The following is a 464,280-nucleotide window of genomic DNA, read 5'->3' as shown; positions in this document are numbered from 1 at the left end:
ATTGTCAAGAAGGTCCATCCATCCTACTTTCTGAATATTTGTTATTTCTCCTTCCATTTCTCCTGATGCCATAGAATCAGGTCCATTAGTTCTGACCTTGTCTATTTAAATTTTCTGCCTGCTCTCATTGGGTTAAGCCTGGGTTCCTGAACCGTCCCCCAAACTGCTACCTGAAAGATCTTTCTAAAGTCAAATTTCTGATACTGATGTTTTCATGTATATATTAGAAAATCATGTAGATATGAGAAAATCCAACTAACAGGTTTCAGAAATATAGAACAGAAAATGTGGAGGCATGGAGAGGGGATATTGTCAAGGAAATCATATAAGAAAATTTCCTGGAAATGAAGAATATGAATTCTTCCTTCTTCCTTCCTTCCTTCTTACACTGAGAGGGCCTAGCACAGGTCTGGAGAAAACTAGGTAAAAGCCACGTGTGCCAGCTCACCATTGCTGAATATGAGTCCCATGTCTCCAGATACACTGATTTTTTAAAAGAAGAAGAGGGGTGACTGGGTGGCTCACTTGGTTAAGCGTCTGATTTCAGCTCAGGACATGATCTTGTGGTCTAGGAGTTCAAGCCCCGCGTCGGGCTCTGTGCTGACAGCTCAGAGCCTGGAGCCTGCTTCGGATTCTGTGTCTCCCTCTCTCTCTGCCCCTCCCCCACCTGTGCTCTGTCTCTGTCTCTCAAAAATAAATTTAAAAAATTTAATAAAAAAAAAAGAAGAAAAATCACAGTGTTAATGGAAACTCTCCTAATTTTTAAATTATGGCTAAAATAAAAAAAAATACATGCATAACACTCAGAAACATGAAAGTAAGGAAGCACAGGGGCATTCACAGGTTAGTCTATAGTATATACGAAAAGCACTTGGGAGTGTGGAATCTGGAAGAGCAAGGTGGACCCAGCATGAAAAGTCTTGAAAGCCAGCAGAAGTATGAGCTTTATTTTCAAGGGGGAGGGAGATGTTGATGATTGGTGAACAGAGGGTAAGGCTGTTAGAGAACTTAATGTTTTGAAAATTAACTGGCTATGGTATAGAGATAGATGGGCAATGGGAAGGGGGATGGAAGGTAGAAACCTGGGCCTGAGGAGGCCACAGTAATAGGAAATGACCAAGGTCATGGTTATAAAACATTTTAAGTTTTTTGAATGCCTGGAAGCCACCATGCTCTTCATGAAATTAAAATAATAATAATAAAACAAGGAAGAGAGGAAACAAAAAGTATTCATATGTAATTCTTATGTGAACTATGATTTACTAAATACAATTCCTATTTCACACTATGAAAATAATATATGAACACTATAATCAAGAGAACAGGGGCACCTGGGTGTGGCTCAGTTAGTTAAGCATCCAACTCTTGATTTTGGCTGAGGCCATGATCAGTTTGTGAGTTCAAGCCCCACAGTGTGGATCAAGCCTGCTTGGGATTCTCTCTCTCCCAATCTCTCTGCTCCTCCCCTGTTCTTGCTCAATAAATAAATAAATAAATAAATAAATAAATAAAGTATGGTGTCTATGAAAGCAGTATCAATTTTACTATGGTTGGTTCTTTTGAAGTTTAACTGTTCACTTACCTGTGAAAAGAGTTTTTCTTTTTTCTTTGTTACCAGGTGAATGAACAAGCTTCAAACAGTTAAGAAAAATGTGTAGAAAAGAATTTTTTTTACTTTATAAAAATGTATCTAACATGCTTTAAAAATATGAATTAATAAAAACTATCATTCTGTTTTAAGAGAGGAACTGAGGCCCACCTTCCTGCCAGAATAGCAAAATCGGATATCATGTATTAATCAATAATAAAACTAATGACTTACATACAAATAATAATTTGCTATAAGCAATAACTAATAAATAACATTAACAAAAGGCTGCCATTTATTAAATACCACCTGCTTGTCATACATGTTAGAATGTAGGTATTATTGGGGCGCCTGGGTGGCTCAGTCGGTTGAGCGCCGACTTCGGCTCAGGTCACGATCTCGCGGTCCGTGAGTTCGAGCCCCGCATCGGGCCCCTGTGCTGACAGCTCAGAGCCCGGAGCCTGTTTCAGATTCTGTGTCTCCCTCTCTCTGACCCTCCCCCATTCATGCTCTGTCTCTCTCTGTCTCAAAATTAAATAAACGTTAAAAAAAAAAAAAAAAAGAATGTAGGTATTATTATCTTCTTTTTACAGATAAGGAAGTTGGAATGAGAGAAATTAAATGAACTGCTCTAGGTCAAAAGCTAGTGGGAACTGGGTTGAGATTTCACGCGAGGCTGGTCTGATATAAATATCAGCATTCTTCTTACACTAAGCTGCTTCCAGTTAATAGAGCACCTGCAATGGTTGATTCTCTTCCAATTCATACATCTCATCAGGCAACCGTCTTCATACCCAGCATTTTTCTCCACCATAGTCCTTACACGTTCAGGTGTATTAAAAAAAAGGTCAGTGAAGAAGTAGGTCATAGGAACCAACTTTCTACCACCAACTAAAGCACCACCCAATGCCCCTGGGATGCCCTACTCTGTAGTTTCCTATAATTTCACCCAGAAGTTGAAAGAAAATGCCTGCTCATTTCCTTTGAATTCAACCTCTCACTCACCTGCCCATCTACTCACCCACCCACCTCTTTTACTTTGACCAAGTGGGATGTTCCTTCCAGGCAGACTCCGCTCTCATGGGCAGCAAGAATCCCAGACAGACTGCAGGGTCCCTGGGAGAGTTCACATCAGGCTCTTAGAAGCTATTAATGCACGGACGTATACGGATGAGCCTCTCTCTTGAAACTTTGTATTCATTCAGGCCACTGTAAAATTTGGCCCAGAAGACACCTTAGAGAAAGCTGAGTGAGCAGTTTGCACATCCTGCCGTGGCGAGTTTGTCGGTCTCCCCAGGAGACTGAAGTCTCTTTCCACCCTAGGAAAGTTGCTCTGCTCTGGACACGGGCCTCGGCCCCTCTCCTGACACCCAGCTCACACTAGGCACTCAATGAAGGGACGGATCTAGTCCAAGCCACTGTCTCCCAGATATGACGGTCCCCAGGCCCCCAGGAGAGAGATTCCTTTTCCAATTCTACCAGGGCCTCGCTCCTGCTCCAAAGTGTTTGCATAAAACCCGGCTGCTTATTTTTAGAGACAGAGCAGACCGCGCTGGAATCAGACTTTACTACCTCCTGCTGTGCCACCGCGGGCAAGGAGCTTGCCTCATTTGCAAAATGGGGCGAAAAAGGGACCACCTTCTTTAAGGTGGTTGGAGTGAAGGATTTGGAAAATTATGCATGTAGAGTGCTTATCACAAGGTCCGGCCCTGGCGGAAAACTGGACAGTTTCGCCCGCGAGGAAGTGGGGGTTGCTGACGGGAAACCGGCGGAGGAGCAGCGGAAGGGGTGGGGGAGGGCTCCGCGTGGCGCCCCGCGGGGTGGCAGCGCAGCTCCCGCGAGGTCCCGCCGAAGCCGCCCCGCGGAAGCCGGGCTTTCCTCCCGCCGCCCGAGTTCTGCCTCCGGTGAGCGGCCGCGGCGGAGATCACGCAGCGACGGCCTTTGGACCCTCCGAAGGCACGCTCCGCCCCGGAAACACGCCCCCTGCCGCCTTGGCGCGCTTTTGAAAGTCTCTTCCCTCGCCCTGGTACGTTTCGCCGGCTCCCGGCTGCTCGCCGAGCGGGTGCTCTCGAGCGCGCCCACAGGGCCCTCCGGGACGCGGTGGGAGCCCCGAGGCCGCACAGCGATGAGGACCCGCGAGGAGGTGGACGCGACGCTCCAGATCGCCAAGCTGAATGCGGCCGAGCTGCTGCCGGCCGTGCACTGCCTGGGCTTCGGCCCCGGGGCCGGCGCCGCCGCGGGTGACTTCTGCCTGCTGGAGCTGGAGCCCGCGCTGTGCCAGCAGCTGGAAGCCGGGCACAGGTGAGCCGCCAGCCGCCGTCCCTTTGCCCCGCGGGGAAGCGCGGGACCGGGAAACCGGGCCGCAAGGTGCATTGATTTGATCAGGGGGCTGGCCGCTGCCGGGATGCCTGGTCCCCAGCGCGCTGCCTTTTTCTGAGGAGTCCGCACCACCACTGGCGGTACACTTAGCTGGACTGGGGTGATGCTACAGGACTGTTCCATCTGATCTGGGAGGCCTGCGTCCGCGGAAACCAATCAGGAAACATAACCTCAGTGACGTTTTGCAGACCTTCACGGTGATGCCGGGAAGTGCACTGAACCCTTCGCCACTCTAGCTTAAAATCCAGGGCTACTGTCTAATATTTATAGAGTTCTCCTTGCCTTCTACTTATACTCATTTCGAGACAATCGGTAGGACTGTAGAGAGTAAGCTGAAAAACGTTTTACCGAGTTGCTAATTGTGAGAGGCCCTCCAAAAACAGACCTGCTTGGGGTCGTTTAGTGGGAATCTGAAGCTGTTTCTGATTTTGGGTCAGCTACACACTTGCTGCAAAACCGTGGATTAAAAAACACAGTCCGGGAAGGAGTCTAGAGAATCATTCTCTCAAATGTGTGCCCTCCCAGCTCCTGGAAATTAGGAGTTAGGGCTCTGGTTTGTTTCTTTTCTACACCACCCTTCTCCCAACACCTGTATTTCATTAGGTAGTTTGTTCTCTTGTAGATTCCTTTAAATTGAACTCAAGATTTCAGTTTTCATATTTACTCATCTGGCAGTATTATAGTTAACTGGCCAGCCTCCAGCTGCTAGCCACAAAGTATCTTTAAGGGAACGGGAGCCTCACTGCTTGCTTTTCATCCCCACTGAGTTCTTGGCGAGCTAAGAAGGAACTTCGGGTGTGTGGACCTTCTTTTTATCCAGTTATTGTTCATCCACCTGGCAATCCAGAATGACCCGGAAATGTGTGCTGTGAAAACATTTTTGCCAAGGACGGATAGTTGTTTTAAACAAAATATTGAGGCCTGGATAGTGCAATGTAGAAGTAGATGTTGAAAAGTGGGTACTTGGGACTCTTAAGTGTTATTAGCACTGGGAAGCTAAAAATAAAAAAACAACATGCATTCTTTTCACTTAAACTGAGTCTTTGTTTTTTTTGGTTTTTTTTGTTTTTGTTTTTTTAATTTTTTTAACGTTTATTTATTTTTGAGACAGAGAGAGACAGAGCATGAACAGGGGAGGGGCAGAGAGAGAGGGAGTCACAGAATCTGAAACAGGCTTCAGGTTCTGAGCGGTCAGCACAGAGCCCGACGCGGGGCTCGAACTCACAGACCGTGAGATCGTGACCTGAGCCGAAGTCGGACCCTTAACCGACCGAGCCACCCAGGCGCCCCAAACTGAGTCTTTGTTTTAAGAAGTGCTTACACATTCTTCTATTTCAGGTTTTATTTTTGTTATTTCTTTAAAAGAAGTGAATAGTGTACAGGAGGGTTAAATGTTTTATAGACAAAACTGCTAGGAACTGCTCCCTTGCTGTCAATCCCATCATCTTTTTTTTTTTTAAGATTTTAAAAAATGTTTATTTATTTTGAGAGAGAAAAAGGAGAGAGGGAATCTCAAGCAATTTATCCTGACGTGATAGACTGAGCCGAAATCAAGAATCCGATGCTGAGCCACTGAGCCACCCAGGTGCCCCCCCCCCCCCCCCCCCCCCCCCCCCCCCCCCCCCCCCCCCCCCGCCCATCTCCATCTTCAGTGTTTCCTCTTCTTCCTCACCTCTGTCCTTCCTCTCTTCTTTCTTCTTGCTCCTTTCCCCCTGTGAGCCTTTGTCAGAGCTTTACTGAAGTTTGTAAACCTATCTGTTTTATATTTTTTCATTCAGCGTTGCATCTCTTTTCATAAAGTCCCAATATCTTTGCAACAAGAGCTGATGGGTAGGCTAGGATGTGTCCTTTGATTGTTAAGGGATACTCAGAACAAAACAAGAACCACTCCTAGGTGGATACCCAGACCACCAGGTGATGGTGATCATCTGGGAGCTTGTTAGAAATGCAGAATCCTGGGTCCTGTCCCAGGCCTGCAGATTGGGATTGTTTTTTTAAGAAGATTTTCTAAGATGCCGGTGCATAGGTTTGAGAAGTACTGCTTTAAGGTGGTTTAGGAAATTGACGTTGTGACTGAAGCTACTGGGTGCTTTGTCTTGTGCTTTTCCAAGCAGTTTGCGTGCAGATGTCATGTGGTAACATTTGGACTCTTGGCCTCTTTGGATCTTTCTTGCAGGTTGAATTATTTTTCCTTGGTGAGGCCACCTGGTGCCCCTCTGTCTCTCAACTGGTTCTGCCATTGCTCTGTGGAGCCCAGCATTATGTGAGGGTGGTGAGAACAGGGGCCAGACACAGCCTCAAGACTTAATTTTAAATTCTACAGGCCTAGAGGCCTTCTTTATAATGAAGATGTCCATTGGTGACTCAACAAACCATGTATTTTCTCTTCCCGTTTTCCTGCAGTCTTGTGATTCGTGGTGATAAAGATGAGCAGGCTGTGCTGTGCAGTAAAGACAAAACATATGACTTGAAAATAGCAGACACTTCCAATATGTTGCTTTTCATTCCTGGTTGTAAAACTCCTGACCAGCTGAAGGCGGAAGAAACACATTGTAACATTATTCATACTGAGGTACTGTTATTTGTGTTCTAATTTATATTTGAATCACAACACATGTGCTAATATTGCCTTTAATTAAAATCTTTAGGTGTGAAATGCATAATCACAGGGAGCCTGAAAGGCTCTCTAATGAGATTTAAAATTTCTTGGCATCATTTGCTTGTTTGGAGTCTCGTGAGGTTGTCTTTATTTTCCCTATTTGGTGTTTAAGTCCTAGACAAGTTGACCATGTCTGTCTGTGACACAGAAAGTTTGTTATGAGGTGATGTATTCCAAGTGTTTTTACCTACTTTTAGTAACCCTTGCTGTATGTATGTTTTGAAAGAAGACTCCCTCAAACCACAACTAGCACCTTAAGTAATATGTATGAGGCAGAGAAATGAAGAAATTGGAGTTTTTGAGGCAAGTGTGCGTGTCTCTCACCTTTGAAGTCCATTTAGTTCATTACTACCTCTAGCCATGTATGACAAAGTCTTAATTATTATGGAGGCTACTTGTGGCAGATGCCAAATAGAAGTCTCCGTCCCGGTTAGCTTATTACAAATGTCGTGATCAAAACACAGCCCTTAATTCTCTCAGAATGATTTTAGGCCAACTACTGCCTTAGAAATAGAATTGGAATCGAAATAAGGGAAAATATTGGGAAATCTCTGACCCACGATGTTGCTAGAACAAGAGAAATTCAGGTAAATTTTGTATTTTGTTTTTTTTCCGGGAGGGGGAGGGCCTTTTAATGGTAATTAACTAGAAACATGGGCAGTTTAATCTTTTTTAGACCACGTTACTTTCTCATCGGTTACCTGTTCTGTTGGTGTTTTTGCGGGCTGTAACAATACGGGAGTACCTTTGAGCTCTCCTTATGGGAATTGTGTGCACTGAGACTGGGCAAAGCTTAACAAAGTTCTACCAACTAAAGTGTTTTGTTTTTTTTTTTTTAATTTTTAATTTAATTTAATTTATTTTTTGAGAGAAAGAGAGAGACAGAGCATGATCGGGGGAGGGACAGAGAGAGGGAGACACAGAATCCGAGGCGGGCTCCAGGCTCTGAGCTGTCAGCACAGAGCCCGATTCGGGGCTCGAACTCATGAACTGTGAGATCATGACCTGGGCCGAAGTCAGATACTCAACTGACTGACCCACCCAGGCACCCCTCTACCAACTAAAGTTGTATTTATTTATTTATTTATTTATTTTCTATTTAAAAAAAAATTTTTTAATGTTTATTTATTTTTGAGACAGAGAGAGACAGAGCATGAACGGGGGAGGGTCAGAGAGAGAGGGAGACACAGAATCCGAAGCAGCCTCCAGGCTCTGAGCTGTCAGCACAGAGCCCGATGCGGGGCTCGAACTCGTCAACCGTGAGATCATGACCTGAGCCGAAGTTGGACGCTCAACCGACCGAGCCTCCCAGGTGCCCCACCAACTAAAGTTTTAATCTGACGTTGCACTTCAGATGTCTGAAAGGGCTAGATAAGGAACGCGCATACGCAAAGCAGGCTGTTGTTGCTACATAGGGACCCCAGTCTCAGCAGGTAATAGAGGGTGGTGGAGCCTGTGGCAAATTGAAGAGCACAGGCCCCACGTAGGTGGGCAGCCGCAGCTTGGCCTTGTGGGAAAGCAAGCCCAGAACTGCCAAGTCTTCTGATTTCGTGTTTTCAAGTAAACCTTGACATTTAGATCTTGGGGCAAAATCTAATTTGTCCACACTGGCAACTAATTTAAAATCTGTACTAATCCTCACTTCCCCACAACACAAAGCACACGCCAACAGCTGTGCTTTGGACAGAGCCTGAAGGCTGTGAGTTTGTGGACACGGATGAAATCAGTCTTTTTGGTTTGGTCCTCACCCTCCTCTTTTGGAGTCCTCAGATTTATCAGCATCATCAGCTGGTCTGGGCCGTGTCTTTTGTCAGTCAAGCCTTGTACGAGCTTGAAGGTAGAAGCATTCCCTGACCTTCCATTTCCGAGTCAGAAGGCACTCCATATGTAATCCAGTTCAGCATTTTTTCCTTATTTTGTGTGAACCATTTACTGGGCACCTACTAAGTGCCAGACACTGGCAAGTCCCGGAGGTAGAGAGGGATAACAGATAACGTATCATTTAGCCGCTGTCAGCTGGGTTTCTCAGAGTCATAAGCCTCTCAGTAATTTCAACAGTCAAATAAGGAATTAGCTGCAATTCTAAATAGTAAGAAGTTCTTGCAGTGAAAAGATGTGTCTCATCCTTAACTTTCTGCCACATTTTGACACCATGAACAACATAGAACAAGGATGCTCTCGCCTTTCACATCCCTTCATTATCTGAACACTGTGATCATGTCTCTTCCTTGTTCTCCGTTTTCCTGCCTAAAAAGACTCGTTTTCTGTTGTTTCCATCAGGTTTGCAGAACAGTCACCATCCTGGTCATTCTTTTCTGGGCACACCCTAGTTCCCAGAACACGCTAGAGATATGGAGCTCAGTGATTGGTTCTATGTTGGCAGTTTTTAAATTTTTTTTTTAATGTTCATTTATTTTTGAGAGAGACAGAGAGAGACACAGTGTGAGCAGGGAAGGGACAGAGAGAGAGGGAGACACAGAATCTGAAGCAGGCTCCAGGCTCTGAGCTGTCAGCACAGAGCCCCATGTGGGGCTTGAACTCACGACCTGTGAGATCATGACCTGAGCCGAAGTCAGACACTTAACCAACTGAGCCACCCAGGCACCCTGGTGGTGTCTTCTTAATTGGGGTTTGGAAAGATGTTTCCTGAAGATACCCATCCGTTTGCAAAGATGGCTGGAGGGTACCTTCTCAACAGAAACTAGAATGCTCGGCTCTCTTGTTTTCTTAGAGAGCAGATGAGTTGGTTGAGATTTTGTGTGAAATTTTCGTTTACAATAGCCCCTGAAAGGCTACAATATATTTATACTTTCTAGATCTTTGGTTTTTCTAATAACTATTGGGAATTAAGAAGATGCAGACCTAAATTAAAGAAGCTGAAGAAACTTTTGATGGAAGATGCCTACGAAGGACCTGACAGTCAAAAAGAGAAGGATTCAAATCATTCAAAAGTAAGACTTATTTTCATTCTTTTTTAATTGAAAAATTGAACTGTAATTAGGGGTACTTAATGGTGACATTCTTATTTTTAATGTTTGTATTATGAAAATTTCAAATACACGCCAAAGCAGAAAGACCTCATATATTTATCACTCAGTTGAACATTTATCAGCATTTTGTCAATCTTGTTTCTCCTGTCCCCCTGCTGCTTCCTACCTTTTTTTTTTACTTCTTTTTCTGGAGTATTTAGAAAAAAAATTTTTTTTAATGTTAAATTTGAGAGAGAGAGAGAAGGGAAGGGGAAGAGAGAGAGGGAGACACAGAATCTGAAGCAGGCTCCAGGCTCCGAGCTGTCAGCCCAGAGCCCGACATGGGGCACGAACTCATGAGCCGCAAGATCGTGACCTGAACTGAAATCGGATGTTTAACCAACTGAGCCATCCAGTCACCCCTTTCTGGAGTATTTTAAAGCAAATCCTAGATATCATGGTGGCTACATAGCTAAAAGCTCTGCGTGTTCCTAACTATGAAATACGTTTTTTAGAAGTTAAATTAATTTTTATTTAATTAAAAATTATAATTAGGAGCTCTTCAGAAAAAGAGGCATTATGAAAATGGAAAGTATTCTTATTCTATTATGAGAATTAACTAATTCCTAGAAGTATGGAAAAATATTTATAAGCCAAGTAAAGAAATGTTCAAGTTTTTGATGTAGTTCAATATCATAACTGTACTGGCATTCTGAAGGCTGTATTTACGTTACTTCTCTTTTTCTCCATTGACTTTTTTTTTTTGGTAACCACTTTATTGAGATACAATTTGTATACCAGACAGTTCATTCATTCAGTGGTTTTAGTACATTCACAGAGTTGTATGGTCATCACCATGATGAAGTTTAGGACATTTTTATCACCCCAAGGAAACCCTGTATTCCTTAACTGTTGTCTTCTAAACTTTTCTTTCCCTGCTTCCCTCTCCCACCCAGCCCCTAGCAACCACTAATCTTTCAGTCTCTTGATTTACCTCTTTTGGGCATTTCATATGAATAGAATCATATAATATATGACCTTTTCTGACTGGCTTTCTTTTCTTTCTTTCTTTCTTTTTTTTTCCTGACTTGGCATATTTTCAAGGTTCATTCATGTTGTAGCATATCTTAGTAGTTTATTTCTCTTTATACTCCATTTTATGGATATACCACATTTTGTTTAGTCATTCCTCAGCTGATGGACATTTGGGTAGTTTCCATATTTTATTATGAATGATACTTTTGTGAACATTCATATACAAGTTTCTAGGGGACCTGTGTTTTCCTTTATCTTGGTTATATACATAAGAGTGGAATTAATGGGTCATATTGTAACTCTTTGTAACTTTTTGAGGACTTGTCAGACTGTTTTCCAAAGTGGCTGCACCATTTTGCATTCCCATTGTATGGGGGCTCCAATTTCTCCGCATCCTTGACAACACTTGTTATTATTTGTCTTTTTTGTATCAATACCAGTGGCTTTGAATTGGTATCATTGTGGGGTTTTTTTTTTTAATTTTTTTAAACGTTTTTTTAATTTTGTTTTTGAGATAGACAGAGACAGAGTGTGAGCTGGGGCAGGGCAGAGAGAGAGGGAGAGACAGAATCCGAACCAGGCTCCAGGCTCTGAGCTGTCAGCACAGAACCCGACATGGGGCTCGAACCCACGAACCGTGAGATCATGACCTGAGCTGAAGTCGGCCGCTTAACAGACTGAGCCACCCAGGCACCCCTGTATCATTGTGGTTTTGATGTACCTTTCCCTAATAACTGGTGATGTTGACCATCTTTTTATGTACTTCTTGACTATTTGTATTTCATTGAAAAATGTCTATTCAGGAACTCCTTTGCCCAATTTTTAATTGGATTATTTGCCTTTTTATTACTGAGTTGTAGGAGACTTCTTTATATAATCTAATTACAAAGTTCCTTATCAGAAATATAATTTGCTTAGGGACACCTGGGTGGCTTAGTCAGTTAAACCTTCGACTCTTGATTTTGGCTCAGGAGCCCAGGAGCCCTGGAGCCCCACATCAGGTTCCCTGCTGACAGCACAGAGCCTTCTTGGGATTCTCTCTCTCCCTCTCTCTCTTTGCCCCTCCCTGGTTCATGCATACACACGCAAGCACCCTCTCTCTCTCTCTCTCTCTCTCTCAAAATAAATAAACATTAAAAAAAATATATGTTTATCTTTTCTCCCATTTTGTGGGTTATTTTCTTACTTTTGATTTTTTAAAAAAAATTGTGATAGATATACGTAGGATAAAATTTACAGTTTTAAACGTTTTTATGTGTATAGTTTTGTGGCGTTAAGTACATTCACATTGTTCTGTAACCATGACCACCATGCATGCATCATCCATAGAAACCTTTCACGTTCCCAGTATGGGACGTTCCCAATATGCCCATCAAACGCTAACTCCCCAGTATTCCCTGCCTCCCAGCCTCTGGCAACTACTACCCTACTTTTCATCTCTATGAATTTGACTATTCTAAATATCCCATACAGGTGGAATCCTGTAATATTTGTCCTTTTGTGTTGATGATATTTTGAAGTACAGTTTTGCATTTTGATGAAGTCCAATTTATGTTTTTTTATTTTGTCGCTTGTGTTTTTGGTATTGTATGTAAGCAACGTATTACTAAATCCAACATCATGAAGATTTTCTTCTAAGATTTCATGTAGTAATCACTATACATTAAAAAGAGAAATTAAGGCTAAATTTTGCCTTAATCTGTTCTGTGTATTTATTCCCCCAAATTTCGTAAGTCTTAAAAAAATATTCTTCAAAGCCTTTAAAATGTTTTTTTGTTTTTTTATTTTCTTGTTTCAGTACACAACTGAAGATTTGCTTAATCAAATTCAGGCAAGTGAGGAAGAAATAATGGCCCAATTACAAGTTCTAAATGCCTGTGAGATTGAAGGTAACATTACTTACTGTGATTATTCATAAGAATGGAATTGGGCATCATGTGTGAGAGAGATTTATGGCCATCTTGATCCTATTGCACACTATTTACTTTTATTTTGGGCTTAAAGATGATGATATTTATATTTTTGGGGGTGGGGTCGAGACTGTGTGACCTTTACCTGAGGAGGTCAACCGTGACCAGTGACTCCAACCATTCCTTACAGGGCTTTTCCTTGAAGCACATTTGGTCCTAAGCATTGGAAATAAAGTTTTTAATGATGAATGCCTGCTGTTAACTACCATGGTATATGGGTACCAGGAGTGTTGAGGTTAGAAACCAATGGATTTTAATGCAGCCTTGTGTATTAGTCATTTCTTGCCTGGGGATGGGTAAGATTTTGGTATGTGTCAAGGGGTGCATAGATTATTCCTAGCATTGTTTCTGAGATTGACATCACACATTCCCTTTTCTAATGTTGCCTTGATTCTTTGGAATAGCAATAGTAACATTCTTTCTTGGAAATTGTGGATTTGTGCTTGATTTGTTTCTCCAGGGATCGTGGTAGAGCCTTCGATTATAAGATAGGATTTCATGATCTTTTACCAGAATAGGGAGAGGTATCTTGATGCCCTGATTTTATCTTGCCACTGGTTCACATTGTACCTCTGCGTCTATTGACTCTTGAGTGACCTAGGCTTCTTTATGAGCACGAGAACACTTCTGCAAGACGGCTGGGATGAGAATTAGAACCATGGCAGTGCCCCACAGCGGAGTTCAGTGTGTGGGATATCAAACCTACAGTCTTCACCTCCTGTGTATGACGTTCTAATGAAATCACTATTCCAGCTACAGGTTTCCACATTTCCATTTAGATTGACAAGATTATTCTGAGATAATTGAGTGTTAAAGTACATGAAAAAAATCAGTGTTAGTCCTATGTAAGGTACTTTTTAAAAACTGCTTGCTTTCTCTCAAGACACAATTCATAATAATTAGGAGAAAAGCAAAAAAGGAAGCATTGCTTATAAAGAAAGCTAAGACTTTGGTGTCTCTTCTTTTGTACCGGGCAAGAGCATGCTGCTTCTTTATCGATCATTTAGCCAATTAATTTGCTTAAGATGTTCTTTGGTAAAGATTACATTTGGAATTTGTAGGTTATTGGAGGATTCTTGACTTTGATTATGAGATGAAACTTCTGAATCACATAACTCAGCTTGTGGATTCTGAATCTTGGTCTTTTGGTAAAGTTCCTTTGAATATGTGCCTTCAGGAACTTGGGCCATTGGAGCCAGAGTAAGTATTTTAATCGCTGTCCCTCCACATTTCCTTTAAGGAAAGAAAATTATTTTTCAGGGTGGCACTAAACCCAGGGCATAGGCTATTTATAACTGGATATCATATAGACATTTAAAAAATATATAACCAGGAAGAGCTTAGGAATTTTGGTCGCTAGGCTGAGTAAATGTGCATCATCTCTGGTTTTTTTTCCTGCCATAAAAAATGTAAAGAAATAATTCTATTTAAGCTATCTTATGATAATAAGTGTAGGCTCACATAATTCATGTAAGAATGTTTAGCGTGGGCCTGGCACATAATGGCTTCCTGTTATTTCTTAGTTAGTTCCTAGTGTAAAATTTTACGTGGCAATCAAAATCACTTAGAATTTCAGATCTCAAATTTATATATTAAGATTTTAGTTAGGAAAGGTGTTTAAGATATAATGCATAAAAATGTGATAACTTTCCAAATGAGTATTTTTAAATTTTTCAGGGAAATGATTGAACACTGTCTTAAATGTTATGGAAAGAAATATATAGAGGAAGGTAAGATTTGGAAAGTATCTTAATTTGTGTGTGTTTAAAGTTGGTGTAGGTTCACCTGGGTGGCTCAGTTGGTTAAGCATCCAACTTCGGCTCAGGTCATGATCTTGTAGCTCGTGGGTTCGAGCCCTGCGTCGGGCTCTGTGCTGACAGCTTGGAGCCTGGAGCCTGCTTCGGATTCTGTGTCTCCTTCTCTCTCTGCCCCTCCCCACTCACGCTCTGTCTCTGTCTCTCTCAAAAATAAATAAACATTAAAAAAAAATGTTTAAAGTTGGTATGCCTTTCTGAAGCGTGTGCCTGTTAAAAAGAACAACTCCGTGGGCTTGTGAGTTGTATATAATGTTTTCTGAGAAATTGCATTGAGGAAAAGGAAATGTTAGTAGTGCTTTGAATTGTCAGCATGAAACCATCTGATCCCTTATCCTTAGGTGAAGTTTATTTTGAACTAAGCGCTGATAAAATATGCAGAGCAACAGCACAGATGCTACTTCAGAATGCAGTGAAATTTAATCTGGCTGAGTTTCAAGAAGTGTGGCAACAGAGTGTTCCTGAAGGAATGATAACCACGCTTGATCAACTTAAGGTAAGGTAGCAGTCGTGCTTGCTTCCATAACTCACCAGCTTATCGTTAACTGTTGGGTGAAATGAAATTTGTATTGCAGCTGAGTTTGGAGCCACTTCATCCTCCCAGTCACCATTTCCGCTAGGAGCACGCCGTGCATTCAGTCCGTCACTGGCTTTAGAACACTTCTGTCGCCTCAGCGAGATCCCTCAAGCCCGTGTATGGTTAAGCCTGCTTCCCACCCGGTGTATCTCATCTTGTTGCATCATCTTCATAATCTTCCCCGTAGCTTCATCTCTTCCCGCTTCTCTCCTGCTCGCTGCATAGCAGCAACCTTCTTGCAGGTTTTCAAGATCACCAAGCTGTCCTACCTTAGAACCTTTACATAAGGCTTTTTGTTCTAGAATGGCCTTCTTTGTCATTTCGCCTTGCCACCTCCTATTTATCTTTGAGTCACTTCATCAAGGAGGCTTCCCTTTATTCTAAAAAAAATGCCTCCTATTTTACTCGGCCATAGCACCCTGTGTTTTTCCTTCATGGTACTTACTGCTTAGCCCTGGGAAAATGTTTAATTGTGCGGGTTTCCTACTCTCTACTTAGATAGGATTTTGTTCACTGTTGCTTATCAGTACATAGCATACTGCCTGGTATGTAGCATATGCTCAGTAAATTAAAAAAATTTTTTTTTTTTTTTTTTTTAATTTTTTTTTTTTTTTTTTTTTTTTAACGTTTATTTATTTTTGAGACAGAGAGAGACAGAGCATGAACAGGGGAGGGTCAGAGAGAGAGGGAGACACAGAATCTGAAACAGGCTCCAGGCTCTGAGCTGTCAGCACAGAGCCCGACGCGGGGCTTGAACTCACGAACCGCGAGATCATGACCTGAGCCGAAGTCGGACGCTTAACCGACTGAGCCACCCAGGCGCCCCAAAAAATTTTTTTTTTTTAACGTTTATTTATTTTTGAGACAGAGACAGAGCATGAATGGGGGAGGGTCAGAGAGAGAGGGAGACACAGAATCCGAAACAGGCTCCAGGCTCTGAGCTGTCAGCACAGAGCCCGACGTGGGGCTCGAACTCACAGACCGCAAGATCGTGACCTGAGCCGAAGTCGGACGCTTAACCGACTGAGCCACCCAGGCTCCCCAATAAATATTTGTTAAATCGTGAAAGGATTTGCTCAGTATTTACAGAGTTCCTTTTATGTCTAGGCACCATGCTAGATGCTGAGGGGAAAACATCACACAACGTGCCATCAAGGTTCTAAGCCTGGGGTCTGGGAATGGGGGGGTGCATATCTCATGTATAAATCTCCTCTAATAATGTAGAGTGATCTGTGTCATGGGAAGGACGTGTACACGATGTTACGGGAGCAAAGGAAAGGGACTTATTCACCTGCCTGGTCAATCAGAGATGATTTTCTGAAGGAATGGCTGTTTTAGCCGCTGGGTTTGAAAGAATGAACTGTTAACTCTCAAGATGGAAGGGCAGAGATGAGGATCCAGGATAGCATGTTCCAAGGCGTGGAGGGACACAAATTGGGGCACTGTTAGTATGAAGAAGAGTTAGAGTAGAAGTTGCTGGTGAGTCAGTGAGGGACACTATGGTCTGTGCTAAGGAATTTCAGCCCTATTTAGAAAGCTCTTCTGGGACCCTTTAGTGACATCAAAAGAGCTACCTGATGAATTTTGCCTTTTGGGAAGAACACTGACCTTGAAGATGGTTGGATGGAAGGTTGGCTAGATTGTGAAAAAGGAGAACTATCCAGGCTCTCTATACTTAAGTACTCCTGAGAAAGTACTGACTAAAGAACTAGGTGATGGAGCATCGATAGAGAAATGTTGAGGCCTTAAAATCTATAGGATTAAGTGACCACTTAGGTATGGGTTTGAATAATGGAATCTAGGATAATGCCCAGGTCTCCTCATGTCCTAGGATAATGGGACTAGAGCAGGTTTGGGTGACAAACACAATGAGTTCATAGATAGGTTTGGATAGAGTTCTTGTGCCTGGAAGGGAGATTTGGGTTGAAGATATATATATATACACACACATACCATCTAGCAAGTAAGTGGTGCTTATAGTTATGGGTTTAGTTGAGGTTGGTTGAGCCACCCAGGACAGTGACAGTGAGACAAGTCGAGGGGTCGGGGTAAAGGCCCAAGGAACTACAACATTGAGGTAGGAGGAAAATGAGATGGTGATGTCAGAGATAGAGATTCAAAGAGGTAGGGATCAACATGAATAAAGAAAACAGGGCTAGCAAGACGAATCCAAGAAAGGGCCCACTGGATTTGTCAAGGACACATTGGTAACCTCGAACTAGAGCTATCCTGATAAATTGTGCAGTAGGAGCCAGTAAATTGCAGAAGGGGAAAGGAGAATTCACTGTTTGATGGAGGTGGTTTTGTGAAAAAGGCTATTGAAGGTCTCTCTGTAGTTTGTGTGTGTTTCACATAACTGACATTTTAAATGGCTTGGGCTCCGGTGAACCTAAAGGTAAAAATGAGTTATATTTAAACATTAGACCATCATTTTTACTGCCCTTTTTCGTTTCATTTTTTCATAGGGTTTAGCCTTGGTGGATAGACAGTCAAGACCAGAAATCATATTTTTGCTAAAAGTAGATGATCTACCTGAGGATAATCAAGAGCGTTTTAATAGTCTGTTCTCTCTAAGGGAAAAGTGGACAGAAGAAGATATTGCTCCATATATTCAGTAAGTCGTTTGCTAAAATGGATTGTCTTCTCTGTCGTTCTCGACAACTTCCAATCCTGGGGTTGGAGAACGTGTTGTCTTTCATCCTCATCCTGCCTCTGAAACCACTTCTCTGCCCTCCTCCCTGCAAAACTGCAGCTCTTAGAGGAATAGTAAGGCTACATACCCCACTATGACTCTCTGACTGGCACCTCCTATCTTTCCTGCTGCTTTGCTTTAACATCTTGGTAGATGCCAGATTGCAGGGAGAATGATTAGCTCTTTAGTCACTGTTTACAGAACCTCAAGTGCACTAACGTTACCACCTCTTTACTTCTTACCTCTCATGTCCTCTCCTCTCTTTCCCCAGGTTGGATTTCCTGGTCTGGATCTCTAGCTTCTACTGTGTGTGCTTTTCTCCTATTGCCCTCTCTCTCCCTCTTGTCATACCTCTCTGGCAAAAATCTGCAAAGATTAAACCCAACTTTCTGCTTCCTCTATGCCTCTACCTGGGCAAGTGGAATTTCCTGGAGAAAAAGACACAATGGAAGTTGCCAGTCTTACTTAAGAGCTTACTTGGTACTTGGCAGAGTTCTTGGCAAGGCACCGTTTCCTTATGAGACTTTTCTACCCTTGGAGCTCACTTTTCATACTTTTGCTTTTTGCATCATCAATACCTCCTTTTTCCTCTTCACCCTCAGCTTGTGACCTCATTTCTTGAGAAAATAGAAACAGATGAGAAAAGACAAGGACAACCTCTTTCCTACTGCCAAACCTGCCAGCCTCTGTGTGTGTTGTGTCTGCATACACTTCCTTTGCAGTCCCTTGTCTACAATGCATGAACCGTCCCAGCTCCTAAGGCCAATCCTCCTTCTGCACTAGATCCATCCCTCTGGCCTCATTAAAGACGTATATCCTCTACTTATTCTTTTCCCCCTTGTGTTATTCATGTCTCCCTACCTGCTGGATTATTCCCACCAATATATGGTATGCTGTAGTATTGCTCATCTTAAAAAACAACAACAACCTACCGGACCCCATGCCCTCTGTTCTCCTTCACAAGAAACTCCTTTTAAAAGTACTCATTTATATTACTTCGTTTCTGGGGCGCCTGGGTGGCTCAGTTGGTTAAGCATCTGACTTCGGCTGAGGTCACGATCTCGCAGTTCACGAGTTCAAGCCCCGCCTCAGGCTCTGTGCTGACAGCTCAGAGCCTGGAGCCTGCTTTGGATTCTGCGTCTCCCTCTCTCTCTGGCCCTCCCCCACTTGTGCTCTGTCTCTCTGTCTCTGTCTGTCTCATAAATAAAAACACTAAAAAAACCTTTATATTACTTTGGCTCCCATTCTTTCCTTAAGCTGATGGCATCCATTTGTCTACATTCAGTGGTCAGTTGTCTTGTTTCTTGGCCTCTTAGCACTGTTTGACACTGTGCAACTGCTTTCTACTTGAAACACACTGGTTTTTTCCCTTCTCTCCCAAGGTAGCTCTTTTTCTGTCTCTTTTGCTGATGTCTCCCTGTTCTTCCCAATCTTTAAATGGAGTGTTCTAGGACTCCATTCTTGGCCATCTTTTCTTCTATGTTTTTTCCTTGGTGCCCTCATCTAGGCTTGAATTTAAATTTAAAGACTTCCTAATTTTATCTTCACACTTGATCTTTTCCCTGCGCTCTAGTTTCTCTTATCTAGCTGCCTAATGAGCATTTCCACTTGGATATCTAAGAGGAATTTTAACTTGCCATGCTCACAACAGAGCTGTCCTGACCCCATCTTCCACATCTCAGTTAACAGCACTACCATTAATCCAGTTACTCAAGTGAGAAGCCCGGCTGTCATTTTCTTCCCTCACCCCCTGGTTCAAACTATGAGCAAATCCTAATGGAGCATCTAGTACCTGCCTCTGAATTGGTCTCCCTACTTGCACTTTTCCTCTTCCCCTCTCCTCCTTTTCAGACTTTTTATTTTAGAAAACTTTAAACATTCAAAAGTGACAATATAACATAATGAACCCTCCCTCTACTCATCACTCAGCTTCCATAATCCACTCATTGCCTCCATTATTTACAACTCAGATCACATTCTGTTTTTCCATTCATTAAAACCCTCCTAGGGACTTCCCTTTATACTTAGAATGAAATCACAGTTGCTTTCCATGTTCTTTAAGGCCCTGTATGATCTTGCCCTTGCTTCCTTCTCCAGCTCCTGTTCTTTTGTTCTTCCTTCCCTTCATGTGTTCCAGTCATAGCCTTCTCCTCTTTGGGGTACAGGAAAGGAAGCTCAAGTTGAGGGAGGGTAGGTAACTCAGGCAAGCACACATAGGTAGCCTATAATGCAGGGTCTCTGTGTCTAGATCTCCCTGTATTACATGGCTTATATTTCTAATGTGGAGGCCATGTGATAGAATTGGGGGGGAAAAAAAAGGACTCAGAAGCCATGCAGACCTGGCAGCAAAATTTGGCTCCATCCTTGGCTGCCTGAGCTAGTTTCCTCATATCTAAATTTTTTTTTTTTTACATTTATTTATTTTTGAGAGAGAGAGCACGCGCGCGCACACAAGTGGGGGAGGGGCAGAGAGAGAAGGAGACACTATCCGAAGCAGGCTCCAAGCTGTCAACACAGAGCCTGAGGCAGGGTTCAAACTCACAAACCGCAAGATCATGACCTGAGCCGAAGTCAGACGCTTAACTGACTGAACCACCCAGGGGCCCTAGTTTCCTCATATCTAATGTGGGGTTAAATAATAAATTACTTTTACTCTTTCTGTGAAGGTTAAATGAGATAATACATGTAATGTACCTAGTTCAATTAAGGCTTAGTAACCACTCCCTACCCTGTCTCTCCCACAAACACACATTCTTTCTTTCTTTTTTTTAAATTTTTTTAACATTTTATTTTCTTTTTTTGAGAGGGAGAGAGAGAGACAGAGCATGAGCAGGGTGGGGCAGAGAGATAGGGAGACAGAATCCAAAGCAGGCTCCAGGATCTGAGCTGTCAGCACAGAACCCGATGTGGGGCTTGAACCCATGAACGTGAGATCATGACCTGAGTCGAAGTTAGACTCTCAACCAACTGAGCCACCCACGTACTCCTCACATACACACATTCTTATGCTTGTTGGAAAGATGGATTTAGATGAGAGAGAAATAACTAGCACTGTGAATATTATGTTATGTTCCCTAATATTTTCATGCTATTAATTTATTTTTTCATTGTTCCCACAGAGATTTGTGTGGAGAGAAGCAAACCATAGGTACATTACTCACGAAATATTCTCGCTCTTCAATACAAAATGGTGTTAAAGTTTATAACTCAAGAAGACCCATTTCTTAAAAGAACAACAGTCTTTCTTTGGGACTAAAGTTGCTTCATAAAGTTGATGGATATAAGAAAAAGATTCTTTCATGTATTTGTATTCCAGACTTTAAAGAACATACTGCCTTGAGGCATTTTTCTCCTCATTCCTAAGCATGTTGCAACTACTGCTCTTTTTGCCCTTAAATGTAATAGGAAATTTCTGTATCTTTCAAGTTATGTTTGCATTATGCATATAGTGTAAAGGACAAAAGAGAGTGGGGTTTACTATATTTAGAATACCTAAGGAGTCTACACATTTTTCCTTATAGAAAAAGAGTTTTGTCTTTTTTTATATTTGAAATTGCATTTAATTAGGATCTGATATTCTAATCATTAACAAATTTAAAGGCTTTTTCAAAGAACTAAATAGTAATAGTTTCCTGGAAGAGAAATTTATTCAGTTAAATGTCATTTCTCAAGGGATTTCTCCTCTACTTTCAACATTCCACCAGAACAGGGAGTCGCTGGATGTTCTGTTATCTAAATTACTTGTTTTCATTGATGAAATTGGCTTGGTAATAGCTCCTGTGTTGCCTGGCTGGTATAGACATATACTTTGGGATGAAACGGATTTGATATTCAATCTTTTGTGAAGAATGCTAATAGAGCAGTTTATAATCCTATAATGGGTAAAACTGACACAGCTAATACTAGAAAACATCAAGTAATTTCTAGTTGGTTTTGGAATGCTTGATAAAGTTTGTTTATAGCTTTATTTTCCTAATTTGTATTCATTTAGACCAAAGTTCAAATTAACTTTTCCTTAGCTAATAAACTTGTCACCAGGACAGTTTGAGGGGTTAGGCCAAAGTTAAATCTGATCCAAGGTTAAAAAAAATGTTAATCTACAATTACCTGAGATTTAACTGTTACTGAAATTTACAATTGTTCTATTCTCTTGTACATGAACTGCAAGTTACTGATGGCTTCAAAATATTTGTCTTTCCAATAAATGTTTTATTATCAGTGTGCATTATTATTTTTTAAAGTACTGAGGCAACAGTACCTAGTAAGGACTGTGGAGTTTGAGTTAGACTACCTGGGGTCTAATTACACGTTTTCCAGCCCAAATAAGCTGGGCCCAGTGAGTTCATGGTGTCTGTTCACACAGCAAACCAGCAGGACCCCCCCACTCCTGGTTTCGTGTATCCCTGGCTACTAACACCCCCACCAACCTCCTGTCCCGTTCTTCGCAAGCCACTATATATTTGTGTCGTATTTCCTAAATTTTAACAGTTCCCTCCCACAGAATATATATGGTCAAAGAGGCGAAACCCTCTAGCGCTATCGTGCAAGCCCCGCCCTCTGACCCAAAGCTTCCGGCTTCCGCCCGCGCCGCCGTTCCACTTCCGCTGACTCCAGAGGTTAGAGGTGACAGGCAAGATGTCGGCTGACGGTGGCTTTGAGCGGTTGTTGAGAGGAGCATCTTCGTGACAAGCTCGGCGGAGGGGGCTGAAAGGAGCCGGATCGAGGGAGCGAGTTCGAGGCGGCGGCAGATTGGACGGGGCCGGGTGTGGGCGCCGAGGGAGCCCTGGCCGCTGGGCATGACTGTCGGGAGCGAGGGGGAGCGAGGTGTGGGAGGTGCCGGAGGCCGGTAATACCCCGCAGCCCCCGGGAAACCGGGAAGCCAAGCTCGGTGGGAGCGCTTCATGCCGCCAACTGGTTTAGAGCCCGCCAGAATGAACAGGAAGAAAGGAGACAAGGGCTTTGAAAGCCCAAGGCCGTATAAATTATAAGTATTTTTTCATCTTCCTTTTCTCTTCTAACTTTTGTTTTTATTAATTATACTTGGTGATTGCTTGAAACTGCCTTTGTGAGCCTGGGAAATCTAGTAGGAAACTAAAACCCATTTACAGTGATGGAAATGGTGTTTGTTGGATATCGTGTATGGTTTTGAATGACAGGGTTATTCAACAGATTTAATGTCCTTTGCTGGTTAATAGGTGTTTTTTTGTTTTTTTTTTTTTTGTCATATATATATGTGTGTGTGTGTGTGTGTGTGTGTGTGTATCTATATACACACACACATTTTTTTTATCTGTTTATTTTGAGGGAGAGAGAACACGAGCAGGGGTAGGGGCAGGGAGAGAGGGGGGAGAGAGAGAGAGAGAGAAAGAGAAAGAGAAAGAATCCCAAGCAGGCTCAGCGCTGCCCCACGGTGGGACTCAATGTCAGGAACCGTGAGATCATGACCTGAGCTGAAATTAGGAGTATGACGATTAACCGATTGAGCCACCCAGGGGCCCTGATTGTGTTTTTCTTAAAGTACCTTAATGTCTTTTTTTTTCCAGAGAAATCTTTTTCCATTTGTTTTGCTCAGTTTAAAACATGCAATTACCTTAATTTGGAGGATTTAAAAAAAAATTTTTTTTTTTTAACGTTTATTTTATTTTTGAGACAGAGAGAGACAGAGCATGAACGGGGGAGGGTCAGAGAGAGGGAGACACAGAATCGGAAACAGGCTCCAGGCTCTGAGCGGTCAGCACAGAGCCCGACGCGGGGCTCGAACTGACGGACCGCGAGATCATGACCTGAGCCGAAGTCGGCCGCTTAACCGACTGAGCCACCCAGGCGCCCCTAATTTGCAGGATTTTAAATGGAAAAATTAAGTATTGTGAGCTGGTTATTCCTTGTTTATACTTGAATAGGCTTATGCTTTCGTTTACTAAAAGTACTTTTTTTTTTTTTTTTTTTTAATATACAACCCATCAGGTCGTCTGCATCAACAACATAAACTTTCAGAGAAAATCTGTTGTGGTGAGTATGTTCTCAACAATTATAAGCAGTAACAAGTCCCCTTTACAATATTTAGAAACTTTCACTTCCAGATAACTGTGTTTCAAGAGTAGGTGAGATTTGGGATTCAGATATGTATGACTCCAAGGTGAATAGCCTTGCTGCTATACTGGCTGCCTTCTCAATTCTTCTTTCTTTCTTCTTTCCTTTCTTTTTTTTTTTTTTGTTTCCGGGTTAATATTTTATTCCATTTAATCAGTTGTGGAATGTGAAAGTCTGTATCACCAAGCATTTTAGAATTGTGAAAGAAACAAGAATAAGCCCATAGTGAAATTTCTTCTGTGAAAAAAAAATTAAGGTTAGGGCTCTCATTGACTTGACTTGGCTGCTAGGAGGCCAGTTTTCTTTTCTAATTCTTGGCTGACCTGGTTTAGGTAGATTGCTTTGTAAAGTTTTAGATAAGGTGTTTGAAATCTAGTAAACACCACCCCTTCCCTTTAATACATATGGATTGCATAAATATCCTTGGAATATAGAAGTCTTTGGCTACCTAAGTGCTTAATTTGGGGGGACTTGTATTAAATAGAATCTTAGCTGTTTTTATTTATTGTTTGGAGGTGTGTGTGATGGCATGAAATTCCCCCCAGATGTTATCCATGTATTCATATGTTTACTTAAGATGAGCTATATAGTTAAAACAATGGAACCTCTTCATAGGAATCTTAGAATCCTTAAAGGTTTATTAAGTCCCATGTCCTCAAAGAAATTTCTCAATCAATATTCCTTACATATGATAACAGCTGACCCTTGCACAATGTAGGGGTTGGCGTCCCAACCCTCCGCACATTAAAAAATACGGGTGTACCTTTTGACTTTTCAAAAACTTAGCTACTAATAGCCTGCTGTTGACCAGAAGTGTTACCAATAACATGAAGTCCATTACTGCATAATTGGTATGCTTATTATATACTGTGTTTTTATAATAAATATTGAGAAAGAACATGTTATTAAGAAAATCATAAGGAAGAAAAAATACGTTTACAGCACTGCACTGTATTTAACAGGACAAAATCCATATATAGGTGGGCCTGTACAGTTCAAACCTGTGTTCAAGGGTCAATTGTATTTACCTTGTACTTCACAGAAGGATACTTTAGGTGTGTTGTGTTGTATGAATTGGGTAGGGAAGATAGGAGAATTGGGGAGTTTAGTTAAGAAGTTATTGTCATATTCTTACAATGAAGCCCTGAAAGAAAATAACAATAGTGAAAGTGGTATAGAAATAGAGTTGATATGGTTGACTGAATTATAGTGAACATTTATTGAGTATATACTATGTATGAGACTGTTGTAAGGTTTTATGTGTATGACCTCACTTAATCTTCACAATAACCCCATGAAATAGATAACTATTTTACCTTTATAGTTCAAGCAGCTGAAAAATTTCAGACTAAGTAACTTTCTTCAGGGTGTAAAGTTAGCAAGTGATTGAGCCATTTAAAAAATTTTTCTTTTTTTAAAATATTTATTTGGTTTTGAGAGACACAGAGTGAACGGGGGAGGGGTAGAGAGGAAGGGAGACACGGAATCCGAAGCAGACTCCAGGCTCTGAGCTGTCAGCGCAGAACCCAACTTGGGGCTCAGACTCATGAGCCGTGAGATCATGACCTGAGCTGAAGTGGATGCTTGACTGACTGAGTCACCCAGGCACCCCCATTTTTTAATTATAGATGATCTAAGAGCCACCTGCAGCTCCTTTCTGTCATTGTTTCCCCTTTCAACCTCCTCTGCCCCTGCCAAATTGAGAGATGGAAAGGAATTGCAGGTAACGTTTACTGAGAATGTTAGGAAGGAGTTGTGAATGATTTTGGGGTTTCCCACTAGAAAAATTGGTTGGATGGTGTATGGATTAGGGTCCCAGAAGGAAATAAGCAGCATATTCATGTAGGTTGAGGGAAAGTAGAAGAAGACTATTTAGAAGACACAGGGTTAAGAGAAACCAAGAGATGGTAGGGCACACTAGGTTAGCAACAAGGAATAGTTATTACTTCTAAACCTGAAAGAACAAAGGAAGGAAGAAGTTACTAGAAACTATAGTAGTTGTCAGAGTGACCTTATAGGAGGTGTGGCCTTTGGTAGAAGAATGAAGCTACTGCCTTCCTTAGCTGGATAGGGAGGAACCTGGAGGGATAAATGTAATGGGCTCACTTTCCTTCCCCTCTCCAATTTTCTCCTTGTGCTTCCCATTTGACCACCCCAACCAGAAGCTGAAGGGCTGGTGCCCAGTTAATGCAACTCCTGGGGTGTATAGTGTATTAGGAGGGGCAAAAGGAGAATATCTAGAATAGTCTACCCGTTTTGCCCCCAAGCCATCCTTGTTTTTTGTTGAGAAGAAAAGCTAGTGTTCCCAACACAGGGGACTTAACGAAGTCTTATCCGCTATTGCAGAGGTTGGCAATGGCCAGCTACCTATTTTTGTAACAGATTTTATTTGAGCACAGCCACACCCATTTATTTATATATTGTCTAAAGTGCTTTGGAGCTACACTGGCAGAGTTGAGTACCTGTGACAGAGACTATGTGGCCTACAAAATCTACTTACTATCTGACCCTTTAAGAAAAAGTTTGCCAATCCCTCACCTAATGAATTCACATGAGGATATGGTAACTCATCTCTACTCCCATGTAAGGTATTAGATACCACCAGTAGCTTTCGTACAAACTAGCGGAAAGAAAAGTGGGTAAGAGAATGTGAAACTTAATTGCTAGAGCCACTGTTTTCTTTAGCAGGTGTCAAGGCCAAAGTTGATATAGACCACTGTGTTACTCTTCCACCTATTCCATTTTTCCTTTTTCTTCTGCCAACATTTCTGTTGGTCTGACCTAGACCTTCATTCCTGTAGGATCTACATCCTTGCTTGTCCTGTCTTTTTTGGGTTCTTACAGTTTTCCGTTGATTAGTGCTATTGGCCAAGTGACCCTGACATGCATTCTGTGAATCTCTGTGAACCGCAGATATAATTGTTGTCCTTACTGTATAGCGGAACCTTAGTTCCTGTTTGGTAATTGAGATTAGTCATTCCAGTCAGTATAGTGACCCTCTCTCTGTTGGTTCCATAACATGAGGAACCTAACGTGGCCAAGTGACAGTCTCAGCTTCCAAATGGAACCATGATTATATGCCCTGGTGGATGCATTTTTCTGTTGGCCAAACATACCGAACCGAACACAAGGTTACAAAGATAGCAAAAATTCCTTCCGTGGTTTTTTTGATGCAATAGTGAGAATAGTCACTCCAATTTTTACCTTTTGGTTCGCAGATCTATTTTGGCTTTGGAGAGATGTCTCTATATATATGGTACACTAGTTAAGACAGCATCCTGTTGTAGGTCTCTGAGTTGGTGCTGTAATTAAGCCTACAGCAGTTGATCATGCCAGTGCTTCTGGATAATCGGGTACAAGATAAAACTAGTAAATTTTGTATGTAAGAACCCATAACCACACTTTCCTATACACTAAGTTGGAGGTATGTATGAGATAATACAATGATATATAAGATTTTCTGTAAGTATGTTGTAGTTAGGGAAGGAAAATCTAGAATATGTGTCTGTTCTTGTAAGGGCATATCATGTTCTTGATATGAGCTGTCTGATGTAGTCATTCTACCAAGTGATTAACTGGTCCTTCCAGTACCATATTGGATGCTTAGTATGATCCTCTACTACTGGTAGTGGGCACTCAGCAGTGGTGGTAGTCAGATCATCTTTGGTGTGTATGTCGGCGGGGGGAAGACCATGTTGTTGGGCTCATGCATAGCCTCCATTCTGCCTCCGTGACCACTTTGTATATCGAGCAGGGTGTCTAGGGAAAGAATCTTTGAGATCTATTTCATCTTGCCAGTTGGTTTTTGAGGGTCCTTTCTGCCGTAGATGCCCTCTGATGGCCATTTATGTGATAATAACATGGATATTTTCACATTATACTTGTTCTGAGAAATCCATTAATACACGTCTTCTACCATCTTCTATTTTCAGTCTTTTAAGTTTGTTCTTACCAGGTTCCTAACCATCCTGTTAGCAATTGCCCATGGATCAGTGTAGTTGTGTACTTTAGGTCATCTCTACTACAAAGAGTGTACAGCCAGACATATTTCCCAACGTTCTGTCTGCTGTACGACTTTCTTCCACTGTCTCCCAGGGTCACACTTCAGTGGTATTCTTTTTTTTTTTTTTTTTTTTTTTTTTTAATGTTTATTTATTTTGGAGGGACAGGAGACAGCACAAGAAGGGGAGGAGCAGAGAGAGAGAGACACAGAATCTGAAGCAGGCTCTAGACTCTGAGCTGTCAGCACAGAGCCCAATGTGGGGCTCAAACTCATGGACTGAGAGATCATGACCTGAGCTGAAGTTGGGCACCTAACCGACTGAGCCACCCAGGTGGCCCAACTTCAGTGGCATTCTAATGGCAGCTTCCACCCACTTCCAGCTGGTCCTAGCATCCTGTGAGCTTATTCATAATTCAGGCTTGTGCTTTGTTCTATTCTGTTAACTGAACAAGGGGAACTCTCCTTGAGGCCCGAGGTGGAAATTGAAAGAGAGGTAAAGAAGCAGTGGAAGAAGTATTAATGGATTCCGAGCACCTGCTCATGCTGTTGCCTGTACTTTATGACCCTGCTTGGGTCTGGGTCAGATGTGTTGTCTTTTTAAAAGTGGACAACTGCTGCACATGCCCACTTTTGTTTTTCAGAGCTTTATATTACACTCAATCTCATCACGGTCATTTCAGGTAACATAGTCGTTGGGAGTCCCGTGGTCATGTTTGAGTTTCTACTGAAGGGTCTAGAAGCAAACCAGTAGTTGCTTTGCAAATGGAATATAGTTGGTGACAGGAGAGGTTGTGGTTTTCCTCTCAAACCTCAAGAATTTGCACTGTCATTGTTTTGGAAAAAGCCAGAGTCTGTACAGCATCTCTATCTGCAATGGGCATTTCAAATACCATACGATCTGCTGAGTCATAAAGCCCAAATAGCAGGGCAGCTTGAACCACAATCTGGACCTGCTGCAGGACGTTTTCTTGGTCTGGACCCCTCTCAAAGCTGACAGTGTAATAGGTTGCCTGGTAAGCGGAATGCCCAAATGTATATATTGCCTCCAGAATTCAAAGAAGCCCACCAAGTTTTTTGTCCCTTCCTGAGCAGTTTTTTGTACCTTGCTGAGCAGTACAGAATGAAACAACTTATATTTCATTTGGAAGGAATATTTTTATATGCCTCAGAATACTGGAACCTTAGAAGCTTTGTTAATGTGACAGGCTCCTGAACTTTAATGGGATTTAACTTTCATCCTGTGCCACCCTTGTTTTTATTAAAACATTTGGAGAATTCCTTTCCCTTCCCAACAGGTCATGTTAGCATAATGTTGTCAATATAATATACTAGTATAATGCTTTATGGGCTATCTTGGAAGCAAGGTACTTTTGGACTATGTTTTGATTGAGCAGGAGAGTTGGTATAGTTTTTAGTTATTAGGTGACAGTGAAGGCATTCTGATGTTTTGAAAGGCAATCTGTGATTTTTTTTTTTCCTGATAAAAATTCTTTGGGAAAAAAACATTTGTTTGATAATTAGCTATGATACTAGTTACCAAGAGCTATGCTGATTTGCTGTATAAAAATACTACATCTATAACTGGTTTAGATTGACAGATTTGTGATAATTCACCATCATTCTTTGAAACCTTGACTTTTGCATTGGCCAAATAAGTTAAGATGTAGTAAGCATCTTCCAAATATTAGAGGGCACTAATCTCTGCAGTTCCTCAAGGGATGTCTAGTTGCTTTGATTTACTATAGTTTCTAGGACTGGTGGAGTAAGCATGAGTCCTACTCTGAAATAGCCTTGGACTGTTATCCCCTTTAGTACTTGACCTCCAAAGACTTCCAGTATGACTACCAGACCATGGTAGGGTTTTGGGACTCCAGGGATTGTCAGTTCAGAATCAAGATAAGACAACTCCAGAATAAGGGCAAAAAGTAGTTTATTTGAGTGTGATGTAGATCTCAAGATTTTAAAGTATATGTCAGACTTGAACATGTTTATAGGCACAGGAAAAAATCCTGTACTAATAGGATAGGGTAGTTAATAGAGCGGGATTTTTGAGAATACTGCAGAGTATGGCGCCCAGTGGATGGCTGATTTTTGAACAGTTAGGAAAAGATATATACATGTAGCTGGAAGGCAAGAGAATTGATACTTGGCAGAACAGTGGTTGAAATTAAGGATCTGCAGTAAATGGAAAAGAAGGTGCTGTAAAAATGCCAGGAAGGACTGTAGTAAGAAACTGGAGGAGGTCCAGGAACAGGACTTCATGTGGTTGAACAGGAAGACTGAGAAGTAATAAGAGGGGCAGAAGGATAAGCATTGTGGACACTCAAGTTTAAAATGTCAGCTTGGGAGTAATTCTGGGCAGTGATGATGTATCTTTGGAGTGTAATCTTGATTGCTATCCTGTAATAGAAGTAAAGATTGTAGGAATTAAGGTCAAGGAACTTTGAAGCAGGGTTACTGTATGGATCAGATATATCTACATTCAGATCACTTAGAGTTATGGTAGAGATGGGTTAGAAAAGTTGCATATGAGCCTTCAGTGAATGTTGGGGAATTTGGGAGGTAGTAATGAAGAGGAATAGAGGCTTGTGGATCTGTATGGGATGACTAAAGGAAAAAGAAATACAAAAGAATAATAAGAACATTTCTTAGATGTCCACTATGATTTTAAGTGTTTTCCATGTATTGCTCAGTTGTCTTACCACCAAAAGGTAGGTACTGTCATTATTCTTGTTTTATAGAGGAGGAAATAGACACTGAAAGCTAAAGTAACTCGAGATCATACACTCACTAAGTGGTAGAGCTTGAAATTGAATGCAGACAGTTTACCTCCAGAACACATACTTTTTTTTTTTTTTTTTTTTAGTTTAGGGATAGAGAGTGAGCGAGAGAGAGGGGCAGAGGGAGAAAGAGTGAATCCCAATGCAGGGCTCTAGACCCTAGACTTGGACTCAACCAACTGAGCCATCTAGGCACCCCGTAAACCATGTATTTAATAATGACATACTGCCCTTACTCTTATAGCATATGCTATATAAAATTCTATGAGTGGTCTAGAGTAGCACATGAAACTAAAAGGTTTTCTGTTTTCCCCTCTCCTAATTTACAGCGAATGAAAGAATAAGTAGCTTCTTGTCAAAGGGGTTTCAGGAGACATTTCATCTAAGGCTGAAAGGTAGAGAAGGAATTTTTCAAAAGGTTGAATGGCCCAGGGGAGGTTATTTAGAATAGGATGGGAAGGTGGTCAGCTGTGAAGTGGTTGGGAGGGAACAAGGAGCAAGCAGAAGAGAGTAAGTGAGAGGTTACATGACCAGACAAGCTTGCAGTAATGCCAGTGGCCAAGGACGACAGAGAGTGGAGCCTTGTGGAAGTTAATGGGTCTGAATGTTGCAGGCAGATAGAGGTTAGGGCTCTAGGTGGTGTCAGAGACCAGATGATATGAGGAGACTGGGCTTTCCCTATCTTCATGAAATATACTCCATTCACTGTTTTGTTATTGTTAACCTTAGTCAAGAAAGCCAAATCCTGTTCTTCTATCCCCACCCATGTAAGCTTAAAGCACTTTCCATAATTTTTTCTATTACAGTACACTTTTGCTGTTTTGATTCTGCTTGCTTGCTTTCAGCTGATCCGAGCTTATTTATGTAGATTGGTCAATGGATTGCTGATAGGCTAATTAAAAGAATTTTGGTCTTTTCCCCTCCAGTTGCTGATAGTTTATGCCTTTAAACACAGAGCTTTTCATTAACAGTATTTTGGCCTCTGCTCTTTCTGTTCTCATTTGCTACCGTGCAGCTCTGTGTAGAGAGTCTAATTTATGGATGTATGGCTGTCTTCTTATTTGGGAAGTGGTGGGGAAAAAAGGGCTGCAGAATGTCTGTGCTTTTGAGCAGTTAGGCTAAGTGTTTTATAAAAAAATTCTTGCATGTTATTTAAAGCCTTGTACAAGAAACACGGTATAGTAGGATTCCACTGGAATCGTTTAGATGTAGATTTGAATGTCATTTCTCCACTTATCAATTACATAATTTTCTTAACTTTGTTAACTTATCTGTAAAAAGCATAAAGTAGTACTTTTTTCAGTTCATAGAGAACATATGAAAGTATCTAGTGTAACATCTGGCACACAGTGCTGCTCTCTAAAGCCATTAGAATGGTTATACTTGAGCCCTCTGTGGTTGCTGCCTCCATTTCATCTTAGCTATTTGTGTTGCAGGTTCTGAAATTTTCCTGTTCAGTTTGCAGCCCTTGAAATGCTATTTCATGCCTTCCCATATTTCACACTTGAGTATATCAGTTTTTTAACCCATCATATTAAAAACACTGGACATATGTGTCATGTTCCATTGACCCATCTTTCCCATTTGATTCCCATTTTGGAAGGCCATGTTCTTTTTTTTTTTTTCTTTAAAAATGTTTATTTATTATTATGAGACAGAGAGAGCGACAGAGCATGAGTGTGGGAGGGGCAGAGAGAGGAGGAGACACACAATCCGAAGCGGACTTCAGGCTCTGAGCTGTCAACACAGAGCCTGACGTGGGGCTCGAACCCACAAACCGCGAGATCGTGACCTGAGCTGAAGTCGGACGTCTGACTGACTGAGACACCCAGGCGCCCCTGGAAGGCCATATTCTTTTTACTCACCAAACTGGTTTTGATTCTCTTTCTGCTCTTTTTTTTTTTTTTTTTTCCTTCTTCCCTATTTGAGTTCCAGTCTGTCTAGAAAGCCTTGTATTTGAGAGTGTGAGTCCTTTTACTTTTTTCTGGAAGATGGTCCAGTTTTCACTGATGGTGAATGTGAATCACCAAGAAGATAAAGTCTATATAATTCATACCTGTTCATTCATTAGGACAATAGTGTTTGAAATGAAGATACTCAGAGAACACATATATATGTAGCTATTTGGGATTCTGTCTCTGGAATGTAATAGAAATAGTGGTATAAGTAAGTATAAGTAGTAGAAATAAAAAAAAATATTCTAAAACCTACCAGTCTTAATTATAACAAAGTTATTATTCTTTATCATTGCAGGGATTCGTGGAACTGACTATATTTCCCACAGTTGCAAACTTGAATAGAATCAAGTTGAACAGCAAACAGTGTAGAATATACCGAGTAAGGATCAATGATTTAGAAGCTGCTTTTATTTATAATGACCCAACCTTGGAAGTCTGTCACAATGAATCAAAACAGTAAGTTTTATACCTTAAAGTTGATATTTCTAACAGCTATATATTCCCTATATTATTGGATTAATCTTTTCAAAGTACTTTTCTTAGATTATTACTAGGCTCTGAATCCCAGTTTTTTTCCTAATTATAATTTCTGTTTTTTTTATAATTTCTTTTATAATTTTTTATAATTTCTCTGCATATTTGGTTCAAGAAATTTTACTAGTTCTACCCAACATAGTAAGTTACTGAGTTTCCTTTCTTCAGATTACAGTTTTGAAGAAGTATTATCTGAGAATTAAAAAAAAATTTTAAGCCATTTTTCTACTTTTAATATTTTTTAAAAATACTTTATTAACATTAATCTTCAATGGGTTAGGTGGTTGTTGTAATCCTTAGAGCAGAGACTACTTCAAAATATTTTATAAAATACTTTGACTGCCTTTGAATGTCATATAAAAATACTATGTCTTAGATGTCTCTTCACTTTAAATATTACGTCTACTTCACTTTAAATATTACATTTTTACTGATAAAAAAACTTGTTTTTTTATCAGTAAACATGCTGTTATGAGCAGTTTTGTGTTCTACTCTTTTCATTTAAATACTTTGTCTCCACTTTTCCACGTATGATAGTCTTCACTCTCTATCATTTTTATGGTCAGATAATATTTCATTTATTCAGTATATTATAGTTTGCATGATTGTTTTCCAGTTGTTTGGCATTTGTGTCATTTCCAGCTTTTGAGATCGTAAGTGATGTTGAGTGAATATTTTGGCATAGATAAGGTTTTTTCCTTGAATTATTCCTTTAGGCAAATAGGATTACTTACTATTCTTAAGACTCTTCTTAGTATTTTACTTCATTGTGCCCAGTAATATTTGTATTAATTTAAGTACTGTGAACTATGTTTGAGGGCACTTGCTTTTTCAAAGTTTAGAAACCATTGGATTCAACCATGATTCTCTGTTTTGGAGTAGGGTGCCAAACCTTTATTATAAACTGTTTTTAGTCAAGATATTATTTTAACTAATTGCTGCATTAAGGCAGCAATTCTTAAAGTGTGATTTCCAGACAAGCAATATCAGCATCACCTGGAAACTTGTTAGAAATGCAGACTCCCAGGCATTGCCTTAGATCTACTGAATCAGAAAGTGGGGATTTGGTCCTGCAATTTGTGTTTTATTTGTTTTGGTTTTTTTTTTGGTGGTGTTTTTGTTTTTTTAAGATTTTATTAAGTAATCTCTACACCCAACGTGGGGGTCCAACTTACAACCCCGAGATCAAGAGTTGTGTGTTCTACCAACTGAGCCAGCTAGGTGCCCCCCTGCAATTTGTGTTGTAACTAGTGTGCCAGGTGATTCTGAGAGGCTAATTAATGCCTATGAGCCATTGCCTTAAGGGTTTACAAGGGTTGAGACAGGAGGCTTATTTTTAGACATGTTTTTGGTCCCAGTTATCATTGGTTTAGAATCTTTCAGACTCAGGGAAGAGAAAAGAAAATGCTGTTGGAAAAGTTCGGGGAATCTCTGAATTACTCCTGTAACTTCCCATTTCACAAACTTGAGTTGTTGAAATTACATTGCTTTTTCAGCTACACTTGTAGAACTCATTTAAAAACACTTATTACAAAATCATCTTCATCCTTTTTCCCCCAGAAAAAAAAAAATGACCTGCCCTTAGAGTAGTAAATATATTACCACTGATGTATGGAAAAGGCACTTGTAAAGGAGCAGGTAGGAAAGCAGAGCGGGTAGGGAAGCCATGGCCTTGCTAGAGTCCGGAATAGCTCCGCAGTTGACACTAGAACTCCGCATTTGATGACAGGGCAAGGAGGCTCTCCATCTCCAGTCACAGAACAGTGTTTGCACATTTGCTTTACCTGTTGTTTCTGCTCCGATCTCAGAGAATATACTCTGTGGCAGTACAGTGACAGGAACGATGGTTTCCACATCTGTTGAGGAAACAAGCTTTTACTTTTTGCCTTGTTTGTTTTCAAGTGATCTTATCTCCTAAAGAATTTCTCTAGTGATAGGGAAGATGCTTCATCACTTACAGCATTATAATGGAAGAAAAGAAAGGTAAAAAGGGGAGTCTTTTCAAACATTATGTTAGGAAATTGGGAAAGGTAGAATATATTATAATTTTTCTTTTCAGTTAGAAACAGCTCTTTTAGTCATGGTCACTTAGTAAATATTTGCTCACTACCCCTGCTTTTCTTCCAAGCTCTAGAATCTTGCTTACTTTTATTTTTTTTTTTATTTATTTTTTTTTTTTTCAACGTTTTTTTTTTAATTTTATTTTTGGGACAGAGAGAGACAGAGCATGAACGGGGGAGGGGCAGAGAGAGAGGGAGACACAGAATCGGAAACAGGCTCCAGGCTCCGAGCCATCAGCCCAGAGCCTGACGCGGGGCTCGAACTCACGGACCGCGAGATCGTGACCTGGCTGAAGTCGGACGCTTAACCGACTGCGCCACCCAGGCGCCCCTTGCTTACTTTTAAAGAGGGATGACATTAGTTATTTTTTGCTGGTGTTTATTATTTGATTGGTTTAAAAGAGGATTTGAGGTTGGTTTTAGAATTTTAGTAGACAACAGTTTTAAAAAGTGGCTAATGGAATTAGCATGGAGAGTGAAAAAGCGTAGGATAGTGTGTACACACTGTTAAGTTATTGCACAATTGTTACAGGAAAACTATAGATTTAGTTTTGATGTTTCTGGTTGCCCTACCTAAGAGGAAACACTCGTTTACATGATTGATAAGACACAAGATAGAAGATACCGGGTTATTCAGAAGAAGTACTGCTTTTCTTAGCAGTTAAATGTGAAAAATCTTTCTTCTGGATGACATTATTTTTAGAGAACTTTGGGAAAGGCAGATACTTAAGGTCTTTAGCATGTCCCTAGATACTTCTGTTATCTTTCTTGTTTCTAAAGTAACTTTCTTTAATAAACCAATAAAATTTACACTACAGCTGAAACAAATTAAGTATAGCAGTTTTGAAATTGAAAGTTAAACTTAAAATCTGTGATAAAATTTGATCTTAATACATATAAGAATGTCCTAACATTCAAAGAAGTAATATACTACTTAATCACATCTTATTTGTTTTAAACTTAAGATACCAGGCTATCCTGTTTTTGATGGAAAGAGTGTGCTTACCTTGGTTGAGATTCAGCATCTTTGAACTGCAGAGGGAATGTAAGGAAGAGAAACATTTAGATAAGAGACTGAAAGACATTTCTACCTATTTTATCCAACCAAACGTTAGTGGAGTTGTTAAATTACCTGTGCTAGCAATTAAAAACCCTGTTTTTTATGTAACATCTATTTAAGCGCTTGCTCGGACATTCTCTATCTCTCTTTTTTTTGTCTGCCAGTAAAATAATTTCAACACTTTCTCCAAATATATTTTGTGTGTGCATTCTCTTTTTTTTTCGTCTGCCAATAAAATAATTTCAACACTTTCTCTAAATATATTTTGTATTTGAATCTTATGTATTGTAGATAAATTATAGTTTGCCCTATAGGAGCTTTTTGATTGTTTTTTTTTTTCCTACATTTTTCTCTTCTTAGAATAAAATAAATACGGACTTTGCCAGAGAAGCTGTTTCTATGGATGGATAGGCTACAGTGCTGACATCTCTTTCCTTTGTTTCTTTTCCTTCCCTAGATAGACTTTCCCACTTTGAGAAAATCTTTTCTATTTTGCTTGAAAAGCCTCAGTGTTCCCAAGTTCCAAGAATCAGTTTAATTCCTGTCTTTAGTATTCATTTCCACTAAGGAGTAGCAGTAGGAATGACCAATATTGAGATATAAATGAAGTAGCTATTGAGTGATTAGAATGATTTTTAGAGTAATTGGAGTTGATTTTTTTTAATTGCTATTAAAAAATATTTTGTAAGTCCTGTATTTTTTAATACAGACTTATACTACAGAGGTTTTAAATGTTATTTTGCTAATATTATGTAGTAAAAGTAGTTGATTCCTTTACTAATTATGGTTAAGTAATATGGATATTTATATTTTAACTCAGCCACAATGCCTCGCTGCTACTTATTTTTGGTAGTATTGCTCAGGGTTAATTTGTCGTAGTTGGAGGAATATTAAGGTTCATTTAGTCAAAACTTCAACAAGAATTTTTTCCTATACTGTTTCACCTTTTGCTTGAATGCTTCTAGCTCTGAAGAACTCACTATATATTTTTTTTAACATTTATTTTTGAGAGACAGAGGGAGGCAGAGCATGAGTTGGGGAGGAGAAGAGATGGGGAGGGGAGGGCGGACACAGAATCCAAAGCAGGCTCGAGGCTCCGAGCTGTCAGCACAAGAGCCCGGGGCTCGAACTCACGGACCGCGAGATATGACCTGTGAGTGAGCTCACTGTATTTTAAAGCATCCCTTTGATTTTTCTGAAAGCTAGAAAGTTCTTTATTACATCCAGCTACAGTTTTTGTTATAATATTCACAAACTTATCCAATTTAAATATTGTTTTCCCCCAAGTTTTCTCTTTTCCAGTTTACAGAATCACAATACTTTCAACCCTTCCTTATCTAAAACTCTTCCCAAATTTGTTACCATTCTTGCCCTTTGAATGTTCCCTGGTTTGGCATTGTTTCTTCTTAAACGTGGTAACCCCAGAACTAGATATAATTCTTCCTATTTGGATTAATTTTTACATGCATAGCAGTAGAGCCATTTTATCCTTATCTGCATTCAGTGTTTCTACAGCTTGAAATACAGTAGCCTTTCAGAGATGGCTGCTTTGAGTAGTTCACTCAAGTTTGAGCTTGACTGAAATCCCCTAGACTTTTTCATAGAAAAACCTGTTACGGTAGAGTTTTCTCTAAGAATCCATATTTCATAGTATCATATCAAATGTTGTTTTAATTATTTTTAAAAAGTCATCTTTATTAATTTTGGTATTGGTTTCACTTTTAGAAAATGGGTTTTCCTGCTGGCTGGCTTTTTTTTTTTTTTTTTTCTGTGTGCAAACTATCAGAACCAAAGAGAAGAGAAACCAAGTATTGACATGGATATAGAGTAACTAAATTTTCAAACACTGCTGATAGAAGTGTAAATTGAGTTTGAATATGTGCATACTCTATGATTAGTGTAGGTCTCACTCCTAGTATATACTCAGTAGAAATGTGTTCATATGTTCACCAAAAAATATGTACAAAATTGTTCACAGCAACATTTGTAGTAGTCAGAACTGGAAATTACCTGAAGACTCATCAGTGGTAGAAGATAGATTGTAGTATGTTCTCACACCACTGGAATTCTAAACAGTGACAAGACAAATGACCAATAGCTACATGCACCAATATGTCTGGATCTCGCAGGCTAGACATTGAGTAGAAGAAGTCAGATACAACAGAAAGTATATGAAGTTGTTAATCTATCACATTAGATGTCAGAATAATGGGTAACCTTTGGTGGTGGAAAGTGGGGTTGGTTAGTGATTATAAGAGGGCTTCTGGGAGGCTGGTAAAGTTCTGTTCATGCTCTGCATGCTGGCTCTTTTTGTTCTGTGAGGTGTACATTTAGAGTATATATGCTTTTCTGATGTGTATTATGCTTCCATGAATATTTTTAAAAGAGAGAAAAGGTTTACCAATAATTGAATCTTAAGCGTTCACAAAACCTGCCCCTGAGTTTTAAGAAGTATATGTTATTGACAAAGAATTAAAACATTATTTTAATATGGATGCTTATAATAAATTCTTAGAGAAAATTACTAGTTTTTCAATATCTTCTACAACATTACTTGTCTCTTTGTTTCCTTGAGGAGGGGATGGGGTTGGAGACTGGAGGTTGGAGATGGTGGTGTTATAGGACAAGGACACTATTATTCTGAAAATTGAAAATACTTATTCTAATCTTGTCTTGTAATTTTTGGCTTTTATGAGGTTATTATGAAAAGAAACATATTTGATTCATATTATGAAAGGAAACACTGAACTCCAAACCATGAGAAGATTGTTCCTCATAACTGGCTTTCCAATAGATTCCACTTACAGTGACTCACCATTTTATTTGGACCGCTTTACCTTTTCTCAGGAAATGAGGAGATTAAGTGAGAATAATTTCCCATAAAAAAAAACCTGAGTGGTCTAATATGTAATGTTTCAATTTGGCTTTTTATGTAATGATTGTTTTTTATTTTTGAATTTTACAGGTAACTGGGGGGAAATTATGGTGTCTTCAACTATCTTTCATATTTCATGTTTTTGCATTTTTATTGAAAAGAAACTACAGTTTGTAGATATACAAAGTAGTCTTTAAAATTAGATGGTATGTTGGGGCGCCTGGGTGGCTCAGTTGGTTACGCGTCTGACGTCGGCTCAGGTCATGATCTCATGGTTCACAAGTTCGAGCCCTGCGTCGGGCTCTGTGCTGACAGCTCGTAACCTGGAGCATGCTTCGGATTCTGTGTCTCCCTCTCTCTCTGCTCCTTCTCTGCTTGCACTCTGTCTCTGTCTTTCTCTCTCTAAACTTTTAAAAAAATAAAAAAAAATTAGATAGTACGTTGGCTAAGTGCTGGCAAAAATGCAGAGTGTCTGGCACTTTTATATATTTTTGATGGGAATGTGGAATGGTATAGCCATTGTGGAAAGCAGTTTGGCATATTCTTACAAAGCTAACATATTTTTACCATTTGACTCAGCAGTCCCACTCTTAGGTATTTGTACTACAAAATAAAAATTAAATTCACATAAAAATTAATACATGGTTGTTCATAGTGGTTTTATTTGTGGTAGCCAGAAGCTGGAAGCCACCCATATGTTGTTCTTCAGTGGCTGAATGAATAAACAATAAATAATCTGTGGTCCAGTCTGTACAGTGGAATACTATTCAGTATAAAAAGGAACAAATTATTGATATGTGTAATGCTTGAGATGGATTTCAAAGATTTACTACATGAGACAAACCAGCCTCAAAAGGTCGCATTCCAGGGGCGCCTGGGTGGCTCAGGCAATAAAGTGCACGACTTCGGCTCAGGTCATGATCTCACGGTTTGTGGGTTTGAGCCCCGCATCAGGCTGTGTGCTGACAGCTCAGAGCCTGGAGCCTGCTTGGGATTCTGTATCTCCCGCTCTCTGCCCCTCCCCCGCTCACACTCTGAGTGTTTCTCAAAAGTAACAACAAAAAAAATCATGTTCTGTATGATTCCAAGGCATAGCACAAGGGACTCTTTGGGATGATGGACTTGCTCTATATCCTGATTGTGGCGGTGGTTGTACATGTGTAAGAATTTATGGAATTATATACCAAAGGAAAGAGAGTTCCCGTATGATAATTTAAAAAATATAGATGGTATGTGAAAACCTTCATTTTTATTGTGATCCTGTAGTTCTTGCACATTTTATTTTACATATTTATCTAACAAAGAAATTGTTAAAATTATTGAGAAGTCTGTTTCACTGCTTCCAGAGCCTTATGTTGTGTAGTTGTTAAAAGTTATGGTTAATACATCCTTCCTAATCAGTAGAGACATGGAGATGGGAGAGGAATGGCTTCTGTCAGGTTAAGAGGGCATAACTTTACTGTTTTCTTTAATGGCCTTTTTCCCATTTAATTTTTCCTATAACCTCTCTGTACTGTATATTAAACTTGTTTTTTAACTAGTTAAAAACTTACTGAGCTAGTGAAATGTGACTGACTTTACTTCGTGGATTCGTCTAATGGCAAGATGATCAATATAAAGGTGCTCAGCAAGAATATGGCTCATGGAGTTGTCTTTCATCTTGCTCTTATCATTCCTTGTCTTTTTTCTTTCATCCATCTCTTACATATTCCTTTAAACAGGTTTCAGCGAGGAAATGTAATATGTGTACAGACGGCCCCCAACTTCAGACAGTTCAACTTAACAATTTTTCAACTTTATGATGGTGCAAAGTTGGTGATACACTTTCAGTAGGAACTGTACTTTGAATTTTGAGTTTTGATTTCTTTCCCAGGCTAGAAATATGTGGTACCTATATGGAGCTGTACAGTGGGCCTCAGCTCCCAGTCAGCCACATGATCACGAGGCTATATAATCTGTATACTTAGGACAATTCTGTACCCATGCAACCATTCTGTTTTTCCTTTTGAGTATAGTATTCAATAAATTACCTGAGATGTTCAACACTTTATTGTAAAATAGGCTTTGTGTTAGATGATTTTGCCCAGCAGTAGGCTAATATAAGTGTTCTGAGCAAGTTTATGGTAAGCTAGCCTAAGCTGTGATGTTTGGTAGGTTAAGTGTATTAAATTCATTTCAATTTCCAATATTTTCAACTTATGATGGGATTATCGGGACAAAACACCATTGTTAAGTTGAGGGAGATCTGTATATGTCAATATACATTTAAAGTGTTTTTAATGAAATAAAATTTAAAAATTGGATGGGAACAGTGTTGTAATATCTTCATAAGACTTATGTGTATTGTTTTCATCCAATGGGAAATAAGGCCAAGTAACTATTGAACAGCTGTTTATAGAGTATACCCCCCTGGCATATAGGAGGTACAGCAGTGAAGCAGCCAAAAGTTTCCCTCCTTTAAGCTTACATTGTCAGGCACTGGGGGTAAAGGCAAGCAGTATTACATTTTAAGGACTTGATTCCCATCCTAACTTGTTTTAAACATCTTAATTTCTGTCAGATCATAGTTTGTGGAATCGATTGAAATGTTTGCCATATTGATAAAGAATAGTTCTTCAATTTTGCATATGTTCTTTTCACTTCTATCAGGAATGTATAGTGACATTCCAAAATTAATGAAGGATGTGGTAATTATAATAATCACATGGCATTGGCGAATTTGCTATATATGATATCGTATTTATAATTTAGTAGGTTTTGTCATGGTGAGTAATAGTTACTTGTCCAGAAAGCATTCTCATAAATTACATAAAATGATATAACGCTTAACAAACAAATGCTACCAAATATTGAAGAAAATACTTGGTGAAACGTTTGGCTTATTATTAAAACATCTCTTTTTCTTTTTTTTCCCAGGAGAAATCTAAATTATTTTTCCAATGCTTATGCCGCTGCAGTTAGTGCTGTGGATCCTGATGCAGGAAATGGAGAACTTTGCATTAAGGTTCCCTCAGAGTTATGGAAACATGTTGATGGTAAAACACCAAAAATATATTGACTATACAATAAAATCATGTTAGACTTAGTGACTGAAAACTTTTACATGAAAATTAATGATGTCATAATTGTAAATTAATACTTGAAATATACAGAAGTTGGAAGCTCTTTTTTTTTTTTTTAAAGATCACTGGTTAATAGGAAAATAGCAGTTTAGGGCTATGACAAAAAACAACTCATTCACTATTCTTTTTAAAGTGAAAGTTATAAAAAATATTGGATGGATAGAACAATTTGTCAAGAGTTGAGAATGCACGCACTATCAAATCAATTTAAAATTAGAGCATGTTATAGCGGGGAGAATCCTAAAAAAATCACCTAGTTCACTTCTTTCCTTTTACAGAAGAATAATCTGAAGTCTAGATAGCAAGTGACCTACTGAAGGTCACTAAATAGTAGTAGAATCAGTGCTGGAACATAGGGTTCCTAACACCCACTGTGCACTTTTGAGCACACTCTTATTATTTCTAAATCTTTGTTTTCTCTTGGATAAAGTCACAGCCATTATAATTATGCATAACTTGCCTACTTTTATTTAGCCTTATAAAAATTAACAAAGATGAGGAAGTGAGACATTTTTGTTTTGTTTTTGCTTTTTATTTTTTTCTTTAATAGTGTGTTTGGTGGGGGGTTGAGGGTTGCCCACTTTTGGGGGATAGGCATAGAAGGCTATCATTTCATGTTCAAGGAATGGACATAGTCCATATGGTTGTGATGGTCTGAGGGAAATTAAAAGAAACCTCTTTTTCATAAGATTAAAAATCTTACAAAAGCAACGTGTATTTGTTATGTATAAATTAAAGATAATGTAAATAACATATTACATAAATTCTTGGGTAGCTTTTCCCACTCACTCCCTATTCCTCCTGTTCCCCAAAGTCAACTAGGGATAACAATGTGGGGGACTTTTTAAGTCCTTACTTTTCAAGTTTTGCATTGAATCCTAAGTGTCCTTAAATTTCCTATGTGATAGGTAGTTTTGAACTTTTTTCTTTAGACAGTATAGCATTGTCAGAAAAGTTGGGAGGAGGATATGGCATGACCTGAGTTATATCTTGGGAGAACACAGCTAGCAGTGACTAGAATTGAGTGGAAGTAAGGACATTAGTGGAGGCAGGCTATTGAGTTAATATAGGTGGAGAAAAGGTGAGAGCTGAAAGTAGGGTAAGTGGTGTGATTTTTCATTTAAAGCTGAGCTTTTAATTCTCGTTTTATGTTTAGTGCCTTGCTATATAGACCGTTGTTACCTTATTATATATTTACGTATCAATGTATATGTATATTTATTTGTTGCAGAATTAAAGGTCCTAAAGATACACATCAATTTTTCTTTGGATCAGCCAAAAGGAGGTCTTCATTTTGTGGTACCCAGTGTTGAGGGAAGTATGGCAGAGAGAGGTGCTCATGTTTTCTCTTGTGGGTATCAAAATTCCACAAGGTAGATTATTCTTATATATTTCAGTTAATTTCATTTTTCAGTTGAATTTTTTGTGTGTATATGCAGTACATGTGTTTAGTGTAAATTGAGAAGTATGAGCTTCATCCTCAGATTTACTTCTTCTCAATCTTGTTCCCCTAGTCATTCCTTTCTCAGTCCTGTGTCTTCCCTTTTGTCCTTACTTTTCAAAAAAGAGACTGTTCTAAAATCATCCCAATTCATTATTTTTTTAACTTTATACTGCAGTAAAACGGCATCTAGAAAATTAAATCGTAATTAGGAAAGTTCAGTGAATTTTCACAAGTGAATAAACCTGTGTAATCCACACTCACATCAAGAAAAAGAACATTACCAGCATTGCAGAGTCCCCACCTCCTACTCACTTCTAGTCACTACCTGCTTCCCTCATATCCTTCTGCCCGACAGTGACCACTATTCGGATTTCTAAAGTAATATAGCTTAATTATACCTGCTTTTGAGCTTTATATGAATGGAAGTGTATGCATTATGCTCTTTTTATCTGGCCTTTTTTGTTCAACACCATGGTAGTGAGATTTTCCTTCATTGCTGTGTGTGATTGTAGTTCATTCTCAAAGCTCAGTAGTTCACTATATATTGTTGAAATATTACAGTATGCGTATTCTCTTCAGATTGTTATTAATAATCCTCAGATTATTCACTTCTTCAAGCCAAGGATGATGTCTCATACTTCTTTGTGTTGCAGTATCAGGTATAGACCCTGGCATGTAGTAAAACCTGACCTTGATAGAATATGGAATAGAAATTTTTTGTCCGGCTTTGCTAGCACTGTTGGAATTTATGTGATGCATCCCAATCCCATTCTCCAAAACAGTTTTCTAACTTATGGATTAGATTCTGCATATTGTATTTTTTACAACTTTATTGTAAGCTTTTTTAGTTTCTGGTAATGAATACTATATAAAAACTAATGTGAATATGCAAATGAAAATAGTTTTTAATTTAGAAGTTTGAAGCCAAGAATTGCCTACCTCTTTTTTAAGGATTTGAACTGGCTGTATCACATGATATATTTTCTTAATATTGCCAAAGAATATGTGGAGAAAAGTTTTTTTTTTTTTTTTTTTTAAAAAGCTTATTTATTTTTGAGAGAGAGAGAGAGACAGAGTGTGTGTGGGGAAAGGGCAGAGAGAGAGGGAAACACAGAATCGAAAGCAGGCTCCAGTTTCTGAGCTGGTGGCACAGAACCCAACGCAGGGCTCGAACTCATGAACTGTGAAATCATGACCTGAGCCGAAGTCTGATGCTTAAGTGACTGAGCCACCCAAGCACCCCGAAAAGTTTCTATCTTTAATCAGAGTCTGAAGTTGCACAGTAACAAGCTTCAGCAGGCAGATAGCTTAAATTTCTTTTTACACATACTCTATAAAAGTTAGGCAAACATAAGTGGGGGAAACAATGTAGGTTACGCTCTCACTATATTTTTTACACTTTTGATATTTTTTCTAGATTTTGGTTCCCATGCGTTGATTCATACTCTGAATTATGTACATGGAAATTAGAATTTACGGTAGATGCCGCAATGGTGGCTGTTTCCAATGGAGATTTGGTGGAGACAGTATATACCCATGATATGAGGAAGAAGACCTTCCATTATATGCTCACCATTCCAACAGCTGCGTCAAATATCTCTTTGGCCATTGGACCTTTTGAAATACTTGTAGATCCATATATGCACGAGGTGAGTCATAGCTTCTTGCTCCTTTCTCTCCCAGCTTTTCATTCCTGATAAAAGGAAGCATAGTAATGAAATGCTAAGTTTTTCCTAACTATTCTTTCCATTATCCAGAATATCATTAGACAGAAAAGGATTCTTTATCTGATATATTTAATGATGTGAATTCTTGAATGTATTCCTTTTAAAATGTTATATTAAAGTCTTAGGTTTTTTTCCAGCAGAGAGCTTAGTGTTCTAAAAGAGCTTCAAGTATACCTTTTTTTTTTTTTAATTTTTTTTTTACGTTTATTTATTTTTGAGACAGAGAGAGACAGAGCATGAATGGGGGAGGGGCAGAGAGAGAGGGAGACACAGAATCTGAAACAGGCTCCAGGCTCTGAGCGGTCAACCCAGAGCCTGACGCGGGGCTCGAACTCACGGACCGCGAGATCGTGACCTGAGCTGAAGTCGTACGCTTAACGACTGAGCCACCCAGGCGCCCCAAGTATACCTTGATTAGAGTATGTGGGTTGATTTCTGTAACTAATTTGTATTTATGTCATCTTTTTGTTTGGTTTATGTTTATGAATGTTATAGCCCCATCTCTGGAACCTGAAACACTCCAATTTCAAAATTAAAGAACAAGATTTGTTCTCACTTTAGCCTATACAGAGGAAAAAAGAAAAGGTTGAGGCAGAGTTTAGAATTCTAGTCCACATACTCATGAAAGCTTCTTGCAGTTTTCTTCCATATCTTGCCACAAATTGTATGTTAATTGGTAGACCCATTAGTGCATTCAGGCCTCATGCATAAGCATGAGACTCCTGGAGTTTAGGAAGTGATGTATTGGTTATTGACCCTCTCTACTTCTATATGTGTTTAAAGTAACATTTGAATGAATCTCTCTTTATTTATTCTTAGTCCCATACATTTTCAATATTAGGGGTTTTTTTTCTTAGTATAAAACTTATATTGTGACCATATATATCTCAACAGTATTTCTGTTATGTGAGCAAAAATTGAGGGCAGTTAGGTTTAGACTGTCGGTAAGCTCCTCACTCTGTTCTTAATTTGCTTTCCTGAAACTCACAAGATTTATAAAAGTCACTCATGGAAAATATTCAGGGTATTTTATGAATGGTTTTGCTTTTGCTGGCGTGACGCTGATTCTTAAAAGTATATTCACTGATAAGATTGGCGGTGAATTTTATTATCTTTGGTAAATGATCAACTGTAAAATCAACATTTGATTAGTACCTACTTTGTATTTTGGAAGGATTTTTTTTTCCCACTCCGAGCCATTGGATGGGAGAAAGGTAAATGATAGTTAAGAAATATTTTTCTTGAATACTTAACGAAACCATGACTTAGTCTTTCTCTGTCTCAAATAAAGAGTTTTTGCTGCATTATCAGATTTGCTGTCATGTAGGTTTTTTTAATAGTGAATCTTTTTCTGATGAATAATATTTCGGTTTTTGTTTGTATACCAAGAGGAGTGCTCATTATGATGTAGTTTGGGCCCTTGACCTTAATCATACATAGATGTTCAGTACTCAGGTATGTTAGTGTCTATCTGTTCTAATGCTGTTAGAATAATTTTTATCATACATTAAAAACTTTCCTTGCCTCCACATTCCTACAACAGTCAACTCTTTAGGGGTGCTTGGGTGACTCATTCGGTTAAGTGTCCCAACTCCTGATTTAGGCTGAGGTCATGATCTCGCAGTTTATGAGTTAAGCCCTGTGTTGGGCTCTGCACTGTCGGTGTGGAACCTGTTTGGGATTCTGTCTCTGCCCCTCCCCATGGGCATTTTTTCTCTCAATCCAAATAAATAAATACACATTATAAAAAAGGGTAGCTGGCCTGGGTGACTTAGTTAGTTAAGCAGCCGACTTGGGCTCAGGTCACAATCTCACGGTTCATGAGTTTGAGTCCTGTGTCAGTCCCTGTGCTGAAAGCTTGGAGTCCGGAGCCTGCTTCGGATTCTGTGTCTCCCTTTCTCTCTGCCCCTCCCCAGCTTGCACTCTGTCTCTCTCAAAAATAAACAAATGTTAAAAAAAAATTTTTTTAAGTAAAAAAAAAAAAATCTTTAGTATGACTTTCAGTATCTTCTAGAATTTGACCCTAATTTTCCTTTCTAGCTTTTTTCTCATTACTTTCCTATTTGTTTGTTATATTCAATATAGTTCTGTAGATTTTCCTGACCATACCATATTTCTTTCTTTGACTTTGAGATGTCTACTTGACCTTTTCATTCCTATCAAACTTTTGTCCAATCCAAAAAGATTAGCTCAGATTTAATCTCCAGCATAAAACTTTGCTAAGTCATTCTAATCAGAGTGATCTCTGTCATTGTTGATGCCATTTATTTGGCACAGAATCATAGTATGGGATGAGATGGTATATGATATTCAAGTGGCCATATCCAAGGTGGGATGTGACATAGTAAGGAGATCAGAATTACAATTTCCATTGCTGGTATTTCGCATCTCTTAACTACCAGTAAGCTTCCCTTTAGTTTTCAATATGTGGTTGAGATATTAGGAGTATACTGGAACTGCTCTTTATATGTAATGAAGGTAGTATGATTAATATTAACTATTAATTATTAAAATAGTACTATGATAAGTGCGATATTCACTAGGTTAGATATTTATGAATCAAAGGTGGATTTGCAATAAGCTATGGAAGTTTAAATCTTTCTTGTTTTGTGTGGTTATGCAGAAGAAATTTTAATTTGGAACCAAAGTTGTATTTTCTTTGAATCTAAGCATTTCACAGACTTATAATCCATCATGATTTTAGTTTTCAAGTACAATGAATATTTTGTAAACAGTAAAAGTAATTATTAATTTCATACTAGCATTTTCTCTCATTGCCTTGAATTTGTTAAGATTTATATTAATGTGAAGTTTCCCTTACAATTGGGACATTTGGGAAATTTAAAATATTAAAATTAAACTTTCATTTAATGATCAGTCTTCCCTGCTTTTTATTTTCAGGTTACTCATTTTTGTTTACCTCAACTTCTTCCACTGCTTAAACATACTACGTCATATCTTCATGAAGTTTTTGAGTTTTATGAAGAAATTCTTACATGTCGATACCCATACTCCTGTTTTAAGACAGTATTCATCGATGAGGCTTATGTTGAAGTGGCTGCTTATGCTTCCATGAGTATATTTAGGTTGGTATTTCTTAAGATTTGAAATGCCCAAATGAGGGTAATGATGTGAAGACAGGCTACCCTGTTGACAGATCAACTTTAAGATATGTTTCAAACTTTTTTCTTTTAAATATGGTTGGTTTTATAGAAAATCGAATGGTTTTAAAATTCAAAATGTAGAAAAGCATACAAAGGAAAATTTCAAAATAACCCAAAAGACTTCTATTATTTTCATCCAGATATAGCTGATAGTAATGTTTCATAGATTTTTTTTTAGTCCCTTTGCCTATGCATGTAAAAAAAAAAATCATACAAGTTATATAATGGATGTCTAATGGGGTTATTTTTCCTAGCATCATTTAAAAAATTTACTGATGTTGACAGAAATGTCTTTGCTAATTAAAAAAGAGAGAAAACTTAATTTTGTTCTTATACCCGTCTTCACTTTATCCTTTCTTTTTTTTTTCTTTTTTCTTTTTTTTGGAAGGTTCTAGATTTATAAATATTATATCTTAAATTCAATGATTTTACCCTTTCTGGGCCTAAATTTTCTCTTCTGTAAAATGGCAGTAATAATACGGCCCCTGTATTCTCTGGAGTGTGTTAGAAAGATCTTATAGGTCAGTGTATTTGAAAGTAAACAATGGAGCACAAAAAATTAATAGGAGTGCCTGCCTGGCTCAGTCAGTAGAGCATGTGACTCTTGATCTTGACTTGTGAGTTTAAGCCCCATGTTGGGTGTAGAGCTTACTTAAAAAAAATTAATAGTTATTATTGGGAAAAGGTTTTTGAATTTAGAAGAGCCCTTCATAGGAGAATCAGTTTCTGATGAACATATCCATTTCTGGCTAATGATAATTTCCCCTTCTCCCAGAAAATGGTATTTATATTTTTTCACAGAAATGAATGGGAAACAATGCAGTCCTTGCTTTAGGCAAAAGTTAATTAAGATTATGGATTTCAGCTGAATTTTAAAAAGATGTGATAGCTTTTGGAAGCGTAATCTGTTTTTTTATGTCTAACTTGAATTTTCTTATTTTAAAAGTGTGATTATTTTATTTTGACTGAATCATGTTTCTTTCTTGGTTATAATTAGCTGTCTCTTTTAAATTCCAGCACAAATCTTTTACATAGTGCCATGATTATAGATGAGACACCTTTGACTAGAAGGTGTTTAGCCCAGTCCTTGGCCCAGCAGTTTTTTGGATGTTTCATATCCAGAATGTCTTGGTGAGTAATTTCATAGTTTAACAACTACTGAGAAAAGGAATTGGGAAAGTTTGTTTTCTTTTTCTGCATTTTCTTTTCTATATGTATATATATATATGTATATATATGTATATATATGTACATATATGTATATATACGTATACATACATATATATATATATTCAGGAAAAAATAATTAGTGTAAATTTCATCCTAAATTTTTGGCTATCAATTCAATATAGTTCTACAATTTTTAAAAGAATTTTGAAAACAGTAATTTCTTAGGAAACTGAATGAGTACTGTAGAAAAAAGACCTTGAATGTACACAAAACTATCGTTGGAACTCTAATGTCCATGTTGAGTGTAATTAGTAATGTTAAACATCATGTATAAGGGAAAATAACAGTTCTCTACAATAGTGATAATGATGTAGGGATTTTCCTGTTAGTGTTTAACTTTGTACTAATACACTTGAAAGGAGTAAGAGATAAGAACACTTTATTTTCTTTTTGATTAACTTGAGGTGAATTTGGAGAAATACATGAAACTCCCGTAAGATTATAATTAATTTTTGTGATTGTTCTCTGCTATACGTAGTGCACGAATATACTTGTTGACAGGGAAAGGGCAGAGGGTAAGACCTCTTGATTTGTAATTTTTCTAAAATTACATAGTTTCAATGAATAACACTGCCTGGAACATGGTAGGCAAAATGATTGAATGAATGAATGGATGAATGAATGAATGGATATGAATGAAAGATGAATGGATGGTGTTAATTGCCTTTCCTATTGAGAAACCAAGGAATAAATTAAGTATTAAACTTTAGATCTTGGAATCCTACTGATAATTATGCATAGGGTTAGCAAATGTGGACTTTAAGAGTTGAGCAGTACAGTCCCAGCTTTGGGCAATTACTTCTTTGGAGGCAGAAGTATTGGCCAAGAGGGAAGCAGAGCACAGACATGGGTACATTACTTGAAATAAGACTGTAAAGCAGTCACCTAATTAAAGATGAAGTCAGATGTGAGTAAAGTGTAATGAATGGATAAGTAGAATTCGGTGGGAGGAAGTGGGTAAACCAAATATCTTGTTATTAAATTTTTCTTTTCATTTTTATTTTAATTTTTTTAAAAGGCATAAAAATACACACTATAACTTGTTCTGTTATTTGGCCTTATCTGAGAAATTTTTATGACTAAAAGAATATATTTTGACTTTTTGCTTAGGTCTGATGAATGGGTACTGAAGGGAATTTCTGGCTATATTTATGGACTTTGGATGAAAAAAACTTTTGGTGTTAATGAATACCGCCACTGGATTAAAGAGGTAAAAAAAATGCCTGATCCATTACCCATTTAGAAGTCAACAAGACATGTTAATGTTCTCCTGATTTACAAGTCACTTGTCCTTTACTTTTAATAATTGTAAAGTACTGTCATTGGAAAGTGCCTGATTTTTCCCAGCAAAATGAAAATTACTGTACTAAGAAAGACTAATGGTCTATTTTATCTAGTTCCAGTGTTAGTGTTGACTTCTAAAGAATTTTTTGCTAAACAGGAGAGTATTTAAACTCCTTTACATCAGATTAGTCATTAGATACATCCAAGCTCCTCATAGTAGCCATTTGTAATATAACCCTATGCTTCCTAAATTTATTTAGAGTTAGAGCGCAGATTCTGAGATTGCTTTTCGGTCTGCCTCATACATTTATAAGCTTTGTGACTTTGGTTAATCTAAGTCTCATCCTTATAAGGGGAGTAGATGGGGATTGTGAGATACCATACATGTAATGTACATGGTGTCTTGTACATAGTAAGTGCTTATTATATGCTGGCTGGTCTTTCAGTGCATTTATATTCTCTGTCATTGACACATCTTTTTTCTATTATTTAAAGATTTGGCCAAAAAGAAAAAAAATCAACTGTATTTTGCCTAGCCCATTCTGTTCATATGTATATACATTTTACTCATTTTGTACTTAGCTCCTTTTTTCTCAGGTGGAAAAAATTTCAGCCCTTAATATCTTTATGAAATAGACCCCTCCATCTTTCCCTTTTGTCATTTTATGTATCTCCATCATCCAAACCTAGACTCAAGTAAGCCAAAAGGTAATTGCAAAGGATTTCAAGTATCTGGAACTATAAAAGAATTCATACATCTAAACTGGAAGAGTCCATTCTTCATTTCAAAACCTATTAATGAAGAAAAAAAAATAATGTATAGCATTTACAGTGTTTCAGGAACTATTATAAACGTTTTATATATTAGCTATGTTAATCTTCCAAACTACCCTGTTATTACCTCCATTTTACAGATGTGGAAACTGAGGCACAGACAGGTTAAATTATTTGGCCAAAGTTACACAGCTAGTGAGTAGTAGAGCCAGGATTCATACCTGGCTTTTAACCACTTCACTATGATTTTTACCACCTCTGTAATACTGCTTATATATTATTTACCCTAGTCTTGAGTTCTAACAGTTCTGTTGTCTTTTTTTTTTTCACTTAAACTATTTTTTTTCACTTTGATCTGTGTCATATTAGAGAAGATGGAGAAGTTTTAAAATGGTAGATACCTGACATAAATTTTATCTCCATTTCTTTTTACTTGCCTAAATCCTCACCAGAAACAAAATACAGAGAATATACAAATGAACTTGGAACACAGGTCAGAGAGGTTGGGAAGAGCCATTAGGAAAAAATGCCAGGCTACCGGCCAGCCCTGAAGTCACAAAGTAGAGAAGGCTTTTTGGCTCTCTTATTGAGCCAGCTGTGTAGTCTGCTTTGTTTATAAGAACATAAACTACTTTACAAATACATTTAATTTATTTTAAGAAATTTACATTTTGATTCCAGGAAATGAGAAATCACAGTTCAGTTGTAAAATTTTATATGTAAAGAATTTTTCACTGACTCCTATTTTTATCTTTTTTAGGAGCTAGACAAAATAGTGGCGTATGAATTAAAAACTGGTGGAGTTTTATTACATCCCATATTTGGTGGAGGAAAAGAGAAGGATAAGTATGTTTGTTGTTCAGAGGTGATATTATAAACCTTCTGTTATGGGTTTATAACTTGGGAAGTGTATTAAGGCCCACACAGGCCAAAATAATATCATGTAATAATATCAAAGTCAAAAACACTGGTAATACTCTGATTACTCCTTTCCTTACTTGACTGTTTTCACTGATGTGGTGGCTATATGTGGATTTTAACATTAAAGAAAGACTCTTAAAGTATATAAGACTTCTCTTTTCCATGTTAATTTCCTAATGCTACTATATCGCATTGCTCTCAGAAAAGTTTAAAAATAATGGAAACAAGTATTTTGCTTATAGACCACAGATTATTTTTTTTTTTTATGTCTACGTAGATAATTTTAACATCAGGACATCCTCCTTATTTATCTGAGTGGTCACCTACCTAGACACTTATGTACTCTTTGCTTTTTCTCTCCTTTCCTTTTACTTCCCTCCCTCTTGACCTTCCTTCCCTTCTTTTTCTCCCTTTCTTTCTGTTGTGTAAAAAGTCTCTGTAAAGAAGAGACCCACTTACAGCAAAATAATGGTACTAGCAGGCAATCTTGTTTGTTCTAGTGATTCCCTAAGGGAATGTGGATTGAATTGGATGGAATTTTTTTTTTTTTTGTATTTTCACTAGCCATTAGATGAAATTTTATGTTTTCTTTAATTATGAATGTAGGCAACAGACAATGCTGTGACTGTCAATGGTAGTAATCGTTAAAAAAAAGAAACAGTAGAAATCATAGATCTTTTCCTGTCACATTATAATTGTTAGCAGATATTTTGAAATACTCTGCACTGATTATCACCACCTCAAAATTACTATAATAGACCACTGCTAGATCTTATTTAATGCATTAATAAACTGGCATGTATATATTGGTTTATAATAATGTTTTACTATTTTTATAACTGTATTTCATTATAATTGGTTTTCTTTGTAATACTATATTTTTTTTATTATTATTTTTTAAATTTTTTTTAACGTTTATTTATTTTTGAGACAGAGAGAGACAGAGCATGAATGGGGGAGGGGCAGAGAGAGAGTGAGACACAGAATCGGAAGCAGGCTCCAGGCTCTGAGCCATCAGCCCAGAGCCCGATGCGGGGCTCGACCTCACGGACCGTGAGATCGTGACCTGAGCTGAAGTCGGACGCTTAACCGACTGAGCCACCCAGGCGCCCCTATATGTTTTATTTTGTGCATGTGAAAGCAGTTTCTCGAAAGGGGCCCATAGGATTAACCAGACTGCCCAAGTGTCTAAAAGCACCATAAAGGTTATGAAACCTGAAGTTGTATAACCAGTAGCCTTTTTTTTGTTGTAGATTAAGATTAAGTTCGTGGGAAAGCTTAGACATTTGGTTAGATAAACTTGGATTTTTATCATTATTTTTATGATCACACACCTTTCTGGATGTGTGTTTTAATGTGTAAAATGACAGTGATAGTCCATCTTAACCAGGTTGGCTGTGAGAATTACTTGAGATAAAAGCTTCATAAATGTTAGTGTCTTTCACTTTCTTCTCCTGACTCCCTGCTATATGGCAGTTTCCCAGCACATAATTAGAGCATTACCATTGTGTATAAGTATTATTTACATGAAATGCTTTTGCTTTGGTTCTGCCCATTTACTTAGCTCTTGTATGTTTACTTTTTAAAGGCAAAAAAAAAGTCTGGAAGCAATATACCTCCCGCCCACTCATTCCTCTTTCTGGAGATAACGATGATTATAAATTTGGTATATTGCTTCCAGGCCTTTGTGTGTGTGTGTGTGTGTGTGCCTTTATTTATATGTGACATTACAAAATGTAGTTTGATCATATACATATTATTGAGTAAATATCAAAATGACAAGTATTTTAAATTTCAATATGTCATGTTTTTAAGGAAATGTAATGACTACTCTGACACATTGATCGTGAGAGTGTAATTTGGATTTTGAAGGGTAATTTGTTGGTACCAATCAAATTTTTTAAATAGATAATTTTTAGATTCAATAGTTGTGCTTCTAGCTATGTTGTCATATAGAAATTCTACTTTCTAGGGTGCCTGGGTGGCTCAGTCAGATAAGCATCTGACTTCGGTTCAGGTCATGATCTCACGGTTTGTGAGTTTGAGTCCCTCATCGGGTGAGCTCGAGCCCCACTTTGGGTGAGCATGAGCCCTGCTTCGGGTGAGCCCTCCTTCTGTCTTCCCCACCCCTCACTCACTTGTGCCCTCTCTGTCTCTCTGTCAAAAAAAACCTCTACTTTCTACATTTGCCACTCAGAAATACATGCATATGTATAAAAAGGTATTCACTACAGCATTATTTAAAATAGTGGAAAATTTTAAGCATCTTAAATGTCCATATATGTCATAAATTTTTTTCATTAGACTGTACCTTTTATTTTTATTTCTATTTATTTTGAGAGAGAGAGAGTGAGCACACATGGGAGAGGGTGGGGACGGGCACTGTCAGTGTGGAGCTGGATGCTGGGCTCAAATCTACAAACTGTGAGTTCATGCCCTGAGTGAAAATCAAGATTTGGATGCTTAACTGATGAGCCACCCAGGTGCCCCTAGACTGTACCTTTCTTTTAATTTACTGATGATCTCTTTATCATTTCAGAATGTAAAATTTTTACGTAGTCTGGTCTTTGTCCTCAAGATTTTATATATTTTTAGGAAGATTTTTCCCACTCTAGAAATATGACAAGAATTTTTTTTTTCTTACTCCAGTACTCTTATAATTGTTTTTGATATGTGTAATCCATCTTGAATTTTTTTTTGTGTGTGTGTATGGTTTAACCTTGGGATATTAGAATTACATTGATTATAAGGATGAATTTGGGGAGTGTTGAGATATTTATACTGTTGTGTCTTCCAATCTAGAAGTGTGGCATGTGTTTTTATTCAGATTTTCCTTTATGTTTTTTCATGCAACTTCATAATTTTCTTCCAGTTAAGTTTATTTTTAGAAGTTTCCCAGTTGTGTTGCTGTCATGCTAAGGAAATTACTGAGTCATTCCCATGAGGTTTTTGATTTATTATCTTGATGTGATCATGAAATTTATTGTATATTTAATATTAAAATTTGTTTTATTAAGTAAATCTGTTTATGTTTTTAGTCCAGCATCTCATCTACACTTTTCGATAAAGCATCCACATACACTTTCCTGGGAATACTACACTATGTTTCAGTGTAAAGCTCACCTTGTGATGAGATTGATTGAAAATAGGATCAGTATGGAATTCATGCTACAAGTAAGTGTTAAAGTTAAGGATTTAACTGTAAAGAAAGATGTGTTCTATATGTGATAATCTGAATACTATTCTGTAGAATAGGAATCAGGGCATCTGGGGTTATAGCAAGAATTCTGTTACTAATTAGCTGTCTGCTTACTAAGTAATCTGTGCTTTTTGTTTGCATTTCCTCAGATGTAGAATGAGTATCAGTATTTTAACCACTTAGTGCTGAATTATTGTGGTTATAAAATTAGAATGTGAGGATGGAGGTAAAACCTATTTATGCATAGGATTTTGTTTTCAACATTATTTAAAATATTAAGGATGAAGGGTGCCTGGGTGGCTCAGTCAGTGAAGCGTCGGACTTTTTTTTTTTTTTTTTTAAGTTTACTTATTTATTTTGAGACACAGACAGCACCAGTGGGGGAGGGGCAGAGAAAGAGAGTGAGAGAGAGAATTCCAAGCAGGCTCCACACCGCCAGCACAGAGCCCAATGTGGGGCTCAAACTCACAAAGCCCTGAGATCATGACCTGAGCTGAAACCAAGAGTTGGATGCCCAACCAACTGAGCCACCTAGGTGCCCCCAGTTAAGCATCTGACTCTTGATCTCAGCTCAGGTCTTGATCTCAGGGTTGTAAGTACAAGCCTTGCATTGGGCCCCATGTTGGGCTCTGTGCTGGGCGTGGAGCTTACCAAATGGTTGGTTGGTTGGTTGGTTGGTTGGTTGGTTGGTTGGTTGGATCGATGGATGGATGGATGGATGGATGATTGGATGGATGGATGGATGGATGGATGGATGGATGGGTGTTAGATAGATAGATACATAAATTACTAAGGTTGAAGTGCCATTTAGAATGTTTTCAAGAGAAAAAAGGAAACCTACGTCTAAAAGATAGTGAGTTTTGCTCTTAAGTTCTGCCATATATTTTAAGCAAGTTGTGGTGTAAATACTTGAGATATACTGGTTGACGTAGTAGAAACCAAATGTATTATGAATGTTCAGCAATTTTTCTTCCATTGATAACATTCTTAAAGGTGAGTGAAAAATAACTTTTTAGTAATTTTTTTTAAAAGGCATTTTACGTTTGCCTTAAAATTAAGTTTCTTTAATCTTTTATGTCCTTCACCTTGCCTGTAGAGTGGACAAATATTAATGAGAGGTGGTCCATAAAGAAACTTGTAGAGTTGTATAAATCTTAATGGATGTTCTCAATTTGCTAAATATGATGTTTATAGTCTTTGTAAAGCTCGTGGTACAATAAATTATCGGTAGTACCTATTGTTACTATAATCCTGAAAAATAGTGTTCATTATTTGGCCAGGACGTTGTTAAAATTGAGTTATGTTAAAGAATAGTTTCATAGTCTGGCTGTTTAAATCTTTGCATGCTTTTATTGCTAATAGTCTTTAACTGGAACTTACTTATGTTATAGTAAGATATGAAATTACTCTCTTCTGTAATTGACTATAGTAAAGTCATAATAAAAGTGGGTATTGAAGTACAGAATTGAAGGCAACAGGTATTATGTTATGTAGACTTACTAACCGATGCTTTCATCATTATAGGTTTTCAATAAACTGTTAAGTTTGGCTAGTACTGCTTCATCGCAGAAGTTCCAGTCACATATGTGGAGTCAGATGTTGGTTTCCACATCTGGGTTTTTGAAATCCATCTCAAATGTCTCTGGCAAAGACATCCAGCCTTTAATAAAACAGTGGGTGTATCCTTTTCAGTAGCAGTTCAACAAGGAGGGGAAGGGAATAATACGGTTATGTGTGTCGAGGGAAGGAGGAAAAAGAGATTTGGGAGACCAAAGGAGAACTATTTGAGCTTCTAAATTGTAGTAGAAATAACCAGAAAGAGTAAATCATTTTTGCTGAGGTGCCTGTTGATCACTGAGATACACACACACACACGCGCGCGCGCGCTTATAAAATTTGGCATATTTTGAATTACTTTTTAGTGTGTAAGTGCAACAGTAGGCTTGATGGTGGGGGAGGTAAATAATCCACCAGACAGGCCTGAAGGATTACTTGTAAGATGTAGTGTTTGGTCACTCTTAGATGTGGTTAGAGCTTGGCACAACTTGAGTGGTATCTGGGAACTCTCAATTTTTACATTTTTTCGTATCAAAGCACTATTATATTAATAACCCCAGTAGAGTGGTTTTGCTTCTTTCAAAACACAAATTTGTTAATGTTTCAGACATTTTGTTTAAATCTGGGGAAACATTTTTCACAAAAATTTTGAATACTTTGCCACCTGGTTTACAGTGAAGTGTGCTCTCAAGCTTTGAACTGGTAAGAATGCATTTGAAAATTACTACCTACTGTAACAAGTCATTCATTGTGTTTAGTACATATTCATTTTAATATGCAAAAATTCCTTTACATTTCTTCAGAGACCAAAGTGGAGTGGTAAAATTTTATGGAAGTTTTGCATTTAATAGGAAACGAAATGTCTTGGAATTGGAAATAAAACAGGATTATACATCTCCTGGAACTCAGAAATATGTGGTAAGAGGGGCACCTGGGTGGCTCAGTCGGTTAAGCATCTGACTTTGGCTCAGGTCATGATCTCGCGGTTTGTGAGTTCGAGCCTTGCGTCGGGCTCTGTGCTGACAGCTCGGAGCCTGGAGCCTGCTTTGGATTCTGTGTCTCCTTCTCTCTCTGCCCCTCCCCCACTTGTGCTCCGTCTCTGTCTATCAAAAATAAATAAATGTATAAAAAAATTTATTTAAAAAGTAAGAATTTTTCCAAGATGACCTGCATTACTTTCTTCTCAGTTTCAGTATAGGACGGGCTTATGGGTGGGAAGCTGCTTAGAAGTTTCATAATGAGATTTTGTTCGCAAAGATTGAAGTTGAGAAAATACCAAGTGTTAGTGATGGGTCAGTGAAGAGGTTACAGATGAAAATTTCAGGGAACACAGATTATTCCAGTTCTCCCCTCTTTTGGCACTGACTACCTTTTTGTGTCTCCAGATACACATCTTGTATAGTATTATCTTATATCTTGATAAAAATACCTGTACATATAAGAATACATATTGGTGTTATCCGAGCATTATCTTTGAACAGTGTGTTTCTTTTTAAAGGGACCACTTAAAGTGACAGTGCAGGAATTAGATGGATCCTTCAATCATACGTTGCAAATTGAAGAAAACAGCCTTAAACATGATATACCCTGTCATTCCAAAAGCAGAAGGTAGGCATTGAATCATAACTGTAAACTGAAGTTGATAATTAAACTATAAGTCTCACAGATTAAAATGCCAAAATAGAAATCCTAATGTATACCTAAATTTTGAAGTAGAGAACATGTTATCTGGTATCTTTTTTTCTTCCATTCAAGTTGGTTTTACCAAACATTTTTTATTTGCTCTTTGTTTTTTTGGTTTGTTTTTAAGTTTATTTTTAAGTTTATTTTGAGAGCGGGAGGAGCAGAGAGAGGAGAGAAAGAGAATCCCAAGCAGGTTCCGCACTGTCAGTGCAGAGCCCAAAGCAGGGCTCAGACCCACAAGCTATGAGATCATGAACTGAGTTGAAATCAAGAGCCGGATACCCGAAATCAAGAGCTGGACACTTAACCAACTGAGCCACCTAGGTGCCCCTTATTTGCTTTCTGTTCTTGACAACATTTTTATCCTTAGAATTAAGTAATTTGAAAATTTAAGTTTAAGAATCCTTATTTTGTAGGGACAGGGGGAAGTAGTTTGGTGTTTTGGAGCCAGGAAAAATTCAAGGCAAGTTGCTTAGGTTTATTCTTCTTTCTTTTTTTAGAGAACCAGAGAGTGTAAGCAGGAGAGAGGGGCAGAGGGAGAGAGACAGTATCTTAAGCAGGCTCCACCCTCGGCACGGAGCCCCACACAGGGCTCGATCCTACAACCCTGGATCATCATCTCAGTGTAAATCAAGAGTCAAATGCTCAACTGACTGAGCCAACCCAGGCATCCCACTTAGGTTTATTATTAGTCTCATTGGATTAATATCTATAGTAAATATTGGGGAAATGATTACTGAGTATAAAGGAAAGAGCTGAATACATATGTCACAGAAAGCCCCTGCGTTTTCTTTACTGTGTCTTTCTCCCTTTTCTCTATATCACCATGCCCTTACAGAACATTTCGTTTTGTTTTGTTTTGCTTATTTCAGTAATCTCTGTAACCAATATGGGGCTCAAACTCACAACCCCAAGATCGAGTCGCATGCTCCTCTGACTGAGCCATCCAGGCCCCCCTTTATTTATTTATTTTAAGTAATCCTACACCCAACATGGGGCTCGAACTCACAGCCCTGAGACCCAGAGTCACATGCTTTTCCAACTGAACTAGCCAGGCGTCTCATAGAGAACATTCTTGATGTCTTTTAAAAACGTACATTGTCAGTGAAAATGTTCAACCATTTGTCTTTTATTTAATACGTTTTTTTCTTTACCATTCTTTTTTAACTCAGCCATTAATTAGCATGTATTCTGAATAGTGAAAGATGGGAGCATTTTTGTGCTTTCCTGGAGGAATGTATAGTAATCTCAAAACTTTAGGAACAGAAGTCTTACACTCACGATGACTACATTTAGGTCACCTCAGACAAATGAGGATGTCAGTTGATTCTGAAATCTCCCTGGAACCATTTTTCCTCTGAAAATTCTAGGTTCAGACTGAAATTCCCTTTTCCTTTTGTCTTGTCTTGGAAATTGGGAACATCTGATTGCTACCCTTTTCATAACATTTCCTCAGGTTTTTTTCTCTATAGTAACAGTATGTTTTTTGGGTGTTCTTTGGTATGAGGAACACAGGAAGACTGTTCTCTGTTAATTTGTCTTCACCCAAGTTTTTAGTGTATAACCAGTAGATTTTATGATTCAAGAGTAATCTGAATGGAAGCAGTTGCTTTTGTTTTGACTTACCCTAAATCTTACTCATATTAGTTAGTTGTACATATTAATTAATACTATTAGGATGTTTTATAGTTAATCACATATTTCATTTCTTACAGGACAACACCTTGCACTTAGAGGACATATTCACAATTGTTCATGTCTCATTTCAGGCCTGGTTATTTTTTCACTTTTGTATAAAGTAAATGCTCCAACCAGAAGACATAGGGTATCAGAATGGATTAAAACAGCAACAACAACAAAAAAAACTAGGTCCATCTCTGCTTATGAGAGATTCATTGTAGACCTAAAGACACCTGCAGATTGAAATTGAGGGGATGGAGAACCATCTATCATGCTAATGGTTGTTAAAAGAAAGCCAGAGTAGCCAGACTCCTATCACACAAACTAAATTTTAAAACAGAGATTGTAACAAGAGATGAAGAAGGGCATTATATCATAATTAAGGGATCTATCCATCAAAAAGATCTAACAATTGCAAATATTTGTGCCCTCAACTTGGAAGCACCCAAATACATAAAACAATTAATAACAAACATAAACTCATTGATAATAATACAATAATAGTAGTAGGGGACTTTAGGGGATTTCTTTGTTGATCTGTTTTTCTGTATAAAACAACTTACCAGTTCTTGGAAGTATATATATATATGCTTTAACCTGACATTTAGTTACACATTTTTGCTTTTTGTTAAACTTTGATCGGGAAGACATTTCAGTGTCATTGGCTTCATTCCCTTCAGCTTAAATACTATAGACTTTTTTGTGTGTTTAAATTCCATTACACTCACTATCCTTTCTTCCTCAAGCTATCTTACAACGTTGCTTGCAGTTTTCAATTTGAATTTCAGCTGTTCTGTATCTCCTTTCAATTTGGAAATGTGCATTTGTAAACTTACTTTTCCCTAAATGTAGGAATAAGAAGAAAAAAATTCCACTGATGAATGGAGAAGAAGTTGACATGGATCTTTCTGCGATGGAGTAAGTTACTTGAGTTTAGGGATATATTTTGTGCATTCTCATTTATCTTGTTGTGCACATCTAAAGGTATATAAATGTGTTGAAATCAGTGCTTTCAAAACTTGTGAAAGGCCATAGAAACATTGTTTAAATAAAATCTTACATAAAATCGTCATTAACCAAAGAGTGAGAAGTCAATTTCGCCTGGCCCAGGCGAAACTAAGAGGAACTACAGGATGGTTATGGGGTGGGCAGTTTCCTTGCTCCACTGGTGCCCTCTAGAGCAGTGTTTCTCAAACTCTGATGTGCATGTCAGTCACTTGGGGATCTTCTCACAATGCAGTTTTTGATCCAGTACTTCACTAGTGGGTCCTGATAGTTGGCATTTCTAGTGAGCTGTCAGGTGATAGAGATTCTTTTTGTCTTTAGACAAGGCTTCAGGGCACTTTGAGGCTCCCTGTGATTTCAAAATACAATTTAAATATTGCTGTTCTAAATTTTATGTGGTAATGTTTATTAATTGACAGAAATATAATGTAGCTCAAACCTCATTTTGCTCATCCATATTATGCCTGTGTGTTTTGTATAAAATATCTAATTATTAAAAAAAAATCTAATTATTTACCAACTTTGTTGCCAAGTATTATTGCTGTTTATATATCAGTTATGTGCTTTTTCCATATCAAGTGCCTTGCCTGTAGTAAGCACCCACTGGTATTTGGTGAATTAAAGTAGTATTTCAGGTGCTGTTCTTTTGATGAAATTGTTGGCACAGACTAGATTTTTAAAACTGTGCTTGTTACTTTGAGAGGTACTAGAGTACTAGAGGATAAATTCATGATATGCCTTTGATCTGTGATTTCAGAACATGCTGTTTGAAAATGAAGATCATGAATCTAACATTTAAAAAAAATGTTAAAAATCAGTTAAACAAGTTAATTTGGTTAAATAAGTTCATTTCTTTGTCATAGATTGATTTCCAAGAAAAGGTGGCATTTACAGCCACAGTCTATTAGGCAGTAAAATGAAGAGATTTTTTTTCACATCACATAATCACAAGTCAGAATCCCCAAATTAGCATTTTCAGATGGAATTTCTTTGTGACAGCTATCTTCATATCCTTGAGTATCGTTTAAGCAAGATTGATAAAGGTTAGCCACTGTGAGAAAATTGAAATACATTAAACATAATGAGAATGTTGTCAGTGTGATTTAAAAAAAATGAATAGAGTAAAACTTCAGGCAGTCTTGCATGTTTCATGTATAGAAGAGGATCTGTTTAACAAATGCTTTGTTTTCACTTTATAAATATATAAAATTGAAAAAAAATTAAAAAGAAAATTGTATTTTCTTTCAGTGCTGATTCCCCTTTGCTGTGGATAAGGATAGACCCAGATATGTCAGTGCTGAGGAAAGTTGAGTTTGAGCAAGCTGATTTTATGTGGCAGTATCAGCTCCGCTATGAAAGAGATGTTGTTGCACAGCAAGAGTCCATTCTGGCCTTGGAAAAATTCCCTACGCCAGCATCTCGCCTCGCTCTCACTGACATACTAGAACAAGAGCAGTGTTTCTACCGAGTGAGAATGTCAGCTTGCTTCTGCCTTGCAAAGGTGAGATGACATATGGTGGAAAGAAAACAGGATGACTACTACATATTAAAACAACAACAACAAAAGCTGAAAATAAATTAAAATTTACCATAGTCTTTAATTTTACTTGGTAGCAATTCCCTTGAAAGCTTTTTGCCAAATATGTGTAATAAGACTGATGTGAAGGAAACATGTTTTGACCTGAGCATGGATAATGCATTAAAAGTTCATAATTGCCAAACTGAAAGTAAGATTTTAAAACCAAAGAGAATTTTTTACCATTTTATTGAATTGCCAACCACATCGTTGTAGCGAAGAATGTAATTGGCGAGCAATTCCTTAGTTTGATGTTTTACATTATAGTACAGGAAGTCAGTTCATCTTAACTATCCCGTGGTGGTGACTATTTCATGGTGTGGGCTTAGTAATCAATATTAGTGATACATAATTTAGAATGATAGGTCCTATAATTTCACATGCTAGAAAAGTTAATTTCTTAAGAAAACTAAATATTTTTCCTTAGATGCAAAAAAACTGAAGGTAGAACAAATGAAAACCAGAAAAATGCAGACAACAATTTGGCCACAAATACTGGGTTCCAGGTATTTAAAAAACATCTTGATGATAGGTTCGTTCCCATAAGTGACTCTTCTTCCTCACTGCTGAATCCATTTGTCCAACATCTCAGAAGATTGTAAATGGTTTAGATTCATTTTATTTTTAGTGAGAATTGTTGGGTAGTTGCATTCCTACATTCTACTCAGATATGTGAGGACAAACATGATATTCTTTGATATAATTTCATTGCTTCTATAAAGATCTTTGTGACTCTTCTGTGCTAAATTCTTAGCAGATCCATGAAGTTATAGACTCTTTAAAGTTAATTATAAATCCATTCTTTTCAGACATGATTTTTATATACACTAAAAGTTTCAATAAGATATGGTTTTTGGAAAGCATTCTTGCAGACTTTAAATGTTATCACTGTTATTGGCTTATTTTTCAATTAGGTTAGATTTTAAAACCTTATTTAAAATCCTTGGTGATGATTTTATATGGTAGATTTAAAATGTTAGAATTATATTTGCCTAAGTGGACAAAGACAACTTATTCAGACTAGAAGCCATTTGCAAATGTATTTTCTTAAAACATAAAAGAATGCTCCTTGGCACAAAAACAGACACACAGACCAATGGAATAGAATAGAAACCCCAGAAATAGACCCACAAACGTATGGCCAACTCATCTTTGACAAAGCAGGAAAGAACATCCAATGGAAAAAAGACAGTCTCTTTAACAAATGGTGCTGGGAGAACTGGACAGCAACATGCAGAAGGTTGAAACTAGACCACTTTCTCACACCATTCACAAAAATAAACTCAAAATGGATAAAGGACCTGAATGTGAGACAGGAAACCATCAAAACCTTAGAGGAGAAAGCAGGAAAAGACCTCTCTGACCTCAGCCGTAGCAATCTCTTACTCAACACATCCCCAAAGGCAAGGGAATTAAAAGCAAAAGTGAATTACTGGGACCTTATGAAGATAAAAAGCTTCTGCACAGCAAAGGAAACAACCAACAAAACTAAAAGGCAACCAACGGAATGGGAAACGATATTTGCAAATGACATATCAGACAAAGGGCTAGTATCCAAAATCTATAAAGAGCTCACCAAACTCCACACCCGAAAAACAAATAACCCAGTGAAAGAAATGGGCAGAAAACATGAATAGACACTTCTCTAAAGAAGACATCCGGATGGCCAACAGGCACATGAAAAGGTGTTCAACGTCGCTCCTCATCAGGGAAATACAAATCAAAACCACACTCAGATATCACCTCACGCCAGTCAGAGTGGCCAAAATGAACAAATCAGGAGACTATAGATGCTGGTGAGGATGTGGAGAAACGGGAACCCTCTTGCACTGTTGGTGGGAATGCAAATTGGTGCAGCCGCTCTGGAGAGCAGTGTGGAGGTTCCTCAGAAACTTAAAAATAGACCTACCCTATGACCCAGCAATAGCACTGCTAGGAATTTATCCAAGGGATACAGGAGTACTGATGCATAGGGGCACTTGTACCCCAATGTTTATAGCAGCACTCTCAACAATAGCCAAAGTATGGAAAGAGCCTAAATGTCCATCAACTGATGAATGGATAAAGAAATTGTGGTTTATATACACAATGGAATACTACGTGGCAATGAGAAAAAATGAAATATGGCCTTTTGTAGCAACGTGGATGGAACTGGAGAGTGTGATGCTAAGTGAAATAAGCCATACAGAGAAAGACAGATACCATATGGTTTCACTCTTATGTGGATCCTGAGAAACGTAACAGGAACCCATGGGGGAGGGGAAGGAAAAAAAAAAAAAAGAGGTTAGAGTGGGAGAGAGCCAAAGCATAAGAGACTGTTAAAAACTGAGAACAAACTGAGGGTTGATGGGGGGTGGGAGGGAGGGGAGGGTGGGTGATGGATATTGAGGAGGGCACCTTTTGGGATGAGCACTGGGTGTTGTATGGAAACCAATTTGACAATAAATTTCATATATTAAAAAAAAAATAAAAAATAAAAAATGCAAATGGAAGAAATAAAAGATGATCTAAATTCTTGGAGAGACCTACCACATGAAAGGACCAAAAATCTCAACATAATAAAGATGTCAAATCTCTCTGGAAAAAAAAAAAAAAAAAAAAAGAATGCTCCAATTTAGAAATTGTAGAAAATAACTATAAGTGTACGTAGGAATTTTACGGGGAGGTGAGTTGTTTGTTTTGGAAATGGTAATAAAAGCCTTAAAGATATCAAATTTCTGAGAATTGAAATTGTTGAAAACTAATCCAATTGTATTAATAAATTTTAAAAAGCTGTTTTATTTAAAATATGTTTTCAGTGGTGATGGACATTACTTCGTTTTCTGATTATTTGCAGATTGCAAATTCAATGGTAAGCACATGGACAGGGCCACCAGCCATGAAGTCACTTTTTACCAGAATGTTTTGTTGTAAAACTTGTCCAAACATTGTGAAAACAAACAACTTTATGAGCTTTCAAAGCTATTTTCTACAGAAGGTACAGTTTACTTTCTTACGATTGTTTTATGCCACTATCTGTATATCTCAGCTTAACTTGGGGACTATTTAAGTAACAGGTGTGTTTACTTTTTTATAAAAGGTTCTGCCTTTGTTCTTTTGTTTGTTTTTCTTCTTCCAAAATGTTCCCCAAATTTAATTGATTGTTCGTGGAATTTATGAGCTGTGTGTAAGTAACTCTGTATCCACATTTATACTAAAGTACATAAAAATGGATAATTTGACTTTTTGGTTGGTTACATGGTGGACCGAGGTATGGGTGAGGCCTTCTAATGGCATTCCTTCTAGAATGTGGACAGCCCTTCTGAGACAGACCAGTACAGTATCCATCTCTGGTTTCAGTCCCAGCTCTGCTCTCAGTTTTCATAAGGACAAGTTTCTTAACCCTTTGAGCCTCAGTTTACTCAGTTGTAAAATTTATATTTTTTAGAATTAAATAAATCAAGTATGTAAAGCATTTTATACTATATTTATCGCATAGTAAATTTTTTATAAATAGTAATCTAGAAAGTCAAAGTGGTGTGATGGTGTCACTGTTTTAGGAAGGGATATGGGAATGGAACGGTTGTCAGCATTTGGGCAATTTGCAAATCATTTGTGAAATGTTTTGAGTAATTTAAAGCAATAATGAAGGCAGAGGTGAGATTAAGTAGATCAGACTAGAAGGAAGAGTGAAGTTGAAATAGAAAAAACTAATGAAGCCTATTTAATGATTTTGGTGTTGAAGAGTATGAGAAAGACATGTTGAGGATAAAGCAGTGCTGAGAAAGGGACATTTTGGGTTTGTTTTGTATACAGGGAGAAGAAACTTGAGGCATGTTTGGCACAGAGAAAGGTATCTTTGGAAAGGGAGAGATGAAATATTCAAGTGGAAGCAAGTCAGCATATAAAAGAGCAGGCGCAGTGTAAATTCTGAAGATACGAGCAGAGGGTGGGACATAGTCGGGAGTTCATTTTAGAAGAGATAAGAACATTCCTTTTTCTGAGGCAGGTGGAAAGCAGACTGAGAGGAAGTGAAATGGTAGATGCTGAGGGGGATATTAGGTAAGGTGAGATTTTGTATGATAGAGGCAGAAGTAAAAGATTACCCAGCAACATTGAGACACCTGCTGAGAGTAGAAGTTACGATATAATTATAGTGAATTTCATCAGCAGAACAGATTCAGAATGAGCCAGGTTTGGGGAAAGCCAGTATTGGTGTAATCAAAGTAGTCTGTGACATCCTGTTATTTTACACAACTGAACATTCTGTACTACTTGTTGCTCAGTTCTCTGTTGCCATTTCACGAATCTGTGGTATGAAAACAAGTTAATTTCTGTGTCTTCCCAATATGTCCCCTCCATTGTGCCATTGTGTGTCTGTATACCTTAGTTTGGTGTTTCATATTGAGAGTTGTGTCCCATTAGTGTGGGGAATGAGATCCTTTAGGAAGTTTTGGTTTGTTTGCTTTTTAAATAAAATGGTAGGCAGTATCAGAATGCAGCACATATAATAAACATAAGGGGTTTTTTGGTTTTATTTTTTTAGTTAGTATACATGACATTTATGTGTGTGTAGACTGGGATGTAAATATATTTCTTACTGTAGGTTGCCATCAAAAACATTGGGAAACTAATGCGTTTAGAACAGTTTATCTTTCACATAATACTTTGAGTGGCAGAAAAGAGAGAGAAAAGATTACTGTCTAAACCAAACTTGAGTCCCAAAAAGGCAGAACAGGCATAGGAAAGGTATTTCTTGGAAAATAAATTGTTTTATAGCAGTTGTTGTTCTTATAGCATTAACAGTGTCTTGTTGCACTGTTGTAACACTGACTATCCTGTTGCTTCTGGTCCTTCATGCAAGCAAAGGAGCCACCCTCCTATTTGTCCCTCTGTTTGGAAAATTTGACTGTCTTGAATCAGATGAGAGCATAGTCCAGATCTCCTTGCACACTGAGGACTTGGATGACTATTCATCTGTGGCTCCGTCTTGAGTTTAAATAGTTTTGTTTTACTGGTAAAGGTTACTGCTGTGTGAGTCAGGTTTCACTTCCTTAGAAAAGTTGCCTACAAAAATTTGGAAAGGGGAAACTTAGGCTGGATTTTAGATAATTTACCATTTTTCTTTAGGTTCACAGTGAGGTGGTGCTGCAGAATCAATGTCTCTCGGACTGATGATTGAACTCTACTAACTGTCATAGGCGTTCAGCTGCTGTATCCTTTCATCTTAAAAACAGTTGTGAGGAAAGAAAGCTTTCAAGTCAGCAGTTAGCTAAAATCATCCATCTCGGAAGTAGAGTAGGAGTTGAATAGTAGTCTCTCTGGTGTTAAAACCTCTTCCTTTTCCACTGGATTTATAGGATTTATAGGATTTATATTACCTATAGTTTAACAAATGAAGACAAAGGCGTACAGGTGACAGAGTGCAGTTCCCTTGGTTTGCTTCTGGGCTCTTTGGTTGCAGTGTCCATGTTCTCAGTGGGAGGGGGTGGGAATTAGAAGGGTTGGGTTAGGCTCTATCCAGATGTTTCAGTGAATTGTAGTAATGAAAGTGTTAGGTTATATGCTTAAAAAAGTTTGTTTTTGTTTTTGTTTTGTAGACTATGCCAGTTGCAATGGCTTTATTGAGAGATGTTCACAACCTTTGTCCCAAAGAAGTCTTAACGTTCATTTTAGACTTAATCAAGTACAATGACAACAGAAAAAATAAGGTAAGATACTTTAATGAATATTATAAGACCTACCTAGTGATGTTTGATTTTTAAAGAATATTTAGACTGTGAAATCATTGTTGAGTCCATGGTACTTAAAATTTCTACAGTTAGAAACATACAAACGTGATTTATTACAATGACCAGTGGAAAACAACCCAAGATTAGTTTTTTGGGTTTTTTTTTTGTTGTTGTTTTTTTAATGTTCCTCATACCTGTTATAAGATGGAGATATTAGTGTATCAAATTTAAGGGAGCCTACTAAAACTTGCTTTGGTGAAGTCTGACAACCCAATTTTATTTTTATTCCTTTTTTCTTTTACCATGGGATGCACAGAAAACAGTTTCCTCTTGGAATAACTTGTTCATTGATGAATTTAACTCTTTTGTTTTTTTTACCACAGTATGTGTTTATTAATTTATTTATTTGCAAACAGCTATTGAGTGCTATTCATTTTATCTTGTTATTATAACAATCAGCAAATGTTTTTGAGGCTATATGCTATGCTAGGCAGTGTACTGTGTTTAAATAGAAGGAAGAGATGGTAAGTGCTGTCCAGAATTTCATTTATTCATTAAATATCTAGTGATCAACTGCTGTATATCCCAGTCTGATTCTGGACCCTCACAGATTCCACCTGATGGAGAAATCAGACAAGTAAAACAGCAACAGTCATCCATAATGGAAATACACATACACAGTTTTCTAGGAGAGTTCGGTTTTCTGGTACCTTCCAAGGCTATAGAGAGAATGACTCAGGGAAGTTTTATATGTAAGTGATGACCCTCAAACTGAGTCATAAAGATGAATAGGATTTTTCCCAGTCTGTGAATGGGGACAGTCTTGGAAGGTTATTCTAGGAAGAGGGAACAGGATATATGAACATGTATCTGGTAGGATAAGTCAAATTCATGGGAAGTTTAATGAGACATTACAAGAGTAAAGAAAAAGTGATAAGTATGTTTATTAAAAATGGTGATTATTAACGAAAGTCAAGAAGACCAATTTTTCCTCAGCACAGTAGAATAACAAAGATTTAAGCTAAAAAGAGTCTTTAAAAAAATCAGTGCTTTAAAAGTACATTATAGTTGATAGACTTTTTCTTTCCATTTTTGAATACTGTTAAAAAAATTTTGTAAGATTTGTTCCTAGTCTACTGATTTGTTTTGACTTGTCATTTATAACATTCCTTTCTTCTGCACATGAATTTCTTTTACTGAAGATACAAGGTTAGGATTTTGGATGATATCAAATCAGATTATATTAAGATGGAATGGGGAAATACTTTGTACATTTGTTTATGTCAGTTTTCTTGTTTTGGGGGTGTTTATGTAATTTAAATCATGGTGGCCCCAGTACAGTACTTGTACTTTGTGAAGTGATTTCACTTACCTTAATTCTTTTAAACCTTACTTATTCTGTAGTTGGTAAATGAAAGCAAACCACAGAGGTCGAGAGTCTAAGATTACATAGCAAGTATAATCTGGGAATTGTGCTATGTGCTGCTGCTGCCCATCTGTGTGGTGATCTTTTTAGTATACCGTGCTGTTTTACATGATGCAGTCATATATGTCATTAATGATTTTGTAAGGTGCAGCATAGTGATAGATTACTAAACTTTATACTTCATTATTTTTCGCAGAACAGTGTAAGACTCAATCTGTTTTAATCTTGAGCAGGCTAATCAGGTGTTATGGTTAGTGGCAATAAATTAAGATTAGCATCAGATGTGTGAGATAGATACTATTATCTCAATTTACATGTGAGGAGATAGAAGCTAATAAAGATTTAGTTAGGGTAATAGGTCACGTGTGTGGCAGAACCAGGAGTTGAACCAGGAGTTAAACCCAGATCTGTCTGATATCAAAACTTATTCTGTTAAAAATTGCGGTTGGGAAAAAAAGACTTGGTTGTCATTTAAAGATCTATAGATTAATGGATTAAAATTTTAAGAACAGTTGCGATTAGATGGATCCCTAAGAATATTGCATCAATCGTTTTATCTGTTTTTTAAAGCACCTCACTTCCAACCACAAATGATTTATTACTGAGGCTTTGGTTAAGGATTTGTTTTTTTTTAAGTTTCACTACATAGATATAAAATTTTAAAAAGTGCATGAGAAGAAATGACAGGGTTTCTACAAGTAAAATTAGAGATACAAAACATTAAATGCCAAAAAGAAGTTGAGAGTCGGGGCGGCAGGGGGGAAATATTTTAAAAAATTTTTTAACATCTCATTAATTGGCAGAACATAAAATTCAGCATTCCGGATGAGTTAGTTTTCAAGAAGACTAAAATTTAATCCCTTTGAAGCCTAGTTATTAGCCATTTTATATGATAATCTTTTATGCATATATTCGTATTTCTAATAAACCACATGTTTCTGAAATTTCTGTGTTTTCAAGTGTGGTACACAGAAATGGGTTGAACTATTCCTGATTCCAAAGGGTCATTGTTAACATCCGACAGTCTTTGCTGTAACACACTGATATTGATGCCTTCAGGGTTTTTTGTTTTTTAAGGAATTTTTGCTGTATTTGAATGTCTGCTGCCCCACGTGTGTTCTACATATTACTACTTCTTCCTCATCTCTTAAAACCCTGAGGTGATCAGATTATCTCGCTTGTTCAGTTAAGATTATAGTAGCTGTGAGAATTGGATGTGGTCTGAGGGATAAATGTTAAATCTTGGTTTTCCTACTTCACCCACGCTTCCATGTCATTTTTAATTTGTAAGTTATTTCTGTGATCTGAGTACTTTGGTCAGAAACAGCAGTTAAATAAATGGGCTCCTGCTTTGTTGGCAAAGTAGTTATCAGAGGTAACAACAAAGCGATCAGAATACTTGAAGAAAATGTATAAATATAATTTAAATAATCTTTGAATAGAAATGGTCTTTCGGGGTGGGGGTGCCTGGGTGGCTCAGTCGGTTGAGTGTCATGATCTTGTGGTCTGTGAGTTCAAGCCCCGCTTCAGGCTCTGTGCTGACAGCTCAGAGCCTGGAGCCTGCTTCACATTCTGTCTCCCTCTCTCTCTGCCCCTCCCCCACTCATGTTGTGTCTCTCTCCCTCTTTCTCTGTCAAAAATAAACGTTAAAAAAATTTTTTTTTTAAAAAAAGAAAGAAATCGTCTTTCAGAATTTGAAACAAGGCTTAGAACCTGGAAAATAAAAAGTTGATAAATGCAAAATGTTAAAACAAAATTAGCATGACATAAGTCCATGACTGTTTTCTCTGGCCCTGGAGGAAAGGAATAGGACTTAGAGACTGAAGCTTCAGTGATTAATTTTGCAGTCATTAAAATGATTTGAAAACAAAACTTTGTTCAGAGTGAACAGGTGTGGAGTATTTTTTTTTTATTTGTTGTTTATTTTATTTTTTTGCCCAGTATCTAAACACAGAATGTGTAGGGATTCTGTCATTACATATGTCCCTGTAACCTTCTGGCTCCATGGTGGAAGTCACAGGGGCATTTGTTCCTCTTCTGTCTCCTGGTAGCTTGCGTTGCCACAGCACACTCCCAACACTGATGATACAATTGAATTTGCTTGCTCCGTATTCAAATTCCTAGGCTAAAGTATCTGATTTGCTGAGTGTAAGTCAAGCTACGCCCAGATTGCCTTTCAATACATTGCTTTTCTGGGAATTGACTGGGATATGGATTTAGAAATTAGTATTTTTTGGATGGTTGTCCTGTTTCTCTGCCTTCTCTTGCTAGAACTCGCGTTTGTATGTCTTCTACATCAGCCCTCTACTTTCCTTTTCTCTCTACTTTAGATCTGCCTTTTTGCTTAGAATTTCAGGAGTTTTTTTTCCACAAAGTAAATTCCAATTTACTTTGATTCTGAATCTCTGCATATTTCTTTCTTTTTAAAATATGTTATGCTATTGCAGGGCGCCTGGGTGGCTTAGTCCCTTAAGCGCGTGACTTCGGCTCAGGTCATGATTTCACTGTTCAGGAGTTTGAGACCCGTGTTGGGCTCTGTGCCGACGGCTTGCTTCGGATTCTGTGTCTCCTTCTGCTCCTCCCCAACTCATGCTCTGTCTCTGCCTCTGTGTCTCTCTCAAAAGTAAATAAGCAACAAAAACATTGAAAATATGTTATATGCTATTAGAAGGCATACCATTAGTTATTTCTCAAATGATGTTCATGATAGTTTTGGGATTTTTTTTCCCTTCTTTTCCTTGCAAACTCTTTTTCCACTAAGTTATTTCTTACCTTTTGTTTGTTCTGGTCTTTCTTTTTTATGTTGATGCTTTCCTAATATCTGGTGACCCTTGATTATAAATTTATACGTAAGAGTAGAGTTAATAGCTGATTTCAAGTTCTGTGTTACCAGTAGCATTCGTGGAGCGTTGTCTTCCTTGTACAGGAATCTAGCTAGGTGACTGTAAGAGTGCCTCACGTGGTAAATACTAGTTGAGTAAACTAACGTATTACTAATTAGTGAGTCTCTTTCACTCTTTCTCCCAACGTACAACTACACAAAAGGCATAAATAATTCCCAGAGAACTTGCTTGTCTTTTCAGATAGGTTACGTTCTGAAGTTGTAAATATTTTATTAATTTTTGAACAGAAGTGTGAATTTTGTTTTCTCGTGATCATTTTTGGCTTAGTTTTCAGATAATTATTATCGTGCAGAAATGATTGATGCCCTTGCCAACTCTGTTACGCCTGCAGTCAGTGTGAATAATGAAGTTCGAACTTTGGACAACTTAAATCCAGATGTGCGACTTATTCTTGAAGAAATCACCAGGTTTTTGAATATGGAAAAACTTCTTCCAAGTTATAGACATACTATCACTGTCAGGTATGATGAAAGTTACTTGCTTTTATAACTATAAGAGAAATTTATTCTCATTGTAGGAACTTAGGATATAAAAGAAAATTACAATGCTATATGATTGTACCATCACAGATTATTACTGTTTTGGAGAATAGCCTTCTAAAATTTTCCTCTTGTAACTAAATACATTTTTTAATTATGTGACAGATGTTGTATATGTAGTTTTTGAATTATATCATAAACACTTTGTCATGTCATCAGAAGTTCTTCATAAGCATTATTTTGGATGTCTGCATACTCTTTTTATCCCATTGGATATAGTATAAACATCTCTGTTGTTAAGCTTATTTAGATGCCTTTTCACTTCTGTCAACTTGTTAATAAATGGCTATCAAAAAATTCTATTTTTTTAGGAGTTTGCTAAAAAGTTGATTCACTGGTTCAGACATCACCACCAGTTCTCACTTTCCATATATGTTATCGACTAAATTACTGCAAAAAATTAATACTACAAAATTTAAAAAGATGGTTTCAAATCATATCAGTGTTTCAGTTTACTGTTAAGAGATTAATTCCTAATGCCTGGGAAATAAGTTTGATACAAAATACTTTTATAAAAATATTTAACTGTAAATACTATGTTTCCTAGTTGTTTGAGAGCCATAAGAGTGCTTCAGAAGAATGGACATGTGCCAAGTGATCCCGCTCTTTTTAAGTCTTATGCCGAGTATGGACACTTTGTGGACATTAGGATAGCAGCTTTGGAAGCAGTCGTTGATTATACTAAAGGTAATGCTTTAGAAATATATGCTCAGGGTCCTTGAGTGGCTCTGTCAGTTAAGTGTCTGCCTTCAGCTCGGGACATGGTATCACAGTTCCTGAGTTCAAGCCCTGCATTGGGCTCTCTGCTGGCAGCACAGAACCTGCTTTGGATCCTCTGTCTCCCCCCACCGCCCCCCTTTCTGTCCCTCCCCAGTTCATTCTCTCTCTCTCTCTCTCTCTCTCTTTCTCTCTCTAAATAAATAAATAAATGAGTGTGTGTGTGTGTGTGTGTGTGTGTGTGTGTATATGCTCATATCATTTCAGAAATGTTTACTATTTAAAGCTGTCTTCATTATTGGGGTTGCATATTACAAACAATATGAGATATTTAAATTTTAAATTGAAAGAATTTTTGATAAATGTAGAACTTTTATAAGAATAAGTGATAGAAAATAATAAAATTACAGATATCTTTGGTCTTTTAATAAATCAGTGTATCATTCTATAGGTTTAATTCCATGTTATTAAACTAGAAGAAGATTTTGGGGAAATTCTAATTAAGTACTCAAGAAAACATCTTGTGCCTTTCAAAAGTTTGTATCTGTGAAAGTAGAACAAGATACGTACACAGAAGTCTCCATAGGGGGATCAGGCAAGGCTTTGTGAAGTTGAAGAAAACATAAGACCAAAAAATGAATAAGACGATATTATATATCCAAAACATTTAAAAAGATACAGGGCAGAAAAATAAAGAGATTAAAATATTAAAAATAAGTCATAAAGAATAGAGCGAGTAGAAGAAAAGCAATCATCCAAAAAATAATAGAGTACTAAGAAAGAGTATGAATGAAACTTCCTAAGCCAGAGTCTGATAAAATTTAAAATTTGAAGGTTAGGGAAAGAATGTGTAAGTTCTTAGGAATATCAGAACTCAGTTATTATATAGGATAAAAGAATAATGTAGCCTGTGACTTCTTCACAATATGAAGAGTTCAAAAGACCATAAACAAATAGCTAACATAATGTTTAGGGAAAACTGCAATCCTGCATTCTCTTTTTGCCCAATAGCTAACATAATATTTAGGGAAAACTGCAATCCTGCATTCTCTTTTTGCCCAATTGTTACTCACGTAGACTTAGATTAAAGACTTAGATGTACATCTCCTATGTAACATTCTTAAAATTCCCAGAGAATTCCCAGCTGACCTGGAAGTGAATCACATTATAACTCAAGATTGGTGAAAGTATGAAATGTGACTATGCCTGTAAAATAAAGAACTGAGCCTAGGGGCGCCTGGGTGGCTCAGTCGGTTAAGTGTCCGACTTCAGCTCAGGTCATGATCTCGCGGTCCGTGAGTTCAAGCCCTGCGTCGGGCTCTGTGCTGACTGCTGAGAGCCTGGAGCCTGTTTCAGATTCTGTGTCTCCCTCTCTCTCTGTCCCTCCCCCGTTCATGCTCTGTCTCTCTCTGTCTCAAAAATAAATAAAAGTTAAAAAAAAAAAAAAAATTTAAAAAAAAAAAAAGAACTGAGCCTAAATATTTGTTAACATGGTTGGAAAATTTAATGGAAACTTCAAAAATAATTCCTTAAAAACAACATGCAAATATAAGAAATATGTCATTTTAATTTACATCTAGAATTTCAGATTATTGCACCTAAATATGGGAAGAGTAAAGAAGGTAGAGTGTGTTGTACTTCTCATCTGACTATGGAAAAAGGAGGAGTGGTTAATTTTAACATGTTAATAGAAGAAACATACTCAAATTTTTATAATTTTTTTGTAAATATCAGAAGTATGTGTATAGTCAAATTATAAAAGGATAAGAACAAAGTGTGTATCTTATATATGTTGAGCTAAGTTCAGAAAGGACGGTCATTTGTTCTTTTTATTGAGGGTTAAAATAATTCTTTCTTTTAAGAAGTGGTGAAAACAGTGATCCTCTATCCCTCTATCAATCTTCAGTTTTGATTTGACATTTTACCAATTTGTGAAATCTAGAAGTTCTGAGATTTACCAAATATGCCAGTATTTCCAACCTTCTTTCCTAAGGGACGTGAGTGATGTTTACTGTCAAATAGCTACAAAGATTTCATGCATTAGTACTACCTGAAATGAAATAGAATGCTAATATTGTCATTTCCAAAAGAATGCTAAGTCAATAAGTACTTAATTGAGAAGTGCTTTGGTGTTATCCATGAATCTAGATCATTAGAAAGTAAAAAAATGGACGATATTAGAAATAAAATTCTGATAATAAAGCTTTTCAAATCATAAAATCATAACTTGTTGAAAAGGTGAATGGAAATAGCTAACGAATGACTTTATTGAGGTATATTTATAGCATGATTTTATGTTATATTGAAAAGTTAAGGCTGCTCTTTAGTCTCAAGTGAAAGAAACCACTTGGGTAAAAACAGTTTTTCATATTATATACTGTAATATAGTTGAGGTGCCATTGGGTATCAAGTTTCCCTATAATTTGATTTAAACATCTAGAAACACAGTTTTATTTAAACATATTTTTCCATTTAGAGTTGCTCATCTTTAATTTAGGGTTTTTAATATAATTTGCTTTATCTTGTACTTGTCATTGATTTGAACATTAGTGAAAAATATGCACTTGGTTCTGTTTTACGTTTTGGCTATATGAATGAATAAAATTTACAAAGTGACTTTTCCTACGGAAAATGTAAGAAGTTGCGTACAGCTTTCAACTCTGAAGACGGCTAAGGCATAGCCCTAAATATTAAGTGTAAATTCCCTCCTTGTCCCTTACTATTTCATTTGTTATAATTAGAAACAAATATATTTCTTAAGTTAGAGAAAGACAAAATACATGATTTCACTCATGTAGACTTTAAGAAGCAAAACCGATGAACATAGGGGAGGGAAAGGAAAAATAAGATAAAAACAGGGAGCAAACCATAAGGAGAACAAACTGGGTTGCTGGAGGGGAGGGGTGTGGGGGGATGGGCTAAATAGGTGATGGGCATTAAGGAGGACACTTGTTGGGATGAGTACTGGGCATTGTATGTAAGGGATAAATCACTAAATTCTACTCCTTAAACCATTACTACCCTATATGTTAACTAACTTACTAACTTGGATTTAAATTAAATAAAAATAATAAATAAATGAAATATTTCTTTATTTTTATTTTCAGTGGACCGGAGTTACGAAGAACTGCAATGGCTACTTAATATGATTCAGAATGACCCTGTCCCCTATGTAAGGTTAGTTTTTGTGCTATACTATTTTGATTTTATAAGTCCTAAAGTAAATTGAATAATTTTGGAAGATTATATGTGAACAAAACAAGTTTTTATTATTTTCAAAAATAGAGGAATATGTTATTCATTTATTAATGTCTTTTTTATGTGTTGTTTTTTTTTAATTAGATATGCTTTTGGAAAGACATTTTTAAAAACACGATTTGTTTCCTGTTTTTTTTTTAATGTTTATTTTTTGAGAGAGAGAGAGAGAATGAACATGAGCAGGGGAGGGGCAGAGAGAGAGAGGGAGACACAGAATTCTAAGCAGGCTCCAGTCTCTGAGCTGTCTGTACAGAGCCTGACATGCGGCTTGAACTCACAAACTATGAGATCATGACCTGAGCCGAAGTCAGAGGCTTAACTGACTGAGCCACCCAAGCACCCCCAAAAATATATTGTTAATAAAGTTTATTCCCTGCAATTTTACATACAACTTCTATTATAATTTAAAGAAAAGCTTATATAGCAGTTTGTACTGTACATGGTATATCCCTTATGTGCTGATTGATTCAGTCTGTTTTAAAAGTGAGAAAAGTGTCTTGGTGTATTCCATTTGTTCCTTTCTATCTCATATGAAATCTCAATTTTTATTACACAGACTTAGTATTTAAAAAGTATAATATAATATTTAAAATTTAGAAAATAAGGGAACATAGAAGAAAATCCCAGTCCTGACATAATAGCAGTTTTCATTTTTGTCTTTGTTCTAGTCTTCATTGTCTTTACTTCTGCTGCTTTTGCAAAGTAGGATGTTCACAGTATATTTGAGTAGGATTAAATTTTTGACCATGTCTGTTTTCCTTTCTTTGTACATGTTAGGCCTGTAAATTTTTGTTCATTTGTTTTAAGATTATGACTTCATAAAATAAAATTTGAGTCATTGAGAGTAATTTAGATTATAGTCCTTCCAGTTAAGCTGCTCTTTTTTTTTAAGTTTATTTATTTATTTTGAGAGAGAGGGAGAGAGAATCCCAAGCAGGCTCTGCACCATCAGTGCAGATGCCTGGCATGGGGCTCACCAACCATGAGATCATGACGTGAGCTGAGATCAAGAGTCAGAGGCTAACTGACTGAGCCACCAAGGTGCCCTACAGTCCCTCCAGTTAGAAACAAGAGCATAGACCTAGAGATGTTAATTATCTTCCTCAACTTTACATATAGGTTGGCAGAGAGTTTTCTTTTAAAAAGGCAAACTGCTTTCTAACCTCACTGAATTGCATCTGGGCATGAGGAGTCCATCTAAGAGATTACAGCTCCCTAGCAAAGACATTGTCTTTACCAACAGTTGTTTTTCAAGTTGGTTGTAACAGTGAGTTCTTGGTTAAGTCACCTTATTCAGTGGTTTATGTTTTACGTTTCCCTTCCCACTTCCTTTCTCTCTTCCCTCCCCTCTTTCTTCCCTAACCCCAACCCAACCCTAACTATTTCAGATGCTTATTATATACATATCTTTGTATGAAGTTTTGCTGTTAATTATTTCATAGTTCTTGATTTCTGATGTAAATTCTAATTTAAGTGATTTTTCCTTGTGATTGAGGTGTACTAAAAGGTAAGGTTGGCATGGACAAAGATACTCATCCATTCTAAGGTACATATTTATATAATAAATACAAAAGAGGATAAGCAGGAAACCAGCCTCATCTCTTATCTGACAAAGTTCATGCATTTGAAAATTTATAAGATCCTATTGATAGCAGGTAGGAACAGAACTTATAAATACAGTATAAACAAAGCTCATCATGTATTCATTTCTGTTTTCAGTTCACAACATCAGAACTAACATTAAGGCGTGTATTTCTGAGATCAGGGAATTATGTTTTGAAGACCATTTTTAGCAGATTATAATACTATGTAATATTTAAAGTTGCCCTATTGTTAAATTATATGCTATGTGATTTAAATGATTGCTTTTGAAATACTGTTGTGAAACAGTGAAGAGCACTGTTATTTATAATCTGAACTGAAAATCTGTTTAAAGATGTATTTCATGATTATATTTGACATTTTTCTTCTTAGTTGATGTGATTCATTTATGTCATCAGTAGGGAACCTCTTAGCCTGTACTTAATATCATCTAGTCTGTAGTTACATTCTAGTTAAAAAATTCAGCACTTTGAAAAATCTTTAATGTTAGTGGTCAGAGGATAGAAGTGTTACCATGTGGCAGTTAATGTATGTGTGTATTTTTTGGTATCTTGGGACATCTGTCTATATTTTTTTGTTTTCTTCTGTGTTTTTTATTTTATTTTTTAATTTATTTATTTTGGGAGAGAGAGAGAGAGAGCGCGCACGTGCACGCGAGCAGGGGAGAGGCAGAGAGAGAATCCCAAGCAGGCTGTGCAGTGTGCATTTTAAGAGAGAGGGAGCATTGTCTGAAGTGGGGCTCAAACTCATGAACTGTGACATCATGGCCTGAACCGAAGTCAAGACTCAGCTTAACCAACTGAGCCACCCAGGCAGGCACCCCATCTTCTGTGTGTTTTATACTTTGAATAGGAACTCTATCCTTTTTTCTTTGTTCCCATCATTACTCTTTCTCTCTTTTTCTTTCCTTCTTTCTTTCTTTCTTTCTTTCTTTCTTTCTTTCTTTCTTTCTTTCTTTCTTTCTTTCTTTCTTTCTTTTAGATATAATTGACATAATGTTATGTTGGTTTGGGCATATAACATAATGATTCGATATCAGTAAATATTGGGAAATGATCACCATAATAAGTTAACTGCTGTCACCGTACATAGTTACACATTTTTTTTCTTGTGATGAGAACGTTTAAGATCTACTTTCTTTCAAATATGCAACACAGTATTAACTATTGTCATCATGCTGTATAATACATCTTTATGACTTACAACTGGAGGTTTGTACTCTGATCTGCTTCATCCATTTTACCTCCCTTCACCCTGCAACCACCAATCTGTTGTATTACTTTTTCTTTAACTCGGTAAGTAACCATAATACAGATCCACTATGTTCTGCCATATTTATCGGATAGAATTATTAAAGATAGGTAGGGGCTCCTGGGTGGCTCCATGAGTGAAACGTTCAGCTTTGGCTCAGGTCGTGATCTCATGATTCGTGAGTTCAAGCCTGGCGTCAGGCTCTGCACTGCTTTCTTTCTTCCCTGCTTTCTTCCCCACTTATCCTCTCTCTCTCTCTCTCTCTCTCTCTCTCTCTCTCTCTCTCTTTCAAAATAAATAAAGATTTAAGAAAAATTTTTTAATAGGTAAATTTTTTTTTAATTTAAATTTTTTCTCTGAAAATCAGTGGCATTACTCTCTCCTACCCCAAACACAGCATTTTGTTTTTATGGCCCTTGGTTGATTTTTAAACTCCTAATGATAAAATGGCCTTCAGTGAGAAATTTTAAAAATGTATGTTGATTTTCTCTGTCATTATTATCATATATATCAGAATTACTGGTTTTGGTAGAATTAGATAAAACTCTGAAGAATTCTGGGGTGAAACCTTAAAGTCTGGAGGAAAAAAAACCCAGATTACCTGTAATTACTCCTTGATGCTTTAGAGGTGAACGTGAATATTGTTTCTACAAGGATGCATCTTTGATTCCCTGTACTAGGTAATGTCCCTCAAGTCATGATTGCCCATAAAATCCTACAGTTCTTCCTAACCTTAAGTAAAGAAATACTTGCTATATATGTGTTAATTTTATAGCTGGAAATCTTTGATTACCTTTGCCTCATGGGAATAGAAGTTCCAAAAAAACAGAGACCATGTTTCCTTTGGTCTCTGTTCTAGAACATAAGCATGGTGCCTTATATACATTTGATTCAGTACGTGTTAAACAAGTGATTGGATGCAGTTTTTTACTATTTCCTCTAATCATACAATTGGCTTTTTTTTCTAATCATGTTTGTTTAAATGACGTCATATGTTAAAGAGAAGTGCTTTTATCTCTGTGTTGACAACTGTATATAGAAAAAAGCCTTAAGGTGTTTATTTTGAATTGTGTGGAGAAGTTCTCAGGCTTTCATGTTAGTTTGATGTTTGATGTTTTTATTTTTTTAATTTAAATCCAAGTTAGTTAACATACAGTGTAATAATGATTTCAGGAGTAGAATTTAGTGATTCATCACTTAAATCTAACACCCAGTGCTCATCCCAGCAAGTGTCCTCCTTAATGCCCCTCACCCGTTTAGCCCATTCTCCCACCCAGCACCTCTCCAGCAACCCTGTTTGTTCTCTGTATTTAAGAGTCTCTTATGGTTTGTCTTCCTCTCTGCTTTTGTATTATTTTTGCTTCCCTTCCCGTTCATCTGTTTTGTTTCTTAAATTCCACATATGAGTGAAATTATATACTTGCCTTTCTCTAACTGACTTACTTCATTTCGCTTAGCATAATAATACTCTACTTCCATCCACATTATTACAGATGGCAAGATTTCATTCTTTTTTTTAGCTGAGTAATATTCCATTGTATGTATGTATGTGTATGTACGTATGTATGCTTATACATACACACATACCAAATCTTTATTCATTTATTAGTCAATGGACATTTGGGCTCTGTCCATACTTCGGCTATTGTTGATAGTACTGCTATAAACATTGGGGTTCATGTGCCCCTTCAAATCAGCAGTCCTGTATCCTTTGGATAAATACCTAGCAGTGCAATTGCTGGGTTTTCGGGTAGTTCTATTTTTAATTTTTTGAGGAACCTCCTTACTGTTTGTCAGAGTGGCTGCACCAGTTTGTGTTCCCATCAGCAGTGCAAAAGGGTTCCTCTTTTTCCACATCCTCACCAACATCTGTTGTTGCCTGAGTTGCCCATTTTAGCCATTCTGACAGGTGTCAGGTGGTATCTCATTGTGGTTTTGATTTGGATTTCCCTGATGAGTGATGTTGAGCATTTTTTCATATGTCTTTTAGCCATCTGGATGTCTTCTTTGGGAAAGTGTCTATTCATATCTTCTGCCCATTTCTTCACTGGATTATATGTTTTTGGAGTGTTGAGTTTGATAAGTTCTTTATAGATTTTGGATACTAGCCCTTTATCTGATATGTCATTTGCAAATATCTTCTCCCATTCTGTCGGCTGCCTTTAGTTTTGCTGATTGTTTCCTTCGCTCTGCAAAAGCATTTTATCTTGATGGGGTTCCGATAGTTCATTTTTGCTTTTGTTTCCTTGCCTCTGGAGATATATCAAGTAAGAAGTTGCTGCATCCAAGGTCAGAGAGGTTGTTGCCTGTTTTCTCCTCTAGGATTTTGACGGTTTCCTGTCTTACATTTAGGTCTTTCATCTAAGAACCTAAGAAAGTGGTCCAGCTTCATTCTTCTGCATGTCGCTGTCCAGTTTTCCCAACACCTCTTGCTGAAGAGGCTTTTTTCCATTGGATATTCTTTCCTGCTTTGTCAAAGATTAGTTGGCCATACATTTGTCAGTCAATTTCTGGGTTCCTTATTCTGTTCCATTGATCTGTGGTCTGTTTTTGTGCCAGTACCATACTGTCCTGATACAGCTTTGTAATACAACTTGAAGTCCAGAATTGTGATGCATCCAGCTTTGGTTTTCTTCTTCAGGATTGCTTTGCCTATTCAGAATCTTTTCTACTTCCATATAAATTTTAGGATTATTTGTTCGAGCTCTGTGAAGAATGCTGGTGTTATTTTCATAGGGATTACATTGAATGTGTAGATTGCTTTGGGGTAGTATCCACATTTTAACAATATTCTTCCAATCCATGAGCATGGATAGTTTGATGTTTTAAATGTAGTAATAGGGTTGTCCACTTTAATTGTATAGTTTTCTCTCAGTAAAAGATTTTTAGATTGTAGGTCAGTTCTTCATTAAGATATTTTGAGAACTAAACTAAATAAATGCACTTAAGTTAAGCTAGATATTCACCTGACAAATTACTAATACTTTTTTTCTTCATAAAGTTTGCTGTTCATTTTACAAGTTTGATAAGATAGAGAAATAATCTAGATGCATAATTGTTAAATAAATAAATCTAGGTGTACTATTTTTAAACTAAAATGAAGTTTACGTTTTTTAAAATTACAGTTTCCTTTCAGTGGGCATGACTTTTTAAAATACTCATATAAATTTGGAAAAATATCAAATCACATTAAGAAGAAAACTTTCAAAAAGCCTGTCATTATTTTAACCAGAAACACTTAACATTTTGGAGTTTTGTTTTACAGTTATTTCTGTGCATGTATATACTTTTTACATTGATAGGAAGAACTACTATATTCTCATTATAATGGGTAGGGATTATATTTAAAATAACATGGAATGATATTATGGTTTTGGAATCAAGCATACATATGATTACAGCATATCATTTCCTCAAGAGACACACATATGTCCTGTGCTTTTTCTCTTGAGAGATTTTGAGCATGTTTTTGGTTTTGATTTGACTCCATTTCTTATTGGTAGTGATTGGCAATAGATTGGACTAGCCTACCAGGAAAATTCTCAACTGTTTAAGGAAATAATAGGATGTTTTTGCTGTTATGAACTTGACATGATCCTATGACTTTTTCAAGATTTGCTTTAGATCTGTTCTAGTTGTCTGAAGCATATACTTATTCTGAATTTTTATGTTTAATCTATGTAAAATTAAGAAAAATGCTCATTGTTTTCCCTTAAACCTATCTCCTCTGAGTATTGCTTTGGGTGTTTTGTCATTTATAAATACTTTGTAAAAGCCTTTCTTCTATTATCTAAACTTTAGAGAAAAACAAAACTTTTGATGAAATGTTTAATTTGATAAAAGTAATATATGTACTGATCATTATTGCTCTTTTAGTGATCAAAGACATCCTCAGTGCACTCCTTACAATTCATTGGCACGGCTGTCAAGGGTTTATAATGATCTGAGTAAATACCATAAAGTTCTATCAGTTGGGCCCTCCCACTTTGGTATTTGGGGTAGCTGGGAAAGCAGCCAGATAGAAACTTAAGTTTCCTTCTTAATGCAAATTAAAAGTGTAACAGCATTAACATGCTCTAAAGAACAAACTCATCCATATTTTTAAAGATTATTTACCTGTAATACTGGTCTATTCTTATAGATAGATTTTGAGATCCTTAAGGACAGGAATTGTGTTGGGGCGCCTGGGTGGCTCAGTCGGTTGAGCGGCCGACTTCAGCTCAGGTCATGATCTCACGGTCAGTGAGTTCGAGCCCCGCGTCGGGCTCTGTGCTGACAGCTCAGAGCCTGGAGCCTGTTTCAGATTCTGTGTCTCCCTCTCTCTGACCCTCCCCCGTTCATGCTCTCTCTCTCTCTGTCTCAAAAATAAATAAACGTTAAAAAAAAAATTAAAAAAAAAAAAAAGAACAGGAATTGTGCTTATTTATAAAGGTACAAAAATATGGATATGACATATCCATGAAGATAAATATCCCTTTCATATTACCCATCTGTAAATTACATCTATAATCCCATTTTACTTTTTGTTCTCATAGCTTTTCAATAGTCTTTTATACAGTCTTAAAATTTCAAAGCACTAAAAGATAGTAAAGAGAGTAAAAGATAGTAAAAGAGAGTCCATCTCTTTTAGTTTTATAGACATGAAATTGAAGCCAAAAGGGGTTAAGTGTCTTAAGCTGCAACCTAGTAGTTTCACTTTCTTCCCATTTCTTTTTTAAGTACAAATCCAGTTTGATGCCTTACCACCAACAATTAAATATAAAAACTTCCTGGGTTCACCATTAAGGTTTTGCTAATCTCATTTATAATTATAATCTAAGTTTCTTTCTTCTCCAGTTATATCCAAGCATCCCATTACTCCGTGGTCTTGAATCTCTTGAGCCCAGGCCTGGCTCTTATCCCTGCACTAAATGCTAGACTATGGCCATAGCTTCCTTGCTTCTCCTTTTCTTTATCTTTTTCTTTGGCATCTCCTACTCATAACACTGGACATTTTCTTTTTCCAATTTTGTTTTGGTCACATTTCCCTATTTTTAGAAGACTACAGAAGTGTTCAGGTAGCCTCTCACAAGAGGTAACTCCGAGTAGTGGAATTTCACTGTTACCCTCCATGAGGATACTTTTACTAATGAACTCTTCTAAATTTCAACTCATTTTGAGGAAACCTTTTTGTGTGGTCTCCATATTTTAAATGCTTCTGCACATCTCCATGCTTTACAAAGATACCATAATAATGAAGTTTATATTCGTTTTATTATTTCAGTGTAGACTTCTTGGCCTGTATGTGATCTCCCCCCAACCCCCACCATGTTAAGATTTTTCTATTTACTTACCAGTCTGTCTTTAAAAATTTTTCAAGGGATGGGGACATGGGTGGCTCAGTCAGTTAAGCATCCGACTCTTGATTTCTGCTCAGGTCATGATCTCACAGTTCATGGGATAGAGCCCTGTATTGCACTGGCAGTGTGGAGTCTCCTTGGGATTCTGTCTCCCTCTCTCTCTCTGCCCCTTCCCTTGTTCATGTGCACATGTGTGCTTTCTCTCTCTCTCAAAATTTAAAATAAACACTAAAATATATATATATTAAAAAATTTTCTAGGGAATATAAAATGTTCATTTTAGAAATGAATAGGAAAGGTTGGTTAGGAATACATAGAGTCAGTTTTAAAAGACCTCGTTGTACATAAGGCCGTTTTAGAAAGAACAAACCCACTAGAATTTTTTTAGTGGATTAACAATAGTAAATATTTAAGATGTTTAAGATAATGTCTTTGAAATGAAATTAAACTTAAACACAAAGGTAGATGTAAGAAGAGAGGATAAAATAGGAAGGAGGAACTACAGAAAATTTTTAAATGTGTTTCATGGTCAGCAAAAGTTTGCTGACATAAGATTCTATCTTTATCTTTCAGACATAAGATTCTAAACATGTTGACTAAGAACCCACCATTTACTAAGAACATGGAGTCTCCCTTATGTAATGAAGCCTTGGTAGATCAACTTTGGAAACTTATGAATTCTGGTGAGACAGCAGTAGCTTTTAAAAAATTTTTATTATTAGAATATTTTCATTTTACAACAGGTTTTCGTACTTAAGGAACTATGGTTAATCTTTTGTCTTTTTTTTTTTTTTTTTTTTCTTTAAGAAGGATACTTGTCACATCTTCCTTCACAGTGGTGAGCATGATAATATTTACTAAGGGTATATTCACTCATTTTGCCTCACAAGGTGGTTGAGGAAACAAAAATATTCATTTATGTGGAAGTATCCCAAATGTTCAAAGAGCTGTAAACATGAGTCTGCAAAGTATTATTATTGTTATTTTTATTTCAGAAGATTACACAGTGGAAAAATAGGTCTAGTGACCTTTCCCAGAGGTAACCAATTTCTTGTGTATCCTTTCAGGAACAGCACATGTTGTTATTGTTGTGCATGCTGGAGACCGTGGTATCTCATCACAGTTTTGCTCTATTTGAATGAGGTCAAGGGGCAGGATAGCCTAATAGTGCTCTTCAGTACTAGACTCTGGAACCAGTTTGATGAGGGTCACGTCTCAGCTGAATGATTCACTCAGTGTGACTTGTCTAAGCCTTTGTTTTTCTGTTTATGAAATGGAGATGATGGTACCTACTTCTGCACACTGAAAATTAAATGAGTTAATATTTGTAAAGCACAGCGTATTCATATCAAGTGCCCAAAATGTTGTTAAATTTATGTAGTGATGACATCATTATGCTTCTCAAATATTTGAGCTGTATGTAGTTCCTATTTTGTAAGTCTTTCATATTCTTTGCCAATTGAATTTTTTGGTCTTTTCCAATGACTTGTAAATGTTGTATATATTTAAAGAAAATTTGCCTTATGGCTCTGATGTGTGAAATTGGATTACTGGTTTTGGTTTAAAATTCAGTTAAAAGGTAAATTTAACTGTTCTAGGTAGATGGTGAGAGAGCAGTTGCTATTCTAGTATGTGTGTTACTTCATCTTCTCCTTACAATATTGGAAAATAACATGTCCTACCTGTTTTATTAGTGGCTACTTCACCAAATCACAACTAAATACTAAGTTCTGGTTCTTGAAAAAAAATTACTTACCAGCATTGTGATGTTAAGTAATTGCACGACTTCTGTCCCTCAATTTCATAATCATAGTGCAGTGCCCCAAGTAAAGACACCATAGTAGATATTTTGTTGAAATACAGTTGTATGGAACTTGTCCTCAGAGTATTTGGAAAACAGCACATAAACCAGTTTATATGATAAAGCTAAATTATTTTTCTAATGGTTTCCGTAATCCCTAGGAAAATGTTTACATGGTGTTTTATTTATATTTTGCTACTTGTGGTCACACTGAAGACTGTTATGGTTACTGTCATTTAGATCCAGGGGATGAACACAAGGTCAGGAACTTGTAAAGGATTATTTAACAGTTAATATGTGGCACAAACTATACTGTGTTGAATGTATTCTTTAAAAAAAATTTTTTTAACGTTTATTTATTTTTGAGACAGACATAGAGTGTGAGCGGGGTGGGGCAGAGAGAGGGAGACACAGAATCCGAAGCAGGCTCCAGGCTCTGAGCTGTCAGCACAGAGCCCGATGTGAGCCTCGAACTCACGAACCACAAGATCATGACTGCCGCCGAAGTCGGAGGCTTAACTGACTGAGACACCTAGGCGCCCCAGTGTGTTAAATATATTCTTAACAAGAGTGCTTGATTCCATGACTGAGATGGATTGTAACTTTGAGGAAGGCATAATGAAATACAAAGAATCTTACCACCGTCTAAGGAAGATTTCTTGAACAAAATAAATACACGTTTAAGATTAATGGAACAATTCTTTAAGACATTTGAAGCCCATTGGAAGGTTGTGGTTATACAAATTCAAGCTCTGATTGATGCTTAGTATTTAATTTTGATAGTGTTCACTGTGAAACACAGTTGCTGCTTTGGGTTGGAATTTTCTATGACAGTAATGTAAACAAAACAGATCTGTGAGGTTGTGGTCATAAACAATTTACTGCTCAGCTCTTCAGAGCTATAAATTAGATGGGAGCAGTATGAACAGTGGGAGTGGTGTGAATAGTTGGGAGAGGTTTTTTGTTTTGTTTTTTAGTGTTTTGGGAGAACATTGGATGTTGGGGGACAGTGGTTAGAGGATTGCTCATTTCCCTTCCACACCTGAGCCTCTGAGATACATGAATGAGTCCGATCTAGGAAATCCCCTTTTTTGTTTAATTTTTAAAATTTCTTTTTTAAAAATTATAATGGTAATATAATCATGTTACAGAGTTTTATCTGAACAAAAAGAAGAAACAGTATATTTGGCCTTTAGGGAAAAAACGTTGTGCGTAGTTTTAATGAAGGTTTAAAAATAGCATTCTATCATAATAATTTTTCATATTACTACGTTATCTTCTTACTAGTAATCGTTTTAAGAAATTATAATGAGGGGCGCCTGGGTGGCTCAGTCGGTTGAGCAGCCGACTTCAGCTCAGGTCACGATCTCACGGTCCGTGAGTTCGAGCCCCGCGTCGGGCTCTGTGCTGACAGCTCGGAGCCTGGAGCCTGTTTTGGATTCTGTGTCTCCCTCTCTCTGACCTTCCCCCGTTCATGCTCTGTCTCTCTCTGTCTCAAAAATAAATAAACGTTAAAAAAAAAATTTTTTTTTAAATAAAAAAAAATAAAGAAATTATAATGAGAATTCTTTTGTAACAAGGAGGTAGGCCATCATCTAAGTCCTTAAACCTGCTGAACTCTGTCCCTCACTCCCTATTGGGGCTCCTGGGTTATATGGTCATTTGAGATAAACATTATCTTGATTTACATATGGAGAACAAACTGTAGACAGTAGGGATTTAATTAAATACATTTATTTATTTCTGTCCTATTCCAAACTGGATTTGAGATGTCTTGACTTTGCATAGTTATATAATTTGGTGAACCCATTTGAAGTAGCATAGGGAGACAGTACCATGGCAGTTAAGAAAAGATCATCTTAGAATAGGTGGTCATCAGATGCTTTTGAAGACTCAAAGTTTGCTTGCTTAGCTGGTTTCAGAAATTTCTCAATAAGATAGTAATTGTGGTAGGATACATAGTATTAGAATTTTGAAAATTGTGGGGCACTTGGATGGCTCAGTCAGTTAAGCATCTGACTTCAGCTCAGATTATGATCTTGCGGTTTACAAGTTCGAGCCCCACATTAGACTCTGTGCTGACAGCTCAGAGCCTGGAGCCTGCTTCAGATTCTGTCTCTCTCTCTCTCTCTGTCCCTCCCCTTACCTCACGCTCTGTCTCTCTCTCTCAAAAATAAATAAAAACAGAGCCAAAAAATTTTTTTAGAAAAAATAATTTTTAGAAAAAATATTTTTGAAAATTGAAATTTGAGAATAAGACTGATTATATGAACTTATATTCATGTTCTTTTTTCTTTCGTCTATCACTCAGTGAATATTAGTAATACTCTTTTTAGAAATATACTAGGGAGACTTAGAGCTGAAAGTTACCAAGAGGGACACCTGGTAACTGAGTCATTCTGATGGCCATGTGCTGGAAGCGAGATTCCCAGACTTCTGTTTTTGAGATCCTAGACTGACTGCCTGGTGTCTAAGACTCTCTGCTTGGTGTATGGTAGGTAGCTCCACTTAGCCTTATGTTCTGGGTGCTGCTCTGGTGTCATCCCAACGGTTTTGTTTTAAAACTTCATTTATTTTTTTTTAATAAAAAAAAATTTTTTTTAAGTTTGTTTATTTTGAGAGAGGTAGAGTGTGTGTGTGTGCGTGTGTGTGTGCATGCATGTGTGCGTGCAAGTGGGAGAGGGGCAGAGATAGAATCCCAAGCAGGCTCTGTGCTGCTAGCACAGAGCCATTGGGGGCTCCAACTCACCAACCAGGAGATTATGACCTCAGCTGAGATCAAGAGTCAGCAGCTTAACCTGTTGAGCCACCCAGGTGCCCTCAACAGTTTTTGTTTCAAAGGTACGTGCACACACACACACACACACACACAGCTATCTATGTATGTACACATACGTACAGATATCAAATATCTTACCCCATTTTTTAGTTTAATTTTCCCCTGTAACTTTTTCTCCCCAAACTTTTGTTTTTAAATTTTTCAAAGTTTAGGGGCACCTGGGTGGCTCAGTCGGTTAAGTGTCCAACTTTGGCTCAAGTCATGATCTCATGGTTTGTGAGTTCAAGCCCTACACTGGGCTCTGCACTGACAGTGCGGAGCCTCCTTGGGATTCTCTCTCAGTCTCTCTCTCTGTTCCTCCCAACTCACTTGCACATGTGTGTGCTCTCTCTCAAAATAAACTTTAAAAAAAAATTTACAAAGCTTAGAAAAATCTTAAGAATAGTACAGTGAATGGCTGTGTATTTTCATCTTGGGTTATTAGTTGTTAACTTTTTACCATATTTACTTTGTTTCTTTTCCCTTTCTTTCTTCATACATACCTCTTTTTTTCCTGAATTGTTTGAAAGTAAGTTGTATCATGATGCTATTCCCAAAACACTTTAGTGTATATTCCTATGAATAAGGACAATCCTCAATATCGTTAACACACCCTACTCCAATATATATCTGATATTCAGATTTCTTTGTCTCCCAAAATGTCCTTGTAGTTCCCATGTAGCTTTTACAATAATAATGTTCCTCATAAAGAGTAAACATTTTTAAACAAACATCTTTCACATTATATGATCTTTGTTCCTAGTGGCTTTAAGAATCTTAATTAGGTTTTTTTTTTTTTTTTTTTTTTTAATGTTTGTTTTGAGAGACAGCACATGTACACTTTCAGGGGAGGGGCAGAGAGAGAGGAAGACAGAGAATCCTAAGCAAGTTCCGTGCTGCCAGTGCAGAGCCTGTCACAGGGCTTGATCCCATGAACTATGAGATCATGGTCTGAGTTGAAATCAAGAGTTGGATGCTTAACCGACTGAGCCACCCAGGTGCTCCTAAATACATTTATTTTTAATCAAAAGTATCACATTGTTCACGGGCAGTTCTTTTTAAAGGCTTCAGGTATTCATTTATTTATCATTTCTTGAGCACCAATTTGCCACTATACTGTGTTTTGTGTGCATCAGATACTTTGTGTTAACTTAGTGTACTAGAAAGAGAGGCATAGGAACAGATAAATGATAATACAAATAGATAGTTACTGAAATAAAGCGAAGAGCAAAGTAGTCTAGAAACCTGAAGAACAGAACCATGAGCCCTGCCTGGAATGGCAGAATGTTCATGGGGTAGTGACATTTGAGATATCTCTTGAAGAGCGCAAAAGAGTTTGCCACACGAGAAAGACATTTTAGGTGACATTTTAGGTAAGTCTCAAGTTCTGAAAGGATGTTTGGCAGATGGTATTATCTGGAAAAATAGATTAGGATGCAAAAGTGAAAGGCCTTAGGAGTTGGCATTTTATTTATCCTGTATACAGTGGGGAACAGGTGGAGTTATGACCTGACTGGCTTCTATTAGATGTATATATTTGTTTCCACACAATGATTTTCCTTTCCCCACAAAAAAGGCTTTAAAATTCAGAACATATGAGATCCTACCTTTAATAGCTTTCTGTAACATACTGGGTTATAGACCAACATGACAATAATTTAAAAAAATACATTTAAAAATTAAAAACTTAGGAATTGGAGATTTTTACTGGTGCTTTACATTTCATTTAAAATATAAGTGCTTTCTCAAGTTTTACCTGTTTAACAGTGTTTTTTCATTTCTTAAGATAGAAGCCTGCATTGAAGAGATTGTATATTATTATGAAGGAAATTTTAGCTGTTACTCCCAAGCTGCTCTTTAGTGTTCGTCACATTACTGTAAGAATGACATGAAAACTTTTATGTAATTACTCGGACATTGATGGCTGTTTACATCATACTTTTTAGTGTTTGGAGGTATACAGCTAAACTCAAGGGGTAGAATGAAGGACAACTTCTAATTCAGTTTGGTGGGATTTGCCAAGTTTCAGAGTAAGAAAATAGACAATTTTGATATTAACATCAGAAGATTTCAAAGGTCTCCCCCTCTGTGTTTCTCCCATAGAACACTCCTTGCTAGGAATAGGAATGGTCAAGAAAATGAAAACATATTAATGCATTTTTTTGTAGGAAATTACATATGTATACACACACATGGATATGAATGAAATGTTTTCACTCAGTGTAATATGCATGGAGAGATCAGGACAGAACTAACCTGTGGCAGCTGTATTTGTCGGGCCCAACTCTTTAAAAATGTCCAAGCTTCTTTCATCTGTAAGAAATGCTGGGCTTTTGGAAAACAAAGGTTTCAAAGTGAGCTTTCTTCTTAGCAGCTTTTTATCTTAATTAGCTTTAGTAAGCAATGACTTCAGGAAATGAAGAGATGCTCTTTTTAGGCTCAGATTTGCTGGTTTGGGGGTTGTCTCTAAGATACTTTATGATATGAATAGAGAACGTCAGTACTGGGTCCCTGCTTTCTTCATGAGTGTTGTCCTTCCGTCTCAAGTAAGCACGGTGGGTCCCAAAGTGGAACTACTAGTGAGGACGGAGCAGTCCACGTCTTAACTTGAGACAAGAGAAGAATGTTGTTTTCACACATGTGAGGATTCCTTGCCATTTAAGTGATTGGGACCATTTCAGCTAGAAGAAGAGGTTCTTCAAAATGCTGTCACTGAGGACAGAAATCAGGAGTTATTTCAGGGCCTCTTACTAAGGAATGGAAATGATTGCTTTCAAATCATAGAATTTTGACCTGTGGGGATATTAAACACCATCTCCGTTCAGTGCTCTCATTTTAGGGCCCACCTCCTGACGTGCCCAGGATCACAGAGCTAACATAATTTGGCAGAAGTGTTTTCCTCACTATACCACTGAACTTAATTGCACTGCAAATAATGACAACCATTTTAAGATTTTATTTCATGATTTTAAAATGTGATGGAGCTTTGATCTTTTTTTCTCTTTTGTAATTTTAACAGAAGTACTGCTATTCATTTTTTAGCTCCCTCTTACGAGCCCTAAATTTTCATTTTACAAATCAATTTTTTTTAAATATGAAACTTATTGTCAAATTGGTTTCCATACAACACCCGGTGCTCATTCCAACAGGTGCCCTCCTCAATACCCATCACCCACCCTTCCCTCCCTCCCACCCCCCCTCAACCCTCAGTTTGTTCTCAGTTTTAAGAGTCTCTTATGGTTTGGCTCCCTCCCTCTCTAAGCTTTTTTTTTTTCCCTTCCCCTCCCCCATGGTCTTCTGTTAAGTTTCTCAGGATCCACATAAGAGTGACAACATACGGTATCTTTCTCTCTATGACTTATTTCACTTAGCATAACACTCTCCAGTTCGATCCACGTTGCTACAAAAGGCCATATTTCATTCTTTCTCATGGCCACGTGGTATTCCATTGTGTATATAAACCACGATTTCTTTATCCATTCATCACATCAGTTGATGGACATTTAGGCTCTTTCCATAATTTGGCTATTGTTGAAAGTGCTGCTATAAACGTTGGGATACAATGGGGTACAAGTGTCCCTATGCATCAGCATTCCTGTATCCCTTGGGTAAATTCCTAGCAGTGCTATTGCTGGGTCATAAGGTAGATCTGTTTTTAATTTTTTGAGGAACCTCCACACTGCTTTCCAGAGCGGCTGCACCAGTTTGCATTCCCACCAACAGTGCAAGAAGGTTCCCGTTTCTCCACATCCTCACCAGCATCTATAGTCTCCTGATTTGTTCATTTTAGCCACTCTGACTGGCGTGAGGTGGTATCTGAGTGTGGTTTTGATTTGTATTTCCCTGATGAGGAGCGACGTTGAGCAACTTTTCATGTGCCTGTTGGCCATCCGGATGTCTTCTTTAGAGAAGTGTCTATTCATGTTTTCTGCCCATTTCTTCACTGGATTATTTGTTTTTCGGGTGTGGAGTTTGGTGAGCTCTTTATAGATTTTGGATACTAGCCCTTTGTCTGATAATGTCATTTGCAAATATCTTTTCCCATTCCGTTGGTTGCCTTTTAGTTTTGTTGGTTGTTTCCTTTGCTGTGCAGAAGCTTTTTATCTTCATAAGGTCCCAGTAATTCACTTTTGCTTTTAATTCCCTTGCCTTTGGGGATGTGTCAAGTAAGAAATTGCTGCAGCTGAGGTCAGAGAGGTTTTTTTCTGCTTTCTCCTCTAGGATTTTGATGGTTTCCTGTCTCACATTCAGGCCCTTTATCCATTTTGAGTTTATTTTTGTGAACCGTGTGAGAAAGTGGTCTAGTTTCATCCTTCTGCCTGTTGCTGTCCAGCTCCCAGCACCATTTGTTAAGGAGACTGTCTTTTTGCCATTGGATATTCTTTCCTGCTTTGTCAAAGATTAGTTGGCCATACGTTTGTGAGTCTAATTCTGGGGTTTCTATTCTATCCATTGGTCTATGTGTCTCTTTTTGTGCCAATACCATGGTGTCTTGATGATGACAGCTTTGTAGTAGAGGCTAAAGTCTGGGATTGTGATGCCTCCTGCTTTGGTCTTCTTCAAAATTACTTTGGCTATTTGGGGTCTTTTGTGGTTTCATACAAATTTTAGGATTGCTTGTTCTAGTTTCGAGAAGAATGCTGGTGCAATTTTGATTGGGATTGCATTGAATGTGTAGATAGCTTTGGGTAGTATTGACATTTTAACAATATTTATTCTTCCAGTCCATGAGCATGGAATGTTTTTCCATTTCTTTATATCTTCTTCAATTTCCTTCATGAGCTTTCTATAGTTTTCAGCATACAGATCTTTTAATCTTTGGTTAGATTTATTCCTAGGTATTTTATGCTTCTTGGTGCAATTGTGAATGGGATCAGTTTCTTTATTTGTCTTTCTGTTGCTTCATTATTAGCATATAAGAATGCAGCTGATTTCTGTACATTGATTTTGTATCCTGCAACTTTGCTGAATTCATGTATCAGTTCTAGCAGACGTGGAGTCCATCGGATTTTCCATGTATAATATCATGTCATCTGCAAAAAGTGAAAGCTTGACATCATCTTTGCCAGTTTTGATGCCTTTGATTTCCTTTTGTTGTCTGATTGCTGATGCTAGAACTTCCAACACTATGTTAAACAACAGCGGTGAGAGTGGATATCCCTGTCCTGGATATCCTCCCTGGATATCCTGATCTCAGGGAGAAAGCTCTCAGTTTTTCCCCATTGAGGATGATATTAGCTGTGGGCTTTTCATAAATGGCTTTTATGATGCTTAAGGATGTTCCTTCTATCCTGACTTTCTCGAGGGTTTTTATTAAGAAAGGATGCTGATTTTGTCAAATGCTTTTTCTGCATCAATAGACAGGATCATATGGTTCTTATCTTTTCTTTTATTAATGTGATGTATCACATTGATTGATTTGCAAATGTTGAACAAGCCCTGCAGCCCAGGAATGAATCCCACTTGATCATGGTATATATAATTCTTTTTATATGCTGTTGAATTCAATTTGCTAGTATCTTATTGAGAATTTTTGCATCCATATTCATCAGGGATATTGGCCTGTAGTTCTCTTTTTTTGCTGGGTCTCTGTCTGGTTTAGGAATCAAAGTAATGCTGGCTTCATAGAATGAGTCTGGAAGTTTTCCTTCCCTTTCTATTTTTTGGAACAGCTTGAGAAGGATAGGTATTATCTCTGCTTTAAATGTCTGGTAGAATTCCCCTGGGAAGCCATCTGGTCCTGGACTATTCGTTGGGAGATTTTTGATAACTGATTCAGTTTCTTCGCTGGTTATGGGTCTATTCAAGCTTTCTATTTCTTCCTGTTTGAGTTTTGGAAGTGTGTGGGTGCATAGGAATTTGTCCATTTCTTCCAGGTTGTCCAGTTTGTTGGCATATATTTTTTCATAGTATTCCCTGATAATTGCTTGTATCTCTGAGGGATTGGTTGTAATAATTCCATTTTCATTCATGATTTTATCTATTTGGGTCATCTCCCGTTTCTTTTTGAGAAGCCTGGCCAGAGGTTTAGCAATTTTGTTTATTTTTTCAAAAAACCAACTCTTGGTTTCATTGATCTGCTCTACAGTTTTTTTAGATTCCATATTGTTTATTTCTGCTCTGATCTTTATTATTTGTCTTCTTCTGCTGGGTTTGGGGTGTCTTTGCTGTTCTGCTTCTATTTCTTTAGGTGTGCTGTTAGATTTTGTATTGGGGATTTTTCTTGTTTCTTGAGATAGGCCTGGATTGCAATGTATTTTCCTCTCAGGACTGCCTTCACTGCATCCCAAAGCATTTGTATTTTTGTATTTTCATTTTCACTTGTTTCCATGTATTTTTTAATTTCTTCTCTAATTGCCTGGTTGACCCACTCATTCTTTAGTACGGTGTTCTTTAACCTCCATGCTTTTGGAGGTTTTCCAGACTTTTTCCTGTGGTTGATTTCAAGCTTCATAGCATTGTGGTCTGAAAGTATGCATGGTATGATCTCAATTCTTGTAAACTTATGAAGGGCTGTTTTGTGACCCAGTATGTGATCTATCTTGGAGAATGTTCCATGTGCACTTGAGAAGAAAGTATATTCTGTTGCTTTGGGATGCAGAGTTCTAAATATATCTGTCAAGTCCATCTGGTCCAATGTGTCATTCAGGGCCCTTGTTTCTGTATTGATCCTGTGTCTAGATGATCTATCCATTGCTGTAAGTGGAGATTAAAGTCCCTGGCAATTACCACATTCTTATCAATAAGGTTACTTATGTTTGTGATTAATTGTTTTATATATTTGGTGGCTCCGGTATTCGGCACATAGACATTTATAATTGTTAGCTCTTCCTGATGGATAGACCCTGTAATTATTATATAGTGCCCTTCATCTCTTGTTACAGCCTTTAATTTAAAGTCTAGTTTGTCTGATATAAGTATGGCTACTCTAGCTTTCTTTTGACTTCCAGTAGCATGATAGATAGTTCTCCATCCCCTCACTTTCAGTCTGAAGGTGTCCTGATGTCTAAAATGAGTCTCTTGTAGACAGCATATAGATGGGTCTTGTTTTTTTATCCATTCTGATACCCTATGTCTTTTGGTTGGAGCATTTAGTCCATTTACATTCAGTGTTATTATTGAAAGATATGGGTTTAGAGGCATTGTGATGTCTGTAGGTTTCATGCTTGTAGTGATGTCTCTGGTACTTTGTGGTCCTTGCAACATTTCACTCACAGGATCCCCCTTAGGATCTCTTGTAGGGCTGGTTTAGTGGTGATGAATTCCTTCAGTTTTTGTTTGTTTGGGAAGACCTTTATCCCTTCTTCTATTCTGAGTGACAGACTTGCTGGATAAAGGATTCTCAGCTGCATATTTTTTCTGTTCATCACATTGAAGATTTCCTGCCATTCCTTTTTGGCCCGCCAAGTTTCAGTAGAGAGATCCGTCACTAGTCTTATTGCTCTCTCTTTATATGTTAGAGCATGTTTATCCCTAGCTGCTTTCAGAATTTGCTCTTTATCCTTGTATTTTGCCAGTTTCACTATGATATGTCACGCAGAAGATCGATTCAAGTTACGTCTGAAGGGAGTTCTCTTTGCCTCTTGGATTTCAATGCCTGTTTCCTTCCCCAGATCAGGGAACTTCTCAACTATGATTTGTTCAAGTACACCTTCAGCCCCTTTCTCTCTCTCTCTTCCTCTTCTGGAATTCCTATTATACGGATATTGTTCTGCTTGATTGCATCACTTAGTTCTCTAATTCTCCCCTCATACACCTGGATTTTTTTTATCTTTTTCTCAGCTTCCTCTTTTTCCATAATTTTATCTTCTAGTTCACCTATTCTCTCCTCTGCCTCTTCAATCTGAGCTGTGGTCACCTCCATTTTATTTTGCACGTCATTTATAGCATTTTTTTTAGCTCCTCATGACTATTTCTTAGTCCTTTGATCTCTGTAGTAATAGATTCTCTGCTGTCCTCTATACTTTTTTCAAGCCCAGCAATTAATTTTATGACTATTATTCTAAATTCTTGTTCTGTTAAATTGCTTAAGTCATTTTTGATAAATTCGTTAGCTGTCACTACCTCCTGGATTTTCTTTTGTGGAGAGTTGTTCCATTTTGACATTTTGGGTAGTCCCTGGGATGGCACAGAACTGCAGGGCACTTCCCCTGTGCTGTCTGGAGTAACTTGTGTTGGTGGGCGGGGCCTCAGTCAGACCTGATGTCTGTCCCCAGCCCACCGCTGGGGCCACAGTCAGACTGGTGTGTACCTTATCTTCTCCTCTCCCAGGGGCAGGACTCACTGGAGTGGTGTGGCCCCAGTCCGGGCTACTTGCACACTGCCAGGCTTGTGGTGCTGCTTTGATGGGATCTGGCGTATTAGCCAGGGTGGATCTGCAAGGTGCACAGGGGTGGGAGGGGCAGGCTTAGCTCGCTTTGCCATCGGTGGTCCCCCGAGGGAGGGGCCCTGTAGCACCGGGAAGGAGGCAGACCCGTCGGAGGGATGGATCCACAGAAGCACAGCATTGGGAGTTTGCGCCGTGCAAGCAAGTTCGGTGACGGTAACTGGTTCCCTTTGGGATTTCGGCTGGGGAATGGGAGAGGGAGATGGCGCTGGCCAGCGCCTTTGTTCCCCTCCGAGCTGAGCTCTGTCTTCCGGGGCTCAACACCTCTCCCTCCCGGTGTCCTCTCACCCTCCCGCTCACCGAGCAGAGCTGTTGACTTATAACATTCCAGATGTTAAGTCCTGCTGCCTGTCAGAACTCACGCAGTCCATCCCCTCCACTTTTGCAAGCCAGACTTGGGGATTTTGCCTTGCCGGACAAGCTGCCCCTCCACTGCCCGGCTCCCTCCCGCCAGTCCGTGTAGCGCGCACCGTCTCTCCGCCCTCCCTACCCTCTTCCGTGGGCCTCTTGTCTACGCTTGCCTCCGGAGAGTCCGTTCTGCTAGTCTTCTGGTGGTTTTCTGGGTTATTTAGGCAGATGTGGGTGGAATCTAAGTGATCAGCAGGACACGGTGAGCCCAGTGTCCTCCTACGCCCACAAATCAATTTTTTTAAAGGAAAAAAACACTATCTGTAATTGCCCTCAGGATCAAAACAATGTTCATTCTTCCATGCAAATTGAAGATCAACCAAAATCTTCAGAAAATAAGACCAAAAAGCCCACATAGAAATAAAAAGTAACAAAACTCTTCTCATAGGGGTTTAGTGCATTTGGCAGCCTTCACTGTGCTGCCTAATCATCCTCAAACGGACTTTCAAAAAACAGAACACCTTAGCTCATCAGAGTGTACATTTTCCACTTGCTAATAATTTTTTTTAAACTTTGAGGAATTTTACACTCAATTGCCTGACTGGTTTCAGTGTCATCTACAACATAGTTCAGGATGGTTATTTGCAGTAGACATAATTAGGTGATACTGATCTTCAAGGCTAAATTTTCTTCCAGTATAAATTTACCCTAAGCTGTTCCAGTTTTCTTTACTGATGGAATGCCTATGGTTCACTCCTTTTCTTGCTGTGCCCATGAATAGATAGTGCTGGCTGCTGTGGCCTGATTCCTTCCCTTCCCTCAGAGGTTTGAGCCACCAGCCCTTGTAATAAAATGCCTGGGAATCTGATACCTATCCTCTGTGGAGTCTTTACATGTGTAAACTGTTTTGAGAAGGAGAATAATGAGTGCCTACCAAAATTCAAGCACTGTCAGGTCATTAAAGTGTGCAGATCTGCATATTCTGGAGAAGGAAATGGATTTCCTGTGCAAAATTCTTCTTTTCACTCTGTACTGTTCTTCCCGTTCCTAGTTTCTCTGTAGTTTTTATGGCAAAAACTTCATTCTCCTCAGGAGGTCTTGCCTCTTTCTTTTGCTTCTAACAATGGTGTGTATCTTTGACCTTGTCACATAGAAGCAAAATTGAAGATGGCTCAAATAGGATTGATGATCGCCATTTCATGGCAGGCAAGGTACCTAGCACAGTGTAGTATGTTATACGAACTCTGTGAAGTTATAATTCCTCCTATATGAATTTCCTTTGCATGTAATTAATGTCCTGTTTACTTCTGTTGGAGTAAATCTCATTAGAATCTTTACTTGACTAATTGTATTTTATTTCCTCATGGTAATATTTGTTGTTGAAAACCACAAAGCTTAATATTTATGCTGTCTAAAATTTGCTGCAGCAATTTCTTTCCCTTTTGTCTTTCCTTTTTAAGCATTACAGTCTTTTGAAACTATAGTTCTTGGTCAAAATTAAGAATTTGTAGAGTTTATTTTTCTTATCCAGAAGAATTTACATGTTACTTTTCATTGATTTTAAGTTTTGTGCATCATTTTAAATTCCACCTAGAAATGATAGCAATCGTCTAACCCTAGATGACAAATTTCATCTTATCAGTCAGTTCTATTTGATGGAAGTATCTGCCTGGGATGTTTTATTGGGGAAAAAGGGAAAGTGAGAAAGAACTGTGGTATTGATGTCCTCTCTAATCTGTCATTGATAATGAGATAAGGTATAATCTGAGATCAAAACCCTTATTTTGGAGGTTAAAAAAAAAAAAACCCGAGATTCATCAAAGAAATTGAAAGAACCTGTCTGTAGTCTCTCATCTACTTTAAATTTAATCTCTACACAGTCAGCTTTATTCTGGTCATTATGTGTTTTACCAGCTGTTGCTATCTCTGGGATTTGCTTTTTCCTATAATTTTTATCTTTTAAACATATGCCTTGCAGGGGCACCTGAGTGGCTCAGTTGGTTGAGGGTCCAACTTTGCCTCAGATCATGATCTCGCAGGCTGTGTCAGGCTCTGTGCTGACAGCTCAGAACCTGGAGCCTACTTTGGATACTGTGTCTCCCTCTCTCTGTGCCCCTCCCCTGCTCATGCTCTGTCACCCTCACTCAGAAAATAAATAAACATTAAAAAAAATTCTTTAAAAACAACATACACCTTGCAGAGCAACACAAATATAAAGGTGTTTAGCAAAAACATTTTCCTCCTCCTCAATAAAAATTTAGAATCATGTTATTTTAAGTAGTTGTAGGGTTTATTACCATATTTAAAACCTGAAAGTAATAAATTTGAGAGGAGAATTTGTTTCAAGTGTCAGGGTTCATAAAGGCTCTTAGAGTGCTATCTTCCTAATGGGCTATTCAAGAAGAAAATCAGACAAGATGAACAGAGAATGAATGAATGTGGAGTATTTACCAAAGAGGAGGAATTAATAGGAAGATCTAAAGCCTGAAAAAATACTGCTTTTGAAATATTAAATGTTTAGTGGATGTCTAATATTCATTTGGTAAGAATAGTGTAATGATAACATGCTTTACCAATTGTAAGTTATTTGTTCGTTCACTACCATTACTGCTTTTGGAACAATTTCTGAGTATCTGTGTTAAGATGCATTTTTAGAGTAGAGGGTTTGCCTGTTGTGCCTAGGTCATTAGACGGCCCCTTTTAGCACAGTCCTTTTTCTCTGTATAGGTTCTGGAGCAGTTCATGGATAAGTGTACGTACTGACTTCTTTATTATTTACTTCTTAGGTACTTCACATGACTGGAGGTTACGTTGTGGTGCTGTGGACTTGTACTTCACACTTTTTGGCCTCAGTAGACCTTCCTGCTTGCCCTTGCCAGAGCTTGGGTTGGTTCTTAATCTAAAAGAGAAAAAAGCTGTCTTGAACCCGACCATAATTCCAGAGGCCATAGCAGGCAACCAAGAAGCTGCGATTAATCCAAGTAGTCACGCACAGCTAGTTGGATTTCAGAACCCTGTAAGAGTCACATGCATTACAGAAGATACAGTTTTATTGTGTAGAGCTCCCTAGGGAAGAGAATTTATTTTTTTGAACTGGCAAATTTTAAAGCCACTGAGAGTTTCATGTACCGCTTAAACTGCTGGTTGACAGTAGTTTAGCGCTTTACAAAAGTTTATAAAGCACTACTGACAACTACATAGCTGCACATAACAAATGATGTGCTGCCAGTCCATTTACCCCTTTTGTGATGATGTAATGTTTTTGTACTTGAGTGTCGAATTTCTTAGAGTAGCAGAAAATTGAAGTGAATATTTCATCTTGTCTGTATATCATATTAACAAACTGTTTGAACATAGGGGCTCTGAATTTTTTTGCTATTCTGTGTAATGCCTAGCACAATTCTAAGCATATGATAAATGCCTGGCAAATGCTTGTTGAATTAAATAAGTAACAGTGAATGGTCAGGTAAATGAGTACGCTGCTGATTTGGGAAGAGATTATGCATTACGTGGTTTTGTTTTGTTTTGTTTTAATGTATGCATGCATGTGTTTGCCTTTTAAAAACCTTTTAATTCCAGCTCTGCATTGTGAAATTACCAGGTTTTTTGTAGAAAGACTTTTAGCATACTTAACAATCATTTTATTGTAATTCAGAGAAAGTTTTCCAGAAATGATTTTCATGTTGGTAACAGAATGTCCACAATAATGCAAGCTTCATTTTTCGCCAATATTTAGACCAGATTACTTGCCTGGCAATTCCCTACTGGTGTTTTGACACTTGAAAACTGAGATTCTCTTTGTGCAAGTTAGTAATAATCATTTTAAATTACTTATTCACCTGGATTTTCTGGAATATAATCGTACTTATTTGTTGTAAATTTAAAATGTATCCTAGATTTTGGGTTATGAAGAAGTAAGATAGACCTTTCCATAGGAAAAAAGGGTCTCATTAAAGTGCTTTCTCAGATCGGAGTATTTATAAACCTGTATAAACGAATAGGTTTCTGATTAATGCCCATATATGTTAATTTATTCACATTCATTCTTGGAGTCTTCAGGAAAAGGAAAATGACACCAAAAGATACATTCTTTTGGGAAAGCTCTACAAGTTTGCTTATATACCTCCCATCTCCCCCCAAAAAGACCAGCTGACAGGAAAAGGTGAAGTTTATTTTAAGCCCACTGCTGATAAATTTTAGGCACTGGGCGTGCTCTAATCTGCATGGTTGCTGTAGCTATTAGTGTTCAGCTATAATATGAGCTACTTGTCTTCAGAAATCTAATTTTGATCTTGAATATTGCCGCAGGAAGATGATCACCTTGCCAAGGAAGCATCATGTAATATGTCAGCTCATCAGCAGGGAGTGAAGAGGAAGGCTGATACACCACTGGGGTCCCCACTAGAACCTGGTCAAATACTGGAGAAGAATGAGGATAGCAGTAAAGTCAAACTCAAAATCAGAGTAAGAAATACAGGTTAAACCTGTATTAATAGCGTAGGATATTCACCTTCTTGTAAATCTTTTTGAATGCTTCCAATGGTTTTTCCTTAGCAGGAACAGATGGGGCAGACTGAATCATAAAGAAATCCAAATGTCCGTTTAAGACCTTCCATCTGATCATTTAACTTGTATTATCACATATTTCTTCTCTCTTTGGGGGAGGAACTATGTGTATACGATCTGCCTTGGCTCACTACCTCTTCCCACAACATAGGAGTAGATTTTAGTTGCTATTTCATTTCCAGTAATATCCAGTCAGCTTCTTTAAGAGGCTGGACCATGTAATCTTTTCTTATTCTTAATTCTTTCTGAGAAAAAGACTACTTTTCCTTTTAAGATGTGGGGGTATATTCTGTGGCCTCTCTGCTACCTTTTCCTAAGAGCTAAGATCCAAATGTAAAGTGATGTAACGGTTCTTTTTCTCCTTTGTGTATGTGTTGTAGTTTTCAAATTCTCAAGATGAGGAGGAAATTGATATGGACACTGTTCACGATAGCCAGGCGTTTATTTCCCATCATTTGAACATGCTTGAAAGGCCATCAACTCCAGGTGAGATCAGTGCATAGCATCCGCAGGCTCATGAAGAGAGCTCGTGGGGTACTGCTCTTCTAAGGTGTATTGCTTTATTGACAGGTGAACATTTGAAAGTAGCTAGTACAAAATACTGGATTGTAGCAGATTATAATGCATATCAGCAAAGGAATACATTTTTAAAAAGGGTTTCGTTTTTTTTTAATTCTGTTTTATTTTGGTCCTTAAATTTTGGGCATACTTCTGGATTTGTTTTTTAAAAATCCATTCATCAGATTCCTTCCAGTGGCTTTAATTTTTTTGTGTGTTTCCTTTTTTTCTTTTTTTGTAGTAGGCTTAACCTCAAACTAAAATACTAGATCTATTTTTTATTTATTTATTTATTTATTTATTTATTTATTTATTTATTTATTTATTTTAATGTTTATTTATTTTTGAGAGAGACAGAGACAGGATGCGAGTGGGTTAGGGGCAGAGAGAGAGAGAGAGGGAGACATAGAATCCGAAGCAGGCTCCAGGCTCCGAGCTGTCAGCACAGAGCCCGACACCGGGCTCGAACTCACGAGCTGTGAGATCATGACCTGAGCCGAAGTCGGACGCTCAACTGACTGAGTCACCCAGGCACCCCTCTATTTTCTTTTTAATAACGTAACCATAATTTTAAACTTTGACTGAAGTTAATGCCTCCCATAACACTGCTACTTTCTCTTTTTTTGTGTGCCCATTTCACATAATATTGTAGAAGTCTTAGACTTTTTTTGCATGCATCTCCCAAACATCATAATCTTTTCTTTTGAAAATAGTACCTGAGGGGCGCCTGGGTGGCTCAGTCGGTTAAGCGTCCGACTTCGGCTCAGGTCACGATCTCGCGGTCCGTGGGTTCGAGCCCCGCGTCGCGCTCTGGGCTGATGGCTCAGAGCCTGGAGCCTGCTTTCGACTCTGTGTCTCCCTCTCTCTCTGCCCCTCCCCCGTTCATGCTGTGTCTCTCTCTGTCTCAAAAATAAATAAATGTTAAAAAAAAAAATTAAAAAAAGAAAAAAGAAAAAAAAAGAAAAAAAAAAGAAAATAGTACCTGAGGCGGTATTGAGTTGATGTACTATAATTTATCTTATTTTGGGGGTTGTTTCAGGGTTTTGGTTTTTGTTTTTTTTAATGGGTGATTCTGCACTGAATACCTTCATACAGAACCTTTTGTTTCTTTTTTGTTAAATTATATTCTTTAATTTCCCAAAATATTTTATTGGTGAAAAGAGTAATTTTAACTGTATTATGAGGTACTTCTTCAGAAGGTGTTCACAGCTCTTGATTCATTTTGTTATAATGCTTTTTGAAGAGCTAATACCTAGTTTATGTCAGCATTTTTTAATATTCAGGGATAAAGCATTGATGTAACTTGCATGTAAGTTGCAAAGCATAGTAATAAAACAAATATCTGTGAACCTGCTCTCCACCTTAACCTGTATGATAGACTCCATGCCATGGTCATTCCCTTTGTGCCTCTTCCCTGATTCTGTCCACCTGCCTTTGCACCGCAAGTAAATATGGTCTTGAATTTTCTTTTACTTTTTTTAACCATTCTATTACTTTTCTTTATAGTGTACCACATAGATATAGGATTTCCTTATACTTGTTTTTTTAATTTTATGAAAATGGTATGATATGACTTATGTTTTTTAGTCAGCATTATGCTTCTAAAATGTATCCACGTTGATACATAAGATATAACTTATTAATTTTCACTTATTTCATTTTTTATGCATAATTGTTTTATTATCAATGTAACAACTTAAAAGATATTTATTAATTATAAATGATAAATCAAGTGTACTTTTTTTTAATGTTTATTTTTTTTTTGAGAGAGAGCACAAGTAGAAGAGGAGCAAAGAGAGAGGGAGAGTGAGGGTTCAGAGTGAGCTTTTCGCTGGCAGCAGTGAGCCAGATTCGAGGCTCAGACTCACAAACTGTGTGAGATCATAACCTGAGCCAAAGTTGACTGAGCCACCCAGGCACCCCAATCAAGTACTTTTTAAAATTTTACCTTTTTTCTTAGAGCCCGCACACATGAGAGGGGAGAGGGGCTAAGGGAGAAAGAGGATCTTAAACAGGCTCCACTCTCAGTGTGGAGTCCAACATAGGGCTCGATCCTATGACCCTCGGATCATGACCTGAGCTGAAATCAAGAGTCAGACACTCAACCAAATGAGCCACCCAGGCACCCCTACTTTTTACTTTTTTTAAGTAATCTCTGTGCCCAACATGGAGCTCAAACTCATGATCCCAAGATCAAGTCACATGCTCTACTAACTGAGCCAGCCAGGCACCCCTCAAGTTTACTATATAATGCATTTTTTATTGGGAATGTAACTGCTTTTTTTCTGGGTACTCTTCCTGTTTTCATTGGCAAAAAAAAAAGGGAGTATTTATTTATATCCCATACTGGTTGTCTTTTATGATCTTTACATTTGAGTAATGTTTTTCTTTTTCTTTTTTTTTCTTTTAAGCATGTTACATTTGTGCAAAGTCCTCCTTACCCACCTTGGTCTGCTTTTTATTAAATTTTAGTTTTGAGACCTAAATTATTTTTCACTGTCTAGTAAACTAGTATAAGCTAGTAAAATTTGAGAACTGGCTTCAGATAGAATATGAGCCTAAGATTCATTTGAACACTGACAGGTCATGAATTCTTTGGCTTTTCTAATTCTCAGAGATCTTAACAATTACTCATCTGTTCTATCTATTTTATAGATGAGTGAACTTAAGAGAGAGATATTAAATGACTTGCCCTAAATGACACTCTCCAGTAATAACCAACTCAGGGCTAGACCAGCTGATCTTAGAACTTTGCCATGTGACAAGTGAAGGAATTGAGACACAGTGAGATAAATGTCTCACCTAGATTATGTATCTAATTTGTTGATAATTTGGAATCAGGACCTAGGTATCCTGATAACTGCTACAATGCTGTTCACATTATATATACCATTACAACATTTCCTGTTTAAAATGTCTTCTTACTGTAAGCCCTAAATTATTTTGATGTATTTGTTGAGTAAGTATTACAATGGAATTTATTAGCAAATTTTCAGGGGGAGCAGGGAAAATTTACTATATGTAAAATTCCATATACATACTATAAAATACGGTTTCTGCCTCAAATGTAGAAGCCAGATTATGTATTTAGCAGACCAGTCACACTTTCCTGCCTTTCTTGAACATGTATTGCTCTTAGATTTAAGCATATAGGAACCATGACAAAGGATTAAAATCAAGTGAGATTTTTAGTAGTTGGTAGTATTCTTTTTATTATTACAATTCTATTGTTGAACTGTTTCTGGTTTTAAGGTTAACTTATGAAAAAACGTCAGGCTTTTTTCTTCTTTTGGTAAACCAAGAAATAAATTCCTCTTTTCCCTCTTTGGCATTTTAGGGCTTTCTAAATATCGTCCAGCTAGCTCCCGATCTGCTTTAGTACCCCAACACTCATCAGGCTGTGATGGCACACCTCCCACGAAACCCCAGTGGAGCATGGAACTTACACGGAAGGGAACAGGTGAAATTATTATTAATATTTTATTGTTATTATTTTACTCAAGGACAAATCTACAAACTTTATAAAGTTTTATCAACTTAAAAAAAATACGTGAAAAATACAGATCTAAGGACTTGCTTTTCTTGCAACATGTTGACTTTGTATTATCTAACATAAAGAATATTTTAAATTAGACTTTTTACTATTTGAAAATAATGCACTCCTATTACATAAAATTTGGAAATGAGATGAGTAGGAAGGAGGGGGAAAAAATCATCCCTCATAAGCATTTAAAAATACCCATTGTGGTTCTGCCTTGCGGTACTTTTTCTTAGAATATTATAACATGAAAAATGCCAACTTCAGTAGAAACCATTAAATCTGTGCCTTTTTTACTTTTATAAAATGCAAATGTCAACCACTTATTTCTCTTTTTCCTCTCCCCCTGAAAGTTTTACAATTGGTCATCCATGGTCAGTCATGAAGACTCGATGCTATACTAGAAAACTAAGATACTCTGTCTTTTAAATTATTAAATACAAATTGGACTTAATTTTATGAAAGGTTATTCAGTTCACATGTGTTTGTTACCTATTCTGATTTACATTTTCTTCTGCTTACTCTGGTTCTCTGGTTCTTCTGTTGCTTACAGAAAAAAAAAAAAAAAAGATCGTAATCTAGATAAGGAATAAGCATTCAGGACTGTTGAACAAAGATTCAGTCCTGAAGTTTTGAGGGAACAGGGAGTGAAAATGAGATACATAAGCAAAATCATTTTTAAAGAATAGTTTTTCCAAAACTCATTTGTCAGGCTTTAAGATTCCAACAGATGGATCTTGTTTATATAACCCATGTTTTTATGATATAAACAAAAGAGTAACTGTTTATTGATTTGAGGAGCTTAAGGATCAGCTGTGATTAATTCAAACCAAAGCAACATCTCAGAATATTTTGGTATTGAGACCCCAGACTGTTGGTTGCTTCTGTCTCTTTGTGTGCTTTATGCATTTATTGTAAGATTCATACAAAATTTATTTCAGAAAGAAATCAGCTGGAGACTTTATCATTTACTTTGATAAGTGAATTTTGACATTTCTTGGCCCTTGCCAGTTTTGTATTTTCTTGGTTTTGTTTTTGATTTTGGTGTAATTTTGCTTTTATCGTTATACTTATTAAAACTTTACTGGACATGAAAAATTTCCCACATTTTTAAAAACAATAAAGCTCCGGGCATTTCAAACCCTTTGATATAGTTTAAGAGTGATGGTTCTGCCTGTCCTCCATGCTTTTAAAAAATGAAAAACTTCTGTCTGAATCCTAGCAGCCCAATGTATTGCTTGCTGTTCCAGAAAAGAATCTGAATATTTTTGTTTGTTTTTTCTTAAACTAACCAATGTAGAAGCAAATCTTAGCACCTTTTGTGCTTACTAATGTGCACATTTGTATCATAGTTCCATATTGCTTTAAAAAACATATTTTTACCTTTTTTGGAATCTCTATAGTCTTACAGTTCTCATGACATCATGTGGGAAGATTGGGGAGGAGATCTAGGGCTAATGGTGGGGAATGAGAAAGTATTAAAATTTTAGCTTTGGTTGCTAGGACCCTTTTACGTAATGAGGCAAAATGTATATCAGTATATTATTTGTACTGATCTGTAAAACTTAATTGTGAATATACTTTTTAGTATGCCTTTGTAATTTTCTTTAAATGTATTTATGCTTTTCAACACCCTGTGTCCATTAAGCAAGTCTTAAAAGTCAATAATGATATTACTGGAATTTAGAAAACCTTCATTTTACAAGTGGTGTAGTTTTTAAACAATTCTTTGTACATGTATTTATTTTGTAATTCTAAATATGGTTTTCCCATAGACACATTGTTATATTTGATAGGTAACTTTCCCAAACTAGCCAACATATACCATACAGGAAGGGCAAAAGTATCAACCTAGCCACTGTGTATAACAATGTTTCTGAGAGGGTGCTTAGAGCTCCATCTTTTGGAATGTTAGGAACACAGCTTCAACCTAACCCAAATACAGTTGGCAGTAAAACAGGAACCTCCTCTCCTTCCTCTCTTCCTGCCTCCCCCAGAAGGAGCCGGCGTCTCTTGCTGCAGTAGCTAGCCTGGCGTGACGTTTTGAGTGGAGGGCTCAGGAGAGGAAGCATAGAACCAGTGTAAGGGAAGCTGTGACCTCTCTTAATTCTCTAAGGGATTCTAGATTAGAGTTCATAAATGGGTCTTACTTGGGGCCTTATTCAACACATCCAGCTGAGGCATCTTTTACTTGGTCAGTAGAAGTCTTGCAAAAATGTTTGAAGTAGTTGACTAAAAAGAGATTACACATAAAAATCTGGATTTCCAGCTTCTCTTGAGAAAGAGTTAAGTGAGAGGTCCTCTTAGGGAGTGATGTGCTTTCCATTTTGTTGGTTCCATTTGTGGTGCACTTAGTATTGTACTTTAAATTACATCATTTGTGCTATCTCCTAAAGTCCAAGACTTTTGAGATTGGGACCCCTGCTTCCTTTATTTGAGCTGAGATGAATTCTGAGATGGCTCCCTTAGAGCCAGCAAACAAGATGATAATTGAGAACTGGAATGTGTTTCAGATGTCATCTTAGGGGGTAGGGGGATAGAAAAGGAATGGGAGTGTAGGTAGGATAAAGAAGAGGTGGGAACTAAGGTAGCAGGACAGGTCCTGGTTTCCTTGTCGCTCTTTTTCCCTCCAGTTTTCTCTTTCCATGCATATGATAGAAGAATATTTTAGGGGTGATATATAGGTTAAGCCATTTGCGGGTAAGAAAGCAGAAGTGGCAGAGGAATTTTCCTTCTTCCATCGTGACCTTTCCCTCTGCTGAGGTGAGGAAGGAATATGGAGCAAGGGCTGTGTAATTCCCATGTCCTCTGCTACTCCCGCAGCCCCTGTCCAGCTCTGCAAAGGCTTCATCATGTCTGCCTCCTGACTTGCTCGAGGGCTTCTAGTGATGGAGCACAGAGGAAGAGTGACAGGCATGGAGCAGAGGGAAATCCTTAGTGGTTTTGTGGGGAAGAAAAGGAGTGTTCCTGCTTAGTTGGGGCTGCTGTATTATGTAACACCTTCTTGCAGAAGTCAGAAAAGCACTATTCCAGTGCATGAAGTCTACCCCCTCGCCCCCACAAAAAATCTTGAGAGTCCTAGTTCTTTCTTTTGAAACTCTAATATGAAAAATAGACATTGATATTGTTTTTGCTTAAATTGTAGTGATAAAGTTTTACACTTCATTTTTTACAATGATCTCAAGAATCCAAGACCAGACTGCACTTTTCCTAATAAAAACTGCAAGTTCTGCGTTAAGTTCACGCAGACACGTAATGTGAATGAATTTAAGAGAATTAGCAGATTATTCACTATTATTAGCACTTTAATCAGATGACTGAAAAGCTTCCACATTAAGCTTATATTAAGTACCTCTTTCAGTTTATTTTGCATTTGTTAAATTGACTGCAGCTAAAATCCTTATCCGTAGTGCATTTTACTAGATCTCTAGGAACAATTTTATGTTGGGTAGAACAACAAAACAGAACATCTGTTTTGTTCTTTTCATATAACATGAAATAGGAAGATATAATATTCTGAATTATATATATCTCCTTTTTTTGATATGTGTGCTATCATAGACACATGTATTTCAGGTCACTAAATAAGAGGGCTTTCTTTAGGTTAAAAATGAGTGGCCCTCACCTTGGGTGGGCCTCAAGTTCCCAGGCATCTTGTAAACCCCTGAAATGATATGTGAAACTATGTGTGTAAATGTGTCATGGGGATGGTAATGTGTGCATTTTTCCCCAGGAGCGATTCCATAGGTGATCTCAAGCTAGTGTGAAAGTAAGCTCCTGTGTGTCCCAAATCTGACTGTTAATACAGTTCCACATGGGAAGGAAATTGTACTTTTATATCACCTTGGATTATACCTGGGAAAAATGATCTAGGAAAGACAGAGATTAAGCAAACAAAAAAATATGTATTGTGTATAATAGATGAAAACTTAAGAGCTAAAGTTTATTGATGGTGGTGGTATAGTAACATTAGGTTTTATCAGATGTTCTGTTGTTACTATTCTGGTGAATATTTTTCATACGTGTGTTTGCACATATGCATGACCACATTTGTGCGATAAATTTCTAGAAATGAACATTCTAAATCACAGAATATGGGCATTTAACATTTTCACAGATAGTGCCTAATTGCCTTAACTTCTCCTTTTTAAAAAACACTTTTTTTGTGGAAAACTGTGAAGGAGTCAGACTAGTTTAACAAACCCCCATGTATCCATCACTCAGCTTCTGCAGTGATCAACTCATGGTCGATCTTCTATAATCTGTACTCTTACCCTAATGATTATTTTGAAACAAATCCCACATGTCATCACTTTATTCATAAATAACTTAGTATATATCTCTAAAAGGTAAGGACTTTAAAAAATCATAACCACAGTAATATTCTTATACTTTAAAAAATTAACAGATATTTTTTGTATTATTAAATACCTAGTCAGTATTTAAATTTCAATTGACTTCTGTCATTATTCTGATATTTACTTTTAATACTTTATTTTTTGAATCAGTGTCCACATAAGGTGTACACATTGTAATTGGCTGATAATGTCCTTTACATCTTTTTAAATTTAAAGTTTTAAGTTTATCTTTTTCTCTCTTTTCTCCCCTTTTACAATGTATTTTTGTTAAAGGAACCAGGCTTTTGATCTGTAGTTTTCAATTCTTGTGTTTTGCTAATTGTTTACCCATGGTATAATTAACGTGTTTGATAGAGTCTTTATTTGATGTAAATTTATAGTTGGATATAGAAGCTTAATTGGATTTAGATTTATAGATGGTGGTTTATTCTTCCATGTGGAAGCATACAGTGCCTGGTCGACTTTTTTATGATGTTAGCCACTAAGATGTTTAAGGCCCAGATCCATTATTTCATTAAGGCTTGCATGATGGTGATATTCTAATACATTTTCTTTCTTTCTTTCTCTCTCTTTCCTTTTCTTTCTTTCTTTCTTTCTTTCTTTCTTTCTTCTTTCTTTCTTTCTTTCTCTTTTCCTTCCTTCCTTCCTTCCTTCCTTCCTTCCTTCCTTCCTTCCTTCTTTCCTTCCTTCCTTTTGAAGGAGGGGTGGGGGAGGGAGGGGCAGAGAGAGGGAGAGAGAGAGAATCCTAATCTGTGCTGAGAGCGCAGAGCCCAACACAGGGTTCAAACCCAAGAACTGTGAGATCATGACCTGAGCTGAAATCAAGAGTCAGACACTCAACTGACTGAGCCACCCAGGTACCCCATATCTTTCCATTTTTGTTTATGAACTGGTTTATTTCTATAAAGCAAAAATCCCCCTCATTTATTATTATCCAGTGGTATGGCATACAGATCATATGAGAAGAGAAAGATAATAGCTTCTCTTTTTATTTAATAATTTTCCAAAAAATGAGTTGGCTAACTATATCCTCCAATGGTGATCTGTTAGTTCCAGTTCATTACAATTATTGTCCTTATCAGTATTCAAATTATCCCATCTTTGGACAGTGAGAAACTCTTAAATTGACTCTTGGGTCTGTTGAGAAGAATTTAACTTCCTTGCTGTCATACCAGATGTTTTAGGTTCGTCTTGTAAATATTCTGCCCAGACCTAAGATCAGCCATTTGTCCTAGGAGCCCTTGTTCCTAACACCCTTATCTTTGGATCTAGCTAATCCAGTGTCTTAAGAATAGACTAAATACAAATCAAGAGACATGCAAGATTTATAGTCAGTGTATCTTTAGTGCAAAATATAAGAGATTGGATTTACTTTTGAAGTGGTTGTAAGTATTCCTTGGAAAAGAGTACGCCCAAGTACACTTGGTTGTCCATTTGGCAGTTGCCTCTGCTGAGAAGTACAGTTTCCAATGTAATTATTGGCTTTTCTGCAATCCAAGTAGGTTGGAAGGTATTTAGGATTGGATGATGAAACTTCTCTCAGTGTAGAAGAGGACCTCAGACTCTTAATGCAGACTCTTAGTGCAGACAGCCAATTCGAAGGCTGCAGAGTCTGTTGTTGTAGACTGATTAAATAATGAGGTAGGATCTGAAGGCATTTTTTCTTGAGACTTTTAAAGTCTCTTATCACTTCTCCTTGTCATCTGGCTCTGTGTCCTGTTAGGTATGGACCCATTTTCCCATATTTATAGAATTGGAAACATAGTCATGTACTTCAATTAAAACCTAAATTAAAATCATATAGTGGCATATTTGGCTGATAATCTAAATCAGATCTCCCTCAAAATTTATCATTTTCTGAATACTATCTGGGTAGCTAGCGATTATGGCAAAAGATACAGATCCCTAAACTTGCTTTTGTATATATATAATCTCTATAATTAGTTTATGCGTTATTGTTAGTGTTATCTTTACCAAAAACATTATGAATATAAAAATATGATTTTGTAATAGTTAATACATACATTATTTGAATAATCTGTGAGGACAAGAGCTTTGTCTGACATGTTCATCTATTCTGAAATACTGGAACAGTGCCTGGCACAAAGGAAGTATAGTTTCTGTGCTTTATCCCTCTCCCTTCAAAATTGATGACCTTCAGATTACACTTAGATGGACTAAGCTCACCTGACATCCTATCTAAAAGGAACGCAACAGTTAAATATTTCTGCTATTCATTTACTCATTTGTTTAGCAAGCTTTGGCAGGGGTGGGGAGGTGAGATGTAGGGGATGTTGGACACTGTGTGACACACTGGGATACAAAGATTAAAAAGACAGACAGACTCCTTGTTCTCCAGATGCTCTGAGTCTGATGGAAGAGACCCAGAGGTAAAAAGAGGTGCTACAGTGTCCTGTCTGCGATGTGCCCTCCGGCACAGACTCTGCAGTCACGTTCTTTGGGTTTGTGGCTCAGACCCGCCGATGCCACCTTGGGCAACTCACTTCAGTTCTCTCTGCCTTAACTTGCTTTATGTATTACGTTGTGGGAACGTGAAAGAACCGATTCTGTTTGCACAGTTGGGGGAAAACTTCCTAAAGAAATGACATTTGAGCTAAGTTTTAAATTATTAAGAAGTCTAAATTTTTGTGGTTGTTGTTTTCTTTTGTCTACTTTAGGTTACCATTTAAACATTATTTCCTTGGGGAAGTTTGCCTCTGATCCCCCCACAGCTAATTTAAGTCTCCCGTTTTGCTACTGGTTCACTCTGTGTTTGTCTCTTTATTACTTGGGTGTACTTATTCAGTTACTTTCCTGTTGGCTAGTTTGTAGACTCCAGGAGGACTGAGATCTGTCCAGGTCATCACTGTTTTCCCCAGTTCCCATGCAGTTCCTGATACTTGTTAAATAAATCTGAGAGTCAGGGAAGTGCATTTCACGCGTAGGGGAATAGCATTTACAAATACACCGTTATGAAAGGGCTACCCTAGAGCACATAGAAAGGGATAGTGGAAGATAAGGCTAGAATGGTAAGTTCAAGACAGATTGTAAAACCTGTCAGTAAAATTAGTGCTGGAACTGATTTTTAGAAAGCTTCGGCAGTGATGCCTGTTTTGGTAAGAACTATGGTTTGGGGCTAGTTTGGGTCAAAATTAGTGTGGAGAATTTACTTGAAAAAAAAAAACTTGCTTGGAAGTCCATTTTAGTGAAAATTTGGTTTTTTAGCTACTTTGAATAAAACTTACATATTTTTTAGAAATTGCTGCAGTGGAGCCCAAGGAGTTTTTGCTTTTATTCTGTTGGTAGAACCAACTGAGTTGGAGTTTTTTGGTTATTTTTTGTTTGTTTCTTAACAACCAAGTGAGTTTTAAAGCAGATAATTATGAATAGCTTTGTTTTTAGGAAGATCACTATGCAGCAGGGTTTTCCAACCTGAACACTATTGACATTTTGGTCATGAGAATTTCCTGTCGGAGCTGTCCTGGGCATCCCTCGGCTCTACCAGTGGGATGCTAGTAACACTTCCTCCCCTGACCCTACCTCGGGGTGACAACAAAAGTGTCTCCAGATATTCCCAAATAACCCCCAGGGACAGAATCACCCCTGGATGAGAACCGCTGCTGCGCAGCTGTGTAAAGTGTGGATTTGAGTAGAAGACACGTCAGGCACGAGGAGCAGTTAACAGGAGACTAGTCCTGTAACCCAGATGAGGTGAGGTGGTCTGAATTAATACAGTTGCGGACAGGATGGAGGCAGATGTAGGAGATATTTGTAAGTGAAAACCAATGAGATTTTGTAGCCACCTAGATTTAGAAAGGAGGGTATTGGAGATGATTCTTAGGCTTTTTTTCTTGGCTGGCAGCATATAAAGTAGTACCATTAGTCTCCAGTAATACAGAGAGAACTCTTTCCCAGGGCACGTCGCAGGGATCGCAGCATCTGGAGAAAGCAAGAAATTGTTGTACGCTACAGTCCGAGAACTATTATTGTCGATTCCTAGACTGATAAAATGTTAGAAATGGAAAGAACCTTCCAAAACGTTTGATCTGTTTTTTAGGTGAGATAAAAAAAAAGAAAATGCGAGCTGAGTGTTAATAGCAGAATCTGTTCAAGAGCACAGGTCTCCTCATTCTCATTCACTTTCTCTCTCTCTCTCTCTTTTCTCTCTGTCTGTCTCTCTCTCTCTCTCTGTCTTTCTCTTTGTGACACTTCTCTTTTGTCTTTAAGTAGAGATGTTCCCTTTATAGACTCCTGGCTTTTTCTGGGTTTTGTAAGCTGTGTGTACTGAATCTATTTAAAGAGTGCACTTTTGCCTATCCCCAGAAATTACCATAAGGAACTAGAGAAATTTGATTTTTGCTGAGACATCATTATCCCTAACTAGCATAACACGTTTTTGTGTGTATAAGTGGTTCTTGAGGTGGCAAAAACAAAGTACTGCCATTTCACCCCCAAAACCGTAGGGTTGAACTACAGTTAAAGGAGCTACAGTTGAAGGATGAATGTGGGTCTTAACTTGCAACACGTGTAATCATTATTGTTGCCTAATAATACTTTAACATTAACTTTGAGAGGATGGTTTGGTAACACACTGGTATATATCATAATTTGTATAAACTGTAAGGAATTAATATTCAGTTTCCTGGCCACAGTGCTGAACACTTACCTGCATGTGACTAATTGAATGCCTTATTTATGTACTTCTCCCATTCCTGATGATTCCTGTGGAAGTGATAAACACTTAAGAGTCCCTTTTTAAAAATTTTTTTTTAAACATTTATTTATTATTGAGAGAGAGACAGAGCATGAGCATGGGAAGGGCAGAGAGAGAGGGAGAGACAGAATCCAGAACAGGCTCCAGGCTCTGAGCTGTCAGCACAGAGCCCGACACGGGGCTCGAACTCACAAACTGTAAGATCATGACCTGAGCCGAAGTTGGACACTTAACCAACTGAGCCCCCCAGGCACCCGAGGAGGAGTCCCTCTTTTCTATACTGTCCTCAGCTCCCTCTTACTTTCATTTCACTTTCCTTGTGATCATCAGGAATTCATTTGGATGTTTTTAATTTTGAAGGTAAAGAACAGTCACCTTTGGAGATGAGTATGCATCCAGCTGCAACAGCTCCACTCTCAGTGTTTACTAAGGAATCCGCGTCCTCCAAACACAGTGACCACCATCACCACCATCACCATGAACACAAGAAAAAGAAGAAGAAGCACAAACATAAGCATAAGCACAAGCACAAGCATGATAGTAAAGAGAAGGACAAAGAGCCTTTCACTTTCTCCAGCCCTGCCAGCGGCAGGTCCATTCGTTCTCCTTCTCTTTCAGACTGAGAAGGGGACAGAGGAGACCTTTCCCTCAGTGTCCAGAAGAATATATATAACTAAAGCTTTGTCCTCTGTAAAGAATGATAAAAGGAAGCAGAGAGACAAAAAAAATTGTTGCCTTTCTCATTCAGAATCCATGGAAGTTCTAAACATTTGATTTGTGGTTTTTATGCAATTGAGATCTAATTAGAAAAACGTTTTACACTTCTGAATAAACCATTTTCACCCCATTTCCTCCTGAGAACACACACACACACACACACCTCAGACTTCCTAAAGGCCCTCGTATCCACTGGCAGTTACCATCCACATTATGGTCTTCGTGTGGACTGCCAAAATCAATTATGTTTTGAAGTCTTTGATGGATGCTTTGGGGCAAAGTTATGTTTTAAACAGAAGCTACTGCCAGATCTGTGGTGAAACCACTGTTTCCAGTGAAATACTGTATAACACTATTTGGAACTACTGAAAGAGACTGAGGCTTTTCTATAGGAATCTTCTTTATTACATGGTATTTTTTGTGTTAACCATAGAGGCCAAACATCAGAATTTGTGAACAAGAATACATGGTATTTTCTTTTGCCCTAAAATACTGAAATTTTCAAAAGCAGCTCTTTAAAAAAAAATTTTTTTTAATAGCTTTTTTGATAGTGCATTCGGTGATTATGATGTTGGAATTTAATAGAACTATCAAATCCACGGTTCTCAAATCAAGATATTTAAATTATAAGTTCTTTTTTTCATTAAGTATAAGTGAATATGTTCATATGTAGGATATGTTTGCTAAATGTGGACAGTTTACACACCCAACACATAATCTAAAATTATTTCTATAGAAGACAAAGTCTGATACCTTAAAAAGGTGTTTACATGGTGTTTATTAACTCAGACAAGTCAGCCCTCATGTGAGTATACCAGAAACATTTAGAAATATGAAACATTTTGGTTTCATACTCAAATAGTTTGTACGTTTGTGTGTTTTTATTTCTGAATTTACCATGTGCTTTATTGTTTAAAAATGTTTTTCATACCTGTTCCATTTTTATCATTTCTCTTATCATTAGTTTGACAAAATACTTCTTCCGGAATAAATATTTCAATGGGATCCAATAATGTTGGACTTTTAAATATACTTTTAGTTGCATTTAACTTGTTTAATAAATAACTTTTTAAATTGACCATTCTCCCTTTGTATCTTTTTATCTCTTTTGTTACCTTTCTCCTTGTGTACGTATATAATGTACCTGGCCCCAAAGCTCTCTGCAGGCTTTATAGATAGGCAGGATTTGAGCTGGCCTTGCTAGGAAGAATGATTATAATAGAGATGGAGAAAGTTATCTCAGTGGAAGAAACGGTGTTTTTTCAAAAGGATGGAGGAAAGCAGATACATGTTCAGGAGTTGTAAGGCAGTGCAGTTGACCTGGAGTCTTAAGAGCAAAAGGAGTGTGGTCAGATGTCAAAGGGCCTAAATGGCAGTTATTTAAAGATTCCAATTGAGTGTTGCCCAACTGAAATTATTTTTGGAAAATGGAATATTTTACATCATGGTGTGCAGTGGTACCATATAGAGAATTCCCAGCTTTGAAAATTGTAAGGATATATTTCAAAGTAATTAGTGTTGTAGGAAGAGGTGACAAATACCAGCCACCTTTATAACCTGAGGACCTCTTGTATATCCAGCATTATGTAGGAACTGTATGTTATGTATGTTATTTCTAAACTGGATATTTATAGTGGATGTTTCTTGGGAAGAACATTTTGTCATGGCAGGCTTTCGTTTACTTAAGTTGATGGTTAGAAGCAGACAATACAGGAATCATTCCTAGTTCTGAACTATGTAATGATACACAAACAATGCAGAGTTCTCGTGGAATCTCCCCAGTGTCCCCCAGAAGCGGTCTGTGTTGGCAGTATTACAAGCATCTTTCCAGAGCTAGTCTATACATGTTTCTATACGGTATATACATTGTTTAAAAAAATGATATTTGTAGAAATTTTTAATTTTGGTATAGTTTATCTTTTATGACAACACATTTTGTGTCATACTAACAAAGGTCTTTCTTATTCCATGATTATAAAAGAATTCTCCCAGCTTTTCTCTTGGTTTTAAAGTTTTATGTTTCAGGTTTCTATCCAGCTAGAATCCATCTGGAATTTATTTTGATAGAAAATAGGAGGTAGAGATCCAACTTTTTTTTTTTTTTTCCTTCCAGAATGCTACCCAACACTGTGTATTTAAAACTCTGTCTTTACGGGGTCCCTGGCTGGTTCAGTCAGTAGGACCTGTGACTCTTGATCTTAAGAGTTGTGAATTCAAGTTCCATGTTGGATGTAGAGTTTACTTTAAAAAAAGTTATTAAAAAGAGGGTGCCTGGGTGGCTCATTCGGGTAAGCATCTGACCTTGGCTCAGGTCATGATCTCGTGGTTCATGAGTTTAAGCCCCACGTCGGGCTTTGTGCTGACAGCTCAGAGCCTTGAGCCTGGTTCAGATTCTGTGACTCCCTCTCTTTCTGCTCCTCCCCTGCTCATGCTCTGTCTTTCTCTCCTGCAAAAATAAATATTTGTAAAACAAAAAAAATTTTTTTAAGTTAAAATAAAATTCCTTTTCTCTCTAAATTTTAAGTATTACATACTAGTACTAATTCTCTAATTATTTGGGTCCATTTCTGGACTTTGTAGCTGGTTTCATGGATCTGTCCATTCATCTGCCAGCACCACACTGATTAGATCATTGTAGCACAGTGATGTTTTGATAGGATAGAACTAGTCTCCCTTCATCACTTTTTTTTTTTTTTTTCTGTTCTTGTGGGTTATTTCCTTTTTCTGGTTGACTCACTAATTTATACATAGTAAAACTCAATTCTTGTATACATTTTTATGGGCTTGATAAATGCTTAGACTTTTACATCTAACCACCATAGTTTCATCACTGCAGAATTCCCTTTTGCTGGCCCTGGAACATCAGCTACCCCACCACCCAATTCCTGTCGTCTGCTGATAGATTTTCCATCCCTGTAATTTTACATTTTTGTGGCTTTATTTTTCTATGTGAATATTGAATCAGTTTTTAGTCTCTCCATGAAATTGTTTTTGTACTGGGTATTGGTTGTGTGTTAAATCAAGAGTTAACCTAGAATTGGTATCTTGATGTTGATTATTTCAATTAGTGATGTTGGTGTTACTATCTATTAGTATAGTTTTTTTCTAAATGTTTATTTTTGAGAGAGAGGGAGACAGAGAGTCCAAAGCAGGCTCCGTGCTGGCAGCACACATCTCGATGCTGGGCTTGAACCCATGAACCGAACCGTGAGATCATGATCTGAGCTGAAATCAAGAGTTGGACACTCAACTAACTGACTGAGCCACCCAGGCACCCCAGTGTAATTCTTTTAACTTCATTATAAGGTAGTTTATTTTTTATGTTTGGTATTCTATAAATGAATAGTTATTTTATGCTGATTTTTTGCTTAGCTATTGCATTAATTGGGGTTCTTGATATATATGTACATATGTTTGCTATAAGGTATTGACATAATTTGTTACGAGATACAATTTTGGGGGCTGAGAAGTCCTACAATCTGCTGTCAGCATGCTAGAGACCCAGCAAAGCTAATGGTGTAGTCCAAAGGCCTGAGAGCCAGAGAGCCTACAGTAGATTCCAATGTAGGTCTGAAGTCCTGAGAACTGAGACTGTGAGAGCAGAAGATCTGTGTCCCAACTCTCAGAGTCAGACTCTAGAGGGGGAGTTTAAACTTCCTCTAGTGTTTTGTTGAGCTCAGCCCCAACAGCAGTTTGAAGGAGGCCCATCCACCCTGGGGAGGGCCATAGGCTTTCCTCATTCAACCAATTCAAATGCTGATCTCTTTCTGAACCACCCTTATGGACACACCCAGAAATCATTTAACCGGCTATCTGGGCATCCCTTGGCCCAGTCAAGTTGACACCTAAAATTAACCATCACAACTCCATTACTAAATTCTCATTGTTTGTAACATTTTAAATGTATTCCTTGGGGTTTACTTAAAAGTATCCACATCTTTAAATGATAGTTTTATTACCTCCTTTCTAATGTTTGTAAAGTTAATTTTCTAATTTATTCTTTTTTCTGACTTCTTTCTCTTGCCAAAGTTGTCCGAGAGCTGCAGGGATGGCTATCATCTCTGAGCATTTGCTGTCTGCATTTGGCAGACCTTCCTCAGAGGTTGTGGATTTGTGTTTCAAATTTCTTGAACTTCTTCAAGGTTGAAGTTTACAATATTTGTTTCTTGTCTTATTTCTTTTGGCTGATTATCAAGGAGAGAATTTAGAGAAGCTACCTTACTACCAAAGTCTTAACGAAGTCCTTAAAAAGACATTTGTGATCAAAGTATCAATCATCCTTACGTTGAAATCCTTGCAAACAGTTGGAAAGCTACTTAACTTTCCCATCCTCCTCTCCTAACTCATCTCTTCTGTCTCCAATCTTTTACTGTAAATAAATGAAATTTCTTCATATCAGATATGCTGCTGGCACCCCAACTTTGTCAGCTGGAGTTAGTAACTCACTTCCAAAGGACAGAGTATGGAAAGGGGAAAATAGTCACTTGACGGTTAAGAAAGCTGACCTGGGCACCTAGATGGCCCAGTCATTTAAGGATCCGACTTTTGATTTGATTTCGGCTCAGGTTATGATCTCACAGTTCAAGCGCTTATCGGGCTCCTTGCTAACAGTGGGAAGCCTGCCTGAGATTCTCTCCTCTGTCTGTCCCTCCCCTGCTTGTATGTGTGCATGTGCTCTCGTGCTCTTTCCTCACTCTGTAATAAAATAAATAAACTTAAAAAAAAAAAGCTGACAGACGCTACCTTAACCAAGTGGCCATGGTAAGCATCACTAGTGGTAAGTCATGTTAATAATATGCCCTCTTTCAGATGATGTGAGGAGGGTAGTGCTGTGGGTATAAAACCCCACAGTGCCATCTACCCAGTCTCATGAGAAAAACATGAGACAAACCCAGCTGAGGGTCGCTAGAAAATATCTGACCATTACTCGTCAAAACTATTAAATTTATGAAAAACAAATGACTTAGAGACTATCGCACCAGAGGAGACAAAGGAGATATGACAACAGTGCAGTGAGTTTTCCTGGCTTAGATCCTGCATCAGAACAGAACATGAGTGAAAAAAACGTGAAATCCAAGAACATTCTGGAGTTTCGTTCACGTACCTATGTTGGTTTTTCAGTTTTGACAGATGAACCGTGGTGATGTATGATGTTAATGGGAAATGGGGTGGGGGGGAAGGATATGTGGGAATACTTGCTAAGAAGGAAAATGTACTAATAGAATCCTTCTAAGCTATGCATATACTTTGATCATTTCCAGAACCTAAATTTTTTTTTTTTAATTTCTCAATGTTTGTTTATTTTTGAAGGAGAGAGACCGAGCATAAGCGAGGGGGTTGGGGCAGAGAGAGGGAGACACAGAATCCGAAGCAGGCTCCAGGCTCTGAGCTGTCAGCACAGAGCCCAATGCAGGGCTCGAACTCACGGACTGGACCGCGAGATCATGCCCTGAGCCAGACGCTTAACTGACTGAGCCACCCAGGCACCCCTATAAGTGACATTAAAAGAAAAAAAAGTTCATTTGCTTTTTTTGAGTGGGGTGGGGCAGAGAGAGAGGGAGACACAGAGTCCAAAGCAGGCTCCAGGCTCTGAGATGTCAGCCGTTACTTACTTTTTGAAGAGATAAGAGATAAAGAGATAAAAATTCACTTTCTTCACCTCAGGATTTTAGAAGATAATGTATGCACTTGGAGGAATATTTGGAGAGAGTTCAATGACAAAGATCCAAAGGGTGAAAACTGTAAAGCTTAGGAGCAGAAATATAAAAGGGGTTCTTCTCAAGACGAGAACAGCCCATGGGGCTTGCCTTAAAAAAGAAAAAACTTTTAACTCTCTAATTAGATGCTGTTAAAAAAAAAAAGTCAGGATTTTATGATTGGATATAATTGAGAAACTGCATATTCCCTCTTAGAGTTTTTTTGTGACTGTCAGATGCCTCTCTCTCATAAGCTCCAAGTTCTGTTGTAAAGAAACCTGTTTAACATGGTATTTTCCCAAACTTACTTGACCGTGGAACTTTGTCCTGTCACATCTGTGAAAATCTAAGCCACACCTGCTGTAATTTTGGAAAATTCTATTCTGTGTGAGTGATTTTTACTGTTAACCCTGGTATTTATACTATTTGGACTGTCTTATCACCAAAATAGAGATTTCTCAACCAATTATTCCAGAGAATTTACTGTCACTTAATGATCAGGACTTACTTAAAAATATCCTTACTATTTAATAAAACAAAACATAATTACTGAGAACGTCCTCTGTTCATCATGTTGGAGTATTGTGACTTTTAAAATTTCTTGGTAAACTGATTCTGTAAAAAATTTTTTTAACTCTAATTGTCTACATGACTTAAACATAGTAATGAAATGTTGGTACACCCAGCACTGTTTTTTGGGTTTTTTCCTAAAACAAACTTACTTCTCTTGGGTTAGCCCAGTAATCTCTAAACATTTTTGGATGTTCACCCCATTAGTTAAAAACAAAACAAAAAACCTGTATATATCTAATCGTTGGTATATAAAATATATATTAATATATAACATAGTTTGGGCTTGAGTGGTGTTTTTTAGATTCTACTGATTTAAATACTTTTTATTGGTGTATTTAATACCATGCACATTTAAAGTAATTATATGGCTTATATAGTTGGAATAATACCTACTATTCTCATTATAAAAGTATACAAGAAAGGATAGGATACAGATGAAATAAATTATTTGTCAATATCGTGACATTTGTGATAACATCATACTATTTAATATCTTAAAGGCCAATATAAACTTTGTTCAAAGTTCGTTAGTAACAAGCATTTGTCAATTTGTATTTCAAATTGATAATTTTTTTCTTCTCTTGATCTGATTAGAAGATAATAAATACTTCTATGTATTAGGCAATATTCTAAGTACTTTTTATGCATTAACTAGCTTAATCTTAACAACCACTATATGGGATAGGCAGTATGATTATTATGAAGAAATTGAGGCATGGAAAAGTTAAGACAAAGGTCACACAGCTTGTAAGTGGCAGCATTTGGATTCAAACCTAAGAATTTGGCCCTACTTGTTACCTCTTATGTATAGTAGCCACTAACCACATGTGGCTATTTAAATTTAATTTATGTTTAAAAATTAAACATTTAGCTCCTCAGTTTCACTAGCTGTATTTCGAGTTTAATAACCATATTTGGGGAGTGGCTATCATATTGGACAGCCCCTAGAACATTTTCATCACAGTAGATTCTTTCAGACAGCATTGACTTGGGTAGCTGCTCATCATGTTTCTATCTTGCCATGTGGCTTCGGGAGAGCTCCTGCTATGAAACAAGCATTGGCTTAGCTCTTTTTCAGTTGTTTGCATGTGCTTGCGTGATTCATATTGTCTTCAGTGTTTTTTGTAGAGATTTTTGAAAGACCACTGTCTATTTTGTAGTGTTTGGTTTAGTTAAAACCGGGTAATATAACCCATAACCCGACACACTAACTACGGGATGTCAAAATAGAGGGATGAGTGAGGACACCACTGTCCCCAATCCCTTGATGCTGTGAAATATCTCAGTATAGTCTGACACAGGATTCAGGAGACAATCTGCATGTCAATTTGTGGGCAGATAGAGAAATATAACTAGAGGTTCTAACAGTCATCTTCCATCTACTTGGAAGGTCCCTATTCTAGATCTCTGACCTTACTTTTGAGCTGTTTATCCCTCTTCGTCAGAGCCTTGCTCTTTTATCATTGTTCCTCTGTCTTCCTCTTTGCAAAGAAATAAGCAAAACTTAGGCTGGAGACCAGCAAGACTATTGCTCAGCAGGGGAACTAAAATCTTACTTAACGGGACGCAGATGTTTACTATGTGGAATACAGGGCCAGAAGGAGATAGTACATGAAAAGATGAAAGTGAGTTTTCAAAGTTGCTTTCTTTGATTCTGTTAAGAAAAACCTTGGTTGCTTCTTTGACAAAAACCCTTTCCTAATGTTTTTTGCAAACACATTTTCTGCTTTTAGTGCCACATTTTCTGTTTGATTTACTATTTCACAAGAACTTTTTTCCTCAGTGCAATCATAAAAAATAATTGACATTTTAACTGAATTTATTTTATACTGCAATAGAACTTGATATTTCTTTGTCAACAGGTGTGTGAGACAACAAAATAGGGATAGGTGTAATTTCACTTGCAAATCTTGCAAATACTTTTCAAAGGTTGTATACACAGTATTTTAAAGTGAAAGGTGGCAGGAAATTAGTAGACTCCATTACATCTCAAGACTACACTGTTCTTCTCAATAGGAGCACAGTGGGGTATTTTGTGTAGGACTGTCCCACATGGCACTGGACATTTAACACTCAGGTCCCAGCCCACAAACCAGGCCCAGTCATTGGAACAATCAGATTCCTGGCCTATCTTCAGTGCCCCCCTGGGAGTGGGTACTACTCGGGTTGAGAACTCTTGGGCTAACAGTTTCACTCCAGACTCTCATTACTGCCTCAGCTTACAAGAGAGAAGATTATTAAAATTCTCCAATTACAATTAGACAGCAATTCCCATTCAGGGCACCTGGGTGGCTCAGTCAGTTAAGCGGCCGGCTCTTGGTTTCGGCTCAGGTCACGATCTATGGTTCGTGAGATTGAGCCCTGCGTTGGACTCCCCGCTGACAGCATGGAGCCTGCTTGGGATTCTCTCTCTCCCCCTCTGTCTGCCTCTCCCCACACCTCTCTTTCTCAAAATAAATCAACTTAAAAAAATTCCCATTCAAAACAAAACACAGCCTTATTGTTTCTAATCACAGCTCCTATTCTTTAAGCATCTGTCATGAGCCTGGCACTGCTACATGCTGTATGTGCATTTTCTTGTTCCGTTCTCCTTGTAGTATGTGAAGTGAGGGTCATTATCCTTGTTTTACAGATGAAGAAGCTATTAAGTACGTAGCATACGATTAAAATTCATCATCTAATATTTTGTCGGTATGTTCTACATGCTAGGCACTGAGATAAATTTCATGAACAAGATACACACAATTGTTGCCCTCAGTGAGCTTGCATTTAGTTTATGCAGCCAAGTAAGGGGAAGCATCAAGATTTTAACCCAGATCTATCGTTTCTGGAACTGCCTCCTAATTTCTACCTCTACCTCTATCTTTTTTTTTTTTTTAACATTTATTTATTATTTTTGAGAGACAGAAAGACACAGTCTGAGCAGGGGAGGGGCAGAGAGAGAGGGAGACACAGAATCTGAGGCAGGCTCCGGGCTCCAAGCTGTCAGCACAGAGCCTGACGCAGGGCTTGAACTCACAAACTGTGAGATCATGACCTGAGCCCAAGTTGGATGTTTAACCAACTGAGCCACCTAGGCATCCCCCAGATTATCTCCTTGAAGAAGAATTTAGTCAGCCAAGCTAATCCTAATCAATGAACTGTAAACATAGGTAGCAGATACTCAGCACTATGCAGTTATGGTCTATCCTCCTAGGGATTCTGGACTCCATGTAGACAGCCGTCTGTTGAGCAGTGCAGGGCACAGCCTGCGTGGCTGTAGATGAGCAAAAGCCCAGTGGTCCCTGCCTGGAATACTTTCCCCTGTTCTACAGGATTCTTTCCTGCCTAAGGAAGTTGTACCTTGCATTGAGACTCCACTAAAAAACCTTCTCTGATACTTGGATTTTTCTGGTTCTAATCAACCAACCTCTGTCCCTCTCTCCTTCCCTCCCTTCTTGTCTTTCACTGATGCATACAGTAGTTTTGAATGCCCATTATTTTTTCATGTTCTAGGGCTATGGTAATACAGTCAATGAGACAGCCCTTGTCCTCAAAGACCACACCACAGAGCTACTTCTGTCTTTCCTTTCTCACTGTGTAACTCCTATCGTGCCCACATAGTTTATTGAGTTCAGTTGTGTCTTCCAGTGCTTTTACTATAATGGTATTTGTAGGAACATTGATTAGGGAAACACTGATGTGTGTTCACTTAAGTGACATTCTTTTTTTATTTAAAAAAAAAATTTTTTTTAATGTTTATTTTTGAGACAGAGAGAGACAGAGCATGAACGGGGGAGGGTCAGAGAGAGAGGGAGACACAGAATCTGAAACAAGCTCCAGGCTCTGAGCTGTCAGCACAGAGCCCAATGCGGGGCTCAAACTCACGGACCGCGAGATCATGACCTGAGCCGAAGTCGGCCGCCTAACCGACTGAGCCACCCAGGCGCCCTTAAGTGACATTCTTAATTTGATTGGTGTTGTAAGTTTGCATGCCAGAGTGTAGATTGGTGTGCAGAGTTTTGTACAGAGGAGAATTGCATACAGTATATTATTTCATTCCTACTCATAAACACGGAGAAGCCACCGCTGGAGGACTTTTCTTTTCAGCAGGGATATCTAGTGGCTGATAGCAGATATTCTGTGTAACATGCACATGTTAGACATTAGGAATATAGTAAAAAAAAAAAAAAAAAAAAAAAGAGGAAAGGACTCAGCAAATTGGGTGGGTCGAAAAGTTTGAAAATTTTATTATTTCTCAAGATAAACTTTTACCCCAAAAACATGTTACTTGGGTGTGTGAAGTCCTTCCCGTTTGATTATGACTCACTGAGGGTGGAGGTCATGTCATTATCCTGTTTATGATGCTTATCGTCCCTTAACTATCTAATGCCACTGCGAGTCACTGTTGGGACTAAACATGGGCTCAGTTTTTATTGACTTGAGTATGAAAGCAGAAGGTGTTTTTATCAGCCAGAGAGTAAATAATACTGTGGAGAGATCATGGCTCTGGAAAACAGAAAACCTGGGTTTTATGTCCCAACTTCTTGAGTGTCTCATGTTGTGGCCTCGAATAAATCACCCAACCTCACTGGGGCCAGTTTCCTTGAAAAACGAGAGGACTGAATAAGACTTTCTCAGAGTTTCTTGCCTGCTGCCACACTTCTGTGATTATTCTGTTACCACTGTACAGTAAATACCTAGAGCAGGTCACATGAGTGTAAGAAAATTTAGGTTATAAAGTCCTTATTTCAGTTTTTTGTTTTTTGTTTTTTTTTAATTTTTTTAATGTTTATTTATCTTTGAGACAGAGGGAGACAGAGCATGAATGGGGGAGGGTCAGAGAGAGGGAGACACAGAATCTGAAACAGGCTCCAGGCTCTGAGCTGTCAGCACAGAGCCCGACGCGGGGCTCGAACTCACGGACCGTAAGATCGTGACCTGAGCCGAAGTCGGCCGCTTAACCGACTGAGCCACCCAGGTGCCCCCTTATTTCAGTTTTTAAACATGGATAGCCTTTATTGGTTTTATTTGAATTTTCTAGAGAGAACTTGTATCTCAGCCTCCGACGATCTGCATATGCTCAGCCTAGGCATAAGACATCATCAGTGGTTACATATGTGAGCATGAAAGTTCTCAGTTGACGGTAAACAATTTTCTCTTTTCTCATCTCTTTGGACAGACCCAACTTTCCCCCAAGACCCAAACATCATCACAGTGATTTCTTCAGCCGCTGTGATTGGCTTTTAGAACTTGTACAGACTCCACAATCATCAAGCTCACACCAGGTCAGTAGGTGTCACTGGATGTATGTGAGGCCCCTGCCTTCAAGGTACGTAGGTTCTAGTAATAGAGTTCGAATGAATACATAATTAGCAGTAATTGGTACTTGAACCTAGAGTCTAACTATTGAGGTACTTTAAGGCAGGCCATGAAGGAAGGGCATGGGGGAAGCCTTGCCAAATTCTCTGCTCCAATTACAGATAAACACGATAAAAATTTCCAGTAAAGATTTTTAACTTCATGTGTCCTGAAACTCCTGGGCCCTGTCTGTAATCCTACACTGGAGAGCCCTCTTGTCCTTACAATCCAGCATCCAGAACGTCCATCCAGAACTGAGAAAACAATGCCAGGACTGACTCTGTGGCCTGTTAGTCTGTGCATATCAAATAAGAAAATTTAGGATGAGGCAGTGAGACTTTAATAAAACTCATTCGATTTAAGGTACTGCCTTTTACTTTGGGAATTAGTACGTCCATCCTAGTAGCTTGGTGTTTAAAATGTCCTTTTATGAAATGGTGATGGCCGTGGTAAGTGGTTTGTTGTCGGTGGTTGATTGTTGCTTTGATTGTCAGTTTCATGTTCCTACTTGGCAAGGTCAAAGTTGATGGTGCTTGAATTCCTCAAGAATAACAAGCCATCGGTGCTTTGTGGACATAGTTTGTGTCTTTACGGGGACTTATCTTCTGCTCTTTCACCCTATGGGAAGAAGTCAAGTCAGCAATACTCTGCTCATTTTATGGTTAAGCAAACAGATTTGGAACCATGTGTTCTATATTTTCTATTAATGCAACACAGGCTTGTCCTGGCATTGATTAAAAATCTGCTCTCCAGACACCTCTGTACACAGTAATTATATGTGTGGGGTTATTACATATGAGGTCACCAGACCTCATGTGTTCCTTACACCTTGCAAATATGGAACCAAGTCCTTTCATGCAGTAGGGGAGGCGTCATCTTCAATATTGTGGTTTTAATTAGCAGTGGTAAGTTTTTTAAACTGAAAAATAGAGATGTCTATTTTCCTGGCTAAAGCTTCTAACATCTTTTGAGTATCTTGCTTTGAGGGGACACTTCACACATCAGGTTTTGATTCTCATGCTGTTGTTTTCCATTCTGAGGGGAGCCAACTATTATCCTAAAAGGTCAGTATTTGGCTTCCACGCTTAATCAAACAATCAGGCCTCATGGCTATTTTTCTATTAAATACAAGGGGTTTTTGTTAAATGCAGATGCCTTTCTGCTGCATGTTAGGTAGTTGCCTGGTGATCCAGGAGACTTAACGCAAGAACTGGCCACTTCACTTCCTTTTCCACTAACTAATGCAGGGGCTCCAGCGGAAGCATACCTTAGCATATCTATGGAGGAAAAAACTGAATCATAAGTGGAGCACAAAAAGTAGGAATTCAGGAATTCAGGAATTCAGGAGGAAAAGAACTCTTTAAATGCCTCTACCCGGTTGCCCTAATGACTTTTTTTTTTTAATTGAAGTGTAATTACCGTGCAGTGTTATATGAGTTTCAGGTGTACAATATAACAGTTCAACAATTCTATACATTTCTCAGTGCTCGTCACAATAAGTGCACCCTTGATCCCCTTTATCTGTTACTACATACGCTTTGGAGTCCACAAGCCTGCCTTTAAATCTTGTCTCTCTTGTATAGAAACTATGATTCAAGGTAAACTGTGTAACCTCCTCATTTGCAAAGAAAACAGCTAACCTGTTGTTCCTGGATGAGGACCCCAGACTGTGTGTTAAATTCACAGCACGAATTCTCTCAACTGTCCCACCCCTAAAGTAGTGTGGTGGACACTGCTTTGAGGTGCTTATAGAGCCCCAATTTTGTGTGGGTAAAAGTGTGTCTCCTACATATTTGCTCCTCAAGCCTCATTGTAGCTCAAGTGGCCACATAGATAGAGTTCTCTGGCCGTAGAGACATGGGCAGAGAGCTGCTGGGGTTCTGACTTAGTTTTGCTGATCAAAGAGGACCCTTGTGGCTGGTTCCCTCTTCTGTTCTCTTTCTGCCCCAGATCCTGACATGATGTTGGAACAGCAGCTAGCTGTGCTCCTGAAGAAAAGGCTGAAAGAATCACAGAGAGCAACCCTCACATTGTTGAAATGCTAAACCAACCTCTGCAGTTCCCATTTTTCAGACTGTCAGTTATGTAGAAGAATAAACCCCTATTTGGTTAAGATACTCCTGTACTTGCAGTTACATACGTTCCTATCTGCTATGGGGAGTATCATTATTATCTTCAGTCTCCAGATGAGGAAACTGAAGCCCAGAGATGTTAAATAATGTCTGATTTGCACAGCTAGTCATTGATGGAACTGGAATTCAGACCCCACAGGGCTGACTTACAGCCTGAGCTCTTAACTACTTCTGGTTTTTGGAGGAATGAAATGAAATTACTTACATAAAGCATTTTAGCTTAACATGGTGCCTGGCTTGTATTACGTGCTCATTAAAATCTTAAGACCTTTCCCACAATCACAGCTATTGCTTAACAACGTGACTCCTGGGTTTTGATTCTCATGAAGCTATTTTCCATTCTAAGAGGAGTCAACTTTTATCCTAAAAGGTTGGTATTTAGTTTCCATACTTAATTGAATAATCCAGCTGCATGGCTGTAATAGGTGCTCAGAGAGTTTGTTGAATAAGTGAATGAATAATTCCTTTAGAGAAATTTTCTTAAGTACCACTCTTAGGAGGTTGCTATATGCCTGTTTGGTAATGAAACAAAAATTTTTTTTAATATAAGCATAGTACAAAGTTTGAACAAAGTTCTGCAACGAGTCTGCCTTGGTTCAGATCTAGCCTCCACCACTGATTGATAAGCTGTGTAACATTAGGCAATTAATTTAACCTCTCTGTGCTTTATCTATAAGATAGGGACAATAATATTCCAAATTGCCTCATAGTAATATTGTTAGCATTAATTGAAGTAATACATTTAAAACAGTTTTTAAAAGGCCTGGCATATGTACTCAACAAATGTTAGCTTTTACAACAGTAACTATTAATTATTTTTTTTAATTCACGTGTACCCTGTTAAAAGTGGCTCCAGTTAATGAAGCCACATTGAAAACAAGATCCTCGTGGCATAAATGCTGCAATTCAAATGTGGGTTCATGGTGACTTCTCCACATTCAAATATAGTAGGATCAGAATAAAAATGGTGAGGGGGAAGAGTCTCAGCTTGGCAGTCAGTACCTGCATTCTTGATTTCCTTTGTAAAATATAAATTCACTTTATTCTTGGTGTGTGCCTTTTAAAATTAAAAAGTAAAAACACTGCATACTTTTAGTGACAAATTACAAAATGTGGTTCCCACTTGGTTCCCTTTGCCCGGTTCTGTTTTCAGATTTGCATGTAAGTTAGTTTGTTTGAGAGGAGTCAAATCAACTTGATCAGGAAAAAATAGCATCTCTATCTTACTAGCAACAATCATTGCAACTTAAAAATGAAACAGCAACGATGACAACAAAAACTAGCAATTATAATGTTAGCTTATGGAATTCTCTTTTTCTAATATTTTTTTTTAATGTTTATTTGTTTTTGAGACAGAGACAGAGACAGAGTGCAAGTTAGAGAGGGGCAGAGAGAGAGAGAGGGAGACACAGAATCCGAAGCAGGCTCTAGGCTCTGAGCTGTCAGCACAGAGCCCAATGTAGGGGTCTAACTTGCAAGTGGTAAGATCATGACCTGAGAGGGAAGTCGGATACTTAACTAACTGAGCCACCCAGGCGCCCGTGGAATTCTTTCTTTTTTTTAAAGGGGCTAAAGCTTCGGGAAAGATGTGAAGAGATCTGCAGACCTCTTCTCTAGTGGAACAACCGTAACTGGTGAAAGTGATAAAAACAAAAACACGACTATTTAAAGTCTCTGGAAATTGCCCTAAGAGTGTACAGTAAATGGAGAAATATTTATTCTGCCAAATCTACTACCTACGTAAGACCGGTGAGAGTCAGTGGTGCTTGGATCATCGCCCTTTCCCTCCCTGTCTCTCCTTGCTCACTGTGCATGATAGAAGCGCCACTCCATGCAGGTGTGGCCGGGAAGACCGAGCTGCCATTCCCCCTGTTCCCAGTCAAGGGATACGGTATTCTACCAGGAGCAGCAGGCCAACGACATTTCTAACCACCTACAACTTCATATGCAAAGGCTGAGTTCTTGGTGAGTGCATCCATGAGGTTAGGTACTCCTCTCTTCCAAGAAGTCCCCACTCATAGGGTGGAGGCTTCTCTGAGCATGGTAGTCTCAGCATCATGGGTTGCTGACCATCGTGACTCATAGGGTGAAGATTCCATGCCAGGAGAGACCAGAGGCTACGCCCTCTCCCCAGGTCTCTGTTCATAAAGCATAGGTGTCATTCCAAGAGAAGCAGGCCCCTGTCACTGTCCAGCAGCTAGATCAGTGGCTCAGAGATCTTGCCCAGCGGGCTGTGATGCAGCCAGAAAGAACAGAGAGCTCTGAAGCTCGCCCCCAAAGGAACTGACTTTATTTGAAACAGAAAGTTCAAATCTAAGGACACTCTCTAAAACAATGGAGATTTGGTAGGAAGAAATTAAGAGGGGCTGGTAGTTCTGAGCTTCAAGCTAAACCATAAGCCAGCTAACTTACTAGAGAGAATCAGGAAAAGACATAGCTTCTAAAAGTTCCCTGATGTCAGAAAAAGGCTTCAAAGACTGGCCCCAAACTACCCCTGCCTGCACTTAATCAGATCAACCTGAGGAGCAATTTATGTCCCAGGACAATGTCAAAAAGAAAAGAATAATCACAAGCAATTAACAGAGTTTAACAGTTGAGTGTGATACCAAAAAGACAGACACCTAAACAGGTCAGGGAAAGAAAAGGTCTCTTTGACCTTGACAGTGCTAAAACCACTGTCATTCCAGACTGACTATGTGTGTATGCCAAGGCTTCACACTGCTGGAGGCAGGAAAAAGGAATTAGATTTCACTAAAATAGTATACCCAAATCACTAAACAAATAAATAAGTGTGCATGCTCACACAAAGGCCCAGAAAGGGAGTAGAAAAATCAGCACTGAGAGTTACTGCTCTGTATTACCTAAAATGTCCTATTTAAAAGAGAGAGAGAGAGAGAGAGAGAGAGAGATGGAAAGAAACAGGAAAGTGTGACTCAACAGAAACTATGAGGGGGGGTAGATGTCAAATTTAGTGGACAAAGACTTCAAAGTGGCACTTATAAATATGTTTTAAGAACTAAAGAAACCATACTTAAGGAAGTAAACCTCATGGCTAACAAAGCTATGATGACAATATCACAGCAAACAAAAGAATATCAATAAAGAGAAATTATTTTGCAAAATAGCCAACTGGAAACTCTGGAGTTGATAAGATAACTGAAATGAAAAATTCATGAGAGGAACCAACAGATTTGGAAGAATCAGTGAAGTAGAAGTTAGATTGATAGAAACTGCAAATTAAAGGGCAGAAAACAGAAAGAAAGAAAGAAAGAAAGAAAGAAAGAAAGAAAGAAAGAAAGAAAGAAAGAAAAAGGAAGAAAGAAAGAAAGAAAGAAAGAAAGAAAGAAAGAAAGAAAGAAAGAAAGAAAGAAAAAAAAGAAAGGAACAGAACCTCACAGAACAGAAATGTAGAGTACTATCCTATCAACATACACATGATGGGAGTACTGGAAGGAGAAAAGAGAGGCAGAAAAGAGCAGAAAGTAATGTCCAAAAAAAGAAGGACTGAAAACACCCCAAATTTGATGAAAACCAATCTACGCATCTCAGAAACTCAATGGATTGCATGCCAGATAAACACAAAGAGATCCAATAAGAGACACATCACAATTAAAATATTGAAATACAAAGGCAAAGAGAACATTTTGAAAGCAGCAGGAGAAAAAGGGCTCTTCATAGATAAATGAATCCTGCTAAGACCAAAATCTCACTTCTCAGAAACAGTGGAGGAGAGAAGGCCGTGAAACAACATATTTGGAGTGTTGAAGGGAAAAAAAACTGTCAACCGAGTATCTTATGTCCCGCAAAGCTATCTTTCACAAATGAAGGCCAAATACAGGCAGTTCCAGATAAAAACTGAGAGAATTTGTTGCTAACAGATCCACCTTACTAAAAACAATAAAGGAAATTCTTTAGGCTGAAGGCACAGGACTGCAGATGATAATATGAACCTTTGAGAAAAAACAGCAGGCACTGGGAATGGTAATCACGTAATTATAAAAGACAGTGTAAATGTATATTTCTCTTCCTTTCTTCTCCCTGATTTAAAAATCAATTAGTATAGGGATGCCTGTGTGGCTCAGTCAGTTGAGCATCTGACTTCAGCTCAGGTCATGATTTCACCGCTCGGCTCGTGAGTTCGAGCCCCGTGCTCAGAGCCTGAAGCTTGCTTCAGATTCTGTGTCTCCCGCTCTCTCTCTGCCCCTCTCCCACTCGTGCTGTCTCTCTCAAAAATAAATAAATAACATTTTTTTAAAAATAAAAAAATAAATAAGAATCAATGGTATAAAACAGTCTGTATATAATTATACTGTTGGGCCTAAACATAAGGCAGTGTGATATATCTGATGTAACAACACAATGGAAGTGGGTGGGAACAAAGCTGTATCCAGGTAAGGAAATGGTAAAAGGAGAGTTGAGGAGTAGGAGGGGGGGATAATGGATAGTAGGGATTTGAGGAAATCCTAAGTAGTCCCCTACAGTATTTGCAAACGCTCACACTTGCAGGGCTTTAGATGGCATGTTTTCCTCTTTGTAAACTGGAAAAATTCATTGTTGATTTAATATCTACTTGTGTCCCAAAAGGCACACTTATTTTTTGACGCTGAAATGCAGCCAGTTGGAATAATTGGTTGCTTGGGCTCTGTGATTGCATCAGACCTTGCTTTTCACCTCAAGGAAAGAAACTACTGGAAATTTACTGGCCACAAACCATTTTTATGCAAAAATGAACCCAAATTTTAAAATATCATTGAATGTATTATGAATTTGACAATTATAAATCAACTTTGTCTGTCAAAGTATATTCCTATGATTGGGTCTTTGTTGAGATTTATTTAAAATTAAAGGCATTAGTCTGCTATTTTGGGATGGTTTTGCTTAGAAACCTTTTAGCAATTACAGTTTTGAGAACTTTTTTCTCACTGAGTCAGCTGAACAGCAATCGTGATATGATTTATTACTTCAGTTTTGTAGTTTCCACTTCCGAGGTGACTTGATTTATTTGATTGATACATTTCTGAAGGAAACAGAAAAGTAATTTAGACCCTCTACCACAGGGTCGTGATATGCTGTGGGTACGTGTTTGCAGCATTAGGTTTAATATAAGCACTACTTTATACTCTGTAGCGAGGTAAGTTCTGGGGTTTTGAAGATATGAAGGTAAGTAAGATAGGATAGTCCCTTGTCAGCAGGGAAATTGTCATCTCAAGGGACAGTTTGTGGTGGAAACAAGTAATTTCAATGCAGTGTGGTACCATGTTAGAAGGAAGCCCAGATGCTCTGTGACAAAGAGGTGGGCATCAAGCAGGCAGGGCTGAGCAGGGAGAATTCTAAAGGAAAGCTCAGTCACGGGGGATTTTCAAAGGAGGCTACCAAGTCTTTGAAAATGTGTATTGGAGGCAGAAACATACATACTTTCTCTCTTTTTCACATCATGAATTAATCATTAAATAAATAGTAAATAATGTTTTAGAATAATTTTTAAAGAAATGACATCAACGATACATGTTTTAGTCAGGGATTTCAAATGAAAGGGATAGATACCCGACAAAACCCAACTTAAGCGAAAGAGGGAACTGAGATGTTAGGCTTCAGGCCTACTTGGATCAAAGAACTCAAACGATGCCATCTGCCCTGTGGATCTGCTGGCTTTTGTGTGTTGGCCTCATTGCCTCCTGTTGCAGATAAGAACTTATTATGTGTAGCTGAGGTGAAATGGATGTCAGTAGTCCCAGATTCACTAATTCCCAGTTTAGTAATCCCCAGGCAAAAAAACTTTTCTCTTCTACCATTTATATATAAATCTTAAAGACAGTTCTGTCTCGCCATGCGTGCTCATCCCAGACCTTGCTTGGGTCATGTGCTCATTTCTGGATCAGTCAATGGGTTGAGAAGAAACTATGATGACTCATCCAGCCCGAGTCACATTCCCACATCTGGTAGAGGAAGTACTGTGTAGACCGTATCTCCAGGACCACAAGAAATGGCGTAGGGTGAGGAGGAATTTCTTAATAAAAAAGGAATTCCATTACCAGAAAAAGAGGACAGGCTCAAATGATGGCTACCTATAGCAGATACTGCTAATGGTCCCTCAATGTCTATATTTGTCTTTCTCTTTAACCCCAAATCTCCTAGCTATGTATGTGTCCACCTAGAATAAAGGTATATTTCTTAGACTCACTTGCAACGAGGTGTGGCCATTTGATGCAATCTGGCAAATGATTGTATGTAGGATTGTTGTGTAACAGTTTCTGGAAATATTCCTTTAAAAATAGCTGTTATATACCTTCTGCTTCATTTTCCTAGTTTTTTCCTTCCTTTCTTTTGGAATTAAAATATAGTGGCTGGCTCTCTACCTGCCACATTGGACCAAAAAGAAAGGGCCATGCCATAGAGTCTCTGGGGACTTTGTAAAGCAGAGCTTCCATTCCTTCCCTAGTTCCAAACTTTTATGTGAAAGAGAAATAAATGTCTGCCTTGCTTGAAGCACCATGTTTAATACAAACACATCACAATCCACGTCAGGGCAATTCAGTACTTTTCCCTCATAACTGTGCTTCCTCAAACCTTAATTATGATCTTAATTCTATACAGATACTGTGATGCAGTTATTCACTCAATCAACAAATATTTATTGAGACCTAAACTATGTGTTGGTTCCCGGCACTGGGGATACAACAGGGAACCAAACTCTTTGGTAGTCTAAGTTGACATTTTAGTTGGGAAAGGAGAAATAAAAGAATAGGTATATAATTTATAAATAGTAATGCTTGCTAGGAAAACATGAAGAAGAAGCATGGTTAAAGAGATAGAAGGGATATGGGAGTCTAATATTATTTTACATAGGATGGTAGAGAGGAACTTCTTTCTGATAAAATAATATTTGAACAGTGACCCAAATGAATGGAAGGTGTGGTGGTTAATTTTATGTGTCAACTTGATTGGGCCACTGGGATGCCCAGATGCTTGGTTAAGCATTGTATCAGGGTGTGTCTGTGAGGGTGTTTCTGGATGAGAGTAAGATTTTAATTAAGAGACTGAATAAAGCAGATTGCCCTCGCTAATGTGGGTGGGCCTCATCTAATCTATCGAAGACCTCAATAGAATAAAAGGCCCCATAGGAAAGAATTCTTGCTCTCTACCTGGCTGTCTTCTAGCTGGGGCATCAGTTTTCTCTTGCCTCCAGTCTCACTCAGACTGGAACGTACACCATCAGCTCTCCCAGGTCTCCAGCTTGCTGATGGCAGATCTTGAACTTGGAATTCACATGAGCCAATTCCTTAGAGTAAATCTCTTTTTGGCACAGGAAGGAACAGTGGGAAATCCAATGAGTTTAGAGCAGTGGTTCTCAAACATTTTGGTCTCAGGACCCCTTTGCATTCTTAAAATTATTGAGGATCCCTGAGAAGTTTGGTTACATGGATTCTATCCATACGTGGCATACTAGAAGTTAAAACAGAAAATTTAAAAATATTTATTCATTCATTTAAAATTACAATAATAAACATATCACATGCTAATGTAAATAATATTTTAGGAAAAATAACGATTTCCCAAAACAAAAAATAAATTAATGAGAAGGGTAACATTGTTTTGCATTTTTGCTCATCTCTTCAGTGTCTGACTTGCTAGAGGACAGCTGTATTCTCATAGCTGCTTCTGTATCCAATCTGTTGTAGTATCTTGCTTTGATTTTAGTGTATGAAGAAAATCTGTCCTCACGCAGATACATGGTTGGAAAATGGAAGTATTTTAGTAACCTTTAGGATATTTGCAGTTATTCTCCTTGATGCTGTAATTGACCCTTGAACAGCATGAGTTTGAACTGCATCGGTTCACTTATACATGGATGTTTTTTCCCACTAAACAGCACAGCACTGTAAATGTATTTTCTTCTCCTTGTAGTTTTCTCTTTTTAAAAAATATTTATGTTTGCTTATTTGTTTGTTTGTTTGTTTGTTTATTTATTTATTTATTTATTTATTTAATGTCTACACCCAACATTGGGCTCAGACTCAATACCTTGAGATCAAGAGTCGCATACTCGTCAGATTGAGCCAGCCAGGTGCTTTTTTAAAGTTTATTGGTTTTTTGTTTTTTTTTTTTTTAGTAATTCCTTATATTTTTAAATAACATTTTCTTTTCTCTAGCTGACTTTATTGTAAGAATACAGCGTATAATATGTATAATATAAAAAATATGTGTTAATTGACTTTATTGGTAAGACTTTTAGTCGGGGCACCTGGGTGGCTCAGTCGGTTGGGTGTCCGACTTCAGCTCAGGTCATGATCTCACAGCTTGCGAGTTCGAGTCCTGTGTCGGGCTCTGTGCTGACAGCTCAGAGCCTTGAGCCTTCTTCGGATTCTGTGTGTGTGTGTGTGTCCCTCTCTCTACCCTTCTCCGCTCATGCTCTGTCTCTCTCTGTCTCAAAAATAAATAAACATTTAAAAAATTAAAAAAAAAAAAGACTTTTGGACAACAGTAGGCTAGTTAAGTTTTGGGGGAGTCCAAAGTTACACACAGGGGTCAGTGCCCCTAATCCTGCATTGTTCAGAGGTTAACTGTACATCAAAACTCAACAAGCGGTAGTCTTTTAGAGGGTACTTACAATGTGGAATCTGAAACTATATCAGGAAAGTATTTGCTCTGTGTACCCCTGTGACAAAATAGGCATGAAAATAACACAGTCATTTTAGAATAAAAGTAATTTTGACCTTCAGCCCCCTGGAAGGGTATCAGGAGCCACACTTTGAGAACCATTGCTCTAGAGCAGAGGAAGTGAGGAAAGAGGGGTGAAGATGCCATTGGGGAGTACGTGTAGGAACCTGTTGCTCGGGATGAGCACTTGGAAATCTATTCTCCATCAAAGGTGAAGTCCTTGTGGAGTTTTGAGTGGTGAAGTGAGCTGGTGTAACATTTAAAAGATTCATTCTCTGTGTACATGGAGAATAGACTGTGGGGGGCCCAGAGTGAACAGAGAGGCTGCTTAGGGCACACTAGTCCAGGTGAGAGAGGATGGCATCTTGAACCACAGAAGACAAGATGGGGGTGGTGTGCCTCACCACATAAACATTTGTGGAACAATGTAAATGGGCACCTGTCTTTGCTTGAGGTCATTTTGCCACTCTATTAAGTGTGATTAAATGAATGTATACTACAGCCTCTATTTTTCTTTGTGATGCTTCTGATTCTCTACAAAAGCTCTTGATGTCTCAGGGAATCAAAGTAAGAGCATAAAAGAATCTTGGAGAGCATCTGCATCGATAATTTTTAAATGATTCTCTAAGGAGCCATAGGACCTCTATGAAAGTGGTATGTCAGTCATTCTGGGAATTAAAGGAAACCAGCAACGTAGTGCTTCAGGCTCATCTCTGCTCCAGCCTGAGCAATTCCACTTTTATCTGTTGTAATAATGGAGTCTTTAAAAGCTTTTCTTCAAGGAATGCGTTCTGTGGCTAACTAGCAATTTATGAATACGTCTAGACACTCTTTGCTGAGTCAAGGTGCAGCCTCAGAGTCCTCAAGACAGTATCCCACTCCTATTCTAATAACAGCTCAAAACTGGCACTTCCGATGAATAATATTTGCCATTCCTTGGGGTGCCTGGATGGCTCAGTCGGTCGAGCATCTGACTTTTGATGTCGGCTCAGGTCATCATTCACGGTTTGTGGGATTGAGCTGCGTTGGGCTCTGCACTGACGGTGTAGAGCCTGCTTGGGTTCTTTTGCTCTCTGCCTCTCCCCCACTTGTTCTCTCTCTCTCTCAAAATAAATACATAAACATTGACAAAAATATTTTTTCCCTTCCTCATGTAAGCCCAAACCCCATATCTCATCATATAGCCATCAGTTAATTTCAGTGCTCCTCACACTGACTTTACTAGTTTCTACATTACACCCCACCTGCTTTCATGGCCATATTCGATCAGCCATGTAGAGATCATAGAATGGTCAAGCTAAGGAAATTTTTATAGAATGTTTAGGGTTTGAAAACTCACATGCCCTTCAGAAGACAAGTGGGCAGCAGGCTAAGAGTAGGACCTAAAGCAGGAGATGGGCTCTGGATAAACAGAAGTGTGGATGATCTGAAAATTCTGGCAAACCACGACAAAACAAAGAAACAAATAACACCCTGCAATGCCTCATGGACTCTGTTTGGGCTCTCTAAAATTTCGAATTGGTTTAATTTGCCCATTTTTCATATAAGGCTCATAGAAGAGCCATGACTTGGAGTCTGTAGAGGTTGGGGATTTAGAGCTTGAATTTTAGAGTCAGATTCACCTCAATTGCACTGTGGGACCACCGTTTGCTAGATGCATGATCTTGGAAATAACAACTTCTGTAAGCCTCCATTTCCTCCACAGGAAGCTCTTGGCCCAGGGCCTGGCACATCAAGTGCTCAATAAATTGTAGCTTCTTGTGTTGCTGTCAGACAGGGTCACACATAGCTAACTTGGCGCAAAGCTGGAAGGTTCCCCATTGTCCTGAGATTAGATGTTGAGGAAGTCTGCCACCGGACTTCTGGTCACTGTGGTGCACCTGCGCGGACACTGCTTCTAAGACGTCAAAAAGAAGAGGATTAGAAAAAGAGGGGACCTCAACAAGGGGATGGATGAATCAAGGGATAGTTTGGGCAGGACACGAGCTTCCCTTGAGCCTGATGTTGTTTTTCAGGAGCAGCTGTTTTGCCTTAAGCATGGAGTCCCCTTAGGGAATGTTTTTAAAGGAAACTGATCGCTTCCTCAGGTTTCCCGACTCTGCCACGTGGTTCGGGAAAGGCCAGTGGCAGTCAGAGTTTGTGCACAGACCACTCTGCCTCCTGGGAGCACCAATTTACCGAGAATGAGCATGGACTGCTTGCTGAATGGCTGTCAGGAGGAACAATTTTCTGACGGTTCAAATCTAGAACAGATTTGAACTAATGCCCTGGAATTAAAAAGCCAGCCTGTCTCTGGCTGAATAGAGAACGGTGTTTGCAAATGAAGTTTTAAGCTTGTTGCTTAGATGGGTTTTATGTTGCAGTATTCCCTTCTCTAGTGTGTTAAACACTTTATGAATGTCTGTTAGCTGTTTGGGCACAGTATGGTTTTGATTAAATTATATTCAAAATTCTGGGGGAAATGTGCCTAACATATCCACATAGTGTGCGTTTTCAGTACTGAAAAGGACATGCTTTTATAGAGTATCCAGTCCATTAATTCAGGACATTGGTGCTCGCAAATGAATCATTTCTAATTAAAGAATTTTCAGGGCACCCGGTGTCTCACTTAAGTGTCTGACTCCTGATTTCGCCTCGAGTCATGATCTCACAGTTTGTGAGATAGAGCCCGGCGTGGGGCTCTGCGCTGACAGTGAGGAACCTACTTAGGATTCTCTTCTCTCTCTCTCTCTCTCTCTCTCTCTCTCTCTTTTTCTCTGCCCCCTCCCCCGCTCATGCACCTGTGCTCTCTTTCTCTCTCAAAATAAATAAACTTAAAAAAAAAAAAGAATGTTCAATGTGCTAAGGAGGGAGGCAGCATGGTATGATAGTAAGAGCGGGGGCTTTTGAAGTCAGAAAAGCAAATTCTAGCTGTCTGCTTTCCAGGTGTGAGGCTTCATCCAGTCACTTCAGTCTCTCTGAACTTCTCATTCTTCATCTGTTAAATGGGCATAATAACATCTCCCACGCAGCGCAGGGCAGTTCGGAAATGTAAACTGTACAATGGGTGTTGAGTACTTAGCCCAGTCTCTGGGACTTCATTCGTGGGTGCTCCGAACAGCAGAATCACCACCCCCTACTCCCTTAGTGGCCTTGATTAGCAAAAATAATGAGTCACATTGGGACAGCCTGCATCAGAATGCCTGGGTTAGGTGTCTTCAGTTCAGGAGGAGCAGTCTTCAGTCATTTTCTCACCCAGCGGCAGGTACTGGGAGGCGAGTGCCACAGAGAATTGAGGACATCATCTTTTGCACTTGCCAGGGCTTTCTAATGATCAGTGATATTTTGCATTGGAAAAGTGCAAAATAAAACACAACTGCAAAAGAAATCAATAACTGGCGATTCCCAACCAATCAGGTTTGATTCACAACTCTGGTGGGTAGCATGTGGGACAGGAGCCAGCTTCAGTGTGGGCGTAAGTCTCCTGAGTCACTTAGAGAATTAAGAAAGAGAAATTTGGGGTTTGGGGATAGATAGGTGGAAATGCCAAAGAGCCGGGCACAGTGGCTCCCTGCCCGGTAGGATCACCAGCCCTGGGCTCACCTGACAGACCCAGACGTGGGCTTTTTGTGTTCATCTGTTCTAGCTGGCACTGCACCTGTAGTGATTTGTGAGCAGGTACCTCCCTAACTACTCAGCGCTAAACTGTCCCCTTCCTTCACCTGCTGAAATGCTCTTAATTGCCTTGGGTGTCCACCTTTACGTTTTTGTTTGTTTGTTTGTTTGTTTATTTACTTATTTTGAGAGACAGAGAGCAAGCAGGGGAGGGGCAGAGAGAGAGGAGAGAGATAATTCCAAGCAGGCTCTGTGCTGTCAGCACAGAACCTGATGTGGGTCTCGAACCCACAAACCACGAGATCATGACCTAAGCCAAGATCAAGAGTCAGATGCTCAACCCAGATGACCCACCCAGACACCACCCCCTTTCCTTTATATGAAGGGTTTTTTTTTTTAATTTTTTTTTTTAACGTTTATTGGTTTTTGAGACAGAGACAGAGCATGACCAGGGGTGGGTCAGAGAGAGAGAGGGAGACACAGGATATGAAACAGGCTCCAGGTTCTGAGCTGTCAGCACAGAGCCCGATGCAGGGCTCGAACCCATGAACTGTGAGATCATGACCTGAGCCAAAGTCGGACGCTCAACCGACTGAGCCACCCAGGCGCCCCTTTTTGTTGTTTTTTTAAGCCAACCATTCTATTCCCTCTCTCTCTCTCTCTCTCTCTCTCTCTCTCTCTCTCAATCTCACTCTCTCTCTCTCATTAAAATAGGAAACATTTCTGGGAGAGGAGTTTTCCAGTTATCACCTCCTTTGCTGTGTTAGGTTGCTGGTTTCCAGAGAGAAAGCTAGCTGAGGGTGAGGATGACGACGTGGTGCCTGACAGACTATCCTGGAAAGTCTTTCAGAAAGTACGGTCTGAGCATATGCTCATAGTCCCACCTGGCCTGCTTACTAAAAATTCAGATTTCTTTGCCCCACCAAATCAGTCTCCAGGGGGGCAAGATCTGGGAATCTGCATTTAACACTGAGGGTAATTTGACCACAGTTTTGTTTGAGAGCCCCTGCCCTCGTGGAGAGGGGGGTGAACCATGCTTGGTTTTAAGCAGCCAGATATCTGATAGCTTTGCTTACTTGATAGTTCCTGAAGACGAAATTCATCTACTGGGCCTCACCGTTTTTGCTAGAGCACGTCCTGCTAAGTCTGCACCATGTGGGGGGTGTGTGTGCTGACTGGATGAGGTGGAAAGGTGGGAGCCCCGGGGGAAGATGCCCTTTCTTTTCGCCTCCACAGCCACTCCTTATTCTCTACTAACAAAGGCACTACTCCCAGGTAGAAATACACATGTCCTTTGATCCCAGTTGTGTTCAGCAGATCACCACTGTGAGCACATCTGAATTGTTTTGCTTGGAGTTTCAAGGAGGAGAGAAAAGGTGTTTGGCAGCTTCTTACGAGATCCTCAGGACAAGTCAAAAAGATCTCCAGGGAGCTTTAACACAATCTGCTGTAACTCAGAAACTCACTCAATCCCTTTCCTGGTGTGTGTATTCTGTAAGTTCTGTGGCAACCTTTTGCTTTGCTTTGTTTTGTTTTCTTTTATTTTGTTTTGTTTTGGCAGGGCTGAAGGAAAACTATAATGGGGGTTATTTTCCATATTTTTACCATAAATTTTGACCCATCAGGAAAGAAAAAGAGCAGTAAATTGAATGTTCTGCTCTTAAGAAGGACACATGCCAGAGAGGAAGGAAACTCACAAGGCTCTTAATGACATCATTTACAAGAGGAAGTCCTTAGAAACCTCTAGGGTTGCCAGTTAGACTTGACTGGTTGATGTCTGAAGGAAATTAATTGATTCCTGTTTTTGTATCAAGTGGAAAGGGCATTAGACATAATGAATAATGGCTTTCACCTTCATGCCTGTCCTCCAATCTTGCAAATAGAAACAAACAGAAACAAACACCCTGAAGTATTTTCTCAGAGAACTAGTTTAACGAAGTAAAGGGGCAACTCTAGGGGCCTTCATTTCTGGTTGGAAAGGAAGGATTTTTTGTATCTTTGAAAAAAAAAAAATTTAGGGAACTAGTAATATATGAATGTTGAGGTTTGACTTGTATAGCTGCGTATGAAGAATTTACATGACAACTTTACATATCATGAGCTTTCTTATAATTTTTACCTCTACTTTTCGTGTTCATCACATCAAGATCATATCAAAGGCTCTGCATTTAATTTCATAACCATTGTAATGTCACAAGTGTTTACTTTATCCCAAGCTTAACAACACTTTAGACATCTCATATTGTTAAGAGATCAAGAGGGGCGCCTGGGTGGCTCAGTTGGTTGAGTGTCTGACTTCAGCTCAGGTCATGATCTCACACTCTGTGAGTTCGAGTCCTGTGTTGAGCTCTGTGCTGACAGATCAGAGCCCGGAGCCTGCTTCGGATTCTGTGTCTCCCCCTCTCTGCCCCTCCCCTGCTCATGTTCTGCCTCTCTCTGTCTCAAAAATAAATAAAAACATTAAAAAAAAATTTTTTTTTTTAAAAAAGAGATCAAGAGGTATGTAGGTACTCTACTTAGTAGGTACTCTAATTTTTATTTTATAGAGAGAAACCTGAGACTTGGAGATGTCCAAAGTCAACAACAACAAACAACAACAAGTAGTTGAAAATTTGTGATATGAACCCAGACCATCTGATTCCAAAGCCTGTGGAGTTAACACACTCCTAAAGTTGTAGCTTTCCACAGTACTTGCTATACACTCACACACATATGCACGTAGAGAAGGATGATTATTAGGGACAAAATATTTCTTTATTTCATTTTATAGGGACCAGGTTCAAGAGAGACAGGAATTAGAGGAAAGAAGCAAAAAACCCAGAAATATGTTGGCCCTTGGAAAAAATAAGTCAGAATTGTCAGCCTCCTGATTAATGACTATTTCAAATCATTTTGGCTTTGCATTATAGTTTTGTTCTTTCATTAGCTCTATAAGTTCTTATGGGCAAGTGGCAACGTCCTTGACTCTGGGTTTTCTCACCTGTAAAAGACAGAGTTGGGTCCAATAACCATTAAATTCCTTCACTTCTAACATTCTATGAGTATATACAGTATCTACTTCAGGAAGCTCGAGTCTCTGAGCTGATGTGAAAATACAAGCAATGCATGGTGCAGAATGGAAGTTCAAGTGAATGATTGAAGTATCTCTTCAGGTGGTGTTGGAGCCATTGCTAAATCAATGGTAAAAACTATAAGGGTGGCTCAGTTGGTTAAGCGTCCAACTCTTGCTTTCGTCCCAGGTCATGATCTCACGGTTCGTGAGACCGAGCCCTGTGTTGGGCTCTGTGCTGACAGCGCAGAGCCTGCTTGGGATTCTGTCTCTTCCTCTCTCTTTGCCCCTCCCCCGCTCATGCTCACTCTCTCTCTCTCTTTCTCTCAAAAATAAATAATCTTTAAAAAAAAAAGTAAGGCAGAGAGAGAACATAATCCTGGTGTTATCAAAGATTTCCCAAAGGGGATAAACATAAGCTGGGATTTTTAAAAGTTGAGATGATTGGACTTAGAAAAATGTATAAGATGAATACATGATCTCTGTAACAAGTCAAATACCCTGGAAGTCTTGAAGCTGAAGGCCAGATAGGAGAAGTAGGGAGGAAGATGGGAGCCCTTGCCCTAGTATAGTTCGGTTTTTTTATTCTGCTGTGTTCCCACTAACACTTCACATACATTGCGGCTCACTTCGTATCACGTCAGTGCCTTTCACTAATGGCACTTTCATGTGGTCTGGAGTTCCTTGATGACACTTCTAGATCACCATATCTGGCACAGTGCCAGCACTGACGATGCACTTAAACAATAATTGGTTGAATGAATGTTGATGTATTTTAGAGATGTTCATTCATTTAAACCACACAACAACAGCAACTGTGTTGGTCACTCTGGGGGCCAGGCATTACATGCAAAGATTAAAGTGATGCAGACCCTGCTTTCATACAACTCCATAGTCCTGTAGAGGTGTGTTCATAAAGAGCTGAAATGCAAAGTAGGAAGGCAAGAATGCCTCAAGAGAAACTTTGTAATTGGGGTCCCTTCCATTTGGATGGACCGGAAGGAAGAGTGCAAGTAAATTTTCAACTCAGTAAAATGTAAAGAGAAGACACAGAATGGGCAAGGTGGGGCTTTTTTCCCTATCAGCCTCTCAACTCTTAAAGTGGATCAGTTTCCTTAGGCCTTGGATGCTGACTCTTTAAATTTCCTCCACTATGCCAGCAACTTGTCAGATCAGGAGGCTCAGATCACATCCTGACTTTTGGGTAGAAGTGTATCTAGCTAGCAGAACTCTTGAGCACGTATAAAAACAATATGAGAAGAGTATCAGCTCTCATCACAGACTGAACAAGAATGCAAATGGAAATGCTGGGCAGAGACTGAGGGAAAAGGAGGGGAGAATGAAAGAAGAAACAGCTGGTCTTTTCATTTCCATTTATCACCACCCAGAGAATTAAGCATGGGAGGTCTAGGTGACCTGTGGTCCCAGTTTGGAATTAACTAATTAAGAGGCGCTTGGGTGACTCCGTTGGTTAAGCATCTGACTCTTGATTTCGGCTCAGGTCATGCATGATCTCTCAGATCATGATCTGACTGTTAGATGGAGCCCTATGCTGGGCTCCAAGCCTTAGCTTGAAGCCTGCTTGGGATTCTCTCTGTCCCTCTGTCTCTCTGCAGCCCACTCTGTTTCTCAAAACAAAACAAAAATAAACTTAAAAAATTAACTAATTCGTTTGATAAACAAATGGAGTGTTTATGATGTCCAGGGCAATGTGTCAAGCTCCGAGAGACTTTAGAGACTCACCATTTGTGTAAATCTGAGATTGAATATTCAAGGTGTATTAGTTTGTTAGGGCTGCCGTTGCAAAGTACCACAACTCGGGCGGTGGGGGGAGCGCTTAACCACAGCAATTTATTTTCTCACAGTTCTAGAGGCTAGAAGTCCAAGTTCAAGATGTCAGCAGGGTTGTTTTTCTGAAGCCTCTCTCTTTGACTTGCGATGGCCACCTTCTCCTTCTGTCTTCATAGCTTCCTCTGTGTTGCTGCCTGTGCCCTAATCTCATCAGTCACGGGGCACCTGGGTGGCTCAGTCAGTTAAATGTCCAGCTTTGGCTCAGGTCATGATCTCCCTGCTAGTGGGTTTGAGCCGCACATCGGGCTCTGTGCTGACAGCTCGGAGCCTGGAGCCTGTTTTGGATTCTGTGTGTCTCTCTCTCTTTCTGCTCCTTTCCTGCTTGCGCTCCCTCTCTCTCTCAAAAATAAATAAACATTAAAGGAAAAAAGAACACCAGTCAGATTGGATTAGGGTTCACCCTCATGACCTCATTTTACCTTACTTATCTCTTTAGAAGTCCTATTTCCAAATATAGTCACCTTCTGAGGCCCTGGGGGTTAGGACTTCAGCATATGCGTTTTGAGAAGACACAGTTCAGCCCATAACCTGAAGCTTCAAACTTTCAGCCTCAATACAGGAAAGGGAGAAGCTTAGGACTGTTTATTTTATTAAAGTTTACCTTTAATAGGTAAACAAATATATGTTCTTCTAACAAAATGAAAACCAGCTTGAAAAATCCAAACCATTAAAATTTTCCATTTACTCAGGATTTTATTGTTTGATGAAGATAGTAATTTTTCAATTTTTTTGGCACTCAGCTATGTTAACCAGCCCTGTTTTGTTTACTAAGGCCTTAGTTACAACCCTGGAGTTGACGTAGAATGTCTTGCTCTGGCAATGTGCACACAGTATACAAGCGCTCGAAGAGGAAAAAACATACTCTGCTGGCCTGAGGCTGAAATTTACTATAAAGGAGGATTTCAAGGGTGTTAAAAGAAGGGATAAATGATGCTGCATGATTTTCTTCCAGTGGCCATAGACAATGTGTTTGGACTTGGATAAGAAGAAACATTTTGACCTGGGCTCAAGGGGAACAACGTGCCATTAAGATTGTTGGTTATGCTTATCAACAGGAACCTCTATGCTTGTTAAAGGCACTTCTGTTTCCATAGAGGACGTTTTCATTTCTGACCTTAGTCGTGACCTTGAAGTGCCTGTGTGAAATGGTGAAAGACACTGCAAAATTCCATCCCTGGGCCAATTTTGTTTTTATCACAGCATGGTAACTTAAAAGAAAAAAAATCTTTATTTTGTGTATGTATGGAACACAGTTTGGGATTATTTTGAATGGTGCTACCTATTCATTTTAAGCTTAATAATATTATTAATTTTTTTCCATGAGTAAAACAATTTTGCATTGAGTATTTATAGAATAGTTGAACTGCCGGAGATGTTATAAAGCGTATCTCTTGTTCATCTCCCTTATCTTACAGGGAGGAACCTGAGGTTAGCAAATGCTGCGTGTCTCTCTTAAGGTCACCCTGTGAATCAGTGGATGAATCGGGATTCAGCCCAACTGCATTCAAGGTTCCCCAACTTCCTACTTGAGGCTTGTTCCAGCCATAGTCACAGAGCATTTGTGCTCAATGAGACCTTAGAGACCACTGAGTCCAATCCTCTTGTTATCACTAATTAATTCATTATGAATTAAGGGCCTTGTGGTCCAGAAAGGTGAGACAATCTGTTGAGGTAACAGGAAATTGAAGTCAGAGCCAGGAACTGGAATCTACATCTTTATTCTCTTTATTCTGAGAACTCTCCTCCAGGATTTCTCCCCACACATTCTGAGTGTATATTGTGCACAGAGCTACTGAAAGGGACCCTGAGTCTGTATCTCACAGTAAGAGAAGGAAGCAGGGGACTTGGGGCTCCCCTCCTTATAATCTTTATCTTCCTTTTGTACAGAAGGCTGATGGCACAGGGTTAGAGATTCCAGCAAGAAAATAGACAAAGTTCCAGTTTTATTTTAAGTGCAGTGGATCCACTGAAGAATGTGTTTTTCAATTGGTCAAACTATTGACTACCTGTTAATACGCAAGGATAAAAAACAAAACAAAACAGAAAAGCCATTTTGTGCTCTCCCCTTGTCGGTGTAGGAGAACTAGATATAAACACTTCAAAACATACCTAAAAATACACTATGCATAGAACTGACTCACATACCAGTTATCCATCCCCTTTATCGTAGCCTCATGGACATGTCTTCTCTTTCTGTTTAATTGGAACCTTCTTGAAGCAAGACTGTATCTTAATCGTTTCTATCTACAGTACTTAGCATGCCCAATACCAGTTTAACTTAATGAGCGTATGTTCAACAATACAAGATGTCATCATACACGAGATTTCATAAGATTGCTGTATCAGTTAGAATTAGACCCAACTGTGGTAAACAGGAAATAAAGGCAGTAGCTTAAACAAGTGGAAATGTATTTCTACCTCACATTCAAGATGTCTGTAGGCGGTAGCCAGTGCTCCATGGTGATCAAGACAATTTCTTCTCTTTCTTTCTTTCTTTCTTTCTTTCTTTCTTTCTTTCTTTCTTCCTTTTTTCTTCCTTCCTTCCTTCCTTCCTTCCTTTCTTTCTTTTCTTTCTTTCTTTCTTTCTTTCTTTCTTTCTTTCTTTCTTCCTTTTTCTTTCTTTCTTTCTTTTTTTTTCCTTCTTTCTTTTTTCTTTCTTTCTTTTTTCTTCCTTCCTTCCTTTCTTCTTTCTTTTTTTTCTTCCTTCCTTCCTGTGTTCCTTCTTTCTTTCTTTTTTACTGTCTATTTATTTTTGAGAGAGACAGAGAGAGAGAGAGAACACACAGAGATGAGTCGGGGAGGGGCAGAGAGAGGGGGACAGAGGATCCAAAGTAGGCTCTGTGTGGACAGCAGAGAGCCCAAAGAGGGGCCTGAACTCATGAACTGTGAGATTATGACCTGAGCTGAAGTCAGATGCTTAACCAACTGAGCCACCCAGGCGCCCCATGACACCTTCTTTCTTATAAACTGCTGAGTATGGCTTCCGTTCCACAATAGCTGCTAGAACTATAGTGATTACATGTAAATTCTAGCAAACAGGAAGAAGGGAAGTGATGAAGAATGATGTACCCTCTCCCTTTAAGAGTACTTCCAAGAAATTGCACGTACCACTTCTGCTTATATCGCATTGGCCAAAATTTAGTCATGGCCATAGTCAGCTGCAAAGGAGGCTCAGAAATGTAGTCTTTTTCTTCAGAGGGCCACCTATATAGGCATTTAGTTTGAAGGAGAGGGAAGATCAGGAAGAAAACTGGCAGGATCTGACACAACTCCAAGCTCCTAAAAGAAATGTTTCAGTTTTATGTTTTGGTTTTTTTTAGTTTTTAGTTTTTGTTTTGTTGTCGTTGTTGTTTTAATTTGGGGAGAGGGTCAGTTGTCTTTAGTCTTATGATAAAGATTATAGATTTAGTAATAAGAGATCTGACTTAACCGTGGTTCTGCCGATTACCACATGTGTGTAACTTTGGTTAAGAAACTTAACTTGTAGGATTGTTGGAAGAATTAAGCCAAAGTCCTGGCACACGGGCGATGTGCAAGAAATGATGGTGTTTATTGTCATTTGTTCTTGTTAATTTCCCTGCTGAGAAAATGTATACCCAAAAACACATCTAGTAAAAGATGTGAGGAGCTCATCATCCTCCCATCAGCTGGAAGAGGCATGCATGACAAGCCCAGTCACCGCAGTGCCAAAACAAGGATTTATGCTTTCCTTCTGATTAGGTCGGCATGGGGAGTTGTTCCTGTGAATATTCTGTATATATGGGTCCTGCTCCTGTGGCTCCACGGGAAATGCCGTTACTTGTCAGATTCTCTGTGTGTGGGGGCTAGGTGCTCTGGATAGAAATGGCACAGAGGAATTCCAGAATCCTTAAATATGTTCCCATTATTAAGTATGTCCATAAAACATTAAGTATGTCCTTTTTCCCATCCTGAGGAAAACTATAAAGTTGCCGGTACCCCTTTCAGCCAATTTCATTGGTTGGCTGGTTTTGAATTGGTTTAGCAGTGAAGTTGAGCACCAATTATGTGCCCCTGTCTTGATGTTTTTGGACTTTTTTAAAGACAGGCAAATGCATTATAGAACCACCTGCAGTGGCCTCAGCCTAAAAATAGCAACAACAACAACAATAACAACAACTCAGGAGAACAAACATTCATTGAACACTGCTATGTGTCAAGCACAATATTCAGCAGCAAAGAGCACTGATGTCTTGTAGGAGAGACAGAATCCAGGAGAGGAGATGATACTTCAAGAAAGAGGAATTATAATCTCTCAAGCCAAGAAAGTTTGTGTATTCATCATTCTATGACATAGGCGGAAATTCTACAGAACTCAGGATGGAGACATTTCTGCTAAAAAATGGGCAGGGAAAATATAACGATATTTGCATCGTTGCCTTTCTTTTATTAAAAAAATTTTTTTTAACGTTTATTTATTTTTGAGACAGAAAGAGAGACAGAGCATGAATGGGGGAGGAGCAGAGATAGAGGGAGACACAGAATCGGAAGCAGGCTCCAGGCTCTGAGCCATCAGCCCACAGCCTGACGCGGGGCTCGAACTCACGGACTGCGAGATCGCAAGATCGTGACCTGAGCTGAAGTCGGACACTTAACCGACTGAGCCACCCAGGCGCCCCTGTTGCCTTTCTTTTAACACTAATTTTGTGACCTCCGTGACAGCCAGAATTTATAAAAGGAATCCAGCAACAATTTTCTTTCCTTTTTTTTTTTAACTTTCTTTAATTATTTTGAGAGATATGCTATGAGAGAAAGCAGGGAAGGAGCAGAGAGAGGGAGAGACAGAATCCCAAGCAGCGTGGAGCCCAACTCAGGGCTCGAACTCACAAACCGTGAGATCATGACCTGAGCCAAGATCAAGAGTCAGACGCTGAACCGACTGAGCCACCCAGGCACCCCTCCGGCAACAATTTTTTAATAGAAGTTCACTAGGAAACTATGATCTGAAACACATTACATTTCTCAGGCTGCAGGCGTTTGTTAATTTACTATAGTCTGACTTGAAGGTTAACATAGTAAAGACAGGAAAGTACTTTAACTGCAGGATTTGTGTGTAAATCGAGCTGCCTCCTTGGCTTCCTCATGATGGTGCAAGGGTTACTTAATGTTTGTTAGCTTCAGTTTCCTCTTCTGGGGGATTTTTATGGAGATTAACTGGAATGACATATGCAAAACACCAGTGTATTGCCTGGTATGTATTGGATCCTTAATATGAGTTTAGCATCTTCCCCTCCACTTGCCTTCCTTGCCCTCCAAATTGCTGTCACCAATTACCGACTTCAGTGGGCAACTGTCAGTGCTTGCTGCAGAACCCTCTTCAACAGCTGACATTGCTGACTCTACAAACGTTCTCGGTACGTGCCTTCCTTGCTTTTCACGATGCCACCGTCTCTTGTTTTCTGCAAACCTACAGTTCTGTCCTTTGCCGGTGCAGCTTTCTGCACCAGCCCCTGAAAGACTGATATTCTCCAGCCTCTATCTTCATCCTCCTCTTGTTTCATCCCATCTTTCTTCGCAAGTTAACCTATTTCACGACTCCAGCCACCACAGCGTTCAGTCTGCTGGAGACGTCTAATTTGACACCCGCTGCTCTCTTTTGGTAGTATGTTTCCAACAACCTGGTTTGCATCTTCCTCTGAATGTTCCAGCAACTTCAACATATGAAAGCATGAACTTTTTCCTCTGCTATATTTCCTCCCTCAGCAAACCCATGGCCATCTACCAAGTTACCTTTCTTCTCCGTGTCTTCTCCACATCTTTTCTAACCTTCTTTTTTAATTAGCTACAGAGTCCTGTCGATTGGCCGGCAGGCTTTCTCCCAGACGTTTCTTCCTCCAAATGCCACCCTAATCCACCTTAGCTTCACCTCTTTTCCATTTTCTTTTTTTCAATTTTCTTTATTTTGAGAACAAGAGAGCACAAGCATGAGCTGGGGAGGGGCAGAGAGAGAGGGAGAGAGTGAATCCCAAGCAGGCTCCACACTGCCAGTGCAGACCCCAATGCAGGGCTCCATTTCTCAAACCATGAGATCGTGACCTGAGCTGAAATCAAGAGTTGGACACTTAACTGACTGAGCCACCCAGGCGCCCCCACCATGCTAGCTTTCTAATTGGTTTCCCCGCCTCCCTTCTCTTTCCCCTCCAGTCTGCCTGTCAAAAGCATCATTAGTTTTATATCAATATATTCTCTCCTGCTTAATTATCTTTACTGGAGAAATTCTGGCAAAAACAGGGCGGTAAAGCTGTTCCCAGCCCACCTCTGTCTTTTTAAAACCAACTAGAAAAAGGAAAAGAAAGTTTCTGTCTTCGCATAAGTTAGAAAATACCTACAGCCCCAAGCTCTGAAGAATAATTGCTGAACCCAGTAACATTTGGATCTACATGAGGGAAGACACTTCGAGTAAATCCACTTTTCCATAGTGGTAGCCAAAAACAGGCAGCACATTGTCAAAGAGCCAGTTGTGCCTGAAGCAGCATCGTGTAGGGTTGTGGGTAGGCGAGGACAGGGTGTCCAAGTCCCTGTTGTGCACTGGGAAGTGTCATGAGAAGTGGTGCCAAGAGAGACTCCTGCAGACGGCCATCTTTACCAGAGTTCTCGGAGGAGAGGGGACAGTAGAGACGGTAGGTGTCAACCACATCCTACCAACAACCGGGGGGGGGGGGCAATCGCTATATACAGGCAGACACATATGCATAAAACACTTCTCACATGCGAGGCTTCCTTGTTCTTCCATAACACAGTCTTCCATAAGGAAAAAGAAAAAGAAAGAAAGAACAAGAAAAAGAGGCAGAGATATCGACGAAGATAAAAAACAGACCATGCAGTAAAAGTTGGAAAACAGAGGAAGCATTAAAAACAGAAAAACAGAACTGAGAAGGGAACTCACAACAAACATGTCTTACTCTCAATAAATTTAAATGGGGGTAAGATCATCTATTAAAGGAAAGTCACAAAGAAGGGATAACAATGAAATCCATATCTGATGCCTTATAGCAAAATGAACTCTTTATCAACCAAAATTATAAACATAAAATGGAAGTCATAAAAGTATGAAAGAAAACATGGGTGGACTTTAAAATAATATTGGAGTGGAAGAGACACCTCTAAGAACTGGATAGAGCCCAGAAGCCATAAACAAACTCACGGTCAATTTGCCTATTTTCCTAATATATAAAGAGCTCTTATAAATTGGCAAGGAAAAGACCACAAACTAATAGAAAAACTGGCCAGGACAATTAAAAAAAAAAAAAAGCCATTCCCAGAGAAAGAAGGACAAATGGTTTATGAACATATGAGCAGTTGCTCGCCTTCACTCAAAAAATTGTAAGTCAAAACAGGAAATTAAAAAAGGTTAACTTGCTAGAGTGGCCAAGATTTAAAAGTTTGATAACAGAGTAAGGTCAAGGATATGTAGAAACAGATACAGTCATACTCTGGTGATAGAAGTATAAATAGGTACTTTTTCTAATGACCAAGTTGAAAATAGCTCTCAGATTTTAAAAGCACATACCTTTTGATCCAGCAATTCTGTTTTTAGTGGGTTTTTTTTTTCCCCTACAGGAATATTCTCACATATTTCCAAAGATATGAGGAGGGATTGCAGCCTTGTTTGTAATAATAAACAAGTGGGGACAGCTTAAATATCTACCAACTGAGATTTAGTTAAATAAAAGATATGCAACAGTCTAAAGTGTGGACTACCATACAGCTATTTTAAATAATGAGGTGAAATGATATATGCTGAGTTGTAAAGATACATTGCAAAGCAGGAAATAAACACGTACAATGCAGTGTATAATTACTCATTCACAGGCAGATTTATAAGAGTATTTATGCGGAAAATTTCTGGAAGGAGAGAGAACAAAGATTTAATGCTGAGGAGTAGACACAGTCTGGGATGAAGACAGATTCATTTTTTTTAAGTTTATTTATTTATTTTGAGAGAGAGAAGGGAAGGGGCAGGAAGAGAGGGAGAGAGAGAGAGAATCCCAGGCAGGCTCCATGCTGTCAACACAGAGCCTGACTTGGGGCTCAGACCCATGAACTGTGAGATCATGACCCAAGCCAAAACCAAGAGTCAGATGCTTAACCAACTGAGCCACCCAGGCACCCCTTTTTTAAAAAAAATTACTTTTTAATGTATGTTTGGTTTTCATAATGAGAATAGAAAAATGCTAAAAACAAAATACAATAAGTCGCAAAAGAGAAATTTTCAGATTTCTTTAATGTGCTTGCATTATTAATAGGATTAAGTCCAGAAGCTCCGCCTAGCATGGTAAACACTTGGCAAACTAATCCAGTTGACCTTGCCCATCACTTCCCCCAGCATTTCTTTCCTTTGCCTCTCCTCTAGCCATATCTAACCAGTTATTGTTTCTTGAGCACATCATGACCTCAGTGTCTTTATTCATTTACCCCCTTTGTATGAAATATCTCTGATTCTATCCCAGGAAATGTTGCTCATCCATTTAAGCCCAGTTCAAATGATGCCTCATCTCTGAGGTCTGACCTGACTGTTCAGACCCACAATGAGCTTTTCCCTCCTCCTTGCTCTTACTTGCATCTGAGGAAGAACAGATTCATTGTCACCTCACCTGCTCTGTGAGTCCTGGGAGGACTCGGTGAAATTGAGCTCTCTACAGAGCACCCTGATAAGTTCTCCAGTTGCCTTGTACATTGGAACCATTCCTTTGAGACTTCTGTGAGTGGGGCCTGTGTTAGACAGTTTGGGCTTCACATTTGCTTGGACAGGTCATCATACAGAAGGAAGGGGCAAGAAGGCTCCAAATCCATGTTTGCTAATATCACACACATGTATTGTATGTGTTTTATATAAATTACCTCATTTTGTCTTCACCCTTCAAAGTAGGTCTTATTATCCTTGTTTTGTAAATGAAGAAATCCGTGACTCAAAGAGGTTAGGTAAATCACCCAAAGTAAATGGTGGAGTTTGGTTCAAATTTGGGACTTTCTGGCTCCAAAGTCTGTGCCTCTTCCATTCTGGAATCTGTGTTCTGGGGAGGAGGGGGTTCAAAGATGAAGCAACGGTGTTCTCACTTGAGAGGCTATGTCCCCAGAGTCTCTCTTCCTTTGTAATATAGAGGTGAGCTTGAACTGGGCTGAGGGCCGTGGTGTGGAGGGTAGTACACGGAGCAGCGTTGTGGAAGGTGGGGAAAGTTCTGCATAGCACTTGTTTGCTAATTCTCTGTCTATGGAAGTCCCAGATTTGTGGATTGTCTCCTATCCGAGGTCCTGTCCGTTCAAAAGGCCAGCTGGAGTGATTCTGTTTTCTGGAATAACACAGGGAGGATGATTAATACTTGGCCAACTTCAGAGTAGGAAATGTGAAACACGTGCCTGTTTAGGGTTTCTTCACATGTTTCTAATCAACCAACCAGATTTCAGTTGAATCTTTTATGGCTTCTCTGAAATTTGTAGTGGAATTGCAAGCCAAGTGTAGCCCTGGACCTATTTGTGGTTGCTATAATATCCCCTTTCCTGACTCCTTCCACCACTTAGTGAAAATTATTATTGCAGTAAAATCTCTTAGTCATACTTTCCAGGGGGTTGAAATTTCTTAGCTTGTCATATGGATAAATGTTGTATTATGTTAATACAGAGCAGTATGGTTAGATGGGTCTTTGCTTCGAATTTGACAAAGCACATGGTTGACGTTAGATATTGAGCATTCTGTAAGTAGGATGTATTGCACCTTTGATTCAACTCAAGAAACATTTTGAGAACCTACCATGTATAAGGTATGCTAGAAACTGGGTATACAAATACGGTTTCTACCTTGATTTCTTATGGATTTCTTGGTTTCTAAGTTATGGAAGTTCATAACTTAAACTGAACACATCTTAAAGTGAACTCCCTATCTTCATAGTTCCAGGTTCAGATGATGTCAGATGATGACATGAGGAGCAACCCAGTTGTTGAAGCTCAAAACACTGGAATCATCCCTGATTCTTCTCCTTCATTTGCAACCATATTAAGATTTTCTTTTTCTTAAATATTTCTTGATTTTTGCCCTTATCTCCATGGCCATGATCCCTTCAGGACTTCATTTCTTGCCTTGTGTGGTCTAATAATGGCTTTCTTTCTCTGCTCCCCACTGCCAGGCTCTCACCTTCCTTACCTTTGCTCTAGCAATTACTCAAAACACAAATATGATATACCATTCCCCTGCTTAATATGCTTTGTGAACTCACTATGACCCAAAGGACAGATGTGAATACGTTGCCTTGGGTGGCAAGTTAGGGGAGGGTGGGAAGCCCCATAAGTGAAGACACCATATAAAGACCATTTTTCCATTTGGAAACATTCAACTGTTTGTAAAATGGGGAAGCTGTGGTTTTGGATGAACTAAGATGAGTGAGTTCCCAATTCCTAGAGATCCAACCTTTGAAGTGCATTCTGTGAAGGCAGACAAAAACAGATTTAAGACAAATACGGGATGATAAGTAGTAAAGTTTTGGAGCTCTTTTAGTGAAAACGTGATGTTTATGGGAAATATGAATTCAAGGTTTTTTAAAATATATTTATGCATCCATCCACTTACTCATTCACTTCTTTGATCAACAGATAACTATTGAGTACCTAGACAAGGAGGTTACAGATTACTGTGGTACAGTCTCTGCTCTCAAGGAAAGGCAGATAAATAGGCAATTATAAGACCATAGGATGAGTGTTGTGTTATGAAAAAACACATGGTATTTTGAGAACACATATTAGGAACATCTAACACAGTTCAAGGAGAGTCAGGAAAGATGATGTTTAAGAGGAGAGCAGAAAGAAAATGTGACTTATCCAGGTGATAGGAAGAATGAAGAGAAGCACGAGTGGAGGAGGACATGGGCAAAGGGTCAGAAGCAAGACAAAGGGGAGTTTCGAGATGCTAATATGGTGGAATTATAGTGCTGAGGTTAGGATGGAAACAGTGTAGGGGTGATTAGATATGAATCTCCAGCAGGAACTAATAGGCCCTGCAGGGGACACCTCTCATCCTTCCTGGGTCTTAGGCGGGAGTAGGACAGTGCCAGGGCTCATGGCTTAGCATGTGGAATACGGACTGGGTTTCAGCTCAGTCAGCTCAGCTATGGGCAGCACCTTTGTCTGTCGGCAGCACTCTTGACCAGGTTATTGCTGCATTATATTAAGGAGGTGACCCTTTATCTTCAGGACAAATGGGGAACCCTGCAGGATATTCAGCAGAGGAATTAGGTGGTCAGGTTAGAACTTTCAGATGATCTCTCTGACTGCAGCATGGGAGGTACGTTAGAAGACTTCAAATTGGAGTCAAGGAGACTTTCTCAGCAGTGCAAATGAGAGATGATGGTAGCCTGACCTAACGCAGTGGCATTCGTTGGAATTAGTGCCGTCATGAGTCATTAAGGGAAACTCATCAGCAGCCTTTAAGGAGCTAGGCAGGAATTATAGTCTTGCTCTTTCTTACCCAAAGTTTGCCTTGCTGAGGAACACAGAACACTGGGCTTGCTGGACCATGATTTCAACACAGTGAAGAAACAGATTCTTTAAGAAAAACAAAACAAAACAACAAAACCTCTATTGAGGTATAACTGATATAAAAAACCTGCGAGTATCTAACATATATGATTTGATGAGTTTGGACATATGCCAATCAAAGTAAGAAACCTATCCATCGCCTCCAAAAGGATTCTTAACAATAGAAATTCAACAAAGGGGTAGGAAGAGAAACAGAACAGATTCAATGTGTCTCCGAAGCTGGTCCCCCTGAAACTTTTAGTTGTATAATAACCTCACCAGAGCCTAACAGGGACATTTATGTTTGTGACAGCTTGTTCTGTATTTCTTCCCACTGGAAACATTTTCACGAGGCAATTAAAGAATCATTCATTACCTCAAAAAGCAACTCAGGCTTTCACGGTTGTGCAATCACATCAAGTTAAATTTTTACAGGCCCTTGGTTGGCCTGGCGTGGGTGAGATGTGAGCAAGCAGGGTGGGGGTGTAGAAGTACAGAGAGTCAGACAGTAGTGGCATTAGCAATGTTGCATTTTTGGGTTGGTCTGTGTTAATATCCTCGGTCACCAACTCAGGGGTGCTTTGAGGGCTAGCTCTGGAGTTCAAAAAACCATTAATGAACAGAATAATCATTCATATTTTCTCCAGTTTTCAAAGCACATTTAAAAGAAAACCTTTCATAAAAGAACAGGGTGTCAGGAGAGTTGAATTCTATCTCCAACATTCTCTGTACTCAGCCACTGGGACACTTGATAAGACACAACCTTTTCTGGGCCTCATTTTCTTGTCTCAAAATTCCTTTCAGGGTTAAAATCCCATGCTTCTATGAATGTTTGCATCTTGAAGTGTCAGCACCTAGTAGGCCCTCGATATATATCTGTCAGATTAGAGGAATGACCGTTGTGTGCTTGGCCCAGGACTGTTAATGGGACACACAAAGATAAGTGAAAAGTGTCCTTGTGTTTTAGTTTTTGGCTGTTCACAGTCATCTACACAGGGGATAACTGGAGACTGTCCAGGCGCTGCCCCACAGGCATGTACAGGGAACTATGAGATCCTAGAGGGAAGGAAGTCAAGAGAGATAGTTGAGCAGAATCTGAACAGAGGCTGGCCAGATGTGCCGGAAAAACCATTCAAAGCAGCGGAAGTCAGATGAAGGTCTACCAAGGCCCTTGATACTTACGTGTAAGGACAGCTGCCCTGGAATTGGAAGGATAATGGTCAGACCAGTTGCCACCACTTGGTAGTAAACTCGGCGAGCCTGTGACCGCTTGCTACGGGTGATTGTGTCTGATCACGAGATTGCCTGCCAAGGGTCAGCCACCAAGGGCTGATTTCAGATGTACTTAAGAGACACCCCAGGAGGGCTTAGCAGAGGATGCCACAGGCAGGTCTGTATGCAAGAAGAGTAGAAGGAAAATAAAGAAATTGCTGCAGAGGAGTTTAGTTCCTCAGGTCCATGGAACCTGTAACCTCTGCTTGCTAATGGTACCCATGTACCTTTGGTGGGCAGAACAAGGGTATTTCCATCAGCTTTTTATGCCAGGAATGGACTAACCCACTACCTCCCCACTTTCCACTAATGATTATTCCTCAGCTTCAGCTAAATCTTGCCATTGTCCCCACTCTCATCAAGCAGAACACAGATGACCATCTGGCAGTGGCTATCTGCATGGTGCGTATAGTTTTCCTAGAATAATGGCTTGTGTTATTTTTTAAAAGCACCAGAACCCTCTTTCCACATTAAATTTTACTTAGAATAACAATATATAAACAGCTGTGGCCAAACTTCAACAGCTACAACAGCATAAATATTTATCAGGCATTGATAATGTCCCAGGTGCTGTGCTATGCACTTGATATGTGTCGCCTCATTTACTCTTATAACAGTGTTGTGATGTGGTGCTTATGAGACAAGAACTATTTGTATCCTCTTTTTAGAGATGAAGAAGCAGGGAATCAGGAGTTACAGCTAATATGTGGCAAAGCTAGAGCTTGACCTGTGGACAATTTGCCTTCAGTATGGAGTCGTTATGGCACAGAAGGTCCTGTCCTAATGGTGTAGTTTGGACAGGGCTGGTGAGGCAGAGCTAAGCCATCCTGGAATCTGTCCCCTTTCCCTTTCTTCCATGGTAGCATGTATAGCTAAGCTTCTATATCTTCCTTCTCCCAGCTCAGGAGTTTGGGTAATTTATTAGATTGTTGTGTAATAGGGTCTAAGAAATACTGCCTGTTTGTCCTCCAAGATCTCTTCCAGAGTCTGTATTCTGTCACATCAATTCAATGTGAAAGGGACGCTTGTGGCCAAATAGATCTTCAAAAGTGGAAGTAGATGCCAACCACACACACATAAAACCATGAGTCCATTTATATGAAGTGTCCACAGTAGGCAAATCCATAGACACAGAAAGTAGGTTGGTGGCTACCTAGGTTTGGGAAGCTGGGGAGACAAGGAGGTGGCTGTTAATGGTTATAAGGTTTCATTTTGGAGTGAAGAAAATATTCTAGAAATATCAGTTCTGTGAATATCTGAAAAACCATTAAATTGTACAATTTAAATGGAGGAATTATATGTTATTTGATGTATAGCTCAATAAAGCTCTTAAAAAACAAAAATTAAAAACAAAAAATAGAACATAAATGTACAGTTACCTCTTTAAAAATTCATCAATATGGGGGCATCTGGGTGGCTTGGTCGGTTAAGAGTCTGACTTCAGCTCAGGTCGTGATCTTGCAGTTGGTGAGTTCGAACCCCACGTCAGGCTTTGTGCAGACAGCTTGGAGCCTGGAGCCTGCTTCGGAATCTGTGTCTTTCTCTCTCTGCCTCTCTCCCGCTCATTCTCTGTCTCTCTGTCTCTCTCTCGCTCTCAAAAATAAACAAACCTTAAAAAAATCATCAATATGTTACCCAAAAGATACAAAAATACAGATTCGAAGGGGTACATGCACCCTGATATTTATAGCAGCATTATCAACAATAGCCAAGCTATGGAGAGGGCCCAAATGTCTGTTGACTAACAAATGGATAATGAAGATGTGGTGTGTATATATGTGTGTGTGTGTGTGTGTGTGCGCGCGCATATATATATATATATATATATATATATATATATAGTGTGTGTGTGTGTGTGCATATATATATATATAATGGAATATTACTCAGCTAAAAAAATGAATGAAATTTTGCCATTTGCAATGACATAGATGGAGCTAGAGTGTATTATGGTAAGGAAATAAGTCAGTCAGAGAAAGACAAATACCTTATGATTTCACTCATATATGGAGTTTAAAAAACAAAACAGATGAACATATGGGAGGGGAAAAAGAGAGAGGGAACCAAACCATAAGAGATGCTTGATGGAGGGAGGTGGGTGGGGGGATGGGCTAAATGGGTGATGGGTACTAAGGAGGGCACTTGCGATGAGCGCCCGGTGTTGTATGTAAGTGACGAATCCCTGAATTCTACTCCTGAAACCAGTATTGCACTGTATGTTACCTAACTAGAACTTAAAATAAAAATTTGAAAAGAAAAAAAATTCATCAATATGTTAATCCATTAATTTGTGAATTCATTCCACAATATCTGTGGAGTGGCTGCTGTGGCTGCTACACATGAGGATACAAGGAGAAAAGAACCCCCGGTCAAGAAGGGTCCTGACACAACATCAGGTGGCAGCATGCCTTCTCTGATAGGGATATATGCAAGGGTAGAGGAGGTCCAGAGCCCTGTGGGGACATGGCGATGACCTGGGAGAGGCAGTGGTACCGAGCCCAAAGCCAGACCTTACCAGGGAGGCCAGCCGCAGGTAGCCAAGACGGGGTATGGGGGTTCTAGGTCGAACTAGCAGCATGGGAAAGCTTGGAGACATGAGAGCACAGGTGCGTGTTTGGTGGTTTGCATGCCTGGATAGCAGATCAGGTGTGGAAAGACCAGGGAGAAGAGAATTGCAAGATAAGCAGGAGCTGAGTGACTCCATTCCTTGAATCATTCCTTCAACCATTTATTTCTTTAAAAAAATTTTTTTTAATGTTTATTTATTTTTGAGACAATGCGAGAGACAGAGTGCAAGCAGTGGAGGGGCAGACAGAAGGAGACACAGAATCTGAAGCAGGCTCGGGGCTCTGAGCTGTCAGCCCAGAGCCCAACGCGGGGCTCGAACTCACGAACCGTGAGATCAGACCTGAGCCAAAGTTGGACGCTTAACTGACTTAGCCCCCCAGGCGCCCCCAACCATTCATTTCTTGAGTGAGCATCACCTGTGTGTAAGGCAGAGGTTAGGTCAGTGGTCTTGAGGTTGGCTTTGAGAATTGCCTGGAAAGCTTACAGAAATTGATAGGTACGTCTTACCCCAGAAGTAACTGGTCTTGGGGTGCTTTGGGCATCAGAATTTTTCAAAGCCGCGCAGGAAATTCTATTTGCATCAAATACCAGTAGGCTGTGTAATGGAGATTTAAAAAAAAAAATTAAGAGGGGTGCCTGCGTGGCCCAGTTGGTTAAGCATCTGACTTCGGCTCAGGTCATGATCTCACAGTTTGTGGGTTGGAACTCCGCCATTGGGCTCTGTGCTGACAGCTGGGAGCCTGGAGCCTGCTTCAGATTCTGTGTCTCCCTCTCTCTCTCTGCCCCTCCCTTCCCTCACGCTCTCTCTCTCTCTCTCTCTCTCTCTCAAAAATAAATAAAAACATTAAAAACCTTTAAAAACAAGTTTAGAACAAAGATGGTCCTGGCACTTAAAAGTTGAGGGTCAACAAATGTTTTCTGAGAACGTACTAGGTACACCGTGGGCACTGGGAATACAGCAGCGAATAAAAGAGTCCCAGACCTCATAAAGGTTCACACTAGTGGAAGGTTCACACTATTGTCTGTTGAAGATATGCAAGCAAGCAAATGGAGGAGTCTCTCATTACAATGTGAGATAAATGATATGAAGTAAATAAGAAAGATTAACAGCAACAACCAGGGACAGAATGGTTCCCTAGATTGGCTGGTCAAGGAGGGTCTCTTTGAAGTGACTTGAAGGCAGGTTCTAAAGGAAGAAACTGGCCTCAGAAGACTCATGGGGAGTATATTCCCGACAGTGGGCGTGTGTGTGTATGTGTGTGTTCATTGTTGTTGTCATTATAAGGAACAGGGTCATATTCAAACACGTTAGGAAAAAGAGAGTTCATTGTATGGGAGAAACTTGAATGTGTTTGTAGGTTATGGTGTGTTATTTATCCTCGTATGCCTAGAACCAAAGATGCTGACTGCATGTAATCGTTTTATAAATGTTTACTGATTACACGAACTAATGAAATCAGCAGAGAAGAAATTGAAAGCTAGGGTGATGGTTGATGAAAGAATGTTCCAGAGGAAATGGGAAGAGGGGGATTCCAAAGCACACAGAAGGAGGGGCACCTCTGAGGTGGGAGGGAAGGAGCGGGGCAGGAAATACCATTTCTGGTGCAGAGACAGGAAGTAGCATTCCTTCCCAATGTCTACAGTGTTCTGTGGGGGGAGAGGAGGTTGTTTGCTGAAAGGGAGCCAGGTGGAAGTGAGCTCAGAGTTCTGAGGAGGTGGGAAGAGTGACTTTGTGTAACTGGAGAGGTGGGACGGCCAGGGACCTTTGGAAAGATCACAAGCATGGGTATGGGCGCCCAGCCGAAGCTGCCGACCACATACAAATGGTGGGACCCGTGGCCATGGCTGCGTGGTGACGTGTAGCGCGAGCCGATAGCCACATCTTGGTGGGATTTGCAGATAGAGGGGTGTGGCAGTGGTTTAGAACAAGGAAATGAACAAACTCAGAGTTTGGACGGAGGGGAAGATTGCGACTGATATTAAAGTCTAGACCGGGACCTTAAGGAAGTCGTGTCGAGCTGAAAGATAACAAGTGGAAGGAACAAAGGACAAACCCTCATGAGTCAAAGGCCAAAAGTGCGGTGGAGAGAAAACAAGGGGCTCCTTCCCTTCCAGCTCTCTTACTGAGAGAGAGAGAGAGAGAGAGAGAGAGAGGGCTCCTTGTTTTCTCCTCGGGTCTCCGTGGCAGGCACTGCGCACTCAAAAGTCCTGTGAGACATGACAAGAGCTGCCTGTTTTCAAATGCCACCATATATCCAAAGAAAGGTCAAGAGTGTTACCTACATAACTGCATTTTATCTGCATAGCAGATACCACAATCCTCATTTTACTGGTGAGAAAACTGAGGCACAGTGAGGTTAAATAGATAGCTCACATTTTTGTAGCAAGGAAGAAGAAACCTCGTGTATGAAGTTAAGGCCCATAACTACCAAGCTAGGTGGATGGATATATATATATATATATATATATATATATATATATATATATATATCGATCTATCTTTCGATCTATCGATCTATTTTTTTTCGTGTTGTAGAACAACATATGACTCCTGCATCCTTTTCGTGTGAGCTGATAACCCAGGCCAATTGTATGAACCCATTTGGCCCTGCAGGGTGATGTCCAGATTCCCTAGAGTGGCACAGGAGGCTGGTCAGAGTCCAAACCCACACCCTCCTCTCTAGAATCCGCCTCCCACACCTGGGGCTCCTGCCTGCAGGAACTATTTTCAGTTCGCTCGTGGCAATGGACAGCCTTTGTCGGTGGTGTTGTCTTGCTCCGTGATGTCCTCCTCCCTCTTCTCCTCCTGGCTGACTCCTTACAGTCCTTCCAAAATGAGTGTGAGTATCACCCCCTTTCTCCTTCTATAAGCTGAAAAAAAAAATGAGAATGATACCACCCGACATGTTGCCAGGGGGCTCCAGGGCATTTCTGTAGACCTTCCTCAAGCCCTTCTCAGCACGATAAAATTCTGGGATGCTGACTCCTTGTTCATCATCTGGAAGGACCCAGAAAACAGAGGGGAACAGACTCTGATCATCATTGGTGGTAGACTCTGGCAGCAGCCCAAGGAACCCCTGGTTTGTACCCACACCTGGGAGTGGCCAGGCTGGTTCCCACAGCATCTTTTTAACAGCTGCTGAAGGAAAAATTTAGACAATTGAAAAAAAAAAAGTAGTCAATGAATTTGAGACATCTGTGGACATCAATAACCAAAACAACTACTTTATTAAAACAATTTCCAATGCTTTCATAATTCAAAAATTAAAATAGTTATAGCCATTACTACTTTGCATTACATGTTATAATAATGTGTTAGCGTTTTTGTATAGTGTCTTTGTGTTACACTTTGAGCAGTGGGTCACCCAGCAGGGAGGTCACCCAGCAAGGTGCCTTGTGGAAGTGGAGAGGATGCCAATTTAGAGGACCCAGATTCCACTTTCTGGTTGAGTGATTGGGCAAATACCCAATTTTTCTAGAGCTTCTGTTTCTTTTTGTCTAAAACGTCAGTAATAGGCGAGCCTCCCCGGCATTGTTTGGAGGCCAAATGATAGCATGATTGTGAAAAGCGCTTTTGTAAATTGTAGCATGCTCGAAGGAGAGTGAAAAAAAAAAAAATGGTGATATTATTTCGGAGAATGTTACAGGAACTTATACAGTATACCGCTGCCCACGGTTAACCTGGAAACGCTAATTCAGGGAACTCATCAGCGGCACCGCAGGAAACTTGTGCAGCAAAATCCTTTTGGAAGCAGGGGAGAAAATCCCACGGAATGAAGGAGAAACGCAAATCAAACCTCGCGGAGACTCTCCTTGAAAGATTACGGGATGAAAAATTAACTTGGCACAGTTGGGGGTGGGAATGTGGACGCCTGCACTGGATGCCCCGTCTTCGGCCTCCGGACACTTTCCTTCCCCAAAGCCATTTTAGTCAAAGGTCATGTGTGAGTCTTGTCAAAGGCCAGCTTCCAATGGAATCATTGTCCCCCGGGACAGCGGCCCCCTGACTACATCTGCATTGGAGAAATCCCAAAAGCAAACGGCCCAGTGCAAACAAGAGCAGCCCGGGGCAGCCGTCCCGGGGCAGAGCTCACAGGTCCGCCCGGCCGCAGCAGAGGCCGCGTCCGCAGCGCCCGGGGCCCGACCAGGCGCCCAGACGCCCGCAGCATGACCCGCCGCGCCGATCGGGTACGGTAGGCGCCTCTCTCTTCCCGTCCTCCATTGCTGGGGCTCCCGAGTCCAAGCTGCCGTTCTGTCAGCCGGGAAACCTTGCAAGGGGCCTCCAGATTTGCCGGAAAACGGTCCCTGTTGGGCTGCGTTCCCGTGCACTCAGCTGGAGCATTTGCAGGCGCGCCGGATGCAGAGCTTAACTCGTTCCGAGTTTCCGTTGCCAGGGAATGTTTGGGTTTGCGAACACTGCGCCTCTCGTTTCTGGAAAACGAGCCGGTGGAACTGGCGGAGAGGGGTGGTGGACGAGTCTCCGTTCACCAGAGCTCGAACCCGTGCCAAGCGGGAGCTCCCCGGGGGCACAGCCAGTCTCGGGGTGCTGTGAGTGTGAGTTCTCCCCTCCCGCGGCCGCGAGAGGCTCCGCGTTTTGTTTATTACCTGTCGGACAACGGCTTTTTGCAGGAGGGATGGGGAGTTTTAAAGCCATCTGTTTCGGTAATGTTCTCTGGGAGCCTACACTTGCGTCCAAAGGAAACAGAATCATCTCGCAGATGGAGGGAGCCCCTTCCACAAGGCGGGGTCCCCCTCCCGGGCGCCACAAAGGAAAGATTTGATTGGCGTGCACACAGCCGGGCGGCCGGTCTCTCGGCCCTTTGTACTTAACTATTTGAACAAGTCTTGCAAATGGATCTGGCTAATTTTGGATAAGAGTGGAGGGAGCCTGGGGTCTCGGCGGAGTAGGGGTGCTTTTGATCTGGACTTGGAAACCTCCCAGGGCAAACAGAGCAGGTGGGGAGGATCGGAAGGGGCGGTGGGCACAGCCCGCGCTCGGGCGCTAGCGGCGGGTCAAAGGGTTTCGGCCGCTGCACTGCCACACTCTGGTTTCAGTTTAACAGGTTAAGCCCAGAGCCATTTCTCACTGATAAAGGGAATGAAAACAAAAGGCCTTCTAGCGCTCAGCAGGACGGAGAGGGAAGCCGGCGGGGGTATTTGTTTATGTCGTTTACCGCACGCACGCCCAGCTGCACACAGCACCGCAGCTCTCCACACTGCAGTTCCTGAGATGTTAACTGAGCCGCTGCCCTCCCTCCCCTGCAGCTGCCATCTCCATTTTGTCGTCCACCTTCCCACTGCACTTCTCCCAAGGGTGGGTGACACTGGGCGTCTCCACGCCGTCACCGCCCAGTAACTGCTTCCCTGCTCTTCAGCTGGCGTCCACCCTCGCTTCTGAACGTCCGCCCTCGCTTCTGAACGCCAAGCTCGGTCAGGGCCGCCGGAGACCTCTCTGAACCCGAGAGCAAGTTCAGCTCTCCGCCGGCCTCTCTGTGTCATTTTGAACTGTTGCTCGTCCCCTCCCCCACCCCCGCTCCATGTCATTACTCTCTCTTGGGTTCTGTGATACCACACTTTCCTGGTCTCCTCTTTGTAGTGCCTTTCAGAGGTCCTCTCTGCATGGGCATTGGCGGATCCGACTGTTGAAGATTCTCTTCCCCTGGGAGATCTCATCTATTCCCATGGCTGCAACCATTACGTACAAATCTGGGGCCCACCCTGATCTTTCTTCTAAATACCAGCCTTTAATACAGAACATCTCCATTTTGATGTCCCTAGGAGCACATTGAAATCAGCATACCCAAAACTGAATTTGTCTTCTCCCCCCTCCTCCCAGGCCTGCCCCTCCTCTTCCACTGGCCACTACTCAAATGACCTCCCCAGTGTCCGGGCCAGACACAACAGAATTGTCCTAGGTGACTTCCTCTCTTTCATTCACCACACCTGATCAGTCTCCACTCCACCTGCTCAATATAATTCACATGCACAACCCCCCTCCGTCTTACCTGCCACGGTTTTGGTTGAAATCAGTACCACCCCCAAATGGATTCTGGTCACAACTTCCCATTAGTCTCATTTGAGGCCAGCACTACCCATCTCGTGCCCTCTATCTTGTCACCATACTATGTCCAATGAGCTTTCTAAAACGCAAATATCATCGTACAGATCTGTTCTGAAAAGTTGTCTGTAGATTCCTCTTTTTTTTTTTTTTTTTCCTTTTGAGAGTAGTGTTGGCATACACACGTTCTCCACAACTTGCCTTTTACCGTCCCCTTCTTATCCTTCACTTCCTCTCCACATTTTATGCACGTTTTTTTGAAAATGTAGGCTCATTAAATTATTTATAAAACATGACTTTCCTCCTTGTCCTTCTGTTAGGTCAATGTCTAACTTCTATTTTCTCCTGAAGAATCAGCTGAGAGCTACTTTCTTTTAGAAACCACCCAGACCATCTGCTCTCCATCCTCCAGAATGGGTTAGGTATCCCTCCTATATTTTTCCAGAACTTTCTTTATTCCTTCTTTCAGAGCATTCACCCTTCTTTCTTGCAAATATCTATTTGTCTGCCTCCTACTAGCCTGTAAACTCCTCAATTGCAGGGATCAGCTCTTTTTGTCTTAGCATCAGCCCAGCTGGGATGCTCAACAAATTTGCGTGAATTCTTGCGCAGTTCTTGCCAGTGACTGTTATGTTCAGGCATTGACTAGGATGATAGAGATACAATGCAGTATGATCAAGAACAAAGAGCGAAGGTCAACAATGATTATCAGGAAAAGTCATAGTCTTCATGGTTTTAACAAAGGAAGGGTTTACTTTCTAGGTATTTGAGATAATCCCCCAAGTCTCCAGTTCTACCAACTCACTCTCCAGTCCACATCTCAACTAATGAGTGTCTCAGACTGCTACCTGCATCTATCCTAACCTTATCCAAGACCGGGAAAAGCTGCATGAAAAGTCTTTTCCAATTTTGCTTTGGCTTTGTGAAGGCAAAGGAGTCCTTTTCACTTGGAACCTGGCATGGGAAGAGGGTACTGAAGGCCAAGATAGGTGGGCTTCTGAGCCTTTTGATAAGGTGGTACCTGAGACACAAGCTGGTGTCTTCTGATACCAGAGAAGGTCTGCAAGGCCCGGGAAGGCACCAGCAGGTGAGATCTCTAAGGGCGGCTTGGGCATGGTAGAGGCTCTGGCAGACGAGAGATGAGAAAATGCAGCTTTGGTTTTCCAAAGAGAGAAAGATATGTGTCTGAAACTCTAGACAGAGGTGAGTGACAATTAGGTTCTACAGAGAGTTTTCGAAACTGCAAGCTGTTCTCACTTGGAGCCATGGTCCTTTTGAGATCTGGGTGGACATTACCCTTCTCAGCAAAAATGGACAATATGCAGCACAAGGCACTTTCTGTAAACTTTCAGGAAGTTCATACAAGTCCACTCTTGGATTCCTTTGAGTTGACATGAACCTCAGGTTAAAAATCTCTAGTCAAAGGATTAATTCATTCAACAGACATTTGGGAGGGTAGGTGGTGATTAGCAGGAGCCAGCACATGTCCAATTAAGTGTATTTTCTCTTTTGAGAGGATCCCAGTGTAATGTGTGGTATTGAATCTGGAGTCACAGGACCTGGGCTCACATCCCTGCTCTGGCACTCACTAGGTGTGTGACTTTCTCTCTGAATCAGAGTTGTATTATTTATTAAAAAGGGATAATAGGTATTGGGGGTTTTAACTAAAATAAAGCACCTTGAATATGGTTGTACAGAATTGTCATCAATCAATTAAAAAGCTTGATTTTAGGAAGGGCCCCGATCTTGCAAAATTCTTCTGGATTGGAAGGATGCACGTGGGTTAAATTAATACCCGGTTGAACGCATTTGTTAAAGGAGATTGGATTGGCAGGTGGATGTCTTTGGTGGTATGCTCTGGGCTGTGTCCTTACCCCGCTTTTATTCAATGTCGTTGATGTCCATGAACGCATAACACATTGATCACATTTGCTTAGAAAAGGGCATAAGGATTAGGGGTCCAGAAGCTATCAATCAGTTGTGGTCTATTTTGCCTTTTTAGATTGTAGGGAAGTATGCAGAAATAGATACAGAATGTATTTTGCGTGGATCATAAAAGCCAATTGCAAAATTACTGGGTATATCTGTGTGAGACAGAGAGCGAGAAAGGGATGGGAGAGTGAGAGATAAGAGAGGAAGCGGGATAGAGAGAGGGGAAGAGAGAGGAGGGACAGAGTGGAGGGGCAGGAAGTGACAGAGAGGGAAAGTTCGGGATAGAAGTTGTGGTTTCATATAGTTAAGATTTAGGAGTTTAAACTGACAATAAAACCAATAGTGATCTGTTTCTTCTAAAATAATGTTAGGTTTTATGTAAAAAGATACAGAAAATAGAACATGGAAGGTGACAGTCATTCTCTGTATTGTGCAGACTGTATCAGAACAATTGTATCTAGTTCTGATGGATACATATTAATTCATTAGCATTTATTAATTTTTGTAAGTTTATTTTTTGAGAAGGAGAGAGAGAGAGAGTGGGGAAGGGGCAGAGAGAGAGGGGGACAGAGGATTGGAAGCAGGCTCTGTGCTGACAGCACAGAGCCTGATGTGGAGCTCAAACTCACAAACCATGAGATCATGACCTGAGCCAAAGTTGGACACTTAACCGACTGAGCCACCAGGCACCCCCATTAGCATTTTTTAAAGCATTTATTATGTACCAATCATTGTGCCAGATGCTGATGATTAATGGTGCTGAAAATGGTAGACCTGCTTTCATGGAGCTCACAGTCTGGCAAAGGTGCCAGAAGAATAAGGAGATGATTTCAATTCAATGTCATACTTGCTTTCGTAGGGGAAGCTTAGATCCCTGTGGAACCACCTAGGAAGAGATATTTAATCCAAGCTTAATGGGACCAGGGTAGACTTTTAGAGGAAGTGATGTTTAAACTGAGACCCGAAGGCTGAGTAAGGGTTCTCAAGAGTGCAGGAGGGAGGAGTTCCAGGCAAATGTAACGGTACCCTTCAGTAGGCTGAAGGCAAGAAGCCTGTTCAAGGAACTGAAAGAGGGGGTGCAGAGAGCTGAGGGGATGAGAGAGATGAGATAGAGTGGTGGTAGGAGCTAGAACTAGAGCTGTAATTGATCCTCAGGAGAATAAGGAATCATTGAAGACTGTGAACAGGGCAGGGTCCCAATCAGTTTTGTGTTTTGGAAAGATCATTCTGGCTGCTGAATGGACAGTGGCTTGGAGAGATGGTTGACGAGGGAGGTGTGGTGGTAATATAAACAAGAGAAGATGGTGGCCCCATCCAAAATGGGAGCAGGAAAAGGACAAGCGTGGAACAACTCAAGAGCGAACTAGGACATAGGAAGCAAGTAGTGACCTACTGTGGGAATGCTGTAGGGAGGGCGGCTACAGGACATTTCAGCTGCAAAGGAGAGGATCTAGAAGGCTAGGATGTCTGTCTTTACATCTTTTACTCTCATGTGGAAGAGAGATTAGCATTGTGTTTCTCTCTCTGAGATGGCAGAGCTGGGCCAAATGGGTGGGAGAGTCAGGGAAATAAATTTCAGCTCAATACAAGGAGGAATTTTCTTTCTTTCTTTCTTTCTTTCTTTCTTTCTTTCTTTCTTTCTTTCTTTCTTTCTTTCTGTTTATTTATTTTGAGAGAGAGAGAGAAAGAGAGAGAGGCAGGGGCAGAAAGAGAGAGAGAATCCCAAGCAGGCTCCACACTGTCAGCATAAAGCCCCACGTGGGGCTCAAACCCACGAACTGTGAGATCATGACCTGAACCAAAATCAAGAGTCGAACGCTTAATCGACTGAGCCATCCAGGCGCCCACGAGGAGGAATTTTCTAACAGAGCTGTTCCAAGGCAATAAGCATTTTGTCACAGATATTTGAACAAAAACAAACACTTTGTAACTATTCTTGGCCAAGTTGGAGAGGTAGGAATAGAGGTGGCCTGGCTGGATGGGCACTGACATTTCCTTCCAACACAAAGATTCCAGGATTCTGTGTATGAAATTCCAATATCTCAGCCTGGCTGGTGTGATCCAAGCCTTTGTAGGGCAGCCATGGGTCCTGGTTTCCCTGCATAGTCCTGGTGCCTACTGTCTCCTGGTAGCTACTTAGAGTCCTCACTTTCACTGCTGAAGGGCCTTAGTTTGAACAATAAACTTCCTGACAATTCATGCCCTTGACTTAATATTCCTGCCTGGTCCCCTGGCATCCTGTTAGAAACCCTAGGAACTACTCATACTGAACTATTTGTTACTTTCAGAGGAGACTCAGCGTTTTTGCTGCCTGTTTGTTTACTTATGACCTTTCTAATGTCAGGACCACCCCTCCTCTGTCTAACCTATTACTTCATTGAGAATATACTTTTTCATTAAGGCCTAACCTAAATTAAATGCTGAATTTTTGTCAAGCCTTCCTTTAACGTCATAGGCTGCATTTTAGGGTTGAGTATGTAATTATTTTTTATACCTATTTGATCTTCTTCTATTATCCCCTAGAAACCCAGTACTAAGAACTGTGAAAAATGCAGTAACCCTATGGTATGAATGGTGCTATGTCTAAGGCAAGAACCTTTCAGAAGGGAATTTCTATTTATTAAAAAAAAGTCATATTTTCATTTTGTAAGTGATGCATGCATTTTGTAGAAAAAAGTTAAATAAGGAAAATACCAAGAAGAAACAAAATATTGTCCACATCTTAGTACCTGGAGATAAGCATATTAACACAGGGGTGAATATCTTTCTCTAGGTTTATGCACATGTAGATTTAAAATCAGAATCATGGGCACCTGGGTAGCTCAGTCAGTTAAGTGTCTGACTCTTGGTTTTGGTTCAGGTCATGATCTCATAGTCCATGAGTTCGAGCCCCACAACAGGCTCTGTGCTATCAGTGTGGAGCCTGCTTGGGATTCTCTCTCTCCCTCTCTCTGTGGCCCTCTCCCACTTGTACTCTAAACAAACAAACAAATAAATAAATAACTTAAAAAAGAATAAAATCAGAATCATGCAAATCCTTCTGTAACTGTTTTTCCTTTAACAACATACCAAGAATATTACCCGATGCCATTTATATATTTTTCAAAAACATGATCTTTAATGGGTGTATTGTGTCCCATTCCGTTGCCTCATTATTTGTTTAACAAACTCCTCTTGGTGGACATCAGGCTGTTTCCACTTTTTTGATAGTATAAAAAAATGTTAGGATTACCCCCAGAGACACATGTCCATGTACCCATGTATCTATTCTGTAGGGGACATTTATAGTTTCTAAAATGGTAAGACAGTTTATGACAAAAACAGGATACTGAGTTGCTAAGAAAGGATGAGTTAAAAAAAGTCTAATTTCACTTTTAAAAACTTAATTCCTATTCTATGTTATATAGATGTATTTATAAGATATTTTATTTATATGTGTGGATATACTTATTAGCTTTTTTTTGAAATTTAATGAAGGCATCTGATTTGGAAACGTGTCAACAATAGGTAAGCTTGATGCAGAAGTGAGACGTAGCCAATAAATGTTTTTTTTTTTAAAGAATTGAGTTTGAGGGGCGCCTGGGTGGCGCAGTCGGTTAAGCGTCCGACTTCAGCTCAGGTCATGATCTCGCGGTCCGTGAGTTCGAGCCCCGCGTTGGGCTCTGGGCTAATGGCTCAGAGCCTGGAGCCTGCTTCCGATTCTGTGTCTCCCTCTCTCTCTTCCCCTTCCCCGTTCATGCTCTGTCTCTGTCTCAAAAATAAATAAACGTTAAAAAAAAAAATTAAAAAAAAAAAAAGAATTGAGTTTGAAATCTACAAACTTCAGTATCTCTGTGACTATCAGTATGACAAAATTTTATTCCCAAGCCAAATATAAGGAAAAATGGTGACATGTATGTTATAAGATAAAGATAATTTTCTAAAAAGAAGGACACTGCCTAATGTTTCGGTGTCTAGAGAAGGTATGTGGCCATGGCCTTAGATCCTTACTCTGAAGTAAATAATTTATCATCTTAGACACTCAGCAAGTAGGTAGGTCTCCATTTTAAAGTGAAATGTTTTCATCTGGAAGCAGGCATTGGTTGGGAAACACTGTGAGTGAATTTGGTGACTTTTTAACAAAATAAATAGAAGATGTTGTCACAGGTTGAATTGTGTCTTTCCCTTGTCTCCCCCTACCCCCAACCAGTTGAAGTTCTAACCCCGAATACCTCAGAATGTGACCTTATTTGGAGGTAAGGTTTGTATTAGTCTGGACACAATCAATAAGTCTCACACACAGACACACACACACACACACACACACACACACACACATCTTCTATTGATAAACTCTATCTTTATCTCTCTGTCAGCTAATATAGAAAGAGTTATTATAGGAATTGGCTCATATGATTGTGGAGGCTGAGAAGTCCAATGATCTGTTGTCCACAAGCTGGAGAATCATGCAAACTGGTGTTGTAATTTAATTTGAGTCCAAACAATGAGAGGCTGATGGTGTAAGTCCCAGTCTAAATCTAAAGGTATGAGAACCAGGAATGTAGATATATGAGGGCAGAAAAAGATGGTTGTCGCAGCTCAAGCTAAAAGAGCAAATTTGCTCTTCCTCCTCAGGACCTCAGTGTATTGGATGATGCATTGGTGAGGGTGATCTTTTCTACTCAACTGATTCAAATGCTAATCTCTTCCAGAAACACCCTCACAGACAGACCCAGAAATGTTTTACCAACTATTGGGGCATCCCTTAGCTCAATCAAATTGGCCCATAAAACTAACCATCACAGGGTCTGCACAGAGGTAATCAAAGTAAAGTGAGATCATCAGGGTATGTCCTACTCCAGTATGACTGGTGTCCTTACAAAAAGGGGAAATTTGACACAGAGATATTCATAGAGGGAAGAGGGTGGGAAGAAACACAGGGAGAATATGGCCATCTACAAAGTCAAGAAGAGAGACCTGGAACAGATCCCGCCCTCACAGCCCTCACAGGGATCATAGGGAACTGACCCTGCCGACATCTTGACTTCGGACTTTCAGCCTCCAGCACTGTGAGTCAATACATTTGTGTGGCTTAAGCCATTTGTGATACTTTGTCATGGCTTTCTACAGACTTAGATTAATACAGATTTCATGAGAGCTTAATTCCCCTAGCATGGTTTCAGCTGGTAACACTCAACACATTATTTTGCTCTTCAGTCACCAGAGATTCTGCTGTTATTCATAGGAATGATAGATGACAGAGTCTTGCTGTTTCCAGTTAGCAAAGCATTTCCATATCCATGATCTCCTCTGACCCTGACCAAAGCATAAGAGATGATAATTCTTATATCTCTGTTTTAGGGATAGGAATTGGAAGTTGAGATGAGATCAAGGTTGTACAGCTTGGAAGTGGTCGAGCTGAAACTCAAACATGGACTTTTGATTCTAAATACTATACTATTAATTAAAACAGTGCCTCTCACCTTCATGGACATGCCAAATACCATCTTTTGTCTTTAAAGTTTGAAAAGATATGGGCTGTGGCATGCTAAGCCACATCTCTCTCTCTCTCTCTCTCTCTCTCTCTCTCTCTCTCTCTCTTTTTCTAAATCCCCTGAGAAAGATTTTATAATCTGACTTGTTGGAAGATATCTGATGCCTGAAGGCACCAGCTCCTCCTCCCACATCTTCATTATCAAATATTTATCAGGAATTTAGGCGCCAGTGTTTATGTGCGCAGAATATTTCTTCTCCACTCAGAAGCTTTGTTTACTGCCAAACTGGGCTCTCTTAGTACACAGTTTGATTGCTGACAAATCCAATTGCAAAACTTCGGACGTGTTGGACATAATTGGGTTTTTCCATCATTAATACTGCTCAGATATTAATTCAACATAGTGACATGAGGGGTGCCTCACAGTTTCCAGAAGCTGCTTGACTTTAATCAGCAGGAACAAATGCAAGATTATTGCACTTTTTCCTTGGGTGACCTAAGCTTGTTCTTGGCACCCGTGAGTGCAGAGCACTGGTTGTCTTATAAGTATTTCAGTGGCTTCTACCCAGGGGACTTATTAGTTTTGAACCTTGGGGATAATTCCATAAGAATGTAATTCTTTTCTTCGCCGAAGGAACAAAATGTTGCTTGTGTTGGGTTATTCTTGTTATGCGATAAAACCGGTGATTTCCAAATTGCAGAATCATAGAAGCCTATAGGTAGTTTGTCAGATTTGGGAAAAAAACAGACAAGCAAAACAAGACAGGCAACAACAACAATGGGAAACCTCAGGATTTCCCGGTTAAATTTCTATTTCAAATAAACAATAAATTATTTTTTAGTTTAAATATGTCCAAAATATTGAAAACACTAAAATCTATTGTCTCTGGAAGTCCTTCCTATAAAGTAAAATTAGGAGTAGAGTGTTGGTAATTTCTCAGTATCTCAAAAGAGTTTATGAAAGTTATACATTTACCCATGTAAGGCTTCAGAGGTTCTTGACAATGTTAAATTAACTTAGTTTTGGTTGGGTTTTTTTTGGACCAACTTGAAAGCACTAGTCATCTTATGATGAAACCATAATTATACTATCTTTTTTGATGACTTCTTGTATTCTAGGGATCGTGCAAAGCACATACATTATCTCATGTAATCTTCAAAGCCAGAGATGGGCAAACTATAGCCCTGCTCTGGTGGCTGTTTTGTAATAAAGTTTTATTGGAACACAGTCACCCCCATTTGTTTCTGCAGAGTCCGTGTGTGGTTTTACGCTACAATAGCAACTTGAATAGTTATGATAGTGATCATTGCATGGCCTGCAAGACCTAAAATATTTATCATCTGGCCCTTTGCAGAAAAAGTTTGCCTACACCTGCTCAAAACCCCCCTGGGATGGAGTTCCTGTTATTCTCATTTTTAGAACGAGGAAAAGTAAAGGCCTAAAGAGGTTAAATAACTGGCCAAGGTCTCATAGTTCTTAGGAGGCCAATGCCTTATCCATGAGGCATCTGGGGCTTCTCACAGCTCTTAGAATTCAAACTAAGGTCTGTTAGATTCCAAAACTTCTGCTCTTACTACAGGTGGTCTGGAAGGTTGATTGTAGATTGCATCTGTCCTAAATGGGCTTAGCAGTGGGGAACTGATTTGTAATTTTTTATTTAACACCCTTCATCTCAAAGACAAGGCAGATCTGGTGGGTAGTGTTTAAGTGCTCAGGCTCTGGAGCTGCCACTGTTTAAGCCCCGTGTCTACCACTGAATTTCTCTGTACCTCAGTTTCTGCCCCCATCAATTACAGATGATAACAGTACCTATATGTGTGATTGTTCCTCAAGTTCAATGAGTTGATGTCTACAAAGAAATCAGAAGAAATACATGACATGTAGTCTATTTTTTTTAATTATTATTTTTTAAAAATGTTTATTTATTTTTGAGAGACAGAGAGAGACAGAGCATGAGCAGGGGTGGGGCGGAGAGACAGGGAGACACAGGATCCGAAGCAGGCTCCAGGCTCTGAACTGTCAGCACAGAGCCCGACGCGAGGCATGAACTCACAAACCGCGAGATCATGACCTGAGTGGAATTTGGACGCCTAACCGACTGAGCCACCCAGGGGCCCCTGTTCTTTTTATTTCAAATAACTATCATCTCAAACTCGGGGTTAAAAAAGAGTTTGGCAAAGTTGAGCTTATCTGCTGCGGTTGGTTGACAGGACACCTCAACCAGAAAATCTACAGAGCATGGTGGCCCCTGCTTGTCAGGTAACAGGTAACAGCTAAGGTAGACGCTCTGCCAGCTTCTCTGTGAGAGACGTCTTCGGCCTAACTATGTCTTTTAGTCCTTGTCTAGCCACGTTTGCCTTGGGAAGGCATGTTGTGAGATGTTACAGGGTGTTCATCCAGTGCTCACTGGATCCTAAACCCCTTATTACTATTACCCTAGATTATTTATAGTCTTGACGTCCACTCCCCGCGGCTCTAAATTCACTAAAAATGTAGTCAGGCTGCCAGAGGATGACCTTCCTAAATAACACAAGGCAAGCAATTTTCCTAAGAAACACCTCGATCTATAATTTGATCCTTAGGCAAAAACAAGGGAAAAAAACGTTTTTCCCAGTATTCCTCACCCTCCAAAGCAACTTTTGTGTATGGCATCACTGGGAGTAAAATCTGTATGTAGGACGTAATAAGCATGTTAGAATGGCCTTGATCTTTTGAGGGGATAAAGGATTAAAGTTATTCCCTGAGAGGGATGGGAGCAGAAGGCTTGAAAAATCTAGAAAAATTTCTGACATTGTATACAGACACTTCAGTGGTTAGTCAACATGAAGTAACTAAAGACATGGTCGAGGCTCCTGGAGGCTTGGTTAAAGTGAAGCGACATAAGTGTGTGTGGGCATCAGCAGCAAGGTTCTGCAATTTTCCCAGCATTTCTTGGGTGCCTGAGGACAGGGACAAGAAAGTGGCATTATTTTTCTAGCGTTGAGGCTTAGCACTCCTCTAGGATCCAGAGAGTTCTTGAGAACTCTGGCCTTGGGGGCCGGACTGGGTAGGGACGGAGGGACGGAAGAAGGCCCAAGCCAACTCTGCTGCCATTTCACAGGAAAGTAAAACTGTAAGACACTTGCCTGATCCCTTTCCTCCTCTGTCTGAACCCTCTACACTCTCCTTACAATTTCCTTCCTCTTTCTTCACCGTCCTCTTCCTTTGTTAATATATTCAGCCAGTATTAATTGAATGTCTCTGTGTGCCAGTCACCATGCTAGGCTCTGAACGTAAGAGGAAAGGGGCATAGACTCACTAATATTGTGGAGCTTACAGTCCAGTGGGAGAGGTGTACATGCCAAGAGTTAGGGTAAGTATTCAAAGACAAATAGGTGGGGGGAGAAAGGGAATAACAAGATGACTGGGAAGCAACAGGGTCGAGGGCTCTCTGGGCTGAGAACTGAAGGTTGAAGGAGAGCAGAGAAGTCTGATGAGTTCGTTTCCAAACCCGTCCAGCTAGTGAGTGGCCACACTGAAGTTTGAACCTGGGTTTGCCTGACTCTAAGCTCTATCCACTTTGCCCTAAATCTTAACCCAAAGAGAATTATACTTGCTCTCAAAATGTTTCCACTTAGTTGTGTTGTACTCCTGCGAAGCAACCTGAATAATACGAAGGAAAATCATTCATTCATTCACCCCATCTGATCATCTACGATGGGTTAGCACAATGTGCACTAAGTGCAAAGTGCAGCTGTGAGCACCATTGCTGAGGAGTGCTGAGGAAAGCATTGTTAGGCCGGAGTTGACGTGATACAGCTAGTCGGCAAGCCCTTCAAATTCATCACAATACCCCCTTTACTCCACAGGATCGACCCTCATTAACATGCAGGCCATGTGCATCCTACTTGCTTATTCCTTTGATTCCTAGACAAACACCAGCCTAATAAAGAGGCAAACAAGTCTGTGCAGGACACAAGTCTGCCTGGGAATGCAGGTATTTCTGAGAGATTAGGCTCAGGCTAGCAGGTTGCCACTGGGTGTCTCTTGGCACTCTGGGGGTCAAGGGTAATATTGCTCACAATGCTAATTATACACTGAGACCCACTGCCAAGTGAGGCTGAGAAGGTCTGAAAATTAGAATGGGCGGCCATCTTGCTTTCTGCCTGGGGAGTGTGGCTGGTCCACATGCAGAAAGCTCAACACTTTCTGTGCCAGATGCTGTAGAACTTGCAGGAGATGGTGGAGATGCAGTCCCTGTCCTCAAGAAACTTTGAGTTCAGTGAAAAGAATTTCAGACGGAACAAATACAACAGAAGGGGCAAGGTCAGGTGGAAAGATCAGGGACTTCAAACCATTCAGACTGCATTTCAATTCTATCCCCATCACTTACTGTGTAGCTGTGAGCAGATTATTTAATCTTTCTGGGTCTTGGTTCTTCACTCGTAAAATATGATTCTTTACTTCATGCTATTTTATAACCACCTTCATAGATGGTGTTATATTTATTATTGTCACCATGAGAATATGGCAGATTGTTGTTTTAACACTGGACGACTTTTGGCAAATTATTCAAACTCTTCATCTGTAAAATAGGATAATCCTAATGGCTTTATTTGCGTAGTTCAAGGGCCAACTGCATTCTCTCCTTGTTCCCACCGTCCTGTTTTATTCTTTATTCATAGCTCTTGTCACTAATTGACATATTTGTATAATTTATGACTTTTCCATCCAACAAAATATAAGCTCCATGAGTAGGCACTTGGGTTATTTTGTTAATTGCTGGTGTCTTTTCTGCCTAAAACAGTATTTGCTGCATAAATGGATGAATGAGCAAGTTCATGTTAGATGTTTGGCCAGTGGTTGACTCCCGGTAGGGGTTACTGTGCTCAGTGCCCTTATTATGATTAGATTGTGTTGGGTGCAGTGAGAGGAACCAATACAGAAAGATTGCTCCCAGCTCCGTCAGGCGGCGATCTTTGTCCTTACACTGGCGTCTCAACTGTGTTGTAGTTGAGTAGAACAACTGGGTCATTGTCAATAGGTCACATGAGATTAACTGCAAAAGTAAGAGTGAGAGAATTTTTATCAATTCTCAGGAAGAAGGGGAAACAGCAGCAGGAAGGGAGAGAAGACTAGGAAAAAAAGAGAAAACAGCATCTTTTGCAAACTGCTTTGTTACCAGATACCATAGGCTACAAGGCTGTGACTGAGACTGGCCAGCCACAAACCTAGAAGGCATGTAAGACAGGCTGCATCAGTCAGATGACACAAATAGAATACATTGGTATAATGGCTCCAACCTGTAGTTGGTGTGAAAATGAGAAACTATCCTTTACAGAGTCCTTCTTTATCTGAACTCTTAAAGGCACTAGAGAAAAACCCTTCAAATGCCCTCCAATTGTGAGGTTGGAGGAATTTTTGTAATAAACCAAATGTATGGTAGCATAGTGTACTATGAAAAGAAGTACTTAGAAGCTAGACTTTGGTTAGGCAGAGCTGAGTCTGGATGAATCTACATCACCTTGGGCAGGTTACTTAAGCTCCTTGAGCGTCTGTCAAAAAGAGAAACCAATACGTACCCTGCAAGACTGTGGAGAGGATTTCTGTGCAATGTCTGGCACATTCTATGTGCTCAGTATATGGTAGCTGTAATTATTAACAATCAATACTACAAGGACTATTTTACTTAATCCCCACAACTCAATGAGGGAGGTGCTGGGTTTACTCCCATTTTACATACCTAGAAGCAGAGGTCTGGAGAGATTTCCTAATTCAGGCCACACAGCTAGTGAGCATCTGAGCCATGACTCTAACCAAACCCGACAGCCCAGGATTTTAGTAATTAACAAGTTGTATAACATCTCTCATTAGAGCCACAGAAGTTTAGCGGGACAATATAAGGTCCAGAACTTCTGCATTGTCTTGCATAATACTCTAGTGGCAAGCTGAGGTCATTTGTATTTCAACTTTGCAGTGGCTCTCTGTTTATAAAGGATTATAAGAGACCTGTAAGGCTAGGAGAGGCAGTATAAGGTCAGCTTGTCTTATGCCTGTCTTTTAGACGTACCCAAAGTAGATTGCTTAATCTCTTGCTTAAATCCATCAAATGACTTTGTGGAAGGTGTTTCTCCTTTTCTTAGCCTTATCCTGACCAGTGTTCTCTTTCTTTGGCATATTAAATTCCACATGCCAATCCTATACTGTTTATACCCGCCTATAACTATATGTACATTTCCTTCAGGCGATGAAACAGTAAGAACAAAGTGTGTATAAGGATCCTTCCCTTTCTTTTTGATTTATTAAGAAAAAAATAAAATTGAATTCTGGTTATTTAATTTAATTTGAGTAGCTCTTTGCTGGTCATTACAGAGAGAACTCAGCCTCCAAAGACAGTTTTAAAAAGAGAGGTAACTAATAGGAGCCTAGAGTTGGGAAGGACCTAAAATGTTGTATAGCCAATCTTCTTCTGAATTTCCATACTTTGCCATAATTCTTGACCTCACCTACCCAGCCTTTTCTTCAATAGTAACTGTGAGTTCGTTTTTGATGAGAGAACTCTGGCAGCACTGATTTGCTAGAAAGTTCCTCTTATTGTGAGATGAAGCATGCTTCTCTGTAACTTCTAGTTTTGCCTGAGGAAGTACACAAAATAAAACTCATCTGTCTTGTATTGCCCTTAGAACATTTGAGAAGGACAACCACACCCACCTTCTTCCATTGTCTATGCAAGGCACCCAAGCTGCACAGTCTTCAACCATTGGCCATGGGGGAGTTCATTAAATATCCATTCTCTAAACATCCAGTGAGCCTTTTGAAACAAATCGGATTATGTCACTGCCTGATTGAAATCCCCCCAGTCACTTCTCATCACACCCAAAATGAAACACAAAGGCTCCACTGTGACCTGTGAGGTCCTGCATGGACCAGCACCCGATAGCCTCTTTGAGATCATCTGGGATTATTCCCCTGACTCCACTCTAGCCACACAGGCCTTCCTGAACATAGTCGGCTGCTCCTACAAATTGGGGTTTCATTTGCTGTTCCTTCCCTCACTCTATCCAGATTTTTGTTCAGATGTCATCTCTGCTGAAAGACATTCATTACCACCCAGTTGAAAATAGCTACTGCCATTACTCTTTGTTCTCTTGCTTGGCTTTGTTTCCCTTATCATGTATAAAGTATCTGAAATTATATTACATTTCTTCTCCCACTGGAATGTGGGATCTTGAGGCAGAGGATTTGCTCTGTTCACTTTGCATCCCTAACGCCTGATGGCATACAAGGTGCTCAGTAAAAATTTGTTGAGTAAATAAGCAAGTGAGTGAATGAATGAATGAATGAATGAGTGAATGAATGAATTGGGTAACACGGACTCCTCATCATCCTGGTCATGCCTTTCTCAATGCTGTGTAGTTTAGTGACTTACTAAAACAAGACATCTAAAATAAAGATGGGAGTCCAGATGGGAGTCTAGGCGGTGCCACCTGAACTTTTCTCTCCTGGGTTGGGCAGTCATTGTCTACTAAAGGGACCCAAGATATAATGAGGTCACTTAGAGTTGTGATCAAGCATGGACTTCTATTGGACTTTCAGGTAACAAAAACTCCCAGCTTTCTTTTATAAAAATTGTTACCAGAGAAACAGCTAAAGGGACAGGAGGGTGGACCTTGTCTCAATTCTGCTGTTTATTTTTTTTTAATTTTTTAAATGTTTTATTTATTTCTGAGACAGAGAGAGACAGAGCATGAGCAGGGGAGGAGCAGAGAGAGAGGGTGACACAGAATCCAAAGCAGGCTCCAGGCTCTGAGCTGTCAGCACAGAGCCCGAGGCGGGGCTCGAAATCACGGACTGTGAGCTCATGACCTGGGCCGAAGTCAGACGTTCAACTGACTGAGCCACCCAGGCGCCCCTCAATTCTGCTGTTTAAATAGCATGTGCAGAAAGACCACCTCAGGAGCATAACTGGCAGAATATATGAACTGTATCTATAACACATCCTACAAAAAATCTGTAAGACCAGAAGGTTCCCTGGTACTGGAGTAGAGCAGAGATTGAGTGAGCGTATCCTCAGTAGCCCCCACACATACCCACTGCATCCCCACTGCATACCTCTGTGACTTAACAGAGTGTGTTTAACAGACTTCCACGTCTTCCAGTTAAAACATGCTTCTTATCTCAGTATCCTTGACATCAAGTAGTACTTGGCACAGAGAAAGCTTTCAATAACCATTAGCGTATGTTGTAGGGAGTGCTCACTAAATCTGCCTTGAATCAATATTATATGAATTTGTAAAATTCTGGTTTCTGGAAGTTTAGGTCACTTGTCTGACAATGATCCGTGTTCTCTCTGATCTCCTAGGAACCTTGAAATGATATGGCCATGACGCCCACAGTTCGGGCCAGTCACTTCCTCATTACTACCCGATTCTTTTTTTGGGTGAGAATTAGGTCAGCCTAGGATAGAAGTTAATCTGTGGCTTCTGGTGTGTTCTGATTTAGGAAACATTATCAAGTATTAAAACTTACCAAACATTTATCAGATTCTCTACTTTTTAAAAAAAAATTTTTTTTAATGTTTATTTACTTTTGAGACAGAGAGAGACAGAGCATGAGCAGGGAAGGGGCAGAGAGAGAGGGAGACACAGAATGTGAAGCGGCTCCAGGCTCTGAGCTGTCAGCACAGCTGGGGCTCGGACTCACGAACTGTGAGATCATGACCTGAGCCGAAGTCAGACGCTTAACCGACTGAGCCACCCAGGCGCCCCTGGATTCTCTACTTTTAATAGACTCATGTTTCTTGCAGCAAATAGTTAATATTCCCATTCCTTTTAGATCTTGCCAGTTTATAATCCTCATTAGGAAATCATGGAGAAGAGAAAACTCCTCCATTTAACAGGTGCTTGAACTTGGACAAGGTGTCTGATATATTTGACCTTGTTTTCTCATATATTGACAATGATAATAGTGTGAAAGCTTTTAAGGAGATTAAATAAGGCAATATATGTATATATAAGTGTCTCTAGTGTGTTGTCCAGCAAAGAGCAGGCACTTAGGAAATCCTAGCTACCACCTATGGAGTATATGCTCCAAGCCAGGTATGGTACCATTCATCCACACTTGCTTCCCCTCCCTTCATCCTGTCCTGAACTGTCATGATGTCCCAGTCAGAGGTACGTTAGCTCTGCGACTTTGCCTATGAGCGGGCTTTCAGTTTTACTGATCGCAAAGTAGAAAGAGTGAGTGAGCCTTCATTCTTCTTATAGGGTTTTTTTTTTTTTTTTTTAAGAAGTGTTCTTCAAATGCAAGGCATTAAAAAAATTGTAGTATAATTGACATATAACATTATATAGTTTCAGGTGTCCAATAGAATGATTCTATATTTGTATGTATTACAAAATGATCACCATAATAAGTTTAGTTAACAGCTGTCACCATACATTAACTACAGAATTCATTTTCTTATGATGAGAACTTTTAAAGATCTACCCTTTTAGTGATTTTAAACATGCAATACAGTATTATTCATTATAGTCACCATGACCTGTACATTACATCCCCATGGCTTATTTATTTTATAACTAGAAGTTTGTATCTTCTGACCCCCTTCGCCCATTTTGCCCACTCCTCACCCCCCCGCTTCTGGGTCTATGAGCTTTTTTTTTAGATTCTGCCTATTAAGTGAGTTCATTCCGTGTTTGTCTTTTCTGTCTGACTTATTTCACTGAGCATAATGTCCTCAAGGCCCATCTGTGTCGTTCCAAGACATTGTTCTTAAATTCCCACAATTGTCCCACAAACTCTGATTACAGGTTGTTGCCATTAAGATTCAAGTCCCTTGAGATCCGTAGGCAAGCACTGGGTTTTCATTTTATTTTGAAATAAAATGAAACAGGAAACTTGATTAAAGTCCTATGGCAGAGGCCCCGAAGTACTCTGAAAGAGATCCTCCTATTTTTAGGAATGTAAAAGGTTTCATCACATACAGGGGCTGGTTAAAAAAGGTTCACACCACCACTCAAATGCTTCAGTCCCTGTTAATTGTAAGTTTCGGAGGGTAACTGAGGTGACTCTGCACATAGCTTGGAAGGAACTGACCTGAGAGCTGAAGGTCAGGGTTAATGTTCCTTTCCTGTGGGTCCAGAGACTTGGAATTTGCTTCACTGCAGGGATAATCTCACTAGCTCTCTCTTTCTTTTTAAGCAGCATTTTTGGAAATATAATTCATAAACCATAGAAACTCACCCTTTTAAACTGTACATTTCAGTGGTTTTTATTACTTTCATGGCGATGTGCAAACAACACCGTAACTTTGGAACATTTTCATCACCCCCAAACAAGACTTCATACCCAAAGCAGTCACTTCCACATCACCTGACAACCACTCACCTACCTTCTTTCTCTATGGATTTGCTGTTCTAGATGTTTTATAGAAATTAAATCATACAATATGTAGCCTTCGTGTCTGGCTTTTTTCACTTGATTATTTTCAAGGTCCATTCATGTTATAACATGTGTCAGGACTTCATTCTCTTTTCTTGCTGAATAAAATTTAATTGTATTGATATACTTCATTTTTTTTACCCATTCATCAGTTAATCATTCTGCTGTGAACATTTGTGTACAAGGTTTCATGTAGGCGTATATTTTCAGTTCTTCAGGGTATAGCTAGGAGTAGAATTGCTAGGTCATGTGATAACCCTATGACAAACTATTTTCCAAAGTGTCTGCGCTTTTATGATCCTATCAATAATATATGAGGATTCGCATCCTTTCCAGCACTTGTTATAGTCTGTTTTTAATTTGAGCCATCCTAGTGGGTGTGAAGTGGTATTTCATTGTCATTTTGATTTGCATTTCCCTAATGACTAATGGTGTTGATCATCTTTTCATGTATTTATTGTCCATTTATGTATCTTCTTTCTCAAAATGTCTATTCCCATCCATTGAAAAATGTGGGTTATGTGTCTTTTTACTGCTGAGTTGTAAGAGTTCTTTACATATTCTGTATACTAGGCCCTTATTAGATATTGATTTGCAAATATTTTCTCCCATGCTATGGACCACATTTTTACTTTCTTGCCATCTTGACAATGATGGCATTCAATCTATGAATGTGGGTGTCTTCCCATTTATTTAGGTCTTTCATAATGTAGTTCAATGACATTATCTAGTTTTCAGCGTACGAATCTAATACTTCTTTTGTTAAATTGATTCATAGTAGTTTAGACTTTTTGATATTATTGTAAGTGCAATTGTTTTCTTAATTTCATTTTAGATTTTCCATAGCTAGTGTACAGAAATACAACTGATTTTTAAAAATATTTAGCTTGTATCATGCGACCTTCCTGAATTTCTTTATTTGTATAGTTTTCCTTCAAGTTTTTATTTAAACTCTTGTTAGTTAACATATATGGTAAAATTTGTTTCAGGTGTATAATTTAGTGATTCCTCACTTACATACAATATCCAGTGCTCATCTAATAGTTTTTAAAGGATTCATTAAGATTTCTATATACAAGTTCATGTCTTATATATAGATAGCTATATTTGTTCCTTTCCAATTGGAATGCCTTATATTTGTTTTCTTGCCTAATTGCCCTGCCTAGAAGTGCAGTGTTGAATAGAAGTGGTTAGAGAAGACATCCTTGTCTTGTTCTGGATCTTAGGGGGAAAGCATTTAGTCTTTCACCATGAAGTTAGCTGTTAAGTTTTTCACAGAAGTCTTTTATCAGGCAGAGGAAATTCCCTTCTGTTTCTAGATCGATGAATGTCACTAGCTCCTGTTTGCTTGCAAGGGGAATCACAGAAATAGCAGTTCTGCTTCCTCTCCAAGAGGGCACCATTGTGCTGCTAAGCATGTGATGATGGCATTCTAGTAGCGAGCATAAACTTCCTTTTAGGTTTGTGTTTATATTCAAACAAATTTCTTGAGTTGAAGCTCAAATTCTTGGGGCTTTCCAGTCCGAATAGAGGGTCTTTGTTATTGTAGTTCAAACCTGTGCCTTCAAGGCTGTCCCCAGAGTCACCCCACCCTTTACCATATAAATGCTGCTCATTTTCTCTTGAGGTTAGAGAGAATGTGACAAGAGGTTTGTAACATCTCCAACTTTAATCTATACATAATCTCTCTAAAAGTAAAGGAATTTTCCTAGAATCTATGTCACTGCTAAGCACCTGTTATGTGCTCAGTTCTTTGCTTAATGCTGAGAACATGATAACAGATGTAGTCTTTAGCCTCCTGTATGTAATAGTGTCTAATATTTGCACATTTTCTAAGTTTCAAGCACTGAGCTACTTGCTTAACATGCATTATATCAGTTGGTCTTCATATCAACCCTATGTTATAAGAACTCATGTTATTTTTATTAATAATCCATAGCTTTGGGAAGGCTGTGAATTGACTCAGATTTGGATGAGTGCCATGGAAAGAGGAGGACTTCAGAGCTGAGAAACACCATGAGGAGGCTGGAAATTTGGTTGGACTCCTTAGGGGAGGAGCTTGGCTGGAGTGAAAGATTCTGTCACTTGCCAATGAAAGATCTGGCCTGGGGGTAATTTGGGTCGCATTTTGGCATGTATGTATATATCTGAATACTACAACAAAAGGTTGGATTTAGAAAAGTAGGTAGGGGCACCTGGCTGGCTCAGTTGATCAGGGTCATGAGTTTGAGCCCCACGTAGGACATAGAGATTACTTAAATAAATAAAACTTTTAAAAAAGTGTTTAAATAGTGGAATTAACTTGGTTATTGTCTTTGTTTATTTTCACAAATTGCACTCCTTGAATGTCCGGTCTTCTGACAAAGTACTGTAGGGAGAAGGGGAGGTGGCTGGTCGGATAGGATCTTGGCTCCCCACTCCCTACTTAAAGTAGAGCAGCTCCGCATTTAGATGTTGGTATTCATTTTAAGATTTTCTTTGAAAATAAGGTTTCGCTGCTTCAAAAAGTGTTACAAATCACTGATTAGCCCAATAATCCTGCTTTACAGATGAGGAAACATGGGCTTGAAGTCACACAGCTAGGAGTAAGAGAGTAAGGATTGAAGTTCCAATTTGAATTTCTTGATATCAAGTAATTCCTTCAACAAACATTTATTGCCTACCTATTACATCCCAGGAAAGATGCATAGCTCTGTGAAGCACAAGAATGACTGATCCCTGCATTCAAAAATATCACAAGGGACAGAGAGGCCTTAAAACGGATTTGTAGACAATATGGGAGCAGAGTGGAGGAACCCATTGCTCTGCACAGGAGAGGCAAAATCGGGAGGGAGGGGGCGCTTCACAGAAGAGTGACACCTGACCTGAATCTTCATGAATATGTTGGAGTTTGCCAGGGAGATTAGGTGGAGAAGGGCATTCTAGGCCAAAGCAACAACATATATTAAAGAATGGATGTGTCACAGGGTACAACTTAATCAAGGAACAGCAAATATTTCTCTAATTAAAAAATTTACCATTTGCTAAGCATTCTTCTGTGCCAGGCATTGTGCTAGGCAATTTACATGGATTATTCCATGTAATACTCTTAAGATTCCTATGAGCTGCATACAGATGAGAAAACTGAGTCTTAGGATGGAGAAGTAATTCGCCTAAGGGTCATGTAAGGTCTCACGGTTAAACAGTAGTAGATTTGAATCCAGGCAACTTGATTTCGAATTTTTAAAAAATATTTTATTTTCGAGAGAGAGAGAGAGAGACAGAGTGCAAGCAGGGGAGGAAGAGAGAGAGGGAGACACAGAATCCAAAGCAGGTCCCAGGCTCTGAGCTGTCAGCACAAAGCCCGACGCGGGGCTTGAACTCACGAACCGTGGGATCACGATCTGAGCCAAAGTCGGACGCTTAATTGACTGAGCCACCCAGGTGCCCATAGCCAACTTGATTTTGGATTTAGAATCCTATTTGTGTTGCCAAGGGGTTTGGATTTTATGCTTTAGGTCAGTGGTTCTCAAACTGGCAGCAGAATTTGCCTGGTGGGCTTGTTAACACAGATTCTGGGCTCTACCCACCCTGCCCCCACGTTTCTGATTCCATAGATCTGAGGTAGGACCTAAGGATTTACGTTTGTAACAAGTTTCCAGGTGATTCTGTTCCAGGTAGCCCCCAGGATCACTCCTTGATAACTGCTGTGATAGGGAACCACTGAAGGTTTTGAGACTGGGAGGAGCATCATCAGATTTGCATCTTACTCAGGGACCTCTGGGAATGAATGGGAATGAATTAAGAGAGGCCTGAATGAAAGGGTGTTTGAAGGGGGCAGAGGGTGCAAACAAGAAGGGCAATTTTGAGGCGAACTGCTCATGCATGTCCTGTAGAATGAGGATGAAGGGAGAATCTAAAATATTCACATAGAAAGACAATTTAGAGGGGCGCCTGGGTGGCTCAGTCGGTTGAGCGTCTGACTTTGGCTCAGGTCACGATCTTGCCGTCCGTGAGTTCGAGCCCCGCGTCGGGCTCTGGGCTGATGGCTCGGAGCCTGGAGCCTGCTTCTGATACTGTGTCTCCCTCTCTCTCTGCCCCTCCCCCATTCATGCTCTGTCTCTCTCTGTCTCAAAAATAAATAAACGTTAAAAAATTAAAAAAAAAAAAAAAAAAGAAAGACAATTTAGATACTAAGAACGCTCAGCAAGCCCTGAGAAAGGATGGTAATAACTGTAATCAATAACAAGACCCGGTAGACATGGTGTCTGATGAGAAACAAGAGATGGAAGGATTGCAGAAGGTTTCCAGGAAAAGGAAAGAAGCTGGAAGGTGAACCGGTTGTTTGGGTAGCTGCGTGCTGCATGTGTCAAGTTGAGGCCCCCATGTGGTGTAGTCCAGGGACGTCATGCCATAGCGGGAAGAGGACTAAGCTGGCTTAGGAGATCTGGTTCCTCAGACCTGGCTCAATCGCTTACTGTCCCACTTTGGAGATGTCACATAGTCTTTGAGCCTCCATTTCTTCATCTGCAAGTGGAACTGACAGGAGCTTCTCACCTGCGCATGTGGCGCATGTGAGAGCCTAGAAGGCAAGGGTGGTGAAACTCTTTTCTAATTTTTTTAATGTTTTATTTTATTTTTGAGAGAGAGAGAGAGAGAGAGAGAGAGAGAGAGAGAGAGAGAATGTGAGTGGGGGAGGGGCAGAGAGAGAGGGAGACACAGAATCCAAAGCAGGCTCCAGGCTCTGAGCCCGACGTGGGGCTTGAACCGACGAACCGAGAGATCGTGACCTGAGCTGAGGTCGGACGCTTGACCAACTGAGCCACCCAAGCACCCCTGAAACTCTTCCATATAGTGTCATACCCACCCATCTGTGGCGAATATCACACAGTGCACAGTACAAAGCGGACTCACACATGAAACCAGGAGGCTCTCACACACACCATCTCGCCATCTCGCCATCTCGCCAAACTGTTACAACCTTCTTCCACTTGCCTGGAAATTTAGCGTGCAGCTTGCAGAGTAGCTGAAAAGAAGTAGACAAACCTTGACTTTCAAGTTTTAAAATGTACTGTAAGCTAGAGTTAGCAACAAAGGTGAGTTATTTCCAGGCAGTAATTCCTTTTAAACCTCAATTATGAATAAATGTATTTTCAGTGTTTAAAGTCCAAAGGAACTTTAAAACAACTGCCTTAAGTGGTTTTTAAAACTACTGACATGTTTTAAAGCTATTAGCCGTATCCCTTATTTGAACTAAGTCTAGAATGTTAGCAAGTGGATATCAATCTCCACGTCTTTTTTGCAATCCAGTTAAACCTTTAGGAGTGACTTTACTGAGTACTGTATGTCATCCTAATCCAATTACATATTCATTAGCTCAGGAGTCACACTTCTTACTTTCCTGCCCCTGAACCCGTGTACCCAGTTCATTAATGGATCTTTTCCCCACCTGCCCCAGTTTTCTCCCAATCCACCACCATGGCCCTCTTGGTGCAAGGTGTCACTAGCTTTTTCCTGGATTACTTCATCATCTCCAAACTGATTTTCTGTGTCCATTCTTGACTCCCTGCACTACATGTCCACACCATACAGAGATTCATCCTTCAACATCGGAGTAACTTTCACCTGCTTAAGCTCTTTTAAGGCTATCCATCACTTATAAGGCAAAGACAATAGCAGCCAACATGACGGACGGAGCCCCACACGAACTGGCCCCTGCTAATCCCTTGACTCATTTCACAACACGCCCGCTTTTGCTCTTGCTGCTCTAGTCAAACCAGCTGTCTTTTCATATCATGGGTGTGCTGTGCCTCTACCCCACGTGGAAACTTTGCACACCCTGTTCGCTCTGCCTAGAATCTTCTCCCACTCTTATTTAGTTACTCCCACCTACCCTGCACATTAGAGCTCAACTGCTACTCCACAAAGTCTTCCATGATCCTCCTGACTGGATCAATCCAGAGTTATATGTTCTCATAGCAGTGCTTACCTCTACCTTTCTGCACGTAATCAGTTGAGATCACACATTTATTTCTGTGTCTATTTGATTCATATGGAGGGCAGGGGGCTATGCTTTGGTTCAGCTCCCCATATAGTACTAGTGCCAGATCAGTGCTTGGTACGCAGTAGGAGCTGATGAATATTTGTGCAATGAATGAATATTCTTAGAAGATAGAGATTGTTCTGGTGTGGGGGCTTTACGCTTAGATCCACTGGGAATAAGTGTCATGCATAGAAGTTTACGATGTAAATTGTAGTCATTGAAAGATGTGCCGGTGTTGATTTCAGCTTTCAATTGTGTAATAACTAATAACACAAGTCCTGTTTGCATTTGAACAGATATATGCTATTTCTCCACTGGAGAACCTCCTGGGACCAAAGATTACCCATCAAACTTTGCGTCTGTGGTTCAGAATCTTAAGTGGTGTCTACTTTATACAATCTGCGGTCTTGAATTGTGGAGCAATTGGGCCAGCTTGTTCCTCCATTAGCCATCATAATTTTTTGCTCAATTCAGATTGGTAAACCCCTTTCGCAAAGACTGCTGTCCTGTTTTTATTCTGAATTTTCTAATAGCCAGCAACCACAGCAGAATTAAAAAGCAAGACTTAGCTCAAAGAGTTTTAAAATGAAATAGGGAGAAGACCTATGGGTATTATTTTCTTATTTGCTTAGTGTATGTGCTATATTTACTGCTCAATGATACTACTGAAAAATCAGGCGGTTGGTAATTGTCTAACACTAAAGTTTTAGAGCATTCTGGAAATGGTGTTAAGTCAAGACACCATCATGCAGTTAACTCTGCATAATGAGAAACTGGGTATAGATAAAGTTGGAAGCAGTTTATGAAAATTTCATAATTACTGCAGGCGGCAAAAATGACAACCGTCAATTATCTATCTCTCAAATCTCATTATGAACCTCAAGCCCTCTTACCTTAATCAGCGCTTGGGAACAAGGATCCACAGAACCATTTCATGAAAAGATAGACTGTGCATTCGTATAAATGCAACTACTGTAGTGCAATTAAGCAATACACACACTGCTGCTTTGTGCCACCAGCAAAATAAATAAAATTCTGTTTTGCTGCTTACAGTTTGGAGATGATTCCCATGGAGGAACAGCCATGGAGATCTAGACTTTAATGTCCAATCAATAGTGAATGCTCTTAATAATATATGAAAATTACATTAGCATTAGACCAAGCAACTCAACATCCAGGGCATAAACAAATTGATTCAGAGTAAGTACTTCCAGTGCTCTGTTTCTCTAAATGTGTGCCTTACGTTACTTACGTCAGAATAACCTATCGTGCCAATTCTTGTCTGACTTCTAGAATCCTTGGTTTTTCTACCTTCCCTCCTAGACCTATTGAATCCAAATCTTGGTGAGTAGACCACAAGCACGCACATTTCAGACAAGCTCCTGAGGTGATTCTTATTCTCGAGAAAGCTTGAGAACCTCAGAATGATTTCTAGGGCCTAAGACTGTTGCAAGTTCTGGATTTCCTTCTGCCAGGGGGCAGTGTTCTCTGAAATGTAGCTGGATTAATAAACCATTCTGGAAGTTAATTTTAGTCTTTCTCAAACGCTTTCTTGTTTACTGACCCAACTATAGGTGACATTGTTCCAAAATGTTAAACACCAGATAGATGGACTTTCTCAGTTTGGTTTTGTTTACAGAAGTTTTTGAACGATATTCCAGTCATTTAGCTGAATTTCTAGACCTATGGTATTTATTACCAGACTTTTGGTTTTCTCAGTTTTAGATAAAGAAGGGTAATTGTACTTTGTAGTTGATTTGATGCCCGAGGTAGAGACTTTGGTCATCCTCCTGCCAGTTAATTTATAGGGATGTTTTAGTAGTAAGATTCTGTTTAACTAGGGTTAGAAGGTGTGTGTGTGTGTGTGTGTGTGTGTGTGTGTATGTGTGTGTGTGTATGTGTGTGTGCACGCGTGCACACATGTGTACTTGTGTATGTGTGTTTTTTTTAATGAGTTCCGTGTGCATAATGACCTGAAGACAAAGTTCTTTGACAGAACAGTTGACGGAAATAATGCCTGAGCTCAATCCTCTTAGATAATTGGTAACAAGTGCTGTACAGAAGCCAATTATGGATCGACTATTACACTGAAGACTTTTTTCTCTGCACAGCTATGCTGCATGTCAAAAAAAATTAATGGATGATGTTCAGCTTCTGAGTCTTTTTTTTTTTTTTTTCAAGGAGAGCCTTCATTATCCTCAAGCTGGGTTTCAACACTCAAATGTCAGATAGAATCTAAAGTTGTTGGCAAGGGCCGGGGAGGTTAGAGAGAAGGGGAGGCAGGTTTCGGGGGGAACGTTTGGAACACGTGGCACACAACACAAGGCAGTCGCAGGCCTTTGCCTTGATTTTCCTTTTCGGTTTATAGTTTTCTACTATAAAAGCCAGGGTCCATCTTGAACTTGAACATCAATAGTAGAAAAATCTTACATGCGGTTAACATCTTTCATAAGCCTTGCTAAATACCCAGCTCCAAATCATTTCAGTATGGCACACAAACTAAAGCAAGGGACTTCTCTAGAAAAATCCATAAGCCCGCCATCTCCGCAAGAATACAAGACTAAAAGGATTTTTAGAAAGGCAACTTCAAGTTTGGCAGTGCGTTTTCTTTTTCTCAATTAGCCGTTACTGAATTCTAGAATATATAATGAAAGCCAGGCCTACTGTGTAATCCACAGTGCTTGCTTTCATGCTATCATGTTTTATTTGAGCAGAGCCACTGCTCCGTTAGTAATCTGTTGCATGGTAAGTGCTGTATTTGTTTATGTACGCACATATGCTCAGTGCGAGATTAATGGTGCCCGGGCCTGGTGCGGGGAAAACCAAAGGCAAGCCTTCTTCCCTCATTCTGAATCTTAAAAACGTATAATATTTAAATAACTTTCAGATTTAGAGACCTCAATTTCTTTTAGAAGTCTCCTGGTTGCCAAATGCTTAGTAAAGAAAGTTGAACATTGGCAATAGCCTTAAAGGACACCGTGTTTGGTGACTGGATGACAATATAACTGGGAAATCATCAAGGAAACGATGTTTAAAGCTAAATTCTGGCTGCCATTGAGATTTCCTTCCTAAATTCGATCACTAATAAAGCTGCCCCATCCAACCCCTCCCCCCCTGTCCTCCCCCTCCCCAAAACCAAGCTGACAGTTTTTTTTAGGGAAGAAGAGCCAGGCTCTTCTTATTCTGTCCTTCCTCACAGGGCAGAAGGACTCTCTACTGCTTAGCTGGCAATTCCCAGTATTTTGATAAAAGTTACTTCTCTAAACTCTAACAACAACATGGGGAAAAATAGTGCTATCTCTTGTGTTCGTTACAGTCCTGGGAGATTTTATCGTGAGAAATATTTGAGTAGTCGGGAGTAGCTGAGAATGTGGCAGTAGGGACAGGGTCATTTAAACTGCCAGAAAAAATAAATACATGGGAAAGACAGGGAAAGTTATTAGGTTTATAAATTATAAAACTTTCCTTGTTTAAAAAAAAATAAAGTCGTGAGGTGGACTACATTGAATAACTACATTGTAAACCTTAAAAGCTTAAAGCTGGTGGAAACCCTTTTACGGCTCTGTTTCATTTTTATCGGATCAAATACATTTGGTTTCTTTTTTAAAAACCATGTTTTTGTGAGGGAAGGAAAATGAACATGCACTGTTATTGGCCACAGCAACATAAGAAACCCTCATGTTACCAGAGGAAACCACATGAAAGTGTGTGTGTGTGTGTGTGTGTGTGTGTGTGTGTGTGTGTGTGTGTGTTAGGGGCGGGACCGATAAGGGGGTGGAGAGAAGGAGAGGGGTGTTTCAAGCCTCTTAGGCTCAGAGCTGCCATTTGTGAATCAATCGTGATGAAATCAAGCTCCGGACAAATCAGGGGAGGCTGTCAACCTCCCAGGTGGGATTACTTGTAGTTAATAGACTGAACTCAGAGCCCCAAAAAGCAGTGCATTCAGTGTAGGCAAAAGAGAACACACTGCAAAAGGCTTTCCAAGAACCCTCTGCCATGGCAAGGAGGAGTCCGGTCCAGTCCTACCAGGTAGGAGAAAGATGGCATGGGGGGAAGGACTTGATGTTAAGAATCAGTTCCTGATTTGCAATTTTGCTTTTTGTTTTAAAAATCCAGACAGCGCTTTACAGTGCATTTTGGAAGTTGTAGGACTGGGTGGTGATGTTGAAGTCCTTTCATTTGCCTTCATATAATTTGATTCATTGGTTTGACACCTCAATCTCCCTATTCCCTTAGGTAATATCCCTGTTCACTTTTGCTGTTGGAGTCAATATCTGCTTAGGATTCACAGCAAATCGAATTAAGAGGGCAGAAGGCTGGGATGAAGGGCCTCCTACAGGTAAGTGTAGTGACTATCAGCATTTTCAGTCCTTTTACAATATTATGGACTGGATAATCAATAGAAGCTCATTAAGAAATGCATCTTTAAGATAATCTTGCGGTATAACTAATGTAGTCCTAGTTTTCTTTGGAATAAAACTAGCTGTGTGTATAATTCAGGTGAGAGAATGTGGTTTTAATTAGAGAACATTTATGCTTGCTTCGTGATAGCAGGCTATTTAAATCTTTGCACTCCGATATTTATAAATGTTAAGATAAAATTAAAACTCTTGTGAACAGACAAGGCTAAGATAGAAGTGGTGAGAACAGGTGCTGGTTTAATATTGCAGATACATGAATTTGATTTCTTGGCATGTGATATAGGATGTAGTATTTTTCTCCAGAAACTTCTGACCCAGAAAAAAAAAAAAAAAAAAAAAAGAGGAATGGAAGTTAAAAAAAAGTAGTGAACTGTTTTTCTTTAAAAAATCTTTTTAACACTTATTTATTTTTTTTGAGAGAGAGAGATAGAGTGTGAGTGGGGGAGTTGCAGAGAGAGAGGGAGACACAGAATCTGAAGCAGGCTCTAGGCTCTGAGCTGTCAGCACAGAGCCCGATGCGGGGCTCGAACCCATGAACCGTGAGATCATGACCTTAACTGAAGTCAGATGCTTAACCTAATGAGCCACCTGGGCACCACTAAGAAAAGCAGTGAACTGTCTTTCTGAAACTTCAGAGTTTAGGACTATGAAATCAAGATTTAGCTAAAGTAGGAAAAATATAAAAGAGAAGAGGTGCTTTGAAGAACTTACAAGATTCATTTGCACTCAGTTTTTTCTTTTGGCATAAGGAAAGGTAAGTTTTAATAGTGTACCTTGACTTAACTAATAGAACCAACGTGAAAGAGTTTCCTTTTACAATACACTGTGCCGTAAGCAGTGTGGGAATTCTTATAAAGGAGCTCCTTGTGTGAACCGAGGGGGCTTAGCTGACCAGGTCTTAAGTAATGAGTTGGTTAATTTCCTGGAAATTGGAGCTGCTGATGGTTTTATAAATAAAAATTACATATTAAGTAATGGATACTCTAGGGGGCAATATTTTCTTGACTTTTTCTGACATCTCAGCACGTTTGTCTGCCTTCCTGTGAATTTTGAATTTTTCTGTATTTTTTTTTTGACTTGACTAATCTAAAAGACTATATCACCTGTCTCTGTTTAGCCAGCATGAGCTTTTATTAACCACCCTATGCTACATATATTGATGGAATACTAGGTCTTCCTTACATCAAGTAAGTTGCTTTTAAGTCATGCCAGAAAGTTGAAAGAATGATATTAGAAGGAGTTTAGTGAGTCAAAGTGGGGTGTGGTCAGGGTGAAAAGTAAGAAAATAGATCATAAAAATTGCACCCCCAGGGAGCCAAATGGACAAAATGATTTGTGTTTTCTGTTGGGGAGGGAGAAGAGAGGAGATCACCAGGCTGGAGAATCCTGTTTTTATTGGTAACAAATGCTGTCTTCAAAGACCTCTTTCTCTTGTTCCAGACGAGTGTAACTCCCATTAACACTGACTGTAACTGTGCAGAGTGGAAGGGGATCGGATCCTAAGTATGGTCATGTGGGCAAGCTAGCTGCTTGAGAGCCCACTTCTGGTTCTTTCCAATGCACCTTAAAAGGAACTTTTCTTTCTGTTTCATATTAATGTATTACTTCAGCCAAAACTGATATTAAAAGCTGTTTTCATAATGAATGTGTAAATTCAAGTCACTCATTATTTTCAAAGTTGACTTTTTTGGAAAACAGTCATGAAATCCCTGGACTAGCATCCTGGATCCATGTAACTTGCTGTGTGGCCTTGGGCAAGTCACTTGTGACATCTGTTTCCTTAGCTGTATAATGAGAAGCAGGACTAGATGATTTCTTCTTTTTTTTTTAATTTTTAAAAATGTTTTGTTTATTCTTGAGAGAGAGAGAGAGAGAGAGAGAGCATGAGTGGGAGAGGGGCAAAGAGAGAGAGGAACACAGAATCTGAAGTAGGCTCCAGGCTCTGAGCTGTCTGCACAGAGCCTGACGTGGTGCTTGAACTCAGAAACTGTGAGATCATGACCTGAGCTGAAGTCGAACGCTTAACTGACTGAGCCACCCAGGCACCCCAGGACTAGATGATTTCTAATTTTCCTTATGGATTTAAAAAAAAAAAAAAGCTTATGATTTCCAACCATTCTGTTTCATTGACTCTTGGATTCGTGTGCACTCTACAGGAGAACTTGCAAAGTATAGAACAGATTTATTAATCCTTAAATATATTTTGTGCGTAATTATCTCCCTGTGTTATAAGAAACAGCTGTAAGAGCTAATGAGCCTGTGTTATTTCTGTAAAAATAATATAATCTATATTATAATCTATAAATCTAAGTGATTTTTTTGGATATTTTTTAAGGTTTATTTATTTTTAAGAGAGAGTGAGACAGAATGCGAGTGGGGGAGGAGCAGAAAGAGAGGGAGACACAGAATCCCAAGCAGGATTTAGGCTCTGAAAGTCAGCACACAGCCCAACACGGGGCTCAAACTCACCAACCATGAGATCATGACCTGAACTGAAGTCGGATGCTTAATCGACTGAGCCACCCAGGCGCCCCTAAGTGATCTTAAATATAGTACCAAATATTTGCTTCTCAAATTATTTAGTTAAATCATTGATTATTTTAGCCTTTATGGTTATCTTCTAAAATAATTTTTAGTGAAATTTCTACCTTTGTGAAGCTTTGTTGGGATACAATACCACTTAAGTCTGAGTTTGGGGATTTTTGGTATGCCTGAACACTTCTTATTTTTAATTTTTCTGTTGCTATAGTTTACCGGCTTTTCAGGCACTACTATGGTTGCTTGCTTCTGAATAAAGACCAGAGATGTACTTTGGAAACTGGGTGAGAGCATAGTACAGAGAGTTGAAGCATTTTCATCTTTTTTAAACGTTCTCTGTGCTTAGAAAGGGCCACCATCATATAACACATGTGGTTGGTGATTCTGTCAGCAAGGCCTTCACATCAGAAAACACTGGGTGAACTGTTATATATGTATTAGGACAAGATAGTAAGCAGAAAGGCAGCCATGCCTATTTTCAACAATGCTTTCATGTTCCAAAGAAATCCTGGGAAGTTTAGCAGTTCAAGACTGTTTCACCAAATGGAACACAAAGGGTATTAATATATGGCCAACTTCCCACTGACCAGAGCAAGATCTCCCATTTAAAAGCATGTACCTTCTTGCTTAGTCAGTGTAGTTCCTCAGAGTCCTCAACAATAGGTGAGAATGTTCTACACACAGGCAGACCCTCAGTGCTGTACTATGGACTGGGGTGTTAGTTTCAAGGCTGTGGCAATGCAAACAAACTGTTATAATTAACCAACTAGCACACTTGTTAGCTGGATTTATTGTTAGGACCTAGTGATCTATTGGAAGTAATAGTAGAATAGGATTTCTTCTACCAGATGATAACAGATCTATGAATTTATTACAAGATTGGAAATGAGCGAAGCCAATTACGGTTCTATTGGGTAAATATAATGGGCAATCAAGTACATGGGATGGCTGGAATAAATTTTCAAAGAAAATGTAAATACTAAGTCCAAATCAGTTTGACATCTTTGTCCCATACATCCAGTGTAGCCAGCTTGATTTGCCTTGATGATTGCGAGAGAGTGTATGTATATATATATATGCATGTGCACTCATAACTATGTGCATAGGTGCACGTTTGTGGTGTTACAGTGGAGTCTATTTTCCTGAAGCTTATGATAAATGCCCCTTCAGTCTGTAGATGGAAGTGGGATATTACCTGAAATATAAGCAACATACTTGGAAGACACAGAGAAATTGGTGAACTTGTGAATAGCTAGCAAGTAGAGATTTGAAAGCTCAATTCAACTGTCATTTTTAGTGGCTCCAAAGTTTAAAAGTATGTGGATGGGAATAAAATTCATGAGTAAATGTGAAGTGAAGAATGTCGCTTGATGAGTAGAGTGTTTCTTTGTGAATCACAGAGAAAACACAATGGTAATAGGAACGAGAAGGTGGGTTCATCTGAGAAGTTTGGGGATTTCATTCTACAATGAAGAGCTTTCTTGATGACGGGATAGTAACACATAGGAAACTGCAAAGCTGACAGATAACAACTGTGACCCTGACCCTGCGAGGAGACCTCTGTCATGATGAAGGTCATGTTATGGGGCTTTATGTTCAATCTAACGTAGAGTCAGGGGACATTTTAGAGTAAATGAAATAAAACTATCTGAATTAGAATCTAAGAAGGAGACAGCTTTTTCAGTTTTTTTTGTTTGTTTTTTGTTGTTGTTATTGTTGATGTTAAATGAAGCTCTGGAGTAGGGATTTTTCACTTCCTTAACATTATACAGAATCTTCTGTCTTGTCTGCATAACCAGAAATCTCAGTCCTCAGTGGAGTTCCACAGAGATTCTTGAATGGACAAATCGTCCCAAATCATGTCTTCATCAAATTCATAGCCTACGTACAAAATTTGAAAAATCCTTTGTGAATGAGGACAGTACCATAGTTGTATTCGGATGATCTAAAATTTTAGCCAGGCCCTGGCTGTCTCAAATCAGACTGACAGTTCTGATTTTCCAAGCAGGAAAATGGGGATAATGTTGCCTCTTTATCGGAAAAGTTTTTTGAAAACAAAATGCCATATTAGGGTTGGAGGGAATATAAGTTGTTAAGTATGTGAAGCTAAGTTTAATTTATCTTCACTTCTCTTTGAAGGCCAGTGTCTAAATTTTTACCTTTTCAAGTGGACAATACCTGTGCTTATGACAGCGTTTCATTGTTTGGGAGCAAATTTGCAACCCAATCAGACATATTCTACTGATTACCATCATAAATGCTACTTGAGAGGTTTAAAGTCGAATTAGAGTTTTTAATCTCTTTTATTTACATCACATAGAAATCTCTTTTCTTGTAGTTTATGCGGTCCTTCTACATGAGAATGTTGTGTTTATAAATGCTTTAAAAGTCCTGGTGTCTGAAAACTTCCCAGGTGGACCTATTTACTGAAAAGGTTGTCCATGAAATCTGGTTCGGAAGCTGAGCAGGAGGAGAGAACAGAGAGGCTCCAGGAGTGGGTATTGACAGGAACTGATGTATTTTGGAAGCCGAGGTCCTGACACACAGGCCTGTACATAAGTGCGGCTCACTACGAGATGAGGTCGAAAATATCAAGAACGAATGGCCACTGCAGCACAAGAAAGTATGGCCAGAAAGGATGAATCATATACTCCAGAAGGGGCAGAAGACAGTATGAAATGCTAGAGTTGGTCAGCGTCTTGAATGTCATCCATGTTGACCGCCTCCTTTCCCTATGGTTTGTACTTCAGACGGGCAGGCAGACACAGGAGAACCAGTTCTGTTTCAGTGCCCTTGAACAGGAGGCGGCAGAGCCACGCAAGGCTTTCCCCTCACTTTTAGGAAGCACTCGGGCTGAGGACCACGGAGAACGGGAGGAACAGACGGGGGCCTATCTCAAACCCTGACCGCAGGACCACGCAAAGCTTCGAAGAAACGATCTTCCAGCTTTTAGAAAGCTAAATGTTTTCAAACTTAGGTACCGCTTCCCTCGCTGACGGTCATCCAGATCTGAAAAGTTCCATTTTGCAGAGGGATTTAGAGGAAAACATGATTGGGAGTCCGGGATGGAGTCATGTTTGGGTCACAACTCTTGTCATGAATTAGGTTCTTTCCAATAGTCTATTGAATCATCTGTAGTTTTTCCACATGTAAGTGGCACCAGAACTCTACAACATGCCTCTGTATATGTATGGTAAGATGGAATGTTTTAGATATCTTTTTTAGGCTTATTTATTTTGGGGGAGAGAGAGAGAGAGAGTGTGTGTGTGCACGCACAAGTGGGGGAGGGGCAGAGAGAGAGGGAGGGAGGGAGGAAGAGAGAATCTCAAGCAGGTTCCACACTGTCAGTGCAGAGCCGGATGTGGGGCTCAAACTCAGTAACCCTGAGATCATGAGCTGAGCCGAAATCAAGAGTTGGACACCTAACCGACTGAGCCACCCAGGCGCCTCTAAGATGGAATGTTTTAGAAATAAGATTTTACTTAACTGAGTGAAAATAATTTTACTTGTTTCTATCAGAATTATGAATTTGAATGGAATAAATCATGTTTTTACATTGGTGTTTTTAAATCATGAAAACACCAATGTGAATGGTGTTTCATTCATTTAAAACATTTAAAACTTGTTTTAAAATTTGAAGTCCCTATTTTAAGAAAACATATGTCTGTATAGACTGTAACATTTATTTTTTAAGATTCTGGAAGTGACTTGCATCTTAGAAGTAAAATAACATTATTTAAACATGTAGCAAGGGGCAGCAAGGGATACCTGGGTGGCTCAGTTGGTTAAGCATCCAGCTCTTGATTTCGGCTCAGCTCATGATCTCACGCCCTGTGTCGGGCTCCACGGGGAAGGGTAGAGCCTGCTTAAGATTCTCTTTCTCCCTCTCCCTCTGCCCCTCCCCCACCAAAAAGAAAAAAGAAAGGCAGCAATCAATTTGAATGTCATAAAAGTATTGGCAAGTGTGTCATATGAAATTCTAAACCTCCATACTTATCACACATTTTTGACTGGATCCTTTTGAGGTGTTTTTGTCTTTTGTCTTCCTTGTTGGTTCTGAGATCCTGTGGAAGTCTCAGTATTTGTGAGACACAAGTTCACTGATCCTGCAGTTTTCATCACGCCGTTCAATAAATTATAGAACCTGGGTTCTCAGATTGATATTCTTCTCTTGATTTAGGTCAGGTAAAGGAAAGCTTTACAGATTTTAGAATTTAGACTTTCATAAGTAAGAAAATCTTTCTATATTTAACCATGGATCCAGGTATAGTAAAAAGAGAAATTCTAAAATCTGTCCTTAGCCTGGCATGGGGATGTGAGACCTGGTCATGGAGTGAAAAAGCCAGAGCCTGGAGGATGAACAGTAGAACCACGAAAGCATAGGGACCAGAGCTTGTCATGAAAGATGGCAGGGGTGAGGTAGGCCCTCCCTGGAAAGGTGAAGTGCTGTTATTCTATTCTTTCACCTGATTTTATCAAAAGAGGTACAGAAGTTCAAATTCTGGAGACTATTGGATTGGAAGAACTATGTGGATCAATTCACCTGCCCATTTCTCTTCCTGCTGTTGTCAGCTGAGTCCAAGCCATCCAAGAATGAATTTGGTATATGTGTGCCTCACCCGTACAGACCCGGGAATTTACTCTTGCTTGAGGGCTGTTGGTAAACCTCGAGTCCAGCCCTTTTTATGATCCATATCTTTGCAGGATGAGTATAAGTGCAACTCTTTCTCAACAAAGCTGTCTTCTGTTTAAGGTGTGGCAAAGCAGATTATCATTAGAGGGAAGGCTATTGAGCGAGAGTTGATTATTTTCAAGAGCAAAGTGAGGGATACACTTAGAGAATAATCAATGCTGTAAGCAAATAGTAAAAATCACGTGGCCAGCATGGATGGAGAAAGGTTTAAAAATGGCTAAAAATCCAGACAGATTATTCTGAAAGTAAAGAAAAAAACAGGGAAGAGATGCTGAGGAGGGAGAAAGCAGAGGGCATGATTGGAGAAATATTCCGGGTGCAGGCTGGGACACCATAAAGAGAAGATGGGACAAGGAAACACTTGTAAACATAGTGCCTTTGGATCGCTTCCCCTTATGTTAGCTATCAGCATAGCCAAGCAGATTGATGTAAGCAGCTCACGGGAATGAATGCTGCTCAGAATTTATTAGATGGCTACTGATCCTTAAAAAGGGAATAATTCAATTATAAGCGTTTTTCTTATCTTTATTTTCGCCATAGGGCTTTCTCTGCTTTCACTGTTTCCACGTCTCATCCCCACCTCCCCCCACAGTTTCTTATGGCCAGCATGCACTGTTGATAGGTTGGCCAAAGTCAATAGAAGAGTCTGTTTTTGAACCAGAGGTAAGGAAGGCACTGGAAGCCTGATTATTTCCTAAACAGAGCTGGTGTGGTTTGTATGTATTTCGACATCCCAGAATCAACCATGCAAAAGCGTTTCACATCTCATGGTCTAGTGAATCTGTTTGCTTTCCTTGAACTGATCTGATGCCATAAAGGCCAGGATTGGGCGACTCTGATTTTTAAAAGGACAAAGGACTAAGGGATGAACCGGATATTCAGGTAAATGGCTTCAGTGAACCTGGAAATGTTCTATAAAATCTGTTCTGCCCCTGCTTCTTACATTTGCTTGTTTTTAAAAGTAATGCCTGCTAATTATTTTTAAAAATAAAAAATTTATAAACAGAAGGGAATAAAATTATACATAGCATGTCATAAATAATATTTGTTAGGATATTTATATATAATATATGTTATATAATATATACTTTATCCCCCCCCCGACATGTATATACATACATACACAGGGATATAAACATATATGTATGTATGAGGGAAATAGAAGTAAACAGACGACTGCTCAAATGTAATTCCTGTAAAGAGTTTCTTGTGAGGAGGGTGGGAGGTGCGGGGGAAGGTTATTGACACCTGCATCTTTTCTCAATGCCACTGCCCACCCCCTCTCTTCTCTGGCTCTAGCTCTGTTTTTATTTTTATATTCATCTCTATCCTTATTGCTCTCTTTACCTCTATTTTTCACATAAAATATATAATATTTAATACTATAACACTGTTCTGTGCTTTGCTCTTAAAAAAAAGCAACTTGTACATATATTTTACAGATCTTTCCATATTAGCCTACACAGTTCTGATTCACTGTTTTTAAGGGCTGGGTAGTATTCCATTTATGGATACAGTGATTCTTTCTTGTACAAATATCTCGGTCAACTTTCGCAAACATATACGAGAGATAAATTCCTAGTAATGAAATTTCTGCAGGGAAGATCCATGGGCGTTGTGTCCGTTTTACAGAAATTTTCATTCCTGGCACCAGGTATGATACTGCTTACACTTTCCATTCATCAGAAGTTAACTATTTTGTAAACTAGGATGAGGCTACAGCTTCACTTTTTCCAGTTGGCCAGTAGTTATTCCAGCACGGCTTCCTAATTAAACCTTTCTCCTGCTGATAATTCCTTCTTTCTTTCTCTGACTTATAATGTTGCTTTCCTTATAAATACATTCTCATCTTTGTGGCCCTTTTTCCCATCCCCATCCCCAGCACTCATCTACTTCTTTCCTACCAAGCTGTTTTAATTCTCTAACTTCAGAATATATTTGACTACCTAGTCTTCACCCAATGACTCGTCCTTTTCAGTTTTGTTTCATTTTCATATATTTATTTTTTATAAACCTTTAATATCCTCTCCAGTTTCCAAAAAATCCTCCTTAAATTTTTATTTCAGTTGCATTGAGTCTTTGGGTTTATTTAGGAAGGACTGACATTTTTATAATATAAACTATTTTTTTCCTCCAAGATGGTATATCTTTCCATTTAATTCTATCTTTTGAAATATCTTCTTGTGGCATTTTAATGTGTTCTTCATGTAGGTCGTACACATGTCCTAGGAAATTTATACCTAGATATTGTATCTTTTAGGGACTATGATGCATGGAGCTTCCTTGTAATTTTTGGGCTTAATTGGTTATATCTCTCAAATATGTGGACTTTTCATCTCACTGAATTTGTTTTTTTCAGATTTTTGGCTGATTCTAATCAAATCATAGAAAATAAAGAAGATTTATTTTTGACAAGCTGAGATTTTGGTGTTTGTTTTTGCGTTACTCTAGTTATAGGTATAGATTTAATGGCTGGAAGAAGTCTTACGATTCTTTTATTTTAATCTGGTATGTTCAGACTGTTCTCAGAACATTTACGCCCCGTTCTCCTTACAAAAAGTTATGGATTTTCAAATAGGACAATGAACTCTTGTTTCTAAGCGTATACCTCGATGTTCTCTTCTCTGTTGCCATCATTAGCATCTACAGAGACACTCTCACAGATTTGTAGTAAGAATAACTGTAAACAGTAAAGTAAAACCAATAGCCAACATTTGTTGCACTTCCTGTGTCTGATAGCCTGCTAAGTGTTCTGCTTGGACTGTTTCATTTAATTCTCGTCATAATCTCAAATTACTTTCGTTAATCCCCCCACTTTACCGATGAGGAAACTGGCACCGGAAGTTTAGCCACCTGCCAAGGGTTCAGAGCTAGCAGGTGATGGCACCAGACTGCTCAGCTAGAGTCTGACTGCATCACCACACCGTACTCCTTCCCAGGGCCACCTCTCCACAGTGACGTGACCCATTTCCCAATCTCGTTGCCTTTGCCTCTTGTATCTTGCAGTGTTATCGGACTCCCCCTGGACCAACACCTCTGGATCTTGTAAGGGCAGATGCTTTGAACTTCAAGAGATTGGACCCCCTGATTGTCGTTGCGATAACCTGTGTAAGAGCTACAGCAGTTGCTGCCATGACTTTGATGAGCTTTGTCTGAAGACAGGTAGGTAACTTTTGAGTCCTCTCAAGACGAGGCCCTCTGCTGTTATCCTCCCTGGCCTTGCCACCCTGCTTTGGCCAAACCAAACTGTGGGGTTTAGTTTTGCCTCTTGAATGATTGTCAATTGGATTATAAGTATACCCCGTGTGACTGTTGTTTGCATACGAGACCTACCCAAAGGAGGTTTTTTGCAATTGCAGTCATTATCTACTGGTTTCGGAAGTATTTATGGCCAGGCTTTTTTTTCCCCCCCCTTCATCTTCATCATTTCTATCTTTTGCTGTCAACTCCCACACTCACTGCTAGGGCACCTGGGCTGAAACTGTGAACATTCTTAAGGGTTGGGTTTTTCTGCTTTAATTTTAATTTTTTATTTTTGCTTGCCTGCCCAGTTTATAGCATTTGTTTTATTTCATCTTACTGTATGGTAACTATTGGTCTACCCTGATGTAATTCCCCATTCTCTGTGCAGGTGGAAAGGTGTTATGGAATTCTAACATGCTCGTGGGGTCACATGCTCAGGGTAGTTCTTAAATATTCCTTTACAGTCTTCCTGACCTTTCTTTCCGTGTCTTCTATACTGGAACCATCAATAGACCATATGAGCTTCTGAATGTGCATGAGTTGAGAAGAAGCACCTTTGTAGACTTTTGCCACTACACCTTCCCTGGTTCCACATCCTGACGCTTTACAGGACTCTGGAGAGACCTGGTAGGCTCTCGGCCATGCCTCTGGGGCAACATCGTATTCAAACTCTCTGAGAAAGATGACCATCAACCCCGTTCTTAAGATCACTAGAGGAAGAGATTTAATAGCTTCCTTGACAAGTTGTTACTGGTTTTTGAACTTTTATAGTTTAGATGATTCTTTAAAAAATCTAACTCATATTATCTTTGATATTAGCCTTGTCTTTCTAATAATATCATTAGAAACACAGACATTATTCTCCTTTACTAAAGAAGTAGCCCTTGATTCATATGAAAACCAGCACCAGCTCCCTTACTGGTTCTGGTTTGTTTGTTTTTCCCCCCAAATAAGGAGAGTTTTATTAGACTGTTTTCTGTATAATACATTTTCCAAACATGTAGCCATTTTTTTTTTCTTGTTACTTTCCTTTGGAATTTCTCCCAGGTTCCTTAGTTGTGGGCCTGCAAACTTAAATGCTGAGAACCTTGTAAACTGAACATATGGATGGAACAGATGTTCTAGTTGAGTTCTTTGGCTCTAAAACATTATTTCAAACCAGCAGCCTGTGATTGCTTGGTGCCGGGAAACTAACTGATGTTGTGTTTCCTCTCTACCATGAGCATCTGGCCTCTGACATGTCATTTCAGATGCCCGGGTTCCTGATCTTGGGGCTCCTTGCAAAGTTTCGTGGATGTCCTCACTCCAGCTTAGCTCTCTTGGAGTGTAGTTCATGCCTCTCTTCCGAGGTTCAATAAATATGGACTTTAATAACATTTTTAAAGTAGTTTATTTTCCTTTGTACCAAGATAACATATGCCAAATGTGGAAGAATCAAATATCAAATAATAACAACAGGTTGAAGGAGAAAACAAAAGTCTCTGAGGTTCTACTCCAACAGCACAAGCACTCTCTAGAGATAAGCACAGTGTTTCAGTGCAGACCCTGACTACTCTGTGTGTATGTGTATTTATATGAGTGTGTGTGTGTGTGTGTGTGTGTTTGTATTATATACACCTGTGCGAGGGTGTGTCTGCCTTTTGCATGCCTACACAGTATTCCATTGAACAGATGCAACCTGCTTCATTGATCATCATTCAGATTTTCCCCAATTGTTGTTACGAACAATGTATTAGTGAATATTTTTCATGCGTATTTGTATTTTTTTCTATCTTCTTTAAGATAATTCCCAAGGAGTGGGAGTTTGAATCAAAATTTATTTATTTATTTATTTATTTACTTATTTATTTATTTATTTTAAGTTTATTTATTTATTTTGAGAGAGAGAGTGCATGCACGGGGGGTGGGGGGGGTGGAGGGGGAGGGGGAGGGGGAGAGAGAGAGAGGGAGAGAAAGAATCCCAAGCAGGCTCTGCATTGACAGGGGTGCTTTATCCCACGAACCATGAGATCATGACCTGAGCCCAAATGAAGAGTCAGACGCTTAACCAACTGAGCCACCAGGTGCCCCTCAAAGTGCAAATTTTTATGTATATTACAAAATTATACTTCGCAATGTTTCTATTCCTCTCGAAGGCACAAGAGCCTTCCACCACTCCCTTTTCAACATGTTCTCACTTTTAAAATGTATTTTCTCATTTAAAAAAATCTTTTTTATCTTATCTGATAGGTAACACTCTTATTATTCCATAAGATTAGATGTTTTTTCTCTTTATAGCCATGTTTGCTGTGACAATTATGTAGCTGACTGACTCATACCTTGCTTGTAGTTCACACTGAACCCTGACTTTTTAAAATTCCATTCTTACTCAAAGCCGGTAGTTCCTCAATAATTTTAGCTTGTTAATAGTGATGCTTTTTTGTAAACAAAGGGATTTTCTTATATACCAGGGCAAGAATAAAAGCATATTGATTAAGAGTTATTCTTGAATTGGGAAAAATCAGTCAAAGTAACCTTGGAAAATTGCTAACCATTGGGAATAGCAGTTCCTGGATAAAGGAATTCCAAGCATTTAATCTGTTTGGGAATAGAAGGCAGAGGAAGTAGGGATATCAAAAAACAGAGAATGGAATTTGGATACAAAGGTAATTCTAAAAGAGTGGAAAGTCAACAGTAGTTGCATGGTTTTCTAGCATGGCAACGAATACCTCCGTATCCATTTATTCACTTAGCAGAGTGTCTGTTGGTAGAATATTGTTTTAAAATTTTTTAAATGTTTATTTACTTTTGAGGGACAGAGAGACAGAACATGAGCAGGGGAAGAGCAGAGAGAGAGAGAGAGGGAGACACAGCATCCGAAGCAGGCTCCCTGCTCTGAGCTGTCAGCACAGAGCCTGACGTGGGGCTTGAACTCACCAGCTGTGAGTTGCTTCCTAAAATCATTGCCTTCTACTTATGACAAGTTTTAAGAGATGAAGACCTCAAGCATCCTTAGCTCAAGAGGGCTTTCTTGACCATTCCATGTCAAGTAGCATCCCCTTTCCACCCTATCACTATCAATACCATCCGGTTATTTCCTTCATAGCACTTAGCACAGGCTGAATTTATCTTGTTTTTGCTTATGGTCTGTCTTTCCCAGTTGGAAAGTAAGCTTCTTGAAGATATTGTGTCTTGTCTTTCTGTTCTTCACAACCTCCCCAGCACCTAGAACATGGAGAACATAATAGAAATATTTCTTGAATAAATGAATTAATTATAAAGTTTCTCAATACATCAATCCTGAATTTAAAGAGTCATATTTTATTTTCATGGTAATTTGCAATGAGATTTAATGAATGTTCATGGAACACCTAGCATGGGCCAGGCACAGTCTCAGGCATCGGAGAATCAGTGGTGAAAAGAGAGATGTGATTTTTTTCTTTTCTGCTTTGGAGGTTCCAGTCTAGTGGATGAAAAGTCAAACCAAAAAGTACAGCACTCTCTTTAAGATGAAAACAATTTTCTAAATATTTTCTCTTGATAGAGTTAAGCCATGATGTTCAGACAGAAATCTGTAACTCACCTACTGGTCTCCTTGAGAGTAGGGCCTGTGATCTCTCACTGTATAGGCAGGGACCACATTTTGGTCAATGGTTGGAACTGTGAGTGTTGTTATATCCCTTTATACTCCACATGCCTGTTTCAGACTTTAACCTTGGGTTGCAACTTAAGGCAAGTAGAGGCCATTTGGTTACATTATCATTTGTATTTAAATCCAGCTCATTAAAGTCAAGTAAAGCTACTTTGGGAAATAAAAGAGCCCAGCCAGCTATGTCGTGACTATGCCTGTAAGGATAGAAACTCCTGTCACAAACCTTACATACCATGCATTTTGCTGGGGTTTTCAGTACAGTTCATAAATGGTAAGGGTTCCATTGTGCCAAAGGAGCCCAATTATGTTTGGCTTTGTACTCTGATTTGAAAAATTAGGAATTCAACCTATTTGTAAATCCTCCAAATATCATCTAGGCTTTAGGCCAACTCTAATTTCACAAGCAGATTAAATGACGTGGGATTTTAGCTCTTTTTGTTGGCAACGCCTGTAAGCAACCGAGGCCTCTTTCGTTTGGTTTGTGTGAAGGAGTGAAAGTGTTTTATTGTGCCGATTTCAGCCGGCGGCTGGGAGTGTACGAAGGACAGATGCGGAGAAGTCAGGAACGAAGACAATGCTTGTCACTGCTCGGAAGACTGCTTGGCCAGGGGAGACTGCTGTACTAATTACCAAGTGGTTTGCAAAGGTACATGTTTCCGTGGGTTGGCTGGAGCTTTGAACGAGTAAAAACTGGAGATGCTCCAAGGAATCTTGGATGTTGTGGATATAACACCTTGGATATGGGTTTGGGAGGAAGGAATGAGTTGTGTTTTTTAATTTCTCATGTTTCTTTCTTAGTTTTGCTTCCCTGCCTTTCACTGATCCGACATAATCAGGAAATACCCCCACATTCCATAATTTGGTGGAATCATAATAATGAAGAGATTTCTTTTTTTTTCAATATATGAAATTTATTGTCAACTTGGTTTCCATACAACACCCAGTGCTCATCCCAAAAGGTGCCCTCCTCAATACCCATCACCCACCCTCCCCTCCCTCCCACCCCCCATCAACCCTCAGTTTGTTCTCAGTTTTTAAGAGTCTCTTATGCTTTGGCTCTCTCCCACTAAAGTTGTTGTGTTGGTCTTCCATCAGGTTTTCTAAAAGCGGTGCCTGAGGCAGGACTCCATATTTGGAGTTTATTGAGGGAATGCTCTCTGCAGCAAAACCTTGTGAGGGAACAAGGGAGGCGGGGCAGGGGGGGAGCCAAGCAAGGACTTGGTTTTAGGTGGAGTCTCACCTTGGCCCGTGTTCCTGCAGGCTCTGGAAATTAAATTGCAGAGTCCTTACCCTTGAGGCAAGGGGGCATGGCTTTTGTACCCATTGCACGTGAGCTGTAAACCGAGGCACGAGCAGCAGCCTGAAGGTGGGCGTACTAGCTGGTAAAGAGGATCAGGGTACCGGCAGCTCCCGTTATATCCCAAAGCTATGTATACATATCTGCTGACTTTGTATGGTTGATTGCAGAATGTGATGGTTTTATTCCAGTAATAAATACTAGTCACTGGACTAAAGAAACTATGAAGGATGCAGTTTCTGTCTTTAAGGAGTTTAAGTCGCCCTAGCGTTCACTTAACAGCAATGAATGGCAAGATCCAAGAATCTTTATGTGAGCTTTGTGAGTCCCTTTTTCTTGTGTCCTTCCTCCTAACTGTGACACGGAACATTTAAGAAGAATTTCTGTTAAGAGATTTCAGGGAGAAAGCAAATCTGTTCTGAAATGTGTTTAGTGTTCAGTTTGTGGCAAGAAGGTATTGCGTTAATCCTGAGTTTGGAAAATTTCCCCTACCCAAACAATTATCGTAATTTTGGATAAAGCATAAAATTGATCGGGAATTTTATCCCTTTTTTATTTCCCTATGTAACAAATGAAACAATAAACCACAAAGGCTGTTAAAAGACAGAATAGAGAAAGAGTCCTAAGTGTCACCAGTCATTGAATCATTAAACATCGGCTTTTGCTGGTGTAAAATTCTAGTTGCAGTACTTTTGCGAAGCCCAGTGTGAGCCCTGGATTGCTTCGTATGTGGTAAAGCTCCCCCTGTTTTAAGGAGCCTGTTACTACTTACCCAGTTGTCAGGAGTCAGTCTTGATGACCAGGGACATTTCCAGTGCTCTTTACATGGGACCCATTTCTCCAAAGTCTTGATCACAAATTTTTCTTATAGTCAAAACACATGATTTTTATTTGTCTTAGGACAATTTGAAGCAAATGCTTTGTGATAATTTTCCTTTTCTCCTAAGGAAGCCTCGTTTGTGTGTGTGTTTGATTTTAAACCTGAGCTCTTTTGTGTTCTCCATTCTTGATGGGTTAACTCAGGAAAGCTCTCAGACTTTGGTGGAAGATAAAAGTGAAAGATGGCATTGATTTTTATTCCTAAATTCATGGGCTGTACACAGATTCACTGGCAAGCAATCTCTTTCGTGCAGTTTTCCATCTATCATCCCTGAGTAGTCTAAGCCTTTTCCCGCAGCTAAAGGGAAGTTGTGCCATCCTTTCTATGGCTTTGAGATGTCCGGTGGTGGAGAAAAGAATGTTCCATCTAATGACCAAACAGTTTATTTCTGGAGGGAAACAAACATGGAATTTTGTTCGCTGACGCCACTGGTGTTTTTATCTACAAACCATTTAGACTCAGAAGGCTCTTGTAAACACCACTTGGGGCTATTAAATATTAGCTTTCCCATTATGTATGGGTGTCCTTCAGTGAGCCAAACCAACATTGGACTTCATTTGAGTGTTTCTGTTTCGATGGTATCCCATAAGCAACAAGTATCAAACAGGACACAGGTCCTGCAATTGCAGCCTTTAAGGCTCTGGCTGGCATTTACAATGAGATTCACAAGTGAATTTACCCACTTTTTCTTCTAGGAGAGACACATTGGGTCGATGATGACTGTGAGGAAATAAAGGCCCCGGAATGCCCCGCAGGGTAAGTGCATTTTATAAAGATTATGAAGTTTTATATATTAGTGGACAACCTGTCACAGGTTTGTCAGGGTAAACGGTTACAAGAAATGTAAAGCTGAAATCCTCTTATACAGGCAAACTTATACTCGAGGACCTATAAGTGATTAATCAATCAAAAGCTAAAGTTCACCTCTTTCTCTTATTGCCTCTGCCTGTACTGGAGACTGAGTATCCTCTGTGTTTCACTATAGTTGAAGATTTTACAAAGCGTGTCCAAATATCGCTGAAGATGGAAAGAAACATTTCTGGCATTGATTTGGGTTTTTGGGGTTTTTTTTGTTTTTCTTTTTGTTTTCCAGTGTGTTTTCCTGAAGTGCTGCTTTTGCCTTGTAGGGGGCGGGGGCGGGGGGAGGAGAGGAGGACCATAGAGCTTCTCAGAAATATCCAAGATGGTAACTCCTACCAGATGCTGCAGAAACTTCACAAACTACGGAAGCAGGGTTTTGCTGGGGTGCGGCCAAGCTGGAGTGACACCCCACAGCTCAAGTGCGACCAGCATAAGGCACTTATTACGCCTTCCAGGAAACTGTTGAAAATTCATGGACCCTTAAAATGCCTGGCAGAAAATACATTTTCAACAAGTGTGTTTTCATGAATGTATTTGCTCAAGTGTATTTTTGTCTTAGGCGGCACGGCCTGTGTCACAAAATCCAAGCATTGTCATACTGTCTTTATTTTCGTTTCCTTTTTAGTTTTAATGAGCCACTTGAACTTCTTTGGACTTTTAGAATGGAATGGCGATGGTTTCTGACTGCTTAAAATATGTTCAGTTATTTTTGAGACAAAAGCAGTCTAGTGGTAGAATGAAACGATAATAGTAAGGATTAGAATGAACTCTTTTATAGTATTCTTCTAAGTGCTTTATACGTGACCCATGTGAAATACACCTCATTTATCATGTGGCTTCCAATAAACTCAAGCCGGTGCTTGCTGAGTTATCTTCAAGCTATCAGAAAAAGTTTTGCACCTAGTTTAGTATTCTTAGGTCTGACTCAACAATTACATCCTCAGAATATAACAAAGGACAAAAGAATGTAACGAATGTGAATCTCACATTTCATCAGATTCTGCCCTAGATGGGTATGGATAGTCAGGTCCTTTACTGATGAACTTTTTAAAGATCTTCGACAATTTTAATTATTTTTAAAGTTATTTTAGGATTAAATCTAAAAGAATTCTAAGTTTTAGTTCCAGTGACAGGAGTGCTGTGGCTATTAATTTCATATTCATTTACTTCAGTCATCCATTCATTTATGTGTCTGATAAATATATTTATTGAAGCCCTACTATAGGTCCACAAAATGGAAAGATAAATAAGATACAAAGAATGGCAAAAGAGGTATGAATTAATATTTTAAAGGAATTGAAACATGTGAACAACTAACATTATAGAAGAGGAAGCCTTCAGCTGGATTTCAAGGAATGCATAAGAGTTTTCCAGGCAGCAGATGGGAGAATACATATTCCAGGCAAATATAGCAACTTTATACCCTGTGAACAACCTTGTTCGCAATGCGAGAGGCAACAGAGGAGAAAGTCTATTAGGGGAAATCTGGAGTCCGGTCCCTTGCCTGGCCCTTTTATGATCTTGGTCATTTAACTCTGGACTTTGGTCATCACAAATGTGACGTGGCCAGAAGCCCAGGCTTGTATGGATATCCTCATTTGAAGTTTCATCTTGGAAATTTCCTGGTCCCAATTGTTGAGAATGACTAGGTGTAATGGACACTTTATAGCAGCAAGTTTTCTAAAGTGGAATATGTTACTGTTTAAGGTTTGTTCGCCCTCCATTAATCATCTTTTCTGTGGATGGTTTCCGAGCATCCTACATGAAGAAAGGCAGCAAGGTCATGCCTAACATTGAAAAGCTAAGTAAGTCATTTTCATGCTGTATTCTCGTCAGTATTCGTGGTCTGCACAGTAAATGCTTAGCTGTGGGCTTTGAGAGCTACGGACACGCGGCTTTAGATGTGTTTTATCATACGAGAGTGAAGGTAACACAAGTCTTTGATAGTTTATGAAGCGGATTCCCACACGTGAGGTAGCTCCTGCTGGTCCTCTTGTCCTAACATCTGAAATTCTGTTCCTAGGGTCCTGCGGCACACACTCTCCCTACATGAGGCCCGTGTACCCAACAAAAACTTTCCCTAACTTATACACTTTGGCCACTGTAAGTATTTTTTCAAATAATATAGATTCCGAGGGTGTGGATGTAGACCTCATCCTGAAGTGACTTAAAGGGAGATTCCCAAAAACATGTTTCTTAATGTTTAAAGACAATCTTTTCGTTTTCTATCTTGTCTGAGTGAGTCGTTCCCAGTAAATGTCTTTTACAGTTGTGTGGACGACTGAACTTCACTGCAGGTTCAAAACTGAACACTTTTTTCCAGGCGCAGTTCTGTTGGAGCACGTACATTAAACCTCTCTCAAATACCACAAGATCTATTGTGTATTTTCGGAATTTTTAAATAACAGTGTTGACTTCAAGGCCATTCTGTTTTCGTTTGTAGATACTCCCAATCCTATCTTGCTTTCTTCTTTAAAAACGTAATTTTGTTTATTTTATTATTATGATGATCATTATATTTTGAGAGAGAGGGCACAAGTGAGCAAGGGGAGAGAAAGAGAAGGAGAGAGAGAGAGAGAAAGAGAGAGAGAGAGAAAGAGAGAGAGAAGTGGGGCTCACCCCATGAGGGGCTTGAGCTTGCCCGAAGCGGGACTCAAACTCACACACTGTGAGATCATGACCTGAGCTGAAGTCAGATGCTTAACCAACTGAGCCACCCAGGCAGCTCTATTTATTTTACTATTATGATTGATTTGAGGGGTTCTGGGATAGAAATAGAACTTAAGGAAAAGGAAGAGTGTATTTTAAGTAGAAGCTTCTTTGGAGGCAATAAGTAAATTTCCATCTCAAAGTTAATTTACTGTAATGAAAATTATTGTCATCTTATTAAATTGCAACAGTTAAAAAAAACCCAAATATTAAATTTCTTACAATCATGTTAAGTCTCTCAGATAGCTTATAATTAGTCCATAGATAATACTCATGTTTGCTCAGACATATATAAAGTCTCTATATATCTTATATAAATTTGGAAATTAAATATTGTTATAAAGCCTCCTATGACAAAAAAATTTATGATAGATCAAACAGGTACAGACTATTACATTGTTATTTTAACAATAAATTTGCTTTTACACAAAGGGACTGTATCCGGAATCACATGGAATTGTTGGCAATTCAATGTATGATCCTGTATTTGATGCCACTTTCCATCTGCGAGGGCGAGAGAAATTTAATCATAGATGGTGGGGAGGTCAACCGGTAAGTTTTGCATTTTTTATGTGTGTATTTGTGTGCTGAAACATTTCATCCCCAAATTTGTTACCTGTAAAAAAGATGCCTAAAATTTCCTCATACTTGGCAATGTTTCTGTCTTTTGGTATTTTATATATATGTGTACACACAATATTTATGTGTATATGTGTGTACACAATATGTATATATATCCATATATGTATATACAGTATTTATGTATGTGTGTATACCTATTACACACATGCATAAATAATGTGTGTACATATATATGTTCATATGTCTACGTGTGTGTGTGTGTGTGTGTGTGTGTGTAGGTGAGGTTATGATTATAAAAGTGTGAGGTGATAAGTGTCTTCATTAGGCAGGTGGTGATGGAAATGGTGACGGGGGCTGAATTTCAGAAACATTTTGAGGAAGGAATATATAGTCATATCTTACTGATTTGCCAGATTTATGGGTACAATGAAAAAGAGAAGTGAATGACTATGACTACCCCAAAATTTTAGCTCAGGTGCCATATGAATAGAAACAGGGAAGCTTGCTGAAAAGAAAAAAAAAAAAAAAAAAGAACTCAACAATGAAACCCACAGTAAGTTCATAATTCTTTTGTTTAATCCGTTTTTTGAAATTCTTGGAAGTTACATGTAAGTGGAATTATACCTTAATTTTGGACCAGCAAATTAATACTTTGAAAGAACTCATCCTGTTTACTTCAGCTCCGATGGGTGGGCAGAAAGTAAAAAGGGATGTAGATGGCTTTCTACATAGTATTTTTCCTATGACTGTTTGTATGGTTGGGCAACTTGCTTTGGTCAGACATGAGCAAAATAGCAACATGAGGCCATAGTTGTTGAATGTGCAGAATTGAACCGAGTGCGCACGACCCTGGGTAGAAGGGTCAGAATCTCCACAGGAGCACAGCCCCGTACACGCAGTCATTGAAACGCATGTAGGAGAAAGATGGCAAATGGTTCCACCTCGTGTCGACTCTGATTGGAGGCTCCCGCCTTTGTGCAATCTGCTATGGCAAAGAGAGTGACCAGTGTCTGCATATACCCATGAATCTACTATCCCTAAACGGTCCCACAGCTGGAAATGTTTGCTGCAATCTATGGGCAAAATGGAGAATATAAAGTAAGAGAAAAATGGTAATGCTCTTTGATAAAAGGTCATTTGTGATAAAAAAAGATTCATAACCAAGAAGTATGCAAGGTTAAATATGGGCTTTTCATAAACAAACAAACACTGGAGTACTTCTTGTATGTCTGCAGAAGTATTTCTTTATAGTAGAGGTTTTGATTCTGCTGTCTTCATTCAGGCTGGACTCCCCGAAGTCTGTGATGACCTAAGTTGTGAGCATAGTAAAATTTGTTTACAAGGTGGATTTCATAAAGTTTATGATAGAGGAACATTTTACGTGTAAATGCAATGATTGAAATTAGAGTTCTCTCAAGCTATTATTATTAGTTGGTTTTTTATATTAATTTTGTCGTGGAAGCAAACTTGCCTGAAGAACCACAAAGGATATAGAGACAAATAGTAATTTTATCAAAGTGGATCACCTTACACCAAGTGTTGACCTTAGTTTCCCTCTAGGTTGGCAGGACTCAGAAGATGAGTCCACATCTTCATTAATTTCTGCAGAAGCAGAGCAGAGGCAATGCCGTTAACTTGCCCAATGGAGTGAAGTCTCTGTTTCAATCCTGTTTGCCTGTTTCCCAACTAACTCTCAAAGTTGATAGATTTGACCAAGTTCAGTATTTTCCTAGTGTTGACAGAGATTTAGAGAGAAACTGATTTGTGTTTCTATCTTCTTGAACAAGAGGACACTAAAAGAATTTCAAGGAACATAGTAGCTATCATTTAAAAACATCTTACTGAAATTTGGCATAGAAGAAGAACATATGGATGGAAACTCTAGGAACTACAGAATAAGAGTATAAGAAACTATAAATATTATAAGAAAAGATGAGCCTTAATAAATATTTCTCAAGCATTTATCTCATCCTCTCAGAGGTTTATACATTTCACAAAATCACCAGTGAAAAAAATAATTGAGGTAGAGAAAATATTTATAAAAACCTTAGGTATTTACATTAAACTTAACTTATTTTTACTGAATGATTAAAGCATGAAAGACATTTGGCTAAATAATAAAGGAGCCAGATTAAAAGGTAAACAAGAACCACTCTTATCCTAGTTTGAAATTTAATAGATGGGGTGAGGCACTTGTATAGTGTCCCATCTGACAATTTGAATCTCACCATTAGGTTTCCAAAAAAAATTTCTATAATTTAATTTCACCTTATTTTTAAAGTTTATTTATTTAATTTGAGAGAGAGAGAGAGAGAGAGAGAGAGAGAGAGAGAGAGAGAGAGAATGCATGAGTGCAGTGGTGGGGCAGAGAGAGAGGGAGAGACACAATCCCAGGCAGGCTCCACGCTTACCGTAGAGTGCTATGTGAGGCGTGATCTCACAACTATGAGATCATGACCTGAGCTGAACTAAAGAGTTAGATGCTTAACTGATTGGGCTACACAGGCACCCCTCACATTTTTTTTTTAACACTGATATAGCCATTTTAGCAAACTCAAGTCTGCTTTTAATTTGTTAATCTTCAGAATGTGCTATTAAAAGTTGTTATTCACTTTATGATGCCACATTTCTCATACTTATTTTTATGGGATTCCTCTCATTGTTGTTGCTTTACAGTTGTAGTTACTTTTTTCCAATTACAAAATTATGTTCTGTACTCTTCCTGGAGTTCCTTAAGTGTGTTTGTTTCTTTGAAAAATCTCTCTGCTCTAATCATGCAATTTCTGATAGTAAGGTATCTCAGTGGGAAATTCCCCGTTCAGTTTCAATCTGGACCCAGCAAAGTGGAGAGTGAATGAGACTCCAAGGGGTGCACGAAACATGGAGATTTGAGAAAAAAAAGTCCAACACCCCACCATCATGCAAGTTCTCTAAAGCCACAGTTTCCAGAGCAGGGCATTTCTAAGAGAAACGGAGGCATTCTTATCATTCCTTAAGCTGCTTAGCCTACAGTTGTTTCTGCCAGTGTTGGTGATGCAATGAGTTGGTCCTGAGACCATCCTCATGAATTACAGTAGTGTGAAAATACAAGAACAATGGCATGTTGGAGAAAGAGACGGCAAAGAGAAGAATGACATTAGAACAGAAGTGAATTTCCAGGTCAAAGGGATGCCTTGATGCAAAGCGCAAGTGGTTGCCTCCCCCTCTTCCTGTCTATTTTATTAACCTGCTAGTGGGTGGTTTTGCTTTCTTTTAAGGAAAGTTGTACCCTTTATTCTTTTACCCTTTGTTTCTTTTCCCTAGATTGCTATAAATCTGGTTTTGTTCTTTTTTTTACTGTATTAATGTATTTAAGATGGACTCTGCTCTGTATTTAGAGTGCTGTAAATGCTCACGTGGCCACTTTGCTACTGGACTCATAATTATTTATAAGCCTTTCAAATGTCAGTTGAAGTCTCTGTCCCTAGGTAGTCACTAAATTCCCCCAGCCCTGGCTAAGCTCAGAGACCCTCCTTTGGGTTTTCATATTATTTCTGTCATAAATTCGACCATATATTTTTGAAATTATTCACGTATCTGCTTTAGTCTATGGGTCCCCTGGGGGTAGAATCTCTTTTTTCTCAGTCCCTAACCCACAGCCTGACACAGTTAGGTGTCCCACTACTGTGTCTTGAATTGCACTGCACCCTCTCTGACGCCTGGTTTTTATCCTGTACTGTATCACTCACCTTCTTCTGGCCCTAACCGCCTGCGAAGAGCCACCCACGCCCACAGTCTGTCCTGCTGCAAACCCACTCCTGAATCTCAGTGAATGATTTATTCCAGCATCTGCTATGGCCCCATCCACCCCTCTGGCTTCCCAGAATTCTATGTATCCTGGCTCCATGCTTTTGAATGCAAAGGAATAATTTCCCTGCAAAGAACTGCTAGAAAGACTACGGTTGTAGTTCATGTTTTTGAAAAATGTTTTTTGCTTGTTTTCTTTTTCAAAACTTCTCCCCCTCCTCCCACAGCAGCATACTTTCATTTCAGAAAGTATTGGATTTCACAGTTAAATCCTTCTGATTCCAGTGAGACAGCTTTTATAAAAAAAAAAAAATTCCTGATAACATATCAAGTAGGTATAATGATGTACCCACTTGTCCCCTCTTCAAAATACAGCATGTAAGACACGAATATTGAAAACTGCCTCTAGATAAAGCAGAGCAATGGAGAAACGTTGGCATTAAAGGTGGGAAATCCAAACCCAGGGTCTTGTCAGGTTATTTTAGTTGTGCTGTTTTACCAGTCTGTGAGGAAATTTATTTTACATTCAAATTCAGAGAAATACTGATTTCCCATTTCTCTGAATTAACAAGGAACTAGGAACTTCTCTCTCTCTCTTTTTTAAATAGCCCCAGAGGCTTGCTTTCACTTTTCTGTTTTTAGACCAAAGTTTTGGTGCCTTTTTTTTTTCTGTGTAATTACTAGATTTAACTTCTGAGCTCAGAAATATAATGTATACGCATGACTGCAAGGGAAGTTTTATAGCTACTTATGATCTGATAACCCAAGAACATTATGTTTCAATCTCCTACCATTTGCTAGACCCTGACAGAATGGCTTCATTACTGCTACGGTCCTTTTGTTTGAGGTTTTTAAGTGTTTTTTAGTCTTAAATATTCTCTCATTTGTTCACTTTTTGCACTTTTCTGACCGTGCTCCCATTTTTCTTTTATAAAATATAGTCAACATGACTCGTATCAAAAAGCAGGAAGATGGGGCACCTGGGTGGCTCAGTTGAGTGTCCAACTTCAGCTCAGGTCATGATCTCACAGTTTGTGAGTTCGAGCCCTGCTTCGGGCTTTCTCTGCATCCAGCTCAGAGCCTGGAGCCTGCTTCAGATTCTGTGTCTCCCTCTCTCTCTCTCTCCCTCTTCCCTGCTTGTGCTCTGTCTCTCTCAAAAATAAGCAAACATTAAAAAAAAAAAGCAGGAAGAATGTTTTGCTTCTTTTTTGGAGAAGAAATGAAATTTTTTAAAAAAGTTTATTTTCAGAGACAGAGAGAAAGAAAGAGAGAGAATGCCAAGCAAGCTTTGTGCTATCAGCACAGAACCCAACACAGGGCTCTATCTCAGGAACTGTGAGATCATGACCTGAGTTGGACACTTAACAACTGAGCCACCCAAGCACTCAAATATATATATATATATATATATATATATATATATATTTTTTTTTTTTTTTTTTTTTTTTTTACCTTCTTATTGTCTTTGTGGTCCACTTGCTTTTTACAATTGGCTAATTTTTTTCTGATGACAAAGATTTTAATTGTCATTGTAAAAAGTTTGAGAAGTTCAGAAAAGTATGAAGAACAAATGATCCTGACTTTGCCATTGGGAAAATTTTAGCACACCCACTTCTGCCACCCTCTCTTCCAATGCACTTTTCTTATAGCACCGCAAGGACCCCTTCTGGTGAACTTTTCTCCTAAGCCTTATGGAACTAAAATTTACCCATAGGGCTTCCTGTTGTCCAGATAATGCCAACATCAGCATATATTCCACAGCATAACTTTAGAAAGTGCAGGCTCATCATTTGACAAAAGTGCATTTAAAATTTTCCATTAGAAAACCCCAGATTAATCTTACATTTCATAACTGCCAACTATTGCCTAGTACAACTTCCTTGTGAATATCAAGGCCCTAGGTTTTGTATGAAGTTGTTTGGATGTGAATATGCTAAATTTGAATCTCTGAAATTAAAATAAGTATAGAAATAGATCACTTAATATAAGAAACTGGTCTCTCTGGGATCTGATGTAGTTTTGAGGCACCTGCAGTCTGTCCAGCATTTAGTCTGAGTGCATCTTCTTTACAGTGGAGGTGCTGGATGGAGAGGAATGGCCACGCTCTTTCCTTATAGGCCCAGCCTACTCCCCCGCCCCTTGGAGCTCTGCCCCAACCTCAAATGACCAATGAAAACTGTACAAAGCAAGACCGTGCATAGCAAATTTCTTTTTACTTTCCGGCACATTGCATTCCCTCATTTCCAGAGACCACGGGGCTCGCATTCTCTCGCGAGAGGCGGGAAAGGGTACAGGGTTTGAAACATGGCGGATGACAAGGACCAGCAACAAACTGCCAGACCTGTAGAAGAGCCCCTGGATCTCATCAGGCTCAGCATGGATGAGCGAATTTACGTGAAAATGAGAAACGACAGAGAGCTTTGAGGCAGAGTACATGCTTATGGTCAGCATTTAAATATGACATTGGGAGATGCAGAGGAAACTGTGACTACTATAGAAATTGATGAGGAAACATACGAAGGGATGTTTAAATCAACAAAATATTTTTGAAAATATCAGAATATTCCTATGCTCTTTGGGGAGATGATGGTGTACTAGTTGCCCTCCATTAAGAGTTGGCTGAACCAAAGAATTTGTCGTGTGTGGAATATAGGAGACTTCTTATGATTGCCTTTTTAAATGCAGAGACATTATAAAGAGAACTCTGTGTAAATTTTGATATTAAGAAACGACCAAGGATTCTTCCACTCCTGAAATGATTTGCAGATAACTCAAAAATACTTAAGCTAAAGGACATCCCCCCCCCCCCAGCCATTTAAATAAATGTGATAACCAAGAAAAAAAAAAAGAACAAATGGACACATTTTGAACCCTGGTTGGCCTGTGTGTCCATGGCAGTTTGTCCGCGGGCTGAGATCCTCATATCTCTGACCCATCCCCATGGAAGGAGGAACCACCTCTCCCATGCAGATGACATTCTCTAGCAGTTCACACCTCCTCAAATCTGAGAGGTCACTCTGTGCTCTCCTGCCCATTCCTTACTTGCCAGATGCAGCAGCTGTGATTTTGCGGGGCTCTCAGGGTCTTTAGTCCCTCCAAAGGAGCTTGGGAATCCATGCGGAATCCCCCAGGCCAGGCCACCAGACCTTTCTGAATCCATGGCCAACCTCCTGGAGGCCCCACACCTCCAAATATCCCCTCTCCCCCCAAAACAGAGGTTTTCACTGGAGTCGGTAAGACACTCTGAAAGTCTAGATACAGAGAAATCAGAAAAGGGGCTGGCTGCAATTCCTAGACCATTTTGCTTGGGTCTTACAACAAATGAGCCATATATTTCTTTCTGTTTGCCTCCCAAAGCACAGGGTGGGGGTGGAGGGTTGGTTCTTACAGACTTATGTTCAATGGGACACTGGCCATCTTAAGCTGTTTTTAATGTTCCTAGAATAACTGGATTATATTTATTTCCAATGCATAATAATAAAGATTAAAATAGATCTAGTGTTCACCAAATGCTAAGACACTGCTTTAAGGGCTTTAAATGTATTAACTTATTAAAGCTTAGAATAATCCTATGTGCTAGGTAATATTACCTACCTTTTAAAGGAAACTGAAGCAAGGAGAGCTTAAGTCATTTCCTGGAGGACTGCATACTTGGTAAGTGACAGAGAGGAGGCTTAAAATCCAGCAGCTATCTGGTTGCAGAGCTCAGGTTCTTAACTGCCCTGTCTTCTGACTCGCAACAGCATGTGCTGGAAAGAATATTTCAAAAGCCTCAAAGAAATGCTTGGGTCACCTAACTTGTCCCAGGAATTTATTCTTAAATTTCCATTTATTGAAAAGCTAAATAAAAGACACAAGGGAAAATCCAAAATAAAAAATAGCTTTTTTCCCCTTCTCATTCACCTAGCTTAAAACAAAACAAGACAAAGCTGGGTTCCAGGATTCTGGCATCTGTGTACCAAATTGGGGTTCTCCTCTATAGGCTTTAATAGGACAGGAAACATATGGTCCACTCCTGGGTCCTTTTATGAGCAGAATTCTGTCATATAAGTGAAATGTTCAAAACAATGATCAGAAAAGACAGGTACAGAAGAGACTTCTGAGATGAAATAGGAATTAAAAAATGCCACCAGAATCACAGCAGAGCTTTTGAAAGCTTTTGCAGAGAATGTATTGAATGACATTCATGGAAACAATGCTTCTGACTTCCAGATGTGAAAAGAGAATGATTGCAAATAATGTGAAATTTATGACGGGGTGTGGGTAAAGTACAAGAGATCTGATCTAATATATTTTAAAACTTTTTTCTTCTTTGAGAAGAAAAAAATCTCAGAACGTGTTATAAGCCTCTTATATTTTCCTCATTAGCTATGGATTACAGCCACCAAGCAAGGGGTGAAAGCTGGGACATTCTTCTGGTCTGTGTAAGTTGTCTTTATTTTGTCAGTGTTTGTAAAATTGCAATTATGATCAGTTTATGAAACATTAACTCAATTTGATTTCATTTCAGTTAAATACAAAAAGCACTTGCGCTTTTCTATATTTTCTGATTGAAAATAATCTTCCAATCATTTTTTAGAGGTCTTCCCTCCTTTTTCCTCCATCTTTTCTTAATAGAATATGAAGATTTTCCCTTCTTGTCATCCTTCAGATTTTTCTGTCCATTTATAGGGTTTGGTAACTTACCACCAAGGATCGTATATTTCTCTTGGACTATTTATTGCTGTGGTTTGCATTATCATTTTCTATAAATATATTATAACATACTATGTTTATTTTGGTTCACAACATTAAAAGTCTAGTGTGGTCTCAGACAGCTGATGTAGTAGTCTAGAGATTGGAAATTCCAGACAGGAGACAAGGGGAAGCCTCTGTTTCCACTCCATTTTCCACTGAACTCTAGGATTTCCCTAATAAGAAAAATGGAAATACCACTTGTCTTCCCCACAGAGCTAATGGGGGGATTAGTAGTTAATGTTCATAAAGTAGTCTTTAGGTGAAACTTACCTAATAAAAGTGTCAACATGTTGATTATTTTTAAGGCTCCTTAGTTAGAAAAGGAATCTGTTTCAACTTTCATGGGGATTTTGTTCCCACTGAGATGTTCTTTCCATCTTTTTTTTTTTTTAACCACCTAAAGCTGTTTCCATATTTGCCTCTTATGCCTTAACAAAAATCTGACTATTCTATAATAGTAGTGTGCTGAGAGCAATCACAGGTTCAGATTAATCCAGAATGGGACCATCTATATTCTCCAAATTCAGGAATAAAAGTAGCTTTTTCAGATTTGAAGGGCTGCGTTGAAACTGGGTTTGGTGACTTTAAGACAGTGACCCTTTAAAAGTCTCCCCCGCCCTATTTTTTAAAGAGCTTGTCTGAGTTGAGAAATAAGTGTGGGTATGTTAGAAATGACATGTAGATGACATGTTGATCTACCAATTTAATCATCTGCATTACATTTTTGTAACCCTCGACTGTCATAGATGCTTACAGAAATGATTTCTTCTGTTCCACAACATATTTGCTCAGCAGAACGGAAAGGAGCCAACAACATAATTAATACCTAGGTCCCACCCTTACCCCCCGAAACTGCTGCAAAGCTTCGTTGAAAAGGCCCAGTGTTCTGATTTTGAATGGCAATTTTCTCCACCCATTTCAAACTACTTCCAAGAAGGTAGCTTTTGTGTGCTCTAAAGATGTCCTTAGTTTGGCTTTGCTTCTCAGGCTATTGTTCTTTTATCTCTATATTCCAGGAGTGACTTGGATTTAGGTTTTTTTTGTTTTTTTTTTTTTTCTTTAAAAAAAAAATCTTGTTATAACTCACACACACAGACAGACACACACACACACACACACACACACACACACACACACACACCAGGGTCATACTTTCAGTTTTTTAATGGAATATATGTCAGGGGAATCTACACATGGTACATTCTGAAAAATTTTAAGTTTAAAACCAGATTCAAGGTGCAGAGTTAGACTTGGAAGGCCATCTTTTTAACGTGATTCTGTACTGCAACCTAGAATTATTCTTGCTTTTTAAATGATAGTATTCTATTCCAAAGTACTGATGCTGCTCCATTCCATTTTGTGTGTGTGTGTGTGTCAATTCATGTTCAAAAGCAGTAATTCCTTTTATGTATGAGTGTTTAGATTGCTTCTAATCCTAGCGCTGCCACTTAATAGATTGCTGGCTGTAGACAAGTGATTTAATCCCTCGATAACATAGGGTGTTGTGAAGATGGAATGAGCTAACTTTTTTAAAGGGCCTAGTAGGGTGCTTAGTACACAGAGAGTAACCAATAAGTGGTTTTTGTTTTCTAGTCCACATCATCTCTTCCAACACTGACCATACAATGGCTCTATGTGTTCTAAGGTAATTGGTTCCCTTTAACACTAAATGCCTCATCTGGTCCTTCATTTTCCATCCCTCCTATTTTTTTTTTCTTTTTCTGACCATCTCTGACATACTTGGTCTCAGAACAAATTCTATATCAAACAGTGATGGTAAAGACAGCGACACAAGCACCAATTCCCTTTCCATTTGGACACACACTGTTCCTTTGCCACATTTGTTTGTGCTGTCTCTGGGTTGTGTTTTAAACACTAATGGCTAGGGCCTATGTCTTTTTGGTTCCTGGGCAATTTCATAAAGATAATGTAGAACTCATAGGAAAGTTAGAGACCACTTTGTCCAGCTCCTCATTGGCAAGGTTAGAATAGTGTGGCCGAGAGAGGTGAAATGTCATGCCCGAGGGTCACAGTTTGAATGGATATTCAGGCATCTACAGTTCTCATCTCTGGTTCTTAGGACACACACATACTCAGCTCCTGCCCAGAAAATGGTAATCCCCTGCTTATCTTTCTAAGAAGAGAATGGCGACTCCTCTGTAATGGTCTTTTTAGTAGGAGAATTTTGTATCTTTATTTACATTCATACAAATGCCTTGAACATGTTATACGTTTAACAAATATTTCATGAGTGTGTGTGTCATCTCTGTGGACTTGTGGATCCAGTACATGATGATAAAAGCTAACATTTTTCTAACTTCTGTGTGCCCGGCACTGTTCTAAGTGCTTTTCGTGTATTATCTCTTTTAATCTTTAAAAGAGCCTTATGAGATAAGAGCTATTGTTATCCTCATTTTATGGAGGCACTGAAATGTTAAGTAACTTGGCAAAGTCTAGTCACCAGCACATGTTGGAGTCAGCATTCAAACGCAAGCATTCCAGCCTCAGAGTGGATGCTTTTATTCCTTGCTGGTCAGACGCCCCATCCAACGAAGGTGTTAGAGGATGCGTGTTCTGAGCTCGACACAAAATCTATTAGCTTGTATTTTTCCATTAGCATCAAGGGAGTCCATCAGAGTCCATTTTTGTGACTTAACAGCAATTATGTAAAATAAAGCAGCTGGCAGGTAGGTCGTGAAATAAGGTAAAATGAAAAGGCTACCGCATTTGGCTTTTTTTTTTTTAAGTTAGGAAAGAATTCTAAATATGTAATTATTTCGCTCAGATACAGAGGATTTCTGAGGCTGATGAATTAAATACCTTAAGTGATGATCTTGGCTTTGCTATGCCTATTTCTAATTCAATTATAGGCTATAATACACAGGGTCACATTTATTCAGTAGCCTTGAAATTTGTTTACATTAAGACTCATTTTATGTTAAACATGATTTTCTGGCGCTGTTGGGATAGTTCTAGACTGGGAGGGGGCCAGAGGAAGGACAAAGCTCCGATCTAGGAGAGTTGGTGGGGCTTGGGGGGTGGGGGTTGCCTGGGGAGAGGAACTGCTTGATTAGGCTCCTGCCAGCTCCATCCAGCCTTCCACCATGGCTCTGGAGCTTGGTTTTTCTCCCAGCTTTCTCTTGTTCACCTCCACCAAGAGTAAAAGTGTAAGTGGCTCACCCAACATCCCACAATAAATTTCCAGTAGAGTTTATTTTTTGGAGCAGTTTTAAGTTCACAGCAAATGAAACTGGAAGGTACAGTGACTTACCAAGCCCCCCTTTGCCCCTGCACATGCATAGCCTCCCCCAATATCAATGTCCTCTACCCGAGTGGTGTATCTGTTACAGCTGATGAACCTACACTGACACTATTATCACCCAGGGAACACAGTTCATATGAGGGGTCACTCTTGGTCACAGTAATGTTTACTGACTACAATTAAACTTGGGCTTTAGTTTGAGTTCGTCATAAACAAGCTCTAATGCCTGTTCTTGGATGGGGGGGGGGGGAGGCAGAAAAGCATGTCATGCTACTTGTTAGGGAAGAATAAGCCAATTTCCCCATAAATAAAGACATTGCTCAGCTTGTGAGCATCTCAATGAAACTCAGCCCAGGATACAGTACCGTCATGTTAGCTGAGAGCTCCCAAAGCTGGTGCCAGATTTTGGGTAATTATATTTCAACAGAGGAATGAGACTTAAACACAAAAGTCATTGTGGATGAAGATTATACCCTGTCAGTCTCATAATTATAGGTGCCTATTCTTGATAGATTTTGATAAGCTAGAAGAGAATTTCATGAATACCTTTCCTAACCCCTTATTTTATAGAGGAAGAATGTAAAGTTTCAGATTAAATAATGTTTCCAAAGTCATATAGGTCTTTAGAGATAGAATGATAACTAATTATGATCATTAATAAAAATAAAGGTTTTTTGTTTTTTGGGTTTTTTTTTTTTTTTGGAACTTACTATGTGGTAGGCCCTGTACGTGCCCTTTGCCTGTTTTGTCTCATTTTATCTTTATGACCAAGCTATGTGCCATATGCCTTGCTATTATCTCTCTTTTACTGATGAGTAAACTGAGGCCCAGAGAGATCAAAGTGGGGTAGAGGTTAAGAGAGGTCATACCACCAGCAAGAAGCAGATTGAGGTGTCCTGGTAACCTCGGTGGCCATAGCTAATGGCTTTACTCACTGGATGGCAATGCTTCTGAGCCCAGGGTCCTTTTCTGCCTGTAGCAGAATCTCTGATCAGCCAGACAGGTTGCTCACTTGATTGTGAGTGAGAGTTTCAAGTCTCACCTTCTATGACAGAGGTTGAGCAATATGATATGTTGCAAATGGAAGTGGAAGTTTAAACACTGATTCGAAAGATGGCCTTTTATGACGAGGATGTGAAAGCAAATGGCAGTAAATAGAGAGCCCTTGGTCCTGGTGCCAGCATGAGCAGTCATCAGGCTGAAGTTTGTGGAAATGCAACCTAACATCATGCTTTACTTGTTATCACCCTACAGAGTCATCCCTCATGAGCGGAGAATCTTAACCATACTGCAGTGGCTCACCCTGCCAGACGATGAAAGGTATTTGTTTCCATCTCCCTGACTTAACCTCTCCTTTCTTCAGTCTGTTTCCATTGTAGGTTAGAATTGCGTGAAAACTAGATGGGCTGTGAAATAGAAGCACAGTCAAGGTTTGGTATTATTAAAAGTTTTATGGTTCTCAGTCTTGAACGTTACCTTCCCTAAGAAGGGTATAATGGACGTAGGCTATTGGGGAGCATGTAATTACATGGATGGACTACAGCTGTTAATCCTGGCCACTACAGCAGAGGTTAAGGGAGTTCCTGGCTTTGATAAATGAACCAGCAGCATCCCAATGATGCCGGGGAAGCATTAAGACTGACTTTTCACTTTAATGGAGTTGTTCTTTTAGGCTGCAGACTGCATGGTCCATGTGAATTTTCACTGGCCTCTGTTATCTTGAAGATCAAAGACCTGAGTATGTGTTCAGATAATCCTTTGTGACGTTTGGTCCCTGAGAGTGGTACCAGGCGGTTACTACAGTGCGGGTGGTGTAGGGGGCAGTGGATGTGGAAAAAATAGAATTCCTACCCCCCAAAAAAACAAGAGACATTTTCCATGGTAATACTAACAGTGGTTGGGATATTAATTAACTTGATTTGAGATAATTTTCTCTTAATGTGAAGAGACACTTGATATTCTTTGTTATATGTGGTTTGAGGGAGATTCTGAACCTTCCAATTTTCCCGTAGGCCTTCAGTCTATGCCTTCTATTCGGAACAACCTGATTTCTCTGGACACAAATATGGCCCTTTTGGCCCTGAGGTTAGTAGCTTATCATCTGCTTGAGGAGAACCTGTGCCCCTGGCTACCTGAGCTGCTGACCTTATTTCAGGTCTCGTACAAAGTGTCTTGTATATGTAAGGTTTATATATATACTACAAGACTAAAAACATTTAAAAAAATCTTGAACATACCTGTTTCTCTTATAAGAATTTCATTTCAGATTGATTTGATATTCAAACATATCCTAATCTTGGTGTTCACAGGAGAAGTATATGCCATCCCTGAAGGCATTAGTCAAAAGGTGAAGGATCAGGGAGGGTTGGCATTTGCCATCACTGGGATAGAGTGGAAAGGCATCTGGAGATGAAACGCACAATACAAAACATTACAACTGAATTTTAGCTCTGTTACAATGATTATGCAGTCAGAGAGGATAGGTCAGCTAAGTAGCTCTAATAGCCGGAGCAGGTGCAATCAACCTGGTATATGTTATAGCATTGGACCCTTCTTTATTTGATCAATTTAGGCATAGATATATACCTGTGAAACCATCACCACAATCAAGACTATGAATGTATCCATTATTCCCCCAAATAAAATTAATTCTTTTTTTTAAATTTTTACCGTGTATTTATTTTTTAGAGAGAGAGAGAGAGAGAAGGGGAGCACAAACAGGGGAGGGACAGAGAGAGAGGGAGACACAGAATCCCACGCAGGCTCCAGACTCCGAGCTGTTTGCACAGAGCCCAATGCGGGGCTCGAACTCACAAATGGTTAGATCATGATCTGAACTGAAGTCAGATGCTTAACCAACTGAGCCACCCAGGTGCCTGAAATTAATTTTTAATGGAGAGAGATGCACTATTGAATGAATCTATTTAGCAGAGCAATGTAATGCCCTTTTATCAGTCAGTCAGTAATCTTAGTTGGAAACAATCTGTTATATGATATCCACTATAACTTCAAATTCAGAGGTGGGAAAGAGATAGTTGTGTTTTGTTATGTTCCTCATTTGTCTGGAAATGGAAATCTTCGCAGTGTTGCAGCATAGATCACTTTAAAACATGACAGGATTTGCAAATCTAAAACGTTTTCCATCTCTCTTTCTAACTAGTGTGGTAAGATCTACATTGACACAATAAAACTTGATTTGGGATAAAAAATCATTTCAAAAACTCTGTTAATGGAAGCTGCCTTCCATTCTCTAATAGGCTGTGACAACACTGCTCGTGATAATTAAGTTCATTGTGTTCAGCATAAGATTGAGTAGGAAATACAGAGAAGTGTGTTGGTTTAAATACTTTTGAACAAAACCCAGTATATCTAAACAAAGGCAGTAAATACCAAGAAGCCATAAATATTTTTGAATGTTTCAACATCAATTCTGTCATGATTTTTTTAAACACTGGAAACTAATGGCTATGTGAAACCATTCTTAGTTTGCCTTAAATCATTGAAGTTATATAAGTCTGATGCTCTTTTTCCTGTCCCTTTGATGTTTAACGAGTGTTGCATGATTATGAAACACAAATGATAAAATGAGATAAACATCTGCATGAAACACAAATCTTATTCTTGCCAGAACAAGCATGGCTGTTTTATCTTTAGGATGACTTTCTTTGAGATTAATCTAAAGTGAACAAAAGGAACTACATTTTATGAAAATGTTAAAAAAAAAATCCTAAGTAGTTCCATGTGCCTTATTTAAAAGTTCAGCTTTGCTTGAATAATAATATCCCTTAAAAGATCCCATGGCATAGGCAAGCCAGAGGTTGGTTTAGCCATTCTTTTAAAAGGAAGAAGCTGGACTGGGGCCGCTCGAGTCACCTGGCTGGTAAGTGGACTGAGCGGTAGAATCTCAGAACTCCTGGGCCAGGGTCTTCCCATAGAACCATTTATCTCTCCTTTAGTCCAGGACATAAGCAGAGTGGTCATTAATAACCATGTTCAGTTCATACAGAAGATTTTCTTCATGTCAAAAGTTGGCTTTTGACAATGTAGATGAAGTATAACCCTTACAGTCCTGATTTCCTTAAAAGTCATAAAGCTCAGCAATGTTTTTTATCCATGAACATCTCTGGATTTCTAGAATGTGTAGTTCAGTTGTAATTGCGTACTTGAAAGTGTCTGTGTGCATGTTTTAATCAAGAAATAAACTGAAAGGTTTCTTTTAAAGTACTGAGCAGTGCTAAATGGAATGTAATATAAGATGCTTTCGTTTGTTGTAGTGATGATGCTGTGCTCAGGGTTACTCCTAAATATACAAACAGAGATTTTTTTCTTCTAGAATTTTTGAATTAAGACTTGAAGGTATTAGAGCTATGTTCTTTTTAGTATTAATAATTCCTTTTAACTGGGATATTCTCATGTATCCCCTGAGTAAAACTCTTAATTAGGTCCTTGGAATGTATCTCCAGTTACGATAACTTGGTAACCTGGTCACTTTCTTCTGGTAAGGCAAGAGATATTTTCAGATTTCAACTATTTTTCATTTGGTTCTAGGAATCCTATTTCTACTGAAAAATAAAAACAAAACCATTTATGCTTTAAAAATGCAAAACCAAAACAAGCCAGCAAAACCTCTTTTCTGTAGTAGACGAATTGGTTTATATACCTGTAGATCCGTTATATACATGTGGTGTGCATGTAAAGGCTTTACAAACGGAAATATTATTCATAAAATCAGTAACATGTCTTCACTTACATCTAAGGAGAAAATACCTTGCATTTGAAGTTTAATTGAAAAAAATTAAAAATGCTGTGTGCTACAACGAAGTTGAAATCTGTGCATTATTTGCTTACTGTCTGAGTATACTTTTTCCAGGACGATTCTCAAAGACTATTAAATGAGATGACCAAACTTTGGGCTAATAGCTTCAAGAAATGGTTTATTGCTCCTGGTTTCATAGTGTAAGGGTGAATGTTCAGAAACATGCTTGCTTTTGATTGTTGGCGCAATCTTTTTCTCTTTGACCTGTGCTTTCTCTGTGACTCCTCGTTCGGCTGCTCTTCCAGGCCTAGAGGCAGAGCTTTGGCTGGCTAGTTACTACCTTCAGATGGCAAAGTATTCTTCTGAAAAGCAGGGAAATTTGCCCCTCTCCCTCCGGTCCTCCTAATAACCTCAGGCTAAATCTTCTAAAGTCAGACTAAAGTATGGCTGGTCAGTGAAATCTTAGCTTTTGTCTACCTCTAACATTTGAAGAAGGAAGTACGTGCAATATAATCACTGGATGAAAACTCATTTTGGCTAAATCCTGTTTCTCCCGCTGCTCCTCTAACCTGCTGCAACCAGAAGGGCTCACCTTTGGAGTCTTCTGAATGGTGGGGTCTCTTGCAAATGGCTGGGTGTCTGATGGGCCGACTTGAGCACTAGCTGAAATGTATTCAGTGACCATGAAATGGGAAACTGTCTTTTTCCTTTTGCTTCTCTTCTCGTGGAGAACTGCCTGAAACTAGATGCATTAAAAAAAAAAAAAAAAAACAAACACCACCAAACCAGAGTCCATGGGGCTGTGTCTTTCAATTGCTCTGCCAGGGACAGAGGATGAGGCGGAAACGGAAGTGCCTTTGCAGTGGCTTGCTCTGGAAACGGTGAAATGGCATGGCAGATGGCCTCCCTCTTGGATACACTAACATTGTTCCTCCTTCTGCCCCTTCCTGCATCTGAATGATTCTTGGAGCAGCAGTCCCACCAAGAGAGACTCAGCCAGGGAGACGTCAGGGCTTGCTGCTTTAATTCACCTTTGCACCATCAGCAAATCAGGGGCCTGTTTTTCTCTAGCGTTTGGAAGTCCCAAAGGTTATCTTCCTTACTCAGGTTCTGTGTCAGCCTTCACCACTCTCTCTAGATTTTCACAACGAGATGTATAGAAAGAGTATAAGCACATAGACTCTTTCTTGAGATCTATACCAAGATGAAGAGATCTTGATGAGTTTTACATTTTACCTAATTTTGCAAGATAGTTTTTTAAAAGACAGTTTTATTTATGGTTCTCTCTTGGCTTCAGAGGTCCTCTGTACCGAAAACCTAAATTATCAGTGGGAAGGAAGTTCTCTCTCCTGCTGAAAGTCCTGATTTGTCTAAGTATACATTTATGTCCAAGGAGGATTGCTTATTATTTATGCTCCATTCCATCCTTGGTTTAAACATTTTTCCCTAATCCTTGCAAATGAAGGTGACACTTGCTTTGATATAGTGGTGGTGCGAACAGATATCCATCAGATTCTGAATTGGAGCCACCTACATGAATCCCATGGTTACCTTGAAATGACTAAATGGCTAGTATTTTATTTGGTTTTCTGCTAGTACTTTATAAATGGAGACCTCTTCATAACCAAAGATCAGTCTCTCCCTAATGTGGGATTTAATGGAATGCAGAACTGTATGTCACCTTCAGTATATCCACAAGCAGTCTCCTTAGCCCAAGAGAAACCCGCATGACTAGATTCTCTTAAATTATATTCTTGCTCACAGCCTCAAGATGGGTTTAGGAAGCTTCTCTCTATAGAGTTCCATGAATCATTTCTCCTACCAACTTTTTCTCACTTAAGGAGCCTTAGTCTTTTTAACTAAGGCTCTGCTGACCCAAGATGGCAAAGTGTGAGCTTTATTATCTGACCCAGAGGGACAGACGACTTCTGAGTCCAGACATCTCTATCCGCCAGTACAGGAGAGTAGTTATGGCTCACCTCTTACTCCGGCTAAGAGACCTAAGAGGAAGGTTACCCCTAAGAGGAGACAGGAAAGACCAGTTGCTCCTCCAAAGAAAAGAAGAAGAAAATTACATAGGATGGATCATTATGCTGCGGAAACTCGTCAGGACAAAGTAAGTTTATCTATTGTTCCAAAGCTTTGTGGCGGGTAGGTCTGAGTTGAAGGTTTTCTTTAGTGCCTTGCTTTGAAAATCAGCTGAATATGTTTCAGAAAAACTCTGGTTTTGTCATTCTTGGCTTTGAGTCCAGAAGAATCTGGCACTTCAGAGGTTAACACTAACGTGAAGACCTCCTGAACTTTCTGCAAGATGGGAAAAAAGAACCTTCCACTTTCTTTAGAATCAGTCGCCCTAAACCTAGTATTAACATTTAGGCTTGAACGAATGTTAGGAAGGCTGTTGGTTTTGCTTGCACTTATTCATGGAATTGGTTACAATGGTTTGTAGCCTTGGTTCTTGAGACAGTCCAGCAAGGCAGCGAGGGGATTCCTCAAAGACCATATAAATTCGAACTCAATAGAAAATTGGCTCAGATTAATGGTGCATACCTTCAGAGTCCAGAAAAGGTCTTAGGTTATAGACAAGGGAATAGCTGAGGTGGAAAGCAAAAGAAAACAATGGGTAGTTGGAACTGTGTGTATTTTCTTATAGAGACATGAATAACGTCGACTCTTTTCAGTACATTCAGAAGAGGTTAGAAGTTGTCACTTCTCTCAAAACCTTCAGGTACCTCTGAGGCGCTCTCTTGCTTATGACCATCTGAAATCGTCACTGAGAAGCAGGTCTTGGATTTCACCTGAGTTGTCTGGTGAAAATAAGGCATTGCCAAGCATTGACATATTAATGCTTTTGGTATGTTTTTGTTGAGGCAAAGGTCTTAGAAGAAAGCATGGTTTTCCCAAAAGCAAATACCATTTAGTTCCACATGTGGTAGCCCTTCAGATGATGCTGGCGCATATCATTCTGAGACTTTTCACTTGTGACTTACTCCTTGGGACAGAATTTGAAATACTGACTCCTGCCATGAAGGAAAACAAGTTTACGGCTGATTTTACTGAGGATGTGATTTGAGGAAAGGTCTTGAGTCATCTGAGAAGACACTAATGGAGGATAATATTATATGTCTGAAATAAAAAATGATATGCAGACCCTTCTGTTCTTACCAGTCATCTTGGGTGTATGTGTGTGGTTGCAGCTAAGTTGTAAAATTCACCTGAAGTACAGCCAAGTGTTTGTCTGATGAGGTGTTTCTTGGAAATCTTTCCATCGCATAGAGATGACAGTGAGAGGGAAGTCTGTAGTGTGTGGGAGAATTCATGCTGTTAGAATCTTCCACTGGAGGCAAGAAAATGAGAGATGGATTATATTTCTTAAGATTTGTAAATCTTCAGACAACTGAGTTTTTGTGTTTCCTTAAGCTCAATAAGAATTCTAGAACAAGCTCAGTGGTTCACTTCTTCTGAAGTTAAGACTCTTGTAGATTCTTATTCACTCAAAATCAGCTTGAAAGGGACTAAATTGAGAAGCAATAGCTTGTTTCTTAGAAGAGATTCTTCTAGTAACCTTGTTTCTTGGAAGAGATTCTATTATGGGATCTATTATTCTCAGACATTGACAGTTAAGTTCTTGGAGACATTAGATGGATTCCGTTGTATTAATGATGTTCTAATTTAGCATCAAATGGAAGGGTACCATTTTACCTCACAACTGTTTTTGATTCACTTAGCCTCCATCGTCTTGCCATGGTTCAAAATCTGATGTGATTTCACCTAGCAAACAACAGGCTTAAACTATCCATCTGACTTTCTGCTCACTCTCAAAATTCTTGGATTTAAATAACATTGTTACATTTTAGAAAGGCCAGTTTATCTCTAAAAAAAAAAAAAAAGAATTTACCTTCATCTTTCTGATATTTTTGTATCACAGAATCTTAAAAGGGATTGAATGAGGGGAGATTTTACATTCCTGAAATAATACAAATAAAAGTGATCAGAACAGATTTCCATTAAGAGCAGCAGACAGATCTCCCTAGACAAAGCTCTGCCTCTGGGCCTAAAGTTTTCTTTCCAGAATGTTCTAGGGGTAGAAGATCTATGAGAAACTAAAAGGAAAAAAAAAACCAAAAACCTGCCGGGCCTAATTTGCTCTTTTTTTCCAGATGACGAATCCTCTGAGGGAAATTGACAAAACAGTGGGGCAATTAATGGATGGACTGAAACAGCTGAAGCTGCATCGCTGTGTCAATGTCATCTTTGTTGGAGACCATGGTAAACCTTTGTTTCTTCTTCGCTAATAGGACAACTACATAGATCATGTTTCTGATGGAGAACGCTTGCCCTCAGAGTCCCAGATTGTATTCTTCACCTTCTTCCCTCTTTCTTTAGGGTAGGGAAAGAAGTCAGCCATGACTCAAAAGTGTGAGATGACACGAGATGACCCTGGGTCATTCTGACCCAAACCGGGGACTTCCTGTGTCATCCTTTTCTTTGCAGGAAAGAAAGTCTTTCCACAAAAATCTGTCTCTTGCCAAAGTGTGGCAGACAATTTGCTTGTGGTATTAATAGCTTCCTCTCTGTGACATATCAGGTGATACTACTCATCTCTGCTAGCCACATCCCCAAAAAGAGCCTACAGAGTTTATGTGCCTAAAAAAAAATCAATCTAAATATGATATGGAGGAGGAGACATAGGATTCTTGTCAAAGAAGAGGTATATAAGTAAAACGATTTCCCTGTATTCACTGAGAGAATTCAAAACCAAAACCACAGGACCTTGCTTCAGTACAGAAACTGTTAAAGAGAGGAAGAGGCAGAGTTTTTCTAAATCACTGTATAAAGTAGAAGAATTCATAACCACTTTGTTGAACATCATAAACATTAGATATTATGGAGCTGCAGGGAGTTCCTCAGAGGGCGTTCTTATTCACAGCTGTGTACCCTGAGTTCTATCTAGAGAGTGCCTCCTGCATTCCAGAACTATCAAATTGAAAGAATGACCCTGGAATGTGGGCCTGCTCCCTTCTAGGAAAAGGCTTCAGAGAAAAAACAATTGGTAGACTCTTTGGTAGTTGTGTTAAGAATGGCAGGCAAGGGTCCCTAGTCAAAGGTCTGCTTTGGGCCTGTAGTTTTCTTTCCAGAATGTCCTAGAAAATCTAGGAGAAGTTAAAAAAAGAAGTTGGGGAACTTGCTTGCTCTTTGGCAGGGGCTAAATGTGACCCTCTGCAAAATCATGCTCCATAAGATTGACTTGGGAGAGAGCTACAGATAAGACAGAGATTCTGGAGCATGTGACACGGCTGATTCAATATAAGTTGCCCAGAGGTGTCAAGAGCATTTGGTCACAGGCTGGAGCCTCATGTCTAAGAAGTGGATGGGTGCCAGCGAGTCACATGCTGGAGCATTGTAAAGGTCTTAGTTTAAAACCTTGTCTTACCAGGTGCAGGCTTCTGAGATGAGTAGATTGCTTTAGTTTTGGGAAGCCATTGCATCTCTTTCTTTTTTTTTTTTTTTTAAATTTTTTTTTTTTTCAACGTTTTTTATTTATTTTTGGGACAGAGAGAGACAGAGCATGAACGGGGGAGGGGCAGAGAGAGAGGGAGACACAGAATCGGAAACAGGCTCCAGGCTCCGAGCCATCAGCCCAGAGCCTGACGCGGGGCTCGAACTCACGGACCGCGAGATCGTGACCTGGCTGAAGTCGGACGCTTAACCGACTGCGCCACCCAGGCGCCCCTGCATCTCTTTCTTAAAAGGTAGTATGGTCTAGTATTTCAGAGCCTGGGCTTTGGAGTAAGAAGTAATTTCAGTGGAGTTCAAATTGCACTGTGCCACTAAGGAGCCACCTCGTCATATGCGGCCTCCTTGTCTGCAGAATGAAAACACTAATACTACCTACACAGAGTTAGTCCAGAGGGTGAGAGTGATGACGCTTGAGAAGCTCTTCACATATGGTCTTTGAAAGCAAGAGAGATGGTTCACCGCTACGATGGCAAAACTGACTTCCTAGACGTGTAACAAATGGAAGATCCTTCCAGTCTTCCACCAATATGTGTTTTGAGACTTGCTTTTTCTGAGTTAACAGTGTACTAAAACAGTAGCTGTTCATTGTTTTTTCTTTATGATGGTTTAAATGTTAAAAGACAAGTTGTATCAACTTTGTGCTATGTTGGGATATGTTTTTGTCTTTCTTCATTCCCATTTGTATTGCAAAAGGGATGGGGTGTCTTGATCTGGGATCCCAGAAGGTGATAATTTGGATTTTATCAGGTTTGCGCCACTCTGGGTTGTATTTCTTTATTCCAAAACCTTATGATGTCCTTTACAGAATCACTTATTTTCCCCCTCTTAGAGAATATCTATATATTGGATTGTGCAAAGCGGTATATTAAATCTTCATCGTTATGTGTCATCTCATAAATTCCAAAATGACCATAAATGTGTCTACCAGTCCCCATAGTCTATTATTCTGACATTTGAGTTTATGTTGTTTTTTTATTCATCTATTTTTAATATTGATTAAGATTTTTTTTTTTTTTTTTTTTTTATGGGGGCAGAAAACCAGTCTTGGGTAGGGCAGGAATATTTGTTGGTAAAAAAAATTCCCTACCTACACACTTTTTGTGTTTGAGTTGCTAGCTTTCAGTTTTGACTGATTACATTGTTTACAACTTGTTTTCAGCAATATTTTGTTTTTCAGTTTGGGTGGTCATTGGGGCTGACATTTTTTTCTCATCTCTTGTTGCCAGTATTGTTTTGTCAGTAACGTCCAAGGCCACCAGTGGAGACAGACTGAGGACTGGTGATTATGCACTCAAGTCAGGAGATACATTAGAGAGAATTGGAAAATGACATTTTGTAAAAGAGACACAGAACTATGTATTCCAGTTATTTCCACCACCCCCAGCTGGGAAGAGTTTGAAGCAATCTAGGATTTTTTTTTTTTTAGAGTAGATCTTTTCCATAATGACTGTGTAAATAGCTTTTTAAAAACAAGATCGTAGTCACTTCCTCTGTCTTGCTGTTCCTGCTGAATGACTTAAAATGATCATTGAGATGATGCATTTTCCACCTTCTGGCACTGCAAGATGATGTGGCTATATCAGAATCTGGTGAAATGATTATAGAAAGGAGCATTAAAAAATGTAAAGTCAAGTTAAGAAATCTCAAAAGAGGGGGATCCTCACAGTAAGTTGTTAGAAATGAATTAGGGACATATCTGGGTGTTATTTTTAGTGTCTGTGTTAGGATACTAAGTTTACAATCACCTGAAAATATGTTCTTTGCCCCCTACAGGAATGGAAGATGTCACCTGTGACAGAACGGAGTTCCTGAGCAATTACCTGACTAACGTGGATGACATTACGTTAGTGCCTGGAACTCTAGGAAGAATTCGGTCCAAATTTAGCAATAATGCTAAATGTAAGTTGCTTCTCAAAATGCTAAGTTGTTAGAATGGTAATAGAGTAGAGTAGGTGCAGCCCCGTTCTCTGAAGCTGAAATTGTTGCGTAAAAATCCTCACTTTGCTACTTCGTAGCTGGGCGACCTTGAATAAGTTATGTAAAAACTCGAAGCCTCAACTTTTTCATCTGAAAAATGGGATGTTAATAACAGCTCCTGGATCGAGCTGTTGTGGAAATAAATCTATGTGTATCACTCAGAGAGGGTCCTGGCACATGACAGCCTTATGTAAATATTTGCTCTTGTTTTCTTTATGTGGAAAATACACTTAATTTGAGGCATGCGCATAACCATAAACTTATGTTTACAGCAGAGGAACATTTCAACAAGAGGTTCAAGCTTACTCTTTAGCTGAGGCAGGGGAGTCTGTGACAGGTTTGTCAGAACCACACTCAGACCCTGAATGTCCCTAGGAGCCCAGTTAAAGGGGACTCTTCAGCTTTATGAAAGTGACCAACACAACCCTGGGGTCCTGCCTTTGGGAAGTGGCAGCCATTTTGAAAGATTAGAAATAAACAGGAACCGTCTTATCGCTTATGTTGTACACACTCAGGTTATGATATGCCACTGACAAGAACCTTTATCGATAGAATAGGATGTCTTAGGTGGTGCCTCCCTAGCCTCTGAGAAGTCCACAGTTTTATTGGAGACATGCTGCATTTGGGGGAAAAAATCCTTTAGAGGTTTTAGCCTTGGGAATAAGAAACCATCGGCAAAAGTGTAAAGCTTTGGAAAATTAAGTTTTTCCCAAACTGCGTTCCTGAGTCAACACAAATGGGAACAGTTCCAAGGTCAGCTCCAGGCAACGTTGTAAAATAAACAAATCCTCTGTGTTTCTGCCGTCTCTTTTCCATGCCCTTTCTGTCCTCCGGATCCTCCCTTCTCCTCTGCTCACTTGAGACAGGAAGGCCCTGGCCAAGGACAGGACACGGGTCACTGTGGTATCTCTTGAATCGGTGCTTACATTTTAGGGCTTGTGCAAGAAAGGTTTTGTCTATATTGAAAGGTCTTTTCAGTAAATGAATGGTAAATGGAATGACGAGGTTGTTTTAGGGGAAAAGGAAAACCTTGGGGCCAATGAAGTAATAAGTACCGATAATGAAATATTTCATACTTTACAGACGCTTTCCTATATGTGATTTCATCCCGTGAGAGTCAGTAGAGTGGATGGTTAGCAGCACAGACAAGGGTGGCAGGATGTCTGGGTTCAAATCCCCGCTTGGCCAGGTGGTCACTTTATGATCTTGGGCAAGCTAGTTACATGCTCTGTGCCTCAGTTTCCTCATCTATTAAAAAAGGATTGTTGGAAAGATTGATGAGAGATTATTTACATATCCCCTTGGTCAGTTTAGCACATAGTCAAAGTTGTATAAATGTTAGCTATGATGATGGTGTCTTGGCCATGTCACTATTTCAGCTAGATGTGTATACAGTCTTCTTCAATCCTTCTAATAACCCTGTGGGACGGGTGCTATTATCCCCTTTTGCAAACAGTAGAAATCAAGGCTCAGAGAGAGGTGAAGTTTCTGGTGAGAAACAAGAGAGCTAGGACGTGGCGGAGCTGGAATGTGAACCCACATTCACCAGTTCTTAAGCACCGCCATGTGCTGGGTGACCACTTCCGCTCATGCAAAGCAGGAGCTGCCAGCGTGAGAGGCCTGAGAACTTGAGAACTCGAAGTTGGTGTCTCAAGCGTGGACTCAGGCAGTTGTTATTTTCCAGTAGTTCTCTGGGATTTATCTGAGCACAAGATTGCCCCGTGCTGTTTATTTTTCTTCATCATCAAAGAACGTGACTTACCCTGTTTGGTCCCTTTGAGGATTGTGGTTTATGAGTCCACAGAGTATAGAAGTTCAGAGGATGGCCCGATCAGTCAGATTGCCAGGGTCCCAGTGTAAAAGCACCCTTCTTCTAAATGCCCTTTGGCTTGGTGAGGGTTCTGTTAGCACCTACCTCCCAGAGTAGCTGTGACCAGAGAGAAAGTGCCTGCAAAGTTCTCACAGAGACTGCACATGAAAGGGACACAATTTGGGTTCATATTGTTGCTACCCTTATTACTTTCTTGCTTTCCATTAAAAAATGCAACTAAAATTAAACCCCAATTTAGGTAGGATGGAATCCACATTTTAGCTTCGGATTTCATAGCTTTAGAATTAAGATTCTGAAAATTGTCTCTGAAGTATGTGTACTTACACTGCAAGACAAGCTTACTCATACATTTTTTCCTTCTTTTTTTTTTTTAATTTTACTCATTTATTTTGAGAGAGAGAGAGAAAGAGAGAGCGAGAGCAGGGGAGGAGCAGAGAGAGAGGGAGAGAGAGAGAATCTCAAGCAGGCTCCGCACTGTCAGTGCAGAGCCTGACGTGGGGGTCAAACTCATGAACCATGAGATCACGACCTGAACCAAAACCAAGAGTCAGCCACTTAATGGACTGAACTGTCCAGGCACCCCAGTCATGCATTTTCAAAAAATAACAACAAGTATTTATTTATTTATATTAGCGAATGCTTACTGAATGCCTACCATGAACCAGGCCCCGTGGATACAGCCAGAAATGACATAGACATGACCTACTCCACTGATACTTAAATTTCAGGGAGGGCTGGGGCACCTGGGTGGCTCAGTTGGTTAAGCGTCCAACTTCAGCTCAGGTCATGATCTCGCAGTTTGTGAATTCAGACCCCACATCGGGCTCTGTGCTGACAGCTCAGAGCCTGGAGCCTGCTTCAGATTCTGTGTCTCCCTCTCTCTCTCCCCTCCCCCACTCATGCTGCCCCCCCCCCCGCCGCCAAATAAGTAAACATTCAAAATTTTTTTTAAAAATTTCAGGGAGGGCTGCTTCATGAGCGTTGATATCTCTTCCGTATGCTGCTTTCCTTTTCTGCTGATTCTGTAATGACACACTAAGGCAAATTTTTTGAAAACAAAACAAAATCCAACCAACCTACAATCTGCTCTTTCTCTCTACACCCCCCAAAAGGGGACCTTCAGATAATGTAATCCTGTCCACAGTTTAAACACAGTCATCATTTACATAGTTTTGCTTTTAGCTAGCTCAGGGTACTGACTAAAATACCTTTTGTTTGCTGGTTCGTAAAAATAAAGGAGGTGCATCCCTGTGTGTGTCTGTGGCTGGAGAGGGCAGCTACCTAATTAGACCCATGATGTTACTGGGGAAACAAAACTCCATTTAGAAAAAAAATAACTCAATGGAGTAGAAGATTCATCTTAAAATGGATGATAGCTTATTTCAAAGACCTGCAGATAAATAGGAAGTGTCACTAAAAGCCCCAAGTGCCCGATTTAGTTCCTGATGGCAAATTGCAAATAAACTGAAGCCAAGATCCAGAGGGACCACTGGGGAAACTTCAAGAAGATGTTTACCCAGCATTATCTTTGTGCTCTGGAAGGAGGAATTCCCTTCCAGAAGAGGAGAACCAGACCTTGCCAGGAAATGTGCCATAGAGGTATTTCCACGTACCTAGCTGCGTTCCACTTACCAAAATATTAAATACTCACACACAACTTTACACATATTTTAAATAGAGCCTAACGTGATAGCTCTTCTGGGAGGGGGGAAAAAAAGAGAAATAATTGAGTCCTTTGCTGTAAAAATTATTTCTCTCAGTGATTATTGTCATCTTTTTTTGAAATTGCTCTCCTTCTCTCTTTGAACAGATGACCCTAAAGCCATTATTGCTAATCTCACGGTAAGTATGGCAGGTCACCCGGTCTCTGCCCTTGGAGCGGCTTCCACACACTCACCTCCTAGGTTCACCTACCCTGTGGGGCGGAAGGAACATTTTCCTTACTGCCCGGCAGTCCCATATATTTGTTTCTCTAAGAGTTTTCAAAACTTCAAAACTGGACAGCTGCAGACTCCCTAATGGTCTTGGCAATGACACAAACTGAGAATATTTGATCTTTCCATTAGAACTGAATAGTATTCATTCATGAGTAAACAAATCCTTACTCTCTCTGAAGCAGATCTGCCCATCACCCTGTTCCATCACCCTCCCCACCATGCAGGATGTAATCACACAGGCCTGAGTGCTCATCTCCTCCCTTCCCACCCCGCCTCCCATCCTTGACTCCAAGTAGTTGGAAAAGGCTTTAGTGTTGGAGTTGCTGTTAGTGATAGTCTCACAAGTCAGGAATGTATCTTAAAAATTCCTAACTACCCTCTGATAACCTTCCATGTCATCTACCAAGTTATCAAATCCCCTTTGAACCCATTTGTTTTTAGCTTGTATTATTTGATAGGGGATAACAGATTCCATTTATTCACTAACCAGCCCTTTGTTTGGCTTACAACCTCCTTCAGCTTTCTAGAGAGAGAGTATGTACGACTTTTTCTAGAAAATGCTCCATGTAAAAGTCCAATTTCCATTTATATTTCAGTGTAAAAAACCAGATCAACACTTTAAGCCTTACATGAAACAGCACCTTCCTAAACGCTTACACTATGCCAACAATAGAAGAATTGAGGACATCCATTTATTGGTGGACCGCAGATGGCATGTCGCAAGGTAACTTGGGGATTGGCTGTCCCAGTTTTTGATCTTCATAACCACCTCTTTGGCAACTGGAATGCTATAAGGTCCTTAGCCATGAAAAAAAGAAATCTCAGTTGGAAATCCCACCATTTCCAAATACTTTTTATGCTAGATAAACAATTAGCGCTGAGCCAACACATCTCTATTTTCTGGATCTCAGCCTCTTGGTGTCTCTTTGAAGTCTCTCATTGCATCTCTGTGGTCTCTCTCTCTTTCTCTCTCTTTTCACTTTTTAAATTTACATTCTAACCTCTATCCTTATTGCCTGAGTAGGTCAAAAGTATGCCTGGGACATGGACTTAACCACAACTGGACTGATTTGGTCTCATTTGACAAGACTTACCCTGTAGCAACATTTGTGGAGGAGTTTAGAAAATGTTGTTGCCTTAAATATTTTAAACGTTTACCTTCTTTTGAACTACAAAAGACTCTCCAATATTTAAGACACTGTTTCTTGCTCTTGAATCTGATGTACAATGTGTCTGGAAATTCTAAGCACTTCCAAAGAATTAATCATTAAAAGGGTATCCATTTTCACACAGACCTGGCAGAAGCCCTTTTCCACTCACTCTTACTCTGACTTGCTCCTCAAGAAAAGTTTTGGGAGTTGGTCTGTAGTGATAGTTGAGCAACTACTGTATGTACTCTACTTGGGTAATGAGTTTACAAGGGAGAGAAGATGATGATAAGATTGTGGTCCTCTAGAAACTTCTATCAGTGTATCAGTTTGAACCGCCTTTTGGGACACATGTGACGCATACATAAATATCCTACTGTAATTGTCAAGGGTCTACACAGAGTTAAACATTTAGGATTATGAAGAGAGATGTATGAAGACCAGAAATTATTGAAACCATTTAGAACAGACATAGGGGGTCTTCATGAAGTAGTTACCAAGATATGAACACAATGGGTTTCACTGAGTATGTCTTCAGGACCTTTTATGGATGGCGTAGCTTGGAAGAGAGAGCAAATTTGGTGCAGTTGATAGGTTGATACGCAGAAAAGCTGGTAGTTGAGTAGAAGTGAGAGATGACAGTTGACCAAGTTAGTGGAGACCAAAGCCAGGCATTTTACTAATCACTAAATCTTCTTTTTTTTAAAGTTTATTTATTTATTTGAGAGAGACAAAGGCAGAGTGTGAGTGGGGGAGGGGCAGAGAGAGAAGGAGAGAGAGAGAATCCCAAGCAGACTCTATGCTGCCAGCACAGAGCCTGACGCCGGGATGGAACTCACGAAACCATGAGATCATGACTTGAGCAGAAACCAAGAGTTGGACACTTAACCAACTGAGCCACCTAGACACCCCAACAATCAGTAAACCTTTTTAATTTAACTTTGCACTGTTGAGTTATCCTATGCACATATCTCATCATCCCAAGCTGAAAGTACTTTTCCTAGGAGTGGGGACCCAAATGTTCAGTTTGTTTTCCACCAGGCATGTCAGTGCAGTGCAATAGATTCTGTAGGCACTTACAAGGATCCATAGAAATGGGACCCACGGGAGTATTTATATTACTAAACATGGAAGTATTTTGGAAACGTGCTGCATGACATTTAAGCAAAAGACATCTCCCTGCCATAACAAGAAAGGTCAAGTGGTTTTGATGCCTAGAGAGCAATGTTTTCACTTTCTTATTTGTAAACAGTGATGTTGTCTATGGGAGCCTGGGCTTTTGTTAAATATGTCACTAATACATGTTAAATTTGCCACTCAGTTATACCCTCTAATTGTATTATATTGATAGGTAAATTTGTATGTAAACACTTTTATAAAATACATCTCCATTCATTGATTAAATAACACATATTTTAAAAGTACCTATTATGTGCTTGGCTTTGAGCCTAGTGATAGGGATATAGAAGTGAACCAGACAAACATGGTCCCAGGGTGGAGAATCTTACCCTTGTGGAGCTAGGGAAGCACATTGGCAGACAGAACATTACCTGTGACAAATGCTTTGCTCAGCACAAGCAAGGTACAGGACAGTAGCTGCCTTGTCTTCAGAGGCCCCCATTTGTCCTGTGCCAATTGCCAACATAAAGGCACCTGGGGAAAATGAATAGCATCATCTTTTCATCACTACAAGAACGATGCAATTAAAATAGAGATGAATATGCTTGTAAAATCCACTTCTCGGAGATTTTGTGTGTGTCAAAATTGGCTTCTTAGGAGTGATTTCATGAGAAATCCTGACTAATCCTACAATTGTTTCGATGTAGGAAACCTTTGGATGTGTATAAGAAACCATCAGGAAAATGTTTTTTCCAGGGAGACCATGGATTTGATAACAAAGTTAACAGCATGCAGGTATGACCACAGAACTGTGAATGGAAAATGGATTTTAGTGATTCTCAGAAGAGCTAGAGAATACTGGCATGAGAGAAGTTGAACAGTATTCATAAATGGAAAAAGGGTTGCTACGAGATACCAGCAACGTCTAATTGTTTTTGTTCCCTTTCTTTTGGAAGACTGTTTTTGTAGGTTATGGCCCGACATTTAAGTACAAGACTAAAGTGCCTCCATTTGAAAACATTGAGCTTTACAATGTTATGTGTGGTAAGTCACCTATTTAATCAAAGCCAATGAAGCAATCTGAGTTATCGTATGAACTTCAGCGAGGTCAGAGAAAGAACCGAGGTATCTGTTTTCTAGGACCACTTCACCTCCCTGCAAAACATTGGTGTAACTTGCCCACTGGTTCGAAGGACAGAATATCATCCCCTTCTAAGGCTTCTTTGTCTTCCTTTAACAGTTGACTAATGGGGAGTTTTCCTAGTGTTGTTCTTGGCAGCCTCTGGCTGATCTAACATCACGTGACAGTTTGACACCACTGGTCAGAGACCTGGTGAAGCAAGGAGAGTTCCTCACAGAGCTTTCTCCCACCTCCATCTCTGGTGTTGCAGCCCGGTTAAAATGGTGCCAGCTTGCATCCTGGCCAGCTATTTATGCGCTCCTAATTATTTTTCTTCCTTGAGCTTCTAGTCGCTGAATGAGGACAACTTTTCCTATTTAGTAAGGGAGTGCCGGTCTGGTGGTTAGAGGGGGAGTCTGAAAGTCGGGTCTCCTGGGTTCTTTTCCCATCTTGGCTGCTAGCTCTCCCCTGTCCTGCCTCTCAGCTTAGGCAAGTCACTGTGTGTCTGCTTGGCAACTATTCCCTTGCTATGAAATCAGCCTGTTCATTTCAGAGCAGCCTTTCAAGGCACAGGGCCAAACCCTCCTCTTCTCCCCATACTTCTGTGGAGTGCATTAGAGGGCAGGCTAGGGGTTATGTATTGATTATAAGTCTCATTTCAAAAGGTGGGATAAAAAATCTCAGAGATGCAGGAGGGCATTGACACTGACTCTGGTAGTCCCTATAGCTGTCACAGACATAAGCAATAGCTGGTCAAGGCCCTGTTCATTCACTCTTTCTTTTTGGGAATGCCTCTCTCTATGGGCAGGCAACGAACATGGCTATTTCAGAAAGCTGTGGCAAGACATGTTCAGGCTAGAACGGTTCAGGAGCTAAGAAAGGGGGGCTTACAAACTAATTTTGGCTTTATTCAGTTCTACTTTGTGTTCAGAGTTTTCAGACCCTTGGAAGATGCATGGTTTTGACTCTCACTATAGCTCCTCAAAAAATATTTATCAAGCATCTGACTCCATTTCTTTCTTCTCACCAGATCTCCTGGGCTTGAAGCCAGCTCCAAATAATGGGACCCATGGAAGTTTGAATCATCTCCTGCGCACTAATACCTTCAGGCCAACCATGCCAGAGGAAGTTACCAGACCTAACTATCCTGGGATTATGTACCTTCAGTCTGATTTTGACCTGGGCTGTAACTGTGATGATAAGGTAGAGCCAAAGGTAGAAATAATCTTTATGTTTTATTATCATGGAGGAGATTGTTGGGTATAGAGCAGTGCTGTCCAATAGAATTTTCTGTGAAAATGTAAATGGTCTACATCTGTGCTGGCCACTGACCAGATATGGTTTCTTGAGCACTTGGAACTAAATTTTAAGTCTTGTTCAATTGCTTGAAGTTGAAAGAGCCATATATGGCTTGTGGCTACCATATTGGGCAGCATAGATATAGAGAACAAAGGGCAAAAAACTAGAACTCATGCTGCTATTCTGGAGCGTTATAATTCCTAACCAAAGGCTTTCCTTTTTTTTCAACGTGGATCGTGTGTCTGTCTGTCATGGTCCCAATAGGAAACAGATGGCCTATGCACAAAAGGTTTTTAAAGAGAGTTTAAAGGGATTGGGTAAATCATGTTTAATGAGAGGACTATTTACATGGGCTGGGCAGGGTAGAGGCAAGGCAGTGAGGGACAGTGAGGCACCCTGGCGCTAGAGGGTGCCGGTCCTAGACCCGAGCAATAAAGGGACCAGAACATGGAGAGAGAGCTGTATGGGGAGGAATTCCTGGATTTGGTAGATGGGTGTAGTGAGTACACTGCAACCTGGGAAGAGAAACCTGGGGTTTCTGGGGTATCTACCTGGGGTAGATACCCATTGTTGTCTCTCAGGAGCTGGAGGCAAGCTTGCTCTTCGGAAGAGTCCTTAGAGGTCAGTCTCCCAGGGTGCAGAGCAGGGGAGGGTAGAGCATGGAGGGTAGAGGGGAGGGTGGTGGTGCAAGTAGAATCCGCCCAGTACATTGTGTTTGAAGAATTTTTGAATATCAAACTGTAAGTGTTAAGCAATAATTGACTTACTGAATTTTGTATTGATCAAAGTCCTTTATGGTTACCAATCACTGCTCGGACAGCAAGAAATAATCAGTGTTACCACACTGAGTTGATGTGATTCCAACACAAAGCAAAACAATCTGCTATGTTTGCATGTGTGGTTTTATTATGGGTAAATGTGTGAACCTTCTAGTAGACCTTGGAAAAATGGAACATAGCTCTCCGCCTGCCTGCCCTATCCCCTTCTACTATTTGCTACCTTCCAGGATTCCTGGGGGCCTGGGAGCCACAGGATGAGAAAAGCTCACCACTGGAGGAATTCAGCTTGCTCTTCTCCCCCTGACCCCTTTTACTTCTTCTTCCTACTTTGGCTCCTGACGAGAATGAACAAAGCTAATTACTATCCACTACTATCCGTCAGGTCATTCTGAGACCTCAGCTGGAGGTGTCTTGTTACCAAAGTCAATAGGAAGTGGCCTTTGAGGTGGATTCCAAACATAACCCTACAGTAATCTTTTAGTTGTATCTTGCTTTCTGAATTACCTTTCTTCTGGAAAACAAGAAATATTTTGGATTTGTTATCTTAAACCATTTGAGAGGAATTCTGGATTGTCTTTATTTTGTCTATGGGTTTCTCCAAAAGACTACATTCCTTTTCTTAAAAAAAAGTCCAGACATACCGCAAAGGTATACAGATTAATAAAATAAATGCCACAATACACACATCATGAGAAAGAAGGTGTTATAAATTCAGTGGAAGCTCCCTGTATACACTCCCTGCCAGTCCTGCTTCGTTCCTACCCCAAAGGTAGTTAGTAACCTGAAGATAGTGTACATAATTGCCAGGCAGGTAATTTTTATTCCATGCATATATGTCTCTTAAATAATATATTAATTAATCTTTGATATAATTCCCTAAAATAACTTATGGTATAGTTTTGCATATTATACATTTGTATGTGAACGCTGTTATACTATATGTATTCTGCAGTTATTTTGTTCATTAATACATGAGTTTTAGCTCGTTCATTTTTTACCGCTAATAGTTAATATTTCATTGTGTAAACACACCATAATGATTTTTTTCCTTTTCCTATTTGAGAACGTTTGGTAATTTCCAGTTGTTAGCATCTCCGAACAATGCCGCAGTAGACATTATTGCCAGTCTTCTCGTACACATATGCTAGTGTCCCTAGGGTATATAATGACAGATAGAATTGCTGAGCCATTACTTTCCAACCTTGGAAAAGTGACTTCATAAATCAGTTTGGGAATCACTTTAGTGTACCTAGGATTAATCTGAAATATTGAGGCACTATTCTAATTAATTTACGTGTATAGGTACCCAAATCATTATTCTCCCCAATTTGGGAGCCTGGTTCCATGAGTGTCCACAGTTTGAGGGAAAGGAAACAGAGTCATGGAAAGATTAAAGAAGGTGCTCGTGGCCACAGATCCACTGGGAGGTGAAGCCTGGAATGTCAGCTTGAGATAAAACAGTAATTCCTCTACAGGGCTTATGATACTGATGGAATTTAGGGTCCTGTTTTGAATTTAGCAAGATACTAAGTAGAGAGAAGCATGCAGGAAAGACAGGACATTTCTGATTTGCTTTTTTTTTCTCCTTTCCTTTTCTGGTTTTCACACATGAAGAACAAATTGGATGAACTCAACAAACGCCTTCATATAAAAGGGTCCACAGAAGGTGAGGAGTTGATGGGAAAAACAATCAGATAAGTTTTGTTTTTCAGTTTTCAAAAATTGAAGAGACCTCTTATTTACTTCACAGTGTAAGCACAATATTTTTGAAAATTAAAATTGGAGTTGCAACGTGATTTTAATATCCATCTGGCCAAGGGTATTGGTTTATTCTATGTACACAGGATGCCAGCTTTTAATAGCTAGAAAAATTCCATTAGCTTTTTTTGTTTCCCAGTAGCTTTTAGGCTCTCTGAAAAACAGACATACCATTGTGTATCTGTTGGGTCATAAGTGAAGGTGCCGTTGGGGACTTCTCTGAAGGGACTGGAAGTCACAGTATAAATAATAGCAGCTGGTACTTATGCTGAAGCGTATGTACCTGGAGAAGCAAGGAATGTGTTGTGGTCGGGAGAGATATGCAGAATGAACTGTATCAGAACTCCCTCTTTATATGAGGATCATCTTGAGCCCTCTAATTCTCCTTTTGTTTGTATATTGTACATAAAATGCAGTGTACAATGATAACATGCATGTATTAGTCAACTTTTGCAAGATTGTGACTAAAGAAGAGAGTCTCAGTGGTTTGTACCAAGAAAGCTGCATTTCTTGTTCACATTTCGGTATGCTGACTCTAGGCCAAGTGTGGCTCTGGGAACTCTTTATTCTGGAATCCAAGCTGCAGGAACAGCCCCTAGCTGGAGCATGCCCTTCTCATGGCAGAGGGAAGAGACGAATGGCAGAACCATGCAGTGGGTCTCAAGGCTTCTTCTTTCTATTATTATTATTATTATTATTATTATTTATTTATTTATTTTTTTTAATCTGAGAGAGAGAGAGAAAGAGAGTGTGAATGGGGGAGGGGGCAGAGGGAGAGAGAGAATCTTAAGCAGGCTCCACGCTTAGTGCAGAACCCGACATGGGGCTCAACCCCACGATCATGACCTAAGCCGAAATCAAGAGTCGGAAGCTCAACTGACTGAGCCACCCGGGCGCCCCTCAATGCTTCTGCTTTTATGAGGCATCTGTCATTACCATTCACAGTTGGCTGGTGAAGCCAGAGCACATGAAACCGATGGAGGAGGGAAGTATTCTTTCCACAGGGATGCCGTCCTGCAAGATACAGGCCAATGGGTGGTAGTATATACTCCTTTACGAAAGGGCAGTAAATAATAAGGAACAGTGGTGCCATCTACCTCACAAACTCTTCCTTCTGGTTTTGAAATTCCAGAAAATAAGAAGAAAATAGAAGGGGAGGGAAAGGCTCCAAGGTAGGTTACTGCAGTAGATGGGATAGCAAACAGCAAATGAATGATGAAAAATATGTTAAAAAGCAGATAGAACTCAACACAACAGCTCCAAGTCAGGCAGCGAATGCACGTTGTCAATCCTTCTGAGAGCATTGTTTGAGCTATTAGCTTACATAGGGTCCTGTTTATCATATGTGTTGTTTTCAGTCTGGTTAAGTAAAGAACAAGGAAACCAGTGGATTTTATTTACTTGACTTATTTTCCCTTAAAAAAATTAAAAAAAAATGTTTATTCATTTTTGAGAGGTGGAGAGAGAAAGAGGGCAAGCAGGGGAGGGGCACAGAGAGAGGGGGGGGGACACAGAATCAGAAGCAGGCCCCAAGCTCTGAGCTGTCAGCACAGAGCCTGATGTGGGGCTCGAACCCACAAACTGTGAGATCATGACTTGAGCCGAAGTCGGATGCTTAACCGACTGAGCCACCAAGGCGCCCCTGACTTATTTTCCCTTTTGATAAAGATCCTCATCTTCCTCCTTTTTGCCTTTTTGTCTCACCACCCTCCCTTTTCTCTCTTTGAGCAAAGAACACACAGACTCTTGGGCATGTAGTTGGATAAACAGCTTTGAAAAATAGGACTTAGTAGAAGGTATACAAATCCTCCACAAACTCTAGAAGTGATTTGAAATGTTTGACATCTAGCTGCTGGTGAACCACAGGGTCATTATAATTAGAAAAACTGGAATGTTGACAGGGTAAATGGGTGCAGAGTCTCATGATTTGAGTTTTTCAAATATTCCATCACCAAGTCAGAGAAATAGTAGTAAGATGTTTCTCTTATGGAAGGCACCAATAAGAGGTGCCTCGGTGGCTCAGTCAGTTGATCATCTGACTTTGGCTCAGATCATGATCTCATGGTTCATGGGTTCAAGCCCCACATCAGGCTCTGCACTGTCAGCTCAGAGCCTGGAACCTGCTTCGGATTCTGTGTCTCCCTCTCCCTCTGCCCCTCCCTGGCTTGTTCTCTCATTCTCTCTCTCTCTCTCTCTCTCTCTCTCTCTCTCTCTCTCTCAAAAATAAATAAGCTAAAAAAAAAGAGAGACACCAGTAAAATAGTTAGTTATAATAACTTTTAATGGACTCGTATTTATGCTGGTTCAGGATCTGGCTGTTCATGATACTGAGGCATTTCCATTTTGGGGAAAAAAAATCATGCATTTAACTTGTTGGTGACAGTGTGCTCATGTGACAAAATCAGTCTCACAACTCAGCATAAAGAGTACTCTCAAACGTCTGAGCATGAAAATAAGCATCTTCTAGGTGAATCACTGACTTTCAGGATTGAAGGAGCCCCCTGCCCCAAGCAATACTCAGAGGTGAACAGAAGTGTCTTGTTTCAAGATGATTTTACATCACTGAAGCTTAAACTTGATATGCTTTCGTGGAAAGGGACCTTCACAGGTGTTTGTTGAGCGCCCACCCTGGGCTGGGAACTGATTTCTCTGAGACATCATTTGGTTTTGTCAGCCGTGTCACTGATAGTTTCCTGCATGTGACATCACAATGGTGGCATAAAATGTTAGGGGAGGATCACGGTAGCGTATCTCTTTGGTTTGCTCATGACCTAGTGGGACAGTCTTTAATGATATAAGGGAGACTTTAGAACTATTGCATGGAATAAAAATAATTATATACCATTGACTTATTATGTGCAAAGCATTTCCTTGTTTGGATTTTGGGATATGTAGAAGCCTCAGTATTCTCTCCCCCTGTCCTTTTGTAACTCTGTCTCTTGGTCTTTGTCTCCTTAAGGGTCATAACTTAGTCATTTATTAAGCCGCAAAGTGACATTTTCTTGGTCAGAGTTATCTCAGGTCTTTATGGTGTTTCCTGGGTCATAAATCTCATCTCCCACTTGAAATATCGGATGTCTGCTCCACCAGAGTAAAACTTCATGAATTCGAGTCATTGTGTGTGTAAGTGCATGTGCATGTTATGTTCAGAGTATTACTTCTCCCTTCTGAATATCTTTGAATATATATTGAGACTTCTATACATAAATATAGAAGTTTCGTATTTTGTGAACCTAAAATTCTACACAAATGTAAAGTTGGATTATTTTTATTCCTAGTTCTTTTTAAACACACCTGCGGGTAGCTAATTTTTTTTAAGAAACCACGTGTTGTACATATTCCATTTGTAATATTCATGTGTGGCTATTTTAATGTTATATGCTGCAAACCCTCTCATACTTAACACACATGTGCAAGTTGTACGTTATGGTAGTGAAACAGCCCAGGGGATACTTGAGGCATATTAAATTAATCTTAGGCAATCTTTTGCTCTAAATATTTAAACTGTTATAGGATCAAGTCTTTCACTAAAATAAAGAGGAAAAACAGCAATCTAAACTGCTTGCTAAAGCCTTAATGTTTCTAGATTTGTGGGGAATTCTGGATTTTAGTTGCATGACTGTGGTTTCCAAATCACATGTACATAATGTCTTAGCAAACTTACTGTGCAATGAAAGCTGATTTCTTTGAACCATTGAGTCAATAGACGAATGAATGAGCAAAATGAAAAATTTTAAATCTCTCATAGCAAGCAATTTGGGCATCATAATCAGGTATAATTTTCACTTTAAGAATAATTATACTATTCATTTTCACCTTAGTCTTTATTCTATTTACATTTATATAAAAATGGTTTATATTTTGTTAGATTCATATTCACTATCACCTTTGTGAAAAAAGTAATTAAAAATCATTTTAACACTGTATACATTGGACTCTTTATCACACACACAGTAAGAAGTTAGTTTGGATGGATAAATGACTGAAACACTCATAATTCTTATTAACCTTAAAGCATAAAGAGACTAGGCTAGACAGGCAGTCTTTGTAGCTCTTTCCAATTCTGAGATATTTCTAATTTTTGTTATTTCTGGAGATGTTAGCCGTGCTAGAGAAAGTAGGAGATATGCTTGTGCTTCTCTGTGTGTGTATCCTTGTGTGTGTGTGTGTGTGCGTGTGTGTTGGGGAAGATTTGGAAGAAATCAATACATAGTATAATTCTTTACAATTGACACTGAATTTTAATAACCTTTGCCTACCAGTGTTCCTTGCTGCTACTGAGGTAGAGCATATGTTCTTTACAAAATCACTACAACCACAGCCACTTTGGGTCAAGACTAAGCTGGGCAATTTACACTTTTGCCTCTAAACAATGCAACATCCCAGTGAGATGTGAAGCTTTGGGAGGTTAAGTTACGGAATCACAGAGCTATCAAAAGCTGAGATGAGATTTGATTCCAGGTCTGTGTGATACAACAGCCCTGTGCTTTTCTCTATAAATGCTTCTTATTCCAAGGGTTGGAATGAAGACGAAGTGTCCAGAGAAACTCAGCGCTTATCAGGGTTTGGAAGTTGTTTCTGAAGTACTAGACGCTTTGATACAAATTCCTGCTCTTTTTACATTTTAATTAATTAATTAATTAATTAATTAATGTTTATTTATTTATTTTGTGTGTGAGAGAGAAAGAGCACGCTCAAGTGTGAGCAGGGGAGAGGCAGAGAGAGACAGAGAGAGGGAGAAAGAGAATCCCAGGGAGACTCCATGCTCCCAGTACAGAGCCCCATGTGGAGCTCAAGCCCATGAACCATGAGATCATGACCTGAGCTGAAATCACGAGTTGGACAGTTAACCAACTAAGTCATCCAGGAACCCCTGCTGTTCTCTTTTTTAAGAATTAATTTCTTGGGGCGCCTGGGTGGTTTGGTCGGTTGAGCGTCCGACTTCGGCTCAGGTCATGATCTCACGGTCCGTGAGTTCGAGCCCCACGTCGGGCTCTGTGCTGACAGCTCAGAGCCTGGAGCCTGTTTCGGATTCTGTGTCTCCCTCTCTCTCTGCCCCTCCCCTGTTCATGCTCTCTCTCTGTCTCAAAAATAAATAAACGTTAAAAAAAAATTTTTTTTTAAAAATAAAAGAATTAATTTCTTTAAATTTATTTAAATTCCAGTTAGTTAATGTACGATGTAATCATAATGTTAGTTTCAGGTGTACAATTTAGTGATTCAGCACTTCTGTACAACACCCAGTGCTCATCACAACAAGTACACTCTTTAAGCCCACCCCTCCACCCACCTCTCTCTGGTAACCATCAGTTTGTTCTCTATAGTTAAGAGTCTGTTTCTTGGTTGGCCTCTCTCTTTTTTTCCCCTATGATCATTTATATTGTTTCTTAAATTCTACATAGGAGTGAAATCATATGGCATTTGTTCTTTCTCTGACTTATTTTGCTTAACATAATACTCTCTAGCTCCATCCGAGTCATTGTGGATATCAAGATTTCATTATTTTTTATGGCCGAGTAACATTCCACTATATATATACCACTTCTATGCATTCATCACTTGATACACATTTGGGCTGTGTCCATAATTTGGCTATTATAGATAATGCTGCTATAAAGATTGGAATGCATGTATTCCTTCAAATTAGTGTTTTTGTATTCTTTGGGTAAATACCTAGTAGTGCAATTGCTAGAGAGTAGGGTAGTTCTATTTTTAACTTTTTTGAAGAGCCTCCATATTATTTTCCACAGTGGCTTCACCAGTTTGCATTCCCACCAACAGTGCATGAGGATTCTTTTTCTTCCATATCCTTGCCAACATCTGTTGTTTCTTGTGTTGTGTTGATTTTAGCCATTCTGACAGGTGTAAGGTGATATCTCATTGTAGTTTTGATTTGCATTTTCCTGATGATGATGATGAGCATCTTTTCATGTGTCTGTTGGCCATCTGTATGTTTTCTTTGGAACAATGTCTATTCATGTTTTCTGCTCATTTTTATTTGGATTATTTGTTTTGGGGGGGGTGTTGAATTATAGTTCTTTATATATTTTGGATACTAACCCTTTATCAAATATGTCATTGCAAATATCTTCTCCCATTCCATAGGTCGCCTTTTAGTTTTGGTGATTATTTCATTCATTGCGCAGAAGCTTTTTATTTTGATGAAGTCCCAATAGTTTGTTTTTGCTTTTGTTTCCCTTGCCTCAGGAGACATATCTAGTAAGAAGTTGCTACAGCCGATGTCAAAGAATTTACTGCCTGTTTTCTCTAGGATTTTAATGGTTTCCTGTCTCACATTAGGTCTTTAATCCATTTTGAATTTATTTTGGTGTATGTTGTAAGAAAATGGTCCAGTTTTCATTCTTTTGCCATGTTGCTATCCAGTTTGTTGAAAAGACTCTTTTTTCCATTGGATAGTCTTTCCTGCTTTGTTAAAGATTAATTGACCATATAGTTATGAGTTCATTTCTGGGTTTTCTATCTTTTCCATTTATCTATGTGTCTATTTTTGTGCCAGTACCATACTGTCTTAATCACTACAGCTTGTCCAGAAGTGTGATGCCTCCAACTTTGCTTTTCTTTTTCAAGGCATATTGCTATTCTTATTAGCTTGGCAGCAGTCATGACTCAGGCAGAACTCACGTCTGGGATTAGCTGGATCTTCATCCCAGCATACCCTCCCTTAGATAACCCAGCACTTAGCATCCACTTGGAGACGGCCCAAAATGCTAAGGAAAAATAATGGACCAGGAAGATGGAGGCCTAGATTCTGGGTACTGCTATGTAGCTGAATTGTCTTGTACAAATCATGAACCTCCGGTTCCTTCATTAGTAAAATGGAGATGATATTGATCTGCCTAGTCTGTCTCTCAGGGTTGTATTAGGCAGGTCATATGTGGAAAGTCAGTCCTTGACAGTCATAAAGAACAGTGTTTCAAAAAATAATACAAGCTTCCATTTATTCAACAAGTATTTACCAAGTAGATATTATGCATTTGGTATTGTTAGAGGTAGAGATCTAGTGATAGATAAAATCCCTGTCCTTATGAAATTGTTATTTTATTGTGATATTTAGCCAGTTGATGAATTATAGCATAGTGCTTTAAGAGTTGAGATAAGAAAGAACAGAAGCATCGAATCAAATCTCAGGGGAGGTTGACGTGGCAATAAATGATAGCAGGCACTTGCAAGGGGAAGGAGGAGAAAGGATGCAGGAAAAGGAAAGACCTTGAGTAGAGATTATGTGGTAAAATCCAAGGGCATATTTTGTGGGAGTGAATGTTTTTTAAAAAAAAAAAAAAAGACAAAAAAAAAAAAAAAGATTTTCATGTGGCTCTCAAGTCAGCCAGCTAATCTGTGGGAATATGAATCAGGAAGCTGAGAGGGAAAAAAATACAAACTCCAGTCTGGATGACCAAATTTTGGAAGACAAAAGAATGAGCCCTGGGAAAGTCCACACCACTTAAAAAGATATGCCTCCAAGTATTTTTTCAAATGTGGTGTCTGGAGGAGAACCGTGGATATGCCCAAAATGCCAGAGAAGTGTTGTAAACAGGGAACTTGGGTATGGAATGAAGACTCTGTCTGGAATCTGATGGAGGAGGAACCCAGCTGGGAAAACATGGAATGCATTAGACCCATATCAGGAAATCATGAGGAGCATGTTTCTAAAGTAGAAGGTTGCAGGCTCATCTGCAGGGTGGCTGGTCTCAGGATGAAGATCTTACATGGCCAGAGACTGAGATTCAAGCACACTTTTATGGCTCAAACAGGAGCTTTTTGTTAAACAGAAATGCAGTCGGTGGCTTGCCTACAATGTCACAAAAAGTAACAGAGTCAGGCTGTGACCAAGAATCAGTGGTCCGTTGATACTCTGATAAACTGAAAAAGGAAGATCTAAATTTTGATTCTGGACTATAAATTTGTGTTTCTTACTGCAAAGATTATTTCGTCTCTTGCTTAGATGAAGCAATTATGCTTCAGGAAGACCCAAATAGATTCTTTGGGTTAATTGGGGAAAGTGGTTGAATTTTAGGAAACTATCAAAACCAGTATATTGTTTTTTTCTTCATGCCAAATATGTCCAGTTAACAATTGAGAAGAAATCACATCATGAAATATTTGTGCTTCAGCTATGTGCCCAAAACAGCAAATGTGCTTAGCTTGGGAGCTATGAAGTGCACATTTCTTTAAATATTTTTTTTTAATGTTTATTTAGTTTTGAGAGAGAGACAGAGAGAGAGCGCACAAGCAAGGGAGGGGCAGAGAAAGACAGAGACACAGAATCTGAAGCAAGCTCCAGGCTCTGAACTGTCAGCACAGAACTCAACCTGGGGCTCAAACTCACAAACTGTGAGATCATGACCTGAGCCAAAGTCGGACACTTAACTGAGCCACCCAGGCACCCCTGCAGTGCATCACATCTATCTTTCTTTCTTTCTTTTTCTTTTTCTTTCTTTCTTTCTTTCTTTCTTTCTTTCTTTCTTTCTTTCTTTCTTTCTTTCTATGTTTATTTTTTAGAGAGAGAGAGGGAGAGAGAGAGAGAGAGAGAGAGAGAGAGAGAGAATGAGCACCGGAGGGGCAGAGAGAGGGGGAAACACAGAATCCAAAGCAGGCTCCAGGCTCTGAGCTATCAGCACAGAGCCTGACATGGGGCTCGAACTCACAAACCGGGAGATCATGACCTGAGCTGAGGTCGGACGTGCAGCTGACTGAGCCACCCAGGCGACCCTGCAGTGCACATTTCTATACACGCAGAGCAGAAGAGTGAATAGAGATGAAGAAACAACTGAGGAAATCTTTCAAAAGAAAGTGAATCTTAAGATGTCTCTTTTCCTTTTGTCCCCCCCCCCCCAACCCCCTTCTTCATTTCACTTCCATGGGGTTGGACTATGTGAGCTTGTTGTTTGTCATCCACATTTGAATATGGAAAGGGGCACTATTACCAATTATGACAGGGAAGGCTGGGGTCAACCTGGCTTATCTTTGTGCGTTCCGTAAAGACTGTACTGATGCCACCTCATCCCCATCCACGATATTCATCATGCTCTGTGTTCCCATTGCACTCTGTAGATATCTCTGATATAGTGTGTATCATATTGCATTTGAGTTATTTGTACCATGTTGGTCTCTCCCATTGAACTGTGAGTTTTTTTGAAGGTAAGAGCTGTAACTTAATTATCTTTGCCCAGCATCTCTCTTCTATAGCCAAAGGCCTGGCACAAAGAAGGTACTCAGTAAATGTCTGATGAGGGAGAATACATTAATGATAAATTTGAAGGGAGAGACATGACAGGTCTGTTGGAGAAGCCATTCCCAGTAGAATGAAAAGGAATCACATTGTAATAGCATAGAATTGCTAAGGATGGTTATGACCAGAGTGTTATAAATAAACCAGCCTTCATGGAAGGGGCTGTTATGCGGAGGAATGCCAGTAAATGAGGACTGGAGGGGGAGCCAGGTTTGGTGGAATCTTTAGATTGCCCAAGACTACTGTTGGTGGCTGCTCTTAGGAGGGGTATTGCATGGAAAAACATGGCTGCTGTTTTGTTGTCTCTTAATGGAATAGATTGGATGCTAGGCTTGTATTTGAATTTGGAGGAATGTGTTTGGTAAGCATTAAAACTTGAATGATAAAAAGAGAATAGCTTCTCAAAGAATTTTGATACTTCTGCTTCCAGCTGAAACCAGGAAATTCAGAGGCAACAAAAATGAAAACAAGGAAAACGTTAATGGAAATTTTGAACCTAGAAAAGGTTTGGTTTGAGTTTTGAAGGAAAGTCTGACTTGGTTAACTGCCCCCAAGTACTACTGTTATGATTTGCTGGCTTTTTATTTGTTCATTATATTTTGTTTATATAAGGTTATCATATTATGTTCTAATTTTTAGGGGTGGGTCCCCAAATTTGGCAGCTTAAAAAAGGCTTCTACATTGACTGCTTGCTGAAGAAGCCACATTACCCAGAACAGGCTTTTGCTTTAGTAGGTGTGGGCCCCTTTGCCTCAAGTCAGCAGTTCTACTTGGGAAAGGCTTGCAAAATATTCTCCGGAGAGTTTTCTCTGTTACTTGCATAGAATGGTAATACTTTAATTAAAGCAACATGTATACATAATTTAACAAGTGATTACCAGAACTGATTTTCTCTAATAAAAATAATCATAAACTTTTTTTTTGATGATCACTTAAGGAATTGTGAATTACCTAAGCCTCAATCTCTAAATATTTTGGTCCGTAGGACCCCAATTTCCAAGAATCTATGGAAGTTCTGACTTTAGTCTATCCAAAATGTGCAGATCAAACTCCAGGCACTTATTGTGGGTGTGGAATGAAGGTTTGCACACTAAACTTCCATCTCCTTAAAAGAGTAAGGTTTCAGACCTCTTTCCACCACCCCCCCCCCCACCCCACAAAAGGAGAGCTTTCTCTTGGAGGTCTACATTCTTATGGTCTTAATCGAGCTCTTTGGTAGCTGATGACCTCCCCTCCCTGTATTTAAAGCACCCTCTTGAATGCCCACTTACTTTATCTATACATGTTCCTTTAAGTTCTTACCTAAAGAGTTTTTCTCCATGTGACAAATCTGCTTACTTTAAATGCTCATCACTACTCACTGTTTATGCTGAAATAATGCATTATTTGAGTTGCAGTTTGCAAATAATGATCAAAGAGTGCCTTCCTCTTAATTAAATCATTGGCTAATTTGATGAGCCTTTCCAGGGGTCAAATGAATTAATTGTGTAAAAATCACTCCTATTGACTTCCATTCAGCTGAATCGTTTAAAAATTTCCTATATTGTTTCATTCCTATACAGATTAAAATTCTTTACAACTAAAGACAGTATTAAAATAAATATGGCATTTATATTATACTTTTGATAACTGTAAGATTTGACCCATGCTTAGGTGATCAGATAAACCACAAAGTGTTAGGGGAAACTAACTTGATTAAATTAAGAAGAAGGAACTACACTATTAATAAGTAAGCAAGCAAATTATGGACAACTTGACTCTTCCAATATTTCTTTCATATTTAATGTAAAGTTTAATGTGTGTTTAACACAATTTTTGTTCTCTTTCCTAGAGCGACACCTCCTCTACGGACGGCCTGCAGTGCTTTATCGGACTCGATACGATATCTTGTATCACACTGACTTTGAAAGCGGTTATAGTGAAATATTCCTAATGCCACTCTGGACGTCATACACCGTTTCCAAACAGGTCACTGAAAAAATTGGGGCTTTGGGGCTTATACTCTTCATGCGATTACATTCTTTGCATTAATGTAATGATTGCTTGCTTAACAGAATTTTGTCTTAGAAAAGATTTTAATTTATCTTGAAGAAAGAAATTTTATATCGAATCTATTACTGAGTATTGTTTTTAATCTTTATTTATTTTTGAAGGAGAGAGAGGCAGAGTGTGAGTGGGGGAGGGTCAGAGAGAGAGAGGGAGACACAGAATCCGAGACAAGCTCCCGGCCTTGAGCTGTTAGCACAGAGTCTGACGCGGGGCTCGAACTCATGAGCCACAAGATCATGACCTGAACCAAAGTCAGATGCGTAACCGACTGAGTCACCCAGGTGTCCTGCAAAGTATTTTGAATTAGACTTTATTCAATGTTCTTCTAAGAGCTTCATAGGAATATGTTAAATTATCAACGTATTAAAGGAAGTATATACTAACGCTTGTTGCTTTTCCTCTGTTTGCCATTGCCCGATAGTTGCAGAAGCCACCAAGATTTGACTGTTTGTTTTAATAGTTTATTTTTTTAGAGCAGCTTGAGGTTCACAGCAAAATTGAATAAGGACAGAGAGTTCCCATATACCCGTGGCCCCACACGTGCACAGCCTCCCTATCAACATCCTGTTTTTTAATAAAGATTTTATGTTGGGGTTTCAGTTTTGGTGAAGATGAGATAGGTAAGTTTATATATGGAATTAGAAAAGTTTATTTGGCAGTTGAAGTATGTTTTTAATTTCTGATTACAAAGGAACACTTCTACTGCTGCAAACACAGCTTCTTGTTCGTTTGTACGGTGTGCATGTACATATGCCCTGGTGCACAGATTTCTATGCAGTCTCTCTTTTTATAGAGGGTATTTCTATATTTTTTCTTAGAGTGTTATTTTTTAAGGCTGTCTTCCATGGAATCCCATCCATTATTTCAACAATGCAATTTCTGCTTTATATATCATGGCTTTACTTAAGACTGATAAAAGTGTTCTGCCACTAAGAAAAAATAAGATTTTGCAAATTCCTGGCTTACCATATTTAAAACTGAAGCCTTGCTGGTTTTTGGGGGGGTTGGGTGAGGAGGCCTCGTTTTAAGGAGTCAGCGTCCAAGTATGAGCTACAGTAAAAGCTAGAGGGGTTTGGGTTCTGGCTGTTCGTAACAGAGCAACGTGGTTTTGGTATTTCCTTGTTGGTTTGGCATGGTCTTTGTGATGGCATTGCTAACTACCTCTGACTCAACATGCAGGCTGAGGTCTCTGGCATCCCTGAGCACCTGACCAACTGCGTCCGGCCTGATGTCCGTGTGTCTCCGAGTTTCAGTCAAAGCTGTTTGGCCTACAAAAATGATAAACAGATGTCCTATGGATTCCTCTTCCCTCCTTGTAAGTTTTAGCATATCAGGATCTGACCATTCTAGAGGGATATTATTTCGTAGAATCTGGACTGTTAGGATTTCAGTGGTCTTCTTCAAGAGGAGCACTCAAGAGATTGAAAAATTGAACTTCTATGAGATACTTCCAAAATTGGTCAGAAAACAGACCACCTTTCACAAATCCTGTTCTCCAGAATTCTGAAGTGCAAGGGAATATATAGCGTGCCCCTCACATCATTAGTGGGAATCTGACAGTAAAATGGTATATCATTAGGACATTAATGTTTTAAATACTAGAGAGGTGATCTCTTAAGAATATGGGAAGCCCTGGGGCTCCTGGGTGGCTCAGTCGGTTGAGCGGCCCACTTTGGCTCAGGTCATGATTTCACAGCTTGTGAGTTGGAGCCCCGTGTCGGGCTCTGTGCTGACAGCTTGGAGCCTGGATCCTGCTTCAGATCTGTGTCTCCCTCTCTCTCTGCCCCTAACCCACTCACATTCTGTCTCTGTCTCTCTCAAAAGTAAATAAACATTAAAAAAATATATAAAATAAAAAAAAAAGAATATGGGAAGCACTTTAATTATCTCTCATTACCTTGATGACATTTTTTAAACTCTAAAACCTATATACATAATACTTAGTAGACCCAAGACAAGGTAGGAAGAAAAAGCATTGTAAAAATTTGGGGGAGAAAGCTATTGGTGAAGAAAAGAGATTGAGTGGGAGGGGAACTGGGAAATACTGTTTAAAGTAGGGAATGAGTAGAAATAAAAGAGTAGTTCTATACACAATTCACTTCAAACTGTTCAGACCATTTTAGTAGATTACATTTTTATTTATGTTGATTTGGGGAATTAATGGACACTGTTTGTTTGCCTAACATTTAGATCTGAGCTCTTCACCGGAAGCTAAATATGATGCTTTCCTTGTAACCAATATGGTTCCAATGTATCCTGCTTTCAAACGTAAGTCTGATATTTACCTAGTAAACTATTATTTATGAAAAGAAATATTTCTAAATTTACCACTTACCCTTTCTACCTCTATATTAAGTTTGATAATAATATATTTCATGTGTCTAGCCTTTGTAATTGTAGAAGAACTTTAACGTAAATTCTCTACTATTAATCCAAAATATGAATCTGTGAGGGAGGTTGGTGGGTTGTTTGTCTCTTGTTTACAATTAAAAAATTAAAGTCACAAGACATGACCCAATTCATGAATGATAGAAACTGAACCAAACCCAGTTTGTGTTTTGCTTCTCAACTGGTGCTCCTTCTATTTCAATGCTCATTATATTGGTGGTTAAGAAGGGTCTTCTTTTGTTTTGGAGGCCACCTGATGTTTAACAACACTTATGTTTATTTATTGAATGTTAAAGTAAAAGCCACCAGAACTTTCCCCCTTTAGGGTGGATGGTAATGATGTATTCTGAATGTTGACCTTGAAACCCAGGAAGAACTTTAAAGGATCTTCTGAATCATCAGAGTATTAAATTCAGATGGTCTTAGGGCTTTGTAAATTATTTTAGTTTCTTTGAACACCCATAATGTCTTTGTACGTGACGTAAATATTTGTGGGTGAAAGTGATGCCGTGAATGGTATTGGCACAGTGAGCCCTGGTCCAAACACTGACTTCCCTGGAGTCTGACAACTAGCTATATAATTACAGAAATGATATTTAACCTCTCATTTACAAAATTATGAGATTTTATTGCATGACATCTATGGCTTATATGGATATGATGTAATTGTCCAATGGAATAATCCATTTTCTATTTCTGATAACAGATAATTCACTCATTTGCCCATCCATCCATCCACCCATCCATCCATCCATCCATCCATCCATCCATCCAAAGATAGAGAAAGCATTATGCAATAATTTTTACCTCCTTTTACTGTGATGAGACTTGTATTCTTATAGGAAAGGTAGGAAAAGGAAGCACCTCTACCTACTTCTACTTGGCAGAGGACCACTGGTTGTGTTCCAGGACTCTTGGGCTGAAATGAAGTGTCAGATTCAGAATGCGTGATTGTGGAGTGTCATCTCCAGCGGCAAGCCTCCAGAATTTGACATCAGTGAAATGGCCAACATGGTTTAGAGGAAAAAAATGTTTATTTGATGTCCTAGTTAGTAAGTGGAGGTTAATTCAAAGGTAGAATCCATTGCTTAAGCGTGAAAATTTAAAGAATGCTTTTAAAAGGCAGTTCCCTAGTTTTTTCTTAGTCCCAACTGAGAAACGTTTCAGAAACCGACATAGATAGATTTGTCATAATATTACATGGAATGCATCTTCATAATGTCCACACATCAGGGTTTCCTGAATTTCTTTGTTCTTTGCTGATGCTTTTTTGACCAAGCAGCAATAAAGGAAACACACGGTACCACCCTGAGGCTGGCATGGCTAAAGGCCTTTCACAGAGGGCTCCCTGTTCTTCCCTGGGACTGGTTTTCTCACATGCCACGTTTCTGTGGGTTTGGCCTTTTGACTGTTCTCATTGTTATTTTTCTCCCTTTCTGCCTTTCCAGTTTTTGTGCTCAACATTCGAACTTTTCTCCCATGGTCCTCCTTTCTCTCTTGCAAATAATTATCTGTGGTATTTTGGCTCCGGTGGACGGCTCTTTCTGAGTAGAGTATCAGAGGGTCTAAAGAATGGTAGAAGCACTAGGGAAAAAACAGCCAAGTACTTTTTCACAGGGGGAGATAAGAAGTGATAACAGCCCAAGACTCACAGCCCTCATGTAGAGTAGCACGTAGTTCAGTGAAACCTAACATTTCAGAACCAACTCACTATTCGCATTTCCTGTCCTCTGTCATTCCCTTCTTTTGCCTTTCCTTTCTCCCCACTCTGTTCCTCTCCACTCCTCTCTCTGCTTGACTATAATATTACCTGGACCTAATGTGGACAAGGAAGTCCCCTCCAGAGGTGATCTTGAAAATGAGAAATGAGCGATGGAGAAGAAACCAGAGAAGCACAGATAAGGGAGTTTTCCCGATGAAAGGAAGAGAAAATGCAAAAGCTTAATCTGAAATGAGTTTGGCAAATGGGAAGACGGGAAGAAAGCTATGTACCAGAGAGGGAAGGGGGAAACAGAGTCATGCAGGTAGGCAGGGGCCACGGTGCAAGGTTAGGATTTTATTTTAATTGCAGTGATACATCATCTGGAATGTTAGAAACGGGAAGTTGGGAAGAGTGTGACACATTCTGGGTATGGTGTAAAATGATCCGAGTGGCTATTATATAGTGGGCTGCAGGGAAGAGCGAGGTTCTCACTGGGAGCCTGGGAAGTAGTCTTTTGTGGTAGTTCTTTGCAGAGAGGATAGTAATTGAGACCAGGATGGATGCAGTGAAAATAGTTGAAAAGTGGTCAGATTTGGATGACGAGGGTGTATTTCAGAGGTAGCACTGACAAGGCTTGTTCACGTGTGTAGGAAAGAAGGAGCCAGGTCAGGAATGACTCCTAGGATTTGGACCCGAACATGTGAGTGAGTGAGTGAGTGTCATTACCTGATGGAAAAGCAGGGAGTTAGAGCAGGATTGGGAATGAAGGCCAAGAATTTTGTTTAGATCATTTTTTGCCAGACATGGTCATTAGGTCAAGTGGACCCTGAAATGGGTGGTTGGATAACATGTCTGGAGCTCCTTGGGAGGGTCAGGGCTAGAGACATAAACTTGGGAACAAGTATATCTATGAGATCATGAAGGAAGAAAAAGTAGATTAAGGCCTTTTTTTCAGTTTCTCACAAACACTGTCCTTCCTCTTTTGACCACACGATTCCCCTTGCCTGTTCTGTTTCCGTCTCTTTGCCTGTAAAGCATCCACTTATCCTTTAGATCTCAGCTCAGTAACCACTTCATTGAGGAACCCTCCCCCGACTTATTGGGCTGGGTTAAACTCCCCTACTGGTGTCTCCATGCCTTTCTCTCTGCTCGTTCATAAATGACACACACAGCTGGTACTTCAGGATGAATTCTTTTCAAGAATCGCAGGAGCTCTACTGTCTCTTGGCTTATGACATGTGGCTGATCCCAGAGAGAATTTGACCAAAGCAAGGAGTTTTGATCATGAAGAACAGATTTTTCCCCCCCCCCCGCAGGAGTCTGGAATTATTTCCAAAGGGTATTGGTGAAGAAATATGCTTCAGAAAGAAATGGAGTTAATGTGATAAGTGGACCAATTTTTGACTATGACTATGATGGCTTACATGACACACAGGACAAAATCAAACAGTAAGTTTGTCTTTTCCACTCAGTGTGTGTTTTTAAATTCTAAGATCTCATTCAAGGCTCTTTTTCAAATATTCACGTACTAGAGAAATGCTGATAGCCCTAAAGGCCTTTGCTCTTTGAATCTCCTTGTAATTTCTTCAGTGCTTTTGGACGCTTGATTAAATGTCTTATTGGTGGTTGGAATGGAATGGAGTTTTGTGGTAAATAAATGTACTTTTCCATTCCATGAGAGAAAAGTATCAAAAGATTTTTTTTTAATTTGTCATTTATTCTTTATCAACTCGTCAGTGGAAAGATGATAATTTTCCCTCATCTCCATTATTTGAGGAGACTTTTGGAACCCCTTAGATTTCCGGGTCAGTATATCTTAATAGGAAATTCCATGGAGACTTTTGTAAAATCTAGTTGTTTCTACCCTTCTCCATGATGCTGTTGGGGAGATTAAAAAAAGATAAGGCATACTTGCTCAGAAGGAGCTAACAGTTCAATGGAGAAGGGAAGTAGATACAAATATGACAAATTCATAAGAAGTCATTTAATTTTATACATGTGTGAAACAGAGGGGCACAAATGATGAGAAGGTTTAATTGTGATTTACAGATAATTACGAACAATTTTTTTCATACACATAATTAATAACATAGGAATTATCTTACTCCCTTTCTAGTCATCCATACGAGAAATGTCAACTTAATTGTACATTTATTTTATTGCTGATCATTGCTGTAGTTTTTTTTTTTTTTAATTTTAACGTTTATTTTTATTTTTGAGACAGAGAGAGACAGAGCATGAACAGGGGAGGGGCAGAGAGAGAGGGAGACACAGAATCTGAAACAGGCTCCAGGCTCTGAGCGGTCAGCACAGAGCCCGACGCGGGGCTCGAACTCACGGACCGTGAGATCATGACCTGAGCCGAAGTCGGATGCTTAACCGACCGAGCCACCCAGGCGCCCCTCATTGCTGTAGTTTTTAACCAAAATTATCATTTTAGCCATAATTTCAGTATTTTAAAAATGATTAAAATTAAGATAATAGAGAACCAGGTAAGGAATTGTGAGTTTCTGCACTTCAGTTTACTGGAAAAGATTTTTTTTTTCAATCTCTACGCTCATCACTAGCTCATTAGTCCTTAGTATTTCCTTGAGTGAATGAGTTTTCTCTACCAAGCTCAGCATCTCATTGTAGTTTGAAAGGGCTTATTATTGCCCCAGCTTCGGCGTCTCCTGCCTCAGGTCCACTTTATACAATGTTATGCAAGTTCTCTTCCTGAAACATGGATCTCATGATGACTCTCCCTGCCACAGACACCTTCAGCGAGACCTTACTACCTAAACAATAACACCCAAATTCCACAATGTAGCCCTCAGAACCTCCAAAGTCTGGCTTTTATTGACTCTTCCGGCCTCACATTTCTACTATCTTGAGCCGTTCATTGTGTCCAGCGTCTGGTCCTTGGTTCAAGCTGTTTTCTTTGCCTGGAGTATCGTTTTCACTCTGCCAAGCTAAGAGAAAGGGAATTCCAGGCAATAAAAACATTGGGTTCAAAATACAGAAGTGGGCCACTTTCTTAGAAGTGAAAAATGATTCAGTTGAATGGAAGTTAATTTTCGTGACTTAGGCAATGTTCGTGGGTCAGCATTTAAACAAGAAAGCTATTACATGTGTGGTAACTTTATTTTTCCTTCCTGTTCCAGGTATGTGGAGGGCAGCTCCATTCCCGTACCAACTCATTATTACAGCATCATCACCAGCTGCCTGGATTTCACCCAGCCTGCCGACAAGTGTGATGGCCCCCTCTCTGTCTCCTCATTCATTCTCCCTCACAGACCAGACAATGAGGAGAGCTGCAATGTGAGTTCAAAGACAGAGTCCTTTAAAATGATTCATCTTTGCTTCTTAATTTATATTCCCACCATTAAACTCTTACACACTTATTATAAGACGTTTGGACTATACAGTAAAACCAAGTGGAAAGAAGAAAAGACCTTTGCTTATCACCTCAGAACTTTGTGTTCGAATGGCTTTTGAATTTTCAGTGTAAGGGTGTGGGGAGGCATGGAAGTGTGCATTCATTGTAGTTCCGATTACGTGTTTGATTTTGTCAAATGATAAAATGCCCAAATGTTTTTGGTTTTGCAAAAGACATATGTATTTTGTAAAGGTAGGATAAAAATAGCAACATTTTGATAATTGTTGAAACTAGATAAGAATTCACAGGGGTTCATTATATTATTCTTTCTACTTTTGCGGGCATTTGAAAATTTCTATAGTAAAAACTTTTTATAAAGACACATATAGATGGGAGTATATACTTTATAAATCAGATTTTTCATTTGCTGCTAGTTATGAGGGCACTTGTAACAGGTCACCATTCCCAAACAGCACAGATGACACCCAATACCCTTATTCGTATGTGGAGGCAGGAAGGCATCACGAGAAGGCCCCTGGCAGGGGGGTGGGAGCCATGCAGTGTGCTCCTGGCCCTCTCCTCCTTCTGCTTACACTCAGGGACACATCACATCACTTCCCCAGATCTCTTTGATGTGACAGAAAGACTGTGCTCCAAGATTGATTTTAGAAGCAGTAACCTCTATGATTTTGCTTTATAGAATAGCAGGAGCAGAGATACAATCTACAGAAGAGGATCTTAGTCAGCAAGCACTGCTCAGTTCCTAAACTGTGTGTGGTGCTCTGGGAGAAACAACAGTGTGTCAAACATAGGCACTACTCAAGGCAGCCTGCAGCAGGGGGGAGCAGAAAACAGGTGCAGACTTTGCTACCCTACAAGGCAAAGAGCCACGAGAATAGCTTCAACAGAGGTTATCAGTTTCATGGGCAAGGTCGATTTTGGACTAGGGCTTCAGCTGTGGGAGGAGACTGAGGCTATGGATGTTCAGAGCAAAATAAGGGATGCAGGACACAAATACAAAATTTGAAATATGGCCAAGATAGCTAATTAAGCTTGACCAGAATATTGGAATTGAGGGTAATAGGGGGAGATAAGGTTTTTAAAGCTGCTTGGAGGGTGCCTGGGTGGCTCAGTCATTAAGCGTCTGACTTCGGCTCAGGTCATGATCTCACAGCGCTTGAGTTCGAGTCCCGCTTCAGGTGAGCTTGAGCCCCACTTTAGGTGAACGCGAGCCCCAGGTGATCCCTGGCTTCTCTCTCTCTCTCTCTCTCTCTCTCTCTCTCTCTCTCTCTCTCTCTCCTCTCTCTCTGCTCCTCGCTCACTTGAGCCCTCTTTCTCTCTCAAAACACACACACACACACACACACACACACACACACAAAACAAAAAACAACCCCCCCCCAAACAAAACAAAACAAAAGTTGATTGGAATAAATTTTAAATTGAAGTAGTAGTAATAGAAGCCGTAGTGGCAGAGGTAAGAATCGCTACCATTTGCTGAGTATGTGTTACCACCCAAGTACTGGGCAGGTCCTCTCCATAGATTATTTCTAATCATCTAATTATCCTGCGAGGCAGGTATATGTGTTATTCTCCCCGCTCCCATTGAAAAGTTTGGCACATTGTTACCTGGTTAGTCAGTAGGAGAACAGAACTGTAGATTCAAGTCCTCTGACTTCAAAAGCCCATCCTCCTTAAAATTTATCAGATTTCCACAGTAGAACCTTGGGACCTTAGAAACTTTTCTTATTGCACAAGCGTTAAATAGCCACGGAAAATGCTGGTGCATAAGAGCAACATTTCAGGGCTCTCCTTTAGGGAGATAAATTTAAGTTGGAAAGGGTCAAGCCTGGAGTTCAAAGTGCTTTGGCAAGATTCACGGGATTGAAGGAACAGAACTGGAAGTGAGGTTGTGGTGTTGGAAATGTAACAAAGAGAGTAGAAGGCAGCAATATTATACTGAAGGGTCAATAAGATCGTATAATAATTTGGTAGGAGGTGGAGAAGCAGGGGAACTGCAAGTGAAAGGCAAGCTGTCGTCAGCTTATCGACTTGACCTTCTCCATTTTGATTCTTCGGAAACACGAGGGTGGCTAATGGTGTACCAGGGGGATGTCATGCCTCTGGATAACATGATCTACTTTGTTTGAACTTTAGTTTTCCTAAAAACTTATGGAGAGGTAAAAATTTGTGCAAAAAACTAAACCCATATATTATGGAGTGAAATTCACAATTGCCTTGCACTTTTAAGATAGAGACTGCAAAGACATTTCAGACTGATAGGAGGTCATTTAAGATACAGCTAGATTCCTGGCGAGTATGTGTTCAAGTTTCTCTGTCATCAGGGGAATTTGGTGATGGGACACTGAGTTCAAAGACATTCTTCAGTCACCCCCAAATTGTACATCTGACCAATGAAATCCACAGATGTCCTCACAGCTGTCTCCCTCCACTTTCTGGCTCCTGACTCTGCACAGAGCTTAGAGATATTTCTTGTAGAGTTCAGGGCCAGCATGTTTCTTATTCTGCCCACACAGAAACCTGTCCTTGCTGTGAATGTCACTTTAAAACTGCTGGGGCTTGGGGCGCCTGGGTGGCTCAGTCGGTTGGGCGGCCGACTTCAGCTCAGGTCATGATCTTGCGGTCCGTGAGTTCTAGCCCCGCGTTGGGCTCTGTGCTGACAGCTCAGAGCCTGGAGCCTGTTTCATATTCTGTGTCTCCCTCTCTCTGACCGCCCCCTGTTCATGCTCTGTCTCTCCCTGTCTCAAAAATAAATAAACATTAAAAAAAAATTTTTTTTTAAATAAAACTGCTGGGGCTTGAATTCACAATCTTATGAGAAAGTGAGGAAGAAAAGGCAGGTGAAAAATAAATGTCCATAGCAAGAAAGATAATAAAGAAGTTCATGGGTGGGTGTTTGTTTGTTTGTTTATTTACTTATTTATTTATTTTTAAAATGTTTCCTTCTCTTCTTCCCTTGGTACACATGAACTTTTATTTGAATTTTATTAGTTTTGCATTTCACCCTAGAGTCTCTCCTAGCAAATACTTTTGTGGATTGCCAGCTAGCATCAGGCAGAAGATATTTTCTTCCTGTGTTGCATAGCCAGCATTTCCTAATGACTAGTGACAGGCTAGATTTTAGCATGTGAGAACCAGAAGAAAATGCCCTTCGAATGAAATTGGCAAATACTTCCCAAGGAAAGAACTAGCAAAAGACAATTTTCCCCCTGAATTCTTGTAATCCCAGCTGGACACTATTTATATTAGGAAAAACCTTTTTACCCTTTGTCTTTACATTCAAATGACTGCATTTACAAGAGGAAAAATTAGACCACTGAAAAATCAAATAAAGAGTTGAATATGAAAATTCTCCCAAAATACAGCTTCATGCTTACTCTCCTTACTCTGAGGGGGTCCTGATCCATTTGGAGACCTCCTACTTCGTTAATTATATGGTCACACTGAGGATTGGTCAGTACCGTTGTGGGCAGAGTTATATTTAGGTCTGTCTTTTCCTGTGAATCGCAGAGACCTTGGTTAGCTTGGGTTAGGAGGGTGGGGCATGGAGGGTTAAAATCCTTACTTCCCCAGCCTGCAAAGCAATTTCTTCCTATTTCTTCATTTTGCCTGGGATGGCCAGGCCTCAGTTTCCTGAACCAACACCCTCGTGGTACATATTTAGCACTGGCAAAAGCTGCTGTAGCTCCCTGTCCAGGTCTGTGTGGGTTGGAGCTTTCCGAGAAAACCCATTGCAGGTTCTTGGACTTTGGTGGGGAGTTCATTGAGACCACTGGTGGTGGAAGAGCTGGGCGAGGGCATTTCTGAACATACTCAGCCCTGGACATGCAGCCACCTTTCAACTTGTGGAACAGCTCTTGAGGGCCATTGCAGTTCTGGGGGCATTTGGGAATGAAATTATTTGCAAAGGCCCTCCTGCCTCATGTCTACTAGTGAAGGTAGGCATTTCCCCCACAATTCCCAGAGCTCTCAGATCTCATGCTTTCTCTCAACTTCGCACCAAAGTGAAAGAAGGTATTTTTAAAATATAAAGGATTACTTGTCCTAAAGTACCTTTTAATTTCAACTGAGACACAAATAAATTGTTTGGTGTGGGACATCCGGATGTCTTTCATCTGGAATTTGTGCCAATGAGACAGTCTTGGCAAGTAGCTAAGGCAGAAAGAGATTTCCTTCCTCTTCTCTATGATGTTTCCCTACTTTGTCTTTTGTTCCCCTTCTTCCTTTCTCTTCTTCCTGCTTTCCAGGGAGCTGCTGAAGTCAGCATTATTTTCCTTGTGAGCCAATGAAGAAAGTCTAGAGAGGTCAAGTGGGTTGCCAAGGTCTCATAGCCAGGAAGTGGTAAAGCCACAATTCCAACCCAGGCCTGTTGGGCCCCCAAATACCAGGTGTATCTTGAGCTGCTTTAAGTTGAACTCATTATTTGAATATCAATTCATTGCAATTTAATAGATGATGTACTTGATATTGCGGGTTCTTCTGAAAGACCAGGAACGCACACGCGAAATTCTGTGCATTGAGCGTAAGCTCTTCACTTTCCTTAGGAGCCAGAAGAGCATTCCAAGTTGCTCTGTGCCCAACATTGCAGCTTGACAGCAGCGGGGGAAGAAAGTAATTACTGAATTCTCCAGGGCCTTTGGTTTTTGTAATTTGGATTTATGTTCTGAAAACCTATTGAGTCAAAGGCCCTTTCACACCACATGTCTCATTTATTTGGTACAGCTAATTGCTGTCAAAAATGTTAACAGCCAAGGACAGGTATTTGTGGTGTGTTACCAACAGGAATGTGGTAGAGTGGCCAGGGAGGCCAGGAAGGAATCACAGGCGCTGGCTCTGGGCGCAGGAGTATGGAGGGGTCGTTTGTGGACCTGCACCAAATTGATCATCTGGAGAACCTCCTCTGGAAAATTGTGACTCTGATTGTATTCTGTTTCCATTGCAGAGCTCAGAGGACGAGTCGAAATGGGTCGAAGAACTCATAAAGATGCACACAGCTCGGGTGCGGGACATTGAACATCTCACCAGTCTGGATTTCTTCCGAAAGACCAGTCGCAGCTATCCAGAAATTCTGACGCTAAAGACATACCTGCATACATACGAGAGTGAGATTTAACGATCTGACCATCTGCAGTGCAGTCTTATCAACTGGTGTATATTTTTATATTGTTTTTGTATTTATTAATTTGAAACGAGGACATTAAAAAAAATGTTAGTGTTTTAATCCTGTACCAAATCTGACATATTACGCTTGAATGACTCCACTGTTTTTCTCTCACGCTTGATTTAGGTAGTCTTATGTTCCGAGTAGAGCTTGTAATAAATACTGCAGCTTGCATTTTTAGTGGAAGCTTCTAAATGGTGCTGCAAATTTGATATTTGCATTGAGGAAATATTAATTTTCCAGTGCACAGTTGCCACATTTAGTCCTGTACTGTATTGAAATACTGATTTTGTAAAGTTGCATTCATTTACTGTTAATTATGACAGACATATTTAAGCCTTTTAGACCAATCTTAAATATAATAAATCACACATTCAGTTTTTTCTGGTTTTATTTGGCCTTCATTTCACTTATAAATTAGAGTTTTGCTTCTGGTATATTCATGCATGAAAAGTATACATTTTCTGTATTGGGCCTTCTTCCTTGTTGAATATAATTCATATAGTCAAAGGAACATCCATGCTATTCAGCCATAGTGGCCTGGATAAGATAGTTTAGGTACACATCTCTGGGAAGGGCAGAGGGCAAGAGAACCAGAAGACCTCCAGAATACCCTCTGTCACCAGTCTCTTTTAAAAATATTTTGAATTTTGGAGGAGTAGTTTCTTTTGATAAGTTGATTCAAAGCTCTGAGTATTAAACTCAACTGGTACTATCTGAAGCATATATTCTGTATAAGGTACCAACCTATGAACCATGGAGGATATAAAGAGAAGTAAGAAGATGGGGTGGGTATAGCTGTAAAAGTATAATTAACCAATTCAGGTAGAAAATAATAAATGCCAAGTGAAAAGTGTTAGTAATAATTAATATGCCAAGCATCTAAATGCTAGGTGGGGTGATTATAGATGGCCACAGCTTCAAATAATGAAACAGGATGAGGAAGTCATTCAGAAATTTTTCAATCCTTCTGATTGTGTCTGGGAGAAAGGATCACATTAGTGTCCTCATATCTCTAACAGTTGCTAGTCCTCCTTTTAAAAAAAGAAGAGGACTGGGGGCATCTGGGTGGCTCAGGCAGTTAAGAATCTGACTTTGGCTCAGGCCATGAGCTCACAGTTGGCGAGCTTGAGCCCCGAGTCGGGCTCTGTGCTGATAGCCCAGAGCCTGCCTCAGATTCTGTGTCTCCCGCTCTCTCTGCTCCTTCCCTGCTTGCACTCTGTCTCCGTCTCTCTCAAAAATAAATAAAAACATTTAAAAAATTAAAAAAAAAAAAGAGGACAGCATATTGCTTTGTTTTCATTATGTTAATTCTTATAGTTGCCCCATTTATGGTCAGTGAAGTGTGTTTTTAATTTCTATACAATTTCCTTTAGAAATCAAATTGTGGGTGCCTGGGTGGCTGAGTCAGTTGTGTCCAACTCTTGATTTCGGCTCAGGTCATGATCTCATGGTTTGTGAGTTCGAGTCCTGCATTGAGCTCTGCTCTGACAGTGTGGAGTCTGCTTGGGATTCTCTCTCTCTGCTCATGCTATCTCAAAATAAATAAATAAACACTTAAAAAACAATAAAACAAAAGTAAAATCAACTTGTTTAAGAAGGAAGGCATTGTGTCAAGTAAAAAACACCTTACGACAGAAGTGGGGGAGACTTTACTGGGCATTGGGAAAAACCAGGAAGGTGGTAACAGTAAAAGTACTTACTGGAAAACAGCTGTTGGGATACATGGGAAGAAGTGAACACTCCAATGCTGATGACAGCTGTATTTATTGAGCACCCACTATGTTCCAGGCGTATCTCTGGCACTTCATATACCTTGTCTCTGAACGCGGAGAAACAAGGAGCTCAGGGAAGATTTTTATGGGACAGAGAAAAACGAGATTGGCAACATGGAAGAATGCTTGCATTGGGCTTTGTAGTTTGGGCTGGGGTGAGGGTATGGTGGAAATGAGTTGGAATATGACTTCTTATACATTTAACGGTCAATAATGATTTATTGGTGAGTTGCTACACTCCAGTATTTATACTTGCTATGGGGATGACACTGGAAAAGATAACCACGGTTCCAGATGTCATGCTTGTGACATGTGCTGTGAAAGGATTAAATAGGTGCAGAGAGACACAGGGGTAGAAAGAGAGGAGCGTTGTAGGTGACATTAAAGCTGACACTTGGAGGATGAGAAGAGCTGGGACCAGGAAGAAGGGCATGGCCAAAGACTGGGGGTGGGAAAGATCTTGGAATGGGTGAGGATGTGAAAGGAGACAGGTATACCTGATATAGCAGCGAGGTTGATAGGGACCAGGTGAGTAGATCCTTAGAGGCCCATTGAGGCATTTGGATTAGATTCTAAGTACGGTGGAAAATAAAGAAGCCTCAAGCAGCGATGTGACGGAATCTGATTTACAATTTCAGGATGTTGACATAGATATGCGACAATTATAGTATGCTCTAAATGTAATTCCACACAAAATACACCTAATACCTATTAGGTGCCGTAATTCTGTTTCCCAGCAGCAACATTGCAGGAGAAGGGGCAGTTCTGTTTTTTATTAATAGTGGCAATGGTCGCAAGCTCTTTGCTTAGCCAGATTGCTAGATCACCTCAAATTGAACTCTTCTCAAAATAGGTTATACTCGAGGCTTTTGGGGTGAGGAGTTGCAAATTTAGTTGAGTACTTCTGCTCTATTTTTATCGTTAGGTCAGATCTTTCTTTCTCATGAATAAACTTCATATCCAGAGAGAACATCAACCAGTCTGTATTTCAGGTGAGTGGCTTTGCCGATAAACACATGTCATTAATTGTGGGGTTATTTACAAAAGTCCCTGAATGGACAGGGGCTCTATTAAAATGAGAACCGAAAGACTATTTTAAGTTGGGGTACTTGGTATTTTTTTACATGGAGACCTTAGTCCATTCATGCTTTCATTGAGCAAGTTGCCAACTGCTTGCTAGCATGGTGGTCCTGTTCTAGTGGATGGATTCAGAAACTGCCTCTCTAAAATGAGCTCATTGTAAACAGTGTAAACCAGGAAAGCAGCCACATAGTTTCCCAAGAGCAAAATCATTCTGAATTGTTTTTAGGAGAGTTGACTTAAAAAAAAAAATCTCTGAACGAAAGTAATGGTTGGTGCCAGTTGGGTTTGTACGACTGCCTATGGGCCAGAGACCCCCAGTCCAGTGCCCATTATTCCTTGTGGTGGTTGGGAAGAGGGTGGCTGCAGTGAAGTCCAGATGATTCCTCCTGTTGGTATTTCTCTCACTTCAACTGTCTTTCACTACGTCTTTGCTGAGTCAGGACTGGGCTGCCTTGTGGGTGGGAAGTGGTAAAGGCAAAGGGAATTCTCCCATGGCTTTGAGCAGAGGGATTGTATGGGACAGTGAGGAACCAGATTTAGATGTTTGAGTTTGTAGGCTGGGGTAAATAGAGCAGTGCCGGAGGACCAACCACGTGTGGCAGTAGGTTCCTCTTTGGGCTGCGTTTCTAGGAAGCGCATGTGCTTGACCCCTCTTGGCAAGGATGTTCAGTTTGGGCTGGAATATAAAAATGGAAATGGTGCCCTTGCCCAATGGAATTTTGCACTCTGGTTATTGGGAGCAGGCAAAACTCCATTACTTGTGTGACACTGGGCACTGTTCCTTCCAATCCCTTCGGGTGGCTCTTTCCCTGCCTTTAGGTAGTTCCTCCCCAAAAGCCTCAAGTGCTGATTAGTGTTCGACTGAATACTCGAGACCCTCTGCAGGATTCTGGAAGAAGAAGACCACCAGCATTTCAGGGTGGAGGCAAGGTGACAGGCTATGAGGCCATGGTTAAAAGCTGGAGATTTGCAGTTACATGGCATTGAGTGATGTACACTCTAAATTTTTTCATCTGCAAAATAGTGATAGTAACGTCTACTTCTCAGAGTTGGTGTAAGAATTGTGGCAGGATGTCTCACTGGAATATAATTTGTTAAATTTTTCCCTTCATTTTTATCTCCATTTCCTACCAAGGAAGACATCCCTCTTTAAAGTATTTTCTTGGCTTTGGGTCTTTTTGCAGAGTAGGGGTGGAGAGCAGAAGCAGTCTGCAGTTCATGGCTTTCCTGCCTTTTATGAATCAGAAACCCACTGAAGAGGTGAAAAGACGTAGCCTTTAGAGTGCTGAGAGAGGGACCTTTCCTGAGATTCAGATTGGAGAAGTCTGTGGGTTTGAGCAGGTGGTTACACTTCAGGATGTGCTGTGTGATCCTTTCAGGGAGGTGGGACCCTAGGCCCTGGGGGTCCTGGCCACAACTTGGAAACAACAGATCAGCAAACCTCAGGGGACCTAGACACAGGTACAGTGAAGAAATGCATGCCAACTGCACTTCTCGTCATTTTTCATTTATTAGATTCTGGTATGACCTGGGGGGATGATGGGAGCTTCAAGAAAGACTGAATGAAAACATCATGTAAGCCATGCGCACTGGAAGCATAGATTAGAAGTGAAATTTGGGGTGCCTGGGTGGCTCAGTCAGTTAAGCATCTGACTCTTGATTTCAGCTCAGGTCATGATCTTGTGGTTCGCGAGTTTGAATCCCTGCACCGGGCTCTGCTCTGGTGGTGCAGAGCCTGCTTGGGATTCTCTTTCCCTCTCTCTCGGCCTCTCCCTGCTCTCTCTCTCTCTCTCTCTCTCAAAATAAATAAATAAACTTAAGGACGTGAAATTTATTTTAGGGAGATGAAGCTTTATTTCTTGTGCAGTGAGATATATACCAGCTACATTTGGAAAATGCTTAGCCCTGTGCTTGCTACATGCCAGGTGTTCAATAAATATGAGCTGAATAAAATCAAGCTAGGAAAAAAGAAAAAAAAAAACATGGAAGGAGCAGACTGAGAGGTAGAGAAAGAACCAAGAAACAGTGGGTATTATGAAACCTAAGGATAAGACACTTTCAAAATGGAGGAAGCGGTCAGTGACATCAAATGCCAGAGAGAAATTAGATGGGAATTTGAAAGCATCCATTGAATTTTGCGATAAGGTGGTCACTTCTGACCTTCCTGGGAGCATATTCAATGAAGTAGTCTGAAAAACAGCCAAATTGCACTGGGTTGGGAGGGAATGGGAGAGCAAACTGGAGGCAGTGAGTAGAGACTACTCTTCGAAGAAATTAGAAATAGGATGAACAGACAATAATGAAGGATGGGGGTAGACTTGAGGGAGGATTTGATTCTATTTAGGATGCGAAAAATCTTTTACAGGCTGTTGAGAAGATTTGATAATACTGGAAAGGCACTACTGGATCAAGCAATTGGATTGTAAACAAATTTGAAATTGAAAGCAACTGATAAATATTGAGTCAGCTGTAATAGATTTGCCTTCAAGTTAAGAAACTAATAGAATTCCCTCTTGGGGTCGGTGTTAGTATAGAACACATTATGTACATCACGCTTTGCAAAATGGTAGCCTGAAGGCTGGATACAGACCACCGATTGCTTTGTTATGCTCGTGGGATGTCTAAAAAAAAAATGGGTTAGATGTCAAATTTGAAAATCAACAAATTTCACATAAAAATCCAGCCTTTTGACTTTCCCTAAAATGTTAAACTATTTTAGTTAGTCCTCGTAAGCTATGTTTCTGTCAACAATCAGTGGAAGCCTACTTGACTGCCCTTAGGGCAATCACTCTCTAGAACAGGCGTTGGCAAATATTTTCCATAAAAGGTTCTGCCATACAGTTTCTAATTATTCACTTCTGTCATTGCAGTGCAAAGGGACCATGGGCACTACATAAATGAAAGACCTTTGCTCTTGCTTTGTTCCACTAAATTTTATTTGTGGACACTGAAATTTCCATTTCATTTAATTTTCATGCATCAAGAAATATTTTTCTTTGGATTTTTTAACAACCATTAAAAATTTTAACTACTCTTAGTTTTTTTTTTTTTTTTTTGCCAGAGAGAAACAGGGAACTGGGTGGATTTGGCCGTTAGGCCATAGTTCCTAACTGCTGCTCTGGATCACCACTTGTCCTATTGTTCTTTCCATTCTAGGTGGAGAACAAGTTCCATTTTATATTGTGTTTGTGCGTTTGTTTCTCTTCAAGTTATCCTTCTACATTAATTTACTTTGCTTGTCTTTAGGCATTTGACTCTGACCCCCACGTAGGGCGACCAGATGTCTGGGACTAAAGGACTGTCAATACTAAAACCAGGAAAGTCTTGGGAAAACCATGATGAGCTGGTTTGCATTATTTTACATTTCTGTTAGTACTTTGCCTTTGAAAAGGCATTGCCATTTTAATTCACTAATTTAATAATCTTCAATAATCTTTCATCGTTTTCTCTCCATAGGGCTTTGTTTGCCATCTCAGTAGTAACTTCAACCAGTGTTGTATTTTAATCTCTTTATCTCCTCCATCTTAAAAGTGGTAGATCTTTTCTTGTTCATTATATTCAGAGAACTTTGCATAGTGCCTCACACAGATATGATTATCATCAAGTTATAGATGAGTGATTGACGAACTTTATTCTCTTTTTATCCTCTGAGACAGTTAATGTCCTTACAAGTGAAAAATGGAGATGAGATGAAGACATAATGGCCTACATTTTACTCATGACTTCTGGCTTCCTAAAATGAGAACTGTGTTTTTTCTCTGTGTTGGTGAAATCCACTCTGGGCCATGAAAACACCCCAGCAAGAAACCTGAAGTTTGTTTTGTCTTGTTCCCCCACTTTGCTGAAACTTACTTGCCCACTTGGTCAAATAAGTCTCACCTCTCCGCTGTCCCCTTTCACATAAACAGCTTGAATCTGCAACATAAGGAAAGACCCTAGGGCCCTGAAATCAGAAGTGGGTTCAAGTCTGGGCTCTGCCATGTGCTGATTCTCAGACATGTTTCTTGCATTGTGGCCAGCTCATTTGTAACATAGGGATGGTCATATGTACCTCTTTGGATATTGTGAAAATTAGAGATAATGAACGTACAGCACCTAGTATTGTGTCTGATTCAATGAATATTTGGTATCTCCATGGAAAAGAAAAGCCATGGGTCTGGCAATGGGGATATATACTAATCGTATTGATATTTTGAGAGCTTCTTATGTTCCAGACACTGTGTGCATCACTTCACAGGCATTATTTTATTTAATCTTAACAAAGGATAGAGTCACCCACTGACCTAGGAATGAGGGGGTTCTTGGGACTTCAGTTCTGACACAGGGACAGTACCAGGCACACTGGGATAAACTGGTCCCCAAAAGCCCATAAGTTAAGTATCTTAGTGAGACCATTGAATTAATTCATTTATTTATCTTTCTACACAAAGATATTTTTATTGTTCTCTACTCTTTCTTGCAGTCCTTTTGGGTGGGTTTTTTTTTTTTTGGTATCATTTTTAAAGTTTTTATTTAAATTCCAGTTAGCATACAGTGTAGTATTAGTTTCAAGTATACAATATAATGATTCAACAATTCTGTATATCACCCAGTGCTCATTACAACAAGTGTACTCCTTAATTCCCATAACCTCTTTCCCCCATCCCTTCCCCTCCGGTGACCATCAGTTCTCTATGTTAAGAGTCTGTTTCTTGGAGTGGGACCATTTTACAGATAAGGAAGCCAAAGTTTAGAGATAATAAATGCATAGCATCTAGTATTATGCCTATCTCTCTCATGTTGGTGCATCCCATTGGTAAGCCCAACTGGATGCCAGAGGACAAGAGAGCCTGATAATAAGTCACTGCCCCAGTTGAACAAAATGGAGGGGGGGGGTGGTAGTGAAGAGCGGAGATGCAGGAACAAATAGAGGATATATAGCATAATTTCTGGCAATGAAGATAAACCTTTAATCTCTTCACAGTATCCTTTTGTCCCTTCTTCCTCTGGCTAACTTTCAAAGGAGTATCTCCTCTAGAAAGCATTTGCTGTTTGCTATCCCCTTCTTGTGCTCTCTTCATCCCTACTGTTAGTATTTAGTGATTTTTGTCTGGGGTAGGCTTTACCTCTAGAGATCCTCAGGAGCATAGACTGTGCTTCATTCAACAGTTTTCCACCCTCAGGTCTCAGCACCATGTTTGACCCACAGCACGTACTCAGTGCATGCTGAGTACGACTGGACTAAAGCAGCAAGATAAACCCTTGGTTAAATCATGAATTTGAAAACCAGGGTTTGCATTTTATGTTGCCACTAATTTTGGGAGTTATGTACCTTGATTGTCTCAAATGCAAAATGAAAGCTAGTTGGGTGATCTCTCTAGTCTGATTCAAGGATTAGAATTTTGTAATTTTGAGTTTATAAACTTTCCATCCCACTCTACTCCTAATCTCTGAATCATTCTGTCTACTCAAGTCAAATGTAGAATTCTTTATGTAACCTTTACCAATAATTTGTTCCAAAGTCAAGATTTTTATTCCCATCTTCATGCTCCCATTGTAATCTATCCAAGTAAGAGATAACACTTATCTCATCATTCTTTTTTTTAATGTTTACTTATTTATTGTGAGAGAGACACACACACGCCTCAGCAAGGGAAGGGCAGAGAGAGAGTGTGTGTGTGAGAGAGAGAGAATCCCAAGCAGGCTCCATGCTGTCAGTGCAGAACCCAACATGGGGCTTGATCTCACAAACAATGAGATCATGAGCTGAGCTGAAATCAAGAGTTGGGCGCTTAACCCACTGAGCCACCCAGTTGCCCCTAAGCCAGACTATTTAATTGACTCTAGTTTTGTTGATCTTCTTTGAAGCTATCAGAATCTAGAGATTATCACAAAGACTAAATAAACTACGAGGGACATTTGCAATGTTTTTGGCTGCTGGGACCTACACCTCCCCCTTTGGGTAGCAGCAATCCAATCTTCTTCTAAGATACCACCATTTTTTATCCCTCTCTGAGTTCATGCAATTTGTGTGATACAGATCCACTCCAGTTTTATGAATGTTACTCAGATCTGACCAATTATATATTTGTATTTTCCTGGGCACAGTGAGTTGTTCTGAATGACATGTGACCTGATCAGGACCAATGAGACACAGTAGGACTTTGGCGGGAACATCCAGAAAGGAGAAACTCCTTCCCAGTAGACTTGAACCCAGTAGGATGTAAAGCTGGACCATTATATTCTTCTTTCTTCCTGGAGGAAAGACCACTCCAGATATGGTGTATTATAGTGGACACAGAGAGAGATAAAGAGAAATAACCGGGGTCCCCTGCCTAAATGTGGCATGTTAGGTAGGCACTATCACTAACCTTTTCAGTAACATGGGTCAACAAATGTTTTTTGTTTTTGTTTTTGTTTTGTTTTTGTTTTTGCTTCAGCTAGTTTGGGCTTGAATATGACACAATGGAAAGAATTCTGATTACATAGGAGCTAGTCATTTTGTCCTTCTCTAGATTAAGGTATATGAATCAATCCAAGACTCAGAAAACAGTCATAGCCACACAGCCCCCTTCCACCTCTACCATCGTCAGCTGCTTTGTTTCAAAGCTCTTGCTTCAACTCCTTTTTGCCACACTGCCATCTCCACTAATTTATCTCCTCTATGTCCTGCCTAGTCACAATCATACCCTCCTCACTAGCTCCCTCCCAGTGCCTGGCTCCCTCATCAGCACCCACTGGTCTATGACCGACTCTAACCTGGCCACCAACACCCTTCAAATGCAGCAATGAACAAATACATAATCAATACTAATCTAGCAATTGGTCCTGTCATATTCCTTCTGAGATTTCTGAGTTATAAGGATAAACTTGAGGGTCCAGATGCTGCATGAGGCTAGTGAGAGACCTAGTTCATTTCATTTCACAAACCCACAGGCCATTTCATTCAGCTGAATTAGATGAGAGTAGCTCCAGAGGCTTCCACTGTTAAGCTTGTAGGCTCCTCATATGTAAAGGCTGGAGAAGAAGGGAGGAGCAAAGGAGAGCCAGAGTGTGGTGTGATCACAGTATAATTTTCCTCCCTCTGGGAGCAGTTCAAGCATATTCTACAAATGTCAGGGAACCGATGACTCATCAAATAGTCGAGTGTTGGTTTTGGAAAAGGGAGAGGAAGTCACTGCTTTGGAGCTCAGTGATGGATTTGCACTAAGGTGAGATCTCATCACACCAGTGGAACTGAAATGTTGGCAGTAATCCCTTGCTCTCTTTGAGCCCGGGAGAGGTGCCATGTCCCCTAGATCCAGGAGTGGGGTGACGTGCTTGTAGCCAGAAAATATTGAGCCTAAGCCTTCCAAAGGTAACACCTCCTGTGCCTCCAAGGACCAGGGAGCTGATTGTAAAGTGAAGCCTCAATTTCCTTAAGACAAATAGGGGACAAGCCTCACCTATCCCACAACACTGGCAAAAGTGAAGGTGGGGAGAGCATCTGTTGCTTGGTTAATCTGGGCAAATGTGAGCTGCAGATGAAAAACAGCGATAAGAGAGAATCTTCTAGACATTTCCACTCTTGACCCATATCTCTGCTACACTTGCTGAGTTTGGGAAGTAAGAAAGCACAATTATTGACTCAGAAGCATGAGAGGGGGACACAAACCCAAGAAAGGGAAAAACAACAATGGGTGGGGCTATTCAGAAAAACCACAGTTCCTTATGTAACACTTGCTTCATGTGAACTCATGTTACCTACATATTACAGATCACATGTGTGGCTGATGTAAATGATGTGTTGAAGTGGAGATAGCTCATGGAGAGTGAGACACCTTCTATGACTCTCCTTTTTTTTATGGTCTTGAGCAAAGATCATAACTTCCTGAACACTTCTGCATCCTCCAGAAAGTCTATAACTCTCCTGTTCAGTCTTTTCTTTTTCAAAATTATGAAGAGGTACATGTAGATGCTTGTGTAGGTTTGGTGGCAGTGATTGGGAGTTAGGAATGAAGTCCCATGGTCATAGGGCCTGTTCCATCTCTTAGTAAGTCCTGGTGGTAAAAGTAGGGAAAGGGAGGGAGACAAGAGCCTGGCCCTAGTTGTTGACAGCCAGTGACGGACATTCCAATTGGAATGTAGTTTACAGGTGGCAACTGGGTCATCACTCAGCTTTTGGCCTCTATTGCAACTCTGGAATGCTGGGAAAAGGGCTACTTAGTAGCCTGTAACACCTACATGTAAAAAGAGAAGTTCAGTAGCAGTCCTCAGACTTCCTCTTCTCTCCTTTCTACTTTCTTGACCATTTGTCTTTGTCTCACATTGAAATGGCAAAATCCTAATGTTATTTTCTACTTTTCCAGGTCCATATCTGAGCAGTGTGGTGATGCTGGAGAAAGCCACATGACAGGGACATAGTGGATTCACAACATTCATGATCATCCCTCATATGGGCCCTCCATCTGTCCCATGAGCTCTCTCACGACCTTCTACAGTGACCACTGTCAGTCTGCCCCAACATCTGACCATGTTTCATGCCCCTTTGCTCTGAGCTTTTGATTTCTTCTCTTACTTTCAGTGGCAGTTGAAACCATCAGATGTGAATTTCTTCAAACTCAGATTAGCAAGGCTATACCTGCCTTATAGCAGAACCCATTTTTACTTCAAGTTATATTATTGGGGTGTCCCTCTTCCTGAGATCAGCCCCCCCTTGTTTTTTAGATTCTGTATTCTTCTGTCTTTGCAGAGACCTTACACTAGCAATGAGTCCTCACAATAGGATCTTTTTATAAACAATTAAATATGCTTAACTCTCTTCAATCTGCAAAAAAAAAAAAAAAAAAAATTAAGTTCCTTTTATATTGTACATGTTTTCTTTTACAGCTTCTTCTTATATTTTTCTTCCAATAGTCTTCTAATCCTTTCCAAGTTTCAGAGCTAAACTTCTCAAAAAAAAATCGGTCTACACTTGGGGCCTCCATTTCCTCTGGACCCCGCACCTGGCTTCTGCCCTTACTCCTCCAACATAGCTTGCTAGGTTCACTAATGATCTTGATGCCGCTTAATCCAATGACCGCTTTTTAGTTCACATTTTCACGACCTTTCAGCAGTATTTGACACTATTGACGCCTGCCTCTTCCACCATTACTCCATAATTCTATACCTTCTTGAACTGCTTCCTCCATCTTTGGTTGAGTCTTCTTTCTCTTTGTAGCATCTTGCTTTTGTAACCTGCCATTAAATATGAAAGTTTCTCAAAGCTTGGTCTTAGGCCTGCTTCTCTTCCTTTTTCCTCTTCTTCCCTTTCCTATCAGAAACCTCGCTGATCATGTGGCTGCCTTTAGCATGTAACCAGGGATGACCTCCCACTCAGTCTCCAGTCCAGATCTTATCTCACAGTCTCATACTTGTATATCCAAATTTCTATTCAGTATCACTCCTGTATGTTTCAAAGCCACCTTATGCTCATGATACCCAAGACAATGTATATACTTTCCCTAAACCCACTTTTCCCCCCAGTGTTCACTATTTCAAAGAATGGTAGAAAGTTGAATCCCTTTTGCTATTATCTTTGATCCTACTCCACCGTCACCAAACCTGTCAGGTTTACCCCTCTTTCTTCTTCCTCCTTTCACTTTGCTGCCTTTATCCTATGCTTGTTTTATCCTTGCTGCTCACATGAGCTACAGTAAGAGCTTCCTGTTTGGTCTCCCTGCATGTGTTGTGGTCCTTTTCCAACCCACACTTCATGTGACAACACGAGTGGTCTTCCCAAATGCAAATCTAACTATGGGTACCAATCTTCTCCTTCCTCTTTCCTCTGTAAACTATCTACTTAAAAGTCTTTAATATTCCATTTCTCTTTGCCAAACACACACACACACACACACACACACACCAAAACAAAAAGACAAAAACACACGTGCAAAAAAACCAAAAAAACAGAGACCTTTAATGCGACCAACAGAATCATTTTTTGCACTGGTTCCTGCCTCCCTCTCCAGCTCCATCACCCACCATTTTCTTCCTCACTTTGTGTGCTCCTGTCACACAGGACCTTTCTTGTGTCTCTTGACTAGGTTGGGTTCCACGTGGACACAAGGCTTTTGCATGTGCTATTCCTTTTTCCTGGAATAAACTTCCTTTCCTCTTCTGCCTCATTCAGTTCGAGTTATTCTTAAGCTCTCAAGATAAACATCATGTTCTCAAGCATTAGATTACCTCACAGTACAGATCAGATTCTTTTGGGGTGGCATAGTATCACAGCACACATCTTTGCTTCGGATAGTACATTCATTTAGGCTTCATATCTGTCTGTCTGAGTGGACCATATGGACCATAATGGACCATAATGGACCAAATGTAGTGATTTGCTCAGCATTGTATCCCAGTATCCAGCAAACTGTCTCATATTTGTTAAGCACACAACAAATATTTGTAGAATGAATGAATCAAAAGTCCTATTAGGCCCCATTTTCTTCATTTTGTCTTCACTGTGAGGCTTACACAGTAAGTGATAAGAGTTGCGTGACCAGTATGGGTATATCTGACTCTAGAACCCCAAGAAATACTGGTATACAATAGCTTGTGCAGTTACTAGGGAAACAACCCATTCACAGTGTGTTATGTGTATGTGTGTGTGTTTTATTGTTGTTATTGTTTTAAAATAGGGACCCAGAATACAAGATAACTTTTTAAAGTCTCAAATAGTCTCGTAATTATCACACAGGCTGTTATTAGGAGAAATACCTAGAAAATGTAGAGCTTTCTGTGAAACAAGGACCATGAAATTTTACCATAGTTTAAAGGGGCTTAGATGTAGGTTGATTATAGTTCTGATTTACACTTGTTGCTTAGGTGTAATTATTAATTTAACTACATATAATTACAACAATACATTAATTATGATAATAATTAATAATTTAATTTTACTAATTCTAAGCTGAATTATTAAAGGTAGGTAGGTTTTCAACATGGGTAGAATGGCCTGCTAACCTTAAGGTACGTATGAGCAAGGCCACAGAGACATCAAACATGCATAAATTATTTAGGATCACCAGGAACTTAGTAAGAGAGGGCAGAAATAGGTTGGAGAATGCAAATTAGATCATATCTTTTTACTGTCTAATTAGGAGAGAATATTTAATGAATGAAGAAAGATGGTTGAAACACATACTTTAGATAAATCTGTAGGAACAGACATGGATCTGAGATATGTAAGAGGGATGTAAGAGAAACTTACTTGAAACAGATACAGTAAAAGGTGATGGAGAGTTAAAGTTGGACAATAACAGCAGTAAAGAAAAGGGACTTGGTATGCAGAACCAGTATGAGGTAGAAATGAATGTTTGGTGACTGAGGAATGATTAGATTGGGGAATGATTTATTCAACAAATTCTTTTAACACTTACTTTGTGCCAGATATTAGGAGTGTTGTGGTACAAAGGTGAAAAGACTTGATTATTGATCTCAAGGAAATATACAAAGTAATACTTGTAATGAATACAAAAAATATTGGAATGGGGCTATGTTCAAGGAGCAGTTAAATCATAAAGAAGAAACTTTTAAGTCTTCATGAGTGCATGAGGATAAGCATCATAGAGGAGGTATTGACCTGAGGCTGAAAGAATGAGCACAGGAGGTGGTTGGGATGAGACAGATCAATGCTTATGTCTTTATCACCTTTATGTTCCTAGAACCCATTATAGTGTCTAGAAAATTAGAAGATCCTAAGATGCTTGGGTCTAGCAAGAGGCTGCTACAAAGGGAGGTAGAAGATGATGAAGCAATGAAGGAGAGGAAGGAAATAATGACAATTCAGAGGTTGAACTTAAAGACTGCTTTGGTATCTTCCACATCCTGAATGGTGCTGTACTAGCTTGAAAGAGCTGGTACTGTCTTTGAAGTTTGCTAGCCTGCAATTAGGAGAGCTTAGCCACCAGGGGACTCTGACTCAATAAACAGAATTGCAAATTTCTATTCTAATTACATTCAGAAACCTTAAAAGATTTGATTATATTTTGGTCTAAGGGACAGGCCACAGATTTAAAGGAGTCAGAAGTCTTGATATTTTCTGGAATCTTTCTGCTCATCTTTAATTGAAAGGATACTTACTTTGAAACTCTATTTTCAGGTCAATCCAATTATGCCTCTCCGTAACACATGCTCTCATTTCACCTTGGCAGATTGGTTTCATTAGAAATAATCCATGGTGGGGGTAATGTTAACATAATATTGCTTCTAAACTAGGCACAGTTTGATGAAAGATTTGGATGTACTTGGTGGGTTGCCGTTCCAATTTCAGACGTTTTGCTGGCATTCCCTGAAAGTCTGCCAAGAGCAGGGGATGACAGCTAAATGGGCTTTTCATACTCCTAGTGTGGTGGTGGAGGTTTAGCCTTGTGACTCTCTCTAAAAGCCTTGGGGAACTGATGATCAAGAGGCCCCAAAACTCCTCGGGGAAATGTTATTTCAAATGAGTACTTGCCAATTCCAAATTCACCAGTTAAAATTTGAAGATGAATTAAGTCATCTCTCATATTTATACATTGTTTAATATAATTTGCAATGCAATGCCACATGCATTATCCCATTTGTTCTTCATAGTAACTCTGGGTTGTAGTCAAGAATGGCCTTGCTTTTTCCATTTTATGGGTTTTACGGATGAGGACTAGGTTTAAAGAGAGTAGCTTGTTTGTCCATATTTGCACAGATAATTAAATGTTTATGAGGTCTGGGAATCCACTTGGTCTACTCACTCCCAGTCGAGTGCTTATTATACTTAACCATGAGGACTTTAGATGGTAGAAGTTTAAAATATACTCATTGAATAAATGACATTTCAGTCTTTGCAGCAGATAATGTCCAGACAACAGGTTTAGGCAGGCAGGCATGATGAAGATAGAAAAGGCGTGAAAGACAATGAAATTGCTCTTCAAGGTTTGGACTTTGGTATATCTTCCTGTTAGCACAATGGCAGTCTTACTGATCCACTAATCCAAATTGTGGCACTATATCTTTTTTTTAAAGTTTATTTATTTTGAGAGAGAGTGTGAGCGTGGGGAACGGCAGAGAGAGAGAATTCCAAGCAGCCTCTTCATGTCAGAGCAGAGCCCAATGCGGGGCTTGATCCTGTGAACCTGAGGTCATGACCTGAACTGAAATCAAGAGTCAGGGGCTTAACCAACTGAGCCACCTAGGCGCCCCCTTATTACTTTATCATACATTTGCCAAGACTCTCCTCCCAAGACAGAGAGGGCTCTATTAAGAATAGGGAATGCCTGTAATGGAAATCTTTTATGGGTAGAAATTTCATTTAACAAAGGTGATCTGCCTTACCAGCTTAATGGTATAAATGAAGCTCCTTTTTTGATTCTTTTGATATTCAAATTAATTGCATCTCAAGTTGCTTTAGCAGAATGGCATTGCCAGTCTAGATTCCTGTACCTGCCACAGTGATTTTTCAAGAGAACAATATGACTCCCGTATTGTGTTCTGCTGCTAAAGATAGCTCTTTGGTTTATTCTTGTATGAAGATGTTATTTTCACAATGCTCATAAGTGCTGTTCAATCAGGAAGAACTTCCACATCAGCAAAAATCAGTGCTCTTCCTATGAGCAGCATACCTTGAATTTGAACCTAAATCTTATTATGTCCAGGCTCCATCTTTCTTCATTGTGAGTTCCCTCTTGAAGGTCTTTAGTGGACATCATCATAATCTAATAAAGAGAGTGGAATGTTGAAACATGGAATGGAAGCTGATGAAGCTTCTACCACTCATGTATCTAAAAGTTCTTTAGCCTCTGTGCAAACTTGTCCATCTAATCATGCCAGGGTTTTCTTTTTTTTTTTTAATTTTTTTTTCAACATTTTTTATTTATTTTTGGGACAGAGAGAGACAGAGCATGAACGGGGGAGGGGCAGAGAGAGAGGGAGACACAGAATCGGAAACAGGCTCCAGGCTCCGAGCCATCAGCCCAGAGCCTGACGCGGGGCTCGAACTCACGGACCGCGAGATCGTGACCTGGCTGAAGTCGGACGCTTAACCGACTGCGCCACCCAGGCGCCCCATGCCAGGGTTTTCAATGCAACAGAGTATCAGGAGGGGAATGGTTTGGGAAAATACCCCCAAACAATTCCATTTAATAATGTCCACTCACTTTATCATTACATGTCTAAGAGAGGCATTTTAAATGACTCTTCCTGGAATCAAGAAAGCAAGAAGATATGTCCTCCACATCTTTTGCATAGCAAAAATGAAGAACAAATTAATGTTTGCCTGTCAAGGCAACTTGATATAACAGTGTTGCAGACTGAAAAAGTTGAAAGCCTTAGTGTCACACAGATATTTGAATACCTTTGGTGTGGGAATAGACATTTGTTCTGACATTTGAATATGAATGGATCTAAAAAAGAAATCTAAACAATTATATAGGAATAATGAATTTATGAACATCTGATTTATACCCACATAAGCTAAATTTCACTCTATTGTCAGAAAAAGAGAGCAGAATGAATTTTCTTATGTTAGAATGCTTGAAAGGGAGGGGCACCTGGGTGGCTCAGTCAGTTAAGCATCTGACCCTTGATTTCCACTCAGGTCATGATCTCGTGGTTCGAGAGTTTGAGCCCTTCATCAGTCTCTGTGCTGACAGTGTGAAGCCTGTTTGGGATTCTCTCTCTCCCTCTCACTCTCTGCCCATCACCACCCCCTCTCAAAAGAAATAAATAAACTTAAAAAAATAGAATTTTTGAAAGGGAGAGAAATGGACAAAAATGATTTGACAGGAAAGGCAATGGAGCTGAGTCCAAGAAGGATAAGAAGCCTCAACTACGTGTCGACATTAATATCAACGTTGATCTGTGGCTTGTGTAGAAATGTTGGGGTCAATGGACTAGAGAAAGAACTGCCATGAAGTTACAGGTTACTGGGACAGCTGCAGTGGAGCTGAGTAGCCAATGGCAGAGGGGTTCAAGTCCAGGGGCACTGGTGCCATCTATAATGACAGTGAGTATTTTATGGCAATGACATCAGTGGGAGTGGTGATGATGTTTTGGTTGTTTTGTCTCATTTTATTTTCTTTGGAACATCATTTTCCAGCTTTCCTGTCAATTCTGTGAGCTACCAATTATCTTCCAGTGACTTGCTATTTTTGCCTAAAAAGTAGTTACTTTGTCACTTTTTGTCATTTATAAACAAGAACCCTCACTGATGTAGATACTGGTACCAGGAGTACATGCAGGTGTATCTCGGAAAATGTGAGAAATATGAGGCAACCTGAATCAATTAGAATTGAAGCAGTGGAAGTTCAGCTTGAACTCAGGGATGAGAATCTGAAAGCTCATGGCACACAGTTGGGAATCTGCTAATTAAATTACCATCCATGGTAATCTAGAATGAAGTGTACACCAAAGGCAAGAATTTGGTAGACTGAGTAGTTTAATGCCCTAGAATGGAATCGAGACCCACAGGAATTTGAGAAGTATGGGTTGGGGTGTGTATTATTTGGGATCTCAGCAGGAAAGAGATGGTACACTCAGATGGGATTTTTGAGGCGAGTTTAACAGAGGGCTGCTTATTTAAAATATTGTGGGCAGGGCTAAGAAAAGTCAACAAGGGATGGTGAAGTATCTTAGGGATTTGAACTACAAGATCCCTTGCTGCCCCCTATGCTTAAAAGTGCAAGGTGTAATTATTAGAACCTAGAGAGAACTATCGTTGCAGCTGTAGCTGTAAGGTTTTCCAACAGAAACTGTGGGCTTTGGTAGAAGAATCCAGCCACTGCTAACTCATGGCCTAGAAGGTTGGGGGCCAGGAAACAAATTCCCCCCATCTCCATCTGAATCTCCCCCTCATCCATTCCATTGGCTGGACCCAACTCAAAGCTGGAAGGTTAAGGTCACCTGGTTGATGCAGTACATGGAGATCACTTTTCTGGAGTAAAGAGCAGGAGGAAAGAATGAAGTGTAGATCAGGATGGGCAAGTGGAGACTAAACATCACAGGGCAACTAATTCTAATGACACTAGCTAACTTTGAAAAGATTGACCAATTCAAATTCCTGCATTCTTGGCTCAAGGAACAGACTGAAAGAGAGGTATTTTTTATGACTGTGAATAAAGAATATCTTATTGCTTGGAGGCTTAAGATTGGGATAGTCAACAAGGGATACAGGAGTGCTGAGGCACAGGGGCACTTGTGCCCCAATGTTTATAGCAGCACTTTCAACAATAGCCAAATTATGGAAAGAGCCTAAATGTCCACCAACTGATGAATGGATAAAGAAATTGTGGTTTATATACACAATGGAGTACTATGTGGCAATGAGAAAGAATGAAATATGGCCCTTTGTAGCAACATGGATGGAACTGGAGAGTGTGATGCTAAGTGAAATAAGCCATACAGAGAAAGACAGATACCATATGGTTTCACTCTTATGTGGATCCTGAGAAACTTAACAGAAACCCATGGGGGAGGGGACAAAACAAACAAACTAACTAACAAACAAACAAAAAGAGGTTAGAGTGGGAGAGAGCCAAAGCATAAGAGACTCTTAAAAACTGAGAACAGGGGTGCCTGGGTGGCTCAGTAGGTTAAGCATCTGACTTCGGCTCAGGTCATGATCTCATAGTCTGAGTTCAAGCCTCACGTCGGGCTCTGTGCTGACAGCTTGGAGCCTGGAGCCTGCTTCTGATTCTGTGTCTCCCTCTCTGTGACCCTCCCCCATTCATGCTCTGTCTCTCTCTGTCTCAAAAATAAACATTAAAAAAATTTAAAAAAAACCAAAACCTGAGAACAAACTGAGGGCTGATGGGGGGTGTGAGGGAAGGGAGGGTGGGTGATGGGTATTGAGGAGGGCACCTTTTGGGATGAGCACTGGGTGTTGTATGGAAACCAATTTGACAATAAATTTCAAATAAACAAACAAACAAACAAACAAAAAAGATTGGGATGGTCAAAAACCAGTTTCATTCTATGGTTTAACAATTTACAATATCAATTCAATTCAAAGTTTCATTAGACTTCTCCTAAAGCTGGGACAATGAAATAGGAAGAGACTCCTAGATTAGAATGGGAATATGTGGGAGAATTTAGTGTAACTGAAGTGAGCCTTCATGTTCACTTGAAAGAGCTCCTCCCTTTCCTAGCTTGCTGGAAGGCTTTGTTGCAAGGGAAAGCCAATTCTCCCTTCGTCCTTTCTCCACCAACTGCATTGACTTTCTATGTCTGTAAAGTTTGCTCCTAGAATACATGAGATAAAAAATTGGGGTGCCTGTGTGGCTCAGTCGGTTAAGCATCTGCCTTCATCTCGGGTCATGATCTCATGGTCAGTGAGTTTGAGCCCCGCGTCGGGCTCTGCACTGACAGCTCAGAGCCTGGAGCCTGCTTTGGATTCTGTCTCCTTCTCTCTCTGCCCCTCCCCAGCTCATGCTCTGTTCTCTCTGTCTCTCAAAGGTGAATAAACGTTAAAATTTTTTTTAATAATAAAAAATTAAAAAATTAAATTAAAAAAATTAAATATGAGAAGAGAAATCTTATACTTCAAAAGTATTACAAGAATTTACTAATTTATGTGGACCAATATCTAAGATATATGTGCAGGAATGTATTCTAAGGGTGTCAGATTAAACATAGAAGATGCTCATTTTATTTCAGGCAGAATTTCTTGGTATGGATCCATTTTCTGGTTATTTTGGGCTCAATGTGTAGGACTGAACATCTGGGAGTGGTTCTACTTGTTCACTTTGTTGATTGAAACCCGGGCCTATATGAAAAAGATGCCAGTTTCATTGTAGAGATAGAATTCATAGACTTTCAGAGATAAGAAGGTTGAAATGGATTAATTACGTATGACTCACTCATTCATTGCCTAATCATGGCCTTCCAAATAGCCCACACTGCAGCTTGACTCTTTTGTTTGTCTACTCTGCTTCCCTCCTCACTTTTCCATTGGTGTTGATCCCAAGGGTTCTCCTAAATAAATATCCTGAAAACTAAATGCCATCTCAGAGTCTACTTTCCAAAGAACTCAACTTGTAGCAACAGTTATAGCCTCATCTCAATTACAAACAGGAGAAACGTTTGAAACCATATTACTTTCCTTAGTGTGCATGTGTTTGTGTGTGTGTGTGTGTGTGTGTGTGCATGTGCGCACTTGTTTTCCTTTTTCTTCTCTCTCACTGTAACCCATCTTTACATGTATGAACATATAGTGTATTGTTGGGGGCTGACTTTTAGTTTAGTCAAAGTGGCGGGATAACAAGAAGGAGAATGGACATCATTCTAAGATGCTGGACCTGGAGCTGGTGACAGAACCAGATGAGGCCATATTTTGCATCCCATTAGGAGATGGTGAGAATTGGTTGTCCTTTGGTTGTCATTGTGTTCAGAGCAATATTTTTGGAAATGTTAAAAAGAGAAGAAGGATCTGGGAAGATGTTAGGCAAAGTGGAAGATTGTGATGAACACTCCACTTTGGCTGCCCAGAATCTAAGAATGTCCTTTGTATTTGGGGAAAAGTCCTAAGAGAGGTGGGAGGTGATTCTGTCTACAGAACTGAAAGAAGTGGACCATCTTCTCCTTAGCTCCGCCATCTAGTAGCTGGGGCAGTGACATGTGACTCATGTTTAGCCAGTGAGATTCTTCAGCATCAAAGTTTAAATGTTGAGGGAACGATGCAAGTGGCATGGTCAGGTAACATGAATTCCTGCAGACTGGCAGATTCACAAGTCCATGTCATTAGAGCAAGAATTTGGTGGCTGAGAAACATTCCACCTGGAAGTGTGGCATTCTAGTCAGACAATCTCTAGGCGGGACCTTGGCTGGGTTTCATTTGGTTCCCGCTTCTCTTATCTTCTTGTCACTTCTGTAAGGTCTCCAACGCCTGTTCAGTCAATTCCCTTTCTTCTTGAGTTAGGCAGAATCTGTCTCTATAATTTGCATTCCAAGCTCTAACTAGTCATACAATACTCCAGGGCAACTAAGTCCTAAGAGTACAGGTACCTAATGGGGTTGGGTAGTTCAAGCACTTGAACTTTAAGGTAGATCAGTGCAGGGTAGCTAGAGATAGAGGGGAATGAGCACTCCTGAAAGGAGATCCTGGGATGAAATAACCTCCCTGTTTTTTGCCCTAAAAAGCCTGGGGCATTGCAGTGAGGGAAATGACTCACTGATAGGCCAGCAAATATAACTGACAGGGACCTACTGTTCTGTGGCCCTGTCCCTTGTAGTGTTTATTCCCTGTTTTCCATATTTATATGTGACACTGGGACATTTTGTGTTGGCAGGAATACATCTCAGATACTCCCTCCCTAAAAATGAGAAAAACCTGATTTTATTTACAAGTGATTACCAGTGAATTGAGTAGCAGCTGTATCATAGACTAGGACTGGTCACTTAGTGAAGGGCCCAGGGTTATCTTAAAGGCCCCCTTTCCAGTTCTGCCACAGCTGTAAAACTAGAAGAAACAAAGAAGTCTGTTGGGTCCTCCAGTCAGGAACTTGAGAGCCATGGACCTTCTCTCCATCAGAGTAATTCCCTAATTCATTCACTTAGATGCATTCTCAAATTTATAGGTCAGATTTATGAAAACCATAGCAATGGCAAGCAAAGAGTTTGCTTGGCAAATCCCAATAGGCTGCCAAGGCAACTACCAGCCATTACACATTTCTTCATGACTCTTATGACATCCTCATTGCAACAGGTAATTAACACATCTCCTCTTATATAAATGACAGATGATGTTAGAGAGTGTTACACTTGTTTTAGTAAATCCATAAGAGGGGAAAGTTAAGGGGCACCTGGGTGGCTCAGTTGGTTAAGCATCTATCTCTAGATTTCCACTCAGGTCATGATCTTACAGTTTGTGAGTTTGAGCTTTGCATCGGGCTCTGCACTGACAGCGTAGAACCTGATTGGGATTATGTCTCTCCCTCTCTCTTTGCCCATTCCTGGCTCACTCTCTCTCACTCTCTCTCCCTCTCTGAAAATAAAGAAATAAACTTTTTTTAAAGAAAGGTGGGGGGGGGGGAGTTAATCCCTTAGGATTAAGGAAGGGGTTGAGAAAGGAATTCTGAGCTGTAAAGACCATCCTAGAGACCAAGAATAAACAGAGCAGAGTTTCTCTTGTAGTCTGAATTTGGGACACTGTTAGCAAAACACGAATATTCCCTTCTGCTATGGACTGCCTTTTTGTGTCCCCCCACCCCACCTCCTACACCTTCAAATTCAAATTTCCCAATACGATGGTATTTAGAGGTGGGACCTTTGGGAGGGAACTAGGTCATGAGGGTGAAGTCTTCATGAATGAGATTAGTGCCCTTCTAAGAAGGGACATGAGAGAGCTCTCTCTCTACCATGTGAGACACAGCCAGAGGATGGCCATCTGCAAGCCAGAAAAGGAATCAAACTGGCCAGCACCTTGACCTTGGACTTTCTAGCCTCTAGAGCTATAACAAATAAATAATTATTGATTAAGTTGCCCAGTCTACGATATATTCTATTAGAGCAGCCTGAGCAGAGTAAGACCAAGATAGCTTTCAACTAGGAAGACAGCACGTTTCTCTTGACGAGATGGGAAGTCATTCACTGAAGGACTGTGAATAGAGTAATGGCTTGGATCTCATATACAACTGAACTACAGTACTAATTCACCAGGAATTGAGAAAATATATAACCTTAGGAGAATTATAAATGGAACATCCATCATTTTGCTTGTTAAAATTCATCGAGCCCTTACTATATGCCAGCTACGTGCTCAATGCTGTACATACATTCTCTTATTTCAGTCTCAGCCATGCTCTGTGGTAGGTTTCACTCTGTTCACTTTACGGATGAGGCTCAGAGAAGATAAAGTCACTCGTCAAAGCCTCTTTTTCTGTGTGACAGGGTAAATCGGAACCCAGTTTTGTCTGATTCTGAAGCCCAGGCTGTTTTTACTAGAGATGGAGCAAAACATCCATGAAACTTCTGCCCACAAGATAGGCGTGTTTGTCCGCGCAGAGCTCATCCCTGTCCTTTTGAGGTTAACAACAACCAGTGTTTTTTGTTTTTTTTTTTTTTTACCACATGTCCCTGGGTACCACTGTCAGATTCAGAACCCCAGGCTGCCCTGAAATTCGATCCTACCCAGTGTGGGATCTTTCATATTTTTCTGTTCTTTGGCCTCACGGTTTACATAAAGCACAACATCAATCCAGTTTACCCTGGAATGAGTTCTAAAAGAAAGCACATTACTTTACATGCATGAGGAAGAGAAGATAAGGGAGTTAGGTTTGAAACCAACTTTGTTTGTGAGAGCCTTTGTTTTGTCACAAGGGCCTCTGTCACGTGTACTTTAAAAGAACCCAAACAACCAAACCACTGAGATGAAGAGTGGTTTTAAAGACATACGGTTTGAATCACCCCTGTTCCATGGAGTCACAGAAATAAGAGCTGAAAATGACCTGCTTGGCCATCTTGCCCTTCCGGAGCCAGAACAGATGGCTCCCTGTAGATGAGGCTGCCTTAGTTCTGTGGGGTTCGATGAGCTAAGTGTTGGGGGACTCCTCATTTCCCTCCTCTATGAGTCGGCCACCAAACAGTTCTTATTGCTTGGAAATGTTCCCAACCCCAAGCCCAAGTTTTCCTTTGCTCCATTTCATTTAATTATTCCTCCTTTATGCTGCTGGGCCTCTGACTCATTCTTTTGTCTCTAGCAGTTTCCACTCTCCCCAAAGAGTGGAAGTTTCCCCAGTGCCGGGGCTTTCCCAAACGTTCACCAGTGCTTCACCTTCTCTGAGCTAGGGAACCTCCAGAATGAAGCCCCGAGACTGGCACACAAACCAGATGGTGCTTCCAGAGGTGGTGATGACCCTGAGTTTTCCCCAGGTCTTCTCTTCGTAACTAATATATATATTTTTAATGTTTATTTATTTTTGAGAGATCGCAAGCAGGGGTGGCGCAGAGGGAGGGGGACAGTGGATCTGAAGCAGGTTCTGCACTGACAGCCAGCAAGTTCAATGTGGGGCTTGAGCTCATGAACCTCGAGATCATGACCTGAGCCGAAGTCAGCTCAACCTACTGAGCCACCCAGGCAATCCCATAACTAATATTTTTTAAAAGCTGCTCTCAATATCCCAAACGACAGAGAGGAGTGAACACATATCTCAGAGGGATCTGCAGGTAGTCCGAAGTAGCTTGAAATTTCTTTGACGTCCCCTATTTTTGTCTTGAATATTTAGATCTTAAGTGCACCTGTGTTTTATTTCGTGAGAAAATGTTTTAAACACTAACCAGTTAAAATCCTCAACCCTCCTCCATCCCCCAATCTGCAACCCCGCCCTGCAAAATCCTCAAGTCAAATTGTCATTGCAGGAATGTGCTTCATGCTAAGTCTGTGACCTCAAAAAACCTTAAACATTATAACAAGATTACAAATTCCAGTTTGAGAAGCATGACTCTAAGAAGTACAAAGTGCTATCAGAGTCAGGTGAGGAATGAAGGATCTGGAATAAAGGAAGTGTTGAGAGAGAGTTTAGTTAGTAGGAAATGATTGTGCTCTGTCTTTGGGCAGACTAGAGTTTGAGTCCTGAATCTGTGAGACTCAGGATGGTTATTTAACATTTATGACATTCAGCTTCTGCATTGGGAAAAATGAGGATAACAGACTTCGTAAGGTTTTAAAGGGAGAATATTTGCAAAAACACTTAGTGCAGTCTTAGCAGAGATGGCATTAAATGAACGTTACTTGCTTTTTCTTTTGGGGGAGGGCTCTGGAGGAGATGGAGACGGTCTTGGCCCATATTTTAAGGCCCCCCAGCCCCCTTAGCATTGAAAAGAATTTGTGTTGTGTTGGGGGCAGGGGGCATGGGTGTCTACGCATTCTCTGAGCTTCACTTCTCCTCTCCAATCTCCACCTTTGGCCTTGGTTTCCTGAGTCTTTTCTCAGCACCGCATCTATCCAGCTGGACCTAGGATCTGCACGAATCTCATTAACTCCTTCTCACCAAGAGATGGTCTGGTGTTCAGTGCTTCTTTCCCTGTTTTGTTTTATCAGCCCCTTATCTGTCTCCCTTTCATATGTTGTTAGGCCCTGATATCTTTTTGACTCATTTACCCCTTCTCACAAGTGGGGAGCCAAGTTGATAGGTCTTTGTCCTTTGAGTATTTTTAAAAAACCAGTCCGGTGTCTGATTCCGTTCTGATTTTGATAATACGTTGAGGTAGGAGGCAGGACCTCACCTCCGGCTAAGGAAGCCCAAGGAGCCATATGTTTCCCTATCCTCAGCTCTGACAGCTAGAACATGGGCACCTGCTTATACTTGGTCAAACAGGTCCTTCTGCCTGGATCTCTGAATTTGAAGCCAGTAATTCAGAGCAGCAGGAAACAGGTCAGAATTTATTCCAGAGGCTCAACTGGTGGCCCACACTGCACTGGCATCAGAAGTGGCACCCAATCCAGGCTCCTTCTGTGGCAGAAGCTTGGTTGAGATTTTAGATGTCTACCCTCTCTCTGCTATTTCTGCCCATTATTAAGCTTGTTTCTTGGGGGCATCCCATCAATGTCCTGAATGAATTCGGGCTCTTCCATAAATCCTTTCATGCTTTAGGTAAAAGGCACCCAATTTGGTGGCTTGCATCCAAGAAACATTGACCCAACACAATCTTTTAATCCCAGCTGACCAACCATAATTGTAATACTGCCATCTGCTGGAAGAGTTGTTTCATGTTTGTACCTCAGAGGAGACCATGACCTCCAGGAAGCAGAAACTGTACTGTTCTTGGGGTGATTACTGTGACGTGTCTCCCAATTCTTTGTCAACAAAGGATTTATTCCACTAGATGCTGGCAGTGCTATTGATAGATGGCCTTCAGCTGTCAGCCCCTTCAGTGATGCCTCATCAGTACAGAGCTATCTTGCCAAGCCCACATCCCAGGATGGTTGCCACCTAAGGTCTGGTGGATGTGGCCATCTCAGCCCTGCTGGGGACAAGTATGAAGGGCCATGCCAACTCCAGGGTTCCCTGTGAGGTTTGCTGAGGCTGTCAGTGGCTGTGCCTTGCAGCTTGAGCCCTCCCTCTCTCTGTCCAACCCTACTTTGCCCAACCCACTCCCCTTTATCAGGTGTTGGTCTTCACAAACTCTTTAAAAAGCCTTCTGCATGCTGATCTCCATCTCAGAGTCTGCTTCCTGGGAAGTACAGTCTTTCGATAAGTGAATTGTGGAATCTAGCTCACTTTCTCACAAAGAGTAAGTGCAAATATATATTTGCTGGAAAATGGAGTGATCCTTTTATAAACAGAGAGGCTACCCTTCTCTTCCCTAAGATGGATCACCACTTCTGTTCTGGATCCCATCTCTTCTCACAAACTCTTGCTTATCCACAGACCTCCTTTCACCCTCTTCCTCAAGTTTCTTACATATCTGCAGTCCTTAAATATAGGAGTATCACAGGACTTTGTCCCGGGCCATCTTTTCTAGATGTTATCAACCACCAACATGAATTGCCAGCTCCAAGGTCAGTTGACAAGTCTGTTTTTTATATTTCCAATATCTATAACAGTGCTTGGTACTTAATAGCTACTCAATAAATACTCATTTTATCCACTGCAAGTTCATATCCTTTACATTTCTTTGTTAGGGGACAAAAAAAGCTAACCTATTAGCAGCATGGAAGAAATTTGGAAGAGAAGAAGGTTTATGTTCAGCCTCCTAAGTGACCTGTTTTTGTTTTTTTGCTTTCTTGGTGTAGTCTCACGTTTTTGCTGTTTAGAGCCCTCCTTTGGTCATCTCTTCTCCCTTACTTTAATTCTTCATTCACATCACAGTGCAAATAATCAGTGTGGCTAATGGGCTATTCTCAAAGGGAAAAAACTGTTTTAAAAGATACCAGTGATAGAAATTAGAGGTGTACTGAGCAATAATTATAACCATCTTAATGTTAATCATGTTTATTTTGTTTGGCTTTGCAAAGGAGAATGACCTCCGTTCTCTCATTTGATATGTACAATGCCATGAAGCCATCCAAATGATTTCCATTTTATAGTTGGTGAAACTGACACTCATAGAATGTAACCTTTCCAACCCAAATTACACAGCCAGCAAGCAGAAGATCTGGAATCAAATTCTTCTGTTTCATTCTAAATTGCATGTTCTATTTTTAATATGATGTTTTTGAAGCAAAAACCTAGAATTGCAGGCACATTTGGATTGCCAGGTAGGAGAGGATTGGTCAGGTTCTAGTGTATGCTCCAGCAAGATCTGTCCTGTTGACTAAATCTGAAACCTAGTTCCTTTCTGATGCCTCTTAGAAGAAAGACTAAGGCTCCTTAGTCCCACTGTCTGGCTGTCTAGCCTTTTCTTTAAAAAAAAAAAAAAAGAAAGAAAACAACTCCTAGATGAAATAGAAGCCTATCTTCATGTGGAGAAGACATCCAATTCATAGGATTTAGGGACGACATTTATTGTGGGAATCAAAATATTAACAGGTAGAAAAAACAAAACTAAGTAACAAGGCATAGATGTGCCATCTGTACTGATTAAAATTTGACAATTTTACCCAACTTCCATTGAAGCAAAAGCACAATAATGAAGCTTATTTCTTTAAAATGGAGGAAGGAGAAAAGAGTGAGTGCTTCTTGAGAGAAGAACCAAGGGACATCCTGATAGTGATCTGGCCCCAGGCTCAAAAATCAATTTCTGTCCCCCCAAGGCATGGTCTTACCAGAGCTCTTCATGCCAGAATACCAGCTGTGATTATGCTATACTTTTCATTTGGAAAAAAATCTTCCTTTCCAGTTTTCCAAGCCTTTCTGTCTAACCATGTTCTTGGCACACTATTTCATCACAGCTCAGAGATTTTAACCTGCCTGAAAAATACTGTGGATGGATTTTCCAGGAATGCTAACCTAGACTTGAAAACAATGTTTGATCTTAAGTCATAGTTTCTTTTTTCACTTTATTCACTGTCATGCACAAAATATACCTCAGTAAGCTGCTGTGTGTGTGTGTGTGTGTGTGTGTGTGCATTTGGATGCTGGAAAAGCAATTTCAACTTATTGATGGAGGAAGGAATTGCCTGAAAGGTTGTGCTCTGATCTTTCACATACGTGATAGGCAAATTCATTATTTGAGAATGTGGAAGAATTGTTAAAGGATGAGGCAAGAAAATGTCAGTATAGACTCCCGAGGAGGTCTGGGTAATACTTCTTAAACATCTGCATGACCTGCTCCCTGTGACTCATCTGAAAATCACCCTTACCCGGATTTTTAACCAGAAGTGGAGGTTGCTATTATTATTTCCACTTCCCCTACTTTTTCATAGCTAATATTTCTTGAGTGCTCACTATCTGCTAGGCACTGTGTTAAGTGATTTGTGGAGATCACTTTACCAAAGCTGTACAACCCCAAGAGGTGGGTATTAATTGTCATCTCCATCTACAGATTAGGATGTGAAGTATGTATAGGTTAAGAACTGTGTCTAACGTCACAGAACGAGTGAGAAAACAGACCCAGGAGTGTCTGACTCCAGAGACTCCACTCATCACATTAAGCCAGACTGTCTCCACCTAGAAGCTGCTGAAGGTGCTTGCTTGCCCAGAAATTTCCGAACTGTCTCCAGGTTCCAGCCTTCCAGCTGTGGCCCCCAAGCCTTCTGGGAGAGCTTGGTAGAGTAGGTGTCTGTGTGCTTTTCAGACCAAATGTGGGGGTGAAACTTAGTAACCTGGGAAGCCAAAAAGAAGATGAGTTTAACAAACACAGACTTTCTCTACTGCAGAACTGTGTTGCTGGCTGAGGGCTATGATGTTTATTAGCAGTGGGGACAAGGATCTGCTCAGCTGAGGAGTTTTATGACATACAAAGAACTGTGTCTGTGGCCTTAACTACTTCTGAGAAAAGCAAATGCCAGGAAACAGGATTTGAGTGAGTAAAATATAAAATTGGTGTAGAGCACACCCCAGCTATTCTGATGCCTTCTGAGGACATCAACACTAAGAAAAACCATCACAGTCTTTTTTGGTCCAAGTTTTGGTTCTTTTTCACTTCCTGCTTCAGTTCGAGTTTTGTTTCTTTGTTGCTTCCCCTGAGTGGGGCACTTTCTTTAAGGTGCTTTAGGAAATGCCAGACATCTCAACATTATGGAGGGAAATACAACTTTGATGTTTTTAAAAGATCTGGCCCATACAGATGGTGTGTGTGAAGTAACTTTTAGGATGTTTTTGGTTGCACCTAGTGAAAAAATAAACTCAAGCTCTTGAGCTGTTGTAATCATAAAGAAACTGTGTTAATTTAAATAAGTGTAAAGTCCAGTGTTACTGTGTACTTCAGGCAGGGTTTGATCTAGTGGCTCAATGATGGAACCAAGGCATCAGTTTCTTTTTATTGTTCTTCTTTGCCTTCCAAGGGCTTAACATCATTATAAAGTCCTCTCATGGTTTAAACTGGTTGCTGGCAGAAATTCAGGCCAAATGTCTTCTTGTTTATATCTGGGAAAGAAAGAGGGAATCTTCTCTCCACCATCTAGCTCAAGTTCTTTGCTTAACTATGATCAATTTAGACATAAGTGCATCTGTGAATCAACCATGGTTGCCACGTGAACTGGAAGAGATTCACTCCACCAGCTCCAGGAATGGGTCCAGACTGGCTTAAGTCAGTCAGTATAATCCCATCTCCCTTCCTGTAGTAATTGGTTCAGGATTGGATGTGTAGCTGGCGCCTAAGCCAAGCTGGAAATGGCACTCTTTGGCAATAGTGTTTGTTTCATACTAAGTGGGGGGCAGGACCAATGGATGAGAAGCCTACAGCTACGCCATCCACCTCAGATGGCAAAGCAAAATACAATCAACAAGTCAGGACTATTTAAGTTTTTGGTCATTGAGAGAAATGCTTACATATAAGAAAATTAGTCACACTGTTTTAAACAACTCTAATCTTTTTTGCATGCCAATTCTGCCCCTACTTAACTAAATAGATTAGAAATTCTTAGTTTGCCTCCCATGCAGCATTGAGGTAGATAATATAAGCTGATAGAGTCACTCTTTCTGGTCAGAAGAGTTCAGGAACAGCTCTAGCTTTGGGGAATGTGTCTTGTTTTTCCTCAAAGACTTTCTTATTAAATTTCTCTGTAAAACTACACATACACATAAAATGACAAGAAAATGTTCATACTACATTCACTGTATAAATGCAAAATTACATAAAGCAAATGTTAATCAATTTTTTTTCATCCAAGTTACCCCAGAGATAATTAATGTCAACATTTTAGTATATGTTTTCCATGATTTTCCCACAAAGAGCATAAACACATGTATAGAGTTGGTTTGGCTCTGTTTTTTAAATTAAAAGAAATGAAATTATATCATGAACATTACAAATATCTTTTCTCACTTAACAATATACCACTGATATATTTCCATTTCAGTAGCTGTAGATAGAACTTATTTTTTCAGTAGATCCTGATTTGGAATATGTTCTACAAAATTTATCCAACTATTGTGTTATTCTATTCTATTATTGATGGACATTCAAGTTATTTGCATTTATTTGCTACAGAAAACAATGTGATTTCACTTCATTTAACTCAGAATGGTATGTAAATTATACTTCAATAAAGCTGTTATAAAGTGTGTGTGTGTGTGTGTGTGTGTACGTGTGTGTATGTGCGTGTGTGTATTCTTTATTAATGAATCTATCCTCAGAGCTTAATGATGTGCTTGGCACATGGTATCAACTAAATAAATGTTCACTTAATTTCACTTTGTAACATGGATTTAGAACATTGACCTAAGTAGTGAGTAATTCATGAGAAGTAGATTCCAAGGCATTTATGAAACTTCAAATTCTTAGCACCACTTTTATCAGTCAAGTTTTGACAGGGAACAGATTAAACAGGGCGATAGAGGTGAGTTTAATGAATGGACTAATGATGAGGGTAAGAGTTGATTTAAGGGAAATCAATTCAGAATAGTGAAGTAGCCCAGGGCTAGCAGGGAGCCTTACCTTACCCCCGAGCCTGCAGGTGAAGGAGTGGAGCCAACACTGGAATCCAGAGAAGGGGCTACATCTGGTGGAGAAGGTAACTGCCTGGAACAGTGAAGTGGCTTCAACAGAGGAACATGGCCCCTAACTATCCATGGCTGGCCAAGGAAGAGTTCTAGGGAGATAAATGTCCCAACCTCATTCTTCTCCTGTCCTTTTCTCTCCTGTTGCTGCTTTCCATTGGACAATACTAAGTGGAGAGAAAGGAAACCCAAAGATGTTGTTGACAAAGGTCAGTCTTTTTGGCCCCTGAGTAAGATGGAAAAGTATAGAGAATATTCACTATACCCAGATGGGCTATAAAATAAGTCGTCCCAGAAAAGAACTCCATTCTACCTTGGTGAGACTGATAATGAATGACATTGTATGATTCAATTACCTCAGCAACACACTCTGCAACAGGATTTGTACCAGGTACCAGGAAGAATTTAAAGAGGAATTAGACATAACCCTCAAGAATCTCACCATCTCCTGGAAGACAGAGGCAGGTAAGCAGATGTTTGCAGTGTACTGTGTAAATTGAGTACTGGAGCCATGAATGGACAGTAGAGTGTAGGAGCTATGTGCTTGTTTGAAATATGTTTTTATCGCCTACCACATCTGTGGCCGTTAGCCAGTCATTTAACTTCATATGTAGAATAATAACTGTAGCAGATTATAGTTTCTCAAAATGGCACAAAACAATTCCCATCCCACATGTGACATGATCTTGCCATCTAAGCCCCCCCAGAAAAGGGTGGAATTAACTTTTCTGCCCCCTTGAATCTGACAGTGTCCTGGGACTGCTTTGACCAACAGAATATGGTAGGAGTAACACTGCCAGTTCTAGATATAGCCCACATTCATTTGGTCTGACAAATTTCATGTCTAGCTTTCTTGAATACTGTATGATTGCAGTCAGTGATGAACATGGAGTTCATGTTAACCATCTGGCTAACCTCAGTAGAGCCTAGATCTATAAAAAACCTAAGTTGGACAAGGCTGGTAATAGAATACAAAAATACAAGAGGGTAAGAATGGAAAAATTTAGGAGTCTGATGGTTACAGATAGTCGCTTCTGTCATAACACCTCCCAGAATAGCAGACAAAGGTACTGCCTTCTAAATATTTAGTGGAAAATGCAAAGTAAGTCTACATTTCGGCTCAGACTTTGAGACAGGTAGGCAGTCAAGGTGGTTGCAATCTTTCATGGATTTGTTGTTCCTATTGCTAACTGACATTCCCCCTATTTGTGGCTTTGGAAAATTCAATCTCTCTGGGCTTTAGTTTCTTCACTGATAAAACTGGGATAATGTAAAAACTTACCTCATGGGATGATTGTGAAAATTCTTGAAGCATTGTATGTGGTGGCTTAGCCCAATGCTGGCTGATATAGACCACTCAACAAAGGTTTACCAATTGCTATAGACTCAACATTTGTGTCCCCTCAGTATTCAGATGCTGAAACCTAACCCCCAATGTGATGGTATTTAGAGCGGGACCTTTGGGAGGTGATTAGGTAATGAGGGTGAAGCTCTCATGATATGGGATTAGTTCCCTTATAAAAGAGACCACAGAGAATTTCCTAGGTCATTCTACCATGTGAAGACAGAGCAAGAAGGTTATCTATGAACTAAGAAGCAGGTTCCCACCAGACACTGAATCTGCTGGTGCCTTGATCTTGGGCTTCGCAACTTCCAGAATTGTGAGAAATAAATTTCTGTTGTTTAAGCACCCTCCCACCCCTGCCAATCCATGGTATTTTGCTATGACAGCCTGAATGGACTTAGACATAATTAAGGCTATTAATTATTATTGATAAACATTAAATCAGTGCTCAACTCCAGGGGAAGTTAGGCTAATTTTGTAAACTTCCAATTTAGAGTTTCAGCATCAAAATATACATTCAGGAAAGTTCCCACCTGTTGTTGGGACTGTGGCATTCCCATCTCTTTAATGCAAGAAGTTTCCTCTGAGATGTGAGTTGGGAAAATAATGGCTCGTAAAGGATATTTTTGTCTTTGCCTGCTCAGAGATCTGCCAATGACTGGGTTGGGTCCTGAAATTTAGAGAGGAGATTGATTCTGAAACTCTCTCTAGAAGGTCAGTTCAGCTGCCCCTACCACTTAAATAATCATAGACTATTTACCTAATACTTCTGAGCTTCAGTTTACTTATTTGTAGAATGAAACTATAATAGGTTTATAGGAAGATTACACAAAACTAAATACACAAAGCACCTAGTATAGTGCCTGGAGAAGGTGATCTATATACATTAGTTTCTGCTCTCCTTGTATTCATTCCCAACCACTGTGAATATTCACTGTAAACAGCTCACAACTGCTTGCCCTTTTCCCAGGCAAGAAAAGCCACCTAGCCTAGAAGGGTACATACCACTGGAGCCAATGACTGAGGGATATGGGAGTACAAAAGATTGACCTTGGCTTTAATGTGGGATTACTCTGAGGAGCAATTTATGTTCCAGAGGGCCACCATGGGTAAGGCCAAGACTAGACTTTATGAAATATTCTTGCTTCTTCCCTTGCTTCCTTAGAGGTTCTTCCTGAAGACTAATCCTTCTATACATCACAATTACTGGCCACCCCAATTCCTGCTTCTAAGAGATCCAGACATTAGATACTTAACGAAGGGCCCAAGCTAAAATAATTATCCTCAAAGTCTTTGACAACAATTCCTGTAGAAACTACCTAAATGTCTTTTTCTATTTTGAATCAAAGAATTCCTCCATTCTGACGTGGTCCCAGGAAACTTGCTTGATTACTAGGGACCTTTCACCCAAAGGATGCCAGTCTCCTATTGTTTAAATGATTGACCTCTACAGGGTTGATACCTCTGTGCCCCTCTTTGAATGCCATTTTACTTCTACCCTTCTACAGTTTTTCAGAAAAGTGGAGATTATGTGGAACCCAGAAAGGTTGTGTGAGATTTCTTTATGTTGATGAGCCTGTTTTTGAAATTGGTAGATTTCTAGAGGCAAGTATTTTCAGACTAACCTGGTTGATATATTTGCATGGTTATTTATTTATTTATTTATTTATTTATTTTATTTTTTATTTTTGGTTTCTCATGAAGCAAGTTCTGGAGGCTGGTAACTGGAAGAGGAATAAAGACTTTTGTGAGAAAACATTGGGTTTAAAAACTATTCCATGTGGTTCAAAACACGTTTCAGGCACTCAGTGGGAAAAAAGTGTGGACTTAATCATAATAGTGTGATTTGAAAAAAAGTTCCTATCAGAAGACTCCAGTGTATAGCTGGGGATTGTGAGACATAACCTTGAATGTTGCTGTGCAATGATTGTTCTCACTAGGAAGCTTCAAAAGAGAGCACAGGTTGACTAAAAGAGGGTCGATGATTATGGGGAAATAGCATAGGGTGGAGAGGTATTTAAAAGGGTTGGAAGTGTTGCTCTGGACATTTAATAAGGAAATGGCTATGAATGGGTACAAATATTATCAACAATCAAGTAGCATCTAGTATAACTCTGGTAGTAGGAATTTTAGTAGAGCTAAATACATTGATTCTGTCATACGTGTGTTCAAAACTCTAAAGTGCCTTTTATGTACTGGGTATACAAGGACAAATAAGACTTAGTGAAATTTCTGTACTCAAGGCCAGCTGTAAGAATGGAACCTAGCTTATTCCACTTACCATAATGTCCTCAATGTTCATCCATGTTATTGCATATGGCAGAATCATATTCTTCTTTTTTATGGCTGAATACCACCCCCCCCACACACACATTCACTTTCTTTACCCATTCATCCATCAATGGATTTAGGTTGTTTCAAATTATATGAGGTAGCTAAAATAGTCAAAGTCATAGAAACAGAAAAGAGAATGGTGGTTGCCAGGTGCTAGGGGCAGGGAGAAATGAGCAGTTCTTGTTCAACTGGTACAAATTTTCAGTTATACAAGATGAATAAGTTCTAGAGATCTGCTGTATGACCTTGTGCTTATGGATAATAATATTGTACTGTACACTTAAAGATTTAAGAAGGTAGCCTCAAAAAAGAATTGAACCCAGGAGCATCTTGATCTTGGATTTAACAAGAAAGGGAAATGAAAATTTGAGAGAATAAGGGTTCTATGGTTCTAAGAAAAGGCCAGGTTAGAAGACCAGTGAAGCCAGAAGACGGTTAAATATGAGAAAATAAGAAGAAATGAGTGCCTCTGGTGACACTAAGCACAGAGCAGGAAGATATGTCAAGATAGGACATTAGGGACAGAGAAGGCAATTTCACAGCTTGCTACGATGAACACGAACAATTAAACTTCAGGAAGCCTAACTTTTTGGGCATATGTGTTTTCTAAAAATATTTCTTTCTCTATCTCATATATCCAAAATTTTGTGTGAGCTCATCAGTTTTACCCCCTCTCCTGCCTAGTGAGGACTGTTCCATCCTAGTCAATCTGATTCTTTTTTTAAAGCATATTTATGAAAGTAAGAAGAGAGGGAGACAGGACTGGAGGGTTGGAAAAAACTGGAAAAGAGTAATTCTTCAAGCTCTCCTTTGTTGTGGAGAATCTGAGGGATAGGTCAGGCAGAAAGTGAAACTCCAAAGAAAGTATCAGTGAAGCTAGGCCAACATGCATATTAAAGAGCTAAGAGAGACAGAAGGAGGAGGAAAAAACCCGGCAAAATGACAGGAAGAGAAAGAAAGAAAGAAGAAAGAAAGAAAGAAAGAAAGAAAGAAAGAAAGAAAGAAGAGAGAGACAGTTGGGAACAATTATAGGATGGGAGAATAAAAAAAGGAAAAGGGATTTTAAAAAATTTGCCTTGTGGGGCATCTGGGTTGCTCAGTCCATTAAGCATCTCACTCTTCACATCTTCTCAGGTCATGATATCACGGGTTCCTGAGTCTAAGCCCTGCGTCGGGCTCTGCACTTACAGTGTGGAGCCTGCTTGAGATTCTGTCTCCCTCCAACTCTAGCTCTTTGCCCCTCCCCCACTCATTTGGTCTCTCTCTCTCAAAAAAAATTTGCCTTGCATTATTGACAAAATTTCTCTAGGAGATGAATGTGATTCATGGAATTATAATGTTTTTTATAATGGAACTATTGCTTTGATTGCCACATTTAGCTGAGACTGGACCATATTGAGACTCATTCAAGATGCAGAAGTTCTATAGTTGAATATAACTTCAAATTGATCCATTGAGGATCAAAAATTAATTGTAATCATCTCCCAGTTTGCATGTGCAACCTGGGGATAGCTACCATTAACTGATTTGCCCACGTCACAATACTAGTAAGTGATGGACTCAAGGACTGAACTCCAATTTTTTGGATTCCATAGGCTTTGAGTTTTCTGCTGTTTAAAAATGGAATGACTCCAAAAGAGAATTTATTTCAAGGAATAATAGCCTCGTATGTGTGAGCAGCACACAGCTCACCAAAGTTGGACGAAACGAACAAATGTCAAGCCTGCAGATGTGTGGGTGATGGTATCTTGTCAGATAATAGGCTAATGAAGGAATCAGAAGCCAGATTCACAGAGCATTTATCCAACTCTCATCACATTATCACCACATACTCAAATAAATATTCATCCCTGAATGAAAATGAGTTAAAATCCTGAAGTTGATAGATGCCCCAAAGGAAGAGAATGGTTTGGGGAGATGGCATGAATTCACCAACGGTGGGATTATTAGGCAATGGTGGGGGAATAGGTTTTTCATTCTGTCAAATAAATGGTGTGAGTGGGAGAACAGCAGGAGAAACTGTTTTATAGACTTGTCACAATTTCTCTGAATCTTCCAAACTTTCTGTAGTGATATTACATTATTTCTTTACTTTTAAAACTATCTTTTAGATGAAAGCAATCACTTGGGTTCCAGAAGCCAAGTCTTAATTCTGTTCTGTCTTGAAAATTACTTAACTATTTGCAGTTTGGGTTTCTCGATCTGTAAACTAAAACGTACGATAGTATCATCCTCTTAAGATCATTATGTGGTGTTATTTATTATTTCATTTAGGTAAATTATGTGTAAAGGACTTTGTAAACAAAAAAAAACCCCATTTCTATGAATGCTAGTTTTACTAGTAATGAAAGAAATTTTGTGTTCATAAAATGTTGTAAATATTTTTCATATTTCATAATTCTCATCCTTGTTCTAATGCCTAATATTCTACCAAACTGATGTATCGTAAGTAAGTTAGTATGTGAAATTCAGTGACTTGACCCAGGTAGTGTTGGCACCAGGATTTGAACATGATTCTGCCTGACCTCAAAACTTATGCCGTTAATACAATATTGCCTAGAAATGGAAATAACTGTGCTGCAGTTACCCCAAGTCTCTATCTCTGAACTATAAAGAAAATAAGGACAGAAAGGTAACTCTGCAAGGCTAGGGCTTAAATCTAAAACTGCCAATGTTCTCAGCTAGGAAAAGAGTATTCACATGTGTTGGGTGTGAGAAAGAATAAAAGGTATAAAAATAAGTTTTGCCCGGAACAGCTGACCAAGGGAGAAGGCACAAAGAGTAGTCCTCACTGGGGAGTCAAAGCTTCAGTGCATTTGCAGCTCAAGGTTGAGGGAGCCGCCCTTTAGACAAACACAGGGTTGGGGCGGAGGGATGCTGTCTTGTTCAGGCCAGACCTGCTCTGGAGAGCCACGCGCTCACCTGGGCTCTGTGGTCAGCGATGTGGAACACCTTTGAAATAACATTTGTTCCCCTTCAACTGTTATTCTGTTATTCCTAGGAATTGGTTTTTTTCCCCCTCCCAGAAAGCCACAGCATTGGGTATTACTCTTCAATAATACAGACTAACTTGGCAATGAAATAGGACAGATTGCTGTTACAGATTCAATATGAAAGAGTTATAAAATAACCCTTCAGCTTTTTGAGGAAACTGATCTTCAAACTTGGTCTGCCCTCCAAAGGAAAGAAAAATGTCATGTCCTCGGAAAGTTAGATTTATTTTCCTTCTCCAGATTGTGTTTAGAAGCTGTGGGCCAACCTTTCATTCAGCAAATACCCAATGTTACTGGAGTAGGATGCCCAGAGCCACAGTAACTGGAATGTATTGGCTTGCCACCTTTCTTCCTTACAGTTCTCTGACATGTCCCCGGCTCCACCCTCTTGCCCACGTGGCACCTGTAAGGAGGCCCAGGCACAGCCATCTTGGTCACTTTCATGGAGCTATGGGTCAAATGATCAGCAACGTTTATTTAGTTAGTGCACATTGAATGCAGAGTGCTCTGTTAGGCTCACCGTGGCAAGTGGGAGCAAATCAAGGAAGATTATCAAACTGCACCGAGGATAGAAAAATAAATAAAATACCATCCCTGTTCTTAGGGAGCACACAGTCCATTGATGAATTACATAATCAAATGCTTATACAGAAACCAGGCAGGTAAGGTCAGTGAGGGAAGAAAGCCATGTGGGGACTGTGGGATTTTGGAGAGCAATTTCTTTATATAAAGGGGCATCCACAACTCAACTCCAAAAATGGTTGCTATTTTGGAGGATGAAACAGTGTGGCCTGATGTTTTAAAAGATACTAAAAATCCAATTTTTTTAAAAAAATTATGGAAAATCCCCAGATTTTTAATGTTGTCAACGAACCTAGGGTGTGATTTTAAAGGGTTGTTTGGGTAAAAATAAAATATACATACGGGTTGGATACAGTGTGTGGGAAATCATTTTGTGACCTCCAAGGGAAGACAGATAAGAATAGTGATCCCTTGCTGTCCTGCCCACTGCTCCCTTGCAGTCTCTTCAATAAACTTTTTTCCTTTCTTTTTAAAAAATGTATTTAAATCCAAGTTAGTTAACATATAGTGTAATAATGATTTCGGGAATAGAATTTAGTGATTCATCATTTACATATGACACCCAGTGCTCATCCCAGCAAGTGCCCTCCTTAATGCCCATCACCCACTCAGCCCATCCCCCCACCCCCCTCCCCTCCAGCAACCCTCAGTTTGTTCTATTTGTAAGAGTCTCTAATGATTTGCCTCCCTCTCTGTTTTAAAAACAAAATACATACATACATACATACATACATACATACATACACAAACTTTTATCCCTTTCAGAGGAAAAAAAAAGTGATCCTACACCAATTTGACAGGAGTTATGATAGGGAAGGTCCAGATGCTGTGCGAGCAGAGGCAGGCACTAGTACTGGAACAGAAATTCAAGATGGGCTTTCTGGAGGAGGTGGCATGTGTGTGAACTGTGCCTGCACAGTCCTGGCTGGTGAGAAGAAGGTGTAGTACATTGTGAGTTCTTGGCTAAGGAGACTGCACGTCCAAGGGCAGGGCCATACATGAGGGAGGATTTGCTGGGGTATCTGGACATGATTTAGAGGAAATGAGGCCTGCATACAAGTTAGGAAGCATTGAGAAATGAAGCTTGTGAACCAAGCTGGCACCAGATTACAAAGGACCTTGAACATCCTGCTAAGGATTTTGCACTTTATTCTGCAGCATTAGGATTTTTTTTAAAGTAAGTTTAAGCAGAGGATTAGCATAATCAGATTTGAGGTTTAGAAAGTCTCTGCTGATGGAAAAAAAGGCAAAAGTGGGTAAGTTTGGTGTTTCTTTGGAGGCTCTTTCAGTGATTTGAATGAGACCTGATGAAGTATACCAGTGGCAACAGAAATACAGAAGAGAGATTGAAATGATTGATGTTTAGAAGCTGACTTCAATTGGGGCTTGATGAGAAAGGGGAAGGTGAGAGATGAGTCCAGAAAGACTCCCAGGTGTCTGGCTTGGGGGACTAAGCTGGTTGTGTCCCCAAAGAAGGGAGGAGGTACAAGAGACATAGTTTTGTGTTGGAAACTCAGGAATTCAGTTTCAGACAGGCTGAGTTTGAGGTGAGCAGGCAGAGGCTGGCACTGGGGGTATCACCTAGAGGACCCGGCTTGAGAAGCGAGCTCTAGGCGGAAGGTGTAGATTTGGGTTCCTTGGCTCTATCGGTTAATACAGGAGGGGGAGGAAGGATGTATGATGACTCCGAGGATAGAAGATTGAACCTGGTGAACACAGCACCTGGGGAGGGCAGGTCAAAGTGGAGGCATCTGGAAGAGGCAGCCATTTAGGAAGTCGGAGGAACAGGGGGAGGCAGGGATGCTCTGCTGGCTAACCGACCGGAGAGAGACTTAAGGAGAAAGTGGTACCTGCAGCCAAATGCCATTAAAAGGCCAGTGTGTGGAGAATAAGTATTTGTCTAACGGATTTAACCTCAGGATGGTCATAGTTGATCTTAGCGGTGGCAACTTTAGGGACGGTGGGGGAAGAAGCTGGCTGAACACCGAAGAAAGTGGAAGGAGGTGAGAAAGTGGACCAGGGAGTTCTGAATGCCCTTGTGAAGGTAGTTTGGCTGTAAAGGGGACGAGAGATAAAGGACAATAATGGAAGGACCTTATGTGGTAAAGGGAGGAATATATAAACTGAAGATGCTTAGCAGTGCTGGCGTGTTAACAAAAGAGCTAATACGGATCCAGATCAGGGGCTCAGCTACTGAAGACAGGGGTACTGTGAGTGGCACAAAATGGGTGACCAGATGGCTCTGTAGCAAATTTCATCCACTGTCTCTTGTCTATCCTGCCACCACCACCCCCCACTCCTGGTGCCGTGGTCACCTTGCTTTGCGCTTTTCGCTCAGCTCCTGCTTCTTTGCCCCTTTTGTTTGGGTCGATTTTATGCTGAACATTTCAACTGCTGCCAATGCCCACACCCTTCTCATCCCTCACCCCCAGCTCCCATTTCCAGCCTAACTCAGACTGGATACCGGAATCTTAATGAAATTTTTATCAAAGCATGACCCCGAAAGCCCAGGCACAATGAAGAAGGCACCTATGGAGACTCAGGGTGAGAAGGACACTCACTTGGATGAGGGCAGCTTAGTGCGGGAAGTCAGAATCCAGATGCAATAGGGAGGGTGTCTGCATGGGAGACTGCTGGGGAATGTCAACGCCTCATTGGATGGGAGGGCAACTATCTGAGGGAGGGGTTGCTGAGACTATGGAAGATTTGTTACATAAAATGGGATTAATCATGTCAGTAAATATATTAAAGATAATGAGAGTAAGACTTCTCTGTCAGAAAAAGGAGTTACAAATATGGAAAGAAAGAATACCCAAATTAACTTGATGGTGTTGAACTGGACTTGGAAGTATAATTGTAAACTCATGGTATTCAGTATATAGGTATATAGAAATACAGTGGCTGTACATGTGTGTATACGTGTGTGTGTGTGTGTGTGTGCATGTATCTGTTCCTTGTTTCTGTTCACTGAGAGGGCCTGGGAACAGGGACATCCCTATAGTGGGAGGCATGCCTAGCACTTAGATCTTGGCTTCTTTTTTTTTTCTTAAATGTTTATTTATTTTGAGAGAGAGAGAGGGGGAGAGACAGAGAGAGAGAGAACCCCAAGCAGGCTCTGCTCTATTAGCAAGGAGCCTGAGGTGGGGCTTGATCCCATGAGCATGTGAGATCATGACCTGACCTGAAATCAAGAGTCGAGCATGTAACTGACTGAGCCACCCAGGTGCCCCAAGATCTTGGCTTCTAAATTATGTTCTCCACTAAAAAGAACCAGGGCTCCTCAGAGAAGTGGCTAATTCCAAGTCCAGGGCAGGAAAAATGCAACATGAGCCTAGAACATCTGCAAGGAAGCAAGGGAATGCTTAAACAGGGATGGAGATTTGTCAAAGGAAGTAGCAGCCAGTCTGAAGTGCTTCCTGCCAAGAACACAGAGATGACAGTAATGGGTGATAAATAGGTGGTAAATAAATAGGTGGTAATGGATAAATTTGAGTAAATTAAGAAACTATACTCCATAAATATATAAAAATATATCTATAGATGGATATATATAGATATATAGATTCATTTTTATATATAATTTATATATAGATAGATATAAATAAATACATGAATAAATTGAAAGTTTGCTGAGGAATGCGACATTTACATGGCTTCCAGTCACTTTCTCCCAAAACATTTATTAATTTCAAAGGTAAAAGAATTACTTAGCAGAAAAGTCTGGAAGACATCATTCCAAATAAGGACTAAAGGGAATGCCATCACTAGCAGGACAAATGGAAATCATGTGTCACTTGATTAGATACAATGAAAACAAATTCTCAACATTACATTTGGGGTATCCCTGCCCAAAGTGGGTAACTTGAATCTAATCATGAGGATACTTTAGTAGAAAGACCTAAACTGAGAGCTATTGTACAACGTAACTTGCCTGTAATCTCCAAAAGAAACAAGGTCATGAAAGCCAGAAAAAAAGGAGAGAAGTTGAGATCAGAGAAACTGTTAAGACTGAAGGAGTCTCGAGAGACTTGATAACTAATGTAATAAGGGATTTCTTTCAGTATAGACGATATTATCAGGACAACTGGTGGAGGTTAAGAGAAGCTGGAAGAGTGATGGTGGGAAGGTGTCAGTGTTAATTCCTGATTTTGATGGTTGCACTGTGGTCATGTACATGTCCCTGTTTGTAAGATATGTACCCTGGGGAGGTTAGGACATCATAGTTGCAACTGAATCTAAATAAAGTTTCAACTTAAATCTTAAATCTAAATCTTAAATCATTAAAAAATCTCTTTGCACTGTATTTGCTATTTTTCTGTAAGTTTGTGATTACTTCAAAAGGAAAACAGTATATAGATATAGTGTGTGTGTGTATCTATCTATCTATCTATCTGAATTTATTTTTTAAAAACAGTTTTAAATTCACAGTAAAATTGAGGAGAAGGTACAGAAATTTCCCATATACCCCCTGCCCCACATACAAACAATTTCTCCCATTGTACTCCCTGCCAGAGCACTACATTTGTTACAATAGATCAACCTGGTGCTGTACATTCTATGGGTTTGGACAAATGTGTAATGATATTATCCATCATTATCGTTTCATGCAGAGAACTTTCACTGCCCTAAAAATCCTCTGTGTTCTGTGTAGTCATCTCTCTCCCCATTCCAACCTCTGGCAGCACTAATCATTTTACTGTCTCCATAGTTCTGCCTTTCCCAGAATGTATAGTTGGAATCACACAGTATGTAGCCTTTTCAGACTGACTTCTCCCAGTGATATGCATTTAAATTTCCACCCTGTCATTTCATGGCTTGATAGCGCTCCTCCCCCGCCATTTTTAAGCGCTGAATAATAGCCCCTTGTCTGGATATACCACCTCCATTTACTTTATCCATTGGCGAACTGAAGGACGTCTTGACTGCTTCCAAGTTTTGGCAATTACGAACAAAACTGTCATAAACACCCATGTGCAGGTTTTTGTGTGTCTTTGTGTATATCAATTAGAGGTAGATGTATAGATCAAACCTATTTAAATCCAATCACTGGATTAGGAGGCATGAAATCCTAGCCTTTTCCTTAGTTAGATTCATCGCACTCAATAGGTTTCCAGGCAGGGCTACTAATATAATGTGCATTCACCTCATGACATAAATATGCTCATTTTTGTCAGATGAGGAGACTAATTCCCAGATGGTTTCAACAATGTGTTTTCCAGGTTTCTGGCCCCCTGACACCTAAAGCCAGCATCCTTTCTCCATGTCAGATTCATCTCTTCCCCTTTCGACACCTACAATGCTAATGGCCCAAGTAAAACTCTCAAAGTCAACATTTTCCATGTCTTCTTTTCCTATTTTTTTTCCTCAGCTAGATTTTTCCCTGTCAATGGCTTACTGGACTTGGTGCTCCCTTGGGGATACTTGTTTGAGGTTTTGGAGGTGTGGATGATGGTGTGCTTGGATTAACTCTTTGGATGTACTGCCCAGTCTCATTTCAGGTCAATTTAACAGACTGTTTGGATAACACAGCAGCATTTGGCCTCAGGTACTTCCATGCATAGAGTGCAAATGGCATGAACTTCAAAGTTAGCTCTTTCATGGTGCCAGTGCCATGAGTACTGATCATTTATTTGAGCTTTGACAGTTGTAAATTAATCTCAAATATACCTGGAGGCCAGAACTAGCTGGAGGTGTGGGAACAGAGTGCTTTTACCCTTGCTTCCTGAAAATTTCGAATATTTCCCATTTTCAGTGTTTAGAAGTTTAGGGTCAATTTGAAGGTTATATTTATTTTCACGGCTTTAAACAGACCTGAGCTTCTTCTGGGATCTTTTCCTTGATCAAGATAATGTTATTTTATTTATGTCCCATGTATTTTATCAATATTTCTTTTTGATTCATTTTCCATTCTATAATCTTTTATTTTTATTTTTAAAAATTTTTATTTATTTTAATGTTTATTTATTTATTTATTTATTTATTTATTTATTTATTTTAGAGAGAGTGAAAGAGAGCGGACAAGCAGGGGAGGGTCAGTGAGGGAGGGAGAGAGAGAATCCCAAGCAGGCTCTGTACTGTCAGCTCAGAGCCTGATGTGGGGCTCGAACTCACAAACCATGAGATCATGACCTGAGCCAAAATCAAAAGTTGGATGCTTAACTGACTGAGCCACCCAGTGCCCCTATTATCTTTTTCAGGAGCAAACCTATTTTTGAGGTATAATTTACAGCCAGTAAACACACCTTTGAAAATACAGTTTGATAAGATTTTATAAATGTGAATACCCATATACACATCACTCCAGTTAAGATACAGGCTATTTCCACTAGCCTAGAAAGCTCCCTCATATCCTTTTGCAGCCATTTTCACTCTGTGTAGGGGGTTTCACCACTAAAATTTCTATCACCATTACTTTGGCCTGTTCTTGTAGTCCATATAAATCGAGCCATACAGCAAGTCCTCTTAGGTCTAGCTTCTTTTGCTTAGCATAATTTTTTGGAGATTCATCCATGCTTTTGCATCTATCAGTAGTTCATTATTACTCTTTTTTCTACCTTTAATTTTTTTTCTTAATGTTTGTTTTTTAAAGAGAGAGAGAGAGATTAAAGAGAGAGAGAGAGAGAGAGAGAGAGATTGAGTGTGTGTGTGTGCGTGTGTGTGTGTGTGCATGAGTGGGGCAGCAAGCCCAATGCAGTGCTGGAACTCACAAACCAACCATGAGATCATGACCTGAGCCCAAATGGGATGCTCAACTGACTGTTGAGAGGTGCCTCAGCTAGGCACCTCTGTTTTCTACTTTTAATATAGCATTTAATTGTAAGTTTACATAATTTGTTCTTTAAAATTTTTATTCTGAAACAATTTAGACTTACAGAAAAGTGGCAATAATATTACAAAGAGTTCTTATAAACATCAGGGAAATTTCCTATTAACATCAAGGAAATACATGTGTTTCTACTAAGTCTTGTGTACATAGAGCAGGTAAACACACGGATCCTAATATGAACACACACATCAGAACAAACATGAGGTCACTGTGGTATCTTTAATCTGAATCCAGCAGCATTCCAACAGTGAGAAGCCTGATTCTCATTACCTACAACTTATTCACTAAATCGTTCATTCCTAACATACCTGTAAAGTATGTTCGGAATGGTTATCCATATTCCCCTGAAAAACAAATTGTCCAGCTAGAGTACAATGTCTGTATATAGTTTTTGTCTTTAGTTTTATAGTACACAGTCAAAACACGTTTGCTTGGGTTTTTTTGCTTTTTTTTTTTTTTAATAACAGATGTGTCCTCTCAGCCCCAAATACTTTTTTTTACAAAGATATTTAGGCCAGTTCATTTTTTCCCCATCCGCTTCAGTTGGGTGATATCTTTTATTTGTAATAAAGTTAGATTTACTTGTTACAGTTTGTGTTTAATCTTGGTTTCTCTTCACTATCTTGGTTGAGTTTTTAAATTTTGCATATGGTAACATTCACTCTTTGTGGGGCATAGTTTTAGGGATTTTTAAAAATGCATAAAGAGGTCCCGGGGTGACTCAGTTGGTTAAACGTCTGACTTCAGCTCAGGTCATGATCTCATATGTCTTGAGTTTGAGCCCTGCATGGATCTCTCTGTTGTCAGCACAGAACCTGCTTCAGATCTTCTGTCCCCCTCTCTCTGCCCCTCCCCTGCACTCTCTCTCTTTCTCTCTCTCTCAAAAATAAATAAACATTTAAAAAATGCATAAAGTCATGTACCTACTACCAGTAACATGCAGAACAGTTCCATTACTTTTGGGTAGTGTTCCATTGAATAAATGGTATATTATTTTTAGCAGTATGTATAAAGCGTCTATGAACACGTGTGTGTAGGTTTTCATGTGAATATGTTTTCACATCCCTGGGATAAATGAGCAAGAGTGCAATTACTAGGTTGTGTCATTGTTAATGTGTTTAATTTTTAGAAGAAATTTCCAGATGATTTTCCAGATTGACTGTACCATTTTACACCTCCACCAGCAATGTCTGAGTGACCCAGCTTCTCCACATCCCCAGTACTTGGTGTTATCGCTACTTTTTATGAGTCATTTTGACAGGAGTGTGGCAATATCCCAGTGTAGTTTTAATTTAAATTTCCCTTATGGCTAATGTTGTTGAACATCTGCTTTTGTTTCAACTGTACGCTCTTGTTGCATGCCTTTGGCCCACTTTCAAATTGAGTTGCTTGTTTTTCAATGTTGGGTTTGTAGAATTTCTTTACATATCCTAGATAATAGTTCTTTGTCAGATCTGTGGTTTACTCGTATTTTATCCCACATTATAGCTTGGCTTTTCATCCTCTTGTCAGGATCTTTTGCAAAGTAAATTGTTTTTAATTCTGAGAAAAAAAAATCCAGTTTATCAGTTTCCTTTCATGGGTCATGTTTTTGCATCAAGGCTAGCCTTTGATCCTGAAGTTTTTCTCACACGGTTTTCTAAACGTTTCATAGTTCTACATTTACATCTAAGTTTGTGACCCATTTTGTGGTTTTTGTTTTTTTTTTGTTTTTTTTTTTCTCTTAAGGTATGAGGTTTAGGCTAAGGATTATCTTTTTCTCTGTTGATGTCCACTTGGTCCAGCACCATTGTTAAAAGGCCATCTTTCCTCCACTGAATTGCCTTTCCACTTTTGCCAAAAATTCGTTCTATATACCTACTCCTCTGCTGGTTCACATGGTCTTGATTTCTGTATTTAATATTCTTGGTTTTCTAAATTGTTTTAGCTACTCTGTTTCCATTGCCTTCCTATATAACTTTTTGAGTAATCCTGTTTATATGTACAAAAAAAAAATCTTGCTTAGATGTTGATACCAATTACATTAAAATTTTGCATCAATTTGGTGAGACTTGATATCTTTACTATATTGAGCCTTTCAATTCATGAACATGATATGTCTCTCTGTTACAGCAAATACTTGGTGCCCAGGAAGAGACAAGCGACATGCACTTGGGGAATCAGGGAAGACTGTTTATTTTGCACTGGTGCCTGCCCAGTGGAGTCACCTCTGAAGGCTGAGCCCCGAGTCTTGGCATCAGCCTCTTTTTATGGGTGGGATTGCAGGGGCTCGAGAGAGAAAAAAAGGGGGGCACTTATCAGTTGTACTACAAAGGCAGTTGGCAGATGCAGGAGGCAAGCAAGATTACAGAAGCCAAAAGCATGCGAGGGGAGTATCCGACCTGGGACATCTGGCTGGCCTCTTTTATCTTGCTGTTCCCACTTTTCCTTCTCATTTCAATTTATTTTATAGTTTTCAGAATACAGATCCAGACATGTTTTATTGGATTCACACCAAGCTTTACTTTATGTAAACAGTTTATAGCTATTTTATATTCTGAGCTTGATCATTCTGTGCTCCAAAGTCTTAGGGAATCTAAATTGTCTGTTGCTGGTAGCTTTTACCCATGGTGGCTTATTTTCTGTGCTTGGTGACCTTTGATTATAAGCTCGTATATGGGCTGCTGTGAATTTGTGGGAATTAAGGGTGTTGCCCTCCAGAGATTATTTATATTTGCTTTGGCTCAAAAGCAAAAGCTGATTCCAACTTGGGATCTTCCATGATCCTTGGTAAGTGTAGGGTCTAAAGTTTATCTCCCTCTTTGGAATCCTCCTTCTGTTCCAAAGCTACTTTTCTTATTTACATTGAAAATATAGCTTTAAGGCAACCTTAGCTTTTGTCTTTACTTACTTGCCCGTCAATTATTTTGAGGCTATTCTACATTTCTTTTTTATTCTATAAAGGCAATCTTGGAAGTTTCCTTTTTTTTTTTTTTTAACTTTATTTTTTAATTTTTAAAAATTTACATCCAAATTAGTATATAGTGAAGCAATGATTTCAAGAGTAGATTCCTTAATGCCCCTTACCCATTTAGCCCATCCCCCCTCCCACAACCCCTCCAGCAACCCTCAGTTTGTTCTCTATATTTATGAGTCTCTTTTTGTTTTGTCCCCCTCCCTGTTTTTATATTATTTTTGTTTCCCTTCCTTTATGCTCATCTGTTTTGTCTCTTAAAGTCCTCATATGAGTGAAGTCATATGATTTTTGTCTTTCTCTGACTGACTAATTTCACTGAGCATAATACCCTCCAGTTCCATCCACATAGTTGCAAATGGCAAGATTTCATTCTTTTTGATTGCCGAGTAATACTCCATTGTATGTGTATATATATACCACATCTTCTTTATGCATTCATCCATCGATGGACATTTGGGCTCTTTCCATACTTTGCTATTGTTGATAGTGCTGCTATAAACATGGTGGTGCATGTGTCCCTTCGAAACAGCACACCTGTATCCTTTGGGTAAACGCCTAGAAGTGCAATTGCTGGGTCGTAGGGTAGTTCTATTTTTAGTTTTTTGAGAAACCTCCATACTGTTTTCCAGAGTGGCTGCACCAGCTTGCATTCCCACCAACAATGCAAAAGAGAGCCTCTTTCTCCACATCCTTGCCAACATCTGTTGTTGCCTGAGTTGTTAATGTTAGCCATTCTGACAGGTGTGAGGTGGTATCTCAGTGTGGTTTTGATTTGTATTCCCCTGATGATGAGTGATGTTGAGCATTTTTTCATGTGTCAGTTGGCCATCTGCATGTCTTCTTTGGAGAAGTGTCTCTTCATGTCTTTTGCCCATTTCTTCACTGGATTATTTGTTTTTTGGGTGTCGAGTTTGATAAGTTCTTTGTAGATTTTGGATACTAACCCTTTATCTGATATGTCATTTGCAAATATCTTCTCCCATTCTGTCAGTTGCCTTTTAGTTTTGCTGATTGTTTCCTTCGCTGTGCAGAAGCTTTTTATTTTGATGAGGTCCCAGTAGTTCATTTTTGCTTTTGTTTCCCTTCCCTCCAGAGATGTATTGAGTAAGAAATTGCTGTGGGCAAGATCAAAGAGGTTTTTGCCTGCTTTCTCCTTGAGGATTTTGATGGCTTCCTGTCTTACATTGAGGTCTTTCATCCACTTTGAGTTTATTTTTGTGTATGGTGTAAGAAAGTGGTCCAGGTCCATTCTTCTGCATGTCCCTGTCCAGTTTTCCCAGCACCACTTGCTGAAGAGACTTTCTTTATTCCATTGGATATTCTTTCCTGCTTTGTCAAAGATTAGTTGCCCATATGTTTGTGGGTCCATTTCTGGGTTCTCTATTCTATTCCATTGAGCTTCATGTCTGTTCTTGTGCCAGTACTGTACTGTCTTGATGATTACAGCTTTGTAGTATAGCTTGAAGTCTGGGATTGTGATGTCTCCTGCTTTGGTTTTCTTTTTCAAGATTGCTTTGGCTATTTGGGGTCTTTTCTGGTTCCATACAAATTTTAGGATTATTTGTTCTAGCTCTGTGAAGAATGCTGGTGTTACTTTGATGGGGATCGCGTTGAATATGTAGATTGCTTTGGGTAGTATCGACATTTTAACAATATTTGTTCTTCCTATCCAGGAGCATGGAATCTTTTTCCATTTCTTTGTGTCTTCTTCAATTTCTTTCACAAGCTTTCTATAGTTTTCAGTGTACAGATTTTTCACCTCTTTGGTTAGATTTATTCCTAGGTATTTTATGGTTTTTGGTGCAACTGTAAATGGGATTGATTCCTTGATTTCTCTTTCTGTCGCTTCATTGTTGGTGTATAGGAATGCAAACGATTTCTGTGCATTGATTTTATATCCTGCAACTTTGCTGAATTCATGAATCAGTTCTAGCAGTTTTTTGGTGGAATCTTTTGGGTTTTCCATATAGAGTATCATGTCACCTGAAAAGAGTGAAAGTTTAACCTCCTCCTGGCTGATTTGGATGCCTTTTATTTCTTTGTGTTGTCTGATTGCAGAAGCTAAGACTTCCAATACTATGTTGAATAACAATGGTGAGAGTGGATATCCCTGTCTTGTTCCTGACCTTAAGGGGAAAGCTCTCAGTTTTTCCCCATTGAGGATGATATTAGTGTTGGGTCACTCATATATGGCTTTTATCATCTCGAGGTATGATCCTTCTATCCCTACTCTCTTGAGGGTTTTTATCAAGAATGGATGCTGTCTTTTGTCAAATGCTTTCTCTGCATCTATTGAGAGGATCATATGGTTCTTGTCCTTTCTTTTATTGATGTGATGAATCATATTAATTGTTTTGCGAATATTGAACCAACCCTGCATCCCAGGTATAAATCCCACTTGGTCGTGGTGAATAATTTTTTTAATGTATTGTTGGAGCCAGTTGGCTAATATCTTGTTTAGGATTTTTCATCCATGTTCATCAGGGAAATTGGTCTATAGTTCTCCTTTTTAGTGGGGTCTCTGTCTGGTTTTGGAATTAGGGTAATGCTGGCTTCATAGAAAGAGTTTGGAATTTTCCCTTCCATTTCTATTTTTTGGAACAGTTTCAAGAGAATAGGTGTTAACTCTTCCTTAAATGTTTGGTAGAATTCCCCCTGGAAAGCTATCTGGCTCTGGACTCTTGTCTTTTGGCAGATTTTTGATTAATAATTCGATTTCCTTACTGGTTATGGGTCTGTTCAACTTTTCTATTTCTTCCTGTTTCAGTTTTGGTAGTATATGTTTCTAGGAATTTGTCCACTTCTTCCAGATTGCCCATTTTATTGGCATATAATTGCTCATAATATTCTCTTATTATTGTTTTTATTTCTGTTGTGTTGGTTGTGATTTCTCCTCTTTCATTCTTGATTATACTTATTTGGGTCCTTTCCTTTTTCTTCTTGATCAAACTGGCTAGTGGTTTATCAATTTTGTTAATTCTTTCAAAGAACCAACTTCTGGTTTCACTGATCTGTTCTACTGTTTTTTTGGTTTCGATAGCATTAATTTCTGCTCTAATCTTTATTATTTCCTGTCTTCTGCTGGTTTTGAGTTTTATTTGCTGTTCTTTTTCCAGCTCCTTAAGGTGTAAGGTTAGGTTGTGTATCTGAGATCTTTCTTCCTTCTTAGGAAGGCCTGGATTGCTATATACTTTCCTCTTATGACCACCTTTGCTGCGTCCCAAAGGTTTTGGGTTGTGGTGCTATCATTTTCATTGACTTTCATATACTTTTTAATTTCTTCTTTAACTGCTTGGTTAGCCCATTCATTATTTAGTAGGATGTTCTTCAGTCTCCAAGTATTTGTTAGATTTCCAATTTTTTCTTGTGGTTGATTTCAAGTTTCATAGCATTGTGGTCTGAAAATATGCACGGTATGATCTCGATCTCTTTGTACTTACTTAGGGCTGATTTGTGTCCCAGTATATGGTCTATTCTGGAGAACGTTCCATGTGCACTGGAGAAGAATGTACATTCTGCTGCTTTAGGATGAAATGTTCTGAATATATCTGTTAAGTCCATTTGGTCCAATGAGTCATTCAAAGCCATTGTTTCCTTGTTGGTTTTTTTTATTAGATGATCTGTCCATTGCTGTGAGTGGGGTGTTGAAGTCTCCTACTATTATGGTATTACTATCGATGAGTTTCTTGATGTTTGTGATTAATTGATTTATATATTTGGGTGCTCGCACATTTGGCACATAAATGTTTACAATTGTTAGGTCTTCTTGGTCTGTAGACCCCTTGATTATGATATAATGCCCTTCCACATCTCTTGATACAGTCTTTAAAGTCTAGATTGTCTGATATAAGTATGGCTACTGCGGCTTTCTTTTGTTGACCATTAGCATGATAGATGGTTCTCCATCCTCTTATTTTCAATCTGTAGGTATCTTTAGGTCTAACGTGGGTCTCTTGTAAACAGCATATAGATGGGTCTTATTTTCTTTTTTTTTTTTTTTTTTTTTTTTTTTTTTTTTTTTTTTTTTTTTACCATCTACTATGTAACTTACTTTTTATTGAAAGTATCTTGCATTCATGATGGATACCTTCTAGGTTTTGCCAGACATTTTAATGTTAAAGGTTAAATTATTTTTACATGCAAGTAGTGTGACGTTTCCCCCACATGGGATCACTGATTATAAAAAGATGACATATCACACAGGTTATTTGTCCTTTTTAATTGAAAAGCTAACAGACCATCTAGTTATATTTCCCCCAAAACCACAAACTGAGGAGTAACTGACTCTCTAGCCAACATAGTCAAAGCTGAGGATTAAAAATGCAAAAACAAGTCCTTAGATCCAATTAAAGGAGCCCTGCTACATACAGGCTCATCAATACCAGTGGCACTCTTTGATTCCAGGAAGCTGGAAGACATCCTAATAATCCCACTCAAAACATTTACCTCAAGTAGCCTTTTTCCAGTTTCCAACTCATGAATAAAGATAATACGTTGTTAATTCTAGTTCAGAAAACTTTTTGCAACTTGTTTTATTTACAATGCCAACTTTTAAAAGGTTATTAAACTAACGTTAACTGACAATAAACTAGGTGGAAAACATTTTACAGAGAGGGAAATCCCAAAATGCCACCTTCTATAGCAAACCCACAGTTGAGTTTTATTCAGAGTGAAGAAACAAAAACTTTTGATCATACTGGAAGAAACTCAGCCATAAGTTTGGAATCTGTACTCAAACTACACATGCAAGGAGGACAATATTCTGCTAAAACAACTGATTTGCTGCTGCGTTTGTCTACGGTTCGTCTAATATTAACAATTATAAACAGAGCAGTGCAACTAGTATTTGGAACAATCCTTACAGTGTTACAGTGTCAGGCATAACATTTCACTTCTCTTCACACCACTGGTTCTCTTTGCGTACCTGGGCTTCCTCTTCTTCAGTAAAATCATTTTTGATATTGAAGGTCTTGCGAATCTCCTCAGGAGTTTTCCCCTTGATCATATTGGCAACAGTCTTGCATGTAACATCAAGCAAACCTTTAATGTCTAAGTAGTTCGCAGCCAGAATAAGTTCAAAAAGTGTTCCTTGGTCAACTTTCAGGAATTCTTGGTCCCAAACAGGGATATCATCTGTTCGCTTTTCTTTGTTCTCATCATCCTCAGGAGGAGGGGGGTCATCCTTGTGGTGGGTGCACCATTGAATGACCTTTTTTAATATTGCTGCATTAACATTTGGTAGAGGAACTGGGTCATCATCTCCTTCGTCATCCATTCCCAAATCTTCCAACATGGTCTTGATAGTCACAGACTGTTTGGCAATTTCAACATCAACTTCAAATATCTCTCCATCAGAACTCTGCAACTTAATTGAAGGCATGGTGCTCGGTCTCAAGGAGACTGCGGGCCGGAGGGTGACAAGAACAGGGCAGGGGAGCCTCCGCTACGAGAAGAGAAAGGCAGAGAACAAGGCCACTACCTAGATGGGTCTTATTTTCTTATCCATTCTGTTACCCTATGTTTTTTGATTGGAGCATTGAGTCCATTGACGTTTAGAGTGAGTACTGAAAGATATGAATTTATTGCCATTATGATGCTTGTACAGTTGGAGTTTCTGGTGGTGTTCTCTGGTCTTTTCTAATCTTTTGTTGGTTCTGGTATTTACATATATATATATATATATATATATTTTTTTTTTTTTTTTTTTTTTCATCTTTTCTCCCCTCAGAGAGTCCCCCTTAAAATTTCTTGCAGGGCTGGTTTAGTGGTCACAAACTCCTTTAATTTTTGTTTGCCTGGGAAACTTTTTATCTCTCCTTCTATTTTGAATGATAGCCTTGCTGGATGAAGAATTCTTGGCTGCATATTTTTCTGATTGAGCACACTGAATACATCCCGCCACTCCTTTCTGGCCTGCCAAGTTTCTGTGGATAGGTCTGCTGCAAACCTGATCTGTCTTCCCTTGTAGGTTAGGGACTTTTTTTCCCTTGCTGCTTTCATGATTCTCTCCTTGCCTGAGTACTTTGTGAATTTGACTATGATATGCCTTGTTGATGGTTGGTTTTTGTTGAATCTAATGGGAGGCCTCTGTGCTTCCTGGATTTTGATGTGTCTTTCCCCAGGTTAGGAAAGTTTTCCGCTATGATTTGCTCACATAACCCTTCTATCCCTATTTCTCTCTCTTCCTCCTCTGGGACCCCTATGATTCTGATGTTGTTCCTTTTTAATGAGTCACTGATTTCTCTAATTCTTAAATCGTGCTCTTTTGCCTTAATCTCCCTCTTTTTTCCTGCTTCATTATTCTCTATAAGTTTGTCCTCTATATCGCTGATTCTCTGTTCTGCCTCATCCATCCTTGCCGCTGCTGCATCCATCCATGATTGCAGCTCAGTTATAGCATATTTAATTTCATTCTGGCTATTTTTTACTTCTTTTAGCTCTGCAGAAAGGGATTCTAACCTATTCTCGACTCCAGCTAGTATTCTTATTATCATGATTCTAAATTCTGGTTCAGACATCTTGCTTGTGTCTGTGTTGGTTAAATCCCTGGCTGTCGTTTCTTTGTGCTCTTTCTTTTGAGGTGAATTCCTTCGTTTTGTCTTTTTGAAGGGAGAAAAGGAATTAATGAGGTAGAAAAATTAAAATTAAAAATTAAACACACACACACACACACACACACAAATCGAATAGATGATGCTAGATCCTAGGTGTGTTTTGGTCTGGGTGTAGAAAGTGGTTTGACAGATTAGAGAAACAAAACAAAACAAAACAAAAACAAAAAAAGGGAGGGGAGAGAAAAAAAAGGAAATCGTTTGAGAATTTGAAAAAATGAATACACTAAAGTAGACTAAAATACACAAAAGTAGAGAATATAGTGGAAAAAATTATAGAAAAATATTTTTAATAAAAATTAAGAAGAAAAAAATATGATTTTTAAATTTTCTGTATTTAAGAAAAAAGAAAAGAGAAAACGATAAGAAAAGAAAAAAGAAATCATTTAAAAATTTGAAAAAGTGAATACACTGTAGTAGACTGAAATAAAATGATGGGAGTAAGATAGAATTTGAAAAAATTTACATAAAAGCAAAAAATATAGTAATAAAAAATTAAATAAAAATATTTTTAAAAGAAATTGTAAGTAAAAATGAAGTTTTTCTCTTTATTCATTCAAAAAAAAGAAAAGAGAAAAAAGAGAAAAAAAGAAAAAGAAAGAAAAAAGGAAATTGTTTGAAAATTTGAAAAGGTGAGTACACTGAAGCAGACTAAAATAAAATGATGGAAGTAAAGTAGAATTTGAAAAAATTTACACAAAAGTAAAAAATATAGTAATAAAAATTAAAGACAGATATTTTTTAATAAAAATTGAAAATAAAAATGAGTTTTTTTCCCTTTCGGTATTCAAGAAAAAGAAAAGAATTGTAAAAGAGAAAAAGGAAAAAGAGAGAGGAAAAAAATTGAACAGATGAACCTGCTAACAGATTGAAGTAGGACTGAAATTGCTTCGTTTTCCCCTAGAGGTCAGTCCATATAGCTCTTTATAGTCCATAAATGAAGCCGGAGGTGAGGTTTGTGTTCTTGAAGAGCGAAGTTGGCCCAGTTGGGTAGGGCTCAGTGTAACATCTCCGCTCTCCCCTAGATGGTGCTGCTAGCCTACTGGGGTGGATTGTTGCGGTGCTCGTTGGTGCACATGCGCATGCGCAGGAGTGGTGAAAAATGGCGTCACCCAGCCACCCAGTCTGTTCTCCCGGATCAGCAGTCGCATACCGTTCCTGTGTCTTCAGCTCTCATTCACTCCCCGCTTTTCCACTCTCAGTGACCAGGCCCCAGGCAGTATCTTTCTCCTAAGTTTTGTCTCAGATGCGGCTGTTTTCCTCGGCCCCTTACTTCTGAAGGACTGCAGCTTTGACCTGCTCCGCCCCTCTGCAGGAGGGTCTCACCGAGCAATGGCTGAATGAGCAAATGCTGCTGGACCCTGCTGTTGCCGGTGTCCTGAGACTGCGGCCAGGTGCCAGCCTGCCCCCCACAAAAAAAATTGCAAGACAGTGTGGCCTCAGCGTTTCAAGGACCATGGAAAATTGCAACACACATCTGGCACTAGGCTTCACCCTCAACAACCTTGCCCCAGCACCAGCGAATGTGGCTGCCTTCCGGGGTCTGCTGGGACCAGGTGGCTTCAAGAGTCTCTACCAAATGTTCTTCCAGCAGTGGAACCGCTTTTCCCCGTGTGGCCTGAGAACCTCCCGGACCCCACGCTGTTCCTGGGGATTCACCTTTCCCACCACAGCACCGCCAGGTATGGAGCTGCCGAGTTGCAGCCTTTGCGCTCCCATTGTCTACAGTGTTAATGGAATTGAAACCCTCTCCTTTCTCCTTTCTCCTTTCTCCCTTTTTAGTTTAGTTCCTGCGGCTGTTTCCAATTTTCCACTTTCTCTCCAGCTGCTTTTGGGGAGGGGTGATTTTCCTGTATGCTCCCCCCTCCCCAGTCTCTGTCCTTTCTCCGCCCACAAAAGGGTTTTCTTACCTTTCGGGGCTTCTTGCTCCCCAAGTTCAGCTCTTCGTGTCACGTACCTGCTGAATTCTGTGGTTCAGGTTGTGCAGATTGTTGTGTTAATCTTCCAATCTGTTTTCTAGGTGTGTAGGATGGTTTACTGTTGGTCTGGCTGTATTTCATGGATGTGAGACACACAAAAAGCTTCCATGCTCTTCCACCATCTTGGCTCCTCTCTGGAAGTTTCCTTTTCTTCATTCATTTTGAAAGCACATTTTGTACAGATTTTTTTTTTTTTCTTAGAAAATAGGCCTTAAATAGTTGAAATCCATGCCTCGTTCTTTTAAATTTCTAGATTGGCTTTCCTTTCCCCTAAGTTTGGCCAACTCTAGTGGATTCAACCCATTTGTTTCCAAATTCCTTCTTTGCTGCCTTATTTGCATATATATTCTCTTATATTGCTCACCTCTTGCAAATGTAAGAAGCTATTTGCTTTTTATCTTTTTTTACTAAAGGTAAATATGAACCACCTCTTACTTTTTTTGTATCTTTACACTCCAGTACAGTGCCTTACCTCTGACAAATGTTGGTTGAAATTTTTCTACCCTCCATATTTTCTATTAAAGTAGCTTGCACATAGTTGGAGATTTGGAGATGTTTTTTTCATGAAGAGTTTGCTAGAATTAGAGAAAAGTGGAGAGTTGAATTTTCTTCTTTGAAAATATTTGAAAGAGGACTGTAGAAAGATTTCTGAGTTGTATGAAGAATGGAGATATGGGTTAGGAAGTTTACATGCTAATTTTCTTTGAAAAATCATGAATAAACAAATTGGGCCAGAAAAGAATTTTCATTTTCAAAACTGATTTTTGCCCTAAAGTAAATTACTTGAAAGATACAAACTATATGTAACTATAATGCTCCCTAGTGGCTATTTTCTGCCAAAGCAAAGAACAGAATTTTAGCATTCAACAAATAGATGTGTTGGATATTCTGAAATGCAAAGACTATATATATTTTTTTCAAGTCTTTATTTAAATTCTAGTTAGTTAACAGACAGTTATAATATTTTTAAGTCAAAATTGCCCATGCAGAAATCTAAAAAAGTTTTCCTTTTTCTATCAAATATACCAATTACTCATAAAATAATATAATCTTGGCTGAAGAATAAACACTCCTCCTTTAAAAAAAAAACCATTTTACATACTAAAATCTTTTCCCCCCAGCAACATATGGACATTTGCTCTCTGACAGTCAAAAAGTTGAATTACTCATGACTCCTGCTTCCAAAGAGATTAGAATTTTGTGAGGATACAGATATAAATAAAAACCATTGCTCACTGAGATAAATTCAATAGTATGGGTTTGCACAAAGGGAAGAGAGGGAGTAGATTGAGGATGGTCTAAAGAGAAAGTAATCTTTGATTTATGCTTTGAAGGGTAGGTTTGCATCTATTAGCTAGAGCAGTAGGAGAAGGGCATTCCAGGCAGATGACGGGCGTGGTACAAAAGCTTGGAGAGGAAAACATACCACCTACTCAGGCACTTCCTGGTAGGGGCTTGCACATAGGCTACATGTGGGACTCAAGCAGAAAATACTGGCAGGAGATGAGTACAGGAGTCAAACAATGCAAAAATAGTATAGTATAGTGTAGTGTAGTATAGTATAGTATGAAGGAATTTGGGTTAATGTGTCAGAAATGGAAGATCACAGATTTTAATCTGGACAGTTTTAGTGAAAGATCTCTGGTACTAGTGTGAAGGAAGGATTGGAGAGGAATTAGTACAAATCTATTATAACAATCCAGTAAAAAAAAAATTATGAGGTGCCTATCAAGAATGTTGCAGTAGTGATGGAGAGCAGGAGAAAAATTCCAGAGAGGCTTTGTTAGACAATTGAACAGACTTGGTGACCAACTGAATGCAGGAGGTGGGAATAATGGTAAAAGCTGTTACCTGTCTGCATGGGGGAAATACAATTAATCCAGAGGAAAAAAATATAAAAAGAGAAGCAGACTGGGGCAGAGGTCAATGATAATAAGGATAATGAATTTATTTGGGGGTAAGTTCAGTATGAGACATCGACAACACATGTCGAGAGAGCTTTTACTAGGCATTTGGAGATAGGAATTTGGAGCTCAAGAGAGAGAGGTCTGGAGTGGTTCTACATTTGTGAGGGAATCTCCCACCCTTTGATTTGAGTGTAGTTAACTTAGTGATCACATCTAATGAGTGGAAAAGAATGGAAATGATAGTTTGTGTCTTCAGACCCCCAGGTTATAAAAGCATTGTGGATTTCTGCTTGCTTTCTTCCTTGGATCTCTTGTTCTGGGGGAAGCCAGTTGCCACATTATAAGGACGCTCACCTATAATGAAATCCACATGGCAAAGCAGTAAATTCTCTGGCCATCAGATAGCAAGGAACTGAGGCTTTCTGTCAATAACCTCATTAGTGAGACTGGAAGAGGACCTTTCAGTCCCAATTAAACCTTCAGATGGCTGTAGCCCTGTCCAAAATCTGTGCTGCAAACTCATGAAATACCCTGCAACTAAGCTGCTCCTGAATTCCTGATCCACAAAAACTCTGCAATAATAATAATAAAAAAAATGTGCATTATTTTAAGCCACGAGGTTTGGGGATAATTTGTTATGCCTCATTAGACATCTAACACATAAGGCCACATGCAGGTACAAACAAGGAGGACAGTGTCCCTGGCTGGGGAGCTGCATCTCTGCTACAACTCTTACCAGAGAGGAAGAGAAGAGATTTCAGTAGATGGCAGTGGAGTTGTCTTCCCCAGCCTAGGGCAACTAATTTGGGTTTTATTTAAAATACAATGGGAAGCTGCTAAATAGAGGAGTGAACTATTCCAGTGATTTGTGATGAAAATAATAGAGCCGGGTTAGGGAAGATGTGGGAAGATGAGTCAGAAACGTCTTGAAGTAGTTCAGGCAAGACCTGCTTCTGCTTTGAACCTGGGCGGAGGCAACTGGGAGACAGAAGTAGGTTATTTCAGAAGTAGGAAAGATGAGAGGACTAAAGAAAGGTTTAAAGTTTTCACCATTCCCCAAAAGTGCCTGGGCAAAGAGGAGAGGCCAAAGTCTGAAGCCCCACAAGACGAAGACCTTATGAAGCCAGTGTGTGAGATAAATGTAAAGAACACATGCTAGAGCCCCTCTCAAATTTACCTCTGGACCTCCGTGATTGGTTTTGATCTGGTCTATGAGTGCATGTGCTGCTGTGTTTAAGACAACCCAGTGCAACAGATGTAATACAGGTTTGCATCCCCAGGACCAAACACATCGGGAACCTAAATGAGAATGAGAGCTGCTGTATTTTGATCATGGTGCCAACATTACATACATCATGACATGTAATTCTCATAGCAAACCTGTGAGAGAAGTCCATTAGATTTACATTTTGCAGGAAAAAAAAAAAAAAACAGGCTCAGGGAGAATAAGGAACTTGACCAAGTTCACAAAGCTTGTAAACGCCAGAGTAGGATTTGAATGTGAGTATGTTTGACACCAAAGTCCTTACGCTTAACCACTAAGTGCATTTCTTCCCACCTCTGCTCAGAACCCAGCACCTCTCTGACACTTCCAACCTGGCCAGCTTGGAGCATCCAGAGACAGCTCCCTTGGGTATTATATTCACATTCTCAAAATGGTTGTTGACAATGACAATGGAAAACCTATCTCAAGCAATTTGGTGGACAAGAATTGACTCAGGGAAATCAGAGCGAGATAGAAAGAATACAGAAGATTTTCAAATGGTGTCAGTAGCTAACAGACTGAATGTGAGGATACATGAACATTTGCTTTGGAGGATTCTCAAAATGCTTGAGGGAAAAATTTGTGTGTGTGTGTGTGCGTGTGTATTCTGCAGATGTAGTTCGAGGTCAAGAACAGAAACTTTTATTATGGACGTAAAGGTCACTTCATTTTTATCTGCAGACAAGAAGGATCTGGTGACTTTGAGTTATAGCAGTGCCTGATCCAGGGAGTAATTTGTGCAGAACTGATAAGCCATCGATTTGAATAAACCTGAGTAGACTTAAACATAGAAGCTTAGAGTTAGAAGGACTCTTAGAGGTCATATACTTTAGCTGCTGGCTCAAACGTGAACACTTCTGTTAGTAGGAAAGGCAATCATCTCCCTCATACTGGCCTGGGAATAATAAAAGAAGTATATTCTATATTTCCTTAAAAATATAGCTTTCTTAGAGGGTTAGGGAAGAAATGGGAAGATTAGTCAGAAACCTTTTGAAATAGTTCAAATGCAAATATTACAGAATGCAAATATTTTATGAACATTTCTCACACATTTCTCTGACGTTACCTGGAATATGAGATAAAAACTCAGCTTATAGACAGTGGCCTAATATTTTGGAAGTATAATAATAATGATAATAATAGTAGTTATATACATTATAACAATTTCATAATTTGATTATGAATTAATCATAATACTAGTTTCCATATCTTCTGAATTTGAAACATCACCTAATTCTGTTGCTTTATAATAATAATGATAAGGATAGTCATTATTATTGACATTATAAGCAACAGAATCAGGCAATCTTTCAAATTAAAAAAGATTTATGGAAAAACCAGTATTTGATGTTTGTACATACACTACCTCATGCAATTCTGGAGTAGGTATGATGATCCGTATTTTGTGTATGAGAATACAGAGGCCCAAAGAGTTGAAGGAACTTGTACAAACTTACACAGATAATCAATAGAAGAGACAGGACTTGAACGTATGGCCTATTAAGCTTGTCTTGCTAACATTCATTCCATCTTTATCTAATATTACTTCAGTTTCCAATTGTTCTTGGGAAATCAGTGCTTTCCCACATGTAGTTCGTGGGTTGCCTCAAGTTGGGTCGACCACACTCCCAATGCAATAAATGGTGCCTTACTGAATCCAACCAGTCTTAGTGCTGTGCACAAGTCCTCTTGTATTGCCTGGTCTACCACTAATGTCCACTTCCTCCTTCTTATTGCCGCCCCCCCCCCCCCACTTTTATCAGGGTGGGAAATTTTCGGCAACGAGAGAAGAAATTCAACAAATTCTCACCACACCATCTCCCCACCTGCCTTACTGTGTGCTTACTTTCTCTGCATTACCTTCTGTTATTATGGATAAAATGTCTACATATAGCAAAGGCCAGTTCTTCTGTGTCTTAGATGCCATAGCTGCAGCGATTCTCTTCTCTCCAGCTCCTGATTCCGACAATTTTTTCCCTCTTTCTCTAGTTCATTCCCATCGGCATGCAAAAATTCTGTGTCTTCCATATTAAAAACCAAAGCAAACCAAACCTCTTGACCCTATGTCATTCTTTTTACTTCATTTTATTGTAAGCTCCCTGAAATGTTATCTGGAATCACTGTCTCTGATTTATCTCTACTGAACCCAGTCTACTCAGGCGATCATCCCATCACACCCATGAAACTGCTCTGGTCGACATTTCCAATAGGGTGACTCACGTCTCAGTTTGTACAGACAGTTGTGGCCTCTGCCTGTTCTCCAGGGATAATTTTTCACTCTCAAAGTGTCTTCATTTGGATGACAAATTTTATATTCACCCTATTTATGACCTCCACATTGGTAAATCCAGCTAACCACAGCACTTCTCAGTGCTCATTATACTTAAACTGATAGCATTTCACACATCCTATCCCATCTTTGTTCACTTGTTTTCCAGGATCTCACGTGGTCCTCCTCTTGTCTTTCTAGTAGCTTCTTTTAGCATCCTTAACTGGTTCCTTCTCATCTCCCCCATTAGTGGGGGTTGCAGTTCCCTCAGGATCAATCATTTGAACCCCCTTCTTCTCTTCTCCTCTATACTTATTCCCTTGTTAACCTCATTTGGTCTCATGGCTTTAAACACCACTTACATACTAATTGTGCCTACAATTAAATCTTTATCCTAGAATTTCCCCCTGACCTTCAGACTCCTATATCTATCTATTTACCTGATAGCATCAAAATCATGACATGTCCAGAAGTGAAGTTTTGACCTACTCCGACACAAAAAGTTGCACTTATCCAATCTTCCCTGTCGTAGGGACCAACTATAGTTTGCAGGAAGTAAACACCTTGATCTAATATTTGAGCCTCATTTTCTCTCATTATAGCACATTCAGTATGTCATCAGATCCTGTTCTACCAGCAAACCCTACACTTCTCACCACCTCCACTACTTGTGCATGTATCTCTCACCTGGATTATTGCAGTATCCTCAAAATAGATCTTTGCTTCTGTAGGATATATTCTCAACAGAACAGCCAGGGCAATCCTTTTCACAGAGAAGTCATGTTATATGTCACTTTTTTTGTTCAAAATTCTCTAATATCATATCTCACTCAGTATAACACCTAAATTCCATGCAGGGACCTACAGACCTGCTATTATCCTGATCCTTTACCTCTCTGACGTTATTGCTTTCCTTTCTCCTCATGGCCCACTCTGCCCTAGGCATCCTTGTGTTCACTCCTGCCTCAGGACCTTCATGCTCACTGTTCCCTCTGCTTGGATTCCCTTCACACAGTTAGCCCTGTGAATCACTCCCTCACCTTCTCACTGAAGCTTTTCCTTCCCGTCCCTTTTCCAATGGTAATTCCCTCCCTTCCTGTATGGTAGTTTCTTAGAGCTGCTGTAACTTAGTACCACAAACTGTGTGGCTTAAAACAACAGAAATTTATTCTTTCATAGTTCTGGAGGCTAGGGGTCTGCAGTCAGGTTGTCATGAGGGCCTTGCTCCCTCTGAGACTCTGAGTAGAATCCTTTCCTGCGTCTTCCTAGCTCTGGCAGTGGCCAGCAGTGCTTGGCTTCCTTGGCCTGCAGCTACATCCCTCCAGGATCTGTGTCTGCCAGGGTCCTCCCAGTGTGTCTCTGTCCTCACTTGGGATTTTGTCTCCTTATAAGGACTCCTGTCATATTGGATTAGGGCCCACCCTAATGACTTCAGCTTAATTTGGTTACATTTGCGATGACTCTATTTCCAAGATAGAATTGAAGATCACATTCACAGGTACCAGAACTTAGGACTTCAATGTACGTTGCTGGGGGACACAGTTCACCCTATAACACTTCCTTGACACAGTATTTCTTACCTTTCTTACCTTTGAAATTTTCTGCATAGCACTGTCATTTCCCTTATAAGACATTTTCATTCTTTAATGTTTGTTTGTTTGTTTATTTAATGTTTATTTATTATTGAGAGACAGAGAGACAGAGCATGAGCAGGGGAGGGGCAGAGAGAGCAGGAGACACAGAATCTGAAGCAGGCTCCAGGCTCCGAGCTGTCAGCACAGAGCCCCACGCGGGGCTCGAACTCACAAACCGTGAGATCATGACCTGAGCCAAAGTCAGATGTTCAACCGACTGAGCCACCCAGGCGCCCCTGTTTATTTATTTATTTTGAGAGAGAGTGAGAAAGAAAGAGTGGGGGAGAGGCAGAGAGAGAAGAGGAGAGAGAGAGAATCACAAGCAGGCTGCCAGCCCAGAGCCTGACGCAGGGCTCAAACTCATCAACTGTGAGATCATGACCTGACTGGATATTAAGTCAGATGCTTAACCACGTGAGCCACCCAGGCGCCCCATAGGACATTTTATTTTATAGATTATATTACAGATGGTAAATGTGAGCTCCACAGTGACAGGGATTTTTGACTGTCTTGTACCTTGCTGTTACCCTGGTATTTAGAACGTGACTGGAACCTAGAACACATACAATAAATAGTTGTACCAGTGTTATTGACTAAATGTTGATGTTCCTTCTTTTTGCAGTGATTCTTTCAAGTCTCCTGAAATTTGTGGAGGGCGTGGGTGTGGTGGGGCAGTTGTTGTGCAGATTGAAGGAGCACATAGAGCCGCCTGGGTGACTCAGTCAGTTAAGTGTCCGACTTTGGCTTGGGTCACTATCCCACGGTTCATGAGTTCAAGCCCAGCATCAGGCTTTCTGCTGTCAGCGCAGAGTCTACTTTGGATCTTCTGTCTCCCTCTCTCTCTGCCCCTCCCTCGCTCTCTCTCTCAAAAATAAATAAACACTAAAAAAAAAAAAACAAAAAAACACATAAATACTATCTTCCTTTGCAGAGGTTGGTACACTATTGCCTGTGGCCCACATCTGGTCTGCTGCCTGCTTTTGTAAATAAAATTATATTGTAATACCGATATGCTCATTTGTTTCTGTATTGTCTAAGGCTGCTTTCCTGCTACAGTGGCAGGGTTGAGTAGTTGCAACAGAGACCACATCCCCCACAAAGCCTAAAATATTTACTCTTCCATCCTTTATAGAAAAAGTAAGTGTTCCAACCTCATTCTTCTGCTGTTTCCATATGTTTAACAGTGGGGAATGTTAATCATTAAAAGAGGATCAGATTTAAGAGTCAAGAAACATCTTCCAAGTGAAAATAAAATGAAGTGGAAGATGTTTTCCAGTAGCTCAGTGAATTTACACCACTGGGTGTCTCTCTTCCCTAAACTTTACAAGTAAATGTTGAACCAGACATCAGCCAACTGGGACTGTGACATACCAGACAAATATTGACAGTTGCTAAGGCAACTGGGATAAAGTATTGGCCAAAGGATAATATAGGCGCCAATTGTGCGTGCCATGTTTCTCACATAGGGGAGAGACACAGAGAATATGAATGAAAAATATATTTCAATATCCCTTTTCAACTGCGGCTTAAGAACAACTCACAGCTGATGTTTATCTTAACTCCTCTTTCAGCTTTTCTGGAAAATTAACACTTTGGGGACTTGGGGGCCCTTAAGTCAGCTAGCATATGTCACAAGGGGGAAATCTGGGTATCAATTCTCTTTTCCAGTTATCCCTGGAATTTACTGTTCTGCATTGTGTTCTCATGGCCAAGTGTAAGGCCACATGTAGTTTTTGGCTTGCCTGCTCTTTTCACAGAAGTGGTTTCTGCAACACCTCCTTTCAGAGATTTCTTATTAGTCAACATTGGAATAATTAGCCTGCCTTTTTAGTTGTCTCCTGCAATGTGGTCTGAGGGAGTTTTTAACCTGTGGTTGAATTTGAGATTTTGTCACTGATTAAACTCGGGCTTTTGTCATTACGCTAGTGCAAGGCTTCCTAACAGTGGAATTAGTGACATTTTGGATGGATGATTCCTTGTTGCGTAGGCTGTCTTGTGCATTGCAAGGTGTTGGGAAGTATCCCTAGCCTCTATCCACTTGTTGCCAGTAGCAGCCCCCCAGTTATGAGGATTAAAAATGTCTTCAAATATTACCAAACATTCCCTGTGTAGCAAAATTATCATCAGTTGAAAACATTGTGCTAGTAAATGCTAAACCATATTTCTTTTCAGGTTATTCTTAAAGCATCCTCAAATAGAGCTGGAGTTGCAAAACACTAATGGGAGAAACTGTGGAAATTATAGATTTTTCAAATTGCACAGGAGAACTTCAGTCTTTCACAAAATTAGGAAATTCAGAAATTAAAACATTGATGATGAACCCAGAGAGATCACACAACAGGAGCTGCTTTCATTCAGTGAGAAACAAGATAAGATCTCCCAGAGGATATTTTGGGGTCTTTTCTGTATGGACTATTTAGAAGTCCTGCAATCGAGATCTCTTGTTTAGTGAGAAGTCTTTCAGGATGGTCTCTGAACATGCCCCTGCTTTGCTGTCCCCTGAGCCTTTCAAATGACTGAGATTGGATCAGGCAGGTGGGATTGATAATGGCATGGCATCTAGGAAACTTGTACATCTGATATTTGTCTTCTGGAAAACCATCTGCCTGTCCACAGCCCCTGTGAACTCCCAGTCTTTGAGTCCCTCCTTGAAGGCTGAGTAATCCCATTTCCCCACTGGACAGGAGGGGCTGGCTGAGGTCATTATGACGATTCATTAGTAGCATGTTGGGCTGTAACTCCCAGAGGAACTTGAAATATTGATTTTATGCATGTCATGCTAAAGATTGAGCAGTTGTAATCCTACTTTGTATATTCCTTCCTTCAGATTTAAAACAAGATGGCTTTGCCACCAAGGTAGCTGACTTGCTCTAATTAATCTTTATGGAAAGAGTTGACATGTTTAAATGAGCTCATCCAAATAGCATCAACTGATGCTTCTCTGATATTGAGGATTCTTCTCTGATATTGAGGATAAATTGGAATGAAGCATGATTTAGAAAGAATAGAAATCTCACCCTTATTTCTTTATTTTTCTTGGCTGTATCTGTCATCTGCAAAATGGGTTGTGATTTATAAAGTCTATGAGAATAGTGTTGTATAACATTTTTTGCTATCCCTTGCAATACATAGGAAATAGGCAAACTCCCAGTGTATGATCATGGGGTGACATCCATTTAATAAAGATTGTCTTCTCCATGTTCTCTAATGGATACTGTTTAAGAGCTTTCTAGAAAAGGCTGTAAGCCACAAAACCAGCAGGATTCTTAACTATTCCTTTGGAAAAGTTAGGCAATTAAAAGCTTTTGTCATTTGCGGGAAACATGACTGATGGTTCAAATGAACTTATTATAAGTTATTTCTTTTGAGCTTACAGATTGCATATTTTTCTCTCAAATGCCAAGATCATTAACTAAAATGTGAGAGCACTAGAACTCTAAGGGATCTTAACAAGCAAAATGGGCAGAAAAATCAGTACCTCAGTGGGCAGTTATGAGAATTGAATGAGATAATGTGTGTAAGGATAATTTGGAATGAAAACCACCCTAATTAAAGTTGGAGCTATCTCATTAGGATGGAGAAGCATATATCAGACCTAAGAATCAAAGTTTCCTCCCTCAATAATTCCACGGTCAATTGTTTCCACAAAGGGTGAGGTCAAAATCATGCTGAGAGGACATATATCATTTTTCATGTATCAGAATAGACTTTTTTTTTCCTTTTGGTTTGGGCTTGTTTTGTTTTTGACAAAAAAATCAATCCTTGCCCTGAGATATTCTCCCTCCTTGGGCTAACTCATGAGGAAATCAGCTGAATCTCTTGATGACAAAATATGGAACTTCAAACATTCATTCTCTGCCTCATTCACAGGACTCTGATCCAGCCCTAATCTCTTAAGTCAAACAGGTCCAGTTGAGTAGGCCTCCCAACAGCCTGAGGCTAATTCTCCAGGCACCTGAGTTAGGGAGTTGAGTAGCACTAAAGGGACTTTATTGGGAAGGGATGAAGTTATCTGAGAGACCGTTTTGGACTTTGGAGTAGAGGGCTTGGGAGAATGTTATGTGAAAAAGAAAAGGAATATTAAGAAAATATAAAAATTCATTTGGAGCATGCTTTCAAGAATTTCCTTCACTAGTGAGGCACAAAGGAGTGCCTGAAGTTGGACAAAGTTAACCTCTCCTTTATTCCCCTGTACTCTTCTTTTGAGATCTACACTACCTGTCCCTTTGTATGTTTCCATCATAGCCTAGTAAATGTTAGGTATAAGGAAGAAAGGTAAGGTGCTCTCAGGGAAGGGAAGGTATTAGTTTCCCAGGCATCTTGTTGATTCTTGTGGTCATGTAATTGGGAGAGCATATTTCCCCTATTTTATCCCTCACCCTATGGTAGATTACCAAATGAAGCTATTGTTAAGTATCGGCATGATGGAGCAGGTAAAAGGTTCAGAATCTGGTAATATCAGCAGAAACGTTCCTTCCAGGCTGGAGAGAAAATAAAATTGAATTCTTTGAGTACCCTACATAAGTTAGGAATGAGTATCTTTTGCAATAGGAAAGGAGGATCTTGCTGTATTTGAGTCTCATACGTGCTCAGTAAATGTTAGGTTAATTGATTCTCACATAATGATATACTATGTTTTCATGGAATTAAGTTTAGAGTTCAAAACAACAAAATCACAGGTAGTTTTGCCTATCACCTTCATGAGAATAATCTTATCTAACTGGTTGCTTAGTAAACATTGTCTTGTTAAATTGAATCAAGATAGAGAGGTATTATTTGTGACACATCATCTTCTTACCATCATGAAAAATACTTGTAATAGACGTTGCACTCTAAAACATTTGATATGATCATCTGCAAAGTACAGAAACATATCCAGAACCAAGGTAATTGTTTTGTCTGCTAGTGGTCATTTATTCTTTTAGCTAAATGACTCACATTGCTTGACCATTTTTGCATATGGTCAAAAATTTTAAAACCTAGCTATAATATTTCCTTCTCTGCAGCACAGTTAAGATACTTAAACTTTATAGGGAAAATGTCTACAAGATGACAAACATTGACTTTTCCTCCTTATTGCTCCATTAATCATCCAGAGGGTTGGGACTAGAATGTCAAATGGGCTTTTTCAAATACAAGCATCTGGATGATGAAAAATTTGAATTTATACTCAAATGTCTTAGAGTTACATAGACAGCTAATGACCCCTAATAGTAACTTACTCCAAGTGGGAATTTAGAATTTACAGATTACTTTTACACACATTTCCCCCCCTAGAGCTGAAGAGAGTACTGCCTTCTTTAAAACACTATTGACTTAATCCTGATAAAAATTGGGTGTCTGGTGGTGAAGAAGAATCTCTAATACACAATGATGTTAGAGTCTTTTGTTATTCAGGCAAGGACAAAGGGAATCAACAACATTATTTAAAACTGTGCTCATTTTGAGTCTAACAGTTTAAGTAAGCTATCCAATTTCTATGTCTTGATGGATAGTTTGGGAGATGGAAGTCCAAACTCTCTGGCCAGGCTCAAGGAGACAGAAAGGACAAATTTAGGGAGAGCATGATTGGAGGACGTATATCAGAAAAATGGGCCAGGTTAAGGCTGGGAGCAAGAATCAGCAGGAGCAGTGCAAACTAAGGCATATAACTAAAAGGAGGGTTGGGGCGCCTGGGTGGCTCAGTCGGTTAAGCATCCGACTTCGGCTCAGGTCATGATCTCAGTGAGTTCGGTCCGTGAGTTCGAGCCCCGCGTCGGGCTCTGTGCTGACTGCTCAGAGCCTGGAGCCTGTTTCAGATTCTGTGTCTCCCTCTCTCTCTCTGCCCCTCCCCTGTTCACGCTCTGTCTCTCTGTCTCAAAAATAAACGTTAAAAAAATTTTTTTTTTTTAAATAAAAGGAGGGTTGCTGCGAACCAGGAAAGGAAGCATAGGGCAGTATGTGTGGGCAGGTGTGTTGGAAAAATTCCTGACATCATTGATGATGGAACTTTCCAGAATTTTAGTATCAGTTTTACAAAGGTAAACTGTTTTTTTAAAGGATTAGGGAATGGCAGTCATAAAATTCCATTTCTATTTGTTTACTCATCAGTTAATAACTTTATCCACCCATCTACTCTTTTTATCTAATCATACTTCCATCTTTTCATCAACTTATTCTTTTATGTTTTATCCAACATTTTATTGAGTACCCATCTTGTGCAGAATTATTGCTTGGTATTTCATGGAGGAGTGAATAGAGTTAAACATAGCCCATAAGGTATTATCTATGACCCATAATAATGCATATGATAATTTCAGATGGAGCTGAGGTGGCTCAATGGACTCTATTATGGATGAATAAAGGCTTTTCCTTAGTTGTGCTTATGTAGAGATTTATTCTGTGTTTGCTTTCCACCTCTTATGTTTAGAGGTAATCCCAAAGATGGGTTTGTAAACTCAATAAAGGCAATTTGAAAGTTTAGCCTAGAAAAGAGGCCATCAGTGGCCCACGGAGCAAATGTTACAACTTAATGTCACCCCAGTGGACCAATGGACTAGAGAGTGCCTGCACTTTCCAAAAATCTTTTGAAGAAAAGAAAGCAAGAAACTTGTAATTTGGAGAGAGAGAGGCAAACATAAAAGCTTGGAAACAAAGCAGAACCCTTTCAATATTCCTCTAGGTGGTTCCTCATGAGTTGTGATGTATCAACTATTCCTTAAAACCAAATCATGTAACTAGTAGGGGAATCTGAAATTACAAAGACCACCTACATAGGTTTTGTTCTATAAAATACACAAATCCTGAGTAGGTTAAAATTTGGCCAATTGCCTAGAAGAGCTCTATATAACCAATAAAAGCACATTTGCCTCTGGGCTTACTGCCCATGTACAACATGCTACATACACCTAGCTATCCAGGGTGGGGTGAAGGCTTGTAGCAAAAATCAAGGGGTCCTGGCTGTTACTATATATTTCAGAGTGAGACTGCAGAGTTCAGAGAATATCCAAGCCAAATAATGTTATCTTCCTTTCCCCCAGAATACAATAAAATGTCTTCTCTGGACATTTTCAAAGCTATTTGCTCACCAAAGAAGAGAAAGGCACAAAACTAAAAGAGTGGTAGAAAATCAGTGAAAACAATGGCAGGGTGTAAGGGAGGATTGGGTAAGAGAAAATTAAGTGAAACTTAATAGATAGCATTTTGTGATGGGCCTTGAATCATAGGTAAGATTTCAAAAGGTAAAGCTAATGGGAGAAGGACATCCAGGTAGATGACATAGCAACAAGAAGAGTCTGGACACAAAAAAACTTGAGCCCTTACGCCAAAGGGAGAAAAGAACACATGATCCCTCTAAATAAACTATTAAACATAGGCTTGGAGGATAGATAGTTCTCTTAATGATTGAGGGGTTACTGGGAGGCCTCACAACCTCCTACATCACTGTCTTGAAATCTTCCAGATATGTGCTTATTGGGCTTAAGAGATGCCCTTTTCCCGTAGTTGCTATAGAGAGATCTCTGTGAGTAGCTGACCTTCAGATGTGAAACTGGCTTATGTAAGAACAGAGGTCTGAACTGCTTCAGACTTAGTTTTGGGACATTACTTTCTCTGGAAATTCTCTGGAATTTGGGGGCACCCAACATGGGACTGAGCTCTAGAGAGTCCACTCTCATGAAAATAGTCAAAATGACAAGCAGAAGAGGAAAGGCTGGAAAGACTTGATAATTTAATATGAAAACCTGAGGTCTAAGGACAAACTAACACAATACCCCAGACTATAAGCTTCGTGAAGGCAAGCACTGCATTTGCTTTGTTCACTGCTTCCCAGTTCCAGCACATTACTTGGAATGTGGTAGGTAATCAATCCATATTTGTTGAATTGATTTATTACTTAATTTATTAAGACATAAAAGAAGGAACACTTGCTTTCATCCCAATGGTTGGTGAAAAGCTCAAGACCACATTCCTCACAGTTCTTGGTCTCAGAATTATTACCCAGATTCAATGGTTTTTCTTGGCAAAGAGCTGCACATACCCCCCATGCCTCCTGTTAGGGAAGTTCCTTAGGTGGTGACCAGTACTCAGAGGACAATTTCTCCAAGCTTAGTAGTAGCCCTTCATCTATTTGACTGTCTTGAACATGTATTACCTACTTTCCCAACTGGACTATATGTAACTCAGAATGTAGACAATAGCACAGAGTGATTAAATGCACAAATTCTTGATTCAGAATCCAGGCTTTGATGTATAATAAATTTATGTTCCTGTATAAACTATTTATCTCCCCAAAGCTTTGTTTTCCTCATCTGTAATTTTGAGATATAGTAGTACCCAACTCATAGGATATTTATAAGAACTAAATGTAGTAATCTATGTAAAGCACTTTGCCTATTGCCTGGCACTTAATAATCTTGTAAGTATTATTTCCCTTTTTCCTCTACTTTTCCCTTAAAATTTCTAAATTTTATATACTCTAAAATCAACATTTAAAATATTTTCATATTTATGAAAGTAAGATAAATCTCACAATTGATGGTGTGTCCTAGGTAAATTATCATAGTTTTTATTTCTTTTTGATACACAAATTAATGGTACATTTTACAATTGACATCATCTAAAATAAGATAAAAATTGAAATTATTGTTATTACTGCTAATTTGACTATGTGAGGTACACAAGGAGATACGAAGCTTCAGGGTAGACATTGTGCATCATTCTGGGGGCATCAATTCTACTTGAAGATTTGGGTGGGAAAAGTCAAATACACCAGCCAATTAGAGATTTTAGATGTTAGGGGTGCCTGGGTGGCTCAGTCTATTAAGCATCTGACTCTTGATCTCAGCTCAGGTCTTGATCTCAGGGTAGTGAGTTCAAGCCCCACACTGGGTGTGGCACCTACTTAAAAAAAGAGAAATATTTTGGGGTTGCCTGTGTGTCTCAGTCTGTTAAGTGTCTGACTTTGGCTCAGGTTACAATCTCACAATTTGTGGGTTTGAGCCCTGCATGGGGCTCTGTGCTGATAGCTCAGAGCATAGAGCCTGCTTCCTATTCCGTGTCTCCCTCTCTCTTTGCCCTCCCCCATTCACTCTCTGTCTCTCAAAAATAAATATTAATTTTTTTTAAAAAAGAAATTTTAGATGTTATTTTTATATTTAACAAACATGGATATATGAAAGAGAAGTGAAGATTTAGCTGAATTTTTTATTGAAAACTGTGGCGTGCCATAGAAACTTTGGCCTGAGATACTGGATTTCTGCTGTAGGTGTTCATTATGCTTTGCTGCTTGGAGTCATGTGACAGAAAAGTGTGAGAAGTACAGCGTGAAGCAGTGGTGAGATAATCAGACAAAGTCCCTGCCCTCCTGGAGCTTAAAGTCTAGTGGGGGACAGACTTCAAAACTGGTAACAGGGGCGGGGCGCTTTAACTGTTGCGGTAGTCATTGTGACAAGAAGCAGCTGAGCACAGAGAAGTAAATAAAAAGATGGCTGCGTAGGAGGACGCGGGGCTCACAGCGCGTCCTGCCGATCACTTAGATTCCACCTACACCTGCCTAAAGAACCCAGAAAACCGCCAGAGGATTAGCAGAAGGGAGTCTCCGGAGTCAAGCGCAGACTAGAGGCCCACGGAAGAGGGTAGGAAGGGCGGCGAGGCGGTGCGCGCTCCACGGACTGGCGGGAGGGAGCCGGGGCAGAGGGGCGGCTCGCCGGCCAAGCAGAGCCCCGAGTCTGGCTGGCAAAAGCGGAGGGGCCGGACAGACTGTGTTCTGACAGCAAGCGCGACTTAGCGTCTGGGAGGTCAGAAGTTAACAGCTCTGCTCGGAAAGCGGGAAGGCTGGAGGACAAAGGGAGGGAGAGCTGCTGAGCCCCCGGACGGCAGAGCTCAGCTTGGCGGGGAACAAAGGCGCCAGCGCCATCTCCCCCGCCCATCCCCCAGCCAAAATCCCAAAGGGAACCAGTTCCTGCCCGGGAACTTGCTCGCTCCGCAAAAACACCCAACTCTGTGCTTCTGCGGAGCCAAACCTCCGGCAGCGGATCTGACTCCCTCCCGCTGCCACAGGGCTCCTCCTGAAGTGGATCACCTAAGGAGAAGCGAGCTAAGCCTGCCCCTCCAGCCCCCGTGCACCTTGCCTACCCACCCCAGCTAATACGCCAGATCCCCAGCAACACAAGCCTGGCAGTGTGCAAGTAGCCCAGACGGGACACGCCACCCCACAGTGAATCCCACCCCTAGGAGAGGGGAAGAGAAGGCACACACCAGTCTGACTGTGGCCCCAGCAGTGGGCTGGGGGCAGACATCGGGTCGGACTGCGGCCCCGCCCACTAACTCCAGTTATACACCACAGCACAGGGGAAGTGCCCTGCAGGTCCTCACCACGCCAGGGACTCTCCAAAATGACCAAATGGAAGAATTCCCCTCAGAAGAATCTCCAGGAAATAACAACAGCTAATGAACTGATCAAAAAGGATTTAAATAATATAACAGAAAGTGAATTTAGAATAATAGTCATAAAATTAATCGCTGGGCTTGAAAACAGTATACAGGACAGCAGAGAATCTCTTGCCACAAAGATCGAGGGACTAAGGACCAGTCACGAGGAGCTGAAAAACGCTTTAAACGAAATGCAAAATAAAATGGAAACCGCGATAGCTCGGCTTGAAGAGACAGAGGAGAGAATAGGTGAACTAGAAGATAAAGTTATGGAGAAAGAGGAAGCTGAAAGAAAGAGAGATAAAAAAATCCAGGAGTATGAGGGGAAAATTAGAGAACTAAGTGATACACTAAAAAAAAATAATATACGCATAATTGGTATCCCAGAGGAGGAAGAGAGAGGGAAAGGTGCTGAAGGGGTACTTGAACAAATTATAGCTGAGAACTTCCCTGAACTGGGGAAGGAAAAAGGCATTGAAATCCAAGAGGCACAGAGAACTCCCTTCAGACGTAACTTGAATCGATCTTCTGCACGACATATCATAGTGAAACTGGCAAAATACAAGGATAAAGAGAAAATTCTGAAAGCAGCAAGGGATAAACGTGCCCTCACATATAAAGGGAGACCTATAAGACTCGTGACTGATCTCTCCTTTGAAACTTGGCAGGCCAGAAAGGATTGGCACGAGATCTTCAGTGTGCTAAACAGAAAAAATATGCAGCCGAGAATCCTTTATCCAGCAAGTCTGTCATTTAGAATAGAAGGAGAGATAAAGGTCTTCCCAAACAAACAAAAACTGAAGGAATTTGTCACCACTAAACCAGCCCTACAAGAGATCCTAAGGGGGATCCTGTGAGACAAAGTACCAGAGACATCACTACAAGCATAAAACATACAGACATCACAATGACTCTAAACCCATATCTTTCTATAATAACACTGAATGTAAATGGATTAAATGTGCCAACTAAAAGACATAGGGTATCAGAATGGATAAAAAAACAAGACCCATCTATTTGCTGTCTACAAGAGACTCATTTTAGATCTGAGGACACCTTTAGATTGAGAGTGAGGGGATGGAGAACTATTTATCATGCTACTGGAAGCCAAAAGAAAGCTGGAGTAGCCATACTTATATCAGACAAACTAGACTTTAAATTAAAGGCTGTAACAAGAGATGAAGAAGGGCATTATATAATAATCACAGGGTCTATCCACCAGGAAGAGCTAACTATTATAAATGTCTATGCGCCAAATACCCGAGCCCCCAGATATATAAAACAATTACTCATAAACATAAGCAACCTTATTGATAAGAATGTGGTCATTGCAGGGGACTTTAACACCCCACTTACAGAAATGGATAGATCATCTAGACACACAGTCAATAAAGAAACAAGGGCCCTGAATGATACATTGGATCAGATGGACTTGACAGATATATTTAGAACTCTGCATCCCAAAGCAACAGAATATACTTTCTTCTCGAGTGCACATGGAACATTCTCCAAGATAGATCATATACTGGGTCACAAAACAGCCCTTCATAAGTTTACAAGAATTGAAATTATACCATGCATACTTTCAGACCACAATGCTATGAAGCTTGAAATCAACCACAGGAAAAAGTCTGGAAAACCTCCAAAAGCATGGAGGTTAAAGAACACCCTACTAACGAATGAGTGGGTCAACCAGGCAATTAGAGAAGAAATTAAAACATATATGGAAACAAACGAAAATGAAAATACAACAATCCAAACGCTCTGGGATGCAGCGAAGGCAGTCCTGAGAGGAAAATACATTGCAATCCAGGCCTATCTCAAGAAACAAGAAAAATCCCAAATACAAAATCTAACAGCACACCTAAAGGAAATAGAAGCAGAACAGCAAAGGCAGCCTAAACCCAGCAGAAGAAGAGAAATAATAAAGATCAGAGCAGAAATAAACAATATAGAATCTAAAAAAACTGTAGAGCAGATCAACGAAACCAAGAGTTGGTTTTTTGAAAAAATAAACAAAATTGACAAACCTCTAGCCAGGCTTCTCAAAAAGAAAAGGGAGATGACCCAAATAGATAAAATCATGAATGAAAATGGAATGATTACAACCAATCCCTCAGAGATACAAACAATTATCAGGGAATACTATGAAAAATTATATGCCAGCAAATTGGACAACCTGGAAGAAATGGACAAATTTCTAAACACCCACACTCTTCCAAAACTCAATCAGGAGGAAATAGAAAGCTTGAACAGACCCATAACCAGCGAAGAAATTGAATCGGTTATCAAAAATCTCCCAACAAATAAGAGTCCAGGACCAGATGGCTTCCCAGGGGAGTTCTACCAGACATTTAAAGCAGAGATAATACCTATCCTTCTCAAGCTATTCCAAGAAATAGAAAGGGAAGGAAAACTTCCAGACTCATTCTATGAAGCCAGTATTACTTTGATTCCTAAACCAGACAGAGACCCAGTAAAAAAAGAGAACTACAGGCCAATATCCCTGATGAATATGGATGCAAAAATTCTTAATAAGATACTAGCAAATCGAATTCAACAGCATATAAAAAGAATTATTCACCATGATCAAGTGGGATTCATTCCTGGGATGCAGGGCTGGTTCAACATTCGCAAATCGATCAACGTGATACATCACATTAACAAAAAAAAAGAGAAGAACCATATGATCCTGTCAATCGATGCAGAAAAGGCCTTTGACAAAATCCAGCACCCTTTCTTAATAAAAACCCTTGAGAAAGTCGGGATAGAAGGAACATACTTAAAGATCATAAAGGCCATTTATGAAAAGCCTACAGCTAACATCATCCTCAACGGGGAAAAACTGAGAGCTTTTTCCCTGAGATCAGGAACACAACAGGGATGCCCACTGTCACCGCTGTTGTTTAATATAGTGCTGGAAGTTCTAGCATCAGCAATCAGACAACAAAAGGAAATCAAAGGCATCAAAATTGGCAAAGATGAAGTCAAGCTTTCGCTTTTTGCAGATGACATGATATTATACATGGAAAATCCGATAGACTCCACCAAAAGTCTGCTAGAACTGATACATGAATTCAGCAAAGTTGCAGGATACAAAATCAATGTGCAGAAATCAGTTGCATTCTTATACACTAACAATGAAGCAACAGAAAGACAAATGAAGAAACTGATCCCATTCACAATTGCACCAAGAAGCATAAAATACCTAGGAATAAATCTAACCAAAGATGTAAAAGATCTGTATGCTGAAAACTATAGAAAGCTTATGAAGGTAATTGAAGAAGATATAAAGAAATGGAAAGACATTCCCTGCTCATGGATTGGAAGAATAAATATTGTCAAAATGTCAATACTACCCAAAGCTATCTACACATTCAATGCAATCCCAATCAAAATTGCACCAGCATTCTTCTCGAAACTAGAACAAGCAATCTTAAAATTCATATGGAACCACAAAAGGCCCCGAATAGCCAAAGTAATTTTGAAGAAGAAGACCAACGCAGGAGGCATCACAATCCCAGACTTTAGCCTCTACTACAAAGCTGTCATCATCAAGACAGCATGGTATTGGCACAAAAACAGACACATAGACCAATGGAATAGAATAGAAACCCCAGAACTAGACCCACAAACGTATGGCCAACTCATCTTTGACAAAGCAGGAAAGAACATCCAATGGAAAAACGACAGTCTCTTTAACAAATGGTGCTGGGAGAACTGGACAGCAACATGCAGAAGGTTGAAACTAAACCACTTTCTCACACCATTCACAAAAATAAACTCAAAATGGATAAAGGACCTGAATGTGAGACAGGAAACCATCAAAACCTTAGAGGAGAAAGCAGGAAAAGACCTCTCTGACCTCAGCCGTAGCAATCTCTTACTCGGCACATCCCCAAAGGCAAGGGAATTAAAAGCAAAAGTGAATTACTGGGACCTTATGAAGATAAAAAGCTTCTGCACAGCAAAGGAAACAACCAACAAAACTAAAAGGCAACCAACGGAATGGGAAAAGATATTTGCAAATGACACATCGGACAAAGGGCTAGTATCCAAAATCTATAAAGAGCTCATCAAACTCCACACCCGAAAAACAAATAACCCAGTGAAGAAATGGGCAGAAAACATGAATAGACACTTCTCTAAAGAAGACATCCGGATGGCCAACAGGCACATGAAAAGATGTTCAACGTCGCTCCTTATCAGGGAAATACAAATCAAAACCACACTCAGATACCACCTCACGCCAGTCAGAGTGGCCAAAATGAAGAAATCAGGAGACTATAGATGCTGGAGAGGATGTGGAGAAACAGGAACCCTCTTGCACTGTTGGTGGGAATGCAAATTGGTGCAGCCGCTCTGGAAAGCAGTGTGGAGGTTCCTCAGAAAATTAAAAATAGACCTACCCTATGACCCAGCAATAGCACTGCTAGGAATTTATCCAAGGGATACAGGAGTACTGATGCATAGGGGCACCTGTACCCCAATGTTTATAGCGGCACTCTCAACAATAGCCAAATTATGGAAAGAGCCTAAATGTCCATCAACTGATGAATGGATAAAGAAATTGTGGTTTATATACACAATGGAATACTACGTGGCAATGAGAAAAAATGAAATATGGCCTTTTGTAGCAACATGGATGGAACTGGAGAGTGTGATGCTAAGTGAGATAAGCCATACAGAGAAAGACAGATACCATATGGTTTCACTCTTATGTGGATCCTGAGAAACATAACAGAAACCCATGGGGGAGGGGAAGGAAAAAAAAAAAAAAAGAGGTTAGAGTGGGAGAGAGCCAAAGCATAAGAGACTGTTAAAAACTGAGAACAAACTGAGGGTTGATGGGGGGTGGGAGGGAGGGCAGGGTGGGAGGGAGGGTAGGGTGGGTGATGGGTATTGAGGAGGGCACCTTTTGGGATGAGCACTGGGTGTTGTATGGAAACCAATTTGACAGTAAATTTCATATATTAAAAAAAAAATAAAATAAAATAAAATTAAAAAAAAAAAAAAAAAAGAAGCAGCTGAGCACAAAGCAGGGTGTGGTCAGTTCCACTGGCGGCAAATGGGTGCCAGTCAAGAAATCTTAGAGAAGGTGAACTTACATTTGATTCTTGAACAAGGATATGGAGTTTGGGGAGATGACAGAGCCCACCCAACAGGATCCTTGTAGTCTTTGTCCTTTTTTTTTCTGGGGGCTGAGATGCTCTGCAAAGTATCAGGGAAGATCCTCATGGCTGAAATTTTAGAACTAGAACTTGCATTTATTGGCATCAACTCTGCCAAGGTCCTCTGAGCATCTTGGGGGTGGCCTTGCTTCAGCAGGACAAATCTGGGTCCCTTTGGAGCATACTGACCCTTATTTAACCCACACAGAGAACTCTGTAACCTCTTCCAGACTTCTGAGCCTCTGCCACAAGCAGAGCCCGCTTCTCAGATTTTGCTAATAAAATAGAAGTCCAAGCAATGTCCTCTTCTTGGATTATAAAATATTCATTTCCAGGATCCTTCCAGTAGAGCCAGCAGACAGTTCGTTCTGTGAAACACTGCCATTTGAATGGAACTGTATATTCTTTTGTAGAGCTCCCTGGGCTGAAATTCAGACCTTCCTTTTCTTGTCCTAAGGAGAGATACACATCCTTTAGGAAGAATGGTACAACATTGACATCCTTACCCTTTGCACCTCTTGATTATCCCCAGAACAGCTGGCTTAATGTAACAGTAATTCACAGTCCTCAGCTGGATGGCTGCAGAGAATTCATCATTATTCAGAGTTCAGCAAGTGCCAGTAGTGTTATTGAAGTGGTAATTGAATTTGGTGAACCCTCTGTGGTCCAGACAGCATAGCACTGCCGGCAAGAGCCATGCAGTGTGGTTAAGATGAATACATTTCCAATAATAATGAACCTTCAAACTAGGCTTGATAGCACACAGCCAAAAGGACATACTGTTTTGATAATTTGACTTATGATACTGAGCATTTTGGATCGAAGCCATGTGGAAGGATGACAATGTGTACCTGCGGGAAGATCCTGGGAGAAAAATCCAGTACTTCCTAGAAATCTCTGTGGAAAGTTCTATTGATAATCTCATCAGGCAGAGATATGTCTGTGGCCAATTATTTCCTTGTACAAAAACGTCCTTGCCACATTCTTGACCTGAACCCTTGTGTGGTAAAAGAAAAATTTCCAAATAATTTTCAATGAAGTGTGCCTTATCACTAAACAGCAATTAAGTGCTTTCAAAATTTCACATTCACAGAATGATCTCAACAATCTCACTACTTTGCAATGCTGTTTCTAAAAGAGAACATTTATAGTTTGGGAAAATAGCACAAAAATGAAAACTGCTGGAATTGTTTTGGTTGCTGAAAATATACTTGGCCTCATGGCTGCGGCACTGAAGAGGGAAAGAGCTTTGGCTCTGAGCTCAGGCAGACCCTGACTTTGAACCCCATCTCCTTCATTTACTGTGTCCTTAATAGGTCATTAGCTTTCTTTATATTCTCCATCTTTCCCCGTAAAAATGAGGTCAGTAGTATCTACCTCTGAACATGACAAGCAATGAATAAGGAACAGAGCTTGGCTCCACTGGATACTTACTATTAGAATAGCTGTCATTTGCTGGCCTACTATGTGCCTCGCAGTCAAGTGCTTATGAACGTGTATTATTTTACAACAGTGTGTGGTTGCTACTAAGGGTGACCTGGTTTGCCTGGTACTGTCCGATCTTACAACCGAAAGTCCTGAGTCCCAGAAACCCTCTTGGTCCAGGACAAACAAGGGTGGTTGGCCACTCAATCAATATTATGGTCTCCTCTTACAGGTGTGGAAACTGAGGCTCAGAGAGTATGTACAAGTTGTCCAATATCCCACAGCTAGGAAAGAGTAGGCCTGGTATTCAAACCCAGGCTTGAACAGCTCCCAAACCTGCACTCTTTCTGCAGCCTTCAACCCTGCTCAGTAAATGTTGCTTTCCTTGCTGTATTACTAGAACATTCTGGACTTAACAGATATTTGTAGATCAGATCACATTTTTTCAAATGTCTTCAGTTATTTCAGGATTGCATGCATGCGTGTGTGCTTGTGTGTGTCAGAGAGTGGGGGATTGCTCTCCAAGTGATAGTAATAATGAAATTGATAGTTTAAAAGCCTAACATTGATTTCAAAGTAATTTCTACCTTTTGTTCATTCATTCATTCATTCATTCATTCATTTAATAGATATATAGTGAAGTCCTACCGTGTGCCAGATACTGGGGCAGATACAAAGAAGACTTAAGATGCTGGCCTCAAGATGCTCAGTGTAAAGGAATTTAAAGAATTGGTTGTAAAAGACTGGGAGATTATGATGGTAGAGGGAAGCCTACATCATTCCTATCTCCCCTTGCACACTCAAGCCATGCAGATCTTCTGTAATGAAGCTACAAGCTTATTCCTGACACTAGGTTTTCTGCACTAGCTGTTACTTCTGCCTTGCAGATTCTTTCTCCTAATCTTGGTCATTCAGATCTAGGATGAAATGTTACCTCTTCAGAAAGAGCTTCCTTGCCACCTCCAGCTAAATTGGCCACTGAGAAATTCTTAGCTCACCCTGTTTTGATGATCTTCTAGGATTTATTTATCACTATTTGATACTCATCTTCTTTGACCGTTTACTGCTTTTTGCCTGCTTGTGCCAACAGGGAGAATGGAAATTCCAGGGAGGAGAGATAACTTGTTTATTTTATTGTTTCTTTTACTGATGGCGATATTCCCAGAACTTAAAACAATGCTAGGCACCCAGAAGCAGTCAGTAAGTATTTTTTGAATGAACAAAATGAATGCCCTAACAAGTGTTTTGGATGCTGGAAAGGGCAGCCAACTCAATGAGTAGAGGTAGGAGGGGAACTTTGCTTGAAGGGATCTCTGAATTTAGCTTTGCCCTTCCCCCTCACCACCTGACCACCACCCCCCTGCTCTTAAAGGTATGTTTTCAGTTAAAAAAAGAAAATACAAGAAAAAAAAAAAAAAGGGGCCCAACTTGGCATAACACTATACTGCTTTACTGCCCATTGTCTCTAGTTCTCTTTACATTTGTGTCCATAAATATTCTTGAACAAAACCCACTTTTTTTCATAGTTCTACACCTTTTTGGGGGACGTAAGTATTTTCTGACATTTTCATTTTAAAGGTAACTTTGTTCTTCATCATAATGGCTGTACCGGGATTTATCTAAACAAATCTACATCATTGGACCTTTGGATGTCCCCATCTTGCCATTATGGACAATATTGGACTGAGCAGCCTCATAGATAGATTATCTTTGACAGATCCACATGATAAAGTAGAAACAAAAGGACTTTGGTTTGAGTTCTAGATCCATATGTTTAAAAATTTTTGAGTTTACTCATGTGTAACATGGGGAGGAGTGTCTACTTCACAGGGCCACTGGGAAATTAAAGGCTTTTAATGAAGGTAAGTGCTCAGCACAAAGTAAGTGTGCAGTAAATGTTAGTTATCCTCAATAATTTCCTTTGACTAAACTCTAGAAATCCAATTGGCTTTCCAATCTATCTTAAGGGACAAATAGAGACATCCTAGATAAATGGGTAAGGAAGGAGGCTGCAGGTAAGGGGAAGTAAAGTTGGGAATATGATTTTTTTTTAATTATGAGAGAACTATAGACCCATTGCAACCACCAGGACTTTAACATAAAGGTTATATTAACTCTGACCCTCACCCTGCCCAGATGGCAGCCCTGGTCCCTGCTGGGCTTTGCATTGCCCCTGGATATATGCTTTTCTGGGCACAAGGTAAGAGCAGGTTGATCGAGATAATGCTGGTGGTTTAAGCTGGGTAATTGGGAGGATGGAGAGCCCTTTGACTAGAGAATGAAGCCAGAGAGGCAAGTTTTGTTTGATCCATGTTTAATTTTTAATACACAGATGTGTCTAGCAGGTTGTCCAGAAAAAAATATTAGGGCTCAAGATGTTGGCTTGAGTAAACAGTGTGGAGAATATCCGAGGCCTTAGCAATAGAGATCACCTAACTCAGCAAGAACTGTCTTTTGCTTCCCTGCTGCTAAGACATTGCAAGCTCATCTAAAAATAGCTACATTGCTTTCAATAGATGCTGTCACTTGGTGTCTGATTGAATTTGTTAATTTTAATTTTACTTATATTTTCCTTTTAATATTGAAGTATAATGAACATATAGTGTTATATTAGTTTCAGGTGTACAATATAAGGGGCCAACAATTCGTTACATTACTCAGTGTTCATCGCGAGAAGTGTGCTCTTACCCCCCTCTATCTATTTCACCCAACCCCGGACTCACATCCCCTCTGACAACCACCAGTGTGTTCTCTGTATTTAAGAGTCTGGCTTCTTTTGTTTGTCTCTTTTTTTTCTTTGTTTTGTTCCCAAAATTCCACATGTGAGTGAAATCATATGGCATCGGTCTTTGTCTGAGTTACTTCACTTAGCACTGTGCTCTCTAGGTCCATCCATTATTTATATTTTCAATGAACAACTCATAAGCCCATAAGTAATGGCATAGTCACACACTGATAAAATCGTGTTTATTTAGTGATGTCTGACAAATAGAGAAAGTAAAAAGAATATTAAAAAATGTATAATTTACATATAAATACTTTAAAAGAGAAAAGCTGAACACATATGGTGACATTAAAAGGATGTATACATTTAAGTTTGCAGGCTATCTTATAGCTTGACAAATTAGATACACATATGTATACACATCTATCTTGTTTGTGAGTTTGCATAATTAGGGCCCAAGGATAAGTTTTGGGCATGTCTACAATAATTCTGAACTCCCATAAAATTTATGGTATTTTACCACCACGGTCATGGTGATTTTGTTCTTCTTTTCCAAAATCTACTACCAGCACATTTGAAAGTCATCAGAGGGCCCCGGTTTCCTCATCAGTAAGGTGAGAAAGTCTCTGCCGATATGTTCTGCTTCTTCTGAATGAAAAAGTGGGGAGCTCCAGCAGCCTCCAGCGTGTAGAAATGGAAGGGCTGAGCGGCCTGGTCTCCTCTGCATCAAGCAGAGTTTTCTGTTGGCTTCTTTCTTTGGAAAGGAGTCAACTCATGTGAAATGGAGCAAGTTTATCGCACCAGTCCACTTAACTAACAAACATTCCATTCCTGTAGATACAGTCTGCTTCCTAGTATGCAACGAAACAGAAGACTAATGGTCTCTGGATTTCAAATTGAACAGCTACACGTGTCCTCGGATCTTGAACTTGGAAGTTCAGAGTTGAGCTGCTCAAAAAGAGCGCTCTACAGAGGCCTGTCAAGTCAAAGATATATGCCAAGATATTTGTATGACAACGTGTTCAGTATGATATTAAACATCACTGACATTTGTGACAGTGACATTTTCTTGACATTCCACTAGTGTATAACAAAGTAAGATGAGTGTAATGTGATCATCTACACAGTAAAAACATGTATCTGATTTCTTACATTTATAGAAATTTTCATTTGTAGCCAATACCACAGAAAAGTAAATCACCCCTAAGTACTATCCTGAGCTTAACTTGATTTCAAGTTTACAGTTAATCAGATCTTTTATTAAAAAAACAAGACAGATATAACTGACCTCATATGACTACAGGCAATACATAGGACTCAGGGGTAAAGTAATAATTCTTCCTAATTTTTCTTATATTCATTTGATGTTGGGTAGCTACACTTTGCCTCTGTAGGTATCCTCCTCAAGGAACACATCTTACATTTCCCCTCTGCTGGTGTTTGGCTTTAACTCTTGGAGTAAGGCCTCGTGGTTATGAGGACAGTTGCTGTGACAGGTGCAGGTCCCGATGGTCATCACTGGTTTCTTGATGATTTGCCCTGGGGAGCACTGGAACTCTACCTGGATGGTTTTGGTGTTATGGGGGGTGCAGCACCGGCCATCGCTGCAGACCCCACAGTACCTGGGCTTGTAGGTGTGCAGGCTGGTACAGTTCTTGAACTGCAGGTGGATGGCTTTGAGTGACTTTGTGGTACGAAGACACTTCTTACCTTTCTAAGAAAGAAGAAAAGGAGCAATTCATGGAATGGCTACCATTCCTCTGTGGGACCATTTTAGGGATACGGAATAAATTGCTAGTTGCCTACCCAATATCCATTGTGCTTTCTTCTTTGCTGACATACATTAGTTTTGTTTGGACAATCTGGTCAGGTAAAAGTATTTGCTTCCCCAGAGTATTTGGGAGCTTGAAATGGCTTTGTGCTAAAGTTCTGGCCAATGATATATAAACCAAGGGATTCTTGGAAACCCTTTGCCTTTCAGACAGGTACAGTTCTTTATTGCTTCCTGGATTCATTTTCTTTCCTGCCTAGAATGTGAAAACCTGGCCTAACCGTACACAACCATCTTTTGACCTTGTGCCGATGAGGATAAGGGTAAACGTGCATATAGGCTAAAGAAAGCTACTTTTTCAAGGCACTGAAACAGTCTTTGATGTTTTTTTATCCAATGCATTCTTAGGTGTTATAAAGAGAAAGGAAATATACCTGGCCACATTGCACGCCTTCTAATGTTTCAAATACTTTTCAGCATTAACTCACTTAACCTTATTAACAACATTCACCCCTACAAGGATCTGTTATTCACATAAGGGACAACTACCCACGTTTCACAGATGAGTAAATGGAGTCTCACAGGGTTAACATCACCAGAAATATCTAGTTAGTGAATGAATGAATGACACAAGCCCAATCTTTCTAATATACTATAACCTCAGGAACGTCTAAGACAATGAGATATTAAGGTTATTTTCCATGAAGGCAAGGTAAGTGGAGAATTTATTCAATATGCCATTAGTAATGGTTGATAAGGACCCCCCCATATTTATAATTCAGGACAACATTGACTCTATGGTTATTTTCCACTTAGATTTCTTCACATACTAATTCGCCACAATTCTCTTCTGCTTTTCACCTTCTTAGGCAGAGCCCACAGCTATGGAGAGCTGAGGCTTGGGATTCTCTTAAATCAGTGGCTCTCAAATTGTATTGTACATCAGAATCTTCTAGAAAGTTTGCTAAAACATAGATTATTGGGCCTTAGATCCATGGTTTCCGATTCAATAGGTCTGATGTGAGCCCCAGTAATTTGTATTTCTAACTAGTTCTTAGATGCTGCTGCTGGTCTTTGAGAAGCACACTGAAACATCTCTTGGTGTTAGGAAATAATGATTATTATGCTAGTATTTCCCTAGATTCCAAATAAATTTTTGAATCTTTATGAAATGTATGTATCTCAAATATAATACTTCCTAATATTATACTGGGTGCAAGTTACATTAAAAATATAAATTTTGGCGAAAGAAATAATAGAAAAAGCAAAATTTTAGGGGCATGACATGGAAATGCCTTATTTAATAAAGAAGCAAGTGTGTCCTTGACAATAGTAAGGGTCTCTTGTTTCTTACCTTTTCATATTTAATGTGTAGCATATATTCTTGATAATGTCCACAAAAAAGGGTACAAGATCAGTAACATCTGAGTGTGTGGATGTGTGTGTGTGTGTGAGAGAGAGAGAGAGAGAGAGAGAGAGAGAGAGAGAGAAGCAGAGAGACAGGAGAGGGGAACAGAGAAAGAGAGACAAAGGTGGCTTTGTGGGTGAATCTACATAACTGTGCAATAGGTATGTTAGAATTCCCTAAGTGTGTGGGGCACCTGTGTGGCTCAGTTGGTTAAGCGTCTGATGTCAGCTCAGGTCATGATCTCTTGGTTCATGAGTTTGAGCCCTGCGTCAGGCTCTGTGCTGACAGCTCAGAGCCTGGAGCCTGCTTCGGATTCTGTGTCTCCCTCTTTCTCTGCCCCTCCCCTGCTCATATACTATCTCTCTCTCAAAAATAAATAAAAATATAAAAAAAAAATTTAATAAAAAAATAATTAAGGGGTTCAGTTGGTTAAATGTCCAACTTCAGCTCAGGTCATGATCTCATGGTTCGTGAGTTTGAGCCCCGCATCAGGCTCTAGCTTGAGCCTGCTTGGATTCTGTGTCTCCCTCTCTCTGCCCCTCCCTCACTCTCACTGTGTGTGTGTGTCTCTCAAAAATAAATACACATTACATAAATAAATAAATAAACAAATAACTAAATAAATAGAATTCCCCTAAGTGTGGGAAGGTGCAGCTTCTAGCTTATCTTAGAGATAAGATGCTTCTAGGTGTTATTTCAAAATTGGTGGAAGAAACATAAATTAGGATGGACTTCCAAGTCATATAGCTAAGTAGCTATTTAACTAATATGACCACTAGAGACTCTCATTTTAGCAACAAATGGAAATGAGGCCTAATGTTAAGTAATGGTGCCTAATGTTAACAGAGTAATCTATGCCCAGACACTTTGCAAATTCATTCTACTTAATCTTCATGACAACTTTGAGGTAGGTACTGTTGACGGTCCCATTATATGGGGGAAGGAATTGAGGCTTAGAGGTTAAGAAAATGGACCCAGATTCCATAGCTAGTTCATGGAGTAAGCCAGGGTTTTAGGCTGTCTGGCTCCAGAGTTGCACCCTTAGGCTTTCGATGATATTGCCTCAGTGTGGAGATATGTAAATCTTTCATTGCTAGAAACTGTTTTATTTTAGCATTAAGTTTGTACAAATTTCCAACTAATGGTTCAATTTGGGTATTGAATTTATCTGATCTAGGGCTCTGGTAACAAGACGTGTGATGTCATCAGGAACCAATCAGAGCTTCTGATCCACATGCCTTATACTCCGTGTTAACATACTGAGTTGATATAATTCCAGCAAAAAAGGAAAGAAATGTGCTATTTTATTTGGCACATATCGCCTTATGCTGGCAAATATACTATTCCCACTAGACTTTTTAAAATACTGAAAATAATTCCCAGACACCCATTCATTTATTCGTCCACGATTGTGTATCAAGCACACAATATGTACAGGTAGGATGTTGGGGACTGAGGGCTGAGTAAGGAAGACATGGTTTCTATCCTGTGCTTCCTGCAGATCAAGCCTAAAGGGGTGAAGAAAACTGAGGTCAGAAATCACTTCTCTCAAATCAACTGTGCTCGGCAACTGAGCTGCCAGTTTTTCTCCAGGAATGCAGTGAGATTTGCCAGATCATTCTCAACTCGGGCTCCACCCTCTTTACCTGTGGACCGGCTGTGAGTTGCTTGGGATATTTCAATACATTAAAGAGAAGGAAGAAAAACAAGGTAAACTCACTCATTTCAGGAACCTCTCTGCCTTTCCTCTGGGGCTCACTCCCCGCTACAGCTGACCTCCGAGTCAATAAGTATCACAGTGTCACGGTGACTGTCTAGAGCCCAGATGCCCATCAGGCAACATGACCTCCTCTGGCTGCCTCCAGGCTCCTACCTTATCTGTCGGTTGCTTGTGTTCTTGTTCACAGGGCCGCACCATGCAGAGGCGAGTCTGCTTCACCATCTCACACTGTGGATTCCGGTTGGTGACCCGGGTGGAAAAACCCATGCCACAGCTCTTGGAGCATGCGCTCCACTCCGTGGTCTGCTCAATGCAGTTGATGCTTGAGTCAGAGACTGCAACACCTACAGTGGCTTCTGTCCTGTAGGCTGTGGGATGTACAAATCAAGGTGGCCATATTGAGTAAACCATGGGGATTGCTGAGTGGTCCTTTCAACCATCATTGGAAAGAGGGTTCATTCAATTCTGTACCTACTAAACTCAGGTGCTTTCAGGGGCCAGAACTGGATCTCTGTATTTATAAACCCTAAAGAGGTAGCACAATACCAGCACAGTGTAGGCCTTTAAGAAAGCTTTGAAGAAGGACTGTTGAATTGTCCTTAAGAAGCTTGGGAGACGCTGTCTTAAAGAAGCCTGGTAGTCTCAAGAATGTAGAACAGTATAGCATCAACAGCCATTCCATAAACTGTAGCGTTTTCAACATGCGATTTTGTACAGAAAAAGGATCATGATGGAATTTTAATTAGATGAGCAATTAGAACCTCTCAACTCAAGGCAATACTTTGAAATACTTTGCTCTAGACTGGTAAAACTGGTTATTTGGATTATGGGATATAGACACTTGGACTTTGATTACAAAAAGTTCTGTCCCAACACTTAACATGTATGGCTTGGGGCTCTCTCTTCTACATGGCAGTTTTCCTATCTGTAGGTCATGGTTGATCATTTCTGACCTCAGAAAAACTGTAAAGCTCCATGTACTGCCAGTATAAATAATCTGGGTGATTAATGGCTTCTAAAATAGTCTCTCCTGACTCTTGAATTTTTCTTTTCAAAAAACAATTTCCTTTATACGATAAAACAAAAAGAAAAGCAAAACAAAGACCCTTCACCCTTCCGCCAGCATCTGGAAAAGTGACAGGTCTCTGTGATACCGGTTCAGGGAAAAGTAGCAGTCTTTACGGATGCTACTTGAGAGCCCAAGGTAATACACAGAATCCAGAAAAGAGTGATAATTTATATTTTTTACTTTTATCTTTGTGATGTTTTTAAGGATCAAATGGGGGCAGATGAAAATCTAAACAGCAGTCATCCAATAAGACAAAATCAATCCCCTTGCTCAAAAGAACCACTGAATGCAGCAGGTTCTCTTTAGGAGAAACTGTGTGCATACTTCAACAACTTGGCTAGGATTCCAACACGTGATGTGCTTGATCTCAGTGGGCAATCTGGAATCCACAACCGAATGGGCAGAAACTGAGGCCAGTTTCTCGTTGCAGATCCCCAAAGAGGATACGTGCCTCCTGCCTGCATTTAACCTGGGCTCTGATCACCGTCAGGTATCCTGAGTATCTTACCTGGAAGGGCAAGGCCTCCTAATTCTGCCTTCTCATTTGAGTCACAGACCCACTTTTCACAGCACTCCCCGGGCACTTCGACTTTCCTGGGAGCTGGGCAGTCAGGCTGGGGCAGGAGCAGGTCTTCCTCGCAGCGGGGCACACAGCCAATCTGCCCGTCTCTGCAGGTGCACTGGTATTTGCAGCTTGGCTGAAAGGTCTCTCCACTTTGGTAAATGACCCCATCAAACACGCAGTTGTCTCCTTCTACAGCTAGGGCGTCAGGGGAGCAAGGCACAGAGGGAAGGGCAGAGAGAATAAACAACAACACAGCTAGAAAAGCTACATGCAAACCTCGGGTCCTTCTTTTCCTAGTTTCTTCTCTATCTCTGGCAGAGAGATGTCCTCCCGGAGGCCTCCCTAAGCAAGAAGAAACCCATCTCATCCTGCCACTTATTTTGCAGATGAAGAAAGAGGAGCACAGCTAAGAAGTGACACTCCCCAGGTGCCACAGCTCTTGCTCCCAATGATAAAGTCATTTAGCTAGAACCTCCTTGACCTCTCCTATTCCAGCAGGTTAGAATTAAAAAGACAAAAGTGCACTTTGTATTCTCCAAACAGGTTAACTGGTCAAATCGGCAAGGGTGCTGGGATTCCTTGGCACTCCAGCACAATAAATCATCACCAGCTTAGAGAAGAAAGGAGAAGCCTATTCCAATCCCTCTTGTGGGGTTGGAGGGATGCAGGCAGCCTCAGACTAAATGGTGCACCACGTGGAAAAATGATCCCCCATCGATTAGGTCTCACCAGCCTGGACTGGCCCGTTGCCTGCATTTTATTTTATTCACAGTCCAAACTGGGGTTACATAGTGGTCCCAGGAGACCAGGGGCTGTTTTAGCTCAAACAGGACCATTACAGGTGTGAAAACAAACGTGCTGGGGAACTGTGAGCATGGGAGTTATCCCAGAATCCCGTCACCCACAAGCATCCCCTTGGAAATGTCCAAAGGAAATGATTTCACTGGCTCTAAACTCTGCTCCGCTGCCCCTCTATCTAGAGGCAAGTGACGAATGCTTCTCACCTTTGCGGGCAGGTTTCCTCTCTGGCTTCTGGCGGCTCCCCAAAGCCGCAAGCACCCGCACCCCGCCCCGCCCCGCCCCAGACCATACCTGGCGCACAGTAAGCGCTCCACAAACATCACCTACTGCACCATCACCATTATTATTATTTGCACGTCACCCTCTGGGAAGAGGAGGAGAGGAAAAGGCAGCTTGCGGGAGCAGAGGGCAGGAGGCGCAGGGGGCCGGATTACCCATGCAGATGCCGGTTCCCGCGTTGGGGTCCGCTCTGCGGTCGCAGAAGAGGCCGCGGCTCTCCTCGCAAGGCTCCAGCAGCGAGCAGCTCTCGCCGCGCTGGCGGGCGCACACCAGACAGCAGGAGCAGTCGTCCAGCACGGCCCTCACCCCGGGGGCGCAGGTTGGCGGCGTCTTGGGACACCGCACGGGACACTGGGCGGGACAGCGCTGGGTCGCAGCGACCTGGTGCAGGCGGGACGAGGAGAAAGCTCTCAGCAGGAAAGATCGAAGGCAGAGCCACTCGGTCACCGGGCGCGGGCCACTCATTAGGGCAAAGTAACCAGACGCAGCTTAGAGGCGCGCCACTCACCTGTCCCAGGACGTGGAGCAGCAGAAAGCCCAGGCAAAAGCACCGCTTCGACAGACTCTGCACACTCTGCATGATCGGGCTTTTCCCTCCCGCTTTGACGAGACGAGACTTGGCGCCCCAGATCGGCCCGGCTGGCACCGCTGCAGGTCCGGCGCCCGCCTCTGTCCCCCGGCGGCACCGGCGCAGGTTTTATAGCGCGTTCCCGGGACGCGCTCGCGCGGGTTGGCTGCAGGGCCGGCAAGGGGAGGGGGGGGTTGATCTGCTGGGTGGGGAATGGAACGAACCCCGGGGTTGCCATGGCAATTGGCCGTGGGTGCAGCTCTCCTTAGGGCGCGGCCCCGGGGCCTGCGTGTGCCTGTGTGTGGCGACTGGCTTTTCCCGAAGCGCCGGGAGGGGCAGGGTGGAGTCTCGGGGCCGGGACCCAGGGCTCGCTCGAGCGCGTGGGAAGGAAACGCCCGTTTCCTCCTGGAAGCCGCTTTGCCTTCCCCCAGGACCGAGACACCGGCACTCCCCACCACGCTGCGCGCTGGCCGTTCCAAGCACACGTGGGGCTCTCCTCCGGGGGTGCCTGCAGTTCGGGGCCATCTGTGGGGGGTTGGCGAGAGGCCCAGGGGGTTAGTCATAAGGGAAGCACATGCAAGTTTGTCACCGTTTAGGGCACTCTTTGAATGTGTTGAGAGAAGGGGAGGAGAGGAAAGAAGGGAGGGAAGCAGAAAGAGAGAAGCAAGAAAGTGGAGGGGAAAGCAAGAAAAGAAAAAGAGCAAAGCAGAGCATCGCAGCTATGGGTTGAGGGATACTTTTGGCCAAATGGCAAAGTTTCTTTGATTCTAATCATTCCCAGCACCACCCCCCCCCCCCCAGTCCCCCATTCTTAAACTCACGATTTCTGCAGGCTGAGAAGAAATAAAAGCAAAACATAATAACATAAAAATGTAAGAGGTAAATACAAACTTTCTTCCTGATGGAAGAAAGCCTTGAAACACCTGTCGTGTCATGCCTGATGTGAATCAGCACATGCCAAAATCCAAGAGAAGTTGAGAGTCGGCGAGGCAGGTTCAGCTCAGCCACTGTCCAAACGTCAGTGAATCAGGTGAGGAGTGAGGCCGGTCGCTGCTTTACTTGGCTGACTCCCGCAGCAAACCCAGTCTCTCCCTCACTACTCTCCCTTATCCACGATCAAAAAAGGGCCGCCGTGCCATTTCCATCATTGGGCATCTCTCGTGAGGTGGAGAGCGGTTTTGACCGCTCCGAAGGTGATACTGCTCCATGGAGTAACAGAAAATTTCTCCCCTGTACTTCAGCTTGGCTGCTGCCTCGGGAATGATGATGCCCAGCTCCTTTGAAGATAGCCACATTGGAAAGACACTTTATAAGAAATACTGGACAGTCTTGTGATGTAACTCTACACTTTAAAAAGAAATGAATTTCCTCTGCATCATCCATCTCCGGCATGAAGGAAATCAAACGCAGCTTGTATAAAGGGCCACGCCTGCCCCCGTAAGGCCTGTGCCCCATGGTGACGTCATCCCAAGCCCCTGCAGGATAGTTCTTAGAGCAGCTGGAAACGGCTATTACCTATTTCCAAGCCTGCAGTCATTCCGCTTTCTGTGAGGTAAACCAGACTCGGCAGTTCTCGAAGCTTGACGAGAGATTGAGCAGTTAATTTGTGCCATGTCTAAGACACTCCTATACTCTTCAAGTTGACAAGCTTCTTGGCTCATCTGGCCTAGTGATGCTTCCATCTGGCTGCACATCAGAATCAACCAGCGTGTATTTTTTAAAACTACAGATCCTTGGGCCCTACTCTTGGCCTACTCTCAGTTGGATTCTCTGGTGAGGGCTCCTGGTTGTAGTTTGAAATGGGAGCTGGCTTTGAGAAACCTATCGATCCAGAACTACTAGAGGCATAGCTAGAAGCAAGAATATTGGCCAGGTTTTCAAAATATAAATAGCCAGAGTCAGGAGAAATTGGCAGCACTGAGGCTGGGCTGACTCTTCTTGGAAAGGGGGAAGAGGAGAGGAGCAGTGTGAAATCAAAGGTAAGGATGAAAATGTCAAGAAGTTGCGGCTAACATGAGACTCTTGACTGCAAGTGGTAGAAACCAAATTGGAACCAGCTTCGGCAAGAGGACTTTTGCAGGGATGCTGTGGTATTTCCCACGTAACTGAAGAGGAAGGGTGCTACTAGGCCTCAGGGGCCGCTCGGATCAGGGCCTTGGAACTATCAGACCCAGTGTCTGCCATCTATTTTCATTGTGTCTTTTGGGTGTCAGTTTCTTTACTCTGTCCCACTACAGACCAGCTTCTCCCATATAAGGGAAGTGTCCATCTTAAAGTTTTCCTAACCTCTTACATTGTGACCTTATCACCACAGAAGGAATGTCCCTCTCCCTTGGCTCAATTTGGAAAGTTCCAGGAGAGGATTTGGATGAGTTCACCCTGGGTTAAGTGAAAGAGACAAGAAAAATGAGGAATGGGGATTAGCGAACACCACATAGTTGGAATGGGGTGGGAGAACAGTTCCCTAGGAAAGAAGGGATTATTCTTTAAGAAGAAAGCAAGTGTGACAGGCAAAGCCATACATGTCCACCCTACCATCTGCTGTAAATGCTTCTAGACAAGGATCTCCACATTACAACAATGGGAAACTGAAAGTGAAGCTATCTGATGATTATCAGGTCATGTTTTGCTGTGTCCAGGTCATCTTCTGGCAAATCCTCCATGCTGGGATAGATTTTTGTCCTCCGTAGGCCTGACACTGGGTGCTTTCCCCCTCTATCTCTGAATACATTGAATAACAATGATATGACCATTTCTGGGTCTGTCTCCCTCTCCTGCCCAGGAGAACAGGGAGAATGTCATAGTTCCCATAACACTCCCAAGGATGGACTAGTGGTCAGTCCACTTGTTTGAGTCTGAGATACTGCATACCTCGCTTTAAGTTTTGTGACTTGTTACTGCTCCGCATAAGTTGAGGTAAGAAAGAATTGGGGGGCTGTTTGTTCCTCAGCAGCAGCCTATCAGCCATCACCGTCTGCTTCTGACATGCACCTTCTCTCAATCTTTCCTGGCACTATGAGTCTAACCGATGGCATACAGGCTGGTTATTGTTCTGTCTGAAATAGACCCTGTGTCATCAGAGATCTCTGGGGAGGTCAGGGGAGGTCAGCAACTCTTCATGAGTGGCTGGTTTTGGCTGCCTATCAAGATGGCAGCTCTCCTTGGTTATGAGGTGCAAGTACTTGGGTGGATTCTTTCCTTTCCTTTCCTTTCCTTTCCTTTCCTTTCCTTTCCTTTCCTTTCCTTTCCTTTCCTTTCCTTTCCTTCTTTCCTTTCCTTTCCTTTCCTTTCCTTCTTTCCTTTCCTTTCCTTTCCTTTCCTTTCCTTTCCTTTCCTTTCCTTTCCTCCTCCTTTCCTTTCCTTTCCTTTCCTTTCCTTTCCTTTCCTTTCCTTTCCTTTCCTTTCCTTTCCTTCCTTTCCTTTTCCTTTCCTTTTCCTTTCCTTTTCCTTTCCTTTCCTTTCCTTTCCTTTCCTTTCCTTTCCTTTCCTTTCCTTTCCTTTCCTTTCCTTTCCTTTCCTTTCCTTTCCCTCACCCCAGATGTGACACCACAGACTCATTTCTTCTTCTCTGTTAATTGATTTATATTCTTATTACTTATCAATCAATACTCCTACCTATAATACATTTAGAAAACTTCTTACATTCTATAAAAGTTTCCACTGTTGTTGTTTTATATTTTCCAGTTTTATAAAAGATTTAAAAATATTTTGGCCCTGGTTTCTGTAGCAGGAAATGCAAAGCACAGAACCTCGTATTAAAAATGAAGTGAAGAAAAAGCAGGGTCTATGATGTTATCACCTCCAGGACAACTCTATCCCTCTTCTTTCCTCAGTGATTACATTCTCCATAAACTCATAGACATTTATTGCATCTTCGTTCAGTCATTGTTTAGTGAAGCCACATGTCCTTAGCTCTTGTAATGTGCCTCGTAAATCACCCTCACAGCTCTTCAATAATTTGGTTGCTCTTTTCTGAATTTCCTTCATATGTCCCTTTTCTGGGGCCCTCGGGAGTTGGTAGAACACAAGGTAATGCCCATTATGTGTTAGGCAGTCCAGCTCTACATGGTGTACAGTGTGACATGGCTAATTTCAATCACACCCTCTTGCTTTTCTGACAGATCTTTTGAGTTCTTGCTTTTCTGGAAACAATGAGGGGCAGAGGAGAGGCAGTGATGGGAAGTGAAATAGCAAGCATATAATGTTTAATGTTATCCCTTTTGCAAACATCTTGCTATTGCCCACATTTTTAAAATTTGCTTTTTAGTAAAAAAAAATTTTTAGTGTATTTCTTAAAGAAAACAGAAGTCCAGAAGATTGAGTAGAAAGAAACTCAAGCTAGAAATTAATTAGAAATGTGAGAAATATGTTAATTTCTCCCACTGTTAAATGACCTCCTCATAGGGAAACGAGCTCTTTGAAAAGGAAATAATTTTTTTTAAAGTTTTTGAACTGGAATGGAGTCAATCAAACTTATACACATGTCATACTCCCTGCCCCCTGGCACTAACACTACCCATGTCCAGCCCCAGCTGAGGAAAGTGGCCATGAGCAGTTCTCTCCATGTGACTCCTCTATGGCTTATAATAGCCAGCTAGAGTATAACCAGTTCTGCTCCATGGACCAGAATCCTTTGGACCAGGAATTTGTGTCAGAGACAAAGGCACATGTATATGGACTGGATATCAGGTTAGTCAGCAGCCTCTCGGGAGGGCTCCATATTAGATGACACGGGCCCAACTCATAAATGTTGGTGGCCAAGTGAGCGTAGAGAAGGGAAGTAGCATCACTTAAATATAGGCAAAGTCCTGAATAAATTTAAATGATTGTTTCTGAAGAAAGAAAAAAAATGTAGATTGTTTTTTGGGAGAGTCCCTATTCCCAAATGATATCTCAGAGCCAGAAAAGTTTGTACAGCCTCTCCTACCCAGTTTATGAATTCACAGCAACAAATGATGTAGACTTTTAGGAGAGGCGTGACCACAGAACTGTGTTGCACTTGACAATGTGAATGTTCTTAATGTCTAATTTATTAAGTGATAGCTTTTTATACTCCATGGCATGAATCAAAAAGGAATAGGATGTTTTGTGCTTTCAAGGATTTTATAGCCTAGTATGAAAATGAGGTAAAAAAAATAGCTATCACGTAAGGCAGAATGTGGTAATTTCTGTAAACAAATATAGGCAAAGTAACTGAGGAGCATAGAGGAGGATAAAATTAATTGCTGTGAGGTCATGGGAGTAGTGGAGGCTGGGGAATGAGTGTTGGGAAAACTAATCGCTCCATGTTCATTGTTTGTCTTTTCATGAAGCCACATTGCCTTGAAGACTAAATAACATTGAGCTGGATAATGCATGGGTGGGATTTTGCAACCTGGAAATGTGGGTTGAAGAGAGACAATGGAAGAAAAGTGTAAGGATAGAAAAACTCAGAACTTCTTCAGGAAATGAAGAGCAGCTTAATTTATCTGGAACAGAGAAAGGTAATGAGAAATAAGGTTGGAAAAGTGGACCACAGCCACCAACCCTTGGAAGGATATAAATGCCAAACTATAGAGTTTAGTTGGTTTTTTAAAAAATATCTCTCCATATATTATCTATCTATCTATCTATCTATCTATCTATCTATCTATCATCTATCTATCTATGAGCCATCTGTCAGCAAGGAATTACATGACCAGAGCCATATTTAGGAACATTTTCTTCAGAAATTGTATGCTTGATTACAAGAGAAGGTGACTAGGGGTGAATAATGCTGTAATGATATTTTTGCAACAGTTCAGGGAGAGATAGTGAGGACTGGACCTAGCAGACAGGAACTGGGAATGGAAAGTGGAGGTTGAGATAAAAGAGGATTTGCTTTCCATGGAGCTCTGGATGGCTGTGGAAGGCTGGGGTAGTGTTTATAGAAGTATGAGTCTAGGTTTTGACTCTAGATGACTAAGTAGCTGTGACAGCATTTTGGTGGAAAACAAATAGTTTCTGTGATGAAACACCTCTACCAACAGACAACCTGGGTTCAAATTCTTAGATCTTAGACTATTTACCTGGCTAGTCTGTGCCTCAGTTTCTTTCTCTGTTTGTCAGATAGAAATGATAATAATAGGTCTTTCTTTCCAGGATTGCTGATTGCATGAATAAGGGGTAGATGGAAAGCCCTAGGGCCCTTCTCAATGGGGCTCTGTGAAAGAATTAAGCCCTAACACCGTGAGGCAGCCCTTTCAATGACTTAACTTCTCCTTCCACATCTGGAACAGTATTAACATGGAATGCACACTGGGGAATCACAGGGCATCTCAGAAAGAACTTAGGAGAGACTTATAATACTCGGGCTTGGGTTAGACGATATGGAGGATAGTTCAAAGAACTTGGATTCTGTTCTGGATTGGGCACTGACAGAAAGTGGAAGCAGTTTCACAATTTGTTATCTTTTTTTTTTTTTTTTAATTTTTTTTTCAACGTTTTTTATTTATTTTTGGGACAGAGAGAGACAGAGCATGAACAGGGGAGGGTCAGAGAGAGAGGGAGACACAGAATCGGAAACAGGCTCCAGGCTCCGAGCCATCAGCCCAGAGCCTGACGCGGGGCTCGAACTCACGGACCGCGAGATCGTGACCTGGCTGAAGTCGGACGCTTAACCGACTGCGCCACCCAGGCGCCCCTGTTATCTTAATCTTTATTGCAAAAGTAGGATAAATGAAGTATGGATAGAATTGTTTTGGAGGAAGAAATGATAGTTGCTCAGGTTAGCTGGGTGAGGGGAAGCTCGATCATTTTTGTGTTCGCACCGTATCTTTATTTTAATTTCTGTCACACATGATTATAGAGTCTTGTCATGGAGAGGCCCCATCAAATGTTAATTATTTGCAGCAGCAGAAACTCATAACCTAGTTGGTAGCAACAGTTTTAAGTAGTCAGGGCTGCTCTTTTTTTTTTCTTTTTCTTTTTGTGCGTAGCTTTGATTCCCCTCCCCCCCCCCCCCCCCCCCCCCCCCCCCCCTTTGAGAGGAGTAGAAGTAGTCTTATCAAAGCAAAAGTTTGAGTAATTTATGGTTTGGGATACAAATTCCCAATTTGCTTTCTAGGAGTATGTCAATGTACTCTTCTGCTAACAGTGTATGAAAGTAGGATAAAAGTTGGACAGTTACCAAAAAGCCAGTCCCTGGGTAGTTGGCGTGATTTATTAGAATGACCCAAACTTGTGATGCTTTTAATGGTTCTTCCTACCTGTTCTCTTTCTTGAGGTTTTACTGCTGAATTTGTTGCTCACATGAGGAGGACTCATTCATATTCATTCCTTGCCACTACTCTTCCCTCTTCCTGTATTAGCGGACTTTTTCCTTCCTGTTGCTTGAGATCAACAATACCAGCCAACACTGGGAACCGTTTTTTTTCTCGTTACCCACTCCTGCCCATTTTGTCCTCCCCATGTCACGAATCAGGAATTGCTATAGTTCATTCCTTCAAGTCATGTGTCCTTCAGGTTAAATGGACCAAAAGATGTCACCAAGCAAACTTCTCTTTTTCATGGTCTTTCTGGACTTTCCAGCATCCTGCCAGACACTACAAGTCTTCTTTCAGAAGAAACTCCTCCTGTTGGTGCTCGCCTATATGTACCAGGTCACGTGTAAACCAGCAAGAACAGCGGTTCTCAAATATTTCTGACCGTGACACTTGGTAAGACATACTGAAAATTTACATCATTGGCAGATATGCAGAAATGCATGTTCACATACACACATACCAGTTTATATAAATCATTTCACACACGTAGCTGTGTAATTGGAAAAAAAGTGTCACAAAACAAATGTGTCTTTACTACATCCCCTGTGTCCAGATATTTGCTATTCTAGTCTCTTTTATTTAAAGAAAAAGCTTGTCATGATCCTCTATAAACTCATGTTTTAGCTTCTTAGTGATGGAGGAGTGTCTCCTTGGTTAGGGGAGGGGAATGGTGACATATAACAAATCTCTTCCTGCATTCCTGTTTTCTCCGTCTTAGAATGTCTTCCTTTTTCTTGGATCAAGAAGTTTCAGTTTGGTTGGTACAGCTTAGCCCTGATTCCAGCTATTCATAACTCACCACCAGTTACCTAAGCTAGAATATTTAATTCAGAATCTCCGGTAACTTCAACCACAACCATAAATTCAGCCTGCTCTGAAATGATGTTTCCTTCCTCCTGGGATATTACCGGCATCCATTTTCATGAACACAGTCCCATATTTTTGTCCAAAGCTTGACAATTATTTTATGAGTTGTAAATCTGTACTCCCTTCTTCTGGATTCTGAGGAACAGGAAGTTAGGACAGGAGGAGAATTGGACCACCTGGGCAAGGTTAGAGTCTCAGGTAAAGAGGAGGCCTGCCTTTAAGTAAGAGAGAAAACATCTTTATTAGACAAGGAAAGAGGAGCTCCTTCTGTTGCTAAGCTACTCTTAGAGGGATCTGTAGCCCCATTTCAATTCCTCTTATCAGCATCCAACACTTTCCTTATCTCCAGGATACTGTTAAGGCTTAGATATTGACTCCACTGACATTTCTCCACTGTGAAAAAATTGGGTTTTGTTTTGTTTATCTCAGCCTTGCAGCTGAAAGAGAGGAGAAGGGATGAGATTCTTTTGACTTCGCTAAGAGATTGCCCCTTCATCCTCTGCTATCCCATCAATACCACACAAAGTGGGAACTCTCCCCCCAGGTGGATAGAAAGGTTCAATATTAAAATAGATAAAAACCTACTGTCTGTATACTATGAATAATTTTCTAGTTTGTCCTGTACCCTTAAATTTATTTTTCATGATTTTTGACATACAGAGGTTTGTAAGTTTAAGTCAACAAACTTGTAGATATTCCCTTTGTGTTTTTTTCATTCAGGTAGTTATTTTAATTAGTTTTTAAAAATTTCAATTTTTTATCAAAATCTTGTGGTCTTTAAAAGTTAGTTTTTATGAAAACAGTACTTAGTTTAAACATATCGACAAGTGCTATGCAATTGTAAGGGACAATAGTCTTCTGCCCTACCCCTACATTAATTTTCATTCTTTATAGTCAAACATTTAAAAATCTTTTAGCTGGTTGTATGTAAGCGATGGATCATGGAAATCTACTCCTGAAGCCAAGAGCACACTGTATACACTGTATATTAGCTAACTTGACAATAAATTATATATATATTTAAAAAAAATCTTTTTTTAATGTTTATTTATTTTTGAGAGAGAGAGAGAGGGAAAGAGTGAGGTGAGAGTGAGCGGGGTAGGGTCAGAGAGAGGGAGGGAGACACAGAATCCAAAGCAGGCTCCAGGCTCTGAGCTTTCAACACAGAGCCTAACGTGGGGCTCAAACCCACGAGCTGTGAGACCATGACCTAAGCCCAAGTCAGACGCTTAACTGACTGAGGCACCTAGGCGTCCCCCCCCCCCCCAAATCTTTTAGCTGCATTTATCTTCAAATATTTGTCCATGTATTTAGTCATAATATAGCTTATACTGCTATTTTTTGCTTTTTCAAATTTTCATATTACCCACTGACTTTCTTGTTTGGAAGATGAGGGTTTTAGGTTTCTTACATCACGACCACAACATATTCCTATGCTTCCTTCTCCCCTGTAGATTCTTTCTTCATTTTTCCAGTTTTTTGTCCTAATGTCTGTTTAAAGAAATACTATCTACACCATCTACTACTGTAATATGAGTTACAGGTGACAATGTACTATAACTACATTTCCTTTCTTATAAAACCCTTTGTTTTCCCTGGAATTACTATTTCATCTTTTTGCTTTTCTTTGTATTCATTAGTAATTAAGCTTCAAATTTTATGATAAACTTATAAAATTCCTTAAAAAATGGCCAAGAACTTCAGATAAATGACCTGTTGCCTTTTCTTTGCTCTTGGTTACATCTTACCTGGGACCCTGCAATCTTTTATTCCAGATCGGAGTGGTACTTTCCAAATCTGCTTATTAGTTGTTGCACTGAGACCTCCTTACCTCTGGGGCCTCCTTTTGCTACACTGCTGTGTTGGATCTTCTATTTTTCAAATCCTAGGTATTACTTTACACTTAAGATAATAACTTATATTTAAGTAAAGCTGTATTGATAATTGTTAAGCAGTGGAATTAAATGATCCACAAATACAATAGTCCCCTTGTCTGCAAGGTATATGTTTCCAGACCCCCATTGGATATCTGAAACTGCTAATAGTTCTGAACCCAACATATACTGTGTTTTTCCTATACACAATACATGTGCACCTATGAGAAAGTTTAATTTATAAATTAGGCACAGTAAGAGATTAACAACAACTAATAAGAACAGAACCATAAGAATAGAACAATTGTAACAACATTCTGTAATAAAAGTTATGTGAATGTCGTCTCTCTCTCCAAATATCTGACAATTCTGTACGCACCCTTCTTATGATGATGTGAGATGATAGAATGATGTACCTACGTGATGAAATCAAGTGAGGGGAATGATGTAAGCATTGTGACCTAGTGTTAGACTACTATTGACCTTCCGATGCTACATCAGAAGGAGGGTCATCTGCTTCCATGGTGCTTAACCATGGGTAAGTGAAACTGTGGAAAGTGAAACTGGAGATAAGTAGGGGGTGGGGTGGGTAGAGGGTGAGGGTGGGGAGGGTAGGTGGTGGTGACTATTGTAATCCAATTCAAGAGTTGACTGGGTGGACCAAGAGGACATGTAGGGAGACTAGTTAGACCACTGCAATTGTCCAGCTAAGAGATGATGGATGGCCTGGACCAGAGTTTGGCAGTGGAGATGGGGATAAGAGAAAATGTTTCAGAAACAATTACAAAGTAAATGCTCTGGATTTATGATTTTTAGTAGAAGTGACAGAAACCAACCAAAACTAGAAGAATAAGCCTAATGGTACGATTATGGGGATGCCTCCACAGAAATGAAGGTATATAGCTGAGGATTAGAAAGTGCTTGGAACCAAGAAATGGACAATCTTAGAAAACTCATACAGTATTTTTTTTTTGTTTTTTAATTAATTAATTTGTTAATTAATTGTTAAAATTTACCTCCAAGTTAGCATATAGTACAATAATGATTGTAGGAGTAGAAGCAACTTGTTTTTATCTCTCAGTGTTATTTCTAAGTTTTAACTACCTTCTCTATCTATGCACACTGGTTTAATCTACCCCATGGACATAGGGTGAAAGATGGCCATAGCACATTGCCCCCATTTATATCTCTATTCAAAAGAAAACATGCAAAACTGTATTTTTAGTTCTTTAGTTTCAATTCTAATTCTTCAAGAATGTGAACCAGGTTAGTCCACTTTGAAACTTTTTAAGTGGATTCAGGGAGAAGTTCTTTGGTAAAAATAAGATTCTGAGCACCCACCATATTGAATGGGGCTAAGGTTAGGGTTAAAAATCTAATGATTTTTATTTTCTCCTAAAGAGGTAGAGGAGGTAACTGTTGAGAGTAAGAGAAAGTGATAGAGTCAAAGATTTTAAGAGCCTGGTTAAGGTTTGAAATTGCAATTGCAGAAAGAGAGAGTCTGAGGAGAGAGACTTAGTATGAACTTAGGTAACACTGAGAGCCCACTGGGATGAATAAACTTCAATATATGATGGTACAAATCTGAAAATTGACAGGCACAAAGAGTTTAGGTATTAGATAATGACATTGATGGACCATGCATATTAAGGATGAGGACATATGTAAAGAGAGGAGACTTCCTAGAAAATTCAAAGAACAGCATGTATAAAGGCCCTGAGGTAGGAGAGATTTGGTGCGTTTGAGGCACCATGAGAAGTATAGACTGGGCACACTATTTGCAGGCTGGAGTCACAAGTTAGCTTTTCTTCATCATTCAGCAGAGTGATTCCAATGTCCAAGCCAGTATCTGTTTGTAGTAGGTACTCAGTAAATATTTGTTGAATGAATGTAGCCTTATCTCTATCTAGCAATTTTCCTTCAAATTCTCTGTCCTCTAGATGGCACCCTTCCATAATTTACAGAGGTAATGCAAGCTTTCATCCATTTTTATATTGGAAAAATTACTTAAATATTTTGGGTCTCATTTTCCTGATCTGTAAAACATAAGTATAATAATAACCCCAACTTCATAGGTAGTTGTGATGTTTCAATCAAGTAAAACATAAAAGTGTGTAGCTTTTGATTTGGTATTCAATCAATACCTATTACCTAATGTAATTATTAATTTTATTGTTGTTATGGGTATTATTTCAGCCTATGAGACTATTTGTGTTCATGTCCTTGTCTTGAACAAAAATCTTACAATTTTTACTGGACACTTTAAGTTGAAGGACACCAAACACCCTTCCCCATCTTAATTATATCCTGACTTTTCCTTTGAGATGCTAGCCCTTCCTAATTCTGAGTCCACAGTGTTTCGAGGGAGATATTTGCTCCCAGTTACAGGGGAGCCACCCTAAAGGCTTAATGTCAATATTTGTATTTCATCCCCCTTATCATGGGGAGTCTGGGAGTCCAACCAGAGCCAATGAAATGTACAATAATTTGGGACTTTTGTCTCTCCTCTGTGGAAACCGTGAGATCATCACTTTTTCCCACAATAATAAGAGGTGAGGTCATGAGGTCTGTATCAATGGAAGCCACTGCTGCTAGAAGGATGGCCGAGAGGGTCCTAAAGGAGATCCTGAGGGTCAAGCAAAGGACAGAACAGAGAGAGGCTTAAGAATGAAGTTCTAGGTAATATTTTTTTGAGCCCCTGGATTCAGCCCTGCCTGAAACTAGTTGTATTTCTGATCTTTTTGCATTATATGAGCTAATACATTTCATTTATTGTTTAAACTGGTTTAAGTTGGGATTTTGTTCCTTACAATATACAATCTTAACTTACACATGATTTTTATTAAGAATGCAATATGTCCATCTTATGTTAAATATGCAGACAAAAGTAGAATATTCTTTTAGTAATCTTTATCTAAAAATTCCATTAGTGCAATAATCAATTGATGTTATGCCATTAAGTAGTACATTCATTAATTTTTTCCAGTATAACTTAAACTCTAGGACAATATGGTCTTTTTTTTTTTTTTTTTTTTTTTTTTTTATTTATTTTTGGGACAGAGAGAGACAGAGCATGAACGGGGGAGGGGCAGAGAGAGAGGGAGACACAGAATCGGAAACAGGCTCCAGGTTCCGAGCCATCAGCCCAGAGCCTGACGCGGGGCTCGAACTCACGGACCGCGAGATCGTGACCTGGCTGAAGTCGGACGCTTAACCGACTGCGCCACCCAGGCGCCCCGACAATATGGTCTTTAGAAAATTAGTGACTGTTTTAATAATTATTTTGTGGTTCTCAGGGGCTATAACTGGGTAAAGACATTTCTACATACAGATTAGTTTTTATTTTATGGCTTATTTCACTTTTCAATGTAAAATAAGAAAGTTACTGAAATTTGTTATTGTCCACTTATTATAAAGTTGAGTTCAACTTTTTGCTATTTAAATCCATTATTTAATTTCTACCTTTCCATTATATCCAAATTTTGAGAGACTATGGTTTTTATTACTCACAGAGGGAACATTTGAAGTGGAAGGAATTTTGGACTCAGACAGAACTGGGTTCCAATCTCAGCTCTGCTACTTGCTAGCTCAGTGAACTTAGACTAATTATTTAACTCTAAGCCTCAATTGTTTGTTTTCAAATTGGGAGTGACAATACAAACTTTCAGAGACAGAGGAATAGTGAGGAATACTGAGACAGTACATAATACTCCTAGTGTATACTATGATACTTAAAGGCTCATAACAAGTATGAGTTCCCCTTTTCTAATTAGTACATTTAGCTTTGTCTCCAAAAATTTTAGTGAGAAGTCATGCCAAGCCAATATATTGTTCTGTGAATCAAAAGTATTAAATGTTTTTTCTTTATTTACTAGTTTCTAAATACTTAGTGAGAAACTAGCATGTATTCAGATTAGATCTTGTTCATTGCTAATTTGATGTCAGGTTTACGAATTACTTGATGTGGTGTATCTATGGATGACGATAGGAATACCCATATTTCTTAGCACAGTGTACGTTTGGAATTATGGGGAGCTTAGAAAGCCGTTAACTCCCTCTCTTATCATAGTGTCCATACATCAGTTTTTCTGTGTATTGTTCCAGTTCCACTGGAGAATTTTGGCTTCGTGTTTTTTCATTTATTTTTAAACTTTATATTATTTTGTGTTGCTGGCTGTGTAGCTCATAATAAGGAAATTAAAAAAATATGTGTGCAATCATGTTACACACTATGACCCATCCATTTAATATGAGCTGGGAGAGAAGTAGCTCCCCCTTTATTTTATTTGTATTATTCAAACGTTCTCGACATTTGGATTTCAAGTCCAAAGGAAGAGTTTTGTTCTTCACAGTGTTTTTTGTATAAATGTCTTGAATGGTTTTCATGTGAAATAAATTTTGCTTTCCCCCTGGACCTCAGTCCTAACTCTGACAATCATTTTAGAATCTCCCAATTACATACCCTGCCCAATGGACTAATGGCCATGACCTTTTCCTGCCAATTGGATCCTTCCTCAGTTCCCAGCTGGAGAGTGAGCTGGAGTAGCTAAGGAACCTTCTTAAACAGAGGGATAAACATATCCAAGTTTAAATTTGTCTGAGTACTAGTATAATTACATGAATGACTTAGCTATCCTTTTTTATTGTTCAAGGTGAATTCAGAAGGGAGAAATAAGCTCCTGAAAGATAGTGAAGACGGAAGTCAGGACAGGACACTATACCAGAGATGTCTCTTTATATGTAATGATACAATTTAGGACCAAGATACAAGATGGTACGATGGTTAGAAGCAAGGGCTCTGGTGCTGCTGGGTGTGAACCCAGATCTGCCACTTGGTAAGCGTGCGGTGTTGGGAAGGGAGCCTCCCGTGTGCTTCTGTGAAATGGAGATAAAACACAGGACCTACCTCATGGATTCTCGGAGAAGAGGTAAAGGTAAATTAAATACATACACTTAGAACAGTGCCTGGCATATTGTAAATGCTCAAGAAAAATGTTACTTTTGGTTGTTACTGTTATGTTTCTGGATATTTAATTCAACAATACTCTGAACAGAAATTTCACATAAGTAAGTAAATAATATATGCTGACTAAATACAAATATAATTTTAGGATTCCAGCAAATTCAGTCATGTGGGAATCAGGGAGATGATATTTTATACTAATTTACATCAATCAAAGTGGTGACCATTGGCTCTCATATAAATTTTACAGAAAGCTTCAGAAATCTCTTGATAAGCACAAAAAGTAGCACTTTACAAACAGACCCTAAAGCCGAAAAGGGACGAAAGCATTTTGACTTCCTAGCAGTGTTTCTGTTATTTTTCTGGAAACCAAATCTGATACCTTCTTTAAGCTATTCCAGTTCTCGCCTTACCTCCTTTCTTAAACCAAAATTATTGAATGAATCCTCTCCACTTGAGGCTGCAATTTATTACCTGCAGTTTTCTCCTGGCCCCAGCATAACCTCACTTTGCTGTTCCTCTGCAGCTGTCTTTTCGGAAGCCACTGGCAAATTTGGAACTTCTCAAATGCAATGATCCTTTTTAGTCTTTATTGATGGATGCTTCAAAACATCAGACAGTGTTTGCTTTTCTTTCCTTCTTGAGGCTCTTCTGCTTTGGCTTTCTTATGCCTATTCCCGCCACCCCCCCCCCCCCCATCTCTCTGTACTTCCTAATCTTCTCAGATACTTATTTTTGCAGCAATTTTGTCGATTATTATATTCCTTAGGATTTGTACCCCAGACATCTCACTGTGAGACTCTCCTTGGTTGATTTGATCCAAGCGACTAATTTCTGGTGCCACCTAGAATTGTCCCAATTTATATTCCCCAATTTCTGTTTCAGTTGTTTATATTTCAGTCTCTTAGATACCAGGGGGCCCCATAAACATCTCAAGGTCACTGTGACCTCAACTAAAACTAAATATTTTTCTTCCAACTCCAAAATTGCTTCTACGTTAATCCTTATTTAGATGAATGATTCTACTCTCAACATACTTGAAAGTACACTAGACTGTTTGCTTCGCATTTTCCAATATTTCCCATCGGTCCCCAAGGCAAATGGCATTTACCTTTTAAATTATCAATCCTTTTGTTTATATTTATAGTCCTATAACTTGGTTTCAGGTTTCCTCATCGTTTGCTTACATTATTACAACAACCCCTACATTGAAGGGGAAGGAAAGACCATAAAGACACCTGAAGAATATTGAATTTTCAGAGAAAGAGAAATCTAGATAAGTAGAACCTTTAATATAAAGTGAAGAAAAGGTGCGGGTAGTTGGCATTTGATTGAGAAATTTTGCAATAAGATGAAATCTCGAGCTACTGTCACTGACGTGTTATCCTGAAGGTCAGATAATAGTTTATGGGTGAAGTGGCATTTGAAGACTACTGAGGGATTGTCTACTCTAATGATCAGCCATGCCAGTCAATGCACCATGCACAGGTGCATTTTTAAAGTTTTAATTCATTTCAGAAGGGTTTGTCAATAGTGCAATAAAAATTTGGCATGCACAGATACAGAGCTAAACCTATCACCTTGCCCCCAAACCATCCTTCTTTCTGTTTTTCCTCTCTTGGTAAGTGGTACCCATAAATGCTCATTCTCTCACTCTGAAACCCCAAGAATTTTCCTCCTTTCCCATCCCAGAATGATCACTTGATTCCCCACTGTCGACAGCTTAGTTCCAAGTTCACCGTTCATTTTCTTGAGAGGTGTAGTTAATTTTGGATCTTTAGCGCTCTATTGGACATTGACTAGTTTTTTAATTTTTATTTATTTTGAGAGGGGTGAGGGGCAGAGAGAGAGAGAGAGAGAGAGAGAGAGAGAGAGTAAATGCCAGTCAGTTTCTGTGCTGTGAGCGCAGAGCCTGATACAGGGCTTGATTCCACAAACTGTGAGATCATGACCTGAGCCAAAATCAAGAGTTGAAGGCTCAACTGACTGAGTCACCCAGGTGCCCCTGGACATTGACTATTTTTAAATAACTTTTTATTGATTCTCATTTCAAAATCCTAGACATTGTCATCTATGATGTGGACTACTCCAATAAACCTCTACCTTGACTTTCTAACCCTAACATTTTTCCCCAGTTCAACTTATCCTCCATGTTGCCTGCACAGTTGTCTGCCTGAACACTGAAGTCAGTAAGTCCTTTCTTCTTCTGGCTTCCAACAGCCTCAAGTACAAAGCTCAGTGTCCTCCATTTGCCAGTCCAGACCTTTTACCAGTTGGCTCCATTTTTCCCCCTATAGTCATATTCCTGTACTTTCCTTCCTACATCCTATGCCCCTGTTGCTTCTTGTGGCTCCTCAAATAAGCTACACCCTCCTCCCTGTGTTTTTGCACATGCTGTTCCCTTTGCAAAGAAGCCCATCTCCCTTCGTGGATACCCTGCAAATTTCTTTTGTGTTCACAGGTCACTCAGGCAGCTAGCCTTTCCCCCACCATCCTCACCACCTTCACAAGGCTCCATTCTACCTTTTGGTATTCTAATAACTCATTCTTGCCTATATACCCCACACTTTATGAGGACGTGGAAGGCATGAATTTTGATGTAGACACCTCAATATTCTCAGAGCTTCTTATGCAGTGTGTATGTAGTTACTCCAGTAAAGATTTATTAAATGAATAATGAGATTCTAAGATGACATTCTATTTTCAGCTATGGACATATCTTAAGGTCTTACACACCATGTGCAGGTGCATTTTTAAAGTTTTGTTCTAATCTTTGATGAGAGAGATATTTTTTATGTATGTTCTACAGAAAAAAAAGGAATCACTATAATTTCACAAGATTTCAATGGAAGTATTTAGTGGTCTTATTAGGCTCTTGAAAGAAAGAGAAAGAGAGAGAGAGAAGAAAAAGAAAGAAAAGAAGGGAAAGAAAGAAGAGAAAACAAAAGGAACGGAAAGGGAAGAAAAGAAAAGAAAAGAAAAGAAGGGAAAGGAAAGGAAAGGAAAGGAAAAAAAGGAATGTTAATTAAGCACAAATGCTAGAAAAATAATAGACTAGCATGGGCCTAAATGTGACCTGGCTCCAGGAAATGAGACCTTTTATAATGAAAGTTCTGAGTTGTTAGCTCCCTGGCAGTCATTCTGCAGTGGCCCAACCCACTTTTTCATCCATATCTTCAACTTCCTCCAACCATTCAGTGTGATTAATTCATTACTAAGAACACATCTTCAGTTCCCACTCTATTTTTTACTCCACTATTTCCTTTGTCAGAATGCCTTTAACCCTCTATTCTTTCTCTCCTCTCAAGATCCTACCTAGTACTGAAGACACTTCAAGATGTCTCCTCTTCCAGGAAGACTTTTCTGATACTTCCACTAAATGAAAACTTTTTTCCTCCTAACTTCTTAAATACTTTATACCTTTTTGATGGCACTTACCACAACCTGCTGTATACTATGATTATTTGTGTACTTGGTTCATCTTACCTATCAGAGTTTAAGTTTTTTAAGGTCAAGCACTTTTTTTTTTTTTTTTTTATTCTTCCACCTTCACCCAGGCAATGTTTGGTACAGTTTTGGTATTCAATAAATATTTGCAACATAAAGTTGAAATGGGTTATGAGCCTGAATTTTATCATTGATAAATTTCTTGGGGCCTTGACTATCAGACACATACATGCACTTGCCTTAATCTCCGTGAAATTGTGTGGAATGTCCCTGTCTACTTATTTCCACCACTAGAAATCTCTTTTTTCAGAGCTATTACACAAAAGGTTGTTATAACAACCATAAGAATAATTGTAAAGATATTTAAAGTAGCAATCCCTAGATATCTTAGCCCTGAAGCCTCATCATGTTGAGGAGGCAATAAGGTGTATTGTCAGGAGCACAGACTCTGAATCTGGAGTTGGTTGGTTAGGTCTGAATCCTGGCCCTGTCACGTACAAGCAGTGTGATGTGGGTAAACTACTTAACCCATCAGTGCCTCACTTTTAGTATCTATAAAACAGGTATTATACCAGTACCTACCTCATGGGGTTGGTGTGAGAATGAAATGAGTTAATATATGTAAAATGTGTAAAATGTAAAAGTATGGCACATGGTTAGTTTTAGTTTTTACTGTATTGTTATTATTATTATTATGTGCACGTAGGGTATATGCCTACCACCTATTTGTTTTTAAAAAAAAATTTTTTTTTTTCAACATTTATTTATTTTTGGGACAGAGAGAGACAGAGCATGAACGGGGGAGGAGCAGAGAGAGAGGGAGACACAGAATCGGAAACAGGCTCCAGGCTCTGAGCCATCAGCCCAGAGCCTGACGCGGGGCTCGAACTCACGGACTGCGAGATCGTGACCTGGCTGAAGTCGGACGCCCAACCGACTGCGCCACCCAGGCGCCCCGCCTACCACCTATTTGAAAGCATGAGCTTTTAAATGGTTGAAACTGTGTTTTCTTCGTCTTGGCATTTCAGGTGACTGGTATGGTAACTCATACAAAGTTAACGCTGAAAGACATGAACCTGGAAGAAAATTCCTCCCTGCCCTAGAGGTGAACCTGAACTTGCTTTCTCCCTGTCATGGATATCCAAAGAACTTCCTTTTTGTGCTCTCAGCAACCTCATATTTAACCCTGCTGGTTTTCATTTACTTTATAATTGAATCATAATGAATTTTAAAATCCATTCTAACTTCCTAAGATCTCTAGAGATTTGCTTCATCAGTCTGACATCACGTTCATTTACATTTCTTCTTTTTTCGTTTCCTTGTATGAGGTCTAAGAATTGTTCCAATAAAACACTTTTAAGATTGTATTACACATACTGTATGCTATTTATTCCTGGCTACATGTTCAAATTAACAAGCACGAAATTGCTAATGCCGTGATCGACTATTACAAACTGTAATGCTATAGCTGTCATAATTGAAAAAATTGGAACTGGACTATTCTTTTGTAACCATCTAAGCTAATAGTTTAAGTGGAAAATATTTATACAAAAATCAAAGCCAATTCAAGTTCAGGGAGTTGTTAGAGGCCATCCAGCTTGGTCATTCTCCTAAGATGGTAAGTTCCTCAGTAGCCCCCAGGATAAATAATCGTCTTTTGCCTAAATTGTTCCAGGAAAACAGAATACATTAATTCTAAGGTCATTTTCTTGCCTTGGTGGTCAATTATAATTGGTGGGAAACTATTTCTCCTGTTGAATATAAACCATTGCTCTGAAAAACAACAGAGTAGATCACCATCTTCTGTGATAGCCTTCAAATATTTGCAAACAGGTGCTTTACTTCCCACTATGTTATAAATTAACAGATCATAATGAAGCAACTCAAGAGTTTTTAGACCTACAAGGCACATGAATATGATTTAATCTTATTGTTTTATAGATGAATACATTAAAAAGAAGAGAGGTTGAGTAGTTATATGCCCACATAACACATTTGTTCATTTGATCATTGTGTACTTAGCTACCAGCTTAATAAACTTATAATTTTGTAATTTAAAATAACATAGTTTTATAACTTAATATAACACAATTTACTATTTATTATAACAAATAAATTATGAAGGAATTTATAGTTTATTAGATAAACAACACTGAAGACCTTGGTGAATTATAGCCAGCTCATTCTCCTTCTTTCCCCCCAAGCTATCACTAACGTATAATTGTTATCCAGCATCCCTTTTTTCTTTTAAATGCTTGTTTATTTTGAGAGAGAGGGAGAGAGAGACAGAGAGAAAATGAGCAGGGGAGGGGCAAAGAGAGGGAGAGAGAGAGAATCCCAAGCACTCTCTGAGCTATCAGTGCAGAGCCTGATGTGAGGCTTGAACTCACAAACTGAGATTGTGACCTGAGCTGAAATCAAGAGTCAGACACTTAACCAACTGAGCCATCCAGGCGCCCCTATTCAACATTCAAAGATTCAAACATATTGTGTCATTACTTCTCCAGCAGAGAAACAGAACAACTACAAGTGATGTGGAATAAGGGATTTATGATGAGGATTTGATTTTACGTGGTTGTAGGTGTGGAAGAAGTGGAAGCCTCTGCATCTGGGCTTGAAGTCATTGTTGGTTAGTAGAAATTGCAGTCAAGAACACAATCCAGACGTGAAGTGGGATGAAATGAGGACAAACAGGAACATACATCCATCCCTCACTGCCTCCAACCTTGACAATGATGGTGAAATGGAAGGAGCCGGTGCTTGTTGCCGTGGAGCTGCACACACACCTACCATTGGACTGAGTAGCTGAAGGAGGAGTTGTAGGCCTGCCTGCTGTTCCCTGCCAACAAGATGGGTAACAGCTAGACACAGTGCACATGGATGTAGTGACTCCTGGCACCCACGCTGACCTTTGGAGCAAAACAGCTGCCCCACAGAGCTCTGCAATTCTCTGAATGTTGTGATTGTCTATGGTTGAGTGTTTAACCTCTGCAGATCGTCTAATGCTGGGGCTCATCACCAGTGATGAGCTACAGGTCTCTTCTCTCACCCTGTTTATTCCAGCAACTTTCTCTGTGTGGCTCAGTTTTCTTATTTTCTACAGGCTCCTGGGTTGGACTAAAAAATGGCATCATGCTGGTCAATTCCAATATCTGAAACATTTGCTCCTTTAATCACTAGCAAATGGAAAATGAATGATGAAAAATGAGAATCAGCATATTTCCTACATCATCTTGAGGGTGAAATGAGATGTTTATGAAATACTAAGTTTAGTGAGAGGCATTTGCTCAATAAATCTTTGTAAATAATATTATTACTGCACCTAAAATCTCTTGCGGTTTCTACTTTGTGTGTCTCACCATTAAACTATACAGTTCTTGAAAATAGGATCTGTGCCCGATTCAGTCCTACATCCTCAGAAGCTTAGCTAGTAAAGCCATCAAATTTGGGGGGAAAATATGTAGAAATGAACATGAGACCTTGGGGTAACATTTTCTAAGCATGTCACCAAAGGAAGATTTGATAGAAGATTTAATCTTATAAGAAGAAAAATGGTCTATTTAAAAATCTTAATGAACTAAAGAAGAAAAAACAAATTATAATGATATTTGCAAGTGGTATGTCTTAGCGTTCATATTCACAACATGAAAGAGACTCCAATAAACAAGTATGGAAAACAAAAAAAATCAACAGAAAAATGGAAAAGAGCATGAACAGATATTTCAACACATGTGTCCTCTTAAAGTTCTAGAAGTCAGAAGTTCAAAATGCATCTTATGGGGTTGAAATCAAAGTGTCAGCTGGGCAGCTCGGTTTTAAAGTCTCTAAAGGAGAATCCATTCCTTGCCTGGTCCAGCGTCCAGAGGCTTCCAGAATTTCCTGGCTCATGGCCACGTCACTCCAATCCCTGCTTCTGTGGTCACGTTACCTCCTATCAACTTCTTGCTTTGTTGTTGTAAGGACCATAGTGATTACACTGGGCCTATTGGAAAATCCAAAATAATCTCCCCATCTTGACTTAAAAATATCTCCAAAGTCCCTTTTGTCATATATGTAAAATAATATGTTTGCAAGGTTCTGGGAAGTATGATGTAGATAGACACTTTTGGGGAACCATTATTGAACCTACCAGAGTAGGTTAAAAGTCATTGACTATTATCTAGATTTGTCATACTCTTCTCCTCTGGGAGAGAGCACCAATACACAGGGCAATCAGGAAAAGTATGCTAGTTAGTGACTGGCTATAACAACTTTCCTGGCATTTGAGTGGTCTGGGCATGGCCACATGACTCTACCCTTTTTAATTAATTATTTTTTTCTGATCATCTCTGCTACATATTTCTTTTTTTTTTCTTCAATATATGAAATTTATTGTCAAATTGGTTTCCATACAACACCCAGTTCTCATCCCAAAAGGTGCCCTCCTCAATACCCATCACCCACCCTCCCTCCCTCCCACCCCCCATCAACCCTCAGTTTGTTCTCAGTTTTTAAAAGTCTCTTATGCTTTGGCTCTCTCCCACTCTAACCTCTTTTTTTTTATCCTTCCCCTCCCCCATGGGTTTCTGTTAAGTTTCTCAGGATCCACATAAGAGTGAAACCATATGGTATCTGTCTTTCTCTGTATGGCTTATTTCACTTAGCATCACACTCTCCAGTTCCATCCACGTTGCTACAAAGGGCCATATTTCATTCTTTCTCATTGCCATGTAGTACTCCATTGTGTATATAAACCACAATTTCTTTATCCATTCATCAGTTGATGGACATTTAGGCTCTTTCCATACTTTGGCTATTGTTGAGAGTGCTGCTATAAACATTGGGGTACACGTGCCCCTATGCATCAGTCCTCCTGTATCCCTTGGGTAAATTGCTAGCAGTGCTATTGCTGGGCCATAGGGTAGGTCTATTTTTAATTTTTTGAGGAACCTCCACACTGTTTTCCAGAGTGGCTGCACCAGTTTGCATTCCCACCAACAGTGCAAGAGGGTTCCCGTTTCTCCACATCCTCTCCAGCATCTATAGTCTCCTGATTTCTTCATTTTGGCCACTCTGACTGGCGTGAGGTGATATCTGAGTGTGGTTTTGATTTGTATTTCCCTGATGAGGAGCGACGTTGAGCATCTTTTCATGTGCCTGTTGGCCATCCGGATGTCTTCTTTAGAGAAGTGTCTATTCATGTTTTCTGCCCATTTCTTCACTGGGTTATTTGTTTTTCGGGTGTGGAGTTTGGTGAGCTCTTTATAGATTTTGGATACTAGCCCTTTGTCCGATATGTCATTTGCAAATATCTTTTCCCATTCCATTGGTTGCCTTTTAGTTTTGTTGGTTGTTTCCTTTGCTGTGCAGAAGCTTTTTATCTTCATAAGGTCCCAGTAGTTCATTTTTGCTTTTAATTCCCTTGCCTTTGGGGATGTGTCAAATAAGAAATTGCTACAGCTGAGGTCAGAGAGGTCTTTTCCTGCTTTCTCCTCTAGGGTTTTGATGGTTTCCTGTCTCACATTCAGGTCCTTTATCCATTTTGAGTTTATTTTTTGTGAATGGTGTGAGAAAGTGGTCTAGTTTCAACCTTCTGCATGTTGCTGTCCAGTTCTCCCAGCACCATTTGTTAAAGAGATTGTCGTTTTTCCATTGGATGTTCTTTCCTGCTTTGTCAAAGATGAGTTGGCCATACGTTTGTGGGTCTAGTTCTGGGGTTTCTATTCTATTCCATTGGTCTATGTGTCTCTTTTTGTGCCATTATTTTTTTTTTTAATTCAAAGAGAAGTGAGTCTTTCAAGTTGTTGGTTCTGAACCTAAAAAACATTTTTTTATTTAAAGAAATTAAATAACCATAAATAATAATTTTTTGCTTTTTCATCTCTCATTACTCAGCTTTATGGTGTGTTGAGTATTATTTTATGCCCAAAATATTTTGGGGGAGGGGCATTAAATTGAGGGCTGAAACAAAGGAAAACATCTCATCAAGGAGTAATGATACTCTCTAGCAGCATGGGGGAATCACCACTCCCCCCATCTTCCCAATCTGGACCCTTCTTGCAGTTCTTTTTTTTTTTTTTAGACAGAGAGAGACAGAGCATGAACAGGGGAGGGGCAGAGAGAGAGGGAGACACAGAATCTGAAACAGGCTCCAGGCTCCGAGCTGTCAGCACAGAGCCTGACGCGGGGCTCGAACTCACGGACGGTGAGATCATGACCTGAGCCGAAGTGGGACGCTTAACTGACCAAGCCACCCAGGCGCCCCCCTTCTTGCAGTTCTTATGGGACAAAAGATTGGGTTGCCATCCAGACCCACTGACCCCCAATACATCATTCAAAATAGACATAAAATCTGTAAAAGGAAATTATAGCAATTCTTACTTCGAACTTAGTTGCATGTTTATTTGTCCAGCTTTGGCAGGAGGTTAGGTTTCTTTGAGGGCATTGATTAGTACTTTATCCAGCACCTAACACAATGCTTGACACGTAGTAATTACCAAAATATTTGTTAAATATGTAAATGAATGGAAGGATGAATGACTTCACTTTATGGCAGCCTGTCTATAGAGTGGCCCCTGACATGGATAAGGATGATTAGTATGTAATTTTAGTACCTTCAGTTTAAGGAGGGAGGGGAATACTTTAGGAAAAAGTGTTCGTTCTTCTTAGATGTTTGAATATATATCTGACTGCCATTGGCAGTGGAAGAACTGACCTCAGAGGTCTGGAAAGGCATTTCTTAGGCATTTTCCAGAAATATTTAGAAATTGCAATTCCTGGGGAGAAAGGTTGACCTCAATGTTGCCCAGAGCAGGTGTGGAGGCTTCCTATTGGGTAATCAATTCCTCCCATGCATCAAGCATTTTCTTGCTTAAGGCATCACCTTGAGGCAGCTGGAGCAAAACTGTGAAAAGGAATTGAATGTTCTCAGAAATAGTTTGGATTTTAAAAAGAAGGTTCTTAAGATTAGAATCTTAGGATCTTAGAATTCTAAGGATTCTAGGGATTTCTAAGAGTCTTAAGAATCCTAAGATTCCTTAAGAAGTTCACACTATAAAGGACTAAAATAAGCAAGATATAAACGGGAGAGAAAGAGGCAGATGAGAGGCATTAATCTTACGGTGCAAAGTTTTATTTTATGAATAGAAATACATGTAGAAAGTTACACATAGGACACTCGAGTCGACTGGAAACTTTGGGAAGATTTGATTCCGAATTCTTCATTCTATAAATCAGGGGCCCGTGGCCAGGGTGTTTAAGCAAACTATCCAGAGTGACACAGGGAATTGGCGGCAGAGCCAGGATTGTAAAGTGGGGCGCCCAGTTTCTAACCCCTCTTTCCACTCTCCGAGCCGGCGGCCCGAGCCCAGTGCAGAAGGAGAAACCACTCCTGGGGTTTTTTGGAAGAGCAGCTGTCATCTGGCTGCCACACTCAGGGAAGAGCCAGACCACTTGATGGTGGAAAAAGAGGATGGAAACGCAAAAGGCGAAGATGCAACTGTAGATTTTATATGGAAAACATGAACCAACTATGGTTTGAAATATTAAAAATAGGTTAACTTCGATTTAAATTCTATTGGACACCAACTTAAGGTCTATAAAGAAAATGTCTGGAAAAATTTGTGCAGCTATCTCTCTTTTTGCTGCATTAGGCAAATTAATAGGATTGTCTCCCTCCTCTAGGAACTTATTTAAAACTTGAAAACATTAACCTTAATAAAAGAACTTATTTAAAACTTGCAAACATTAACCTTAATAAAGAAAAGGGAGTGAAATATAGAACAAAGATTACTCCCATGATCTCTTGGTCTTGCCCTCTGTGATGTAGAACCAACAGCCTGGGCTGGAAATGCCAGAACTAGAGTCTAATCCTGTTTAAGCTACGACTTTATTCAATTCATCAACAACATTCTGGCATTCAGTTTATTTATCTGTAAAAAGGGGAACAGATTAGATGGAGGTCTCTAGCAGTCTTTGTCAAATTTAACATTCTAAAACAACTTTTTTTTTGTTTTAATGAGCACAGATGTTCATTTATTGACTACTTGCTATGCATCAGGTACTGGGTCTGATGTTGTGCATAAGGTGGTGAATAAGACAAATATGATCCCTGACCTCATGGAGCTCAGAGAGACAAGAAGTAAACAGGAAACACTAAATAGATAACTCATTACACTTTATCCATAATAAGTAGATAATACAACTAGTAATAGGAGTTAAGCTGGATTAAAAAGTAAACGTCAAGGATGGAAGGCCTCGTTTGAGTCTCATCCTCAAAGACAAACATTTAAATAGACATAGGAACAATGTGCCCAGCAGAGAAGGTAGCATATGCAAAGGCACAGAGGTCAGAAAGAGTTTGCTACAATTGAGGACTTGACAGAAGATGGGAGTGGCTCGGAGATAGTAATTAAAGGAAAAGAGGCATAAAAGAAGGGCAGAGCAGGTCTTGCAAGATATTGCAGATTACAGGAGGCAGTTTGGATTTTATCCCACAGGCAATGGGAAGCCATAAGAAGCTTTAAAAGAGATGAGTGTCATGTTTTAATTCATGTAACAAACAAAAAAAAAATACCCTCAGGGCACCTGGGTAGCTCAGTTGGTTAAGCTTTTGACTCTTAGTTTCAGCTTAGGTCATGATCTTGCAGTTTATGGGCTCGAGCCTCATGTTGGAATCTGCGCTGGCAGTGCAGAGCCTGCTTGGGATTCCCTGTCTCTCTCCCTGTCTCTCTGCCCCTCCCCTGCTCATGCTCTCTCGTTCTCTCTCAAAATAAATAAATCAACTTAAAAAAATTACCCTCAATTCTGTGTAGAGAGAATGTAGCGAGGCCATGGTACAGAAGGGAGTTTGGGAAAAGGTAGTTGTAGAAATTTAGTTAAGTGATGTGGTGGCTTGGGTGAGAGTTACACAGTGGAAATGAAAAAGAGTGAGTAGATTTAAGATCTGTTTTAGGGGGTACCTGGCTGGCTCAGTCAGTTAAGCATCAGACTCTGGATTTCTGCTCAGGTCAAGATCTCATCAGGTCATGATCTCATGGTTGGTGGGATCAAGCCCTGTGTAGGGCTCTGTGCTGACAGCGTGGAGCCTGCTTGGGATTCCCTCTTTGTCTCCCACTCTCTCTGACTCTCCCCTGCTCTCTCTCTCTCTCTCTCTCTCTAAATAAATAAATAAATAAATAAATAAATAAACATTAAAAAAATCTCTATTTTACAGGTTTATTGACAGGACTTATTTAGCATATGGTGGATGGGGGGAAGAGAAATCAAGGTAGATGATTTGAGCAAGGAGATGAGATCGTGGTGCCATTTATTGGTAAAGGTTGGAGGAAGAAGAGGAGTCAGAAAACAGTGACTCAGGTTGTCCTTGTCAACTTTGAGATACCTCTTTGACACATGCAGGGACATACTAATTAGATAATTAGTTAGAGGGGTCTGGAGATCAAAGGTATGGCCTGGGCAAAAGAGGTATATGTTTTCAGAATTGCCAAAATATAGGTTATAGCTAAGGCTACAGGGATGCTGAAAGAGTGGGTGAAAACAGGGAAGAAGAAGACCCAGGAACTGTGGCCTAAGTGGAAGAGTCAGCTGCAGAGACTGAGAAGGGATGACCAGTGGGGTAGTTGGCTAAAAGTAAAATAGAATGTTTCTCCTCCTTCTCCTTCCTTCTTCTCCTTCTCCTTCTTCTCCTTCTCCTTCTCCTTCTCCTTCTCCTTCTCCTTCTCCTTCTCCTTCTCCTTCTCCTTCTCCTTCTCTTCTCTTCTCTTCTCTTCTCTTCTCTTCTCTTCTCTTCTCTTCTCTTCTCTTCTCCTTCTCCTTCTCCTTCTCCTCTCCTTCCTTCTTCTCCTTCTCCTTCTCCTTCTCCTTCTCCTTCTCCTTCTCCTTCTCCTTCTCTTTTCCTTCTCCTTCTCTTCTCTTCTCCTTCTCTTTCTTCTTCTTCTTCTTCTTCTTCTTCTTCTTCTTCTTCTTCTTCTTCTTCTTCTTCTTCTTCTTCTTCTTCTTCTTCTTCCAGGAGAAACACACCAAAGATTTATTATTTGAACACAAATTCTCAGTGATGAAATTGAGACAAAAAAATGTCCAAGTTAGGCAGCTTTTGTATTTTCTAGACAAAGAAGTATAAATCTTTGATAATTTATGAGACAATTATGTTTTTGTTTTTAATATTTGGGAGCTAAAATTAGTAAGGAATTTTAGAAACGATTGGGTCTAGGGTTGTAAATTAATAAAAGTAACAAAAGTTATTTATACAAAACTCTTGGAACTGAATTCTTTGACAATGGGAATGTCTCTCTACCTTCTGGTGTGTGAAGTGGTACCTTTCATATGGGAAATTAACTTCCTTCTTTCTGGAGACAAAGGAGGGGTAAGTGTTCTTTTTGCATTTCTTAATGCAAGTACTTACATTTCTTAAGTAACTTGAATTCAAAATAATCAATATACCACTGTGGGACATTTTGTGGTAGACCCCCCCCAAAGACCCTAGAGTTCCCTCTCTAAAACTTTCCTGGAAGATTCCCATCCTAAAAGCTGTGGTGGTAATTTGTTCTATATCATGGAATCAGTTCTTAGTCCTGACAATGGGTCAGTTTGGTTAAAGTTATTTCAGGAGGTGGTGATGCAGGTGTGTTCCCAAAGTTAGGTCATTGGTTCAAGTAATCATGTATTAAATTACAGGTATTTCTATAGAGGTAAATGAAAAACAATGGTTAATGAGTGTAGTAAATTATAAACCAGTTTCTGAGTTCTGGGTGTAGCCAATTGAGAAGATTTTTGATATCAGGGTTGAAGCATCTTTAGATGGAGTGAAGCAGGCAGTGGCAAGAGGAGAGGTTTCCCTGGTTTGAGACTGTGATATTATTATATCTCTGGTGATCTTTTTTCCTTTTTCTTTTTTTTTAAATGTTAATGAAAGAACATGTTAGTTGAACGATGCATTACACCCGGTGTAATTTCAATGATTTAAGCATACAGCTATTTTCATATGTAAGAAGAGAATGTTTCAAGGAGGGAGTGGTCAGCTGTGTTGAAAACTTCTGAGAAGTGGAATAAAATGTAGACTGAAAAGTATCCTTAGATTTGAAACCATGGAGATAATTGGTGACCTTTACAAGAGAAGATTTCTTTTTTATAGTGGCAGAATGAAAACTACATTAGAATGGTATGAAGAATAATTGAGAGATGAATACGTGGAAGAATGTGTAGAAAAAAATTTAAGCAGTTTTGCTGCGAAATCAATAGAGAAATAATATGCTGGCTAGAAACACTTGAAGAATCAAGAGAAGATAAAAGTTTTTAAGAATATAAGACACCAGAGCATATAAAATAGTTGTCAATAGTCTTTTAAGTAGTGAGAGAGAAATAATGTAGAGCAGGGACGGGCAAGCGATGGCCCGTGGGCCAAATCTGGCTTGTTGACCATTTTTGTAGACTATTGATGGTCCATGAGCAAGGAATAGTTTTTAGGTTTGTAAATAGTTTTAAAATTTTTTAAAAGAATAATATTTAGTGATGTGTGGAGATTATACAAAAATCAGATTCTAGTGTTCATAAAGAAACTTTTATTAGAACACAGTTACACCCAGTGGTTTATGTATTGTCTCTAGCTGCTTTTAAGCTATGGTGGCAGAGTTCTGATGTAATGACAGAGAATGTATGGCCAGCATAGCCTCAAGTACTTACTACCCGGGCCTTTAGAGAAAAAGTTTATTGACCCCTGATGTAGAAGAAAAAAGAATTATTTGGTGAGATTAATTTGTGAAGGGAATGAGTCTGGGTCCTAGAGAATGAGAGGCTGGCCTCTCACAGGGTTGGGGACACTTAATCAGTAGAGCTGGAAGAAAGATGTTAAGCATGAATATAGATGCACAAAGAGTCTTGACTGTGATGACTGTGGGACAATATCATTCTTCTTTGTGCCTCTTTTCTCAATGACAGGTAGGTAACCTGATATAGGCATAGTCACCCTGGAAAGTCTGACCTAAGCCTTCTTTTTCTCAAGAAAGAAATGTCACAGTGAAACAGAGATCAATGTATAAAATTCATGAATTTTAAGTCTCAAAAGTGAAGTATAAAGGAATATCTTAAACTTGAGATAATTCTCTGAGCTGGGGAAGGAGAGAGACTCTGAGGGAAAGTCAATTAGTTGGATGCTAATGGTTCTCCAAAGGGCTCTGCCCTTTCCCTTCTCCTGGGATTAGTCATAAAAAGCAGGAAGAGAGACCTCCCAAGCAATTTGGGGCAAATTCAAATAAAGGGGACAAGGCTTTGATCTTTCCCTTTGAAGCCTGAGAACCACATGACTTGGAAACAGTAGAGGAAATGGCTACATGGAGGCCAGAGCAGAGAGAGATGAGGCCATCCTGCCGAGGTCTCTTTAGCTGCAGAGAATTGTGGTAGACAATCCAGCCATGCCATGGGACCACTGTAGTAGTGGACAGAAACATGGAAGTGGATGGAAGTAGAGGATAAAAGACAGGGACCAAACATAAATGATAGCAATGAAGACAACATACGTCTGAGGAAAACCACGGATCAAATGGGGCTTTGTAAATCTCAGTATAGTCAGCAAGGACAGCTGAGGACCAAGAACCATTCTGGATGCTAAAGTAATTTTGAAGAATGTTGGAGGCTACCACAGACAGGGCAGGTGTTGAACCATATGTTGACTGAGTTTACTTTGAATTAACTGAGAAAACCCTTAAGTAACTGAATTTCTCTTGAAATTGCAAAATCCAGTTTCTGCTGTAGGTGCCATAGGAGTTTTGGACAGAAACTAGGAAAAACACATTTTTTGCATACTTGAGTTTTGTGGTTTGAAAACTTTAAAAATCTTAATAGAAGTTGAAAGAGAGAGGGGGAGTTTGAAATTGTTACTTATGCTCTCTGGAAAGAGAAAAATGTTTTTACCACATAAATAATTTCTTCCTCCTGATACACTAAGAAGTTTACTTCTTTAATCATAATTGTCATATATTATTATGTGCTTATTATTTGCAGAACATGATATAAAATACTTCTTGTGCATATTTCATTCAATTCCTACATTATTCTATATCCTTATGCCATAAGGAGTTATGATCATTTTATCAATGAAAAAACAAAGGTCTAGAATATGTTAAATACTTTGCAAAATGTATTTGAGAGCAGAATCCACTTAATCACAAAGTTTTTCTTTCTAATCTCTCTTTCTACTCTCTGTTTCTCCTAGTCAATAGCTAACAGTAATAACTTCCATTTGGTAAAACTGCTTTTTGATGAGTATTGAGCTGATTGCTTTTAAATATTTAGTTTCCCTTAGTCCTTAGAAAAAGCCCATGCCATATAATTACTCTGATTTTTATAGATGAGCAAACCGAAGGTCAGGGATGTCAAGTAATTTATTCCAAATCATCCAACTAGTAAACAGCAGAGCCAAGGTTTAAATTCCATGAAACCCACATTCTAATACTATTCCCCCTTCTGCCACTCAGACATCTGAAAGTCAAGTGCACGTGGAAACCTTTTCTAACAAAAAGCAAGAGTGATGACAAACAATCTTCTCTCTGTGCTAACTTAAAGGGCATATACTAGGCATCTGCAAAAAAATTCATGCCCCCTTCTTCTTGGGCACTTAACTAGGCTCCTTTGCACCTGGGCATGGCCATGTATAATATGAGTGGAAACTATATGTGTTATTTCCAGGCTTGGCCCATTAATCCTCCTGTGCCATCCATCAGGATCTTTCGCCTTGATCTGGTTGGATGCAAATGTGGAGTAGACCCTAGGTGATGGAAGAGAGAAAACATAGGAGCAGCTGGGGTCCCTGAATAACAGCTTGGAACAGAATCATCCCCAGAGAACTGATACCTATTCAGGACTGTATTTGGCAGGGGATGCAGAAGAGAGGAATGGCCTTCATTGTATTGGATTATTATATTTTGGCCTATTTAGTATTTGCTACCGTATCATAGTTTATTCTGAAAAATACAGATGGAAAAGGAACGTTTCAGGTAAAACAGAACCAGAAGGAAGTAGGGGAGCTGTGCTAAAATCAGACAGAAATCATAATTGTGAGATTATAGTAGGCTCATGGCAGCCATCCCTCAGAGAGAGAGAGAGAGAGAGAGAGAGAGAGCACACACATTCTGGGCATAATGTTTGGACGGGAAGAAGCCCAGAACAACACTGAGTAGGAAGGTCAATTAAGAAGCCGTAGTAGCAACTCAGGAAATAAATAGTCATGGAATGACCTGGAATGGTAGGAGAAGGGTGAACAGGTTTAAGCTATTTTAAGATTGTACAATCAATAGGACCTGTAGTTGATTATGCATGAACTGAGAAAGGGGAAGGCCTCAAGGATAATACCTATGTTTCTGGCTGAATGATGGTGGTGCCATTCACAGATGCATGTAGCACAGGAGAAAGGCCAGGTTGGTGGGATGGAGTTGGGGGGGGGGGTGGTGTGACATATATTATGTATATAGATAAGGAATCTAGCATGAGAAGATCTAGTATCTTTTCCAAAATGACAGAAGCCATTCTTCTGCCTTCCAAACCCAGGTTCTTTTCACTAAGACAGGTTGCAAGAAAATTCAGAGCTTCTAGTTTCTAGTACCTTTCTCTTTGCTCTGTTCAACACTGCTTTCTTATAGAAGCGAGTTGTCTTTAACAGGTGTGGTCACTGGAGTGTTTAGGAGAGTTATGTGCAAAGATGACATTTCCATGGCTAGAAGAAATTCTTGGGAGGAATCAGACTGAATGAAATATGATTCCTTTCTATAGGGTTATATTTCTGATCCACAATAGTGCTGTATGCCAAAATTAGCTTCCCCTCATTCTTGCCTCCCTCGTGGTACCTTTAATGCCTAATTTATTTCAGCTCCACACCCAGTATCTGTACCAATCTGAGTGATTCATGAAGCTTAAAGCATAGCTGTATTCAAAGGTGTCCTGGGTGACCTGCATTTCATGGGCTGCTGCATCAGAGCTGAGCATGGTTCCCTGGGTTTCTGTGATGTTCTCATCTGCCAGAGACTGATTGGAATGTGCAGTCGCTCACGGTGGAAGGGGAAACATGTTTCTCATTCAGCAAGAATGTGGTCCCATCCACAGAGTTTACAGCACGGTTACATTTGAAGTTCAGCCCTAGAACTCTGTGGCAGTAAAAATGGTCGTGATTTATAGGAAAATGTCACTCGTCTGTCTCCTCTATAAAAGCCTTTTACAACTCTCATTGAATATAAATCAGAGTGTATGCAGCCAACAAAATGATGGTTTTGGCATAACATCTTCAAGACAAAAAGAAATGGACTAGAATTGTCTTGGCCTTTTTGCTGAAGACAGATATTACAGGAATTTATTGCTGGTCCAAAATCAATATTCTTGTTTTTAAAAATAGGTATGAGTAAATTTATGCCTCGGTGAAATTCCAGATTAATTAAATCTATCATTATAGAGTTTACCCACAGATACTGAGGGTGCCATGCTTTTGTAGTTTGAATTTAGCTGAAAGTGTTTTCCTTTTAGTTTTTGTCTTGCTAAACCATATTCTTAGATACACAACTTAAGCTTAAAGCTGTATTTCATTCTAATGTGGAGAAAAGATTCGGCCTCCAAAGGATTGATTTGCTAAATTCATTTTGGAGGTACATAAGAAGTCTTACAGTATATTCTTCTCCAAGTCTCAAAAAGATGTTAAAAACGAATGATCAAGGAATTAAGATCTGTGTTTGAAACAGCATTCTCCATTTCCTTGTGTATTTCGGCATCCTAGGGCACTCAAAGGAGAGATCAGGATAAAGAATTGACAGATGGAGGGAGCCTGTGGTTCTCTGAGAATCTGGAGAGAACGTCTAATATCGTGGCAGGAGAGAGGGAGAAGACAAAATGTCTTCATGTGACCGCTTAGGGGGTGGAAACAGAATGTTGAGAGGCATATGGAAGGATGATCCTATAAAAGACTATCAGGAGGATTTGAGAGAGCAAGTCAGGCAAATGGCAGAAAGATTTGGCTTCTCTTCCTGGCAATCCTGGCCCTCCCCTACACAATACTTGCCTTGGCCAGATCCCACTTGAAATATTCTTTTCTGAGTGCTACATACTGGGGGAGGGAAATCAATGATATATTCAAATATATTCAATATATATTGAATGATATATTCAATATATATTGAATGATATATTCAATATATATTGAATGATATATTCAATATATTCAAACATATTATGAATATTTGAATAACTATCAGAAGACTCATAATACTCATTCTCAACAAGGAAAGCCCTCAGTAGGTACCATGTTGTATGGAAGAGGAAATCCACCTGTTCTGTGAAGTCTCAGTGTAATATCAGTAGGAAGATCTTCCTTTCATGCACTCCATGAGAGGTGTATTGAGTGATATGTAGTGGGCAGAGGTTTAGGCACTGGGTTCCAGTGCAGTGAGATAGAGTTTTTGTTTAAAATAAAGAACACCATTCTGTCCCTCTTCCATAATCAACATTATTGATTCTAAACAGGATTCTTAAAAGTCATTTGACGTATGGTTCCACTGCTCTTTTCGTTGGTCCCCGTTCTCTCAGTCTCTCTTAATGTGGACATGTAATCTCTATGGTGACTATAAATTTACTTGCTAAATTTAACAATAAATCAATAGCTTCCTACGAGTATGGAGTATGAGCTTTTCAGTGATGGGCTGAGCTGACTTAAAATCTGTGAGTTTCCTACCCTGGGGTCTTTTAAGCAGAATCTAGGTGGTTATTTGGAAGAGATAGAGTCGTAGTTATTCCAACATTTATGACAGAGAGGTGGGGCTTGTTTTTGAGATGATATAAAAGGAAGCATAGTATTGTGGAAAGAGGCCTAGTGACTCAGAGGTATGGTATTAATATTTACAAAGATATTTAATATTAAAGCAATATTAGAAGCAAACTCAGAGAAGTTTATATTTCTCTCTTCTACTGTCTAGTTTATGTTTCAACATTTCTGGATAATAGTGTTTTCTATTTTTTTCCTAGTTATTTTCTTAACAATACTATGACTTTTTCTTCTTAATATTCCTCTGATAAGGAAAAATTCTTCTCATATAGAAAATTCAGTTACCTTGGGATCTTCTAAACATACTGCCATACTTCTAGTATTAGACTAAAAATCTCCAAGGAAGAGACAAAGTTCCTAGATGAGATAGTGTTAGGTTTCTATTTCTCTGCCTTTTTGTTAAGTGAATAATCATGGTACAAAAGAGGGCAAAATTGAGCATAGAATTAGCAATATGTTATACTAATTAGACATACAAAATCTTTGTAAAAAAATTTTCTCTCTGAGTTGCACTTGAGCCCTGTGACCTCCATGACATGGTTGAAGCCATTAGTCTACAAGTAACATTATAAAATTACAAAGTTCTACTAGCTACGTGATCTTAGATTCTTCTATGTTACCCTAGAATTATGAAGTATTATGACATAGGTCCTAGTACTCATAACATTATCAAATGGACATATTATCCATTGAGTTATGTTAAACTTTTCAAAAGGGTAACAAATGTATGTAAGGAAACACGGTTAAAAACATCAGAAAAAAAATCAGTTTGAATACTGAGGCAATGGCAACCTCAGTATGACTGGAGCTTGATATAGTGTCCCTAAACGCTAAAGTCATTTTAGTTTGCTTTATTAAAGGACCCATTTGCAGAAGAGAGCCATAAGACTACCCTTGGATTTTGTTCAGTTAAGAGCACATCTGAAGCATAAGTTTCTTTTCTGCACACTACACCTTTGTGAGGAACATTGGCAAATGAAATGCGCCCAGAAGTGGTTCCTGGTATGCATGGCAAATCATCTGGAAATAATTGAAAGGACCGAGTACATTTAATATGACTTAAGTAGTTTTCATCAAATAAAGGACAGATGGAAGAAGAACCCCTATGCCTGAACTACTCTAGGACCAGAAGTATAATTCAGGCTCAACATAAGGAAATGTTTTCTAATGGTTCATATTACACAAAGATAGAAAGAATTTCCTTTTGAAATGTCCTTATCATTGGACATGTTCACGAAGATAAGTAACAATCCCACTGGGGCTATTGGAGAAAGGATTCTTGCAATCATTAGAAGATCAAAGTGGAGGGGTGCCTGGGTGGCTCAGTTGGTTGAGCAGCCGACTTCAGTCAGGTCATGATCTCGCGGTCCGTGAGTTCGAGCCCCGCGTCGGGCTCTGTGCTGACAGCTCAGAGCCTGGAGCCTGTTTCAGATTCTGTGTCTCCCTCTCTCTCTGACCTTCCCCTGTTCATGCTCTGTCTCTCTCTGTCTCAAAAATGAATAAACATTAAAAAAAAAATTAAAAAAAAAAGAAGATCAAAGTGGAAATTTCTATTTCCCTCAACTCTGTTATTATTGTTATCATCAGGGTTCTCTAAGCTTGTTGGCCAGAATACAGTGTTTAGAGGCCTATAGGAGAAGCAATACTTTGCGGAGATAGTGCAAGGCTGTCTGGAGGAAGGAGTGATTTGGATGGCCTTTTGCAAGTGGGCTGTAACTTGTGCAATGATAGTACCATATCTGACTGAACTTCAAATTTCCTAGAGTATGGATCCCCAGCCTTTTATTTAAGGAAATTCTCTTAATGCCTTATGGTTGCTACAGAGTAAAAAGATATAGGAGAGCAGATGGGGACATCAAGAGAAATAGCAGGTGTGTCGGAAAGGAATTTTGTTACCATTTTTGATCACAGCCATGTGTCGGGGCTATTGAAAGGGCATGATGTCAGTAACTTTCTAGACATTTCTTCTATTGACACACTCCTGGTGGGTTGAGGGAACTGATACCAAGACAATAGGATCTTGTTGATCAACTATAATTCAGGTGTGTGATTTCTGTCACATTTATATAAACTAACTCATTCCATCTTTCTTATCCGTGGGACGCACACTGACTTCCTACAGCCATGCGGACATCTCTACTTCTAATTTCCTGTGCTTTCTGAACCCTATGTCTTACCCTTTTCTCACCACCCTGTTCCAATATAGATATGGAATAGCATCCCTTTTACTTTTCAAATACTTCTTTTTTTTTAATTTTTAAAATTTTTATTTATTTTTGAGAGAGAGAGAGAGAGAGAGGGGACAGGGGAGGGGCAGAGAGAGAGGGAGACACAGAATCCAAAGCAGGTTCCAGGCTCTGAGCTGTCAGCATAGAGCCCAATGTGGGGCTTGAACTCATGGACCACAAGTTCATGACCTGAGCCGAATCGGATGCTTTACTGACTGAGCTACCCAGGTGCCCAGCTTTTCAGATACTTCTTATACAAGAGTTGTGAGCTGAGTAGATTTTACTGGAAGTTTGGGAAGATAAAAGATGCTTTTGTATAGCAAATAACTTGAACACCAAATGTAGGTAATCCTTTGTTATGAGAAATCTTTGGAACAATTTGCCACTGGAGATTTCTCATACACAGCATTTCTTTTAGGCAATAGACCACTGCAGTGTCGTCTAGCTCCCTCTCTCGTTTGTTCTTCTCCTTCCATTTTCATTATTTATTCCAAATCCAAATTCCTGTTTTCTTCTCAAACAGAGCCGTTAAGCTTCTTTTCTCACTCAAATCATGCTGTCACCTTCCCCCAGCTAAAGTGACTAGTCATCGTCAATTTCTCACAGAGAAAAATTCTTTCCTCAAGGGAATTCAAGGTGCCAATTGTTAAAATATTTTTTCCTACCAATTTCTCCTTTTGGTTGTCTGAAGGGGGACCTCTGATCGCTGTATCATTGAATCTGGACTATTGATCATTGAAGGTAGAGAGTTAGGTGGAAGGAATGTGAGATATGAAGTAAAAAGGTCTATGTTTTGAATACCTGCTTTGCCATTGAATGGCTACATGACCTTGGACTTTTGACACAGCCTCTTTGAGCCTCTTTTGTCCTCATAAAATGCAGATAACTTATACCTTACAGAATAATTATGAGAATTATTTGAGCATGTGTAGACAAATCATCCAGTTAAGTACTTAGCATATGCTAACCTCTCAATAAATGTTTATTTCTATCATCTGGGAACCCATTTCTGTTCTTTCTAGCATTTTCTCAACTTCTTAGAATCATGTCCTGAGCTATAGCTTGGAATACTGGGAAATATTTGTACTATTGAATAGACATAGATGAAAAAAAAAGTAAGTGTGGTTTATAGACACATTCTAGTCTCTCTTTATACATTCTCAAACTAAACTCCTACATTATTATACATCCAAACAATGAAGTTGAGAAACAAGATTCTAACAAAGTTAGAAGCAGAATAACTGGTGACAGACAATTTACTCAGGAGTTTGGAATTCCAAGCTTTCCTTGCAATTTACCCTGGAAGCTTTTAAATGTTGGGATTGTGTGGAAATATTCCATACACTGTTATTAATATGTTTCCCTCATTGTGGCAGCTGATGAAACTGGGGGAGGGAAGGGTAGGGCAGAGCATTTCTCAGAGAATGATGTCAAGCAGGGTAAAAGGTTGCAGTCCAAGCCGGACACAGGTCTGGTCTTAGGCAGCTCTTTGGAAAGTCTAATGACAATCTGATAATGGAAAAAGAGTGCTGTTTACAGCAAAATCTAAAAAATTATGTCCATCTCTCCTTTGGCAATTTTTATCTTTAACAGATCTTTTCTCCTGTTTGCAGAGTGGCTGGACATCAACATCAGATCAATTTGGATTTTCACGCAAATAAAATACACTAACTTAATGGGATGTGAAAGAGCCAGCTTCAAAGTAAATCTCTGTTGAAAGGCACTTGAATTACATTTGAAATGGAAGTGAAACAAAGTTGAATTTTATGGCATTGGCTTACAGGCACTGTCTTACACCATTTACAGATTGACCTAGATAAAGTAGAGAACAGAATCAATCAATCCCGCCATATGCATTTCCACTGTTTGATAACACAGACTGATTCCATTTTAATATATGTCTTTCTTTTTTATTTATTTATATCTGTTTTCCAATAAATGTTTTCCCTCGAAATACTAACATTAGTTAGCCTTTAAATACAGAACTGTCAGTTTAAAATAGATTGTGTTGGAATAGATACCATATAAAATTTCCTAATCATCACTCTCCTGTTTCATTTAATTTGTAGAGTTCCTTGCAGTATTCAAATCTGTCTTCCAAAATCTCATTTTGCCTCAATTGTTAATCCAGCATTGATCAGGTATTATCCCTAAACTACAGTTAAAGATACTCTAACTCAGAAAGATGAAGAGATTTACCTAATCCATGTATCCAAAAGCAACATAGCTGCTTTCTTGTGGATCTAATTTCCTGACAACCTGGCTTTGGTGGTAGTAAATAAACACATATGGTTTTGGTACTAGAATGTAGATTTTAATTTCTAGTGAGCTATGTTCTCTCACCTGTGGTGAGCCCAGGCCTCACCATACCCTCCATGCTGCTGTCAGAGGCAGCACTAAAAGGTACCCTGTCCACATCCTTCTCTCAAACTCCTCCAACTCCCTGGGACCTTCATGTTTTCACGTTGACTGTCGGCGATGAAAATCATGGGGAATTTTACTTCATTTTGTTTAGACTAGATTTTGCATGAGCCTTATTTATAAGGGATAGATTGTGCTTTCTATACACGAATGGAGACTTGCAGAAAATCAATGCCTATAGGGTTCCAATTCTTATGACTATACAAAACCATCAAGAAAGAAGTATTATAGAATAGGACACACCATCAAGGACTACCATGCTCATTCAATTCTTAATTAAGTACTTGGATTCTCCTTTCTTCTTTCCTTTACCCCCATGGGGATATGGGCAGGAGCGCCCTAGTATACTTTTGAAGGAGATTTTGGAGGGAGAGGAAGAACGTCTCTGTATCACTCAATTCTCTGGAATTGCATTTATCTGCAGCAGCTATGCAGACCCTTTGGCACCCAGCTCTCAAAGAGGTGTTGTGTTTTGGGAAGCTGTGAATATGCAGAAATTACAAACTAAGGTATGAATTGTCTTCTGCTGTATAACAACTATAAAGTAAGTAATTTTCCTACTCAGTGAGTCTGTAGGTTGAGTATGGTTTGCTGGTTCAGAGAAATATTAAGGAAACTCAGAGAAGTAAGGTAAGAATGCTACTTGGTATCTTCTCTCTGGGGCCAAACAATATGGAGTTCTTAGAAGAGTACTATAGTACATCTAGAGAGAGACAAATGTCTTTTCAAAACAGAAGCTTGGACCTAATGGGCGCTGCTTATCTCTCTCTTTGGAAACTAGAATACTGATTCTAAGTAGCCGTAAAGTTGGATTGTACACAGAACAATACCTCAAAAAGTTTCAGGCTAAGGATTTTATGAAAATGACATCAACATTTGTTGAGAATGTCTGTCTGACCTAGCACCCGAAAAGCATAGCAGTGAAGTGTTTACACTGTATATGTAAGAAACTATAAAGGACACACACTGAGTAATAAATTCCAGTCATACATTCCAGTCACACTGAAAATAAATTTGTCTCACATTCCTCTTCAGTTAGAAGCTAAGGCACATGGGGACAAGTAGGGGACCACCTCCCAAGATAGCCAGTTACATTGATATCTAGTTCTGGAGTTTATAAATCCACCAAAGGAATGTTTTCTGTTCTGGTCTGTACTCTTTGACTTTCATGTCCTGAGACCTTTCCAGTAGCTCCCACAACACTGAGCTGGAAAGAGCTCTGTAACGATGAACAGTGTCACTTCCCTCAGCATCTTCTGAAGCAGCATCTTACTGCTTAATGACTCATTTCTGTTGGTCTGAGGTCTTCAAGCACACAACATACATATTGTGGATCCATGCAATCTCCATGCTTGAAGGGACTCTAAAGAGACTTGTAGTCCAGAAAGGCTCACCGAATCATAAACACCCTCATACAGTCTCTGAGCCTTCATAATATCTCATTCTTTCAGAAAGGTGTACAGGAATAGGAACCTGTGTCCTGTGGTTGCAAATTTCATTTTGTGCATTCCAGCTGTTAAGGATTTTTTGGTTTTTATTTCCATCATTTTGAGAAGGATTTCATCTCCCTACAAGCTCCTCTCGGGAGTCCTAATTAAACCTTATTGGATTAAAATCAGCTGTAAAAACTCAGTTTTTGTAGCTCTCTACACACCATACTGGGGGTTCTTGGGACAGAACGTTTGCTCAAGGACTCCATGCTTTTCACTGACCTGTCTATTCTTACAGTTCTCTCCTTAACTAAACTGGAAACACCAAGAGGCCTCCAGGGTAGAATATGGAGCCCTAAACAATTAACAGATGCTGAGGGTTATAGGAACACCGAGAATTACTATAATTGGTGTTTGGGGAGTCATAGCCAGGGCTTGTAGCCCAGAGACAGATGATTCGGATTTCCCACCTCTCTTTGATGTCCTTGTTGACAGATGATGTGAAACTAGCTCCCCTGAGCCTAGTTCGCCTGAATTTACTGGATTCACAGGTGTTTGGCTTCATCCCATTAATGAAAGATGATACAAATCGTCTCTCAAGGCTTACTCAGTAAGGAAGGATCTCATGTATCATAGAAAACCAGAACGGTAGAGTGAGAAGTGACTGTGAAGATCTAGTCTTCTCTCTCATTTTCTCTTTTTTAAATCTTTTATTTCTTTATTTTAGAGAGAGAGTGAGTGAGCAGGGGAGAAGGGCAGAGGGAGAGGGAGAGAGAATCTTAAGTGGGCTCAACTCCACAACCCCGGGGTTAATGACCTGAGCTGAAAGCAAGAATTGGGTGCTCAACTGACTGAGCCACCCAGGCGCCCCTTATCTCTTTCTTTTATTAAAAAAGATTTTTCTTTCTCCTAGATTGCAAGTATAAAACATCAGGTTAATCCTATTTCCTAATAATCAATATTATCATTAGAAGCAATGCACTCCTCTTATCTCTTTTCAGTATTTTCTCCTTAATCCCCCATCTTTCTCTGTTCTCCTCTTGGGGGCATGAACACCGCTCTGATGCCCTTAAAGATAGATGGTTCTTTGGAAAATGAGTGTTATTATTTTGTGTATATAGGTGCTTTAAATTTGCATGAATACAAGGTAACTTATATCTTATGATTCTTAGGGTTTTTTTTTTAAATCCACATTTGTTTTGTATGTTTGTATTTAACGTTGCTTCTGATAGCTGCTTAGTAAACCGTTGAACACACTCACCACTTTCTATTTGTGTGTCCATCGTAGATGCATACCTAGGTTGTCATCAATCCCCCACTTCCATACATAATGCTGAGATGATCATACTTAGATAAGCGTGTTTATGGATGTGGACAATTCTCTCTGGGATATATATTAAGGAGGGGCTTACTAGGATTTATTAATATTTCATTTCATTTCATATTTCAAATTATTCTCCAGATGACTGCATCAGCCTACAGTTCCACCTGCAGGTGTGTTTCCTTTCCCCTCCACCCATCTCAAATGTGGCATTGCCCGTATTTCGTGTAAGTCTCAGCCTATCTATAGGGGTGCCTGTGGGCGCTCACCTGAACCCTAACTACTTGTGGCAAGCCCCCACAGAGATTTCCCTACCAGAGCCAGTGTTGTGGCCGGACCTGTTCCTGTGGTTCTTATTATGATTGCAGCAACACACCCAGGGCCACACAGCAAGGTCACAGAGGGAGAGAGTGCACTCGCGTGCGCAGACCTGGGACTGTGTCTTTATTAAGGTTAAGGGTGGGGTCCCAAGGGTTTTACAAGGGATCACTCTTTATTGGTGAATTTAAAACAAAGTATGAGAATTAAAACATGAGAGGGGAAACAGGGTCACCGAAGAGGTCAGTTATCTAAATCACCCAGGGCTTTCTAAAACGGGAACTTAGTGGGTGGAGGGACCTGACTCTTTATCCAGATGTGTTCATTTGAGATGGATATCTTTGAAATGGATGCCTCAGCAATCAAAGGCTTAATGTCAGGTACTTCTATTACATTTAAAAAAGCTAACTGTCGACACTTACACTACAACTCTCTTCCTAATTTTTGTCAAATTAGTGGGTATAAAGTAGTCTAATGTTAGTCTGAGTTACATTTCTCTGATTACTTGTATTTCAAGCATATCATCGTACTTTCGTTAACTTTTTGGGTTTCATTGTGAATTGCCTGTTGATAAACTTCGCCTATTTTCCAACTCACCAGTTTTTAATGTATACGGTAAGAATTCTTTCAATGTTATAGATATTAACCTATATTAATTTTTCACATTGCAGGTGTTTATACCAATTAAGCTATGTGGGCATGATAAATCAGGTTCCCATATTACACAGATCTGTTTTGACTATTATGTTTTATTGCTTAATTTACTTCTTATGTACTACACCCTATTTCTAAGGCTTTTTTTTTTCAATATGTGATATTTATTGTCAAATTGGTTTCCATACAACACCCAGTGTTCATCCCAAAAGGTGCCCTCCTCAATACCCATCACCCACCCTCCTCTCCCTCCCACCCCCCATCAACCCTCAGTTTGTTCTCAGTTTTTAACAGTCTCTTATGCTTTGGCTCTCTCCCACTCTAACCTCTTTTTTTTTTTTTCCTTCCCCTCCCCCATGGGTTTCTGTTAAGTTTCTCAGGATCCACATAAGAGTGAAACCATATGGTATCTGTCTTTCTCTGTATGGCTTATTTCACTTAGCATCACACTCTCCAGTTCCATCCACATTGCTACAAAAGGCCATATTTCATTCTTTCTCATTGCCACGTAGTATTCCATTGTGTATATAAACCACAATTTCTTTATCCATTCATCAGTTGATGGACATTTAGGCTCTTTCCATAATTTGGCTATTGTTGAGAGTGCTGCTATAAACATTGGGGTACATGTGCCCCTATGCATCAGTACTCCTGTATCCCTTGGGTAAATTCCTAGCAGTGCTATTGCTGGGTCATAGGGTAGGTCTATTTTTAATTTTCTGAGGAACCTCCACACTGCTTTCCAGAGCGGCTGCACCAGTTTGCATTCCCACCAACAGTGCAAGAGGGTTCCCGTTTCTCCACATCCTCTCCAGCATCTATAGTCTCCTGATTTGTTCATTCTGGTCGCTCTGACTGGCGTGAGGTGATATCTGAGTGTGGTTTTGATTTGTATTTCCCTGATGAGGAGCGACGTTGAACATCTTTTCATGTGCCTGTTGGCCATCCGGATGTCTTCTTTAGAGAAGTGTCTATTCATGTTTTCTGCCCATTTCTTCACTGGGTTATTTGTTTTTCGGGTGTGGAGTTTGGTGAGCTCTTTATAGATTTTGGATCCTAGCCCTTTGTCCGATATGTCATTTGCAAATATCTTTTCCCATTCAGTTGGTTGCCTTTTAGTTTTGTTGGTTGTTTCCTTTGCTGTGCGGAAGCTTTTTATCTTCATAAGGTCCCAGTAGTTCATTTTTGCTTTTAATTCCCTTGCCTTTGGGGATGTGTCAAGTAAGAGATTGCTACGGCTGAGGTCAGAGAAGTCTTTTCCTGCTTTCTCCTCTAGGGTTTTGATGGTTTCCTGTCTCACATTCAGGTCCTTTATCCATTTTGAGTTTATTTTTGTGAATGGTGTGAGAAAGTGGTCTAGTTTCAACCTTCTGCATGTTGCTGTCCAGTTCTCCCAGCACCATTTGTTAAAGAGACTGTCGTTTTTCCATTGGATGTTCTTTCCTGCTTTGTCAAAGATGAGTTGGCCATACGTTTGTGGGTCTATTTCTGGGGTTTCTATTCTATTCCATTGGTCTATGTGTCTGTTTTTGTGCCAATACCATGCTGTCTTGATGATGACAGCTTTGTAGTAGAGGCTAAAGTCTGGGATTGTGATGCCTCCTGCTTTGGTCTTCTTCTTCAAAATTACTTTGGCTATTCGGGGCCTTTTGTGGTTCCATATGAATTTTAGGGTTGCTTGTTCTAGTTTCGAGAAGAATGCTGGTGCAATTTTGATTGGGATTGCATTGAATGTGTAGATAGCTTTGGGTAGTATTGACATTTTGACAATATTTATTCTTCCAATCCATGAGCAGGGAATGTCTTTCCATTTCTTTATATCTTCTTCAATTACCTTCATAAGCTTTCTATACTTTTCAGCATACAGATCTTTTACATCTTTGGTTAGATTTATTCCTAGGTATTTTATGCTTCTTGGTGCAATTGTGAATGGGATCAGTTTCCTTATTTGTCTTTTTGTTGCTTCATTGTTAGTGTATAAGAATGCAACTGATTTCTGTACATTGATTTTGTATCCTGCAACTTTGCTGAATTCATGTATCAGCTCTAGCAGACTTTTGGTGGAGTCTGTCAGATTTTCCATGTATAATATCATGTCATCTGCAAAAAGCGAAAGGTTGACTTCATCTTTGCCAATTTTGATGCCTTTGATTTCCTTTTGTTGTCTGCTGATGCTAGAACTTCCAACACTATGTTAAACAACAGCGGTGAGAGTGGGCATCCCTGTCGTGTTCCTGATCTCATGGAAAAAGCTCTCAGTTTTTCCCCATTGAAGATGATGTTAGCTGTGGGCTTTTCATAAATGGCTTTTATGATGTTTAAGTATGTTCCTTCTATCCCGACTTTCTCAAGGGTTTTTATTAAGAAAGGGTGCTGGATTTTGTCAAAGGCCTTTTCTGCATCGATTGACAGGATCATATGGTTCTTCTCGTTTTTTTTATTAATGTGATGTATCACGTTGATTGATTTGTGAATGTTGAACCAGACCTGCATCCCAGGAATGAATCCCACTTGATCATGGTGAATAATTCTTTTTATATGCTGTTGAATTCTATTTGCTAGTATCTTACTGAGAATTTTTGCACCCATATTCATCAGGGATATTGGCCCGTAGTTCTCTTTTTTAACTGGGTCTCTGTCTGGTTTAAGAATCAAAGTAATACTGGTTTCATAGAATGAGTCTGGAAGTTTTCCTTCCCTTTCTATTTCTTGGAATAGCTTGAGAAGGATAGGTATTATCTCTGCTTTAAACGTCTGGTAGAACTCCCCTGGGAAGCCATCTGGTCCTGGACTCTTATTTGTTGGGAGATTTTTGATAACCGATTCAATTTCTTCACTGGTTATGGGTCTGTTCAAGCTTTCTATTTCCTCCTGATTGAGTTTTGGAAGAGTGTGGGTGTTTAGGAATTTGTCCATTTCTTCCAGGTTGTCCAATTTGTTGGCATGTAATTTTTCAAAGTATTCCCTGATAATTGTTTGTATCTCTGAGGGATTGGTTGTAATAATTCCATTTTCATTCATGATTTTATCTATTTGGGTCATCTCCCTTTTCTTTTTGAGAAGCCTGGCTAGAGGTTTGTCAATTTTGTTTATTTTTTCAAAAAACCAACTCTTGGTTTCATTGATCTGCTCTACAGTTTTTTTAGATTCTATATTGTTTATTTCTGCTCTGATCTTTATTATTTCTCTTCTTCTGCTGGGTTTAGGCTGCCTTTGCTGTTCTGCTTCTATTTCCTTTAGGTGTGCTGTTAGATTTTGTATTTGGGATTTTTCTTGTTTCTTGAGATAGGCCTGGATTGCAATGTATTTTCCTCTCAGGACTGCCTTCGCTGCGTCCCAAAGTGTTTGGATTGTTGTATTTTCATTTTCGTTTGTTTCCATATATTTTTTAATTTCTTCTCTAATTGCCTGGTTGACCCACTCATTCTTCAGTAGGGTGTTCTTTAACCTCCATGCTTTTGGAGGTTTTCCAGACTTTTTCCTGTGGTTGATTTCAAGCTTCATGGCATTGTGGTCTGAAAGTATGCATGGTATAATTTCAATTCTTGTAAACTTATGAAGGGCTGTTTTGTGACCCAGTATATGATCTATCTTGGAGAATGTTCCATGTGCACTCGAGAAGAAAGTATATTCTGTTGCTTTGGGATGCAGAGTTCTAAATATATCTGTCAAGTCCATCTGATCCAATGTATCATTCAGGGCCCTTGTTTCTTTATTGACCGTGTGTCTAGATGATCTATCCATTTCTGTAAATGGGGTGTTAAAGTCCCCTGCAATTACCACATTCTTATCAATAAGGCTGCTTATGTTTATGAGTAATTGTTTGATATATTTGGGGGCTCCGGTATTCGGCGCATAGACGTTTATAATTGTTAGCTCTTCCTGATGGATAGGCCCTGTAATTATTATATAATGCCCTTGTTCATCTCTTGTTACAGCCTTTAATTTAAAGTCTAGTTTGTCTGATATAAGTATGGCTACTCCAGCTTTCTTTTGGCTTCCAGGAGCATGATAAATAGTTCTCCATCCCCTCACTCTCAATCTAAAGGTGTCCTCAGGTCTAAAATGAGTCTCTTGTTGACAGCAAATAGATGGGTCTTGTTTTTTTTATCCATTCTGATACCCTATGTCTTTTGGTTGGCGCATTTAATCCATTTACATTCAGTGTTATTATAGAAAGATACGGGTTTAGAGTCATTGTGATGTCTGTATGTTTTATGCTTGTAGTGATGTCTCTGGTACTTTGTCTCACAGGATCCCCCTTAGGATCTCTTGTAGGGCTGGTTTCGTGGTGACAAATTCCTTCAGTTTTTGTTTGTTTGGCAAGACCTTTATCTCTCCTTCTATTATAAATGACAGACTTGCTGGATAAAGGATTCTCGGCTGCATATTTTTTCTGTTTAGCACACTGAAGATCTCGTGCCAATTCTTTCTGGCCTGCCAAGTTTCAAAAGAGAGATCAGTCACGAGTCTTATAGGTCTCCCTTTATATGTGAGGGCATGTTTATCCCTTGCTGCTTTCAGAATTTTCTCTTTATCCTTGTATTTTGCCAGTTTCACTATGATATGTCGTGCAGAAGATTGATTCAAGTTACATCTGAAGGGAGTTCTCTGTGCCTCTTGGATTTCATTGCCTTTTTCCTTCCCCAGTTCAGGGAAGTTCTCAGCTATTATTTCTTCAAGTACCCCTTCAGCACCTTTCCCTCTCTCTTCCTCCTCTGGGATACCAATTATGCGTATATTATTTCTTTTTAGTGTATCACTTAGTTCTCTAATTTTCCCCTCATACTCCTGGATTTTTTTATCTCTCTTTTTCTCAGCTTCCTCTTTTTCCATAACTTTATCTTCTAGTTCACCTATTCTCTCCTCTGCCTCTTCAAGCCGAGCCATCGTGTTTCCATTTTGTTTTGCATTTCGTTTAAAGCGTTTTTCAGCTCCTCGTGACTGTTCCTTAGTCCCTTGATCTCTGTGGCAAGGGATTCTCTGCTGTCCTCTATACTGTTTTCAAGCCCAGCGATTAATTTTATGACTATTATTCTAAATTCACTTTCTGTTATATTATTTAAATCCTTTTTGATCAGTTCATTAGCTGTTGTTATTTCCTGGAGATTCTTCTGAGGGGAATTCTTCCATTTGGTCATTTTGGATAGTCCCTGGAGTGGTGAGGACCTGCAGGGCACTTCCCCTGTGCTGTGGTGTATAACTGGAGTTAGTGGGCGGGGCCGCAGTCAGACCTGATGTCTGCCCCTAGCCCACCGCTGGGGCCACAGTCAGACTGGTGTGTGCCTTCTCTTCCCCTCTCCTAGGGGCGGGATTCACTGTGGGGTGGCGTGGCCGGTCTGGGCTACTTGCACACTGCCAGGCTTGTGGTGCTGGGGATCTGGCGTATTAGTGGGGTGGGTAGGCAAGGTGCATGGGAGCAGGTGGGGCAGGCTTAGCTTGCTTTTCCTTAGGTGGTCCATTTCAGGAGGGTTCCTGTGGCAGCGGGAGGGAGTCAGATCTGCTGCCAGAGGTTTGGCTCTGCAGAAGCACAGAGTTGGGTGTTTGCGAGGAGGGAGCAAGTTCCCTGGCAGGAACTGGTTCCCTTTGGGATTTTGGCTGGGGGATGGGCGAGGGAGATGGCGCTGGCGAGCGCCTTTGTTCCCCACCAAACTGAGCTCTGTCGTCCGGGGGCTCAGCAGCTCTCCCTCCCTTTGTCCTCCAGCCTTCCCGCTTTCTGAGCAGAGCTGTTAACTTATGACCTCCCAGACACTAAGTCGCGCTTGCTGTCGGAACACACACCGTCCGGCCCCTCCGCTTTTGTCAGCCAGACTCAGGGGCTCTGCTTGGCCGGCGGGCCGCCCCTCCGCCCTGGCTCCCTCCCGTCAGTCTGTGTAGCGCGCATCGCCTCGCCGTGGGCCTCTCGTCTGCGCTTGGCTCCGGAGATTCCGTTCTGCTAATCCTCTGGCGGTTTTCTGAGTTATTTAGGCAGGTGTAGGTGGAATCTAAGTGATCAGCAGGATGCGCGGTGAGCCCAGCGTCCTCCTATGCCGCCATCTTCCAACTGCCCTCTAAGGCTTTATTGTAAGTCTTCACATGTAACCAAGTGAACTTCTCTTTCCTTTTTATTTAAAAAATGACAACTAATCACATAATTTTATATTTTCATCTAAGTTTTAGAATGCATTTGTATGGAATTCTGATTGGAATAGCATTAGATTTATAAATTTGGGGAAAAGTAACATGTTTATGATGCTAATCAGTCTCATTCATGAACATGGTATACTGTTATTTTTTGTAAATTTTCTTTTACATATTTTAGTGGAATTTAAAATGTTTCTCCATGAAGTCTTGATCAATATTTATAGAGTTGTTGAGAGGATTTGTTTCTACTTGTAGACTGGTATTTTAATTTTTACTGTATTTTCTAATTGGTCATTACTGGTAGAGGAAACTTGATTTTTTTGTATTAAACTTATTGATGTCTTTGGAGATCTATAAATATTAACTCTTTAACATGAGCTTCAACTCAGTTTATTCCAATCTTCCCTATGTTTTTAATAAAGTTAAAAAATGTTTTCCTGTAAGAACCATGGGCATTTTTGTTCAATTAGTGCCTAGACAATGTACAGATTTCTTTATTTGCTCTTATAAATCACATATTGATTTTTACAATATTTTCTTGTTGTTGTATTTGTCACAGAGGAACACTATTGTTTCATAAATTGGCCTCAAATCCAGCAACCATGCTCATCTCTAACTTTTCCCACATATTTTCTGTTGATCTTTTTCAGGTTTTCAATGTGAATTACATCATCTGCAAATAAGAGCAGTTTTATCTCATTCTTTTATATCTTTATTCCTTTGTTTTTCTTTTTTAAGTTGTATTAGAGTACTCCTCAGTTCAAAAACCTACAATGGCTTCCCATCTTATTCAGATCAAAGCCAACCTCTTTGCAGTGCCCCAGAGGCCTTGCATTGGCCACTTTATACCTCTAACCTAGTGAGGTGCTGTCCATACAGGATGGATGCCTGGATGCCCTTTGCATGGGGCACAAAAGGCCACATTGGTTCTGAAACCTTCTGGGGACAGTTTGCCTCCCAGCCTTTCCAGGATCAACTGTATTTGCATAAACCAAGAGGGGGGGCTTCCTTAAATTTTACAACCCAGGCATCTTTTACTCTAGTCCAAGCTTCACTTCTCACTTAATCTGTGTTTGCCTACAAGCTCTGATCCCATATATCTGCATGGCTTACCCCCTCACTTTTTTCAAATCCTTGCTCAGATAGCCCCTTCTCAGAACATTTAAAACAGACACCTGCAAGCATTTTCTAGCCTTATGTATTGCTCTATTTGTTCTCTCAAGTATTTGTAACTACTTAACACACTCTGTGACACGTATTGATTTATTATTTTTTACTTCTCTCTTTCCCCTCTAGAATATAATGTCTCTAAGGGGACACATTTTTCATCTGTTTTGCTTACTAGAATATCCTCAATGCATGTAACTCTCTGGCATACAGGAGTCCTATAACCATTTGTTGATAAGTAAACAAATGAGTAAATTAAATTATTGATGTTCTCGTCTTGTTCTAGATTAAAAAAGAGACAATTAATCTAACATTTTTCCAATAACAGGAGCTTCACAGGTTTTTGACATTTAGCCTTTTTCATATTAAAGAAGTTAGACCTGATGTATCCAATATTATTTTTTAAGGTAAATAATAGAAAATAAATTCAGTTAAAAAAACCTTTATAACATACAAAAAGGATATCGATATCTAAGTAAAAAATATCAAAGTATTAGAAAGAAATGCAAAAGAAGTAACAACAGTGGCTATCTCTGGATGATGGCATTATCATCTTTGTTATATTTACAATTTTTCTATATTAAAAATAATGTTTTTCCAATAAAAAGAAAATGTCAGAAAATAAGCTCACTGCTAGGCAATTAAACTATTCATGAATTTACAAGAACATTAAATTCCATTTTATTCTATTTATTTCCATTTACCAATCCTCTATTGAGCAAAACGTTGTGCCAGATACTAGGAAAGATACAAAGATGAATAAAACACAAGCCATGTCCTTAAAAGAGTTTATAATCTGACGTGCACCAATAATATAAGGGAGCAAAGTGCTGAGTGCGCACCAGCCATGGAACTCCTGACCCTCTGGATTCCAAATTGGAATGCTGGCATACTTCCGAGCCTTTGCAATTTCCATCCCAGGAGTATGCTTGACGTTATTCTTCCACGAACGAAACCAGAGTTACTGTCTAGGAAGACTTAAGAAAACCCTCAAACACTAGAAGAGGCATGGAAAATTTTTTGAAATGGAAGAAAGAAGGGAGAATAAGGTAGGTTGATGAGAAGGTGACTTGATCAGGTGGACTGGTTGATGGTAGAGCATGGCGGCAGAGCAGAGCATGAGTCGGTGCTGTTTCCCATGGCTGCTAAGAGCATTCCTTCCATGGAGAGGACAGAGAGGGTAAGGATGAGGCAGGAGCGGTGGGGAAGCTTTTAGGATTGGGCACGTTCCCCAACTTTTAAATCACAAAATCTCTGAAACTCTGCCTTAAAGGAGATTATAAAAGGCCGTTGGGTCATTCTCTTGCCTGTAAGAACAACCACAAACTGTCCTCAAGATGGGAAAAAATCACAACCAAACTTACAGGGTGTTCATTATATGGGAGACACTGATCTAGGTGTTTTAATGTACTTGAACATGTTTATTATCACAACAATCCTCTGAAATAGGTACTGTTGTTATCTCTGTTTTACAGAGAAGGAGAGTGAGACACCAAGATGCTAAGCAACTGGTCCAATGAAAGCTCATAAGAAGTAGAGATAAGATCGAACCCAAACAACCTGGCTTGGGAGTCCATGCTTTTTAACTACTATGCTTTCCTGCCTCTCTTTAAGATGTCCAATTTCTTTAATAATAAATAAATAAATAAATAAATAAATAAATAAATAAATAAATTCTTTCAACAAAGAAAGAATACCTATAACTCTCTCACCAAGAGACAAATTATTTATTTTGCCTGGGTCAAATCCCTTTATTTTCCCCATTGATACTCATATCATACTTGAAGATTGTTACAAAGTCAGCCATCAACAATTATTATTGCTTTAACTCAGAAGTTTAATTATGGGCAACAAGGGTGTGTATAAATGCCAGGCTGACAAGGGATGGACCATGGTAAAGTGTCTGTGGTTAACTTGGTCTCACAGCCAACTCCTTCTAGGTGCTCTATATCACAGAAGAAGGTAAGAACTGTATTTCCTGAATTCTCTTGCTCAATTGGTTCCTGGGTCATTTTCCAATGAAAGGCATTCATAGGAGATTTGGGACTAGGAAGAGAAATAGAGGCTATTATTCTCATGAGACAGAAGCAGCCAGATGCACAGCAGACCTGAGATTCACAGTGATCCAATATAGTTATCTTGTCACCAGGTGGCTGGGCAGTCTCCTCAAGGAATAGGGCCATGTTAGGGATACACTTTGGGGCTCTGTTGTTAAAGGTTAGATTTTCAGAGGAATTCGTAAGGGAGAGCCCATGATTATTCTTCATCTCTGTTGCTGTAGCCACTACATTCATGGAACCATCATGCCAGTACAAGGGTGGCTGATGATAAACACTGGCTAATGTCAAATGGCTCAGCCAATTTTTCTCCTTGTTTACTCAATGCCTTTTCAATTATGAATACTTTCTGGGAGTTATTAATATGTGATAAGAATATATTTCAAATACATATATGCTCACTCCCATGTGTACATCTTCACCCTCCTACACCGAAATTTTAGTCTCGAAGTCTTTTTTCAAGAATTCACCTCCAACCTTCTAGCCTCTTTTCCTTCAGACTCCTGACCAACTTGCCAGGCTTATATGCTACTGATGTTGATTCCATATATAGTTTCACCTTAAGCCACTTATCTTTCCGTTAAAAGTGGATAAACCAGTTGTGCTGTTTAAGATTCAGCCCAGCGTAAAGATTTTCCTCTCTCTGTCTTTCAAGGTCATTTCTGAGTGTGGCTGTCATGCAGTTATCATTTAGTTTTGGCTTGCACCCATATACTGAACTGTTCATTAACTAAGTTCAGGCTGTTTCTTGTTGCTTCTGATGGTTTTGTAGATTCTCTCCCCTGTAGGTTCATTAGAGTGAGCTGATGGAGGGGCACGCGGCCATTATGATGACATGGGGGTCTGGTATGCTTGATCATATAGCTTTCTTGTACCCTCTGGTCTTGCCAGTGCTTAATCCGGGATGCATCTACCATTTGCATCTTAGTGTGAATTGCTGCTGGGACTATTTGACTTGACGACTTGATAGTTCCAATATAACTCAGCTCTTGAGAATTTCTGGCATGGTTACTTGGTGTCCCATGGTCAAGTATTCCATCTCAGCCAAGGCCTACTAACTCCCAGGAAGCTGTTTTTAAAAGGCAAATAACTCTCCCCTGCGTATGGCGTGCCCTTGCTGTTGAACCTCAGGACACTGCCTTGTAGTACGCCCGATGGTCCTTGCCATAAACTCCATGCTGCGTCTTCTTCCACAACAGACACCTCCAATAATACAGGATCTTCTAGAATGTACGGCCCAAGTGCTATGACTACTCGTACCACAGCCTGGACCTGCTGCATAGCTCTTCATGCTCACTCAAAGCTGGCTCCTTTTCATGTCGATCAGCGTGGAGGTGAGAGCATTATTCCTGGAACCAAAGAAGTTCCTTCCTTGTTGTAGGAGATGCACATTGAAACGATTTGTCTTTTACTTCACAGATGTCCTGGCAAAGTTCTGACCACTTGCGTCCCCTTACTGGCAGCTTGAAGGTAAGGGATTCAGTTCTCAAATCCTATTCTCAACCCATTCAGAGTATTAACTCTGGTAGTTCTCGTCCTTCAGGAAGTAGACACTGAGATGAAGTTAGCAGTGGAAGAGGTTCCCTATAAGAATCTCTGAAAGGTAAAGGGGGAAGGAAGCAGATTAATAGGGGAAAACTTTAGTTCATGATCCATATCTGACATCTGTGAGATAAAGGGGATAGAAGCAGCATTGAGTAGGGAGAGCTTCAGAGAAAGCAAAGGGAAACTTTGGAGCAAAATTTCTTATTAAATGAATCCCATGTTGAGGAGAAATAGATCCTAGTAACGTTTTAATGGTCCATGATTAGCTGAGGGCTATACAGGAAACCAAAGTCTTACCTTGAAAGCTAGATCCAAAAAAGCTCTGAAGTTGAAGGCTATCATCTAACTGCCCTCCTTGCAACTGAATAGCAAGTTTGTTTCTTCTTACAATTTTTTTTTACTGTTTCTTTATTTTTGAGAGAGAGACAGAGAGAGACAGAGCATGAGTGGGGGAGGGGCAGAGAGAGAGAGAGGGAGACACAGAATCCGAAGCAGGCTCCAGGCTCTGAGCTGTCAGCACAGAGCCCAACGCGGGGCTTGAACTCACAGACCGTGAGATCATGACCTGAGCCGAAGTCTGGCGCTCAGCTGACTGAGCCACCCAGGCACCCCGCAAGTTTTTTTCTTGAAGGGAGATCTCAGTGGAGTAATGGCCTTGGGCCAACAAGAACATAAGGATCTAGCACAAACATACAGGGGCCGGCCTTGCATAGAAGCATGGGCATTTTATCTATAGTAACACGAAGAAAGGCAGTGTTTATAGGTACAGATGCTACGGGGTCTATAGTTATGGTGCTGAGAGCGGTGTATTTTCTTCAGTTTTCTTAGCGAAGCAGAAAGCAACATTATCTCTTCGATGTTCTTAGCGAAATAAAAGGCAAAGTTATCTGCTGTGTATGAGGAAGGAAGAGGAGGCATTAGAAGTTTGAAAAAAGAGAAAGTCTGTATGGTGCCAAATAGAGAAGGATGTTCCAAAGAGAGGAACCAGTACGTGTGTATGGATTGTTTGAGCAAGGGTCTTTGTATGGTTTAGAATATAACTGGCAGAGGTTAGAATGGGGCTGGAGAGATAAGCTGAGTTGGGTTATGAACGGCCTCGAATGGCATGTTCATGGTTTGGAATTTTTTTTCATACTTGTGAAAAACTATTAATGGTTTCAAATAGGGAAACTTATTAATTAGAATAGCACTGACATTAGAAATATAAGCCTTTTGGCAACAGAGAGTACAAAGCAGAGAGGAGAGGCATCCCTCACTATGGGAATGCTCTCTCCAAATATTTCCTGTGTGTGACGCCTTGTAAAATATTTAGCCCAAACTTACTACTTTAGTTGAAATCCATGCTAATGGATCTGCATACATTTGCTCGCTGTTAGGTTGGAATCTTTACCGGAGGATTCAGAGAGCACTGTTTCCATATCTCCACTGCTCTGTTGGGATGGCATCTCATGCTCCTGTGTTTAAACCTTTTGTGTACCTCTGCTATCATGTGCCCAGCATTCTTAAGTAAAAAATATTTTCAAAGAGAATTAGAAAAAAACTAGAAAGAAATGAATTGTGTAGAAAAGTCCATATACTTAAAAGAAATGCTAGAGGTGATAAAGTATGTTGAGTGAAGGGAATGCATGAAATATATAAAGCTTGTCCATGCACATGTATGTATCCACTGTGCACATGATAAGAAAATAAATATCGTGAAAGTGCTGTTGATGCTGGAGAGCTTCACTGTGTTACTTGAGTCCAGCATAATATTTTTCAATAACTAGAGAAATGCCTTATGTAATTGGATTGAGAGCCACACTCAGCATGGGATGTCCTTGCACCCATGTCAAAATAGCAGAAGGCTCTAGACATCCCTAAAGATCTGAAGAAGGCAATGGAGAAAGTGAGTGATTAGGTGGGGGAGCTGAGTTTCAAAGCAAGTCAGGAGTGGTTTGAGAAATTTGAGAAACTGTAAGATTTTATAATTTGAGGATCATTGGAAGAACCACCCCTAACACTTACAGAGCCTGCAGGAGAGTAAAAAGAAGGGTCAAACCCACACCCAAGCCGCCCCCCACCAGTTCTAACCCATGCTGTGAGGGATCTCATACACATAAGTGTGGACACTCCAGCCCATACTTCAGAGCTGCATCCACTGACTCTCTCCCAACCCTATGCTTAGCAAAGAGCCGTGGCATGGACACCCCGCACGTGGCACCCAACTTGTGCAGGCCCTGGAAGTGGACTTGTGTCCGTTTAGGCAGGGGACTCCTGAGTCTTTCCCTGATTTTGGTCTAAAAGAGGGACAGAGGCACGGGGTGGTCACTTTCTCTTGATTTCTAGGCCTACCGGTCTGTGGGGAGGGGTCTGGCAGGAGGAGGGCCAGAGCTCCGCCCGGGGTTAGGTTTGCTGAGACCGGAGGGCAATACTGATGATGGTCAAAGCAGTCCCTACTAATAGTGAAGACGAATCGATCTTTCTCAGTGAAAGAGGGAACCACTGGTGAAAAAGAAGAGCCATGAATAGTGAGGACAAACCTTCAAAATATATTTTAGATGATGAAGACAAAATTATTGCAATTGCTTGTGAATGTGATCATGACCTGAGCAGCAACATCATAATTTAAAGAGTGATGATATACACCATCTCATACTATCAGGAGATATACAACTGTAACCAAAGGGCTTGAAAGAAATGACTAATGAGACTTCCGTCCCAGTGCCTTGTCTACGGTATCTGATAGTGATCTGTTTTTGAAGTACTGAGAGCCAACAAATGAAGTCTTTACACCTCAGGTGTTTACTTTTCCACTCACTTTTTTCACCAGCTTACTCTGGCTGATTTTCACTCACCACCAAATGGCTCCCATGACTATAAACTCCCTCCGCCTCTGCTCAAACCAAACCTCGCTCAAGCAACTCTTGAAGTAGTACTGAACAGTTTGTCTTTTTGTGTTTATTTGTTAAGTATTTTTTGCTTTCACTATGTACCTTAAACGTATTACTGTATTTTATTGTTTATTTACATTATAGTTCATATTCATTGAAGTATAAAAGGAATAAAAACATAATTTGTATAAAATTCCTAGAGTTGCATTGTGTACTGCAGGCTAATATATCTACTGTGTCCATTAAACGGTAGATAATTAGGTAATTAGTGTTTTGAATGCTTTGTATCATGTAGGAATCCTTGAAGGGTTACTGTACAGAAATCTACAGCAGTGTCTCTGAGGCCAGCTGAGGAGGAAGGTCCACTCATTTTAAAAATTTCCAACCCCACACAGGAAGTATAATAGAAAATATAATAAAAGGAAATGACAAGCATATCAGGTAGGGTTAAATTGATTGAATTCAGGGAGCACTGCTGGATGGTGGCAGTTCCTACTGTCATTCATATGCTGCTACCATCTAGCTCTTCAGGAAAGCCAGAGCCCCCTCATGAACGTATTCCCCACAGCCCTGGAGAGGGGAGTGTGCTCTGAACCCACTGGAGGAAGACAGTTGGAAGTTGAGTGAGCAGATTTTACTTAAAAAATCCACTCTAGCATTCCAAAGCCATTCTAAGTCTCTGGGTACCTTATTCGACAGCATACAAGAACATTCTGGCATTTAAATTGTACTTAGTGTAATGTTATCTATGGGTCCAGGTTTGAGTTAACAAACCAAGCAAAATGATAAAGCCAGTTCATGACCTTTGAGACATGTATTGAATCCAGACTCTACTTAGTGCACTCACATTAATGAAGGGTATCAACATCCTTCTTTCACCCTGGTCCAATACCATTAGGATCCATTCCCATACATATTCCTTTGGTCTGACAATTTCCAGCATCGACACCCATGTGGAGCAGCAGGAGCTTCACACATTTTTATGATGGCCAATTTTAGGTGTCAACTTGGCTGGGTTGTAGTCCTCAGTTATTCATTGAAACACTAATCTAAGAGTTGCTCTGAAGACATTTTGTAGGTGTGATCAACATTCAAAATCAGTTGACTTTAAGTAAAGGAGATTATCTTAGGTAATCTAGGTGGGCCTGGTTTAATCAATTGAAAGTTCTTAACTGTAGAACTGAGATTTCCTTGGGAAAAAAGAAGAAATTTCACTCATCTACAGCAGCTTTAGCTAATATCCGAGAATTTTGGTTTTCCCTTACGAATGGCCTGGACACACCAGACCCCACAGGAGCAGAAGCCAGTTGTTTGCAACAAATCCCTTAATATACATGCACTACTGCTCTGTGTCTCTTGTTGAACCATGACAGATACTGCTTAGGATGCAAATTAATTTGTATCTTCGTAGGCAATTTGAGATATTTAGAAAGTTGAAAGCATGCTCACCCTAAATCCAAGTTTAGTATAAATGTTTAAACATTTATTTTAGACATCTAGTTTAAACACGATTACTTAAAACCCCAAGGAAACTCTCTTTCATTTGTGCGAAAGAAATATATATTTAAGAATTTTTCTTGTAATATTGTTTACTGTGTTACTATTTAGAAACTAATTGTTCACCAACTGGAGAATGAATGAATGAATGAATGAGTACCGTGTAAGAGCAGGAAGTAGCAAACCAAACTCTCTGTATCAATACACATAAATATAATAATATACTATATAATAATATACTAATAATATAATATATAATATAATAATATTATTATATATACATATATATAATCATATACTATGGATACGATACAATATAATGTAATATAATGTAACATAACATTATATTTTATATAAGAAGAAAAATGGTGATGGTGAGATATCAGGGGAGTAGTTTCTCATTCTCTTTGAATTAAAGTCAAAACAAAATAAACAACCACCATAGAAACCAAACAAATGAAAAACAGGAAATATCTTCAACCAAATTAGGTAACAAAATATTCTCACGAATTCTAAATTGTAAGTGAGTGGGGCCAAGGTATCAAAACCAGAAAGACCCTATGTGATTAAACAAACAAACAAAAAGTAGAGCATAAAACAAAATAAAACAAAACAAACCCCAGAATATCTAAAGGCCCTTGACCTGGAGCACTCAGAAATCACTAACAAGTACTCATTTCCTAAGGCAAAGTCTTCTTGGGAGCTCAGTGCCCCTATTACAAAAAGTGGACGAGACCGCACAGCCCTAATTCAAGGGCAAGTGTAAGAGTACCATAGAGAGGTCAAATAATGCTGGGCAGTCTGGGCCTTATCAAGTCTTGAAATTACTCAGGATGCACCCTCTTCCAGGGCTAAGACCTGCATTGAGGAGAAACCCAAATTAAGCAGGAGAGAGTGACTGGGGGTGACTCTGGAGTGATCCTCCAACCAGCTGGTGGCACTCTGGACATGGAAGAGGCAGCTCTTTGTTCTTACTGGAAGAGTCCCTTACTCTGGATTTGGATTCCAGTGTTGCTGATACCTTAGCCTCTGTCATAGTATTCTACACACCCTATTCCTTGTCACTGCTGTCAGAATCCTCAAGCTTCTCTCTCACGTGTGCTTTCTCATTTCCTGCTGGTACACAGTAGCCAAGTTCTGTAGGTCTTCTGGTGAATAATCTCTTCCCTCTCTTAGCAGGACAGACTACCTCCAGTAATGCAATGCTGATAATTAAACTTGGTTATCGTCTAGTGGCCAGCAATGGAGGTAGAGGCAGATCTTGAAGGGCATGTATATTAGTTGAGGTCCATGTACATCCTTCAGGCAGGAAGGTTGCAGGGGTTGGAGACCTGGTGTTATCTTCTAGCAAGGAGAAAATAGTCCACTTATGCAGACCCAGAAGGCTCCAGGGCATGTAGAGATTCAAGATTTTCAGTCACATATAGCCTGTGGCCCCTATCCTAAGTCTTAGGGCCCAACTCTTCTGATCTGGCCTCTGACTTTGGTTAGGAGCTTGTTGAGGCTGTTAATTCTGACTTTCTTGAAGTTTTACTTCGGTTAAATGCTGTTAAAGAGGCTTTCTGATTTTATGCCATGCTTTAAGTTGTCAAGCGGCTGACCTGAGTCCATCATTTAGTTTTCTCTTCAAACAAAGGTGCCAAGAGTATGAAACCATCTGAGTATCAAAATGAATAATTTCTGCCATTGATAGAAGCACCAAATCTGTTATAATCCATGAGATTATAAAGGTAATTTTTAAAAATACCATTGGTCACCTTTGGAGGTTGCAAGGGAAACAACTTATTCTGAAACCTGGTGAATAAAGGAAAATGATAATAAATAAAATTTTCCAAAATGAAATAATAGCAAAGTTGTAACATGAAATAAAAAAAAAATAGTCAAAAGGTATGTATGGTATGATGCTTTTTGTGTAACATGCAAAAGAATAGTGTATATTACTTATAGATACAAGCATATGCAGCAAACTTTAAAATATATACAAAGTGATAAACAACATTTCAGGATAGTAATTATCTCAGAGAGAAGAGAAGATAATGAGATCAGGGAGTTTTATACAAAAAACTTTATAGTATTTATAATGTACTTCTCTAAAAACAATTAGAAAAAATATCTGAAGCAAATATTGCAAAATGTTAATATTTGGCAAACTTAAGAGGTGGTTGGTACACAGTTGCTTGATTATTCTCTCATGATTATGCTTGAGGTTTTTCCTGATTTTTAAAACAAATAAATAAAATTGGGGCACCTGGGTGGCTCAGTCAGTTAAGCATCTGACTTCGGCTTAGGTCATGATCTCATGGTTCATGGGTTCGAGCCCCATATTGGGCTCTGTGCTGACAGCTCAGAGCCTGGAGCCTGTTCTGGATTCTGTTTCTCCCTCTCTCTCTCTGCCATTCCCTGCTTGTGCTCTGTCTCTCTCTCTCAAAAATAAATAAACATTAAAAACATAAATAAAATAAAATAGTAGACTTCATAAGTTCTGTGTCTAGTCTGAGTGCCTGAATGATGGTGGTATCCTTCAATGTGACCTAGAGGAAAAGAACAACCGATTTCCCAGCGAGGGAATAAGGGCTGAAGCTTTGTCTATATTAGTTCAGAGAAACTAGTGTATTTCCACCTTGCACAGAGCAAACACCTTCATGCCTTTCTTTTCTTTTCTTTTTCTTTTTTAATTGATTTTCTAGACTAGTTAGGCATGTCATGAGAATGAATGGCCTCACCTTAGTATGTCCAGATTTTTATAAGAATGTAATAACATTTTCTATGTTTTCTGAAGGCCTGACGGAGACACATGGATGAAATAGAAGGCCAGTTATGTGTGCTCAAGGTTTTGCATAGGATTATAGTTTGACCCTGAATAGATTAGTATCAAACAGTGAAGATGTCTTCAGCTTCGGCTCAGGTCATGATCTCACAGTCCGTGAGTTCGAGCCCCATGTCAGGCTCTGTGCTGACAGCTCAGAGCCCGGAGCCTATTCCAGATTCTGTGTCTCCCTCTCTCTCTCTGCCCCTCCCCTGCTCATGCTGTCTCTCTCTCAAAAATAGTAAGTAAACATTAAAAAAAATTTCAAAGTTCATTTTTAAAAACATGGATGATAAAACACCTCATGGTCAAACTGATGTGAATGAATTATGTCTGCTGTGGACACTCTCCTCACATACTGATGAAGCTGAAGTACATGGGCTAGTTGAGCAGCCTGCGATGAAGGGGCAGCAGTAGCAGGTGTCGCTGAAAAGATGATGTCCCCAACAATCCCTTTCTGCTGAGGATCTGCCCCTTTGTCCTATTTATTTTGTCCCAATTTGTAAGTTTAAGAATGTGAATTCTAGGGGCGCCTGGGTGGCTCAGTTGCTTAAGCGTCCGACTTTGGTTCAAGTCATGATCTCACAGTCCGTGAGTTCGAGCCCCGCGTCGGGCTCTGTGCTGACAGCTCGGAGCCTGGAGCCTGCTTCGGATTCTGTGTCTCCCTCTCTCCCCGCCCCTCCCCCACTCATGCTCTGTCTCTTTCTGTCTCTCAGAAATAAATAAAACATAAAAAAAAAAAGATATCTCTAATACTTAAAATGCATTTTGTTGGAGTTGTTATATTGGAAGGAGTAAGAACAGGTAATGAGCTAATCTTCAGAGCAAATAATAGACTAACATTCATTTAGCATTCTGAGTGCTAGGCTGTCTCATAAACACTTTGTGTGCATTATTGCCTTTTAATAATTACAACAACCCTTTCAAATAAGAATTGTTACTTAGTTTCACAACTACGGGAGCTCCAACTCAGATGGGTTAAGTAACTTGCCAAGGTCATTCAGTAGCTCACACACTTACTTACTGCCTTGCCTGAAATTCCCCAGGAGTCTGGGGAAAAGGCAATATAGCAGGATGGTTATGAGTATGGGGTGTGGGAGTCAGGCCAGACCTGAGTTTGAGTCTGAGTTTTTTGTTCACTATCCCTATGGCTTCGGGCAGTCCCTTAATCTACTTCTTAATTTCCTCACTAAAAATGGCAATAATACCAAGTCCCTGATTTCACAGGGTTTTTGTAAAGAGAAATGAGATGATCCATATAAAGCCCTTCTTACGTGGACAAGACCTTGTATCGTTGCATGCTAGCTAGGAGATGCTTTAGGATAATACAGAGGTATGACTAATATGAATGATAGGCTTTTGGGAAGATATTTTTGCATGGTACCTTTGGGATTAAACTATCTAGTTGGCTCCTATATATAGACTGGCTCTAGGTTAATCCATGGATCCATGGATCATATGCACGTGGATCATTTTAGAAAGAGCTCTTCTCCACAATGGTGACAAAGCAGAGAAATGACTTCTCGGACTTCCTTTTCTTGTTCGGAGTCCAGGAGGCTAGGATCCAAGTTCATTTCTCCTCTGAGTGATGAGAAAGAGTAACCCTGTTGACGGGTGAGGTTATCACATATTTTTAAGTTTTGGACAAGCAATGAACTCACAGTGGATGTCCTGTCCGTGCTGAGCAGGCCACGGTGGAGCAGCTTCAAATGAGAAGTCAGTGGTAGATGCTTCTCTCAGTCAACTTGCCAAGCTCAGTCAGACCCAATGAGAATTGTTAGCAAAGAGCCGAGGAGACCAGCTCAAAGTTTTTAAAGGCTTTTATTATTTTTTAACTTTATTTATTTATTTTGAGACAGAGAGAGAGAGAGAGAGAGAATGCACAAGAATGAATGGGGGAGGGGCAGAGAGAGAGAGGGAGAGAATCAAGCAGGCTCTGTGCTGTCAGCGCAGAGCCTGATGGGGGACTCAACCCCACAAACTGTGAGATCACAACCTGAGCAGAAATCAGGAGCCTGACGCCTAACCCAATGAGGCACACAGGCACCCCTAAAGGCTTTTGAGCATAACTACTAATTATAAATGTAAAATACTATTTATTGTGCTAAATGGGAAAATAGAGAATTTCTATGTATACTGTGAAAGTAGGGACATTTTCCAGTAACAGTCCTAGTTATAATCACGTCCTCCTCTACATTTTCTCTGAAATATGCATTTTCATGGGAAAAAAAAGGGATTAATTTAAAAGACAATTTCACAGATATTTTTCATGGCTGCTGTGTATTTCCACCATTCTGTTGAAAAGACTTCTTTCTGTGTCATGCTATGAAATTTAAGTCAACATGACATGATTCTTTCCCCCTTAGAAAAGCAAGCTCACCTCCTTGGGTGCAGCAGTTGGCTAATTTAAACATCAAAGAGAGGGCCTATGAAAGTGGTCACCTTTCATCTGGGGTTTCATTCTGGGAGATGGGGTTTCATTCTGGGAGATGGTGTTTCACACACTAATCTTAACGTATAGCTGAACCGAGCCCCCATACAGTATGGTTCTTTGGAGGAATGATTGCTTGCCTTTAGCTTCTTGCATTCAGGCAGGAATTCTCCAAGTGCAGAGATCGGGATAGTACAAGCATTTGTTTTTGATAAGGCCTGGGGGATTTTCTCAAAAGTGTGTTAAAAAACATATTTTTCTTTTTTTGAAAAAATTTTTAATTTTTTTTAAAAATTTATTTCTGAGAGAGAGGGAGACAGAGCATGAGTGGCGGAGGGGCAGAGAGAGAGGGAGACACAGAATCTGAAGCAGGCTCCAGGCTCCAAGCTGTCAGCACAGAGCCCGATGGGGGGCTTGAACTCATGAACCAGGAGATCATGACCAAGCCAAATTGGACGCTTATCTAAATGAGCCATCTGGGTGTCCCTGTTTTTTTTTTTTTTAATTAAAAAACCAAAGATTTTTAAATTTATTTTGAGAGGGAGACAGAAAAAACATATTTTTCAATCATTTTTTTTTTGTAGTTGCTCAGAGAAAGTTTGGAAAGCTAGAAATTATAATTTTTATCTTTCAAATGAAAGGCTTATTTTCTGGAACTGGCTACTTGGTCTCTTCCTCAGGCTGTGCCCTCACTTTCTGAACAACTGATAAGGCATTCCGAGTCACCTATCAGGTGCCATGGGAGAACCTGGGATTTTCAGATTTGGTGATGCCTGTTGTGTGTGTTTATGTAAATCCAGGAATATCTATTTTACCCACTAGCAAAAAAACCCAAACAAACAAAACAACAACAAAAAAAACCCCCCAAAACAAAAACAAAAACAAAAAAACCCTGAGGCAAATAAGTCGATGTATAAAATGACATAGGAAAATGTGAAACTTCTCTTGGAGATTTTTGGGATACAGATAGAAAAAAAATATACTACTTAATTAAAAAAATTGTCTTGTATTTTAGAGACTCTTTTAAAGCTTGGTTGTACCTGGAAATAATTACTCAAGTGGCAAGTGTGATTTGCAGTCAAGTGAGCTCTGAAGTCAGGAAGTTTAGCTTCTAGGAAAGCTATTCCTTAAACCTCCACCAAAGGGTGAGTCTCAGACTGCTTCTCGAAAAGAGTCTCTGAAGCCGTGACCATCAATGGAGGAGGGTGAAGGTGAGGGTGCTATCTCCTATGGGTTTTGGTTTTGTCTTTTAACTGTATATGATCCCAGATTAAGACCTCTGGATATGTGTGCCTAGAGTGAATTATATATAACATTGGGGGAAAATATGGCTAGACCTCCATGAATTAGCTGACTAGCCAAATCCAACTGAATCTCTTTCTGAGAACAACCAGATTGCCTGAATCAAGGAAAAGCACTCAAGAACCAAAACATCTGAAAATATCTGAGAGCTGCTGACACAGCCAGGATTTGTGCACCCAAGATCCAAGAGAAAAAACAAAGGGCCGAAAGCATAGCATTTGGCATCACTTTTCTTTCAAGGTGTTTGCATATTTGAAAGCGACAGAGAAGTTGAGGAGCTAGGCAGAGATTTTGGCTAACCATAGGGCGAGAAGGATAATAGTTGAAATCTGGAGCCCTTCAAGGTTTTGCCCTACCTGTGAGGGTGAACTGGAAACCCACCAGTCCTCAAAAGACAGAAGCCCAGCTTCAGATGTATTCGCTCTCAAAATGGAAACAAAACAAGATGCAAGACAGTTGTCCCCTCTGTCCATCCTATGTCCTATCAGTATTGGGAAGGAAGTGACCTCTCGTACCCAAGGTCAACCCCTCCAGGGCTCTCTGTTAGTTATCCTCCATCTATCTCCATTAATTACCATCACTCTCTTTCCTATACCAATAGGCACACCATATTGCTTTTTCATCAACCAATATTTTTTGCTCCTTTGGCATGAACTGTGCCATGAATTGTTTCTTGTGATTGCACTTCATCAAAATGCTTCTCTGAGTAGAAAGGATGGGCACTTCAGCTGGACACAGGGCCTTTTCTGGGCTTCCTTTTTTTCTTCCCCAGGTGATTTTTTTAAACACATTTCAGGAACAATAGAGTGCTTATTATGTTAAACACATTATGTTTTTGTCAAGAATCTTGCTTTTCCCGGCTTATTTGTCACAGCACCAGCCATGTGACATGGCAGACCCCCTTGGATAAGTCCATGAAACCCGTGGGCTAGGGACACCAAATACACATTTTGGCTGAATGTTAATGACCAAGGGTTAAAATGAGTATTCAGCCAAAACTGAAGCTGAAGACTAATGTCACCTCATGGAGTGAATTTCTGGGACATAAGAATACATATTAAATTTTCCAATTTTAATTTTATCATTTGAAATGCCAGTAGTCAAATTTTTAAAGTTTGACATTATTGTACAAGACTATAATTTCTTAGACCTCTTAGTTGAGGTCAAGATACTCAACCTTTGCTATGCTAAATAGATTCTAACCTTCACTTCAGGTCAAGAGGGGTGAAGCTATTCTCTGCTGAGCTTTGCCATTGTAAATGCTGCAGTGGTAAAGTGACCCCCGGGGCACTGAGATTTCCTTTTGGACAGAAGTGTAACACACAAAGCACATAAGGGGATTACTTTTTACCCTAGGTCAATTTTGAAAGTCTATCTATATTTGGAAGTGAATATTTAGATATTAATATTTAACCTGGTAATTCATAACTAATATTGCTCATATGATATGTGCATATGGGCATATTACATATATTATATTAATATAATTAATTATATTAATTATCATTAATATAATTAATTATATTAATATCATTAATATAATTAATTATATTAATATCATTAATATAATTAATTATATTAATTATATTATATTATATTATATTGCCATGTTGGAATATAGTTTCTTTTGTTAGCTGTGCATCACCTCCATGGCCATTCCTGCTCTCATAAGAAATAGAAAACAGTAGCAATCTCATCACCTGACAGATTCATATTATGCGTGTGCTGTTCTCTGAGTCAGGACACTCTTCAATCCCTCTTAACCCTTCACTAACCTGCTCACATTGATTTCTTAGTTTAAACATATTCCTGAGAGAAGTTTAGATGACCCTCTGTATTTATTTCCTAGGTATGCTACAACTAATTACCATAGATGTGGTGGCTTAAAACAACAATTTATTTTTTCACAGTCTGGAGGCTGGAAATTTGCAATCAAGGTGTTAGAAGAGTCACAGTCCCACCAAAACTTCTAGAAGAGAATGCTTCCTTGCTTTTTTCAGCTTCCGGGGGGTCCTGGCATTTCTGGGTTTGTGGCAGCTCTTATTTTCTGCCTTCAGATCTTCATGTGGTTCCCTTTCCTTATCTCCGTGTCATCTCCCTGTTTCTTCTCTTATAAGTACACTAATCATTGGATTTAGGGACCACTCTAAATCCAGGATGATGATCTCATCTTGTGATCCTTAATTATGTTTGCAAATGCCCTATTTCCAAAAGCCATATTCATAGGAACCAGGAGTTAGGGCTTGGATACACCTTTTGAAGGAGACACAATTCAACCCAGTCCACCCCTCCATATCTAGGTAAGTGCGCTCCCATATGTCACCCATAAGCATTGTGCTTAGCTCCAGAGGAACAATTTTTATAATATGTTTTAATTGCTTTTGCATTGTCTCTAGATCACTGAGGGCAGGAATTGGGTCTTTACATTCCTCAATACCTAGCCTGGTGCCTAGCACATTAGTAAAAAATCAGTAACCATCATGGAATAAAAATCAATAGACAGAAACATCAAGAAGACACATTTTGGGCCAACATAAGGGTTTAGGGAAGACGTCTGGGATATTTTAAAGCTAGTTACAGTTTGAGCTGGTTACGTTAGGAATCAAGGGAATAGGGTTAATCAACGTGAGAAAATTGTTCTTTTGCACACAAAAAACACCCTATAATACAATTTTACTGTACAAATATAATCTCCTACACCAAAACTAGTCTGAGTGGGAGAAACTAGAAAGAGTTACTTTCCATAATAAGGTAAGACAGAATTGACTATTTTTAGATGTCAGTTCTGGACATTCAAGGTTGGAAGACAGAGAGAAGGAGGGAGGGAAGACGGGAGGGAGGGATAGAGAGAGAGAGAGAGAGAGAGAGAGAGAGAGGGAGGACTCATAGAGAGGGTGAGAGAGGTAGTGAAAGACCAGAGACTGAGGAGAACGGCCAGTGAGAAACTGAACCTGTGTGTTGACCAAGTGACTTCATAACTGTCATATCTCATAATTGCTCTCCTTCTGTGACCCCACCAATTTACAATAACAGGTTTCATAAATGGCTTTTAGTAGTGGGTGCTTTGAGAAATGAAATATGGGCAAGGCTATCACATCTGGGGCACAATAATGTGACAAATGAACAGCTGCCTCCAAAAGTAAGATAATGAACCCGGGTGGTGCATTCAATGTGAGCAGGAATCTAAAATCAGAAGGTCCAGGAAGCCCAGTGAACCCACAGATCATCCCCCAGACTATTGTAAGAAAACTAAAATTTTCAAGTATGTAGGATGGAGGCTTGAGTCCTTTTGCTTTTGCATTAATGAAAACTGATGTCCAGAAAGTTTCATATTAGCAGCTTAGAGACCCTTGAATTGCATAAGTAAAAGTTTTTTTTTTTAACAGCCTGAAGTGTCTTTAGATGAAAAAGAACTGAGTGTTTTGGCATCATAAGTGTATAAGCATGATCCAAAAGAAAGCTTGGCAGGGACATTGTGTAGAGAATTCATGCTTTTGATTTTTTATATCTATCATCCATGTTGCTCTACGGAGCAATGATTTTAAGATTCTGAGGTTCACTGTGATCAATATATCTCTCTTTTTAGTTAGAATTTTTTTATACAGTTCAACTCCATACACAGATAATCTATGGTGAGTGGCTTCAAAAAATTAGAAAGTTCTGTCCTTTCGTCTACTTAAATGAGATGTGAGTTTCTATCTCATGTGGCCCAAGGTTGTGTTCTGTCCATGGTATGTTCATTCTTACTGCATTTCTTGTTTGTTCTCTGGAGTCTTCAGTGGGTTTGGGATCCACATGCATGGAAGCCTGGGTAGCTATTCCTCCCCACCCCAGCTACCATCCTCTATGAGCTTGTTATAAAGAAATTCACAGTGTTCTACAAATTCTGGCTGGCATTCAATGCAGATTTGAATTACAGCTCCAGATGGAGACACCTACATGAATCTACAAGAACGACTAAGGAAAACAAGTAAATGTCACCACCGCCTTCTATGTTAAAAGCAGAATGGGAGATGTAACCAGGCCATGTAAGTGGCATCTCCCCACATTGATATTCTGTGCCCACCAGAGCTGCCTTGATTATTGCCTAAAGTTTACACTATAGAAATTTATCAAAGAATCTTAGCAATACAAGCAAGATGGCAAATTTGCCTTCAGATGTAGGCCCTGCTATTTGTTTTTATTTGGAATTAAATAAAATTGGACTTTCTTTCTTACACTCTTATATTGGTTTACTGATTACCTAAATCAAATGTAATCTCTGAGACGGCAGGATATTGGTCACCGCTGTATTCTAGTGCCCAGAAAAACATCAGAAACATAGCAAGAACTTGTAAAATGCTTGTAGAATTGATAAACCGTGCTTATATTCCATAAATAAGGACATAGATTATCAAAAAGGAACTGACTGAAAACTGACTAATCACACCAAGAGAGAAACACAAAGAGTGAACGTGTAGTTAGGGTGTGGGAGGAGTGGCCCTGGAGGAGACCTAAACCACGTGCAAAGGCAGAAAAAGAACATCACAGGCAGAGAACGAACTCTGGAAGTCCAGAGAAAGAAAAGGCTTTAGTTGCTCTAGGAATTCAAGAGGGTGGTGTGGTTGGAGCAGAATGAGCGAGAGGAAGAATCAGTTAAGTTTAAAGGAGGAGGCAGGAGGCCAATAGTCTCCAGTTCTCTACAGAGTCACAGTGTTCTCCAAATGCTGGCCCGTCTACTCAGTGCAGTAAGATATCACTGAAGAAAACTCATGATCTGACTTAGGTTTTTAAGTTTATTCTGGTTGGTGTGTGAAGATAACATTAGAGGTGGTTAGGGGTATTGGGAGGTCAGAGAGGGATGATTGTCACTTAGATTAGGGTGGGTGGCTTTGCAATACACTTTGGAGAGAAAATGGAACCAATTTACTTATGTATTGGAGTCAGGGGAGGGCAGGGAGAAGGACAGAGAATGATGAGTAACTTTTCTTCCTTTAGCTTGAACAAATACTGGTGGCTTCTTGAAATAATTTGTTTGTTTGGGGATGTGAGCAATTACGAGCTTTGTTTGAACTATCTATTAGAGGGGTTAAGTGCATAGCTGAAGATACGAGCTGGAGCTCCGTGGGGTACGGGTTGGAGGTGTAATTTTGGGAGCCATCAGCATCTGGATGCTATTTTAAACCAGGTACTAGATGAGATAACTGGAAGATAAATATATATAGGGAAGAAAAGATAAGCTAGGGATGAGCCCGGAGTCACTCTCTCTAGGAACCCACCTTATGAGAGGTCCTGGCCACACCACATGGAACGGTAAATCAATAAGGGTCTAGTCAGGAGACAGAAACCACACCTGTTATCAGAACAGGGAAAATGTAATGTAGGTAATTGTCATCTAGTAGAGGTGGTCAACTACTAAACGAAGAAAGAGTGGATTTTCAGAGGCCCAGAAATAGCAGGTGCAAACCATCATCTCTAGGATGAGAGAAGGAATTTCGGACTAGGAGAGAGTCCTGTTCCCCAGTGCTGAGATTTGAACTTTTTAGAAGCGGTTGTGACTACCCCAGAGACACAGCTTGTAAGTGGCAAGAAGGTGAGAGAGGAGGGTTGAGGAGCAAGCTGGGGCTGCCCAGAGGAGGCCCTGGTGGTAGCACGTGGCCCGAGTGCACAACAGAGCTACAGCTGAAGCTGCCGGCTGCAAGTACGCCAACGGTGGCCAGGGGCAGAGCCTGATCTGAGGGTGCATCTGGAGCTTGTCCACAGGACCATCAGACTCTCAGGCTGCATGATAACAATGGAGATCACAACCCTGAAGAGAAGTGTCTTCTTGCCACTGTCACCCAGGGATACCAGGGTCACTCCAAAGCCCCCTGTGAAAAGCCTGACGTTTCACTAGCTGGCAATGAAGAATTGATTGCAGGGTCCAGTTGCGGTATCCCGCCAAAGGGCAGGGAAAGGTAGATTTGGAGCTGAGAGACAACACACTTAACATTGGCATGAGAAGCCACGCGTAGATGCTCCAGGAGATAGCCCCAGCTGAGCCCCGCGCCCCCCCGGCTGACAGACAGCCTGAACCACCAACCATGTGAACGATCCATCCTGTTGGCTCACCCCAGTTAAGCATTCAGATGATGGTAGGCCTAGCAGATATCTGACTGCGTCTGCATAAGAGACTGTGAGCAAGAAACATCTAGCTAAGTCCAGTCAATCCAGAACTATGAAAGATGATACGTTGTTTTCAGTCAGTAAGTCTCGGGGTAGTTTGTTATATAGCAATACATTAACTGGAACAGAGGGAGGCGCTAACTGTACAGAAGGTGGCTGAAAGACCGTTTGATACGAAGACAGACCAGAAGTGTCCATGCAGGGGTGTCTGGGTGGTTCAGTCGGTTAAGCATCAGACTCTTGATTTTGACTCAGGTCACAGTTCCATGGTTTGTGAGATAGAGCCCCACATCTGGCTCTGCACTGATAGCACGAAGCCTTCTTGAGATTCTCTCTCACCCTCTCTCTCTCTCTCTCTCTCTCTATGCTCCTCCCCCACTTGCGAATGTGTACTCTCTCTCAAAATAAATAAATAAACATTAAAAAAAAATAACCTCAAAAGCCACACGTGCAGCATCAATTTTTTCCTGGGGCTTGGACATACACATTCAACTCCCCATTTAACATTTACACTTGCTTCTTCCCAAACTGTTTATGTCCAAAATTGAAGTCATGAGCTTCCCTAACCAACTTCCTCCTCTGCTTGCCCTATCTCAGTGAGTGCTCCATTGTGTACTCAGTTGTCCAAGCCAGAGTCCTGGGGGTGACCATGGATATGTCTGTCTCTCCCATCTTTCGCATCCAGTTCTAAGTCCAGATTTATTCTACCTTTTATTTATTTTTATTTTTTTAATGTTTACTTGTTTATTTTGAGAGAGAGAGAAAGTGAAGGGGAGGGGCAGAGAGAGAGGGAGACAGAGAATCCCAGGCAGTCTGTCACTGTCAGCGCCTACACTGTCAGCGTCTACACTGTCAGCGTAGAGCCCCATGTGGGGCTCAAACCCACGAACCATGAGATCATGATCTGAGCCGAAACCAAGATTTGGATGCTTAACTGACTGAGCCACTAAGGTGCCCCAGATTTATCCTACCTTTCAGCATCTCCTGAATCTTTCTTCTTTTCTCCATTTCTATGATCATTACCTAAGTCTGAAATAGTTTTGTCTCTTGCCTGTGTTGCCTCACTAAACTCCCAAATGGTCTTTTCATAGCCTGTATTAACCCGGTTGTAACCAGTCTGCCCCCAGCCTGCCAGTGTAGTCTTCAGATGTTGCCAACGCAAATCTGTTGCACCTCTGTTAGAAGCCCTGAAGTGACTTTCCGTTGCTTCCCTGGTCAATATTAATGGTTCTCAGATGTTCCAAGTGGCCTGCAAAGATTTTCCCTTTATGGTTTCCTCAGCCTCATGATTTCTCGGTTCCTCACACCCCTCATTTATCTTTATACACTATCATCCTATCAAGGGTTTTAGCTTTTTTTTTTTTTTTTGCCTGAGACACTCTTGTAGATCAGATCAGTTGCCCAATCCAGACTAGGTTAGGTACATTTATTCTTCTATAGAGTGAACTGTTCTTTTCCATTTATGAATTCACTGTAATTTCAATGCATTATATTATCACTTGCCTCCTCTGTTCTACCAAAAATTCCATGAGGGCTGGGAACATGTCTGTATTAGTCTGTACTATATCTCTAGTGCTAACTATAGTACGTAGCATTGAATATGGAATTCAAGATTAATTGCTGAATTTTTAAATAAAAAAGGACCTATAAATATGAGAATTTAAGTTTTATCATTAAGTTGCTATTTCAGACTGTGCCCATTTAAATGAAAATTCCACTTATATCCTAACTGGGCACGATGAATTCTATTTATACCAAGTATTAGGAGAGTTTGCAAATACCATCTTTGGTAAAAGGAATACAAATAAGAATGTGAAGCTTCTTCCCCTTATTCTAGGGCTAGAATAAGGCTCTTGCCATAAAGTACAAGCTCTTTGTCTCAGAAAATCTTTTCATTAGGCCTCACTGAAATAATATTGTACTCTTATTAAATGTAGAAATGACAAGGGAAATAGAAAAATTATCATTCGGCAAAACTAACAGCAATAATTTTGCACATAAGAACACTTGATAAATGTTAAAATTAGTGAGCAAAAGTGTGTGACTAAAAGCATATTTGTATGAAAAGATGCTATACATTATATGTCATCAGAAAGATGCAAATTAAAACAACCATGAGATACTACTATATACCTTTTGGAATGCCCCAAATCTGGAACCCCGACAATGCCAAGTACTGGGGAGGGTGTGGAACGACAGGAACTCTCATTCATTGCTAGGTAGGAATGTAAAATGGCACATTTTAGAAGACATTCTGACTATTTCCTACAGGACTAAATATACTATATGATCCAGTAATCTTTTTTCTTAATACTTACACAAAGGACTTGAAAACTTACGTCCATGTGAAAACCTTCGCATGAATGTTTATACCAACTTGATTCATAAGTGCTAAAATTTGGAAGCAACCAAGATGTCCTTCAGTAGGCGAATGGATAGACTGTGGTACATCTAGAAAATGGAATATTATTAGTGTTACAAAGAAATGAGCTATCAAGCCATGAAAAAACATGGAAGTAGCATTAAATGCATATTAGTAAGTGAAGGAAGCCAATCAGAAAAAGCTACATATTTTATGATGCCAGCTGTATGTATTTTGGAAAAAGACAAACCTGTAGAGACAGTAAAAAGAGCCATGGTTGGGTTATAGAGGGATGAATAGGTGAGGCACAGCGGACTTCTAAGGCAGTGCAAAGAGTCTGCATGATACTATAATGATAGATACATGCCATTATACTTTTGTCCAAACCCATAGAATGTACCCCACCAAGAGTGAACCCTAAGGCAAAGTATGGACTTTGTGTGATTAGTAGGTGTCAACGTACATTCACTGATTGTAACAAATACCCCTCTGTACCAAATACCACTCTGCATCACTCTGGTGTGGGATACTGAAAATGGGGGAGGTTATGAATGTGTAGAGTAGGGGGTATACGGGAAAGTTCTATCTTCTCCTTAATTTTGCTGTGACCCTAAAACTGCACTATACACATAAAGTTGTGTTTTTTTTTAAGAAAATTATATTTGCATGATCTCAGAATATTTCTTCATAATCTAATCATAAATTACAATGGGGGAAAGCGTTTTATAGCAAAGAACTCCGACAGGCACCGTGTTAACCAGTGATCAAAGTTGACGTCACCAGTAATCAGGCATATCAACATAGTGTCCACCTGATCTGATGTACTGAGAAAGGCACGGCATCACTTCTGTGACATCCTGGCCCAATTTCTCCTATCTAACATGAGGAAGTCTCAGACAAACCCAAACGGAAGAATATTCCACAGAATAAATGACCAGTATTCTTTGAAAATGACAAGGTAAAGAATAAAAGAAATGACTCATAAACTGTCACTAATTGGAGGAGACAGAGGAGATGTGGCAATGAAGTTCAATGTAGGATCCTAAATTGGATCCTCCTGCAGAAAAAGGACATAGTGGGAAAACCAGGGAAATTTGAATGAAGTTTGTAGGTTAGTTAAGAGTATTGTATCAACGTTGCTCAGGTCATTAACTTGCAGTTCATGAGTTTGAGCCCCACATCGGGCTCTGCGCTTGACAGTATGGAGCCTGCTTGGGATTCTCTCTCTCTCCCTCTCTCTCTGTCCCTTCCCTGCTTGTGCTCTCTCTCTCTCTCAAAATAAATAAATAAACTTAAATAAATAAAAAAAAAAAAGAGTATTGAATCAATGTTAATTTCCTGGTTTTAATAATTGTACTATTGTTATGTAAGATGTTAACATTAGGGGAAGTTTGGTGAACAGTATATGTGAACTTGCTTTACTATTTTTTGCAACTACTCAGTAAATCTAAACTTATTTCAAAACAAAAAGTTTAAAAAAAAACACACGTGCTCAATCTTCTTAACTGGACTGATGAGCAAGATCTTTTTGCTTGACATTTTCAAATACCTATTATGTCTTTCAAATTCTCTACATCAGAAGTTTTCTCTTTCCTAGTTTAGATTTTCTATTTAAATACACTCATTTTCCTTTTCTAAATGCCACCTATGCCTCTTCCTGCCCTGATGTACAGCTACTCGTTTTTCAATTGTCCTCTCATTTATACTCTACAGGGAAGCCCTCCTGATTTATATATCACCAATTTCCTGCTACATGGAGATCCAAAGCCTCTCCATTATCCTGCATTCATAGTATACCCAAGTGCCTATGGGTGAAGTCACCAAAGCCTTAGATGGTATTTAATCTATCTTCAGCCTTGTTTGAGTGGTTTTCAAAAATAATAATGTCAAATTTGTAGTCTCAAAATTTTAATCCCGGGAACAAAACAAGCCCAGGCTGGTATCCTGACCTTTTATATGGCAGCTTTCACCAAGGAATGCAAAGCATTTTATGGCATTGAATTGTGGTCATTAGGCCTGGCAAGTTGGGCAAGAGCTGCGAGGCTTATTTTTATGAAGGGATAAAATACGCAGCCCAGAACTTGAGTGCTTCATCCAACACTTACAACAAACTGGCAGCAGGAGAGGCAGTGGAGTCTGTCTTCTGTCCTTCATTTTCCTGCCTTCATTTAGAACTCCAACGGCTCTTCCTTTTTTGAGATTTCTTATTTGCCAGTTGACAGGCTGGAGGCTAACTGAGAAGTCAGCAGAGAGGTCATTGCTCTGTCGAGTCTCCCAGCTGTGGTTGCATGAGGTGGGGAGGTAGGTCATGGCTTTGTTGGTCACTCGTGCTGAACAGCTCAGGTCCTCTACTCAGAAAGTAGGCTTTCAATTCATGTTTGCAAGTCGTTTGTTCTTGTTCTCAAGGAGACGGACTATTTTTCTTTTCTCTTCTTTGGTGAAGTGCACTATATTATAGGCACTACTTCAAAGGGAATGCTTGGATCAGGCTACACTGAAAAATCCCCAGTAACCTGCCATAAATTTAAAACTTTTCAGTACAGTCAATATTTTTCAAATGCTAAAGATAGGAAATGTGGCAATTTGAAAAAATTCAGCAAATGTATTCCCCATGGAGAACTCTTGCCTTCTCCCCACTCCTGGCTGCTGGCTTGTTCTAAGGAATCTTTCTTATCTTAAAAATGTTGACCATAGGAGCGAGCCAATAGGAGCCAGCTCCCAGATTGGAGATATGGATATCTGGATATCTGGAGTGGGAACCCTGGGATTCATATCTGAATAGATGTATCTTTGTTCATTTCATATCAATTCGGTATACTGAACTCTTTTAAGAAAACATTAGTGCACCGAGGATCCTGAGACTGCAGATACTGTAACCTAATAACTCCAAGGCAAATAACTTCTCACTTTAAAATAGAGGGTTAATATTTCTCTCCACCAGAACAAACCGTATGAGAACAAAGTAAATCTATCTGGTGATCGTTGCAGAGATGTAGTTTCTTAAATCCAGACCAGCTGGACGAGGGTTGAATAAGAATCACCCAGAAATCTTGCTAAAAATACAGATTCTTTAGCCCCAATATCTGGTAACCCAGTTCAGTGGTTCAGATGCATAGCCAGGCTAGGAAATCATTCACCTTGAAGGAAATGAAAACTGAATCATATCAGTGGGTTACAAGTTTGGAAAACAACTTATTTTTTTATCCTTTCAATTACCCATTTATCCTCTCAACATGTATTTATTAAACCTCTATATAAATGCCTCCTTTATAGTAGGAATGGAACTATGTACTAGGTGTTTAATTACAGTAAAGAAGCATCCAATCAGAGGGGAAGATGTACAAGAAAGCAGATGTGCGTGTGATCTATTAAATGTAACCCTAGGGCATGCACATGGTGAAATGGAACCAAAAAAAACATCACTGAATCTGGCCTCAAGGAGTTGGGGTGGGGGGAATTTCATAGAGGAAGTAAACTCTGATCTGGGTTCTAAAGGGTAGCTGGGTGAAGAACAATTGGTGAAGAGAGATGAGATAATGAGAAAGTGTGTATTAAGACCCCAGAAGTGAAAATACTATGATGTAGGGATTTCCAGTAGCTTAGTACAGCAAGAGTACAAGAAGGCCATGGGGAATTGGTGAAGGGTGAGTAGGAAAGTAATGAGCAGGTCATGAAAGGCTCTCTAGTAAGAGATCACATGTCCTTATTTACGTGGGACAGTCCTCATTCATGCCTCTTGTCCCAGGTTAATTTTAGTAGCCTCCCCTTCTCTTTCAAAAGAAGATACATTTTTAAAAAGTGTATCTTATTTGTTTATTTATTTATTTATTTAGGAGCAGGGGAGAGGGAGAGAGAGACACAGAGAGAGAATCCCCAGCAGGCTGCATGCTATCAGCACAGAGCCCAACAGGGAGCTTGAACTCACAAACTGTGGGGTCATGACTTGAGCAGAATTTAAAAGCAGACGCTTAATCGACTGAGCCATCCAGCACCCGAAAAGAAGATACATTGTATGGTTGGCCCACTTATAGCCATAGCTAAGGAGTCTGGCCTTTTGGTCAGAGGAAAACATATTGTCTTTGGAAGGATCAAGCAGGAGAGTGAGTTGATCTGATTTCTGGTTTGATAAGCTCACCTAGCTGCAGCACAGAGGAGAATAGATTGTAGCCGGACAGGATTGGAGTCAGGGATATTGTTTGGTGAGTGACTATGGGAATCCCGGCAAGAGCTGTAATGGGTTGAAAAGAAAGGATGGCTGTGGGGGTGAGCGGAAGGAATGGATTTCAGCAACGTTAAGAATCAGACTGGACTTACCACTTAATATGTGATTGTGGATAAGTTACTTAATTTTTTTTCCCTCCGTTTGAATGAGGGGCTATAACAATTCCTCTTGGGATTCTCCTAAGACATAAAAGAACAAATTTAGCACACATCCTGTGAGGCCCTCATTAGTTGTTTTCCCTTTTCCTGCCAACCAAGGCCCTCATCTCCATAGGGCACTTCCCAGCTCCACCTCTGGTGGTCTCTTCTGCATCTCCCAAATTAGGTGACGTTAATTCTATTCTCAATTTCCTGGTGCTTCTATCCCTGCCTCTCATTCCCTCAATGCCCAGATACCAGGTGGATGTCTCCAAGAATAGCTTAATTTTGTTGGAAGATGTGCTTATGATTTATAGTTGCTTGAAGGATGCACGTATCCATTAAAACAATGACAGCAACAAAAACCCTATCAGGCTTTAACTTAAAAACATGCCTCAAAGGCTGTACAGGTAAGCAGTCTGACCTATGGACGTGGTAGCTATGCACCCAGAATTTTCTATAGCAGCCAGTCATCTGTCCTAGTGTTTTCGGTTTAGGAAATAAGGTGTCTTTAGGGACACCTGGGTGGCTCCGTTGGTTAAGCGTTCGACTTGAGCGCCGGTCATAACTTTGGTCCATGAGTTTGGCCCCGTATCAGCCTCTGTGCTGACAGCTCAGAGTCTGGATCCTGCTTCAGATTCTGTGTCTCCTTCTCTCTGTCCATGCCACCCCCACCCCCACCCCACTGTGCTTGTGCTCTGCCTCTCTCTCAAAAATAAATGAACATTAAAAAAATTAGAAAGTAAGTTGTCTTTGAAGAAAAATGACAATTTTTTTGGGGATCAGCTTCACCCTCTACTATAAAACACTTCTTCCTTTTCTTTCTCTCCTTTTCTCCACTCCTTCTTCCCTTTCATTTCTTGTCTACATCTTTCCCTTTTACTCACTTTCCTCTTCCTCTGCTGTATATATGTTTGTCTCTAATGACACCACCAGGCACCTTGACCTCTAGTTTGGCTTCAAGATTTGTGTGTGTGTGTGCGTGTGTGTGTATATGTGTGTGTGAGAGAGAGAGAGAGAAAGAGAGAGAGAGAGAGAGAAGAGAATCTTAAGCAAACTCCACACTCAGCACAGAGCCTGATGCGGGGCTTGGTCTCATGACCACAAGATCATGACCTGAGCCAAAATCAAGAGTCAGGTGCTCAACCGACTGAGCCACCCAGGTGCCCCTTTGGCTTTAAGGTTCTTTATAACCCAGCTTCTCTCCATCAAGGTAGACCCTTTGTCCAAGTCAGTTTCTTTCCCAAGGTATGGCATACTTTCCCCCTTGTCAGTGTTTATGTGAAGACTTTATCCACCAAGCCCTTGTGTCTGAGTTGGCTCTGCTGAGCTGAATTTCCGTCTTCTTCAAGAAGCACTTTCGTTGTCTACTCCAGTCGTGGGTTGATGCCCTCCTTTTCACCTCTGCCTAATTCCTTTAGCACCAACGATCTGAATCTGCAACTCTTACAAAACCTTTTATGTGTGCATGTCTGATCTTACACTATGTCGATAGCTCCTGGTCAGGAGATTTTTGTCGTACAAACTCTTATGTCACCCACCAAACCCAGCATGAACTTTACACACAATAAGTTATCGATTTTTAATTATATGAGAAGTATAGAGAAAAGCTCCTTATTATTCCCTTTCTTAAAACTAGGCTTTTCTTTTCACTAGGCTTACAGACACCATGAGTATTCTTGTCTGTCAGTAGCAACCAGTGGTCTTATCTTCAGAATTTCTGGTTTGGGAAGTTGGGAAAGGTTAGGGTCTCACATCGAAAATACGGATATGAAATGCTTATTATTCCTGTATTCTGAGTTTTCATAAAGTTAATTTTTTTAATGTTTATTTTTGAGAGAGAAAGAGAGAGACTGCATGTGCCTGAATGCGCCCTTATGAGAGGGGAAGCGGCAGAGAGAGAGGGAAACAGAGGATCTGAAGCTATCAGTGCAGAGCCTGATGTGGGGCTCAAATTCACAAACCCTGAGATCATGGCCTGAGCCAAAGTCGGACACTTCACCAACTAAGCCAACCAGGCACCCCTGAGTTGTCATAAAATTAAATGAAGCAATGTATTTATGGTTTCTGTTCAACTTATTTTGTGAGTACACATAGATAGATGGGCAATTGACATATTGTTTTAAATAATTGATCTTACCATGGACAATATCCAGCCTGATATCTTTCCTGTTTTCCATTAAGACTGAGTCACTTCTCCTGCAGGCAGTTAGTGTTTGTCCTTAAACTTAGGGCAAACTGTACTCCTGGTTCATCTCTAAGAGAAGGTCCAAGGTAAAAAAAAATCATAGAACTCATTCTAGTATCCTAGAATTCTGGATGTTTGGTTTTTCCTAATTTGTAGAGACAGTTTAACAGTGTATGGTCATTGGTGAAGCAGTTCCTGATGAAGTATTAATGTTTTTTAGATTAATGTTTTTTGGATCATGAAGTCATGGTTCATGTTGCTTTTCTTAATGGAACTTAATGGAAACTAAACAAGTAGAGAGAAGCCTGCTTATTCAACCTTATCTAGAATAGCTAACATTTGAGCACAATAACCTTCCCCTTCTATAAATAATCCTTTAGGTGAAGGAGCATATTTGCACAGTTTCATCCTTCATTCCTTCACCCTCTCATTCATTCCACAAATATTTATTGTTTGTACACTATGTGGTGGTCACTGTTCACAGCTCTGGAGATATAGCAGTAAACAAACAAAAAAATGATCTCTTCACTTTAGGTGCTTATACTTTAAAAGGGAGAGACAGACAAAAGAGTTAATAAATAGGATGCATACAATTGTTATAATAGCTATGAAGGAAGTTGATAGGATGATATGAGAGAGAATAATGGGGCATGGAGATAGGATGAGCAGTGAAGGTTCTTCTGAGAATATCATATGGACCAATTTGCAAGGAGTCATCAAAAGAGTCTTCTAGATAGAGGGAATGGCAATGCAAAGGCCCCAAGGCATGAAAGAGTTTGACAAGTTCAAGATAGAGAAAGGAGCATGATATATAGCTAAATAGGCGTTAAGAAAGAGGAGAGTGGCATAAGGTTGGAGAAGCAGGCAGCCAAAGCCAAGAATGAGAATAGAAATGAGTAGGCAGGTGGTTTGGAAGCTGAACAAGGGGACTGAAGTCTCCTTTCAAAAGAAGATGTGCATAATCAGTTGCTGTTGGTGTCTTTAAGCAACCATGTCCTTTTCTCCTAAACCTGAAATTGCCTTGCGACTGGCTCATCTCATCTGAGTAGTGGCACGTGAGCTGTCTTCTTCATTGATTTTACTCAAGAAAACACCCTGTTTGGGAGGCCTTTCCATATGCAAAGGAGATAACTATTCAATAAAAAGGGCCTAATTTGGCATAGACCAACATGTTAAATATTACCCACTCTCCCATGGGCTTTTTAAGATATCAAAGCTTCCCTTTGGTCTATAAACTTATGTGGATTTGAAGGTAAATTTAATCTGAAAGTTTCTGATTCATTTACATTTAGCTCATATCATGTCATTCTTTTACAGTGGTTTGAAGTTTACGAAACCTCTTAAGACTTATTTATTTAAAAAAAAACTATGTAACATAAAAAAAAAACACCCTTGTAACTCTTCTTGTTCTTAAGAACAAGAGACGATGATTTTATAAACACAAATAAACAGAAAAGCCCAATGCCAGAGCTCAGTTTGCAACATTAAAAGTTAGGATGCTTGCATACGTTTCAAATTAAGCAAATGGAGTCACACACCCAGCATAAAATGAGAACATCGGACTTCGGTAAAATGTGCAATGCTATCATTTATGTAGAGTAGAAACTATAGTGTATTATCGAGACACAAGTGTCCCTCTGTGTATTTCCTCACTTCACCTCAATTCCGCAAGTTATTGAATTTCAGAGATTCCAGAAATACCAGACCTTTAGAAAAAAATCATCAAACCACAAACAGACAGTATTTGAAGAGGCTTTATAAAAGGTCATTTTATGTGGTAAGGAATTTTTGTTTGCAAGTGACAGATAATCCACTCAGAGTGAGCTTAAACAGAAGAAGAAATTAATTGGTTTATGTGACTGAAAAAATCAGAGGTAGAAGGGGTTCAGGCATGGGAGAATTTGGAAACTCAGTGTCATCAGAACACCCTGTCTTTCCACCTCTAGGCTCTGGCTTCCCTTCTTGGCTTCATGTGATAGTCAGATGGCTCTAAATAACTCTGGGCCATGTGGTCCCAGATGCCACTGAAGTCCAATGGGGATTAAAGAGTGCACATATGCCCTCCTCTTGGTAATTGTTCCAAAGCTTCCCAGATCTCTGTCCGACTGGTTTGGGAGTTTATTTCTGTGACTGGCCTGGCTCCAGTTATTTGCTACCCATGGAATTAGGGAGTTGAGTACATTTGCTTGAACCACAGGGATAAAGATGTGGAAGTGATATCCCAGAGGAAAACTGGAGAGTAAAATAAATAATCCAACAAACAAAGCAAACAAAAGTGTCCACTACAGAACCTACTGCACCCATGCATCTGATGTTTGGCTCCCTTGAGCTGGGGAGGTGAAATAGCAGGCTGGATTGAAGTCCTCACTTGGTCATAAATTACCTAGGCAATGTGGCCAAGTCCCCTCATTTCTCTGCCCCTCAGTGTCCTTGTTTCTACAAGGATGGGGACTAAACACAATGCTCTCTCTGAATTTTCTTCCAGCTCTGAAATGGTAATGATCCCAAGCTTGCCAAATAAGAATGGGAAGAGTCTCCTGGCCTAAGATTTCATGGAAAAGAAAACGGAAGCAGGCCCAGGTGCAGGGCAGAAAAGGGAGCCAGCAGACCCTGGGCCATAGAGCGAAGGAAGCAGAGAGAACGCTCAGGGGAGTGAGGTCAGCTCCGGGACAGGACATCTCTTTGCAAGCTGAGGAGCACCCTCCAGTCTCTGCTGCTATACTCGGAGTGAATGCAGTGGCACAGTGGTGATAGTTGCCATAGAGAGGGACAAATAGACTATTGTTTAGTGCAAGGACTTGATTTCTGCCAGAAAGTTTCACACTCAAAATAAATATTATATATGGCTCCCATCAGAAGTATCTAATCTAGAAAGAAGAAAAATGTCTATTTTCTGAGGTGTTTTAATAAAGTGCTTTAATTCTAGATGTCCATAATCTCGCATCGTATGTGTTTTGGAATTTAATTATTGAAGGGGGAGAGATTTTAAGAAGCAAATAAAGAACACGTGCCATGTATTTTATGACCATAAGTGGGGTACAGTACAGTACGTTATAATCATCTGTATCAATATTTCTGCAGTCAAACATATGAATGTTCACATTAAGAGATAAATAAAGACTAAAAATAACCTCTTATTTGTCCAGGTCAGATTCTTGAAACAAAACAAAACACAGTTTCCAGAGCTGTTTGGAGCTTAAAGTTGTGGATAAAGTACTATGGACCTATAGGTACATAGGCACCTATAGAGCGGACTGAGATCATTTTGGATAAGACAAAGGAAAGACCTGGGATTTTGGAATGTCACAGAATGAATTGAATTGTTTTTCTTCATGTCAAGGGACCTAGAATTTACTCTCCTGTTTTTTTCCTCAACACCCAGTCTCTAGTAGGTGTTCAGTGACTATGACATAAATACTTTCTACCTAGTTCGGCTGCTTGGCTGTGTTCTCATCATTGCTTTGGAGTCTCTACGGAACAGCCAACAACAAGTTCATGCCTCTACAGCATTTGATGGGTTGGTGACTATTCCTAGGTCTCTCTTTCACTGACTATGTCAAGCCACGTTGTATCTAAACCTCTGGAGAGTGCGCTTTGGTTTCTTTTTTGGGCTGTTTTTCCTCCACCTGCTTTGATGTGCCAGTGTTCTCATCCCTTTTCCCTCTGTACATTTCTCCATGGTGAGCTAGAGATCACCATGGCATCACTGACCACTTGTACGCTCACATATCCAAAGCTGTACCTCTCTCTAGCTTATATGGTTCTTCTGAGATCAGGACTTGTCGTTGGCAAGGCATTTCCAAATTCAAACGTGCGAATGAGTTTCAAATAGAATTTATTACTTTCCCTTTCCCCCAACTCCACTCCCATAGATTACTTTAGTGAAAGGTATCACCTTTTATTCAGGTGCTCGAGACAGAATCCAGCTCTATCAATTACACCTAGTTTATATCTTCCCTATGCATTTTTTTTCCTCCATTTTTACTCTGCCACTATCTTATTCTAAACTCCATCATCTCTTGCCTGGATTTGTTCCGTGGCCTCCTAACTCAATTCTCTGTTTTCAGTTACCACTTCCTACAATCCACCTATTCTGTCAGTATTCGCGAAATCTTTCTCGAGTGAAAAATCTGATCAAGTTATGACCCTGCATCAAATCTTGTGGCTTTCCTCACCCTCAAGATCAAGTCCAAACTTCTTTACATAGATGCTAAACTCCAAGTGGCCAAACCTCTAATTTCTAGACTCATTTTTGGCTCTCACTCTATGCCCCAATCACAGGAACTATTTGTGGCTCTCCCAACACACTCAAGCCATTTTGCCTTTTGCTCCTCTGCACATGGTGTCCTTACTTTCTAAAACTGCTCATCCCCTCAAATGCCTAATTAACTTACGTTTGTAATTCAGACTCAACTTAGAAACCTGCTCCCTTAGCAAGTTGTTGTAGTCATACCCACCTGGGATTAGTGTCCTCTCTGCACACCTACAGCACTCTGCTTCTATTATGTAGTATAACATGCTTTCTGATGTCTATTCTCTTTCATAAGATCGTTAGCTCTTTGTGAGCAGAGGCCAAGAAACTCATATCTTCATTGCCTAAAAAAATGCTTGACCCATAATATCCCTCAGTAGATTTTTGTCAAATGGAGGAATGAATGAATGAATGAATGAATACACACACACACACACACACACACACACACACACACAGGCTCCTATAAAGCATTCTTTTTTTTTTTTTTTTTTTTACTTTCCTGAAATGTTAAATGTTGGCTAATTAACTCTAGGAAATTCCTTTTTAATTTTTTCATGATTCAAACAACTAGTATATCATTCAGGATAAGTGAGGTTCTTCTGCAGTAACAATCTTTTTTTTTTTTTTTAACGTTTTTATTCATTCTTTGAGAGACAGAGAGACAGAGCGCAAGCAGGGGAGGGGCAGAGAGGTAGACACAGAATCTGAAGCAGGCTCTGAGCTGTCAGTACAGAGCCCAACACGGGGCTCAAACCCACAAACTATGAGATCACGACCCGAGCCAAAGTTGGCCGCTTAACCGACTGAGCCACCCAGGCCCCCCCGCAGTAACAATCTTTAATCTCAGAGGTCATATGACCTCAATTCATTTCTTGGGCCCCAAGTAGTGCAAGCCTACTATGTACTCAGAATCATGGAACATCTGGAAAATTTGAGGACCAGCAGAAATTTATTTATTTATTTATTTATTTATTTATTTATTTATGTTAATGTTTATTTATTTATTAAAAAAAATTTTAAATATGAAATTTATTGTCATATTGGTTTCCATACAATACCCAGTGCTCATCCCAACAGGTGCCCTCCTCAGTGCCCATCACCCACCTTCCACTCCCTCCCACCCCCCCATCAACCCTCAGTTTATTCTCAGTTTTTAAGAGTCTCTTATGGTTTGCCTCCTTCCGTCTCTGTAACTTTTTTTTCCCTTTCCCTTCCCCCATGGTCTTCTGTTAAGTTTCTCAGGATCCACATAAAAGTGAAAACATATGGTATCTGTCTTTCTCTGTATGACTTATTTCACTTAGCATAACACTCTCCAGTTCCATCCACATTGCTACAAAAGGCCAGATTTCATTCTTTCTCATTGCCAAGTAGTATTCCATTGTATATATAAACCACAACTTCTTTATCCATTCATCAGTTGGTGGACATTTAGGCTCTTTCCATCATTTGGCTATTGTTGAAAGTGCTGCTATAAACATTGGGGTACAAGTGCCCCTATGCATCAGCACTCCTGTGTTCCATCAATAGCACTGCTAGGAATTTACCCAAGGCATGCAGAGTTTTAAATATAAAGACTTTTCGTTTGTTTTTTCATTTAGAATGTCACATTTATGTGTAAAAACATGCAGTTTGACATCAGTTTGATTTTTAAAAAGCAACTCCTACACCACTAGGAATTTGATTCATCCATCTTCTTCGACGTCAGCACCCGAAGTCCTGATTCTCTCTGCCTCTAAATCCTGATAACTTCCTCTGAGCACTACACACCCCATCACCAAAGGAATCCCTCCCTCCTTTCCTTCCTTCCTTCCTTCCTCTCCCTATTCCTCCTACCCTGACCATTATCTCTCCATGTCTGAATTATAGCACTAGCTTGCAGGAGATCTCCAGTCTCTCCTCCTTCAATCTGCCCTTACACATTGCAGCTAGAATGATCCTACTAAAGCACTGCTTTGTGTTTCTTCAGAGTTTACAGAATAAAATATTAAACCTATAGCTTATCACCCAAGGCCTGTTATAATTTGTTCCTGACCTCCACTGTGACCTCATTTTCTCATTATCTTCCTGCAAAAGCCTTTGGCTTATGCAAAGGGGCCCTCCTTGAGCCTTCTCCTTCTTATCTGGACTGGTTTAATAATGACAGCCCTTATCTCATAGGATTGTCATGAAGATTGAATGAAACAATATGAGGAGGGCTTCTAGCATACTGTCCTGCCATACACTCGGCCCATGATATTGTGGCACATGGTTAAAAATATGTATTACACCTTTATAACACTCTTATTAGCAATCTCTTATTAAGTATCAGCACTAGGTAGGATGCCAGTGTCCCTGTCATTCTTTAGGATTCCCTGAGAATAAAGAGTATACTAACAAACACACAAATTCTTGTCATTCATACTGAAAAAACTAGATAGTTATAATTCAGGTTTTTTGCAAAAAATAATCCTGGTTTGTATCACCCAAATGATGGCATGCACTTACATAGTCTTCAGTTTTGCTGAGTTTCACTGTGCCTTCCAAAAATTAAACAGCACTCAAAGTGTTATTATTTTGAAGATGGAAGAATTTGCTTTTTTTTGTTGCCAGGCTGTGTTATAAATCTGCTATGCTTTGTAGTAGTAAAGGTGGTCAAAAGATGTTACATCAGCTACTTGTGCACTCTCTGAGAATAGGGATGGTACACCTGTGGGTCCCTTATAAATGCACCCATATTTAGATTGCCTGAGGTAGGGCTGTGAAGATGATGCTGTACTGAAGCAAGAGCACTAGACTAGGAGTCTGAAAAAATCTGTCTTCTGAGATCTATTTAGAGCTAATGAACCATTAACATCATTTTCTCAGTAGGATGTGAACCATATCTGCTTTCTTAGAAGATTGTTGTAAATAACAAACTATACCTGTCAAAGTGTTTTGCTCAAATTGGTAGATTGATTTCTGCATGCAATTTACATATGTAAAACGTAACGTAATATGCAAAGCATGTAAGAAAGATTTTCATTACATATGTGGTATTTGTTGAAACATTCTTTCTTTAAGACCAAACTAGATTCCTTTCTAAGAGGAATTAGAATTCCTTCTAAGAGGAATTCAGAGTCAACTACAAGTACTAAAAATGCTTTTTACTATTATTTCTTATTTTTGGTGCTGGTATTCCTGAAGAGAAGGAAGACATAAAGAAGGAAAAGGTTTTATATAAAAAAGGAAATTTGAGAAATATGACCTTATTTGGTGAATGAAAACAAAAATTAATTTATCTCCTTGACATTGAAACTAGGGTTGTTAGATAAAAACCAGATTTCTTTGGGCTACTGTCTGTATTTCCAGAATGAATCAAAGTCTCTGCTACCCTTTGGGAGGATGTCACTGGTTAGTACCTTGCTACTTTGGTCAAAATATCAGTGGCAAAAACAACAGCAATAGCAATTTCTGCTTCAAGTCCTACCGTGCAGTAAAATCAGAGCATTGCACATCTGCCAGACTGGAGAAAAAACTGATCCAGAAATTAAGACACTGGCTCTGAATCGCACAACTGAGCCAAAATATGAAACAAGTCCCACCTGGCTCCGAACTCCGTTTCTATCATGGCACCACCCGACCAAGCTTGTTGTGGGAATCACAGTGACTTCAATCAAGAAGGCGAAGGTGGAATGAGAAAGTTTACTACAAGATGCAGCATTGTAAATAGTTTTGATTATTGCATGAAGCACAGGACGGCCTTCAGTGTGTGTTGTTATAAACAATTCAATCACCACATGGGTATAAGGTGAAGGCTAGAAGAGCAATGCCCAAACTCAGAAGTCATGGCCAACTTTTGCAAGTGGAGCCCAGTGAGTATGTTCCACAATTGCGTTTTGATGAACAGCGAAAGAGATTGAAAGGTGTTGAAAAGGGGACATTTAATTGTAATATAGTGAGTATCTCAAGGACATGAAAGACACTGATGTTTTTAGTCCCTCTCCACTGTGGAAACAGGCATTCTGATGACAATTATTGCTATCTATGCTTTTTAATGATTAAGTTTTAACTAGTGACTCAAGAGAGGCCTTAGCTCTCAGCTCTTAACTTAGACCAGCATGCTGCATAGAGCCTTACACTTTGGGTTTGCGCGTTACCCTGAGGAAAGGGACTTGAGAGGACATCGTCTTAAAGTGGAAAACCTTTCTGCAGTCCCCCACCCTTAAGCAGCTGCCTCTGAAGTCTCTAACATGTACTCTGACTGCCCTCTCCTGGTTGGATGGAAAAACAGCTAAAAGAAAAGTGAACATGGGTTTTTAGCACTGCATGCTCTTAGACTAACCTGAATTTCATAGAAATGGAAATTGCCAAGGGATCAAAAGCGAAAAACAACAGGACAGAAAGAGAATTCTTACTTGTGACTTTGTAGTGCAAATGTAAACCGAGACTAAACAAATTCCACAAAAAAGTATCCCCATGTTGGAATTAAGTCATGCTTTAGAGTCATTTGATCAATAGGGCTGTCCCAGAGCTATCTAGAGCGTGACCAGAATTCATCCAAGTTCTGGACAGGTTTGTCTCAGATCCCATAAACTATAAGGCAGGACTCAGTGGAGGCGGGGACACCGAAATTGCATTGATTTCCATTCACTGACACACTCATTGCCTGGTGCGCTCTGTAGTACCCTACTGGCAGCTCTAAAGGCTGATACCAGACTGAAATGCAAACAAAGAGGTAGCTGGTGATCCATGGAAATAGTTTGTGTTTCACCGTAAAATACTCCAGCATTTCTCCAGTGTTTATCGACCAAATTCGTGGCTATGATAACACCTAAAAGTGTGTATCCACTCAACTCCTTGCACTTCGTTCAGAATTGTAATCTTTAAAAATGTTTTGGATCCCAGTACTTACTGGGTTCTTGGACCACACTGCTTAGGTTTGAAATGTGACTGTGCTCCTTGCTGCATGATCTTACACAAGTCTCAAAATTTCAGCGTCCTCAATTTCTGTACCTGGAAAATGGTGATCATAAGAGTGTCTTGGGTTATTGGAGAGAGTAAATGGGAAACATCTAATATTCTTAGATTAGTAACTAGCACCTAATAAATGTTCAGTAAATGTTACCTGCTAGTGTTATTCTATGTCATTAAGGAGGTCCTTTAAAAAATAGAACTGTGGGTAGGCAAGACATTTACAGAGCTTGACTCATCAAAAGAAATAAGGATGATGGAGCCATGATGCAGTAGAATCCAGGTGATACTTAACCACCCAAATCCAGGGCGGGGGGGCTATAAATTTTGGGAGAGGTCATCACAGAGCCTTGACCCACTGGAGTTTATGCAGTTGGTTAGTAGAACGTGGCTCCTGTAGGGGCAAAAACAGATGAGCAACCAATGAGAGTACTGCATATTACATCCAGCCAAAACCAGGAGAAAATGGATGAGCATGAAACTATTGGCAATTATTCACTTTTCTTTCTCAGCCACAACCTGAACCTATTTTCAGACCTGGAAACTTATTAACTGAAGGAGTGGCTAATTCCCCACGAGGAAGGACCTCAGATGTACACTATAATAATACCCTTGATCCTTCTCCATGTGATTAATATTGATTAAAGGAGAGTGGCAAGATATTTTGAGGGACTTTGGACAGAAGGGCTGAGTTGGCATGGATGTTTGGAGATTCAAGCATGATTATCATCCCTGTTTGAGTAGGGACATAGGGGGACAATAGATTCCTGGCCAAAATCCAGCTTACAAAGAACCTACTATGTGTGTGAACCAACTTGGTTATCATCTTCCTGGTTCCTAAATGTATAACTGGATTTACCATACTTGGCAATTAGAGTAAACTTCATATTGGATCCTTGGTCTGTAGATTAAGAGCTATCATAGAAGGAGAGGCCAAGTGGAAGCTTCTGAAACTGCACAGCCCCTCAGCCAATATACGAAATGAAAAAAAAAAAAAAATATATATATATATATATATATATATATATATATATATATATATATATATATTACATTCTGGGGGAAGGGATATGACCTAGAATAGTGCCATCATTAGGATTTTAAGGATGCAGGGGAGAAGGTCCCTAACATATCTCTAATTCAACAGTTTGGCCTCTGAAGGAATCAGAAACATCTTTGTGAATGACCACAGAATGGTCCTGATTGTGGCTGGCATGCCAGACAAGATGTCAGGCACTTGGTAAGGTGAAGGAGTTCCATCTTAATCAAAAAAGGGGATCAGAAACAGTTGGCTTTCATATGGATCGGATAGTAATACACATCACAGATGTGTCCAGAACTAGAATAAATTTTCTGTTATGTGCCATGATATAGTCTGCAGAGATCTGGACGATCTTGACATAACCACAGCACAGTTTACTGAACATGACATTAATACTACTAGGATGAGCACAAGAGCCAGCTTAAGACCTTGGTATGATGTGCGCTCCAGAGGGCATGAGAGAAACCCTGCAAAGATTCAGGGATCCTCCTTTTCTTACAAAACTTGTAGTCAGCAGCATGTTGGAGCACCCTTTCTAAAGAAGTCAAATTGCTGCGTCTTGCTTTCTTAACCACAAAGATGGAAGCACCATGGTTTTCTCAAGCCAATACATTCCATGTGTAGGAATATTGTTCTGGTCCGTATTCTGGCTGACATAAAAAGGATACTTCTTTGAGGTCCAGACCCAAGTTCTGGCACAGCACCCTGTCTTAGTCATCTCAGACTGCCAGAACAAAACACCAGACTGAGTGGCTTAAATAACAGAAATGTATTTCCTTATGGTTCTGGAGGCTCTAAGTCCCAGATCCCAGTCCAGCAGAGACAGTTTCTGGTGAGGACTCTCTCCCTGGTTTGCAGAAAGCCCATCGTCTCGCTGTGTCCTCACAGTGGGGAGGGAGAAGAATCTCCCCAATGTCGCCTCCCTCTAGCCTTTGGCAACCACTAATTTGTTCTCTGTCTCTAGATTTATTCTGTATATTTCATATAAATGGAGTCATACAATATGTGACCTTTTGTGTCTGTCTTGTTTCACTTAGCATAATGTTTTCTAGGTTCATCCACATTTAGCAGGTATTCTTTTTTATGACTTATTAATATTCCATTATATGGATAGACCACATTTGTGTATCCATTCATGCATTGATGGACATTTGGGTTTGTTTCCCAATGTGCTACAATGGTCATTCGTGTACAAGTACTTGTTTGAATATCTGTTTCAACTCTTTTGGGTATATATTTAGGAATGGAATTGCTTGCCAGGTCATGTGATAACTCTCTGAATATCTGCTAAAATATTTTGAGGAACTGCCAAAGTGTCATTCCACAGTGATGGTATCATTTTACATTTTTTTTTAGAAGTAAGTTATTTTGTTTTATTTATTTTGAGAGAGAGAGAGAGCATGCATGAGCAGGGGAGAGGCAGACGGAGATAGAGAATCTCAAGCAGGTTCCACATTGGGCGTGGAGCCCGATGGACACAGGGCTCAATCTCATGACCATTAGATCACGATCTGAACCGAAATCAAGAGTTGGATGCTTAACAAACTGAGCCAGGCACCCCTCATTTTACATTCTTATAAGTGATTAATGAGGGTTCCAATTTAGTTATTTTTCTTCTAAAAAACATTACAGCCACCCTAGTGAATGTGAAGTGGTTTTGATTTTCATTCCTTGGTGGCTAATGATATTTAGCATCTTTTCACGTATTTGTTGGCTATTTGTGTATCTTCTTTATAGAACTGTCCATTCAAGTCCTTTGTTTCTAAACTGGGTTGCTTTTTGTTGTTGAGTTATGAGTTATTTATATATTCTAGATACTAGACCCTTACCATATATATGATTTGCAATTTTTCCCCCTATTCTGTAAGTTGTGGACAGTGTCTTTCTGGACAGTGTCTCTTGATGCACAAGAATTTTGAATTTTGATGTTAAATTTATCTATTTTGTCATATCCACAAAGCCACTGTTTAAACCAAGGTCATGAGGATTTAACCTTATATTTTCTCCAGTTTTAGCTCATGCTCCTCTTGTGAGAGGAAAAATATCTTGAGGTGAGAATGTTTACAAACTCATGCACCACAACATTATGGAGTGCTGGTCCATAAGCGTGGAATCCCAGTCAACATAGCATCTAACCAGGGAGAAAGCTCTGTGACGGCGGTCATTGATCATGAGAGACCATGCAGCATCCATAAGCAGCTGGCCTGAAATGGCTTGTGGAAAGCAGAGGTGAAGCACCAGCACAGAGGCAATAATACTCTGTGAGGGTGGGGAGTCATCTTCCTAGATGCTAGATATGCCTTGAATCTGAAACTTCTATAAGACACTGTGTCCTCAAAAGGACTCATGGGGCTGGGGCAAAAGAAGGTGGAACAGGAGTAGCCCCATTTATCATCACTCCCCATAACTCACTATGGACTTGATACTGCCTGCCTTTGCAACTTTGGGTTCTGCATGGTTACTGCTCAGATCCTCAAGAGAAATTCATTCTTGCCAGGGACAAAGCAAAGGTCTCATAAGCTGTGGCTTCTGTTGAGGCATTTAGGATTTTAGAAACCAACAGGCAGAAAGGATTCACCATCTTGACAGGGGTAACTGATCCTGGTCAGGAAGGAGTAGGGCTATCACACAATGGAGACAGGGAGGAATGTGTATGGAACTCAGGTGATAACACATAGGTACCTTCTTGGTATTTCCTTGCCCAACAGTGATGGTGAGTGGACAAGGACAGTGACCCATACCTGTAGAAAGTATCGCTGCCAGGAGTTTAGACCTCTTAGGGATTTGAGTCACAACACCAAATCAGTGACCCAGACCTGGAGAGGCTGGTGGTAGCTGCTAGGAAGTCAGAATGGATAATCACAGAGAGAGTATGGGTACCAGTGATGACCCCAAGGCTAACTGCTGTGATGGAGCTAGTAGTTTGTCTAACCTCCTTGTTCTGATCCTTCCCTTAGGACAAGAGGCCCACTGGAACCTCAGAGGAGGGGCGCCCAGGACAGGTATGGAGAAGTGGGCTTATACGGCAAAGGGGCAGAAAGTGGCAGTCACCAAGTGTGCCATTCAGCTCTCCAACAGGTTACCATCCACAGGGAGGGCAGTTATTGGACAGCCTCCACTTGCAGGTGCCTTAGGATATTCCTTCAGGTTTTAAGCTGAGGAGGTGAGATCACATTCTTTCTGGGCAATCCAAGGCCAATGACTGAGCATCGTG

General features: G+C 39.7%; 5 protein-coding genes and 1 long non-coding RNA gene across 20 annotated transcripts; 4 read left to right on the top strand and 2 right to left on the bottom strand.

The window, feature by feature from the left end:
- The first annotated feature begins 3,433 nt into the window (after positions 1–3,433).
- DSCC1 (DNA replication and sister chromatid cohesion 1) lies at positions 3,434–21,904 on the top strand. The gene is made up of 9 exons (XM_042923309.1): positions 3,434–3,889; positions 6,371–6,539; positions 9,443–9,577; positions 12,429–12,519; positions 13,662–13,800; positions 14,278–14,330; positions 14,756–14,910; positions 17,457–17,605; positions 20,803–21,904. Exons 1-9 carry the CDS (start codon positions 3,714–3,716, stop codon positions 20,909–20,911), a joined length of 1,176 nt encoding a protein of 391 aa, XP_042779243.1. The 5' UTR covers positions 3,434–3,713; the 3' UTR covers positions 20,912–21,904.
- Positions 21,905–22,300: 396 nt separating this feature from the next.
- TAF2 (TATA-box binding protein associated factor 2) lies at positions 22,301–177,631 on the top strand. 7 transcript variants are annotated; one of them, XM_042923296.1, is made up of 28 exons: positions 22,301–22,667; positions 23,638–23,692; positions 32,810–32,970; positions 41,960–42,078; positions 43,397–43,538; positions 45,027–45,258; positions 48,238–48,422; positions 49,518–49,631; positions 50,841–50,940; positions 52,549–52,634; positions 55,748–55,883; positions 57,433–57,587; positions 58,269–58,383; positions 58,964–59,073; positions 61,681–61,746; positions 63,082–63,334; positions 66,246–66,386; positions 68,989–69,099; positions 73,717–73,910; positions 74,536–74,675; positions 77,813–77,882; positions 86,729–86,838; positions 102,295–102,524; positions 103,817–103,972; positions 104,455–104,560; positions 107,970–108,092; positions 129,390–129,495; positions 177,546–177,631. In XM_042923296.1, exons 1-27 carry the CDS (start codon positions 22,585–22,587, stop codon positions 129,455–129,457), a joined length of 3,561 nt encoding a protein of 1,186 aa, XP_042779230.1. In that variant the 5' UTR covers positions 22,301–22,584; the 3' UTR covers positions 129,458–129,495; positions 177,546–177,631. The 7 variants fall into 7 exon arrangements, with proteins under 7 accessions (XP_042779230.1, XP_042779227.1, XP_042779226.1 ...); XM_042923293.1 differs by lacking the exons at positions 129,390–129,495; positions 177,546–177,631 and adding an exon at positions 117,603–119,037 and having other exon boundaries at positions 66,246–66,260; XM_042923292.1 differs by lacking the exons at positions 129,390–129,495; positions 177,546–177,631 and adding an exon at positions 117,603–119,037.
- ENPP2 (ectonucleotide pyrophosphatase/phosphodiesterase 2) lies at positions 167,953–278,318 on the top strand. 7 transcript variants are annotated; one of them, XM_042923300.1, is made up of 27 exons: positions 167,953–168,403; positions 198,360–198,462; positions 208,782–208,937; positions 213,170–213,295; positions 215,522–215,582; positions 217,395–217,492; positions 217,711–217,790; positions 218,829–218,948; positions 227,133–227,188; positions 232,018–232,083; positions 232,776–232,848; positions 237,480–237,635; positions 239,680–239,788; positions 242,813–242,938; positions 246,658–246,689; positions 247,381–247,508; positions 249,759–249,846; positions 250,008–250,095; positions 251,202–251,386; positions 253,864–253,915; positions 263,688–263,762; positions 265,089–265,225; positions 266,486–266,621; positions 267,497–267,574; positions 270,713–270,845; positions 272,540–272,696; positions 277,718–278,318. In XM_042923300.1, the coding sequence occupies exons 1-27, from the start codon at positions 168,383–168,385 to the stop codon at positions 277,886–277,888; spliced, it is 2,811 nt and encodes a 936-aa protein (XP_042779234.1). In that variant the 5' UTR covers positions 167,953–168,382; the 3' UTR covers positions 277,889–278,318. The 7 variants fall into 7 exon arrangements, with proteins under 7 accessions (XP_042779234.1, XP_042779236.1, XP_042779233.1 ...); XM_042923302.1 differs by lacking the exon at positions 167,953–168,403 and adding an exon at positions 197,950–198,152 and having other exon boundaries at positions 251,202–251,374; XM_042923299.1 differs by lacking the exon at positions 167,953–168,403 and adding an exon at positions 197,951–198,152.
- Positions 278,319–330,869: 52,551 nt separating this feature from the next.
- Positions 330,870–332,306, bottom strand: LOC122210646 (S-phase kinase-associated protein 1). Its single transcript, XM_042923429.1, has one exon. It carries the CDS (start codon positions 332,211–332,213, stop codon positions 331,722–331,724), a length of 492 nt encoding a protein of 163 aa, XP_042779363.1. The 5' UTR covers positions 332,214–332,306; the 3' UTR covers positions 330,870–331,721.
- A 29,967-nt stretch (positions 332,307–362,273) lies between these two features.
- CCN3 (cellular communication network factor 3) lies at positions 362,274–370,498 on the bottom strand. Its single transcript, XM_042923498.1, has 5 exons — positions 370,350–370,498; positions 369,997–370,222; positions 368,705–368,956; positions 367,281–367,495; positions 362,274–363,942 (listed from the first exon to the last, which is right to left on the bottom strand). The coding sequence occupies exons 1-5, from the start codon at positions 370,419–370,421 to the stop codon at positions 363,646–363,648; spliced, it is 1,062 nt and encodes a 353-aa protein (XP_042779432.1). The 5' UTR covers positions 370,422–370,498; the 3' UTR covers positions 362,274–363,645.
- A 10,400-nt stretch (positions 370,499–380,898) lies between these two features.
- LOC122211080 lies at positions 380,899–390,210 on the top strand. Of its 3 annotated transcripts, none has more exons than XR_006198479.1 (3): positions 380,899–380,971; positions 385,086–385,361; positions 389,872–390,210. It is a non-coding gene; the product is annotated as an uncharacterized LOC122211080 (long non-coding RNA). The 3 variants fall into 3 exon arrangements; XR_006198481.1 differs by having other exon boundaries at positions 385,086–385,367; XR_006198480.1 differs by lacking the exon at positions 380,899–380,971 and adding an exon at positions 381,045–381,328.
- Positions 390,211–464,280: the final 74,070 nt, after the last annotated feature.

This window comes from Panthera leo, chromosome F2 (genome assembly GCF_018350215.1).
Source record: "Panthera leo isolate Ple1 chromosome F2, P.leo_Ple1_pat1.1, whole genome shotgun sequence".
Lineage (NCBI taxonomy): Eukaryota > Metazoa > Chordata > Mammalia > Carnivora > Felidae > Panthera > Panthera leo.
Note: the sequence above shows the minus strand (reverse complement) of the source record. Positions and strands in the feature narration are given on the sequence as shown.

Bases quoted from the DNA above. Each gene is read 5' to 3' on its own strand.
- LOC122210646 (XM_042923429.1), bottom strand. From the start codon at position 332,213: ATGCCTTCAATTAAGTTGCAGAGTTCTGATGGAGAGATATTTGAAGTT.
- ENPP2 (XM_042923299.1), top strand. From the start codon at position 198,120: ATGGCAAGGAGGAGTCCGGTCCAGTCCTACCAG. The intron at 198,153-198,359 runs GTAGGAGAAAGA...CTATTCCCTTAG, and splicing joins GTCCGGTCCAGTCCTACCAG to GTAATATCCCTGTTCACTTT. The intron at 237,636-239,679 runs GTAAGTTTATCT...CTTTTTTTCCAG, and splicing joins CGGAAACTCGTCAGGACAAA to ATGACGAATCCTCTGAGGGA.
- CCN3 (XM_042923498.1), bottom strand. From the start codon at position 370,421: ATGCAGAGTGTGCAGAGTCTGTCGAAGCGGTGCTTTTGCCTGGGCTTT. The intron at 370,223-370,349 runs GTGAGTGGCGCG...CGCCTGCACCAG, and splicing joins TGCTCCACGTCCTGGGACAG to GTCGCTGCGACCCAGCGCTG. The intron at 367,496-368,704 runs GTAAGATACTCA...TACATCCCACAG, and splicing joins AGGAGGCCTTGCCCTTCCAG to CCTACAGGACAGAAGCCACT.
- DSCC1 (XM_042923309.1), top strand. From the start codon at position 3,714: ATGAGGACCCGCGAGGAGGTGGACGCGACGCTCCAGATCGCCAAGCTG. The intron at 6,540-9,442 runs GTACTGTTATTT...TATACTTTCTAG, and splicing joins GTAACATTATTCATACTGAG to ATCTTTGGTTTTTCTAATAA. The intron at 12,520-13,661 runs GTAACATTACTT...TGGAATTTGTAG, and splicing joins AAATGCCTGTGAGATTGAAG to GTTATTGGAGGATTCTTGAC.
- TAF2 (XM_042923292.1), top strand. From the start codon at position 22,585: ATGCCGCCAACTGGTTTAGAGCCCGCCAGAATGAACAGGAAGAAAGGA. The intron at 58,384-58,963 runs GTAAGAGGGGCA...TTCTTTTTAAAG, and splicing joins CTGGAACTCAGAAATATGTG to GGACCACTTAAAGTGACAGT. The intron at 66,387-68,988 runs GTACAGTTTACT...TTTGTTTTGTAG, and splicing joins AAAGCTATTTTCTACAGAAG to ACTATGCCAGTTGCAATGGC.